Below are 491,673 nucleotides of genomic sequence, written 5' to 3'. Positions count from 1 at the left end.
TTGCACCTTGTGTTGTGTGCTTTAATTAGTATAAATAAACAACGTTGATGCCTGTTGAAGAAGTTTATGAGCAGTTTCCATCGCAGAAATGTTAGAGATGCGCGTATTACAAGGCAAGTTTTACTTTCAGGAGATTTAAGAGTTGCTTATGATTTTCGATTTTAAATAAATGTATGTAGTTTTTAATGTTGCTAATAAAACATAATGTAATATTATATACTTCTTCATATTTCTTTCTGGTTTCCCCTTTGCCGTTTGCAGGACTGATGTCTTAAATCATATTCCATATAAATCTTAAGTGCATCGAGCGTGTACAATATATAGCTGTTACTTGAATTGTGTTGTTGTTTTTAAAAACATGATAAAAGTAGAAACATAAATAGAAGAATCAAATAACAACAATAAAAACACTCGGTGGTCGAGTGGAGACGTGCACCTGCTGGCATGCTAGCAGACACGGATCGAATCTCAGGTGTAGAAGGCATTTTTCTCAAATATAAAAATATCAGGTGTAATGTGGGTTGCATATATGAATTGCAACGAAATATAAGAGAAATTGAAATACAAGTGAAGGCAATATGAGAATAAATAAGAAAGCAAGTGGAAAAATGGAAGAAGAAGGAAGGAGTAGTAGAGAGAATGGGAGAAGATAGAAGGAAGAGAACAGAGAGTAGAGTAGAGAAGAGGAGGAGATAGAAGAAAGAGAACAGGGGAGGATCAGATTTTTAAATTTTTTGGCACGTGTCGTTATAAGACAGTCTACGGTCGATCTCCCAGAGCGCCTCCGGCGCTCTGGTCGATCGCCCACTGCTTCGATCCGTCCATTGCTCCCGGCCCAACCTACAGCTACGATGTCTCTGCGCTTCATCCCCGAAATTATCAGGCATATCAACAATTTTTATGGTGGGGGATCACCCCCAGAGAGAGGGAACTCCTCCTTATAAGGACAATCCTTATAAGGTCTTGTTCAAATATTTCTAAGTTTTAAGTCGTCTCAAGAGAGGCGACACTTAAAAATATTCTTACAAGTTCTGACCTGTAGCTGAAATGAAAGAAGGAGTACACAAATCATACAGGTTACCTTAACAATTTTTATAGAGGGGATCATCCCCTGAGAGAGGGAACTCTCTTAGAGACCTGTTCCTGAAATGATAGAAGGCGAACACACAAATCAAAGAAGTCAATATATCTTACTATTTATTTATTAACAATAGAATACAAGTTTTGATTTTACAAGTCAACAAAAACATGCCGCCATATTGACACAGAACTTACGACCTGCATCGTTGCGCACATATAAGCAAGTAACACGTCAACATGTTCTACCGGGTTAATGAAATTAGCAAATTGCCCATTTTCTAGGTGGTGGAAAATGGAAACAAATATACAGAGTGTTACAAAAAGAAAATTCAAAGTGCAAGAAGTTAAATTCTAATAACAGTCAAACAAAATTTTCAGGAATGTAAAGGAAAACGATTATACAAGGTGTCACAAAGAGAAAATTCAACCATCAAAAAGGAAAACATCTAAACACTACAAATATTGCACGTTTTCACAAAAAAATAGAGTGCAAAATGAAAGCCCTAAAACCACAGCTGAAGGAAAATTTTCACAGACACAAAGAAAAGTAAATATACAGGGTGTTCCAGAAAGAAAATCCCAAGTTTAAAACAAAGAACACTCAAAACTCACAAATAAAGGTGATTTTCTACATACTGTTGGGAAAACTAATATACAGGGTGTTACAAAAGAAAAATCCCAAGTTTAAAACAAGGAACACTCAAAACTCACAAGAAGGGTGATTTACTACATACTGTTAGAAAAACTAATATACAGGGTGTTGCCAAAGGAAAATTTAAAAAACTACAAATATGGTTACTATTCACATCATGACGAAAGAAATTTATACGGAAACAACTATATTTTAACATAAATTCAAAGATTTTACCCGAAAATCATCGGAAAAGTTGAGTGCTACAAGAATAAAACACTTACATTTTAATATATTTTGTGTATATTTATCATTTGATGATAGCGTCAACTGCATAAGGTAACCGACGGGTGAAGCAGCATCATAAATTGATAAAACATCCAAATCGACAGACGGCAAGCGACGGCGCGTGGTAATACAGTAAGTAAATACGATATAAATAACTAGTTACTTGTAAATATTAAGATATATGGAGACTATGATAGCAAAAACCGGTATAAGATTTTATTAAATCAACAAGAAACTTTTTAAGTTAATGATGCAAAGGAGTGTAATTCGATTAAAAACCTTCAGCGAAAAGAGGAACGAGCCGACGGCCGACGGCAAAGTGAGCGCGGTCGGCCACATGAATATCGTCATTTTAATAATCCTCAGATACGAGTACTTTTTAAAACAATGCTTGTAATAATTAAATCATGCATATTATTTTCGGAAACAGGGCAATGAATTCAGATAAAAAATGCTACCACGTGTTTGTAATTTGCAACATTAATATGCCTCAAATGGAATAATAAATTTCATATAAACCGTCATAACTATCCGCGAAAAAAATTAATTATATACACCTACCAGTGCATAGATGAAGAGGTTTTAGATCCATATCTTATCTTATCCACTGAAAACTCGTGCAAAAATTAACAGACACTTATTTCTTACTTAAGCACACTCTAACCGCCACAACTCATCAAAACAGCTACACATGCTCTTTACGAATATTTTGCTGTTGACGAAAAGAATACACGACGATTAATTGAATAATTATACAAAGCAGGTACGTCGCGATAATACACGTCAGTTGAACAAAAAAAGTTGTTTATAAACAAACGTAGTGGTAGACGAAAGTTAAAATTCACAATATTGATATAACACACATACACAAAATCTACTTTTACTATTTCTCGGCATAAGAAAAGAATATATTGGTTTTGGGATGCAAGAATTAGTAACAGATGCAACTAGAATTTGTAATTTACCAATACAAACAAATAATTTATTGTTTTCTGATTGTCTTCGTATAAGTTAACTGTATACTTTAGTAAGTTAAATAATTGATGTTCACAACATCACGACTAATTTAAATATTCTCTATAAAAAAAAGTATTAAAATCTAAAGTATTAGAGTCAGAAAAATAGAGTGAAAAAAAATTCATAACAAAAAAATACCAGAGGCAATACGGCCCCTTATATTTTATATTTTATGAATACGACTCACTACTGCTACCTTCAAACGGTGGCCTGAACACAAGTCACTTCTAACGCTACCATCGTAGGGTGCCCTGAACGCGAGTCACTTCTATCGTCACTCCCCTACGGTGCCCTGAACGCGAGTCACTTCTACCGCTACCTTCGTAGCGTGCCCTGAATGCGAGTCACTTCTATGCTCACCCCCCTACGGTGCCCTGAACGCGAGTCACTTCTACCGCTACCTTCGTAGGGTGTCCTAAACACGAGTCACTTCTATCGACACCCTGCCACGGTAAACCGAATGAGACTCAACTATACAATGGCAATTAATTGCATTTTCCAAACTTACTGTAACACGGCGTACACACACAACTTTCAATATAACTCGCGTTACGGAATTTTTACGCAATAACGTTCAATACAGAGTGATATAGAATTAAATTCTGCATCTGGGAAAATTATTCCGAACTTAATGAGAGTCCGGGTTCGCGTGCAATACTAAAAAAACTACAATTCCTAGCGCAACGAGTATTACGACGCACACACACAACCTTCAATATAACTCGCGTTACGGAATTTTCTCGCAATAAAGTTCAATACAAGCAAATACAGGATTAAATTTTGCATCTGGGAAAATTAATCCGAACTTAATGAGAGACCGGGTTCGCGTGCAATACTAAAAAAACTACAATTCCTAACGCAACGAGTATTACGACGCACACAAACAACTTTCAATATAACTCGCGTTACAGAATTTTCTCGCAATAAAGTTCAATACAAACAAATACAGGATTAAATTCTGCATCTGGGAAAGTTATTCCGAACTTAATGAGGGACTGGGTTCGCGTGCAATACTAAAAAACTACAATTCCTAGCGCAACGAGTATTACGACGCACACACACAACTTTCAATATAATTCGCGTTACGGAATTTTCTCGCCATAAAGTTCAATACAGGGACATACAAAATTAAATTCTGCATCTGGGAAAATTACTCCGAATTTACTGTAAGACCGCGTTCTCATGCAATAATAAAAAAACTACAATTCCTAGCGCAACGGCACAAAAATGCTACCACGTGTTTGTAATTTGCAAAATTAATATCCCTCAAATGGAATAATCAATTTAATATAAACCGTCTTAACTTTCCGCGAGAAAAAAATTAATTACACACCTACCAGTGCAATGATGAAGAAATTTTAGATCCAGGAATATATTTTATCATCTGAAAAGTCGTGCAAAAATTAACAGACACTTATTTCTTACTTAAGAACACTCATACCGCCACAACTTATCAAAACAACCACTCATGCTCGTTACGAATATTTTGCTGATGACGAGAATACATTAACGATTAATTGAATAATTAAAGTCAGAAACCGCGAGGCTAGTAGTGAGACGCGCCCGCGGACCACGCGGTGAAACGACTGCCGTGTGCGCTGCGCGTTGCCAGGTACAAAGCAGGTACGTCGCGATAATACACGTCAGTTGAACAAAAAAGTTGTTTATAAACAAACGTAGTGGTAAAGACGAAAGTAAAAATTCACAATATTGAAATAACACACATACACAAAATCTACTTTTACTCTTTCTCGTTTGGGATGCAAGAATTTGCAACAGATGCAACAAGAATTTGTAATTTACCAATACAAATAAATAATTTATTGTTTTCTAATTGTCTTCGTATAAGTTAACTGTATACTTTAGTTAATTTAATAATTGATGTTCACAACATCGCGACTAATTTAAATATTCTCTATAAAATAAAGTATTAAAATCTGAAGTATTAGAATCGGAAAAATAAGAGTGAAAAAATTCATAACAAAAAAATACAAGAAGCGGTACGGCCCCTTATATTTTATATTTTATGAATACGACTCACTACCGCTACCTTCGAACGGTGCCCTGAACACGAGTCACTTCTACCGTAACCCCCTACGGTGCCCTGAACACGAGTCACTTCTACCGTCACCCCTACGGTGCCCTGAACACGAGTCACTTCTACTATCACCCCTACGGTGTCCTGAACACGAGTCACTTCTACCGTCACCCCTTACGTTTAACCGGATTATAATTATATATAATTCAACTGAATTATAAACCTTACCAATGCAGCGCTCATCGGATTGCAAGGGTACGGCAAGTACTGTAATTAAAACAAAACATAAGTTAACACAAAAACATTTCATACAATAGAAAACCAACTTTCTGTGCTGAGTATCGCAATGGTCAGATAAAAGTTACTTACTCAAGCACATCCGATTGATCTAGCGACCGACCACATCCCACAATAACCGAAATATTTAATTTGAAATATAAACATCAAAAGCAAACAAAAAAATCATTAATGAACATTAAACGCACAATTACTTATTAATAAAACACTACAGATGCATATTAAGTCTGATAAAACGAAACGCGTTGCGCGATATACTTCAGGATAAGCCAGAGACCGGCACGAAACTAGCTGCAATCCAACAATATTGCCGAAACTACGCACGCAAGGATGCGACAGTTCACTCTGTGTCTGCTGCATAATCCCGGCAAGTAAAAGCAATAGATGCGCAAAGCCAGCGCGTCGATGCCACGCGACCTTGTTCGCGAATTGCAATAGATGCGCAAAGACGGCGGCGCGTCGATTGCACGCGACCTTGTACACGAATTACAATAGACACGGTACCTGTGATAAGAACTAAACTAAAATGTGCTGCACGTCACAGCGCGACGAGAATCTTACGCGTAGCATCTCGCACGGCGAATGCGATAAGAAAGTGGTTTATACACAAACGCTGATATGATTCGAAACGCAAACCATTCTATTTTATGAATCTTAGTTCATTCTAGTGAACTAAAATTTAAATCAAGAAATTATTATTTATGATTTGAGTTTTATTGAAGCAAAGATTTCCGCAAAGGATATCAATTTTCGAATTGTAAGAAATCAGGAAAACAGATACTATGAATGATAAAAATTTTACTTAGAGAATTTAACTTAAAGAAGAAACAAAACATTAGTACACAATTTCGGACAATGAGTTCCGGCGGAACCCAAAGTTTACCATAAATTTCATCTTGTTCTCCATAATTATTTAAATTAGTATTCGTACCAGGTAACACATTGAGCCAACGAGTTGTGCAGAAGTCACAAATGATGCGCACAAGTCCAAAATATCATTTATAATCACACACAAAGTCTGACGGCCGGCGTCCGACGGCAACCGATCAGAGATCCACGCGAAAATGTAATAAACACACAAAATATTGAATTCCGAAGATTACACATGCGATAAACATTTACCGAATGGCCAAACACAGCAATTAACACTAAACTCAATAAAATACAACGCGATATAGGTACCGAATTGGCAACGAGAAACACGAATACTCGACGGAGTAATCTTACCTGCCGCACGAAGTAAGAGCTGCGTGCCGGCATCACAACTGTGCACGTCGACTTTCACTGGCAAGAATATTTTTAGTTAAAACATGGATCGTTGCGCTACCTGAGAATACTTTATTGTACCTCCAGCATACACAAAGCGTTTCAAAAAGTGTGGCGTACATATGAGGCAGTGAGCGATTGCGTATGTATCAGTGAGTGGTCACGCACGTAAGTGGCCGTGTCCGTGTATCACACGTACACGAGAGTGCACGTGCACCACCCTATCTAAACAAATAGCAATTTTTACACATAACTCAAAACTTCTAATATAGAAGTCAATAGGATATACTTATTCAAAATAAATGAATCTAAATCTGTAATTATACATGTTTCGTCACGAGGGCATCTTCAGTAACTTTATGTACCGTATTTTTTATGTACAACTTCTAAGGCTCACTTAACACAAACATTTTTGTGAAGGTTATTTCACGCATTATATACATATGTGTAAATCAGTAAAATATTGCTTATTTCTATTACAGTGCAACAGTGATAAATTTATAACACTGCACACTCGAAACATGAAATAAATAATTCTATAAGTTATTACATTAATTCAATAAAAACAAATGTTTTACCTTTATGTTTGATGTACTATACTTCGTGTACTATATGTTAGGTTTAATTGTGTCAACATGCCAAGGCTTAGTTAACGCATTCGTGGTGTCTAAAGCACACTTTACACTTTATAAAGCACGTTTAAATGTCGTTGAAGTTTTATTTATTCGACCTATCCGACGGTCGAAGGAACATCACTGTCGCTTTACCTCTGCGTATGTACTCGTACAATCCGCGTATAACGAACGCCGCACATCACTCGCGCACAATCTCCAATTATTGTGAAGAAAACGTGCGTGCAGATCACCTGACGACACAACTGAGACTAACGTGGTACGCAAGGCAACCTCGTGACGACCGCACAAAAATTGCACGAGATAAAAAAACTTGTTTGTAAACACTGATACTACCTGTGTGACAATGCAGAACATAGAAAGAATTGTACTCGTAGTATGCATGTAACTTTTAATTCCGATTAAATTCTGAACTATCGTACTTAACTGGGATAAACATAACACAGTTTAAATGTATTTATATTTCATGTATTTGTTCCTTGCTTCATTTATTATTTATACATCTTTTGGACCAAAGAAAGAACAATAAGGGAAACAAACATTGAAGGTACTTTAAGATAGTTCTGTACAAAAAATCCTATGTCTACTGTACAGTCATCACTTTAAAAACGAAGAGTAAGTTCCTTCTCCTACTTAAAATAAACAATTATCGTCGCCGTCACGCGAGCCGTTAAAAAACTAATAAACTTATGTGCTGCGTATGTATAATATTGGTGATAAACCTAAACGCTCTCATCGAAGTCTCCTAGCATGATTTTGTATCAAGTGTAAATTTAAAGTTTCATAAAATCGTTGTTAGTAATAATATAATTAGTCGAGATCATCAAAAGATCGAGCGATCACTAAAAATAATCTTAATTGGCACTTTTTTATACGAAATAGCACTTTTTCAGTTTTTCTTTTTCGTGTGTTATCAGTTAGATTTAAAGTTAGTTTTTTTTCCATAGAGTAACCCACCCAACAAATAGTGTAAATACTGAATTGCAATTTAACATTTGTCGTATTTGTTTCATTACATCGTAACAGGCACAGTTATACAAAGTGACAAAAATAACCATCATGTATGTGGATATTACCAGTAGACCAGCTACCTTGCAAACAGTGAAAACGAATTCAAATCAAGGTGAGAAAATAAAAGCAACGCGTTTACTTCTTATCTCTTTAATTCCATCCATCTTTGCTTAATTAAACGTGTTTCTGTGTGTCTTAGTTGTACACGTCTTGCAATCAATCGCATGTCAACTACCAAGTATAATAGTAACAAAAATTTGTCGTTCTTTTTCTCTTTACAAAAAGAATATTAACTCCTAAGCGTAGTATGTAACAAAACAAAAATTAAATATAATTTTGAATATTTTCAGTTCAGCGATTTTTTCAAAATCGACACTTTCCGTCTTTTTAAGAATTAATTAATTAGATAATCTTTTCTTTTCGAAAAAATGTTTTGCAAAACGTAGCTGCCCTACCGCTGCTTATTTATATGTTATTTTTTCTTTATGAGAAACAACATTGATATAGTTATGAATAACTCGCAGGCCTTCGCGCAAATCGACGAAGAGCATCCCACATAGAAGTACTCGTAGTTTCAACAACAGTATTTTCTTTTATCGTATTTTCGAGTTTCTTATCATTTTTTCATTTTTGTTTAGAGAGTAGACTAATTACAACTGGTGATCGGTATCGAATCACGAGTCACTACTAACAGGAAGATAAACCGTGCATATTCAGCATTTCATTCAAGTCAATAATAAATGTACAAAATATGTACACACCGAATATTATCATTGTAATAAAAAACAAAACGAAAACAAAAACATCATCTCGTGCGTACACACATTAATTTTAAATTGTCCCCCTTAAAATATTACACTTTTCGACAATCGTTTCTTCGCCACTTATCACTTTAGTACTCAACAGTCGTTAAACGTTCTTGCAGTACTAGTAGTCATTTCTAACTATCCGTAAGCGTTCTACTATTATCACAAGTTTAAGCCGGCTCCACGTTGGAGTCCGTTGTCGCGTTGTGCGGCGCGTCGCCGGTGCCGTTGTTACCGTTGCGTTCCGGCGAAGCGTCCTTCTCGCTCTTGACGTGCTTGTTAACGATCGACGTGAGACCGGACAGCGAGTCCTTGATGGCATGAAAGATGATGTTCTTGATCTGCAGTTTGTCCTCATGGTTCGAGTGCGTATCGGAAAGATCACGGAACTCCTGGGTGAGGTGGAAGCAGTGTGAGACATTCTCTGGCGAGACGAAATCTTCGGCCACCTTGATGCAATTGTGCAGGTTGCGCACCTGATGAGGAGCGCCGGCGGGAATAAACACTGCATCGCCCAGGCACTGCACGATGGCGTACCCCTCAACACCGTATTCCTTATAGAGGCGTTCCCGCAGCGGACCGTCCAGATAACAACTCTGGTCGTGGATGGGATCATGATTAGGTTTCAACAAACCGCCTTTCTCGACGACCACCTTATTGAGCAGGTCACGTATTTTATCCGCGTCGCGCGCGTTGTAAATATGCCAGAGAGCACCCGGAAGTTCTCCTTTGTCGCGAACGCGGCGTCTGGTAAGAATGTCGCAGCCGGCCTCGTCGATGGCGCGGAACGCCTCCTTGATGTGCTCATCGGTGTCGCTGTCCTTCGGTATACCGACGTGAACCATCACGTTCACAGCATCAGAAATATCCAGATGAAGATTGGTAGTGCCTTTGGACGGGTGGAGTGCAGAGCCATAGGCGATGTACATCTTTGGCCCCAGGTCAGGTCGGACGAAGCACTCGGGCAGACGACTAGCTAGGTTGAGTTTGCCGTTACGATGAGTGTATTCCGATAACGGCAGCACGCGCATAAGATCGTTGAAGCGCGAAGGTAACAACTCGGCGAAGTCCTCACCGGGTGGCCAATCCTTCAACTTGAGCAGCATGGGGTTGCCCTTGTCGTCCTTCAACCGCTTGGTGAAATGTTCAAAACCTTCCCAGAACTTTCTCATCGGTTGATTGACAAGAGTGGAACCATTCATGCAGTTGACAAGGTCGTTCTTCTCGTCACCGAAATCCCTCGAAAAGGCGTCGGGAGTCCACAGATCTTTCGAGAGGTGCTTGCTAACATCGCTTACCAAAACAGGTTGGCCACGTTTCCATTGATCCTTCAGAAATAGGAATAAAATTAGTAAAAAGTAATTCATTTAAGTTAGTTGATTAATACCTGGAAGATTTTGAAGTTGCCAGAGTGGGTAGTATCGCTTAATCTGAGCAACTTTCCATCACACAGCCAAGAATGCGGAACCTCGGGATACAAAAGTTTGCTCTCTGTGAGCGTCATGATGCGAATCGGCAACATACCCCGCGTTTTTGCCAGGGCGTTTTCCCGAGGAACGAAATGTTTTAATTCCTTATGATCGCCTGTATTCTCAAGTTTCGGCACGCTGTCTTCAATAACGCTGGAAATCACCTCGTCCAGTGTGTCCAATCTAACAGTACTTTTCTTCTTCGGCGCGGCATTTGGTACAGGACTTCCCGCTCGGCTGCCATTTGGTTTATGCGATGGTCTAATCAACAACTCTCTGAGTGTGGAAAAACTACTGTCGTCGTCACTGCTATCATCGCTCTTCTTCTCATCGTTGTTCGCCAAAGCCACGTCCGCAAACCAGTTTAATCCACTTTTCTCATCCTTTATACTTCCACCATTGACAACTGGTTTGATGTCTTTCTCCTCTTCAGCCTCCTTCTTTACAACGACACCATTCAGCTCTGCCGATAAGATGCTCTTTATAAGATCCTTGCGTTGACCATTGGACTTCTGCCCAGTTTCCTTACTAATCGGACACCCGCAATACTGCTCAACATTCCACAGTTCACGCATTTCGTGCACTAGACGGCCCAGCTTCAGCAGACAATCGCCCGCAATGATTTGTGTGAGCATCAGTTTCTCGTGCTCGTGTGCCTGTCGGTTGGTGCAGAGCAGCCAGGAGAAATCGTCGCGATCTTTACCTGGTTCTCCCCAGATTTTCACCGTACCAGCCTTTCGACCCTTGTAGCAATCCAAGCAGACAACAAAGCCGCATTTTCCGCACGCCCAATGGAAGTTGAAAAGCGTCGTTTCGCATACGTCGCACATTTCACGCACGCCTTGGACGACTCTCTTCCACGCTATGGTCTTATCTGCAAACACAAATTGAAGATTTTTGGTTTAACAGAAGAACGAAACACATTTTTATGATATTTGGCTTACCATCCGACATGTGTTCGAACTGCGCGTCTTTTTCCTGGAGCAGAAGATTGCAAAAGTGATCGCCAACTTGCTTCAGGAGAAATCTGGACGTGTCTAAGTCTAGGTCGGATGGTGGAGTGTCTGGTGATGGAAGCCACAGTTTTAAATCTTCCTTTAATCGAAAAACATGAAGAAATTAGTGAAAAACGAGCAAGACTAAGCCTAAACAGGGCTGGAAGTACCAAAAGTGCCTCGAGTCTGTTTGGAAAGACCGGTTTGAAAGAAGCAAGACTAAAGAAAACAGTAACATGTAATTACCTCAGTGGCATCTTTGTGCGGATCGGAAAAACCAGCAATTGCAAGCTGTCCGTTCTTAGTGTACCTTAGCTTTCTGAACGCGTAGAATCTGCAAAAGATGTTAGGCATGTTCTTCGATCTTTGGTTGGGCGTCCATCTGCACTCTCTACACTTGGCCAACTTGGGCGCCACCTCAAAGCACGGGCCGTCTTGTAAAAAACTCTCACCTGTCTTTCTTAACTGCCCCACTGGGGGTTTGCGAAAGGGGTCGCGCTGGGGCGCCAAGTCGTCCTTGGACTTCTTAGCACGCGGCTCCTCGCCTTTATCGTTTTTTGTCTTCGGACGGCGACCCCGCTTTCTCGGCTCTTTGTCTTTGGCGGCGCCTGCGCCAGCGCTGCCCGTAGTTGTGGTGCCGCCGCCAGCGGTCTTCTTGCCGGTGGAGACGGTGGTGCTAGCGCCTGAATCAGAATCCTTATCGCTGAGTGATTCCTTGTCGCTATCACTTCCGCTCTCGCTCGCCAGCTGGTTGCTGCCGCCACTCACCTTGCGCTGTTTCTTCTCTTCGCTGCCTTTCTTAGGGGCCCCACCACCTTTTTGCGCTTCACCTTAGGAGGTTTGCGTTTCGGTGGTGACTTGCGACCTCGCTCTTGGTCTGAACTAGACGAATCATCGTTTTTACCAGTATCGAGCGGATGTCCATTTAGCGCCGTGGTAGATTCTTTGTGCGTCTTGCGATTGTTCGCTTTGGCCTGAAATGACTTAGGCTTGTTGATGCTGTTAACCGCCATACTGCCAATGTTATGCAGTGACGTAACTGGTGCCGTTTCTTTTGCTGGTGTGTTGTTCAGATTAAGCGGTAAGGAAACACAACTACCACTGCCAACCATACCGGTAGTATCCTCTACGTCTTCACCAGTGTGCCGCTGCAGCCAGGCCTTCTTCAAATGCCTCACAGGGTACGTGCCCGACGACTTAGCCGTGGGGACCGGACTGTTCGACTTTTCAGAATCGGCGTTCGATGGTGTTGTTGATTTTACCGGCGTATTAGGCTCCACCACTGTTGTCACAACACTCGTGGTCGTAGTCGCTGTAGTTGGTATATTTATTGCACTAGACGTAGACACCGCGTTGCTGGCGTTCGAAACAACCGACGAAGAACTTTCGAGGCTAGGCGGGCGGTCGTTATTTGTGTTATTACTAGTTACAACGCTCACATTCGTTAACGTTAGGGGAGTTACGCTCACATCAGGTAGAGCCTCGGTGAGAACAGCATGGCTTTGTGACGTAGGTATAGAGGACCCTCGATAAGCAGCCGTATTCACCACAGTCGTTATTGTTGTCGCTACGCTAGCAACGAGCGGACTGGGTTCGCTCACACGTGACAACTGTGGGGTAGCCTGTGGCTGTTGTTGCCCGACATATAGTGGGAGATTCTGATGAGGAATTTGGTGCGCTGGCTGGTGGGGCGCTAAATGATGCGAGTGTGATATTTGACTATGAGATGGCGACTGCGAGTGCGGTGGTAAGTGTTGTTGATGTGGAGGGGTTGGCGTTGTTGACTCTACCCGCCGTTTTTTCACTTCCAAACACACCGGCACATTATTACCAACACTTGTAGCTTTCCGTTTGGGCGACGACGAGCTATCATACTTGTTGGAGGATACACCAAGATCTAGGGGTTGCGTCTGCACGGAATGACCCGAAGGAATATTCTGCGATGGGTGAGTGACACCCTGCATGTACTGCGAATGCATACGCGCAACAGGGGATGGCGCCGAAGTCGCCGTAGGTGGTGACGTACCATGTTGCATACTAGGCTTGACCGACAGACCACCAGGAACCGCGCCGCCGGTAAACATCCGGTCGAAAGTGGCATGATTTACACGTTCGCGCGAATGGGCACTACTGCTGTGCGCGGGTGGGGGTAATTGTTGCCCACCCGTAGGTGACGCACCCGGATGTGGCGGATGGTACTGCGACACCTGTTGATAGGGCGATGGAGATATGGTCGCCGAAAGATGCGATTTCGACGTGAGCGGGAGCGGATTACCACCAGCAGGTATATCATGAGGTCGGGACGTCGGCATCGATGGATTAATGCTGGGTTTACCGTACATGTGGTGCGGCGCCGGACTGCTGACTTTCGGCTTAGCATTCACCGACGTCGTGGGCACCATGTAGGGATAACTCGATGGTAAGCTAGTTTTGGCATTGGCCGCGTAGATCATGGTAGGGTGGTCGCCTCCGCGGTAGCGCATCTCGGGCGAAGCGTGCGGTTGAGCATGAGGGTGCTGGTGCGGCGACTGCCTCTGATGGTGCGGACTGGGAAGCTGCCCGCCCGGTGATCGATGATGCGAAGGTGGTTTGCCGAGATTTTCCGGTTGCAGGTGATGGGGACTCGGAGCGTGCGGCAAATGATGCGGAGATTGCGTGGGGCTCCGGTACTCATACATCGCGCCCTTGTGCGCGCCCTGAGGCGACGTCAGGTAGTGACCCATGTGGTCGCCGCGCTGCTTTGGACTAGGGCTGTGCGCTATCGATACGCGCGACGACTCCATGTGGTGTTGGTTTTTCGCGTCGTGCTTCACAATCACAGAATTTTTGAGTTCACTCATGAGCGGCGGCGGGTTAGGCAACATGTCTCGTTCGCGATCGCGCTCACTGCCACTTTTAGTCACTATCAGGCCACTGCTCTGCAACTTGTGGTGATCGGCGGGCGCCTTACCCTTGGGCTCGTGCGAGAAGATATGCGGGTGATAGGCTGGGTAGCCGAACATGTTCACTTCGCCCTTGGGATGCGCCGGATGCACAGAAGACATCTTCTCTGCTTTACTAGTGGGCACACCGCGGCTATGCGCAGGCGGTGGGTAATCCGTTTTATTGGGATGATTGGGAGGTCGTTGTGACTGTAATCAAGCGCAATATATAGATTAACAACTGAAGAACAACCAAGTTTTTTGTTGTAAATATCGATTTGCGGTTCCCACTACTCACCGAAGGTTGGTAGTAAACTCTTTCCCTCTCCCTGACCTCGGCTCTCGCCGCAGCCTGAGCGGAAGCATTTGACAACTGCCTCAGCTGTTGCTCCCTTTGATGATGCTCCTGCTCAGCGCGCTTTCTCTCTTCTTCATTTCCGCGAGCAGGTGGTGGCATGCTGTTGAAATTCCACCCGGATGCCTGCAACATCAACAATACAAAAAACCACGTATAATCGAGGTGGTCACAAAAACAGGTATAAAATGAATGAATGCGCTTACTTTCTGCGGTAGGGCGCGTTTCAGCGACTCCTCGAAATGTTTGTTGATGTCGCGTTCAAGTTTTTCACGATCACGGTGCTCCCTCTCACGTTCCACTAATCGTTCATGCTGTTTCTCCCGCTTTTCTAATTCGCGCGTTTCTTGATTCTGTCTCTCGCGCAGTAACCGCTCGTGGCGGTCGCGATCCTGCGCGTATACGCGGTCTCGCTCCAGCATCTCCTCAGCATGCTGCGCCTGCGGGGGTAACAAGTGCGCAGAGATAGGCATGGGGTAGCGCTGCTGTACCTTGGTCCAAATAAGCGGATCGGGGATGTGTGGGTATAAAGCGCCAGGCGGCGCGAGCGCATGTGGATGCACGTGGTGGGTCGCCATGAGGCTGGGCGCGTATAGAGCGGCGTGATGGCCGGCGGCTGCGGCGGCGGCTGCTGCTGCTGCGGACGTGGGAGGCGGGCCCGAGGCGGCCGGCGCGGACGGGTGCGACATGAGCAGCGACTGGTGCTGCACACTGTGAATATGGCGGACGTGCGGCTCGGACTCCAGCAACAGGCTAGGGTCGCGCCACACGCGCACCGACTCGGAGCTGCCGCTGGCGGCGGCGGGCGCTACTTGAGCGCCGGACGCGCTCGCTGTCAAGAAGAGCGGCGACCGAGTGGCTGAAGGGGCAACGCTGGTGGGCGCTGGAGGCGGTGGGTCGTCGGACGAGCTTAGGGCGCTAGAGCGCGAGCCCGACCGCTCATCGCCGCTGCCGGACCTCAGCGAGCTCACGCCCGAATCAGACCGGTCGTCCGGAAAGCGGAGCAGCGCTGCATGGCCGACGGATTCGGTGAGTTCCATCCTGCTGCTGAACGGCGAGGACGCAGACAGCGGCCCGTCATCGTCGCCGCGGTGCGAGCACTCGCGCTCCACGGTATGGTGGTGATGTGGCAAATGCTGCAGGCCGATAGGTGAGCGCCGATGAAGCAGGGCGCGATGATGTTGATGGTGTCGGCTGTGGTGGCCGGGCGGTGGCGTGCGCTGCGCCACTATCACGCAATCGTCTTCCTCGCTCACGACCTCGGCTGCGGGTGGCTCTTGCACAGGGCCGAGGGCGACGACTTCATCGCCAGCGGGCACTAATTGCACGCTACTGCCGTTACTCGTGTCATCCTCCAACGCACTATCGTTAACCAACTGGTCAGACTGTGACTGACCTTTTTCACCAGCTCCTTCTCGAGCGACTCCTCCGCAGAGGCAGATGACGACGAAGATGGACCTACGACGACGGCTGTATTGGACGTGTCGTCAGTGGACTCTGTAGGTGTCGCACAGTTCGCATCCAGAGAAGACGAGCCGGAATCCTGGCGCGATCTACCTTTACTGTCCTTATCTACCACCTCCTCCTCGTTGTTGTTATTATTGTTATTGCTAGCAGCCTCCTCGGCGGGGACGCTCTCCTCGAATGATCGCCTGCAGACAGCCGAGAGCGCCGGGTCGTCGCTAGCGTTCTGCAGGCAGGTCTCAACTCGATCGCGTTGCACCTCTCGCAACTTACTGTTGTTTGCTTCCTCCAAGATCTTCTTCTTGGAGCCACGATTGTGAACGCCGTTCTTTTTATTCCTAGCCTGCTTATTTTCCAAGTCTTCCTTATTATATGATGTATTTCTCAGTCGTCCTGGTGTGGAAGCCTCGTTTTCACTTGACTTCCGTTTTCTTCCTCTTACACCTACACCTGAAAAGTAATAAAAAAAATCGTTGTAATCTTGGAAATCATTGCAATCATAAAATCGTTTGGCTTCTATGAATAAATTTCTCCATTCGCAGAAGATCCGACTGATACAAAGCGAATTAAAATTAAATTATTCATGAGGCGCGCATTATTCATATGCAAGACGTAAGCGATTGCGCTGTGTACTGCTCGAAATTCGAATCCAACTTGGCACGAGACGCGATGATTACGCCGCGAGACGTTGTTGAAAGTAGGTCGAAGTCAACAACACTCGCGGCGCGTAATTTACGAGCCGCTCGCTCACGCAAAGAAACAAAAAAATGCGCTACCATTTCGGTCGCGACACAACTCTCGATAAAACTTACTTATTGCGCGCACTTATCTATTCACATTCATGCTACACAATTACATTCGCTATGTATGCGCGAGCGTAAATGCGGCTTTATTCATGCATTCATACATTAAACAAACGGCGTTCAGAAGGTGCACACGAAACAAAGTTTTCCCTGGCCGCGGCGCGAAAAGGGGTCGATAACCGGTAAAGGCGTGCTAGTTACGAGCACGTCGAACACATGTAAATACAGGCTCGCGAGAATTCTAAACTCGGCGTCTGCGAGGCCTTTGCGACTCAACTTTGTGCGCGCGCGAAGCCAGAGAGTTGAAATTTACATGCGAACAACCGGACAGGCGCGCGCAAACGCTAACCAGAAGCGGGGCGAAATTGAGCGAACAGCCAACTCGAGTGTTAATAACTTCAACGAGAATGCAGGTTTGCGAAGCGACGTGAACGGGTGGATAAACAATAAACTTTAATGGCGGCGGCGGGACAAAAGGCATGCAACACACATTTACTGGGAAACTGCAGTCGCGAAGTAGAAGAGGTCAAACTAATTTCACATTAAACTGTTAGAATTAAATTTGATTTTAACATTACCAAGTGTTAGTTCCGCTGGAATACCACTGATACAATTATTTTGATTGCAAAAAAACAAAAGACATCACTAGAAATAAACAAAATAGTTGGCCTTTGCTATAAAACAAAAACTAATTTACATTCGGAGACTACGATGAAAGTAGTCATTACGCAACCAGCCGAAAGACATCCCAATTGATTTATAATTCAAATTGAAAACCAAACGGATGTAAATATGTACATACTAAAGTAAGTATAAGAAACAAGTTGATGTTAAAGATCAACGCGTAGGCTAGTGATTTTTATTGCTCATTGTTTTCATGGCATCATGGGCATCGGCGCACCGGCTGCGCGCTTTTCATTGAGTGTAATTACGGACGTGCATTCACAAAGCGCGTCGCCGCGAGCGTGCGTTTATCAAAAAGGAATGCAAAACGAAATCGTGGAATCAATTATCCCACCATACATGTGATGATGCACAATCCTTTTATGCATTCATGCATTCAAACACATTTCAGTTCTAAAAAACTACTCACATGGTCAACAACCAGTTACATTATTGTACGACTATGTTAAAGAGAAGTTAATTTGAGCATCGCTTGAAAAAGAAACTAGTTGAACCAGCCAGTCCGCATAATGTTAATTAATATAAATATTTATACATTAATTTAAATAGAAAAAAAATCAAATGTACACATGTAACTCTTCGCATTTACATAATTATTGGAAATGATCTGAGACGTATTAAAATCTATGTAATTAACACAGTTAACGAAGCATTTAAACATTAATGAATGAACACATCGACACGAATTCGCCGCGGTTAATAACGTCGTGCAAATGAGTAAACGTGCGATAAAAATATCACCTCCTCGCTCAAAGTGCGCCTCGCAATAGCAATAATCAAGTAGAAAGTAACTTGAAACCGACGTCCGACTTTCACTTTCATTATGTTCCATTAGGCGCCTCAGAGTCATATTTTTTTGCCAAAGTAGTAAAATTACAAGTAATAAGTATCTCTTAAAAACAGTATTAAAAACTAATTATTGATACAGCTGATGCAATCAAGATTTAGAACAAAACACAACAAAAAATTCATTTTTTTATTTTTTTAAATTTAATTCAACTATTTACTAGTAGTTTAATAGCAGTAAAGCTTGTACTTGACGTTAAGTTACCACATACAACCATTTAACATACCAGATCACAATCGTGATTCGTGTGAATCATCAAACAGAGTAGAATCGCGGATGTAAACGAGCACGTGCACAAACACATCTAAACATCTCTATGCGATGATATCACATCATCGTAACAATTGCTGCTCTTGTGCAATTACAATTATAATAAATTGCCTGTAAGCACTCGACTGTAACAACACGGTGTCAATGAGCGACAATAATTATTATTATTTGATCATGATTAATTCCGTGTTTGAAAGTCACGACTTCCTATGATTTCAACCGTTCGCCCGACCGCATCCTGCTCTACTATTAATTTAATCACGCTAACCGTTCTAACCACATCAAACTAATCACGTGTACATGGTTTATCATTAAAATTACTTGTTTAAAAACGCGTAATGTTTTAATAATTTATCAAGTAGTTTATCAGTAATTTGCTGAAGTTGAAGGAGTATTAATTTGTATCGTCCTAACGTTGCAGTTTGGAGGCATTCCTGAAATTAGATTTGTCAGTGGTTTGATTCAGTTAAATGCATTCGATATTCGTGCTCATGCTTGTACTTGATCGAGACTACCAAATGCTTTCAACGTGCTCGACAGTTCACAAAGAGCAAATTTTGCTTTGATCTTGCGTTGAGAATATTCAACATCGACCTGATAGACAATAGGAAATAGTATATCTCAATCACATCTGGTTAAATGCCATAGTTTAGTGGTGAGACAAACTTAAACCGTGTTTTTCTAGTAAAAAATCACATTTTAAAAGAAATTTACGAAAATTTAAGGACGAAACGGCATAAGTACGGCTCGTGAGGTTTATCTCACATCAAATTTTATCAGATGTACTAGTGTACCACCAAATAAACAGTTTAAATAGTGATAATAATAATTTGGAACCTTAAATAACTAATAATACAGAACTGTACGATGAATTAAATTGAATGAGGCAACAGAACATCTTCTTTTCTAATTTTATCGATTTGTTTTGAGTCGTTCTTTATATACAATTTACTCAATTGTAGTAACTAGTTCTATTTCTGGACGATACCCAGAAAAACACTACCGAGCAAATAGCGTCCGCCAACGTAACAAAACAATTACACGTATTACGTACATTGAAAAAACCTACAACGATAGAAACGTACACGATAAAAGGTCAAAGCAATAACCAACTGACGCAGTCACAAACAATTTCAAATGCAATAACAACAAACACGTTCACAAACAGCACGACAATAGTTAAATTAAACAAAAATAAAAATTCATGATACCCGGCAGTGAAATAACAGCAATATGTTACAACGTAATGAGGCATGAAGAGAATTTGCTGTATTTCTCACATGATTCAACATTGAAAAATGCACAATTTCCACAACCGCCAAGATTAAAGCAAACATAAACGCGTTTCCATTCAAACGAGTCGACTTTTATATGCGTACATTCGCATTGGCACATTAATTAATACCAACTTTCATTCGTGGTCATTGTGCGTTCGTTGTGTGCTAAACGTTCAGCAGCGCAGAAAATTCCCTGGAATACGGCGCGGCCGCGTTGCGCAAATATGAAAACATTTCGGACATGCGAGAGAATGTGTTTCGGAATGTTTTTGAAAACGCAATTCGCACACGCGCCGCACTCGCTTGTTTATTTATTAACATAGATTTTGTGAATAACGCGGCGGAATTCAACGGAAAATAAAATGGAAAAGCTTCTCGACCGAAGCAGAATACCCGGAATTAATATCGCAACAATTTCGAAGCATAATCAACAGTAAAATGACAAAATACTCCCGATCAATGATTTTACAAAACGTAAAGCTATAAATGTTAATTAAAAGTTTCATTTGCGCAAATTTAAATTAAATCTTGCTAATTAAAGTGAAGTACATTATGAATTTCATGGAATATCGACGGAAATATTCCTATCTGTATGAATTTACATTACAATCTCAGTTTGTTATTAAAAATAACTGCTGTGACGTTAGATTACGATGCTCATAAATAATATTTGACCTATGCGCCTCACAACATCACATCATCATTAAATAATAATGACTACACAAATACCTACTTATAATTCAAACTACACTATGTATTTCACAATGTATCCATCATTCAATTAATTCACGATCGAAATGTACGATGCGAGTCATAAAAGCTAATAAAATATGTCATGTATAATGTGGTGTTAATGCACTTAGAAAAAACCTTGGTACGGTCATGTCAGTCCAAATTCCGTTCTATTTTGCACGATCGTCAAACGGAAGCGTAAACAAGTCGAACGCGTCGAACAAGTTAAACGTTCGGTAATTACGACAGATTGCGTGTACAATTATAATACATTCAATGAATACACTTGATTCAATGGAATTTATTAAGTAAAATGACCTTATTATCTATCTGAATACATCACACCATCACACAGAAATAATGTTGACTGCATTTTGATTATTATTATGACTAGTAATGCTATAATTTAAATAATATTGAGAGAAAACGCAAAAAGTTGATTCGTTGTTTATAGTTTCGATTTGCGCGGCTTATTTGTTATCAGGAACGTGAAATAATGGCACATTTGCGATTATTGTGTTGTTAAACCGTCATCGAGTAATTTGTTTACGCCGATCTTTTCGAGAAATAAATACGTCAAGGCCACACGTACAGTAAAACGCATCACAATAATAAAACATTAGCTAAAATTAGAATTTATAAACCTAATTTTAAAGAAACAGACAACTAAAAAGATGATTTTACATTTTTTAAATTATAATAAATTCCCCTGGTTAAATTTATTGTAGAAAAAGTAAGAAATAATAACTGTAAAAATAACCTCTGGCTGATAGTTAGCAGAATTAAGTCAGAAATGCTATTGAAGTGCTTATCGCACACACATTGTAGTCAATATTTACACATTAGCATTGAATTCACACACAACAATAGGAAAACGCCCGCACAATACGTTATTGTGCGTCGCTCGCTAACTGCGGCATTATCGTCCGCAGCGCACAATATAATTAATTATTCTAAGCGATAGTGAGTGTTGTATTCGGGCGGCGGCGGCGCGAAATCGCGCCGGCTGGAATTTGCCCACAGCAGTGCCGACCTTCCACAGCCCGTGAGGTCGTTAAAAATATTTTATCTTGAGTAATGATTGCATGCCCCCGCTATGCAGACTTTGCACGTTCACCACTAACGAAGCCAACGGCACTTCATTCTGCATTTAACGTTTCCGTCATACATACATAAATTAACGCTAATTGTCTGCTAGCCTCGAACGTCTTCCCGAGAAACTGCATGCAAATAGTTTCAACTTTAAAAATAAATTACGTGTTGTTTATCATCCAATATTTGCAGTATTAGCTTTAATTTCCAGTAGGTATATGCATGGAATTTGTTTATGACTTCAGCCTTGACTGGAATTTCTGTGAAACGAACACGCCCGCTTGTTTTATGATACGAGTACAGCGCGTAATTGTACTCGTACATAGTTTGAACAACAACGGTTTCATTTATATACCGGTATTACCCACCGCATCGTGCTTTTTCCGCTCGCCAACCAATCACGGCGTCAACAATGCTAATAAAACCAAAGCAAATATACACATAACTTGTTACAATGGCGCATTTACATTCGCATTCAAATTGATCATTTACATTTAAATGATTTTAGTATATAACCTGTACCTAGATACATAACAGCGTGAATAATCTGGAACATTAGTAATTAGCATATGTTGCAGAACAGGTGTTAAGACAACAAGGAAAAATATTTACGTCTCGATCATTTAGTGAAACTACAAGTGCATATTAAGTTATCCTGCGCGAGCATAAAATTAACCGCGTTTGGATAACAGCCAAATCGTTTAAATGGCCTCACAATTTCCATCTTAATGATTCCTTTGTATTCAGCGACATTCTCACGCTGATTTTCGTGTAAATCTCGATCGAATTCGCATTATCAATTTCACAGTTGATCTCGCATCACATTCACATAATTCTAGAGCAATTAATTGCGAACGATATTTAATCACCAAGGAATTCGTGTGAAACTGTTTAGATTATCTATATCTTTCTTATAATCAGGGTTTCTACTCCTTTCTGATTGATGATGACGCGTTGCTGGTTAAATCCAAAGCACGAAGCTTTTTGCTTTCTGCGTTTAGCTTGTTTAGCTTTGGCGCTTGGCCGCGTTGGGAGTCAGTCAGTCACTGACCTCCACGCACACCAGCAGCAGGACGACGGAATAAACGAGCGAACGAGGAAAGAAACGGAGCGATTGCTTCTCGTTGGTCGTGTTGCTTTCTTCGCCAGTGTGCTTGCTTGGTCGCATGTTGCGTGATCGTCGATTTCATTTCACTTCGCGCTGCCACACATTCACACAAACATCCTGAGCGCCTATCCGATTCAATCAGAGCGAGGAATTGGACAAATATTGATTCGACAAATTGGTTTTTAATTGGAAAAATATTCTCCTACAGCTAAATTTAATCCAGAGTCAAATCAGTAGGCTACTGAGCAAATACTAAACGCCAAAGTAAACTGTTACACTTTTTAAGAATTAAATATGCATTGCGGAAGATTGAAGGTTATTTGTAGGTCAAATTATAAAATACAAATTGATGGCTTGTTGGCTGGTGCTTTTGTGCATTATACTCGCGCCGGGAACAAAGAAACAGCCTTAACAAAAATGTTGGGTCAGCGTACTCGTCTCGCTCGCCTTTGTAACACGACAACTTGGTGGCTGCTCCTTTCTCCGAGCAATTTTATGGTCATGCCAACGCAGAAAAAGAAGTAATGATGACACGACACACACAGATCAGCATGTGGCACAGAAGGAAAGCGGGCCTTTTCAGATTCTCTTCGAAAGCAACACCCCACACATGCAACATTTTACGACCCTACATCGACCAGTCCAACCGGACGGACGAGTCTGCCTGTCCCGGGAGATGAACCATTTGGAAATGCGAAGGAATTTAAACCCAGTCAAACAGTGCACCCTCAAACAACGGGTAATGTTATATAGGGTCGGGTGTGTCGGATGGAATGCAGTAAATGCATTAAAAGGGCTTTGGAACGATGAAAGACCAGATGTGGAGAGGTTCAATAGGCGGAGATTACTGGAAGATTAAAGGGCATCCACACAAACTGTGCGGAGTTAAAGAGAAGATACGATGGTACCTCCCGCTTGGAAAGGAATATTTTAAATTTAGAGCACAAATAAAGACCAAGGAAAGAAAAATAATTCCATCTTAAAACCTAAGAAAACAAATATTAAAATAAAATAACGCTATAATCCCATAATAAATTAGATTTCTAATGTCCACAAAAGTCCCAAGAAATAAAAATACTAGTAAACACATCAAGAATGTAAATTTGAGACTTGGATGACCTTTGCGATCAGAATGATTCACGGTTGTATCCAAAAATGTCCTAACAAACAAATTCCAGTAGTAATGACCCACAAATGACCTCCAAATTCAGGTCGGTCTAAAACCTTCCCAAATAAATACAAAAAAAACAAGAAACTAATTTTGCGCATTAATGACCTCCGCGATAATATTTTAATTTATTTAGTTGTTTTTTAAAATTTAGTTGACAACCAATTCATTATACTCAAACTGCATAACTAGTAAACATACTCATAAAATTACATACATTAAAACCAACGACGTCAAAACAATAAAAATTATCAAGTTATGCGTACACGAATATTAAACAAAAATGTTAAACAGGTCGTAAGTATCCCCCACAAAATGCACATAACCAAGCAGGTAGATACCAACAGCATTCAAGAATGTGTTATTTGATTGTTCCGAATGTGAGTGGGAGAGTCGCGTTCGGGTCATAAATATTTATAACTTTATAAACATTTATTTTATTATGCTAGCGCGACGAGCGGCGTGCATACATGCATAAATAACAACATAAAAGTATTCAATGAGCGAGAGAATAAGTTCAACGCTACGCGCCGCGATTGTATGCATGTATGCGCGCACCGATAATGATAAACAAACGCTGAGTAACAACTTTTCGATAACGACGACGCACGCCGTTCCAGTTTGAAACACACATCGCGTCCCACACAATAAATACGCCGTACACATTTTAAGCGCACATCATTACATTCCAGCGCGCCGCGCGTGGTTTTATCATGAGAATGTCGCCGGTTATCTTTTATCAGGTTGGAGTTGTTCGAGTTTGGAGTTTCGGTTCACTTCGGTCGAGTTTGTTTAATCTGTATCTGTGTAATTCTAATGGTCTAATGACGAACCACTACCAACAAAAGTGCAGCCAAACAACTGCGCCTCGAAGTGCCATCAATTAAACCCGTAGATAAGACAAAAATAATCAGTAGAGCGCGGAATTGTTGAGAAAATACAAATATATGCTAAGCAAACAATATAATTGCACAATTGTGTTAAGTGGCGTCGAGTAAAACCAACATTATATTACTTGACCTTTAACAGCCGAAAACCCGTTGTGAAATTAGCTATTTCCGGTTGTTTTTATTTCCAAAGTAATTAAAATATAATTTATTTTTTGCATGAAACGCACGTGCAGCGTTATGCGACAACAAAGCGAAGGAAAAAATAAAATAGAATGAAGAGGAAAATAAAATGATAATTGCCTCCCAGCGCGCGCGTTTTTCAAACGCTTTTTTAATTCGTTTTTCGTCATCAATTTGAGCCCGACTTGCCACTGCGTGTTACCGTTCCCAGCCTGTAGCCTGATCCTTCGCCATCACCTACTCATGCAAAAAAAGAACATACCGTCAGCACGTACGTGTTCAAGATTTGCAATCGTGTCGGTGAGTGTGTTCCTACTTTATGTTCAATGGCGCATAAATCACGTTTTTTTTTCCTCTGACCCCCTTGTGCTCTCCATTCCGAGGCGTTCCACGTTTTCCACTCGTTTTCTTTCTTCTCCGCTTTTCGCGCACACCAAGTTCGCGTTCGTTGCCTCCGCAACACAAAGGAACTTTTAACGCGCCCGACTTTCATCTCATCCTGCGTGTGTGTGTGTGTGCTCGCGCGCGCGTGGTCGGCAATAAAACAGCTAGAAAGAGCACAGAAAAAAACAGCACCATCGGTGCTCATAAATAAGTTAATTAATTTCAAACCCGTAGCTCGTTTTACCTTTCGCAAACGTCATCGACACCATAGCAAGATAATAATAGATTACGAAAATTCGTAACGCTCTAGAGAAATTAAATGCAATTGCAATTTACTATGCGTTAGACACACACTGACGCTGATTTGCATTTGTCGATTCACGATTGGCATGATAATTTATTGCATGCGCAGTACAACAATGTTGTGGACGCGAGTCGAATGGGAATACTGTACAGCTTGTTTTTTTATTATCAGCGTATATTTGCGTCGTGGTTTGTCGAGTTCAACATTTATGGAACAGCGAGAAACAAACTGTTACGGTTTCCACGTTCGACACGTTGAACGCGATCAATGCGTTCCGCGAAACGAAGGAGAAATCGCGGTAATTATGCATCGAGACGGCCTACTTGCTACCGGTTAGACAACAACACAAGTATCCAGAGAGGGAATCATTAGCAAATATTAAATCAGAATAAAAAATATATAAAAACTGGTCTCAAACGATGAAGTTGGTAGTCCCGGGTCCTAACCTAGCATAAAATGGTCCCGAGGACCAAAATGGCGACTATTACCATAAACTAGAATATAATACATTGCTGCCTTTCGAAGATATCAGCGTGTTTTCTTCAAATGTCCGCCACGCACAAAGGATCGCAATCGAAGCGAAGAGCTAAAACGAGTTATAGCCGTTTTACAACCTCGCCGCGTAATGGACGCCATTCCTCGTCGTCGTCGTCCGTCGTCGCGACATTCACTCGCGTTTCACGTTCTTGCCTTGCCCGTTTTTCGCCCCGAGTTATAATTATCCATTCTTGCCTAGCTTGCACGCACAGGTCACATTCGCACACAAAAGGAGAGACCCCCGAGTACCTACCGCTTAAACACTTCTTCCTTCGGTCCCTGTTGCTGTGCTGTATCCGATTGCAAATTTAGGAATTAACACAAACAAGACACAAATATCATCCGTGGTGGTATTCCCTTTGCGCACACAATTTATGAGCACTAAACGGTATCCAAAAATGCACGAATCCAAGGAATGCGTGGGTTTATAATCCTAATCCTAATCCAATTTATCCAAGGTTCGGTTGTTCGCACAAATGAGCACAATACAGAATCCCAGTCGAGAATCCGGTAGCAAAAATCAGTCTGTTTATGATCGTTGTGTGTGTGTGCGTGAGGAAAAGAATCGCAAAATGATCGAAACGAAATATGCGCGTAACGTATGTATGTGTGTATGTATAAAAATGTCCTTGAAACGCAAAACGCACCGCGGACCGACGGTGGGCTGCGCGACTCACACGGCGGCACGTAGGAACGATCCGCACGCCAGCGACTTGCACAAAAGACTGCCGCGTCGCATCGGCGCACCAGCGAACGGCGCACGAGACGCACGGGGGCAGAGGCAGGCGCAGGCAAGCGGCCGGATCGCGTCGGGCTGGGGAGGACCGGCAGCGCGATTCGGTCGAGTCGGGTCGGGCGAGCCGGCGAGCCTAGACACCACAATGAGCAAGCGGCCACCGAGAAATATGTGAAATGAGCGCCGACGGACGACGGGCAGCACGGCGCGCACAGCTAACGCACACCTCCGCAGCACAGCAGTGCCTCGACCTGTATACTACTCACACTGCACGAATGTGCATGTGCACACAGCACACCTCTGGGGCCTAGCCCTACAGCCCGGCGATAAAATTACCCAATAAGGCGTATAGCGCACGAGCGTTGACTATTCATCAAAACACCAACGCGCAACGGGCCACAACGAGTGGTAATAATCTGATTTCATGCGTTTCTATACTCCATCGGAATTTTCTTGTTTCAATGCTTGAAAGTCATTTAAAGGTCATGAAAAATACATTCGCTGTCAAATTCAACCATAAAACCCAACAAATAAAGACGTTTATTATTCATACATAAAATGTATCAACTTTAAATAATAAAACTTAATTTTCAGGCATCCGGACACAAAATTCAACTTTCACCATCATTTTCCATTGCATCGTGGATTAGTCATTGATATAAACTTTTGGATTGACATCAAAATAGTAGCCGCAATAAAAATGACATGCACGCGAATAATAGCAGCTTGATGGCCGTGAACGCACACCGCATGTAACACGTAATCGAATTGTTTGGTTCGCAGCCAAAACCGGCCGCCGCTCGACGAAAAGGAACAACACGGATTACGTTGTTACGCTGCTGCTCGCAGCTCGTGTTCGGCCACGTTCCTCGTTGCTCAATCATTAACCGTCGTCGTTTGTGCGGCAGCCATGCACTTACATAAACTCATCATCTCCCATTTGGCGTATGCATTCAACGATCTATTCCGCCGCAGTTAATTTCGTACCGGCATTTAATTAATGCATCAAACGAAATATGACCCAACGAGTTTACCGACGAGCACAATTAAAACGTTTTCACCGGCTTTCGCAAGCGTAGACGATGATGAATCATCTGCGAAAATCGATTTTCAATTCAAGCCCTGGCTTTTTTACTTTTAAAAACTTGAAAAATGCATTTAAATTTATAATTGTATGGAATACAAGTTGAATAATTGCACACGAGTGTAATTATCAGGTAATTTGCGCTCAATTTTCAATTCATTGCGTTCTCGCAACCTTGAAAAAGTCAACATTAGCCGGCTGGTAAAACAACTCAATTAATTAGTTTTCGTTCGTTTCACACGTTCCCCGACAACAATCACATGCCTGTCAATCGAGTAGTGTAGCGTTTCATTTCCTAATCGCCAACTTGGAAGCCTAGCACTAATTTTATTATTATTGCCATCGTGGCGCGCACACACAGCTTTCTCTCTCGTTCCGCGCGCTTGACTTGGAATTATAAAAGTCGCGTGCTTGTGTTTGTGTGTGCTTCAGTTTGTTATTCAGCGAGAAAATGACGTGGAGGAATTACGGTAACGTCAGTCGGTCGCGCCGCATCGAACAAACATGAATTCAAATTCAAGCAAGTTCGTAGTTGGCAAACATACGCAACACACATGCACTTGGAGTAAAGTAAAGTAAAGTAAAGCAAAACCAGTATGAGAGTGTAGTCAGGAAAACAGGTTTTCAGCACCGCGCGCATAAATACTGGTATTCGCCGCGCGATGTGCTCGAAATTCTTTCTGTTGCACGACCACAACATACACACAATGAAAGCCGGAATTTTATAATGAGTTGTTTTTCTTCGTTGTGTTGTTGTTTTTTTTTGCCTGCGATGTATGTGTGTGTGTAACCGGCTTCTACGTTATTTTATTCACGAACATCATCACCATCAGCATTGAATAAGTGCGTGCGAGCGTGAAACGAGCTCACTACACTCGCCGCAATTCCATTCTATTCCCGGTGTGCACGCTCGCTGCCGATGAATATGCAAAGTAATTATTTTTAAAAACAGCTATTTAACATTTATAATTATGCTGACGATAGTCTTTTTCCTACGAATAATTGCAAGGCGCAGCTAAGTCCAAGTTACACATCAATTATCTAATATAAAACAATTATCAACAATCGTGATTCGAACATGTTTCACTCACCATGATAAACCGATGTGAATGGCGCAGACGTATTTAGATTAACATGCTTACCTGCAACAAAAAAAAAAGAAAATAAAATAAATATTTACTCATAATTCATAAATTAAATATATCTCGACTATGCGAGACTTACGACCACGAACGCATAACAATTTCGATAATGCGCTGCGCGCGTTGGACGAGGCTAAAAATACCGTTTCGAACTTTGAGTGGAAACGGCGGGCATTTTATCGCCCGATAAACATCAAACATAATTACCATTTTATTTACAATGCGGGGTTTCGTTAGCGCTAACATAACAACAATATTTGAAAAGGCAGATAACCCGCATGCACACACACACACAACCTTCATGATCTGAACACTAAACACACTCAGCAATTATCTAATTTCGCTGATTGCCTTTCAAATACAAAAAATCCGTTCAACAAAATACAATTAAATTAAATTAAACTAAACGAAAGCAGTAATCAATTATGTTTATAGGTAAATATATAATCTTAGGAGTTTTTCTATTCTCTAACATTTGTTTTGCGTGTTTGTGTGTTTAGATGATCAATAAAAGTCCAAAGTTTATACGCGCATAAAGCGCACAATTTACGAGTCGACGAAAAGTGTAAACTAAAGTTTCACGTCTTTATCGAGCGATATTATTCGATATAAACTAAGTGCTCATTCAATCAAAATAAAAAATATTTTTTCAAAAAGATTAACATTGCTCCAGATCAATTATAAGTGGATTTTGAAGTCGATGAGTAAACTTACAATGAAATACATAGTCAATACGAGCAAAAACACGTTAATCGCTGGCGAATTACGCTAAACACCCGACTACGCAATGGATAAATCCGAACGAAGGTCAACGATTCACGTTCACGTTGATGTTGACGTGGTTTGTGTGTTGTGTGCGCGCGTAATGAGCGACGAGAGAAAAAAAAAACGAAACCACTCGTACGAACGAGTGTAGTAAAAATAACTAAAATGGCTGACTGTAACGTTTATTTGTTCGAAGATTTACGAGTGCTTTATTTAATACCAAGCACATACACATACACACTCGAATGCGAAATGCGAAAACTTACTAAATATTGTCACGTGAACGCATTTCTCACTAAAATAATATCAAAATTCAACATATTTTGCCTCAAAATAACATTAGTCAATATTTAGACGATTAGTTCTATTTGTGTAGATTGATGCGCATCCGTGGAATAGACGAGAGCATGGCCCAAACGAAGCGATATTGTGTTGCAACTTTCAAGCTTATTATGTCTGGCAACACAACAGCATACCCGAGACCGCAATGCGCACATGAATATGCAATATTCGCGTTTCGAATCGCAATGAAGCTATTAGAAGCGTTTTCATTGCGAACGTAAACCGATATTACACTTGCAAGTTAAAATTAACATTCAAATTCAAAGCGCTACCGAAATCGAACTGAAACTGACTTTCAAACAAAGACATCTAAAACAAAACAAATAAAAATTTTGTTTTGTGAATATTTATTAATGAATAATAAATTTTATGATTAAAGTGGAGTACTCGTAAGTCGATGCTAACGGTATGTATACTCATATCCAACACCTTTTTTTCTTTACAAGAATTCCTTTCTTCCTTTCTATTACAGGCCATCAAAAGCCTGTATCCACACACCAGGTTTCGAGAGAGTTGTGCGTCACTCCGTCGGAGATATTACGCTTCTTCCGAGTTCATCGCCTGCCGCCGTCCGGACGAACTTCAAGCTTCAGGTTATGGTCTGACGTTTAAAACCTTTTTCACCTTCCAATCCTCCACAACCTTACTACACGTTTCTGCGTTTGCATTTTACCTCTCTCAATCTCTCAAGATGTTTACGACCAAAACGCTATAATGTAAAACTAAATACCGTTGAGGCTTGAGCGCATGTGTGTGTGTTGAAAATTCGACGTGTCATGTCTTACCAGGAAGAAGACTCCAAGTCGCGTCGAGCCTCGTTTACGTTCATTCTTCATTCATTTTAATTTCTTATTAGTGCTGTTCTCCAAACTAGGCAACTACTAAGCACCTCAGACGCTCATTACCCCGAAGACTACAAGAAATACTCCAAGCAGAGAAGAGAAGCTAAGAAGTGCCGCATTAATTGACTTTACTACTTAGCAACTCACTTGCAAAGTCTGCGTAAAGATAACAGAAAATCGAGCTAAGCTTTTAAAATGTTGTTTTAGTTTTGACATGACTCAAATGCCTCAAAACAGACATAAATAACAAATAAAATTTCAAATTTATTAAAATCCTAGTTTTAACCAAAACTTGCACCTTACTCGTGTTTCGCATACAAATTTCGTTTTAATTCGTATTTAGTATTCCAACCAAAGCGCCATTGCCGTAGTTCTCTTTATTTTATTTTTTCCTTACGTTCACGCACTTTGCATACGTATTTTTTGTCCTTGAACAACAAACCACACTGAAAAACACGTAGAAATAAATTAAATGTAAATGTAAATCCTACACGTTATTCCGATGTCAATGACAAACAAAACTAACCGCTAAAACGCGCTGCAAATGCAAATAAATCGTCATCGGCATGAATTACACACGAAGAAAAATTTGGTTAAATCTAGTTTTGCAATCGATTTATTATGTACGCGCGCCGCGGGTCGTTTCACCGTTAAACTGTTAAAATGCAAATTTTTAATGTTTACCGCGCGCCGGCAATTCCATTGACTTGCAAATTGTTTATTACGGCTGCCGAGCGACTAATATAAATTTATGTGTGCCCAAAATATATTATATCATCGACAAAATGTGTTTATTCTTTGATCTAAATTATTTTTTTGCATTTAAACGTAATTTACTTCATTTCTGATTACGCTATTCACGTGGAACATTTGTTCCAGTGTTTGATTGTGTTGATTCTGTCAAGTTTTATTTCATGCGATGACTTTCAAGCTTCACTCTCCACTCGGCCGGGCGATTACATTAATTCCCGTCGTTTTCTTTCGACACAAAAACCATAAAAATAAAATTACGTGTACACACACACACACACACACACAGACTGACAGCCGAGGAGCTTACAAAAGCTGTACAGCTCTCAAAGCGTTACGGGCATTCTTGATGGTTCGCTCGTTCATTCCGTCCTGCCTTCACCTTCGCTCACGATTTGAGATCGTTTCGTTCGTTTGTTCACTCGTTCGCATTATGCGCACGTATAAATCGTCATCCGTTATTTATTTTTACGCTCGTCGTTGTTTGTATTATTCTTCTACGTTTTCGTTCGGCTTTCGTTCGCTGGTTGCTTTTTTTATTAACGCGTACGTCGAACATTCATGAAGTTCATGACTGCTACACACACACACACACACGTTGGCTTTTTAACAGGCAAAGAAGCACAAGCAGAAAACAATATAGCATAATACTTTCGTTCGTTCGTGGGCTTGTGGGTTGTGTTGTGTTCATTGGCAGTCGAAAAACAAGTCGTCGTTAGCGCTCGGCGCATTGTGTTTCGTGCGATTCACCTTTCGTTTCGTTTCATTCGAAACGCTTTTTTTTAAAGCGTGTTCATTTTTTCTCTGTAGGTATATTCTCCCGCAGGTTATCAACACAATGCGTTGTTGTAATAGAAACCAGACCAAATCAAAACAAGAATATCATTTTTCGTATTAGCCACGCATGTTGTTTCTGTGTTTTTATTTTTGTTTGCTCATGTTATGATCAACTTTATTACAGTATCATGAGAATAAAAACTATTTATGTAACTCTTCTTTAATCTACATTATTGTTTGTATTTGTGTCGCTGATGCTAATGACACCCGTTTGATATTCTAAGAAATTTTGTGTGAATAACATCGTTTTTGACTGGGTTTTTTAATCGTACGTTTCGCAGTAGTATTAATTCAGTTACGTTTGAAATACTTTCGCAAGTTTTAATTCGCTACAATTCTCATAGGTGCCTTCAATTGTATGTGTTTAGAGGCAATCATCGAGTGATCATCAAGCGGAACGATTGGATACCGTACAATTTGCGCGTTTCCATGAAGGAACCCGACACGATGTAACAACTCCAAGAACCTCCAAGGTCACCTTCAGACTCGAGTAGAACAAGTTGAGCAGAATGGTATTTAACGTAGCACGAAAGCAAACAAATAGTAATTCATTTTACTTAAGCATTTCCTCAAATTCATGAATATTCCATGCCAACTTTCGGCTCGATTCGCATTTTGAAACAGAAAAACTTTACATTGCCAAGACTTACAATGTACTAATTCTACAAAATTTCATAATACAATAAATGGGTCAATATTAATTTAAAAAATTGAAAATCTGAATGAAAATTGTTTTTCTTTGAGAAAAATATTTTAATCACCTTAACGTCCACAATAGGCACATGCATCGACTGTAAATATTTTTCGAGGTATATAATCTTTCCACTATCGGCGACAGCAGTGACAACATAGAAGTTGGTGGTAACAGTTTGTGTTTTTCGAGTCGATGCCAAATTGGACTTTAGCCAAGACGGATTGAGTACGCGTACAAATCGAATACTCGAGTTCGTAGAAAATGATATAAATAAACTTGTGACTTGCGGTCGAGCATAAATGCATGCCGGAAATTATTAAAAATATGCACTCACAAACTGTTCACAAAATATACAAACTGTTGAACTTCTACAATAAAAATTAACCAAAAATTCAAAAAACGCCCTAATTTAATCATATTTCAACATTCAATATTGACTACTAGGTAGCTGAATTGAACACTGCACTGCTTTGGGCCTTTGTTTGCATTTCATCCGCATTCCTCACTCCACCCTCAATGCCGGGTTTCGTTGGCATTCATTCATTCAACGTTGCATTTTTCTTTTTTATCATTCGTGTTCATAGTGCACCCTTTTAATGCGCAACACGCACGAATCTACCTAGTAATATAGGACGATTTAGGGGAATGCAGCGAGGGTTGAGAAGCGCACCCTCACGTCTGGCGCTCGCGCAAAAAAAGAGAACCAACAACAACCACCGACGACAACCGGCTCACTTTCGGTCGGTGATTCCAATGTATGACGCGGCACACGACCTTCTATACCCACACACAAACACAGACACATACACATGTTGAGTTGCAGTCTGGGGAGAGTTTGCTTTGCTTGGGGTAGTGTTTCAATGTTGGATGAATTGAATAGACGGGAATAAAATTACCAAGGACGGAAAGGACGCACGAAATGAAACACAGCTCACAGACATCGTGTATGTGTTTGAGTTTGAGTTTGGATAGGCGATGTCGGTGTAAATACGAACGTGCGTGGATGTTGGTGAATCGAGAACACCCCCGGAATGCGTTCGGCGTTCGAGGGCGGCGAGCGCGAGCAGCGCCGTCGTCATGACGACCAGCACGCGCCCTTCGAGCTTCCGTCTGCCCCCACACAAACATGTACGCAGAATATACACAAACAGGAAGAATTTGCTTGTGGAGCTTATAAGGTTATAACGCGCCGAGTCCTCTCACAGACGAATTTACCAATTTCGATGGCGTCGACATCGAGAAGCCACGCGCATCAAGTTGTTTGCAAAACTTTCGCAGCGAGACTCCCCGAGGATCAAAAATAGAACGCGAGATAAAACAACAAAGACAACACACAGCCCATGGAATGGGAATGAAAACAGACAAATCACGAAATATTACACAATTCAACAAATATCATTTCCTCACCAACTTGTACTTTCAAGCTACAATAGACATGATATCAGCCAGAGGAATAAAGAAAAAACGCACGTGTCAACGCGTGGGCTTTTACATCATTCACCAAGCAACTGCATTGGACGGCAGAATGATGACGTACGAAGAGAAGAGGGTAATGAAAATGATACTCTAGCAAAGGTGTTGCTTGTCTTGTTGCCATGTGCGTGAAAATGAATACTTGCGTGTTCACGACACACAGCAACACATCTCATTCAAGTCCTTCAACGACAAAACAACAGGTTGACAGGTGTTTCACTTTAAAACAAACAAAATCGCAATTTTATCCCTTCTAAACCTAATTTTCTCCTCTGTAGCATTGCAAAATTCTAATTCCGTTCCCGTTTGCGCGCTCTGTCGATTCTAATTAATTGCCACGTTTATAATTTAATTAATTCTCAATTTCAAGTTAAGCAAACAAACAAAGAACGAGTGAAAAGAATCGCATGCAGAGAGGGGCGCCCCAGATTTAATTCGCAATTCAAGCCAAATGAAACAAATTAAACCCTCGGCGAAATTATTTCCACCAGCGCGCGCACACACCAACCAACACAATCACCGATCGCATTTCAAAACATTTCCATCGTTTACGACCACCACCACTACCACCAGCATCAGGCGTAAGTACTGGTTTTCGGGCTTTCGGAGTGGAACGAGGCGTGCCATGAATAATGCATGACCGATCATAATTCGAAATTCAAACTGAGTTTCCAGCCCCGGCGATGATAATAAAATATCTTTTCCGGGCGGCGCGTGAAATGTAACCAGCCGAGCGAGCGAGCGCGGGTGCGAAAGGGCAAAGAACGTATTTGGAATGCACGCGGTGTGTGCATACATGTAAAATCAATAAAACCAAACTGGAACACTACTCGCATCATCATCATGATGAAAACACACGTGCGCACACGTTGGACGTGAACGTGAAAAGCTAATTGAGCCGCCGCCGCGCGCTGGCATACCGACATTCCATCATGTTTTATAATACGAATATTAACGCAATATATTTAATTACGAACGAGTTTAATTTGTGTACCGGCGAGTTTTTGACGAATTGCGAACCAATTTCAATAAATATTGCATTCGTACTTTGATTATGATCACCGATGAATTTCATTAAGGCTAGGACTCGAAAATGTGATTGATTTGTGTGAGCATACAATTTATTAATATTGATTTTAATTCCAATCATTTTAGAACAAATAATTCTATTAATAATCATTTGAAAGAAATTGCATTTATCATGTTTCTGTTAAGTGTCCAATGTAGATGAGATGCGATTATAGACTACACATCAAAATATCATGATTATCATGAATGTAAAGCGAGCTAAAGTGAGCAAACGCCGGGCGAGGAATTAACGTCATCCTTTATTCATTTCGTGATGGATCAGGTTGCAGGTTTTCCACTCGGCGTCCACGATTCCGAGCGTTTTAAGCGAGTTAACTAATTCATGATCTCATCAAGTATCAAGAATTACGAGACGCGGATGAGGCATAGTGAATATAAAAGCGAGAATCAAATTTTTAGACCGTTCGGTAGTTATTTCTAAAGAAAATTAAAGAATAAAAACTAAACCGAGATAATTATAGTCTTTTCTAAAAATATCTGTTTTAATAAAAAACTTATTAAATTGTCATCATGCTTGAACGGGAAGCAGCTGTCGTTTAAAACAGATTATATATGTATGTAAACACGCTCATATATTTTAACGATTGAAATTAAAATTGATTTACCATCAATATTTTTGATATGCAAACGTTCCTGACATATTTGATGTTCTCGCAAAAAGCGCGCAGGTTTTTGCCTGTTAAAGCAGCCATGACACAGCGTGGCAGGTGATACCACGGAATCCGGTTCTCCTTCGTTTAAAAGGGCAATAAGGGCAACATGTGGCCGTGGCCGCGAGGTGAAACCTGCCACGGCACACGAAAGAATGCCGAAGAGATGATGAAAAATATTTCAGACCCACTCAGGCCCCAGTATCTTCCCCCTCATTTAGCAAAAACAATTTCACAAATTTCCGAAAAACCCTAACCAAATATTTTTTCTCACAAATACTCAGCAGACGACATCCGCTCGAATTTTTATGTAATCCGAGTACTCGTACTCTAGTTCCCGAACGCGTCCTTCACTCCCCAACATTCGCAAAATGGGTGGGCGAAACAAAAAAGCACAAAAGCAAACAGAGAATAAAGTACCCCTCGTTCACAGCGAGGTAAAAGCAAAGAACCCAACGATGATATATAAAAAAAAACGAGCGAACAGGTGCACGCAGGAAACCGACAATTTAACTAAACTCGGGACCCACTCGATCGGCGCGCCACTCGTGGACAACGAAGACCAAAAGAAAGAAAAAAAGAAGCAGCATAACAGAAGCGACTGAATGCGTCATGCCTTGCATAGCAACGCAGCTGGCTTCTGGCAATAAAGGCCGAGAAAAAAAGCACCTCACACATAGACCAAGAGAGCTCAAAGCGCGGCAACCGAATGACCTACAAATGACATTCAAGTATAAAACGGACTAAAATAATCATTATTTTGCATTCCCACATTAATATATAGTTAATTTTTGCCAAAAACGATTAAAATTGATGCAAAATTTCAACATTTTGGAATTTGCCACTGCGGGTTCAATTTTCAGCATGCAAACGAGGCAAAGTTCGTCTCGGGCAAACTAAAACGAAAATCTCATCCGAAACTCTCAAACGTAATGCCTCGCCGCTTGCTCGGCTGCACAACTATCTCCCGTTGTTGAGAGTTCTCTTCAGCTCTTCAGTCTAATAGCCCGCCGCCGACCGTAGTCATTAAAACTATATAAACTCTACAGTTAGCTATTCGCCGGTCGTCGGTTTTCGAGGAAGAGTTGCAGCTTCACGCGGCCTTTCTCTTCGCGTCTCGTTCGCTCTCGCGCTGCACACTTGTGGGAAATCAGATTTTGCATTTAATTAGCTGCCGCGCGCGCGCTCGGTTGTGTAACGCGCACATGCTCACATCAACTTTGATTCCGCCTGCGACAGGAAACTTCAATTCCACGGAAACACACAGCGAGTGGATAAACTTTGATGACTTGTAATGACTTTTGAAGTAACAAAATTTCAAACTTTGCGACGCGTGTAAAAAGAAGTTGGAGAGCAAATAAGTGAAGCATGAAAAATACCGAGTGGATTTAATTTTAATCTGACGTCAATTTCGTCGACCCGACTTGAAGTTCCTTTTCTGTTTTATATTTTACGCGCTGTGCTAATAAAACTTCTAACGGCTATTTTAGTTATAGACTCGCGAGGAGAGTTACATGCCAGGAAGAAAAAGCGGAGACGCGGAGACGAGACTGGCTTCTTCAAGAGCATACTGCTAACTCCAAACAGTTCGAATCCACTTACACGTAACGAAAGTCGAAAACTAACGGTAAACTTGGCGCAGCGAAGCGAACGAGAAAGAAAAAAAACACACAAATGAAAAAAACTCACGCGACAAGAAACCAGAAGTGTTTCATTGTCATAAATATTTTATCCAAACATTAATACATTAAAATAAACTGGAATATGACTGAAATATTTACGATGATGATGGCCATTCGTTATTTTTATTATTTTTAATTTTAACGCGAGGACAGACTGAAAATCGCGATATTTCGAGGGAGTTTTACGAGCGTCATACGATGCGGTTGAGGTTGAAAGTGCGTAGACGCGATGGCATCGACCCACGCGTGGTCGACGTGCAATAAATTTCGACTTCCAGCGTCAGCCAACACGAGAGTTATGCCTTCATATATCTCTCTCCCAACGTTACAGTCACTGGACCAGAAATCCAGTATAAAAAACATTGCAACCTGTGCAAAAAGTAAAATACTCATATTGCGCATGCGTAGTAGCTCAAAAAATACGTAATTCCTATAAACCAGGAAGCGAATCATTCGCGGCACATTTCAGCAAGTTTCCCTTTTAACTGTATCGTTAACATAGAGAACGTCAACCACAAAGTTTAAGTTTCTCGCGTTTTGAGTGCGACAATCTCGATTTTTGGCACCGCATCAAATGCCCGCGTGTGCCTCTGACATAAATATAAAATAACGAACTGTTTGGAACAGAAGAAGCACAGAAGCGCACGAGTAGTAACACACCACGTCAGCGACAGCGCGCGATTCCATTTTATGTTCAAAGTGCTCCGCAGCACGTCGAGTCAGTTGGTCGCGACGCGCGCAGACAGAAAATCCACGAATATAAATTATCACCTACTGCGTGTGTGTGTGGAGAGGAACACAGCCCGGGTCAAATCTATTCCTGGCTTTCGACTTTATAACAACTCTAATGACAGCAGCAGGCGCAAAGCAGGCGCAAAGCGCCGACCGGAAATTGAATGAAATGCTTTAACGACGCAACGAAAGAAATCAAATTAAAGTGTTGGAGAGAATTTTTCGGAATTCAAGTAGTGTTGAACCTGCCAAAAACTGTACGTGGCAATGAAGCTATCCGCTTTAAAAAGCATCGAGGCTGGGCTTCACCTTCCTTTCTTCTCCGCGTGGCATGATCGAGGTGTTCGTGTGGGGGACGAACCTTTTGTTGCAGCGTTACAGGCTCTCTGCCTTTATGCATTATAGCGTTTTACAAGCATTCAAGTTCAACCAACGCACACATCCAACCAAACATATCAAAGGTAGAGTTCTAGGCACAACGTGTATGTGTGAATCCTGACCTGCGTGCGCCTTTTGTGAGGTAAACTCTGATGGCGAGCTTGCGCCGCTTGCGGTCGTTTCATACCTGACCGAATCCGACCTGTCTGGCGGCGAGGCGCGCCGCCGCCTGTGTATGCGATATAAATTGCTTCCAATTAAGGGGATCTGCGCGAATCATCCGGCTATTGCTATCTCGTGCCATCTCGCAGCATACGGGCGATACGGAAACTTTGCCGAGGCGTGCAACACAACTCGATGCGTTTCACCTTCACCCGCGTCGTCGTGAAGCAGCACGAATTCGCGATTCACGCTTTACGGTTCACTGCCTCGTTGACTCCGAAGTCGCAACTTCAAACGCCTGATTTCCTCTCTCAGCGCGCGCACAAACGAGACCCCGTGATTATGATGCAACACAGCAAAATGTGCATCCAATTAGTACTTCGGCGGCGCCGAACTTGCAAGCCATAACAAACATCAGAAATGTCATAATCAGAGACAATATTCATGATGATAAATCAGCCGTAGCCAAGTTATTCAATACGCTCGCTGGTGTTTGTGTTGTGTTGGCTGAAGATGAAAATGCCTGTCGATGGCTCGCGCTCGAGTTTGAAGCAGTTTAGTTGAGTATAGAATTCTGGTTTTGAAGGAAGGTTACCGGTTACGATTGGAAATTATAGCGTAGCTGTCGAAGCAGCTCGTGAACGTGAAAGTTTCGAAACGCCTCAGGGGAGATTCGGTTCGGGCGAACTGGCAAGTCTAGTTCAACTCGTGCAGACTTACAAGTTGCATTCTGTGCCAACACAAGACATGAACGAGAACCAAAGTTCAAACTTTACCGTTTTGAACACCAGAAACTTCCTTCATCATATGTTTACACCAACAACAAAACCAATACAAATAACATTCACAAACAGAAAAATTATTAAAATCATTTAGAGTTAAATAGAATTTAAATTTAACACAAAACTAATTAAAGCTAGTGATTTGATTTGATTCGATTTCTATGGTTGTCGTGTTGATATGAATCGTGGTGGTGGTATCACTAGGCATCAACTCACGTAGTCATGGCAACGACGTGAGCGCAACCTCCAGGTGGCTGGCTGGCAGACAAGCGCGTAGGTGTGCGGGTAGGTTATTCCTCGTTACCGGGATACTAGGGCTGACCTAACATTACATCCTCCACGTCCACACCTACCAACCAACCACCTTGACAACAGCCGAACAAGCTTTGCCGCGTGTTGGCTTTACGGATAAAGGCTAAACTTTACACTGCGCTGGATTTGCACAAAGTTGACTCGCTGTCTCACAACTCTGGTTACAGGTAAAAGCACTATCAACTCAAATAGAAGCTTAACTTTCAGTGGACTTGCATAACACACGTATTGAAAGGTAATTCGTGTACCAAGTGAAAATTATCATTGAATTCTCCTATATGCGGAATGTTGTAACGACATTCCGGTGTTTAATCGTGTGCAGTTTGCAGAACTTTATTAAATTACGGATTCCGGAATTAATTTCGAAACTATGTGAGCTTTTCAGGAACACACAACAAAATATGAGGGAATAAAATTATTGGAAATATACAGTGAGCTGCTCTATTGACAAGCTTCCGTGAAACCTGTACTCGACAAAGCCCTCATTCAGAACTTCTGCTGAAATCCTTCGCCTATATTGAAAAGAGTTCGGAGGAAAACTACTTTATGCACCAGAATCGGCTTTATAGTACTTTACTACCAAACATGCGTGGAGTAGGTTTTATATTATTACAGTTGTTGTCGTTTTTCGTACGAAATTTGCATCAAAATTGAATAGAAATACGAAAATAATCAATAAAACACTGATATTTTACAGAAAATATAAAACAAACTCTCCGCAAAGTTGAAAACTTGACGGTTCACGACCATGAACAAAACAAGCTCTGAAAAATCTTGTCTCATCTAAACGATTGATCAATTCCTCAATTCTTTCCAAGTACCTATCCGGGCTTTTCTCTGTTCATTTTTCTCCTACTTTAGTTTCCCTTACCGATTGGATTTACTTTCATGGCGCATGAAACACATGTTGAGTCATACTTCTTCCAAGAACACTTATTTTTCTCCCTTTTTGTCCTATTATGTTGGTGTTGTTTGGCCGCGAAGCATGGAACATGCCACTCGTATATTTGTAGAGTACGCACACGATGAAATTTGTGAAGAAATATGTGGCAGTCTGAGCGAGCGAGTAAGAGAGGCCAATGATGGCTCATCTCGGGCGTGCCTCGAGGGACCGTTTTTATTATTCCAGTTTCTCGAATGCCAAACGAGGAGGCCTGCCTTTTCTTCTACGGCGAGCGAGAGCCGATTACGAGACGACGCGTATCTCGACTGGTTTTACCAGACGTGGAAGCCGAGAAACCGCAAAACCGAAGAAAACGAAGAGAAAAGCAGGTAAGTAAGTGTACTTACATCTGCTACGACTGCTGGTTATAATTTTCAATTTACAGTTGTACATATTTTTTTCCTATTTGAATATTAAATTGAATTATTTAATTAATTCGTAAAAACTGTTTTCGTTTTTATTTCATTTTCAACCAGTTTCGAAATGGAATTAATTTTAATTGCTAACAATGAAGCCAACAAATCCAAAGCGAAATGAAGACCCACTAATGTCTTCCTCGCCTGGAGGCTAACAACTTCTTTCTTCGAATCCTCCTCTCGCAAATGCATTTCGCAAGATTGAAAACAAATTAAAATTGCTTTTTACCCTCCGGGGCAAAACAAAGAATAAATTAACAGCACGTAACGAAGGCAATAGTTATTTATATATAGTGTGAATAGAACATTATTTATCCGAAATCGAAATACGATGGTTAAAAATGCACGTGCTCACGTTGCGCACAATGTGCGCGCGGCGCTCGATTATTGAAATAATTAGACCGTGACGCAAACGAATCATAATCGGCAGACCTCCGACAAGCGTGGCGAACATAATAATAGAAAATTAAATTCGTTTCCGAGATGCTCACGCACAGAAACAAAAAAAAATACATTAAGATGAAATGTTTCACCAACTAAGCAACATTTGCACAAATTCAAATAAATTTCATTGTGAATAAAAATATCCGCTTCAGGCGACGGATGGTTAAATAACATAAATAATTGGCCACGTGCCAAACTATATATAAAATAACCCATTAAAAAAACGTGCTTCATCAATGAAAATTTCGCACGAAAATTCCCTCCTGCATCCCATTTATTTGTGGAATGCGCAATCGAAACTTTAACAGTGTTCGCGAAATGTAAATATGAAAAACGGGAAATTCCCATTAGGCCACCGAATGCTAGCTAGTTTGATGTGCGCTCGCTTCGCGGAAAACTAAAATAATTCGAGAATTACGCTGTTATTCGCTCTGTCTGCATGCGTAAAGTGTAAAGTTTACTTTCGAGCGCGCGCTTATATTTATCTCGCGCAGACGGGCAGCGGCTTTATTTATCCTGGCCGTGCGCCAATTGGCAAAACGGCGCATTCACGTAAAAATTCACACGCCGATAATAATAAATTAACGAGTGTGCGCGTTCGTGCCGTGCGTGCGCGTAATTATTGTTCTCTTCGTCGTGCATCTTTCGTCGAGTCATTAGATACTTATTTATCGAGCGCGCAAAACCAAATAAAAAACAATGCATGACGCATCAAGAAAACCATCAGGAGATCTGATGAGAGAGTCTACCACACGTTTTATACGCTTGACCTTCAAACGCCCGCTATGCTGTGCCTGGGCAATAAAAATCAATATGCACACAACTCAATCTCAACAAGTGTCTTCCCTCTGAAGACAAGTTGCTACACAAGAAAAAATACCACACTAGAATTATTCTAGCACATGTGAGGCGAAATACTCTGCAGGTCGCACGAAGTCGTGTCGAAATTTCCAGTTCTTCTGGTTTGTGTCTAGCTTTCGACTTGTCCTTGAACTGTCCGCCATGAGGAAGAACCAATTAGGGTGGATCTGGTTCTGGCCTGTGCTTTTGTTAGTTATTCTCTTTTTGCACACACACACACACAGCAAAATGCATCAGCATCAGCGAACAGAGACCGAGAGATGAAGATCGCGCGACTAAACTGCAATAAAAGCGGTCATATATCTTTCGAGAGGGTCCATTGAAACGTCCCGCTGGGGAACGCCAAGCAAACGTTCTTTCTAGTTTTCGCTGAACTGTAGAACCGCCTTGCCCGGATAGGAAGATACTGGTGGCAGCGCTTGCTTTTATTCGCAGAACTCACAGCTCAATGGTTATTATTTTGCCGTCTCGGGTCGTATAAAATGTGTCATAGACTACCTAGATGTCAGAAGAGATTCCGGAATACATTGTAAATGTGATAAAAGAAAATTTAAAGCATCAAATTGAAAAATACGCAGAAAAACAATAAATTTACTGCGTAAAACATAAAATATTCAAATTAAATGACGCATAATTTTAACTCTTATCAAAAACTATTAATTCGCAAATATAATTGCGCGTAAATACGTTAATAAAACCGTAATTGTAAGCACTTCGATTTCGCATAATAAAACCCGATTAAAATGTGTAACACCCAGCGCATTGCTGGTGTTTATCGAATAACGCCGCGCCAGCAGAGCGTGTGTTTCACCCACCGCCGCCGCTGTCCGTTTCGCGCTGACGGCGGCGGTATGCGCTCAATTCGCGCAAACGTCTGCACTTTTCGGTCAGCACTTTTCCGGAGCACCGCTTGCATACTCGTAATCGTAATCGAAACCTCAGGACGCGCGGCGGACACGCTCAATCAGCAACAAAACGAAGAATGCACAATGTTATCAGAGTCGCAAACTTTCAAATTGTGTGTGTTTTACGAACGCGGCATAATTGCACACACACTGAAAGTTAGATGCATATTGTTGCACGATTGTGATTCGAGTTGAGGTCGTTAGGTTTAGTTTAACGGTCAAACGAATCAAGCCATTCAAGCCGATGAACGATGATAATCGTGATGTAAATACGCGCTGCGCCGCTGTGTGTGGATAAGATTAAGTGCATACAACGGCGGCGATTGTGCCGCAGAGCACGAATTAAAACGTGTGTGGGTCAGGAAGTTATCAATCACGATCATTATTTACAGCAACACAGTCTATGCGATCAAACATAATCGTAAATCCGCGCGCGAGCGCAAAAAAACACATTCAACCATTCAATCTGTGTTATCACAACTTAATAATAAAAATATGTGTGTAGTAGAGGATCTGTTTACAAACCTTTCGGATCGGGCGGTTCCGGCGTGCAGCTACGCTGCCGACGTATCGATTCGTGCGGCGGCTGGTGATGGTGATTGTGCTGCTGCCGGTCGTGATGGTGCGGTTGCTGCGCCTGCTGCTGGTGGTGCGCGTGGTGGTGGTGTTGTTGCGCGGCGGCGGCGATCGATGACGCTGCTGCCGCCGCCGCCGACGTCGGCTTCAACGCCCGCTGCTTACGCGTGTTCTGGCTCACCGTAGACGCCGCTCCCGTGTGCTGCACACCGTGCACCCCGGACAATCCTCTCACTATTCGACCCTGTAACATATTAAAACGAAAAATTGCATTAATTGCCGCACAAAATTTATTTCAACTGAGAAAACTGTTTCTATCGCAGTGGAATTATAAATGTAACCTAATGCGATCGGGGAAGAAGACCTATATAAAGGTAAATATAGTAAATCCGCTTTATACAAGCTTCACAACAAACAACTTTCCGTTGTAATCGGCTGAGTGGACTAGACTAATTTTTTCCCTAACAAAACTTAGTGAATTTATTATGATAATAAATAATGTAGAACTAATAAAACATTATGCGTGTAGATACACAAAATTCGCAATTTCAATTCAACTTGTGTTTTGAAATTGTTTTGATTTGTTTAGCGTGGCGAGAGAAATCGATATCGTGTGCTGGTTACAGTTGCGCTGAATAATTCAAGCTATCCAAATGCTTGCCGTTGCTCTTTTATGATTTTCCGCCTCTTTGTTCGTGCGGAGAATGCTGGATGCACCATTGTGTCGTGCGTGCTGCGTCGTCGCGCGGACGCCGGTTTAATTACTTCATTGAATTGCAAAATTGCCGCTATAAATAATCCGCGTAATTTACGAGCGCGCGCGAGATCGAATCAACTCCGTTTATTTTTTTTCCTCTATGTCACTTCTATTGGAAAAATCAAAAGATTCAACATCATATGCGTAACACAGTTACACATTGTTTGTTTGCATTCGAATTCCAGGAATTAAAAATGCAAATGCATCGCCGCATGCGAGGTAAACACGCGACGCGTAGGATGGCTGCTTCCCGCGGACATTAAAGTTGAATTAAACGTGCATTCAAGGCGAACGAAGGCGCTTAAGAGATTCCGCGCACGTTTCGACAAAGTTTCGCCATTCAACTCAACTTTCAGTGGCAACAACACACAACGCGCGCGCGCCTTGCGGTGGGAATTGCGCGCATTTTAGCCACTCCTGAAAACAACTCGCAACTGTGTTACTCAAAAACTTTTCCAAAACCGTCCGAAACCGTTGAGAGTGTAAAACATTTTCCATCGCCGATAAAACAAGTTTTATTTAGTTTCTACAATTTGCACTGAGTTGAGAGAACTATTCATTGACTTACGGCCAAAGTTTCGAGTTGCAAGTCATAAAATTGATGCCAACGAAAACACAACCACAAAGGAATAAGCAGCATGGTTGTGGTTCTTGGAAATTCACGTCGTTAAATTAACAAATTCATTTTAACTGGTTTTGTTTTAATTCGGCCAAAAATAGGTCGGCAGGTAAGCGCCGAGGCGTATTTTTCTCACCGCAAAGCGCGGACTGAAATTATAACAAAACACCGTCATAAAACACGAATGAAAATATTATGCGCGTGGCCTTGAGTTGAGCGTTTAAAATCAAATTATGTTCAGCGGTTGTTCACGCAAGACGAAAATAAAAAGTAACAAACACAAATATACCGGAAAAATATTTTAAACACAATTTCAATAAATTTCAACAAATGGAATTCAAAAATACGTAAAACGCGTTTTTTCATTGGAAATTTATAAAAATAGACTTGGCAATTTATAAAAACATTCAGCCATCAACAATATGTACATATACATGTTCACGTTTTAGTTGGCTTGTCACATGCTTCGGTAATGTGCCGTGGCTTTTTTTATATCCAATTATGTGTGTTACTCGCCTGCTGGCATGTTCGCATGTTGCAAAAACCGCTTTGCAGGCGAACAGGGACACGTGAGCAATGTTTGTAATATTTCAAGCTGCAATAATAGTGCCGAGATTTAACCGTGCTGATCATGCCTAGACATTCAGGCATTCGTGAATATGAGCGATATAGATATTGAAATCTTGTATGATTTCACACGCCATATTTATATTTATGACACAATGGACAATATTGACGCGTAAGAAGTAGGTACCTATGTATTTTGATAGCTTGTCAATTGCAATGAATAGACAGACGTTTTTAATATTGTTTTCGCGGCGAGCATGTGCGATACTCATCGAATCTGTTTACTCAGCTAGCGAATATATTTCATTGTCCATTGATTTTCGATTCAAACGCAGCGCCGCTGACGATAACACACGCTGAATGGCGGCGGCGCGGCCGGCCTCGAGCCGTCTGCCCGTCAATAAACGAATGATGTATTACCGATAGGCGAATTTGGTGTGAATTCCACGCGAATTAATTAACGCCGTAAGCGTGAGTGCGTTTTGTGTGTCGGCCATTTTATAAATTACATCATTAACAACGACCTTGTTCACAATTCGATTCGGAAACACAATCCGCATTGTATTCCAAAGTTGACCTTACCTAGTAAACAAATTCGCGTCGAGCACTGTGACACTATGTTAATCCCAAATTATCCGAAAACTGGCTCAAAACTCCCCCGCCTGGCTGTCGGTTAGATGACGTTCGCAACAATTGCACGATAATGCAGCGAAGCGCGCACGAAGCACGAAGCACCGAGAGAGGTTATTGTGTTAGGTTGTTACGTGTGCGGCGAACGCGGAAATGAAAATCGAATCTCGCACAACGAGTACCCACACACATTTATCCACACACACACAGAAAACACACACGCGTGTCAAGCCAAACACGGCCAACAACTGCTTGGTTGCGAGAGCAATACTCGTGCTAGTCCTGCACTCGTTGCGACTAGCGCCCAACTGCAGAACTGCCTGCTTGCAGGCCAGCTGCACGCCCGCACGCGATAACAGCGCGCCAAAGTCGACCTCTTGCGTCACTTGCAACATCCAGCAGCCATTAAATGTGACAATTTTCTTCAAGAAATTATAAAAACTCTAAAAATCATCTAATTTTATATAAAATTTAAAAAAATTTTCACTCTAATTAAAAAAATTATAAAAATTACATAACAGAATGAATGATAATCAGAGTTTTGTACCGTCTGTGGTTTAAATTTGTTTTTCCTGTTGTGGATGATGATTCCCGAGGAAGGTCATGTCGCCCGATGCGGAACAAAGAGAAAACGCTGCGTTTGTGAGTGCTACGACCCGGTCGCCCGACCGACCGATTCCTCTTCTCCTGCTGTCTGCTGCATCCAACTCGCAATTGTATGCCAACCACGCGCGCCAGCAATGTCGGCGTGTTCCTGTGTGTTAGCGCCGTCTGGGCGTGCACACACCGAGGAATACATCGACTGGAGAACGAACGACGACGACGAGCAGCAAACGGCACATTCGCGCGCAGGCAATTTATAATCGCCGCCGCCGCCATCGCAGTCGTCGGCGCGCACGAACGCGTCGGTGTGCATAACACAGTTTAATTTATGTCGGAGCATGTACACGGGATTTTGCTGCGAGTATGGGTGAGCGTGCGTGTGACCGGTCCTGCTGCACGCCCGTCGAGGACGAACCGGTTCAGGGCGCAGCCGCCATCGCCAACAGTAACACCAACGCCAAACTCGCCGATTTTCACTTCAACTGTGATTCAACTGACCTCAAGTAAATATTTATTTACGTTGGTATTTTTTTTAGGCAAATATTAGGTAATTTTATAAATTAATCTTTAATTTGATTTTTTTCTCTTATTTGTGAATGCAGCGCGGAAACAGATGTGCAAAGAATTTATTTCTAAACCTCTCATCTCTTCCAAGATCAAACAGACTAACAAACATCACAGAAACTCTAAAGAACACCAAAAGATTAAAGAATAACAAACAGTTTCTATTGTGTCACACTTCAAATCCGCTCAAATCCTAAGAGTCTATCAATATCCACATTTTAATTTAATTAAAACTTGTTCACAACATGATTTTTGATACATGTTCCATAAAAAATTGATACGATCACAGGAAACCGGTTTATTTAATGACTTGATTCCTGCGTACGATAAATGCTAAACTATAAATTTCGGTGGAAGCTACGGGGAATGAAAGAGAGGCGAGCAGGGCGCATCAAAGTGAATGAACTGGCTGTGGGTGTGTGCGGAGGGTGCAACCCTTTTATTGCTCAACAGCCGCGCCATCGCCAGCTGCTCGGTGGATGTTTCGATCCGATATGCTCTAGTTACTTCCCCTCGCAGCGCAGAGAACAGGCTTTTGTAGCCGAATATCCAAGTATCAAGTTCGAGATCCCCACACAACAGTCAATGCACCTTGCACTTGCAGAGGGTCAAAGACCAACATTCATATTTAATACGTGAAAATTTCGTCATTTAAATATATTGACCTCTAGAATGCAAATTATTGGAAATAATATATAAAAATGATTTGCTGTTCGTTAGTCTCGCTAAAACTCGAGAACGGCTGAATGGATTTATCTTATCTTGGTCTTGAATTATTCGTGGAGGTCTAGGGAAGGTTTAAAAGGTGAGAAAAATTCGAATAATTGCCGGGAAAATCCTCAAAACAGCTCTTTTCTATAGAATAAAATTTGACATTGAGATTCAATCATAGTTATAGTTAAATAGTTGAATTCGAGATGGCGCGCTGAAGTGCATTATTGACAAAACTTTATATGCATAATTTCTTTAAATTAAAATTGCTAATCTTATTGATAGAATTGACTCTTACTACGAGTATGTCTAGAACAAGAGAGTAAAAACGAATTACATTTTTATTAAACACTGCCGGAACGAAGTCGCGGGCAACAGCTAGTTGGAAATATTTTACATCATCTGCTGAATTAACTTCAACTATTTCTTTGTTTTTGCGATGAAAAATGAAAAAGAAAAATCATGACAGATATTATGATCATGTCATGTATAATTTTTTTACTATCATGTTTCGTTACATCTTCAGAACGAGAGAAGATGATAAAATGCATTTATCTGCCGGCTCCACTTACAGCTTCTTTTATATTTACGACTGAGTATAAAATAAAAATATATAATAACACAATGGCTGCGGAGTGAATCAACTCCCGGCTAGTGTTCTTTTGTGTAACATAACAGACATGGAACGCATGCCACCTGTTTTCATGCCTTCCAGAAATACAACTTTCCAAATTTAATCGAAATGCAATCAAGCTGAGTTAACAGAAATCTCATTTTAAGAAAAAGAAATAAAAAACTCAATAAAAACTCATCACTTCAATGAGCAAAACAAAACAAAAAAGAAGTTTAAAACAGTTTTACACGGTAATGACTAACGGATACTTTTCTCGATTTTACTCGCTGGTACTTTCAGTTGCTTTAATCAACAATTCCAACCAACTATTCGAAACTTTCCAGTTAAACTCTATTAAGAATCGAGCCAGAAAACTATTAAAACTTTCTTAGATCATCTCCGCGAGTTTTATCCCTGCAACCATTGCTCGCACATCATACATTGTCCCCGAGTTTTCGTCTCGTACAACTGTAGCCGGGTTTGAGTTTGTCTTTGAGTTTCCCTCTTTATCTCGACGTCAATTTGGTTGGGAAACTTTTTCGCCATCCTAGAATGTTTCCCAACTATTTATTGCGAGTGTTCGCAAGTCGCTAAGTTGGTAATAGAGAAAGAATATGGCAGGAAAAGTTGAACAGTTACGACTTGAGCGGCGGCGTCGCCGACGCAAGTCAAAGTTTAACGCCGCGCGTGCGGCGCGCAAAAGTTTTCCTACTTCTGGCGGCGCTGCGAAAAGTTTTCCCTGGTCGTCTTCGAGTCGAACGCCGAATAAACTGTATAAACTCGCGCAAAGTTCCGCCGATAATTCATTCAGAAAGTTTTTCGCCTCTCTCAGCTCACTTGGTGGAGAAGAAACTTTTCACGCTGCGAGCTTTTCCTGCTCGTGCGTCAATTAAGCGCACTGCTTATGTAGGGATAGGTTGCGGTCGGCCTCACCATGCGGTTTAATTAAAACGACTATAAATTACTTTCGCAGAGTTTTCCCGCCGTTCAAACTTAAATTATTTTTCTTGCAGCCTCGGAGAGTTTTTCCAAACATAATTAAAAGTTTAACGCAAACCAACAACAGGAAAAAAAATAACACAGCGATCAAAGCTTTCATTTGAGAACAGATTTCTTTTGAAGAGATTTATAATATAAAATATACATTTATAAGAAGAGGTCATCAACCTGTGGCGCCAAATTCAATCCTTTTATTTCACCACCACATGCACCGCGGCGTTCAACTATCGCGCGTCTGCATCTGCAGGACGCAGACGTTTTACAAGCGCGGATTAAAACGAGTCGAGAGAGACTTGATCGCCGTGGCCCAGGCTTTAATAGCAGCAGCAGCAGCAGCAGCAGACGCCGCGAGTTGTAACTTCCAACTTGGAACGCAGTTATAAACTCTTCTAGTAATAACATGGCCATGTTACGCCGATGGCTCGCTTGCATAAAGTTATCTATTGCTGGAGGCGAGATATAATAAAGTCTAAAGTCGGAAAGGCGGAGAAGAAGAAGAAAGAAGCACTTCTACTTCTCTGCCAGTGTAGTAAAAAGATGGCCGCCATGGCTGCGAGGCTCGCGCGCAGCATGAGACTTTCTACATTCGACACACACGCATGGTTGAAACTTGAAATGAAACGCTAGGTCGGCTTTAATAATAACTACGTCGCCGGTTTAGCTTTATGGGCGCGCATTTTGCTTTAATAAGGCGCGCGCATCGAGATTTCTATTTCGCAGTTAGTCATTTCGCGCGCGCAGTCACACTCGGCGAAGCTATGCAATTCACATGCGCACGGATTTACTGTTAGGATAATCAGTCAAGAAAGGCTGGAAGAAAACGACGCTCAACGCGGTGATTTACATCGAAATTGCGATGCAATTGCTATTACTATATTCTTAAACCAATTGCAAATTCATTCACTTTTATTCGCATCAATTTAAAATCTAAATCAAATTTTAAAAACATTTTAAATTCTAAAGAGAACAAAAATTTGAGCAAAAAAAAATGAAAAATTGTCTCAAAACACGCAAAAATTATGAAATTTAAAAATAAACCTGAAATTAATTTTTATATTTACTTTTTACCTTCGATTCACTTCAAAAAATATATAAATGCCTTCACGCCACGTGCAAAACTTGTCAATTTAACTATTCATGTTATTTTAACAAAAAACCTGAATTAAATTCAGTTAATAATTAATTTAAGACGATAGTTAATGTATTATCATGGCATATAAGCAAAAAATAAAAATTATATTCAGAGTATTACACAAAGTTTAATACATAAGTACTTTCACTCCATGATCCGCGATACTCGGCGCGGTAGGCGAGATTTGATGTGTTTTTAAGTACACATTTCCTCACGGCAAGACGCAATTGAATACGCCGGCGATTGCAAAATCGGCGCGCGAGTTTTATGCACTTGCGCGTTGACGAAGTACAAAGAAGTGACGAGAATTATTCCACTAACTGCGGTGCAAGCGGAAATCGTGAATGAAATGATTAAAGAAGTGAACGGCCAGCTGTACGTCGCATGTCGAATGCATTATATGATTACATTTAATAGCACAACACGCGACGAGAGACCAACCCAACGACGACACCAGGCGCAGAATATAAAAGCAATAACTGAATCTAAATCAAATCAAATCAAATTAAGCGAGTTTATGTAGAAATCATAAAACACGAATAAACACCAGAGGAGAAGAGATTCACTTGAATGTCAAATGCACCAGTCGCATGATTACTAATGCGCCTGCGGAAAATCTTCAAAGCAAAGTTTCCGCGAAAATGCGGAAGTCACGGTTGTGCAATGACACGGATTGTAATCGTCAATAGATGGTAAATGTCAATAGCATGCGCGGAGCCGCACAACGCTATTGGGATTAAGTGGAAAACGCGACGTTTAGCATTCTGCTTACGAGTCCGTGGAGAATTGATATGCGCGCATAGAATGAGAGACGAAATGACTTACCGTTTGCTGGTGGTGCTGTTGCTGGGCTTGCAGAACTGTCGAACGTGAACGGCGTGGTGTAATTCCGACGTTTTCACCGCGCATTATTGATTCCACAACTGAAATTACAAATTAAAAAAATACAACATTATTAAATCAATTTATTTAGGTACATATTAAGAAAATTCCTGTCGATAAAAATTTTATCCTGACCGGAGAAAGAAAACTTTTATTACACTTATAAAAATACTCATGTTTACGAGAAGCATAAAAAGAGCGCTCGATTGTAAAATATAAAATTTCAAAGATTAAAGCGATTAAACGACTCGAATCATTAAACTCAAGCGCACACACCGCACACGCTTCAATTACCTTTTCATTGGAATTACTCAAGATTCGCAAAAAGTTATTTTATACCCTATTACATTGAGTTTCCGTCAAAAATAAAAAAAAAATTATATTCTCAGACAAGATAAACTTTATCAATTTATCAATGACGCAAGTTATGTCCTCAATTTTAAGTATGTACTTAAAAATTGATAAAAATTGATATCAACTACTTGAATAACATGAATGAATCAATGGAAGTGATGTCATTAATTACCATAAATAAAACGTAATTAATTAATTATACACTATTCTATTCAGAAGATGGAATTAAAAAGTTAAAATGTAAGCTATTATACTCGTCGAAGGTCAAATAAAGGTCAGTGCTGTAGTTATAGATTGCGCGGTAAGAAGAAAAATAATGTTAGTCTGCTTTTATCGCCGGAATGTCAAAGGGCAGCACAAATTAATGATGCCGGATGAGTCAGATTACCACCGCCCATCGAAACCGAATACAGGACCAAAGAGAATAGAAGTCGTGATTAATTATTAAACTCACCTCCGTCACCGATGAGGCGCATCTGCACCAGTGTCGGGTCTTCGTTGTGTTCTTCCAGCACGGTATCATCCGTGACGGTCAGGTCCTGTGAAAAACAAGGAAATTTTATAAAGTTTTGCAATTAAACAAAAATTAGTTTTTTTGTTATTTTCTGCGTATTTTCATCAAAAAAAAACTAAAAATAGTCCTTGCACACTTCATTCACACAATGTTTGTGGCGCAAAGTTCAATTTTCTCCGGTGGTTTTACGCGCGGTCAACAAAAACCACACTTTTCTCTTTTTCTAAGCAAGGACTCGAAAAGCAAGGATATCCACATAGAAAAAATGCACTCACGTGTTGCGAAAACTCGCCACGAAATTGGAACAAAGTTTCAGCAACGCTTCAGTCGGATTTTAATTGAATTTCCCCGACAATTCTCAGCGCGCTCCACAGAGTTCGAGTTTCATCCCCCTCGACGCGCGCCCCATTTTAGTTTCCCGAGTTTCCGACTTCCCGCAAGCGTTTACCAACTTTCGTCGGGGCGCAACCAACACATTAATGCACACATTCACCCACAAAACATTATTAACGCGTACGTTTGCATCTAACGGGAGTTCGAAAAACAAAAACTTTTGTTTCGAAAACACACCCATCAAGTTAGATAAACATTAGCGGAAAGTAAACACAACACGAAATTAATTTTCAAAACAAACACAGCGATAAATTTCATAAACATTACGATATCGCCAGTCGGGTTTTTATAGTCCATTCAATTCCGTCGTTGTGATTGCAATAGAAAATTTCATTGTTTTAATTGTCGATGACGCGATCGATTCGCCCATGCATGTCGCGTGTAATTTAATTTCACGTCCATTAGGCATGCTAAAATATGCGCGAAACTAGAATATCGATTGCGTCTCATTATAGTGCTGCGCATTTGCATAATTTACGGGCAAAACTTTGTAACTTTTTTTTTACAATTTTAGCGCGTGCATGGCGCGCCGCAGCTAAATGCCACTTATCATAGTAACTGCCTACTCGTTTATTATGAAAAATATGTCGGTTGTAAACAAGATACGGGCGCTTTTGTTGTAATAAAAATAAAACGAGCGCATTCTGCGGTAAAGCGAATAACGTTAGAATTCATTATCGCCTAGGTCCAATATCCACAATTTCACAACACAACACAACACACACTCACAGAAATTAATTCCAACATTAACATTTCAGTATCGTTAACATTAGCATGGAAGAATGTAGTTCCTGCTTGGGAGATTCGTGTTTTGCGGTTAATAATATCAGTTAAGTAATAAAATATTCCCAATGACGCTTGAATCTAATTTTTATTAACAACTTTCGCTTTTCAGTAACGTTTTTCGTTTGACTTGCAAATCGCGTCGGTTTTTCCATGCTTTTAGCAATAAATTTACTTTCAACTCGATAAAACTAATTATAAAACCAATTAATTTCGATTCACATCAAAGTGACAATTAGATACCACCCCGGCTTTAATATTTTCGAATGTCAATTCGCTCATTAATTCCTTTCTGAAGAAGAAGAGAAGGTTTTTTTTTCTCTCATCGTGTCGCAATTTTAATCCCCTATTGAGACGGGTTGACTTTTTGTTTGGTTTCCCGGGGCAAAGTCGGGAAAACAAGTTTAATTACTTAATCAATACCAACTTCGGGTGGTTCAACTTTTCCAATGTCGGCAAACGGGCAAACTTTTCCGACGTAAATTTTAATAAATTAAGCCCTTGAGCGGTGGTACGAACAACGCCTTGTCTTATATTTCATTTTCTGCGCTTTTTTTCTAATGATGTTTGTTTTCAACTCGCAGCTTTTATTTCTTTGACTCAGGGTAAAAAATTAGAAAATTAAAACGGAACTAACTAAAGAAAAGCAGCAGAGAAAACGGTAGTCGAGGAAGTCTTTTATGTCAAACTCCAACAAAAACACGCGAAAAGAAAGAAAAAGTAATTGCTTCGTAAAAAATCAGTTTTTTTGTGTTATTGTAACAATGTTTAAAGCATAATAAAGTTAATTAGAAACTCGAAAATAATTAAAAATAGTTCACGACTGCAAAGGTTATTCATTAACGAAATTAATTAACTGCAGTTTCAGTGAGTGCATAAAACGAAAATTATTATAATTAAATATGAATTATACTAACCAAAATTCTACCTAATGTGAATTATTCAAATAAACAGGTAAATAATTTACATAGCAACATATTTCCAACTGAAACTGTAGACATTTCAGGAGAAAAGCACGTGAAACGCTCGATTTATTTACATTCGCGAAATTATAAACCACCAACTCCAACTCGGTTTAGCCTTGTTCGAAAATATTTACGAAATTATTCCGCATGTGCACACTTTTCATACATCTCGCATAACATGAAAAACGACCGGCACGGCGCGAGCATTTATTTTCGTAGCATTTGGATTTCGACGGCAACATTTCCAACATTAGTCTACAAAAAGATCAACATGTAACGCAACACGAACCCAGTTCGCGCGAAATTCCGGAATTCCTGCATAAAGTTCCCATGTTTACGACCTCGCGGACGCTTCGATGCCTCGGTTTTTGCATTCGCATTAAAATGCGTCTGATGTCTACATGTGCGTTTATTTTATTTAAACGCAGCGCACGGCGTCGACGCATCCGACTCTAATTGAACTAATTCGGCGCGCGTAAATGGCGAGATTGTAACTGTTTACACACGACGCGTCGATACTTCCTAGAGTAAATTTAAGCATGTAAGTAATATAAACATGCACGTCCATGTAAAGGTGATACATAATTCATTATCTTGCGGCGCGTTGGCGTCGACGCAACCAAAACAAAAAGACAGACACGTCAAAAGTCTAATCTGCGCAGGAAAGCTATGAATATTCATAGGAGCTGTCCATGCAATAGCAAAATCGCAACATGTAGAATATGTTAAATATATTGTATTATTCATCATGCTGCTAGTCTTCTTAGTCGTTTCACTACATAAATGTGTCATCGCATAATTTACGTAAATGTAAAAAATTCGCTTACCCTTGTAGCTTCGTTGTAGCCGACGATAACGGCGGTGTACCATTGCGTGGTGCCCTCGGCGCGATACACCTCGACGCGATAACCCACCAAAACACTAGGCGTCGCCAGCAGGATGCGTTGTCCATCCTGTTGTTCTGCCCATCGTTTGACAGCCTGTCGCAGTTCCGGGTAATCTCTTGCGCCAGGTATTTTTGAATCCCAATCCTGCAAAAAAATTAAAAAAATCATTAAAAATATAAAAACAAGATAAAATTAAAAATGTGATTATATTGTAGTTGGTTAATGCTGGCGTAAGCTTCTTCCCTATTTGTATACTTTCAGTTTGGCTTCATCCACTTTCGAGAATCCAGTTTGTAAGCTCATTTGCGGTCGCAGTGGATAATGCATCATTCCCGATCGCATGTTGCACGTCGGCGTGGTCGGCGGTTTGACCATGTATGGCGTGACACGGCACGAGAACACCGGTGCATTTTCTAAGAAAATGCGCGCGAGCCGCAAAACTTGCTTTCACATGCAGGCATTATTCTGCGCCGGAGAGTCGATAGTCATGTTCCGAAACGGCGATGATAACGCGACCAACCCGACGTGCAGAACCGTGCCACGGCCACATTATGCGAATTGGTAACTCGTAATCAGAGAAGTCGATAAATATAAAAGTAAAAAATACAAAAAAGTGCGCGCGTACAACGCCTGCGAAGCGTTGGCTTACATTCATGCCGTCTTAGTTTTACTTTATGACCTGGCACTCGCATGTCAGTGAATAATTTATTGAAATTGAATTTTGCACGAAGAGAAAAACCAATGCAATTTGCAATTCAATTCAAAGCAAAATTTTTAATTGAAAAGTTTCGCCTCAAACTGATCACATTATGATGATCTCTGATTGTTCTTTTTGTCACCTACGAAAACTTTGAACGCGAACAAATTAATTCTATTTCAGTCCGCAATTAAAACGGAATGGAACTTTTCACTCAGCCCGAGTGAAAATGTCCCCAAGAGGGAGACAGCGATTCTTAAACTTGGAAAACTTGGCAACTTGAAAAGTTTGCGTGTTTTCCAGTGTTTTCGAAGCGCAAAGAAATAAAAACTCATCTTAAAATCGAAACTTTGCGCGCGGGCGAAAATATTTTCCGCACAAAAAGATTTGCGCCGCCTCCTTCCAACTTTGCGCTGTTTCTCGGGGGCGAGTTGCGAGACAAAGTTGTTTTCCGTGCGCAAAAGGAGAAAAACGCGGCGCAAACAAGTTTGAGTTTCCAAAGTTGCCGCCGCGCGCAAGTTTCACCCAACTTTGCCAACTTGTCGGCGGCGGTTCGTGTTCATATCCACATTCGAGCATTCAAAACATTCAAAATTTCAAAGTATTAAACTTTTGTCATTATAGCCAACATAAAACATTTTCTACTCTTCCCAACTACAAATATAATTAACATTAATGTGGCACATTGATTTAAAAATCGAAAAACTACGCATGCAGCGCAATTAAACTTTAATCCTGCTCTTCGGTAGTTGGCAGTTTGATTAATTACATTTTCATGTAAAAGTCGCAAACTCTGTGAGTTGTTTTCATTTCGTTTTTTTCCTCTTCTTCAAATTCTCGACGTGTCAAGTTTTCTCGTTACACAAGTTTCCAGTTGACGGCGAGTTTGCACGAGCGGTGGAAACTCTCCTAACTTGTTTACCTAACCGATGAGTTCCCTCATAAATTTCCTTCCACCTAGCTGAATAAACCGCGGCGTGGAGCAACGGAAAAATAACCGATTCAGCATTCTGCTGTGCGCAAACTTTACAAAAACGAATGAATTTATTTCTATCGTTTGTTTTCGAATCAAAGAAAGCAGCAGCGAGAGGAAAAGTCATTTTCCACTTGTGTTTTCTTCGATCAACTTTTATATTTGAATCAAAAACATCGCTGAAATCTTTACATTCACATATTCATATCTTGTTTTTGACAAAATCATTGTTAGACATACATTATTCGGTCAAATACAAGAAATAGAAACGAATGTGAAATGTTTATCGACAAAAGCAAGTGCAATTCATCCATGGTCGGTGAAAGAACCCGCCGCAAAAACCGCACCGCCTCGTTGGCGCAAGAAAACGTTAATTATAAACTAACTGTAAACGCAATTCGTAACCGCAAGTGCGCGTACGGTTTCTGCATGCATCGCGGATGCCATTAGAGGCATTAACAGCAATAATAACTCAAACCCAGCAAGCTCTAACCTCCACCTGGTATTTAACTCAGCTATGCAAACTTTTTACATTTTTTACATTGTCAAAATTAATTTTTAACATTTCTGACCTCTGTTAAGCAATCATAGATTAGTCATAGAATCTGCAGACGCGACATAACATATCAAGGCGTTTTCCGCTATTTTCTAATTAGTCGCTATTTGTTTTATAGGCCAACGAGCGCCACTCTTCCGGATATTACCGATATTATCAACTTTTACGCTCCTAACGAGTTTACCTATTAAATGTTCGAGAAAAAAATCTAATTACGTAAACTAATCAAGCTGTAAAACGCTAAAAGAAAATAACACATAAAGTTTAAACGCAATTATGAAAAGACAAAAGCCAATTTCTAAATCAATTTGCTTGCAATTTCTTGCTGGATTAGAGCATGGCGTCAATGACTTCAAGCATTGAAAGTTCAGACCGTTCAGATACATTTAATCACAAAGCAACGTAACGACAAAAACATCAATAACGGAATAATTAAGCCCTATAACAACAGAATAAAAAATCATGATTGTAGTAAATATGAGTTGTGTACGATGACTCACATGCCAATCGCAATCAGAAACTTTGCTCGGAACCCGATAGTTACCGGACTGTTAACCATGGTTTGCATTTTAAATTGATATCGATGGACGTGGTAAGTGCATTCGAGCTGAACGACCGGCGCTCCGGTCGTCGAGCGCTCGATGAACGTCATTTATTAAATATTAATTGCGCTGTGGACAGTGCAGTGACACACGCCGCAATCGAGCACATGACGAATGAATTGTCATCATTAATTCAGGCTCGCGCTATCGATTCACGGTTTATTTTCGTACCTTCCGACGGCTATTTATAATTACTGTGTGAAGCTGATATTTTTTCTAAGGACTTTTGAAAGTTAAACTGTTGAATCGATTCATGAATGAATCATTTCCTAGATATCTGTTTGCCATCCACTATAAGTAATAGTGTGCGAAGTTGAGTGACTGACGTTTGTCACTTCTGTGCCAGTTTTGAGAGAAATTGCGCAAAAGCAATAACCTGTTGAGCCTGATCTGTCGCGTCTCGTTTCCTTCTTCGCTTCCACATTCGCATTCCCGAGAGCATCACATCAACCAGGCACCAGACGAGAAAAATGATATAAAACGTAATGTGAGGCCTGCGTATCGCACAAAGCATGGCTAAAAGTGTCAAAAACTTGATGTGAAAAATGACTACGCGCTTCTGATGACAGAACACGAGAAGATTTATAAAAAAAATTTAATCATGGTCTTTATTTGTCCATTAATAAAATTTCACGGCTTATTATTAAAAATATTCAGCAAAATTTATATTTATCAATTATTTAAATATTTAGAAACTTTATTATCGCCTGAAATACTTTGCGATATCATGTGTCATGTGTCATGCACTACCAGCTATTAATAAATAGACGTTCAGATCATTAAAGCCACAGTTTTTCATGCAAATGCGCACGCAACGTTTGCACATGTCAGCTATTATTATCTCGGGCTGTTTTGACGTTGACCACTTTATCTCGTACAATTCTTACGCACACCGAGATAATTTCCTATTTAACTATAATTCGATTAAAAATAAATCGTTTTGGTGCTTGTTTAGTAGTAAAATAAAAATACTGCTGGCGTAGTACATACTTGTTTTTGTTTATCAGACATACAAGTACCCAATTAATCATTATGTAAATATATCGTTATCTACGGACTGATATTGACTGAATTTTCAAACTGCATGCAACACGTAGGCGTCAGGTGCTGGATTCGTGACGAATTCATTATGTTTCTTTATCATATGCCAATCAGAGTCAATAGAAATTCCAAATATGTATTACGTAGTAAGTGATGTTTTGATTGTACTTAAATCGGATTATCTTGTCATGAGTTATCAAAGCAAAAGTCTCAATAATTAAGTATTACTTAAATAGTTTTATCGATAAATTTTCGATGATTTATTGAACAACTGTTGAAAAATGAACCGCAAACTCTAGATAAATATTTCTAGAACACTAATAACTCGATTGTTTGACTAGCTACACAAACCAAACAGCAATTAAGTGCTAATCAGCTTGCTCAATGATAACATTCATTAATGCCGTCTATAAAATTACAGAACCACTACCAGCATGAAATCTTGCATCGCGTTGCAGTTGAATAATTTGCTTTTCTAAAATAGGAAGTCATTACGAGCTCGTTACGAGCCGGGAATTAAACAGCATACAACTTACACCAACATACGCATGACTAGTAGATATGATTTTTGTTGGCGCATCGCATGTGTGCTGGTTTTATTTATACGACAAATTTATGTGTGACGATTAAAGTGAAAGGTCAACCGCAGGCGACCTCGTTCCACGCTGCACATGCACACCACGTACCACATATCCTTATTTATATTGCTATTGCTACGTACACATATTCTCTGGCTTATGTAGTGTTCTGCAGTTAACAGTTTACACAGCGTGTGTGCTCGAATGTCTCGCATGCACTTTCGTTCGCCGCAGCGGATCGAATTTTACGCTCACCGGTGTAATTCCACGTGAGAGACACATGAGAGACGTGAAACATGAAACACGAAACCAGACGCGCATGAAAATATCTACACCTGAGCGCATCATGCGAGAGTTTACTTTTCTCGTGACTAATCGAACCGAAATCCAAGTAGTATACACTGATGAATGATTAAATCGAATTCTATCACAACAGGAAGTGGTTTTCTAATCGCACACTTGCTATGTTTATCAGAGACGAGCTATGAATTAAATTTCTGCAAAAATAATTATTATGACTGTGTAGCAAGTTATAAATAATAATTACTCAATTAGTCACACAGCGCAAATATTTATGTAATACATATGTATCGCCAGAGGCTTCTTTCAACTTTTTACAATCAACCGCAAGCAACAGCGGAAATGACTAATATTCAAAAAATTATTTTCGAATAAATTAAATAAGAAATTCAAGACGCCAGATGCGTTAAACTTTGGACCGCAAAAATTGTACGAAGAAGAGTAATAAATAACAGGAAGTCGTAACATCAACATCCAAAACGAATTTATGTCGTATTATGACTACAAAAGTAAAAAGTTAAAAGTTGCGCTTACCTGGTAAGGTTTGAGATGTTTATAATCAGCGAATGACAATTCTCTGTCGAGTAGAAACTCCACCGGCTGATTACTTCCGTTGAGATCTATGGTGGAGACCAATGATGAAAATGTCTGCAATAAATAATTAAATTTGTAATAAAAATTACAAAAGACAAATTTGTTTCAAGGTGTTCAAGGTGATTCGCGTCGTGGAAGTTGTGCAACTTTTGTTCAAAAGTCAAAGTTAAACAACCTCGACAATGACATTTAATTTACTCACAAAAATAAAACACAACAACCGCAGTGAGTGCTCAACAAGTCACTTAACATTACGTGCAAAAGACAACGAGTGCTTTGTGTTTATTTTCATGCTTATTGTTTAATATTGTTATGCTCCTAGTACCAGTATGTGTATGTGTGTGTGTGTGAATTGTTGAACAATATATAAGTACGCTTGATGGCGATAGCAATTTCGCACGCGGTTTTTTTTTCTGCTGCACGCGGCGACCGCCCAGCTCCGCGCCGAGACAATTAAATTCCGTCTAACTCAATGGCAATTTCATTGTTGTATTGTCGGGAGACGGCGGTGTTATTCGGCGCGGTACAATGTAAATTCTATTCACGACTGTATTGTGCATTGTTTCGCCCCGCGCGCGCGGTATTGTTCTAAGCGGAGCGCGTTTTTAAATGGCCGCACTCTAGTTTAATTTGATTTTACATAGGTACAAACGTAACACACACACACATATCAGGAAATATCTCACATGCAGGCATAATAAACGCAGTATTCTTGTGTGTATGTGGGTAAAATGGCTTCATAACCGCGAGTTCAGCCTTCACAATCGTTTTTATTTATTTTTATTTTTATAATGATACGTTTGTGAGCGTCTTTTTTTTAACATCATTGTTTAAACTACAGGTTGAGACACTTTAATGACGGATGATAAAAAAATATCATCAATGCTTGACTTTCAATGACCTTAACAATAAAAAATTATAAAAAAAATTAAAAACACGCGTTATTCTTAATTTATTATAACTTTTAACAGAAATATTTATTATTTCTTATAGTTTTAAACGTAGCAGAGGAAAATAGTAAATTTCCTTGTTGAAGTCGTTGAAGATATAAATCCAGTTGTTATTTCTAGTAACACTAGCAACTCAGTTAGTCGTCGTTGTTGTATGTTGGCTGTGGTGCGCAATGCAACTTTGTGCAACTGTTGATTTAGTTTCGCCAGCCCGCCAGCCGGCGAGCAATAAATAAGCGGAAAGCGAGAACCGCCGCGAACTGGTTCGCGGTGCATGAACAACGGCGGCTGCAACTCGCGGGCTCTTCATCAATGTTTGTTATTGTTGCAAACATTCTACATCCATGCGCATGCTGTTGATGTAGTTAAAACTGTTCGCGTGGCCATGTGTAAGTGCAGTTGAGTTGTGTGCTGCAGCGTTATGAAGTTGTTGCTGTTTTATTGGCACTCGGGGCGCCGCCGCCAGCAGCATGATAGCCGAAATTGAACTTAACCGAACTGAACTCAACTGTACATTGCGCTTTTGAGCGTAAACAATTATAAATTGCAGCTCAAAACACGACAAACATCAACAAACACCACGCAACAATGAAATTAGGCAAGAAACATAGTTCATGGGTTCAATTTTGGCGGAGAAAATCGGAATCCTATTCTGTTTTGTTCTAAATAATCGATATAAAATGTTTTTTAAATAAAATTTCTATTTATGTAATTAACACGGCTTTGCGGTGAAATATCAAAAAATAAAATAAAAGAAATAAAGACATTTACTAACATTTTCGCGAAACTATAAATAAATAATCTAGATTCCAGTTAAACTAAACTAAAATGCAAATGTGAAAGCTAATATAACATAATCACATCCAACATCCTGCATAGAACGCGCGTAAGGTCAATAATTCACGACACGAAATTCAAATCGTGCAAACACACAACTCACTCACACAAAACATACAATTTCCAGCATCATGCATGAGCGAGTTGCTGGTTGGCATTGGATATTCTCCGATACTCGCAATGCGTGCCTCGTGACCAAGTGAAAACCCGCCGATCCGCAACCGACTCGTTAATTCTCCTTATTTATTAATCTAGGAGTATGTACGTGTACACGACCGCATCCGACGCACTTCATTATGCTTTCAACATAACTCACACACACACATGGATATACGAATCGATGTCGGACAACAAAGTCGAATATATCGTAAGCGTGTGATGTGACTAACCAACTCAACAACAGTAAACCGATTAAATATTTAAGTATTCAAGATTAACCGCAAGCCATTGCACACATTCATCACCGTGTGTGGGTTTTATATACACCATTCATGAAACCGGAATTGAAACAAAGTAAAAGACATAATAAAAATATACAAAAAAAAAAAATTAAAAACACGCTGTTTAACTGCTTAAAATTCAATTTGACTTTGTTGTAGTCATAGTGTAGTTATATCTTGTTTGTTTAAGGATTGCACAACCAATTTATTAGTACCCATATACTAAATATACTCGAGTTTCTGTGTGTGTGTGAATGTTTGTGTCGTGCGATAATAATCACAATAGCGCGCGATTCGTCGTCGCATTAATGGAGTGCACGCTGGCGCAGACGTTCGCGTTTGTTTAATTTATTTCGAGGTCGAATTCTACGACGTGCAGCGCATTCAAACACTCACTCACATACTCGCTTAACAACTCCTCTACATGCATACATGTTATACAATCGCATAAACACGCTAATGTTGCTAATAATTGTCTGATGGCTTTATTCTAGAACTATGAACCGAGAACGATAACAAATTTCAATCAAAACTAAACAAACAAATCAGAGAACAAAAACAAAATTAATCCATCACTGTCAATAAATATTTAAATAAGTAAATTTAACATTTTGTATTATTATTTATCATATAAACCGGTTTTTATTATAAAATGTGAAAGTTTTGTCGAGTTTTAGTACATGCAGCGGCCTCTATCGATTTTTTCAGAAACTATAAGATTTATTTCTGTCACACGCGAAATAAAAGTAATATTTTATTCTTTTATAAAGTAAATAATTACCGCACTAATGATAATCACTAGTGTTGCGTTAACGATTAGCATGATTAGCGTATCAGTTTAAATTTATGACAAGTGGCTTCAAATTGTTCAAATTACTCCCCGTACACAATTCTGTTTTTGTGTGCTTCTCGGTTGACTCATTTTCATTTGTCCCGCTGCGTGTCCGGTGACAAGTTCATTTTGTAATTTGTTGTTATTGGCGGGTCGCGTGCACGATTCGCGTCACGCCGCACGAGACATCATGCTTTTCCTGTTAGCGCAATCGATTCACGCAGGAATAGAAAACAAACATGACGATAGCAAAAGCAATCTGGTCGAAATCACAAATAACTACAACAACAGCACAACTACATGCCGTGCAGGCCGTAATAAGCGAGCAAGAATGATGAAATATCCCCGCAGGCGAATTAATTTCTAACCACAATTGGACAAGTTATTACATAGTCCTAAAAGTCATGAATCACGTACTTATAGATAAATATTTTAATAATTTCTCGATATAAGACGAAATTGTTACAATTGTCAAGTATGCATTGCGTTGCGTTGTGTATTCATGCGTCATTGATAGCCGCAGAGTGTGATTCTACTTGACCCGACATTATTATAGATTTAATGGAATAATTACTCGCCAAAAATAACCCGACGTAAACATGGAAAGTTTCCCACGAGCGTGTGTAACATATTTCGACATTCAAAGCAATTCAAAGCAGCGACCAAAAAAACACAAACAAGTTTATCTCGTTGATCGTATGTTAATTCAGGCTCAAACTTGTTACAACCAGACCAACATTCAAATGATTGAAGCTATATATAGATTGACTCATTGGAATAACAAAATAGATAATCAGATATTGATTTTTTGCATTACACACACACGTGGAATAAATTAGTCACGACCGAATATAAATAACACAAATAATGCCAATGCGTAATATACGATATACGCGTGAAACGTAATAATAATAATAAGTTTTGGTTTTCACTTGTCGACTCGCCGGTTGACCTTGTACTGCTTTTATGCTCGGCGAGTTATTACATTATGCTTATAAAGAAGACAAGGTAATCGCACGAATCGGACGTGACGCGCATGTTAAATTAGATGGAATTCAACCTGTAAATTCATAATTCTATTGAGGACCAAATGGTGTAAAAATTTAATGTAAAAAATTGAAATTTCAATTAAATTAAAATCATCATGGAAAAGATTTGCGCCTAAGAATTTTCATTAATGCAGTTACAAAACCACAGCAAATTTCAAACCTCCGCCAAAGTCACACGAACACACATACTCATCAAGTTTACCAAGTCACCTGAAGAACTCTACTTGAACAAACAACAAACAAGAAACAAGAACATTAAAGCCCAAGTATGCAAGTACAATCGTGTGATTCTTTGCCCAAACACATAATTCATAAAAATTCAAGATATTTTTTCGCTGTCACCGAATTTACGACGCCATAAAATACATTTTGAATACATATTCCTATACCCGTATGTTCAAGGTATTTTTGCACGAAATATTTAACCTTTAAACATTTTACGTGGCCATTAAATTTTGTGTATCTTAGATATTAATAATACAGTTTAATGAACTGCGATTGCAGCGATTGATATGTACGCAATACGCTGGGTATTGCACGGTCGAAAGACTTTTAACAAACTAATTAACACACAATGAGTAATAAAGTCGTAAACGTGTTGAACAAAAACTTTTTTCTGAAGGTCATTGAAAGTCGAACACTACGGTGAATAAACACGTTGTTCTTTTTATTAAAAATAAATATAAATGATAATAATGTGGTATTTTTAGTTTATCGTATAGGTATTTAACAAACAAAGCATTTTATGTTATTTCTGAGGTATGTATATTGAATACATGTGCTATTATTAACTCGCAACACGAAATTGTTATTATTTCTGCTCCACTTCGCGCTTTTGCATTCGTTTATTTGCATTCGCCGTTGATTTTGGCAGACGTCCAAATCGTTCTCGCGTAATTTATCTGTGTCCACACCGTGATAAATAGCTTTTTAACGTTTTTATCATTCTATCCGCGTTCGGAAAATAGATTTTTTCGTTTGGACGCGCTTCGAACATGGCGCGTTGAAAACGTGCCAAAGAGATTCCGACCGAAAAGTTTTGAGAAGTGGAGCCAAATTCCGGATATATTTATACAAATAAAATAATATAAATAAACCTAAACAAAATACAAATAAATATCCAACCAGAAACCGAATTTATTTAAAAGTACAACGATTTTCGCACTTTTTTCAATGAAAACTTGTCGATTAAAGCTCAGAATGCTACGGAAAAAAATGTAAAACAATCCAAAAGTATAGTGAATGTTTGCTGGCATGTAAAACAGAAATAATACACGTCGGAAAAACTAGAAAAGAGTTCCGCGCCGGAATCGCGCGCAACACGCGAGTCGCTCGTTACGGAGCTAATCATTTTTCAGTCCATTGGCGTGGTGCTTATTCATCGTTTGCTCTCGTGTCAAATTTTTAATGCCACGAACTATAATTACTGCAAAAAATGCTAATGCTTTGGAAAAAATTGAAACAGGAAAGTGGCAAACAAAAATTCAACAAACATGAAAAGCTCATAAATCAACTCAAGAGATTTGAACGGAAAACTATGAACACGCTAAAAATTAATTTTCGAACTTTTGAAAAAACCTCACAAATCAGAGAAATTTAGTGACAAATTAAGATTAACTCTAGATGAGTCCAGTCCAGTTAATTGGCAAAAATGGTTAAAACGCGGTAGCTTTCTGCACGCCAGCAACAAACCGGTTTACGGCTATCAACGCGCGCGGTTTTAATAGGCGCAATTTCGAATTCGATACCAGCCAGCCGGCTTGCAGGAAACTGGGTCAGAGTCGATTTATTTATGCGACTTCGTGTCGGCGGTCCGCATCTGTACGCCCGACGTAATGCGAAACACACACGCTACGCCACGTCGCGTGGGTAGAATTCGGATGCGATTATGTGCCGCGCGCGCGTACGACGCGAGTGCACGCGAGACACCCACAGGCAATGACTTTTCCTGCGGCCGTGTCTCGCCGCGTCTGCCTCATGCCAGCAGCAGGCAGGCAGGCAGCTTGAACTCGTTTCAAAGTTGGCGTGCAGCGCAATAAAAACGCATTTCATGCGCGCTCAACACTGGGCGGGCCATAATCGTAATGCAGCGACCGACAAATGCGAATTGCCAAGCGAGATTAAAGCCCGCAAGCCCGCATGCCAGCCGTATACAAACACGAATTATAATTGTTACGGGCGTAAATCACACGCATGCACAGACATGCGGAATGCCCGATAGTTTATATCAGCTATAAAATTTATTTCTGGAGCGAAAATGTTATCGTGTTTTCGGTTGAAAGCAGTAAAAGTATGCGCAGCGTTTCAACGGATTTAGAAATTTTTGAAAATTAAATTAAATACTTACGAGTGCAGGCCAAATAATAGGGGCCTTTGAATGCGTAAAGGGATCGGTGCGTTCCGCCCAGCAGAGGCCCTGCTCGACGACGAACATGTGAAAGAGGCCATCTTTGTAAACGCTGATCCATTCGCGTCGATGCCACTCCACATCATCGTACTCGACGAGCACCTGTAACAATAAAAATGCGCCCACAATTAAAAACGCATCATCAGGACTCAGTACGCGCCGTTCAAACAAAACCGAGACAAAAACAGCACAATCACCGTGTATAGTGCAGCATCTGCTTGATTTTCAAATGACCTTCACACAAACTACATTATGTAGGTATTTATTATTCACTTTCATATGAAAAATTTATTTCTAGAAATAAATTTACTTCAAGTATGTAATTTTATGACTAATGTAATAAAATAGACAAAAATGGAACGGATTTTAAAACTGATAAATATTAAACTGTCATTATTGCATCAATTGACCTTATCAAGTAATTGCGTTCATGGGATCACTTTTGTTTACTGAGTAAACTGTAAAAATACATAATAGTTAAATATTTGAACAAGTTGGTAAATGTAGAACAACTGATAATTCACTTCGATCAGATAAGTAGTGACAAACTTAAAGTGGATATTTCCATGCGAGTTAAAAATTAAATAATCTATAAGTAAGCACCCACTTAAATGTAATAAAATATTGAGTGCTATTTATAGAATGATGTGATATTTGATATCTACAGATATAATTCTAGATTTTTAATTGTAGTCTATTAAAATGGCAGGTGCAAATAATAAATACTTCCTGTCTGTATATGTAAAACAATGTGAAGTTGAAAAGATATAATTTCGTCATATAACTGAGCCGTAAACGTTTTAAGCGCGAGTAGCGTTTCGCAATAAATAATAACTACGTTTCACTTTCCTTTCATTCCAATGAATAGTAATAACCGCGTTTCCTTGACTTCCATGTCCGCCAGCGGCAAACCAAAACCACTGAGCAACTCAAATGTATTTTATTACGGTTTTTAGTTGTTATTGTCGTTAAAAAATAAGTTGAACGGTAAATGTAATTGTCTATGCTGGATACGAACCAATATAACGCAAAATGCAATATAAACTCATAAAACTCATAAAAATAGATTAAGAATATATAACAATAAATCAAAAGATATTTGTATAGTGTATGAATGAAAATGTATGCTAAACATGTGCGGGCGGACATCACTTTGAATAAACTATCACTGTCAAGTTACTTTTAGTGAGAGAGCAGTGGAATATGCAAATAAATCGAAAATGCAAAACACCAAAACATGGCGCAAGTTTTCGCTGTTCCCGATCTGCATTTTATGTTCAAAGCACGCCCACAGGGCTTTAAAATTGGTGTACATAACATTAACATATGCAATCATAAAAAGTTCAAAATATTAAAAGCTATAAAAGCTAAAAAAAGCTAAAAGTTTAGAAAAACAAGTAGAACTATCAATAATACAGAAATATTAAGAAATATTTCAGCAAGATTTAATACAGATTAAATTTCAAAGATGAAAATTATTTGAATTACATAAAACTAAAAGAAAAATAAGAGAAAATCTCAATTGAAACGTTGAAGACTTTTTTCCAGAAGCAATAACTTTAAAAAACAAATAAATTTCTATGATCGTTGAGCACTGAAAGACCCTGAAACGGCCGGCTTTTGTGTGTTTTATTCCTTTTATGTCGCTTTTGCAGCTCCCACCAATGCACAGGCCTCTTTATTTTTGGCACGCCGAGCGTGTATTTCGTCCCGGGCAAGACCCTTCGACATTTCCACCAGCTTCCAACGCGCGCGCTCCACTTTTTCTTCATTCGCGTTGTTATTGCCCCATCGCATTCGTGCAACAGTTTCGAGAATGAATACACACACCATAGTGAACTTCGACATGCGGAACTTTTCCAAACTCGCACACACAAACAAGTTTTCCAAGCGAAAAGATGAATAGCGGCGAGCTGGAGCTCAAACTTTTCATTCGTTTTATTCGTCTGAAAACGAGGCCGCCGTCGTCGTCGTCTGAATCGCAACATCTACACGGATGGTAGTAGACGGCGGCAGCGTTTATGTGTGCTGTTGGTGAAAGCGGAGGCGGCAAAGTTGGAACTTGGAAAATCCTCAATTACGCACGCATACAGCTGCGAAAGTATATTCAGGCCGCACACACATACAAGACACACACGTCAGCGGAAATTTATTATCAAAGTGGCAAAGCACAAAAAGTTGAACCGGGGGCGGCTGTGAGTAGCAATGTGTACGTGCGGCCTGCATGTGGATGAATGCCGAGCAACGCACACATCCACACAAAATACAATTACGATGCGGAGCGGGATAAGCGGGCCGCCGCCGCGCCAGTGTTTTCATTGCTTCCTCTCTCCCTCGCCGCCAACGCCGCCGCTGGTACCAGCATACCACTACCACAACATGCGAGCGTGCGTGTGCACATTCAGCGCGAGTTTGTTTGCGCCATTCCGGGCGGCAACGGCATCGACATCGACGGCGGCGGCGGCGGCGTCTGTTGCGTGGGCTACCCTAACCGAAAATCGATACGGCGGGGCGGGCAGAATCGTGCACCGACGTCGACCTCGTCACAACTACACACAGGGCGCATATTCATCGAGGAAAAGCCTGATGTTTGCCGCTCTCGCTCTGCCTGGGCTCTGTGTGGGGATTTGCAGGCGATGTAATATGGCCCAGCGATGGCTTTTTCGTTTTTGTTTATTCGCCCGCTTCGTTACACGTCTATGTCCGCTATGTTTCGTGTGTTTGTTCGCCGCGTTCTCGTGCCGTATTTGTGTTTGCATACTGTGTCGAGTCGAGTGAGCGAGACGAACGTGAAAATTGTAAACGAAACGCTCCGGCATCATTTGTGTACACACATTCGTACAAGCATAAAACTATTCGCTACCGGTGATGGGTGAAGTGTAGGTCGGCAATTGAAAATTTATCATTCAATGTTTGTTTGTTATAGAAAAATATAAAATTCGACATTGCCGAGAACCACCATCAGCGTAGCTAAACATTATTTATATTTAATTCAATCAACAATAATAAAATACCAATGAATATTCGAACGCATCCAATTTTTATGCCTAATATTTACTCTTCGATTGTATAATAATATAATATTTCTCTAGGACTAAGGGAAAAGTAGAGGTCAAATAGCGGACATGCTGTTTACTCGTCTGGCTAGAACAATTTTCGGCGTAAACAGTGAAAAACTGAAAAGCGTACGAATCAAATCAATACTTGTCAAGTCGTAAATTCGTCATGATGGTTATTAATATTTTCACAAAAATTGCCCGCGCACAAAAAAAAACAATAAATTACATTTTTATTCTATACTCAAGCCTGAAATCTAATTTCATTTATTAATGAGGCAGAAAAAAATTAATTGAATGCCGAAGGATATTATGCAACACAATATACGCGATTTAATTTAATCTAATGACTTTTCTGTCTTTAACAAAAATCTTTTAATATAATTCTGGCAATTAATATCTTAAAATAGAGAATTTCTAAAGTTTGATTTAATCATTAATACGCTAAGTGGTTTTCCTATTTTCCTGCAGGCGTGTTATTGTGTAAGCTCGTCGAGTAACTCGAGTAAAAACCTTTTAGTTTCAAGGAGAGTTCAAGGTGACTCAGGCTTTCCGTTCACCGCCGGCGTTTGTTGTGTGCGTACTCGCTTACTCATGTTACGAAAGTTGTGTGCCGCGCGTCGTGTCGCAAAAGTTACAACTTTTCTCCGCCTGCTGCCAAATATGTGTGTGCAGCACACAACACAGACACGCGCCATGCGAGCACAAACTTTTGGTTTTACGTCTAATATACGCCCGGCGAGAGTGTGAGTGCATTCAGCGCGCGCGCGATCAAATAATGAATGTGCTTGTTTTTCGTAATCCGTCGCGCCGTCGACGCGAACGAAAGTACCGTTGTGGTATCGATTGATGCGGTGCAGAGGGCGCCAGCTGTCGACAACGCAGCAAACCAGACGGACGACCATGTTGGCCGCCTGCTGTTACCATGCCAACAGGCGCGCGTTGGCATAGAAACGCAATGATGGCCGCCGTCTGACTCCGCCTAACATACCCGGACCTCTCATTCTATCGCTGTTAGTGGGAGAGAGAGTAAAACGGAGTAACGAAAGCAAGCACCACGTGCGGAGTCTCTATCTCACTCTGTATTATAACCGAAGGCCTGGCTAGAAAGAAAAGCCGAGTATGCAAGTAGAAGTGAGCAGACATATGAGTAACGCAGATAGAACGCCGTGAGTAACAGCCATTGAATAAACCTAGAGTGAAACGCATAAACACTGCGCCGGTAGACAGAAAATGATGGAAGATGAAAAGTAGGCGAAACAAGTTGCGCTCGTGGGAGTTGGGGCTTAGCAACGGCAAGCGGCGTTCGGCGACGAACATCACCGAGCTTACAACTCGCAGAGACGTTGTGCGAGTTAGGTCGATAGCGGGCAACGCAGTTCTCCTGCTGGCCTGCAGCGGGGTGCGCCATTTTAATATCCGAACATATTACCACAGTAACGAATAAATGGAGCGTTTCACGGATGGCTTGCGAAACAATTTCGCAAACAATTGCGCTCCAAACCAATGAAACCAAATTGGAATAGCGAATGCGTGGTAAACAAACAAAAACTTGTTTACGCGGTGCGTTCATTTGTAAAATTAATTTTTAATTAAAACGTCTACGAAAAAAATGCTTCAGAAATAACTTGCGTAATTATTATAATTGACGAGAATTAAAAACTCTATTTATAGTACAGTAGTCGCCATCTATGGGGCATTTTGCAAATTATTACACATTTAAAAGCTATATTAATTTTATTTCATAGTAAAATTTGTGTTTATTCGTTAGTTTAATTGATTTTGGGTCCAGTTTGACTTAAAAAATGTAATTTCAAAAGAAAATTCGTCAAAAATTCATCAGTTTTTAATAAATTTGAAAAAAACTTTCTTCCACGTGCGTGAGTAATAAAAAATCCAACTTCATCATAACATTTTCCAGTTTTCACTCTGTTGCAATACAACAATAAATTAGCATACATTCATTGTACGTAAATTCAAATGCTGTCTAATTATAACATTAATAATGAAAGCAACATTGAGTAACACTATCAGCTCGCGCTTGTGTGTGCCTCGCACGAGACAAGACAAAAGAGACTCGGAACAAAAACCTCCAAGACCGAAGAATAGCAACGAAACGAAGTCATGAAAGGCGCGCTGTGGCCGTTGCCGCAAATTGCGACATTGTGGCGTCAATATGAATTTCGACACAACGAGAGACGACCGACTAACAACAAACACTCTATGCTTCCATAGCCAGCAAGCAAAGCAGCGTATTTTCCTATCTATCCGCGCAACGCGCAAGAGAAAACGAAAGTAAAAGCGCTCACTCCTTCGGCGGTAATAATCATAGTTAGTTGGTTCACAACTCACAATCATTTTCGATACATCGAGCAAGCTGTTATAATGAATAGAGCGTTGCGTTGCGTGATTTTCTGCCTCACATTTGAGATATTTATAGAAAAGAAAAAGAACTATGCAAAATCTAACAAAACAAAACGAAAGAAAACATGACAAGACAACATAGTGTACACAAAAGAAATCAAAACAAAATACACGACAGCGCGTATCAAGAGAACAAAGGCATCGACCGTAACAATAATGTTAAAATCAATTTACGAGCGTAGTGAAAAAAAATGTGTCGTTCAAGGTTGATGGTAATCGTGATAGGACACGATTAGTCAATGAAATGACGTCACTTGCATGTAATAAACAACGCAGCGGTCGATATTTATCACAAATAAATAAAATGTATTTGCATCGATATTAAAGATTTTATTAATAGAAATGCACAGATTCGCCAGAAAACTTAAATTTCAGTCGTAGAAATATCAAAATTCCAAAAAAACTAGTTTACCTTAAATTGTTGCATTTTATAAGCTAACTTTTAAATTGATGTTGTTTTTTGTTGTGTAATAAAAATTTAAAATTTTTGATTTGTGACATGAAAATTGTGACAATTTGATTGAGTATAAATAAATAATACCTTTATTTGGTTTACTAGATGTTATTTTAACGAATATTTTTCATTTTACTAAAATTGTTGCACAAAATAAAAATTTCTGCAATAAAATAATTTTTATAAATTAAATTTCCACGGAATTCAATAATTTTATATAAAACACCAATTATACTAAAAATAAAAATATGTACAATTGTAGGAATGAATTTTGTGCCAAAGAACAAACGATACTATTCCCTTTAAAAACCGTGCAAGTTGCGCACACCGTTCCGTTAATAAACGCTCATTTATCATTTACGTTTGAACTCGACGTTCGCTTATGTGCGCTCTCTCGTACGTTCGCATAAAAACGATATTCAGTTATAGCTCGGCAAGTTGTTTATTGCTTAAAGCGTATGTGCTCATCAAGAATCAACACCATACGAGAGTAGGTACATATGCGCAGCCCGTTCGTTTGTCAATTTCAATGCGAAACAGTTCAGCCACGCACAAGAATTTTACAACTTTCAAGGATTCTATGGATTAAAATAGGAACGCATTATTGCGTAATTGTGTGGGCCTGGCGAAATAAAAGTAAAAACATAACTAGGAATAAAAGCGGCGGAATTTGAACAGACACGTGCCATTTCAAGAAAACAGAGTTAGTATGAAGTAGAAATTACAATATAAATAGTTTTAGTTATAGTTTTTAGGGTTTTTAGGACTTGATTTGAAATAAAACGCTCACAAGACGAGAAAAACACGTAAAAGTGGTAAATCTTAGTACTTTACTAACTTTTCAACAACAAAAAACTAATTTCCTGAATTTTTCCAAACAAAAATCAACAAATTTTCAACTTTATTAAAATTTATGCAGAAATTGTCTATTTTGACTGGAATATACACCAAATTATAACTCTGGATATGACTATGTGCCCATCAACTTTTGCATAAATAACCAAACGTAACGGATGTGCCATTCCATGAAAATGCACCGAAATAAAATAGCTTTACGAGTTTATATCGCGTCGCACACTTGATGACGGCGTGAACGCGCAGCACGTGGTCGACACGACCTTGTCAAGACCGTGGCACGACGATAGCGACGAGCCGCGCAAACAAAATGCAATTGCATTAAAAAAAATTCTAGCGCAATTTCGAAATAAGCGGCCGTACAAATCTCACCAACATACACAACCATAATCTGTGTGCGATTGCTGTAAATTCATGTTTGCGTTCGGCTGACGCAAATTGCAACCTCAAGGTTTTCAAGCTCAAGCTCACAGTAAATACCTAAATGTAATTGCCATTTTTCTCGCTAAAATTTTGTTTCAGGTCATGGTCGAGCATGGTACGAGCAAGTCAAAAGAGGAAGCTTGCAAAAATGTTTGCATAAAGTACAATGTCATGGGTATAAATAAGCGCCGCAGCCAAAATGTATGCCATTGTTATATTAACGCGTATTTTTTGCAATGTTAAGGTAAGACATTAACATGTTTACATGACGCATTGATTGTTTATGAATCACTTAATTGTAAAACGAAATAAAATTAGTAATTCACCGCAGTATGCATCGTCTACCTGTGCAAAACAATACACTACCAATGTACCATCTCACTTGCATATAGCTAAAACAACAACAACAACAATACACGCCTGTTGGCATGCTGTAGGAGCTGTGTTCCATTCCGCTGATGCTGCAGCAGCTCCGGCGGCATTGTGCCTCGCGTCAGCCGGAGTAGTTCAGTTGTTCACGAGTGTGTGCCGTAAATACGCTCGTTACCGTTATGTGCGCATTATAATGCTAACATTATGCAACAAGCGAACGTGAATAAATACACCATGCGGCCGCCGCTGCAGAACTACGCCGGACTGTAGCAACACAGTAGCGCGCGCGGCGAGATATTTGATGAGATAAATTTAATATATTCGTTTGCGTCTGCATATATCCACCAGAGCGTGTTTGCAGTGTGTGCATATAGTTTGCATGTACTTCCGGATGGGTTAAATAAATAAATAATAATATATTGTTCTATTCCACAGAGAAAAATCATATAAAATGTCTAAATTTGACAGTAAATTTACTAATTCTCGAAAATAAATATTTCAGAACACAATTAGCTGAAATGGCTAATTAATGGGTTATAATTAGAGTAGAGGAAGGTTTGCCAAACCGTCCCGACGTCGTCTCGCATGTCACAGAAAGTTAAATCGCAGGTCAGTGCATCAACAATGAGGTCGCTAAATTTAGCCAGATATAATTCGGCTTCAAATAATCAGATAGACAAACAACTCCCTCACCCGTCACAGCCGCCATGCATGCATATTATATCCTTATCTGACTATGTTGGGTCGATGGTGGCGGCGCCGGTGACAGCAGCTAGGGAACCGGCATCGAGATAAATATTTTCGTTTTAAAATCGTTTCGGTGTTATCTGTCTGTCTGTCGGTGGTAGAGAATTTAGAGACTGGCGTAGCAAAACCAGAATTAAATTTGGAATGCACAAATAGAAATGCAATAGCTACATAGTTTAATTTAATTTTTAAACGATATTAATGTTAAAAGTCGCACGCATCAAAAATTGACATGAATTAAAAATTATTCCGAATGCAATTCAAAAGTAAATTTACCGGTTGAAATTTGCATTCAAATGCGAACGGCTGCAACTGATAATGACAGTACTCGTACAGGAAAGGTGCTGTTGGCAGGTCGTCGATATCGGTTACATTGACTGAGCGTCATGCAAACACAAAGGAAAACACGCAAAACGACACAAAACGTCGATACACCTCTTTAAAAATGCATGCGCCTCTGTTGTTGCTCGCATTTAATGATGCGCAACGACGATGAGGAAGGTCGTGGCTGGTAGCGGGTGATGATTAATTTTACATGACGTTTATTACCGATGTTTGTAAATTTTCAGGTGGTATCATTAGAAATACCATAGAAAAATCAAAAATTAGCTCAAAATAAGTACAAAAACTCTAAATTTCATCAAAATAAACATCAGAAGTTTTATATTTATCAAAATAAACTAAATTTAAGAAAAAAATCAAAAATTATATTCACGTCTCCTGATTAACCATTTTAATCACTTTTTTATCCCACTTTCTCAGTCTTATAGTCACATTTGTGCAGCCAGTGGCAAATGTTAATCGAGTTTGAATGTAGGTAATCGTAACACACAGCGATATTGTGAATGTCGTGCGTTCCATTCGTTTTATTCGTGCACATTGCGCTCGTTCACATTTATATACATGTAAACGCAAAGCACAAATGGCGATTGACCTTGACTTCGATCCTATTGCGTTTTATCCACGTCTCGAATGTCCAGCGCGTCGAGCGCATTAAGTGCAATTTAAATAAAGGACAAGCGAGTGTAAATTATAACGTCACGACCATCAATCGGGGCAAATTAAACCGCAGACCGAGGGAAACTATGCTAAACAGAAATAAAACTCAACTAAATCAGTAGAATCATGCAAAAATTTAAAACATACAGAAATGTATGCAAAATACTGATATAAATAAAGCTAAAATAAATTATTTAATAATTTTTGTTTTGTGTTGTCGTTTATGGTTTTGTAATACCCAGTGGAAATAACTACGTCAGCTTCTGCAGGAGAGGACATCGTAACGGTTCGTTCGCCCAACGCGAGTTAACAGTTCTTCTGCGCAAGCCACGATTACGGTACGGGTTCGGACATTAAGGTTTTACGGATTGTATAACTACAGTATAATCAAATCGCGTTTTTTAAGCACCAAACCACGACCACGACCGCGGATTGTGCCTGTTTAAGTAGGTAGCTCGCGTGATGACCTTGCATTGAGTCACAAAAATCGCCCACAAATAATTACAGTTATTAAAAACAATCGTACAAACAATATATTTTGAAATTAAACTTACTTATTCAAACAAACAACGAAATTAAGTTCATATAAATAATATAAACATCTGAGCAGCGTTCTTTTTAGTTTTCTTTTAAATTTGAGCCGAAAAAAATAGTTTTAGTACAACGTAGAAATATATATTAAAGGATTAGCAAATAATTGCTAAAAGCTTTGCGGATTTAGGTAAACATTCATATTCTGTGTTCTAGCATTGGCGATTTGTAGGATATGAAACGTAAAACATAGTATATGCATATTTTTGACCCTTCGGAAACTTGGGCGCTCGTAATTCAACGTATTTCTTCGGAAAAACACCGCTACACACGCCCTACGCACCCACAAAAAATATATATGCATGCCGCTATGCTCTGTTACATTTACGAACTGTTCATACAATAAAAAAGCTTCCTCGCAAAGCACAAAAGCCATAAATATGATTTATACACCCCCGAAATCATGAATTCACGATATTCAAAGCTACATTACACAAACGAAGAAAAATACCAAATACATGCCTCAAAACTCAACAAATAAATCGCCTCCAGAAAACAAAAAACACGGAATAATTAATAGGAAATAAAAGTAGAAGAAAGTATTTCAATTACCGATCGTAATTGAAGCATCAGGTGTGCATCCCAAGTACCGAATCGGTACTAAAACAAAATGAAACTAATCGATGCCCAATCCGATCTGCAATTACTTTTTAAATTGCACGCCAGTGAAAGCGTATTATCGAAAAATCGGTCCCGCAATGAAACTGTCTCGCATTCGCATCCATCTGGCCGACAACTTTTCCAATTAATTCTTTTCTGTAGCGAATAGTATCCAAGAAACACACAAGACTAGATTTCTGAGTTCAATTCTTTTAAATTCGCCTCAAAGCAAAAACGCAATAAAATATTTTCATTTAAATCTAAATTCACCTGTTATCTACTCTTATCTTAAATAAACAAAATCATTATTGTTGTAATAACAATCAACATATATTGATTTTCTTATCTGTCGATTGCTCATATCTACTAATTTGTTTACCTTGTGGTAATGTTGACACATTTCTGTTATGTGTGATATAATCCATGAAAACGCAAAAGTAAACAAACGAGTGTTTCAATCTAAAAAAAAAATCGACGAGAAAAACGAAAACATGATGCGTATGATGAAAACAACGAAAAGCTATTATTCAACTAACATGAAAAGCTCATCAGTATTCAATACCATTCACAAACAGTGTTCATAAACAAACTGCAAGTTCATTAACACCCTTCTATCGATAATACACAAATGATAGATTCATGAATAGTGAAGTTGACGTTCAACATTCAACAGTACATCAATCTGCAGTGTTTAATTACTCTTTATGATGTTTTACTAATTGGCGAACACTGCTTGTATGTCTATCAACGAAATTTGGTTGATTTAAACGACAGAAAATGATTTAACTGATCACAAATTTGAAATCTCAATAAATCAACGATGGAATTTGAAAATGATAAAAATAAATGTTCAGAAATGTAGATACATACATTTTCTATTTTAAAATATGAAGAAATGTTGCAAGTTTTGAAGCACTCAGAAGTTACCACTTTGGAAGAATTTCTCATTCGCGTATTGCATCTATTTCTTGAAGTACATTTCACGTATTTGCATCACGTATTGACATTACTCCATTTTCGTTTGCATGCCCTGAATGCCTTTCACATCCCTTTAATATGCTAGAGAGGCGCACACATTCAAGTCATTCCATTTGTACGCCTTTGATGATTTCAACTCACAAAGAATGAACAAAAGTTACAAAAACCTTGTCTCTCTTCATATATTTGTCAATAGAAAATGAGAATAGACATTTTACGTATGATCCATTTTTTATATGCAAATATTTTCAATAAATGCATTTACTCCAGCCCTAAATTAAGTTAGATTCATAAACAATTGTATTTTAAACTAGCTGTTGCCCGCGACTTCGTTCCGGCAGTGTTTATTAAAATGTAATTCGTTTTACTCTCTTGTTCTAGACATACTCGTAGTAAGAGTCAATTCTATCAATAAGATTAGCAATTTTAATTTAAAGAAATTAATTATATAAAGTTTTGTCAATAATGCACTTCAGCGCGCCATCTCGAATTCAACTATTTAACTATAACTATGATTGAATCTCAATGTCAAATTTTATTCTATAGAAAAGAGCTGTTTTGAGGATTTTCCCGGCAATTATTCGAATTTTTCTCACCTTTTAAACCTTCCCTAGACCTCCACGAATAATTCAAGACCAAGATAAGATAAATCCGTTCAGCCGTTCTCGAGTTTTAGCGAGACTAACGAACATCAATTCATTTTTATATATATAGATTTCTACTGACACAGTTATTTAGTGACCGCTGCAAAGAAAACGCAGTCATAGGTAACTCATTATGGAATTAATGAAATAACTAGATTACCGACTATAAAAATGTATGAAAGTCTCGTCGAGTCACGCAATACTTCATATAATATGAACCAACCGCTGAGAGCTCTCCTCGTTAGAAAAGCAGATAAAAAGAAAACTCGCACACATAAATTGCAGAGTGCAACTCAATGAAAAGAGAAGGTGTTTCAGATCCAACTTGCAATTGAATTTTTAAATAGTAATCTCGCTAGAATTTTCTAACAAACCAGAGATCTCGCTCGTGGTTATTAGTTTTAACGCTGTGCAATCCAAACCACGAATCAAAGACACTCGAGAAGATATAGACTTTAGTTGAGAAACCGAGAAAACGCAAATCGTAAAACATGTGCAGTTGAGATGTAAAGAAGCGAGATGTGAGTTGAAACCAACGTCCGAATATCCTTGACATATATTCGACAAGCTCAGCAAACTCTGCGCCAGCACTCGCCTCACCTCGCAGAGTTGGAGGTAATGCCGCTGGAGGCATGTTGGCCATTAGATATACAGTTTTCTTAGTACGAGTAGTAGATGCATCAATAAACTTGAGCATTGAACGCAGAAAATGAATCAAATTCAAAATATGAAAACATATAATGGCATAGGTCAAAAATACGAATAGAACGTAATAATTTGTTATTCAAGGACGAAAAACAAAGCCGAAACTAGTAAAATTGTGCGCCAAAAACTTTGTTTTGTATTCAAGCTGCTAGTAGCTTCAATGCGCCTTTTTCCACGTTGAGTGCTTACTGGTAACTGCTGTGAGCTGGTTTTGGATTGCAAAATTGGCCAACAGGCGTGAAATACAGCATGTTTACAAACGTTTCCCAACGCGTTTCCTAAATAAAAGCATTCATAAATCTATCCCGAAGTTTATACTTTGCTACTCGTACTTCCAGATGAAAATTTGCTTTTAAATATTAAGAATAATATAAAACCTGACGTTTAATGAATTGTGTAGTGCCCCTTTCATACCTGCAACAAAAAAACACAATTAATTTTTTAACACAAGCAACTTTCCAAGAAACGAATAATATAAAATTTCATACAGCGCTGGAATATTTTATTATAATAACTTTATGAAAGCGCACTGCAAACTTTTAAAATGCTGCATTTTTAAAACTTTGATTTATTTAAATTGAAAATTGTAAATTGAATGTAAAACAATTTACTCCAGACACATTTTACTATAGAAAGAAAGAAAACAATTTGGTGCCACTACAGTTTCCGCATTTTCCAGCATTCACCACCCTCGATTGTTAAATTTCACATACAAATGTAAAGTGAAGCGAGTAAATAGACTCGATATCCTGAAAGAAGAACGACGTCGAAAGAATGCCTCCACCGCCGCTCAATATTTTTCGTTTTGCTCACAACCGGGGAGCCTGCGACGTCATTCCTATTTTCATGTTTCGCACCCGGAGACGGGACGCCCGAATGGTGCCCATTTCCCGGCGCCGCCGCAGGGAAAACACCACACTGAAAGAAAAACCTTCCAACGCGGCCGGGTTTTTACGAGCGCGGACGACATCGGCAAATGGCGCCAATAAAATGCAATGCCCGAAAAGGACACATATCCTTGAGCTATGCAAAAGAGGGAATAAGGTAAAGTAAAGTTTATCTGGTTTTTCCAAGCGCAGCACAACTGCATCATTCAATTTTCGTGCAATGAAAAACAAAGCAAAAAACCTTACGCTTTACAAAGTTTGCATTTGAAGAATTTCCGCGAATGTCCCAAATCTAATCAAGAATAAAAGGTCCTGATGAGTCAAAGATATTCTATCCCCAAAGGTAGAATAAAACTAAATTACGCCGAGTGTTGCACTATGCACATAAAGAATTGACATTTTCGCGTCTGCCCACGCTGACATTTGCATTTGTTTGCATGACAATGCAGCCACCACCCCCTCGGCCATCCCGTGTTGCTATGCCCAAGTCATTCGGCGGCACCATGAATGTTAAGCGTCGGCGCGGATTGCCTCAATGGCGCTCATTCATTGCCCACTCGTCGATGTAATGTTCACATAAATAGAGCATAAAGTGCAACGCCATGTCTAGTCGCGTCGAGAGTGCAGCCATTTAATAGCGCCATCTGAGTTTTCTTTTTGTTCTGTTTTGTTGCCAACCACCCTCCAGACGTCGTCAAGGAGGGCATAAAAATGTCATTATTTTTGATTGTGAACGTCGCGCGGGTATAAAGAACCTATGAAATTAACTATAAAATTATCTTAATAGCGATGTTTAGTAGAAATTAAAATTTTGAAGTGAAATTGAATTATAAATAACAAAAACTCCCGTTTTAACGTTTAATCACGAGATAATGACGCTATTTTTCCTACTTTTTACTAAAGCTCGTGATTAAAGTACTTTAGTCACGGTCGTGCTTAAAGTATCACTTTTTGTGTCTCAAAAACTGCTGTTTTAAAGATGGAAGTAAAAAAACAGATCTTATTAGCAATATTTAGTAGATAATCAAATTTTGAATTGAAATTGAATAAAAAATAACAAAAACCCCCGTTTTAACGTTTAATCACGAGATAATTACACTATTTTTTCTACTTTTTAGGATAACCGTGACTAAAGCTCGTGATTAAAGTACTTTAGTCACGGCCGTGCTTAAAGTACCACTTTTTGTGCCTCAAAATCGTGGAAAAACTGCTGTTTTAAAGATGGAAGTAAAAAAAGATTTTATTAGCAATATTTAGTAGAAATAAAATTTTTAACTGAAATTAAATAAAAAATAACAAAAATGCATAAAGATGCGTCCTATTTAATTTCTTTAAAGCAACACACTGGCACATTGTTAATGTTTTCTCTCGAATGAAAGAAAAAGCCCCCCAACACGCATATTGACGTCTAGCCGATTGTGCAAAAAAGTATAATTGAAATAACGCACAAATAACAACAAAAGAGCTTTGTGAAACATACGCGAACGCACAATAACCGTAACGAACAACAACGAAACAACGAGAAAATGAAAAGCATAACCAACACAACGCGAAATACAAAAATACGCAAAACGAAACAAAGTAAAATTAAATGAAATAAAACGAAACGCAAGCATATTTACAAAAGCCAAACAAGTCTGCGATGTGGTGCGGTGCGCAGGTAAAAATAAACGTAGACATGCAAAAAGTTGCACATTACACATAATACACATTGCTAGTGTCGCAAATACGTATTCCTGCTGCCTAGGATTCATTAAGTTCCATTAAGGTAATGTGTTGATGCCTATTAAGGTAATGCGGTATTATTGCGATGTAATTACGCGCATTTTAAACATTTTTTGGGGAAACCACAGACTAATTAATTATGTTCTGGTAAACAACAAATGCCACAAACAAGCGCAAACATAAAACAATCGCCGATGAGTTGCATTTTTAATTTCATCGTAGAAATATGTGTGAATATGTTTGTTTTTAATTAACTCGAGCACGTTATGTATTTGAATTACACCCAGGAAATAATTCCAGTAAAATTTAAACAATAATTGATTTGTTTTTCCGAAAATACTACAAAAACATTTTGAATGTTTCGATGAAGACGACGGCGTGGCTTAAAGCTGGATATCCCCGAGTTTCCGAGCGCTCGGCTTGAAAATTATGGATCGGTCTAGATATAGTTTCGGGCGCTCCGCGTATAACTCACACAAAGTGCTATCGCACGAGCGAGCGGGCGTGCGCGCACGAGGGGCGGCGGCAGCGGCACGTACGCAATCTACATTCGTGCCGCGGCCCGCCGCTACAGTCGTTTTTCCTCGGCGCGCGGCGCTCGTTATAGAGGGAAAACGTGCGCGTACCGCTGAGAGCGGCGGCGGAGGCGGCAGACACCATCCGGCCACCCAGCCCCATACCGCCGCCTCCGCCACCGCCACACCCGGCCGCGGATCTATACGCAGCAGCGCGGCGAAATCGAGCGGGTAACGAACGGCACAACGCGACGCAAATAACGAACGATTCCGAGCATGCCGGCATCCTAATGTTAAGGATGAGGGGATGCGGGAAACGCCAACGAAATAGGCCGAAATGTGCCGGCAACGGGCGTTCTATATTTTCGTTTCACCCATATTTCGATACTCCAGTTTCCTAGCAGCCTACCCTCCGCTTTTCACTATAATTCAACTTCATAAGAACCAAAACAACTAAAATTTTATTCTCCTCTCATTTACTCGTATATCCCTACTAATATTATAAATGCGAAAGTCCTGATGTTTGTTACACTTTCACGCAAAACCTACTTAACCGATCATCATGAAAATTTGTACACATATTCTTAGTGGTCCCCGAATGGTTATAGGCTACTTTTTATTTAATAAAAAATTAATTTTTAAAAAAATAAAGAAATTGTTTAGCCAATAATACCTCTGCATCTGGCTATTTGACTACTTTAACGCCATCTAGCATTCCAGCAATGAAGCTCAAACCTAAGTACTATAGTACCATCACACTGTATTATCACACTGTATTACCGACAGCTACGTCAACATCAAATCCAATTGACTACACTATGGAGACTGTACACTATACTTCCATAGACTATACTTTCAGCCATTTTAAACTTCCCGCCATTCAACTTCATTGTTACTTCTTCTGTGACTACAGACGCGTACGGAAGCAACTTCATTATTTTAGATATTCGCGAGCGAAGCCGCGGGTTAAAGCTAGTACAACATAATTCTGCATATATTTTATAAAAAAAATTGTAATTGAAAGCAGTTCCAATGTCGATATTGACTGTTTGAGTGAATCCTTTTGTATCAGCAACGCCAGTGCAACACGGCTTTGTAAAATACGAGTACAACAGCTTTGAGCATTAAAGTGTAGCGCGTAACAAAGCAATGTATGTTGTTAGCTGCAACTACACACAACAACTAGGTCCAACTCTCTGCACGCTGCACGGTGTAGCTTTGAACTGAGTTCTGACACAAAAGGTGGCCGAGGCCGGAACATGTTACGCGTTGCCAGTGTCGCGCAATGCCCCATTATTTCATACACGACTATTAGTTGCATATAGAACTATGGGGCAACTCCATTATCAGCACAAATATTGTTTGTTGCGTTTGTATAGGTGAATGAATACAACAACAAGCAATTTGAATGATATTGTATCATATTTGATATATCGCGATAGTAAAATGATACAATTTTAGCATTTTTAATGAAAATAAAAATATTTTTCATTTAATTGTTTTTGCTTACTTTTATTGCAGATATTTCTATTATTTACGACATTGCGCATTTTTCTATTGTTGTAGATGTACCCACATAGAAAATACAACCATTCGGCACTTCCCGTGCCCGTTTTTTGCGCACCATTCAATTTTACCCCAACGCACTTGTCCTAATTTTTTTGCCGCGCGCTTCCACATTCGTTTTACGTTTTTGCTCATATTTATGCGAATGTTTACGAACGGCGCGCGTTTCTGGCATTGCGGCATTGTGTGCCCTCGCTGGTGGCCATTGCCAGAACGCCTCTTAAAAGTAATAAAACGCGCAGCAAACGACGCATGCACACGGCGGAGGCGCCGGGTAATTTAGCGCGTCAGGAAAGAACTCCACCAGCAAAAGGAAGGCACATCAACTGACAACTTTTGTTTTTACTCCAAAAATACAAAACATAAAACAAAACAATATCACATAAAACAACCTGCAACTTCAGTATTACATACTATTTCAGGGTTTTGTTTAAACTGGATACAAAATTGTTTATTTCACGATTTTGAAGCACAAAAAAAGGTATTTTAAACACAGACCTCCAAAACCGTGACTAAAGTACTTTATCCACGCTTTAGTCACGGGGTAGAACTTACGCCTGCGCATTAAACGCTCCCTACACTCACTCTTAATCAATCTCGTGACAAAAACTCCCTTTTAACCACTTGATACCTAATATACTATTAAAATTGTGTGCCTAGTGAACCAAGTTTCTTCTCACGCATTTATTTTTCTCGTATGTACCACTGTAACATTTCAAGTTTCCAGATCGGGTCTCAATGAAGTCTTGCAAGAAATAGCAGGATTAAACAGAAAGTCTTGATGGTAGACTTGCAGCTAGAAAGAAGCGCAACTGACCAGAGAGGCGGTTTCAAGCCTCTCATGCATGCACGCGTGTTCTCTCGCCTCAACCTCAGCGAGCGCCGAGCGCTAATATATAATTAAGTTAATTATAACTCGTGCACGCGGCTTGAGCATGAGCGCTGCGCATGCGTTCGAAACTCGGCCGGGCACTTTGACGTACCATTCGTGCACATGCACTACTCTACCTGTGCACACATGTCTTTCGTAATATTTACGCGTAGTCTAACAATATTTATTGTCAAATATAATCTAAGAAATCTGCACGAAAACAAATCTCAGTGGATGCGTTAAACGTTGATCAAATTGTTTATTGTTTGTATTTAATAGAAATTTGTAAAGATATTAATAATAAATGTAGTTGTTTACAATACCCTGTATTGTAGTCGTATTGTAGTTGAAGTTAAAAAGGTTTAATAAGTTACTTTTCCTTGTATAGTTTTTTCCTGTTCTTTTTTACATTGTGGTTAATACCCCAGCGAGATCGCGACGTTGATCAAGTTTTTGAGCTCGGGCGTGCTTTCAAAAAACTCCCAACGTCATGGAGTCGTGGAGTAATAAAGAAGATTCGAAAAACGCACCGCGACACATCACGAAATGAACTTATCATTTGCATTATCTCAATTGGGAGTTTCTCACGCAAAACTCGATTAATAACTTTTGAAATAGTCTTATTATCATTTAATTTTTTGGTATAAAATGCATTACTCCTCACATATCCGCCAAATAACGACAGAATATACTGAATATTACAAAATCTATGTAAAAATTATTTTGCAGATAATTGTGTCACTCATATTTATAATGCGTGCTAAATTTGTTTAGTTTTTCTTTTAGTTATTTATGATGGACTTCTTTTATGACTTTCACAAATATTTAATATAAAACTGCGACATGTTTCGCGCAAATATTTGCATTAAAGAAGTTATCTTTTATTTGGAAAATCAACGATTACGAGTATGAAATTCCACCACGTAAACACCGCTACTATTCAAATCTTAGTTGTTTTCTTGAAATTACAGTACACAAAAACACACATTACGCGTTATAAGTAAAAGAAAACAAATTTCTTTTTTAACTAATATTATGCAAGCACGTTTATTCCCTGTAATAAGAGAATTACCATAACAGAATTGCAAATAATAGGATTACACGGAGAAAGCAATTTCTAAGGATTCTTTCAATTCGCCTAACAGTATTTCCAGCAATCAGAAACGATTCAAATCTGTAATAACATTAGCAAATACACATATTCTATATTCTGTCGTCTATAGAAATACTTTTTTGATTTAATTTCTAAGCGACTTGTTAGTTGGTTATAAAAATATCTGAATTTTGTAAAAAAGAAAAAAAGTAAAACAAATATAATAGTTGGTTGATTATTCCCAATTTCGACCCTTAACTCGATATTTTCTTCGTGTAATCATATAATTCCTGTTCGATATAAATACAACGTAGAACTGACGAGGTAAAGGCTCGCTCTCGCGATGATAACAGACTACAAACATGCGAACATGCAATTTCGCAATTTATTATTAACCACCCAAAGCGTGTTCCTTAAACAACCTCACATTGCGTGCTAGAAAGTTACTAAACAAACAAAAAACCGGTTCTAAACACAAAGCACAAATAACTTTTCAATTATAGTTTAATTTTTAAGTTTTAAAATTTTAAACTGTTGACGATTAGATAAGCCTATATTAAAATAGTATATTAATAGGTCTATAAAAAGTAAACACCTCACGCATCGAAAGCTACAACCCAAAACAATTTCCGAACAAAAATAACATCAAAGGGACGCGCATCACTCACGGGGTTTTGAAAGATTTATTTTTAAATTTTTCTACAGCAACACAACGCGATTTACATGCGCACATGAGTGTGCAAATATGTAGAGTGGTGCAGGTAGGTCTGTCGCTTATCTACACAGAGGATAACACGCTGTGGAAATTTAATTATTCCGGTCAAAAATAGTCGAGGCGCAGGTAGAGATTAAATTCCATTTTCATTCCACCAATACACTAAAGTAGTTTATGACGTAATTGCTTTGGCTAATTTGTAAACTTCGTGCACTTAATTAACAAGGTTAATTTCAAATTTGATATTTGAACAGATCATGTTGAATTTCCGTGTAAATGTCAAATAAACGCAGAAATTTCGTTATTAAAATGGGAAATCATAATAAAAATAAAATTACCAAGGTCATGACTAAAGTACTTTAGTCACGGCTTTTAGTCACGGGGTGGAGCTTGCGCCAAAATCATTTTTTCCGTAAATATAAACAAATTGACTTATAAAGCTGAATTAAATCGGCTGGCATGTTTAACCCCAAGAATTCTCGAGTAATCACGATGATTGAAATCTGTTCTGGACAGTCCTGTATCCAAAGCTAGACGCACTCGTGCCCGATTCTGATATCGAAATCATGCTAGTGGAGTAAAGCAAAAGCATTCCCAATGCGTGCCACGCTACCACACTCCACGCTCATTCGCAATCCCATTCCAATTCGAAAATCGCATTCGGGAAACTTGTACCAGAACAAATAACTCAGCACACATCAAATACGGCGCGCGCTTGCAAGCCTTCCAAGCTTTCTGGTGCTTCGGCACACTTGTTCGTCATCGTCATCATCGTCGATGGTGGCGGCGGCGACGTCTGCTCTCAATAGCCTCACAAACTCACAACCACTCCACCGACTCAGAGACTCAGACTTCCACCCACTGCGAGACTATATTCGGGTGGATGGTGCGCGGCTGGCGGCTGCGAATGCTCCGGGGATTCAATTAAGCAGAAGTAGTACCCGCGGCGCGGTTTCATGCGTGTGTGGCGTGTGTGTGTGCACATGGAGAATGGGGATGTGGATAAGGATGATATGGTGGGCTGTGCGCGTCGGGTGCAACCCCGCAGCCCGTCTTGTCAGGCGGTGGCAGCGGCGGAGGCATTGACGCGTTACATTCCGCACACGCAACGGCCCTCTGCTCTTCTCCGGGGAAATCAATAAAACCGCCGTCGCGAGAGAATGACAGACGAGCACCCGCCACCCAGCCACTAGCAGAAAACAAGCTGCGGGGAGGAAAAATTTTTGTTTTTGACAAAGAAAATTGATATTTCCAATCAAAAGACATTAAAATTCAAAGAAATTTACTTAAAAATTTTAAATTTTCTCAATTTACTTAAAAATTTAAAAGAATTTTGCTCAGTAATAAACCAAAATTGAATTTCTGTACTTCTATGATGTATATTTTATTATTCCATTTTCATTTCAACGGGTTTATCCTTAAATGGAAATAATTTTTCTCATTTCAAGACGATTCCCATCTCGAATGCGGATGTTTTGCCCAAATGTGAAACAATTCCGCATTCTATCACTAGAATTTTTTCTGCGTGTTTAGTTGAAGATGCTGCGCTTAAATAGACTAATCTAAATTCACACATTGTCCAAGCGCTGTCCAACATTATTGTACGCTCGTATTTACTTGTTACAAATAAGTAAATAAGTGGTGATAATTTACTCTGACTCGCCGCTGACAGATGTTGTATCGCTCCAAATTTAGTCGAGCTAACTACTCGGCTTTTTTCGCAACAGCACCAAACGTGTACTGGTCATACACGCGAAACCTGCCGTTACATCCGTGTGCCGATTCCAACGGACTTCAACTTTTATCTTTATAGCGAAAAATAAAAATGCTCCACGACGTCAATGACGTAAAATACAACTATAACTTGAGTTTCATACCTCAATTGTGGTATGTAAATTCTTTTGAACGGCCAGCGCCTACGTTGTGTATTAATTCAACCGAGTGACCTAGTAAAGAATTTAATTCACTTTTGTTCGGCGAACGCCCCGAAACGGCGTCTATTCAAGCGCACAATGCATGCGCATTGCAACGCTTCATTCATCAGCATCAGCATCATCAAATGCCTGGGTAATGTATGCAGTAATCGCCGGTGTGTCGCAGATTGTGCATAATATCCTCATGAGATCTCCGGAATTCACACAACAACTACGCACATACAACTTTTATCGTTCGTTCATATTCAAACTGTACTCTCTCGGTTGTCGTGCGCGAGGTGAATTGACAAGAATGGGTTTTCGTTTGCAGCGCGGGCAATTTCTATGGAACTAAAGAACTACTATAGGCATGGCACACGAGACACACAACACGTTGGTGTTTTACGGAGAAACGCGTCGTGCATAAACGCGACAGGACCTTTTATTTACGATGCATATGTGGTAACACTAATGCCAGAGTGCAAACCCACCCAACACTCAACTCATGGCGCGCGTGTGAGAGCGAAAGAATCGAAATTACGAGCATATCTGCCATAAATAACGGAGCAAATATGCGTAGGTCGTTGTTGGCGTTTGTGCTCTTACGTAAGGTGCGCAGCACAATCAATATTTGAGGTTTAAACTTAAAAATACGACAAAACATCGAAAATTTTAAAACTTTTAAGACTACCATCGTATTTAGTAAGACTAAGTAATTGCCAAAAAAATAATTCACAATCTATATCTATATTAGGGTGTCCGTTATTTCCCACATTGATTTTTTTCTTGTTGCCGCCCTCTGAAGTTTTAGTTTTTGCTCTAAAATAAATGATTCAACGTAAATTAGCTCTTAATTTTTAATTTAAACCGTGCCGGAATCATGATACTTTTTCCATTTAAATAACATGGGATTTCCTGACATTTTGCATTTAATTTTTTATCTCCAAAGTACATAAACCTACACCTTCGACAAAGACATATTCTAATGCAAAATTTTACCCTCTACAAAAAATATCTTTTTGGTTTTTTCCATAAAAACATTCCTGTAAAAGTTATTTGCGATTAAAGTTATACATTGACACGTTGTCGATACGCGACTATTGTAACTTAAACTCTAGTTGCGATCAATTGATCATAGGTGGCGCATATAGAATTTGCTGTGAATGAGATTATAAACTATGTGAATAACTTTGATTGCAAATAACTTTTACAGGAATGTTTTTATGGAAAAAACCAAAGAGATCTTTTTTGTAGAGGGTAAAATTTTGCATTAGAATATGCCTTTGTCGAAGCTGTAGGTTTATTTACTTTGGAGATAACAAATTAAATGCAAAACGTCAGCAAATCCCATGTTATTTAAATGGAAAATGTATCATGATTCCGGCACGGTTTAAATTAAAAATTAAGAGCTAATTTACGTTGGATTATTTATTTTAGAGCTAAAACTAAAACTTCAGAGGGCGGCAACAAGAAAAAAATCAATGTGGGAAATAACGGACACCCTAATCTATATATATATATAAAAATGAATTGCTGTTCGTTAGTCTCGCTAAAACTCGAGAACGGCTGAACGGATTTATCTTATCTTGGTCTTGAATTATTCGTGGAGGTCTAGGGAAGGATTAAAAGGTGAGAAAAATTCGAATAATTGCTGGGAAAATCCTCAAAACAACTCTTTTCTATAGAATAAAATTTGACATTGAGATTCAATCATAGTTATAATTAAATAGTTGAATTCGAGATGGCGCGCTGAAGTGCATTATTGACAAAACTTTATATAATTAATTTCTTTAAATTAAAATTGCTAATCTTATTGATAGAATTGACTCTTACTACGAGTATGTCTAGAACAAGAGAGTAAAAACGAATTACATTTTTATTAAACACTGCCGGAACGAAGTCGCGGGCAACAGCTAGTAAGAAATAATAAAAATAAATTTTTATCAATTTTCTTAATATTTTCTCCAACAATTAATATTTTCGGCATAAAATCACTTCTTCCTAAGCTCCCATAAAACTTAATTTTTATATCTTCTTCATGAATAAAACTACCAGAAGAACTATATCACCCAATACTTCATAAACTTTATATTTATTCATATTGCATTTAAAGACCACTCGCAGTCACACATCTATAAAATATAGCAATAAAACTCTTATCACGCGTCCAGCTATCGCAAAGGTCAAGGATAAGCAGCTCCGCAACCAGTTATTTATAAAACTTGTCTTTAAAATATTCGAATTAATTTTCATTTGTTTATATCCAACACAAAACTCTAATCTATATGAATTAAAACACTTAAAATTGCTAATTTAATGTAAACATATGAGTATACATAAATATGCGCGGGATGATGAAAACAAATGAGTTTTTAATTAATTCTAATTGAAACACACGCAGCACTGACAAGCGTGTAATTATTTTCGCATGTGCGTCAACTTTATTTCGAATGTTAGCTATGTGTCAACGGAAAATAATAGTTTCATGGTGTTCGTTTGTTTTCTAAGTTGATGGCGCTTAAATATCATAAATATCTTCATATATTTTTTCATCTTGAGTTTTTCTTTGATTTATGAGTCTGATATCATAAATGTCACCTGAATTCTGTGAGAATATGTATGGTTAAACCTCCTGTAAGTCCTGTTTGTACAAAATAAAAGCCTCCTGAGGCATGAAGTGATGAAAAGAGACCATTAATGTGTAGTTGCATGAATGCACCAAGTATTCACAACTCACAGCGTTTTTTTTTCTGTTTTGCCAAAACTCACAAAACAAATATAGATAGGAATGATTTTTTAGAATACATAACTATACGTTTTATCGATCATGATGTATAATACATACACATTCCCTTCATTATTATGGAAATATTGTGAGAAGTAAAAAAATATAATTTAGTCCACTGCTAGTGGTGAATATGCGCTGTGGAGAGCTTGAATAAACACGTTGCCTGGATGCTTTTCCAAACACTTTGCACCTCCGTTTCCACGCGACCACCGCCCGGCAACGGCCGCAGCACACGTACTCGAGTGCAGCTGAGCAGCAGAAGAGCTCAACGCATCATTCAGGGAATCCCTCGCTTCAGCAAGTGCTTACCAGCAAGGGAGAGAATAGAATAGATAGCAATACTTTCATTCTCACTGCCAGGTAAAATAATCCATACTATTTTTAAATAAATAAAATTAAATTTAAAATAAACTCAAAAACTATTCACAATGTTGAATTTCGTCCTAAAATTATATGCCTCGTTAACCGTCTCTGTATGTCATCGCAATGTGCGTCTGACTATTTGAAGCTATTTATATCCGCATGCCTGTTTGTCTGCCAGGACTCTCCACCGGCCGCCAAGTGTCCTATAGGTCTCAACAAAAACTAAACGACCAAAATATAATTGCCCATGCTATGACATTTTCCACAAGCAAAACCCATGCCTTTGAGCTTCGAGTGAAACAATGAATAATTACACGTCCAACGTCCGTGGTCGTCATTACCCTTCATTATGTCCGTACGTGGGCTGGCTGGTCACATTTAGCAATTGGAATATTTCGAAATTGTCGAATGAATTTCATAAAGCCGAAACGTGCGCGTCGAGAGTTCACTGCCATTGAATCTAATACAGTCGCGTTGTGGTAGTAATTTTCAGTAATGGCAAATCGATTTCGTTGCCGCGCTGCAATCACCATTATAATCGACTAAACCTCAGTCCATCGCTCCGCCCGAATCGAGGTTCGTAGAAGCTCGAAATTGTACAAAATGTAAGTGCAAAGTTCCAGGGTGGACTAGCAGCTAGTGGAAACGATCGAATTTTCAAAGTTTAATCGTTTTGAAAGCGCTTCAGACCCCTTCCTACTGGGTTTAGACTAGCGCACAACAAAGAGTTTTTCAGTCGTTTAATGGTAGTCAAAATAAAGGGATACAGCAATTAACAAAAGTTATAGACTAAACTATTTCCAGCATAAAATAAAAAAAAATGTGCAATAAAAAGTGCAATATTTCAATTTTCACATGTATGTTATGCAATTTTGCAGCACACACGTGAAGCAAACCTGCAACTGCATCCAACTAAAGTGTTTTTATGTAATATCAATTAAAACCTTTAATTAAAAATTGTAGGATTTTATTTCGTTAACTGTAACGGGATGGGACGATTGCGCAATATATATAAGTACGCCTGAGGCTGTACGATGACCTAAAAACTAATGATTCATTGGATTTTTTTTTAGTTAAAATTTATTTTTTTAAGTTAAAAATCAAACCAGGATGTAGGCAATAGTTGAAACCTTGAATAATGTTACTCCAAAGCAGTTTTCCTTGCATATCCCTATTTTCCAATTACTTGCCTGCGTTTAATACACGCACTGTGCTTGAGTAGGTCGGCGAGATCGTTAATGGCACGCTTTTTTTGGCTGTCGGACGAGCGACGACGCACGCACGCGGCGCACACACCGCGTGTACTCGATACACCTATCTATAGCGGCGGGCGGGCGAACGTGCGGGCCAAACCGAAACGATCGGCAAGGATATTGACCTGCCGGGCGTTCTCGCCACGAGCCTGCCTACCCGGTCGAATTTTACACAATCACACGCGCGCACGCAACACAACACTCTACAGTCTCATGGTAATGGTATATACAGCGAAAAACAAAAAAAAACATCCAGTGCAATACATCACTGTGCGAAATTTTGCTAAAGCCTATAAAATTTTACGATTTTGCGAGATTCTAGGGCGTTTTAAACTTGACCTCATAACGTTACACAAGAATTTACATCGTTGGAAACTTTCATCGCCAGCGAAATAAATATTATAGGATAATAATCATAATAAGACTATGAGAACTTGAAAGTAATGCGTAATTTTTATACCGTTGCGCCACCACGCCACACAGCTACGTGGGCATAGATTGGATTTGGTGGAGATGTGAGCGGTTTTTATATTGACCTATTGTGTTTGTCGGTTACACAATCAGTTTCCCAACCTACAAACACTACGAGATGACGTACAGGTGCATCTAAATATTCTCAGAAACAAATTTTTATTTTGAAGCAGGTAAAAGTACTTTAGTCACGGGTTTTAGTCACGAGGAGAAAAAAACTTACAGATTTCTACCTTAATTCACTATAGTTTACTCTAGAAGTGTCTAATGACGTCATATTTTTAAACCTGTGATCTTTCCACATAACGAAACCCCGCGAGTGGGTTGACAGTGGGTCGCATGATTACAGTAGGCCCCGAAGCAGTTTCCACCGTCAGTGTCGTTGCCAAGAGCAACGCCTAGCAAGCAAACGCGTGCAGCGTACTGAAGGACCATTACGATAACGGGGCTTTCCTCGTCGAGCTTAAAGGGATGGAAACGCGCGTCTTCCACGGCGGACCCGTTACGATGTTAGCAGCAGTAGCAGCAGCAGCAGGCCCGCGAGTACCCGTACCGCTAGCACATTGTGCCCCATTCAATCCCAACAATCCTCCACCATCCTTACTCCAGCATACAGCTTTCTTGCCTGCAGAGTTAGGCTTTTACCTAAAATGGCCTAAAAGTTTGCCTCCTAACTAGGATAACTTGAAACAGCAGCAGCGGAATGCACGCCCGCATCGAGATGCCGATGCCTTCCAACCATTGTCTGATAACATCTACCAGGAAGGAGGAATAGAAGATAGTAAAATCCTATATGAGAAAGACAAGCATGAGAGAGACGTGGGTAACGATGGTAATGGATCCGAATTGCACATTTCCAAATGGCATCACATCGGATGTATAAACCTTTAGAATCCTACCCCTTTCGCGTTCCACTCCATACAATCCCTCATCCACACAGCAGTGGGGGTGTTCCATGCTTAGCTTAATCTACATCTCTATTATGGACTCCACTTGAGACAATTTTCTGCCGCGCTGGAGGAAAACCCAAGGCCACTACACCGGGGAGCAAACTTGTTCAAAGTGTTATAGTTATGAACATAGAAGAGTGCTAGAGGTGGCACTTTAAAAGATGCTGATACGCAAGACTTCGAAAACTACCAACTACCAACTTCAGCAAGAAGTCATTTTTGACGTTTTGAGACACAAGCAAATCAAAAATGGTTTCAGGTTTCTGTCCACAACCAGTGGTGTATCATTGAATCCGTATTAGGGCACATCCGGTTGTACAAACATGTCTGTCAACTTCCACCAGATACATTTGAATACATTTTATTTCCAAGACTGCAGGCAGTCAAATTCTGGTGCAGCACGGATGGCAAGAGACACAGTGTATCCTACACTAGGTGGAAGCCCAAAAGAGAACACTCTTAAGGTGAATGAACGGCCTCATGCATCGCGCGCGCACGCTGCCGCTCACATCGACCGCGCAGCACCTCTTCGCTCACACGCACCACGCGCGCAAGGTTTCTACTAATTTTATTTATACTCGGAGCACAAAAAGTGCACCGGCTGAATATTCGTATAGAAAACGTGCGACGGCGGCGTCGTCCGACAACTACTACTATTCTAGTACATGTACTCTCTTATTCGGCGGTGTGGCCGCAAACCGCGCGCGCAGTGGATGGCTACTCGCGCCTGCAAGTTGTTCTTATAATAAACGCGCAACTTTCTCTCGGGTGCGCAGCGCACACTTGCTGGTTCTTCTAGACAGCACGAAATACAATTTAGATAGATACTTATAAATAATGCAAAAACCACGCGCGCGCAAGAAATAAACAAACAAGAAAAAGAAATTCCGTTATCATTCATCAGAGAAAAAGTGTTAGAAACTTCACAAATCCGTAAAAAGAAAAAATAGTTGCATAAAATGAAATTTTCAGTTAATATTTTCAACGTATTAGTCGAAATTTAAATAATTAGGTCTTAATTATTAATCCGTTTTCATTTATCAGAGAAAAAATGTTAGAAACTACACAAATCCGTAAAAAGAATAAATAGTTGCATAAAATGAAATTTTTTAGTAATATTTTCAACGTATTAGTCGAAATTTAAATAATTAGGTCTTAATTATTAATCATTTATGATGATTGCCACGTGCACGCAATCGTTCTTCGTGCAAAACTGAATTATGCCTAATTTAAAACAGAACCAACACAATTAACGAATTTTATTCCGTAAACATATTTCAATTTCTGCTCCGAAATACACCCGAGTTATTTGCGTTAAGCTGCCGCTCTTCATGCGATAAATTATAACAAAACACACCGCCAGCCATAATAAACAAGTTCGACTTGTTCCTAATTTTGTTTTATTAAAATTGTATTTTATTCAGCAGGTCAATGCCGTTCACGGATGAAGCAACTTATATATTCCAGTTTTATTAAATAAAATGAAACATTTATAGTCTTCACTACGCAGAAACAAAAACAATAATACAAAAAAAAAGTTAATTATACGAGTGTTTACCAATACAGCAGGATATGCAGGCAAGTTCGTAACTGTTATTCGTGCTGATAAATAAATTAGGCATCATAATTACTAATTATGAAGTTTATAATTTAATTAACGTAAGGTTGGGCAGTCTGGTATCAAAACAATTAAAAATATTCGTATTGAATCAAATTGTACTTCAGAAGTCACAAAAATCACCTGCCAATGCACAAGTGCTTAGCGTAGAGCAAAAGAAAAGTATGAGGAAACAAACTGGATTCCAATAGGAGAAGGGTACCGTAGTCGTACCCCTAAACCAGGTTGTCTCTAAATACAGGAGTCAGCTTATATAATTTTGACACGAAATTAAACTTATACAAATATTTTAAATTCGAACAAATCGCATTTTTGACTATTTTTAGTTGAAAACAAGACTTAACTGTCAGGTTAGTTAATTAAATTTTATGATTTAACGACGCGTATTTTTTGTAAATAATTAAACATTGCTTAATTTTTTTGCTAATTTAACTGAGAATTTGTCATAAAATCGAGTATCTTTCGAAAAAAGAAAGAAAATTTACAAATATGATTTGTTTATATTAATTTTTATGTAAACAAACGAGAATGTTGCATGTCATTGGCAACAATCTTTGATAACGAACATAATTTAGCACATTAATGAACATAATGTGAACACACAATAAAATATACCGAAATACCAATAAGTAACTATGTGTTATCATAAATGCTTCAAATAAGCCTTAATCCACAGTTTAAACAAATCCTAATTAAAATTATTCGAAATTTTTGAATACCTGTATTAACTTAACATCCTGTATGATATTGTTCAAGTGTTAAACTTTTATAGAATATGCGCAGTTGCACACAGTACTCGTAAGTAAAAACAAAACAAATGCAGGTTGCATGTTAAATTGGTATGTGTTGCACATCTACTTATCTGGGAATTGTTTACCACGGAGTTTTGTTGTATTATTGTGCAGTTATTTGAAATATGTAATTTCCCCTTGTTTTATTAATCCTACATTTACCCAAATACCTACATTTGTTTCACGTGAGATATAGATATCTTCGATTAAAAAGATAGTTTTTAAAGGATGTGTTAAAAAACTTTCGGCCAAATTACATATTGACTGTTTTTTAATAAAAACAACTAAATTATTTAGGGAATACGACTTCACAAACCTATCTTGTCATTAAAATACCTCAAAGTACCCGAATTATACCAAATATACGATACCCTCAAACACAAACAAATCAATACTCGCAATAATCGGTTTATATTACATTATTACGCATTATTGACCACCAATCTGTTATTAAGTGCAGTTACCCACGACTGAATTACACCAATCTATATATTTATAAAAATGAATTGCTGTTCGTTAGTCTCGCTAAAACTCGAGAACGGCTGAACGGATTTATCATATCTTGGTCTTGAATTATTCGTGGAGGTCTAGGGAAGGTTTAAAAGGTGAGAAAAATTCGAATATTTGCCGGGAAAATCCTCAAAACAGCTCTTTTCTATAGAATAAAATTTGCCATTGAGATTCAATCATAGTTATAGTTAAATAGTTGAATTCGAGATGGCGCGCTGAAGTGCATTATTGACAAAACTTTATATAATTAATTTCTTTAAATTAAAATTGCTAATCTTATTGATAGAATTGACTCTTACTACGAGTATGTCTAGAACAAGAGAGTAAAAACGAATTACATTTTTATTAAACACTGCCGGAACGAAGTCGCGGGCAACAGCTAGTGATATATAAATATCAATGAAAAACAATCAAACGCATAGAGAATAAATGACATCACAATGTCACAAAACTTTACTAAACACGAACAAACAAGTTTGAGAAAACACAAAATACTCCATATTAGCATAGGATTGACTGATAACAAAGTATATTATGAACGCCACAGAGTTACCAAATATTTATTTACCTATAGATACTGAATAAATGCAATATTTAAAAATATATTGCGTTAATTATGTGAATATCACATAAAATATTAATATCTATCCAAATATCCAATTTATTACCCAAAAATAATCATTAGGAAGCATATTAATATCCTTTTATTATCAAGATAATATTCCTGAAACACCCGGTATATATCAGTGAGAATTCCAATGTACTACTACCCACTAGCCCGCGCTACGTGGAAGTATGCTGTGCGTTCAGGAACACACCCCCTTTTTCGATATCGGTCGAACCTGTCTGAAGCAAGTGCATCCGCACCCTACATATCCCCATAAAAAAAAAAACACAACCCACGGCCAAATCAAGAGTGAAAGTCTTAATAAAACGTGTGTCGCTAGTCGCATTCTTTACCTGCAGCTCCTTGTGGAAATTATCTTTGTGCGTGGCGGCACGTATCACACCTGCCCGCCAGCCCCATTCGGCGATCTTGCCCAGCTTCAGCTTGCTGAATCCACTGGCGACCGAGAGAAACCTCTTGCCGACAATCTCTTCGCGCGCCTTGCACGCCATGGTTATTATACTCCTGCTCTCCCTCGCCAAATTCTTCACCACCACAACCACAGGAATATTACCAACAAATAAAAATCACCAGGCACTGCACCGCACACGCACGTTCACATTGCTCATCCAATTCGTGTGGCCGCGCACCACTATCTACGCTGCGCTGATAACGTTAGGTTAAAAATGCACTCTGAACTCGGCGGGCATCTCACAGCCCCGAAATTCTCGCGCCGTTCGCGATTTGTAGTCTCGGTGTCTCAGTGGTGTGGACCCTTTCGTACCTTTTCTCCCCAGCCACACAAACTACTCACCCACGCACTGAGCACAATCACGGGTTTTTGAATTTGCACGCGTTTTTTTTTTCTTGGATTTGGATGCAACGAACGTTTGTTACGCACGCACGCTACGCTCGCGTACGCAAAACAACATAGCGCGCTTGCTGCCGCTCGCCGCGCACGATATACGCATATATAAAGATTTTCAATCTCGCTAGCTAGCGAACGAGGCGGCTGGCGCGCTCGGTACCCACCAGGCAGCGCCGGCGTTCGTGTTCGCCGCGCGTCGGCCGTTGTCGGGAAAGCGCGCGAGCTGGATTTCGAAAACCGGCTGCGACGCCGCCGCAGGCCTTGCAGGGCGTGCGATCGAACCGCATTCGACTCTCCGCAGCAGCACGGTTTTGCGTCTGCGGTTGTTTGCGCGGGCGGTTTGCTATAGGCAGCCCAATGTGCGCTCTCACCGCCATCATCAAGACAGCCCAAAGTTACTCAGGGATATCTTCCCCACAGCAACCTTTCGAATCGCACATGCAATGAGAAAGATATCCCGGAGCAACTAATTTCTGACCTGATTAATTCATACTTACATAGATATCTTATAATAACCGTATAGTGTTTAATACAATTCTGTCAACATGAATCAATATTCAGAGAAACTGAATCGCAGCGACATCTACACGCAGGTAACCAACTAATCTACACGACTTTTCTTAATTTACTAAAACGTTGATATCCTTTGTTTATTCGATTGTGTAATATTATTTCAGGTGTTATCTTCTTTTTAATTTGAACAACTCCAACATCCATGGAAGCCATAGTTTTCTTTGAGTAAATATAGCACTACCTATAAACCATATGACACAGAATTACAGATCTCTACCTGTTGTCATGTTGCCTCTTTTGGAAGCTGGTCATAATTTTCCAAGAAAATCCATCGTTTGACAAATGAATTCCTGCGCCAATGCCATCTTCAACTTCTCACAGTATCCAAAATCGCACTCTATTTCGATCTCTTCATGTTGTATACAGTATTCCAATGTTTTCAAATCAGATTCAGTGGATAACCAAACAATTTCACATGTGTGTTAGTGTAGTACAACACAACAATCCACTAGCAATCACAAGACTACAATATTCGAGCGTAGCACACTGATTTTCCAGCTTGGAGCACTTGCTGCGTGATACAACGCGACGTTGGGTACTGATGACGACTCAGCAATGGCAAACCGCATTCCGATAGTTATTTAATTCGCACTCAAATGACAATGATAATTGCTAATGAATGACAATAAGCTGTTTGTCGAGGCAAACATCGCTGCCGGTGTTGCCAAACATCCGCTAGGGGGCAGGCGGCGCACAACCTTACAACAACCTTGAAAATTTACAGCAAATTATTTCAAATTTGTTTTCAAAAAGATAGAATTTCATTAATAATAGTAAGTGAAACAATAATAAACAGCAATTATATTAATACTGTGTATGTATACATTAGATTTGTACACATTAGTAATCAAGTACTGATTATGTTTACTCCAGGTGAATATTTTATGTTTACAATCGGTGCCAACTACTAAAATATGATAATTTCTTTTCTTGTAATTCACAGCGTATAGCATTTGAAGACATCGACATGTTATTAGTCCGTACATTTCACTATGATAAACCGCATCAGACCTTACATTTGTACTGAAGATACAACTTTTTTAAAATATGAAAATATCCGAGCTGAACATTGCACTCTGGCAACAGCAATGCTACGTTACATATTCTGGCCTGACAATGAATTATTTTCGAAAATATTAAACATTTTCTATTATTTCATCCCTGGAATAATGACATGTGGCTTGTTTGGATATGTCTACAAAATAATCTGTAAGTTTTAAATTCAAAACTAAACTAAACTAAAAAACTGTAATTTTGATCTCATTTTTGCTTTGTTTTTAGGTATTGATAAACTGAAATTCACTGAATATATATCCGATTTAACTTTTATTCTGATAATCTTCATAGGCACCTGCATGGCAATATTTGTCAAACGAAGTAAAACAGGCGGATTAGTTCTTATAAACATAATAACCACTTCACCGTTCATCAGAGTCAAAGACGAAGTAATTAAGAGAAACTATGTTCCTATAAATCGAATAGTTTTTGTTGTATTCACTGGAATATCGTTGTTCTGGGTGATTGAAATCATCACATCGCCACTTCAGGCTATTTATATGGACTTTTTATATTTTCCATTCGTAAGTTCATCTTTAAGACAAAATTTTCAATACTTTCTAATACGTTTTTAGTATTACTTCGTTGATTTGGGCACTACACTTACAATTATATTCAATGTCGCTTTTCTAATGGAGATTTATTTCTTATTCATGATAATCTGGACGATAATAGCTGTTTACTATACGTTAGCTAAATATTTTGAATCGAATTGCGTTATGATTGTCAAAGCTTTGGAGAATTTAAAACTTGAAAAGGATTTATGGAAACGCCAAAAACGTTTTTCTTTTATTGTGCAGCATCATTTACTTGTTTGCTTGTAAGTTTGTTGATATTGAATTAAATTATGAATGTTTTAGTATAGCAATTATTTACTTTCTATTGATTTCAGATTTTGGAAAGCTGTGGGTGATTTAATCAAATATCCAATACTTATTATCGTTACATTTGGAACAGGAACATTCGCTTTAATGCTAATTTCATTATATATTGTTGGATCTTCCAATAATATTGCTTATTAAGTTATTACTTTAATTATATTTCAGGAATTTCAAGTTGTTATTTTTGCTGTGATGATTATGGCCATATGTATTGTCCTCATGGGGTGTTTCGTTTTTTATAGATTTGAAGACATAGTAAATGCTTTGTTTCTTAGCTTAAATTAATAATTGATAACTGATTATATTTTAGAGTATAAGATTGCATCACGCTACTTTTTATGCGATGCCTTGGGATGGAGATATTGCAATAATGAAGAAAATACTCTTTTTGAATTTAAGAATGCAATATTATTTCCATGTACCTATCGGGGATGTGACTGTGCTCACGAACGAATTAATATTACAGGTATTTACAACTTATTTATTAGGTTTTTAACTATTTAATTATAATTTTTAGCTGACACAAACAATTTATTCGATGATTACAATGTATTTAAACACAAATAAGTCTAAATAAGTGTTTAGGTGTGGTTTAATTCAACTTCTTTAATATAATAGTATATTGTTTTATGATAGTTTTGGTATGTATTAGATTTTCATCATTTTTCAAACAAAATTTCGCTGTCATTTTAGCAAATGACAACTAAGTGGTTTTCTGATTAAAAACTAGATGTCGCTGCATGTCCGTTCCACACATAATAAACCCAAGTATGAATCCACTATGAATCGCATAGCAAAACAAAGTGAGTGTTGTCCGCTGTCAGTTGTCAGCTGACACAAACCACAATCGTTTCGGAGCAACTCGCGTACTTGTACGCAGTAACAACGAACGTAAACCAACGTAAACGGTGAAAAACCGTCCGCGCGCACTGTACGATCCGTTTCAAACTCAGTATTACCGCGCGAATCCCACCGTACGCATCCAATTAACCAACATCAGCTGCATTTCAAACAAAAAAACAGAGAACTCTGTGCAACAAAGGCGAATCTCATCCTCACCATGTCAACAAGATTCGCTATCCAGTGCTATCGGTAACAATCACCTTCTGATCGACCACACAACGTTCAACCCTCAACCACCCAAAGAAAAGACTGATTTCTAGAATTATACATAATTTATTAGATGCTATTGTTTTATTTATCCCGGCGGAATAATAATAGTGCAACATAATAGAAGACGTAAGTAACATAGTGCCCTGAAAAATTGCCATCGTCTCTAAACTTATGTTCTAATCTTAGACCAACGCTTGAAATAGCCGTCGGAAGGAAGATTGGAGAGATAAAGGTGGTGGCTGAGTTGCAAAGAGGAGTGCAGCTGTAAATAAATCATGATTACGGGCATCATATCAAGAGTTGTTATGTAAGTACATATTCAATCTTATTACTATGATTGGTAAATTGTTTCACTTGTTATTTTCATCATCATCGCGTTGCGAATAAAGTGCGAATTGATTAGTGTAAGCAGACACGTGTTAAATAAATTTGCATATTGTGAAATAAGCACACACAATATACAATCGGCTGTAATTAGCATTTTAGTATTGTGTTTGTGCAAATTATGAGTGAAATTGTATTTGATATTTTATATTGGGACGTTTGGAAGGACAAACGCATAGGTGGCAAGTTCATGACTTTTCTGTTGCGGGGAAATCGATACATTTATTTGTCCCGCTTATAATGGTAACTAGGTTATGTTTTTATCAGTGTTTTTGCATAGAAAATTATTGAAATTTTTAGTTTTTTTAAATAATAGTTATTGGTTTGAGCTATATTTTGGTTTATAAATGTTGTTTAGTCATTTATTTTCTTATTTATCAAGTGTGTATTTTTATAAATTGATTTATTTCAAGGAAATGATAAAATTATATCTGAAATCATTGATAATTATAGTTTTTTAATTTTATATTTAAGTATTAATCGTTTATGACTCAGAAACGTTGGTCGATATTCATGTATTTAATCCTCTCGGTTGGAATGACTGAAAGAAGTTTTATCCAAACATGGAAAAGCCTTGAAATGGATTGCTATCTAAGTAACACTAAAATAACATATGTTTAATTATATTTTTTTTATTTGCATCACTCGTGAATTACTTGTCCTTTTGTGCTAAATTTTATTATATTAAGATCTTGAAGATCGGCTTAAAAGGTTTGCTTGGACGCGTAGTGACGATATAAACTTCTGTTTTTTATGTTTCTGTATTCGATTCTGTCGATTTGAAGGTGAAGTGGGTTCAATCCACCAACGCACTTCAAGTTAATTTAACTTTCGAACTTGAGGAAATAATATCAACCGTTCTACGTTGTATTAATGTAGAAAGTAGAATCGATATTGTGATAGTTTTTTAATACTGTTTTTTTCATTAGTGAGTAATTAAATAATGATTTTTTGTTGATTCTTTGTGTGTGTGTTGTTTTGTCGGGTTTAATTTTAACCGCAGTGAACAACTGTGACTCCTCAGGAAGCATGAATGTTGACTTAAGTAATGTCCCAATTGGAACGAATGAGAATCATTTAGTTACAACTAAGAAATCCAAAAATATATGAGAATTTGGAATAAAATAAAAACTTTTCACTTTTCTAGAATTTTTTTTTATACATTATCATCTAGGAAACTAATTTAGGTAATACCAGTTGTCGCAGGTTGTCCACTACTGTTTTCGTCTTTGTTTCATATCAAATTTGGCTCTCGTAGATCTAACACTACTCTCGACTCCACCCGGCTGTTTCTTTATTTTCGTTTATGCACAACACGACGCCGTGTGGGCCTGTGCACGTTGTGCGCGTCGCGACGCACTGAAATTATTTATAGCGAGAGAGCAGAGCTGCCCAACATATAACAGCGGTCAAAATATGTTGCGCGGTGCCTCGCGCAGTTTGTTTCGGTCTTTTTCACATGCCGCGCCAACTGCACGCACACGCACCCCGATGCTTAATAATAATGTTTTAATTCGAGTGCACTGCATCATTGCTGCTGCCTGCGCGTACTTCTTCGTCTTCTAAATTAAATTTAAATTTAGCACCAGTTTAATTTACAACTACATGCAGATGTAGATGTACATTCCTGGCATGAAAGCGAAAGGCTCGATGGAATCGTAAAGAGGCGCTGATTCCAGGAACAAATAAATGTGTGTATTTTGGTGACTTTACTTCTTGAGGAACTGTTTTATTAGTCATGTCGAAGCCGAACCAAATTCAAGTGCGTGTTACTTTTGTCTGGAACGGTCACACATTGGTGATTTATATTTAATTATGTCCTAAATATGTGAAGATTTCTTCATCTTTAATTTCTGGAAATGGCGAGTGATTTTAAACAATATATTTAAATGCCATTTATTTGTGTAAGTAAGGTATATGTAATCACGTAAATCACATGAATTTTCATCTATTTTAATTTCAACTAGCAATTTCTCATCAAAGTAAAATTTGAATGAAAACGGAAATGAATGAATGACGACTGAACACAAAAACCTATCTACCTGGGTCTACTGTTGTTCAATTGAACATGCGCACACGATTATTTTGTGTATTGTGTAATTTGTAAATTACCCAAGCGATTTTGCAGCAATTCATTATGCATTGCTTCGAAACCATATCTAAATCCACAATCCACACCGAAAAAAGTTAATTTTTCGTTGATTCTGAAATTAAAACTACGCGCAATTTCAGTACGGATGGTTTTACAAAGTGTTGAGTTATATGCTGTTGAACTTTAATGACAAAATGACGAAAGTTCTTTACTACAATAACAACAATAACGCGTAACGAACGGAACGAACAAAACAGACGCGCGAAATTGAACTTTACGTGCCATTTTTATTCTGGCTGCGATTTGTTTCTTTTTCTATTTTCATTGTGACCGTAATGAGATTATAATAACTCTAAACTTTAAAACTGCGATATTAGATGTAAGTCTCGATAGAAATACGTTGTTTAGTGGGCGCGCAGTAATTTTAGACTTTTTGCGAGGTGAATTGTTGTAAGTTGCGAAACGCAAGAGGTTTTCTTTTGTTACGAACGAACGCGAATAGCGTTTCCATTTCCTCTCAACTTTAACATGTAACTATTATAGTTTTACTGCGTGTTTACTTGCACTTTCCATTTGGTGAGCTATATTTATTTATTTATTGAAATCGCTGCATATTATTTATTTTGAATTACTTTAAGTAAATGGAGCATTATTTTTCTATTTTCTGTTATTCTTTTTATAACTTTGCGATAGTGAATTATATTTATAATATTATTGTTGCTTCACATTTATAATTTAGTAAATGCGGAATGGTTTGACCGTAGTTCCGTGTTTTTATACTTAAATTTTGGATTTATTACGGAATCACGACCCAATAACTTTGAATTCACATTTTTATGAAATATCCATGAATGAATATATTTATTTATTAAATTATTTTGTCCGTGAATTAAAAATAAAAGACTTATTTATCAGGAGATGTCTCTCAAAGGAAATAAAATCATTCCTTTGTTTTGAACGCTTAATCGTCTCAACGTTTTAATGGTTGTTTTGTTTTTAATTAACATTTAAAGCACGTCTTGATATGATTGTCAAGCAATTGGCAGCGAGCCTATCTGCAGTTGAGTCATATATTTTCGACTGAATAATTGTTTAATCATCTTTATAAATAATTACTGTTGGGCCTACGCCTATAATCAAGATTCAAGGTAATAACAAATCGATTTTTCTAACTGCGCGTTTTGGCAACTCTAAAAGTATACCACTTGAATAAATTCTGTATCTGAAAACAAATTGCATTCAAGTAATTATGCATTTTGTCTCCGTATGACTTGCAAATTGATTCGTTTTTTATTACTTCGTAACAAAAGAATTAATTGTTAATTACGCATTGATTGAATTCCGATTGTTCTCGTGTAATGTGCATCGCAATTCACACTGCAATTTATTCGTTATTTCGGTGCTGCTTGTTTGATCACACCTCTCTCATACCAGCCGATTCCCGAGCCTAATATAACTCTAAAAATGTTACTAGTCGAAGTACCTGGCACTAATCACAGCCAAATTGCGCCTGGTCCTTCATCCTACCAAATAACAAAACGCCGATCAGGCAGAAGTAATCCTACCGCAAGTCAAAACACGAAAGTTGTGAAAAAATCGCGTCGACGTCGTCTATTGCATCTCAATGTTGCTCTGCCAGTGGTGGCGCTCCTGAAGCTATTCCGAGACGTGGTGCACCTCACCAACTGGTGGGCCCAGCGCGCTTTGGAATCGGTGCGCAGTGGCATCGTCAGTGTCAATGTGAACGTGCAGTCGGCCATTGTGAACGTCGCGAACGTGACAAACAACATTCACGTTGTTTTCCAATCGTCCGCAGCCTCAAATCAGGATAATGTAGATTTTGAATTTAGTTTAGACGAGGATTGTTCGGAAAATTCTGAAAGCAATCAAGATTACGAGTACAACGTGGAATACGAACGTGAGACGACTGAATTTGAGTATCAGGAGACGTTTCGACGTGTGACAGTCGATCAAACCGAGTTGAAATTGTCGCGCGCTGGCGATGTTGGCGGATTCTTGATGGCAAACCTGGCGGAAGTGACGCGCTCGCTGCGAAACTACCTGGGACCCGCCGCGACGTCGAAAGTGAAGACGCTGGGCGCCGTATTGCTGGGGATTTGGTTCTTTCAAAGGGTGTTTACTTACATGCTGCTCTATCCGATTTTCAGATTACTTTTCGGGACGCTGTATCCCGCCTATGCGAGTTATAAAGCTGTGAAATCCAAAAATGTGAAAGAATATGTAAGTAATTTTAATTTAACTTTTAATTTAACTTAAGTTTAGTGCAGCTTTTAATATACGAGTAAGTCAATCTATTTTCGGACGAGTTCTTGCACTCTGATGAATTTAGGCTGACTAAAAGCTGCGCAAACCTCAATCGAAAATTCTTTGCATGCAAAACCCCGAAATGTAAATAACTCGCAACTAGTAGAACGTGTAAAGGAGAGGAGCTCATGCTGCGAATGTTTTCCAGGTCAAATGGATGATGTACTGGATCGTGTTTGCGCTTTTCACGTGCGCCGAAACTATCACAGATGTTTTCCTAAGTTGGTGAGTAACTGCCGCAGGCGCACTTTGTTCACTTGCACTTTTAGCGGCATAAAATGAAGCTATATTTACCTTCAACAGGAAATACGCTTGGAAAGTTCAATAACTCGTGTGGTGTTCGTGTTTAATTTCAGGTTTCCGTTTTACTATGAAATCAAAATTATCCTGGTCATCTGGTTGTTGTCGCCGGCGACGAAGGGTTCAAGCTTTTTGTATAGGAAATTTGTTCATCCTATGTTGAGTAGCAGGGAACAAGTAAGTTTTTTTTAAATCGATGATAATTGATGGTTAACAAAACATAAAATTTAATATTTTTAACAGGAAATTGATGAATATATATCGAAAGCAAAGGAGCAGAGCTACAAGCAAGTCCTGGACATTGGACAGAAGGGAGTCAATGCTTTAATGCAAACAGCTCTCAAGGTATGTCTACTTAATAACATTTTATATGAATTTACTTTACTTTACTGAAAAAGCTAATTGTCATGCTTTAACCGCTTGCCATGCTTTTTTTTTACTTTGTTTCTTTAACTCTTTAGCAATTACCTCGATTAATTTTTGCGTTGTTTTCTTTTTGTTTTGTTTTATTGTGTTAACCAGAACATTCCTCCCTTGTCGATGGTACAATCAGTTTCCGATCCATCGCTAAATCAGCATCTTAACGAGCACAGCGCCACCGACGGCATTTCGCTTGCCCCGAAAAAGTCTCAGTCTATGAATTTTGATCTGGATTCGTTTTCTTCTGACGACGACTTTACACCATACGAAACTACTTCTCATGATGCACCAGTAGTGAAGGAATCTACACGCTTGGACAAGAAGTCTAAGACCAAGAAGGTTAAAGCTGATAAGGAGAAACCCGTCCGCAAGAGTAACAGAAAGATAGTGAAGACTGATTTTTGTGATGTAGAGACCGACTGAATGCTTACGACATAAAAACATAACAATTTAGACTATGTAAAAGATAAAATTGGATAGATTTACTTACTATTTTTGACTGAGCGAGCAAAGAAAAGCGGTTTTGATGGAAATGGCCGCCACCTAGCGTTAAATTCACGTGTTTGATATTGTTTACATTTAAATTTTGTTTTGTGTACCAGTTTTTACCAATATTTATATAGAAATTGCTAATTTTTAATGTGTTTATGTGTTATTAGCTTTAACTTACTATAATTTTAATTAATTAATTGATTAAATTGATTAATTAATTGATTTTATTTTTAATCATTTTAACTTACTGCGCATGCCAACGGGATTTGAGTGCGTTTTCTCAAGAATATCAAATTCCATGTTTTAATAACTACTAAATGGATTAAAAGTACAATAAGAAATGTTATCTTCTTTAAGTATATAATATTGCTGCAAATTTCTGAGCACCCTTTAATATTTCAACCACTGCACTGCAATTTGTGTGATCATCGACGTAAAACTTTCTCTCTCATTCGAAATAATTTATATTAATTTACAGTATTAAACGTTTTCAGTTTTTGCACAATAGTCAGCATGCATGACTTCATTCAAGCATTTATTTATTTAACGTAAGTCACTTGTCCTAATTTTCAATTCGAATCAAACAAGTTTTTGTTTAATTTCCTGTTGTGAATGTTAATATATTTATTCATTTTTAGGGTGGAGGTGGATTAGTTAACCAAATTCGCAAATCCTACAGCCTGAGTGACCTTACCGACCCGCGGCACGCAGCACACGACGATGATGCCATCAGCGAGATCGACGGCGCGCCTCTTCGGAAGCGCAGTCCGTCGAAGAAGCGTGCCGCGGGTATTTCTACTTCCATGTACTTTTCCGAAATTGACGTGCGCACAGAAGGAATTGTGTCGATACAATCGGCGGATGATATCAGCTCGGGGTATTCCAGCAATGAGACGTTGTTACAATTAGCAGGACAGTCGCTTCCGAAGCTTCAACAACGGGAAGCTCTCGCGAGAGGCGCGTCCATGAAAGTGAGACCCACGAGGGTTACACGAGCTGCGGCCGTTAGCGCAACAAAAAAGTCTGCTACAACTGATGTAAGTGTATATTATTTATCTAATCTATGAATTGAATATGAATTTTCTCTTAAATGTGATTATTTTCTTTCTTTTGTGCGTGTTATTTGTGTTTCTTTAACGTTTCGATTATATCAGGAGGGGATAGGCGAGGAGGATGTAATTTTCTTAAATGATAAACCTGAAAGATTAGATGCTATTCCAACTATCTGTGAGAATCCTCCAAAACGCGCTTCCTCGTCGCAATCATCAAGCGACAACGAATTTTTGGACACTATCGACGCTAGCGATGAAGAATCAGAGTCCGCCGTACGCGAAATTCCGATTCAACCAGTTGTTCAGTCACGCTACCAAGGTAATTCAATTAATAATCAGGGATGTGAAGATGCGGACGTCGTCCAGCACGATACTAACAACCCAAATAACCAAATTTTAAAAACTACACTCGATGTGCCAGAAAATGAAGGAAAAGAATCTGGTTTCATAGAAAATTTTACTAAAAATGAGGATATTGATAAGGAAATACCAATAATTGAAGAAATTTTAAACGAAACGGATAAAAAGGATCTAGAAGAACCAGTAATAGAGCAACAGATAGAAACAGTTGAAGCAATTTCCTCAAAATCCTCTGAAAATCTCGTTAACAAAGATAAAGTAGAAACCGTAACAGAAAAATTAGAATCAGTTGAAGCAACTTGCTCAAAATCCCCTGAACAACCTTCAGAAGATATTCCGGAAGTTCGCCGTGGAAAATACCATAAGAAAACCGCCCCAGAGCCCCCAAATCAATCAGGAGCAATCAAAGCAACACTTGTTCTACAACCAGGAATAATCAAACCACTAGGAGACGATGAAGTTTTCTGCCATTCTCCGAAAATGCGCCGTAAAACTAAATCCAAGTCACGTTCTCCGTCCCCATCACCCAAACTTTACCGAAAATTATTCAACAAGTCGCCAACTTTGAGCAAAAAGGACGTCAAGGACCCCAAAGATTCAGCAATGGCGAAATTCATGGGACTTTTTAAACACGATGACAAACGTGCATCTTGGCACGGATCTTCCAACAGTGTTGAAGACAAACCTTAGAAGAATGGAACCGATTTACGAAGGCATGGAATTCACATTAGTGTGCCAATTATATAGTATAACACCGCAAACAAGTTAACGATTAACCGAACCTTTTTCTTTTACATTTTTCTTGGTTAACTTAGTTTTGGCGTTGTTTTCTTTTGCAGATGATGAAGCTGAAACAATAACTAATCGTGTAACGTTTATTTAATGTACAAAGTGTGTGTGTAATTGGTGTTTTGTTCAATTTTAGCGCTTGAGTTGTTATTTACAACATTTCTTTGCATGATATTAATAATATTGTTTATTTTTACAGGAAGTCGGTTCTACTACACTACCTCGCGTTAAAAAACCACTGAAAAAGAAGACGCTGTAGGTGTAATTCTAGATGTAGAAAAACTACATGCATAGAACTACAGTCTCACGGAAGACTCGTCTTCGTGTGTCTACATTTACTCCTCCAACAAGTCTGACAACGTCCTTAGTCTGTCTTAAAACAACCTGAGCTTGATTGTATTGCATTTTCCTCATGCAAGAACAAAACTAATTCATTAACTGCGTTCATCCACACATTAGAAGTGAATATCATATATTATATAACTTGTAATTAGTTATGCAGGCCTGTAGATATTTGCGAAACAATGAATAACAAGCCAATTACAAATGAATAGTCAGCTGGTGCAATATGCGGTGAATGGCAATGAACTATAAACTTTAACTTGTGATAAACACTTTAAGTTATGCTTTTATTTCGTTTTGGGTTTCAAAATATGGGCGAAAATACGATTTGCTCATTATTTATACAAAGCGCTACATCATTTAGTCACAAAAAACGACTCTCGTCTTCGATTCTTATATTGTATAGAAATAATCGATTTAAGATGTATCGTAACTAGAATAATTTGTTATTAATCGGAGAGATTGTTGTGATTGATGAGTGAATGCATATGAAATATGGATAAATAACAAATACGTTAAATACTTTTAGAACATGAACGTTACTGATCTAATTTTAGGACAATTACCATTGTTACAGCAGCGAAAAGGACGAAACCTTAAAAAATCAATCAACGATTACATGTTTCGTCCAGGAAACTATATTTCTAGTTTAATTGACTCTTAAGACATTTATGTAACAAGTCATCTTGATTTAATCCAAGTTAAACAATTTTATCACTGTTAGGATTGTTGTGTTATCAAAGAGCTACATTTATTTAAGATGGCGTCGGTATTATAAATATAAACAGAATTGCAGGGTGTAGAATATCCCGGAAACTAACGTAGCTAGTCAAAGATTTACTCGTAAAGTTGTAGAAAGGTGTGTAACGTGTGGCGACTGAGGAGATTGTATAAAATACTGATCTTATCTATAATGTTTTCTTCCAAGTACATGTGAGGCAATTGCTTGTATCCAATTATTTATCTATTCTAGAGTAAATTATTGATTGTATTTACCATATATATATTTGTTTTATGTATGTTTTGATTCTTGAATCATCAATATCAATATTTTATGTATAATTATACTTTTAAGTGAATTGATGGGTTCACGTGACGTTTTATATACTTGGGCGAAACACTCGTTTGTGTAACAATGTGAAAATAAACTCGAAATGAGAACGATGCGTTGAAAACATTAGTTTTACTGCAATTTTTAGTTGATTTTTGTCTAAAATGGCTGCGCAGGCTCACAGAGTACTTAATCCAACTAGGATTACTTTGATTAACATTTAAAGCTTGGTTTTATAGTTTTATCTGCCTTGAAATTGAATTCAAATAGTTTTAATCATGATTTTAATATTTTTGTCAAGAACATCTCACAAGAATGGAAGTAAAATCAGTAACACAACACGATTTAATCCAAAAATGGAAGAAATTAGTTTAATTATCAGTTACAGAACAGTTTCTGGTATTTTCTCAAGTTGTTCTTGTGAAATTATTTAAAATTGTTGTTGAAATACTACAGCTGAGATGAAAAACCGCGAATAAAACATCAAAATTTCATTTTAGAATAAAATTCAATCACTTTTCACTGTAACTCAATAGATATTCTTCTTGCACACTTACTTGTTTCCCTGGTGGTGTGTTATCTGCTTCTCAAAAAACGAAACAAGTCAATATGTAAATAAAACACATTTAGTCAGTTTTAATACGTTTAATTCTTTTGTTATTCACTTCTGTTTCTCTAAAAGATCTATTTATTGTTCATGTAATAATAATGTTAATGCTATTTATGTACAAATTTCATCATTTTGTTTCGCTTACCAACTAGAATTAATGTCGAAAATTATTTAAAGTATCATGACAATTCAATTAAACTCTGATAACTCCCAACTCGTTAATGTGTTAACACTAAAGTATACGATTATCAATCGATAAGAAAAAACCTCGATGGCGTAAGTTTCATCCATTATTTTTCCGCAAAAAGAAAAAAACACAAAATGAACTATAATCGAGTAGATTCAAATATTCAACTATGTACAAACTCATTTGAATTTCTCATTAGATAAGGTACTGAAGAACGAGCTAAATCAATGAACTAAACGACCAACTGTTTGTGTGACACAACAAACGTTTAAAAGTACTTAAAACAATCGATACACATTCATACGAGCAGGCGTTACGTTTAAATGCAAAACATTCAAAGCACCAATCAATCGATGGCTATAGTAAACAATTATTTACACAAATTGTTCTAACATAAAATTAAAAGTGAACTAAGCTAGGAGTGCTAAGGGTTAAAAGTGCGATCGTAAATCTTATTTTAAAGCAAAATAAACTAAAAATCGAATTGCAATATTGATGAGATGCACAGTAAGCGACGTAAAACAAAAAACGATTCAGAATCGAGGCAACTTCACGGCATTAACAGGCGGGCAAACATTAAATTTACATTTTTGGGGAAGGGGCGGCTTTTCGTTTTACATGTTGGTGTCGCATGGTATTGCGTTTTAGCTTAGTTTTGTACATGTGCTTTCCTTGAGATCCGACAGGTGTGAGGTGTGTGTGTTTCATTGTGTAATTGTGTGTGTGTGTATGCAAAGTAGTGAACGTTTTATACTCTTTAAAGCACCGCATCAGTCTTGAATGACGTTCGCCCACAAACTACACACATAAATTACAATCGATCTAGCAGTCAATTCGTAATTAACAATGTATCACTTAGTAGGTAATTAACAACGTTTTGCCATCTTCTAAGTAATCAACTTTAATGGGTAATTCTACGCGCAACTTTTTCTGGAGTTGATTTGTTTTGATTTTCTGATAAATTTCAAAAGAATTCAGTTGGTTTTGGGTTTGAGTCACAATTAGTATGTGTTCAATATTAGTACTGAGAGTTTTTTATGAGCAGAATAATGGTTTGTTTTTATGTCTTCCTGCTGCTATAATATAATAACTGTTTCCTGCCTGAAATTACAAAATTAAGTGTGTATAAGATTTGCTTCCAAGTTATATAAATATAATTTTTTTCTATTTTTTCTCTGACTTTAATAAAAGAATTGTAGCTGCAATCAAAATAATCTAAAAAAATTGCAGATTCAATCTTCAATTACTAGCAATGCAATGAAATGAAAATAGATTGAGGTTAGTCGATTTGATTCTTTTTATATAATTTCTGCACGTTTTTCTTTTGATCTCCTTACTTAAATGTCAAAATTTTCTGTCATTCTTCTCAAAATCCACAAAAATAGGAAACCCTTGTGAGAACTTACTTCCTTTCTCGTGTATTAGTCTGTCATCTGTTCATTTTCAGTAATAATTATGTGTTTTTACCCTTTTATACGTAAACATAGAAAAAATTTCAACCGTCAAGAAAATAAATGTGAATATTGAATGTCGCACGTGTGTAATCTAATAATTCCTCCCCTCGTCCATCGTGTTCATCCTTAGTTCTAGTCCTAGCCTTAATTAACTTACAGCTTAACACGCTTACGCATCTTGCCCCGACGTCCTGAGTTCTTGCCGGAGGCCGGTGTCTCACCTTCCAGCTTCCGCTTGCCGCCTTTCTGCACGCCTCCAACAACCATCGGTTGCACAGCCTCATCAGTTTTCTTTTCACTACAAACCTGCTGATCTTCTTCCAATTGATTGGCTACCTGTGAAGTCACCATGTCATCACCCCAGTTCTCTTCGTTCTGCTCCAGGGCGGCGACATTCGGCGTATTAAAAATGGCGTTCGCCATTTCTACCTGGTCGAAATCAGGCGGCAACTCATCACATTGATTTGCATTCAGGAGGTCGTCACTTGGAGGAACAGCATTGCTTCCGCAAGCGTTACAAAACGGAGGTGTCGCCGGCGACTTGGACCTCCAATACTGAAGCTCCGTTTTGCATTTGTTCAACTCCTGCAATAACGTCGAAAACTTCCGTGATATTTCATCGTTTTTCTTATCGTATTCATCCATACGCGTCGTACACTCCAAAGCAGTCTTAGATTGCTCTGTTATTAACTTCTGCTGTTCTTTGATCTGTTTTTGTTGATCGGATGTCTTTCGCTTACAGTTCCTCAAATCCCTCTTGAGTGATGACAATAGATTATTATAACGTTTCATCCCCTGTCGAATTTTCCTGATTCCAGAAACCATATTCCTCTGCGGAGCTTCCTCCTGGTCAAGATCAGCTTGACTGCTCCGGCCGGTTTCCTTGCCTTCCTCCGGCCCCAAAGGCGAGGAATCCATCTCAATTGCTAGATAATTATTCGTCGTCGCTGGGAAACAGCTCGCAGAGTAATCTGTCAAAAAGTCAGCACCAAAATAGGCGATTTCTGGTAGGTCTGGTTCAATCTTCTCCTTGAAGTACTCCATCGCCATTGTCGACAAGTCAAACAGTTCATCTGTGACTTTATACGGACGATTCAACTTCGGAGTGTTTCTGATGTAGGTCAGGATGTTGTAAACCTCGTCGAGGATCTCACCGGGGAAGAAGCAGCAGTGCTTGCGTTCAATATGCTTCCCAAAAGTCATCTGCAGGAGTGTCAAACGCATGTGCAGCGTTTCGATGATATCACTCTCGCAAGCGAGGTGGTGATTTCTGCGTGCTGACTCACGTCGTGGCATCTTCCCCTTGATCTCCTGGAATCGGTGCAGCATTTGTGTTTGCAGGCGTTGGAAGGTCACATTTAGCAACTGCCCGCAGTACGAGTCAAATTTGCAGCATACCTGGTAATAGAAAACAAACAAAAACATTCAATATAAACAAAAGCACTATTCTAATGATTCACAAACGATAAAATCGTTTATTACTTACCAAACGTAGCTGGCAGATGTTTTTAAAAGTCAGGTAGCCAAAGATTTTCTCCCAGACTTCCTGTGGCAGCTCCAGCAGATTCCTATCGAAACTCGTGGAGCTTCTAGAGGGTGAAACGCACACGGCCAGCGCGCTATTCCTGGTTGTCCTGGTGGAGCCAGAGGGACCAGCCTCACAGCTGCCATTCACATTGGACATTTGTCGAGTTGAAACCATGTTCAAGCCTCTACTCCCAGCTGGATTCACTCAATGCAAATGATTCAATGAAATATGAGCAACTCAACTGGAAATTAAACAATCAACATAAATTATCATCGTTATTATCATCAACAAAATAAGAGTGAAAGACAATGTAGTGCTTGCTCAAGTAGTTATTGTAATTCTTTTGTTTTTGCATTGATTGTAACAAGGCACCTGAATGGAAATCAATTGTTATAGGTTACACACTATTTGGCCAATTATCTGTAAAGTTTAATTATGAAAAACGACATGTTTCATCATTAAAAGCTAGCGTTAGGTGAAAAAATCAAAGGCTTGCTTACCCGTACTGATCGGACGATTTTCCACGATATTTTATACGCTGCCCAGCATCCCAAATCGACCCGAAATCAATTACAATCGTCGATTATCTCAACGCTTAAATTCTGCTCGCACGCTGCGTGAGTTTTTATCATTCGCAGCCAAAATTGCGATCCGTATCGGGATGCAACGGGCTACCTTTCGTCTACCTTTACGATCGAGAGTCTCTCGTCTGCTGCACGATCGGAGCAGTAAGAATGTCAGCGTTAGACGTGATGCTCGTTGAGAATAATTCTCGCAAAGTTAGCATGCACAGAGTCTCTAGATGGCCGCTTAGTTTGCTTGAAAATTATACGACGATGGCTGCGTCGGTGAACATTGTGCGATTTGTGCGAGACTCGTCGGAGGAACTTGTGCAATAGTATGCATAGGCAGCGAGTGAGTCGAGCGAGCGAACGTTATGAACGCGCAAGCGTATTACAACTTTCTTTGTTGCATTTTACCTGAAAAGCGCTTAGGAAACAAATTGTTTGAGGCATAACAGCATTAAAAACATTCTTAAGATAATAATTTATATGATAAAAGTTGAATTTGTTTAATTTCATCAACGATATTGAAGATTTTCCTTGATGATTTCAGTGTTGCATTACGTTGCAGGTATGTCAACATTGGACGACAAAAAACGCCACAATTTATTCCTGGTTTATTATAATTTGCAATGTAATAAATTTTTATTTAGTGCTATGCATTCTAAATCAAATTATTAAGTAATTTAGGGTGAATTATAAGGATTATCGAAGATATTTACGAATGAAATTTAAATATTTGTTGGGAAAGGGCGATGCCAGCGCCACCATTTCCCACACGCTAAACTAACAACTAACTAACTGTTGCAGTCATTTGTTTTTCCGTTTGTTTGAGTCGAGAAGCATCCAAACCAAACCAAGTTAGTTAATTCGTTATTTCCTGTTTAAAATTCCTGTGAATTCATTATCTGGCAAGCTGGGAATTGATGGTAAGTCTCAGAATAAATATTAAATTCATACTCAATCCAAACAATTGTCTTTTCAATATCAATCCAAACATATTTCTTAATATTTCAATGTGTAGTAATTTTATTTCGTGATTTATCACACATTATCCACCATTTTGTTTCGCATAAATTTCTTACAAAATATATCTAATTTTAGATACACAGATAGATAAGACAATATAATTATTTAGTAAAACTAGGTTCGCTCAACGTAAAACCGTCAATCATTAAAATAAGAAATGAAATCAACATTCAATAAAACGTTTAAACTTAACCATTTGTGCGCACATTAAAACACAAACACAAATCAATTGATCGTCGCGTTGTAATGACGTCTTAAGTCGTCTGTACGCCGTTCTGTTGCACATGCTGACTGTGCAAGTGCAACACGCGGAAAACCGTATCTTTGAGCATCTGCGGCTTGCAATACTCCTCCAGCCAGCTGAAAACTCCTGCGGACAGCTCGGAGAAGTTGTTCACGGATATGGTGCTGAATGTTAGGAATAATTGATCCATTATAACACGAAACTGGAAATTTTAAACCAAAAGTTAAGTAGATATGTATTTTATTTGAGAATAAGATTGAGACTTACGACTGAAAATTTAATCTCATCTGATACTCGCGTCTCAGCATGGCCCGGTTGAGTCTGCTGAGCTTTGACAATTTGCTCATAGTTGGTCTGCATTATTTTTAAGGCGATTACTTCTTTCCGGAGCGCATTTCGTTCATCCTCTTGTTTCTTTTTCTGTTGTTGTAAGTATTGGATATAATCTATTGATTTTTGTAACACAGTTGCTTTGCTCAGCTTGTAACCTACAGCAATTTACATACAATTCATAATTTTACAAAGAAACATTTATTTTAGGCTAATTATTAGCTTAAAAATGCATTTTTAAGCAAAACCTACCTGAAATATCATTTTGTTGACAAGTAGGTACCAATTCCTGAAGGGAATCATAACCTTTCTTGATGGCATCTCTTCTTTTTTGCTCAGCCTGTGTGTGTGCTTCTCTTCTTCGCTCTTTGTAACTCACTGGTGAACACTTGGAATCTGGTTCATCTTCCTCATCTAAATTCATAAATAATTAGATCTAAAATGTTTGTATTGAACAGAAAAACTCACCAGAATTTGGTATGGATGGTATATCAGAGAGTGAATCCATAGTCTACACCAGAATTTCTGTTGGTCAGTTTCCAAGCAACTTTCTCCTAAAAATGAATAACTTGTTGTTTATTAAGATTATAAAAGTATAATTAAGTCACATTTCTGGCACCATAACCAAAACAAATCAAATAATAGCATAAAAATGTAAAATATTGCTTCATTATTTGTGAAAAATGGAAACAGTAGAATGATATCAGTTAAATACTACGACGTTAGACTGTTAATTGTGTGATAACGCAAGAAAAAACCAAGTAAATGAATATTAAGTAAACAATTTACTTACACACCGTATCATCCGACGTGGTTTTACGAGCTTAATGTGGAGTAGTGTTTCGAGAGACGCTGAACGCGTGCGGTGGTGCGACTAGCGTCCACGCAAGGCCTTGGCAATCACATTATCACGACGTCTAACCACTTTTATCGTTCATCAGCTGATGGATTTGATAAGCCACTGAATCTACTGTTTTCATTTGTAATACCATCCATCTCTGGTAGATGGCAATTGATACTAATACACAATGTAACCTAAGCTCATAGATGGCACGCAGAATACTTCTTATCTTATAAATATAGTGGACGTGTACATAATCACCTGCGTTGGTGTTTCTCATCAGCTTTGCGCAGGGGCGATATCGTAACCAATGAGGTTTATCCGAGGTGCGATTATTGCTAGTTGAAAACTTTAACCAATACCCCGCCATGAGGCTGTGAAATACCAGCCGCTACGGCAATTTTTGGGAGCCCCGTAGAGGGGCATATTAAGAACATCAAATGAAAACTGTAGTTTGCGTGTAATACTGAATAGTATCAGCATTTGTTCCACTAGTCAGATTTTTCGCTTCATGGCTTAATTTATTTATCAATTCGCCAGCCAACTGAATGCCGGAGAACCTAGTTTGAATATTAATGCAAGAAATTTTATTGTTTTTGCATGTTTTGTTTTATTTGTTTGTTTGAGGCTTAACCAGCTCCAAGAGATGTACTAAGTAATTAAGCAATTAGGCGATCGATTCGTGATTTTCCCATTTCTTTCATAGCACCCAGCAATAAATCGCAGTTTTTGTTGTAAATACAATGAAAGATGCTGTTGAATTTAAATTGTTTTCGCTTGTCAATTCGATACGCCACAGAAATATGCTAGGTTCCAGAGATTTCTAAACAAATTGTGCAGTACTGGTTTCCGTCATTATTTCATTATTTTGTGAGTCGACAGATGCCGCTGTATACTTTTTAAAAAGTTTAATTCAGTCTAATTTATTTCGATCTGTGATACACGAACACGGCCACTTAAGTGCGCTTACTGCCTCATATGTACGCCACACTTTTTGAAACGCTTTGTGTTTGCTGGAGGTACAATAAAGTATTCTCAGGTAGCGCAACGATGCATGTTTTAACTAAAAATATTCCTGCGAGTGACAGTCGACGTGCTGTACTCCGTCGAGTATTCGTGTTTCTCGTTGTAAATTCGGCATATCGCGTTATATTTTATTGAATTTAGTGTTAATTGCCGTGTTTGGACATTCGGTAAATATTTATCGCGTATGTAATCTTCGGAATTCAATATTTTGTGTGTTTATTACATTTTCACGTGGATTTCTGATCGGTTGTCGTCGGACGCCGGTCGGCAGACTCCCTGACTCACTGTGTGTGATTATAAGTAATATTTTGGACTTGTGCGAACCATTTTTGACTTCTGCACAACTCATTGGCTCAATGTGTTACCTGGTACGAATACTAATTTAAATAATTATGGAGAACAAGACGAAATTTATGGTAAACTTTGGGTTCCGCCGGAACTTATTGTCCGAAATTGTGTAACTAATGTTTTGTTTTTTTTTTTTCAGTATCTACTCACAATTGATTTGCGGTGTTCGACTTACCAGTGTAAGTAAAATTTTTATCATTCATACTATCTGTTTTTCTGATTTCTTGCAATTAGAAAATTGATACCTTTACAAAAATATTTGCTTCAATAAATGCTTCAATAAAACTCAAATCATAAATCATAATTTCATGATTCAAATCTTACTTTACGAGTATGAACTAAAAATCATAACATAGAATTGTATTCGTTTTGAATCATATCAGCGTTTGTGTATAAACCACTTTCTTATCGCATTCGCCGTGCGAGATGCTACGCGTAAGATTCTCGTCGCGCTGTCGCGTGCAGCACATTTTAGTTTAGTTCTTATCACAGGTACCGTGTCTATTGCAATTCGTGTACAAGGTCGCGTGCAATCGACGCTCCGCCGTCTTTGCGCATCTATTGCAATTCGCACACAAGGTTGCGTGCCTTCGATGCGCCGTCTTTGCGCACCTCTTGCTTTCTTATCATATACTGTCCTGTTGTTGTTTACGCACTTTCGGCATGCACTGTCGGTAGATTGCAGCCAGTTTCGTGCCGGTCGCTGGTTAATCCAGTCGTGTTTATGAGACATATATCGTTTATTCGGACTTCAATATTCTAAATTTGTGTTAAACTCGAAGATCAATCGACTATTTATTTGTACTTTGCTACTATAGTACGAGTATTTTTACGAGTATTTATATTTTCTCGTAATTTGTTTAATGTTCGCAAATGCCGGTTTTTGATCGCGTTTGTTATGTATAGGTATTATAAGTCACGTGATAGTGGATTTGATAACATTCTTCACTCGGCGTTGTGTTTGGTGTCGGTTACTAAATTAATCGGATATATATTGCCCCCATGTCGATTCTCATCATTATGTAAGTTCCATCAGGCTCGTGTAAGAATTTTTTAACTAAACAGCGCAGATCGAATTATAACATAATTCAATGGTATGAAATATTTTTGTTTTAATTTATGTTTTCGTTTAGTTACAGCACTCGTTGGCCCTGGCAGTTCAATAAACTGTACACTGGTAAGTTTATAATTCAATTATATTTTTCGGTCAAAATTATATTTGCTGTTTATAAACAAGTTTTCTATTTATCACGTACTACCTACCTGTATAGTTGATGAGAGGGTGGGGTCATTGCCCGATGCAGAATTTAATTCGTAATCACCCTGAATTTGAATTTCTTGCGTAATAATTCCGTAAAGCGAATGATATTGAAAGTCGTGTGTGCCCCGTAGTACTCGTTGCGCTAGGAATTGTAGTTTTTTCGTATTACACGCGAACGCGGTCTCACAGTTAGGTCGAAATAATTTTCCCAGATGTAAAATTTAATTCTGTATTTCTCTGTATTGAAATTTATTGCGAGAAAATTTCGTGACGCAAATTATATTGAAAGTCGTGTGTGCGCCGTTGTACTCGTTGCGCTAGGAATTGTAGTTTTTTTTAGTATTGCACGCGAACGCGGGGTCACAGTAAAGTAGAAATAATTTTCCCAGATGTATAATTTAATTCTGTATTCCCCTGTATTGCAATTTATTGTGAGCAAATTCCGTAACGCAAATTATATTGAAAGTTGTGTGTGTGCGCTGTAGTACTCGAGGCGCTAGGAATTGTAGTTTTTTAGTATTGCACGCCAACGCGGTTTTAACTATCCTATCTGATAGAGATTAGTCCGTAGATTAAGACGCTGCGATCAGATCTTAATTATCTCTTTTAGTTTACGAGATATTCGCGATTGAATAAAATGGGCAAAAATTGCAAAATGTCACTTTTTAGCACTTTTAGTCGCGTTTTTCGACCTTTTACTGTAGGAAATATAATTATTTTATATTTTTGTCTGATAGAGAATCTTCCAATCTTTCATAATCAACAATTCGTTAGTAGCTATCTCTTTTAGTTTAAGAGATATGAATTTTTGAAAATCGCCGAAAAAAAGTATCAAGCACCCCCCCTTGGCAATTTTTTTCTTAAGACTTAAAATTTCATCTCTTAGATTTCCGTTTTAACTGTCCTATCTTATAGAGAAAAGTCCGTAGATTAAGACGCTTCGATCAGATCTTAATTATCTCTTTTAGTTTACGAGATATTCGCGATTGAATAAAATGGGCAAAAATTGCAAAATGTCACTTTTTAGCACTTTTAGTCGCGTTTTTCGACCTTTTACTGTAGGAAATATAATTATTTTATATTTTTGTCTGATAGAGAATCTTCCAATCTTTCATAATCAACAATTCGTTAGTAGCTATCTCTTTTAGTTTAAGAGATATGAATTTTTGAAAATCGTCGAAAAAAAGTATCAAGCACCCCCCCTTGGCAATTTTTTCTTAAGACTTAAAATTTCATCTCTCAGATTTCCACTTTAAATAGCCTATCTGATAGAGATTGGTCTGTAGATTAAGACGCTGCGATCAGATCTTAATTATCTCTTTTAGTTTACGAGATATTCGCGATTGAATAAAATGGGCAAAAATTGCAAAATGTCACTTTTTAGCACTTTTAGTCGCGTTTTTCGACCTTTTACTGTAGGAAATATAATTATTTTATATTTTTGTCTGATAGAGAATCTTCCAATCTTTCATAATCAACAATTCGTTAGTAGCTATCTCTTTTAGTTTAAGAGATATGAATTTTTGAAAATCGTCGAAAAAAAGTATCAAGCACCCCCCCTTGGCAATTTTTTTCTTAAGACTTAAAATTTTGTCTCTCATATTTCCCATTTAACCATCCTATCTGATAGAAAATAGTCCGTAGATTAAGACGCTGCGATCAGATCTTAATTATCTCTTTTAGTTTACGAGATATTCGCGATTGAATAAAATGGGCAAAAATTGCAAAATGTCACTTTTTAGCACTTTTAGTCGCGTTTTTCGACCTTTTACTGTAGGAAATATAATTATTTTATATTTTTGTCTGATAGAGAATCTTCCAATCTTTCATAATCAACAATTCGTTAGTAGCTATCTCTTTTAGTTTAAGAGATATGAATTTTTGAAAATCGTCGAAAAAAAGTATCAAGCACCCCCCCTTGGCAATTTTTTCTTAAGACTTAAAATTTCATCTCTCAGATTTCCACTTTAAATAGCCTATCTGATAGAGATTGGTCTGTAGATTAAGACGCTGCGATCAGATCTTAATTATCTCTTTTAGTTTACGAGATATTCGCGATTGAATAAAATGGGCAAAAATTGCAAAATGTCACTTTTTAGCACTTTTAGTCGCGTTTTTCGACCTTTTACTGTAGGAAATATAATTATTTTATATTTTTATCTGATAGAGAATCTTCCAATCTTTCATAATCAACAATTCGTTGGTAGCTATCTCTTTTAGTTTAAGAGATATGAATTTTTGAAAATCGTCGAAAAAAAGTATCAAGCACCCCCCCTTGGCAATTTTTTCTTAAGACTTAAAATTTCATCTCTCAGATTTCCCATTTAACTATCCTATCTGATAGAGATTGGTCCGTAGATTAAGACGCTGCGATCAGATCTTAATTATCTCTTTTAGTTTACGAGATATTCGCGATTGAATAAAATGGGCAAAAATTGCAAAATGTCACTTTTTAGCACTTTTAGTCGCGTTTTTCGACCTTTTACTGTAGGAAATATAATTATTTTATATTTTTGTCTGATAGAGAATCTTCCAATCTTTCATAATCAACAATTCGTTAGTAGCTATCTCTTTTAGTTTAAGAGATATGAATTTTTGAAAATCGTCGAAAAAAAGTATCAAGCACCCCCCCTTGGCAATTTTTTCTTAAGACTTAAAATTTCATCTCTCAGATTTCCACTTTAAATAGCCTATCTGATAGAGATTGGTCTGTAGATTAAGACGCTGCGATCAGATCTTAATTATCTCTTTTAGTTTACGAGATATTCGCGATTGAATAAAATGGGCAAAAATTGCAAAATGTCACTTTTTAGCACTTTTAGTCGCGTTTTTCGACCTTTTACTGTAGGAAATATAATTATTTTATATTTTTGTCTGATAGAGAATCTTCCAATCTTTCATAATCAACAATTCGTTAGTAGCTATCTCTTTTAGTTTAAGAGATATGAATTTTTGAAAATCGTCGAAAAAAAGTATCAAGCACCCCCCCTTGGCAATTTTTTCTTAAGACTTAAAATTTCATCTCTCAGATTTCCACTTTAAATAGCCTATCTGATAGAGATTGGTCTGTAGATTAAGACGCTGCGATCAGATCTTAATTATCTCTTTTAGTTTACGAGATATTCGCGATTGAATAAAATGGGCAAAAATTGCAAAATGTCACTTTTTAGCACTTTTAGTCGCGTTTTTCGACCTTTTACTGTAGGAAATATAATTATTTTATATTTTTATCTGATAGAGAATCTTCCAATCTTTCATAATCAACAATTCGTTGGTAGCTATCTCTTTTAGTTTAAGAGATATGAATTTTTGAAAATCGTCGAAAAAAAGTATCAAGCACCCCCCCTTGGCAATTTTTTCTTAAGACTTAAAATTTCATCTCTCAGATTTCCCTTTTAACTATCCTATCTGATAGAGATTGGTCCGTAGATTAAGACGCTGCGATCAGATCTTAATTATCTCTTTTAGTTTACGAGATATTCGCGATTGAATAAAATGGGCAAAAATTGCAAAATGTCACTTTTTAGCACTTTTAGTCGCGTTTTTCGACCTTTTACTGTAGGAAATATAATTATTTTATATTTTTGTCTGATAGAGAATCTTCCAATCTTTCATAATCAACAATTCGTTGGTAGCTATCTCTTTTAGTTTAAGAGATATGAATTTTTGAAAATCGTCGAAAAAAAGTATCAAGCACCCCCCCTTGGCAATTTTTTCTTAAGACTTAAAATTTCATCTCTCAGATTTCCACTTTAAATAGCCTATCTGATAGAGATTGGTCTGTAGATTAAGACGCTGCGATCAGATCTTAATTATCTCTTTTAGTTTACGAGATATTCGCGATTGAATAAAATGGGCAAAAATTGCAAAATGTCACTTTTTAGCACTTTTAGTCGCGTTTTTCGACCTTTTACTGTAGGAAATATAATTATTTTATATTTTTATCTGATAGAGAATCTTCCAATCTTTCATAATCAACAATTCGTTGGTAGCTATCTCTTTTAGTTTAAGAGATATGAATTTTTGAAAATCGTCGAAAAAAAGTATCAAGCACCCCCCCTTGGCAATTTTTTCTTAAGACTTAAAATTTCATCTCTCAGATTTCCACTTTAACTATCCTATCTGATAGAGATTGGTCCGTAGATTAAGACGCTGCGATCAGATCTTAATTATCTCTTTTAGTTTACGAGATATTCGCGATTGAATAAAATGGGCAAAAATTGCAAAATGTCACTTTTTAGCACTTTTAGTCGCGTTTTTCGACCTTTTACTGTAGGAAATATAATTATTTTATATTTTTATCTGATAGAGAATCTTCCAATCTTTCATAATCAACAATTCGTTGGTAGCTATCTCTTTTAGTTTAAGAGATATGAATTTTTGAAAATCGTCGAAAAAAAGTATCAAGCACCCCCCCTTGGCAATTTTTTCTTAAGACTTAAAATTTCATCTCTCAGATTTCCACTTTAAATAGCCTATCTGATAGAGATTGGTCCGTAGATTAAGACGCTGCGATCAGATCTTAATTATCTCTTTTAGTTTACGAGATATTCGCGATTGAATAAAATGGGCAAAAATTGCAAAATGTCACTTTTTAGCACTTTTAGTCGCGTTTTTCGACCTTTTACTGTAGGAAATATAATTATTTTATATTTTTATCTGATAGAGAATCTTCCAATCTTTCATAATCAACAATTCGTTGGTAGCTATCTCTTTTAGTTTAAGAGATATGAATTTTTGAAAATCGTCGAAAAAAAGTATCAAGCACCCCCCCTTGGCAATTTTTTCTTAAGACTTAAAATTTCATCTCTCAGATTTCCACTTTAACTATCCTATCTGATAGAGATTGGTCCGTAGATTAAGACGCTGCGATCAGATCTTAATTATCTCTTTTAGTTTACGAGATATTCGCGATTGAATAAAATGGGCAAAAATTGCAAAATGTCACTTTTTAGCACTTTTAGTCGCGTTTTTCGACCTTTTACTGTAGGAAATATAATTATTTTATATTTTTATCTGATAGAGAATCTTCCAATCTTTCATAATCAACAATTCGTTAGTAGCTATCTCTTTTAGTTTAAGAGATATGAATTTTTGAAAATCGTCGAAAAAAAGTATCAAGCACCCCCCCTTGGCAATTTTTTCTTAAGACTTAAAATTTTATCTCTCAGATTTCCCTTTTAACTATCCTATCTGATAGAGATTGGTCCGTAGATTAAGACGCTGCGATCAGATCTTATTTATCTCTTTTAGTTTACGAGATATTCGCGATTGAATAAAATGGGCAAAAATTGCAAAATGTCACTTTTTAGCACTTTTAGTCGCGTTTTTCGACCTTTTACTGTAGGAAATATAATTATTTTATATTTTTGTCTGATAGAGAATCTTCCAATCTTTCATAATCAACAATTCGTTGGTAGCTATCTCTTTTAGTTTAAGAGATATGAATTTTTGAAAATCGTCGAAAAAAAGTATCAAGCACCCCCCCTTGGCAATTTTTTCTTAAGACTTAAAATTTCATCTCTCAGATTTCCACTTTTAACTATCCTATCTGATAGAGATTGGTCCGTAGATTAAGACGCTGCGATCAGATCTTAATTATCTCTTTTAGTTTACGAGATATTCGCGATTGAATAAAATGGGCAAAAATTGCAAAATGTCACTTTTTAGCACTTTTAGTCGCGTTTTTCGACCTTTTACTGTAGGAAATATAATTATTTTATATTTTTGTCTGATAGAGAATCTTCCAATCTTTCATAATCAACAATTCGTTAGTAGCTATCTCTTTTAGTTTAAGAGATATGAATTTTTGAAAATCGTCGAAAAAAAGTATCAAGCACCCCCCCTTGGCAATTTTTCTTAAGACTTAAAATTTCATCTCTCAGATTTCCACTTTAAATAGCCTATCTGATAGAGATTGGTCTGTAGATTAAGACGCTGCGATCAGATCTTAATTATCTCTTTTAGTTTACGAGATATTCGCGATTGAATAAAATGGGCAAAAATTGCAAAATGTCACTTTTTAGCACTTTTAGTCGCGTTTTTCGACCTTTTACTGTAGGAAATATAATTATTTTATATTTTTATCTGATAGAGAATCTTCCAATCTTTCATAATCAACAATTCGTTGGTAGCTATCTCTTTTAGTTTAAGAGATATGAATTTTTGAAAATCGTCGAAAAAAAGTATCAAGCACCCCCCCTTGGCAATTTTTTCTTAAGACTTAAAATTTCATCTCTCAGATTTCCACTTTAAATAGCCTATCTGATAGAGATTGGTCTGTAGATTAAGACGCTGCGATCAGATCTTAATTATCTCTTTTAGTTTACGAGATATTCGCGATTGAATAAAATGGACAAAAATTGCAAAATGTCACTTTTTAGCACTTTTAGTCGCGTTTTTCGACCTTTTACTGTAGGAAATATAATTATTTTATATTTTTATCTGATAGACAATTTTCCATTCTTTCATAATCAACCATTCGTTGGTAGCTATCTCTTTTTGTTTAAGGGATATGAATTTTTTAAAATCGTCGAAAAAAAGTATCAAGCAATTTCAAAGCAATTTCATCTCTCAGATTTCCCTGTTAACTATGTGACCTTATAGAGAATAGTCCGTACATTGAGACGCTGCGATTCGTTCCTATTTATCTCCTTTAGTTTAGGATAGTATCTGTTTTCCTGATTTCTTGCAATTCGAAAATTGATACCTTTTGTGGAAATATTTGCTTCAATAAATGCTTCAATAAAACTCTGTTTTAATTTATGTTTTCGTTTAGTTACAGCACTCGTTGGCCCTGCCAGTTCAATAAACTGTACACTGGTAAGTTTATAATTCAATTATATTTTTCGGACAAATTTATATTTGCTGTTTATAAACAAATTTTCTATTTATCACGTACTACCTACCTCTATAGCTGATGAGAGGGGAGAGTCAACTGGGATAAATTGCCCGATGCAGAATTTAATTCGTAATCACCCTGAATTTAAATTTATTGTGTAATAATTCCGTAAAGCGAATGATATTGAAAGTTGTTTGTGTGCGCCGTAGTACTCGTTGCGCTAGGAATTGTAGTTTTCTCAGTATTACACGCGAACGCGGTCTCTCAGTTAGGTCGAAATAACTTTCCCAGATGTAATATTTAATTTTGTATTTCTCTGTATTAAAATTTATTGCGAGAAAATTCCGTGACGCGAATTATATTGAAAGTTGTATGTGTGCGCCGTAGTACTCGTTGCGCTAGGAATTGTAGTTTTCTTAGTATTGCACGCGAACGCGGTTTCACCGTAAAGACGAAATAATTTTCCCGGATGTAGAATTTAATTCTGTATTCTCCTGTATTGAAATTTATTGCAAGAAAATTCCGTAATGCAAATTATATTGAAAGTTGTGTGTGTGCACCGTAGTACTCGTTGTGCTAGGAATTGTAGTTTTTTTAGTATTATACGCGAACGCGGTCTCACAGTTAGGTCGAAATAATTTTTCCAGATGTAAAATTTAATTCTGTATTTCTTTGTATCAAAATTTATTTCGAAAAATTCTGTAACGCGAATTATATTGAAAGTTGTGTGTGTGCGCCGATGTACTCGTGGCACTAGGAATTGTAGTTTTTTAGTATTGCACGCGAACGCGGTCTCGCAGTAAGGACGGAACAATTTTCCCAGATGTAGAATTTAATTCTGTATCTCCCTGTATTGAAATTTATTGCAATAAAATTCCGTAACGCGAATTATATTGAAAGTCGTGTGTGTGCGCTGTAGTACTCGTTGCGGTAGGAATTGTAGTTTTTTTAGTATTGCTCGCGAACGCGGCCTCACAGTAAGGACGGAATAATTTTCCCAGATGTAGATTATAATTCTGTATGCCCGTGTATTGAAATTTGTTGCAAGAAAATTCCGTAACGCGAATGATATTGTAAGTTGTGTTTGTGCGCCGTAGTACATTATTGAACAAATATGGTGATATTTGGTCGTATTCTGTGTGCATACTTATGCAAGTTATATTAACTTACGTTTCTTTTTTTCAGTATTCGCCGTACCCTTCTACCGCTACCTTTGTACGGTGCCTTGAAGGGCCTTGAATGGGAGTCACTTCTACCGCTACCTGCGCTCGGTGCCCTAAATGGGAGTCTTTATGGATCCTGTAAGAAAAATTAATTTAATTTATGTATATGTATATTTCATTTACATAAATATTTTCCAGTTGTTGGATGAAGCATTAGCTTATCCTGAGATGGCCAAGGATAAGGATCAACTGGAGAAGTTCCGTGGTACTGGTGGACGTTTTGATTACTGAAGACGGATGTGTCAACTGGACAAAAGTTTCAAGAACGTATGTTATATTTTGGCAATTTATAATATTTTATTCTTTACTATTCTGTTATTTATTCTGGTTTATAGTGTCCAAGAAATTGAAGATTGGATTGCCGGTGTTGATGATGATTCCAAATACGATTGAATGAATTTACAACATTTGGATGCTGTTATTGATATCATTTTTGTTTATTTTGTTAAAAGTTATAAAAAGAGCATTATGTAATTGCATATTATTACCCTGTTTTCATATTGTTAATAATGCTGTACATATTTAGAAAATGAGTTGGCTGTGTATATTCTTCATGTTTTAATAAAATTGTTGTTTTATATTTTTAACTATAAATTTTTATTGTTTTATTTGTTCCAAACGGGGAACATAGCTCGCAACATCGTTACTCCTTTAATTAATTCATAAATCCCTTAAACTTTAATGGAAATGTCGCTGCTAGTTATGGAAAATAGTTCAAAATCAATTTTATTTTGTATCAATATTAATTTAAAAATGGTATCACTAGTGTCATCTATCCACGAGTAACTAAACTATGCCGCTATTCAAGATTGCTGGAGATTCAGCCTTCTGCACTTTCTGCGATCCTAATATTCAAAAGAATTTTGTTACCAATTTCAATGGATTTCTCGACATAATTTGTCGAGAAATTTGCTGAAATGTTGCTGCTCATCAGTCTGTAGTATTAGGAACGCAGAAAGTGGACAGACAGTTCCCGCCAGATTATTATATGTATTATTTTAATTTGTTTCGGTACATATTCAATTTTTTCTATAAAATTGCAAATAGGGCCTAAACCGTTAATGCTAGCCAAAGATTTTACTATAATAATTGATATAGAATTAAATTGTCTATCAGAATCCGAAATCAGAATTTAAAAATTCTAATATTTAATTTTTAACATAAAAAAGAGAAATCTTTAAAAATTTTTTGTGCCATTTTCATAATTTTTTAATTAGGATACCATCTTGTAGGATTTTTTCAAGGATCAAGAATATGTAGTTCTTTTTTTTCTAGTCCTTTTAGTTGTCGAGATAATTAATATTTAATCTTTTAAATTTAACTATTCCGACGGCATGCACATGTTTCATTAAAATTGCTAATAGGGCCTAAACGGTTAACGTTAGCAAAAAAAGTTACTAGAATAATTGATATAGAATTAAATTGTTTATCAGAATCCGAAATCAGAATTTAAAAATTCCAATATTTAATTTCCAACATAAAAAAGAGAAATCAATTAATTAAAAACATGCAAATAGGGCCTAAACGATCAATGTTAAGAAAGTAATTACATAAAAGTCGATATAGAATTTTTGCTTACAGAATCCGAACACAGAATTTAAAAATTCCGAATATACAGAAGCTGCACTTGATGAAAAAGATTTTTAAACATTAATTTTACCCGCCTCTACTAGTTACCGCCGAAACTTTATCAGCCTCCTCTCACTTTCTGCGATCCGAATACCAAAAGTCGAGTTTCGACTGTTTCGAGTCCAAATTTTGTGTCATTTTGCCTCTCAGAGTCGACAAAATAAAGATTGAATATTAGGATCGCAGAAAGTTGAGGAGGCTGATAAAGTTTTCGCGGCAACTAGTAATGTGCTGCCTCTGGTGGCGACGGGCCGAAGCTTAAAACTTCGGTTGTTGTTGTTTCTCATTGATAGATGGCACTAGCATGCACTTTTCAAAATAAATGGTTTAAGGAATCGGTAAATATGTGATCAGGTAGAAATAAGAGAAATAATTATAATTAGGAAAACTTAAAAATATTCTTTATTAAAGAAAACACACAAGCATACATTTTGGGAGTCAATTTGTGTAATAATCACATAAGTTATTTAAGATAATGAAATTTAATCTGATGCAAGAATGGTCCTTCTACGATGTCAGACTCAGGTGCAAAATCCCTAAAACAAGCAAAAATTAGTCTGTTGAACATAAAAATGCAATTTTAAGGGTTAATTTGTGAGATAATCACAAGAGTTAATTAGGAAAATGATAAAGAAATTAAATACTTACAATCTGATGCAAGAATGGTGCTTCTACGATGTCAAACTCAGGTGCAAAATCCCTAAAACAAGCAAAAATTAGTCTTTCGAACATAAAAATGCAATTTTAAAGGTTAATTTGTGAAATATTCACAAGAGTTAATTAGGAAAATGATAAAGAAATTAAATACTTACAAACTGATGCAAGAATGGTTCTTCTACGACATCAGACTCAGATGCAAAATCCCTAAAACCATAAAAAATCAATCCTTCGAACATAAAAATGCAATTTTGGGGGTCAATTTGTGAGATAATTACAAAAGTTATTTAGGCAAATGATAAAGAAATTAAATACTTACAAACTGATGCAAGAATGGTTCTTCTACGATGTCAGACTCAGATGCAAAATCCCTAAAACCATCAAAAATCAGTCCTTCGAACATAAAAATGCAATTTTGGGAGTCACTTTGTGAGATAATCACAAAAGTTATTTAGGCAAATAATAAAGAAATTTAATACTTACATTCTGATGTCAGAATGGTCCATCCACAATGTCAAACTCAGGAGCAAAATCCCTAAAACCATCAAAAATCAGTCCTTCGAACATAAAAATGCAATTTTGGGGGTCAATTTGTGAGATAATCACAAAAGTTAATTAGGAAGGGTTTTGAAAATGTTAAAAATGACAAACTTCTCAGGGCGGTTTTCCGGAACTTCACGTGTGATGAAAATTCGGATTTAGAAACGCTATAAGACACATTTCAACTATTTTAAACTATATATATTCACTATAAAACAAACCTCGAGTTATCAAAGCAACACCTTAAGATACGAGGTGACCTGAATGCACCAACAAAACAACGATAACAAAAAAAAACAGAGTGAATGTCTCCTAACAATACATGCAACAATTCTATAAGTATGTGCTCCGCGAACGCAACAAGTAAATATTTTATGGCTTAGGGCAATAATAAGTTGAAGAATTCTTTACCTTCAGGTTGATAGATCAGCTCAGGCGGGGTTTTCTCATTCGCGAGTGGATGAAGGAACGATAACCGGGGAAATCACGGACAAAGTTACGATAAACGCGTGCAACGCACACGAGCACCAGAGCTAGACTAGACTTGCGTCGGCAGGTAGTCCAGTGTTGTCAACTTGAATTTTGAAAAAGTCGCATAAGAAAAAGACCTAGATTTATTAATAATTTTGGATGACAAGTTCGATATATTAATATACTAAAAAATTTCTAGGAAATTGTACTTTATGCATCATTTATATTATAATTTTGGTTTGGTATATATTTAGTTTTTGGGATAAAATGATTTTTCAAAATAAAAATTATGTTTTTCTACTTCCTCCTTTAAAGCGCAAGTTTTCTCACGGTTTTGAGACACAAAATGTGCTAATTTTGTTAAACATGTTTCGCCACTACCTGTAAACTTAAAAGAAAATTATAATTCATAATCATGTAAAAATAAAGAATTATAAAAATTAATTTGAAGGTTAGAGAAATTAAACTCCGTCGCTCCATGTGGCTGGTCTCTACGCACATGTAAAAGGTGAAGAACGAATTAAATCTTATAAATCATCGAAAATGAGCGTGGAAATAAGACATATTGATCCCAGCAAAGGCAACGGTTTGTTTGCCAAGCGACAAATAAAATCTGGTGAAACAATATTTGAAGAAAATCCGCTTGTATCTGCGCAGTTTTCATGGAATGCTGCTTATGGATATAACGCGTGTGATCATTGTTTAAGGTAAGAAAATAAGGAAATAATTTTAAAAATGATAAATAAGTTGCATTAAACTTTTAGGCCATTGGAAACAGCAGAAGAAAACGTCCGTCGTCTCTCCGCCAAGCCAAATATAGTTCTTCCACATCCAGAATGTTGTGAGACCAACAAAACTACAATCACTGCATGTCCATCATGTGGCATCAATTACTGTAGTCCAGAATGCCAACAAACAGCTTTCAAGCAGTATCACCAGACTTTATGCTGCCAAGGTGAGGGTGAAAAACATCCACTACAAATCTTGAATGAATTCTGGAAGCAGTGCCATTACCCTCCAGAAACAAGTACAGTTATGTTGATCCCAAGAATCATTGCAATGATTCAGCAATCTCCAACAAAAGATGAAACTCTTCAATCATTTCTAAAGTTTGTCCACAAGCATACAAATGAAGAGGACCAATTTGTGCACAAAATGTTTGCAGAGAAATTTGAATCTGGAATTGACACTTTATGTGAAATGACTAGGAACGCTGTTCCCAATGAGGGAGTGGAGCAGTTATTAACACCTGACGGATATAGATCTATGCTGGCGCTCATTGGAACGAACGGGCAAGGTGTAGGTACAAGTGCTATCAGTCGCTGGGCGCACAATGTAATGGTTTTGTCGGTAAGCGATGAAGACAAGTGCAAACTGGATAAACTGATTGATGATTTGTATGATGCTATGGATGCGCACGCTGGTGTTTTCTTGAATAACGAGGGAGTTGCTCTGTATTCACTTCAAAGTACATGCAATCACAGTTGCAACCCGAATGCGGAACCGACGTTTGTGCATAATAATAATAGATTGTCTCTGGTTGCTTTGAAAGATATTGAGGAGGGTGATGAGATTTGTATCAGCTATTTGGATGAATGTACGTTGGAACGCTCGCGACATTCGAGGCAGAAGAATTTGAAAGAAAATTATTTGTTCTTGTGTGCTTGTGAGAAATGTCTTGAAGAGGCTGATCAACCGGAAATATCTACGGATGAAGAAGTAGATATGGAAGAGAATGAAGATATGAGTGATTAATTCAATAATTAATTTTGTTAAAATGTTCCAAGCAATATGAATATATCATTTGAAATTATTTTATAGTATTTAAAAATTCGTACCCTAGTTGACAATTTACATCCACTCAGAAAAGCTTGAGTTTTAGAGAAAAGTACATTTTATATTATGATCTATATAAAATGACTAAATTTATAATTTTTGTTATTAAAGAACTATATAAAAGTAAACTTGTAAGAGTTTTGCATTTCAGGTGTAATTTGATAGGCAACTCACAATACAAGGTCCCCGCAAGGTCGAAATTAAGGTAGAATTGATGTCACGGAGCAGCTGAGCGCCAAACACTCATGTAATCAACAGTGGATAACTTCCTTGAAGTTTGTGCTCTTGCAAAAACATGAGCAATTGCGAAGATCATGGACCAATACCAACAGAAAACGAAACCCCGAGTGAGACTGAAAATCGTTCCAAAGTTCTAATCATTGGCGGCGGCATGGCCGGTCTATCCGCAGCTTACCACCTCACGAAAAACGGTTTCACAGACTTCAAGTTACTCGAGGCGCGTAACCGACTAGGCGGGCGCATCGTTCAAATTGCAATGACCAACGAACGCGTTGAGTTGGGCGCCAACTGGATTCACGGCATCCTCGGCAACCCTGTCTATGAACTAGCGATGGAGCACGGCCTCGTCGACATCCTTCAGTGTCCTAAACCACATAAAGTCGTCGCTGCAACTGAAGCAGGCAAGCAAGTACCTTTCAACGTACTACACGAGATTTACGAGGCATATCTCTGCTTCCTGCGGCGCTGTGAAGAGTATTACGTCACGCAGTATTTGCCCCCTGATGGGATCGACAGTGTGGGCGATCACATCCGCCTTGAGGTTCAACTCTACTTAGATTCAATTAAAGACAACAGTGATAGACACTTAAGACAACTCATCTTTGAATGCCTCCTCAAGAGGGAAACTTGTATATCTGGTTGTGATAACATGTCTGAGATAGACCTGCTGGAAATTGGCAGTTATACAGAGCTGCAAGGTGGGAATATTGTATTACCACAGGGATACAGTTCTATATTAGAACCAGTAAGTAAAGATATAGACAAATCATCGATTTACTTAAGACATGCAGTCACGTTGATCCAGTGGAATAAAAACGGCAATGTCGAGTCAAATGGCGACGAATCGGATGATTCCGATCGCACTGTCATTGAGGAGTCGTCAAGTCGTGAATCCAGCTTAGAAAAAGACGTCAAACAGGAGGTGGAAGTGACCTGCGAGAACGGAAAGAAATTCTTCGCTGATCATGTGATATGCACGATGCCGCTGGGAGTATTAAAGCACAAAGCTGATACAATATTTCAACCGCCTTTGCCTGATTATAAGCTCGAAGCAATCGACCGGCTGCTCTTTGGCACCGTGGATAAAATTATTCTTGAGTATGAACGACCATTTCTGAATCCTAATATCACCGAAGTGTTGTTACTGTGGGATGACAGCAAGGATGAAGGCACCGAGAAGGGAAACTATCAAGCGACATGGTTTAAAAAGATCTATTCGTTTGCTAAAGTTTCGGATACTTTGTTGGTCGGTTGGATTTCTGGCAAGGAAGCTGAGTACATGGAAACCTTGCCTTCGGATTTAGTTGCTGAGACATGTACGAGCATTTTGAGGAAGTTTTTAAACGATCCTTTTATTCCTAAACCAAAAACCTGTGTATGGTAAGCGATTTTTTCTAAAATGCTGTGATTTTACGCTAAGAATAAAATAATTCATTATTTCAGTACAAGTTGGTACAGTCAGCCTTACACAAAAGGCTCCTACACGGCAATTGCAGTCGGTGCATCACAAATCGATATTGAATGCATCGCACAACCACTTTATACCAAAGACACACAAGACAAAGTAAGTGCACTTACTATTCAAATGATGAACATTATTTATGATGAATTTTTATTCTTCCAGCCTGTATTATTGTTTGCTGGCGAACACACCCACAGTAATTTCTATTCGACAGTACATGGCGCTTACTTAACGGGACGCATGTCCGCCAAATTGCTTTTATCCACGCAAGAGCCCCAGGAGATAGTTGTGGATTGCGTGGACACGACAGACCTCAGCTCGTGGATACAAGGCATTGGCTTGCAATGATAGACACGGGCTTGACTGCATTATTCGTGTAGAGTTGGCCTATTGTTATATATGTGTAAATATTTTTTAAATTGACGTAAGAACAACGCAAGAACGTAATGGAAACTGAATCTAAAAGTCGAGTACAGCAACAGTATTGATGGATATTTACGGATTGCTTGAGAAAATGGAAATGAATACGTGCGATTTGAGGCGAACCATGCTTTACTTTGTTTCATTGGTTGCCTGTTCCATGGTTCTCACTGACCGAACAATGTGAAAAGTGAAAATATCAGCATCGCAGGCTACATTCATCGCTTCGATCTAGTCATTTTTTAAATATACAAATAATGTTCAATCGTAATTAAATTATGACTATTTATTGCGTTTTTTTTTATAACATGCCAGGAACCCTGTACAAAAACGTACCATCTGAGTCATAGAAACAGTCATTTAATTTGTAAGTGTATCCGCGTTTACGTTTTGCAGCAGGGATGTTAATCCTTTGAGGATACATCAGATTTAAATAATCGCGTTTTGGTTTATATAAATTAAATTGTTGTTCAGGGGATTTGAATTTAGTTACGTTAAAGTTTAATTCTTCAGGTTGTAAAGTGATTTCTTTGGTTTCTGGCGTCTCTTCACCTTCATTTGATTTTATAACTAAATCACTTTCACTTTTAGGTGATAATGATTTACCATGTGACAATTGCTTCTCTAACTGATCATGAGTCATTACTTTTGTCCATTTTTTGCTTTTTAGATTAATGTCATCTTGTTGAGTATTAACAAGTTGTGTGTTACTTTCAACAATTGATGTTTGATTAGTACCCAGAAGTAATTTTGTTTAGAAATTTGTTTGTCTATGTTTTTCATTTTAAGCGCTTCATAACTTTGTATAATATTCGAGAACTCACCGCCCTTCTTGACCAATTCGCGTTTTGAAACATCCTCAACTTGCAATTCACTTAAATCCGGATTTAAGTTTAAATCCCTAGATGTAAACTTCCTCAGATGTGCTATTACATCTGCAGGTAACTTGAGCTTCTCCTTCTCCTTTTTGAAAAGATGCCAGTTTTGTTGAACAGCCTCATCGTGTTTTTTTACACGATTCGCGTTCTTTGGCACCCATTTATTCTTTATAATTTTCTATGTATAAAAATTAAGTTATTAATAAAACTATTTAAAATAATGCTAATTTATATTTGTATCTTACTGAAATGATATCTGGTAATGCCGGAAATCCTTCAGACAGCCTCTCCACAGTCCATTCCTCAGGATTACTGCTGTGTAAATATTGTATTTGTTGTTTATCAGCCCATGTTAAGAAATTGGGCAGTTTTTCTTTGAAATATTTCTGTTTAACAATATGATACTTATGCAGTTCTCTGGAGGCTTCCACTTCTCGCTCGTGTTGTTTGTGTGATTTGCTCAGATCAAAGAAATCAGCTTCTAACTCTTCCAAATTATCATCACTTTCGAGGTTTTGCTGAATGATTGCTGCTCTTCTTCTAATTCCAGGATCTTTTACATTTCTAAGGTGCCTTAGTGAATATGACTTCACTAAGAAGGGTTTTAAAATATTCGTAAATACAGTATTCATAACTAATATTTTTCTAATTACTTATATTATTAATAATATTATTCTTAAAAGACTGAACCAAATCAACTGCATGTATAAATTTATTGAGGTTATATATAAACCACAAATTATACATACATATGCGCACCACATGCGTTTTAGCGGTCCGTTACCTGCACATTACCTGGAAAGAATTCAAATTAACAGACCTTTATCTAGAAAAGCTTAAATTTGAAAAAGTCCGATTAGGAAATGCTACCAGAATTCTTTAGTTAATTACAGATATTAAGTAAATAGCAATAGAGAGGGTTTTACTCATAATAAAAATAAAGTAAAACAAAAAGAAAGAGAAATTGTTCCCAAAACAACAAATGTACTTCTATCAGAAGCCTAATCTAACAAGAAAGCCTCGTTATGAACTACAAATCAAAATCTAATATACCTAGTATCACTATCACTTATCAGTAGAGAATTTCATATTTTATATAGCTAATTATTACATTATTAAACATCTTTATCTGCATGGTAGCCATACCATTATGATAATTATCATAAATATGTAAATGTGTACCTTCTGCTGCGTACATTTTCGTTCACACCAAGAGAAAATGTGGTTTAAAAAGGAAGACTTTCTTGCTTATGAGCTTGCCACTAGATTTTATTGGCCCACTAACGATGGATGGTCTAAAGTGATTAACTTAATTTACAACTTTGCGGTTTTTGTTACTACATTTGCAAATGTGGCATATTTAATCAAGTCGTATTGTAAGCACGCCTAAAACCAGGATTTTTGAACTAAAATTGACTAAATTATGTTTAAGTTTCTGGTGTTCCATTCCGCGAACTCGCACAGAATCTATCTTGGTTTACGTCAATATCATTTGGTTACTATGTAATCTATGCGTTTAAAAATTATTCAGAAGAAAGCAAGTACGTATATACATATATGGAAAGCAACCCTCAGTTTGCTTATTCAAAAAGTAAACTCAAAGGGAAATTAATTCCCCAAGCTATGATAATAAAAGCAGGTATCATTCTCGTGATGTGTATAAGTGCTACTGGTTACATATATTTAGAGCAAATGGACTGTGAGGAAAATTTCAATCAAACTGATTGTGGGCTTCTATATGCAATTGTACGATCAGACTCAAAATTACCCAATAAATTGGCATTATAACTTGTGATTGTTTTAGTATTTATTTGTTGATGTACGCCAGCGACCATATCGTGAACTCTTCAATATCTTGAGAGTGATTATGGAATTGTACATTACCATTGGGATCCTGTTAATATTTTGTCTGTTGGATGTTGTACGTAAGCTTACGGAGGACAATTTGGAAGAGTTCATTTTGATTCTACAACAGGTTCAACATACTCATGGAAAACCGCTTCGGCAAAGAAGACTTTTACAAGCTCATAAAATGCATCAATATGTTATACAGTAAGCAGCATACAAATATTTGTAACCGTTTCAAATAACACAAATGCGTGATATTTTAGTACCTGGACTAATGCTGTCGAATGCTACAAATGGCCCTTGTTGGTGCAATATTTGACATCTGCAATTATAATTGCATTAATCATTATATCACAATTAAATGTATGTATACAATAGTTTGACGCTGTATATCAATTGTCAGTCAGATATTGTTTTAGAAATTTGATGCGATATCTATTGTTCACATGACTATTTACGCAGTAGGTATTTCGGTATTCGGTTTTTTCGGAGAAGAAATGAAGCGATTGGTAAGTAATCTGATAATTTTCTGTTAGACAAATATGTAAAACTTTTTACAGGGAGAAGAATTTCAATATGCTACATTTTATTCAGTGCCGTGGGATGGAGATGCACAAAGCGTGAAATTTTTAATATTTATGAATTTAAATTTGCGTAAAGTGTTCGAATTGCCTCTGGGAAATTATTCTATTTATAACAATGAACTAGTATACGTCGTAAGAATTTCTTAAATTGTGTTTGTTTGATAATAGTTTGATTATCCTTTGAGTTTCAGACTTTTAAAATGGTTTATTCTATTGTCATGTTTTACCTAAATAAGTAAACACTTTAACGCACAAATATTTGGATACTCTGCACATCAACACTAATATTGTTCACAATATACCGAATATTCGGCAATGCTGTCGGCCGAAGCGCGGAATATTCGGCACTTAGTACATGCTAGTCGAGCGCATAAACACTAATACGACAGGTTGCGACCAACGGGCGCGGGCAGAGTGCGGCTAGGCTTTTTAACTGTTTCAATTGCGAGTAAATCACGTCACGGCACGCATTGTCAGATTAATATAAATAACAATCTAAATAAAACGTCACGATTTTGTAGAAAAGTTTGTTTGTAAGTTCTTTTTCAATTGTTTGTTGTAATTGTATATCTAAATGATCTAAATTATATTAAAATATACAAATCGATCAAATTGAAGGCTGAATTCGGCGAAAGCAGATGTAATTCGTAATTCGATTTTAATGACTACTTTTACTTTATATTATGTAGTGATATGCACAACATATGCGTTTTACCGGTCCGTTACCTAGAAAGAATTCAAATTATCGGACTGGTCTCTAGAAAGGCCTAAACTTGGAGAAGTCCGATTAGGAAATGCTACCAGAATTCTTTAGTTAATTACAAATATTAAGTAAATAGCATTAGAGAGGGTTTTACTCATAATAATAATAAAGGAAAAGAAAGAGAAAGAGAAGTTGTCCGCAAAACAACAAATGTACTTCTATCAGAAGTCTAATCTAACAAGAAACCCTCGATATGAACTACAAATCAAAATCTAATATAGTATCACTATCACTTATCAGTAGACTATTTCATATTTTATATAGCTAATTATTACATTAATAAATATCTTAATCAGCATCATGATAATTATCATAAATATGTAAATGTGTACCTTCTGCTGCGTACATTTTCGTTCACTCCAAGAGAAAATGTGGTTTAAAAAGGAAGACTTTCTTGCTTATGAGCTCGCCACTAGATTTTATTGGCCCACTAAGGATGGATGGTCTAAAGTGATTAACTTAATTTACAACTTTGCAGTTTTTGTTACTACATTTGCAAATGTGGCATATTTAATCAAGTCGTACTGTAAGTACGCCTAAAACCAGGATTTTTGAATTGAAATTGAATAAATTATGTTTAAGTTTCTGGTGTTCCATTCCGCGAACTCGCACTGAATCTATCTTGGTTTACGTCAGTATTGTTTGCATACTATATAATCTATGTGTTTAAAAATTATTCAGAAGAAAGCAAGTACGTATATACATATATGGAAAGCAACCCTCAGTTTGCTTATTCAAAAAGTAAACTCAAAGGGAAATTAATTCCCCACGCTATGATAATAAAAACAGGAATTATTCTTATGATGTTTGTAAGTGCCACTGGTTACATATATTTTGAGCACATGGACTGTGAGAAAAATTTCAAACAAATTGATTGTGGGCTTGTATATGCAATTGTACGATGAGACAAAGTTTTTAAGTTTACATTAGAACTTGAGATTGTTTTAGTATTTACTTGTTGATGTACGCCAACGACCGTATCGCGAACTATTTAATTTCTTGATGGTGATTATGGTATTGTACATTACCATTGGGATCCTGTTAATATTTTCTCTGTTGGATATTGTACGTAAGCTTACGGAGGACAATTTGGAAGAGTTCATTTTGATTCTACAAAAGGTTCAACATACTCATGGAAAACCGCTTCGGCAAAGAAGACTTTTACAAGCTCATAAAATGCATCAATATGTTACACAGTAAGCAACATACAATTATTTGTAATCATTTCAAATGACAAAAATGCGTGAAATTTTAGTTCTTGGACTAATATTGTTGAATGCTACAAGTGGCCCTTGTTGATGCAATATTTGACCTCTGCAATTATTATTGCATTAATTATTATATCACAATTAAATGTATGTATTTAATAGTTTGATACTGTTTATCAATCAATGGTTTTATTTTAGAAATTTGATGCGATATCTATTTTTCACATGACTATTTACGTAGTAGGTATTTCTGTTTTCGGGTTTTTCGGAGAAGAAATGAAGCGATTGGTATGTAACCGCAAGATAATTATCTGTTAGGCAAATAAAACTTTTTGCAGGGAGAAGAATTTCAATATGCTACATTTTATTCGGTGCCATGGGATGGAGATGCGCAAAGTGTCAAATTTTTAATTTTTATGAATTTAAATCTGCGTAAAGTGTTCGAATTGCCTCTGGGAAACTACGCCATTTATAATAATCAACTAGTATTCGTGGTAAGAACTTCTTCAATTGTGTTTGTTTGATATTAGTTTAATTATGCTTTGCTTTTTAGACTTTTAAAATGGTTTATTCTATTGTCATGTTTTACTTAAATAAGAAGTAAACTTACGGCAAAAATCAAGCAAAGGAGGACACAAGTTCAGTTTGAAGATACTATGGACACTCTGCACATCAACACTAATTTTGTTCTCAATATTTGCTATTGATAACAAACTTCTTAGACATTACTATCTTTGGCTTACTTAGGGGAGGATGAATGGGTTGGCGAGCCACTGCAAAGGTCACTCAAGTGATTATGCTAGAAAAGATTAAATTGCCCAATTTTCTACCGATTTGAGGGGCAATTTACAAAAACACATTTACTTCATAAATACATTCAAACATACAAAATATACATTGTTTTAAACATTTTACGTACCATTATTTACCGAACTTAAAAACACCTGTCTTCTTTGGCTTGTCCATCTAGAACCAGCAAAAAATGTATTTCTGCATCTAAAGCTAAATCCTGATTACTAATAAATACTTACATGACGCGTTGTCCCAAATAACATCTTCGCCTTGTCCTGCTCCTCATGTGGTGATGATCCTTCATCAAGTGACGATCCCCCAACAATGTTCCTCTTGAACTGCAACTTTTGCTTAATAGCCTGTGATAATATCACTTTCCTACTATCGCTGCGGATCGCTAACAGCAGATCCAACCAGGTCCAAGTGACGTTGTGATATTCCAATGTGGGAATAACCAGAGAAAAGTCTCGAATATCTTCAAGATTCTTTTCCTTGTTGCCTTTATAAGACAATCGCACAGGCACCTCCGGGATTTTGATATAGATAAACAATTTATTCTTTTCAGCACGTTCCTGTCGATAAGCATTCGAAAGTAGTATAAATTTTTATAAATTAAAAGACATATTACCTTCATTTTTTCTACGTCGTCGATGTGTACGTAAAAATTGGAATCTCGGTTACGTTTTATTTTCTTTTTTGTTCCTTTAATTGATACGTTGTCGTCAATATCATCGTTGGTGGATGTACCTGCTCGTTGCTCTCCATCGATGTTGTCCGGATCGCGTTCGGGGAAGCAAAACTTTAACATGGTATCGTAAAACTTCTTCGTGAGGCCTATTGTCAATGGCACCACGTTGATCTCAAAGTGCTCTTTCACAGATATACCACCTACAGGTGGTTTTTCACGGCAGAATATTCTAACAACCCTCTATGAATAAAATAAATTTAGAAATACGCTTATTAAGTTTTAAATTATAAACTACCTTATGTTCTACAGGCATATTACTCTGAATTTCCGTAGGTAATAACACCTCCTTGTAAATTTGATTCGGCAGCAAATTGGTCATCCTCACATAGCCCAACTCCAAAAGATGCTCCACACTATCATCGCTTTTAGAGTTTTTGGTATACAAGAAGTTAGTCAGTACCAAATCGGCAATACCAATCTGCCCGTCGGCTTCCGTTAGTCGCCACTGTGCATGCTTGAAAAAGATCTCGTTTGCCCTGACAATCTTAAGCGGTTTGTCATTGCGCGTTGTAGACAAACGTGAAGTCGCTAACAGTTGCGACTCTTTGTAACAGGATAGCATTATATCAAGTTCTTCAGCTTGAATATTCAGAAGGCTTTTACATTCGTGCACCTGCTGCTCTAATTCGAGAAGATCCTCTTCCAGTTCTGGAGAGGTTTCATCGGCAAGCGCTTTGTGAACCAAATAGGTTTCTTTTTCAAGACGCCTAAGGCGAGATAATGTTGAACGAACCTAATATAAGAGTAATTTAGAAATCGTATTTATATGTAAACTAAAATATTAAAAGACCTTAGTTTGTAAAATTAAAATCGGTTTCCGCTGGTCCTCAACCGATTGCAGCTGCAATTGGAACCGCATCCTTTGCAGACGCTCCAAAGCCTCCTTACGATGCGTATCCACAAACAAGAGTAAATTATTTATAATATCCAATAACATTGTATACTGCAGAGAGTTTGTTGAACAATCCAAGTCATGATGCATAAGCGTAAACGCGTTGACGGCGCTCTGTCCGGGCCGAAAAAAAGGCTCAAATTCCTCTTGAGGTGGTGGCGGTAATTCGCCGTGTAGAGTCGCGGGATCCACAGAAATATCACCATAGCCAACGTAAAAGAATTCGCATTTACAGCGGGAGACAATTCGTTGTAATTGCACTGGCGAATCACTATTCGGTGTTGAAGCTCCAACAGTATCGGAAACAACAGCGCCAACAGAAACTCCACAGCCCACCATATTGGGAACTTGCGGAATCTCTGATATTACAGTACATTCCTTCTCTTGGATATTATCAACAGTCAACCACATAATATTTTCTATAATACATCAAAACAATCCATGAAATATTTTTAAGAATTCGTAAATTCTTAAAACTCACCATTCAAATCATCATTTTCACCACCTGCATTTACTGTTGCATAATACTGCATGCATTCGAGATTACCTACCCAAGTTGTCTTCGACACCAGCGTGCACTCCTTCCAAACTGGTCGATGAATCCTCTGCATAATTTCAGCTTTGGCCGCGGAAAGAATTACATACCCTTTGGTTTCGCATCCTTTTAAGAGAACTTGAGCGTTGACCAAAGCAACTTTAAATATTAGAGAAATTAGTAGTTATTTAATAGAATAAACATATTGCTTACTATTCCAATTTTTATGTAAAATATCATCATCCTGACAAGCTTGAGGGCCTTGCAAATGCTGCTGCCTTGTAGCCGACGACAAATCATCACTAAAAACAACGCTTTTGTTCTCAGCCTCGGCAATTAACTGCTGTAACATTGTTGCCGCTTGCCCAGACTCCAACTTTTGTGATATCCCCGCTGAATTTCCCGCGGCACCCGCAATTACACCTCCTGTGCTCGCCCCTGTGGAATCATCACCTCCAACACCCTCTTGGGAAGCACTTCCTCCAGTCCTGCGTTTTAATGGCGTAGTTGTAGGATCCTTCCTCACAGCCTTTAACACCTCCGTTGACAAATTCTTCTTCATTTGTTTGTTCTTCATAAAAGTATCAAACAGCGAAAAGACTACATTTCGATTACTCTGTGTCCATGCGCCTTTAAGATCATACACAACCAATCTATGAGTAGGCGTGTCTTCTCTTCCGGTCCTTCCGTACTCTCTATGGGGTTCTCTACCATAGCTCACCTTCGCCACCGATAAACAATAACACTTCTCAACGGGTTGTTTGAGGTATCCTTCAACATCATCCAGAGAATCATCGGGAAGCAAAGCGCTCTTCAACCAGATTTCGCTATCGCTCAACTCGGAAGTGACGTAGACAATCGACCATTCCGCTTTGGGACGATGCACCAGACCATCATCAACTGGCAGCAAAGATAAAATATGTTCAGAGGTAGATGCCAGATGTCCTCCTAAGAGTTGCAAACCGCGCTGCATGGCGAAAGACATCCAATAACACACCTGAAACTTATGCAGACCAAGCAACAGATGCACCTTCTTATAATGCCTTGAAAGTTGCAGTTTCCTCGGGCGTAAGTTGTTAAATATCCTTCCACGTCGCGTAGGGCGTGTCACGCCTTGTAGAATTAGTTTTAAGTTCTCGAACCACCTGAGTGTTGAACCATACAAAGATAACATCGGAAACTTTTCAACTGTTTGCATTTTAGGGTAATCCGTGTTTACAGATGACATACTCCCGGGGAATTCACCTTGCCCACCTTTTCCTGACTTAGTTTCCAATGTGATTGATAAGTTTACATTCTGGGACCTAAACGCTCTGAATGAATCATGCCTGGTATTGCTAGAATATTCCGGAATCTTATCAGGCGCGCATTGTATCACGTTATGATGATCTCTCGGATCGCCCAAGGACATCCATTCAAGAGAAACAACCAATTTCAAATTTGGTAGATGTAGCAACTGACAATCATCATATTTGGACGCAGTGCGCACAAAAATGTTGAAGTCACCTTTAAACACAAACCGTCCATTGGTCCAATCCATAATAACATTGTTCCAAGTCAACTCCATTTCTTCAGTTGTATTATACGGATCCAGCGATGCGTGTAGTAATACGGTGAGTTGTTGTACTTCCATTGTAAGTCTTCCATGCAGGAGTAATCTCATTTTGTCCCAGAAAGGTAATGGCGGTGATGGATCTCGAGATGGTTGGAAGATTTTCTCGAATGAGAGATTACATTGCGCAATGACAGGTTCCCAGCATGGACCAAATGCGTAGGAAAAGGATGAAATCTCACTGTTGAAGTCATGGTAGAATTTCAGGGGAAGCAAGGAGCGTGATATTAACGGCGAAGAAAATGGCGGACCTAAATCGATGTATACATCCCGTGTAGCTGCAATGCAAAAAAGAAAATACGTTGTAATTGTATATCTAAATGATCTAAATTATATTAAAATATACAAATCGATCAAATTGAAGGCTGAATTCTGCGAAAGCAGATGTAATTCGTAATTCGATTTTAATGACTACCTTATTGTTATTATGGTGTTTTGCATTGTGCGCATTTTTATAGCAAAAGAACGCAAATGAAACGCAGGATAATTTAGATTTTATCTGTAACCGATGTTGTCATCTTGGTGATCATCATCATTTAGGTATAAATTCAATAAAATGCAACATTTCCTATGAGACGATCAACAGAAACGTGACAATCAGTCCGAAATTTACTAAAAATCGAGCTATGATGCTCCTTAAAGTGTTGCTCTTTCAACTTTTGTTGATAAGTGTAACTACGGCCGCAATCATCTCTTCATCTACAAGGGTACGTTTCTAACAAAAAAGCAATGAATACATTTATATATAATCAATCCAATCAGGTAAAACGCGGCAGCATCCCCGGTATAGATGACATCATCAGTTCAGCGTTAGATATTGGCATGCAAGCCTTAGAAGCAGTGCAGAGCGTCGCCGACATGGTTGGCATCAGTTTGTCAAATAAAAAATCATAAAATATGAATAAATATTAAACATTTTCAAAACTTGCCTCTTTTTGGTGCTAGCTGCTCGGCTCCAACCAGCATCCCAGAAATATACCACTGTTGTATGAGTAAAAATGGTTGCGGAAAATCCCTCAGTTGAAATTTCCACTCCTCGCATCGTAGGGACACCATACGACACCAAAGCGTTGAAAACTCCAGCGGTTCCTCTGGCCACGGTGTATCACAATCAATTTCTCTCATTACCCTTACAATATTCTCAGTGCCATAGATTGAATCATCCGCTAGAATCATCAACTCTACATTCGTACACGTCCATGCAAAAAGTCGCCTGCGTTGTCCTTCCTCCTTGCTCAATTGTTTACTCCGTTGAATATAAATCTGCGCGTTCTTCTCTTGTAGGTTTGCATATAACTCCTCCACCTTCCCAGCTGGCAGATGTAAGTGTTTCATCACTAATTGATCAACTTTATCCGCTAGTTTCTTTCTCCTTTTCAAACTCTCATGATACTCATCAACTAGTAACTCAAAATTATCTCGCAGTTTAATTTCGAACGGATCATCAGACATTTCAAACACAAACTCTTTGATATTGATTAATAAATCACGCGGTAATATACTTTTCTGCATTGGTTTTACTTTATCGTCTTTATCAAGTGGTTTATGTACTAGTTTCAACCATTTAACTAAACTTACAAAGTCGTTATTGATTGCATCAGCAAAACTATGCTCATAGGGAAATATTGCTTTCAACGAAGCGATTTCTAAGATTTGTGGATCATTCCAATCGGTGTTGAACGTCTCAGTGTCAAGTCGTTCGGCTCTGACTAATTCCAGAACGTTTGCATCGGTAACCGGCTGAAGAAATATTCCAGTTAGCGCAAAAACCAACGCGTCATCAATAAATATTGAAAACTGTGAATTCGAGAGCGTAATTTTCGGAGTATCTTTGTTCAAGATATCATGTGACTTGGCACTCAAGTAATTCATAGTCATTTCGTCAAAAGACAACCTAATACTGTGGTTTTGTGATACTTTTATGTCAATGTTAACATTTCCTAATATATCTAACGCTAAATTCGTCGTTTTTGTACTGGTTTTTGATCGTACTTTTTCCTGATTAAACAATTCGATAAATTCGCGAATATCTCGAATTAAATATAAGAGTTTGAGGTGCGAGTTCGGACACCATTGCATTTGAATATTATTGAGGAGATGTAGATGAATGTCACGTTGATTGTACAGTTGTTGCTGCTGCTGCTGTATTTGCACACGGATAATTTGCGCGTAGAGTTTGTAATCTTTGATGTCTTCACATTTCTGGCAGGTGTAGTACGCATGCGATATCTTTGCAAGGGAAAGTTTAATTTCCTCAAGCTGGATCGTTGATACATGCGACGGTGATGAAACAACTTCGGATGATTTGAGAACTTCATAGTCGAATTTTATTGTGTCGAGACGCAGCGCTAGATATTCTAAACAAAAATTAATCAAAAATCAGAATTAAAGATTCGTGTTCTTAACTTATTCTCAATTAAAACAAAAACGCGATTAAAACTTGAAAACTCACCATTTTCACTCTCAGTTGAATTAAAGAAGCAATTCACTTGATGTAAATTAACTTGTAGATTAACCCGCACATCTTTCTTGTCACAATCACTAACTTTTAATCCACTGGTAACATTTTTAGAAACACGACGATCATATTGCTTGAATGCCTTCAATGCCAACACCGTATATTCCGCCAAAGTATTCGACCACTCCAATTGAAGCCCATCCACAATACTATGCACCTTCACAAGCTTCCCTCGCCCCTCCTCAGCATCTAAACTTACTTCATAATGAATCAACGCCATGTTTAAATACAGCGGCGTGCCCCAAAAGTGAATCTTCTTCGAAATGTGCGAATCCTGCGCACAATCCTTAAAACTCCAGCAGAGACTTTCGACTAGTAATTCTGTTTGGAATACACGATCACCAAACAAAACATCCGGTGATGGTTGTGATGTTTTTAAATCCTGATTTCGCATGTGATATTGCATTTGTACTATCTGCGGTTTGATTCAGGATAAACTTAACTAGGTTTACTCCTACTGAAGAGATGTAATCGTTGTTATCGTCGCTAAATCTGATAAGGCCAGTTACGTTCAGAAGTTCAGCGCATCCATTGAGTATGTAAGGTTGCAGAAACTTGCGAGTTGTGTTTAGAGACTTTTCAGGCGTTTTGGGAGGTGTTACGGCGAATTGCGATGTGGCAATGTTTCGCTTTTGCATAAAGTGCGTTGATAACCATGTGTAAATTGTCTCATGATCGTAGGCAACGTTTAACGTGTTTAGGAATAAATATAAATCTACTATATAATTATCAACCTACAAAATAATGATATTTTATGTTTTAAAACCCACAAAACATTTGTAACTTACTTTGGCATCCAATTTAATCTTCTTTAAAAGAATAAGCTGTTCCCGACTGTTTCTCACAACCAAATCATCAATCACAAAAGAAGCCAACATGTGTGGAATTAAAGAATTTCCAGTAGCACCGTAGAATCGATAACTGCAGAGGAAATTACTCAAAGTCGCTGCAAAATCATTGTGGCCAAATTTTCGCACTCCACGCAATGAGGTATTATCTATGCGCATTACGAAATTCTTTAACCAAATATATTAAATTAAAATAACTAACATCTTAAAATCCTAAATAACTTACTTTAGGAATAATTGGAGCAATGCGCGTGAATGTCTCTTCATAATCCACATCCTTTTGCTTTGAATCTGTGTTACTTGTAACCGGCAATGTTCGAAAATGTGTTTTATGATCACTAGAAGTCTTCTGAATCATCCTATACAAACCCTCGGTGATAATCGCACTTGTTTTCCATATCCCGATTGATAACTTCTCGAATGACAGCGGTCCCTGCGCGATTAACGTCGCTTCCGTGGTAATTGCAAAACGAATCTCCGCCAACGATTCGCCATCTTTAATTTTCGCACCGTCGGTACTACTTACACTGTTTGCATCGAGTGCTCGAGCAGACGCTTCTAATAAATTGACATTGACCAGCAATGACTGTGAGTTTTGCACAATTGAACCATCCAAGTGCAGTTCTTTTGCGTCTGCATAAAGGCAGACATTTTGAATATCTTCTTTTTGATTGCGACTATTGTAGAAAGTATCTTTAAAGACGATGAGCGCTGATATGTTGTAGACATGCAGAGCCATAAACTAAACATACGTATAATTTCTTAACATTTATACTCAAAAATTTATTAAATTTAAATTTTACCTGTGCAAATGTTGGCAATGATGCTGGTATCTTTGAATTACGAAAATCAACTTTTTTCTTTTCTTCTCCCAATGCATTAGGTTGTGTTGCAGCATAATCTATCTTTCTTTGCACTGTGTAGCTAATACTAACATCCTGAGTTACCAAAGTAACTAGTTTTTTTACTTCAGCATTGAAAAAACTACTATTGAGACCAATTTCTTTAATATTCTAGAGGTAAACAATCATTTAAATAAAATTACAAGTATATAACTTTGGTTATGGGTTTCTTACCACTTTGATTCCATTCTGTATGTATTCAACATCATATAACTTTAGGTAAATAATGCCAAAACGTCCAATCTTCACACTGGCATTCAATTTTTTGCTTAGGATCAAAGAAATTATTATTGGAATTATCCTGAAACAAACAAATTTAGTTTAAATATTGCCACAATTGATTAATTGACTACACAATAATAAATTTGATATACGTCTGTTCATTTTTGCAAAAATATAATTAAAATTTAGCAAGTTATAGGCGAAATGCTCAATCATTTCAACAATCATTTGAATTCATAGAACTAAATTTTTTGTACAGAAAAATATAATGAAACGTAATTTAAAATTTAAATACGTAGAATTTAATACTATATCTCCGTGTAAAACAATCAATATACTATCTTACTGCGTCTATGTTTAATTAATTACTAAATAACTAGGGCAGAGGTGCGATTCAACAATTTTTGTCAATTAACCTTACAATAAATCTTACCATGTTATGGAAACTGCTAAAACGACCACAAACGATATCAACCCCAAAAAGAACATTTTACAGGATGAACAGGAGAACAAACACTTGATAAACCATTATCGCGACGTTAAAACCGATGTTTTGCGCTAGGAATCAATCATCACAAGCAAACAGCTGATTGAACAAGCCGTTGTAGTTGTACATAACTGAAATCAGGTGTGAGTGTAACTCTACTGGCGGCACATAAAACTAAAACATTATTCAGTAAAAATCATTCAAAATTTTGGCGTAAAATTTCTGTCAACATCATTTCTCTTCCAAATTATCTAAATTATTAAGTTCATTTAATAAACTTTCATTAAAATATGCAAAACTCAGCAAACACGGACCTGCAGAAAATTCACTTACTTGATTTACCCCATAATTTGATAGAAAACATCTTAGAATATTTAGAATACAAAGAACTGGATACAATAAGATGTGTGTGTACACAATTTCATTCAATTGGGATAAACTGCATGAAATCTGGTATTGAAAAAGTGTTAACTATCTTGGCAAAGAAAATGACTGTGTTAGAAGCTGAACTACAAGAAGTTCATCACAGTTTGGAGCATAAAATCACTCTGAATCAAACTTTTACCACTTTAAAACTACTTCGAATGCACGTGTACTCTTTGTACGTCTTGCGGAGACATTTCCTGTTCCCAAAATGTCATTTTACACCTTTTGGAATAATATTGGATAATATTATAAAACATTTACAGCAGGTAAAGTAGACACTACTGTTTGAACTCAAATAAAACCACTTTTGTGAAATTTCTAGATGAAAATAACAAATTGTTTGTCCTGGCTGCAACACTGCCTACAACTACAAACTATCATCTCACGCTTCAATATTTACAACGAAAACATCACTGGAAACTTAACTTACCCGTTTGGGGTACACGTGATTGACATTTTGGATGTTTTAACTGGTATTAACTACGATATTAAGTGTATCTACAACTTTGACGAGTGTTCATGCACTGTTTTTGCTTATTATTACACTGAAAACATAAAATTCTTAACTTACATGCCAGATATTAACTTTATAAAAGATTGCCAAGATCGTTACTTGACGCAAGAGGAACGAACAAGTATTTTAAAGTATTTACTGGCTTTGGTTAACTTATATAATGGTTTGCATGGCAAAAAAGAAGAATATGACAGAGAAATGCAGTTTGCGTCGAATGAAAGTCCGAAATTTGATTGCAGACATCCAATGGAGAGTCATTTCTGTCGCAATGTTGTAAAACGCGAGTACTTATCAAATACTTCTATATTAGAGCTTTATCTCAGTCAACACACTGAACAAAAGCACTACTAGGCTGCCAGGTTGAATTAATATGCCCAATGGACATGGCTCCTTTTAAAATCGGCAAAAGTTTGGAGCTTTTAAAGCGAGATTTGTATCTAAACAACTCAACTATTGCAATGCACAAAGAAAGTGAAAACAAAGTGACTTACGCTGTTGAAATACGATTGAAGTTTATTATAAAACATAAAATGCAGGAGTTGTTCGATATTTCTATTAAAGATATTGAATGCTGAATGGTTTTTTTGATTTGTAAAGGTGACTTTCAACTAGCGCTATCTAGCTCGTATATGTTCGTGTACCGGAAGCAGCCGATCTTTTTCGAGGCAGCCATCTTGCATGCCTGACGTCTCTTCTTTTTGACGCATTTTCTGATCGCGTTACAACTCCAGAAAATAAACGAAAATGGGTCGCATGCACGCACCAGGGTAAATATAATCTACTATCAATATTTTCTTCACTCTCTCACGTATTCATTTACCTAATTTTAAGTCAATATTTATATATAATTAACATATGAAATCTGTTTACACCTCATTGAGGTTATGCTACCGCGTGTTTTGCACACATATTTATTACTTCTTCAATTTTTAGAAAGGGTATTGCCCAGTCAGCTTTACCCTACCGTCGCACCGTACCCACATGGCTTAAATTGAGCGCCGATGAAGTCATCGAGCACATCAAGAAGCTGGGCAAGAAGGGTTTGACCCCATCACAGATTGGTGTCATCCTCAGGGATTCCTATGGTGTGGCTCAGGTGCGTTTCGTCACCGGCAACAAAATCCTCCGCCTGATGAAGGCGAAGGGTTTGGCGCCTGACTTGCCCGAGGATTTGTACTACCTTATCAAGAAGGCAGTAGCCATCCGCAAGCATTTGGAGCGCAACAGGAAGGATCGCGACAGCAAGTTCCGTCTTATTCTGGTCGAGTCCAGGATCCACCGTTTGGCGAGATACTACAAAACGAAGGCTGTCTTGGCACCAAACTGGAAATACGAATCCAGCACAGCGTCCGCGCTTGTCGCTTAAATCTGTAATTATTTTCTAAGAAATTCATCAATAAAAACAGCTTATTGGTTAAACAAAGTGATTCTTTTCTTTTAATGCCTGTTATAAGCAATTGAGCAAAGAAAAACTTTGTTTATTTATCAAAATTATCTAAAAATTAATTGTTCTGCGGCAAACTGTCATTTAATTTGACAGTTTTATCATTGTAGTCATTAAATGAGTACATTTCTGCATTTTAACATAAAATGGCCGAATTAGTTACATGAATCGACCACAGATGGCAGTGCGATGCACATTATAGCATTAAATCCACGGAACTTTTGACATCGAAAATGGCTACTTCATGACAATCAAAATTAACAAATATAAAATATTGAAGTACAAATAGGATGTCAACATTCGTGGATTAAATGTACTCTATTGTATCACTTGTTATATCAAATTACAATGCATATTCTCTCAAGTATCTAACAAAATGATTTTTTTATCACAAAACCCTGCCCAGGATGACAGGAACTAAACTTTCCAAACGATACATACAATAACTGATTACAAAAAATAACGTATAGATTTCTGTTCAAGTTTATTTGATCATACAAGTTGATCATATCACTAAATCATGATGATGTTTACTCCAGAAGTTTCTTGTCGTACAAGAACTCTCACAATTCTACGTGATTGTTGTATCATGCAAGAGTAAAATAACAAATTCCATAGTGCGCGTGTCGTGAGTCAGTTTCCGACGAGCGACATTTCAAAAACTTTGCGTCTACAAAACATCTGGCGTGACTTTGCGCTCTTTGTTCCGATTCGACTGCGTAGAAACAGACGTACGCACTGCGCATGCGCGCCAAACAAGTTATCTCTCTCCGACATTCCTGTTTTTATATATTCCAGTGACCAAAACAAGTCCGCTTATTCGTGATTACGCTAGCGAGATACTAGGTAGGTGCACGCTGCGCATTTATAATCCATTCTAGTCTAACCGACAACCGCATTGAAATACAGTTTTGTTGTGCAATTGCATTTGTTTGCAGGGATCATGAACATGAAGACTTCCGTCGCATTCTGCGTGCTCATCGCCGTCGCGGTCGCCGCGGCCGAAAACACCATATCCGAGAGTTCCAGGGCGGACGATCCGTTCTGCTATGCTCAAGTGAACGCCGCATGCTCGAGCAAATCCAACCCGAAGGGAACCAAAGGTGAGTGTCAATTGCAAACAAATATTTCGGTGACACTGCAACATGTTATTGCTTTCAACCAATCAGATTGCTTGTTTTGAATGAAACAAGATGGCCGATATAAAAACATGTCTATCGGTATGAGCATCATGTTTAACTTTTAGTTTCTAAGTAATTATTCCTTGTCACAACGTAATATAATATAACTAGTAGTTTCATACACACAACCTAAAAATAACAAGTCTTTTCTTTAATCATGTATAGAAAAAACTGTCTGCAACTCGCGCTTCGGTGCAATGACCAAGGACGAAAGCGTCGAACACATCCTGCGGGATCTCCAGACCTACGTCAATACCCACATCACGCGCTCGTATGAATATCTCATGATGGCCACCCACTACGCCAACTTCGAGATGAACCGCCCTGGTTTCGAGAAACTCTTCCGCTCTCTCGCTGATGAGAAATGGAACGCTGCCATTGGTCTAATCGAGTATATCACCAAGCGTGGTGGTGTAATGGACTTCGATCAATTCAACGATCTGGGCGCTGAACCCAACGCAGTCAGTGCATACGAACTCTACGAACTGCAAAGTGTCGCCAAGGCTCTGGACATCGAAAAGAAACTCACCAAAGAGGCGAATACCATCCACCACGAGGTCCTTAGCAAGAACAAATCCGTACACGACTCCGAGATGTCGCACTACATCGAAGAGGCATTCACCGAGAAACAAGCGGAGACTATTCGCAGACTTTCCGGTTACGCTACGGATTTGACTGCTTTACTCAGCAGCAACAATGATGCATCCTTGGCGTTGTACTTGTTCGATGAGTACTTGCAGAAACAGTAAATGTAACATCATTAAAATGTTAAATATAACAAAAATATTCATTTAGTTTTACTACCCGTTTTTGTTGAAAGTCGAGTATGTACTTTGTGATACAATTAAATTTCTATTATCAGTCTGTGTTGAGATATGGCTGTACAGAACAATGTGGACACTTGAACACTTGTAATCTTTATTTCTATTATAAAATAAACCGATTTAAGGAAGTTACGTCAAGTGTTTTGGTTATTTTTTGTCTGGGAGCTTCAAATTTCGCCAAATCACATCAAAAACTTCAAAATTATCTTAATTTTAGTATAAGTGGAGGTAATTTGAGGTTATGTGCGTGTTATTCACGCGTAATCGACTAAGATTTCTAAAAATTTGTGTTTTTTCTTTATTTCTATTATAAATAAACCGATTTAAGGAAGTTACGTCAAGTGTTTTGGGTATTTTTTGTCTGGGGCTTCAAATTTTGCAAAATCACATCAAAAACTTCAAAATTATCTTAATTTTAGTATAAGTGGAGATAATTTGAGGTTATGTGCGTGTTATATACGCGTAATCGATGAATATTACTAAAAATTTGTGTTTTTTCGTTATTTTTATTATAAATAAACCGATTTAGGGAAGTTACGTCAAGTGTTTTGGTTTTTTTTGTCTGGGAGCTCCAAATTTCGCAAAATCACATCAAAAACTTCAAAATTATCTTAATTTTAGTATAAGTGGAGATAATTTGAGGTTATGTGCGTGTTATATACACGTAATCGATGAATATTACTAAAATTTGTGTTTTTTCTTTATTTCTATTATAAATAAACCGATTTAAGGAAGTTACGTCAAGTGTTTTGGGTATTTTTTTGTCTGCGAGCTTTAAATTTCGCAAAATCACATCAAAAACTTCAAAATTATCTTAATTTTAGAATAAATGGAGATAATTTGAGGTTATATACGCGTATATTGCAAAATATTACTTAAAATGTGGATTTTTCAATTTCACCTTTAATTTTCAGTTAAATACTTATTATTTTGACATAAATAGATAATTATCACCAACCCAAGCACACCTTCTACTCAAAAACGCTGAAACTCCATAGCAAGTCATCGAAATGATACAAAGCAACCATTTGATCAATCGTAGTCAACATCTGCGATAAAATATTGACATACCGAGCTAAATTACCAACAATTACCCTGTGTGGTTGCACATAAGTCTCCTGTAGATACATTGCACTTTGTACATCATGTCCTGTTGTTCCCACAGCGATTAAATGTAAACCATCAGCTGCAATCGCAACTTCTTTCTCAATATCATTCGAAAATGCAAGACTTAATATTTCACTCAGTTGGTATCCATCAGGATTACCAGTGTATTCTCCAGGATCTGATGAACTGGTTGTACCGGTTCCATTACTACCGCCATTTGAGTCTTCAACAGGTCCATCTATCAAATCAGCCAACATGCTGTGCACTGAAGATGAATCCTCTTCAGAACTGCTGCTATCTTCACAGGTACAATCACAGGGAGGTGGAGGTGGGGAGAATTGCATGACTCCACCACGTTCGGTGATGTAACTGATTGTGTACTTGGCGAGGTTCCATTTGTAATCGGAGAGTTCACGGAAGAGTTTAGCGAAACCTTTGCGATTGACGAGGTAGTTTGAGTGTTGGATGTAGAGAGCTAGGTATTCGTAGCTGTGGCGCATTACATTGCGGACCATTTGTGAAAATTGGGCGGCCATTGGGTCAAAGTCACCGTAGGATGATTTACAATACAATGCATCTGAAAATATTATGAATTAGTATGTTTTAAATTGTTTTTGAAGAATTGAAGAAAGTTACTTTGTTGGGCGCTGCATGTTTCTTCAACTTCAAGGAAACAGTAGTTGGAGGTGTCCCCAGAGTATTCTCCTCCTGGTGCTGAAGAAGTACCATTTCCAGTGGTACCAGTATTTCCGGTATTGTCACCTGTGTTACCAGTGTTTCCGGTATTATCGCCTGTATTACCAGTGTTTCCGGTATCATCGCCTGTATCACCCGTGTTTCCGGTGTTATCTGGGTTGCTATCATTACCAGTGTTACCAGAATCGTCAGAATCGTCACTTGAACTGTCCTCACTACTAGAATCGTCACTTGAACTATCCTCACTACTAGAATCACTGGAATCTCCGGTATTACCAGTGTTACCAGTGTTACCAGTACCACCGGTATTCCCTCCACCATTACCATTTCCTTGATTTTGTTGACAATTATTGTTATTATCATCACAAAGAGCATTGGCAATTGTATCCGTGCCAATATTGACCTGTACCAATGGTGAACTAGCCAGAACAATCGTCACCACCATGACACACACCAACAAAAACAACAACTTCATGTTGAACAATTTCCTAAACTGTTTTATACAAATATTGTTAGGATTATTTTCTACCCTTGACAACCTGAAGGTGCTTTGGTGCTCTACACAACTTCCCGGGTCCTTTTATACCTGGAAATCTCACAATTAATTTCCTTGTCAACATAAACAAGTTTAATTAATTTGTTCAAGCCGAGTCGGGTAAGTATAAAAACAAGTCGCAACTCAATGACAGTGTAGTGCTTCAAAATGGCCGCGCGTTATACAATTATTGTTTTGCTCTCGGTTATTGCCGTCAACGTTGTTTTGGGCGACCTGCAATGTAAGTTAACAATGAAATATTGACTGAAATGAAATACGTTTTAAAATTTGTTCATCAAAGGTACTTATGATGTCCCTGATGTACCTACAAATTGGATTGTCATGGCTCCCGAGTGCCAAGACGCCATGACAGCTTTAATAAACACAAAACTCTTAAATTCTGCGCAGTATTTAGCGTTGGGAGCGTATTTTTCAAGAGATTCTGTTAACAGAATCGGGTTTTCCGATTTATTTTATATCAATGCTGATGCAAATAGAGATCAAGCAATTGAATTGATTGATTATATTGTTCTTCGAGGAGAATACACATCTCCAGACAATATTCTACAGCTTTTCGTAAGTTTTCTATTTCAGGCTACCCAACATACACAATTTTAACAATATTTTATTTTAGTACACACCAGCTGTTCAAGAATGGGACAGTGCAGAAGACGCAGTGACATCAGCACTTAACCTGGAAGCAGATCTAACCAATCAGTTTCATAATACAATTGTCACATGCGAAAGCCAAGGAATAAATGATTATAATGTAAGTTAGCAACAAATTACTTCTAAATTAGTCTCCTGCGTTATATTTTTAAAATTTTTGTATTTATTTAATAGATTGCTAATTGGCTAAGTCGTTATTTCCTTGGGGACCAATACAGCGATCAAAAGTTCTTCGCCGATTTGATTTCTTCTCTGGATAAGATGAAGGCACAGCATCAAGATCTTGGAGAATTCTTCGCTGACCTTGAATTATTATCGCTGTAAACTGTGTTATTGTATTGTATTTATTTGAATATATGAAGGGAACTTGAACATATTGAACATAATTAATAATAAACAATTAATTTATCCAAATATACGTCTTGTAAATATCTATAAAAATTAATATTTAATAAGAACAAATAAACAAAAACAATTAATTAACTAAAGTAAACAAACAAGGAAATGAATTATTAATAATTGCAAATATTCAGTTTTTTGACCATCTGCGTAAGATATATAAATTCTTAACATGAATGAATCATACTTTCATTAAATTGCAATGAAAACATTCTCAAATTACGTGTGTGACATTTTTTAAAGAAATTTTCCATATTTTATTATAACAACCTCGGTGTTGTTGTAAATTTTATATATTTTTGTATTATAATTAAGTTTTGTAACACCTGGTATAAAATTTAAAAGAAAAAATTAATTTTTTTCTACTTCTACTTTTAAAGCGCCAATTTTTTCACGGTTTTTAGACATAAAAAGTTGTATTTTAAACACAAACGGCCAAAACCAAGATTAAAGTACTTTAGCTTTAGCTAAAGCCACGGGGTGAAGCTTACGAAGCCCAAGGGACATTTAAAATCTAATAAAACCATTTTCTACAATATTAATTTTCATTTCTCTTTAATTTAATTTAAATACATATGTTTAAATACATCGATATCAATTTCAGTAAATCAACAATAAATGCGTGCCAAATACCCATCAAAATCATACATAGCCAACATTTGATTCTTGCTCGTCAACATCTTCTCCAACTTCACGTAATAACCAGCGAATGTCTTCACATTAGTGCGATGCCTATACGCATACTTGGTCGCCAGATGGAAAGAAGCATCAGCATCATGATACCTGGCATCACTACCACCAACCAATGAATCTAAATCAAGTGCGTCCTGTGCTAACTTCTTCTCGACGTCAGTGATGTAACTCAACGATTCCAATTCGTACAATTCAAAGTTACCATGAGTCTCATCATGAGCAGAACATTTGGTGAAATCATGCGTAAGACCACGATCATTCATATAACGCATTAAACTGACGAATTGGTCAAAAAGTGTATCGGAAAAGTCGGAGAATAAACAATGGAAACCATGTCGCATCATTTGATAGTTAGAGAAATGCGTGGCGACCATTAATGATTGCATTGAACGTGCCAAATGTGTATTGGCATATTGCTGGAATTTATTTACGACGTTCGGGAAGTTGCCAAACGTTGTAGAGCATACTGGTTTGTCTATATTAACAAAATAGTTTTAAAGTTAGGTTATGTTGTCATTTTGTATTAAATTACTTACATGTATTTGAAGCACACTCTGATTTAACATCGTCGTAACAGTACAAATCAGCTTGTACAGTCACAACACCAAGGAATAAAACAATCACCAAGTTTCTAAACATTTTCTGTTTTAAATTGTGTTTTATGTTCGGGAAGCAACAGAGAAATGCTTTCCAAGTTTTCAAGTCCTCAAGTTTTTATACCTCTTGTATTATATGCTTGTCACAAGCAAATAAGATTGTGTTAATTAATAAATTAATATCAAATTAAGAAAATAACAAATTAAGCGCCATATTTGTCGAAAACAACTTTCCAGCGACTATAAATGCTGCGAAGCGTACAATTATTGATTCATCTTGATTGTCATTTAAGAGTTTTACCATGAAATTGATAGTTTTGCTTGCACTTCCGGTTGCCATCTTGGCATCTGATGATTTAGTTTGTAAGTGACTATCTAACAAACTATTAATATATTAATATAATATTTTTATTTAAGGTAATTATGATTTACCTATCCTTCCAACCAGTTGGATCCAAATGGATGATGTGTGCATAACAAAAGTCCGAGATTTGTTAAATCAGGAAATGGCAACTGCAGTGCAATATCTAGCACTAGCTGCTTATCATTTCCGGACGAATGTGAGCCGACCTGGTTTCGGTCATGTTTTCATCGAATCAGCCAACCATCATCGCTCAAACTGCAAGAGACTAATTGATTATCTAACTATGAGAGGTCAAAACGTCGTAGATGTCAATACGTTGTTACAACTTAGCGTAATTTCATCATATTTTGTATACTAACAACATAACCTATGTTTTAACCTATTTTTAGTATACGCCGACGCAAACAGAATGGACGAATGTAGCGGAAGCTTTAAAATTCGCTTTGCAACTTGAAGGTGTTGTTACTGATCGTTTCCGTAATGTGATTGGTGTTTGTGAGGATCAATCCTTCAATGATTATAATGTACGTAGTCTTGTTTTAGGGTTATGATTGATTCATTTTGATGTTTTGTTTGTTTGTTTGTTTAGTTGAACAACTGGTTGACTAAGGAGTTCTTGTACACACAATATGATGATATGAAGTGGTACGCCGATACAACTTCGTCTCTATTGAAGGTGTTTGTCACCAATGGATATTACGGAGAGTTCCAACTTGATGTTGGATTTGAAGATGAATATTGTGATTAAATGTCGTATTGATTAATTTAATTTAACTTAAAACCAAGAATAAATTATACGAATGAAATGAACTTGCTTTTATTATTTCTAAACTGTTTCTGACAATGCCCTTTGGGTAAAACATCTTCAAACTTACAGAAATTATAATTAATTTACTCGTAAAAAGAAAATACCTAAAATATTTAATAAATAAATAAATAAAACGAAGATAAAATACATTTACCTGTTTAGCTTAATTTAGGACGCAATAAATTTTTGCATACGATATTTCTTTTAAACTTTAATAACACCAACTTTAAATTAACATAAAAAACGTAAAAATAATCCAAATAATAATCCAAACTTTGAAATCAATTTCTAAACTTATACTAGGAGTGTTGTTGCATGCATCTTCATCACAATCGCACACAACAAGATAAAACATCTTATTCGATGATTTGTTGCACTCGTTTTCGAAGAACATTGAAGTACACTCGCGATATACTATAGTCTCATATGGATCGGTTATATAAACTAAAAAAAAACAATATTAAAGTATTGTAACACATGCAAAAATATAAATTCCATACGAGTTTGTGTGATTTTTCTACATCTAAACGCTGTATCACGAGCTGTTGTAATTGACTGACGTTTTGGCCTATCTTTAGAACCAGAAACATCATCATCATCAGTTTTATCTTCATCCGAAACGTCTTCATTTGTATCTTCTTCAACTTCTGGTGCTTTACATTTTTTTAGATATTTTTCCGAAGCATCTTCAATCTCCTCACAATGTTTGTCTTGATCCGAACGACATTGATAACATTTTAAACTATTAACTACACAATAAGTAAGTTAAAGAGTAAGTTAGTGAGATAATTATACTAACCAGTGGCAATTAAACTCATAGAAATTAAAATTATCAAAGAAAATCGCATTTTACACGAATTGGTGTAATTTAAACGTCAAAATTGACACAAATATATATTTATACTCAAAGCCTGCTCAATACATCATTTTATAAATAAATTTCTTTGGGAAGAAATAAAGATTCAGGTTAGTTATTTCTATTACCGTTTAATTTATTTAATTACATAATAAATAAATGAATTTTTCAAATCATTTCATGAAATTTTGAAGTGTTTTTTGACATTTTTTGCGATTTAATAATCATCTTCATCTCTGTCAGGAAGATTGTAGTACAACTCAATATCATAGAGATATTCGCCTAAACTTTGATGATCTTGTTTCATTTTCTGTAAAGAAGAGACTCTATCCGCGAAGATTTTCATTCCATCGAGTTGTTTTCCAAGGAATTTATGCGATAACCAATTATTAACCTGAAAAATCAACAAAAAACCATAGAATTTCCCTATTTTGATTCAGTATTAAATTACTCACGTGATAATCATCAAAAGCTTGTTGCTCGCAAGTAGAAATCGTACTATGGTACAAATTAGTTGTAACAGTTTCGAATGACAAAACATATTGATTTGCATCAATCAAAGAATTCCACTTCGTCACCGGTGGGATATACTGAACAGGGATTTTAATAAGTTGTCCCTGCGTATTCTGCCCACGCATAGTCAAATAATCAATAAATTTAATAGCCGTTGATCGAGCGTGATAAGCATCTAAGATGTATTGGTTAGCAAATCCTGGCCTATTAACTGAATCTTGCAGATAATAATTAGCCAATGCAAGATAATTCAACACATTGTTGAATTTATTGGTTACCAAAGCTTGTAAGCCTTTAATGCATGGATTTGTCATTTGGATCCATGATGTTATTACCGCTGGTAATGTATAATCACCTAAAAAGTTTTAAAATTAGGTTATAAATTCTTTAGGTTAGGTTACCACTTTGTTCTTATACATTTTAAGTCGGTATTACTGGGATCTGCATTAGCAACCCATACAAAACAGGTGATAAATGTAAAAAGTGTTACAATGGCTGACATCTTCATGACGCTGAACTGTATGATGGGTTTCGAAGTGTTATCTGCTTTTATACCGCGTGTAAATCTATAATAATATTAACAAAAACAATACATGCTTATTAAAATTGTTTATTTGTATAAGTACGGCTTAATTAAGTTGATGTTGATGGTTATTAATTTTGTTTAAGTAGAGTTTGCTATAAAACATGGCCGACAGTCCTTTGAATGCTATTGTGGATACCTAACACAGATAGGCAACACATTTAACACAACTTACAAAACTTATAACAAACAATGAAGACTTTATTCGCTTTTACTTTGGTTTCATTGTTTGTGGGTAGTTTTGCTGATAGATATTGTTATAATAAAGTAGTTCAGGATTGTGCTAGTGGAATTCGTAAGTATTCTTCAATTAAATCATATTTTCATGTTAATATTAATAATCTGTCATTTTGTAGAACATGTTTCCTGCAATGCTAACTACGGTAACTTTCCATGTGTCGAGCCGTTGTTCAATGACTTGTTCAAGAATTATCTGATGCGTAGCAATGAATATCTTCTAATCAAAACAAACTTCGATAATTATGAATATGCGCGTCCTGGTTTCGCCCAATTATTCGGCCAGTTGTCTGACAGGAAGTGGGAAACAGCCATTCGCATCATAAAGTTTATCACAAATCGTAATGGTGAAGTTGAATTTGGTCCCGGTAATGCTTACACTGCTGGGGCGTATGATATTCATGAATTGCCAGCGATGGCTATGGCGACTGATATTGAGAAACAATTCGCGATTGATACAAATGAAATTCACGAGATTGTTACTGGACCACCTAACAAGCACGACATGGATGTGGCTTGGTATATTCAGAATAAATTCGCTTTCCAGCAGTCGAAATTGTTGAGGCAGTTGGTTGGATATGTTTCTGTGTTGACGAAGATGTCTGATTCTATTAACTACGCTGTAGGTTTAACCACATTTGATGATTATTTATATGATGAGGATGTGTAGATGTAAATTATTTGGATGGATATGTGAAAAATATAAATTAAATAAATTATAATGAAGAAAATTGGATTTTTTTTACTTTTATCTTTAAAATGCCAGTTTTTCCACGGTTTGGAGACACAAAAAGTGGTACTTTATTCACGGATGGCCAAAGTCGTGACTAAAGTACTTAAACGTTGTTAAACAAAAATAAAAACTTGCGTTTAGTCGCATGATCAGTGGCGGATTACGGCCTAGGCGCACTAGGCGCGCGCCTAGGGCCCCGGCTGCCTGGGGGCCCCGGCTGCCTGAGGGCCCCTGGCACTTATATGTCCCATATAGATATAGTAATTTCACAAATACTTCATCAGTTGGTTTTGACCTCAGCCTTTATGAATAGCGTATCGGTTTTCGCTTTGCGCCCAAAACGGCATTTCACACGTGTCCGCAAAGCAACCGTCACGGATATATAGCTGACTTAAAACTTTTATCTCCGATTTTATTTCTTTCTGACAAACTGTTTAAAATAAAATTTGGATATTTTCTGCCACGAATTTTTGTGACCTTTTCTTGAATATTGCATTAGAAAGTTATAGCTATAATGCGAGTAGTATATTGCCAATTTTTTTGAGTTGAGGAATATTCCATTGAGGTTGTAAAATAGCGGGTAGCTCTCTTTTTTGGAATATTAATTATTTCGTCTTTCTATCATTTTTCACATCTGCGGAACACGTTGTACCAACGTTTATCCTCCTACAATTTTTATCTAGATTTTTGGGGTGGTAGGTAGTTGGATTAAAAGAAAAACAGAGAGTGGTCAGTGAGTCTTGAATCACAACCCCGACAACACTAGTTCTACAAAAGTTTTTTCTCGAAGTTTTGTGCATAGACGATTTGGCGTGGGTGATTTTCAAAACTGCAGTCAATAATCAACAAGAGCTTCTATAAAGGCACTGTTAAATATTTTCTGGAACAAACTCCTACAGAGAATCGAAATTACCAGCAAAACTTACAGGAACCAAAGACAAATATTCTTAATAGTGTTAGTTTATTAAAATCATTAAATGAATTTATAACAGAGGTCAGAAATAATTTCGAAACTGTTGAAGAGGAGGCTAAATCCGTAACAGCTCATCATTCTTATAAAGAGATGAGACAAAGAAAACGCAAATATCCATATGATGAAGCGAACAAAAATGATACAGCATTTTCGTCAAGAAATTTTTTTATTGTATGTGATGTATTAACATCAGAAATTACTCTAAGGAGCGATGTCTATATCAATGTTTTTAACGATTTTAAAATTTTCTTTGATTTAAAATTAAGCCGTGTTGAGACTAATGATTGTGTAGAGCGATTATTGGCTAAGTATGAAAAAGATATTGAGCCAGAATATTTCACTGATGAGTTAACTCATTTTCTAAAATACGTACAAGAAGAAAATATTAGAGATCCACATGAAATGTATGCAGCATTAAGAAATGGTCTAAAATCAACTTTTCCAAATATACACACAATACTGCAAATTTTTTTGACCTTGCCCGTTTCTAATGCAAGTGGAGAAAGGACATTTTCAGTTTTAAAACGAGTCAAAACTATCTGCGCAATAGTCTTTCACAAGAGCACTTAAATGACTTCGCATTAATGTTCATAGAAAATGATATTTTTAAAAAACTAGAGTACGACAAAATTATTGAAATCTTTGCCCAAGAGAAGGCAAGAAAACTAGATTTGTAATTTATATTTAAATACGATTACCGTTTTTGAGCACACGTACGATGAACTCGAGAACCAAGATAGCATTGAAAACGATAATTCCATCGCGGATAGTATGGCAGAAAATTTAACCTGTGATATTTCGATCGGTCCTATTTATTTATAATTTTTCGTGAATATTGGATTTACAATTTATATTTCATAAACTTATGAAGATGCCCTCTGGGCGAAACATGTCAACTCCAAATATAAATTGTAAATCCAATATTCACGAAAAATTATAAATAAATAAATATTTCAAATCCATTAAATTTTGGAATAGTGCGTGTGGATTAGCCTACTGGGGATACCACGATAAAAAAAACGCGCCAGGTACTCTACCTCATGGTGGTGTGGAAATGAGTTTTTGGCACAAACGAATGTTGAAGTAGACTTTGCGGCGCCCGTACGCTAAAACTATTAATTTTACTGGGCTAATAACCGTTTTTGAAAATTTTCGGATTTAGGGGCCCCAAACTTGATTTGCGCCTAGGGCCCCACTGAAGCATAATCCGCCACTGCGCATGATACTTAATATTCTAATATTTTGCAACAGATTTTGTTGTTTACTTATTTATTTAAACAATGTTTGTTTCCTTGCTTACGATTTATAACAATGTATAGGCAATAGTACATTTCTGTCACCAAAAACGTCATGGTTACTTATTATCTCCTCAAATATTTCAAAGAATTGTCAGTAATATAGTTTTTGAATAATCTGGCAATAGATCTCAAATTGCAATCAAAATTTTCAAGTTCTCTGAGTTCAGATATAAAAATAAAATGTCCACTATCATTCCTCCATGCTGGAGTAATATCTCAAAAGATTTTGTGCCACAAATTAAAAACATCTTGAAACCATTCATGAAATTATGCAAAGATGTAATTTCAGACACTGCTAGTAGGAAAATATTGATTATTATTTATTCCTGTTATATTCCTGTGTTATTTACGTAATAATTATTAATTTTAGATATGTTTATCAAAAACATTGGTGACGAAGACTCTACACAAGCCCAAATTAACAATTACAAACTGGGATTAACAGGCCCCTGCATATTTTTAATAATACTACTACTATTGTTAATTTTATCATTAACACGTAAGTAATATTTACTAAAATTGTTAAAATTCAACATAACCTCAATTATTACAGTTCTGCCATGTTGCTGTATCTTCTGGAAAATCACGCCGATCAATGGTACAAAGAAAGTGATTAATTTCGGCATTGAGTCCATTATTCTATCATTATCATTCGTATCGTTAATGTAAGTTCTTTTATTTTTAATATATTACTCATTATTATGTGTTGAAACATAGTTTATTGAAAAGATAACAAAATACGTGACAATTACTTGATGCAAAATTATCTCGTAGAATATGTTTGGTATTGTATTGGATTATTGCGCTAGAAATAAACAAAACCATTCAATTCGCGCCTATGATTGGTAACAAGATGGCCGCCAAGTTACTTTCATCAACACACCGCCTTAGCAATGACCTTGACGTATTAAATTTCTACACAAACATGAGTATTGACTCTCTAACAATGAAAATTCATGAATTACCAGACGAACAGGTTAAATTTATAGAAAAATGTTTGGGAAACGAATATGATATCTACATGAAAAAATCAAAAGAATCAATGGCATTACTAACAAATCCAAGTAGATATTTAACTAAATTTATAATTAAAATATTCCAATGGATGAAATAATGTAATATTATTATAGGTCAGTTAATAAGTGACAAAGAAAGCGTTGATTTCGAAGAGTTTAACGCAATGCACCGCGTTATCAGCAGTAGTTGTGCACTGTTTGACAGTAATAAGCTATTAACAGAAAAGGAACAATATGAGGCTACCAAGATAAACTATCAATCTTATGTTGATAACGTCACTGTATGTAGACCAATGTAAAATAACATAAGCAAGAATATTTCTATGTTTCCATGTTTGTGTTTGCAGATTTCTAAGGAAAAGTTACAGAAAAGTTTAGAACAATCATTGCCTGGTAAAGTTTTGGAAAACTTTTTAATAGAAATTAAAAAATCATACAATGAGACTGATGAATTGCAATTTCAAGAAGACGAATGGCAACGAGCTAAGTTAATCACTCGTAAAACTCGGCAACTTACAAAATACACAAAAAAATTTGCTGATGGATTAAACACGATACAAAATGCATTTTTGCGTGTTCAAAAGTTTATTCGCAGTGGTATTATTTATACTAGGTACTTTTTAATTATTTTTTGTATAAAAACATGTTTTTAATTTTTTTTTTGCTTAATTTTAGCTATGAATGGTTAAAAATTAATATTTGGTTTATATTAATCATATTACCATCTATAATTTGTATTGGCTTCTTAATTTGGTTGTTTTTGTCTTGTATTGTTGGTTTGTATGAAATGTCAACAACAATTAAGTCACAATTTAAATCAGAAACCTCTACACGCCCAATAGGTCCCACAGTTCGACTTTTAAACGTAAAATATTTACATTTTTTACATTATTTTTGTTTAGAAAATTAAATTTTTTATTTTTAGATTTTATTGATTGCTACCTCACTCGTCATGTGGATAATATTCATGTGGGCATTGATATTCTACGTAATATTCTACGCAATGGCAGTTTCTTGTCACATAGCGAAAAACGATTTACTTGTTCATTATCTCGACCAGCCGAACTCAGACGTAAGTAAACACATTGCAAATGTTATTGCATTCAAGTAATGATTTGTTTAATCTATCGACACTTTGACCTCGCATCTAGAACGTAGACGTGTATTATATTTATTGATTTGATTTAGCAATTAGATTAATTTTGACGGAAGAAAAGTGGATGATAATCCCTAATCATTTAATTAAGAGGTTAATTTGTTTCTGATTTTATTTTGGATTAGTCGTATATTGTTACCAAGTGGATTTTCATGATTAAAATGTTACACTACATTTTTTAAATCAAATCTACACTAAAATATGATTTAATTTAATTTCATTGTAAGAAATGAATGAATTGTTAATGATATCCTCATTTTTCTTTCGCCAGAACTTCATTGTAATGCAATCAAGCGTTGACATTAACCTTTAAGTGGTTGTAGTGTGAGTAGCAGTGAGTTGTAACGTGATGTCAAGGTCTTTTAAAAGGTCATAACCTAATTTGATGGCAATTTTTGTTTTTTTTATGCAAATTGCACTCATCAATGTCGTTTAAGCAAAAATTTCAACATTTTACATCATTATTCATCATTTTTAGCACTGGAATGGTCAAACATGGTTAGATTATAACATAAAAGAATCAGGAATTATAGAATCTATTCAATCAAGTTCCCCAGATCCATGGGTTGCATATATTGTACCTGAAAACCTAACAGTTGCCAATTTATTGGACGAGTGTCAAGACAACGCGATTTTTGCGACTTTAAAATTAGACGATGTGAGTTACAAGCGCGTAGTTGTTTTGTTTTGCGCGTTAATGCAAAACGCAACGCAAGCAAACAATGATAGCAGTAAAAACAAAACATCAACGTGATGAAACACAGCCACATCATCATTTCCTTTACATATTATTTCCTTTTCAGTTAATATTCCAGAAATACTTCAACTTAAAATGCAACTTAAATTATCAACAACTCAGCCAACAAACCAAGACTGTTCTTGGACAAGTGTCATTTCAAAATGGCGGTCGGCATATCTCCGAATATAAAAATACAATGAATATAATCGATAACTTGATACAATTAGTTACATCGCACTTGAAAGTGCAAATTAAGGAGACAGACGTCATTAACGCAACGAAAATCAAAAACTATTGCAAACTATTAAAAAAACAACATAATTTAACAGTATTTGAACAAGTCATGGGTGACAACTATGATAATATGGTATTATTATGGTCGTTGAAGCACATTCAGGTGATATGCATTATTTTCTAATTAATTAATCGCGTGTCAAGAGCGAGAGTGAGATTATCTAAACGTGCCAAAAATAACGAGCGAGATTATCGATTACATGTCAAATCGTCCGGTTACCTCAGTAACAAGTGTATGACAGATTATAATAATTACTTACAATGTTGTTCACATTGCGTACATATTTTTAATCATTCCGAATAATCGAGTTTGATTTATTTCGCCTAGTTTCAAGGTTTCTACCTCAACTGGAAATCAATTATTTCCAGTAAACGATTAAAATTCTACCATGCAACAAACGCATGTTTGTCTATTGTATTAATTGCATCAATTGCAAATAAATTTACGAAAAGAAGCAATGGTGTAATGTGGTGAAATGCAAATGCGATTAGAAATGTAGAAATGTTTGTTTGTATATATTTGTATTATGATGATGTGTGTTTGTCGCTTTGTTCGTGCATGGCGATGTCGATTGCGCGTCATGGAAGGATAAAATTAAACGCGGTTCATTGTATCGACAGTGACGACTAGTTTTTGTTGACTTGTATGCGGCGATAACGAAAGTGTGTCTGGATGTTCGTGGAAATATAATGCAATAACACATTCTAGTCATTTCAATGACTCAGCAAATAAATATTATGCTTGAAATCGTGTATTTACCGACATCTCACGGCAAATTAATGCAATAAATTTAAAAACAACCTTGGTTTAAATAAAATCTTTAAGATAACTCAAAAACTGATAGTCTAAGATCCCATCAAAAATTGAAATATTGCAATTTTGAGCACTTTCAGTCGCGGTTTTAGACCTTTTGCCACATTAAATTAAATTATTTTAAATATCCATCTGATAGAGAATTTTCCAATCTTGCAGAATCTATATTTTTCTGGTTGCTATCTATATTAATTTAGAAGATATTCACTGTCAAAAAGCGTGGAAATAAATTAGCCCATTTTTTCTTATGAATTACATTCTCATCTCTTAAATTTCCAATTTAACCAGCTTATTTTATACAGAATTTTCTGTAGATTAAGACTCTGCGATTCGTTCCGTTTTATCTCCTTTAGTTTACCAGATATTCGAATAATGAATTGCTTAGAAAGAGAATTTGTGTAATTATCAATTATTTGTTGAATCATATTAAAAATTGGTTGTCTCTATAGGAAAATATGGAATTACTGCAGATATTAAGTCTACCACTTGATGAAAAACTAAAATCATTAGCAGACACATCAATGGATTTGTTTTTCAGGGAATATTCCCACATTATTAACAATGAACTGTTTGAAATGAAATCATTTATCAATAAAACACTACAAAGGAATGTTGGGAAATGTGATATGCTGCCCGCATACTACGCTTTCACTCGGAGTTTGTTCTGTGAACACTTGCAATACACTTTTGTAAGTATTTTATGATTTATAAACCTTAACAATTCATTATATATCCTATTGTTTTACAGTTCGGCGGCACTCTGTTTTTGTTTATCATGGGTGTTTTTCTGCTATTAACACTTTTCCTTGTACTCAGAATGAAGCAGTATCTAATTGGCACTCTGAGTATGATAGAATGCAGATTAAAACAACAAACTAAACTTTAACTTTTAGATTATCACGCGTTTATGACTGATGACAGAAATGCACAACGTTATCAAAGTGAAATTGCTCGACAAATTGCATATGAAGTAATAAAAAGCATCTAAAGAATGATTTCCGAAGCAATCGGAATTGACTATGTATGAAAACAGTAGTAAATTTATTGTATGTTTACTATTCTCGTATGTATTTGTGAAAATAAAAACAATACAACTAAACAAAATTTTCCCAACTTTAACGAATAAAAATTGAGGAAATGCGAACGCAAGAAGAATAAATATCGCAGGGTATAAGACGAAAATGGTATATCATTAGGTATGTATCAAAGAATACATGTGACCATTTCGTGTAAATACGCAAACTCCAAAAAATGGAAAACTAAATACTTATCATTCTAAATGTAAAGCAAATTTGCTTTTATTATTATTCTTCACTGTGTTTATTCTTTGTTTGGAATGCAACACACAAATAAATGTTGGTGTCAGTATAATTAAGTAATTACTTGATTAAAGGGAAGAAGAGAACTATTTTACACGGCATTCACATAGTCGTATATACTCCATTCAACGAGAGAAAAAAAGCAGCAAAATTAAAAACCCTGTTGGAACTGCTTCGACTCCAGGCGCGTTTGCAGGATTTCCAGCTGTCGCTTGGCCTCGCACTGAGGAAAATTCGCAAGATCATAGTATTGTGGTGCAATTTTCAATAACCAATCAGCTGCAAACAATAAAACACAAAATTTAGTAGAAAAGTCACATTTCGCAACAAGTTTAACTTACGTTTGATGTCCGTGACAGTTCTGATATAGTTCTTGGTCGTCAAAACAAACTCATTGTAAATCACCCACTCAGGTTTGTGGTCCAGACACGTAGATGGATGAAGTTGTACTACTTGGTTGTCTTTTATTGTTAGATAATGCCCGGTACGTTCTAAATGTGCAACTTGCATAAAGAACCCATTTACCAATGCTTTGCGTATGTTCAAGTAGTAATCTTTGCTGGTGAAGTCCGTGGACGTGCGTTTCAGGTTGAAACGATCCATGATACGCGACAATTGTTGTCGAACGTTGTCAGCGGACTTCAAAGAACGATAATTTACGAAATTATCGTAACACCATTGAGGATCCTCCATATCTAAATATTTAATATTCATTTACATATAAACTCTTTAAAACTTAAACATTTCCTAGTATTTTAATCGTAAAATAAAGATTATGTTGTTAATGTTGATTAAATATTGCATGTGCATACAGAAAAATAATACAGTATTTGAGTTTAATAAACTTACTTTGTTTGAAGGCATGGTACACATTGAGTAGCGTGAGATGATCGCCGTCAATGTGGGCGAAGCGCATCTTGGCGTCGTCGGCTGCCTTCTTCGCTTCGTTGGGGCGCAAGAAACACTGTGGGACTAAACATTGGAGCAGGGCGCAAAATTCGGCCCGTATCCAACCAATATAGATAGCCGCACTCAAGCAATTCCTATAGAGCTATCCTTAGTCAGAACGTGCGAGGCACGTACACAACCAACAACACAATAATAACCAACACAATAATTGCAATCATTTCATTAACTCACATACAACAAAATTAAATATAATATAATTGTGTTTGTTTTGTGTTGTTGGTTTTCAGTTTATCACGTTCTTAACATTTTTAAAGAAACAATCCTCAGATTCCCTCTTTCAACAAAGTCATAACCCAATAAAAACAAATGAAAATAAACAAAAGGTATACCTGACAACATGGCCGTTATAGATAAGATTTCATTGGAACAATTGTGGTTGCAACTGGCAATCAACATTTTCGCCAATTGAGGATCCAGCGGAAATTCGGCCATCACCGCACCCAAATCAGTCAAGTTTCCATCGTCATCCAGCGCAGCTAGATAATTCAACAACTCCAGTGCTCTCATCAGTGTTTCGGGCGCCGGCGGATCCATGAAATCAAAGTGGACCAAATCATCGATACCCAATTTTTTAATTGCAACACCACCGAACCCAAATTCGAACGTAGAATCTCCGCGTATGTATTATCCTGCATTTCGTGTTTGTACGCCTTCTCTGTATACAAACGGAAACATTTTCCTGGACGTGTACGTCCAGCACGTCCAGCGCGTTGCTGTGCGGACGCTTTACTAATCGGCGACACCAGCAATGACTCGACTCTTATACGCGGATTATAAACTTTCTGCTTGGCGAAACCTGGATCAATAACGAATACAACGCCATCAATGGTTAAAGATGTTTCAGCAATATTGGTTGAAACAACAATCTTTCTACCAATGGCACCATTGGCTTTATTTGCCGGTGGTTCCTCAAAGATACGCTGTTGCAAACTAGGAGGCAGCGTGGAATACAAAGGGATGCATTTCAATTCGCCGACATCCGGTCCTAAATTATCAATTTCTCGCTTTATGCGTTTGCATGCAACTTCAATCTCTTCCTGCCCGGTGAGGAAGAGTAAAACGTCACCGGCGATCTCTTCACACATGTGAATTTGAATCACCGTACGGATTGCCGCTTCGAGATAATCACGCTCTGGTTCTGGGGTGTAGAAGATTTCGACGGGATGAGTTCGGCCGGGGACGTTCATTAAGGGTGCGTTGTCGAAGTACTGCTGGAACTTGCCGGCATCCAATGTGGCAGACATAATAACCAATTTTAAATCTTTGCGCTGTTTGATTACTTCTTTGAGGACACCCATTAGGATGTCGGTGGCAAGGGTACGTTCGTGAGCTTCGTCAAGCAGGATACATTGGTATGCATCTAACATTGGATCGCTCATACCCTCACGCAGCAACATACCGTCTGTCATATATCTATAAGAAAATAAGTATTATTTTTTTAAAGAATGAATTGATATAAAACTGAGGATATTTTAAATTTTACACATATTTTAACAATAAAAACGTGATTTTTGAGTGGTTCACTTACTTTAAAACGGTTTTAGGTGATGAACAGTCCTCAAAACGAATGCTATAACCAACTTCCTGCCCCAATGCCACATCCATTTCCTCAGAAACCCTCATTGCCACACTCATAGCTGCCACCCTCCTGGGCTGTGTACAACACACACCCTTTGTGCCCTTAGTTAATGAAAACTCCACACACCATTGTGGAATCTGTGTGGTCTTACCAGAACCAGTCTCACCCACCAAGACAATGCACTGGTTCTCATCCAATAGCTTCATAAATTCAGTTTTGTACTCAAACACAGGCAGTTGAATTCTCTTCCTGAAGAGCTCATGATATTTGGGGGTGTAAGGCAGGCCAGTGAGTGGATTCTGAGATGCGTTCTTGACGGGTGCAGTCGTTACCGCCGTGGATATACCGCGTTCTTCTCTGTAATAAGTAAAAATATAATGATGAACGTTTTTGAACGTTTCAAAAACGAAAACGTGCGTCGGTGATAAAAAAAGTGACTTACCGTTTCTTCTTGATGAACGGGTCAAGCACGTCTAGCCTACGTTTCGACATCGTGGCTGGGTGACTATCCAGCTTAGGGAATGCAAATAATTGGTGCTTTCTTGCGGAATTATCTTGATTTTGCAAGAAATGTAAAACTAACCACAAACACGAATGTTTTCCGATTCGCACGCCATTGCCGAATAGAAAGTGTCGGCAACAGCCGAACGCGAAGTGACCTTGCGACAGTGGCGCCACCGATTTGGCGGAACATTTGAGAGAAAATCAAAATCAATTTATTTAAATAATCAAAAACAGTTTTATGCGTTTTATTCAAAATTCATTAAATTAAACCACATCAAAAATAAAAACTCCACTTAATCTTGACCGGATGTACTGTTCCATTAAATTTCAAAGTTTAGATTGACGTAATTTCCGAGATTAACATCCCCTGTTTCTTTTTAACAATTTCAACAATTAAAATAGTAATATCATTATTACTAATTGTAAAAGACGTACAAGACTGATGATGACAGATCCCAGTTGCTCTGTGCTTTCCGCCATTCCTATTTTGATGCCAGTTTCACAGTTTTGATTTGCATGTTAACATCGCATAACTGAACATGTTGAACAGCCTGCCCGTTGGATTGTAGGGATGTTATTCGGTATTATCTGCATTTCAGGTCAATTCCCAGAGGGTGCGTATAGCAGAATAGTCGCGCGTCCATACGCTGTGGGGATGCATTCGTGCGAACACGTGTGAAATTGCAGTGCGTGTCGGGTTAATGAAGCTCGAACTATTGCGGACGCGTTTACACATGAATGTAATTTATTGTCCTTTAATACGCTTCTCTGCCACTAGTATGTGACTAAGTCCTGAGGGACAAGGATCGATGACAACCACAGCCAGAAGAATTTAATTTAAAATTTTAAAACAAAAAATATCATAAAACACTTTATTCGTTGGTAATTGATTTGTAAAACATACATTTTCTATATTTCTTTAATCTTAAATGCAATTTTGATTAATTTATAGCATACTAAGCATCAAGTTGGCTAAACGGGAGTTTTTGGCACTAGATTGGTTGAGAGAAAGCGTAGCGAGCGTTTAATCAATCGAGTGTTTAACAATGTTAAGCCACGTGATGCTTACGCTATTTTTTTGACTTGCACATTACTTACCACGTTGAGGATTTTGTATTTGAACTTATATTCTAAATCATGGCTGGCCAATCCCAGGCCCGCGGGCCACGGGGTGGCCCGGCAGGTCATTTGAATTTGCCCGCCGCACAAACCAAAGTTGGAACTTTTGTATATGTATAATATTTTATGTATGAATGGCCATAGTCTGTGGCCCGGTGCTGCCGCATTCTAAAAAAATTGGCCCTCCAGGAAAATCCATTGGCCAGCCTTGTTCTAAATCTTCTCAAATCTTCAGCTGGCAACATTGCCGATCAGCTGATTGTTAAACTTTGGTGGACGATCATATTACACACAGTGTGCCACAACATGTGTAATAAGTTTTGTGAAACCGTTAAGGTTTATTCTTTCATTCGACGATAATTATGGAGTTTAATCACGTAAGTACCTCAACAATTCATTACTGGAGTCAGCTCAATTTACCGAATAAAATCAATATCGCTAAATATTCTCGTGTCTATGTATATTTACCTGCATTATAGCATAATATAGATACTAGCTAGAAACTCTGATAACCCTGCTTCCCTTTAAGTGTTCAAAATAATTCTCTGCGCTATTATAGTCCAAGATACCATTTGTACAGTGCATTTAATTTCAACTTTCTAGACCGTTTGGAAGTGCCCTAAAACGCCTTTTAATAGTTGGCAATTTTATGAAAATTTGAAAACATGGTGTAGAAAACACCCTGTATCTCCTGAATTAATATACTTTCTCCCAGTTTCTTGGCGCCATATTATAGTCCAAGAGACTCTTTTTACGATGCATTCTATATCAACCCTCTAAACCATTTGGAAGTGCCATAAAATATTTTTCGAAAGTTAGCAATTTTATAAAAATTTGAAAACATTTTGTGGAAAACGCCCTGTATCTCCTGCGCTAATTTATTTTCTTCAAATTTTTTGACGCTATATTATAGTCCAAGAGCCCCTTTTTACGATGCATTCCATATCAACCCTTTAAATCTTTTGGAAGTGCCATAAAATGGTTTTTAAAAGTTAGCAATTTTATAAAAATTTGAAAACAGGGTGTAGAAAACACCCTGTATCTCCTGAACTAATATACTTTCTTCAAATTTTTTGACGCCATATTATAGTCCAAGAGACCCTTTTTACGATGCATTTTATTTCAACCCTCTAGACCGATTGTAAGTGCCGTAAAATTACCTTCCAAAGTTGGCAATTTTATGAAAATTTGAAAACATTGTGTGGAAAACGACCTGTATCTTCTGAACTAATTGATTTTCTTGAAGTTTCTCAACCTCATGTTATAATTTAAGAGACCCTCAACGCTATGCATACCTTTTTAACACTATAAACCCTTTGAAAGTGTCTTAAAATAGCCTTCGAATATTGCAACCATTAATTTTCATTTTTGGTCGAATAACAGGGTCGAACTTTTTTACTTAAAATTTTTTGGTCGAAACACAGGGTCGAACTTTTTTATTAAAAAATTTTTCAGTCGAAAAACAGGGTCGAACTTTTTTACTTAAAATTTTTTGGTTGAAACACAGGGTCGAACTTTTTTATTAAAATTTTTCAGTCGAAAATCGGTCGAACTTTTTGACTTAAAATTTTTCGGTCGAATTTTTGTGTAAAAATTTTTTCGGTCGAATATTTTTGTAAACTTTTTTTCGGTCGAATTATTTTGTTAAAATTTTTTCAGTCGATTTATTTTTCTTAAAATTTTTTCAGTCGAATTTTTTTGTTAAAATTTTTTCGGTCGAAAAACAGGGTCGAACTTTTTTACTTACATTTTTCGATCGAATTTTTGTGTAAACATTTTTTGGGTCGAATATTTTTGTAAGCATTTTTCCGGTCGAATTATTTTGTTAAAATTTTTTTGGTCGATTTATTTTTCTTAAATTTTTTTCAGTCGATTTTTTTTGTTTAAATTTTTTCGATTGAAAAACAGGGTCGAATTTTTTTACTTAAAATATTTTTCGGTCAAAAAACAGGGTCGAACTATTTTGTTAAAATGTGTTTCGGTCGAAGAACAGGGTCGAAGAACAAGAAACAAAAAGTTCTACGAAAAACGAATGCATTTTTCTCTAAAATTGTAAAGGGTATAAACGGTTAATGTTATCAAAAAAAGTTAAAATAATCGATGTATAATTAAATTATCTATTAGGTTTCCCATTTAAATATTAATCGAAATTATTAGTTCCATGCATAGTACGAATACAATTCTAATGTACTGCACTACCACACTGAAAGTGTCAGTGTTTACAAACAAACATAATTTCTTATCGCTTGCAAATTGTGTGCGATCGCCACGCGGTTGGCAACTAGATGTTTACGCCTGCTAGCAATTCTCTTTCCTACTTAGTCGGTCGTGCGCGGTGGTGTCGTGAGCACGTGTTTTGTTCGTGAGTTTATCTGCATAGTTATTAAACGCGTTTCTTGAGATGTTAATATGATAGTGGTATGGTCGACAATGAATTTCAGCGAGTGTGGCTTACAATTATTGAATTGTCGCGCATAGAATCAGATATTGAGTGATTTCTCTAAAATTTGTGGCCGCCGTCGGATACTGTCCGCTTGCTAATATGTCGATTGAATTGGTATTATTATTTATTTATTCAACGGTTAATTTGTTAAAATAAGTATCAATTCTTACAAATGTGAAATGTCTGTTGTTAACGGAAGAACACTTAAGTGAGTGACGTCAATGTAAGTTAAAACTAACGTATTCATTAGTTTTGATATGTATTTGTTTTTATTTATGGTGTAGTGAAACCATTTGCTGTAACTTGTTAATGATACCGAAGTTACACAACTATAGAAAATTGTTTCATCACACGTTAAGAGAAAAAAATTACAAAGTACTTTCTGGATTGTATGGGATTCAATAAAAGACAATTTAATATTATACTTGAACGCTTATTTATTTTGGTACCCTCTTTGTCGTTTTCAGTTTTAAATAATATGGCATATAAGTCTTATGTGTGAGCAGCGGGTATAAGATAACTAACTGTTTCTTGAATTGTGTTGTTGTTTTTAAAATATGATAAAAGTAGAAACATAAATAGAAGAATCAAATAACAACAATAAAAACACTCGGTGGTCGAGTGGAGACGTGCACCTGCTGACATGCTAGCAGGCACGGATCGAATCTCAGGTGTAGAAGGCATTTTTCTCAAATATAAAAATATCTGGTGTAATTTGGGTTGCATATATGAATTGCAACGAAATATAAGAGAAATTGAAATACAAGTGAAGGCAATATGAGAATAAATAAGAAAGCAAGCAAGTAGTAGAGAATTGGAGACGGTAGAAGGAAGAGAACAGAGAGTAGAGTAGAGAAGAGGAGGTGATAGAAGAAAGAGAACAGGGGAGGATCCAGATTTTTAAATTTTTTGGCACGTGTCGTTATAAGACAGTCCACGGTCGCCACTGTTTCGGTCCGTCCATTGCTCCCGGCCCAACCTACAGCTACGATGTCTCTGCGCTTCATCCCCGAAATTATCAGGCATATCAACAATTTTTATGGTGGGGGATCATCCCCCGAGTGGGAGAACTCCTTATAAGGACATTCCTTATAAGATCTTGTTCAAATATTTCTAAGTTTTAAGTCGTCTCAAGAGACACTTATAAATATTTTTACAAGTTCTGACCTGTACCTGAAATGAGAGAAGGAGTACACAAGTCATACAGGATACCTTAACAATTTTTATAGTGGTGATCATCCGCTGAGAGAGGGAACGCTCTTAGAGACCTGTTCCTGAAATGATAGAAGGCGAACACACAAATCAAAGAAGTCAATATATCTTACTATTTATTTATTAACAATAGAATACAAGTTTATATTTTACAAGTCAACCGAATACATGCCGCCATATTGAAACAGAACTTACGACCTGCGTCGTCGCGCACATATAAGCAAGTATCACATCAAAATGTTCTACCGGGATAAAGAAATTAGCAAATTGTCCATTTTCTAGGTGATTGAGAATGGAAACAAATATACAGGGTGTCACAAAAGAAAATTTTTATGTGCATACAGGAAAACATATAAACACTCAAATATCACTCGTTTTTCTCCGTTACTCTGGGAAACAAATATACAGGGCGATACAAAAAGAAAATTCAAAGTGCAAGAAGTTAAATTTTAATAACAATCAAAGCTAAATTTTCAGGGATGTGCAGGAAAAGGATTATACAAGGTGTCACAATTAGAAAATTCAACCATCAAAGAGGAAAACATATAAACACTAAAATTAATAAACAGGGTGTTACAAAAAAAGTAGAGTGCAAAAAAGAAGCCCTAGAACCGCAGTCGAAGGAAAATTTTTATGGACACAAAGAAAAGCGAACATACAGGGTGTTCCAGAAGGAAAATCCCAAGTTTAAAACAAAGGACACTCAAAACTCACAAATAAAAGCGATTTACAACGTACTGTTAGCAAAAACTAATATACAGGGTGTAACAAAAGGAAAATTTTAAAAACTATAAATATGGTCAATATTCACATCATGACGAGAGAAATTTATACCGAAACAACTGTATTTTAACATAAATTCAAAGATTTTACCCGAAAATCATCGAAAAAGTTGTGTAAAAAAGGTGCTACAAGAATAAAACACTTACATTTTAATTTATTGTGTATATATTTATCATTTGATGATGGCATCAACTGCATAAGGTAACCGACGGGTCAAGCATCATCATAAATTGATAGAACATCGGGCGGAAAACATCCAAATCAGCAAGCAAGCGACGGCGCATGCATGTTATTTTCGGAAACAGGCCTATGAATTCAGATAAATAATGCTACCACGTGTTTGTAATTTGCAACATTAATATCCCTCAAATGGAATAATCAATTTAATATAAACCGTCTTAACTTTCCGCGAAAAAGAAATTGTACACCTACCAGTACAATGATGAAGAGATTTTAGATCCAGGAAAATATTTTATCATCTGAAAACTCGTGCAGAAATTAACAGACACTTATTTGTAACTTAAGAACACTCTAACCACCACAACTCATCAAACAAAGCAGCCACACATGCTCGTTACGAATATTTTGCTGATGACGAAAAGAATACACGACGATTAATTGAATAATTGAAGTCAGAAACCGCGTGGCTAGTTGTGAGACGCGCTCGCGGACCATGCGGTGAAACGACTGCCGTGTGCGCTGCGCGTTGCCAGGTACAAGGCAGGTACGTCGCGATAATACACTTCAGTCCAACAAAAAAGTTGTTTATAAACAAACGAAAAGTAAAAATTCACAATATTGAAGTAACACACATACACGAAACTACTTTTACTTACTTATACATTGGTTTTGGAATGCAATAAGGATGAGGAAAAACAGGAATTTGTAATTTACCAATACAAATAAATAATTTATTGTCTTCTAAGGGTCTTCGTATAAGTTTACTGTATACGTTAGTTAATTAAATTATTGACAACATCGCTACTAATTTAAATATTCTCTATAAAATAAAGTACTATAATCGAAAGTATTAGAATCGGAAAAATAAGAAGTGAAATTAATTCATAACTAAAAAATACTAGAGGCGATACGGCTCTTTTATCCCAGTTTTTTTTTCCATTCCGAATAGCACAATTTATATTTTATATTTCATGAACACGACTCACTACCGCTACCTTCGAACGGTGCCCTGAACACGAGTCACTTCTAGCGCTACCTTCGTACGGTGCCCTGAACACGAGTCACTTCTACCGCTACCTTTGTATGGTGCCCTGAACACGAGTCACTTCTACCGCTACCTTCGTACGGTGCCCTGAACACGAGTCACTTCTACCGCAACGACAAGAACGGATTTCAAATTCTTAATATACATACATAACTTTCAAGATAACTCCCGTTACGGAATTTTCTTGCAATAAATTTCTATACGCGAAGATACAGATTTAAATTCCCCATCTAGGAACATTATTTGTAACTAATTGTAACACCGCGTTCGCGTGTTATACTAAAAAAACTACAATTCCTAGCGCAACGAGTACTACGGCGCACACACCCAATTTTCAATATAAGTCGCGTTACAGAATTTTCTCGCAATAAATTTCTATACAGGGAAATACAGAATTTAATTCACCATCTAGTAAAATTATGTCGAAATAAATGTAACACCGCGTTCGTGTGTTATACGAAAAAAACTACAATTTCTAGCGCAACGAGTACTACGGCGCACACACACAACACTCAATATAACTCGCGTTACGGAATTTTCCTGCAATATATTTCTATACAGGGAGATACAGAATTAAATTCTCCATCTAGAAAAATTGTTTCTAACTATTTGTAACACCTCGTTCGCGTGTTATACTAAAAAACTACAATTCCTAGCGCAACGAGTACTACGGCGCACACACACAACTTTCAATATAACTCGCGTTACGAAATTTTCTCTCAATAAATTTCTATACAATGAGATACAGAATTAAATTTTCCATATAAGAAAATTATTTCGAACTATTTGTAACACCGCGTTTGCGTGTTATACTAAAAAAACTACAATTCCTAGCGCAACGAGTACTACGGCACATACACACAACTTTCAATATAACTCGCGTTACGGAATTTTCTCGCAATAAATTTCTATACAGAGAGATACAGAATTAAATTCACCATCAAGTAATATTATTTAGAAATAAATGTAACACCGCGTTCATGTGTTATACGAAAAAAAACTATAATTCCTAGCGCAACGAGAACTACGGCACACACACACAACTTGCAATATAACTCGCGTTACGGAATTTTCTCGCAATAACTTTCTATACAGGGAGATACAAAATTAAATTCTCCATCTAGGAATATTAATTCTAACTAATTTTAACCCCGCGTTCGCGTGTTATACGAAAAAAACTACAATGCAGCAACAATAACAAAATAATATAAGAAGAAAACCATTAGGAATTTAAAAAAATCAAAATGTTTGCATTGGAAATCAAAGAAAAGTGAAAGAGTGACAAAATATATAAATAGAACATTTAAGATGAAATTGTATTATCTAGGAAAAGTGATAGGTTAATTACTACAACAATAAAGCACAAAGCAGAATTTTATTTTAAATCGTGTAAAACAACTAGCGACCAGCCCGGATCAGGAACGCAGCCGACGGCACGCGACAATCTTAATCTTTTAAATTTTACACGAAACGAAAGCGAAACAATGTGTCAAATACGTAATGCAAATTTGATTTTATTTAATTTTCATATGGGTTAAGAAATGTGAGAACATACCTTGATGCAAAATAAATTTTTGCGCTTTTGTCATAACCACTAAATTGTAAGTACCTTCACTATGCACATTGTTAAAACGATGAAATACGCGTATAATACAAAAAGAGTATTCGACGGCCGACGGAACATCACTCACGTTTTACCTCCGTGTATGTACAATCCGCCTTTAACGAACGCCGCACATCACTCGCGCACAATCGAAGAAGCATTTAAAAATATTAGGTAACTACGCGAGGAGAAATTAACGATCTCCAATTATTGTGAAGAAAATGTGCGTGCAGGTCACCCGACGACCAAAATGAGACTGACGTGGTACGCAAGCCAACCGCGTGGCGATAGCACAAAAATTGCAAGAGATAAGAAAACTTGTTTGTTTATAAACACTGATACTTTCAATGTAGTAATGCAGAAGGTGCAATAGACAAATAAATACAGCATTTAAGTAAAACACTGAATTTTATTGACACCGTATAACAATTTATTCATAATTAAAGATAAATAACAATAATAATGAATAATAATCAATATAATCATATAGTATAATAATTAAACCTCATTTAGCTTATAATTCAATAATCGAATCGTATATTCACATATCTCGACCAATCACTCAATCAATCAACAACTATCTGTTTCTGTATGTTTTGTAATTTTTAAAAATTTTAAATGTGTTGTACGCTCCACTCAAATTTTCTAACATTCGGCATCGATCAGAATCTACATGTATACTCAATAATGTCACAATTACAAATTTATATGTATATTAATTTATCTATTCATAAGTCATAAGTATTTTCACTGCGTCATCCGCTAACATTACATGCTACATGAAGAGGAATAATTAAGAATTTCGTCAAACCAGAGATAGAGAGCGATACGAAACGATGAATTACACAACATGTACTTCTTCGTTCACCTCGACAACACGTGTATCTATGTCAGGGTAAGTTAAGAGAGGGTTGCTCACATCACTACGGTTGCTGCACCATGTCTGAATCGTTCTTTTGTTTGTTTTTCGTTTCGTTTGTGTTCAATATTTGCACTTTTCGATTGTCATTCAACGTTCAAACATCTTCAATTCAAACACAATTGACAATAATATGGAATTACATTTGTTTTCGCTAAACATTTCTTGTTTTATGGAAGAGGTTTTGGCTGTTTTTGTTGAATTATTGCTTTTCTAACCCAAGTACGCCATAACTATACATATTCCTCTCATAAGGTTAAACCTCGCATGAATAAAAATTTAATTTTTAACCAAAAAACATAATAAATAAAAGAAGTATGTCAAAAAGAGTTATACACTCTTAGTGATATAACTTCTCTGCCATTGTACATCGTCAATATTGCTGACCACAGTATATTTGTTGTGGATATCATTTCATTGTCCATCAATATCTTTGCCAGACTTAATGTATTGTTTAATTAATTGTTTTTTTTTTCGTCTCGTGTTATTACCCTGCATTTAAAGCTAAACATACAGATTTTATCCGTAAAATTACGTGTTTGTTTGGTTTATTTTGGTTTTTAGTAAAATTACGCTTTACGAGTTCAATATATTTAAAGTTTTATTTATTTAAATCTTAAACGTCTTTGGTGCCTGTGTCTCAAGCCGCGCTAATGGACGATGGCAAACATACAGGGTGTTCTTCGTTACAGTGAGGAAGGACTTTCAGTGTGAAGAGTATAAGTTATTAAAATATTCAACCAAGTTATAACCTTTGTATACACACCCTGTACATGCTCAACGAGTACGAATAGTCAATGGGAAAGGCTTCTGGTTTCACTGTGTTTGCTTTTTTCTGTGTCGCGTAATAATATAAATGCATTTCAGTGATTTCATGAGTAAATTTTGTATGGACGCGGTGGCAAGTTTTAGCGTTTTTTGTTAATTGTTAATAAATTCCAAGAAAAATTGTACAAAAGTCTCACTATTGATCGAAAGTTACGTGCTAAATACATTTTCAGTTGTTTTTGCTTTTATTTCAAGCGAATCAAGCAAATAAACGTGATAGGAAAATATATTTCATATAACTGGATGATTTTCTTAAGGTTCCAAAGTGAAAGTTTCTTAGATTAATCAGTTATTTGGCTGTTTTGTTAACACGTACCTCATAAAAACTTAAAACTTAAAACTATCACTCGAATATTTAACGCTTACGTAAGAGTTTATAGTTTGATTTACAAATTTACAACAAAACTCTTTAAAAAATCACATTTTTAGGCGTAGAAACAAATTTTTATAGAAATTTTGGATGTTTCTTGATTAAAGTTTTAAAAATAACCAAAATAAATGTAAATATCAAACTGTAAACTCCAAACTGAAAATGCGTGTATACTTGTACACTTACACATTTATCTTTGGAAATTACAAGCATCAACAAAACGACTAGTAGGTATCCAATTTACAAGTCCGGTCGAATTAAAGCAACTAACTCGTCCTCGCCGCCATTGTACTGCTTCCGCTCCTCTTAAACACTAAATTATCTTAAGTGAGTCCTTAAGTCTTTATCCAGTTTAGATTTAGATTAATCCACAGTGAATGCATAAGAGTAGGTCGTTGATGAAGAGTAAACATCGCGAAAATCAGAATGTCGACGAGAATGATGGATGGATGAGCTGGCGGGGGTGAGGGGTGCGCGTGAGCGCATCATAGCACCGCGTCAAACATCTGCAGCGACCTGGTGATCACGTCGTCCTTGAGGCACGACTCCATGAACTCCTCAATTGTAATGACGCCGTCCTGATTGAGGTCCAGCTTCCGGAAGACGCGATCAATCTGCTCGCGCGCCTTCCGATCGTCTTCCACCTGGTGCGCGCGGCGGCCCATCAGCTCGTGCACCGCTGACACCACTTCCGATAGTTCGGCGCGGCTGATGCAGCCGTCCCCGTTCACGTCGTACAATTTAAATGTCCATCGGAGTCGCTCGTACACAGAGCCTCTCAGCAGTGTTGATAATGTCACCAGTAAATCCTATAAGAACAAATATTCCATCAATATTTGTCACAAAACTTGATGTGGAGGACAAAAAGTATGTTATGTCATATGTCACATTAATTATCAGTGTTTAAATCGCAGATTACGTGTGTTTAAACACTTTTTCATGTTGAGTGTGGAAAATCTCTTCGTTCTCATTTCTCATGGTGTTGATGGTGGAATTGTCGGCAATAAAACTGATTAAGAAGTTTAACGCGGTTGCATCTCTGCACGAGCTTAACGACGCCGAACGTCTCGCCAGGATGACAATTTCAACTCTCAAACGGGAAATTTCACATCATTTCCGCACACTCGCAACTTTTCTGTTTTTTCTTCTTTTTTGATTCAAAAAGCGTTTTGAAACGCTGAAGCACATCAACTGCAATAACCTTGACATGCAAATTCTAATTCAATTACGCAGTTTAATTCGGTTCTGCAATTTTTCCTTTATAAATGTTTAAAACGCGTTTACTCCGCGAAAAATGGCCGTCCAGTGTTCAGTCGAGTCGCGCGCGAGGCGGATATTACGCTGCATAATAATAATAATATAAATTGGACACTGTATCGAGAGGAGGACACGGAGGACAGACCGACAATTTCCGGCGCGCGGGGGCAGGACGCACGCGAATAGACGAAATAGATTAAACTCGCGCACGCAATTTTCGACGCGACCATTTCGCAAACAAACGGGTCAAAAGAAATGATGATTGTTTCGCTCCACAGCATACTAACACATTCTTTATAAATTTTCATAGAAAATTAATTTTGAGGTTAAATTTTGTAGCTCTGTGTTGCTCTAGTGTTTTCATTATCATTTAATGCATAAATCTAATTATTCGTAGTTTAGATAAGAAAAAAAATTGATATATACACATAACAGAGTAATATCACTAAAATATGGGTCACGATCATGATCACGAAAATTGGAAAGAGTTCCAGCACGCAACCAGCTACCCCTCACTATTTTTTTATCTCTTATCGCCAAGAAGCGCAACGTTTTAGATATAATCACAACGTAACAAAAAGATTTACTGTGTTCTGTATTTTTTTTCCTTTCCCAAATCAATTCCATTGTGTCATCTGATTAATACAACCCTTTTACTTTTAGTTGGGTGTTTCCGTTGTTCAGAGTGTTCAGTCTAGACTTCTCGGAGTTAATAATAGTGATCGCAGTGCGTAGTGTGCGGCGATAAATTGCGGGCAGTGCGGACGCAAAAGGGGTTGATGAGATTGAAAGCGCACAAAACAAAGGCACGCAGACGGGAGAGGTCCTCGCATTGTTCTAAACAGTGCACAACCGACTATATTCACTGTGCCAAGTATTTGAACTAGAAGTAACCGTGACACATGTCAAACTTTGTTTTAATGCTTATAATGTTTTGTAACTGCAGGAATAAATTGTGCAGGCGTAGAGATTACGAAATTATATATTACGTATTTGAATTATATCATGAAAGTCTACAAGGGCAACTGACCGCGTTCGGGTCGTACACCTGGTGACCCAAACTCTTCCTGCCACTCTTAATTATATTTACAAGTACCCACAGTACGCACACTCGCGCGCGGCGAACAATTTGTAGCTTCCCCCACCAGTTTTTGCGGGTAGACTACATGTACAAACTTCTCCACTATCTCTTCTCATCTTATTCACTGCTATCGCTAATTCCCGTTAAAGCTTTCAATTTAAAATAACAATTTGAAATATTTGTTATCGATATTTTCTGTGCAACCTGTATTTGCAAGTCATACAATTGTCACTCTCGCGTATATTGATAATTACGAAAGCTGGCTGAAAGCACAGCTCTATTTTAAGCCCCTGTCTGCTGACACTTGCCGTTTCACTGTGGAGTGGAGTTGAAAAGTGAAGAATGCACAACGAGAGTGCATTGGGGGTGGCGCAACGTCAAGTGTTGTTCTCTCCACCTCATACATCGTACTACATTTTGTATGAGTGGTGGTTTAATTTAGCAACTCAGCAGTTACGAATTTAGAATTGAACCTTTTTTATATATTGACAAAAAAAATTATGTGTTCAGTTCACACGCGGTTGAAGTAAAACCTTCTGAACACTGCACTGCGAGAGAATCAGACGAAAATAGTATCAGATATTCGCGATTGAATAAAATGGGCAAAAATATGATAATTATTTTCTATTTTTATCTGGAGAATTTATTTATTATAAAATTGGCATTAAGTGTAATAGTATATTAAGTAACAAGTGGCTAAACGAGGGCATCACAAACGGGATTGATTGAGAGCGAATGTACCGAGCGGTATCCTGTAGATCTTATAGAGAGTTGTCCGTAGATTAAGACTCTGCGATTCGTTCCTTTCTATCTCTTTTAGTTTACGAGATATTCGCGATTGAATAAAATGGGCAAAAATTGAAAAATGTCACTTTTTAGTACTTTTAGTGGCGTTTTTTTACCTTTTACTGTTGGAAATATAATTATTTTCTATTTTTATCTGATAGAGAATTTTCCAATCTTTCATAATCAATAATTCGTTGGTAGCTATCTCTTTTAGTTTAAGAGATATGAATTTTTGTAAATCGTCGAAAAAAAGTATCAAGCACCCCCCCTTGGCAATTTTTTTCTTAAGTCTTAAAATTTCATCTCTCAGATTTCCGTTTTAACTGTCCTATCTTATAGAGAAAAGTCCGTAGATTAAGACGCTTCGATCAGATCTTAAATATCTCTTTTAGTTTGCGAGATATTCGCGATTGAATAAAATGGGCAAAAATTGAAAAATGTCACTTTTTAGTACTTTTAGTGGCGTTTTTTTACCTTTTACTGTTGGAAATATAATTATTTTCTATTTTTATCTGATAGAGAATTTTCCAATCTTTCATAATCAATAATTCGTTGGTAGCTATCTCTTTTAGTTTAAGAGATATGAATTATTGAAAATCGTCGAAAAAAAGTATCAAGCACCCCCCCTTGGCAATTTTTTCTTAAGAATGAAAATTTCATCTCTCAGATTTCCATTTTAACTGTCCTATCTTATAGAGAAAAGTGCGTAGATTAAGACGCTGCGATCAGATCCTAAATATCTCTTTTAGTTTACGAGATATTCGCGATTGAATAAAATGGGCAAAAATTGAAAAATGTCACTTTTTAGTACTTTTAGTGGCGTTTTTTTACCTTTTACTGTTGGAAATATAATTATTTTATATTTTTATCTGATACAGAATTTTCCAATCTTTCATAATCAGTAATTTGTTGGTTGCTGTCGCTTATAGTTTAAGAGATATGAATTTTCAAAAATCGTCGAAAAAAAGTATCAAGCACCCCCCCTTGGCAATTTTTTTCTTAAGTCTTAAAATTTCATCTCTCAGATTTCCGTTTTAACTATCCTCTCTTATAGAGAATAGTCCGTAGATTAAGACGCTGCGATCAGATCTTAAATATCTCTTTTAGTTTACGAGATATTAATCAAAAATCAAAATACAATTGAAATTTTCTTGATTTGCATTATTTCCAATTTGAGTTCTAAAATTTCCATGCGGTTATGATTAGAAATAGCAGAATTTAATCGTTGCAACTTTAATTTAAACATGAGCAGAGCAGCGTTTGGTAATCGCCCGAAATCCGTTCGGTTTTCGTTCTCGTTCTCGCATCGCCAACTCGCCCATCTGCGGCTTTACCAATCCAACCAATCCAACTAAGTTGAGTCGGAATGGAACATAAATATCTCACCGGATTAGTTATGGCTGTACTGGCACCAGCCAACGTATATATTTTTGGGCGCAATTCCACTGCCCCACGCATTCACAGATTAATAAACATCATAACCTCATAAACTTTAACCTAACCTCAACGTAACCTCAAAATGACAACATAAAACATAATCATTTAAAAACAAACAATTTTTTTCTTTAAATTTCATGGTTCTTTACTTACCCTGAAACTAATTGCCCCGTTGCAGTTTACATCGAAGGCTTTGAACACGTAATGCGCATATAAACTTGAATCTAAAAGAAAAAAAACACCATTAGACCACCAAAAAACAAATTACATATTATGCATACGTATTAATACATTTTTATGTACAGAAGTTTTGTACTGAAATTCAAATGATACCAGCACTGTTTTGACAATATTCCACAATTGGTTTGCGATCGCAATCATCCAACACGTTCAAATCGCAAAATGTCACGGCCGTGAAAGTGCAAAAAGCTCGCACGCGATTTTCTACACGATGGGAAAGCCGGAATGCCGCTCGCTTACATAATGCACACGTGAAACGTGAAATGTCCCCCGATTGTGATGTTTATTACGGTGTGTATCTAAGCGCACGGCACAGGAAGGCCGAAAACAATGCACAATGCAAAAGCAGCAAACTTTCTCGTGCGCTAATGGCGGGAATGCTTGAATTGTCGCACAAGAAACATTGTATACCCTGCAATTATTCACGTGCTGCTTTTTATCCAAACAGGTAACAAAGCATACTAGGTTAAACAATAAACAAACTTGTACAAAGCATTGAAAGGACGAAAAAACATAGCTTTTGTAGTAGGCTAAAAATATCCATGAATTGAAAAGGAAATATTGTTCAAACTGCTATCAAATAGGAGAAAGTTTTAAGTTAAACATGTTAGGATCATTTTTGTATGTTAAAGAAAAATAATCACTTTACATTTTGGGTCAAACTTTGGGTAATGTGCAAAATATACCATCATAAATAACTTGAACCTAACATCCCTTCTGTCATACCTTCCCATAAACCTAACAGTGTGTTTTGTATTGCTGGTTGGTCGACGTCCATATTTCGGACGAATTTTCCGGTGATTTATTCGCCGGTTCAATCCAATCGTGCGTCGCGAGCCATTTCGTTTTCGTACGCCTCTTCGCTCGTGATAGATGATAGATGAGACGACTTTTTATTGTTATTATTTTGTTTTATTGCTGTCACCCAGCCCCCGAAGGGAGCAACATCAAAATAAGCGAAGAAACGCAGAAAAAAACGATAGCGTTTATTTATTTTCTGCATTTATTGCAATAATATTTATTATTCTACTTAACGAGAAAGTAAGCATTAACAATTAAGTAATTTTGAAGTTAAATTATTATAATATTAGTAAAAATAATAATAAGCTCTTTCTGTCGCCTGAATTTCTTGTAATATAAAGGAAAACAAAGAATGAAAACAATTCCCAACCCACTTTTTAATGTTTTCTGTTTTGTTGACGCAGTATCCTACCTGCCAAGTTAATATCTAATTCACTGCTGATTAGATAGAAAAAAAACTTTGGCAATTCCAATAATTTTATCAATATCACCCATGCGCAACCATTTATTATCGAAACTAGCAGCACGCTCTCGAGAAAGCAAAATAATATTTTCCACCCAACCGGAATAGAAGTTTTACCCTGTTAAGATTTACGATCGCGATACGAACTAATATTTATGTTTCTTACAATTTCTAGTTTACAGGTTCAGCTTGTAAAAACTTTACTGCTTAAAAGTGAATGCAAAATAGCTAAAAATATCGAAAATATTGCATATTTAAAGTGATGTCAAGTGCAAAATTGAATCAAACCGAAATACAATATTTATAGCTTCGTTTAACATCCACCGCTCGATGCTGCTTTCCATTGCTGATTTTAATTGTCAAACTGGACTTTATGCTCGATTCGAAATTCGAACACGTTTCGGGCGGGCACCGCAAAGTTTCAATGAAAGCTCCGCATAATTAATTAAATTCGTTGAGCTCCGAACCGCACACGCGCAATATTCCAACAGTGACAAGCTTAATATGTTCAATTTTGTCTCATTTATATGCAAATATATTTTATTTTCAATAATAATATTAATATAATTAAAGCTTTTACGGTCAAATCGCTATGTAAAACATCATAAACCAAATAATAAACATTGTAAATTACTTACTTCCGTGTGGGAAAAATTTGGAATATATTTCTTTGAAGGAATCTTCATGAACGACTCCTTCCGGACATTCCTGTAACAAAAAAATGAAATAAATTAATACCCATTGAAATTGATATTGTATTGGTTTAGATTTAATCTTATTATGTAGATTTTCTATTTCTATGGCTTTAGAATAATATCAATAGCAGAATACAAACAACGTATTTTGTAATCAGATCTGACATATCAGTACAAAACAGGAATTTACTCTTTTTAATAAAAGAAACGAATAAAAATGCGCAGCTAAACTTTATAGATCCTGCAGAGCTTTTTGCGCTTGTCCGAAAGTCCTGACTACTTTCAGAATCGTGTTGGTTTTTGTCGTCCTCTGTTCTTCCGCTTGCGCTGTGCAATGAAGAAAAAGCGCACAAAATCGATTGGTAATTTCCATTTTCCATTAGCACACCATCCGCAAAAAGATGTTGACATTCGGTGATAACAATCGCAATTTTAAAGATACATATTTTTTTAAACTAACTTTTAACAGATATCTAAAAAAATAGCTTATAAAAATTCATTTTAAAATACGTCCAGAATGTGTACTTTTTTTAAATTTTAGAACTCAAAATTGAACATCAAATGAATTCGTAATGAATTCGTTATTCAATTTAAATGACGAGATAAAAATAATACGTAATGAGTTTCTTTTTAGGCTTCTTTTTCACCAAAAACCTTCTTGAAGTTAAACATAACTCAAAGCTGATTGCATAATAGAAAAATTTGAATTTTAAATTTATGATTTAAATATTTAAATGTCTCAGAACTTTATTTATTATTATATTTTTATTTTTTTATGTACTTAACATATAATTTATCGCTTACAAAGGAAAGTTTTTGTCATTTTAGTGTCGCCGATAGCCATAGAAGTTTAGTAATGTTAAAATACCAAGTAGAATAGAACGAAAAGGCCCAGCAATAAAAAGTCCTACGAATGAAAGAAACATTCAGACTTGGCATTCAATACGAAAAAGCCCAAAAGTTTGCTTCCTTTAAAAACGTAAAATGTATTTTTAGCTCACGCGAGGCTAGAAATAGAATTTACGGATCAATCAATATCGATATACTTTACTGTTATCTTCAGCCACCAAAAACTTTCCTTTATAAACTAATAAACACTATTCCAAACCACCAATCACAATAGAAAACAACCGTCAACAGGACATAATCTAAAATATAAAAAAATGGTCGTGTTATGAGGCGCGTAGAATTTGTGTAGCGCGACAAAAATGGAATATATCTCTAATCGTAACAAATTGCAGACATTGCGCATCTTCCAAGCTGTTTCCCAACCACCCTTGAGGGTTTGACTGGCTGGTTGGTTATATTTCGCGGATTAATGCCCTCGCGCGCGGGTTTTTATACATTTATACTCCCCACTTGGGAGCAATAACTCATTTCCGATATATACGCAGACAACATTTTTCTTTATTACATTTTTTCTATGTGCTCTTATTGCGAGAAACGCGAGGGGTGTTACACAGAGTTCGCAAACAATTCATCCGCTTCTGACTATTGTGTGAGCGTACAACGGTTTATACTTTATAAATTATCTTGGTGTCTCATTTACAAATGACTACAACGCCTACTACAACTACAACTTGTTGGAACTGCATAATAAACAGTTTTTTGTTTGTTGATTAATATTTTATGTAGACATATTATTTATTAGTTTATAATCGCAAAACTTTACCAACGGATTTAACAGGTGCTAGGTTAGTAACAGCTGCTAATACAGGTTGGGCAACATCAGGTACAGCCGTTGTTGGTTCGGTTGGACTAGCGTCACCTGGAGCAGGAGTTTCAACAGGATCTGTACCTGCACCTAAACCTCCAGTTAAAACATTTACAATATTCAAAGGATTTGTTTCTGCACCACCAGCATCATCACCACCAGTAGTATTACCAGTATTATCAGTATTACCAGCATTATCACCTAATAATCCTCCAGCAACATCTCCCAAAGGAGTATTAGTCAACAAAGGAGCTGTTACAGGTGAGGCCGAATCAAGTACAGGCGCAAGTGCGTCTGTAACCGGTGCAACAGCATCCAAAACAGGCGCTAAGGTATCACCAAGATCACTTACAACCGGAGCGACAGCATCAGTCACAGGGGCAAGTGATTGGACAACTGGAGCGACTGTATCCGTTACAGTATCAGTTACAGGAGTGAGTGAATCCACAACTGGGGCAAGTGTATCCGCGACTGTATTGACTACAGGAGAAACTGCATCCAGAACTGGTTGAAGACTCTCAACAACAGGTGCAACAACATCAGTAACAGTATTAACCACAGGATCCAATACATCTGTTACTGTATCTACTACGGGAGCAAGTGCGTCTACTACAGGAGCCACTGCTGATGTGACAGTGTCCAAAACAGGTTCCACTGTGTTGACTACTGTATTTACTACAGGGTCTACGACGGATGTTACTGCGTCAACTACTGGGGCAACTGTGTCTACCACATTATCCAAAACAGGTGTTACTGTATCTGTTACAGTGCACAGAACGGGACTTAGCACGTTGTTGACTGTATCTAAAACTGGAGCAACCGTGTCACCAACTGTGTCCAATACTGGAGCCACTACGTCTGTTACGGTGTTAACAACAGGAGATAGAACGTCATTGACAGTATCCAAAACAGGCGCAACTGTGTCTGTTACAGTGTCGAGAACTGGGTCTAGAGTACAGGCTACCGTATCCAAAACAGGGGCTACTGTATCAACTACTGTGCTTAAGACTGGACTTACAACATTATCAACCGTATTCAGGACAGGATTTACCACGTCTCCTACAGTATCCAAAACAGGCGCGACTGTGTCTGTTACAGTGTCGAGAACTGGGTCTAGAGTACAGATTACCGTATCCAAAACAGGGTCCACTGTATCTAATACTGTGTCTACAACATTATCAACCGTATTCAGAACAGGATCTAGCACGTCTCCTACAGTATCCAAAACTGTTCCTAAAGTATCATCAACGGTGTCTAGGACTGAATCAACTGTGCAATCAACAGTATCCACAACAGAAGTAACTGTGTGTCCCAAGCCAAGTTTGTCGAGTAATTGATTAACCAGGTCTAATATATGGGCGAGAAGATCATGTTGATCATGATGGTGGTGGTGGTGATCATCATTGTTTTCGCCACAACCACAAGGTTTTGGTTTAGGGTGATGAGAATGAGATTCCGAATTTGAATCGCTGTCTGACGAATCAGAATGATCATGATGATGGCCATTATTGGTACAACCACATGGTTTCGGTTTAGGGTGATGGTGATGATCGGATTCTGAACTACTACTACTGCTATCAGAAGAATCAGAGTGAGAACCACAACCACAAGGTTTCTTCTTCTTATGTTCATGTTCTTCTGAACTAGACTCTGAACTGTGAGAATGAGAGTGTGAATCAGGGTCATGACTATGTTCAGACGAATCGGAAGAATGATGATGATCTTCGGAAGAGTGTTCTGATGGTTTGCAACCACATGGTTTGGGTTTAGGTGTATTATGATGACTTTTAGATTCGGAACTACTTCTCTGGCAACTACTGGAGCTAGAACTACTAGAACTAGATGAATGGGAACTATGGTCATGGGAATCGCCATGATGGCCACCATTATTAGTACAACCACAGGGTTTAGTTGTGGTGTGATGTTCATGTTCACAACTACTACTACTGCTAGAAGACCCAGAATGTTCTTCACCTCCACAATGTTTCTTCTTTTCATGATCATGACTCTCTTCTGTACAGGATTCATGATCGTGATCATGTTCATGATCAGACGAGAATGAAATCTCATGATGATCATGGGACTCCGAATGCGATTCATGTGAGTGTTTTATTTCAGGTTGATGATTTTTACAAGGACATTCTGGTATATGTGCACTCGCCACTAATGGATATAAAATACGAATAATAAATTAAAATAATGTTTGATCAAATAAAAAATAAGCTCACCATAACCAATAACCAACGCGATAACAAACAAGTTTAATTGCAACTGCATGTTGATGATGTTTTTACAATGTGCAATATATCTCACCACATGATGGTGCACTATATATACTCAACGACCTCCCTGGGGTGAGTTTATGCATTGACGCATCGCCGTTTTATGATCCTATTGTGCATTCAAACTTTAGCATTCATTGCGGCAACTTCATTTATTTTTTCCTGCATCGATTCCACTCCGCTGAATTGTTACGCGTTTGTGTACACTCGCTGACTGACGTTTGTGGTGTTAATATTTACTGCTAACATTGATCTCCGTTGTTATCATATTTGCAATGCGCGTTGCATAATTACTTTGTAGTAATACATGGAAAATATTTATTTTAATGCAATTTATGCTAAAAGAGCATTTTTGTGTATATTTGGCATGCAGATCCACATAATTCTTTTGGAATGCCCTCTAAAAGTCATCAAACAGCTTTTACAAGTTTTCTTGAGGTGATTTCGGTTTATAAAGTGCAGAATTCCAAGAAGAAAAAAATACAGCTGGAAAATATATTTGGCACCGCAGCAAAATCAATATTTTCACTATTCGCTTGTGTTTGGTGCATCAAAAAGTATTTTTTGGTTTCCAGCTACAAAAATTAACTTTTTGGCTGTATTTTATTCACATTTTAATGAAACATAATCCTAAATATCAAAGCGGAGTTGGAGGCTAATGAGGGCTTAATTGGAGTTACACGAAGCGATGACCGCAAGCTGTAGGTGATTAAATCAATGATTTAATCAATGACAATTAAATCAGAAGCGTGCGTCCGCTTGTACATCGATTATTGAGTTTGTCCCTTGACCAAATCCGCATACAAATACAAAATGGCCACCAGTTAACTCAATAATTACCAAAATTTCACTTAAATAAAGAAATTATCGTGGATACTAATATCAAATTGTTTGAAATGCGTGCGGTTAAACGCTATATTGAAGAAAACTATCATCGGAGACGACATAAAGACAAAGCAGAGCTGAAATTGTTCCCGTGTCGAACATAATGGCAATTTCCTTAAACAAAACTTTTCCGTCCGCCCTCGCGTCATTCGCTCTAAGTTTACGTTCGTTTCCGCCCGAGACTAACAAGACAAACTTGCCAACCGACTTCCGGGTGTTTTCGGTTTTCTATTTTCGGAATGGTGCAGATTCTCACCATTAAATTAGGTGCAACCACACAAACAAACAAAAGAAAGAGTGAAATCAATTGTTTTCGTTCTAAATTAAAATTTTAGAAAATCTAATTTACTTTCTAAGATTTTCCGTTGATTATTTTGGTGTCTTGTGCCTGGCACGATAGTCGCCATACGCCTAGTGCGTAAAATTCACTATACTAAACCGGAAGTTTAATTAAATCATGCGTGCGGTGGTAAAAAGTTTTGTTTTTGGCTTTTCGGGCGAAAAACTCATGAATAACACAATAAAACCAGACTAAAAATAGCGTTCCCGACGTGTCAATGTCGGAGATATTTATTAGTCGTTAGGTCTGCTTCCGGTGCAATATTGTTACGAGCGCGCTGCACGAAATTATAATTGTTAATGAGCGCAAAGGACGCACATAGGATGGTAAAAGCATTTTGAATATTCATGAGGCCTAAAATCTACTATAAACTTGTACGTTCGCTTGTAACACACAAGATTCAACTCAAACGAAACCTAACCTAGTATTACTAACGCCACCTATCCACAAAACATTTAACTATAATTTTATATCACAAATTTTTTAATTAAATTGTTTAACATGATATTAAATGTATTTAGATGTGATCAGTTGGTGAAACATTTAAATAGGACGTCTGCGCGTGTTTCCTCAGTGAAAACTCAGTGAAAAACCGATGGTAAACCACGAAAAACGTGAAAATATGCTCGGTAGACTAAGATAAGCGTAGCTTTACCAGCAAACTAGCGGCGAGAAAAATTTCCCAACGCGAAATAAATGTTTGCACGACGTGCAAATCTGTTTATTTCCCTCGTTGCCTCCCAGCTGCGCCGAGGAATATCTATTTTACGTGCGCGTCCAGGAATACAGGAATAAAAAAACACGCGATTCTCACGTGCAATATAGAGATCTCTGTCTTAAGTTTATCGTGAAGAACAGCTAATATAAATGCAAAACGTGCCCTATCGAACGTAAAACACAGTCGGAGAAAATGTTGCAATATAACCTCAATTGAAAGCTGCCAATTTTGCTGGAATGGCGACTTGTTTAAAATGATTATAAATAGATGCCACTTGGAGTAATGAATAAGTTGTCTATTGTCTTCAGTGTCATCAATCGTAGAGGCGCGCCGGATCCATGTTTCGTGTCTCATCCCTTGGATCATGTTGAATAAAATATGAAATGATGATGCCAAGGGGAGCGCTTTCCAATGCGCTCGAGTCGAGAGCAGAATTTACATTTACTTTCATCATTGGCGTCGACCAAAAATAATTATAAATTGAAACTCAGCCCCGAAACGATTTTTATGTTGAAATTAATTTTAATGTAAATTAAGTTGCCTATATTTATGCTATTGTGTTGTATTTTCTTTGATGTTGTCATATTTAATTTGCACACGTTGAGAAATAATTAAGCCCCTTGAACACCTGTCAGTTCCGAGCATTTCAAGGATAACCGCGCGCGTGTCCTCGCATCCTAATCATAGCTAGCCGCGACGTGTGCATTTTTTATAAAATAATAACAGCCAACGAGAATGTGCGCCCACTTTTCAGCCGATTACCGAGACGAGACTTTGATGTAAAAGTGTATTTAATATTCATGAAATTACTAAGCCGATGAAAATTATTCCCAAGGATCTAAAATTTTAATGAGCATCAAATTTACTTACTGCTAAATAATATCAGGCAATATTCTAAACAAACAAGTTGAAAAAGTAATAAAAATATTGGATTTTATTAACAAATAGAAACTGAAATGCTAAACAAGCACATAGCGTGTGGGAAAAATTCATTTTTAAGCGTAATAAATAATTTATGGCCGCCGGAACAGTACAAATTCGTTGTTGCACAAAAGTTTTCTTTCCCAGCCATAATCATAGATGTGAATTACACAAGTCTAAACGCGGGGTGCGCAATTTTCTCCGCTCATGGAAAATTCATTTACATTCGGCATAATGCAATACCATAATGTTTTGATGTTGTGCGATTTAAGTGGCCACCGCTTCAATAATTTCTATCATACAGGATGTTGTAAAATAGTTTCAATACAATTTTTATTCGAAAACTGATTTTTATAAGATGTATTAAATGTGGCTTTGTATATTTATGGATTTCTCTGTATGAATAAATGGATTGCGAGTAATTTCGCCCGCGATAGAGCTGTAAAATCAGGCGGTAAAGCTTCATGTTGCTCAGGGAGTGCGCGGCGGGTGATGCGCTCGGTTGTTTACGATGGCGAAATAAATTTGCATTTAAACTGTAATGTTTTCAGCTGTAAGCCAGACTATAAAACGGAGATAAAGTGAATAAGGTGGATATACTTTTTGCTGGGAAGGTAGACTAATAGCTTTTTTAGTCACATTAGCAATAGGGCTGAAACTTCGACTACGTAAAATAGAATTTAAGTGGAACGGATTTTTCGGATGAATTTTGGCTGCATTGTTCAATCACGAGTTCAAATAATAGTGTTGAGTCATAAGTAAACTAATTACCTTTCGATTGATGTAAAAATAATTAAAATCGGAGAACTGGAACTAATGTTATAACTAAAAATAACGCAATTTTTTGTATTCAAACTCAATTTTTTGTAGGAACAATAAATATAACGCAAATAAATAAAAATCCAATCCATCAATCACACAATTCAGTATTTCATCATTAAGAGGCGCATTCTTGAACGACACGGACAAAGCCTCACGGACTTAATTTATAATCCGAACAAAGCGAATAATGCGCGCGCGTGCGACGCGGTCATGAAAGGCATGGAAAGAACGACCACCCATCTACAACCCCAAAAATTCGTTAATTTAACAATAATGCCTACAATATTCCTACACATATTATTGTTAATTCTAATTTTAGTTATATTTTTATCTAAAAAAAATCGCTATTGTAGCTTTTGTCACAGTTATTACAACAAGTTTGGCATTTGGAAATATTTTAGCAACACCTCACCTTAAAAACAAACACCCCTTGTTGTAATTAGCGTGCAGAGCTTGATTTCTGATGTGCACGCAAATGCGCCGCAATAGCATGAAATCAGCGTGAACGTATCAAACATCAAGCAAGTAAACTCGACTTCTTAGAGGCCATCAAATACTTGCGCAAAATTCCACAACCCCGCGTTAATTTTACGCTCGTTTCCGTGCGCGAAGCTAACGACCATAAATAAATTTTGATTAATGAGCTGAGTAGAGTAGGCACGTCGATATAGTGTTAATTATACGCGCGGATGAAATAAAAATAAAATCTAGTTTTACGTCATCAACGTGACTAACCTTAATTATTTCTATAAAAAACCAACTAAAATAAAATAAAAAATAAAGTACTCAAGGTGTGTCGAGTGATCTAATGGAAACAAATGGCGATCGTATCTCAGCAACTTCATTAAGAAGAGTGCTTCATAGCTAATTAATAGTATTCCACTGCAACCTAACCTATTTTTTGGATTTAACCTCAAATGTGTTTGAATATTTGTTTTGTAAAATTAGTAAACTATAAGTTTGTTTGAAATAATTTTGGAAATCGGTGTAATAGACATTCAGATGCGTGTAGATGATGTAAATAATGAATTAAAGTATTGTTTTCAATCGATTTACGTTCGTTCACATGCCGTTTTCGACGGCGCGGCGCGGCGCTACTCATAATCCGCGCTTCCGAGCTTTCTGGGCGGAGGTGGGAAGGGAAGAAGAGAATCGATCCCCGGCGCGTTTCCCGTTTTCCCGCATGTTCGCGTTTCCTTGCGCTTGGTTTGCTCTTGATCGACTCCGGCTTTTGAATCAAATCCTCGTCGTAAGAGTAACAACGCACTGCACATATACATAACTCTCCCAAAACAACTGATTTCTCAATAAAAATATTAACTACTTAAATTAAGTAACATTAACTATAATTTAACTGTAAATAGGATGAGGATTCTAATTGATATTGCGCAAATAAGTGGAGTGTTTGATTTTGAATTGTTTGCGTTAGGGGCTGTAGAAACCTCTCATGAATTATACACGCAGATATTCCTAAGTGTAGGCAAAGTGTATAGCCAATCGAACTCCGAACCGAACAGCAGAAGTATCCATTCGGGCATAAGTAACAGTTGTAATTTCACATCATAACAGCGCTGTTACAATTCCCGATATAATGTTATAACCAATGTTAGGCGTTACCATAACTGATACTGAATATTTAATAGGCAAGTCATAAAAATATAATTCAAACACTCAAAATTAGGTATTAAATTAATAACTTGTGCCCTTTCTTGCACCAATTACATACATGCCAAAATTTCAAAACTAAAATGATCTAAATTGGTCCTACAGCTATAGAGTTATAGTGAGACTAACACACAATTTATGCTAGGATTAGAACTGGAAAGTTAAGTATTAATTCTAATAACAACCACAGTAATGTACTAATAAATTAATAAGTTTCTGAGAAGTGTGATAAAGGATAAGAACTTTATGCAAAATAATAAATGTTACACAAGATTTACGATCGCGAACGTGATGAGGAAATTCTTTATTAGGGGCAAACGAAGTAGAGGAACAGGAAATATTCCAAACACGTCCGCAAAAATGACAGTATACTATAATAAGATACAAGATGACATAGTGAAAACGTGACTTATTGTATGTTTATCAAGTTAAACCAAGAAAACTATCAAAACATTTTAAGATACGTCCAGAAATTTAGATGAAAAATTCTTTTGGCGTCATAAAGACATTTTGCACAAAATATCAATAGAAATATCTATTTTCTAGTTTATTTTAATCCCGTGTTGATAAATTCTTCCTAAAACACGGATTTGATTTCAAATCAAATATGAATCAGTGATTTTAAGCCTCATGGTTTATTTACACACAAAACTACGTTTCGATTCAATTTCATCAGCGTGAAATTATTTTGGTCCGCTGCCAAATAAAAAAAGGAGGAATTTATTTTCAAGTGTCATAAAAGAGAACAAGTTTATAAAGTATCATATCAACTTATAAACTTATACGCCAACCTAACTTGAATAACAATATATTTTTTCTTTAAATTTCTTTAAAGTTAAAAGTGTTTGAGAAATGTATTAAAAATAATGTTACGATGTATAATTAAACATTTTCATGTGAACATTTTGATGTAAACACATGAATGGAATTGTGTATTGTTCAAGTTTTACTGCCGCAATCATAAAATACGCGCGTTTCCAACACTTTACAATGAAGTATCGTGATATATTACTGACAGTATTTTGTAAATAGGTGCCGATTATAAAGACAGAAAACGGTAGTTGAAACAAATTAAATCATTGTGTCTGGAAGTTAAGTTTATTGTAAATTTTAGTGGACGAGAAGACGTTCGAATGAGAGATGAAGATAAAGTTCTGAATGTGTGCCAAATGCGTATTGCTAAATTTTTCTGGGAAACAGAAAAACAAAATTGAATAAAAAAAAATCAACGATAAATATATATGGCGCGTATTCTTAACAATAGTTACAAATTATTTTTCTGCACTTATTTTTTGTTGCGTTAATTTCCCAAGCAATCTTTTTCCGTTTTCCGTTTGCCATTGATGTTTATCAAGCGCGCTAGTTTTTCGTGTAATTTCCTTTCGGCTAATAGTCCACTACCAACAGCAAAAAAACAATAAAAACTACTCCAATACAACTCTAACATCCTGTATAATTTGTTTTGCAAGCAAGCGTGAAAAAAATAAACGAGTTTGTTGTGTAAAGAGCGAAAGTGCACACTAAAACTTAATTGCGTGTACACACCACACCGGCATCGGTAGCATAGAACTGCTGCTACTACTACTATCGTCCCCTGGACGTCACCATCACCACCACCCCCAAGGCAGACTGATAGCCTCATTGGTGTCGTGAGGCGAGGCAAGTCGCGCGCGCGCTCGCAGGAAATTAATTACCCAAATGGTTTTCGCACGTTGTCAGACGTCCGTCCGCCTTCTTGCCACCCTGCGCGGCGCAAGACGTTAGAAAAAAGCGCCTCGGTAACGCAATTTCTTCGCATGGACGCGCAATGAATTCCTTCATTTCAACAATTTAATTACTTTTATCGATTTTAACTAGCGCAAAAAAAAATCTAAAAATATGCACTGACGAATGATGTAATTAGCAGGTGTGGAAATTACGTTTCAACAAATGCCTTTTGCAATGTGTGACCACAATTGCCATAATCATCCGACATCAGTTCCCCAAGGACTTGAACTGCGAATGGGAATAATTATTACGCAATGAAATTATTTTAACATTAGATTCGCATTAGTTTTCAAGCTTTAGAAATAATTTTTACTTTTTTTGTTTTAATAAATTTTGATTTGGTAATTTGTCGCGACACATCGAAAATTCAATATTGACATTTAACTGATGACACCCCATTACGCGGCGATCACTTTCTCCTCATCGAGCCGTCTATTTATACATCGACGTTTGATATTTTTGACTGACTTGACTGATACGTAACGCACACGCACGTAGATGACATTTATTAATAAGAAAATAACTAAATCTACTCTAAAAATTTAAATAAGCGCGTGTGTGGGTGCGTGGCTGATCTCTGCCGTGTTGATCCTGAAAGGACGACGAGAAGATGCGATCGTTGCGAGGGACGACGTCGGATGAGGCGAAAAGGGAAGGCTCAATCGATTCACGGCGCGGCAACGGCTCCCGTGACGTCATCGCGCTCGCGCGCCGGCAGCGGCGGCGGTGGCAACACACGCATATTCACACACAACCAGAAAAAAAAAAACAACACGCAAAAATCGCTGTACAACCAAAAATTCAACTCTGTTATCTGTTATACTCTGATGTCAATTTTCTGCCTCAACAGACATTAAACTAAATAAAAAAATTATTGATTTGTTTTTTAAATTGAACCATGAACATGACATGATATACTAACATTGTTTGTGTGAAACTATAAACGCAGTTATAATGTTTATTATTCATGCTGTGTGTCACGTATAATTATGGTGAAAACATTAATATTGCAGCGAAAATGTTATTTAAATCGATTTTATGTCCATTTATGCGACAAGTAGGAATAATAAAGATTTCGGATTGAAATATCATCAAAATATATGATTGCTATAAGTTGAAATGATGTAATCATCATAATACCGGCGGATTCATCTGGTGTAAGACATCTAAAACTAGTAAAACTTTTCGGTGGAACAAGTTAGTGTGCGGCTCAATTCGAATCGCAATCGCGATCGCAGGATGCGCCCCTTTCTTCGCAAACTTCTGCAGCGCGATAGTAAGTTAGCAATGTCGTGCCGGCGTGCTTTAATCGCACGCCACCACCATCCCTTTCTATTGAACGCCGCGAGAATAGACTTAATTAACTCGCTAGGAATTTGATTTGTCTCCGTGCTCAACGCTCGACGGCAATTTCAATAGCTATCCAATGATTATTTATCGCCTATTATAAATTATCTTCAAGTATTACTACTGAATATTTTAGATTAATAAAGCATAACTTGTTGTTTTTTGTGTATCGTCGTATTAGTTCCTCGATGCGAGCGGAATTCAATTTTGATCGATCGCCGTTTTCTTTGAGTGACTGACTTGACTGGCTGCAGAGACACAATGGAAAGCTTTCGGTCGCCGTTTGCGAAATTTTAACAGGCGCGCTTTCGCTGATTTTTCATCGCAGCGCAAATAAAACAGACAGGAAACGGCGACATGGGAACCGAGCACGACAAACATGAATGCTGCAGGGAAGGAAAAAAACATGAAAGAATCGACTGAAGACGGGTGACGCTGTCGACGTCACTCAGAGAATACATATCGTGCAACACACACACAAAAAAGGTGTTTATGATTGAAAATTCGGCGTCAGAAGCAAAAAATTGGAAAACATTTAGCAAAGTGTTCATTTTTCCTCAAAAATCGTGATAAAAACTTACTATAAAAAATTTACTATAAAATTGATTAGTATATTAAAAATCAAGTGGGAAAAGTCCGTGATTAAAGTACTTTAGTCATGGCCGTGTTTAAAGGACCACTTTTTGTGTCTCAAAACCAAAAACAAAAAGAAATTGATTTTTAAATCTTTTTTACTAGAAGAAAATCTCCATTCATCCAGGTCACAGGAAAATATACCTACAAGTACAAAGGTGAGAGTGGTGTAGATTTCAACTCCAACTCCCGGTGCCCGGAAAAGTAGTATAAAATGTTGATGGCCGCACCAGAAAGCGGAAAGCAGTGTTTTACCTCGGACGCTTCTTCGCTCCTCGGCTCGAAACATTACTTTGCAACTGGAATACGGAATGCAGCCGAGGAAATACGACGCTGTATTGTTATTTGTATATCTTCATTTTCCTCCTTACATTTCCCGCAACGAATCCTTTGAGAATTCCCGCCGCGAGCATTTTTGATGCGTTGTTTTGCGAGCAAATATTTAATGCTACATCTTCATAATTATTTCAAGAATGTCGCGAAGCGGTCGGTGGATAAATTTCGAACGGAATTCTTTTGCGGCGCGCGCGCGTGCAAATTAATTTAATTTATTAAGTTATTTTTAAGCTCGGCGGACTTGTAGTCGACTCGCATTAAGCTTCATAAAACACTGTTATCTGATCACTGTTGGTTACACTCGCTGGGCTGATAAAATTTTGACAAATTTTTATGGCGCTCCAGCACGAACCAAATGGTCTAATGCTAATTTACTGTGCTAAATTTTAACCCACTGTTCTAGTTTAATGATAAATGAATGCTATTCTACAGCTACAAAGTGTTTTGCTGTCTGTAAAGACAAAAATTACAACGTTTTGAAATATTTCTTGTAATTTTTGTGAAAGTGATCCTCCACGTAGGTGTATTCTAGTACTCTTAAAGTATCTTCAAGTATCATTGAGTATAACTCGACGTCCAGGTGATTTACGCGAGTAAAACCCTAGAAAGGACCAAAAAGTAGAGATTTATGACAGTATGTGCATTAGCACCTCCATTAAATGCCCATTGTGCGCCCCTACTTGTTATATTTATACTTTATGTCTCAAATAACATTCATTACTCTACTATTACAACTTCTAACACCAAAAATAATCAAATAAAATATTTTTGCAAATTTTATGTTTAAATTTAATATTTTTATAGGGAACGTATAATATTTGATAGTTTAGTTGGGTAGTAAGCACCTTAGGAAAATTCACCCCCCGCCAACCGTAAAAGCTCAGGAATCGCGCTCGGAATGCGCGGTGCGTCGCGTAAATAGAAAAAGCCGCGCCAAGCAATTTATCATGTTTTCCTTCACGAGTGTACGCTACGCCACGCCGCGTTTTTCTTCATCTCAGGGAGCGTCGTGAGTCTAGAGTGCCGTTTCAAATTCATAATTCCTCTTTTTTTTTTCTCCCGCTTCCCACCACTCTCTCTGCCAGGCTTCATCCGGTATGTGGTTGCATGGTAACACCATTTCAGTGCCACGAAAACGTACGGCACCGGCCAGGAGGCAACCGTTACGGAACATTCATGTTCACTACATAAATTTACACAGCAGACACCGAATGTAACGCCAGCGCAGGTCGTGGTCGAAGTTGTCGTAAGCAGTATAAGTAAATTTTTCATTTACGTCTTGCGCTGTGACTAAATGTTCAAAATTTTCAATAAAATCACATTTTTCAACTTTACCTTTGAAACGTCAGTTTTTTCAACGGTTTTTAGACACAAAAAATGACTTTAGTCATGGACTTTAGTCACGGGGTGGAACTTGCGCCTCTCATGGCTAAATATTTAGCCATTTGATACTTATTATACTATTAAATGCATAGACACAGCCATAACTAAAAGATGAAGTTATTTTTAAACTTCACCACTTAGATTTTTATGCTTGGAATGTGCGCCGAATAAATCTCATTCTTTATACAAGCGTGCGAAGAACAACATGTTCTAAATATTTACGTTAGTCGCGATCGAAAAAAGAAAAGATTGATGAATTCACTTCTACTTTTACTCACCGCCATGCAGTCGCGATGATGATTAATGAATCGCGTTTTCAATTTGTTTACGCGTCGCAAAAATAATAAAGATGCTTCAAATTAATTCGCCATTCAATCTGTAAAATACGATACTTTCGCGTGCAAGAATAGAAAAAACCTATAAAAATATCTAAATTTTGCAATAATAAAATGTGTCTAAAATTAAGTTTGAAAATGTCAAACTTGTGAGCGCTTGCGAGCGCGAATATTTCGTACGTAGATACGTGATGCTGATGCGATGCGCGTATAAATGAGTGAGGAAAGAAGGATATTCTCGAGTGGCACTTGAAGTAACGAAGTTGCAGAGTCGCGCGGCGGAGAGACACGAAATTTGCATGGTAATGAATTTCTGTATGGTGCGCCAAGACGCAGATATTCGGAAGTATTCACGGCTGGAAGAAAAACACTCGACGGATGCTGCTGGTGGTGCTTGAGAGTCGTATGTACGTAAGCAAATAAAGAGGAAATGCCAAACACAAACATACTGATGTTTAAACATTTATCGAATGATAAAAACAGCGCATGCGCAAATTTTATTCTATTTTAGTCTACTGCGCATGCGTAGATTGCTAAAATTAGCATTATGTGTTTTTCTATAATAAAAAGGATTTTATCGTGGTGTGATAGTCCGCAATGTCCAAATTATGTCCAATTCATCCAGGGAAACTCAAGCAGTCAAGCACTTTATCACGAAAGGTCAATTGCTACGCGCGCCCAGCCCTAATCAGCTTAAAAGTTTTTTGTCTTCTTTATTTCGCGCGAAAAGGTCAAGGATCCACCACACAATTGCAAAACATTAGGTACTTAAATCAACGCAGTAACGGTAATATTATCTAGTTGAAAATTCGGAAAGGTGCGCTAAATTTTAATTAGAAAAGCTGCGTGCGAGAATATAGCGCGCGGTTGTCGTGGTGGTGTGTCCTCCGCGATTCTATTTGCAATGCAGAAGATCAAGATTACACGGTCGGCACACGCGCGTTTTCACGCAACAAACGGCGGCGAAACTTTTCGATTCTTAACGAGCGCACGACGCGCGGTTGGGAAAACTGTGTCACATAAAACATTCAGAACGCAACGCCAACGGCTTTATGTACCTACGTCAACACGCCAACGAGACAGCCGGAACGCCTGATTATTCTCTATGCTAAAATACCTTCAGAAATTATTGTTTATGAAAATTAGCAAGAAAGGAAATAAAAAAAATGAAATATTTCATTTAAAAAATTATTATGTAACAAAAATTTTGTGAAAATATTTATAATCTGTCAGATGTGTGTAAACTTCAGTGTGTTCACCCCAAAAGTCTTACATCTGCCGTATAGTTTAGTATTCAAGACGTTAATTCGCTAAATATACCAATGTTTGCCTAAGATTAAATAAACAACCGTAAAACGACATTTGACTGAGAAATTTCATCTTTTCCCACATCCCACATCAATTTCATATCTTAAATGATAAAAAAAGTAAAAATTTAGTTAAAAATCTCAACTAACAAACCTTTTCCCACCCCTAGATTAAATTTTCGTTATCTGTGTGGCAAATCAACGCCTATAACTTTCATCCCTTATGCAGTATCAACCCTAAACGCAAATCTGCGCTAGCAAAAATGGTAGTTACCGTAGTTACCATACCTATGTACACAGCTGGATGCGAGATAGCAAAGGAAAGTCGCGGGGAACGCAAGAGAAACGACCGCACAACGTCGAGAGGTAAATCACAGCCTTCGCACCAACCCCCAACGCACACCTACATGTCCTTAAGTAGGTTTTACCTTCCAGGCTTCCCCGGAAAGGTCCCTGCTTTGCCTTCACTCTTCCACACCTGCACTGCTTGGCTGGAGCTCGGGTTATCCAGAGAATACTTCCCGAGCCCTCGTGCCCGTCGTTACCGCTGTTGCTATTAATCAATTAGCTCGCAAGCAGGAGCAGACCAAGCGATAAGTTAAATTTTGTGCGTGTGCGATGCGCATTCGGGAACGTTTTGTTCGATGAGTTGGAAATTAATGTGGAGAGAAAAAATCGAGGAAAAATGTCAAAAACATGGAATTTATGAAGATGAACATGAAACCATCCCGTAAATTTAGCGAGAAATTAATTGTAATTAAGATTTATTACAATTTACTTCTTTTGCGCCATAAAAAATCGTTTCTATGTCAGTCAAGAGTAAGATTTGAAACTGTAAAGTGCATTTTACATGTTTATACTATGCGCGAATGTATTTTCGGCATTTCGAGACACGAAGCGAAATAAAATTAAACGAGGTGAGTAAAAAAAGCACGTGTGGAGCGTAAACGACATGCGACATTGCCACAGAACCGACGGACGACGGTTTTAGATTTTTCGCTTCGATATAAATTCAGTATATACTCAAAATATTCAGAATATTACATTCACAGAATGAACGAGTGGCTATTTCAGTTTTACGCTGCGGTTTCGTTTTCGTGTGTTATGTTATGTTACACCTGTTTGGAGCGAACTACGAAAGTAAAAGCTACTGCGAAACGATTAACAGTGGTTAACCTAACATAACACAACATAACCTGATTTACGAGCTGCAATTATTAGTTTTTCTCTAGTTAAGCGTCAACAAGAAAAATATTGCTTAGATATTTTTAGATGTTTTAATATGAAATTGTGTTTGGAGCTAAATACGTCGGTGTTTATCTGGTGCATTTGAAAAGCTTAAAAATGCAATTGAAAAACGCAATGTGCAATGTGCGACGTCGTATACATACGTAGTTACGTGCATTGCATGCAATGGCAACGCAACTATTTGTAAACTTCGGAGCCGATCGAGCGAAATTATTGTGCAAACATGCAGTCAAGATAATATTTATAGTGGAATGCTCAATGTGCGCAATGTGCTCTGTACAATTGTGAACATTTCACCTTCTGGAATTTTAGTACAAACAATATATACGAAAAACTAAACAAAAAAAAAACGAAATTTTTTGTAGTTTTTGCGTGTTTTTCGATATAAATCAATCAAAATAACAAATTTGCGTAATAAATTACGTCAAATTAATGTTTTGTCTAAGGTTTAAAACGTGAATTTGATTAATTATTCAATTGCGAGGTGCGTAGCTTGCGGCCGAAAGTAAAATTAATTGATTTTCTAAATGAAGCCAAATGACCGACACCTGTTTTCCATTACCCCGGCTCACGTTTTCATAAATCTGACAAATAAAACTGCAATGCGACGAATATGAATAACAACAGAGCATATAAAACGCCATACATTCACAAGTACATCACCAACGTCAACAACAATAAACAATATACCAATTTAATTATTAAATCTAACGTGTATTCATAATAAAACACAAAATGTAAAAAATAAAATAAAATAGAACTGAAAATACTGATTGCCTTGTTCACATATGTCCTGAATGTCAATTTCGGTAAAATTCTGCATTTTCTGCAAGTCACATTTAATTAAAACCAAAGTGCAACGAAAGCATGACGCCCGATTCAATGCATATTTAATTTGCGTGCGTTTTAGTTTTTTTCGCTCTGCGCCAGTGCTTTAATTACTTTCCAACTTTACATCGTCGTTATTTTTTGTGATTTTCGTCTCCCTCTGGGGGGCAGCACGCGTAAGAACCCTATTATTATGGACCACTTTCAATTTGAATCCAGTCGTTAAAAAACTTTCACGAGACTCGCAAAAGTTTAAACTTTTTTTGTTTGATGGAAAAACTTTTAATTCAAATGTCGATTAAATATTTAAATTAATGCAGTGAATATTTATTGATTTTTTGAGTAAAAACAAAATTAATTTTTGAAATTACATCAAAATCATAAAATAATCAAAATATTTTCTTGCTTATATTTATTCACTGATTAATTGCCTTTTAAATGATATTTTGCTCAACGTTTTGTGAGTAAAAATGACGAAGTTATAAAACAAAAATGTACCTACAACATTAAAATAAACCACTTTTGACGACTTGTTTCTATTTATACAAAACCGAAATAATGCGTTGTAAATAATAAATATATCCGCGGCGTACACGTTACAACAATTAGCTAATTTAGCTAGTGCGGCCGATAACGCCGGCTGCCGCCGTCTGCCGCCACCTGGTTTGTTTAGAAAGGCAACTTAATAAGTTATTTAACTCGACGTGTACGCTGTACGTGCGAGATCTGATCGTCGATTATTTATTAGCATTTTCTACGCGTTCAAACACAACTTACGGTTTTATTCACCGAGAATTTTATCGCTGATGAATATTATTTCGGATCGTTGACAGACTTGACGTGCGCAACGCGTTTATTCAAATCGTATGCTAATTCCTGAACATTTCTATCAAAGTTGTTGCATTTTTCTGTTTCGTTTTTAAATTACCACGTGTTTTGTGCGGATTTCGTTGATGTGCTGGCAATAAAATAAATGCGGTCCACTTACCGTTTTGAATCCCCGATACATGATCCTTATCTCCTGCCGCGTGAACTTCGTCAGCCGACACAGATCCTCTAAAGCGACCGGTATCGGCTTAGGCACCCTGGACGGTTCCAACTCGTACACCATGTCCTCGACGGGACTGTCTGATGGCGTACCCATTTTGAATTGTTTTTGTTACGTATCTCACACTCACAAAACAAGCGCCGCACTCTTTCCCTGCTGGTCCTCAAGAGCTCCGAATAAAAATCACAACATTTTTGTTCGACATTTGTACACTTGTACAGCACACAGCACCTGATATCTGATCAAGGTCCAACGATAACCGGTTGTTTTTATCAACACCGTTTGCGTTTGTTGCAATGCGCGCAAGCCGAGTGGTGCGATTTTAATTGATGAGTTCCCGGATGAGAGTTTCAGTGATGATCCATCGCGGGCGGTTTTGTTTCGCGCCGGGGGCGGGCGTGCGTGGATGTGTGTGTGGGAGCGCGCGTGCGAGGCCAGCACACATGCAGACGGCGCGGTGGCGTGTCGTTCGCGCGATCCCTACCCGGATTCGACCCGGACTGTGGTCCTCCGCGAGCGGGCGGCCGCACATCCTCCCGACGACTTTCGGCCCGCAGCACTGGCGTTTTCGGCGCGCGCGCACAGACTCGTCGGGCCACGCGCTCGCGAATATTTCAATCACTACTTAACCCAACCATTAATATTCGCTTTGAAGAAGATATACTAAACAGAATTAACGCATACATTTGGCACATTTTATACATTTTATCACAAAAACAACTATTTACGCTAATTTTGTGATTTTTATAGTGCAAATAATATAACTCGTCTTTTCTAATAATTTTCGTATTGAGCTAACCGAAACTTTTATCATATGCAACCAAAAAAACACCAGATATTAATAAACCAATGTGTCAATGGTTTTACTACAAATTTCGCTAAAATAAATTTAATATTATCTAAAATTGACCAAAAACATTGCAATAGAAATGTTTATTATTCATTAATTTTACCAATCCACATCTCCTACTTCTTTTTCTTTTTAATTCCATCAAACTGCATACTCAACAATGGATTACTCTTTTTCATTTGGTGTTTAGCTGAGCTAAGATCACCTTTCACCGGATACGTACGCTTATTTTTCCTCGTTGTAATGCCAGCCAAGTTCTTCAATGTCGGAGGAATAATATACTCTGGCACATCAGTCAAATGTTGTTGCAAACGCACCGTATGCAATGCTTTGTCATGCCTTAACACAGTTAAATCATTCGGATTATCATTGAAATATGTTTTCAGCTTGGAACAATTGAAAATCTCCGTTTTGATCTCTTTTAAACGAGCTTCACGTACAGCAATACGTGTTACTGCTTTCCAGGCATCTTGGGCGCGATATTTGAATGCTTCGACTTCATCTAATTTAAATTGATAAGTCCTAGATTAAATACAAAAGAAAACAAACAATTAATTGGTGGAAATAAACGTTAATAGTACAAAATTACTTGAAAACGGACGATTCACTGTGGATCTTCTGCAGATGTTCGTCGACTTTGTCCAGATATTCTTTTTCAAGCAAATTTACAAAAGATAAAACACTTCCCTGATAAAAAAAATACATTTTATGATTTAGAATTTGTTTTTTTAAGTTAAAATTTACCTGATTTTTTCCACGTGCTGTCCGGCCAGCTCTATGCACATAGGAATCCACATCAAGTGGAAAATCAAAGTTGATAACATTCGATACACATTGAAAATCAATACCTCGCGAAACACCACTTTCTTTATCTTTACGACGTTTTGTCTTCGATAATTTACCTTTTTGTAACTGGCAACCCGGGTTGTTCCAGAGACTTCTCATCAGATGCCACAATAATATCATAAACACCCTGATTGAACTGATGTACAGAATGACAACGAATTGTCGCTGGTAGTTCGGAATTCAAAACACACGTTCGTATACCAAATTGTTCCAGATACAGTTTAAGTCTGTAAAATTACAATTAATAGCATTTTAAAATTATCCTAGCATGTATCACAACTTACTTGTAACATTTATCAACAGTATTAACAAAAATAATCGTTTTTCCTCGAATCAGATGCAATTTTAATAAAGAATAAATGATTGTAGCTTTATCCAATTCTTCAGCCATCAATAAATAATGACTCAGTTGTGAAGATGGTGCCAGATCCGGTTCTTCAAGTTTAAGAATAACTGGATTATTTAATACCAGACTTTTGAGGCTCTTTACATCTGGGCTGAGTGTAGCTGATGCAAGAATAGCCTGATAAATTTTAGGCAAAAAGTCCATGATTTCTTTGATTTCCTTTTCATAACCAAAAGAGAAAATTAAATCTGCTTCATCAATCACCATCAAATCCAATGATTCCTTAAGGTTTAAATTACCAGCTTTTAAATGTAACAAGGCTCTTGCTGGTGTGCTAACAACAATGTCAGGTTTCTCCACCAATAAAGGTTTTTGAGTTTTTAGGTCAACATTAGGAGCTATATCAATACATTTAACATCTCTTGAACAATTTGCTGTTAAATCTTTGATGACACTTGTTATTTGTTGGCATAATTCTTTACTGGGTGCTAGTAGAAGTGCTTTCACTTCTTGATGTTTGGCTGTTTGTTTTACCTGAATTATCTTCTGAATTACAGGAATTGAGAAGGCTGCTGTCTTTCCTGAACCAGTTCTTGCCCTTACCAACACATCCTTACCTTCCAGAAGTAAAGGAATTGCTTTTTCTTGGATTAATGTTGGTGATTGCCATCCCAACTTAGCAATAGCCTATGAAAATATTAATGTTTTATGTAATTTTATGTTTCAAAACATGAGGTTATAGGAAAATACCTTTAAAATACGATCGTCCAACTCCATCTCATGAAACTGCATGCTGGACTCTTCATTTTCTTCTTCCATTGTTATTAGAACACTTATAAAACAAAAACACGTTGGAAACACTGATAACCGTTCAAAACTGTTGTGGAATAACCTCTAAGGAATGAAACACATGTTTCGTTTTACGCGTAGTTTATTTCTAAACGGTACCGACAGCGACACCTACCGGAAAAAATATTAACTAATATAGTTTGAAGGTAACATTTAATCAAAAGTTGAAAATAACAATTTATACGCATTTTTAATCTCTTAACTTTATTTATTATAACATAATATGGGTTTAATGGCAGTATTTGTAAGCAACCCATGCGTTGAAACCATTTCCAGAGAGATGTTCGTGTTCAGCGAAAATCTTCAGAGCGCACTGAATATCATTGTTGATATCGTCGTCTCTCATGGAATCACAAGTTACACCGCAACCATTTCCTAAAAAACAACAAATATTAACGGTGAAACAACATAACAAACTTATAAATGTACAAAAAACATTAAATTTTTATTTTGTTCGTAATCATATCAAAATCAGTAACACATTGAGTCATTGAATCCATAAATAGAAATAAATAAACAAAACAACTTAAAATTGCTTACCAGGAGGAGAGCACCAGTAAATTTGACTGATCTGGAACAATCCATGATCACCAGTGTTTCCATTATAAGCCCCAGTATCGAAGTTGGATTCGTGTTCAACAACACAAGCCCAAGTATCCAGTTTATCACCAGAAACGCCATAAGATGCCAGAGCGTTCTTCAACTCCGAAACACTGACAATTCTAGCCTGGCTAGCAGCAGCCAACAGAAGGACACACGCCAAAAACTTGAACATTTTCGATGATTGTTTACTGTATAGTGAAAACAATTGGAACTGATGAAAATGAAACAATATCCCGGCTTTTATATGAATCCTGATCGATTTTCAATTGTATTTGTTTATAATTATCTGTTTGATATTGCGTGATAGTGCCTTGAAGTGTAAACACTTCACAGACTTAATAGGTGTCAATAATCTGATAATTTTATGGAATTTTATGAAGTATTCCCAGCGTGATGCACTAAAAAACATTACAAAACACTTTCTACATGATTGATTAAAGGGAAATACTCAATAATGACAATAATACTCATCCGATAGTTTCACAAAACTTAATCATTTGTATCTTAAGTACATAATGAGTAAGTATAAGTAAATAAGAAGCAAACACTTCATTGTGCAGTTATTTTTATTTAATTTTATTTTTTGCTACAACCACTAAATTCTACTTCCAGCACTACCTAAACTAAACCAATAACAAGACTAGATTAGAAAACTGATATAACTTTGATATAGGTGGGTGAAAAGGGTGCACATCGTTGCGAAGGTACACGGTGTGCTCACTGCTGCACCATTTGTTGCTGAGGTGGTAGAGGCGCATCATAACCAGAGTTCTGATCGCGTTCGAATGCGGCTTTCTGCAGGATGCGTTGATAAAGCGGTGATCTGGAGCGGGCAAGCCATAGCTCCAGACGTAGACTAGGGTCGAGCGCTAGGGGAAGGCCCCCAGCTGACAGGTCGCTACGTTTTCTCATGTAGTTGAAGCAGCAAGTCTTGAAGTTTCGCGTTCCGCACGCGTTCTCGCACTCCATGCCGCACGAACCGCACGAGCGCAGATCTCGTGAAGCAATCGCACCAGCAACTGACGGAGAAATAATACTAATATCATTAGAAAACGATGGAAATTGTGTTTTTGGGATGCTGGACAATTTTTTGTGCTTAAAATAGCAGAAAACATAGAAGAATATTCTTTAAAATGTAAAATTTCGTAAATAAAAAAAAATTGAAAATTGAAAATTCAAGTGTTTTGCCTGTTTTTACATAAATAAGTTAATTCACTTAAAATTCTGATGATTATTTCATGATAATGAATTAAATATTTTATCATATGTACGAAAATTATTTGATTAAGTGTCTAGATAGCAAAATTATAATTTTTTTCGTCAAAAATTCGATTTTTAACAAACTATAATAAAAATCACAATATTGCAATGCAATACTGAAGTGAGCAATAAAAAAATAAAGAAATGTTGCAAATAAACAACAAATCAAACACAAGAACCCAAAATAACCCAGCGAAATGACCACAATCACAAATTGATTAAACACTTGTGTGCGGAAAGCGTGGCAATACGAGCGACAGGATGCTTACCGACGACGAGAAGGACCACAAACAAAGTTCTCATTTTCGTTCTTCTTTGGCGCCGGACACTCGATGCAACACGTAGACTTGGCGGCGGCTCTTCGAAGGGGCTCTCTGCAGGACACCAGCACGATGCGGCGCTCTTTTATATCGCATCTTACGAAGATGATAATTGTGGTGGGGCGACAACCACGCACACACAATTTTCGCGGTATTTGGTGCGTAATCGTTTTTGATAAGCCGATCACATCACGCGTCGGCTTTTCAGCGCTCCAACTTTGATCGCATCGACGACGAAGAAAATTTGCGCACCGCTAGAAACTTTGATCGGCACTCGCCGTGAGCTCAGGACATTATGCACGTTTGTCCTGGATTGGATTTATTAGAAATGCATTAGGTGTCGTGATATCCAATAAAACATTTTAAAATATACAAAATTATCGAAGGCGAGAGAAGAAAAAGATTTTAGATCAAGTTTTTGGCGAGAATTAAAAAATATATAAAAATAAATAAAAATTAAGTAAAAACTTTTAAAATATCCAAAAAAACTTAACAGTTGATAGTACAATTAATGTACTTATAAAATTATTGCAAAAATATTTGCAATTATTTATTTTTGACAAAATAAAACCAAATTTATGAAGTTTTTAAATAAAATTCCGAATATTTTTTATTTTACGATTAATATTACGTCAGTGGGTTTGTTATGATCAGTTTGTGATGAAGTCACAGCCTACAGCAAGTGGATAATGAGTCTATAAATGTCATCAACAATTTATTGAACCCTTTACCGCTGTGTTTATTCTGTAGAATATATATATTCCCTCACTGACGCAGGAAATCCGTGTTTATTCAACGTTTCCAATATGAAAATGCAGCAAAAACATTGAAAACATGAATTTGGCTTGTAGCAGAGGATTATTAGTATTTATTTTGTCAAATGCCCAATTATGAATCATACTTAACACATCGTAAAACTAATTACAGAGATATAGTACGTATTTAAGTTGAAGTTTTGGTTAAATTGATAAGTATACACATTACAACACGATTATGATTTGTCTTAAAATGTAGGATTAATGTTTCGAATTGAAATACTCAAAAATCACGAAAGAAAAAGCAATAATATAAATATAACTTTGATGAGAATCAGAAGTGGAATGTGAGTCTCGATAATTCGATATGATACGGGGAATAAACTGGATATTGTGCTATTTGTTTGGGTAGAATTCTAGATGTAGCAGGGAGGAAGGGCGCAGGTGTTGGTCGCGCTGCGAGCAGGCGTCGCTAGATCCTCGTCGGCGCCCTCTAGCGATTCCTGTTTACGGCGTAGGAGTTCCATGTTTGCTTCCTGTATCGCCTCCCACAGTTTCGCTTCGGACATGATTTGCCGCGAGAGGTCCTCGACTGCAGGCTCAGCGCTCAGTTCCAGCAGGCTGCCGATTGTTTCGTCGTTATGTAAGGGTTCGCCTTGGAGGGGTAGTGCTGGCAGGTTTGATCGCTTTCTACCACAACCTAGGAATGGGTAATTTTTATTTTTTTGTGGGGGGCAAGTTGGTTTTTAATTTTTTTGTTGTTGTTTTTGGCAATTAATAGAAAATTTAATCTATATTGTATGTAAAGTATATAATATGATGTATAAAGTACTTTAGTCACGGTCTTGGCCATCCGTGTTTAAAGTATCACTTTTGTGTCTAAAACCTTGGAAAAATTGGCGAAAATTGTAGAAAAAAACATTTTGTTGACTAAAACTCATAAAATATAAAATAGTATCTAATAGTATAATTTCTAAACCTTAATTTGATACTAAATTTATCAAAATCGGTTAATTAGTGTCATAGTTATCTTAGAATGTGAACTTTATTTCAAAAACGACAAAATTTACCTGTAAAAGCATTGCAGAAAGGTCGTTTCTTTGGGTCTATCACGAGATCCTTTCCATTATACCCATTCAACTAAAACATGTCAAAACCCTAGGCCATAACCCACCAGAAAATTGTAATCATCCAGGTTTGATGTGCTTGCGACAATGACAAAATGACAAAACAATCACGCAATCCCGACGTGAATTATGATTTCGCGCAGCCCACGTTAAGAGCACCCAAAACCGCAATATTCAATTAACCACGTCAAGTGCGCCGTGTCCGGAGGGGTAGAAAAACAGCTTTTCATTATTCGCGCTCCAAGCAGGACTCGTTATCATTTGTCATAAACACAGCAATAACGACGCGCCGACGACAGAAAGCGCGACGTATGCATTATTACATTTTTTCGCCACCAACACCCAGCATTATCCCCACGGAGGTTAAAATTTTAAAACTCACCCTTTTCGGGAGGAACACACATTCTACGTTGATGACAAGCACCGTTACTGTGAGCATCATAAGGATGATCAGCGTCGATGACGAATTCATCTTTGATTTTATTCTGTGGAAGAGAGATTTGAGTGTAAAATTCTTTGCAAAAATACGGTGAGTGAATTGTTAAAAGGGAAATGATAAATGTGCTTCTAGCCGCTTTATTGCCATCCCCTGCGGTTGCTTACAATGAAATACTTTCGCCTACCCACAGTGCGCACATGTTCGCCTCGAGGGGGTGCGTTTTGCACGCTTATCAAACGATTATATTATTATAGACGACAATCGTGTTTTCACTAAATAAATAAACTAAATAATTTTAATTTTAATTTTTAAAGCCATAAACATGTTGTTTTTATCATTTTTATAATAAAACTTAATTAAGCGCAGTTTATTACTGTTAAATATAAAAAACCAAAAACTTACATTTTCAAACTTTTGATAATTCTAATCACTACACTCCCTACCCAGAAAAAATAAACACTACCCAAACACTGCCTCAAAAAGTTGATTTAATGGTTTCGTGTTGATCTTGGTATGCTTGCTATTAAAAGAGTGTGAATTGACTAAGTAAACGCCGTCGTCGCTTGGGTTTTATATATAAATGAAGCGTCGCGGCGTGTGCGCGCACTCCATCCGAGGGTGGCTGGCGGTGGATGGCGGCGATGAGGAATTATAAGCACACGCTTCTCGCCTACCGCCCCCGGGGCCCTGGGCAGTTAAGAGGCGCGATTGCAGCCGTAATCGGCGACGCCGTCGCGCGTAATCGATTCCGTTTCGGGATTAAACCTTTTTTCTTGTCCCTCACGCCGCAATCTCATTAACGCCCATCAATCACGTGTAATAGCCAGACTCACGACGCGCGACTCTCAATTACAGTTTTCTTGGAAGATTTTTTTGCCGATTTTTAATCAGAAATTTTGATTTTGTTTTCGTCAATGTGAGAAAAATAGCAATTTTCTTGTTTTTCTTTCGATTTTAATTTAGAAAACATAATTGTATAGTAAGTATCAAGTGGCTAAACGAGAGCTTTTGATTATCAACGTTTAACCACGTGATCATGGTTATTTTTACAACTTCAACTCTATTTTCACGTTTAGGTTTTTGTATTTAAACTTTTGTGTTGTAAATCTTCCAAATTCGCTCGCAGCGCTTGCTTTGACTGATAATGCGCAGGCGCACGCTCCACCCTGTGACTAAAGCCCGTGACTAAAGTATTTTAATCACAGCATTGACCGTCCTTGTTTAAAATACCACTTTTTATGTCCCAAAATCATAGAAAAACTCATTTCATTTTAAATAAATAAGTATTTCTTGTTAAATTCCCCAAAAAAAACTTTTTTACAAAAATTATTTTGTTTTTCTTGCAATCTACTTAATAATTCCTTCCTCCAATAACATTTTTGTTAATATTTTAAGGAAACCCTATTCACTTAAAGGGTGAAAGAGCGGCGTAAGCGTTTGAAGCGTTTATTAGCACGTTGGTCTTTGTGACACAGCGCTGCAGAGAATGGAGAGAGATAACAAGGGCTGGCAGGGTGGCGACGGTGGTGTTTGCGCGTTTGATGCGCTATCGTTCCATGGGAGTAATTCACGGGAATGCGCACCATTAGGCCGTGAGCCGCTTTCACCTCTAATTATTTCGTCAGCGTTCCGGGCACGTTAATTGCTCGCATTGCGTTCATTGTTTTCCTGTTAACTATGTAATCATCTATGGATTTATCGCTCAAGTCGTAAATGTTAATTTCAACACCAAATTGTATAGAAACTAAGAAATAAACAAAAAATTAATTAATTTAATTTTTTTGTCTGTGGAAGAATATCAGGAATAAAAATATTGAAAAATATTAACAACAAAGAATATATGTTGGTATTTTGTAAAAAACTACCCCTATTTTTTTAATTTGGACCTTTAAAGCTGCTTTTTCAGTTAGTTAAGCTTGTCCACCAATGTATCTCGTTAGTAACATTTAATTAAGAGGATTTACGTTTCATCTACGCATGTTTCAATCAAGGATCACAGATAATTATAACAGAAGCTTTAAAACGGTTTTAATTAACTATCATCCAAATAAGCTAGATGCTACACATTCACACAACTTAAACTAAAAAATAAAAACAAAATACATTTATTTTTACTTTTGATATTTTCAAGGGTTGAAAAGTTAACGGGTTGCACTCTAAGTTTAATAATCAGCGCCATCCCACACTCGACCTCATCATCATCGAGGGGAGTTATGAAATATGATGAGATTTAATATCGCGCACACCGAACGCTGGCTGGCCGCCCCATGAAGGGGTGCAGGCTGTGCAGGGTGCACATTCAGCGAAGGGTAGATACGCACGGGCGTAGGCGTACCTGCCGCTGCGCGATGAGCCGACAGACATGCGCAATTCATGCAGGGATGCCGCCGAAGGCGGAGCCACAGACACGCATACTCTCAACGACGGCGGCGGCGGCTGCGACGGCGGTGGTGGCGGCAGCTTGCCCGCCGCAAAATTACAAGATAATAAGCTTGTTACGCTAACGACTCACCGCAAACGAGCGCGGTCGACGCGAGACAACACTAGATGCCAAGAACCAAGAAAACGACCACAAACAACCTCTAAATGCCAAATACAGCTTTAAAAACAAACCTTAAAAACACCATTGAATACTTTTACATATTTTACTATAGTTTAATTTAATTCTACGTATTTTAAATTATTTTTTTTAGTTATACGCACAATTTAGGGATGAAAATAGTGCGCAATGAAGTAATTAAAATCTAGGGGTGTTTTTATAGCGTGAACGTGCAGCGACTTTTTTAAATCAGTAGATAATTTGAAAATTCTTGCACGTTTACCAGGAGATCCACGGATTGATTAATGATTTCATTATAACCCTACTTAATTATTGGTGTTTTAAGGATTTAATTTAGTTTTAATTAAATTTATCACAAATTTATCGCTCTATTCAATAATATCAATAAGTATTTGTAGAAATAATTAAAAACTTAACATATAAAAGTAAATCATTAATTTATATGTGTTTTTAATTATTTTTCCAAAAACTTTTTTGATTATTTTAATAATAGTTTAAAAAATTGCCGAAAAAAACTAAAAATTAAAAAATTTTGTTTAATTTGTTACCAAAAATTTGATATTTCTCCGTTTACTTTCTGAAAAACACGAGCCATGAGTGATAAAACGCTTGCGAATTGCGTTTTCGTACACTGCTGCCGAGCGGGGTGTGTCCGAATCCGCCGAATCCCAACCCCCTGGCGAGCGCAGCCTGCTCATCCTGCCGACACAGCGACGGTAGCGCCGAAGAGGCGCCCTCCGGTGTGCCGTTCGTGTGTTCGTGTTTACCTTGTTGCCTTCGCGTATGTCAGTTACATCACGCTCTCGCCCGCCGCTTCATTCACTAATACACCCACCACCTTTACGCGGTAATCGGCGTCCAATTAGCGAAAACTCATCGCGCATCTCGCAGTTCCATCTTGTCATCAATGCGTGCATCATCTACGCGTACTCTCACCCACAAAAAGTGTTTAAAAACAAAACTAAACCAACATTCAAACAAAATAAACCAAAAGTAAATTGTGTTGGATTAAATTTAACGTGTTTAAAATGTTACACCACTACAATTATTCCACATCATTGTCACACTTCTTAAGTTATCATCAGTTTGATGATCCGAATAATGATAATGACCAAACTTCAACTTGTGGTGACGATGAACGCAAAAACGCCAATCAACAGAATAAATCATTCACGATCGCAGCCATTTTGGGATTGAAAGGTGACCACCATCATCATCATCAAAGCCGACAACGTCAACAGGATGAAGATTTAAACGTGGTGAATCTGAGCGTGCATCCCGGAGGCGGCGGTCCGACGGCAAGCGGAAACAGCGCAAATGGCGTCGATAGCCGACGGATACAACTACCAAACGTACGAAATTCATTACCGTCGGTGGCCGTGACCAGTCACTTTGCTTCTGCTGGACACTCGAATCGTCATGCAGGTAATTTTAAACAAAACCCACAAGTAATTCAACACCTTCGCTATTTTATCCACATTTCTAATAGTAAGCATGCGTAACGTAAAGTTTTGTTTCATTTTTCTTGTTTTTCTTATAGTAAGAGGTCTCAAACACATGACTACTACAGTTGTTGGGAAGAAGAGCTGCAAGAGCAAGCGTGTACGTACAATATTCACACCTGAACAATTAGAACGCTTGGAGGCTGAGTTCGAAAGACAACAGTATATGGTCGGGCCGGAAAGATTATACCTGGCCCACACACTGCAATTAACCGAGGCGCAAGTAAAAGTCTGGTTCCAAAATCGCAGGATAAAATGGCGTAAGCATCACTTAGAACTTACCCATCAGCGGCTCGCTGTGCTCAAGCAGCAGCAGATCCTCATGGAGGAATCCCACCTGCCGGACGTTCAGGATACGAATAGTTCTAGTTCTGAAACTTAAATGTCAAATGCTACAAAGTTGTAAATACCGATAATGTTTTAGTTACTTACCACATGCACCATTTTAAAAACACAATTTTAACCTTAAAACCTAACCACAAATTTGAATGTTTGTGGTGGTATGTAATTTAATACTTTATTTCACTCTTAGCACACGAATAAAGAGATTTGTAGACAATGTAAGGCAACTAGTGGCAATTTTTGATTCAATCTACGACGAGCACTATCTTAATGTATGAAACTGTATAAAACTTTGAAAATCAAGTGTTTATTTATGTTCCATGTTATTTTTTGTGATATATATTGTATAAGCATAAATAAAGTAACAATTTCTTATAAAATTACAAGTTTTTTAGTAGAAATAAAAAATAATTCAATTTTTTACTATTTCCACGGTTTTGAGTGGCACTTTAAGCACGGGGGGCCAAAACCGTGACTAAAGGCCGTGACTAAAGTACTAAATTAATATTTTACCAAATTCTAAAAATAGAACTGTCAAAAACCTTTAATTATTGATAAATTTCAAGAAATTGCAAAACAAATTTTTGTCTGACAAAATTTTCTACCCGATATTCTGCACTTGCAGTCACCCAAATTAATTCCGTTGATGATTCCAAATATTTTCCTTTTTTCCTGTTTTTGGATTGATTTAACGATTGAAAATTGAGCAATCGACAGTGCGGTTGATGATTGACTAAAATTGCACTCAATTGCATAAAGAAATTTATTGATTCCCATCCAACGCAGACAGATAAATCACCATTAGCAACACTAATATTTGCATTTGTATTTCAATTAAACCGCGCGCGGTTTTGCGCCGAAATGCAAAACGCAAAATGCTAATTACATTGCAATCAAATTAAAGTTGCAAATGAGGTTGTTTGCGTGATTCATTAAACGGCGATTCCATTTGAAGCGTGATTATTTCGGGTGCTAGTTTTAGCCCGGGGCCAAAATTCAATTAAACCGAATCATAATGTTAGATTAGTCTCATTATTTCAAATTAATATTACTTATATTTATGAAATAAAACAAAATTTTACCCTAAATATTAAAATTTTATGCTTTTAATTAAATTTATCTGTTTATTTTGTAAATAATGGACAATTGACCTATGTTTACAATAATCATAGTGAACTTTTGTGACTAATTATGCGTGTCGGTGTCCGCCGTCCTGCAAGGGCGCCATTTCAATTCAACGCACAATATTATCACAAGTGGATCAGTTTCGGTGCTTGACTCGCTAGCAAATCCACCGTCACGGTATCTATGCACATTAGACACTATTCATATTCATCCCTTATACCTTGAACATATATACAGGGTGTTGTATATATTTTTTCAACATTTAATTAATTTAAATCTATTACTTTCTTTGGTGAATACGTAATCCATGTTATTTTTTATAAATATAAAAATATTTATTGATTAAAATTACAACGTGATTATGAACTGTTTATGAAGATGCCCTCTGGGCGAAACATGTTAAACTCAACAAAAAAACCTGTAAATCCAAAAATCACGTTGTAATTTTAATCAATAAATATTTTTATATTTATAAAAATAATTTAAAACTTAATTTTTGATTTTTTTCAAATTTTTTCATAGAAAATTAATTTTATTTTGCTAAATTATTGTGTAATGTTGTTAATTTGTAAACACACGGTATAAATGTGACAAAATGATATTAACATAGTCAAACATGTCACGCATGGTTAGGGGAAGCGACTTCGGGGTGGTCGGGATGGTTGGTGAATCTCGGTATTGTGCTACCCTTGTGTCACTCATCGAGATAGACATGTACACCATTCATTATACACGTGTACATTTTCCATAGGGTGTAATTATAAGTAAAACCCTCTTTAAAATAAAAATTTGTCATAAAAACCATGAAAATCCCTTCTTTTAAATTGTTTCACCTGATTATTTTAACCTTAAATTTGGTTTAAAAATGTATGCAACCCTTTGTACATTATGCATCCTACAGCTTTTCATATACATGTTGATATATGACAGTTTATATCGAGAAAAGCGCGAAGGTTTTGCGTTTCGCAAGCATTGGCAACAGCAACAGAGGCGGTTGGTGGGTAATGCGACCCCGGTCATAGGGATGCGTGGCGGTGGTGGTGGTGGTGGTAGCGTTGTGTGTGCACAAGCTTGCGTTGTTATGAAAACAATATGAATTCCGACCGCATTTTTCCGCAATCCGTTTGATGTGTAATTACTTTTTTAAGCGTTACGAGTCGGGGCGTGTAGCTCTCTGCTTTTATTTGATTCTGGTATTTATTTATTGCTTCTCGGAATACATACGTTGCACGCAAAATGAGCGAAAACGCTTTCGTATGATACACGCATACAGTATCATCCAAAAATCACCCTCAAAAGTCTCAAACAAACAAAACTTAAACTTGACTAACTAAACTTTAAAAATATAACCTAGAAATCAATTCTAACAATTGTCATAATAATTATACGTTATTATTAGACGTAAAATAAGGTTATGTTGATTTAAGAATAAGATTGAAATAGTTTCTGTGCGTTTGGTATAAAGACAATGATAACAAAGTTTGTGTGTGGAGATTTTTTGTGATATACGTTTCGTGCGCTTCATATTTTCCGCATTCGAAACACCGAAATCGTAAAAACGATCCACTCGTCCAGTTTTCAAGTGCATGCACGAGAGATGGTTTTATTTTATCTGCGCAAATGGCCGATGAAAATTGCTGGGTCTTTGTTACGGAACACTAGACAACTAGCATAACGCGATTACATTTTTTTTCAGAGGGCGCGTTGAAATTGAAACGAAAATATACAAACAAAATACAAAACGAAACACAAACGTTGCAAATGCAATCAAAATTCTATTACGTATAGTACTACATACGTAATATTTTATTATTTTATATGACAATATTCAGGAATTTATTAAAAAATGAATAAAAACCAACTGCACTTGATTCATTTTGTTTCGATTGGAATTTAAACAAAATTTTCTAGGTTTTTGTATTTAAACCTTTGTATTTTAAATCTTCGAAATTTGCGCAGGCGCAAGCTCCACCCCGTGACTAAAACCCGTGACTAAAGTACTTTAGTGATAGTATTGGCCATCCGTGTATAAAATACCACTATTTGTATCTCAAAACCGTGGAAAAACTAAATATTTTAAGGCAAAAGTAGAAAAATAGAATTTTGTATTAAAAACAAGATGGCAACCTTAAAACCATTTAATTTGACATTAGTCTTGATTTAATTCACCGAAAATGAAACATGTAATTGTGCCAAACATCAATCGTTTTACTGTGTCCTTGAGTGTCGCACGGCGTCCTGTCACGTGCAGTCGATCCTAATCGCGGATATTAGAATTGAATATCTTCAACACTTCAACGCGCTTGAACGATACAACTCGTTGCACTTCTTCTCACTTCTCCTCTCGTTTTAATAGACTTTTTCTTCACATTTACAGCGCCAAAGACTAATAAGCATGAGCTAGTATGTGTGCAATAACAGGACATGCTGCTTGTTAACTAGGAAGAGGGACAATATGTCACTGCGAATGCGATTAATACAAGTTATACAGAAAGAGAAGGAGGGTGCCACTTGTTATCGTAAAAGATTATTGCCGCGTTACACGTATTAGATCAACAAGAGACAATAAAAACGGTGCAGGGGTTGACAAATAAAATAGTCATTCGCTTCGCTTCTTCGGGCTGCCGGCTGGGGGTTTTTATTAAAAGTCAAGCGTGCGCATATTCCTGGAGTCGCATGCCATCGTTCATGCTCTCCCCCCGCCGCTTGCTGCCGCTGCCGCCTCCGCATTGTCGGCGGACGCCGAATTCCGCAGCTTCGGCTCCGCCCGAGGGACATTCACTCGCCCTCTATGATCCCCCTTAATACCCCGATAACAGCGTCTCTTTATCCACTCTTCTTATTTAAAGCAATTTATGTCTTTTCGTCAGATTTATTGTTATTACGCTAGAGCTACATATGCTCTCCACCACATACAATGAAAAACCTTTGAAATACCAAAACAACCTTTATATCGCATTCATAATATTTATAGTTGCTTCCTGCATAGTAAGCTCTTAAGTTATAAATCAATTTTTGTGCACAAATCAAAATATACATTAATTTTGAGGTTAGAATAGCTCTGAATATATTCTAACCTTAATTTAATTTGTTTTAGGTTTGCGTACATGTGGTTGCCTACGGTTTTATTTCATACACGCAACACACACAACTAAATCTTTGTCTACTTTGAGCTTGAAAGAGCTTTCCGGAAGTTTGTGCCGCAGTGCATAACTGTAAACCAACATTCTTTCCGCTTTCCGGCCGTAATTACCAACAATGAAGATTTAATTAGCAACGTTTTTCTATTTTTCGCAAAGCATCCGCCAGAGAATTAAGTTTAACCAACATGACATGAAAAACGCTGCAATAACGATTAAATTCTGCTCCTAGTTGAGCCGACAATTAATTATGAAAATTTAATTAAGATTTGAGTGCAGTACAAAAAGCGCAAGCGACGGGCGCGCGCTGTTATTATAATCATTTTGTAAACTCCGCTCGCTCCGTCGATCTCGTTGATTCTTTCAAGCATGTTCTTCGTCTCCATTGTTTAAAAACATCTTGCAGCGGCGTGTGCGCTGGCTTGCGATCAATGTTATTAAAGCGGCGAGTAATTAATTTCGTCCCAAAGCCGGGGCTTTAGATTGGTGAAGGCGTCGGGGCGCCGAAGCGCCAGAGATATTATGAGTAAATTACCAATAAACTTGCTACACTGGTACCGATGTGATGATGCTGCCCCAGGGCTAAATTAGCGTGGAGGTCTGCCCCCAAAACACCCCAACGACGATCGATATGCCAAGTGGGGAAGATTTAGTTTTGGGGGGCACGGCTAAATATGATTATGTCGTCGAAAGTTTCGAGCGGATAAAGCCGCCCAGAGTAACCTATTGAAATTCCTGCTCAAGGGTAGCAAGTATTAAGTTTCAAGTTGCAAAATCTGCGCTGGAAGCAAGGTATTCATGGTAATAATGATAAATTAATTGATAGAGGTGAGTTAGGTTATGTTCATATCATAATACGTATTACCTAACCTCAATTTTGGGCTATTTTTGATTTTTTAAATATTTTAGTATGAAAAATGAATAATAAGTTGATTTTTATGTTTTTTTTTATTCGGGAGCTTTGGAATTGTCTGTGTGAGCTCAAATAAGCCGTGCACGGTCTTTATAGATGCCGTGTTCGTGTATATCCATCTTCATTCGATAACCTGCGTTGGAGCGTGCCCTGCGTCTCCCTTTCGAGCGCGCACAACCCTCGCGGCTTGCCCGCCCCAAAAGCGCCCGTGGAATGCGAGGTATTTCAATTAATCCGCGAATCAAAAGAGACGAGCGTCGCTTTATGCCGCCGACCTACCCTCCCCCGCTCAGCCGCCGCCGGTAGATGCGCCATTCTGCCAGCAGCCGGCTAATATCGCAATAGCGCGGGGGCGATTATCCGTGCCGTGCCGTATAGCATTATGCACGCCCGCCGCCGCCGCCGCGACGCTAATTTGCGTGCTTATTAGCCTCGTTCGGCGGCGCACAGCGCTCAGAGGCTATACCTTTGCCGGGGCGCATTTTTCCCGGCTCGCAACGATGCTCAACTTTTAACTTTTCCGCGCCGAGTAACTTCGGGAGCGCTGAGTTTGCGTTTTTATTGCTTTCGCGGCGAGCGCTTTTTTTGCGCATATTAAATTAAGTACCAGACTATTTCTTTATTAAAAAATTACTCGCTTAGATTTAAACGGCGCCAAATTTATTATACCTCACCCTAGGAAATAAAATTATTCAAAAATAAACCAAAATTTCAATTAAAAACATTTTACAGTATTTAAATTTAATAAAATATAATTTTTCTTCATACTGTGTCAAAATTTAAATGAAAAAAAAGTTAAAATTAACAGTTACCAATAAAGTTATGTAAATTAAGTGCATATTTAAAGGTCTAAATTAATTCAAAATTTTATTTGACGCGTTGGATGCATTGAATGCATTTTTATCTGGTCGTGTGCATCGCATTGGATTCAAAAGAAGCGTTGACGTGTGAAATAAGTCACCGCAATTCTTCGAGTGCACTCATATGAATTACAAACGATTGAAATTAAATTTTAATAAATTCATAACTCATATGTTCATTTTATTCCACGATCATAACCCTCGCTAATAAGTACCAGAAAGGGATAATCTACACTTTTAAAGTTTGAGGGGTGCTACAACCCCTTGAATAAAAAATAGGGTGTAATCCGTACTTTAGTGAGATGTTACGTTAACGAATAAGCAAACAAATCATTATCATTGTTAATATTATTATTATTTTAGTGTATGAAATGATGATAGATTTATTAATTTTCACAAATGTAACAATTTATTAGTGCTTTGCGCTACCGACAGGAATGAAAACAAAACGCCATGAATGAGAATGCGATTTGCGAAATTTCATTTAGTAGCAGCAATGAAATGGCGGAGAGCGAAATAATGAGAAAGCAATAAAAGCACCAGCAACCATCATCCAGGCACCAACCGTTAATAATTTAATTAGCCATTTATGTTTTGGTTTAATATGAACAGTACAAATGATTACACGCTGCAAGTGGCGCGACGCGGCGCATTAGAAAACACTCGGGGATAAACGTCCGTGGCCTATATTTCCATTCTTTATTCTTCAACTTATAGATCAAATGATAATCCAACAATTCTTTTTTGTGAAAAATTGTAAATGTTACGCAATATGTAACTATACCCAATCAGTGTTCTGATTAGTTTATTTCAATTTATGTTGTTATTATATTTTAATTAATTAATTCCTTTTTAGGATTTAATAACTGCCAGGTAGTATTATACATAGTAATTATTTGCTTACTATATGTTAATCTATGCAATAATATACTATGTAGTACAAGTGTAAACAATGAAAAAAGTCAAAAACAAATACAAGTTTAAATAACCTTACCAACGATCTTTTGCTCTTGGTGCCCGGATCAAGGATATATGCTGAAGAGCAAAATCCAGCAGCGAACGGATGATGGTTGGTCAAATGTTTTGCACTTCGCGATCATTGTTATCATAATTTACAACCGTGTATTAATACGCGACAAATAACGCTTTGTATTATCATGGCAGCACAGAATCGATCTATTGTAAATTGGACTGTCATTGATTGCAATATCTGTTGCACATGGTAACATTTATCATTTTAATGCAAAAGTGCAGCGCAGTGACATCTATGGATGATTTAGCAAGGCACAAATAGTGGTATCAGTGTGCTGGGTGTTATAGGTAGGGAGCTTACCTAATAATATACCTAATCAATCTTATCTTTAGGAAGCGTTAAGTTTTCATAGCCAAAAACACTATTTCTAAGGCGTACGTTATTGTCAGGCATCAATAATAATATTTTTAATAAGTGCACAGCATTTTCAAATGTAAATCTGAGTTGGTATCCTAGATGTCGCTGTAAATGTAGAAATTATTAAATTTTTAAGTGAATTTCTTGAAACGAAAGTTAATTCGACTATTTTACGATTGTATAGGTAATTTATGCAATTATTCTTTAATTTACTTATAAATTAATTTGATTTACTGCATACTCAGACAGGAAGGACTCGAATTCAAGAAATTCACAATTCACAACTTCAATTAATAATCAATATTTATTAACATTAAATAGAAAACAACCAGCAATTATACCTGATGTTCTTCAAATACCAATATAAACATACCAGCACATACAATTAAAAACCTGGTATTATTTTGCCCTTCTTGGCCGCTTTCTTTAATTTGTTTGTTTTCTTCGTTTTCTTTCTTTTGTCAATATTTTCCTGTCTCTTCTTTTGCCTCTCATCCTTTGCATGTTTAACACCTTCAATCCTCTTGTCCCATTTCTTCTTGCTGGCCTTCTTCATCTGCTCATTTTTCTTTAGAGACTTTTTCAACAGAACTTCATCATCTTTGATTTTCTCACCCTCAGCTTTTGCAATTGCATTTTTCCATGCAGTCTTGTCCTTGATCATCTTTGCCTTTTCCACTTCACCTTCAGCCTCCAACTTCTGAAGTTTCTCTTTTTGTTTATGCAGATTTTCAAGAATTTTCTTAGGGTCCTTCTCTTGTTTTTGTCATTCTTGGTTTTGCCTAGTCCAGAGAAATCAAACTTTGAGAAGACCATCTTACCCTCACTGTTGAAAATAGGTTTTGTAGATGCTTTAACTTCAACATTGTCACTGACTGGTTGTTCCTGCTTTGTTTCTAACAACTTTTGTGCCCTTAACTGTTTTTTCTGTGCATTTCTTTCTTCCCTCTTTGATTTCCTCTTTACTTGATTCTTAAGGTCTTTCTTCTTTAGCTTCTCCTTGAATGTCTGTTTCTTTTTACTCTGAATAGCCTCTAATCTCTGTTGAAGCTCTGAAATTGATGTGGCTCTAGATGTTTTTGTACCCTGTAGATTAGGCTTCTTTCTCGGTACACCATCTTCTTCATCTTCTTCATCTTCAAACTCCTCTTCAGCTAAAATGTTAAAATATTGTAAAGTGTTGCCAATTTCACAAAATGATACATACCACATCTATCCGGAAAAGCAATTATTGAAAATAACTGAGTTATATACTTATTTGCGGCAAGTAAACTAGCTTCAATAGATTTAAATGGTTGCTCTGCAGGTATTTCTTCTTTGCTTAATTGCATTTTATATGTTTTACAAATATCTGATGAAAACAACAGTTGCTTTTAACCTCACACATGCACGTACGCACGTGGAAATGATTCAAGTTGTGTGGGTTGTTATTGGTGAAGCAGCAAAACAGCTGACAAGGATACTTCTAGAAAAGGACGCAAACACTCAAAACACTCAAATGTATTCCTATAATGTATTCCAGTGAACTTTAAACAAGAATATTAAAGTGACTTCCAAATAATTTGATAATTATGGCAACTGCAGCAGCAAATTTTTACCTAACATCTGAAGCTCAACCATCTATATTCGAGATAATCGCCCAGCACAATTTAAATAGCACCTTACAACCTGCATTGGAAAAGCTTGCATTATTCTTATCCAATTGTAACAAGAAATACCTGCACTGGACAGTTCAACATTATGATGAGACATTTCTTGTGGTAAATGGGCTTTTACAGTTGTATTATCTCAGAAAACATGATGCATCATTTGCTGAGCACTTTTATGGCCTAAGAAGACAGCGAGTTGATGGTTATGAAGTATCAACTTTACAGAAACACTTCTCTTGGTTTTATCTTGTGATTGTCCCTTATTTTTACAAGAAGTTTAAAGGAAAAGTTGCAGATTACCAAATTTTAGAAGCTGACCAATTGCTACTTGATGTAAGAATATTATATTGATGATAGTTTACACAATAACTTAACTAAAATTGCAGGATCCATACAGAAACATCAAGAAAGCATTAGTATACTTACACAATGGCATTGAAATTACATGGGGCAGTTGGATTCTAGTGAATTACATTCGCTACATGTCAAATAAGGCAGATTCCCAGTTACCCAGCCTTCAGCTACTCAATTTAAAGCTGATCTATGCAACAAATGAAGATGATCAGCATTTTTGGACATCCTTAGTTAAAGGAGAACTAAGTTTGGGTGATATTGGCGCTGGATTGGTCAAAAATACAGTTCAATCTTTGCTTGAAATATCAGCATTTTTCGTTCAGTTTCTACAGGCATGGAATTCTGAAAGAATGAATTTTAGTATGACATCACTTCCAGTTGTCCGCGCACCACCTGTATGTTATTACATTATTTTATTCTCTTAAGTATTTTATTATATAAATGTTATTAATGTTTTAGGAGGATGTTAAATCAAAGAATTACAAAGGCAAATGTCCGATATGTTTGCTGCGCTGGAAGATGCCAACAGTCGTTCCAATTTCCGGATATGTATTTTGTATGTCATGCATCTACAATCATCTGCGAGAGACGGGCAAATGCCCGGTCACACAGCTACCCTGCAAGCCTCTAGATATTATTAGATTGTATCAGTAGATTCTTTTTGTATGTATTTAATAGATTTTATACTTGTTGAAGTTTGAAATTGAATTTCTCTTAATTCAACTCCTGTTTTCCTCAAAATATGTAATACATTATTAGTAGTATTCAGAGTGAAGAACAAACGTAGGCTGCAAATATCATCAATCAAATCCATCAAAGTTGTAGATAATTCTGCGTCTATTTCCACCATTAATTCGGTGGAATAAAACGAAGAAGCTTCATAATGATAAAAAATATAACAAGTTTTTATTCTCATAAAACTAGAGGTATAAATATACTTGTATTAATAAGACATCTTTTTAAAACATGTCCATAAATCGTTCAGTAAAATATCGTAATTGTACGCCATGTGTAGGGCTCATGTTTTTGTCGCTTCAAAAGGTACGGATCAAAAAATCATCTACGGAAATAAATTAATGCAACCACATAATACTATGAAAATAAAAAATCACTGGGATTAAACCTAAAATTATTATCAATACCTCTCCTATACGCTCTAGATTTCAGATTTCTCCGCTGACACTTTGTATATGGCTTTAAACAACACTATTTTACAAAAACATCATACATGATAACCAACGTATAACTAACAGATCGAAGACGTTTTAACAAGATTTTGATTTACACGCGCTTTCTGAGATAACGTAAGTAAGAAAACTACTATGACTAGTCGTCAAAAAATAAATAATCATGAATTTTTGAAACGAAAAACCGTGTGATGTTAGTAATATGAATATATAAGTCAGATCTTATTTTTTGTCATCGCGATTCTTCCTTCGCCGGCCGCCCTCAAGTAAATAAGTCACATCCAATGGTTGCTTTGTGGGTAATTTGCTCAATAACTTTAGCAGGATCGCATTGACGCGCGCTTTTTATCTGCAGCAGTCTAAAATATAGAAAAGTTAAAAAAAGAAACAATATTATCAATATAACATCATAGTTACCTTAATTATTGGTTCAGCTACGGTTGCAACTTGAGTATCCGCGGGTTTCGCCTCCTCACCGCTATCATGCGGCTTACGCCCGCGTTGTTTTACAAATGCTGGATCCAAATCATGCGGAGTGTATGTCCGCGACACCTTGCGGCGCTCTAGGAACCGCTCAAATGCATAGCTCTTACAACAAATCGGAAACTTGGATTTGGAGACTTTACTGAACAGTCGCGCGTTTTTGTCCACGCGGTACTCGCAGATGTAAATATGCTCTTCGGGAGCGCCAATCGGCCTTCCCTTGCAATAAGTATTCAAATCCATAACCCAACAATGCGAAATTATTAATTCTACTGGCACAGCTTCGTATAGAGGCACTCTCATCACTTCGTTCGAAAAGAACCTGAAAACATTTACAAAATTAAAATATATTTATATAAAACTTAAGTTTCTAAAATCTAACTTTCTAGAAGGTTCGTGGTAGGTCTCATGCGGTCTTAAATAATGATGACCATAGGCAAATCGTTGGCCCGTTTTGGAATCCTTCCACAAACGCTCGATTCGGAAAATATCCAAATCAGTGTATTTAATATCGCCGATCGTATCGTACGTGTGCTTCTTTTCCGTGCCGGGAATGGCAATGTCACGCAGCACGTACACGGTATCACCTTGCCGCAGTTGAAGATCACCGCGCATCAAAGTCATATAATACCTGTAAAAACAACTCATTATTAAGTGAACTAATATAATAATTATAATAAATTACTGATGATTGTGTTCGGTGTACTCATCCAAGGCGATTTCATAATCGACGACTCTTGGCACGCACTGCTCGCAGTGATAACTGGGCGCGTTGTCATCCGCCTTCACGCATTCACAATGCTGCCACACCAAACATCGCTCACATTGTATCATCAAACCCTCATCCCGGTACATCCCGCAAATACATCGTATGATATCTTCTTCTTCATTCTTCTTTTTATTCGACATGAATTTCGTAGGCGGTTTAACACCCAAAACCTTTTCAATATCAGGCATGCTATTCATTTTACAATCATTGTAGACTTTTTTCAGTTTAGTTGAAGCTATGCCAGTATCATCAGACCTTCCGTAAAACTTAGTCGCGTTGTTAAACAACCTATTGATATCATGATCAAAACTCTCAAATGTTTTGTATGTGCCCGACGTTATAGTTTGCTCAATAGTCGTCAAATCAATAGGATCGGTAATCTTCAGATAGTAATCAGGTTGTTTGCGCTTAGGTGGTAGAAGCATGAATGGCGCGCTTAATTTCTCACCAAGTTCATTCTTCGCGTCTACAATCACGTTGTAAATATTCCGGAGTACATTTGCCAGGCGTACTGTTTTCTTCAACTCGGGATCATCTTCTGCCTGTGCTACCCGACGCGTTATCATATTCCTAGGTTGACGAAGTGCGTTCAATTGATTTAAGAACACAGCGCCTTGATTTGTAGGTGTTGAAGTTTGCGCACGTGGTACAGAACTATTACTACCATCAGATCGATCTCGAAGTTTCTTGATTCGTTTCAAATTGCGAAGAAGGAAGCAATGATGTTCTTTGATAAACACTTGTTGCGTTGTACTTATCTTAATGGGTGGCACAATTGTAGTATTCGCTTGTTGTGTAGTTTGATTGGCAAGCTTAACATTACTCGCGGCTTTCTTCGCCAGGGTTTTTCTTGGTCGGCCTACCCTAGCTGACGTTTGGGCATTCTGCATAGCAAGTGCTTGATTTTGTCGCACCCGTTGAGACTTCCCGCCGATAACACCACGACAATCATCACTACCACATTTACATTCCTGACCATCGGCTGGGTTAAACAATGAGAAATTATAATCGTAGGTCAATTCTTCGCCTTCATTTATATCGCGCAATGAAAACAATACCATGCGGAATTGTCCATTCACAGACCACTTTTGAATCTCGCAATTCGGCTCGCAAGAATGATTAACAAACCTACCATCTCCGCCCATTCGGTGGCCATCAATAACAAGCCCACCGTCCAAATGCAGACAATAATGATGAGTGTCATGAACATACCGTGTTGCCATGCGTTCCTTAAACTCTTGGTCAGAGACAACCTCACCGACATACTCCAAAATAAACTCGCCGGATTTAATCGGCTCGTTGGTCCTGATCCCCCAGCCTTTGTGTTCGGTCATAAACTTCTCCAACCCCGGCGCCCATTCATGACGTTGAATTCTTTGGTTATTACATTTGTGTGATGCAGGACATTCAGCAAGGACCAAACGGTTAATACAATCATCGCCACAGTTTGCAGTCGGGGAACAATTGCAAGCCTGCGGTTCGCATGCATTCAAAGTATTCTTAACATTGTACATATTTGAACGAATTTTCCTGTAGTTCCAACTCGGGACAATGTCGCGACCAGGTAGTTGTGAGTGAGTATGTTGCCACCATAAATCATAAGGAAGTTGGAAGGGTATCTTTCGACAACGTAAATATTTACCACAATGATAAGGCGCAGGCAGAAGTCCATAGGGATGTTCTTCAGGAACGTATTGTAATTTTTTCGGCACATCCTGACGCTTTGTTTCATCCTCCTTGTAATAATCAGAGAATAACCCAGCTGGTAAATATTTCTTCCTCCATCGGGGAGGTTTCTTTGTCCGTTTAGCATCATCCCCTGATGCGGAACTCTCCACACTCGCCGGACTAACATCTCGTAAATGCTTCAACTTCCTATCAAACTTCTTCGGCTGTCTTAACTTCGCAAGTCGTTCATGCAAAGATACATCTTCAATACTGCTCGTGGTCATAGGAGATTCATTCCGACTCTTGAGCGAGGTGCGCTCTGCTTTAATATCGAAATCAATTCGATCCTCTTGCGGCAAACTGTCGCACTCACTGATCGCTTCCCATTTCACACCGCTTACTTCATCGTCTTCTTCAATATCATCGGGTTTAGGCATTTCAGTTCGTTCAACGAAAGACGAATACTCTTCGCCTTCCTTAGGCACTCGATCACATACTAGGGTGGTTTGGTTAACAGATGGCACAATTTTCTTCTTCTTTTTCTTCACTGTGGGGAAACCAGTTCGGTTGATGGCTCGCCGTTTGCGTACTTTCCGCTTAACTTCTTTAATATTCGCCGTTTTGACGATAGCAGGTATTGATTCCGGTACAGCACTTACTTCCTGGATGGTAGGTTTGATAGGTTCCAATGGTAGATCAACCGTTGGCAGGAAAATGCCAGTTGGTGTTTCATCTTTCAGATCCTTCTTGCGCTTCGCCTCCTCGGCTTCAACCAACTTCGACGAGAGATTCGAAGTCAACTCGTCTAATTTAGTCTTTTTCTTCAAATTCGCCAGCAGGTCATTGCTCTTCTTCCCGGTTGAATTGAGATTTCTTTTCATTCTGATTTCATTGACCACGGTCTCCAGACTTTCTTTACTCTCCTCCATGCATGATTCCGGACTGAATTGTTCCAGCCTATGACGTTTCTTTGGTGTTGTCATAGGTTTATCTTCCGACGTTTCCAGCTCAATTGACTCAGTTTTATCCTGTTTGATGGGAGTTACCTCTCCGGCATATTTATTGATGCATGCTTCAATTGCTTCATCAATATGTGATGTCTTCAAATCGTAGTCGTTATTATTAAACTTCGCTTCTTCTTTAATTTCACGTGTTTCCTCCATGGGCACATCTTCTTCCTTGCTCTCGCAAACAACACTATTTGTACTAGTCAGGTGATAGTGACGCTTCTTCAATGGCAATCGCTGTTCATTGGGGCTGGTTGTCTCTGTGACCACTTTCTTCTTTTGCGCTCATTGTAGTCGGAAACTTTGCGCTTCTTCGAAACCTTCTTCAGTCCTTTGAGTACTTCGGGTACGTTTTCTTTGGCGGGCTTCACCACAGGAGAGATACAACATAACCTGAAGAACTCCTGCACCATCTTGTCGATCTCCCCAGTCAACTTTGGATCTACCTGTTGGGGAGACGTCAACGGTTTGAGTATTTTAAATTTGCACTTTTTATGTTTCCGGTGCTTGTGTTTACTATGCATCAGTTTCTCGTTCTTTACGGTCAAATACTGATGTTTGCCGTTTTTGGTCGCAAGAACTACTTTCGGTTTGGACACTGATTTAGTTTTGTCCTCCAGTCGTTTGCTGATGCGTTCGCATATCTCATTCAGATGTGTTGTTTTCTCTTTGGATTTTTCTATTGTACCGATTGCGGGTTGATTACTCGTTTGGAGCACCTCTTTCTTTTTATTGGTACCCTTGGGTTTTGTTTCGGTTGCTTTGGGGGACTTGGGTTTGTTTTCACAAGAAGATTTATTTTTTGGCGGCCTGCCAGGACCTTTCTTAACAACAGGCCTTCCTACCTTTCTGCGTGGTGGATACAAAACTCTATCCGAATGTCCGTAGAGTATCCGATCAAAACGATTTGATGTCACCGTCATTTTTGCAAGCGGTTCCTTCTTAGTACCAGACTTTGTTTTTGCTTCAGAATATTTATTCTTCAGCGGAGAAGGACTGCACTCCGGACTACTAACATGATCAGGACTATTTTGAATACCAGAATCTGGAGAAACATTCGGATCTCCACAGTATTCCAGTGGGTTCTCTTTTTCACAACCTTTTGGGCCGTCCACGTTTCTTCTTATCCGGTTCCCCGGCTTTGCGGACTTACCATTATCCTGACCTGAATTGACAATATGAAACTGCTGTATAAGACTATTTGCAAAGAGATTCGTGCTTGGGGGCGGATGTGATTCAGATTCACTGTAACTTTCAGTAGTGCGTTGGATGATTGCATTGACAGCCTGCTGCGGCAACTCAATATCCGAAGCGGATGCATCACCGGCTTGCGGTGAACTCTTTGCGTTCTCTTCGAACGCATCAAACGCATCGCACTCCTGTTGATCTGGTAGGATAGCCGCCAAGTCTTCTTGTCGTATCTCCTGCAAGCTGCACAACATATGTGACGGCAGCATCACACTATCTGCATCAGAGTCTTGGGAATCTGAACTCGATCGGGTTGAGCTTCGGGATGGTGGGAGGGCCGCCATCTAAAACCCATGACACATTCATTTATTAGAAAAATTATGCAGTGAATATTCGCTGAAAACCCGGAAACAAACACATGGGGGAGGTGACTAATGCTTGTAAAAAAAAAAGAGAAATGAACACGCAAGACACTTATAACAAAGGCGCGTTATATGCGTGCATGTTGAAGGGTGACTACAACTAGGGCGGCCAGGTGTGTAGCGGAAAAGAACACAGCAAGGTGTACCAAAATTCGTTAACCGCGCGAGGAAGACGTAATTTAATTAAATTTGTGAATACGAGGACACGTTGAGCAATGTCGCGGTCAGACCACTTATTGGCCTTGTACTGAATGATTATATTCTATAGAGAACTCTATGGAATATTAATTTTATGTGCTAACATGTTAAGTGAATGCGAAAAAAACGTCCTTCTCACCACATAGCCGACATTGACAATGAAATAGAAGGCTGCCGGTGAGTCTAAGGGCTCGAGACACATGGATGGCTGCACAAAAATGCATCGCGGTGCAGCCGAGCAAAGAGTCAAAAATTTAAAAGTACAATTATGAAGTGCAGAAGAAACAAAGGCGCTTCCTTCATTACGTATTCCAACCAACTACCATCATTTCCCATTCCTTAAGTTTATCTCCTCTCGGCCATCAATTTGACCTGAATATGTGCAATGCGCAACATATTCAACTCCCTCGTCATGTGGGAACTAAGTCTCTGCGCAATTAACATCGCAGACCATCTTAAAGTGACACTACTTTAAATCTTCAATAATGGGTACGATGAGTACGTACGTACGGACAGTTCCGCGTTCGTTATTGACCTTTTATTTGTTTCTTCATTTGTCCGAAGCGCGGAATAGCGTCGAGATCGTTTACCCGATCGCGAAATTAAACATACAGTTTGTCCGCCGAATTTCGCGCATCAAAACTACTTCCCATTAGCGATCGATTCGCACATGACACTAACAAGCGATATATACGACAACAAAAAATAAAATTCAGCGCATATAATGTGCGAGAGCGCGAGAAGCACAGCGGCGGTGAAGAGGACAAAAAAAGCGCGCGCGAGAGAACAAGTCAAGGCCAACTTTTTTGCCTACGTACACCGGGCCTCCATACGCGCTCGTTGGGATATTGTTGTATATTTATTAATATAAAATACGCGCGCCGGTTGTACAACTTAATGTTTTTGTTCATTCTCTCGGACGTGTCATTATTCGCAGGTTTTTTGCGCTACCAATAATTCAAGGGCGATTCTCGCCGGGCAACGCCAATTTTATCAAATATCGACATCGAGACGACAATGAATACATTTTTTGCTCAAACACGTTGTTAGATCATTAATTCTCGAAGAGAGTTTATTGCTCTTTGCATCACAAACCGACTGTGTGTGTTTTTGCCAAGAAAGTTAATCATCTAAAACTGGCATTAATTGTTCAGCGTTTACGTAATCACGCACGTCGCGAACTAAAACGCTTTGCGAATAATGCAGATACGATTAGATAGTTACGTGTTATTAATTGGTGTTTCGCGCAAACGGCATGCACTTCGAAAAGAAAAGTGAAAGTGACATGTGCAGCGCGAAACAGAAATGATATTAACAATCGTCAATATCGAGAGGAGAACGAGAATGCCAACCGAATCGAGCTGCATTTGCATATATACGCCGCTGTGCTCGTAACAATTATCGTGTGTGAATTATTAACTAATGATTACATGCACGACACACACACACACGTTCGACATCTAAATATCACTCATTGTTTACGCTATAAAGCTCACGACGTGTTTTCCACGTTAGTATTGCGTCGCTCATGGAGCTGCGTCTTGCAAAACGGACATTTCTATAAATAAACGAATTAAGCGCGCAAACTTTTATACGAAATCAATGAAGGTCACCACTCCGCGCTGGCGAACAGTACATCATCTAGAGCCGCGCGCCAACTAAAAATAATAATGCGAATTTGTGTCAGTACCTGATAACATTCTTGATAATCGTCGCTCGGGCAATAAGCCTTCAGCAGGTGATTTACGTACTCCCAAACGCCCTCGGCGAGCGCACCACTATCCGCGTCGCACTTCTCGCGTTCCACGTGACTGACCATTTTTTAAATTAATTAATTACCACTTAAGAGTACACGTAGAAAGCGATTGTTAACAATGCGCGCGTAATTATTGTACGATTAGCATTGCGAGTTTTGATTCCGCGCGCGCGCGCGAGCGACCGCGATATGTGGCGCGACACCGATCTTGATGAATGAATGAATGAAATTGCGAGTTTGTTGGTTTCTGGACGCACCGGCACCGACGACGGCGTACGCAAAGCGCCCGGCCGGTGTGTATGTGTGTGTATATATCGATGGCGGGGTCAACTTAGCGACCGACACTTTGGAGGCGAATTCAAAACACGCGGCGGGGGCGTATGAAAACTTAATCATAATATACCGCATGTTGCAAATTAAACTTATAAAAAACAATAAATGCAACAAAAGTTACAATATTTACAGAACGAACAAAAACACGGACAACCTAGTTTTGTTTCCTAAAAAACATTTCAATGATTTTTTAGGAAACAAAAAACTTTTAGGCGCAAATAAAAAAATAAGAAAACATTATGTATATGCAAAACACCACGTCACGTCACTAGTCACCCCTCAGATTAAACGTGTGCATGCTTTGCACATAATCTCCCCACAACAATCTTTACCGCAGCTAATAATGCGACTATACACGCGGCATAAACCAAACGCATTAGGCTAATATATTAATTCCTCGTCTGTCTTAAATAAAATATGTGAGTAAATAACAGACGACGATAAAAAACGTGATAATGGTGACATGAATAAGAAAAAAGCTCTTGTCCCAGCATTCTTGTCTGCTCTCCTTGTTAGTTCTTGTGTGACTCACCTTTTTCCGTTTGAGTCTGGCACGTTCCCGAAGAACTCTTGGCGACACATTGTCTTTGGTGTCCTTTCTAACCACTGCCTTCCGGGGTGGCGGAGGCGGGCGACGCACTCGCGTACTCCTCGTCTGTACAGGCGGCGGCGCGACATTTTTGTTGTTATCAACGCTTGAATTAACCGCCGCTGCTGAAACGGGCGCACTTTTGCTGCTCGGTACACTTTTATTATTTGTACTACTAATTTTCGGTTCGGCAGTTAACACGCTCGAATCGGAATCGGAACTATCGCCACTTTCCGAAGCGCTACTGCTGAGACGTTTATCCTTGCTGCATTCACCAGGACTAGGAGCTAATTCTGGGCCTAGTTTGCGCACGTTGGCGATAGTCATGCGAAGACCTAATGACTGCGACGTTACTGAGAACTCTGGTGATGGCGAACGTGAGCGTGATGTAGTTGTACTTGTTGAAGAGCTATCGGAATCAGAACTGTCTGATGCCGAACACGAACCGGAACCAGATCCAGATCCCTAATAACACATAATAAATATATGAATTTTTAATAAAAGGTGTTAGTTACATGTGAGCCCGATTCAGAATCAGAGTCTGAGTCATCTGGTGGTTGGCTTGCAGCATTTGCACTTCCTGCTGGTTCAACATTAAGGCCCCCACTGAATGCAGTGATATCAACAGTGCTTGGCAACTCAGAGGGTTCCGGATCTTCACTGGGTTGATGCACCACGCAGGACCAGCCACTGAGGAGTTCCGTCTGTCCCTCACTACTGGCCATCTTCAGTAGTTCACCTGATAAACAAGTGTAGGTCATGTTATAACATTACCGCCAAATTTAACGGCCGTAGTTAGAGCTATGCATGCAACACGTACCTCCAGTAGTAAAACTCCACCGATGAACATTATAAATGCGCCAGCGGTAATTTTGGCTACATCGATGCGAAGCTCCTAACTTGAAAATGCAGTGCAGCACAAAGTTATCGTAATATTATGTTCGTGTTTACGTTGTGCCTTGGTACATAAACACAACAAGATGGCTCCCATATGACGATGGCCCGAATGTGCATTTTTCCTACATCGACGAAACGCGCACTTTCTGGGCGTTACAGCGCGTTGATACTGAATTGTCCCATTATCAGCCTGGTACTTTACAAAAACGGGTGTTGCTTGTGCTGGATTTTGCTCGAAACGAGGAAATAATTGCGCAACGAAATTCCGTAACGCACACACAACCAACGGCCGCGCTTATAACTGACATTTCAGCGGCGATTTTCGTGCCAGGTGACACTTGTTTTAGTTCAATGTATGGTCGCCAGATGTCGCACCATGTACTAAATTAAGAAAAATATTAGCTGAAAATAATATAATAAAGAATATATATTAAAAATTATTTACAGTATCTTAATTAATTATAAACTAAATAAAATAAATTAATACCATTTTTTGATTATTATAATTCTAATACTTAGAATAAAAAAATAAAAAATATTCCAAATTAGTTCAAAATGCAATTTATGACCGTAAGATGTCGCTACGGTGATCAAAAGCAATTATTTTGTACGTCTTGGATTTTCTTGTTAATAAGTTACTATAGTAACCTGTCTGTTGTGTATTATAACCCAACATTTTTCTACTGCCGCACAGAATTTCTATATTTTATACGTTTTATAATGGTAATTAACTTAATTCTGTCTAAACAATTTAATAAATTATTTTTTCTAGGCGTTATCACCAAAAGGCAAGGAAGCTCTTAGTGAACATCTTGCTCAACAGTCTAAAGATGAAAGTTACACTAAAGACATACAAACTATCAACAAAAAAGCTGAACGTGCGCCCTTTCAAAGACACTGCTATCGCCAACAAATTGAATTGGACACTTTGGAACATGCCAGGTCCAAACAAGCCAATGCTGCGCTCAAAACTGCGCAGTTGCAACAAACCGAGAACTTCGCGTATGAAATGCGCCGATTAAAAGACGAAGAATTTTGCGAGATGAAATTACGCCAACAATTGCGTGAAAATTGTCCAGACCTACGCGATTTGCGCAAGAAATTAAACGCTTGCTACGCGAATAAAATTGTTCATGAGCAAATCAAAGAAAAAGACGCGCGACGTCTCCAAGAACAGATTCTAGAAAGGGAACAGAATGAAATATTAGCAAAAGCTCACGTCACCGAGAAAGAATACTTCAAACAACAAAAAGAACTTGAACTTTTACGTCAAGAGCAATACAAACGCGAGTTACAAGATCAAATGATCTTCCAAGAAAACGCAAAACGTGCGAAATACGAAGAATTCCTAAAGGAAAAGAAACTAATCGACGAGTTAGTCCTCCGCATCCAAGAAGAAGAAGCAAGGGAAATGAAGCAGAAATACTGCGCCATGTTGAAAACCCAGGAAGACATTCGGAACTTCATGGAGAGCCAACAAACTTGGCGAATCAAAGCGCGAGAACGCGTTGAACGCGAAGATTTGGCCATTCAAGAGTTCATCAAGAATAAAATGGAACAAACGAAGAAGTGCGCCGAAGAGAAAGAAGCACGGCAAAGTGCACGTGCGCAAATGTGTGACGAAATGGCCAAGCAGATGTACATCGAAAAGGTAGGATATTTATTTGATTCACATGCGTCCTCTGTCAATGAACACGGTTGTCGCGAATGCGTGGACCGCGGTACGAGATGGCAAACACTGCCCGAAACATTCCAACAACATCGGTTGGTACATCACTGTAGTCTTGTAATCGTTAAAACTGATTTTTCCATCACGATCAATGTCCATTTTCTTCGTGAGAATTTCCACCATATCCTTAGCGGATTCCTCTGCGTCATCATCACTCCCCGAACTGATCAGGGACTTCCTCAGAAGGGTGAATATACTATCACGGCCTAACATACCATCTCCCATTAGGTTGTACACTGCAAAACAGTGGTCTATCTTCTCTTCTAAGGTACCTCTCAAAAAGAGAGACATGGCGGATATCCAGGTTTCCATTGAGATGATGTTTCCATGTGCGGTACCATGAGATTCCAATGCGGTGAAAATGCGGTCGATGAGGGTATCTTCAGTCATGTCGAACCCGTTGTGGAGCACATCCAAGAATTGCACTTTTGTAATGCCCGATTGTTTTATATCGCCATCTTTACGTATTTTATGATAGATTAATATTAGCGATTCGACTTCCACTTGGGTAAAGTGGTACTTCTTAGTTAATTCTCTTATCAACGTGGAGTACTTTTTCTTGATGCGGGTTTCCTCCATGGGGTCCATGGACATGTCCAACATAATTCCGTACGACATGATGAAGAATTTTTGTTTCGTTCAGAGTAAAACACGGAAAAATATTTATGTCATTTGGTTATATGATTTTTTTGTAGGAAAATAAATAAACTCGTAACTATGATGATTTTTCCAGCGAAAACAAACGGAAAAAGACGAGATATTAGCTGAGTTATTAGAAGCTGAAGAACGGGAATCACACGAACGTAAACATCGCGAAAAAGTTGAAAAGGAAATTCGCGCCAGGTTAGATGTCCATCGTGCTTTGAACCTTCAAATGGAGGAACGTTTAGAGAATATGAAGAAAGAAGCTGAACGTGATGCTCGATACAAAGAGGAACTTGTAGCTCAAGCTGCAGAAAATGAAAAACTCGAACAATTTACGAAAGAAAAGCGTAGATTACGTATGATGGAATTACGGCGTGATATTGAAGAAACTATGAAGTCTATGCGACTTAAAAAGGCGATGGAGATGCAACTGATGATGAAAGATCAAGAACTATCGAATGAACAAGCTGAAAAGAGGTATTTATCTAATCTTTTATCTAAATTTATCTAAAATTAAACTTGTTTAACAGGCGTCTATGGATAGAAGAAGAACGCATTCGAATGATTACGGAACATGCTGAAAATTTGATAGGTTTTGTTCCTATTGCTATACTAACTGATTCCGAAAGGAATAAACTGGGAGAAGACTTACGATTGAAGCTTACCTGCCACCACAAACAGTTTTAACACACAAGTGGAAAATGAAGTCTGGTGGGTTGCATATAGTGGCGCTCCGTTTCGAATTTTCTATTTAGTTTGAAAGACGACAGATGTCGCTGTGGGTACCAATTGGGGGTGTTTTACCGTTTTATCCAAAATGGCCACGCGTGATGACAACGGATTTTTGTAAAATTAATAAGGCCAATAAAATTATTTACAAGTAAAGATAATGACTGATATCTTAAAAAAGCCTTAGAATCAGTGTTTGGGAACCAAAAAATACTTGTATTTGCGTGAAAGCTTGATGTCGTACGCCTCTAGTGGTCCATGATGTAAGCATCCAAGCCCCCCTCTCATTCAAACGGATTCCCGCCGGCAAAGCTCATGCTGTTCCCGCATGGGCATCAACAGTACGCTTCACTTTTTACGCCGACCTATCCGCACGTCCCCAAACATTAAAATCAGCTGACGGCGGTTGCGCGGACCTTGAAACTCACCGGTGTCGCGACGTCAACGGCGTCGTCTCTCTTTGTGTACTTAACGAAAACTTGTGCGTTGTGCGAGAGGTGTGAGAGTGTGCGGTGTGCGCGGATAATAATACAACACACGCTCCGTGTGCGGTGTGTGCAGGTAGGAGTAGACCTGGCATAGGTGTGGGACCAATGAGCGGCGAGCCGGACGGCCAATGGCGAACATCCGATGAATGTTTATTGCCGCGGGGCTCAGCCGTCCGCCGCCAGCAGCGTGTCCACGGCCGTCGAGTCTGTCGGTAGCTAAGGGGTGCGTTCGGTGCGCGCGTACTGCACACGCGATACCCAAAACACGTCGTACGAGCTTCCAATTTGCACACCAACCGTATGTGACGCATGCATCCGCGCAGCGCTTTTCATTTGTTTTTCGTCCGTGTCTCGGTTTTCAACGCGGCGCAAAACTTCTGTGCATCACAACTCATTTAAATTGACCTACAACAACATCCCTTGCTTGATGGAAGAGGTGCGATCACAGCCACAACAACAACAACAACATGGGATCAACAGGAGCTGGAGCTGCACGTGGACGTCGAAAACAAGCGAAACCACAACGCAAAGGTACAAATCCAAGCAATTCGGGAATATATTTTTAACTTGCTTGCCTGATATTAAAAAAGTTTGTTTTGTTGCCAACATGTGTTCAAATCGCGTCGCCATGTTGATGTGGCGGGTTGTAAAGTAGGAGGAGTAGGAGTAAGACACAAGGAGTAGGGGTTGTGGGTGTTTTATCATGTCTACCTGAATATTTTCAAACTTTTTCTACGTGTTTTGAATTCTATTGCTTATAATGCCATTAAACTCTATCCACAGACATGTTTCGGTTCTGTTTTCTAGCGTTTTAGCCTTACAGTAATTGATTTTAATTGGTTGGATGCCCGAATTTAATTGAACGCATCGTTGGGGACATTCGGGTAATGGTAAAGTTGGACGCGGCGCGGTGAATTAAAACAAAGTTTCAATTGAATCGTTGGAGAATCTACTACCTGAGGTCCCCATATCCCTACATCCCCAGCATGCGTACATCTGTTGAAACTTATTGGGAATAAGCAAAAGCAAGAATTCGATCTGCATGTGTTAACGCAGTGCACACGCACGTCGAGGGGCTTTTGGTTTGGCTGCGCTCTGCCTGAATTGTGAACAACTATTAATCGGCTGTCCCCAGCTGCACAATAAAAGCCAGCCCAGAGCTTACCGACGACCCCTCGGCACACATTTGCATCTAAAGAGTGTAGTATAGAGGGACAAACTCTCCTCTCCACCCAAAAAAAAATCAACGCCTGCACTATTTTCGGGAAATAATCGACTCAAAATATATATTCATAAATCAAAAACAATGTCAAAGATTGTTCGTTATCGAGTTAGTTTTTCCTCGGCGCATCACCTTCCATAATTCACAGTTTGTAATAAAAAAGCGCGACGCATAATATACATAAGCGATAAACTGGGCATTTTTCGCCCCCAAAACGGCATCGGCTGGTGCGAGAACGCGCCCGTAAACAAGTTATATGGGCAATTAAATGCGAAGGAGACGTCGTGTTGGAAAACGAAAAAAAAAAACACACCGCTTATGCGTGTTATACGCACATATACCCACACACACGCCGAGCAGCGAGAGAATCAAAGCGCGGTGCAAAGAACAACAACCTTCGTCGTTCGCAGCGTGTGTGCTCGCTGCGGCGGTTGGTCGTAGATATGAAAACCTGCCTGCTAGATAAGAAGGTATAGTGGGGTGTGCGTCATGGCGAGCCATGCACACACGCTGTATCGGGAATTTCACGGCATGTCAAGAGAAAAGGTTATCACTAACCGTGGGGCCCCGCGGTACCGTTTCTAGCAGGCACAGCAACGCTATGGTCCATTGAAAAAGACATTGACGTCAAATGCGTGCGACGCATGTTATAAATTATCATAAACATTTTTTTCAGACAACGACGAGGGCCGCATACATATTTCAGTCACTCCCCTATCACCACTTCCTTTAATTTTATTGCATTAATCACCTTTGATAAGTGAAAGTTAAACAATTGGTGTCCCACCGGATGTTGCAATCACCAACCACACAGGCACAAAATTATTAAATGTATTTACGGAATATTTAAAACCATAAATATGAAATATTTCTAAAATTGATATTTTTCAATGGAAATAAGAGCATCATCATTGTTTAGTGTCGGTTCGGACGTTTGGAAGCGTTAGCTCTGGTGTTTTACGCGCGGCGGCGACGTCGTGTCGCGAAAGCGACCTGTTTATAGTCGATTTAATATTACAAAATACACTTTATACGTGCTAACTAGAATTAGTACTTAACGCGCTGTTATTGCTTTTCCACGACAGATTATAATGATCATGATGCGCGTGACGTCACGCGCGTTTATTATATTAATTAATTGCGTATTAATATATGAATCAACGTGGATTTCTGTATCCTGATCTTTTACCAAACCGCTTTCTAATCTGTAACTTGCTCGTGCTCGTTAAAGATCAAAGGTTAGTGTCCTATATAGAATATAAGTGTCTGTAGTACGTGTAATCTGTGCGTTTTCAGGAAGTTGTGACGAAATTTTCGGTATTTTTCAGTCAGTGCCGGCCGCAAAACTAATAAACACACATTTTTGAATGCGGTTTATATACGCGCATACCTGAGATGCACACCTTTCGCTGAAGCATTTATTGCACATTAACAGATATATGGATTTATAAATATGCGCTGCGTGTGCGTGTGCCAAATTGCCTCCGTTAATATGCACTTTATTCATTTGAATCGCAGTGCAGAGGTGTAAAATGTCGGCAAATTGTGCCAGAAATTCATGCGCTACTCGCTTACTATGTTGCCGTATGCTTGTGAATGTAAAATCGGTTGCCTAATTTTAGTCTCGCTAGTCAATATTGACGTGTGCGTTGTTCGTGGAATTGCGGGTGAGAGCGCGCGCGCCTTTGTCTGGCATTTTATTTTAAGCTCGCGATTCCAGGTGTTCTTTGTTGGTTAGACATGGTAGCATGTTAGCAAAGCGAAGTGAAGCAAAGTAAAGCTGTGCAGGCATGTGCAAGACGCATTTTTAACTCGTAATTAATGCTGTAGTTCCTCTCTCAATCATCGTTTTTATTTTTACTCTCCGCGTCGGTGTTGATAAGCCGGAGCGATAAGGGGCTAACACACAACACACGGTTAATTGTAGATAATTTTTGTGCTGCGATGCGGGAAATTAAAATCCAATCGTCTATGAGTAACGCGGTCTATTTTGGCTCAATTTATACCAATCGGTTTACGAAACAACACAATGCGCACTAAGACAATTAATTTCTTCGAACAATCTGTATATAACCATCAATAATAATTGGTCTGATCAGGTTTATCTTCTTTTTTTAATTTTTTTTTTATTTTTATTATTTGTTTTGCGAGCATGAGAGAGAAATGCGTTGCAAAACTTGTCTGATTTATTGTAACGTAGACAATACCTGATTACGGCAATGATTTCAATCTTGTAAGTCTGCAAGCCCGAGATATGAAGTTATTATTTCCAGTTGATATTTCCTAATCAATATCATGGTTTGCCAAGATAGTGCAAGTTGTTAGGCTGCTACATTGTGTGTAAAATATGCAGCGGAAGCGTGGTGGACTGATATAAAGCTCACCTTTCGGAATCACTCAATCGAATGCCCCACACAGGGCTTTCCCTTAACCGCCTGCGAGTCTTTTATAGTGGAATCGGTTCGCATTGCGCGCATAAAGACCTTTCTTTTACAAAATCGGATCACCGCCGCAGCGCGTTTTATGGACTTTATACCTTGGAGCTTTCCGCAGCTTTTTCACCTTTTACGAATTGAGATTTACTGTGGGCCACTGGTATATAATGTAGTATAAGGAGTTTCGGAAGCAATATATTTATCTATCTATAAAACGTTTTTGTTTTTTGCTGCGTTTTTTACTCTAGTAATGCCCAATTTGTAATTTACGACTCGTGTAGGTGTCTGCTTTTTACGTTTTAAATTAGTAATATGTGTGCCACCTGCAATTTGCTATATGGCGTCCAGCAGCCATGATGTTACCGTGCTGCTGCTGGGGGTCGAAAAGCAATTAGCGTTTTTGCGCTGCGCACGTACACACGTTGGCGGCAGTGGTGGCGGCGGCGGCTAGGGGTGTTTAATTACGTGTGCCATGCCATGTCGACTGAGGCGATGCTCTCGCGTCCACTGATTTATACCATCCCTGCTGCCGGTCTAGGTCAGCCGGTGCTGCCCGGCGTGCAACATTTTCGTGCATCGAACAACATACGCGAATAACTGGATTCGACGTTTCGAGTCGGGCGTAAAAAATGGCCCCCCACAACCGCAAAAACGTGCCTCGCCTTCGGCTACAACCTTTCCAATGTGGCGGCGTGGTATAAAGCTCTTCTCTCTTCGCTCACAGGCGGCTATCTATCTATGATTTTAATTGCGCTTTGATTACCTTTCAACTGCGGTGGTGTTAAAAATCAATTGGGGATCTTTTTGCGCCACGTTGGATTTATACCTATTTTGTTTTCAATTTATGATGGCGAATCCATAGCCAGGTGTTTACCCTTTTGGATTTTTGCGTTATTTTTTCCCGTAACTTTTTCTTCGCGCACAAAACGGATGTGTAAGTCAACACACCATCTAATAATAACCTGGAAACGTAGCGCATACACCGTTGACGACGTGAAACGTATGAAACATTTCTCATGGCAGGCACCGTGTGCCCCGTGTGTTTCATTCCGCACTATATATTTCTTTGCATTGCGCATACACCTAGCATCCTGCATGATTGATGCTGCGATTAGCACAAAATATTTACGCATACGTCATTTTCGTGTATAAATTATGGTGCGCGCGAGATGTGCCGAGATTAATCAACATTTTGCTTTAATTTCTTTAATCACGCATCCGTCACACTGCAACGTGTGGCAATTTAATATTATTATAGCGATAAATTATGTTTTATGTTCGCTGGCAGCAAAAGTCCAAGGTAAAACTTTTCTATTAATTGAGCGTTATCATTCAACACTGATGTGTGATGTGAGAGCACAATTGTTCATTCATCTTATGCCATAAAAGCTTACCTTTTGTTTTATGCTGAATCATCAAGGTGCCCGAAGTCGGCGACGTGTGCACTTCAGTAATAAACACCTAACATCTCTACGTGCGAATATGAGACTTGCTCTATCGCGTTATTAAATACCTGTTTTCACATTAACTAAATTTGGTTTTGTTTTAATTCACAACTGCTGATGAGCAAGGAAATTTTGCGACTAACGCAGTGAAGAAACGCGGCACACATTCACTTATTTCAAGGTTATGCGCGCCAATTGTAGGAATCTGCATTACCACTCCGGTAGTACCAACCGTCAATAGGAAGAAATCTGCATTACCATCTCATTCAATGCCAACCGTTTCCTGCTGTTTATAACCTCTTTAAATTGTTTCTAGAATAAGTATTGAATTTCGACATAAAACTATACAAAATACGCGTAGTGGTGAGTAGAATGATCTGAAACGTTGCTACGTTGAAGGTTTTATTTTTATACCTCGTGTTTATAAACTTTTTGTCAGCCACCTACTGGTACAGTGCACCTCTTGCTTGAAAGATTTACACACGAATAATATGAACCAGAATATTCCTGCGAGTGTATGCGCAGGCACGATGTTTATTTGTATATCAAGTCTGTCCATTGAAATGAATGTTGCAATTAATATCAAATGAGTACAAAACGACATTAACTAACGATCGCACATTTTTAATGTTAAATACATCGGGGGCATACGTTTGCTCTTCACTCAGCACAAGTGTGACACACCAGCCACACAGCTCCACACGCTTGACTTAATTCCCTGCTTATTTTTATTACGGACGTTTCTATAATTATAAAAATTTCCAACGAAAATATCTGCATCACAACATCCTGATTTCCATGGTTTTGAAATGTAGGTAAGTAAATACCTTAAGCCTGGAATTAAAATGTATAAAAATGTATAAAAATTAATTTTACTTCTTTAATGATGTGGTAGGTTGGTGCCAAATATACAAATCTACTAGAAAATTGTAACATTGACAAATCGGTCGCGCGTCGATTATAATCCGCTGGGATAATTTATGAGCGTGCCACCCATAAAACACGCGGCAGGCGCTAGTTATAAATATTTTATCATAAAAAACCAGTAGACTCTCGTACAAAGCAAGTGGAGAGTTAGTTGGATTATTTACAAGCATTGTCTTGTGGATGGTGACGTGACACCAGATGCGGACGTTTTTAGCACTGGTAATTTATTGCTTTCCTTAAAATTTTATGCTATGTATCACTTGGCACCTGATTTGTTAGTGCTAAATATTCTAAACAGTAAAAATACATAGTTAACCCAAGTTTACAGCACGATTTATTTACGGTAATCGCTTGTTGCCGGTGTTCCGGCGGTGATGTTTTCCGGTTTGCAATTTACCAGGTGGATTCACGTTGTTGCCGGAGATCGACCCAGAGCCAGAGATACACTTCGATACCTAAGATCGTTTGTCTTCGCAAACCGCAGACGCGTTTGCACCGGTATCACCCCTCGAAACTTCTCGCTTTCCACACTCGCCGATGGAGCACTTTCAATTTAAATCGCTCTCCATAAAAGTTCGCACGTAACTTGTTCACGTCACTGCCTTCGTCAAGTCGCATTTATTTTTCTCTTTAATGATATATCCCGGATGTTTGAAACTTTCCAAAAAGCAATCAAATTGAACAGCGAAAAGGTAGAGTTTAGCAAAGAATTGAAATCAAAATAAAAAAAAAGAAAAAAACGTATATGTCGAGGTTTTATTTATGATGCGTGCTTTTATAAGCTTTCAATTGTCATCGAGTTTATGACGATGGAAGTGTGAATATAAACGAACAATGAATTCAACGGGATCTCGTCGACGGGTGTTAAAAATGCGACACATATGACAAAACGAGATTCAATCACTGATCAACACGTGTGCTTATCACATGTTTACACAAGCGATTTGTGCGTTCGCTCACGCGTACAATGAGCGATTAAAAAATAAACGCCCGGTTATAAATTTTTGTTGACATTTTCGCCGTTCCGAGGGTTTTCGTGTCTTAATTAACACCGGCTTCCTTTGCACCTTTCTGCGGTACAGAAAAGGGTTGCCTTGGTCATTAACGCTCGTTGGTTGCTCGTTTGCGCTTACATATATTTTCGGTCGTAGGGTGAGCCCATATAATCTTCGCAAATGCCACCGCCAGATTGTTCTTCACGCGTTTACCTTTCTTCTCCTTCGCGGGAGCTTCATTTGCATGTCATTACCGGTTGCCTTTACCTCCATTCTACACCTGTGGGGGATGTGTTCACTTTTCATCTCGCTGGCGCTGGAACCCTTAACGAAAAACACGATGTGGTAATAAGTCAACTCAACTCAACTCCCAAGCCTTGTTATAAACATTTCGGAGGGACACACAGGTATAACCTGCCCCCACAGATTCATGCATAATGCATTGGATATTTTCCTTTATTTACGCGTTCTTCATCCTGCAGCCAAGCACACAGAAACAGGCGTCGTACATAATTTCCTTCTTGTAGAAATTTCTTATTATATGTCGCTTGTCGGGGCTTGGGCCTTGCTCATGTTTTTTGTACGAGTAGATTCATGAGTTTTGCAAGGGACGACGTATACTATACGTCAATTCGTCCAGACGGTTCCGCGGTTCCCTGCTTTGCGGACTAGCACCTGCGTTTCCTCCTCCTTCTCCTCTACTCCTTCATTGTCGTCCTCGGCGTTGACTCTGACCGCAGTCCACGCGCGTCAAGAGCCGACGCATTCGAACGCCGGAACAACGTAGGCAGCAGGCCGTGTCAGCCGCACCCTCCATTACTTCGCCATATCCTCAGATTTTCATTAAGCACCACATCTGTGGCAGCACGTGTTCCCTGCACCTATGCGCATACCAAACTCGAATCCCATTTTCATTACGCACACATACACCCACAGAAAGAGGAAACTTCAGTGCGCGAATGTTGTTGGTTTTTTTTGCTCGTGTTCAGTATAACGCTCCCTTTTCGGTATTCTGTGACACATTCTAAATTTAAGTCGGCGTGAAGCAAGGTATTTGTGTACGCGCACGCGATTAGCAGTATTGTTTTGCGACACGCGCGCGAGACGTGACGGATTAGAAAACATCCGATTTTATATTTATTCCGGGAAGTTTTTTTCGCCATCCCAAAATAAATTCTACAATTTAGAACTTTGTTGCAGGTTATGCGCATTGTTTTCTATCTATAATTAACCACACACGCTTCAAACCACTTTGGTGTATTGGTTGATTGAGATTCGGGATTCTAGGGTTTGTGAGGTTGGTAGGGTTGAAGGGCATTTACATTCGACCTATTTGCACTCTCGCCACCTTTCGATGGAAGCATGGTGTGCAACTATTGTAACACCAAGTTAAGAGTTCCGGGGCAGTTCAGGTCCCGGTAATGAGTCGGTGTTTACCCTTCATGCGGGGTGGACGCAGGTCAACTTTAATTAAGAACCCTTCCTCTAGCCTCCCGGCAACATGCTTTTCTCACCTTGTGTTGCACTTTCCAACAAATCCAATTTGTTTCCTCTCGGAGGGCTAATTTTAAAACGTCTTCTGGTTTTTAACGCTAATGCTGATGGCGTAATGTGCGTCTTTTTGATTAGATTAAACTCCTTCGCAAACCATCAAAACTTATCGCAGATTAGAAGGTAGATAACATTACGGAGCGTAATGAAGGTAATGAACCTTGATAGGTTTCTTTATGTAGGGGCCAAGATGTTTCAGGTATCATTCGGTGATTTTAACCTCAAAATGAGAAAAGTTTTGCGCTGAAAATTTTTGAAAATTGCTAAATTTCTATAACCGTGATAGGTGAACCTTGCGATGGGGCAATAGTCGTAAAGCGTAAAAATAAGAAAACTATTTGTAGTCCAGACCATGAAAGAAACATCGATGTAACCGTCGAATAAACGATGCAATAAAGGAAGTCGTATGTGGAGCTCCGGGGTAATTTACATTTTTTAAGAGCAACCAAGTTATTGACTCGCTTTGTATGTGTGTGTGGGTGTATGTAGAGACGGAAGGAGGGAAAGTCCATTTGCGTTCGGATGTCCTCTCATGATGGTGTTGCAACCCGCCGACAAGGTGCACTGCACTGATACGTAACTGAATGACTTCTTGCATTAAATACACGACATCCTTGGTTCCTTACCGTTCATTGCATAATATTCGCTCATTCGCGCGAACATCAACACACTATGCGCACTAGCATATATAAATCCACTGGGTGTTCCCCGAAATTCACCCAAAATAAAAAATAACATAAATTTACTTGAAAATATTTCCCTGGAAGAAGATAACATGGATAGTAAAGTGAAACATTTTTTCTGGTACACTTTGTATAGCTTTATAGCAGTGCACGAGACTGTAGTATGATAGCAGTTACTGGTGCACGTTTAGAGTAATAAAATCGAAACTGCATCGAAAGGAAGAACGTAAAGTAACGTAATTTTCAATCTCTTCCATACACAGTACGACGTGCAGACTTGCTTGGCAATACTCATACTCGTATCAATGTGCGCCAACGAGCGATTACTGAAAAAGTTAACTTATTCCCGGTTCGAATACCTCGCGCGTCGAAATTAAATTTTACTCATTTCGATCGGGAATAAGGAGGTCAGGCAGTGATTTCCCGCGACGCAGTTCAACACTTTCCCATAACTTTAGATTTTATTTGCTTGGAGGCTTTCTTACGATTAGAAAATATAACCACAGGTGTTTCCTACACGCATGTAGTCTATTTTTAAATTTTCTAGTTTACCAGACTAAAATATTCGTGTTTGAGAAGAATTTTATGTAAAGTTTAAATTCAGTTAATGATTTTATTGTATCACAATATTTTTTTCTGGGTGTTTAGTCAAGGAACAGTTAGAGAATTGTGTGTTTTGTAAAGAATGTACGGTGATATTATTAAGTGGTGACATAAACAGTAGCGGCGCGCATTTTCCTGGTAAATGCGGGTACAAGTGTTTCACCACCCTCGCCAACAGCATATTAATTTAATAGATTAATTTCGTAAGTGCCTGTCGTGCCAGCAGCGCATATACACGTCTACCTTCTGCGGTATGTGTGTGTGTGTGTGTGCTGCGGAGGTAACAAGTTAGCTAATTTTCCGTGGCGATGAAGAACGCATAAACCGCGAGGTCTGGCGGTAGCGGCGGCGGCGTTCTGCAACACTTAACGCTTTGCGTACAACCCTAGAAGGCATGGGGCGTGTTAAGTAACACTTCTTACCTCTCGTGCTCTTAATAACTTTAATTTAAAATTTCGCTCGCTGTATAGCAGCCTAGACCCCAAACAGACGCTGTTGTTTAGTGAGCGATAATTAGTAAACGATGAAAATGGCATTTCAACGAAGGCAAAGTTGAGAAATGAGAACTGAGTTATTATTATTGCTTTAAGAGATGTCTGTGAGTAATTTCATCATATAGTTTCGTGACGCCAGAGTGCGCATAAGGTGTGGTCATGAGGTTATCAATAGAACCTTTTTTCTTATCGCAAATTGATGTGTTTTGATGGACGATTTTAACTAGCGCTGATTTAATTTCTCGGTATACGTAAATATCTAATACAGGTTGTGAAAATAACAATGGTTTATTATTGAGGATCATTGACCTGTCGGATTGAAAAGTATTGAATTAAAATATTGAATTCTATGAGAGTTAATTGCTCTTTGAACACAAGCGTACAGTGGCCGCGCGAGTTGATGGCCGCCAAGGTTAAATTAATCAAGCGAAGTGGATAAACTTGTTTATTATGGAACGGCCCACCGCTCGGTGCTGCGGTTGTTGTTGTTGTGCGTATAAATGGCCGGCGCGGCGCGCGATCCTAATGGTCGCCGTTAACCTGTGCACCGAGAACGGCAGGCAAAGCGATTGATTGCAGCCTATCAAAACCATTAAAAATTATAGAAACTATGGACAACATCCAACACACCGATGAAACTACCGACCGCCGGCCGGGAGATAAAGACTGACAGAAACAGAGTGTGTTTATGACCGGTCTCGGCTTTGCATTGATTTCATTTTTATGCCTTATCCCAAAGCAGTCGTCGAGTGGATGAGCGAGTGAATGTGTGTGTGAGGTATTTATAACTGAAACAACATGCATCGCATCAACGAAGTGAACTGTTTCCTGTTAGATAAAGCGCTTATCAGGACGAAATTAAAACGCACGCATACCAGTTTATAAACACACACGTTTAATGTACCCACAATTGACATTTTGGTTGAAATCCGGTTTAAGTTTCAAAATGGTAAAGTTCAGGTAAAGTCGGATAATAGAGGTGGATGGGTTTCAATTAACCCTTCTTCAATGGCTGGTATGTCGAGCGGAGGAAGCGCGCTTCTCTTTCGGCGAATTACAGATGGAAGAGATGAAGAGAAGTCTCGAGTAAAATATAATCCGCAATGTCGGTTGTTTGAGCTTGACTATATACGTACCTAAGGAGTACGACCCCATGAGCACTAATAGAGATACTAACAGCGGGATTTCAGCTCGAGTTAGTTATCTTTTAGTTGTTAGCCGAGTGGATGTAGAAAGGTATAAGGTATTCAATTACGCCGCTTGCGAAACCTTCACGCTGTGGAGATGAAAGTGGAAACATCTATCACTCAGATTGACATGTGGTGGTCTAAGGTCCAAAATGGCATCTTATTTCACTGATGATTGACCTACAAACAAGAAGATCTTCCAAAATAAATCTTGTAATCGTAAATTACGATTTTACACTTTCCGCGGACGCAGAAACCGATAAATTAAATTTTAAACGCCGCACGCATCCAGAACCTAGCCAACAAATGATTTACACAAATGCGCAATCAATACACCACGCGCGGCCAGACATATATTATATTTCTGGAGATGCACAAACCTATAAAATCTAATTCTACATGTTATAATTATCATAATTTACACGTCTCTTATGTGGGTGTAGTTTTGTGTCTCCCGGTTGCAGGGTCCAAGTTTAGTAAAAGCGTAAGAACGACCACAACTCATCTCGTGCGGGCAGTTGCGCTTCCAAGGCGAAAAAAAGAAAATAACCCGAGAGTATCACGCATAGAGGAATATATAGCCATTGTCCAGCGCTTCAGTTTCAGTGGTTTCTTGGCTCCAGCGCGCTGGAAACTTTAAGTAGTTAACGAAATATACGCCTCAACCGTACCAGAGCCATATAGTGGTCTGGCTGCTTATTATTATTACAAGTAATGAAATATTGCTCAAATGGGAGCAACATATAATTCACACTCACTGGAACCAAGAGCGGGAGAAATTAACAATTGCGGTGCAATTGAAGCAGTTCCAGGACTTTAGGAGGTCCAAAAACTTTATATAGTTTTGATATGTCGGAGAACGCAGCAGGTAAATTGCTCATGGTGAATGTAACTGGAAACCTCAACAGATGCATTATTGCTCGTTAACGTCGCCCCATTCCGGAATATCTCCCGGGCCCACACGGGAGACTTGGAATATACTTGAGCATAACTTGGTCGCGGGATAATTGTATGATAAATGTACTTATAAATGCGCTAACGGGAGCCTCCGGAAAGTGCGAGTCGGAGGAGAGACAATTAGAGTCTAAATAATTACACCTTGAGAACTTAGGTGACTGTACCGCCTGAGTTTAACTTTCTGTCGTGGAAGCAACTTCCCCCCGTAATAAGTTAAATCGCAATAATGATGATGGATGATAAACAGGAGAGCTGATATTCTAACCTCGTTATTAGTACTCGTACTATGAAATTTTGTATTTGCGATTTAAATACTTAGGTGTTGTGTGGTCTGGAGTCTCTTTTATTTCGGTTGTGACCTGCCGACGACCGACTCTACTTGTAGGTGCTAAAAGCGTGGCACTTGAGCTTCATTTCCGTGTTCGATAATCCAAGCAGACATTAACTTAATTCATGGTCGCTGCTAAATTGCCGCAGGCGTTGGTTAAGTTGTAAATTCGTACACATTTTACATTACATTACATTTGTATATTAAGTTAATTGCTCATTAAACCGGCGTTAAAAATTCGAGGACCGCGAGCGTAATAATTACGAGATAATGTTAAATATTTATTTTGTGTTTAATTTTTATTTCTGCATCAGGTGAGCCTTTTCGAGCCCCTGGAACTTTGACTGTTGAAGCTGTGGTGACACGGGTATTAGTCGTTCTTTTCCCTGCATCCTCTGATCCCCTTATACTCCCTGAGTCACCTAAAACCCAGTATTCCAAGTTCGCTACCTTTCGCAATCCATGACGATGACTCGACGACGGCGCTGACGATCATGATGATGAAATCCAATTTGGGTCTTTCCACGCGGCACGAATGAGAGAGGGGTGACCGACACACCGGGCGGCGAATAACTCCCCCGCGACGCATTTCCCGTGGCCACACACTCGCACACGGTCTTTATAGCGGGCGCGACGCCGTCGTCTACCGCGGTGGCGACGGCAGCCACTTACCGGCGCGCGGCCAGCACCCCCCGCATTCACAACAATGAGAGTGTTTATGATGGCGCCTACGCGACGCATCGTCATAGCAACAACCCCTTAGGTGGACTTGGACGGACGGCACCCTACCTGTGCTCTTCGGGAGAAACTTTTTCGTAATGGATCAGCAGGTCTATGTCCAACAACAGAATTGATTTGGTTGCAACTAAGACACAGGTTTTGATTAGAATGTTTTTTTCTTCTCCTGTTGTATGAGAATTCCATTAGACCTGCCGAAGGTAATATGGTTATACCGGCAATCTATATTCGCGGCATAAGCTTTTGCTCTCCAAGTGTTCGTCCTTCCCGTTCGTTGTGTGGGTGTGTGTCGGTAATTATCTTTCAAATTTGGTCTGGGAATAAGGGACTTGCTGACCCACCGTATTTAAACTACCTATCCGAAGGGCCATCAACGCCAATACACGAAATCTGCATACTGCTTGTGCACCTTATCACTAAAACCCAACAAAACCTTCTATTTCAACAATATCTACTTTACCCCCACCACTAAAACACTCTTCAACACATAAAATCAAATACAATTCGAGTGAATTTATAGGTAGAGATGAATTATCCTCTTGGGAGGTGAATTATTCAAACTGCCTGTATGTGCAGACAATCGGGTTACAAGTGACCAAACCGTTCTCTCCCCCAATTTCGCTTGGTGCACTTCACTGGTATGATATGAAGTGACGATCGCTGCCCCAGCTCTCTCCGATTAATTATTAATAATGTAAAAGCTTGTCCGATCACGAACGACAGTGGGCCCAAAAGAGTGCTTCTCGCAACGCTCTACTATATCAACGTGTAGACGGATAAATGTACACCGATTAAATGATTAAAATGCATGTCCGGCGGCCGGCCGTGCTTAATTACACTGACCACAGCGTGTCCGCAAAGCAACGCAACCTTTTGATGCTTTGTGGAGCACACCCCGAGGATGTACGCGTTGAATTATTAAGAAACACGCTTCGAGCAGGTTCTTGGCCGTTTAGGGCACAGCATCGTTCGACTAATTGGGGCGAGCATGTTCACACGTTTCAGACATTCAGATAACACAAAGTGATTGTGATTATAATTTGATTATGTCAATAATAGCCAGGAGGATTTAAATCAAAAATAAAAAATAAATTTCTAAAGGTTTTCTTGCATTTTCTTCATATTTTTTCACTTTTTGAAAAAATACCGTTATTTTTAGTAAATATTAATACCGGTATTGATACCGGTATTACCGTAGCATAGTCTAGACAGAGTTTTGAGGTAAATGTATGAACGTGTGTGCCTAACAAGCAAGCGGAGCAGAGTAGAGCGTTATTTCAGAAAATACGATTTAATCTCGACCGTGTGCACCTGTTTTATCGCCGCAATTAATCAGAAAATAAATTAGTAGTGAAATGCAGCGCCCAGCGAGAACGAAAGCGTACACACGAATGGCGCGCGCGCACACCGTTCGTAATGTATTTCTAATGTAAATTTCTACTAATTTTGCACTGAGTTGAAATGCATTAATAATATGCCATTTCGTCCACGCTAAAATATGTATATTCCGCGAATGCTCGCCGGCAACACATTACTTTTATTGAAAATTTATTGCGCAATTACATCGCAACTATTTATTATGCATATAACGTCCTCTTCAAAATTTCCACACCGGCGCGCCATGTTTCTATACATCTAAATATCTATACATAAATGCGAGATTTTTTTTCCGCTGTTGGAATAAATCAATAAGTGTGACAGACATTGGGGATGACTCTGGCATGCTGATTAATTGTTGCGCACCTAATGTACCTAAGGACAAGGAACATATTGATATTGATGCTTGAATATGGCCGCCACACAAACGATCATAAATAAAACCAGCTCGCACACACACGGCGGAAAGCAAATGAAGCGTGGAACCTCGAATTTCATGGCTGCGAACATGCGAGAACATAATATCAGTGACTTACCGCGCGGGGGAGAAAGGTATGCTGGGATTTATTGGCGTTTGGACGAAGGATAAATCATTTTTTTAACGTCAAATCAAAATAAAATAAAACAAAAGTAAATTTAGGTGCATTGTCTTTGAAATGCAACGCAGAGGTGCTATTTAAAGCACTAGTGCTAATGTACATTGTACTTGCATTGCGAGAATGTTATTTATAACGTTTACCTACTCGTACCTACCTTAAGTTTCATTAATCAAACGATGTTTATACGCATTTAGAACAGATCGGAATGTGTGTGCTAAGAATACTTTTCTGCATTATTCATGCTTAAAATGTTTGTTTTGAGGTTTTAACACTCTGTATATTAAAATGGTGTAGTTTTTATTCGGTTCATGCCTTGTGTCCTGCACGAAGTGTGCTCATTCATCATTTCGCCAGACTCACCGGCTCCCTTATCAAGATATCTGCGCGAAATCGCAAAGAAACGCCGCCGTATTTTCTCTCCCCTTTCACTCGGCTTTTCTTTTCTCTTCTCTGGTCACAGTTAACTGAAAGTCATTTTGTAATATGGTTTTTGGAATGGACCAGTCCTCCTCTTCCTCGCTTTTTAACTTTTACCTCCTTTAATCCAAAGTGCTCTCATCCACTCATCCACTTCTTGGGTCTTTAGTTTTTACAGTCGTTGTTTCATTGTGGAAACTACTTAATATGTTTGCAGACAATCTCGGCCGATATCCGAATGAATCGTCGGTCGTTTCCAATAAAACAAGCGATCTGAATATTTATGTAGATTACGGCAATAAGTTCCAACTGTTTGACGTCCCCCCATAAAAGAATGAGCGAATACTGCGCCGATATTCATTTCCAACTCTTGAGAACAAAAATAAAATCATTCCAGTGCTTGTATTTTAAACTGTGTTTTAGGATTTATACTTGTTTTCAAAGGTTTTGGACTCACAGTCAACAAAAAAGTGTTTATTCGTTTCATTAACCTTTACATCACACCTCAGCCATCAATCCCTACTAATATTATAAATGCGAAAGTCCTGATGTTTGTTACACTTTCACGCAAAAACTACTTAACCGATCATCATGAAAATTTCTACACGTATTCTTAGTGGTCCCCGAATGGTTATAGGCTACTTTTTTTTAATAAAAAAATATTTTTTAAATAAAATAAAGAAATTGTTTAGCCAATAATACCTCTGCATCTGGCTATTTGACTACTTTAACGCCATCTAGCATTCCAGCAATGAAGCTCAAACCTAAGTACTATAGTACCATCACACTGTATTATCACACTGTATTACCGACAGCTACGTCAACATCAAATCCAATTGACTACACTATGGAGACTGTACACTATACTTCCATAGACTATACTTTCAGCCATTTTAAACTTCCCGCCATTCTACTTCATTGTTACTTCTTCTGTGACTACAGACGCGTATGGAAGCAACTTCATTATTTTAGAAATTCGCGAGCAAAGCCGCGGGTTAAAGCTAGTATTTTATATCTATTTAATCGGTTTTGATGATTTTTTAGTTTTTAAATTTTATACCTTTTTCTTTGTTTTTGTCTAAAAAAACATAAAAATCATTAAAATATTAAAATATCTTATGATAAAAAATTAGATTAGAATAAAATTCGAGTAATTTTAATTTTCATAAATTTCTGCATCGTAAATTTCATTAATTTTAATTTCAAAATAAAATAAAAACTAAATGAAGAATTTTTTTGCATTTGGCAACGTTGCATCAGGTGTGTGACAGTTGACTCAGTTTGTAATTTATTTTTTGCATCATTGTAATGGAATGTCCAATAGGTTAATTAAACGATGTCGCTGTTAGTTCGACATCCATTAAACACAATCACGCGTAATTGAGACGTAAATAACCTGCGCGCAAACGATACCAGTGCACAAACAAGCATCGTACTATCACACAAATACAAAGAACTTGGCGTGGTGGGATCAGGTAGAGTCACCTGAGCATGTTTATATCTTTCGCACACGAATTATAAACAACGAAATTTATTCGCCGCAGGCAGTTGAGGTGCAGTGCGCGTCGCGATAACCACGCGTGTGTATTTACGGCGACAGCAGTGAGACATTGATGCTGGATAAATCAAAACATTCATACTCAAGAACAATTTTAGCAACCAAAGTGTCTCCTGTAAGTTTAAGCAAATATGCGTACACTAGAGTATTAATAAGATGCATTTTACGATGACGGAATAATTTATCTTCCAATTAAAATTAAAATTTATGCAGATATAAATAAAATTAACGCGATTTTTTTTGCTTTCAGGTATGTGCTTCATTCGGTGGTATTCTAGGATAACTACAAGGTGAGTTAGCTAACTTTCCACTCTGCGAGGCTTATTTCCACGTTTTCACGTCAAATAGATGTTATTGGTGCGGCGTGTTTGGTGGCATCATTCGCCTTTGATCTGAGAGTGAAGTCAGTCATAAGAACGGCACGTGTTCCTTTCATGTTTTTCGCCCGAGAGCACTTGCTCCGCACGGCGTATAAATGCATGTTTTATGAATTTCGCCCACCGCACATAAATCCGGGCGCCAATCACACAAGCGTAATGTCAAGTGGCGCGCAGTCTTGTCGCGCGTAATTGATTCGCGGAATGCGCATCAGGAATGCGTTGCGCGCACGCACGTTTTAAATGTTTGCTCTTTAGCGTTTTGTCTCTCGTCGGGTTGATGTATGAAAATGTCTATTTCTGCGGATGCGTAATGAGCAATTCATAAGTAAGTGCCGCAAAGGCGAATGAAGACGTTGCGCGTGCGTAATCATAAAAAGTTTTATTAGCAACGACACATGGCGCGCTCTGGTGTCTGGTAGGGTTGGAGTTGGACACTTCGTTTGAAGGAACGTGTGAAATCATTCAATTGCCCGTTTTATTGCGTACTCAGATCCTAACCATGAGCGACTTATTACGACTTAATTATTTACATCTGTGCGACATGCACCTTTTCTATTAATATCTTTACTTTTGCTGCCCCATCTTAATTTATTACACGTGTAATGTGGCGCCATCTAGACGTTATCGAATTAACATGCTCCAAAGGGTTTGGCCACATTTCGCCCTCCTAGAAAATTAATTCGAGCACGGCGAGGCCAGGAATGACAAAGTTTTAACGAGCTTTACGTTTTGGTTGCTGCCAAAAAGACCCAGGTATACAACCGAGCGCGTTGTGAAAACGCCCTTCCACTTTTCGGACTTTGATTTGTGTTTTTGGTTTTACTACCTCCATGCCCGCTGTCCGTGCGGTGCGCGCTTGGTATCCCGTGCGATCATATAACAAAATATAAATAACTATGATTTAGGAGTTATAAACCTGTGCAGCGGGCGCTGCCTTCGGGACATGTTCGCCCGCCCGTCGTCGGCGACGGCGGCGGTGTTCGGGAGAAATTCTATTTCGGGCAAAACGTCACGTAAAATATTTATCTTTGGCTCATCTTTTCTTCTACGCGTAAGTACGTGCGGAGGTCTTGTGTGTTACTCATCGGTAAACAAGCGATTGTCTTAGCGATCATCTTCTATGCTCTCTGACTTTTGCTCCCTTCCGCCGGGGTTGCATCCGTCTTTCGTCTACCTTATTAATGCTTCTCTTCTTGTTCTTTATTGTTGCGTGCTTTACCTCTCGCTGTGTGACGGAATAAGCGAAGTAATCGGTTATCCCCATTCGTCTGTCTCGCCTGTGACTCTGTGACTGCGGAGAGACGACGACTTGTTATTACTTGGGAGTGGGAAAGAATTCCGCAGTGAAAAATGCTTTCGGTTGCACCTTCCTTCCAGAGTCGTCGAGATCTCGCGTTAACTGCGTTTGGCGCGCTTAAGGTCGCTCGGGCCAGGAGAGTATACACATACTATACGCACCGTTATGCTTGCTCCCGACGCCAGGGCGCCACTTGTTCCTCGTCCTCCCTGCTGGCGGCGCACGTCGCGTCGCCGCCGCCGGTGATGGGGATAATGAAAAGTGGGCTCGGGCTTTTTAGACTTTGATGTATTCGCAAATTCATACCGACTTCACGTCGATGAACTCTAAAAACTCATCTTTTCAAAACGTAATTTATCTTCGTTTCACGCTTGTTTTCAATGTTTACGTCCGTGAAGCTGGAATAATTGAAGGTTACAACCGGTATTTTTTACTCCTCTACGCTTCAACCCATATTTTTTCCACTCTTGTGTGTTTAGTTCAATTTGTACACATCTAGCGGCCATTAAATCATCGACTTTTGAATAACCCTACCTCTGGTCCTACCACAAGGTGTGTGTTGCCTTGGAATCAACGACTTGTGTCTCAGAGGAGGGGACTGAGCGTGGTCTTGTTATTGCTTGCTTTGCTTGCCTGCTAATGGCAGCATATAAGGGAAAGCCACCCGCGCCCGGGTGTCCGTAACTATTAATCATGTCAAGTGTTACAACAACATGGCCGCTGTATATTTCCCACCTACCTACACCTATACCCACACCTACACCATTCTGAACTATGATAAACATATTTCGCTTCCTAACCAAATGCAATTTTCATATTTGTGAATTAATTCGTTTTTGAGGTCATTTGAAGGTCATTGATGGATGAAAAGGTAGAAATAAAATATATATTCGAGGGTTGTTATAGTTCTGGCTAGGTAAATCCGAAAAGGCTTTCCCTTCACAGTCGCAAAGCCGCCTTTTGCACGGAGGCGTCCATGTGTGCACATTGTCAACCGAGCGCGTGCCTTTTGTGTACGTGCCGCGCGTACCCCTGTGACGAGCTACCGGTTCTGCATTCACGATTATTCTGAATGAAATACGTGTTATTATAAGGTATTATTTCTCCTCGCAGCGTTTGTGTATTATATTTTTTTTCACTCTCCCCGCACGAGAGCCACACGTGCTGGGATTAGAATCGTAAATTACTATGATTTTCCCTTCACGCTCAGGTTGGAGGGGGACAACACTGAGGTGAATAAAGTTTACTGCGAAAGCAATTGAACTGCGCTTCATTTATTTGGAAGCAATATAAGGAAAGCAGGAAAATTTTTCAAATCACGTCCCAACATATGTAAACTAACATCATGCAGGCAGGATATCAGGAAATGCGGGCGAAATAAAATATTTAGTTGGTTGGGAGAATTTCCAATATATATCGGTGGTAAGAAGAGCGGAAAGGTAGGCAATAACAACGCATCCATCCCGGAGCGTGTGCAGGAAAACGGAATGATAAACAAGACTGGTGTCGCCTGCGGCTTAACTCCAAAAACCTTTGCTTGCTTCTTGCGTAAACCTTTTCTTTTGCTGCTCGGAGCCGAAATATGAGGTGCATGTGATAAAGCTCCCAGGGAATTGGACCCTTATGACCATCATACTACACTTACACTAAATCCCTTACAATCAGCCTCAATCACTTGACTTAACTTAAGTAACTTTTCATTATTTTGATTTTTTTAACAATTTTTTCTTCACAAAATATCTAAAATAATTTTTATTATGATTTAATGAGTATTTTAAGAGTTGTTTTGTTATGATATCACCTTGTATAGAATATATTCCCAATAACTTATCCGAGTTCTGGACGTCACGTAACAACCTAATATATAACCGTATAATATACCGACATCAATCGCTTGTAAAGGTGGTTTGGCTTGGCCATGAGGGGACCAAACTACTACTACACCTCGCCTCAGTGCAGAGGATTCCAAGGACAGACCGCGACGCAGGAGAAAATCCGAGTGTCGAGGTCCTCGGATTCCTTCTGCAGGCATGCAGGCTGTTTCTGTGTGAGTGGGAGATGAATGTTGGGTGAATTGTTGAGGGAAAATATCGACCGGGCAAACGCTGACCATCGCCGGCGCTGACTCTCTCACCGGTCCGGGAGGTAGTAGAAGGTAACAATATCATCTCGTGGAATCGCTACTGCCGCCGCCCGCCGCCGCCTCTCGCCATGAATGTGTGTATACGACTCCCTATCGTCATCCTTGCGCGCCCCTTCAGTTGTGCGTCACTTGGCTACCCCCGAAGCGTCTGCGTTCAGCCTACGAGGCGCCGCTGTAACCGCACCCACACCCTGCACACAGATAACAATACAATTGGTGTATATATATTTTTTAAAAATTTCATATATAGACTGTTGCTGCAAACATCTTTAAACATACCTAATACTCATGGAATTAGTCCATAGGGATTCTGAAAATAAAACCGACTGTGGAAGCCCCGGAATAAAATTCAAATCGGATAAAAACGTTTTGTACACAAAAACAAAACTCAAATTCATTATTTATTATTATATTTTTATTTCCACATAAAAAGCAAATACAGGAGAACAAAACGTTTTAATCGCATTAAATAATTCCGTATTCCTTTGGGGGTTTTATTTTTTTTATTTTTTAATGCAAGGATTATATATAAATACACCTTGGTTATTTTTTGAATTGGATGAATCTTTTCTGAAATGATTTACGGCGGTTATTATAAACGCAAGTAGTGATCCACTATAAAGACTTTTGGCTAAGGCCGCGAAAGTCGTGGACTACGTGTATAGAACAATAGCAATAGATCCCCAGCAGAGATATATACATATAACCCCAATACTAAAGCTAAGGTATATTATAAGATCCTCGCTTCTTACTTACGCGCAGTCTCTTCATTGTGTTGTTTTCGGCGCGCAGCTTTCTGGTGTGCACATTGTAAAGTGTTGTTGTCTAACCTGAAATAATGACGAAGATTTGTGATGTATCTTTTGTCCGGAATACACAAGTATATTGTACACGCGCTTTGCGAAATTATATGAGCTCCTTTGCCGCCATGGCAAAAGGCAACTAAATCCGAAATGATATATAGACCTTTAGACCACCACTCAACTAACGCTACACATCCAGGAGGAGATAAATGTGTTTCTTTCTACCTTTTCCGCCCTGGCTAGGGGAAATAAAAGGCTCCGTTTGAGGCGGAAAGCGCAAACATTTAAAGAAATCTTGTAAACACAACCGGCGGCAAGCATAACGTTATGGGTTTATGTTATGTCAGCATGCTTTATACCACTTACCTAGGTATCTAGACTTTTGATAGGGAGGGCTTGTATAGAAAAGCAAATTTTATTAATTATCATCCTGACAAGCCATGTGCGAAACATTTATTATTCCATGCTTCGACGTACAATAAAACCATCAGCGAGTGTATAAGAATATAAAACTCAAGGAGCACACAACAGGAAGCACCCGGAAGGAGTGGAAGCGTCTAGGGAAGAATATTTAATAGCATGACAATGATTTTTTGCGGGGAGGAACGCTGTCTTGCCAGATTATGTACACTTTTCGCATTTCTTCCTCCTCCTGGTGGTGTAGAGGTGGTGGTGAGGTTGGTATTATCGAGAAAGAGATGTAATGGGTAACGGGCCAACGGAGATTGTACTTAATCCGACCCTGATCAAATAAAGGTCGACGGGTGAGCGAGCAGAGAGAAAGAAGTGAGTGGATCAAGTGGCGGAAAAGTAGAAAAGTGCCCCTAAAGGCTGCCCGAAACTACTAAAACCTTTTTATCCCAGGCTATCTTCACCGCCGCCGCCGTGTCTAGCGCTCAGGTGAGCGTGGAAATGCCCGCGACAACATTGCCCCTGAGGGCGCTCGCAATGAATATCTACGAGTGCTTTCATTTTCTTAAAAAATACCACCACTCTAGTCACAATTGTTTTTTGAGAAATCCAAAGAAAAAATTTTTTATTTACAATTTTCATCCGAATCGAACAATTTTTTGGTTTTATCTTGATGCAAGAAAGGTAGCTGCCTGCTCCTAGAGCTAGAGAAAGGTTATATATTAGATGCTACTTGTCTATTTGGTGGAACGTGAGTTGCCTTTGCGATAGACACACGTGTGTATCTCCTGCTACCTTCTTTTCCTCGACACCTTGCCAGGGTGCTAATTTACCTTTGAGGTGTGCTGGCTGTTAACGAATTCCAGTCGCGCGTATATTGTTTCTCCTGCAACTCTACCAGCATAATAAAATGTTATCGGGATACAAGTATTGATTTTAAATTTGCGGTTGGGATTTTTCGATTCATTCGTCTTGTTGTTGAACAGCCACCCTTCAACGAGAGTGACGTGTCTCTCTAAGGACGCCTTGATTGCACCTGTCCGTAGACTAGCCGCCCCTTTTTCCCTTGCCGCCATCACATTATACTCCACGTGCTGTACGAGTAAACGTGGCGGAGTCGTGCACTATTCGACGATAAAGAGCGCCCGCTTTGACATCGACGCATCGTTTTTCGCTGAAACGACAGAACCCTAGTTGTGGGGCGGGAAACGAACAGCGCGCGAGAGAGATACTGTCAATTCACCTTCAAAGTGCGAGATTTATATGACCACTTAAAGATATTTGTTTCGTGATAAACTCGCTTTTTTGATGTCCTTTTAATTACACTTTTTAATTTATTTCCTTGATATCATGCCCTGTTACTGCAACAAACCGCAGGACAAGATAAAAACTTTTACTTCGTGGTCACAAGCATCGATCGATAATTTTTTTTTTCTTGGTGTCTTTATTAGCACATTTCTTGGCAAACGGTTAATACTACCATGGTTGATAGCTAGTTATGCATGATAATCGTGGAAGTCTTTTCGCTTTGATCCTTTATGCCAACCAACCAACTATCACACTCAGTACCTCTGTTGTCTATGATTGAAAAGGGCCTCCACGGGAGTGGAACCTGCCGCACAAGCACTCATTACCGGCGGAGTGCAGGAAAAGGGGTTGCTGTGCGCGGAGGATTGCTGACGATGGTTTTACCAGGCGTAGGGCCACTATGGAATTACTAAATATCGGGACAATTTCTCACTCTTTGTCCCCAACAAGCAGATTTCCCGGCGCATTGTCGGGGGTTTTACCGTGCTACACCTTAATTAATTCCGCACCGGAAATTTTAACTTTTAATCAAGTTTATTTCCCGTCCCGAGCACCCAGACAACCAAAAATGGTTATTTCTCATTCGCAGGGACAGGAATATAGAGATAGAGATGCATTGTTATTAGGAATGGTGGTTACCTTTGTCATTTTTGCGTTCCACGCTCCCAAAACCGCAATTCTTGACCCTTGCCTCAAGGGAGGTGATGGGGAAGACGAGGTCCAGTGAACCGTTCAAATTGAAACGATAACCGGACTTTTCCCAAACCCTGAAAAAAGATTTTTTTATTTTTGGGTTTTTTATGCCCCGAAATGCAAATGTGAATATCTGTTGCACATCGATTTAAGTTTCTAGAAACAAAGAAGTAATTATTTAGGTGTGCGTGTGTGTGGCGATGACTTTGTCCGCTCGGAACGCGAATAGCCCATTAGCGGCGCCTTTTGGTGTCCTGCGACGTGCAAAGAGAGGTGCGTTACGAAAATAAACGCCAAACGCCTCGGTCTTCACTCTTTCCTTCATGCTCCACTCGCTCGCTACACTTCACACGCACCACGCGCACATCATGCGTGCGACTATAAACCTTAAAATAAATACGCGCTAATTAATTTTGCATGTTAATTTGATTTATATAACAAATGTTTATTTACATTCCACTCCGTTTGTCTTTCAGGTAAGAAGACATACTGCCCTGGTGTTTCTGTATCTGTGTGTGTGGATGTGGATGTGAGGAGGACGCGTACGCTTTTAGTACAGCCAACGAGTACTCGAAGGCTACTCTCGATTTAACACGCAGCGCATTCCCGCTTTTCCTTTTAACCAGGAACACGCCGCGCGATGCAATGCCGGGCTCTTTCTGCGCGCGTCGAGAGACAGATTACGCAAAGTGGTGAGTGGTTAATTAATATTACGTACTTCGCATTTATGTTTGGTGGATTTTCTACGAAGCGATAAATAAATTCCTAATACTTGAGAGAGAGAGGTATTTCAGGGCATTTTCCAAGAGTATTTTCATCTTGTTTATGTACTTTCAATCAGTAATTCCGTGAAAATTTTGTAATTTTATGAGATTTTTAGTTTTTTGGGTTTTAAATTAATTTATTTCGATTTTATGATTTTTTTTAGTGATTTTTCATTTGTAGCTTGATTTTAAAGTAGTGTAAAACCACCTACTTACCTAAGTTGTATTGTAAAATCCGCAAATACTATAAATCTGCAATTGGAAAGGTTTTATTATCAGGATAACGTTTGCCAAGGCATTGTAATGTGGTGTAACGAATGAGTGTCCTTCCATTGCGCGTTCTCTTGTACTTACTTACGAGTTTTTCCTGTTTTGGAGAGTACCTAATGCATAACCTTTTGTAAAAAGATTTACATTCACATTTTCTTTCACTTTTTCTTTCTGCTTTGGAACATATTTATTATATCGCTTGTGTAAACTGATGCTAAATATGCCACTCCACAAGCTTGATGATGAATTATCGTCGTGTATAAATGGCGCATTTAATTAGCATCGGGAATGCGTCTTGAGAAGCTCTCAGCGAGCTTAATCAATTTGTCACAGCGAAACTCTTCTTTCTTACTTGAACCGAAAAAAGTTTATATACGGACGTAAACTAGGCGAGCATAAATTCATAATCTTAAATAATTAGTGACGGGTGGCGAACGGTGCAGCGTCGTCTGCTGTAATTCACACCTAATTGACAGATATACCGTGTAGGTGTACTGTTCCCACTCGGTGGAGAGAGCTACAACGTGTTGAAAAAGTGTGTAAAATATGCGCCGGCACTTTATTACTCTCAATTTTCATTCCCTCGCGGTGAGATTTTCTTCGTCGCGCTGTTTTTTTCGTTTCCTGTGCAAATCCGCTTGTTAACCGAACGAAATACCATACTTCATGCTCAACACCTTGAGAAGATTTTATATCATGATGTTTTGATTTGTAATCCCTTCTTTTGAGAGTACAGAGTGAAGGAGAGGAAAGTTTAAGTTTTAATTAAATTAGAAATCGTTTCGGAGTGAATGACATTGAACGAATCAATGCGCGCAGGGTTGGAAAAGGTGTCCGCGTTTCATTTTCCTTTCATTGTGGGTCTCCGGGTCATGCCTAAAGCTCTATCCCCTTTTTGCTTCCTGCGCGCAGCACCGTGTACAAGAATTGAAAACCATTACGTTTTCTGCTTGATGAAAGAAAAGTTTCTCGCTCTGGCGAAGTTCACGAAGGAAAAACGGGCGTCGCGTTCACATTCGATGCTTTTATGAAGTTCCGAGACGTTGTTCTTACCTTTTCCGCTTATATACAGAGTATACCAGAAAATTTTTAGACTTTTACTTGTAGGGTGGTTGATATTTAGAACCCTCCGCTTCTTTGCACCTTAATTTTTTCCCAAGGCCGGAAGTAAGGGGAAAATTGTTTCTCGTTCTAAGATTATTGTTTTAAAGCCTCTCACTGGAAGCCGTCCAAAACGTATTACTGCAAATGAAAGTTGGTGGAATTTACAACGCCTGCTTTTAATCCCCCGCCTCTTGCGTTGCGGATATCAACAACATCGAAGTGTAAGGAAAAAGTCAGCAAAAGTACTTACGCGCATTTGTAAACCCCGCGCATGATAAAGAAATCTGCGCGGGACGCGAATGCAATTTGGGTTTTTCTTATATTCGCAAACACAATTAAGGTACGCGCCGGCGGTGGTGGAAGCCTTGGAGGGATAGTTCAAGTTGAAGTAAAAGCATTAGTCTGCTCTCGAAATTGTACTTGGAAATTTGTACGATGGTTTTGCCAAGATGCGAGAGTTGAGGTAAAGACCTTTTGGCGGAATGAGGAATGCCACCTTTTGGTGTTTCGGGCGGCCGCGGCCGATTGTGAGCGTTCTTATCACCTTCATGCTCGAATGATTGCGGCCCGTCTCTCGTCCGTAATCTGCGCCCGCGCCATGGTTAAGTGCAAGCGAAAGAGGAAACTTTAGTAATTCCTGCTGGGCTGCGAGGCACGCAGGTAGAAGTGAATTAATGTATGGCGCAAGGTGAGAGCTCCGACTTGCAGATAACATAATTACTAAAGACAAGAGGAAGAGAACTCCAAATAGCATCACACCACACGTACGTAGAATCCACTGAGTGTTTCCTTTGCATCATAAAATTTAACTCTGAAAAGGAATTTAGTGTTTTTATGAAATCACCCTGTATAACATGTTCGTCTGAGTCACTGGGAGTACGTTTGCGTTTTGCGGTGGCAATGGGAAACCCGCAGCTAAATTAGGATCACTGTTATGTGAGCCATCTAGCTTAAGACGACCGTAAATCTGCACTCTACCTACCTGGCCTGCGAGCGCACAGATAACCATCTATTCCTTTCGCGCGGACCATAACTTCCACAGATTACATGCCATCCCGAACGGAGCACAAGCGAGAGGAGTTTTGATAACGGCCGAGTTTTATATTATATAAATGTCGCAACTGTGTGTTATCCGACCTCAGCGCTCTCGCTTGATAGTTTTACTTCTACATTCTGAGATACCTTCCACAACTACTGCTCACTTCTGCGATGGTAAATAATTTCCAAGGTGGAAGAAGTAAAGTAAGGAGATAGGGAGAGAGATTGGAACAATAACGTAAGGATTTATTAAAACTTTTCACCAAAAGCCACATATTCAGTTCTCCACCGAACTCAATTACCTCTTGGTTTTGTTCGTTTTTCGTACAAAATTTGTTTTCTTCCGAAAGTTGATTAAACATATTCAATTATTTTTACGATCTAGTTGTACCTAGGTAACGATTGTGAAAAGATGCAATGATCCATGTAATGAAGTCGAACGTTTAAAGGTAAATTAAAACGAAATCCAGCCGTTTTGTTGAACACGAAGCCGAGGTAAACACAATGCAACAAAATAAACCGAGAGGGTTGGATGTGCGAGCAGCGAGCAGAGTGTGTCTGGCGTGTTTTGGCACCCGAAGAATGGCGCGCCGGCAAACACCCTCCATGTTGAGCTGTAAATACGCCCCGTTAATCCGCATAACTCTGTGTTGTTATAGCCGTTGATAATGACACCTGCAGTGAATAGTGTATCGATTGCGCGCCCGGTGAGTTGAGCTCTTGGGCCCTCAATGGACATTTCATAGCGGGCGAGTTGTAAACCAACATTAGGGAGGGGATCACGTACACATTTACTGTCACCAATTCACTGGGACCAACTGGAAATTTACTCTTTTGAGCACGAAAAAAAGACAGGTGTTGGATTTGTGAATTGTAGTATGAGTATGCAAAGAGATGATTGAAGATTGAAGATTGAAGAAAGTCTGAGGGAAAGTGAATTGATCGTAAATTTCGGCGGTTTTACGTCGTCATCTGTTTCCTATAACCTTCGCACCCACATTCCACATTTCGGTGCAATCTCGTTGTTACCTTATACCTAGGAGAGTAGGAGTACACTCAAGTAAATACAAATATATACAGGTTGTTAGAAAAACTCTTTTAGACCCAAAACACAAAAATTTTATTTTTTAAAATTTGGCTGTATATTCCACACCCGCATCTTTGGATATTTTCCACACGGCTGAATAAATTGCTGCGCTCATCTTGTATTTGTCAGCGATGAGGTGCTAAGTGTGGCGGTGGAGTAACCCACATCTCGGTTAGCACCTATCGGAGCCATCAAGTAGATCGACCGTATGGTAAAGGCGGCGGCGTTCCAAGCCCTCGTTTATATATGTCAAGGCGTCGGAAAAGAAAACAAAAGAAAGATCTATAGTTGGGTAAATTACCAATTGTGCAAACGTTTCATGTCATTTTCCTCTTAACAACCTGCATGAAACTAATGGACGTCGACATTCAACATAAAAATTGTTTCATAGGTATTACCTGAGTGTATTGCACGGAGTGAGATTCCATTATTCCCTATTTCAAATTGGAAGCTTTTTACTTCCTTCCCGGCTTCTTTCTAAAGTGGCCTCTGTGAAGAGGTGAATTGTGGGGGCGCGTGGGGAAATAAAAGGCACTGCACAGTGGCTTTAAAATCATTTCGAGCAAATACCTATATAGGTATATACTACCTTTTCATCAGCTACTTGAAAACCTCCATTATGCCCGTGCATTTTATGACCAATTTTACTTTCTACTTAGAAGATAATCGATTCGCATTTAGACACTCCGCTCAACGAAAATATTCTTATTGATCAATGAGTTCAATAACCCGATCGATGGCTCTGCGTTATTTATATTTTACTTGGATATATTGAGGTTAAGTGTTTTTTAAATTCGTCTCGAACCCATCGATTCAATTAAGTGACAGCGCGGCTCTGATCGGAACTACTCTGCACGTGGGTGAATATTTCTTTGAAGCTGTTTAATATTTTATAGGAATTTATAGATGATAAAGAGTTAAATGGCAGCTGCGTGATGGTCATGATGGCTTTTCCAAAATGCTCGAATTAATGACTTCAGCGGTGTGAAATTAAACCACCGCTGCAATTTACCATACCGGTCGAGTTGCAAATTGCACCGCAGACATTACAATTTTTAATTGCGCCTGTTTTAAAACAAGCAGTGTGCGCGCAGAATGAAGAATATTAGTGGGCGTCGAATGGCAAAATGCACACCGCACGTATATGAAAGTTATATCTACCTACCACGTTTGCAGAATGAAATAATTGACGCCGGTTAACGGTGGGATATTGCTTTCCATTGTTGGGTCAGTTATATTGCGCCGCGCGGCTCTATTGTAATGGTGTCATATGTGGTAGAACAGGAGAGAAGTAGGAGTTCTATATCCCAGTGAAACACACTGCCTGAAAGTTTCCTTTCATATTCCGGCAGCCACCCGAATGAGATCTGCAATCGTCATCGTTGCAAGAGAGGAGTAACCTTCTTTGCGTCCGCGTGTGCCGAGGCGGTTTTGGACGAAATGAGATTTTTCCTTTGTCCCTCCTCTCTCTGTGGTCTGCAAGGAAAGCTAACAGCTTATAAGTAATAAAAGGTAGCCGGTCCGCAGGCCGTCGCGACGTCACAGGTTGCCCTCACGAGTGTTATTACATTCGCGCTGTGGACTATTACAATCACCCTTTTTGAACTGAGGTCCGAGGGTCCACTTGACTTGACAATACTCTCGCCACAGATGCCTGCCAGCTCGACGCTTTTCATAACTGTGCGCAATTTTTACAATCATTTTATTTCAAGGTGAAAATTTTGAGTTAAAAGTTAAAAAACAAGTTTTTTCGTTGTGTGTGTGTGTGCAAATTTATTTTTCTTTCGGTAACATATTCCCGTGGCATATGAAATATAGGTGTAATATATGAAAGTGTGATATGCGTGTTTCCTACACCCAAGGTGTGGGTTTCTGGCGTTATGGCTTTCGGCGAAGGAGCCGCGCCAACAGCTGTGGACGTCTTTCGCACCTGCTTTTTGGCTTCCTCACTGGATGTTTGGCGGGGAGGGATATACCGCATCGCTTGCTTGCACGTCCCACAAACACACACGCTAAGTATAAGGGAGATGCGAGAATTTCCTGCACTTTTATTTTTTCATAACAAGTATTGTAGTAAATTGTAGAGAGTAATATCGTCGTTGTGCGTTAGGTGGGTGCTGCGATGGTGGCGATGATCAAAGTGAATATGTGACATGATTACTTCACCTCGTAAAACGCATGGAATTTATGTACTTTTGCCAAGCGCTAATGTGCAATACTGCATGTTACAGAAATTGTCTTCATCTTAAAAATAAAAAAATCAATTTGTAGTGATTTTCTGCGTTTGAGGTAAGAAAAATCTTAGACAATGGTCCGGAAACACATCAAGCACTATTTCGGACCACAGGCACAGGAGAAAATGGCCGATAATGACCTATTGTCCCATCATAAAGGACGAAACAATCCGGATATGACAAAGGCCCTAAATTGCGATTATTTTTTCTATGCGCTAAATTTTCCGATATCAGCCGGTATTATTTGACTTCCAAGGAGAGACATTTATTCTTTTGCTTATTTAATCCATTACAATTTACAGTTTTCGTACGTTGGCCGCGTCGTAGATTCTGTATCGCATTACGTTTCTTTGCTGCTGCTGCTGTTGGTTGGGAATGTGTTTAGACTGTTTTCGCTTTGATGCTTCCTGGCTGCTTAACAATGGCTCCGCACTCCTCCTTCTTTTCTTCGGCGAGATATTGCGAGGTGTGTGCTTTGTACAAGTTGAAACCATGCAACAACTTATCGATGCCAGTTGCTTTTATCACTATATCCCCTCGGCGGGTTTTATTTCCAGTGTAGAGTAATCTGTAAATTACTCTCATGTGCTCAATATCATCAATTTTTTTTTCCCAAAAAAAATTTAGTAGAAATATTTTACGGAAAAGAAGCACGTGTCTGTGAAACGACATTAGATGCTACGTAGTATTTTGTAGGTATAAGTAATTTATGCTAACGAGCGACGAAATGTAATTAATTAGTCATTCAAGTATCGAATCGAGGACGTCGTTGCACGTTTACCTTCCTTCTTCTTTCTTTTTTATTTTTTCGACGTTGCAGCGTGTTCAAAGAACAAGTAGTGAATACTTAATCATGCGCGAACGATTTTTGACTGTGGAAATAAATAAATATATTTTTATCGCTCTAGGGTGTTAAGAATTAAATCCAGGTAGTGGGTAATTGAGTTACAAGTTGTTTTGGCACGTGAGGCTAAACCTACCTACGTAAGACACGTAGTACCGCGTTAATGTAGTTTATAATTGTTGGCATCGACTTCAGAAGTTTATAAATGTACGCTTATTAGTGGCGGCGGTGCGCGTCGTAATGAATTTACTCACTGCTCAGGTAATTTGGCGATGTTTGTTCGCTTGCCTTCGTAGTTTACTGCGCCGCGAATGGATTTATTGACTTTCCACGCTCCAACTTCGCACCGACGACTATTGGCAATGCATTTTGCTCTTGGAATTTTTTCCTCTCTTAGATCTCTTACCTGTCGCCCTCAGGACGTTGTTGATTTTCCACAGGCACGTCGAATGTATATATAGGTATATGCGTGGCCAATGTGCGCGCCAGGAAAACGAGCGGTGCGTTTCAGATTAATGTGTTGATGCTTACGCCCACGCCATTTATGTTTCGGCTAATGGTTTCTTGACATATCGTCTCTCGCACCCGCGCCGGTGGACAGTTGAAACCGCACTCGGGCGTGATATTTTTTCCACTCTTACCTAACCGGTGTGTAAAAAAAAACAAGGAGTAAAATCAATTTTTCAGCAAATGCACTGGTAATTTATTGCGCAATTAAAGCGAAACTTATTGAACGATAAAAACGAAATTAGAATTTAATAAAAAGTCATTATGCCGCATCCAAATTGAAGTATAATTTAAGAATGCCATTAACGCGCTGCGCTAACTAGTTCTATATTTATATCCTACCTTTAAGACGCAAGCACGCAAGTTAAGCGGATTTAACGATGATTTTTACTAGCACCGTCCATTATGCCCATGTTAAACTAATGATAAAAATGTGGAAGTTGGTTGATTGAATTTTTATTATTGCGCTTGTAATAAATCAACTCAAGTATAATATTTTTATTGTTTTTACCGTCGTAGAACCTCGAAAATAGCGTGTATCTTTGTCCCAACACCGTTATTTTATTTTATTACGTGACAGTTGAATCCTACGACGTGGAGGACTTTGAAGTAACCATAATGCCACCGTTAAATTCAATTAAAAGTCTATTTTAAATCAGGCAAAACGTGCGTGTGCGCATGCCTTGTCAATCTTCAATGCATTCGAGCTAATAGTGCGATCGTATAACGTACAGTTTCGAAGAGATCGCGAGATTTATAGACGCCGCGATGTTAATGTGTCATTTAAAAACGCGTCGCTGCGCGTCGGTGCCAAGTGGGAAAAAAATTCGAACGTTGCCGCTCAATGAATTTTATTTTAAATGATTTCCAACCATTCGCCGCATAACGCACGAACGACAATAAAACAGAACTAAAAATATATATATACGCGCGCGCTGTGTGGATCGGTAATTAAAACAGCGTTATTTTTATTATTGTTTCAGTGTGAAAAGACGAAAAAATTTACGCGTTTTACGAGCGCCAATAAATATCACAGCTTATTTTCACTTTGACTATGTGCGTTGGCTTTTTTTGATTGAACGTACGGTAATTATGTAAAACTAGTGATGATGACGACATAAAATCGCACAATGTAACTTTTTTCCTATAACACATTTTTGACCACGGATTATTCGTGTTTTATGAAATGTGCATCAATTATTTTCCAATCGTTAACACCGAAATTATTTCCGCATTGTTAATTTTTTTTTTGATTTTACATTATCAAAATCAACACGGAAGCATTTCTTCTTCGAAGGTCTGTTTGTGGCTCGATTAATGCGTTATTTACCAGACGTCCAGTGCGCTCGAGTGGTGGTTGCAATTTAACAGAAGGCACCGAGAACAAGTGCATCTTGATTGCTTTTGATCTATAGAACACACACACACGGTTTCACAAGGCAGACGTTCAGTTCGTATACTTACACAGATGCTGGCGTATCCGGTAACGGTAATAGGTATGCCAACACACCGGGATCGAATGTGCGCTCCCCGATAATATGAGTCACTGTGTAATCAGGGGACGGTGAGTGTGTAGGTGAATCCCTTGGATGCACTTGCCCAGACTCCAGACCCCTAGCGGGATTTGCAAGGTGAAGGTGCACGCGTTCCCTCCGGCTATCGGTCCAGGTCCACACCCCTCGTTTTTGATGGACCCTAAAACACTTCTTTCGTGTATGTGTGTGAGATTTTGAAAAGTTTTTCCAAAGATGCAGGGGTGACTTGTAACTAATTGCTTCATTCATATGCTGATACCCTTTCTACTTTCTACTTTCGAATTTGAATTCTGTGGGAAAGAATTAAAGGGGTGCGGTGTTATCTTCCCGAACACAGACCTTTATTTTTTTTTTCGGTGTTTTTAAACGTTGACTCTTAATTAATTACGTATACACATTCGGGTGAAGTTTTTTTATTTTCTTCATTAGGTACTTTTAATTCAGAAATCTCGGGAGTTGTAGACAATGTTGATTTTTGCTTCGAGGTGCTTTGAAATTAAATTAAAATATTCATCAAAGTACTATGCGCTGGCTGTACACCAGCGACAATTCGAATGCATTCTACGCATAGAAATTACCTTCGAGGCAGGCAGGAACCTTTAACCTCCTTGTTTGATGTTGGAACCTTGCTTCCCGGCTTTTTGTACAAGTACGTTAGTCTTCCGCAAATATTAGCCTAACGGATCAAACATTTTATATAGGTATATTACCTCCATATAACAATCCATGCTTCCATCCTTGCTTGCTTAAATATAGCACATATTGGTTTTGATGTAAGTGGACTCGGATTTAATTAGGGGTTGTGCGTTGTTTAAAGATTTGCTTTTTTGCTCGTTTAGTGATTCACTTTCTTGCCAGCTACAAGAAATATTTTTCGAATTTTCACCCCTAATCGTATAAATAAAATATAAATGAACGCGTGTATTGTGCGTCAATTTCCATGATAATCTTACTATGCACGCATGATGCACGAGGGTGTTGCTGACAATGCAACGCACCTTCATTCACATGATCTGATCGGATTAGATTTAGACTCACGGTAGACGTCACCCTTCTTTACTGAATATTTTTCAAAGAGGGTGAGAAAGATGTGTTTGTTGTAAAATTAAGTTATTACTTGTTTATCATCTTGAAGCAAAGATACAAGTAATAAAGTGTATGTGTATTATCATATTCAAACTTTATAAATTGCCATTCTCCCTCGGTGTGTGGTGTAATGAACTCGGGATTCAGTTAATGTCTGCCACGGTATAAAGCAGCGCGTCCTAATTACGCCTCATCAAGACGCACTTATAACTCGGTGATTGGCCCAAATTATAGGTGAGCATAGCAGGCGGCGACGATGCTGACTCACCCTTCTTATACTTTTACCTACCCTTCATCTTTTGCATGGCAATATACAAAGTGTTGCTATAATAAAATTTTTATTTTAAACTAGCTGTTGCCCGCGACTTCGTTCCGACAGTGTTTAATAAAAATGTAATTCGTTTTTACTCTCTTGTTCTAGACATACTCGTAGTAAGAGTCAATTCTATCAATAACATTAGCAATTTTAATTTAAAGAAATTAATTATATAAAGTTTTGTCAATAATGCACTTCAGCGCGCCATCTCGAATTCAACTATTTAACTATAACTATGATTGAATCTCAATGTCAAATTTTATTCTATAGAAAAGAGCTGTTTTGAGGATTTTCCCGGCAATTATTCGAATTTTTCTCACATTTTAAACCTTCCCTAGACCTCCACGAATAATTCAAGACCAAGATAAGATAAATCCGTTCAGCCGTTCTCGAGTTTTAGCGAGACTAACGAACAGCAATTCATTTATATATATATATAGATTTTAATTTTTTTTTTCAATTTTTTTAAGAAATTGAAAAAATTGTTTAGTAAATTTTGTGGTAACACTCTGTATAAATATGAAATGCGAATAATTCACCTCAAATGAGACATAACTGTGTGGAAGCTTTCAATTAAGTTCTGCATTTAATTATCGTCTACCTCCTCGACTTTGCAATCTCGTCTCATCTATTTTCTTGACGCCCCCTAGGTGATTAGTTATTATACTCTGAATTATATCATAATTATTAATGCGAACAATCATCGATAATCACTAATGATACACATTAGTGTGTTGTGAAAATATATTTTTATAAAATGAATTTCCTCTGCTTAGCATTCATTTCTTCGTAGAAATGTTAATGTAAACGTGCATCACTCGATTTGCGCGCAACATTAAAGCAGAAGAAAAAGCAATGCTAGTAATGGCGCTAAGGTGTGATGATGATGGCTGTGTGTGTGTGTGTTGAAGAAGGAATATTCCACCTGCGTAAATTAAAACCGAATTGCTCATTCACACCATCTGCTCTCGCCTTCCATTACGAGCGTCACTCAACCCTCCGCCGCGCGCTTTGGGGCCCGTCAGACACAGACGCACGTACTTAAAAGAACCCACCTTCGGAGAGTTTGGGAGGCGGCAGCGCAGCCTCAACAAAAAAGAGAATTCTCCCATAGTTCAACACCTTATTTCTTTACAAGCAAAATTTAATTTCCTGAACGTCTCCTTTTTCTTCTCCTCCTGCTCGCTCCCTTTTTAGTACTAACGCAAAGTGAAAACATTAGCACCTTTAAAACATTTTCCGAACAGAAAAATCGAATAATACGCACAAGGACGTCGTTCATTTTCGATTAATCGTGGATTATTTGTATCGCGTCGTGTAAATGAACGCCATTATCGTAACGGATTGACGCAATTTTTCCTCGCGAAGCCAAAATCGAATATATACGCATACAGAGGCATAGATATGATATTAATTTCAGTCACGTCTTCTTGTTCGCGAGCAAACTGCGACTGGTACCTTGATGTATTAGAGGTGACATCGAAATTGACAAGTGTTTACCAACGCGGCCGCCACAAAAGCGCCGTCGTTGTCGTCTTTGGAGCTGTGTGTCAACGCCGCGGCGCGAATGAATAAGGAAGATAAATTGTGTCGGATGAAATTAAAAAAGACCCTTCAATCTATTAGCGTCATTACACTGTCTTACCAGCGTGCCAACGCTAAATAAATAATGTCACCGATTATTAGTTTCGCATTATTTCGTTTGTTTTTGTGATATTTATCATCGAAATCACATTAGATTAGGGTTAAAATGATTATTTTGTGTTTCTTAACTGTTAGAGAGATGAAAATTTTATTTTTTCATTAAATTCGTGTTTTAATGTTTTTGAAGGGTGGAAATCGCATTGGGGGAGTGATTTTTAATTTATGATTTTAATGATTCTGTAAAACCACACAAAAGGGCACATCAGGTAGTAGTTGAATGTGATTTGTTAGCGTGCAATGGAAATGGCCACGAGGGGAAAATCGTGCGTAGTAGGTGTAAATGTCATGAACGCGCCGAAAATCATTCAGGACATAATTTATAACAACACGCAAACACCAACACACAATCACAAAAGTGATTGTACAGGGGAGTAGCTATGGCAATGGTGAAGGAATAAACTCAACGGGAATTATTGTGTGATCTAGCTTGGTTTGTTTGGCGTAGATCAAATGATAGTGGTTTGGTGTGCAGGTTGCAGGTTGCAGGTGACGTTGAAGCTATCTAGTTAGCAATTTGCCATGCCGCGATTTCGTGTAATTGCTGATGCGTTCCAGTGCTCTCTCGGCCCAAGTGAATTACACGCACCAAGCGACAGACTCGACTGTTAATAATAAGCGTGTTATTGCGGCGCTGTATAAATTACAATTGCCTAATTCGCGCGCCGTTTGATTTCGTGTACCTTTTCCGGATGTGATTTGCTGACCACACGTAAAACAACAAATGCAAATTCAATTTTCCTCTACTGCTCTACTGCATCATCAGTTTTAGTTACAAACAAATTAAGTAGAAATATTATAGAAACAAGGTGATGTGAAATAATAGGATATATTCTGGTGCATCTGGTGGTAAAATGTTAATTACATATTTTTGTGGCATCTCTGAATATGCATTTATTGCATTTATGTGCATACAAACTGCGCGCGACTGATAGTAACTTTACGGTCGAACAGGATGCGCATTTCGTGTCGGTTTTTGTCTATCATCCCGGACGCGACCTCGCAACATTTACCTACGGCGGCGGCGGGTGCAGCGAGCAAAACATTCATCCGTTTAGCAAACGGTGCACATCACGTGCATGACAATGCGGAATTATAAATTACATTCGAATTAAACTATGTGTAATTGCGAAACCAGCGAGAGAGCGCGCGCCCATTCATTATCAGTTGGTAGAACGTTGGCGGTGGCGGCAGCGGTCCGACTCTCGCTCTTTTCAACCTGCGGCAAGCGCGGGGCGGCAGAGGAGTTAAAACGTTAACTCACCCGCCGTGATTTCGCTCGCGTTTGGGATGTTCGTGTCACCGGTTCATACGTTTCGGTGGAGCGGCACCGCCGCCGAGGTGTGTGCTTGCCGTGCGAATATCCACGGTAAACGCGTCGCGCGGGGATTTGTTCCTGACTTGTATTGTTGTTTTGAATTATTCGCATTAAAAATGATCAAATTTATTGCCCACAAATTGTTTTTACATTATTTTATATTCCAGTTAGGAATAAAACTTGCATGTTTAATTTTCCTCACACGTAAATGTCGGCGCATTCAAATTCGATGGGATTCAATAAAACGCGCGCTCGGCTTTTTGTCCAATTTATACATATGTGGGTCACTAATATGATAGTGTTTTTAATCGCATAACAGCCGCGAGCCGGGCATGCTCCCGCATACGGTGGACGCGATAATTTTATAAATCTGGCCGCATTTTATAATTGAATCGAATCGAGGGGGCGCCAATTTGTTTTATTCGAGCGTAATTCGATTATGCAAACATTGATGAAATTTTGTAATTTTCAAATTTTTCAATCCCCCATTCCGAAATCCGCTGGACACCGACCAGAAAATTATTTTCCAACCACAGCGCAATAAATCAGCGCCAAATATAGAAATATATTTTTTGTTTCTCGGGATATTTTTTTAATCATGATATCTGTGTGCCCAATATTGTGTTGTGCAGTTTGTTAGTTTCGGTGTGCGGTATCTATTGGCGTGATAAATCAGTATAAATCAGTATATTCGAGAGGTTAAAGTTGGCGTTTGGCGTCGTCCCTCAAGGGACACAGTCTTCTTTTCTGCAATGCGCTACGCTACTACTACCTTTTCTTGCACGGGTAGACTGACCAGCCGCCACAAATTTCGTCCGTGGCGGCGGCGACGACCGCAGCCGCCGGACCGGTAATCGCAACCAATCATTCCCGCCCGACGGCGTCCACCTATCTGGCGTGATGCGCGTCACGTCCCCGCTCACTTCTTCCGCAGGAAGCGCAGGCGGACAGTTCCGCTCTCACCGCGCGCCGCCGCCCGCCGCCCTTATCTCGCCGACGACTTTCGGCCGTCCGCCGACAGATTACGCTCCATGGAGTGAACCTGGCCACAACCACAACAAATACTCACGAAATATATTATATGCTGATTTATGACTTGATTGTTTCCACGCCTAAAACGACCCTTAAAACACAAAAAATCCCAAGTGTGTGATGAGGGTCAAAGAAATAAACCTTAATGTTTGCATTTTAATAAATTCCTATACGGGTAAGATATACACACCCACTACACGGATGAAAACTATAAATTTCTCTTCCCACGCCGTAAATTTACGCCGATTTCTTTTATTGTTGATAAATGTATGCACGCATTGAATGCGCACAATTCAATTTTAATTCGAAATAATCACATCGCTTTGTGTGGAAGCGCTTAGGGGCTTGAAACGGTCAATATAATCCTCGAACGTATTCAATTGTGGCACGTGCAATACACGTGGACGCTGAAATAATAATCTGCGCTAATAGCACGTTGGTAACCTTGAGAGAGGGGGAGCAACCCAGGTGGAACGCTCCCTGCTTCTCACGATACTTGTGTCGTACCCTCAGGAAATTAACGTTTTGTTTTGTTAAGACGCGTGCTTCGGTGATTTATAAAAATCCGTTGGAAATTGCCTTAGGTAAGATTTTTTATTAGTACAATATGTAAACACTAGAGGGCAGCATTAATACTGTTTGCATAAATGTTGAGGTTACCTTGATGATTTCCAATTGCACGCATGCGTGAACACACCGAGAGAGCCCCCCTGGCGGCTATGTGTCATCCTTTCACGTCACGCTCAGATAAAACGCTGCGCTGCCGCCGCCGCCAGCGGTGATTAATGATCAACGAGGCTGCCATCGGTTTATCAAAAATGAGATTTTTGCCGTTGGTAACGCAATGCTAAACATAAACAAGCGACACAGATTAGGCTGATGTGCGAAACGGTTTACATGGTGTGTAAATTTTAATTACACAGGTAAATTTACGTCAAGTGTAAACACATGCTGCGAAGGATTAAAGTAACTGTTTCAGCAGCATGCTGGTGTTGATGAAAAATGTATTTTTAATCTTTTGAAAGTCGTCAACGCCGTTACCTTAAATTTTCTAATTATCAGCCAAAACAATCTGCCATTCATGCGTCGTACATAAAGACATAAAGTCTGCGCGTGGTTTTTTTAGATTAAAAAATGATTAAAATATTTATAGAAAACTGCTACGGCTAAGGGATGGGGATGCGAGAGAAAAGCTTCCGATAATTATAAAACTTGCGCGCTTTTCCAGGGTCCCCTCACCTTCTGGCAGACGTATTACGTATTTACCCGGCGTCTTTTGAAGTTTTTCTTGCTCACACACAGTTTGTAATTATTTAATTTGCATAGAAGCGACAAGCCTTAACAACTTTTCACCTCGCCACGTGTACATTACGGCTATTTTCAGCTGCAACAGGACCGCACTAACCGCATTAAAACTTTTCCACCGAACTTGTGCTTTCTTTGCTCACCACTGTCGTATTATCTTACGTGCAAGGAAAGTTTTTCACAAAACTGGTCGACCTAATCTCACTTTAAATTGAGTTACCGCGCGCGCCAGCTTCTTCATTACGCTGAGTAAGTTTTAATTATTTAACGCTGTTATTGTGCTATAGCTTAGCTTTCAGGTATTTGGTATAATATTTAACCATCGATAAAAGCTGAAAAAATTCATTTTATTCTGAAAACTTTTTTTCTGTTGAGTATAATTAGTTAAAACTTGAAAGTAACTTTTAACGCTTGATGCTTGTCGCTTCTAAGAAGCGTGCTCCTGCGGTCGTTTTGTCGCTTTCTATATTTACAATTTCCATTTTGTCTGATTAACGTGCGAAGGTGTTCGCCGTAAGTGCACGCAGGAAACAAATCGTGTGCGTAGTCAAGTCGTCGTCCACAATGACAACCGCACGCCTCATCGGCATCTGACAGACAGGTCACTGTGTGTGCGCGCCGGCAAACTAATTAAACGAATGCACGTGGAATCACCTGCGAGCGCAGCAGAGAGACATAAAACGCACGCGACACTCTCACACCGAAATAACCTACACACGCGAGGAGACGTAGAGGCTTGACAGGCGACGAGATGACTTGGGCTCTTGCTTCTCGCTGGCATTATGTTAACAGCTCTATTATTATTTTAAAAGTTTCGTTGAGAGTTTCATTTCATTGCTAAAAATAATGCAAACGCGTCGCCACATCACCGAAATACAATGTTTCAGCGTTTTCCGAGTGTTATTTTATTATTAATATCCACACACAGGTTAAGTGCCAGCGATAAAATCAACAATAAATCAGCATAGTGTACGATAAATATTTACACCTTAAAAAAGCACTTTTAGTCTACGGCTTGTAGCCGACCGCGCGCCACTTAGGTGTCCGTCGGTAGTCTAAATATTTGTGCTTCGCTTGGTTTGATTTTAAGCTCAGTTTTAGCTCGGGGCTTGCAACTTGTAGATGGCGCATTCGTAAAGTTAACTTGATGTCGACCTGTCTGGCAACGTTGCATCTACTGTACCCTCTCAACTATCCATTGAAAAGCATTGGATTTCGAATGTTATATTCATTGTAATATCAACACTCTGTATGTACACTCGGGATAAGGATGTTTGGAAAGCGAATTGATATACCTTAAGTGAGAGAATACCATTACGGGGTTTAATCCTCTCGTTTCGGGCCCAATCTGCTATCCATTGATTCCGAGGTTGGAACTCTGTCCATATAATACACTCTGTTGGAGAGATCTCCACCGCACGCTTCGGTCCAGTTTAATCCTTAATCTATGTAGTTTAAAACTAAGGTACCGACGACATAAGTACGAGGAAACGTCACACGATTGGGTGGTTGCCTCCTCTTCCCTTTGGAAGTTGCGCCGCGTAATCCGTTTAACCTGTGCCGGCGACATAACTTTCCCATTCGGCGTAAAAGCAGTGGACGAGCAGCGAAGTTGAAAGTGACCTCGCGCACATATCTGCCCCGATGATAACCGGAGTTGGGCCTCGGCCGTTAAAAGCTTTCACCGAAAGAGCAAATTGATTAACTAAGCTTTCCCAGGACGCAGAGGAGTCTACCTCGCCAATGATAATGATAATAAGAAAAATTTTGTTCGGGGGTGGGGGTAGGGCCCCCGAGTAATGACCAAGTTGGCGTAACTAATTCCTCGTTTCCACTCGGTCGAATTTCTTCATTATTATACTGTATCTAAGTCCCGCAGCATTGCCAATGTCTTATCTGCTGACCATTTACCTTCACCAGCGCTACACCTAAGCACTAATCCTTCGCGTAAGGGTTCATGCCGTTTCAGTTCCGCCGTCGGTACATAATTCCACCGCTATCACGTTCTGCCAGCTACCACTTCACACTTGGCTGACCGACAGACAAACCGGACGGATGGACCGAGCAAGCATCAGTTTACTTTACTACTACATACCTAACTGGGTATTTTGCGCTGGAAAAAATTCAATTTTACGAAGGCGAACAAGCGCAACGCGTGATAGGCACATTTACTAATTACACACAAGAAGCGGAATCAAACTTGTCACGGTTCGCACAAATCCGCGATGATTGATTGCTATTTATAGGTGGGTTTTCACGTCGTTGTCGTCGAGGAAGCGAGCGACGCGCCTGAGCTCTCCCCGTTCACCTTTTTTTCTCCTCTCTCCTCTCTCCTGCTCTGCTCACATCACTACTTCTACTCCTGTATTTCTTTGTGGGTACTTAGGTGGGTGGATGGCAGCGACACACGCATACAACTAGAGATTGATGCTTCCATTGAACGTGAATTTTAAGGTCGAAACAATTGAATGTTTTTATACCCTCCTAAGGTTTCACTTATCCAGGAGTGTGTGTGTGTGTGCTGTGTCTTTGCATAAATATACGTTGATGATTAATGGATCGTTTATCAAAGTAATCAGGCACTTCTATGCATGCCACACTGCCACACGACCGTTGGAGAAGTGCACCCCTTTTCTGCGTCAGTCAGTCAGTCGGAATTGTTTTCTATTGTCATCTATTCTGGATGCGAGGTGGGGCGAAAGGTCTCTGGCTTTTACGATTGCAGGTCTACCTTAACTCTTATATAGTGCGTGATTTAATCCGCCCGAGGCCCGACACCTGAGTACATTGTACCCACTGGGGTTGCCAACTCTCCTGCACCCTGTTCCCTATTCCCTCAAAGGGAGAGTTAGCCGATGCGAAGGTAATAGCCACTAAAACTAAATAGAAACGCGTCCGCGTCCCCGTAATAGTGATGTATGCGTCGAGAAATCGGCAGCGAGTGGTGAGTGAAGGGAGAGGAAGGACTCACGTGGGCACATCTGGCGCGAGGTGTGCGTTTACAGCATGCGAGAGAATCGAATGCGAGTCTGGTGTGTTTTGTTTGTGTCTAGTTGTTCGAATATTCGCTTGCCGCCTCTCATCCACCACTGGCATCACCAGTGCGTCCAGGAGGGGGAGAGAGCGGTTTGGCATTATTCTTTGTTCCAAAATGTATGCACGTTTATATGTAGGTAATGGGCATGCAGTATTATTGTGTGCACCATCCACCTCAAGTTACCCTCATCTGCCATCTGCCAGTCATAGTGGTATCGTATTATTCTCGGTGCCCGATCCAATTTATAAGTGATTGCAATCTCACCAGCCAACGCAACGAGAGCCCCGGAGATTTTAATCAATATCAACCCGGGTACTGTATCGACATCGACAACACATCATCTTGTTGTTTTCCATCGTGCATTATTTGGTTGAAGAAATTACGTGTGCCTGACTAATATCAGCTTCCTTCGTTTAACCGAGCGTGCGTTTTGTAAACAACGCCAAAGCGATGCGTAATTACAATCCGGAAGTGGTGGTCTCAAGTCAAAATATCAGGTATACACAAACAGTGCAGGCGCGGTTGTGTGTGGGTTGACGCCTTGCGGCGAGGCTTGGAAGTGTGGAAATTACCTCATTTATTAGGTATATAAGGGGTCGTCGGGTAAGACCCAGGCGGCGGCAAGCGGCCGGAGACCCCTGCCGCTGACACCTCTCCTTTGCACCTGCTGCCGCCTGCTTCCAGTATTATTGAGTTTCTCCAACGTGTACTTGTACTACACGAGTTGTACTCTCTCTCTGATATCACCTTCACCTTCGCTATCCTTCAAAGCGAAGAAGCGAGATGCAAATATGGTGAATATCGTTGGAAATCGTTTAGGACGGTTTAGGTGAACGAGGAATATGGCAAATTCAACTACAAACGACAAGGATTTCACTTACTCGGACAGTGATTTCATCCTCCTCTTGAACAAAACTACTTTTGGGGCTTGCGCTTGGATACTACAGTGTCAAAATCTAAATGTCACAACAGTCTGTTGTCTCCTCTCACCACACTCTCCACACTAAACAAAGAACAATTAATTACGATCAACGAAATTTTTTTCTTTGCTATATTACACGCAGGACATGAATAAAATTAGATTTATTGATGTCAATATGTTTAATACCGAATAATAAATGCTTTACGAGGTATTTATACTTTTGGCTTGTAATGAAATGCGATATTTCTTGCAGATAACCTCACTTGACGTCGTGCAATATTAAAATGCATGAACGTAAATATTTAACTATAAAATATTACGTGCATCGCAATTTCATTACACTATACTCCTCCATAGAGCAGCTTATTAACTTTCAACATCTAGTTTATTATTACACATGTACTAATTAAATCGCTTTTCTTCTTCCCGTGGCGCCGATGTTTTTATCTTGGCGTCTGTGACCATCGTTATATTGAGACATTATCCGCCGAAACACTAACAACTAATAGAGATTTATGTAGGTGATTTTGTCGTTCGCTTATACGGTTATTATTCAATAAATTACTCGTCACCAGGGTCGTAACGAATGGAGGGTTGGTTGCCTTCGTTAATTAGCGCCCTAAGTGTGAACCTGATACCCACCGGACGCTGGGCAGTTATTATGGCCACTTGATTAGTTTAATTTGTATCCCATTTCGATCACACAGCAATTCTCTTAAGAGTAGAGCCAGTTTTGTGCGAAAACTATGTCGAATAGCATGAAATGAAAATAGTTAACAGTAATTTTTGGCTGGGGGCCAGCCCAACGCCTGGGTTATTTATCATTCTCTAATATTTTGTGTTTATATTATGCAGGTACTCTAAACGTGACTACAAAAAATATAATTCTTAGTAAAAACGCTGATTTTGTTTCACTTAGATTTTATGCGTGCTGTGAATCGTCGAATGTGTTAAACATCGCATCAAACACCAGGGAGTCTCTGCATCCACACGTCGACGGCTTTTGTTTGTTGTGTGGCGCTCTGGGTTTATTTTTCAACATTCAAATATCGCATTTATTATGCGCGCACATTTGCCGGAGCAATATGTAAATACGTGTATAAACTAAACTTGCACACGTAATCCTTTACGATTGCACTATTTGTTCGCTAAGTGCATACAGTTTCATGCTGCATTTCATTTCACATTTTTTCTTTTTACTTTTTACGCATATTCATAGCTCACGCGCAGGAAAATTATTTGTTTGTAGTATAAATTATTAAACACCCGCGTGTACAACTAGGGTTTTTCCACACACGTAATAAAAATAAATACATTTTCATTTTCTTTTCTCTAACGTGCGCGCGTTGCGCTAATTCTTGCAACACTGCTGCGGGCGGCGCATAAACAAGAAAATAAAATTAATGTCAACATATAATATTTATAGATTAAAATATAGGTTGCAAATGAAAAACCTATCTGCCGCACATGTTTCGCATGTGATAATTTTACGGTAACACCTTGTATATTTTTGCTACGTGTGCGTTCGGAAATATTTAACTAATGCGCTTCCTGGATGGAAATATACCCATATTTATGTTTATGTTGAGCGTAAGCTAAAAAGAGGAAGCTGTAATCTACGCCCACGCACAACTGTCGACAAAGTGAGATGTTACAAGGCCACTGGTCACCTGAACCAAAATATATCAAATTTTATTTTTCATTTTATGATTTGTTGCTCTTGTGCAAAGCGGATGACAAAGATAAGTTGATGAAACTCCTTCTTGTTCTTCATTAGTGAGAAAAATCGCTTCCTGTGTTGAAATAAACTTATTAAATTGTTACTTTTTAGAAATATGACAGCACCTGTCACATATTAATATTTTTTTAATGAAGATGATTTTTTCAGTGTTTCTAAATATTTTTTTCTTTGTGTTGCAGGTAAGTGTGACGTCGCTTCCTACTCTCCGCCTATTTTCGTATCGAAAAATTCCGCTCGTTAATGGTAAAGGTAAATAAAATGAAATTTATCGCCCGACTTAAAAATAACGCGTGTGTCGCGTCTCGCGCTCGAAAAAGGTGTCTGAGTATGCAGGAGGAAAATGCGGGTACGCCTCCCGCCTCCAGGTAAACATCAAATGTATGCGGTGGCTCGGCGGCTATTAACATTTTTAAAGCGCGCGATGCGTGACGGCACCACAACAGCACCAGCCGCCGCCTTGTTTACAAGAAGAGCCAGGTTGGGCACATGGCTATTTCGGGAATGAACACCGCGCGACGACGCCGTTGTTATGTTTCACAGCTACTCGTTCATTTCGTTGGCGCGTTACATTCAGCAAAGGGAAACGTGTGTGATTAATTGTAGCAATTTTATACAAATTTACGATGTACGTACACTGCGCATTATTCACACTCACATTGCAGCTCGAAAATTTTTCGGTTTTATCCACACTTTTGAGTTGAGGTTAATTTTGATAATGTTAGTTGACTAATTAAAACTTTCTCGGGCTGTTCGTGCCTTGATAATATGGTTGAGGCTATGTGGGGTGTACAATTCGACGATTAATTCATTATCATGATCAGGGCGATTAGAATCTCAATTTATAAAATACACAGAGTTATAATTAGCAATTACGGGCGCAGCGTTTGACTCGCAGCGGACTAAACGTTCTCCTCGCTCGCAAGCAGCTAATATATATTAAGAAGGAGGAGAAGACGTTCGTTTTCTGCTCGGTGCGCTCGCTGATGTATTTTAATTAGGCAGACATGAGGAAAATCCGATTAAAAGTGGCGGCGGCGCGTTTTGTTATATTAACCCCTTAAGTGTTTCACACTTTGCATATTTTCGCTCTCCGGCGCGAAATATTCCGGAAAGTGGAAAATTTACTGTTTAACTTTGAAGCTGTGCCCGTGTGGCTTCTCCACCGGCGTGAATCAAGTGCTTCCAATGTTGGCGCAGGGAAGGTAAACGCAGACAACATTTTATAACTTATTCGGCTTCCCCAACGCCAACGCCAGTACAAACAAGGTGTATTCTGTAAGATTTGCATTAATTTTATGCCATCATAAATGTAGCTTATGCCGAACGTGTTTCCTCTTTAAGACTCTTTCCGTGCGTTAAGTTAGCGTCCCGCGCGAATACCTTTTATTTGCATCCACTCATCCACCTTTTATTTCGAAGCAAAAGTGTGCCCTGGGAGTGGAACTGGTGTAATACCATGCGCTCGCAAAAAGACACGCTTTTGGTAATCAAAAAAGGTAAATCAAAGCGATGGAGGGTTTCCTCTGCTTCCACTGTTTGAAGTCAGAGTCAGAATGTGTTTGGAGCAATTGTACGGAACAGGTTTTGTTTATACCGTGTAGCTTTTTATCCGTGTGCGTCGAAATTGAATTCACGGCGATCCCACTTTCTAATTCCGCGCAAAAGTGCAGACACTGTTTTCCTACTCATGTAGGAATACACCAGAAGGCAGTTACATAACACATTCCTTCCAGCATTACATTATGGCCGATTAAAACCCTTTTTAATGCTGCTACTTGCCTACACGTACATCAAACGAAAACTTTACCACCCACCAAGTGAAATAAACTAGAAATCAAAATCAATTTAATTGATTTTAACCTACGAGTATATCAATCTTAGGTTTGTGCAGGTTTAACATGAAGATTGCGTCTCAGGTGTTTGATCAGACTTGGTGTGACAGGGTCGAAACTCTATTCTACAATACAACACATCGACATGTGCTGGTACTGGTATTGAGGTTGTGCAGGAGGAGAACTGGCAATGTCAATTTTATTAGATTCCAATAGGATTTATTCTCTTTTTCGCCGACACACGCCCGCATCTCAAATTTGAACGGTGTCATAAAAAGATCCTGCGATTGTTTTATCGATACCTTTGAAAATTTACCACCTGTTACCTGTTTTATCATCAAATTTGATTGTTTTTAATTTTTTTATATTTTGCGTATTTTCGAGCGTTTAAATTTGATAAATACTTTTTTAATGATGAGTGTAGCATCTTCCGAGTGACGGACAGACCCTAAAGTGAGTTTTCCGGCAAATTGCGTCGGCCGGCGGGAAATGACGCAATCATTTGTCTTCCCACACACGCGCTACCTACACACCTTTGTAACCTGTTATGAGAGATAATATATGAAGTGTGTGCTCGTATGCACGCTGCCTGCCATCGTGGGTAAAATGCGCACGATGATGATTCGCTCCACCAGCCGAAAAAAGAATTGCCGACGTTCTAGCTCATCACTCAAAGAGTCACAGTCACATCAGCTCCCATGGCATGCGCACGTATATGAAAATAACCCACCGACACAGACACTGAATCACCTGGGGATTCATCATCAGATTTCCCACTGCATTTTTCCGCGTGTGTATAAAATCAACTGAGCAGCCCCCGACGTCGCTTGCTGTAAAAGCCAACAACCAACAACTTTAAACTCTTCGTAATAAACATGACAACCAATTAAGATGTAGATTGGAGGCAACTACGCGAGGTATTTACATGATGTAGGTGTGTGTACCAAGGCGTACGCTGTTTGTTTTGTGTAGACGTGTGCTCAGGCACCGCACGGCGAAAGGCGCAAGCCGACTTTATGTTAATTTATTCTCTCTTCATTTTCTGCGTGCGCTTTTCCCTCAAGCATCAAGCATCAAGTCACAATCCCCGTGTACGAATGTATCCGCTTCAGGTTTGCGAGGACATTTATTTTATATCTGCTCAATTTACTTCTGCTTTGCTTTCTGATACACTCGGTATTCTTTAAAATTTGTAGCAAATCCGGGCAAACAAACACAATGTTTTACATGCAGAGTACAACTTTCTATTCGCTGGCATTTACGCGGAGAGTTATTAAAGCTTCTTGACAAACCTCTGACTTCTTCCTGATTCAACAACTCGAAGAAGATTTACTTCAGGGGATTGAAACAAGTTCGTTAGTGAGTAGAAGAATCAATAAGTACTCGTATCTACCTTAAATCCCTACTAATATTATAAATGCGAAAGTCCTGATGTTTGTTACACTTTCACGCAAAAACTACTTAACCGATCATCATGAAAATTTGTACACATATTCTTAGTGGTCCCCGAATGGTTATAGGCTACTTTTTATTTAATAAAAAATATTTTTAAATAAAATAAAGAAATTGTTTAGCCAATAATACCTCTGCATCTGGCTATTTGACTACTTTAACGCCATCTAGCATTCCAGCAATGAAGCTCAAACCTAAGTACTATAGTACCATCACACTGTATTATCACACTGTATTACCGACAGCTACGTCAACATCAAATCCAATTGACTACACTATGGAGACTGTACACTATACTTCCATAGACTATACTTTCAGCCATTTTAAACTTCCCGCCATTCTACTTCATTGTTACTTCTTCTGTGACTACAAACGCGTATGGAAGCAACTTCATTATTTTAGATATTCGCGAGCGTTAAAGCTAGTATTAAATATTTACGCGTGTAAAAATAAAAATTCAACTCCAACACAGGTTAATTAACTTTCTGCTTCTTCTTCTTCTTCTTCTTCTTTTTGTTGCTGGATGTACACAGGAAGCGCTATGTGTATTTAATTAATAAACGGGCTGTACTGCGACCCAGCACACTGAATTAAATGAACAAGCCGTGTACTTGTACTTTACAGGCATGCGTAACACACTATTATTATATTCGCGGGCGAGAGATGCGCGCAGATACGAAAGTGCATAATGTCTGGCTGCAGCTGGGTTGTCGTCGACACACCGCCACCAATCGGCCTCCGCGCCTTGTTGCATATGCATAAACTGCAGCGCGGCAAAACACTCTATTGGAAATTATAATACAATCGGGATTAATTTTATACGCCGCGCACTTACACGCGATTCTATTATTATGGAGCGTTCTGTAAAATTAATTAGAACGTGATTCAATGTTGTATTCAACTTAATATTGAATTTGTGCAGCGTGTGGGCCTGCGTAATTTATGCGCATAATTTTCATGCAAAGAATTTGATCTTTGTTTCGGTTTACATTTAATTACACATCGGAAAATTCAATAATTTTAGTTTCAAGTCACCTGTGGGCTTTAGTTCTATTTGTGGCAGGGTATTTTGGGTGGTATTCTACAGTTTGATTACATAATATTCAATTTTAATCACAAAATTTTTATTTTTTAATTTTTTATTTTTTAATGTTAAAAATAGTTTTGATTTGTTTTGTACTCGTAGCAAAATTTGAATTGATGATGTAAGTAAACAGACAGTGTAGCAAAAATTACATTTGCTGTTCATAAATTTGACGCGGGATTACCTGCAGCGCATCGCTCGGTCTCCAAGATAGTTAGCTGGTCGCCCAGGGCGATACGTCGCTTCTTCCGAAAGTCGTGTGTTCACCATAAATTAGATGCACAATTATACACACACACACACACATACACAATCTCCACCGCCGCAAATGTAACAGTAGCTTTAGATTTAGATGGAAATAGTCTTGAGAATAATTAAAGATATGTCGTTTGGATTAGGTGCTGTGGGGTTGCCCTAAATCTAACATGTTATTACGGTTGAGACGTTGAGGCGTCATTGTCATATAGGTAACTCCAACTTCCAGCTAATACAAGTAAAACCGAAATTCGCGTATATGACGCGCGACATTAAGACTCGGATTTAATTATTATGGTTATCTTTATATACACCAACAAGGTGGAGGTGCTGGAGAGAAACCGCAAGCGTCTGCAGGCAGCATCCCAGCAACGCGACTTGAAAACACACAGTGAAGGTTATAATCTCTAATATAATTCAGTGACGGCGCTAGTCTTCTTCTTGTTCTTTGCATCAGTGGCACACCAGCATCCGCTCTGGAATCCTCTTCTTCTTTGGGCTTTTGTTTTCGAGATTTATACAATTGTTTACATTACAAGTTAATTTGGAATTTAAATCCCTAATTTATCAGATGCCAGACAGTTGAGACAACAACTGTTTTCCTCCTCTGGTACTCTCAGCTACTTTTTGATTATACGCACACAACAACAGATAAGTACCTTTTCCGAAGGGCGAAAACACTTTATTTCTAAATAAATAGTTGTTTTGTTGTTTTATATTCAGGAGTAGCAGGTCGAAAGTTAAATGATGTGCCTGGTGACAAATCTAATTTGCATTTATTTATCATGCATATTAAGGACTCTTTGCGGTGTGAATTTATGCGCACCGCACACCTTCTTGCCGCTTGATTTATCGTCGTGCCCTTGTATCGTAATGTAATCAAAATTCTGTTATGTACACTTGTTTATCGTGCGCCTGAGTAAATGCCGGAAGGAACAAACGCGGAAGGTACGAAAAGCGTGTGTTTATGTATGACGGATGAATGTGTAAACAGTGAACACGCTCCAAGTTGACAAAATTGCGATAATTAACAACGCAATGTTGCTTGAATAAATGTTTTGTCTGTGTGTGTGTGTTTGAAGACGTAAGAAAAAGTTTCTGACGAATTCCTGCATGCAGGCGACGCGTAGCGGGCTCTCCCTTAAACTAGTCCCCTAGATGTCGCACGCTGGCCGTAGACGGACCACGCTACGCTCTCTTCACATCGCTTCACATTCTCCCTCTATTCTTCCACACACAAACGCATAAACGTTGTAAGTAACCTCTCAAACTTTTCAAATATATTTTTTCTCAATGCGCGATCAATGTGATAGCATCATGCTGGTTTCATCCGACTGCATGACAAGTATCATTTATTACGCCCTGTCACATGAGTCACCGAGTCACACAAAACAGACACACAGCGTCTCCCTCGCGTTTAGTTTCATCAAACGTACGCAGCACCGTTTTATTAGCCAGCTAATTGGTTAATATGTAGGTGCCGCATGATGTCTACCGTCATCTAACCATTCACCTGTTTACTGCGCGCGTCTACCGGATGTTTTAATTTAAATTCATTTATTTCAATGTGCAGTGAAATGGTCTCGTTAAAAACTTTGAAAATAATCATGGCCGCTTTTTTTTAACCTCAAAAATTTACGAAGGAATTTTGTTTATATTGTAACTTCTGTGTCATGACTTTGACACAAAGCCCACGTGCATATTGTGGTTAAATCCCAGTCGATAAGAAAACCCAGCGCTTGGAAATAAAGACTATTGTTGTTAATATAGTGGTCGATACTTCATTGATAACGTTAATGGCGCACGTGAACACGTAATCATTATTATTTCGTCCATTGTACAGTGAGTCTTTGTTTGTCTGACTTGACTTGCCAATTGAATCAATTATCTACTGGAAGTAATTTAGTCAATTAACATCGACCGGCGAGAGAACGTCCAGACGGACACCTAACATTTATTATAAACTGTGGGAAATTTAGACAATAATTCAACATTCAAAGATAAAACATGAAAAGTTGTGTTTTTGGGTGTTTATTATGCGGGCGGTTTCTTCTCCTGCGTTGGTATCCCAACAGTGCAACTTTGGTGAGTAAAGTTTTAGTTTCAAATCTTAACCCTTGTTTTTGAAGATTTTGAATTCATACCTCTGGTTAATATTTAATTGTTCTCTTGAGATGTATGAGAGTTGAAAGTTTTTACGTTAGGTTTATGTATATACAATTTCGGTGGTATTTTTATATGCGTACAATATTGGAATACGTAATATACCTTCTTTTTGGGTAGCGCCGTCACATTGATGATGTCCGGCGTGGTCGCATATCGGTATTTTTGTTGGAAAGAAAGGCGCGCACCGCTTCAAAGGCCCCGGGCGATTTGACCATACTACTCCATTGGTGGGGTTAGGTCGATATATTATTCTTGATATTATATGTAGAGCGACGGCGGAGGGCTAAAGTCTATGTTATTGCATTTGACGGGCGGGGGCGACCCTGTGGGCTTTTCTACCGGTCAAGAAAATTTCCAATTTTGAGCAAACCTGCAGCTATAGAAAGCAAACGTATTATCCTTTTCATTCGCAAAGAAAGCATCTGAAACACTCAATAATAACAAATATATCAGGCTATTATATGAAATCGATCAAATTGAAAGAAATTAGTCCGTCGGAATGGCTCTGGAAGCAGTTTAAAAATACAAATGGATAAAGAAGGTCCCTTTTAAAGATTTAACTTATGTCATCAAATGAAATTCTTTAGAATAGTTCGATTAAGTCCATAAATCGTTAACGATACAAATATAATCCGATCTAGGGCGGATTTTCCCTTTTTACACACACGCATCTTTTTTCGGTATGCAGGCGGGAATCTTCAGTCTGCGAAAACTAATTTTCCTCCCTGCGCCACGTCACATATATCACGTATCGTACAACAAACAATCACCGCCTGCGCCCGATATACATACCTAACGACACAAAGAAGACTTTACAGTGACACATTTACAGGCAGATTACTTTTATTTTCGATTCGTCGAAGCGTGGAATTTGACGCTGGAACGAATTTGAATTGTCACCAAATTCAATGTTATAGTAGTAGATAAACACGACAATTGCAATGTGTATTGCGTCTAGCACGTGCCCATATCTTTACACTGCGCCGCTCTACACCTACGGACGTGTGTTCAATCCGAGAAATATATTGAAAACTCGACGACGCCGTGTGTGCAAATGCCAAACGCCCCGGCCGGAAGAAACTACGTGCGAAATGCGAACGGCACGCCATTAGAATTTAATCAAACAGTCACCGGGTGAAATACACATAGGGAAAAGAAAATCACGCGCTGGTTTTGATTTTATTCGCGCAACAATCATTTTTGATCCATGCTTTGCATTAGACATTTTTGAGATCAAAGCAACGATCACGTTTCTTTTCAGAGTTATGTAACTGTTTCAATTACCCCAATAACCAGCCATCTTGTGTTGTTTTTTTTTATTTTATAAGGGCGTGTGTGTAGCTGAAGAAGGAATAGAAATGAAAGCAATACGTCGATTCTTATCTTTTCGCAGTTAACAGTTTTAACAGACGAGGGAGTTCGAAAGGAACGCGCGTCAACATTTATCACCCATGCAAGGAATTAGCTTTTTCTCCAATGATCCGTTTCGGATCGCTTACATGCTCACAATGTGCACGCACAGCCTCACCCCATTGATTTGCTTCAATAGGCTGGTCATAAATATGCCTAAAGTAAATTTATTCATTCTGACGTTGTTATAATTATCAGTCTCAAGTAACAAGCAACACACAGTAATTTTATTGATTAAATTTTTTGTCCTTGTAGTCTAGGGTCTAGACTACACATAACCCATTGGTATTTAGAGATATAAGCGAATATCTCAACGTGAAAAGGAGGTAGCAGATTTATTTCAATTCATGGCCGAATCAAAGTGATTCAAAGTGATCAATTTGATTTGCAGGCAATCGTCTCTGTATTGCAATCGTATTGTATCCCAACGCTCGGTTGGATTTACAGTCTGATAGGTGATTTCGCGTAGGGAAATTTCTTGCGCACGGTGAAAATTTACCGAGTGAGACACGAGAGCGCACACAACAAAGCCAATTTGAATTCCGCACTCTCGGCGCCCGCACTAATGGCACGTTACATTGTTACCTTCCGATTGTGTGTATCGCATCTTGCCTACGTCGTCTCTTTCGCCCCCGACAACCGGATTTGCGCTCGCTCATTGTAGTCTTCGCTGCTTCGCCGGAAGCAGCATAGTGTCGCCGTTCCGCGTCGCGCTGTCAACTGGCCTTCACCGCTACTTATGATGGATAACGTTGAGGGACATCAATTAAGATTAGGCTGCATCACCTATAGATGTGCGTGAATTGAGGGGGAGAAGAAGGTGGTAGTAATCTACAGTCAGTCGGACTCGGTGTGTTTCAACATGGAGTGGTATTATATAAGACCCAGCAGCAGCCGTTGTGGAGCACTTTACTGTATTGAATTTGGGTGTTGCTGTCGTGGCCGAGTTTTTGCTCGCCGCGTGTATCACTAGTGGTGCAAAAAACGAGCGGTTCTGTTTTCTCCATTCCGGTTGGGTGTACGCTGGGGTGTTACTCGGGTACTCTGCAAACCGCGTTCTGCTCGACACTTTGCCACTTACGGGCAAGCGCGCCGAGAAAAGGTGTAATCTGATAACTAGCAATTAGGTAAATGCAGTCATTTATCAAAGCCCACGAAGCTGCTCGTTATTAAAGTATAATTAAATTTCTATATAATTTCGCAGAGGGTCAACAAGGCAGCAAGCAGCAAATATGCCGGCTGCTCATCGTTGCGATAAAATACAATATCTTTGGGAGGCATAATTCAACGTTGGTGAATAATGACCCAAACCGGAGAACATACAATTGCATTATACGCAAATATGTTTGCGAACTTTGATCGGGCAATAATCTTTAAATCAATTAGCTTTCCAAGTCGATTTGGGACACAAAACTTGAAAACGCAGGACCACACTGTGCCTTGAATGATAGTTGCAACATGTTTCCACATTCGTACTTAACGCGCGTGTAGTGGTGGTGTATATTCGGTTCCCGTTTCGCTCCCGAAGAGATCAAATCAGTTTATGTCCAAGGCGGTGCACGGTCGTGTCCTTCGGTACGGTTACAATATCCGGCGCCATCTGTGCGGGGACTGGTCACCGGGTGAGGTGGTAGTACGCGCCGCTCCTGGAGGATATTGGCTAGTTTTATTACCTCAGGAGAGTGGACGCGCGGACGTGCGGATGTTCGCTGCATGTTTTTCTTCATATCATCTCTCATATCGACGGCGCGGGGGTGGGTGGCGGTGCCGGAGGTGACCCGGCGACATAACCACGCGCGGCGGAAACCTGGCTCCGATGAAGAAATAACATTTTATGTTATTTTTACAGGCCGAGCCAGGCGCACGCAGACGAAATTGCGTACACCCGCATCTCACCCCTCTCTGACAAACTATAAAATATAACCAACGAATTATACTTTGAATTAATATCAGCACATAAAATTAATAATATTGCAAACACAATCATCATATAAATGTTTTTACAGCTGAAAATAAAAGTAGACTTTTATAAATGACGCGGTAAATTAAATAGAGAGCCAAGTGTGAAAGAAAATCACACAAAGAATGTGAAAAAAAGCGAAAAGGATCGCAGGCCTATATGGAAATAAATGTCGTATTCTTACCTAGGATTTTTTACAAGAAAACTCCATTAAATAAAGCACCTATATACAATGCGGATTCGTGGCGCGCGAGGCTTTCGGCCGCAGAAAGAAGTAATGAAAACGACTCATTCTTTTTGGTGGTTTTATTTTTCTAAATTCAAGCGCGCGCAATCGAATCGAGAGCGCCACTCGATTCACCCTGATCTGCAGGAAGGGAAGGCAACTTGGAGGAGAGAGCGACCTCCTCCGTAAGACACGTAAATGCTTCGTGATTGAAAAAGTGCGCGCTTTTAATCTCCACCTTTTATGCCGGAAGTAATTGGGCACCGATTGACTCAAGGATTTTTATTTCATTTTTTGCGTCGTCTTTGGAAGGCACTTTCTGTTTTGTTTCATTGTAGATATAGAAGACGATTGCTTTTATTGGCGCCAGCGCTGATGATTATTAAGCTCGACAAACATTAAGTAATTAACCAATTTTTTCTCTTCTTTTCGTTGTCGCTCCCTTAAAAAAGGTTTTAAAGGCCGTGTTTTCAATTTTCAATTACTCAACCTTTGATTGTTTAGATTTTTTTGAATTAAAATTTTTTTTGATTATAAAAATAGATAGACACTGCACCGCTAAATAGTTTATAGTGATTTATTTACAATACAAGTACTAGTGTGGTACCCTCGTTTAAATAACGCACGCTCGGCGTAAATCAGCAGCGAGTGTAATGTGATTATTTGTGTTTAATGTGATTTGTTGATCTGACGGGGCCGTGCACCTCGTCGTTGACAGACGCGCGCACACTCGCGTCTCCCGACGTGTCCTTCCTGCTCCTGCGTGGTGTCCTCTGCCCTACTCGTTCGTTTCCCACAGCCCGCGCGGCGACCTGTCAAATCAGGCGGAACTGCCGAATGACAAATGCACTCTCTCGGCTCCGAACTCGTTCGAGTGCAGATTGTATAAAACGTAATTGAATCATGTATTGTTATTACACACTCATCGCTGAAAGTGATGCATGAGATGATCCGCGCCGTTCGTTTCGATATTAATTGCGATTTAAAACGACTCGTCGATTTCGAAATGACCACAAAACTGCCCCATTCCAGATTCATGTCAAAACACACTTCATTATGTTTAATTTTTTGAATGCATTAATCAAAAAGTATTTCTACCATGGAAATTGTTTACTATAGATCATTGCAATAATGAATTTCCTTATAGCCTGGATGGCAGGTTGTGGAACATTGAAAGACTCAATAAAAATAAATAAAAGCTGCTTCAGGTCCTGTATAAAGAGTACCTTAACGTTCCGCGCGCTTCCACATAATAGAAGCAATAAAAATAACACAACTGCGCGGAAACCAAAGTCCTTCGTTTCTGGCATTATATAGCCGACTGATGATACAAGGCGGAACATCTCTTTCGGTGTTGTCTACGTATTTTTCCGCGTTAACTGTTGGCTGCCGACTGGCGCGGGACGGGCCGCCCCCGTTCAAAGAAAGCAAGCAGAGAAGGAAAAAAGCACGCCGGAGAGTCCCTAATTGTATAGAACACGATACTAATTGCCTTACTGGCTGCCGTTTTGTGCGGTGTTGTCCAAGTGGAAGCGACTGCCGCCGCGCCAACTCGGACTGCATTTCTTTTAGCACGCGCGCGCCTTTTGTTCCCCGACTCTGCTCTCCTGGAAGAACAACTGGCGAACGTTTTTCACGATGTGGCTCTCCGGTAGGCCAGGCGTCGCGTATTTATACGTGTTGTCTACTACTAGGAAAAGAGTAAGAAATACACGCTGGGCAAATTTACTACGTTGCACAAACAAAAGTAGTATGTGTGTATGTGTATAGCTGGGAGATTAGTTGGCTAGGAACATTTGGAAAGTGGCGCCACCTCTCCCCCCATCAGCATTTCGGCTCCACGCGGCTTTGCTCAGCCGGCAGGAGCTGTCGGTTGTAAATGAGGCAAGTTGCGTTTTCCGCCTGACCTCCGACAAATGAACTTTTTTACGTTGTTATTCTGGCACTTTAAGTCGCACCTATATATCACAATTAATCACCGTACCGAGGCGCCCCGGCCGGCAGTAACTTTAATTAACCGATCCTTGTCTCTTCGCGATGCGGCAGGAACCGATTCGGTGGGCTCGTGCACGCAACACGTCAATGTGTTCTTTTTTTTTTTTCGTGTATTTTTTGCTCTCTAGAAGAACCTCGTTGGAAATTCGATTTTAATCTCGCGTAATACTTAATAGATGAGTATCAGGTAGCGGATTAGATATTTGAAATGAATCTAAATCAAAATCCGAATCGCATTATTCACATTTAATGCCTGAGTGTATTTACACGCGAAGTAGCAGCGCGTTTTAAGTTTAAGTTTACGAAGCGCCAAGACAGAGATTATAAGGGTTGAACCGTAAAAGACGACGTTTTAATTTCCGACTGCTGCTGCTGCTGTTCCTGCGACGAACTCCGTTGCGAAAGTAGAAAATTTGCACTTTTCGAATCAACAAACCGTTCACTCGACGGAGGAGGAAAAAAACACTACCCTCACTTGCCTGCTTGCTTTTTGCAATGGATGGCTAAGTGAGCGCGAGCAGTAAATAAGCGCGTGCTTTACCCTTGTTTTAACTAATTATATCCATCCCGTAGAGTTGCGCCCCGTTCGGAAATTCCTCAAAACTTCAACTTTCCTCTCGTTTTACACCTAGCGTTTCTTTTCGATTCCTGCTATCGTGGAATACTGCGTAGAGGTACTGCCAACAACACCATGTAGCTTTAAATATTTACCCTATCCACACAGCAGGTCCATCCGGCACTCAACAAACTCGTAACTTTTAAAATTAGAAACGCGGTAACTAATTTTTAGTTTGTGACCGATACCTTCAAGCGAAAAGCATGCAAACACGCTTTATCTGTCTATTTTTAAGTTTTTCATTATCGCTGCATCATCTTCTCGGTCGTTTTACTACATTTTACTACCCATTCTCTTATTCTGGGCAATAGGAAACCATTTGGTTGCGGCACCAATTTTATTACACTTAGCGTCTTCTACTAACGATCAAAGCGCTTCGGGGACTTTTGTTTTTCTATTCCTGCATTTCGTAGTTATTGTTTACGTTGCAACCGATATGCGTGTTGCAAAGAATCCAGACTAGACTACAAATAAACTCTAGAGATTCCTGGTGGCCTTTGTATGTTTATGCAAAGGTGGTCCTCGTACGGATGTAATGTTTATTTTAAAAATGTTTCATTCTACCCACAGAGAGCTCTTAAAAGTATTGCCCAAATTAGTATTGAAGATAAAATCGGGAAAATGAAGATTTACGCACGGGGTGCAATAGAGTCGACATAATTCAGTTAGAAAAGGGGGTTGGCGATTTGGTAGAATCTATATCGATGTGTGGTGGCTACGACATGACGACAACTTGTGTGCTGTATGCAGCAGGAGAGATTCAATTCCGCTGGCATCCAATTCGTAGTCAACTATATGTGTTATATGTGCGCTAGTTCCTACGGGGCGATAGGTGTAGAGAGGGTAGGAGACCTTGTGCATGTTTGGCAAGGAAGCAACGGGCAGCATCTCGGCGCGCGCGTAATTCGGTTAAACGTGCCGCCGATCGGGATTGTTTGATAAAATATTGTCAATGCTTTTCTGCGCCCCGATATATATCACCTTGCCAAGTAAATCTAAGCAATCGTGTGTTGTGTTGTGTTTTATATTCGCTCGAGGCATTCGAATGAAATTCAGTATAGTGGTATTCGGACAGGTTTTAGTCTCATTCGCATATACGAGGAGAAACCGCATCGCGTATTTTACCACAAATTCAATTCCTGGTAGTGTTGCATAAATACTAACTTCCAATAGCCAATTACACATGCTAAATGCACGCGTACGGGATTAATTAAATCATACAAATCAAAAGAAACATTTTTTCTTTTATTTTAGTTTTACGTATTTACATGTTCTTTGTTTTGGCCTATAATAGCAATTAACGTATCGCCGGAGTAAAATAAGTAAATCCCACGTTATGCGCAAGCTTAAAACACGTGTTGTGCACAAGATATTAAACAATTAATGCGCGCATTTGCTGGCACACATGGAATTACACCGCAAAAGAGCCCCGGGAGATTTTCCCCTTTTGTATGCTCACGTTCGAACCCAGACACCGAATTAATATCTATACTTGTACTTAGTAAATATTTTTTATTTTATTTTATACGCGTTATACTTTCGTGTTGTTGCATTGCATGCGCATGCAATATGTGTGTGTGTGTTTTGCGTATTAATGGAATTTACCCGTGGGATTTTGGTTTTCGGAATTAATTGGTTTAATAACGCTGCATTGGCGCTGTGGATTTGCGCCTCGCGCGCGCATATACAATTTGTGCCACAGCATGCACGCATGCAACCTAACAAAATAGAATATATAATATACATATGTATATTCAGTATAGATACATATAGAATAGGTTAATTCGTGCGCGCACCACGTTTTAATATTCGCCTCGATGTATGACACAATAACAACTAATCCACTTTTGACATATACGACCAAACTAAACCGACCAACAGTAGCCAACAGCTTATAGGTTATAATCTCTCTACTAAAGAGAATATTGAATGTTTACTTGGATTTAATAATTTTTTTTTTCTGTTTTGTGGATGTTGGCGGCCATGTTTGGTACAACGTACAGTTAAGTAGTGTGGCCATCAGAGGAGACATCCGACTGTGTGCGAATTTACCACCTGCAGTCGACCTCTGACTGTTTAATGTCTAAACGACCTTTCGACCTACGCCCGACCTTTATCCCCTTGGATCCCTTGCAATAAATTCACCCCCGTGGCTTTTTGTTCCTTTGTCGCATGAAATAAAATAACATCTATACCGGATTTCAATCATGAGTTAAACGTGGCTAATGAGATATCCAGACAGTGGTATTGTGCGGTTTTTGTTAAACTAGTCTAATGGATAGTAAATAGTCGTCGGCGGCGTGGAACCTGTGACGATGTGTACGATGACACATGTTGCTATCCGATGTGTGGCTCTCCTCTTTCTTCTCGCTGGCGTTGACGCAATCGTGAACCTGTTAATGGCGCTGTGTGCGCGCTGTGCGTTAGTTAGTCTTCATATTACTGACTTAATGGACGAGTTGTTTTTCTACGGCGTGCATAGTGCGCAGGGCTTCAAATTAATTATCGGTTTAGACTGCGCTGAGCGACAAAGAGGAGCAGCGATGACGAAAAAACTCGCTGTCATCTTATATCCATTAATTTTCAACGTGCTGTGGCTTTTTTTTTCTCTTATTCCACGCAGTCGTATGGTGCCACCTTGAAACGAAAAAAACGATTCACACTTTTTATAATGCTCCCACAGCCGCTGTGGGATGTAATTGAGACGTAAAACTAAATGTCTGGACTTTTATTCCGATAAATTTCACATTTTGAGGTGGTGATCATTTATTTAGGATGATATCTCAAGATGCAGATGTTTGATTTCCGCGGTAGGTAAACTTGAAAGTTACTTCCGCAAACAATATCTGCATACCGAGTTTGAATATTGATGTGTTCGGGTCGCTGGCGTCCAGTAAAATTTTTGAATTATTTCCGTTGAAAACACTTGTATCCAACAAAAGGCGACTCGGACTGAACTCGGAAAGAAGTGGACATCACAATAACATTATTATCTCGGACGTCGTTTCTGCCTTTCAGTGTCCGGCCTTGTTCTCATTCTTACTTCAACCATTTCATACTTACTGTACTTTTTGCGTGCTGCTTGTTTTTTTTCATCAGTCGCCAACCGTCGACGTCGACGGTGTTCGTGTTTGTGCATTTTTATATGGTATAAGTTTGGACGGCGAGGTTGCGAAAGTTTCTAAAATAATATTTATCATTGTGGATGGCTTGCGGTGCTTTTATAGTGTAGTAGGTATTTTCGGACCTTTATATGGGGACGTCGCATTGTGTCACCGCTTTTGTATGTTTTTGGACATTGGACGCCTTCCTAGATTTCGAGAATTGTAAGAATGCGGATGTACGTTTACGCCAATCAACCTGTTTCTTGGGATTTCGAACCCATGTGGGGCCTGTTCAACAAAAGCTCATGTTTCTGTGAGGAAAAGTTATCGTTTCATTGGTCTTTTCATAGCTTAACGTGGGGGATTCAATGCGCGTGCATTGGAGTAGTAGAAGTAGATATACCGGATTTACCTGTTCGCTGACTCCACCTGCTTTTCTTTAAACCCCACCTGTTGCACTCCTTACCTAGCAAAAGCAAAGAGTAGGGGACCTACACGAAATTTCATTCCGAGATATCCCCGTTTTGCTCTCATGAATTATTTGCCCGTAAAACTGCAAACATGTCATTTTTATGTCTTCTTTAATACAAGTAACACAGGAAATGATGTCGATTGTTATTCTTGCATCCATCTAACTGAATAACTAAACAAACCGTCAGCTTCATGGTTAATTAAAAACCGTGCATAGGAAGTATAATTTTCGCAAATGTATAACTTCACACGGTGCTGGCGGACGTTTTTATCCACGTTGTGTATATGCATAAACGGTTTACTCACTTGTAAAGTGCGCATACTTATATATCTCTTGCATGAAAATGTGTTGCACATCTGTTGTAACTGAAGCCGGCCGCGACGAAGAGTTACACAAGAGAAAATAAACGTGCTGCTTGTTCGATTTTACAACTATGGTTATGACACATACTTCGGACAAGGATCACCGTTGTTGTGTGCTGTTTATTATAAAGTTTTAGTTGTAAACTTTTACTACCTTCTTGGACGTTTGACTGATGTTTTTTTTTTCTCTGCTCTACAGTTAAACCTTGTTCGAGGGACTAAAAGTCACCAAATCTAAATCAATGTTGCTGTTTTAGATTTGTTCGAGTTTTTTCTCTGCTCGCGCCGCTTCGTGTGTTTTGTGTTGTTATAACGCAGTGTATTTTTTTTCCTGCGGTGCCGGGCCCATTAAAACGAGTTTCGATTCAGTTTTATGCTAATATAACGGTCCCATAAAAGCCCGAATTATAAACACTGTAAAAATATTCACCGACTATTCACTCGCTAATTTGCATATGATTTTCTTCTTCTTGTAGATACTAAACAGAGCGCGAATGTTGGAAAAAAAGTAAAAAAAAAAAACATCAGCTTCCACTCGAACGGTACGACGGTACCCGAATAGGCCTAGGTTATTCGTGCATTACTCAACATTTGCATAATGACGGTATTATGAGCAGCAACTTTTATCACTTTGCGCGCGTTTTTTTCTTCTACCGACACCGATCGCGTATTTCTTTCATTTTATTTTTAACTATCTGCTTAAAATTTTATTATTTTTTAAGCGCGCACCTTTACCAAGCAGCAAGCCACGCTCAGAAATCTCCGAGATTCTGACAATTTAATTAAAACGTCGACCCCTTGTGTCATTCGGGACCTGGCTTAACGAATTTCTTTCAAAAAAATAAAACGATGATTCCTTTCTTAGGCTCTTAATCCAATGCGGTCGCTAGTTGGAATTGAAATTAAGCAATTAAAGCTCCACCTTTTCCCAGCGTCTTATCAGTGTCATAATTTCGTTGCCGGCAGTGCGGCATATTGAAATAATGGACTCGGGGAATGATTTGCGAAAAAGTTTTCTTATTATGCTGAAATAACCATAAATACCAACGACCTCTTTTAACTTAATTACGCAATATTATAAATTTTAGTGTTTATACCCAACTTGCACCTTCTCAGTGTAGATATTAAATGTAAAACTTTTGATGCTGAGCCCGCAGGTCCAGTTATGAAAAGTGAGGGCGTCGCTAGTCAAAAACGTTAGATGAAAAAAACATTATGATTTATTATGGCGCCTTGAGGAGTGCGAATGCCCTCATTGTTTCGCGCTGATGTCTGGATAATCAGGAAATACAATTAGGTAGATAAATGTAAAAAGCTCGGCGCGAATAATTAAACCCCTCGCGGAGTACAAAGCTCCAAATTCATCATATTAAAAATAAGCGTTAAAATCACGATGGGAAACGAAAGAAAAACAAAAGGGAGCACGAGAGGCGGCGAGGTGACGGCGTCGGTGTACACTCGCTTGCGTATTTCGCTGGCCTCGCTTTCTCGCCACCACCGCCACCGCCGCCTGCTTGTGTGTGCATCGCTTGAAGGGTTGTCAGTTTTCTACGCGTTGCGCTTCTCTGAATCAAACAGCGCGCGGCCGCCACCACACCGAGCGAGGCGGCGAACAAAAACAATGAAAAGTCTCATTGTGTTCTGGGTTGGCACCACCTTTGTTCGTTCGGCCGCCCGTCCGCGCAAACTGTAGCGAAATGTTCCACCCCCTGCCATCGCGTCACGCAAACGACAAACTCCTTCGATATAATCATTCATTTTTGCCAAAAAGTGCGAACAATTTGATGGTGGCAATTTTTCACATTTTTGTCGCCCGCCGCAAATTTTTTATATAATGTTGCTATAACAACACAGTTCAATTAAAAAAGGTCAATCACTTAAGTCTCAGATGTTTTCGTCATTATCATCATTTATGTTTATTTAAGTGAGTGTTGTGTCTGTTTTCATTTTATATTTCACTTGAAACTCTTGAGTCATCAAACGCATAGCCATGGGAATGAATTCCACACTTATCACACATTGTACACACAATTATTCTTCGCCCACCGCGAAAGTAAACGTATTACGGATATTATTTACGAGCGACAATTATTATCAAAGATCATTTCTTATTATATCGGAGATATGAGAGTTAAGGTAGAACATAAATCTTCGCAACGACATTATATTACCTAGCATCATAAAACCTATCGATTATTGTGTGGCCGGCGCAACATACGAGTATCAACACGTTGCTATTTTATGTCTTGTTTGCTAAACGTTATAGGTGCCACACAACCATGCGAAATACCAATAAATGTATTAATATTTCGCCTCAATACATTAATTAGTTTTTCTCATTTCTTTGGAGCGCATTTTTTTTATTAATGGCTGTGTGTGATTATTTATGCCGAAACGCCGATCCGTGGAAGAAAAATGTGAGAAAGAAGTGAAAAACAAGCAACGCGGCCGTATTTTATTTTTATGCCTACATATTAAATTTTTATCGCCGCTCCATTCGACAACATAGTCGCATAAAGCGCGCAGAAGGGAATGCCAGAGACCTATATGAATATGAATATGTAATAGCAATAGTCGATGCCTTGCCGAGAAAACGAAGTAATTTACAATCGATGCGTTGCGTTTGCGATGTTGTATAATGATAATTTATCAGATTATTTTTTATGCAAGCTGGGGTTGTAATACCCCAAATATCGATAGGATAATAATGCACGCAAGAAAACAACGAATAATAAATTGTATGTTCGGTTGTTATATCGCATCTCCAACATAGGATTTTTTTGCAAACACGCAGTGCATTGGTGTTAAAATCTGATTTATCGTGTTTTCGTTCAGGGCGATAGTGTGTATGCCTATATTATATAGGGCATAATAAGTAAATATATGCATCGAGGCAGGAAATCAAATTACGTATGCGTGCTTCTCCCGCGCGCGCCATTTTATATTATATGGCAGTCTTATCTTTGCGGGTTCTTTATGTCACCTCTATCGGTACTACCTAGGAAGTAACGAACACCGGGGTTTTGATTTTTACTATGTCGCTGGAGGTAAACTGCGGATAGGAGACGTTAAATGTAATGTGAATCGTAAAGTGGATTTTTAAAAGGAGGTTTTCATTCCGATAAAAACAGTAACTTTAAAGTTGTGTGCATTTGAAATGCGTAATTTTTTACATCAGCGTTTTTCCGCGAAAGGTTATTATAAAGAAATGAGCAAAGAATTGAAACTCATTTGCTTAATGCCCTGTCATGTGTAATGAATGTATAATACTTCAATTTAGTTCGCTGTCGTCGGCATGCACATTGCTCTCTCTCCACAGCCTCCACTACCTTTCAAGAAAGTGCTGTGGGATGTTTTTAACTAAATATAATACGAACGAGCGTTCAAGTCGGCAACTGGGTGGAACAATTTTGTTTAGCAGGCGGCGTGCAACTATGGGACCACCACCACAAGCTGCTCCAACACAGTCGAATAAAAAATGTAAAGGGTGCGGGGAAAAAATTATGTCATTTTTCTATATTCGCCTTTTTCTTTCGCAAAACTCGAGCAAAGTTATTAATACGGACTAACTGGTTATGTCAAAGCCAAACATTGCCTGGCGTCGTTAAGCGTTGCGGCGTTCCGAACACAGCCCGCTGGAATACTGATGAGGAGCCGGAGCTCCAGCGAAAGAGGCTCACGCTTTCTGATTGATATGGACCGGGAATGATAATAAGTGCAGATTAAAGAAGCCGATGTTTTGGTTTGGGGGCTAGTATCGATCGATGCTGTGGCATTTTGTCCTCGCTCGCCTCATCCTCATCGTCATGTAGATGAGGCTCTGATGGTGTGTTGACGGGGTCTTCTCGACGTGCGCGCCCCCGGAAGAGAGAAACTCTGGGGCGCTAATTGCGGACCGCGAAAGAAACAATGTTTTCAATTAATGACGCAGGAGAACGGTTGCCGCGAGAGATTAGAATGTGCACGAAGAAAAAGTGACGGCAGCAGCGATAGGCCGACCGGCTGGCTGCACGCGCATATCATGTCGGAAGAGGAAACGAGGAGGAAAAGGATCATAAAACGCGAGTGCGCCTTCGCTGAATAGCTGGCGCGGCGCACACTTTTTCTTCCGTTCCCCGGGAGCTGTGCCGGTGTGGTGCGCGCCGCAGGCCGGTCTTGCAGATACTAAATTTAAGAACAAGCCGTTTAATTCCGCTTAAAATTGAAAAATATTAAGAGCGTCATTTTAATTAAACCAGAACTTGAGGAAAAAGGGGGTTTACTACCACCAATGCAAGTGGTCACAGCGGATGGTTATGGGGGCCACCTTTTGCTGTAAACTTTTCCAACTGCTACATTTCTTCAAATCGCTTTAAACACTCAAAAGTTAACGACGGAACAAAAAAATCATGTGTGCAGTTTACACGCGGTAGTGTAACTGATCACTGATTACACTGCAGGAGAATCCGACGAAAATAGCTTATTTGATAGAGAATTGTCCGTAGATTAAGACTCTGCAACTCGTTCCTTTCTATCTCTTTTAGTTTACGAGATATACGCAATTGAAAAATTGAAAAATCGTCAAAATTTGAAAAATTTCAATTTTTAGCACTTTTAGTCACATGTTTCGCCCTTTTACCCTACGATATTTAATTATTTTATATTCTCATCTAATAGAGAATTTTCCAATCTTTGATAACCAACAATTCGTTGGTTGCTATCTCTTTTAGTTTCCGAGATATTCGCAATTGTAAAAAATCAAAATTTGAAAAATTTCAATTTTTAGCACTTTTAGTCACATTTTTCACGAGTTTACCCTACGATATTTAAATATTTTATATTCTAATCTAATAGAGAATTTTCCAATCTTTCATAATCTGCTATTTGTTAAATTCAAGCACTTCAAGGTTAGAAGATATTCAATATCAAAAAACGTCGATAAAAGTTATTTTTCGAATTTCACTCTTAATCTACCCATCAAGATCAACGCAGGAACGTAAACAACTTGAATTAAAATTGCACAGCAAGAGAGGTGATCTAATCACAGCCTGATGTGCCAAAGCTTTCTTCATCATTGACCCGTCGAACTCCCTGAGACGTCGTGGTGATTGTTATCCGCGCTCCCGATGCCAATGGGCATTTGTCATCTTGGAATGCATCTCGGGCCGCAGTTCTATCACGGCAAAAAGCGAAAAGTCATAGCTCATTCCGCACGCGGCGCTCAAATCATCAACCTAATCCAATATCGCAATCATTTATCTTCATTTACCGTTTTCGCTCATCGTTGTCGCCGTGTCGCGCCGTCTTTCATTCCTTCATTAACTTAAACTTTTAAAACGTTTCTCATCTCGTGCTGCTTGTGTGCATCTGTTTTGTGTCGTTGATCACTCTTGAATAAGGTGGTGGATAAAATGTTGTGTGTACAATGTGCGTTTTTTGTTGTTGTACGACTACACTTTGTGAGCGTTTAATAAAAGTTGAGAACGTTTTGATGTTTCGTGCCGAGAAACATTGGCACATCACGGCGGCGGCGGTCCGGCAAAAAGTGATGTGTTGAGTTAAGTAGCGTGCAGCGTTTTATCCCACCATTCGCTATTACAGCATAAAGTAGCTACATCGAGATGATAGTTGTATTGGCGACATTCCAACAGGCTGCAATCGCGCGGATCGCAATGCTCGCGTAGCCTGGCACACGGCTGGTCTCCTCCTTCCTATACCCTCTCATCTCTCCTCCACCCGCACGCCCGCACGCCGAAAAACGCATTGTAATGCTTTAAATTTGTTTGCCCGAATATTTCATTTCGCAGACGCACACATTGTAGTACACACAGTATCCGAGAGCAGAGCTACTTCAAAGCAAGGGCTGTGTGCGAAAATTAATGCTGCTCAATAAACTAGGTCCGAAAATTATGTTATTATTTTGTGCGGCGCCCGCCTCCACCAGACGCATCTCTCGATATATACTTTCCGCGGCTTGAGACCCTCCAATGGAGGGTTAAGAGCCAAAAATTCTAATTAAAATGAATAAATCTATCCATTGTACTACCAATAGTACCAATAAAATTAGTCAGGCGAAGAATATTGTCTTTTTCAAGATAAAAACTTTACTCGGCTGGTTTGGTCTCCCACCAGAAGACATTTCTATTCGAGCGCCTGTGTAGAAACACAGCCTCTGTGTGTTCGCGTGTGTACGTGGCGGTCATCAATTAGTGCTCTCGAGCTCGAATGGCTATACACCGAACAAATCACTAAAGTTTGTAGAGGCGAGCTCTGGGCCCGCGTGAGTTGATGCCTGAACGTCGGGGATGGATCGGAAAAGCACACGAGTGATCCTCAACTAATGCCGTCTAATTGACAGGTTGTGTTCGATCGTTCGCGTTACACGGATATAGGTAATTAATGTCAGGACCCGTGTTCCTGTACGACGGCAGCACGACATTGGCCCAGTCATCGGACGTGGGTTACACATACCCACACACACACATTTACACAACTTTCAGTTTGTTGGACGTACGTTAATACCCTTAATTGTACACACACACACACAGCTAAAAGATCTAAAAGCGTATAAGAGTTAAGATCAATATCAGAAACACTTTTCGCAATTATAACATGTCGCTAAATTTATTTAAGATTTTCGCGAGTAATGTAATAGAACGTTTAAAAGTTTTAATTAAAGCTCAATATTTTAATAAAAACACACAGCGACGGCGTGGCGCGCCCGCTACGCCGAAGAAATAATAACATTAGCGATTCGCCGCCGCCGCCGCCGCCACCGCCCGCACGGTATATTTATTTATGATGGAATGCGAGGGCGGCCTTGGCTCGCGCGTAAGAAACGCGCGACGAAGATGGTGGTGAATCCACTTTTGGGGTGTGAGTTGGTTGCGCGCCCGGGGCTTGAACGGCGAACGGGTTCATTTCCTACAGATTCGCCACTTTTACTATACCACCGCCGCGTTTAACTTGAATATACCCACTCTGCTCGCACTCTCTCGTCGAAAAACTTTGCGGCGCTTTAACGTTGCGCCAAACGAGTGCCAGCCATCAGCCATCTTTTATGCCACAAGGTAATTTTACAAGTAATTAGAGGCAATTACACCATGTCATTATACCGCAGCGCGCAGAAATATATCTTCCGACTGCGCCGGGGAGCAGCGAAACTTTTCGAGCGGAACACCCATCAGCACGCCACGCAGCGAGATGATACGGAAACCAAAATATTATCTTAAATATACTACTCTCATACTTATTTTCTTGCGCACTACGTAACCATAAAACGTTGAACGCTCAAACAATCCAAGGTTTAATTTAAAACTTTTTAAATTGTCAATTCCGTACACATCTGTAGCCCCTGCAGCGTGTGGTGTTTTAATATTTATTTCGAAATGGAGTCATCACCCAAGCAAGCATTATTCGTGAGATCGATGTGGATGAGAGCTTATGAATAGGTAACACGCCAGTCTGCACAGCGACGGGAGAGGTATAAGAAGAACCACACGATAGGCTCCCGTGGGATGATATTGCCACTGTGGCACTGAATAAAAACCAAATAAACAAACCATATGGGACGACATATCGCGCGCGCCTCGCGTATAGATAGCTGGCACATGTGGCCCTCTCTCGCCGGCGTGAAAAATGTATCACGGCCCTCGATGCAGGTGAGCTCATGCATTTTACAATAAAACACCAAGGCGTGTGCTTCATTTATATTTGAGTAGAGTAGTACTACACGAACGCGTCGCGCCTCGTTTATTTCGGCCTCCTGGCGTACTCACCGTTCCGTGGTTTGCCTGCGCGCCGAGTTTCCGTCACTCCTGCTGCGTTGTATATATATTCCTGTGTTTTTTTTCCATCGTCGTCTTGTTACGGCTTATATTAATTTATTTCGTTTTGTTCGGCCGTTGTTTTAGTTGAAGGAGGAGAGGAGGAATTTCGCAGTTTGTAGTTTACGCTCGAATGCCGGCGTTTCTTCTTAATTTAATAATATTTAACAGTCCCGTCTATTTAGTAAAACATGCGGACGTCTCTCATCTTGGATTCGATGCACAAAGGAGGATAATTCAGACTTCTTTAACTTTTCTACAATTCGTCCTTCTTCTTCTTCTTCTTCTGCTGTTGCTGCTTGTAACACAGCAACAGTATAACTGAATGAATAAGTTTTGTATATGCGTTATTATGAATTTCGTTGGATCGACTTGGTGAAAACAAACACCCGGGCCCGAAAACGGGGTGTATTGAAATGAATTCCGCTGTGCATACAAAGAGCAGGTTCTATTATACTCATCTGCTGTATTACGTTTCAAACATTTGCCTCCACTGCGAAATTAAGTGCATATTTTATTTGAGCACTATAGGAATTGTTTAATTTCATACCCACCCGCACGTGGCGCTTTTCTACATATGTCTTTTTCTTGAAGAGTTGACATTCCATGGGTCACTTACACATCCTGGATGATTCACATGCATTGAAAAGAATCTCTTACCCCTCGATGAGTCAGTTTCCGATACATTCGCCCCCCTAGGTGTACACCTCTTCCTCCTCCTCTTCCGTTCTTCGGCGTATGTTATTAATCCTTACCGAGTGGCGCATTAAAAGTCTGCGAATTGTATTAGCGACAGCGCCTGGTCGGTTGGCAGCCAATGGCAGGCGCGGTAGTACCTGCCGAGGATCGATACGAGGAGGAGCGCGCTCTTCCAAGTCTGCTGGTTGCGCACCTGTTCAGGCGCCGCTGTCCGCCACAGGTAGAACCGGTGCGTTCGCGCATCCTAGAGAGAAAGAAGCGAATGCGTGGGCGCTCCACGCCACATCGACCAATCCGAGCATTTCCACCTGCGTTTGACTACCTGTGCCAGGTTGGGTTCGGCCTGCGATGTCTTCCGCCAATCGTAGGACTCGTCTTCCAGGTGAACGCCAATCTCCGATCGTATTCTCGCTACCCCTCAGACCACAACGCAACAAATACGAACCGAGAATACTTTTCCGGTTTTCCCACTGCAAATGATGGGGCAAAGTGTGGCATTGTTCTTCCATTAGGAGCTGTGTGCCATCTCGTAACAATTACTTTTTGTTTTCCTTGCTTCAGCTGACAGATGCGAGCGAGCGCGCTTGTGAAAATGGAGAATTAATCACAGAAACATCGCTTGGGTATAGTAGGTGTACCTTGAGGCGATTTCCACACAGGTTTTTTGTTTCGCTGTGTCTCAACTGTCTCATTTCCGAGATCTTGTTGCATTAAACTATCAGTCAACTCCGGATGTGCATGTTATGTTGAATTTCAGGGTTGTCTCGTAATCGCAGTGTTGGTAAACTCATTAAGGATACACCCACATAACTTGATAATAAAAAAAACACACCAGCCGGGGTCAAACAAGTGCATAACTCAACTTCCACGTCGTCCACTAGTAGAAATTTATTCGTAGTGTGAAACCAACACACAGGGAGCGTTTTGTTCATTGATATTCATCCGCTCTTCCGATGGAAGCTTCCATCTTGTAACGCGCGAGGTTTTCGTGCATAAACGGGTTTTTTATTCGAGAAATAAGCTGGGTCTCGTATTTTTCTGGGGATTTTACATTTAGTGCAGCAACACCGTCGGCGTGTTCGTGTTCGTTATGAATACTAGTCATTGTGTATAAAATTTTTGTTTGGCTGCGGATGAGCGACGAAGGAAGCAGAGAACAAACGCCACTACTGACTCAACGGTCGGCAGGGAGGAGAGAGGACATTTAAAAGTCGTAAACTTGCATTTAGTCGTTGTTTGCTTTTCGGCAGATTATAAAAAAACAACACACTGCACTCACTTCACCCACTTTGGACTTTTTCGACGTTTTATGGGTTTCGAACGTATAAATATAATAAAATTTATATTATACTACATTCTACATCCTGAAAGTGTTAGAATTTTACCTGCGTGTTACATTTTTTTGTATTTTTTTACTCTGTGCAATTTGTTTTTATTGTTTCGGCGTCAGTTTTTTCAAAGCAATTCCCGACGTTGTGTGTGCGTCGAATTGGGGTATAGTTTAACTTTAACGTAACCGATAACATCAACAATCTCTGGGAGTCTCGCACCCCAGTCGGCTGCGTTTATCATTTCTTCTTAAGCGTGAAGCCGTCATCCTGTGTGCGTAGTTTTTTCAACTTATTGTATGTATGTTTTTAAGGTATTGTTTTTTCTCCTGCGAAGGGATACATTCGGCCTTTTTTATGCGCGCTGCCATTGCAGAAGAAGATATTATGCTCCGGCGATAGCGAATATATTTTAAATTACATTCGATAAATCCACGACAAACGCCATCCACCCAAAAACAAACAAAACAAAAACCGAAAAAAAATCTTCTCTGCTCCGGGCAGGCAGACGCCGAGTAGATTCTGAAATTAAAACTTTAAGCGAGTTTTTAAAGCGGCGTTTATAGTGATTTATTCTAGATCGTTAATTATTATTGAGTCTAATTAGCCAGGCCACCTAAAGCGGCATTTTTCTTCGACTGTGCGCGTCTCGCAAGGGACTTGTAGGAGACTTGGACAATGTCGTGGTGTATAACTGACGGCGTCAAATGGAACAGAAAATTGTCTCTTCTCACAGGGCCGCTATGCATTTTTTCCGCCCTGCGAGAGCGTACGCTGGCTGCTTCCTTCTTTGCTTGGGCTCTCCTCAATCTTCAGCCGCATTCTTTTCCCCTTCATTCCAAACAACGGCGGCGAGCATTTGTTTTCCAGCCGGACTTTTACAAATCGTTGCCATTTGCAGAGTTCGTCCGTGACTCGAATGCATCGTCTTTGAAATCCAACACACCTTGAAACTTTTACGAAAAAACAATTTTAACGATTAAAATTGTAGCATGTGATTAAGTCTAATTACAAAAGCGTCTGATGAATTGAGCGGCCCTGTTCGATCAATTACCATGAGGCGTGTTGATACGTGTATATTGGCTCTCGATGCGCTCGATGATGACGATGACGCTGATGATGAAATTGCCTCCAGCTAACATAACATTCAATAACGCTTCGAGAAAAGGGCTTTCACCTCTTCACCATCTACCTCTCCCACCTCCAATGTGTATAATACGTTGTTAACTCGGACCCTCTCTCGCTTTCTCGCTGGGCCTGGCCTCTGAAAACATCCGGCGCTCGTATAATTGCATATACATGAGCGAATTTCATATTAATTTCTGATGATGATTATATATAGGGAACCGCAGAAACGGCGACCACAAAAGCTCTTTTATATTGTGCGTATATATTCGCATCAGTCTCTTCTAATAAGACCTGAACGCAACGGTGGGTAATCCAAACGCATTCATTCGTAGATTATACATTTATTACTGGCTGCCAAAATGCTTTGATTTGCGTCACGGTGATTTTTTCACGCACGATTGGAACATCAAACGAACGCCCAATTTCCGTATTCATCATTAAATCTTTTTCTTGTTATATTTCTAATTAATACACGAAATGTGCAAAAAATTTAAAAATATGCAGCGGTTTTTTTCGTCGTGGTGGCTTGATGCACATTGATTGAGTACGAAGCCAAAAACAGAACAAGTGCAGTGTTATTACACTTATACGCGCGTGTGTTTTTATATGACGGCCGCAGTAAATAGGAAAACCTGCTACGCTTTGACGGACGCAGCGAGTAAAAAAATAAAACGCCGCACCGCGCGTTTGAAGTGTGATGTTTCCACCACTGTGTCGATTAAAAGCCGAAGCCGACGCGCCATGCAAACCCTTCCGTTCTCTGGTCTCTCGATGGATGTGCCAGAGAGAAAACAGATTAGCACCGCGCCGCGCCGTCGTCGCCGATGGCTCTTTTTGTGCATATCGTTTTGCAGGGCGGTGTGCGGCCGGCGCGCAGGCCTTTTTGTTTTATAATTAAAATGACCACGTGTAATTACTATACCGTTATCGCTCCGGCAGCCAGCAGCGGCGCATATTGTTAGTTAGTTCTGCCATGTTATACCATCACACATGGCTTATTGAGATAAATGCGATGTTATTTTTAAATGGAGGTGTAATACAAGACCCATTATGGCCACTATGAATGGACCTCTTTATTCTCTCTAATGCTTTTGCATATTTACACTCAAATCTCTCATTTTTCTTGTAAAATCAAAAACCTATTTTCTTACATTTTTGGAATAACACCCATGTTATGAATTTCAAGCGTCATAGATGTACATGTACAACTTTCTGTTGACATTGAGATTTGTATAACATCGCATTCATACATGTTGTGTATAAACTCATGAAATGTGTAATGTTGAAGCGCGTCTGAACTGGCCAGCGCGCATCTTTGCATCCACTTGCTTCTTTATTAATATTTTAAAGTCTAGATGCTACTTTTAAGCTGTATTTGCATCGAGTACACACACCCAACTCGTATTACATGCAGCATTCATTTCGTTCGCCGACTGCGCGCTTGGTTTATTAGAACAACTTAAAAATATTGCTGCTGCACTCCAGAGGCACTTGAGCGAAAAACCAAGCGCCGAGATTAGTTTACATGCAAATAGTAAAATGAATAGATTTATATCATATCCTCATCAAAATTGTACCATGGAGATACTAGAGATAAAGAAAAAATCATTTCGTGTGACATTTTGTATCGTGTATCTAATATTTGATTTTATTGTGTCTTATCGCTTATATTATGTCCGCTCTCCCTAATATTATACATACGTTTCGATGGTAATTTATATCCGGGAATCGAAACAAGTTTTATTGGCGTGGAGATCGTCCTCGTTTGGGTATACTGCGCGTAGAATAAAGGCGGACGAATGAAAATTGATTCGTACGATACGGCGATGGCAATATGATACGCGATGATAAGGGTAGCGAGAAGTTCGATATACAACTCTCGCGAACGATATGATTTTATACGAGCTTTTTTAGTGCTCTTTCGCTGGTGTTTTTTTATGTGCTGCGTCCTGGCCAGCGCGTCACGTGACCACACGTTAAAAACACCATGCGCAACACACTCACTGTCCTGTCAGTCGGTTCATCCCCTTTCACCCGCGGGGAATGCGGTTGAACATGTTTGGCTCCCGAGCCGGATATGAAGAGAACTCTCGCAGTGAGGAAAGGTACAGTGGGACGTTTAGAAGTTATTGAAACGTTTTGCTTCCAATGTTAATGAAAGGAGGTCGTTGCAGGACAGGTTTTAAGCCGTCATGTCATGTTGTCAGCGTTTGCTTGCGCTCTTTTCCATACCGCTAAATACCAGCACACACGGTGAGCTTGGTAAACAAAGCAGCAGGACACGCTGGTCGCTGGTTAAATGAGTTTTTCTATTGCACCCCCTACCGGTACACCACACAATATATCTTGCTTAAAATCTTTCCTCATTCAAACATTACATTACATATTACACATATGGTTGGGTTGTAAATGTTTTGAAATACGAATATAATTACCAACATTACGGGTTGAAACTGTAAAAATTTAATTGACCTAAATTTCGCACACGGCGGTTGGAAAATTTTTCCGCCCAAACATTAATTATTTTCCGCGCCTGGACGACGATTGTAATGGCTGCGAGCCGTGGAACAACCCTATTCGTCCACGGATGGTCTGCATAACGATGCGGTCGTCAGGTTTAATTAAATATACGTCGAATTAAACGGCAAATACCAAGCAGCCCTCGAAATTAAAAAAAAAAAAACGCAACGTACAAGCAAACCGACGCTAACGCCGTAACGATCTCGTTTGGCTCCATTAGGTAAACATCGGCAAGGACGGCAAGTGCAGAGGACGCAACAGATTGTGTCGATCTGCCTGCGTGGCTGATAGGGAACCCAGGGTCTCGTTCTGCAAGCCAGCGAGCCGTACCTCTCTCACATCATATCGTATTAGTATCGGCATTTCATACGTTATACACTAGAAGCCAAATATTTTTGGATTATGTTTGTTTTCGCGTTGGATTCGAGTAAATTTTGTGAAATTTTTGGCCGGATGTGTACATTGCATAATGCGGAGGATCATCAGGAGAGGAAAAGGCAAACTAGACGTGCAGGAGGTATCAAGGCGTGTTCCGAAAAACGGCAATATGTGATGATCATCGCACACACGGCTGCGGGGCCGATGTCAATGTCTAAATAATGACGATTATATAGGAAAAGTAATTTTCTCCTTCATTTGCATACTTGATGAAAATCTCATAGCCTCCTCGTGCCGCCTGGTTTACTACTCATAAGCGCGCGCAGCGATACAAAGGATATACACACACATACAGGACACATCAGGCTTCGCTTTACCTAATATGCTCGCAGATTGCAACGTCGGATATTTCGGTATTTTAACGCAGGTTGTGGAAATAGCGCGCCTATAATAGCCCCGAATGAACATAACTAATTTACTGCATAGTTGGAGAAGAGATCTGTTTGCGTCTTTTCACGGCGCCGGGCGTGTGTATCAGCCTATTTAATCAAAATACGCTGACTGCGATCCGCCGGGCGCAAATATTTATGAGTGGCCATAAAATTATTATTTTTATTATCATGCGACCGCTTATCACTGAAGTCACTAAAAAGGGACTTGTCACGTATATAGCCGGCGATACTTTCCGGGGATGGTGATATCGCAGCCGTTGCGAGTTTGGGTCATTAGTGACGTCGTCTTATAGTTGAAACAAGAAGAAGCTGAGAAGGCGCGTGCTTCGGGGGGCACAGAGAGCGGTTTTGCTAGGATAGATATCGTTATTTATCTTGCGAGTGTCTTGCAAGTCTGACCGCAACTACCGTGATCTGTGTGGTCCGCAAACGGATGTGTCCCCTTTTCGCCGCACCCGAAAGTCAACTCGGGCCGACGACTGTTTGTACTTCGACAAGTTCCCGCCGCGCCACCGGATCCCTCGGCTATCTAAAACAGGCAGGAAAGATGCCTAGATGAAGAGTTGTTTCATCAATTCTCCAACACGCCATTCCAAGCCCCCTCACAGTTTGTTGAATATTTGTTTGCCAACTCTCCACTAGATGATTATGATTTTGATTTAAAAGACTGACACACAAATAAAAAATCTATGCGAAACAGCAGTTCCGGACATAACTTTGTTCCGAGTAACACTATGAATGGGAGCAAGGTTGGAAACTGGTATGAAAGTTTTGTTGCCCGAAAGAGGTTCACGGGATTATAGAGTGAGAATGTATAAACATGAGTTATGGCCGGTAGTAAAAAATTATTTTTATTTCCTATATGCAAGCGCGCGATTCAGATCCCTAATAATAACTAAACAAAAAAAAACGCATTGTTTTTCCAATGTTAGTAGATTTCTTTGTCTGTGCCTAGATGATTCCAGCGCGGGGTCTAAGACGTGAGAGCGAGTGGTGTATATAATTTAATGTAATGGAACGAAACCATATTTCGAAAACATCACAAACCGTAACCCCATTTCCCCCGCGCGCACTGCCACCCACACGAATCCACTTCCGGGGCCTTTTTCTCATATTGTATTTCTGCAATAGTGTGTGCGTGTGTGTATATTCTTCTGACTTCTAATGCAGTTCTCTGCTCGTTTTTTTTTCTGCGGCTTGGACTATTCACCCATACTTCATCTCCTTTGTTCGTCCGAGGTGATAATGATACACAGGCGAGTCGAGTATCCGGCGAGCAACTTCTTGCGGGTCGAACTCGCTGGCGCTGTTTTGAAAAGCTTTCAGCGGCTCGGCGGTCGGGGCCACTCGTTGATTTAATATAATAGGTGGTATACAATGTGATATATACGTGCGGGTCCACCTCGAGGTGGAGTCGCCGCCCAGTTAAATGCAGCCTCCAGCGCTACCTTCTTCATTGTGCTTCTCGTCCACCGGATCACGTTCATTAAATTTATGTATAATGAAGCTCAAGTTTTATTCTTGGTGCAATGAGCTGGAAGTTCCGCTTCCGTACATTATCGATACAATTACTCCGTACGCAATGGAAGATATATCTTCGTAATAAGTGTGAATCGCCATTCGGACATTTTCGTATAATGGCCATTTTCTATTTATACACTAATGTAATGAGTACGTGTGTAATAAAATATTGCTGCGCGATATATTTTCGCTTATTCTTCGCGCGCGGCTATATAAAAGCATCGTGCATTATAGTTGCTTCATTGTTGTGCAATGGCGGAAACTGTGTGGCGAATTGATACCGTGCGCACATCATGCTGAGAGCATAAACTTCGTTATCTTCTCTTTAAGGTTGATTGATGTCGCTTTCGTTTCGCACTCCACATGGCCACCACCTTAGCGCACGTGACTGCATGCAAGTTGTTATCGTAATTCTATCGACACGTGCACGTACAATGATTCATTAAAATTCGGCGCACAAGTGAAGAGAGGATGATTCCCACACTGATGGCGACTTTTTATTTCTAATTAATTTTACGTATAATATTATTATAAAATAATGCATTGATTAACGTCAATCAAAAATGTTAATGTGACGCAAAATGAAGCTGAATGGAAATTAAAATAATGCGCATTTATTTATAGATAAAAATCATCGGCTGTGAATAAGCGCGTGAATCGTCGATGCGGATATACACAATACACGTGCGTATGCGGACGAAATAAATCCAATAATGCGATGGTGTGTTTGGTCATCCAAAGTCGGGAGATTCTTCATGGCTGTCGTGAGTGAAACGTTTTCGAATTGAACGTGAACGCGTTAGTCAGCAGCGCTAACAATCAGACATGTAGATTAATCCGACCCTCGGCAAGCGTGCGCCACACGATCGCGCACCGTTATACACCGATTTGTTCTGCAGGGGTGCACCTCACCCCTAAAGCATACGTATACACGTTTTAGGTGTGCGAGTGGGCCTCCCTACGGAAAGGGGGACCAGGACTTGGACGTCACTTAAACTGGACGTGCGCACACGTCTATCGCACGCCATTTCTGCACCTCATCCTCAACCTCAAGGATACGAGCGGCTGGACCACGAATCGTGTATATGCTAATGTCTGTTTACTTTCTATAACAGCGTATGTTGTGTGTACTCTCGCATACATTACACCCGCGCAACACTTACGACGTACGAGCATATATTTCACCGGCACATGTTGGTTTGGCAGGTAATACATGTAACTGGCTCTCGATATCCCTGGCAAGGCGAGTAAACACCTGCAACCGCACATGATCTCGCATTAAATATGATTTATTCCCTGCAATACTCCAAGAGTTATTCGCTTTTCATTAATTATTACTCATTGGGATACATTTCCACTTTTTTTTTCTTTCGGGGAAAAGAAAAAAAGTTGTGATTTGCTCCAAGTCTCTTCGACAATTAAATAAAACTTTCGCCACTTGTTTTGTTGCATTGTCTTTTCACTTGTCCAGATCAGCGCGCGCGCGCGTGTGTGCATTCCATTGAACGAGCGCGCAACTAGCGCAGAAGGCGATTCATCATAGTTGATGGTCCTTTCCGTTGCAGTCGGTCGGGAGTCGGTCATGGACGAGGCGCACGCATTTCCAACTCTCCTCTATTCCCTGCTCGCCGCTGAAAGGATGCATCGATGGGAACTCGTGCTTGTGACATTGTAAAAGCCACGCGACCACTCGACCATCACTGATTCCATAATACACCATAACTGAGCCCGACCGGTCTCTTCTTTTCCGAGCTTCCTAGGGTGATACTCGTCTACAACAGTGTCGGCCTTTCAATGCTATCCCATATACACCAATGTGACACACAGTTCGACCCTGATCGCAAAGTCATGTTGTTTATACTTATATTTATGTCGGGGATGCGACATGTCAAACGTTGAATACGCCACCCCCTTCGTAGCTACACGTTTAATTGTGATTTATGTCGCGAACGTTATAATTCCAAATATGCAATACTGAATAAGAAGTCCATGGCACACGCGGCTAAAACATATTAACCCCAATGCGAGTGAGTGTCCCCGACATACAATGACGCCGACAACAATAGACCGGGGTGCGAAAGCTGTTCAGCTTTGATTCGCATTTTTTTTTTTGTTTCTCACATTACGCATTCGACATTTAGCCCCGTGTGGCATTTAATTCTTTACAATACCCTCTGGTAATAATTAGATTATTTTCACCTCACTTCGGACGTTAACCCACATTGGACCAACTGTTGGACTTGGACCTTTATCTTATCTTTGATTACATCGGTTGGTCCAAGGGGTAAGAACAATACAATTCGAATTAAAACACTAATTGAAGGTGAATTGAAGTAATATGAGGATGGAGAGTTCATCGAGGTGCCCCCATGGTGAACACACGAGACGACATTGTCTACGTACGTGGATCATACGGGTTCACTACTGGTGCTGCTGATGCGTTTGGCTAATAGGTATTAAGAGTGTCTAAATTGGTTTTGATTAGTCTCCGTCCGCTCCCGGATACCTGCAGCTGTCGTACGAACAAACGCCACACACACCGTATGCGTGCGTGGTGGGTGAGCGTTTATTATTATCGCATTGTGTGGCTACCTCCGTTGATTGCTTCAATTGGCACGCATACGGGTCGTCGGACGACTTCATCTACACGAGGTACTTTATCTAAATTAAGTATTTCGTCAATATAACTGGATATATTCTTGGAGGATATTTTGACATTTGTAGAGTCAGACATTTTGAAGAAGAGTAAATGCGCGCTGAGTCTGTGACGCGAACATTTTGACACGGTGTCCACTCGCTGCATGAAGTGCACTGGTCCGTAAAGAACAGCGTCACCGCATCGCGAACTGACACCGCTTCACAACACATGACATCATCTCTATCCATTCCCCTCTCCATGTAGTGCACTATTGCAGATGACTGTTTATTCAATTTTCGTCGAAAGATCAATGAATTAATAAAAAGGATTTGTCGTTGTGACAGTCAAAAACATCATCGATATGCACGCCTGACAAGCAGGCAGTTTGCGGAAGGAAGTCTCAATATGCTGGTCATCGTAAACCGGACACGGTCGCAAGATAACCGCGTCATCAATCAGAACTATCTTACGCGGACCGCACATCAATTATTATACTGCTCCGAGCGGCTGTTCCTTTGGGTGCTGCTTGTGCTCACCGAAGGTTCTATCATATTTTACCTCCCTTTGGACTCGACGCGTCACTTTTCGGGAAAAAACTCGGGCGCCGATAAAAAAAAGGTGTTAAAATGCATCATGAAGAAGAAGGTGCAGATCTAACAGATCATCTATCAATTTCCAAAAAGAATTAAACAAAAGGTTAAAAGGTTTCAACCAACGGAGTCACTGAGCATGATGCACCTTAAATCTAGGAAGAGGGTTGGGAAATTAATTATGAAAAATGATATTTCTAATGACCAACCCCTCGACGATGGGCAAACGACCGTAAATAAGCGAAGTTAGTGTTGCAACCCCGATGAAAGCACTACTTACTTCCCTACTACTGAACTATGGTCCAAGGGGTGCGCTTTCTTTTAATTTAATAATTTCACATCATGCGCGCCATAATCCAATTGATCCCCTGAACTGTGTGTTAGTTTTTTTTTTTGTTGCCAGTCTGTCGCTATTAATATGACACAATGTGCCGAATTGATCCAATAAGTAGATTAAATGTTTTCGCGCAGGGTTTTACGTCGTTCTAATCGCGCTGTGACAACTTTTCCACTACGAGCAAAGTTTTGGATGATTGTCCTTGGCCATCTCCTCAAATAATTACATTTATTGTGGGTGCCAAGAATGAAAAATCGCAATTGCGAGAGCCGGTAATCGCTGAAATCTATGATTTGGCCCCGAACGCCGAATGCTCACGACTCTTCGAAACTGATTTGTATGTAAACACGATGATACGACTTTGCCGCAACAACGAGAGTTGTTACAACATTTCGGGGTGGACGGCGTGGTGTTGGCGCAAACGAAATGCAAATTTTCTGGCTGCTGCGGCCGTCGTGGCGGCGGGTGCAGTCCATATCTTTTTTTGTGCACCGCTTCCTATAACTTTGCGCTGCGTCTCCGCCTTGAGCGACCAACGGAAAGAAAGAAACCTCCCGCACGAATAATAACCATCGCAGGGGGCCGCTGTGTCTCCTGGCCGCGGACCCCTTCCTTCCTCTCCTTCCTTTTTCCTGCCCCGGCCACGGAAAGAACGAAAGAATCTTTTTCATGTTCGAAAATTGATTAAAAGTTTGAGACGCGCTTCTTCGGCGTATTATTTAAGAGCCAGCATAAATTCTATGCATACTTCGATATTGAATTAAAGTGTTGTAATCAAACGCGCACCGGGGTTGTATTTTTCGTTGTACGGGGAAAATTTATTTATGTGTTGTTCTTCTTCTTGCTCTCCCTCATCCCTCAAGCTGGGGCTGTTCCGGCGTTTACAGTGGCGTCGCAAAAATAAGAATACATAAAACTGCAATTGACACCGAGTTGAGTTGGTGGAGTCTGCCAGGTTTATACGTATATATTATTTTTATTACTTCGAAGATTGAAGAAGGCGGAAGATTGGATTTTAAAAAGTGATGTGCCGATGTTTTTCTTCTCTCGCAGATATTAATGTCGCCGTAATATATTGGCGAGTTTGCACGTAGTTTTCGATTTGTTTGTGGTCGTGTGTTGTTGATGGTGATAGGATTTTATATATTATATTAAGATTGGTCCGTGCCTCCGCATGGATTCATAAAATCTCTCGGGACCAGAGGATATCATCAGATATTTGATGGCTGGCGTGCAAGAAGGTATAGGTGCACACGCGCGGCTCTAGGGTTTGCGTTGGATGATCGACCTTTGAAGATGAATTATGGTTATGGACTCTTTACCAGCGGGTCTGCGGGCGTGCGGATAGCGGTGTACACGCACGCACTTGGGTTTTGGGTGCTGTGTCACTGTGTCCGCAATATACTTTTATTGGTTCCTGCGTGTTTGCACCCAGGGCATCATCCTATTTCCAAGTGGGTGCGAATCGCACCGGAGATATTTTACAATCACACATCAATATTTTATATTTATGCCTCCTTACTGATTCACTGTGCTGTCATATTCCAAAACCGCTATTTCTTATTTTGCGTGTTTGACGACGTGTGCGCGCGGTGAGGGTGGATATGTGGACGGAATCTCATCCTCATCCTCATCCTCGTGGGGCTGGTCGAGTGTTTAGCGTTGGGGCATATCCATCAGCAGTGATTCTAACCGCCTCCTCTCCTCTCCTCCTCTCTTTTCCTGTGGTGGCATGGCACCGCATATACATGGAATCATTTGACTTGCTAAACGCTTTCTACTTATATGGGCGAAGATTTATAAAGTTTTCAGGGACATAAATTCCATCTACTTAATACGGCATGTCATACTGGTGTGTGGGTATTGTGGGGGCTTCAAAATTATTTAAATTAATGTACGTTTCTTTTTGTTTGCGCGTACGACTCGCCGCAGAGTGGTAAGTGCTATGCATAGGAATCTCCTCTTCAAGCAAGAATCGGACGTTGCTAATCCAAGATTACTCCTTCTCCTAACATGGAATAACTAACGAAGCCATTCCATTTCTAATGTCGACTATCGGTTTTATCCTTGGGATCTGCTCGAGTTAGTTAAATGAATGCGCGGGAGGGCAATCTTTGCACGCTAAATTATTATTTCTACGTGAAGATGGAAAATATGATTGAATTCGTGTCGAAGCGTCCTGTGACGGTATCGTGGCCGCTCTCATCGGACGTCGTCTGCTGGCTCATACGCGTGTCCTCGCATAATCAAATGGGATTGGGCACAATCCTCCCTTACCCATCAGTGCACGCGCGCGTTGCTAAAATATTCCCATTTTCTTGGAGCTTTCTCCTCCGCTCTTTACTACTACGCACGCACGCTTATTGGAACATAACAAATATATTTTTATTAATTAATGCCTTGTTTGTTTCAGTTGAGTTGGAAACCAATGCGGCCGAAGGCTCCGCGCAGTACAATTCGATTCTAACCGAGATCGCAGAAACCGCAACGGCGTCCTCAATGAGTCCCGACACCAACCACAACGAACTGACAACAGAGAACCAAAACTCCCATAAACCACCTGAACAGGTCTCTGGTCAGCAGCAGGATCTGCAAGTGTACTTGCAGCGCAGTGATACAGCTGTCATCTATCCCGAATCCGTCGATACCACCCGCTCCAACGAAAACGGTGAGTTTGTCTTTCTGCTCAAGCATTTTATTCGAGTTATATTAGCCGCGAGTCGAGCGGTCCCCGGGGATCGTCCTATATATTGCAATGTGATAACATCTCTCTTTTCGGTCAAATGTTCTTCGGTTAATTTATATCTGGTTTTAATGAAAGCTAACCGTCTCCGGGGAGGCATCAAAATGTTTGTACATGTACTTCACTGACCGCTGTCCGCTTGTCAATTGAGGCGAATTGCGAAATCCCTCAAGGAAACCCTCCCGAGAAACTCACATCGAGAATACTAGCCTTGTAATTATACGAAAATTGATTCAACGAAAATCTCCATGCGCACATCATTAGTATCCCGCATAAATACGGGCAATAAAATTAAACGAATCGTTGTTTCTTCACTTGCCAAAAACGCGAGATGACGAGGCGCATAAGGTCATAGCCTGCTGGATTGCAACCAAATACATAATCGTTTATCAGAGCTAATGTCTGTCTGTTTAGTTAGGCCGCGACGGAGGCTTATTGTCTGGCTGTGCATGCAGCGTATTTCATGCATACACAAAATGTGGAAACTGCCAAAAGTTGAGCGTCGTGTCTTAATTCATTCAGCGCTGAAATTGTATCAAGTCTACATCTTTGATGACTAGTTGGGAGGGTGACGACAATAGCTGGCACAGTAATTCAGCGATATGTGAACGCCTTCTTCTCCTCGTCGACATTTTCAATGAGTTTTATCGTCAATTTAAGATATTTATTCGATGGGGATGCAGAGAATTTTTGTTTGTTTGTGTTTTTGCGTTTGCGAAAAAAGATTTGAAGTCGAATGCTCCTGAAAATTATATGGTGTTATGTTTCGTGTAATAGCAACACGCGTTTTCCGCGAAAAGAAGATGATTTAAAGTTACAGGCTGAAGTCATGTCGAGAGGAGTGTAAGTAAACGGAAATAAGAGAAACGTGTGCCAACCAACCGACCAGAGGACGTGACGTGCTTTCGCGGCGGCGGCGGCGGCAGCGGCAGCTCTACACAGACATATATAAAATATCCTCGCTCACTCTTTCTACAAACACGTACACATCGAAAACAGATCAAGATGATGAAACAATGCGATATTTTGTGCTAGTGTTAAGCGTGTGATGTGCACGGACCGACGACTACTCGTTATCATTCCATTTTGTCGGATTTCCTCCGGCAGGTTTCCGCTGGCAACAGCAGCACCAGCCACACACCAAGTACATTTCTTGCAACTGTTTAACTGCGTCTCGCAAGTAATGGTTTTGCTCATCGCGTGTGCGTCTATTGGCCGTGCTCGTCTGTAGCAAACAAACATGACCCTTCAGTGTGCTGCGAGTGGTGCCTGTTTATGATACACTTTGCCCGCTATTAAATTCGATTATAACGTAATTCCAGCAAGCGTCAACTTCGCCATACACACATCACCCGCAGACAATTGGCTGGAGTCTAAATTAACACGAAAATATTTTTCGGCAATTTTTCGTATTTCACCGCACGAGTAGTATTCGCGTACGGACATAAATATACATATTAAAGCGTATTCACGCTCGCCAGTAAATATTTGTTTGTTGGTGTGTGCGGTGTGAATGGTAGTAATCGTTATTTAGAAAGCGCCTTGTCGTCGGTGCCCCATGGCGACCTGTGACTTGGCAAACATCGCCGTGTCGTCCATCACTGCCCGTTTAGTCTCCGCATGCATCCAAGGTAAATTATTTGTGCACCAACGAGTGATTTACTTCTTTGTTTAGCGTTTTAACCGCTCAAAGATTAACAATGTTGTAATAATAATAATTATTACAATGCAAAATGTCATCCAATAGAAGAACAAGGAGATTCTGCATGCATGTAGGTGATAACACTCGAAAATAATAATTAAAGAAGTTTGCCACTGGTGTCCTAAAGTACTTGTACTTTCTGGAATAGTTGTGATATTATGAATGTATAATGTGTTTGGTGTGTGCTCGCCAGTCCCCATGCACTCATCGTCAAGGATAATTAAAGCAAAACCATTCTCCCGACAGGAGTGGGTTGCTTCAAGGAGTTGTTATAGTGCGAGTGTGATTCGAGTGGCGCGCATACGCCAGAAACATTTAACGGGTGCGCACATTCATACGTTGCGGTTTTCTAAGCGCGCGCGGGACGTTAAAGCAATTGAAGTATTTGAATATCTCTCTCCTCCAAGGTGGTGCTGGCGCAAACAAAAACGCTGTTTTCGAACCGTGACGATTTCCACCATGTAAACCGTACGCAAATAACCACGACGAAAATTAAACCAACTTTCATAGTCGTTTAAAGTGATGCGTAAGTAGAAAGTTTGCATAACCACCTAACTGATAAGTGTCTTTCGTTTTGCGGTGTCGTTTCATTAGCTCAAACAAACACCAACGAGGTAGCTGATGATATCTTTTATATTGCTGAATTTGGCGCAATGTAAAATTGAATTCTGAAATATTTCATCACACCAACATAAACCTGTTCTTCTCCTGTACACTACTTCTTCATGATTCATCAACTGTGCATGGCTGTGGTCTGGGAATGTGCAGTAATGCCAGTTCTTCATATTACGTCCGGGGGCATCTGGCAGCAGATATTGCGGACGCTACGGTTATATTTATGAACTTTGCATGGAAGAGAGGTGCATGCCTAATGCTTCTTTCGCACCCATTCAACCTATACTCACGTACGCCTAGCCATAATATAATGCAAGAATATTATAATTCCATTTCCCTTCGCAGCCGAATACACCAGACGCAATGTAATAGACTTCATCATCGAGACGATAGTTCCCTTTCAGTGTATTATTCTACAACAGGATATAATTAAACTGGTTATTTTTGTAATATTTATGAAATAAATCGTAAAAAACGCGTCATAAAAATAATGCACTAGTTTTCGTTTCGTGCGTGCGTTCGAAAATAAAAAACACTTAAGTAATACGAAACCGATAAAAAATAAAAGTAATCGTTTCTTATTCCCCTCGTGTCGATAGCAGGTCATTAAATCATTGTAAAACACTTTCATGGTCCGAAAAAACATTTAAAACCAATTTTTGTGATTGAAATATTTCGAACGTTGCGTTTGGTTTAATTGAATTGACGGTCGGCAGGCAAATGACTTACTTAAAAGACTCCCAAGCCGCTCTCTGCCCCCGAAAAGAAGAGCACAAGGCATTAGCGAAAGAAGTTGTTCATCCGAGGTCCCATCCATTTCGCTAGCGTTAAATGCACTGACTGTTTGATAATCAGGCATGAAATAAGCATGTTTCCGAAAGCCAGGCACGTCCCGGGACCTTTTCTCCACTATTTGTATGCGTATGCGAACCGGGCGTAGGAGATGCCGCGGCGCCGGAGATTCGCGACGCCAACATAATCCTGGCCGGGCGGCGCACTTCGCTATGCCCCCCCCGGACGACTAAATTGAAAGTCGCATCCTTGGTTTGTGCGGGGCACGCATTGCGTCCAAATTATCATAATAGGAAACTTCTTCTTCTTCGCCAAAACGTTGCGATGTCATTTTCTTGGTGCGGATGGAGCGAAATATGTGTCGCTTATGCCCATGCGTACGTAAGTAAGTAAGTGAACGTAAGGAAGGTCCTCGGGAAGGACGTTTCAGTTTCTGCGCGCTGCTATTTAATGCTTCCGATACGTGTAAGCTACGAGTTTCGCCGCAGTGGCTCTGCAGATTAAACTTGTATAGTCCCGGGTTAAACTGGGAGGAAATGGGGAATTTGGATTTATTTAGCAGTCGTCTGCCTTCGTCCGTATTGTAATTTTTATTAGTGAGAGGAAACGTATAAGCTTTGCTTCTTTCCTTTAACTCGGGCGCTGCGTTACGTATGGGTTTCGCATTTTTACGACGTGCGTACGTTCGCATAGATCGTGCGTTAAAAAGACAAAATCGTCGTGGAACGGGGGGCGAATAGCGGATGGGAATAATGCAAAAAGGCACGCACTCTGAAATAAACCCTCGCAAATATGATGTATGCTTGCGTTCGTTTGTTGCATGCTCGATTTACTCAAGGATTTCCATTCTAATCGCTTTATTTGTCGCAATCCTATTCGCGACAATTTGACTTTTTTTTATTTTTTTGTTTCTCGTGAAATAAAAAATAATTTTTGCCTATTTTCTAGCTCCTGTGGGAGGGAAAAGTTAAAGCCATTTTGGCACAGTGGACTAATTGCTTTTCCTGACCACCTGAGTACTTTGATAATCTTGTTTGGCGACTCTTGACTCTTCCCCGGTCCGTCGAGCAGTTGCGATAAAGTTTGGCAAAGATTATTTGCGCTTGCTTCGTTCGATTCAGAGACCAGTTTAAGCCAATACGCAAGCACAGCAACACACAAACTTTAATGCCATACCGATCGTTCAATTTAAACCGCTTGATATGGGTGCAGCTCGTAAAACTACCGCAGTAGTTGTATGCAAACAGAGAGGATGCGATTGGATAATGTGATAGCAGGCATGACGTCACAATATGCGAGCGCATATTGTATAGTTATATACTTGCGAAAATTGAAGTGTTTCCCGCGGAATCACGGCTGTATCGCAACAAAGAGAAAAGAGGGTCCGAGATTACGAGCGCCTTCTTCTATTGGCGCCAGGCGAAGAAGTACGCACGGATTTACGAATGGCTTGCGCGGAGAAGGTCTTAGCCTAAACCGAATCAAAGCCGCCTCCCGCGACTTGAATCGTTTTAATTTTCCTTTACATTTCTCTTTATTCCTTTTCAGTCGTGGAACAAGAATTAAGTTTGGCTTTTGTAAATTAAAACAGCAGCGGCGGCGGCGGCGCTCGGCCTGTACGCCGCCGTCGTCCGGGTAGTGTGTAAGTGGAAAAGCTGCAGTGGTTTTTAGTCTAATTAATTCTGCTTATAAATTCCGATTTCGGCCTCTCTGCGCCCCGCGCGCACGCCAGACTTTCTTCGGTGGCGGCGGCGGCGGCGGCGGCAGCAAGGGCCCCACTGTTATTGCTCGCTCGGCCGGTGTGCGCTTGATAAATTCACTTTTCCGCGCTTAAAAACATTAAAAGCGAAAGAAGCGATTGAAGTTATGAAAGCTCAGAAATTAAATCGCGCTCGGCCGGACGGACCCTGCCTCGGCTTCTTGTCGCTCAGATTATAGTAAATACACAGTCGGAATAATTAGATTACGTACGAATAACTCGCTTTTAATACGTCGTTATAAATTGGCGGCTCCAATTTAATTAATTGGAACGAACTAGACGATGACTTGCGAAGTGTGTCGCAGCGTGAAACGATATCCACGGGGAATTCGAAAATACTCGCCTTACAAGAACTACTTTGCTCTTTTCAAATTGCGCTTTCAATTTAGATTTGAATTTCCAGTACTCGTAGGTATGATGCCGCTCAGTCACTCAATCAGCGACTATTGAAACAAACGACTTGGAAAATAATTTCATTACGTGGAGGTGGACGGGAAGTCTTCCATTATGTCTAGTTATCACCTCTTTTGTCCCATGGCACGCGCGCAGCCTAACAACCGACGTTCATTTAAAGTGATTTTTTTCCTGTTTGATGTGGAATGATGAATGATATAAATGAATGATGACGATTTGTATTTAAACAGGGATCTACTTTTACTAAAAGTAATATTTGCAAGCAAAAGTATATAAAAAAATAAGTTGCTCGGACATTCCGTAGAAGTAGAAGAGCAAGTCATTCACAAATAGCCTAGCTTTCAGCATTTTGCGGGGCACTAATGTATTCGTACAAAACAAATGATTGATTTCATAATTCATAGCTCACTCTTTCGTTATTCTTATGCAAATTGCGTTTGTCTTGTCTGTTCATTGCGGATTTGTTTCTATAAATGGCTCATAAATCATTTCGGAATCAATTTGCAGTAAAGGTAAAGTTTAAACTTTGTTATAAATTCGATTTGAGACGATGATATGAATCACCCTATCTACTATAGTGTGTTATTCCCAGGAGACGATCGCACACGTCTACTTCTACTTCTACCCAAACTTGTTGATCGATATAAACATGTATATAGCGCGGAGACGATGTGCGGCGTTGAAAGAATTTGAAAGTTAGCGAAAACATGTTTTTATTGGATATTTCTGGCTGGCTGATTGATATAACATCGCGCAAAAACACGCCAGCGATGTCGCATCACCACCACCGGCGTGGTAATAGCAGGAAGCAGCAGCGGGAGTTATAATACGACGTGTCGCTGTATGGCGCACGTGGGGTAAGAAAAGACGGACGGTGCGCCTAGATCCCCGGCGAAGCGCGTTAGTGTAATATTGAATAATTCATACGCTACGAATCATTACGCCAAGTCTATATGTGTGCCCCGGGGGTGTGTGTATATAGACGGTGAGCACTTTGTCCGTTCGGCCCAGTGCGCGCTTTCTAAGGTCCTTTTTATCGCGGGGCCACCCTTGCGCGCGCGCGCGCGTACGCGGAAGTCTACAAACAATTTGTCTTCGCGAATGCTGACAGCGATTCTCCTGGCTGCGTGCGTGCCGATCCCGCACACACGCTTACATTTAAATGGCCGAAATTACCGATATCGTGGAGTGTACATGTGTGTGGTTCGAAGCAGATCAAAAAACTGTCTCCCCGTTCCGGAGACAATTCAGCGTGCCGACAACAAACCTTTTATATGTAAAGCGCGACTGATATGTTTATGGTGGATTATAAAAGTCCATGACTTGTAAAAATTGCGTTGAGTGACAACCGGCGGAGTCACATGTCGTCAAATAGGAAATGAAAACAGGAACACGAGTGTGCAGCACATCGCAAAAATGCGCACGATACACTTACGCATTATCCCCCAACAGGGGACGAGATAGAAATAAATGAAGCTTAAAGACGAAATGATGATGATCTTGAACCTTTATTACTCTATACGTGGGAGTCACAGCCAGAGAGGAGAAAAATCTAACCTAGAAAATATTTACATAGTCACCTAGAACTTTCATTAAGTGTTCCCAAACATGTCGTAAGTTTAGCAGAAGCATGTATGCTACTGGATGAGGAATTCGTTCCTCTGGACTCTGTCCCGAGAGGTTGCGGTCGAGGCTACATCCATTCCGTTTTCCATATCAAAATCTTCTCAGTACTGCAGTGCATCTTGTTGTAGCCTAGACCTCGACACCCTCTACTGCTCTGCACCCTTCCCAGTCTCTGTCCGGAAGGAACTTATACTTTGTTGCTTGCTTACGGTGAAAACTTGGCGTCGGCGTTCATGATGTATGTTGCTATTAAATTCTAACATCTTCGAATTGTTGGGGAAATTGTAATGTATTAAACTTGTTTTAGTAGGACATTTGTATTCGCTGAAAGGAATGTGTTTCATGTAGCTACTCTCCTCCTGCATGCATATGTATATAATAAACTGCTAAACGTTTTCCATCATAAGTTATTTACGTAAATATTCATAAATACGTGTCTATAATGCGCTGATAGTTTGATAGCGAGGCACAAACTTGGGTAATTTAATCGCGCGCTTAAAACCTGGCCTCCACATAATAAAATGTTTAACATAGTTGATAGTAATTGCCGCAGGGTTAGCCATCTCCTTGTAAGATGTTCGGGGAGATGTTCCGAAGCGAGTTCCAACTAGTACTACGTAGCACAAAACAGCAAAATGCCTTCGAGTGCGCCGCGATACCGACACTCACACACACACGATGTATACGCTGGCAGCTTTGAAAGTTTATGCGGTTGACCCCTTCTTCTAGTACTCGCCCTAACCCGTTGGCTCTATACTAAACTATATACGCTGCAACTTGCGTCTTGTAATGTAAGTATGTGACCATCGTGACACAAACAGCTCGTTGTGTCCTTCTTCCCGGTATCGAATGAGTGGAGTTTTTGAAAAGTATCATCAAGACCACAACGTATCTCCGCACGTAGTGGGCCATATGGTTTAATTCAACGCCGAAAGCGGCGTGTGCTTGCAATGGACCCCCCCTCGCCCCGCACCAAACATGCATGCGAGAACAAATAGCCGTCTTAGTTGAAATTAAACGCCCGGAGGAATTCGAGCACAGTCCGCCACGCGCTCCTCTAATTTCCTCCGTTCGCAGTTTCGGACCTTTGCTCCTTGGATAGATACTATACGAACGGACCACGCTATATAACGCATTCTTGAAGGTGCTCTCCCTTTGGCACCAACCACTTGGAGCCGAAGCACCCCTTCATTCTCTTTCTCGAGTTCTGGCTAAGATGCAGATTAATGTGCATTCATCCGCGGAAGAAATGGTTGCGGCATCCATATCTCTTCTTATGACCCGTGCCCAGTGGCCATTAGACGGGCCCGCGTCTAACATTGTTGATACGTTGCTAATGGCCGGAAAATATCCTTCCTTCCTTAGTTGATAAGACGTCTACAGGCTATAAAAGACGCACAACGCACGCATCTATGCCGACACTGCTTGATAAGTGTCTGTCACATCCTCCAACAAATTGGCAAGGCGAATAAGTTGTTTCAAGTTGTGTGACCGTTCACGTCCATTAGTATTCATCGCATTGATTTCGTTATTCCACGTCGAAATGGGACGCAATTCGGCATGTAAACTCGACCACCGTGGCGGGCGGGTTCCGTTCCGTTACGTTTCATTTCGGAAATCCCGCTTTGCTGCTGGCTGGGGCAAATCTTAGTACTGCACAATTTAATTACGTCCCTATAAACTTCTCGGCTGACCAGTAGGTATTATCAGAACTATTTGCCGAGTTGGCGTCTTCGAGCCGTGTTGGAAGGAAACTCTTGCTTGCATCCGCCAAACATTTAAACTTGACTTCCCAGCAGCACTAGCAGCAGTAGCAGCGGCAGCAGGAGGGCATACTTACCAAGTACAACTCTCCCACAAGCCAAGAAAGAGGAGGAGGCCGTGAACTACAACTTCGCTGACTGCTCTCCTTGCAGCTTTGACTCAAACACTCCCATATCTCTCTCCCTTCAAATTAATTTATATTGATCAATCTATAATTACTTGAATAATTACATTCCGAAGATGCCCGCTGGTCGAGGCATGCCCGGGAGCAATCTTAACGCTTCGATTTGTATGCAGAAGGCAAGACGGCAACTTCAGACCCTGCTATATCATGTTAGCCTGCTCGTGTGCATTAAGGTGTAACGAGATTCATGGCAAAGCATTACCAACCATAAAAAGGATTAAAGTAATCAAAAGTTTTTTTTTTGTTTTCAACAATTTTTGCCCCGCGATACGTCATACTCCCCCACATCTCTTCTTTTTGGCGAGTTTTAGTGGTGTTATCCCGCTCGCCGGATGATAAAAAGGGCCATGGAGTTCCTAATCCATCTAGTACATTTTAAAGCGACCACCACTTTTCTTAAGCTGATTATGAGTGTAAATTGAGATAAGTCCGCGATATTTATGGCGCATACATGCCATAACCTGAACTTTTTTGCGCTGGAGCGTTTACTCTGCGCGCAGCAAAACTTGAAAGCGTGTGTCTACAAATTTTTTAAGTAGTACAACGCGCGGGAATGAAGCGAAAAAAAGCGCGCGCCCATAAAGTTGCGTTAGAAGCTTTAACTTTTTTGATATCATAACAACTTCGTCGTCAAATTAATACTACCACGCTAAAGTACCTTTTATGATAATTTGTATTCATTCGGCAAGATGGGACATTCGTTACATTATCACAAAGCTCTTTTTCAACGCACTTAATTTAACTCGGATGGTCGGGGCAGGAAAATTTATTACAAAGAAAAAAATTGCGGAATTTCGGGAATTTAAATTAACGTTTAAAGAGATATTGAAAATGTGACCCTTTTACCTCGTGATTTTGTATTAGATTATTATTAGGTGCAGTAGTAGTAGAATGCTCTTGAAGAACCCTAGTACATTATTAATATTAAACTCACCGCTCAGCGCTGTTTTCGTCAATATTTAATATTAAGTCGGCGTGGAATTTTAACCGTGTTTACGTGTTGAACTTAATATGAAAATTCTGCACCTCTTTTTCAAATGTAATGGTTTGACTTTTGGGGGTTCATTACACATTGTCTTCTCCCATGGAAGAGAAGGGTCGTCCCTGAACAACATTCACATTTTCATTTCATTGTGCGATGGAGGGTTGCACCGGGAGCACGATTATGTTGCGCACTTCTGTGGCATCCCCCTTTCATCATTGCTGGATGATCGTTTACGAAACTATTTAATTGCGTCATCCTCGCGAGCTTTTTTAAGAAGTCCATCCGGCGTGCATCATTTAATTACCGGCTAACGACACGACTAGCACCCTGGGACTACTCGTCTATTGTCATAACTGCGCGCAATAAACTCATTTTGTTTTAAGTTGCGAACCGCCGCCAATCAATTGATGTGATTTATCTTTGTGGGGTTTTAATTGTCTTTGAAACCATCCGGGTGATCAACACATCATCGCGATATATGTTATTACCATTATTGCCATTCGGGATCATCACAACCGCAGGCTATAATAATAATTGTCGAAATGGTAAAAGATTTTAATGCGAACTGGAACTGAGTGGAAGTTAAACGAGTTGATGACGACGATATAGACTTGGAGTTGATGTAAAAAAGCCATGTGTGACTGTTATACACACTTTGATGGCCGCTGAAGAAGAACAACCTCGAATTCGCTTCCTTCGTCAGAGGTTACTCTAACGAATTAACTGCGCTTGTGTCGTATTCATGATTTTAATGGTGGAGCATTGAGTATATTGATTCCGAGTTGCGGACGTAAAATTTTATTAAGGTTATTATGTGGCACGCAGCATCGTGAATTTGAGAGTCATTGGAATCGTCATAATGAAATAAATGATGGTCGTTTGGTGGTGGTTTTTGAAGATGACTCCTTGTTTTTGATATTATTGTGTATGTGTTGTGTGGCTTTTTAGTTTCCGTTTGGCATCATCATGTGCGCGCGTGATGAGGCGTAGTCGGCGCGAATTAATTTCCGCGCGGGCTCCTCCTGCCCGCCGCCGCCAGCGCAATCCTGCTCCCACCTTTCATCCGTCCCGACGTCAATGCGAAGTAGCGCGTCGTCGTCGTCGGCGTGGCGTCGCGGCGTTATTTCTCATTTGTTTCTGGTTGATTTGTCGTCATAGCCGTCCGTGGCCGGCGGCTGGAAAAACACTGCGGTGACACCTCGGCAAGTGACATCCAATTTCCACCGCGTCATCGCCGGCTCATCGCAGCAGCAGCAGCAGCGGTGCGGTGTGCGGGTCTTGACAAAAAGGGCCCGCCAGGCACGGGTATTCATCACCTATACCCGCGCCGCCAACGAGTCTCTCGGGCGGTGGTGGCGGCAGCAATCAGCCGACGAAGCAGAGGCATCTGGTGCCACACCACGCCAAATGACCGCGTGCTACGTTTTCCCCCTTCATTCGTTCTCATCAAACCCCCGACTCTTCTGAAACTCTTCGAGATACACATGACCGACACGAACTTACATATTTGATCTGTGTTCGGTTATTCGGCTTCCGACAGTTCGATAATCCCCGTTAGTTCCGCACTTATCGGGACTGGTTATAGATTTAGGTGTGTCCGTTAGCGTGTTTGTCCAAGGGCTTTAAACTTATGTAACATAGGTGCTTACTCCACTGCTTTGCTTGCTTTTGCTGCTTCAATCCCTCGGACTAATCTCAATTTGCATTTTAGATTTTCGTTGATTCACTCAACTCCCAGCATAAAACACTTGTTTAATTTTATTTGAAAAATGTTTATTTTACCATCACCTGAAAATTATTTCCTGGTGATGGATTCTCTGCTAGAAAAGTAAAAAAGTCACCGTGAAGAAGAAAAAAACGCTGGCGAAAACCGCGGATGCGGCAGTGTGTGCGCGGTACCGAGTTTAATTCACTTCTCTTGTTAGATTTATACACTTTGGTGACCGCACCTCTAAGTGCTTTTTTGCCATTACATAATCAGACCTGCGAGCAGATCCTTCACACAGCTTCACTCTCTATAAGTTTAAATCCAATTTAATGCGTGAATGCGTCCACCTACGACCTTCCAACGACCATAAATCATCACTTTACATTTCTTTCTTCTTCCTGCTTTCAAAGCCCTCCTAGCTGCTTTTTAAACAAAAGTGTATCGAAATATCATTGGTCGATGGAGTTGAGTTGAGTTGGTGGAGATGTAATTAAAATTAGAACGACGTATAATGCGTTTAGCTTACGCTTACGTTTACGCAGTGCAGCACGCAGGAGTATTATTTACACATGCTGTTTGAACTATTAATTATGAAGCTAAACCTATTTGAAAACGATCTAATAACGGATGTTGTTGTATTAAACACGGACGCGCTGGGCTGCCCATCAATCCGAGCGATGTTTTTGTGCATAACGCGCTGCGCACGTAACGAACTATTTCGTTCACGATGCATATATCGCACTAATCAGCACGTTTTATTCCAATTTCGCACCGAGCGCCCGTCCACCATGTCATTGCCCATTAAAATCATTGCCGTCCGCGCGCTGTTGTATACAATAATGTGCGTCCATGTTTAATGTTTCGCTAGGTGTCAATGTTGTGCATTCCCAACTTTTGGACATTTCCTCGTGTTACACACAATATTTTTCGCCCACCGCATTGCAAAATGCGCCAGTTGTGAATGGAATGGATTGGAAGGGTTAGTTTGCAATTTGTAGCGTGCCCGATAAATCGGCGTCGCGTCCCGCTGCGTGTTTGGATCATAAAGATATAAAAGCGCGGGGCGCGCGCGTTGTTAAATTAAAATATTTTTAAATGGGGCCCGGCGTCGCGACGCGGCGACACGTCGTTTCGCTTCGTAAACGAGCGGCGGCGGCAGCGGCGGCGCGAGGCATTAAAATTTATTCGGAATGTTTATATTGCCCGCCCGTGCGCGCACGCAAGCGTATAAACACGCACGTACGCCCATTTGAGCGCTTGATGTAATATCGTCGCGCATAGGTATATTTAATAATGTGCTAATGGTCTATGTCGTGATTAAAATTCTGTTTATTGCTCGCACGCCACGCAATTCGAGAGCGAATGGGAAATCGTTTATTTACTCGCGCTCACTTACGTATGCTCTTTTTATATACAAAGTGTTACCAAAAATCAAACTAAAATCAATTAAATCAATGAAAAAAATAATACTTCCTCAAAACCACTGCAATTTTTTAAAAATTTTTTGTAAAAATTAAATTTTTATTTGTTTAAGGCTTAAATTTTAATATTTTGTATTTTTGTTACACTCGTGTTGTTGGTAAGCAGACGAGTTTTATGATTTCATGATTTCACATCCATAAGCAGAGCAGTATGCGAGGTGTGGACAGGATAAATAGAATTATTGCCAATCGTTCGATATTTTGTTTGCTCACTCATTCGGTTGACTATTTTTAATCCGTCGCCGGGACGTGCGCGCAGCAAATAAAGGTGCCGTCCGCGTTTATTATCACCGCGCGCGCACACACAATGAAATGAAAAGCACATTATGTTCGCGCATTTGATGCGCATCTCTGCCGAAAGCAAACATTTGCTGGCATTACCGATGCGTGTTTTATTTTTTTGCGCCGGTGTAAATTCGACAAACAAAACATCAAAAAATTACACACCAGAGGGCGTTTTGAATGAGCGGTGGTTAACAAGATTGCTCCGCCATTAAGATAGCAATCAGTTTTATTTCCTTCTATAAAGGAGAGAGAGAGCTGGGAATGTAAAATGTACACTTTCGTCTTTCGATGGATGTCGACTAATATAATATGTGTATACCGCGGCGTGTTTATGTTTATGAGATTGTGGTTCTTTAATCAAAGTGCAAGTCGTCTCAAATGAATATATTAGGCAACTTCTTTCACTCTCCTGGTGCCTATGACTATGGCTATGACATGAATATGCGTAATGGCCGCGCGAGGCTTTTTGAAGAATGGCGTGGACCAATTTTGTGATTACTCGCGAACGTCGAAGAGTCAAGCACTTACACACACACACACACACATAGAGAATATATCTCTGCAAATGTTTCGCTTCGTGTTCGACTTCAATAAAGTGGAATAAACGCTGCGAGGGGGGCAGAGCGCCTCTCGTCGAGGGCGAGTGTTGTCGAATGAATTACGATATTGCTAGCTACTACTACACGACTCAACGAAGGTTAGTGTTTTGTATGATTGTTATATTTTCGAGACATTTGAGCTGTAAAAAGAGATTTGAATAAAAAACAACTCAATCTCGTGCGCGCGTAGAGCTGTAAAGGGCTTGGGGAAACTTTTGTGCGCGCTTTGGCACAGCGAGGAAAAAAAATACACAATATCACCTCAACATTGTTTCTTCTCCACTTCTTCCGTTTCATCTTCTACATGGGCGATAACGGCCGTGCCAACGCAACGCGATAGTTTCCGTTTGGGCCAGAAAGGCAAAAAATCACGCACCATTCACACACAACACACACTGCCAATTGAATTAACAACAAATCTTGTTGTGCGTTGCGTGAAAAATTTACGCTGGCGACAATATCCGCTAATATTTCATCTTAAAATGGCCTTATTTGCACTAGCCTATTTAGTTTATCTGCGCAATATATTCGAGTGGTTGGCGCGCGCATAAATGAACAATATAAAAGTCCGGTCCATGTGATATTTGCCTAAGCAGGACACTTACGCAACGAAATGAAGACATTCCCGGAGAGGAGGCGCAGCGCGCATTTTTTGTTCTTCGCACATCCAAGATCGTATCTCGCCGGTTTGGAAGGTCGGCCGACGAAGTGAATTTGGCGCCGGCGCCAGGAATTTATTTTTAAAGCAAATTTAATTTGAAAAACGCATGCGTTGCTCATTTTTGACCCGGGCGAAAATCGACACGTAATTAATTTAATTCAACCAAGTCACACACCTGTTAAACCTCAATAATTGAATTCTATCCGAGCGACCCTTGTTAATTGTCTGGAATAAAGCGGAGGAGGAATCATTATACTGTACATCCTGTCCTGTCCTCACACACACACATAGGACTAGTCCGTGATACGGACCGACCACAAGTCTGTCTGGGGGCAGCACAGGACTACATTCAATCTCGCACCTTCCTTCCAATTTACGTAATTTCATTTTACGTGCGGATCTTGCCCGGCCACCACCTCGGTCAGGATGAAAGATGTGCGAATTTAAATCTTGGACACGTTCCGCCACCGCCACCGGAAGTGCTGAATTTTATGGTTTTAATTGTTTCAATTTCGTGGAAAATCGCCGGACGAGCGAAAAACAACATTTTGGCAAATGCAATGCGCGCCCTGCCATGATGTTTACTCTCATTTCTTCTTTCGGGCACACTATGCTGGAGGAGAGATAGGTTCGAGGTTCGGCGTAGTCGTGCGATAAATGTTGGGCGACGCACACACGGCATGCGGGTAACTAGTGGTGTCCTTTAGGACTAAGATATATGTCCTAAGATAGCACAACACAGAGCGCTCGGACGAGCGCACAGGACATTTTGTTGTATTGATTCTGGTTAAAAGCTTTGCCTCCTTCTGCGAGCGCTCTTCGTGTTCGTTTTTCGTCGTCGGCGGGCGGCGGCGGCGGGCAGGAGAGGACGAGGAAGCTCTTTCGAATTAAGAGGCGCTAGCTAGGTGCACACACACATACACACACATATACATTGAGAGGCGAATGAAGGCTGTTACGTGTCCTTTGTACTTAATGGAGGGAAAATGCGTCCTGACATCACCTGTTTTTCCAACGAGTCGCGTGTGATGGATGCTTTTGTGTTGTGCAGCGACCTCTCTACTCTCCCGACAAGTCACAACGTTTTTCTCGTGCTGGAAGGAAGTCGTTTCTTATGAAGCACCTCGTATAATAATTCTCGACAGGACTTTGGTGAATGACATTGCTTTCAATGCGAAACACAGCGGAAAACCTTTTCTACACACGCAGCTAATGATTTTAACGTTTTTTTCCGCTTTGGACTAAAAATTAAACCGCAAATCTACATACGAGTACACATACGTGATGTGGTTACATCTTTTTATTCTCTTACCTTTTTGGGCTAAGAATTTGTTGAGGATTTTATTCGTTTTGCAGATTTGCATTTGTCTGGAAAAATTTTCATTTAGCAGCGAGGCGCTGCTCTCGAAAGAGAAAATATTGCACTTTTTGTTATTGTTTGATAATCTTGAGCATATTGTTCGAGCGCTCGCGAACGACGCCAGCCACTTCGCCAGTGCACATTATCATGCAAATTCGCATTCTTACATTTGCGGTCGTCGCGGTGTGGCGGCGTATCTTCGCGAAGTGCTCGCACTCATCGGTGCTGCGGGGGTGTATCTACAACACTGGGGGTTAGCTTTGGCAAGCGCACAGCACAACGCTTTAAATGTGCTTCTTAGATTCATTCTTTTTTCATGACTTTCTATTGTACGGCTTTGTTTTCGAAATGAACAGCGCGAGCTGAATGTGATAAAGGTGCCAAACCGCATTAACCTTTCGGATAACACGGGTCGACATCGGCTTTACGTAAAAACACACATACACTACCATCTTGAATTATCTATCCTTTCAGTCGATCCCATCATTAACATAAAACACGACGCTTTATAATAAATTGCCAAGCGTTTAAATAAAATGCATAATTACTTTAACCTACTTGCGGTGGTAACGCGGCGGCGGAGTTTTCGTTTCTTACCCTCCCTACGCAATAAAAACAGACGCGAGAAAAAAAGTACCTGATGGAGAAGAATACGTGGTTCGGTTAAGGCGCACCCGCATTTGCATTTTCCTTATTATTTTCGAAGCTGCGCGGTTTTAAAGTACGATCCGAGCGACTTTTATAGCCGGGCGAACTCGACATGGAAATATTACGATTAGTGTTCAAGCGACGGTTGACTTTTTTCTTCATTTGCGACATAAAATTCAATAACGGCGATAAAAATGAATATTGTATCCGTAATGTATGTAAATACACGGAATCCACCTACAATCTGCATAATGATGCGATGCATCTCAAGATGTTCATGACCGCGGAAAAATTGATGTTCACTTTTGTACAAAAATTTCGTGCATAATTATTCGTACTATAGGGAGAGTCAGTAATTTATTTTAACCGCGAAATTTTTGCATCACCTCTTTTATGTTTTTGCGGTAAAACCGACCTTGTCGGGTGTATTTACACGCGTGTCTTTGTTACTTTGTTACTTTGCGTGCGGGTAGCGCACATTTTCCTCCTTCATTATTCGTCCGTTTGCGCGCGGGCGCTTCGCTTCATTTTTGCCGCACTAGACGGAAATTAACAAACGACGGGCATGCACATGCTTAATTCTTGTTTGATTAGCTAAACCACAAATTGAAAGGGTTAATATCACTTTCACTTAATTCATTCGTCGTCATTCCACACCGCGCAGCGCAGCACGTATCGGCTGGAGATTTTAAACAATGTTCACTTGTCAATATTATGATTCGTGAGTGCTACTCTCCTGATGGCCCACCCCCCATCCATCGCTGGGGTTTGCTTGATGGAGATGTGCTCAATTATGAATATATTACCGCCGCGTGCATTCGATGCCTCGCTGCGTGTGTGTGTGTGTGGTGTCTGTGAATGCGCGAATTCATGCCGTGCGCGTGTATCATCACAACAGAAATGTTCTTCTGCTTGTTTACTTTGGTGTAGCAAATACACATCAAAACGAAATTGAATCATCGGGCGTTTTAATTGTCATGTGCGCGTCGCACCTCAATGAAAAGCATCGCATCGTTCAATTCGGCAAACCCGCGCGCGCGTGTGTTTATCTTTTACTGTGGCGGCGGAGGCGGCAATTGAAAATGTGTATATTTCGGCAATGTGGATTTATTTACATTCGCAACTAGCAACTCTGGCGGGGTTTTGTGAACATTTTGACTTCGTTAAGCTGCCGAGGTGACAAACACTATAAATTTACAATTTCTGACGATAAAAATAAAAAAAATCCAACGACGTCAGCGAAAGTTGCGAAATAGAAAAGCCTATTCAATAAAACTGATTCTGATAGAGTTGTCGTGTCGTGGTGGTGGAATCTGTGGGTGTAATTTCGTATTCGCAGTGTTGTTTTGGTGGGTGGCTGAGGTAGTAGTCCTGAAACAACCGCCAGCGACCTGACCACTTCTCGCTAGCCCTATAAAAAGCTCGAGACCCTTCGCGTGCTTTATTTGCATACCGTTCTTAGGCCATGTCTCCGAGAGCGCGACATGAAAAAGGTGTTACTCGGAAGCGTCGTCGAGAGCAGCGGGGCTGCTGGTTTGCCGACGACGGATAAACGGACGGACGCTCGAAAATTAATGAACTCCTGTCCACGTACCAAAACGAAATAATCCACTTTTCCGGCAATTTGCTTTCACCTTATGGCCCTCTATATTAAGTTTCTTCTTCTTCTTCTTCTTTCACTTCCAACAACCTTCAACTTCTTACTCGTATATTAAATCAAATTATATTATTGCTTCTCTGAAAGACATTTTTAATTACGTCAAACTTTAGCGATTTTTCAAATATGAGCAACGTGCATCATGCAATTTGCTAGCAGTTAGGTAATTAATGCGGCGACCTCAGCTATTTGCATTCGCTCTGATTAATTATGCAAATAAAGTGTATCAAGCGGAGAGAGACAGCGTTGGAAGGGACCCTGCTTGCAGGCATCGTGTGGTCCGTTGCGCGCACGGCAAAGGAAATTGCTAATTTTCAAGAGTGTGTTCTAAGTCTCGGCCGTTCGTCGACCATTTTACATGCCTGGAATGATTAGTGCTGGTCCCGTCTTTCACCGCGCGCGCGTTCAACTCCATCAGGCATTAATATTAATAGGTATACACAGGTTTCCGGTATGAGTGCGCAGCTCGTTTTTTGCTGCGCTCTGCAAATTAGCAATCTGCTATAAAAACGTGTTCATTTTGATAGAAAGCGTATTATAAGACTTGCATACGTAAACGTCACCAATGTAAATCCCTCATTTGCCCTTAGACTTGAGAGCACCCTTCGCAACGCGCCAAGATAAACGTAGATCAGCCGGGGCCCCCCTTTCTCGAGGCTCTTTAGTAAAGCCACTGCCGCCGCTTTCGGAGAGTCGGACTTTGGTACCGTTAATTAAACTTAATTAAAAGAAGTAGTCTCGAAAGCATCGCGGTCCTTGCGGTGACTTCCAACTCCTCCAACTCCTGTTATACTTCTCTTGAAGATGGGCGAGGAGGTAAAGGAATAATCCGCGCACAAATTAATTGTCTTTAGCATGAGTAATATCGTTAAACGTTCAGTGATTGCTACGCGAAAGGGGGAAGTAGCTCTTTTTTTTTTTATTTCGGTGAGTTAATTATAGACGACATTTTTTTTTCTTATCTGCGTTCATGACCACAACCACAGCGATTGTATATTATTGTGCACTTTCGAAGCGAATATAAATTGTTCCCGTTGCCGTTTGGGGAGTTGCGAAAAACTTGCGCGCTATTTGCTCTCTTTGGGAGTTGTTTGTTTTTTATTTGTTGCCGGAGAGACACAGGTTTGGCGACCTCCTCCTTCGGCACCCCAGTGGAGTGCCGACCATCCGTCATCGGAATCACTACACTTAGCGGGCATCCATGGGCTCCTTGGAGGGCGACAAACGAAATGTTGAGATTGGCCCCACTTGTCCACGGTCTCCGATGATTAACAATAGGGATTAGTACGTCACCGTTATTTATTATTATGGAAACATATGCCCCCTCCTCTTTTTTCTTCTTCGTAGTAAAACTTTTCGATATTGTCACAAATAAAGATTATTATCTGGTCTTTTTGCGTCTGTATCGATAGTACTAGAGGGGGGTGTGAGGGAATGTTTGAGGTTTAATGTGCGTAGTGCGTTAAGTATGTTGTTGTTCCAATGCCACACACTGGATTAGAGCACACGCAGGCCTCCCATCAGGAATGTAGGGATTATAGTGCGGGGGGTATGTGATAGGATCGTCTTAGAAGTTGGAGCGTACACGCGGAAAGGACACATGAGCTACATCCGTCGGAAGTCCATCAGCGAGACCCTTGGGGACGCACTGAACACCAAGCACAGGACTTGTAGGTGATTGCGAGTGGTGGTGTCCGACATTGTTTTCGCTTATGGCGTCGCCCGCAAGACTCGAACAATGGTCACGGCGCGCAGGCGGACAGAGGCAATTCGCGAAAGGAGACTCTTCGCCTTTCTCCATCGATGGTATCGCGAACACCAACCAAACCCCCAGCACGGAGTCTTCTCTACGTCGTCGTCTTCTTCGGCGCGGCGAGGCTATCCGTTTTATAACCCTAGCTTCCTTCGACTATTATTTCCACAATTGTCAGATTTCTCGTTCGCCCGCCAGCGGTGGCAGCGCAGCACCTTAGTTATCTTGTTTTCGCTCGCGCCGTCTCCCGAACGACCACCGCTCCAGGTCGCGTCGCTCCCCTAGGACCAGCAGGATCATAGTCGGTTACGGTTATCGCGGCGCGTTATAGTTTTCCTTCAAGGAAAAGGTGCATCATAAACTTGCCGGCAATTTATTCCTACGCCACCGCTGGCGGTGAAACGTCTGCGTTGTGTCTTCACGTTCTCTCGCATCTGACCGACCGGCTGACCACGCGAAGACTTGTGATAAGAATGTGTCCCGTTGGGAACGCGCCGTCAAACGTTCAAATGTTGCACCATTCTTGTATTCGGGCGTCGCTTATCTCAGCCTCCTATCGACACACATGCACAAGCCGCTGAAATCTATATTTGAAATCTATCTATCCCTAGTCTGTGTAGTTGCGGGTGGTAGTGGCAATGAATTGTGCACACTTTTGGGACTCGCCGACTCCCCGAAGACGCAAATCGGCAATAAATTTAACGAGAATTTCACAACAACAGAATTGTCCCTGGAACAGGTCTCACAGAATGTTAAATACGTGCATTTTCATTAAGAGCGCATGAGGTGATGAAGCACCACTATATAGGATGTGCGAATGGTCAAGCTGCCATTATGGTGCGGTGAATGCACGCGCAGCGTTGTCGCCGGTGCGACATACGCTAACTCAATTTAAAGCCTGTTCTCTCGCCTTCCTTCCTGCCTTACCGGCATACCTTTCCTAGCTCTCTAGTCTCGCCTCTCGGACAAAATGGAATTCCTACTTCTGCCTGCACATTGCACAAGTTTTAAATTGCATTTACCATGTACTATGCTCGTCTTAATATTCCACGCAACGCAGACGTAATCTTCAACGAATGGTTGAGCTTTATTTTTATTTCCTGAAAAAACGACGAGCGCGATGAGGAAAACTTTAACCAAACATAAAAATTGGAGCGTAAAATTCCGTTACGCGATACTATAGCCGCCTTGTTATGGGACGTGGAAGTGCGGGTTGTTCCACCTGACTGGTCCAGATTAGATCCTTGCCGTGGCACAGCCACCACGCTACCTATATGTGTGTGATCAAATGATTTAGTGGCCGTTGCGAACCGCAAAAGGCGCACACTATTGTAGCACTAGATAAGCCCGGGGGATTATGGCTGCCGTGACCCGAAATAGCAGAGGTGAAAAAATATAATAGCAACATTTTTTATACGGAGGCGCCCATACGCAGACCTTGTGGGGTAGATAAAGTAATATGTATGGCTGGCCGGCGTGCAATATCACAATCGCCGCTTTTTTAGAGCTTTTATATTAGACGCGCGCAATCTTTGTGTCGCGTTCTTAATTTCCCAGCGTTGATTTGGGGGGACGCTTGTGATTTTACCACTTGTTTTACGAGCTGTTTCGTTTACGTGGAGGCCGTTTTAGCTCACTCACCGTTGTTAGCTCTATATAATATTACGGCGGCCATGTCAATAAATCACTTTGCTTCCGTTACGACTAGCATATAAACACATAACTTGTATTTATCTTTCATCAGATAACAATGCTCCAACTATGATTATGATAATGATTTCAATTGGATTTATTTATTTTGTAAATATTTTTTTGTTTTATTTTATTTGATTTTTAACGCTGTGTCAGAAGTAGCACTTAATGTAGGCAACCACATCAGCAAGTTAACCCTAGTTCACTGCCCACTGCTCACACACAAAACTAACTGCGATGGCTACCATCTAATATCGATAAACTTGGAATGAATAGTCTCTTAAAAAGGAAGCTCGAAGACAAAATCTTTTTCTACTTCTCGTCTGGTCATATCAACGCATGCACACGCTTCATATCTATGTGTATCTTGTGTATCTTCCGATACGCAAATTCATTTAGTTGGTGCTTTTTTATCTTTATCTAAACAGGCCTGTGTTTGGTATGCTTTGAAGAATTACGATTCTTATCTGCGTGCCACTCAGCCGGGGCCTCTATTTCTTTATATCACTTTGTTTCATTTTGTGTAGAATCTTGAATAGTGAACATGGCACAATTTCTTTCGCATCGCTTTGGGCATATAAACAAGGGCATCGCATACATAACGAATTTTCTCTTTATTATGACCAGCCATTCCTGATACGTGCTCATTCTTAAGTGTGGATATCTTAGACATTGGCTGGCCATCTTTATAATACATCATAAAAGCATGGTGCGATTGTTGAAAACGTAAATTAATTACACCGAATATGTTTCGCTTCATGCGGAGCAATTTGCTTGAATTTACTTTTTCTTGTAACCAATTTCTCTCTCTCTTGGGACGCTATTGTGAGTGTTTTCAGTGTTTTCTACATTTCTTCATCTTGAGCGCTTCGGCGAATAATATAAAGATGACAAATCGTCGCGTAACTTTTCGCCCATTGTTTGTCTCGTCGAGTATTGTGTATGACCCCATCGGGTTCGTTTGTTTCATTGCAATTAGCGTTCTTTTGCGCATTTCGGCTGTAATATCATCTTGAGTAGGTACATTTTTAATTCCTCAATCCAAGCGCGAACCATGGCGTGTGGTAGTGTGGGGGCCTGGAAGCTATTATAAACACAACATTAATTATCAATTCCCGGCCTGGCAGCCGAAAGACTGGAGGCGCCAATGCGCTATTGTGTATTTCGACGCGAGGAGGCATTTTTAATTGAGATTATTGCACCATCTTTATTCAAATGAACATTTTCAGCTCTGCCAGCCGAGAAACCATTAAAAGTACGCATAATTATTATACATCGAACGACATCGTTGTCTTTTGTTTTCGCCGGATATAGAGAATACAAGCCTCGAAAATTACTAATTTGTGCGTTGTGCGAATTAAAGCTCTTAATCTCTTTTATTGCCTACTCATTACTCATTACGACACCCCAAAGAATCACACTCAAATTTTAACTATCATTTTTTACGCTCGTGGTGCACACATTGTTATCCCGACCACATTTGCATCAAAACTCATTAGTCAGGTAAATTAAACTGTCTCCACCTGGGAATAATAGACCTTTGAAAAGCCAAAATGGAAGTTATTTACATTTCTAATGTGATTACCGCTTAGACGGCAGTAAAAACAATGCCTTCTTTCCTTTTACATTGCTTTCGTTAGACATTAATAACACAAGTACTTACCTACCACCAAGGCGCGTCACCTTAGATCCCCCGGTGGAAACGTAGAAACTTGGAAAGTCTTGGAAGACGAAACGGCAGAGCTCATTTACATTCGCTTTGTGTTGACTTCGCGAAACAATTATAATCTTCGCCCTCGATGTGTGCATATAGTTTCGTTTGTTAAGAAAGGTGTTTTCATCCTGAATGCCGCGCATTGTGTGTGCGGAAGTTTTCTACATAACTAGCTCGTTCCCGGTGCGCGCCATTGTCGCCCTCCGCAAGCTATTGTATGTCTTAAATTAACTTTAAAATGTCGCGGCGCCTTAGGTGATTTACGAGAAAACTGGAGACATCCGCGCGACAACAAGACAAGGAGCTTTCTGGTGTGGTGTACCTTGTTATACGTTATCATCGCTCTGGAGCTTTAGGTGCAAGGCAACAATTCTATTATTTCAGTGTGTTTGTTTTGCGAAGATGTGTTTGAAACAATAGACAAAACTATTCATTCAAAACTAAATTCAACTAAACATTGCATTCGAAGATGTTTAAATGTTTTCGGCGTGCAGGCGCATTTTAGAGAAAGTTTGGTGGATGTGTGTGCTGCGCTGGGAATAGCAACAGGTTTCGATAGTTCGATCGCGATTAAAGGGCGCTATTGAAAAATGTCCAGGAACACTCCACTCCGTTTCGGCGGCGGCTTGTAACAGATTGCGTCGAGCGGGGGATTGCATGAGCTTTTATAACGCTTATTCATGACGAGACTTTATGAATCTGTTCCTACGAAATTCCGACTTTTTCTTATTATATTCTGTGTATAAAATGTTCTGTCAGTAGTTGAGCGTATAAATATTTATCGCGTGCAATTAGGAATGCTTTTTCAAATCATAACATTTGCATTCAATCGACGATTCGATGAATTTCGCTTCGCTGGTGACCTTAATAAATGTACATGCATTTTTGTGTACTCGCGTTCGCCGTGAGGCAATAATGTTTTCTTGTAGCCGCGCGCGCCCGCCGATTTGAAATCGATATTGGACTTTGTCCAAAATAAATATGTGCATTCCAGTTGCGAGAATTCCAGCGCCAGCGAGCTGCAATTGTACACATCGAGGGCAGGCCAGCCCATATTTATATTGTTATTGTAAATTGTTGAATATTTTCGCTATTTAGAGCTTCTACGCTTCTTCAAACTCAAGTCGCAATTGTCTTTTAAATTATACTAGCTGTTGCCCGTGACTTCGTTCCGGCAGTGTTTAATAAAAATGTAATTCGTTTTTACTCTCTTGTTCTAGACATACTCGTAGTAAGAGTCAATTCTATCAATAAGATTAGCAATTTTAATTTAAAGAAATTATGCATATAAAGTTTTGTCAATAATGCACTTCAGCGCGCCATCTCGAATTCAACTATTTAACTATAACTATGATTGAATCTCAATGTCAAATTTGATTCTATAGAAAAGAGCTGTTTTAAGGATTTTCCCGGCAATTATTCGAATTTTTCTCACCTTTTAAACCTTCCCTAGACCTCCACGAATAATTCAAGACCAAGATAAGATAAATCCGTTCAGCCGTTCTCGAGTTTTAGCGAGACTAACGAACAGCAATTCATTTTTATATATATAGATTATTATAAAATCTATGCGTTATTTTTGGAGTACCTTCAATATACCCGCATATTTCCACCAAAGGTAAACCTGCATCAATTTATTGCCCAGAATCTGCGACACAGATGTGTCACGGGATTTTCGTAAACATCATGTTTAATTGTTGTTTATCCACGTCAAGATGGTCAAGATGTGCGACCAAATGTTGCAGGGCTTCATAAACCTAAAAACGTGAATGAAGCATACCAAATAGAAACCAGACGCACACTTTACCCATGACGGTGCAGTGCACCCCCTCGTAGTCACTCTGACCTGTGCCACGTTGAGTAAAACCCCATTCTCGACACGTCCCGGAGGTAAACGTGAACGTGAACGCGATGATTGTATACGCACATCTGTCGTACAGATTTTTTTCTCTCCTCGCTTGTTGGTTGCTCCCAGAGCTTTTGTTTCTTACCTGACTCTCGGACACATACGCGCACCATATGGGGTGATATTGTGTCAGCCTCGCAATGGAATACATTAACATTACATGCATAAGGGAAATAAACAAAACGTTAATGAATTTTGCCAAAAACGAAAAATTCCATTGTAATTACATTAACAATCGGCGTAATTCTCAAACAAATATTATTATTCCTCTATTGCGTTCGTTCGCAGTAATTTTAAAATGTCACGTAGCAATTACAACCAATGTTCAAATTCAATATTTATTTTCTATTGTATTCCGTCGAGTTATTTTGTTGTTGTTGCCGTCGTTGCGTGCTCGTTATGTTTGACCGGCCATTTGAATATTGTGTACACATTTTGATAAAAACACGAAAAGCATGATGCTTGCATAGTCAAAGTTGTAATTTATTCTGTTTGTACACTTATAATGCCTTTTCGAGTGTTTGTTTAAAAGGTTCGTCAATGCAAATCTGCTAATGACATGAAAATGATTATCAGTTCTATTAGTTTAGTCATCAATTTCAGTTCTTGTATCTACATATATAAAAATGAATTGCTGTTTGTTAGTCTCGCTAAAACTCGAGAACGGCTGAACAGATTTATCTTATCTTGGTCTTGAATTATTCGTGGAGGTCTAGGGAAGGTTTAAAAGGTGAGAAAAATTCGAATAATTGCCGGGAAAATCCTCAAAACAGCTCTTTTCTATAGAATAAAATTTGACATTGAGATTCAATCATAGTTATAGTTAAATAGTTGAATTCGAGATGGCGCGCTGAAGTGCATTATTGACAAAACTTTATATGCATAATTTCTTTAAATTAAAATTGCTAATCTTATTGATAGAATTGACTCTTACTACGAGTATGTCTAGAAGAAGAGAGTAAAAACTAATTACATTTTTATTAAACACTGCCGGAACGAAGTCGCGGGCAACAGCTAGTTTTAAATAATTTCGACCGGAGGAGAATTCTATATTGTGGCAGTGTGAATAAATTTATAAAAGCAAGGGGTGTGCGAGGTAGAGAGGGTTGTGTGTAGCAGGAGGGGGTGGGGAGCGATGCGAATCGCACACAATCCGAATCGGACCGCACGCGTCAATTTGATATCGGGGGATTCGGAAGCTTCGGAAGATCCGAGATTTGGGGGCGGTGTACGTACGCCGTGCGCGTCTACGAAGCCGTAGGTAGAGCGAGCGGTGGGCACACGGCGCCGCACTTACGCCGGCGCGCGTCGGCGGGCAGGCAGGCGGCTTTTGGTGGGGGCCGCGCGCGCGAGAGGAACACCGGAGGTAGGGATGATGCCTCCGCTCGGTCGGATAGTGCGTGACACTAGTCCTGCCGCTGCTCACCTCCTTGCGTGACGTGCCAAAGAATCGCTCTCGTGTGCGTCCCTCTCGCCTCGTGTGCGCTGTTTCGCCGCCCGCTCAGTGGTGCCGTGCCAGTCATGGTGGCGCGTAGTGAGAGCATGTTCGGGTACTACGACAGCTATTCGTACCGACTTTGGAGTCTCGCCAATGTGTGGAACACCTGTCAATGTAAGTTACATTTTTTCATCATCAACGCGCGCATAAAAAATATCCCACACGTTGTTTGAGTGGTGCATATTTTCGAAAAGAAACGCGACTCACTTTAATGGATTTAAATTCGTTGGCGGGGTTAAGTGAATGGGTCAACTGGAGTGCGCCCGCTTATTATTATTACAGCCGACTGTAAACAAGAACGCATTAAATAATTACTAACAATTGTTGCGACGGGTTATGTAGACGCGGGGAGTCCGCGCGCGCGTCTAACACCAGCCAGCAGGTGGTTTATTTTACCTGTAAGGTGTTCGCTATGGCGACGCATGTATGAGTTTATCTGAGTGTTCATTGGCGCACAGGTGCAAAGTAGGAGGCGCTTCAACTTTTGACTCACGTGAATCGACAGGTATCTTGCGATAATTTCATTGGCCGTCAGCGTTTTCCACGAGATAAAAAATAAATTTAAACAATACAATCGTGGTTTTGTTTTGTAATAATAATGAATTGAACAATCGCTTTCTTTGATGTTTGATGTTGAGAATAACACCTAGCATTCACGAAGTTGGATCCGGTCAAAGTCGACCTGTACACCTAATCTCGGTATTTATTTACTTTATAAACGTCGTCGCTTGTGCGTGCGTGGCTTGTTTTATCAATCAATGCCGCGTTATTATCGCGCAACGCTTAGGAAGTAATAACAGGGATGAGTCACACTCGATCTGCCCACACAATGAAGACTTTTTTGATGATATGTGTGCGCGCCACACGAATAAATGCAATTAAATTGGAGCGTAATTGAAAGGAATGCGTTTCAATTTATTAACATTGATACATTCCACACACAGGTCTCTGTCAACAGCGCCGAAATGCGTCTTTTAAGTCTCTTTGAATGTTCTAAATGCGCGCATTACCCGTTGGCCGGTTCTCACGTTGAACACCAATTAAGCGTCCGCTTTGTCGGGAGTGGAGTGGCGAGTTTTTAAAATGCACGTACTACGTGCGCCACAAAGGAAGTGCCCGTTATGATGTTAAATAAGCGACAGACACTTTTAATAAAGCGTTCTGTGCGCCACATGTGCACTTTATGTAAATAGATTTTGCGCGTGGAATATGCGTGTGTGTAATATCGATTTCTTCTTAATGCGCTTGCAGTACCATCCCTCACGCCAAATGGACTGACCGTCAAAGATGAGGGCGACTCCCCCGACTACTTCATCAAGTGTCCACAATGCCAGAAGGGTTGCCAGACGTTTCAGCAGCTGAAGGAGCACATGGAAGCTTCGCATTCGGAGGCGTGCGCCTCTGAGAACGGTGGCGGCGCGCCGACGGTGTCACCGACGCCGAGTCTTGGTGGTCCCGGCGGGCCGTTTGGATGCACGCCGTGTTCGAATGCATCTTTCCCGACCCAGGATCAATTGGTGAAGCACGAACTGCTGGATTCGCCAAACGCACAAGTCGTAAGTTGCTGCTTGATTTCAATTTAAATGACTGTGCCTCGCGATGTCAATTGGTCAAATGTCAGCATGCGTTTTCTAATTGTGCGCACTCGAATTAATTGAAGCGGGTCATGTATACGGGCCTCGCAGGTCAATACAGTTGTTTGTTACACGCTAATAAATACGATCACGCCGCTGGCCGCGCCGCAGACGTGTTCGTTAACTAAGAAAAATCTAACGTCCAGCGCACACATTCTTATTACCAGCTCGTAATTTATTTTTAAGTACATTTAATGACGTGTATGCGCACAAAAACGCGACATGTGGCGCGGTTAAATGGCGGCAGCGTGTGAAAGAGTGTGGAGTGCGCTGGGCTGGCTTACGTGGCAACAACTCTCTTAACTCAATACTTGAATGTATACATATTCGAAGACAAAAAAAAAACGTTATGTGTGATGTCTTTTATGCGTGGTAATTCTAATTAACAGCCAACAGTTTAATTGACTGAACACTTGAGCCAGCGGCGACACAATCTTCAAATCATTCTGCGTCTGACGTCATTATAATATGTTAAATCTAAAAATATCTGCTTTATCGCTGGTAATTTGAAGCACGCACGCATTTGCATTCTTGCAATTTGTTGTGCCTTCGGTTATCGAACTTATCAAACCCACAAAATATCAAATAATTATATGATTCATATCGTAATGATGCATTTGGCGTATGATTCAAGCACACGTGTGAATTGCGCGGTGGTATTACTCTACTTATCGTGATATATTTTTGTTATTACAGTCTTGCAAAATTTGCAACAAAACATTCGCCAATGTCTACCGCTTGCAGCGACACATGATCAGTCACGACGAGAGCGCGTTACTGCGAAAATTCAAATGCACCGAATGCGAGAAAGCGTTCAAATTTAAGCATCACTTGAAGGTAAGTTTTTGGACGCTTGCCGTCGCGTTCGAATGGATTATGTGTGTGTGTCTGTTTGGCCGTGTTGTCTCATTGTGTTTTGTTTTACTTTGGCTACAGGAACACATACGAATACACAGCGGCGAGAAGCCGTTCGAATGCGGCAACTGCGGCAAGCGCTTCTCGCACTCCGGTTCGTATTCTAGTCACATGACGTCCAAAAAGTGCTTGGTTATGAATTTAAAATTGGGCCGCACGCGGGGCCCGTCCAGCAATGCGCTGCTAGAGAAGACGGGCACGCGCGGCCCCAAGCGCGCCGCAAATCCTGGCATCAACAACAACATCACGACGACTAATCACAACAGCTACTTACCGATTCTGCCGAAATACACGGACGCCGCGACGGCACTGTTCCAGAATCCGGCGATGCACCCGTTCTACATGGCGGCGCCATATTCGATACCCAGTATCGGCCAGATTCTCGAGCAGATGAACTGCGTCCCTCCGAATGCGTCACCATCGCTCGATGAGGATGATCATCAGCCTGCCAATGAAAGCAAGGATGAGAAATCGGATGATGTGGAAGTCAAGCGCGAAGCAATCGCGAGGAATTGTGATGAGCAGGAAATTGGCGACGATGGCGATGGGAAATCTACGAAGGAAGAGGTGGTAATGAATGGCGCCGTCGCCGCCATGGGAGAAGACTTCGAAGCTGTGAAGCGAATTCTTGCGTCGGTGAACGCCACGGTCACCAAGGAGTTTTTCCGCGCCAATATGCAGAAATTCTCCGATTCGAATTCCACTTCGAATGATGCTCATAGCATACGATCGACGCATTCGCCGTCCGAGCATGAAAGTGCCAGTGAGGCTAAGAGCGAGGGGCTAGCTGCTAAGTTAGAGGAAGTCCTTGCGACCAACGCATCTACCAAAACCGAGAGTGAATCTCTTAACGGTGCAATAAGTAGCAATGAGGAGGAGGGCGAACGTCGGGCCGAGCGCAACGTCGAGTATGAAATGGACGGCGAGTCCATTGCAACCACGGATGCGCAACTTACCGAGGACGGGCGAAAAGTCCGCGTACGGTCGCTCATTTCCGACGAACAACTTAAAGTTCTCAAAGATAACTACGCGCTGAATCCTCGTCCGAAGCGCGAGGAATTATCGAAAATTGCCGAACAAATTGGGTTCCCGGTGCGGGTGGTCCAAGTGTGGTTTCAGAATACGCGCGCACGAGACCGACGAGAAGGTCGGCTTATTAACGTCCCATACAGTGCGCCGACATTGCTGCCGCCCGCCACTATGAGTTACCTCAAAATCTGCCAACCAATGGAAGACCAACCTTTAGATCTTTCCTTCAAGAGAGAACCTTCCAGGGATTCGTCCCCGTCAAATTCTCCTCCGCGGCCAGCATCCAGCCATCATTCCGGCGACTCCGGTGAAGACCTGATCAATCTGAGTCACAAATCTTCGCGAAGTCCCACGCCTTTCCTGCATGTGCCATACCATCAAGGATCCAATTCTTCAATGGACGCGCCACATCGGTCGCCCTCTCCGATTGATGTAAAGAGCAGTCGCCTTGCACAAATCCTTGCACAACCACATAAACTAGGTTTAGGGTTAGTGCCCATGGAGCGATTGATGCAATTCGGGCCACCGGATCTACCCAGCCTACAACAGATGATCAGAAATAGAATGTCTAACATCAGTCCCAATTCCGATAAGCGATCATCATGCTGGGGCGAGAATGGCGATCTGAATGTGGACGACGACGATTCCAATAGTAAACGTGCAAAGATGTCTTCGCTGCACATGATGACCAAGAGTCTGGGCAGTCCGAGCACACAAGATGGCGAATCGGAAGGGCAGTTTGCGTGCGACCAGTGTGATAAATCTTTTGCGAAGCAAAGCTCCTTAGCGCGTCACAAATATGAACATTCAGGTAATTCACGCGATTTTTAACCAATATTATTATATTCCTAAACATATTTTGTGTTAAATTTAGGCCAACGTCCTCACAAATGTAATGAATGTCCAAAGGCGTTCAAACATAAGCATCACCTAACGGAACACAAGCGACTCCACAGCGGCGAGAAGCCATTTCAGTGCTCCAAGTGCTTGAAACGTTTCTCGCACTCGGGTTCCTACAGCCAGCACATGAACCATCGTTACTCATACTGCAAACCGTACAGAGAATCGCCAGCGCCTATTAAAAACGAAGTAAGAACCGACTTATTCTAAATTTGCATAAATGATATGATTTTGCGCTCAAATACGTTGGAAGTTGTTTACTTAGCATAATTGTGTTTATCGGCCGGTACCTGTTAAATACTCAAACGTAGAGTCGTAGCAGTTGTAACGAATCCAACTGTCTTCCACGTGATACAGAAATGTAGATGGTTTGGTACCAAGATTTTTTTAGAATTTTGCAGGCATTTTGCGGGCACCGTGTAGCAATCTTATTCGATATTGAAAATGAATCTAAGTCATGTTTGGTGCAATCAACAACTTGATAATGCAATATAACGCACACACGTCTTGCAATCGTTTCTAAGTTTCCAAATTAAAATTACTCTGGATGGGAGTAATCTGTGATTTGAATATTGGCATGCATTAGTTAACAACGAGCCAGACAAGAGATTTATTCGATTTTATTTAAGAAAAACTAAGTTTGTAGATATGTACGATACCAGAATTTAAATATATATTATATATAGATGCTATTTAAGTGCCATACCAATGAATTTATTATAGAATGTAATAACAAATTGAACAAAACAAAAGGAAAACGCAGATATTTCACCGAAAAGCAGGTGTTGTAGGATAGGATTTGGTTTCTAATACATCGATTAGTCTTTAGTCCATGCCTTTCATTGCTTTGGAGTAAAAAATAAATGAAAACAAAAACAAACGAAGACGAAACGAAATGAGTACAATAATGTTATAATTTAGCCAGGAAGAGTAAAACACACGTCCGACCCACGCGACGTTTTCATGACAATACCTAGTGCTGATATAATAGATGTCACAACAACAAATACAATGAACAAATGGTGCAAGTCGTCGTATTTATTTATTGATTCTGATGTGAGAGATTTCACGAACAAGAGACGAGCGGAACTAAGTAATGATAAATTTTATAAGCATTTAATTGACCTAAGGAAACTTACATGAGTTTACCAAATGAAAAAAAAAACACTAAAGAATTAATGGAAAAAACCAACGGTGATTGTGTTACCCGATCGAATTGAAAATATTTTATAATACTTTAACGCCAGTAATGTACGTAATGATTGACATTACTAATTAAACAATAACTACGATTAATTATGAAAAATATATATATATATTATTCTAAGATAACTTAAAGATATGTATGAATCATTCCAATTTAAAAAGAGAAAGAAAGGAATATATTAAAAGTGTACCTAAATCTTAAGATATAAATATTTCCATGGTGTGTGAGGTAATAGTGTTAAGGATTTGTTGACAATAACAAAAACGTAGCCATTTGATATGAAACTATTTACTTACGATAAGTACTGCTATAGTTATTGCAAATATATAAATATATATATATAGCATTTAATAATTCAAACATTAACAATGTGAATCTCATGTGAATCAATTCGAAGACGAAGGGAAAAACTTAAGATACCATTTGCAAGAAATTAAACTATTATTATATAAAAAGTATATATATTATAAATTTTATTATGAAATGATTACCGTAAGTTCGATAAATCTCTGTGTATAGGTAGGGTTTTTGGTGATGAGGGATGTAAATATTTATATACATAGAAAGATAAACACGGCGATATTGATGATTTTCAAAATGAGGCACACACTTTTAAATTTCTCGTCCCTTATTATCGCAATTAATGTTTCTCTAATGTCCAACTGTCTTCAAAGCGTTAAGATTAGTCCTTGTCTAAAAAAACACACACACTAAAGGAAACATGATTTCATCTTATTTTTTATACTTATAGAAATATATACATACAATACCAGATTTATAAAAACAAAAATTTATAATTATTAGACTTACTTATTGATTCTATTGCCGATATTATGTGCATTAACTTTTATTATTGTTGTTGTGTGAATGGTAGATGTATTGTTTTATTTTTTAACCAATTTTTTTGCGTCGAATGTTAATTTTTATATAATTTTTTTTTCACAACTGGCTAGTACTACCAAAGAAATCTGTAATTAGATTCACAGCCATTTTTTTATTTACTTCCGTGTAATCTTAGTTTATATAAACGTTTTTTTATGTGCAAATTTTGTTACCTTTGTTTAAAAAATTTTTGGTTCTGTGAGCACGTGTATAAATTGAATCGATAAATGAAATGTCATTCGCAAGGATGTTACTTGTACATTCTCTATAATAATAATTGATTATATAAATAAGACGTTGAAATTGTATTTTACTCAATGCGACATGAATAATACATAAATAAAGTATAAGATTATTGTGTTAATTTGGGACCCTTCTCTACTCTAATATTTCCATGGCGTTTTCATTTTTAACTTGTTTTGCTTCCGCCAGTCGACTCTCGGGTGTTTTTTTCACGTAAGTTCTTGTAACCAAGTGTCTGGCTGGAGTCGGCTTCGGATCATCCAGGATATTTTCAATTGATATTGGTTTATTCTTCGTGATTTCTTTCGGTACTTGAATGCTTTTCTTCAAGAGTAGCCCGCCTTTTATTTCAACATTTTTCTGTTTTGCAACCGCGTCGAATTCAGTCTTCTTCATGGTGACTTTCTTTACTTTGTAAATGACGTCGCCTATCTTCATATCAACATATTGTTCATTGGGTAAGTCTTTAACAAACTCTTGTGTTATTCCTAAGTTGTCTAAATTTATATCTGAAGCTATATGTGATTCTGCAACCCGTTTCGCATCCGGTGTTTTCTTGTTTGTGTTTTTTCTCGCGTAGACTTTGGTACCTTCCGTGCGGATAATAGGTTTGATAGGTTCCAACGGTTCATCATCCTCATCCTCTTCACCAACTGCTTCTTCCAGAACAATTTCGTTCTCAACATCAGAGCCTAACTCTTCCTTTAGAAATTCTGCATATTTAGTCGCTTTTCTATGTCGCCTAACAACTTGAGTGTTGTCCTCCGCGTCTGTTGTGATTGTATACTCAACCATTTCATCATCATCGCCATCTTCATCCATTGTATCGTCATTGTCAGTGTCCTGCAAGCGTTTATTCCTTGCTTCTTGTGTTACCTCTTGTTCTATCTGTTCCTCGTATTCCATTTCTGCATGTTTTAACTCATGTTCCTCAAGGTGATCTTGAGTTTCAAATGAATAATCACATTTATCGCATGGGTACGGTAATCCTGCTAAATGTGTGGTGATATGTTCCTTCACATCCTTTGCATTAAAGAATCCAGTGTTACAAATAACGCATTTTAAATTGACCATTGAATGAATGGCACTATGATTGATCAGCGAATCCTTGCGGCGGAAAGACATACTACACACATCGCACTTGTGTTGTCCAACTGGTTCAACCGCCAACGACTTAGTTGCATAGTGACTCCTCATGTGTCTGGTCAGGTGGTGAGAAAGCAGGAAAGTCCGTCCGCACATCTTGCAAGGATACGGACGCAAACCGGCGTGAGAGGTAATATGACGCATCAATTTAATTGGCGACGTGAAGCTCGCCTCGCAATAATTACATTTGTGGGGTTTTTCATCAGCGTGGCTTGCTTCATGCCTTTCTAAGCCTTGTTTGAATACGAATTTCTTCGTACAGATACGACAAGTAAACGGTCGTTTTTTCTTGTGTTTCTCTGTATGCGCATCGAGATCCTCGCGTGTGAGGAATGTCTTATCACACTCCTGGCATAAATACTTAGGTACATCGACATGTACTTTTTCATGTCGATGCAGGAGTGATTCGCGCGCGAACATTTTATTGCAGATCACACACGTAAACGGCTTGTCCATTGTGTGTGTCTGGACATGTTTAGCAAGATCATATTTTGTGAAAAAGCGACGATCACATAGATCGCATTGGAAACACCTTTCGCGATCGTGGTTTTTCATGTGCAGCTCAAGAAGCTGTTTGAGTGGAAATGATCTTTCACATCTAGTGCAAGGAAACACATCAGTTGTTACCTGAGGTATCTTCATCATGTGATTCAGTGGAATATCTTCTGAATTTGCATCTTCTTCTTCTTCAAAATCTTGCAGGAGCTCACAACTTTGAATTTGGGAGCCATCCTGTGAGCTCTCATTAATATATTCAATGGTGTTGTCATCAATGTACTGCAACACAGGAGCTTCAGTGGCTTTTTGCTCTTCAGCTTGGACTGGTTCTTTTGTTGCAATTGATTTTTCCTTGAGAGTTTCATTTAGTGGTTTTTTCTTCACAACCTGAACTTCATCAACTGTTTTTTGTTTTGATTCTACCAGCTTCTTTAAAACACCAGTTGTCAAATATAATTTGAAAGCATCATCAGCTTTCTTTGCAGTTGCTTTGAACAGGTATGCTCTATTTGTTTGTAACTTGCAGGGCTCACAAATAACCTGAGGCATTCCATCATTTTCAAAGGCCTAAAACGACAATGGTTAAGAAGCGCGCTTAAATTGGTTGATACAGTTTACATACCTCAATAGCACAGCAGGCCATGATCTGTAGCGGGAGCGGAATTCGCTGCTTGCCTGTTTCGGGTGCATTTCCATGGTAAATATTGGAAAATGGGCCTTTGTCGTCTAAGCAAAGTCTACAGATTTGCATCGAGCGCAAATTGCTCGCGCGCTCTTCCATACCCAATGTCGGTTTTTTCAACGGATCGCGCTCAAAGTTGGTAAATTTCGTAGAACACACCTCGAAAATCTATAAACTCTACACTGGTCTACAACGAATCACAAAAATGGTGGTCGGCTTGGCTTGGATTGATTCTTTAATAAAAGTGACCTCTAGATAGCAAGAATTGAAGTATTATGGAGGAAAGCTTTGGTTTACATGGTCACCGTGTGGTGAGCTTTTGCTATGCTATTTTCAAACTTATATTGAAGCATTTTGAACACTAATCTGTATCTTTGAGCTAATAACATACATTTTTTCTTGTTATATTCTTAATTCTTCTTGTAGTTGCAAAAGCAGTTCCAAGGGATGGGTTTTCTTTGCCTTCATCTTTCCGCGTTGTGTTTTTCTGATTACTATATAGCTTTTGGTTGAAGAGTTACTCCTCTCACTACTAGGGGGGGCTTTTGGATCAATACTTGCTTTCTCCCACCAGTGCAATAATTTTGAATCTAGGATATGTGCTGCCATCTGCTGTATCTTCTAGAATACCATTAAATTTATGCTATGTAGACTAGTAAAAAAATAGCACAACGCTACACATTTTTGATAATTCAAAAGTCATGAAAACAAAGCTATTTATCTTGCTACAACTCTTGATGATTTAGAAAACTTTGTCCCCTAGACAGAATTTTATAGCAAATTAGTAGAAACATAAAATCTAGGAAACTTGAGAGGTCGCTAGTTAGCTCACTTCGTGCTTGTGCTTGGTGATTTGGCCAAACGTGTCTGTGACGTGTGCAACGTGTACGATTTCACCGAGCGTAATCAGTTTACGTTCGCTGTTGACTTGTCAGTTGTGAACAGTCACATTTTGTCGTTTTCATCGAATCATTCACATTTCTTCAATTAAAATATTCAACAACAGAATCGAAAATGGTCTCCAACACCGTGTCGTCCCTGACGATTTTATTATCGTTGATCTCTGTGGGTCTTTGCAACGTCTGCTCGTCTCCTGAGGTGGTTACCACATCGTTCACAACTCAAGATGCTACGATTGTCGCCAATATCGCCTACATCGGCGAGTTTTCCATCAAATGTGGCACTGGATCTGCAGGTAATCTGTACGCAGAAGTCGACGACAACATCGTACCCGTATCCATCATTGGCAGCAACCAGTACCAGGTGAGCTGGACTGAAGATACCAAAACCGCGCGCAGCGGCGACCGTAAGGTGAGGATCTTCACCGAGGATGGTTACACCGCATACCGTAAAGCTGTTCGTGCTGGCGAGTGCACCTCCAGCATTGAGTCTCTTACTGAAATTGTTGTCAACCACCCAGGTGCTTTCTATGGCCCATGGTTGAAGAGTGAATTTTTGGCTATTGTTATGTCCATTGTTGTGGCATATGTGGCTATTAGTTCTAAGTCCAAGTTGTCTTCATAAGATTCATAGCGAAATAAATTATTAATTTTGTATGTAAAAATAAATATAAACTTTATATTATATTTATTATTCGTGTTTGCCGCGCACATTCCTGCTGTGAAGGTCATTGGGTTCATTTGAACAGTTGTGGAACGTGAAGTGCATTGAAGTCAAGTGCAGCGCCTGTCAATATCGTCAAATTGATTGTCGAAACTGGTCGGAACGGTTATATTTGCAGTGACTAAGTACATAAGTTGGACCCGGAGCCAGTGTAGAGGTGGTATACTCGTACAGTCAGTTTTATTTCGCAGTTTCGTTACATACGCGGTTACAAGCATGTCAAGAGCGTACGATATCGTGATTTTTGGTGCTACCGGCTTCACCGGCAAGCACACCATTCCCCAGGTGGAGAAGCTATCCAAAGAAAATGGCAGGAACTATTCCTGGGCGGTGGCTGGCCGGTCAGAGTCCAAACTGCTGGCGGTTCTCAAGGAAATGGGCGACAAAATCGGTAATACCGGCTTTTTTTGATACATCATTTCTTATCTTTTATCTATGTGGCATGTATGCAGGCAAAGATCTGTCAAAAACACCTTTGATTATTGCTGATGTCAATGATGTTCAATCTTTGGCTAACATGGCAATGCAAGCAAGAATCATCATCAACACTTGTGGTCCTTACAAGTTCTTTGGTGAACCTGTTGTCAAGGCCTGTGTTGAGAATGGTTGCCACCATGTTGATGTAAGTGGTGAGCCCTTCTTCATTGAGAATATGCAGTTGAAATACCATGAGGAGGCCCAAAAGAAAGGAGTCTATATCATCAGTGCATGTGGTTTTGATAGTGTGCCTGCTGATTTAGGTCTCATGTATTTGCGATCGCAGTTTGAAGGCACTCTGAATTCCGTTGAGACTTACCTGACCAGTGGGGTGGTTGGTGGGCCATATCCTGGCCCTTCAATTAACTATGGAACTTGGGAATCCGCCGTTCATGGTGTCGGTGCGTTCGCAGAACTTAAAGACTTGCGTCGTAAATTGTACCCGACTAAACTCCCGAAATTCAATCCAAAATTGTCTCTCAGGGGCGCTGTCCACAAGTGCTCTTTCAATAACAAGTACGCTTTACCCTTTATGGGTTCTGATCGTAGCGTCATGCAACGTACACAGCGCTTTTTATACGAAGAAGAAAAATTACGCCCGGTACAAGTTGGTACTTACTTCTGTGTTGATAGTATCATTTCTATTTTGATCATGGCTGTAATGGGTGGCATTTTTATGACGTTGAGCAAGTTTGAATTCGGTCGCAACTTGCTACTTAAGGTATATAATTGCATAACATATTTATGTTTTTATTTATTTATTAATTTGTTTATAATATAGTATCCGGGATTTTTCTCTTTGGGATTCTTCTCCCATGAGGGTCCATCCGACGAGAAAATGCAGAACACCAAATTTGCTATCACTTTGATTGGAGAGGGCTGGTCTACTAAACAGGATGATTGCAATGCCGATTTTCCAACATCGCCTGACAAAAAAGTTATTGCTCAGGTTAATGGCACCAATCCTGGTTACGGGGCTACTTGTATGGCACTTACATTGTGCGCTCTAACTATTTTGGATGATCCTGCAAAATTGCCGAAAAAGTAATTGTGTCTTCATTTTTTTCTACAAATATTAATTAATGTTTGATATTTTCAACAGAGGTGGAGTGTACAGCCCAGGCGCCACCTTCCATAATACTTCTATCATCAAGGAGCTTCACAAAAATGGACTGACTTTCGAAGTTGTTGAGAAGAAGTAGATGTCTAATTGTACTTCAAGTGGGTAACTGCTTTTGCTTTATCATTCAAAGGTGAATGTATAATTGCTATTGCTTAATAATAGGTAAATATGGAACTATATTCTTTTATATCTACTGTATATGATGTAACTAATTAATTAAAAGGGAAACATACTATTATATACTATTTTTCATCCATCACACATTTTCAGTTGTTTCCATTTTAGTTTTAGTTACCTTGTTCTGAATCAAACGTCAAACTTGTTACATATTTTAACTGAAATCCAGGATAGCGTTGAATGTTAATTAATTATTCTTACCTGTCAAATACAGTAGAAGTGCCAAAATGGCGCAGCGAAAGGTTTATTCCGGTAACGAGGAATCATTTCAAGTATTTCTGTTTATATCTGTAATTTTGATGGTGAGTGTTCTGATGCGTTGGTTAGTTAGAAGATTCAACGTGTTCCCGCAAGGTGTATTAACGATTTTATTGGGTATTGCAATGGGATTACTTTACATGGTTGGCGGAGATCAATTGGAGATAAGTAGTAGAAACATGATGGGCAAAATAGCGACGAAATACGTGATTGACGGCTACGTGCCAATATTTATTGTGTCCACCATGTACCGTATAAACTATCCCAACTTTCTGAAGTATTTACCGCAAGTAATGTTAATAACATTCTTCGGGGGCGTCATCAGCCCATTGCTATTGGGCTTTATTTTGTCACGTACAATGAACAATGATTTAACTTTCACGTGTGGAGTGATGCGTGCCATAGCTGTCGTTCCAATTGAACCATTATATGCCGTGGGGATTTTAAAACGTCTTGCCAGATTCAAGTATTTGGAAACTATTTTGGAAGCTGAATCTGTCATACTGATGATACCAGTATATTTAATGTTAGATATGTTCCACGGCATTCAAATTGGCAATCTTACCGAGTGGTATCATGTAATGAATCTTACCTTACGTCATGCTATATTTGGTTTCGCAATCGGTTATCTTGCTGGAAAACTGCATGTACTTTGTATGGTGTATATCGACTCTGAAACGTATTATACTTTCGGAGTGTCCATCTTTATGACATATGGCATTTATGTTTTAACCGAATTTCTTGCATTCGGCAATGCGCAGTTGGCTTTGCTTTGTAACATTTGCCAAGTTTTGAGTAAACGACATAAGTTATCACCACAAGTCGATGCGAATGTGGTGGAAATGTGGGCGACCATTCAATATTTAAGCGAAACGGTCTGGCTGACATTTGTCACCATTCAATTTACTTTATATCTGGCTTATAACTTTTACATCAGCATGGCGTATGGAGCAATATTGATTTATATCACAACATTGTTTCTTCGATTAGTTGGACTAGTTTTACTGAGTCCTTTGCTTTGGAAAATGTCGAATGAAATCAACTTGAAGGCTATTTTAGTCCTGACATGGAGCGGTATCAGAGGACCAATGGCTTTGAACTTTTCCCAAATGTTTTTTAACTGCAAAGTCATCACCAAAACCGATTCATTTCTATTTGAGGTTTTTGTAACTGTCCTTATTGGCTTGTTGCTGAATTCAAGCAGTATGAAGCAGTTGTTACGAATGATTGGATATTCAAGACTGTCAACATCGCAAAGAACAAATATGAATCTTTATGTGGATATGTTAAACAAGAAAGCGCAATACATAATCTACAACTTGAAATTTAGAAGGTAAACCACCATTATAATATATTGCAGTTCATTCCACAGTTCTAATTTTGCAGATACTTTGTGGGAACTTATTGGGTTTTAGTGCGAGACTTTGTGAAATTGAATTATTCTTCTGACGAAGCAGATGATAACTATAAAAGTCACATCTTTGAAGGGAAGGCATGCGATCATTGTGAGATGGATGTTCCATACAATATTACTGAATCAGAATTATCCGCGTTGCTTTTGTAAGACAAACATTAATATTCCTTTGTAACCATTTTAAATATTTTTTCTTGTAGAGAAAATGAAACAAAGATAACAAAATTGAAGAAAATATTTCTGATTAATCAATACCTTCGGGGTAGTATCGACAAGCGATGTCTTGAATTAATCACCAAGAAATTGGAAAGAAAGCTAGACTTTTCAAGGCATCGTCAAACCTGCATTGAATTAAGTGTTTATTTTAAACCGGGGGTAATATTTGTTAATGTGCTTATCAGATATTAACCATCTAAATTGATTTATGTTGTAGAAAGTTTTGAAATGTTGTCACATAATTCTTAAGAAATTGTCTGCTACACCAAAGATAATACCGCCACCGAGAACGTGTCCAATGCGACAGTTAGTTTATTACTTTACAATGCATATTGCGTATGACTATGTCATGTATGCCATAACGCTAGCCAATTCTATATTTATTTTATGGAATGTTCGATATTGCTGTAATTGGATGTTTGATTATCATGTGGCTTTATGGTGCTTTTATATTGGAGATTTTGTATTGAAAATCTATGGCTTGTCGCACAAACGACTCATTACATCTGCGTGTGAGCCATACTTCAGTAAGAAAAGCAACTGGATAGACGCATTCTGCTTGTGGGTAACGCCAATCAGTTTATTCTTTGTGGGTAATAATGCTTTATTTGGCTGGACCGTGTTTTATATTGTTCCGTCAGTGAGATTAATTGCGGCGTTACGTTTATTGACGTTTTTTTCGTTGCTGTATCCGATATGTCCCATACTTTTAAAGTATATCGAATACAAGAGTAATTTGCGCACTTGTTTTGGATATGAGCTTGGATTTGCTTTAACACAATGCGATAATGATGTGCTTGCCGTTTTACAAGAGATTCTGGAGTTAAAAACGATTCGGAACGTTTTCCGTAAAGAAATGATTGGGAATAAAGAAGCACTGGAACGGCAAATGCTGCAAATGCAACGAGAAAAGCCGTACATTGCTCTTACTGTGAAGACAAAGCAAGCGATTCAAATAACGTTAAATGCGTTGAAACGACGCTTGCAGGAACTGCAGCAGTTTAGTATATTTGAATTACGAGAATGTAATTATATTGCGGGACTACTAGCACAACAGCAAAAGAACATCAAAGCCATAACGATTGTGCAAACATATTCAACGCACGAAATATTAAAGAGTATCCCCTGGATTGGCACAAATGGGCTGTATGAATATTTTTTTCCAAATGTAAAAATGATTTCATGGAATGCTGGCGATTTAGTTCAGTCAAAAGGCAAAGTATCTCAGGGAATTTATGTAATTGTGACTGGCATGCTGCGTTTGCATTTAATGTCTAATATGCAAGAACTATCCAATGATGGATCTCTTCCGATTATTGATAATCTTTCATCGGTCGATTACAGCAAAGCAGAAGAACTTCTACTTTCCGGGGACATTGTGGGCGAGTTGAGTTTTATTACGGGACGCCCTTATGACTGCAATATTGTGGCTGAATCTTTCTGTCAAGCATATTGGTTTACACCTGAACTTTTACAAAAAGGATATGAAACTTATAACAATCCTGTAATTGGTCTGGAATGTCAAATTTGGAGAAATTGTTGTTTGAAAATAACGATTGCAATATTGATGAAAATTCCTGTTTATGAAACTCGCACGCAAGCTGAGATTAAACAGAATTTAGATCATTGCTTTATGCCTAATCTACGTTGTTACAAAACCTTTGTTTTAACTGACAAAATTAGTGATGTGTTGTTGATTGAAGGACGGGTGAAAAGTGCACTAACGGGGGAGATTTTTAAAGCGCCTATGCTAATTCCACATGCTGTGCAACGAATCCTGCTCACACTTACCAGCGACGAGTCGCTTTTTTCACAAATCTCACTACAGAAAATGGTACGCACTAAATTAATGATAGTGCCAATTGATGGCGTCACTCCAATTGAAGTAATGAGGGAGGAGGAAGAATTAGCTGAATTCATTGTAGGGACATCCAGTCAATATTTATTAACGCATAAAAGTTTAAAGAAAAGCCGGGTCACCAGCTTTACCAACGTTCCAGTTGAAAACGTTGATTCAGTAAGTTTAGTGAATTTTGTGTGTTTATTATACTAGCAACGTATTCATATTTGTATAGCTTTCCATGAAAAGCTATGAATGGCGAGCCGATAAAGAAGTAACTCCTTTGGATCCCGTTCCGGATGTGTTTTTAAAACTGAATTCGAGTTTTTATGGTAAACGTTTGAAGAAACCAAAAAAATGTATATAGCTTAATGTTTGAATCTTTCAGATGAATCTCGCGAAATGTTGCTTATGCAGAGAAGTCGTCGGGTCCGAATGCAGTCTAGCTCGAATTTATCACGACTTTTAGACACCCCAAAACAAATTGACGATCTTAGTGACGAAGATTGAGATGTTACAGTTTCACTGACCATGGATAATTGCCATGAGCTTGCTATGCTCTGCTTATTTCATAACATTACATTACATTACAAATAGAACATTCCAGAGGAATTTTTTGAAATAAAATGCGTATCATGTATTATTTGCAAAAACATGATATGCTGCATTTCTCACATCATCAGATATAATTGGATATATTTGATATTTTTAGATATATGTTAAAAAAATACACCAAATGAACACATTGCAAAGCCACTTCAATGAATGACAAGCTGAAATTTTTACGCAAGTCATGGTGAGTTTGCCAAGCCATTACATAATTGTAGATATGTGTCCAATTGAGTGCGAGATGCGATGTTTTAATCAAAATATGAATTAACTGTGACCTTCAGTGCAAGGCCACAGCAACTGCCTCACTATAACAAATACACCCATTCCGTTTGCGGAGCGCTGGGTGCGCTGTGAATTAGGCAGCTAATTTGAGTTTGTTTGAAAACTGTGGGAGTACTAACAGATAGGTATAAAGCCGGCGAGCACTGTAGGAAGCGAACCAGTTTAAACTGTGCTTGTAAAGCACTTAGATCGCGTTTTGAAATCTTGTAACTTTAGTCTAATTTATTTAAATATGGAACGTTGGGTGGGCAAAGTTGCTGTTGTTACTGGAGCTAGTGCTGGAATAGGCGAATCTATTGCCGAGAAATTGGTGAAGGCTGGTGTTTTGGTAAGTAATGATTATACAAATCAATGAAAACTTTAATTTATTGTGAATAAGACGTTAATAGTGATACTGAATTTAACAGGTTGTTGGACTGGCTCGTCGCGTCGAAAAAATAGAAGCCAACGCAAAGAAACTCTCTAACTGCAAAGGAAAACTCTACGCAGTAAAATGTGACATGACCAAAGAGGAAGACATTGTTAACGCCTTCCAGTGGACAACTAAAAATGTCGGACTAGTGCATGTCCTTGTAAATAATGCCGGCGGCAACCCAGGAACGAATCTCATTGATGGTGATACCTCTCGTTGGCGGCAATGTTTCGAAACTAATGTTATTGGTCTCCTATCCGCTTCCCGGGAAGCGATCAAAATCATGCGCGCGAACAATATCGAGGGCCAAATTGTGAATATCAGCAGCGTGCTGGCTCACGTAAACATGTATTTCCCCACAGTCAATGTGTACGCCGCCACCAAACACGCTCTGAACAACTTGAACGATGTAATTCGACAAGAACTCAACATGAATAAACTTAATATCAAAGTATGCAGTGTAAGCCCCGGTGCTGTAGACACAGAGTTTATCAACGACGATAACTGTCCGGCGGCGATGCGCGCCATGTTTGATAGAACAACGTTTTTGAAGGCAGAAGAGGTAGCTGATACCGTTATGTATGTTATTGGTACTCCACCGAGTGTGCATATTAGCGAGATGATTGTACGACCACCCTTCTCTATGTGTTAAATAAATATGTTTTTAATAACAATTTTTATTTATGCAACTATCAAAATAACTAAATATTTCTAAAATAACTTTACCACTTTTAAAGCGCCAGTTTTTCCATGGTTTTAAGATGTGGTACAGAAAACACGGACGGTTAAAGCCGTGGCCGAACGTAAAAATCACTTGTACCCACAATTTTGAACTTTTAAAGGGTAAGGGTACTGAGGTAATTGAAATTTTTCTATTCTGTTTTCGTTTCATTTGAATAAGTATATCCTATTGACTTCTATATTTGAAGTTTTCAGTTATGTGTAAAAATTGTTATTTGTTTAGGTAGGGTGGTGCATGCGCACTCTCGTGTACGTGTTATACACGGCCACGGCCACTTAAGTGCGTGACCACTCACTGATACATACGCAATCGCTCACTGACTCATATGTACGCCACCGTTTTTGAAACGCTTTGTATTTTCTGGAGGTACAATAAAGTATTCTCAGGTAACGCAACGATGCATGTTTTAACTAAAAATATTCCTGCGAGTGAAAGTCGACGTGCACAGTTGTGATGCCGGCACGCAGCTCTTACTTCGTGCGGCAGATAAGAATATTCCGTCGAGTATTCGTGTTTCTCGTTGTAAATTCGGCATATCGCGTTATATTTTATTGAATTTGGTGTTAATTGCCTTGTTTAGTGATTCGGTAAATATTTATCGCGTATATCTTCGGAATCGGAATCTTCGGAATTCGATAATTTGTGTGTTTATTACATTTTCGTGTGTATTTCTGATTGGTTGTCGTCGGACGCCGGCCGGCAGACTTTGTGTGTGATTATAAATAATATTTTGGACTTGTGCAAAGCATTTTTGATTTCTGCACAACTTGCTGGCTCAATGTGTTACCTGGTAAGAATACTAATTTAAATAATTATGGAGAACAAGACGAAATTTATGGTAAACTTTGGGTTCCGCCGAAACTCATTGTCCGCAATTATGTAACTAATGTTTTGTTTCTTCTTTATTTCAGTGTCTACTCACATTTGATTTGCGGTATTCGATACACTGGTAAGTAATATTTTTCATCATTCATAGTATCTGTTTTCCTGATTTCTTGCAATTAGAAAATTGATATCTTTTGCGGCAATCTTTGCTTCAATAAATGCTTCAATAATACTCAAATCATAAATCATAATTTCATGATTTAAATTTTAGTTCACTAGCATGAACTAAAAATCATAAAATAGAATTGTATTCGTTTTGAATCATATCACTGTTTGTGTATATTCCACTTCCTTATCGCATTCGCCGTGCGAGATGCTACGCGTAAGATTCTCGTCGCGCTGTCGCATGCAGCACATTTTAGTTTAGTTCTTATCACAGGTACCGTGTCTATTGCAATTCGTGTACAAGGTCGCGTGCAATCGACGCGCAGCCTTCTTTGCGCATCTATTGCAATTCGCGTACAAGGTCGCGTGGCATCGACGCGCTGGCTTTGCGCATCTATTGCTTTTACCTGCCGGGTTTATGCAGCAGGCAAAGAGTCTTGTTGTGAACTGTCGCATTCTTGCGTGCGCAGTTTCGGCATGCTCTATCGATGGATTGCAGCTAGTTTCGTGCCGGTCTCTGGCGTATCCAGACGTATATCGCACAAGTGTTTCGTTTTATCAGACTTCTATTTTCAAAGTTTGCATTATATTCGGTCAACAATCGACCTAGTCGTAATATGCATCTGCAGTGTTTTCTTAATAAGTAATTGTGCGTTTAATGTGCATAAATGTATTTTTGCTTGCTTTTGATATTTCAAATCAAATATTTCGGTTATTGTGTGACGTGGTCGATCGCTAGATCAATCGGAAACCTATTCGTGCTTGAGTAAGTTACTTTTATCTGACCATTGCGATACTCAGCACAGAAAGTTTGATTTCTCCCATGTGTGAATATAATATTATCATATTGTAAGAAATGTTTTTGTTTTAACTTATATTTGGTTTTAATTACAGTACTTGCCGTACCCTTGCAATCCGATGAGCGCTGCATTGGTAAGTTTATAATTAAGTTATAATATTAGGCTAAATGTTTTATCACATTTCACCTGCGTCTTGCAATAGCCCACGAATTAGGGGGGCCGTATATATTTCATTTAATGGTAATATGAAAAACGGATCATATTGCGGAAAACCTTTGTGAAGTGTTCAAATTTTTTATCGGTTTCGGATAGCGCAAGAGGGGTTTTGTTGATTTTTTTATTGATTTAGTTGACTCACATTTGGTGTACCGCAGCAGGGTGGCGATTGAAGTGACTCGTGTTCAGAGCACCGTAAAGGGTGACGGTAAAAGTGAATCGTGTTTGAGAACCTTATGAGAATGAATGTATAGCTGATTTTTATTCGGTCATATTTTTTATTATGAATTAAAATTTCATCTCTCAGACTTCCGTTTTAACTATCCTATCTGATAGAGATTGGTCCGTAGATTAAGACGCTGCGATCAGATCTTAATTATCTCTCTTAGTTTACGAGATATTCGCGATTGAATAAAATGGGCAAAAATTGCAAAATGTCACTTTTTAGCACTTTTAGTCGCGTTTTTCGACCTGTTGCTGTAGGAAATATAATTATTTTATATTTTTATCTAGCAAATAGAATTATTTTATATTTTTATCTGATAAACTCTTTTAACTATCCTATCTGATAGAGTTTGGTCCGTAGATTAAGACGCTGCGATCAGATCTTATTTATCTCGTTTAGTTTACGAGATATTCGCGATTGAATAAAATGGGCAAAAATTGATAAATGTCACTTTTTAGCACTTTTAGTCGCGTTTTTCGACCATTTACCATAGGAAATATAATTGTTGTATATTTTTATCTGATTGAGAATTTTCCAATCTTTCATAATCAACAATTCGTTGGTCGGTATCTCTTTTAGTTTAAGAGATATGAATTTTTGAAAATCGTCGAAAAAAGTATCAAGCACCCCCCCTTGGCAATTTTTTTCTTAAGATTGAAAATTTCATCTCTCAGATTTCCCTTTTAACTATCCTATCTGATAGAGATTAGTCCGTAGATTAAGACGCTGCGATCAGATCTTAATTATCTCTCTTAGTTTACGAGATATTCGCGATTGAATAAAATGGGCAAAAATTGCAAAATGTCACTTTTTAGCACTTTTAGTCGCGTTTTTCGACCATTTACCGTAGGAAATATAATTGTTGTATATTTTTATCTGATTGAGAATTTTCCAATCTTTCATAATCAACAATTCGTTGGTAGCTATCTCTTTTAGTTTAAGAGATATGAATTTTTGAAAATCGTCGATAAAAAGTATCAAGCACCCCCCCTTGGCAATTTTTTTCTTAAGATTGAAAATTTCATCTCTCAGATTTCCCTTTTAACTATCCTATCTGATAGAGATTAGTCCGTAGATTAAGACGCTGCGATCAGATCTTAATTATCTCTCTTAGTTTACGAGATATTCGCGATTGAATAAAATGGGCAAAAATTGCAAAATGTCACTTTTTAGCACTTTTAGTCGCGTTTTTCGACCATTTACCATAGGAAATATAATTATTGTATATTTTTATCTGATTGAGAATTTTCCAATCTTTCATAATCAACAATTCGTTGGTCGGTATCTCTTTTAGTTTAAGAGATATGAATTTTTGAAAATCGTCGAAAAAAGTATCAAGCACCCCCCCTTGGCAATTTTTTTCTTAAGATTGAAAATTTCATCTCTCAGATTTCCCTTTTAACTATCCTATCTGATAGAGATTAGTCCGTAGATTAAGACGCTGCGATCAGATCTTAATTATCTCTCTTAGTTTACGAGATATTCGCGATTGAATAAAATGGGCAAAAATTGCAAAATGTCACTTTTTAGCACTTTTAGTCGCGTTTTTCGACCATTTACCGTAGGAAATATAATTGTTGTATATTTTTATCTGATTGAGAATTTTCCAATCTTTCATAATCAACAATTCGTTGGTAGCTATCTCTTTTAGTTTAAGAGATATGAATTTTTGAAAATCGTCGAAAAAAAGTATCAAGCACCCCCCCTTGGCAATTTTTTTCTTAAGATTGAAAATTTCATCTCTCAGATTTCCCTTTTAACTATCCTATCTGATAGAGATTAGTCCGTAGATTAAGACGCTGCGATCAGATCTTAATTATCTCTCTTAGTTTACGAGATATTCGCGATTGAATAAAATGGGCAAAAATTGCAAAATGTCACTTTTTAGCACTTTTAGTCGCGTTTTTCGACCTGTTACTGTAGCAAATATAATTATTTTGTATTTTTATCTTATAGAGAATGTTCCAATCTTTCATAATCAACGATTCGTTGGTAGCTATCTCTTTTAGTTTAAGAGATATGAATTTTTGAAAATCGTCGAAAAAAAGTATCAAGCACCCCCCCTTGGCAATTTTTTTCTTAAGATTGAAAATTTCATCTCTCAGATTTCCCTTTAACTATCCTATCTGATAGAGATTAGTCCGTAGATTAAGACGCTGCGATCAGATCTTAATTATCTCTCTTAGTTTACGAGATATTCGCGATTGAATAAAATGGGCAAAAATTGATAAATGTCACTTTTTAGCACTTTTAGTCGCGTTTTTCGACCATTTACCGTAGGAAATATAATTGTTGTATATTTTTATCTGATTGAGAATTTTCCAATCTTTCATAATCAACAATTCGTTGGTAGCTATCTCTTTTAGTTTAAGAGATATGAATTTTTGAAAATCGTCGAAAAAAGTATCAAGCACCCCCCCTTGGCAATTTTTTTCTTAAGATTGAAAATTTCATCTCTCAGATTTCCCTTTTAACTATCCTATCTGATAGAGATTAGTCCGTAGATTAAGACGCTGCGATCAGATCTTAATTATCTCTCTTAGTTTACGAGATATTCGCGATTGAATAAAATGGGCAAAAATTGCAAAATGTCACTTTTTAGCACTTTTAGTCGCGTTTTTCGACCATTTACTGTAGGAAATATAATTGTTGTATATTTTTATCTGATTGAGAATTTTCCAATCTTTCATAATCAACAATTCGTTGGTAGCTATCTCTTTTAGTTTAAGAGATATGAATTTTTGAAAATCGTCGAAAAAAGTATCAAGCACCCCCCCTTGGCAATTTTTTTCTTAAGATTGAAAATTTCATCTCTCAGATTTCCCTTTTAACTATCCTATCTGATAGAGATTAGTCCGTAGATTAAGACGCTGCGATCAGATCTTAATTATCTCTTTTAGTTTACGAGATATTCGCGATTGAATAAAATGGGCAAAAATTGCAAAATGTCACTTTTTAGCACTTTTAGTCGCGTTTTTCGACCTTTTACTGTAGGAAATATAATTATTTTATATTTTTATCTGATAGAGAATTTTCCAATCTTTCATAATCAACAATTCGTTGGTAGCTATCTCTTTTAGTTTAAGAGATATGAATTTTTGAAAATCGTCGAAAAAAAGTATCAAGCACCCCCCCTTGGCAATTTTTTTCTTAAGATTGAAAATTTCATCTCTCAGATTTCCTTTTAACTATCCTATCTGATAGAGATTAGTCCGTAGATTAAGACGCTGCGATCAGATCTTAATTATCTCTTTAGTTTACGAGATATTCGCGATTGAATAAAATGGGCAAAAATTGCAAAATGTCACTTTTAGCACTTTTAGTCGCGTTTTTCGACCATTTACTGTAGGAAATATAATTGTTGTATATTTTTATCTGATTGAGAATTTTCCAATCTTTCATAATCAACAATTCGTTGGTAGCTATCTCTTTTAGTTTAAGAGATATGAATTTTTGAAAATCGTCGAAAAAAGTATCAAGCACCCCTTGGCAATTTTTTCTTAAGATTGAAAATTTCATCTCTCAGATTTCCTTTTAACTATCCTATCTGATAGAGATTAGTCCGTAGATTAAGACGCTGCGATCAGATCTTAATTATCTCTTAGTTTACGAGATATTCGCGATTGAATAAAATGGGCAAAAATTGCAAAATGTCACTTTTTAGCACTTTTAGTCGCGTTTTTCGACCATTTACTGTAGGAAATATAATTATTGTATATTTTTATCTGATTGAGAATTTTCCAATCTTTCATAATCAACAATTCGTTGGTAGCTATCTCTTTTAGTTTAAGAGATATGAATTTTTGAAAATCGTCGAAAAAAAGTATCAAGCACCCCCTTGGCAATTTTTTCTTAAGATTGAAAATTTCATCTCTCAGATTTCCTTTTAACTATCCTATCTGATAGAGATTAGTCCGTAGATTAAGACGCTGCGATCAGATCTTAATTATCTCTTTAGTTTACGAGATATTCGCGATTGAATAAAATGGGCAAAAATTGCAAAATGTCACTTTTAGCACTTTTAGTCGCGTTTTTCGACCATTTACTGTAGGAAATATAATTGTTGTATATTTTTATCTGATTGAGAATTTTCCAATCTTTCATAATCAACAATTCGTTGGTAGCTATCTCTTTTAGTTTAAGAGATATGAATTTTTGAAAATCGTCGAAAAAAAGTATCAAGCACCCCCCCTTGGCAATTTTTTTCTTAAGATTGAAAATTTCATCTCTCAGATTTCCCTTTTAACTATCCTATCTGATAGAGATTAGTCCGTAGATTAAGACGCTGCGATCAGATCTTAATTATCTCTCTTAGTTTACGAGATATTCGCGATTGAATAAAATGGGCAAAAATTGCAAAATGTCACTTTTTAGCACTTTTAGTCGCGTTTTTCGACCATTTACTGTAGGAAATATAATTATTGTATATTTTTATCTGATTGAGAATTTTCCAATCTTTCATAATCAACAATTCGTTGGTAGCTATCTCTTTTAGTTTAAGAGATATGAATTTTTGAAAATCGTCGAAAAAAAGTATCAAGCACCCCCCCTTGGCAATTTTTTTCTTAAGATTGAAAATTTCATCTCTCAGATTTCCCTTTTAACTATCCTATCTGATAGAGATTAGTCCGTAGATTAAGACGCTGCGATCAGATCTTAATTATCTCTCTTAGTTTACGAGATATTCGCGATTGAATAAAATGGGCAAAAATTGCAAAATGTCACTTTTTTTACACTTTTAGCACTTTTAGTCCTATCTGATAGAGATTAGTCCGTAGATTAAGACGCTGCGATCAGATCTTAATTATCTCTCTTAGTTTACGAGATATTCGCGATTGAATAAAATGGGCAAAAATTGCAAAATGTCACTTTTTAGCACTTTTAGTCGCGTTTTTCGACCATTTACTGTAGGAAATATAATTGTTGTATATTTTTATCTGATTGAGAATTTTCCAATCTTTCATAATCAACAATTCGTTGGTAGCTATCTCTTTTAGTTTAAGAGATATGAATTTTTGAAAATCGTCGATAAAAAGTATCAAGCACCCCCCCTTGGCAATTTTTTTCTTAAGATTGAAAATTTCATCTCTCAGATTTCTCGAGATATTCGCGATTGAATAAAATGGGCAAAAATTGCAAAATGTCACTTTTTAGCACTTTTAGTCGCGTTTTTCGACCTGTTACTGTAGGAAATATAATTGTTGTATATTTTTATCTGATTGAGAATTTTCCAATCTTTCATAATCAACAATTCGTTGGTAGCTATCTCTTTTAGTTTAAGAGATATGAATTTTTGAAAATCGTCGAAAAAAAGTATCAAGCACCCCCCCTTGGCAATTTTTTTCTTAAGATTGAAAATTTCATCTCTCAGATTTCCCTTTTAACTATCCTATCTGATAGAGATTAGTCCGTAGATTAAGACGCTGCGATCAGATCTTAATTATCTCTCTTAGTTTACGAGATATTCGCGATTGAATAAAATGGGCAAAAATTGATAAATGTCACTTTTTAGCACTTTTAGTCGCGTTTTTCGACCATTTACCGTAGGAAATATAATTATCCTATCTGATAGGTAGATTAAGACGCTGCGATCAGATCTTAATTATCTCTCTTAGTTTACGAGATATTCGCGATTGAATAAAATGGGCAAAAATTGCAAAATGTCACTTTTAGCACTTTTAGTCGCGTTTTTGACCATTTACTGTAGGAAATATCTGATTGAGAATTTTCCAATCTTTCATAATCAACAATTCGTTGGTAGCTATCTCTTTTAGTTTAAGAGATATGAATTTTTGAAAATCGTCGAAAAAAGTATCAAGCACCCCCCCTTGGCAATTTTTTTCTTAAGATTGAAAATTTCATCTCTCAGATTTCCCTTTTAACTATCCTATCTGATAGAGATTAGTCCGTAGATTAAGACGCTGCGATCAGATCTTAATTATCTCTCTTAGTTTACGAGATATTCGCGATTGAATAAAATGGGCAAAAATTGCAAAATGTCACTTTTTAGCACTTTTAGTCGCGTTTTTCGACCATTTACCGTAGGAAATATAATTGTTGTATATTTTTATCTGATTGAGAATTTTCCAATCTTTCATAATCAACAATTCGTTGGTAGCTATCTCTTTTAGTTTAAGAGATATGAATTTTTGAAAATCGTCGAAAAAAGTATCAAGCACCCCCCCTTGGCAATTTTTTTCTTAAGATTGAAAATTTCATCTCTCAGATTTCCTTTTAACTATCCTATCTGATAGAGATTAGTCCGTAGATTAAGACGCTGCGATCAGATCTTAATTATCTCTCTTAGTTTACGAGATATTCGCGATTGAATAAAATGGGCAAAAATTGCAAAATGTCACTTTTTAGCACTTTTAGTCGCGTTTTTCGACCTTTTACTGTAGGAAATATAATTATTGTATATTTTTATCTGATTGAGAATTTTCCAATCTTTCATAATCAACAATTCGTTGGTAGCTATCTCTTTTAGTTTAAGAGATATGAATTTTTGAAAATCGTCGAAAAAAAGTATCAAGCACCCCCCCTTGGCAATTTTTTTCTTAAGATTGAAAATTTCATCTCTCAGATTTCCCTTTTAACTATCCTATCTGATAGAGATTAGTCCGTAGATTAAGACGCTGCGATCAGATCTTAATTATCTCTCTTAGTTTACGAGATATTCGCGATTGAATAAAATGGGCAAAAATTGCAAAATGTCACTTTTTAGCACTTTTAGTCGCGTTTTTCGACCATTTACTGTAGGAAATATAATTATTGTATATTTTTATCTGATTGAGAATTTTCCAATCTTTCATAATCAACAATTCGTTGGTAGCTATCTCTTTTAGTTTAAGAGATATGAATTTTTGAAAATCGTCGAAAAAAAGTATCAAGCACCCCCCCTTGGCAATTTTTTTCTTAAGATTGAAAATTTCATCTCTCAGATTTCCTTTTAACTATCCTATCTGATAGAGATTAGTCCGTAGATTAAGACGCTGCGATCAGATCTTAATTATCTCTCTTAGTTTACGAGATATTCGCGATTGAATAAAATGGGCAAAAATTGCAAAATGTCACTTTTTAGCACTTTTAGTCGCGTTTTTCGACCATTTACCGTAGGAAATATAATTGTTGTATATTTTTATCTGATTGAGAATTTTCCAATCTTTCATAATCAACAATTCGTTGGTAGCTATCTCTTTTAGTTTAAGAGATATGAATTTTTGAAAATCGTCGAAAAAAGTATCAAGCACCCCCCCTTGGCAATTTTTTTCTTAAGATTGAAAATTTCATCTCTCAGATTTCCCTTTAACTATCCTATCTGATAGAGATTAGTCCGTAGATTAAGACGCTGCGATCAGATCTTAATTATCTCTTTTAGTTTACGAGATATTCGCGATTGAATAAAATGGGCAAAAATTGCAAAATGTCACTTTTAGCACTTTTAGTCGCGTTTTTCGACCATTTACTGTAGGAAATATAATTGTTGTATATTTTTATCTGATTGAGAATTTTCCAATCTTTCATAATCAACAATTCGTTGGTAGCTATCTCTTTTAGTTTAAGAGATATGAATTTTTGAAAATCGTCGAAAAAAGTATCAAGCACCCCCCCTTGGCAATTTTTTTCTTAAGATTGAAAATTTCATCTCTCAGATTTCCCTTTTAACTATCCTATCTGATAGAGATTAGTCCGTAGATTAAGACGCTGCGATCAGATCTTAATTATCTCTTTTAGTTTACGAGATATTCGCGATTGAATAAAATGGGCAAAAATTGCAAAATGTCACTTTTTAGCACTTTTAGTCGCGTTTTTCGACCATTTACCGTAGGAAATATAATTGTTGTATATTTTTATCTGATTGAGAATTTTCCAATCTTTCATAATCAACAATTCGTTGGTAGCTATCTCTTTTAGTTTAAGAGATATGAATTTTTGAAAATCGTCGAAAAAAGTATCAAGCACCCCTTGGCAATTTTTTTCTTAAGATTGAAAATTTCATCTCTCAGATTTCCCTTTTAACTATCCTATCTGATAGAGATTAGTCCGTAGATTAAGACGCTGCGATCAGATCTTAATTATCTCTTTAGTTTACGAGATATTCGCGATTGAATAAAATGGGCAAAAATTGCAAAATGTCACTTTTTAGCACTTTTAGTCGCGTTTTTCGACCATTTACCGTAGGAAATATAATTGTTGTATATTTTTATCTGATTGAGAATTTTCCAATCTTTCATAATCAACAATTCGTTGGTAGCTATCTCTTTTAGTTTAAGAGATATGAATTTTTGAAAATCGTCGAAAAAAGTATCAAGCACCCCTTGGCAATTTTTTTCTTAAGATTGAAAATTTCATCTCTCAGATTTCCCTTTTAACTATCCTATCTGATAGAGATTAGTCCGTAGATTAAGACGCTGCGATCAGATCTTAATTATCTCTCTTAGTTTACGAGATATTCGCGATTGAATAAAATGGGCAAAAATTGCAAAATGTCACTTTTTAGCACTTTTAGTCGCGTTTTTCGACCATTTACCGTAGGAAATATAATTGTTGTATATTTTTATCTGATTGAGAATTTTCCAATCTTTCATAATCAACAATTCGTTGGTAGCTATCTCTTTTAGTTTAAGAGATATGAATTTTTGAAAATCGTCGAAAAAAGTATCAAGCACCCCCCCTTGGCAATTTTTTCTTAAGATTGAAAATTTCATCTCTCAGATTTCCTTTTAACTATCCTATCTGATAGAGATTAGTCCGTAGATTAAGACGCTGCGATCAGATCTTAATTATCTCTTTTAGTTTACGAGATATTCGCGATTGAATAAAATGGGCAAAAATTGCAAAATGTCACTTTTTAGCACTTTTAGTCGCGTTTTTCGACCATTTACTGTAGGAAATATAATTATTGTATATTTTTATCTGATTGAGAATTTTCCAATCTTTCATAATCAACAATTCGTTGGTAGCTATCTCTTTTAGTTTAAGAGATATGAATTTTTGAAAATCGTCGAAAAAAAGTATCAAGCACCCCCCCTTGGCAATTTTTTTCTTAAGATTGAAAATTTCATCTCTCAGATTTCCTTTTAACTATCCTATCTGATAGAGATTAGTCCGTAGATTAAGACGCTGCGATCAGATCTTAATTATCTCTCTTAGTTTACGAGATATTCGCGATTGAATAAAATGGGCAAAAATTGCAAAATGTCACTTTTTAGCACTTTTAGTCGCGTTTTTCGACCATTTACTGTAGGAAATATAATTGTTGTATATTTTTATCTGATTGAGAATTTTCCAATCTTTCATAATCAACAATTCGTTGGTAGCTATCTCTTTTAGTTTAAGAGATATGAATTTTTGAAAATCGTCGAAAAAAAGTATCAAGCACCCCCCCTTGGCAATTTTTTTCTTAAGATTGAAAATTTCATCTCTCAGATTTCCCTTTTAACTATCCTATCTGATAGAGATTAGTCCGTAGATTAAGACGCTGCGATCAGATCTTAATTATCTCTTTTAGTTTACGAGATATTCGCGATTGAATAAAATGGGCAAAAATTGCAAAATGTCACTTTTTAGCACTTTTAGTCGCGTTTTTCGACCATTTACCGTAGGAAATATAATTGTTGTATATTTTTATCTGATTGAGAATTTTCCAATCTTTCATAATCAACAATTCGTTGGTCGGTATCTCTTTTAGTTTAAGAGATATGAATTTTTGAAAATCGTCGAAAAAAAGTATCAAGCACCCCCCCTTGGCAATTTTTTTCTTAAGATTGAAAATTTCATCTCTCAGATTTCCCTTTTAACTATCCTATCTGATAGAGATTAGTCCGTAGATTAAGACGCTGCGATCAGATCTTAATTATCTCTTTTAGTTTACGAGATATTCGCGATTGAATAAAATGGGCAAAAATTGCAAAATGTCACTTTTTAGCACTTTTAGTCGCGTTTTTCGACCATTTACCGTAGGAAATATAATTATTGTATATTTTTATCTGATTGAGAATTTTCCAATCTTTCATAATCAACAATTCGTTGGTAGCTATCTCTTTTAGTTTAAGAGATATGAATTTTTGAAAATCGTCGAAAAAAAGTATCAAGCACCCCCCCTTGGCAATTTTTTCTTAAGACTTAAAATTTCATCTCTCAGATTTCCCTTTTAACTATCCTATCTGATAGAGATTAGTCCGTAGATTAAGACGCTGCGATCAGATCTTAATTATCTCTCTTAGTTTACGAGATATTCGCGATTGAATAAAATGGGCAAAAATTGATAAATGTCACTTTTTAGCACTTTTAGTCGCGTTTTTCGACCTGTTACTGTAGCAAATATAATTATTTTGTATTTTTATCCAATAGAGAATGTTCCAATCATTCATAATCAATAATTCGGTGGTAGGTATCTCTTTTAGTTTAAGAGATATGAATTTTTGAAAATCGTCGAAAAAAAGTATCAAGCACCCCCCCTTGGCAATTTTTTTCTTAAGACTTAAAATTTCATCTCTCAGATTTCCCTTTTAACTATCCTATCTGATAGAGATTGGTCCGTAGATTAAGACGCTGCGATCAGATCCTATTTATCTCTTTTAGTTTACGAGATATTCGCGATTGAATAAAATGGGCAAAAATTGATAAATGTCACTTTTTAGCACTTTTAGTCGCGTTTTTCGACCTGTTACTGTAGCAAATATAATTATTTTATATTTTTATCTGATAGAGAATGTTCCAATCTTTCATAATCAACTATTCGTTGGTAGCTATCTCTTTTAGTTTAAGAGATATGAATTTTTGAAAATCGTCGAAAAAAAGTATCAAGCACCCCCCCTTGGCAATTTTTTCTTAAGACTTAAAATTTTATCTCTCAGATTTCCCTTTTAACTATCCTATCTGTTAGAGATTGATCCGTAGATTAAGGCGCTGCGATCAGATCCTATTTATCTCTTTTAGTTTACGAGATATTCGCGATTGAATAAAATGGGCAAAAATTGATAAATGTCACTTTTTAGCACTTTTTGTCGCGTTTTTCGACCTGTTACTGTAGCAAATATAATTATTTTATATTTTTATCTAATAGCGAATGTTCCAATCTTTCATAATCAATAATTCGGTGGTAGCTATCTCTTTTAGTTTAAGAGATATGAATTTTTGAAAATCGTCGAAAAAAAGTATCAAGCACCCCCCCTTGGCAATTTTTTCTTAAGACTTAAAATTTCATCTCTCAGATTTCCCTTTTAGCTATCCTATCTGATAGAGATTGGTCCGTAGATTAAGACGCTGCGATCAGATCCTATTTTTTTTTTGTTTCTCCCATGTGTGAATATAATATTGTCATATTGGATAAAATCTTTCTGTTTTAACTGTTTTCTTTTAATTACAGTACTTGCCATACCCTTGCGATCCGAAGAGCGCTGTATTGGTAAGTTTATAATTAAGTTATATTATTCGGTTAAATGTTTTAAGGCTTTTCACCTGAGTGTTGCAATAGCTCGCGAATTAGGGAGATCGTATATGTTTTATTTGGTAATATGGAAAACGGAAATGTTTAAATTTTTTATCGGCTTCTGATAGCGCAAGAAGGGTTTTGTTAATTTTTTTTGTTGATGTAGTTGAGTCTCATTCGGTTTACCGTAGCAGGGTAGCGATAGAAATTACTCGTGTTCAGGGCACCGTTCGAAGGTAGCGGTAGTGAGTCGTATACATAAATTATAAAATATAAATTGTGCTATTCGGAATTGGAAAAAACTGGGAAAAAGGGGCCGTACCGCGATTTGTATTTTTTTGTTATGAATTTTTTCCCTTTTTATTTTTCCGACTTTAATACTTTATTTTATAGAGATTATTTAAATTAAAAGACAATAAATTATTTATTTGTATTGGTGAATTACAAATTTCTGTTTTTCCTCATCCTTATTGCATCCCAAAACCAATATATTCTTTTCTTATGTCGAGAAATATTAAAAGTAGATAAAAAGTAGTTTTTGTTTTTTTTTTCTTCAGCTGTGATTTTAAGACTTTCTTCTTGCACTCTAATTTTTTTGTAACGCCCTGTTTGTTAGTTTCCCGGAGCATCGGGTGAAAACGAGCAATATTTGTAGTGTTTAGATTATTCCTCTTTAATGATTGAATTTTCTTTTTGTGACACCTTGTATAACCGTTTTCCTTCACATACCTGAAAATTTAGCTTTGATTGTTATTAGAATTTAACTTTTTGCACTTTGAATTTTCTTTTTGTAACGCCCTGTATATTTGTTACCATTTTCCACCACCTAGAAAATGAGCAATTTGCTAATTCCTTTATCCCTGTAGAACATTTTGACGTGTTACTTGCTTATATGTGCGCCGCGACGATGCAGGTCGTAAGTTCTGTGTCAATATGGCGGCATGTATTTTGTTGACTTGTAAAATCAAAACTTGTATTCTATTGTTAATAAAGAAATAGTAAGATATATTGACTTCTTTGATTTGTGTGTTCGCCTTCTATCATTTCAGGAACAGGTCTCTAAGAGAGTTCCCTCAGGGGATGATCCCCTCTATAAAAATTGTTAAGGTAACCTGTATGATTTGTGTACTCCTTCTTTCATTTCAGCTACAGGTCAGAACTTGTATGTATATTTTTAAGTGTCGTCTCTCTTGAGACGACTTAAAACTTAGAAATATTTTTACAAGACTTTATAAGGATTGTCCTTATAAGGAGTTCCCTCTCTCTGGGGGTGATCCCCCACCATAAAAATTGTTGATATGCCTGATAATTTCGGGGATGAAGCGCAGAGACATCGTAGCTGTAGGTTGGGCCGGGAGCAATGGACGGACCGAAGCAGTGGGCGATCGACCAGAGCGCCGGAGGCGCTCTGGGAGATCGACCGTAGACTGTCTTATAACGACACGTGCCAAAAAATTTAAAAATCTGATCCTCCCCTGTTGTCTTTCTTCTATCTCCTCCTCTTCTCTACTCTACTCTACTCTCTGTTTTCTTCCTTCTATCTTCTCCCATTCTCTACTACTCCTTCCTTCTTCTTCCATTTCTCCACTTGCTTTCTTATTTATTCTCATATTGCCTTCACTTGTATTTCAATTTCTCTTATATTTCGTTGCAATTCATATATGCAACCCAAATTACACCTGATATTTTTATATTTGAGAAAAATGCCCTCCATACCTGAGATTCGATCCGTGTCTGCTAGCATGCCAGCAGGTGCACGTCTCCACTCGACCACCGAGTGTTTTTATTGTTGTTATTTGATTCTTCTATTTATGTTTCTACTTTTATCATATTTTTAAAAACAACAACACAATTCAAGTAACTGTTAGTTATCTTATACCCGCTACTCACACATAAGACTTATATGCCATATTATTTTAAACTGAAAACGACAAAAAGGATACCACAAAGAAATATGAATGAGATTATAATTATACATTGTGTTTTATTGACATTTAACAATAGTTACATGACAATTACAAAATATCAACAGCTAACAATTTTTGCCACAGTAAAGGTGCAATCCGTATTTAACGAAGCCGCACATCACGCGCGCACAATCCAAAAAGCATTCAAAATTATTACGTAACAACGCGAAAATAAATTAAGGAACTCAAGAAAAATGAAGAAAATCTGTGTGCACATCACCTGACGACAAAAATGAGACAAACGTGCTACACTAGCCAACCGCGTTTCTTTTTATATTTAGGAATTAAAAGGTGGAATAGTTGTGTAATGCAAATCAACGGTAGATATTGAAACAGAAACAAAAATTATTTGTGTGCTTAAAAACCTCGTGGTTGAATTAAACATAAGTAAAGTAAATAATGGATTTGATTTTAATTAATATGGCTGCAGAAATGCGAGAACATACCTTGATGCAAAATAAATTTTACACTTTTGGCATATCCAACAAAATGCAAGGACCTTAATTATGCACAATGTATGAAACATGAAATGCGCGTATAATTCCAAAACAATACGACGGCCGACGGAACAACACTCACGCTTCACCTCTGAGTAGGTACAATCCGCGTGGTATGGACCCCGCACATCAATCGCGCACAATATGCGTGCAGATTACCTGACGACAAAAATAAGACTAACGTGGTACACAAGCCAACTGTGTGGCGATCGCATAAAAATTGCACGAGATAAGAAAACATGCTTGTTTGTAAACACTGATACTTTCAGTGTGGTAGTGCAGAACACGACAAGAATTGTACTCGTGCTATGCATGGAACTTTCAATTACGATTAATCTCTGAATCGTAAACTAGTAACACAATTACAGATTAAGCTATTGGCATATAATAAACTTTTTGTGGGAAAATAATTACTTAAATAGACCAATCTAAATTACTAATGAAAATCTGAAAACAGTATTTAAAAATTCCTATTATTTTTGGAAATAATAGGTTCATTTGTTGAATAATATTTCGTCATAAAAAAGGTAATAGATTTTTTTTTATGTTCGTAATTAAAAGTTGAAATTTTTAAATCTGATAGATACTTTAATTCTACATCGATTATGTTAGTAACTTATTTTGTTGGTATTAACCGTTTCACTATTTATAATTTTAGTGAAACCTGCATTTGACATAAAAAAGAGAAATCTTTTGACTTTTTTATAACAAAATCTTTTCTTTAAATTTTTTATGGAATTTTTGTCGTTTGTCAGGAAATATGTCATTTTGTAGAGATTTTTTCCAGGATCAAAAATATGAAGTTCTTTTTTTGTAGTCCTTTTCGTTCTTGAGAAAATCACCAAAAAATTCGACCATGTTCTTCGACCGAAAAAAATTTCAACAAAAAAAGTTTGACCCTGTTCTTCGACCGAAAAAATTTTAATAAATAAAGTTCGATCCTGTTTTTCGACCGAAATAATTTTAATAAAAAAAGTTCGACCATGTTACTTCAGTCGAAAAAAATTTAAGATAAAAAGTTCGGCCTTGTTTTTCAACCGAAATATGTTTATTAAAAAAAGTTCGACCCTGTTATTCGACCAAAAAATGAAATTTATTGGACAAAAATATCAATATTCAAAGAGTATTTTAAGACACTTCCAAAGGGTTTCAAGCGTTAAAAAGATATGCGTAGTGTAGAGGATCTCTCGAACTGTAATATGACGTTGTGAAACTTCAAGAAAACCAATTAATTCAGAAGATATAGGGCGTTTTCCACACCATGTTTTTAAATTTTTATTAAAGTGCTCATTTTTGAAGGTCGTTTAAGGGCACTTCCGAAAGGGCTGGAAAGTTGGAAAGGTATGCTTCGTGTAGAGGAACCTTCTAACTCCATTCTGGCGTTGAAAAACCTTAAGAAATTCAATTACTTCACAAGATACAGGGTGTTTTCCACACCATGTTTTTAAATTTTTATAAAAGTGCACATTTTTGAAGGTCGTTTAAGGGCATTTCCGGAAAGACTGGAAAGTTAAAAATGTATGCATCGTGTAGAGGAATCTTCTAACTCCATTCTGGCGTTGAAAAACCTTAAGAAACTCAATTACTTCACAAGATACAGGGTGTTTTCCACACCATGTTTTTAAATTTTTATAAAAGTACTCATTTTTGAAGGACGTTTTAGGGCACTTCCGAAAAAGTTGGAAAGTTGTGAAGGTATGCATCGTGTAGAGGAACCTTCTAACTCTATTCTGGCGTTGAGAAATCTTAAGAAAGTCAATTACTTCACTAGATACAGGGTGTTTTCCACATCATGTTTTCAAATTTTCCTAAAATTGCTAATTTTTGTAGGGCATTTTAGGGCGCTTCCGAAAGGGCTGGAAGGTTGAAAAGGTATTCATCGTGTAGACAAACTCCCTGACTCTACTCTGGCGTAGAGAAACTCCAAGAAAGTCAATTAGTTTCGGAGTTACAGGGTGTTTTCCACCCCATCGTTTCAAATTTGAAATGTTTATTTTTGAAGGGCTTTTTAAGGCACTTACAGAAGGGCTGGAAGGTTGAACGGGTTTTCATCGTGTAGAGGAACTCTCAAACTCAATTCTGGCGTGGAGAAACCTTAAGAAAGTCAATTAGTTTATAAGATACAGAGTGTTTTCCATACGATGTTTTCAATTTTTCTGTTTAGGCCCTATTAGTTGAATATTTTTATTCTACAATAAAAATGCATCAATTAAAATCAGCTGTTAAGTATACAAGTCAATACAGTTATACCACGGATTTGCTTGATGTCATTATCTACCACAAAATGACAATCAGCAAGGAAAAATACCTGACACGTAGCGGTGAGAAAAATATAAACATTCACAATATTACATACATTGCTATGAAAGCAGAATGAATTAAACAATTTGAACTGGTGTTTGTTTGCAATATGTTTCTATTTTATGTACTTGCACTAGCTTCTTCTTCAGGTTGTTCTCCTTTAGATTTCTTTTCAATAGTGTTTGCCATATACTCCCAATACTTGCATCTAATAGTATCATATTCAGTTGCTAAATCAGAACATAATTGCTTTGCTCTCTCCAATGTATATCTAGCATCACCACTACCAGACACAATTTGTTCATCACACATGTCAACAATTAACGCTAGCAGAAAAGGAGATCGATTACCTGAGGCATAAAGTTTTTCACAGAAATCAGTCACATGCACATTCTTACTGAGACCATTTTTATCATAAAGTAGCAGTCTGAAATGAACATTAATTAAATCAAGTACAATTGTCATCTATTTATTAATCACTTACCCTCTTAAATAATTCCATGCACTTTCATTCTCCTTGGCAATGGCAATTTTCTCCAGTGTGTATTCAACTTCATTTTTGACAACTTCTTCAGTGAAACCAGTGGTTTGATGAATGACAAAATATCTTTCATTCCATGCAGAATTGTTTCTTATATCATCTTGTAATAACTTATCAACATAGTCAAGTTCAGAATCAAACATTCTGGAATAAATAATAAACAGATAAAACTCTGCTCCATTCTAAATACAAACTGTTTCTCTTACTTAAATGTTTTAATAGCCCACTGTCTGTGTTGCCAGGCATGATAATTCTTTGCATCCATTTCCAGAACACGCTCAGTGAACTCAAGCTCACTTGAACCATCTTTTAGCCATTCGACAATAACTTTTCTATGATACCACACTTGATAGTTTTTCTGGTAATTCTCAATGACACTATTTATGTAATTCAACTCTTGCCATAGATCAGCTTTCATTTCTTTCAGAATATCTCTTCTATACTGCCAAACTGTATAATTTGCAGCATTTAATTCAATGGCATCTTGAGTTAGCTGTAGGACTCTTTCACTCTTTTCACTTATTTTCATAGCACCGCGTAGATAATCAAACACATCTTGAACTGCAATAATATTAAAGTGGTGGCTTATATAAAATCAAAATAAAATGATTAAACATACATTTGGGTGAGTAAGCAATGCTGACAATAGGTTCTTCTCCATCATCTTGAGGTATGGGCTCAATGTCTTTCCATTCAGGCCTGTCACGATAAAACACCCATTCCTGTGAATCACTCTGGTCTTCGTCACTGCTAACACTCATTTTATAATGTAATTATTAAGTTACTATAGCTGCAAACTTCTCTTTAACCTAACTTTCAACAGTGATAATGAACGAGAGCAGAATCAATACCACTCGAATCTTTGTGTTCGTTGAGTGGTCGGTAACTGTAAGAACAAATGTCGAATATGACTCGTGCTGCTCTCTTGTGTCGAACTATGTAAGTTAATCAGATCCACTTTTTTAAAAGTCTGAGATGAATGAAAAGCAAATATTTAATGTTTAGTTATTATTTAGTTTATTATATAATAGTTTATTAAAGAGACAATGACTCAAATATTTACATATTCATTTGGCTTTCCCTATCAAGCGTGTTTGATAAATTAAACTAATAAAAATATAAAACAAAATAAGAAATTAAAATAAAAGTAAAAAAAAACGAATGTAATTAAATAATCGACGCGGTTTGTATCTTCAACTAGATTTAATTAATTGGCATCTGCTCGTGCAGCCATGTGCAGTCGCCGCCGTCGGCGAAATCAGCGGCGGCATGTCCAGCCTCGGATGTGAGTACCCATTTGGTGGTCAACAATCCCTCAACGCCAACAGGGCCTCTGGCGTGAATCCTAGCCGTACTGATGCCCACTTCAGCACCCAAACCGAAGCGGAAGCCATCGGCGAAGCGAGAGCTAGCATTGTGGAAGACGCATGCACTGTCGACCTTACGCTGGAAGTCACGTGCCTTATCAGCTGCAAATAAATTAAATTCATAGATATTGTATTCAACATTTCGCTGGCTTTGTATTTGTGCGCTTACTGTTTTCGGTGACAATGACATCTGTATGTCCACTACCATACGCGTGAATATGATCAATGGCCTCGTTCATATCCTTGATCACTTCGATGCAACACTCGAGCGCGCCATATTCGTGTTTCATTGTTTTGGCAGGCGGTGGGCCGAAAGTAAGCATTTGGCTTAGTGTTGGGCCTGAGTAGATAGTAACACCTTCCTTCTTAAGCATATTGCACACATCGGAGAAGAATTCACCCTCCATCAGGCTTTCGTGGATGAGTAGTGTCTCCATGGCGTTGCACGCCGCGGGGTAATCGCATTTGGCGTCGCGGATGATCTTTATAGCTTTCTTAAGATCGGCATCCTTGTCGACGTACACATGGCAAATGCCTTCGGCGTGGCCCATAACGGGAATATGTTGGCTTTGCGTTTGGATGCTGCGGACGAGTTCGCTGGAGCCACGCGGGATAATGAGATCGATGTGCTGCTCCATGGAAAGGAGGTCGCCGATTTCTTCTCGGGTGGATACCTGTCGAAAATTAAATCACACAGAGTTAGCTCAATTTGATTAGATGTAGTGCGGAGATGTCAACGTACCAATGAAATGGCGTTGGTTGCACCCACGGTGGAGATGGCTTCTTGCACCAGGGCCATGAGAGCACGGTTGCTATGCATTGCTTCTTTGCCACCCTTAAGGAGCAGCCCATTGCCGGATGCAATGGCGAGCGCGGCTACTTGCGGAAGGGAGTCCGGACGCGATTCAAAGATAACTAGAAGCACTCCGATGGGAACAGTGATTTGGGTAAGGTCGAGTCCGTTGGCTAATTTTGTGCGGCGCAAGACGCGCCCGACGTTGTTATGGCTAGAATCGCCAATTTGCTTAAGGCCCACAGCCAAATTCTTTAGTTTTGCCGGAGTTAACGATAGACGGGAAAGAAGCGGCTTTGCGAGGCCGGATTTGGTTGCTTCGGCTAAATCCTTCGCGTTAGCATCCAAAATCTCTGATTGTCTCGAGACTAGAAGGTCGGCTAATGTATGAACACAGTTTGCGCGTTGGTCGGGGGTTAATGTTGCTAGTATCCTACCGCCCGTGCGAGCTATTCCATTAGAAAAGAGAAAACAATCAAAAATTAGTTGTTTTTTTCTTCCACCTCATTTACTCCTGCTATTGATTCGACCATTGCTTAGTAATGACACTTAATTAAAACTTACCGTTTTCCGCAACAACTTCAGTTGGAATCGAGCCACCCAGGTTGGTTTCAGTGAAGAAAGTTCCCACTTTACGACCAGCCAAAATGGTCTTAATGGCTTTCTCTTGCATACCGTTGCAAATAACGACGGATACTCCTCGATCCAAAGCCCAGGTGGCAGCATTTACCTTCGAGTCCATTCCACCAGTACCAACCTTCGATTTCTTGCCATATTCGATTGTATTACGCAGGTCTGATGTGAAGGTATGAAGGAAACGCGCGCCTTCCTCCCATGGTGGTTTGTTGTAGATACCATCGACGTCAGACATAAGGATAAGCAAATCAGCGCTAACCTCTGCAGCTAACATAGCAGCCAAACTGTCATTATCCTTCAAAGAGATACCCTTCTTGGATCCCTTGCCACCGATTGGTTCGTCAATTTGTGGCGGAGGCGAGACAGCATCATTCGTATTAATAATCGGCACAATATTCAAACTAATCAATTCGCTCAGCGTACTGAACAGATTGCTGCGTGTGTGCTCATTGTAAAAATCAGCCTTCGTTACAAGTACCTGTGCAATCTTGACGCCATATTGCGAAAACATGGCATCGTACAGAGACATGAGACCAGATTGACCGACGGCGGCGGCGGCACGTGGCTCAACAAGAGCAGGCGCATCCTATAAAAAAAAGTTGAACGTTTTCATGTTAGAGTATGTACGTGATGTTCCCTTTTTTGCTGGACAAGAATGCATGATGTAATATGCAAAGGGAAAATATTTCTAGTGGAATAAAATTCTACTGGTGAATCAAAGAAATTCTGCACTTGGAAAAAGCGAGGCGAGTGTGACTTGTACAATCAGTAGATAGGAAAAGAAAAATGTACGGTGAAATGTTAAACATATGTAGAGTGTTATCTAGGCAAGGGGAATGGACGGATAAAAATTTTACCTCACGCGTGTGATCCGTCGGGGATAAAGTTTCTCTCATGGAGAGCGACATTAGCAATTCCTGGGTCAACTTTTGCTTGCCGAAGGCTACGGCTCCACTCGTCACCATAATACATTCTCTTCCCTCGTTTTGTGCTTCAGCCACCTGAAAATTACGTTTGCAAGCAAAAACATTAAAAACCAACAAAAAATATTTTATATAAAAATACCGCCTCAATCATAAAACACAGTATTTTTAAAATAGAATTGAATTTTGGCAATCGTTTCATAAACATACATTCCAATAAATCAAATAAACGTATTTGTAAAAAAAATAATCTAAAAATATGCGTTCAGCGGCTGTTAAACAGCTTGTTTTAATTATTATATTATGAGTGTTGAACTCGTCATGTATTACGAATTACACGATTGTATATTTGCTAAAACCACTATAAATGTATTATGAATGTTTGCCTTTGTTGAATCGGTTTAAACATGGCGAACACGTGCGTTTCATGTGATACAACACAATTATGGCGAGAAACTTGTTCTCCGGCAATGACATTCAACGTCCAATGTGCAAATGCACATATCTATGGATAAATTAATTTTCTTTTTATTAATGCAACTGCAGAGAAATCAATATCTAAGACGGCGGCGCACGGAGCAAAACCAGAAAAAACGAAACGTGTGCAAATGAGACGCGGCACGCGTTTTGAATTCACAATCAGATGCTTTTTATGCTTAGAATTTTTATAGCGTGACGTGTTTTGCAAGATAATTCGTCATTTTCCTAACACGATTTGCCTAATTACGCACAGAAAAATATCTAAATCAAATACGAAAATGAATTAAAATCCATTTGCGCGCGTAATTGAAGTTTTTACCGATAGGACTTTGACGCCGCGCGCCGTTGTTCAGCAGGAAACTTTTTGCGCCAATGAAAACGGTCAAAAGTAATTAATTACAGTCTAATGGCCTTCTAACCAGAGAGCGAACAAGCTTATTCACAATCCTGCGGAGCGCGCGACTGCCGCGAAGTGTCTCCAAGCCTTCAGGCACCGCCGCCACCGTCGCCTGTAACGTCAAGTTATGCTTGTACTCATTGTGCGGCGACTAGTTCCAATTTGAACAATTTGCACGTGCGCGCACGTGGAAACACACGAAATCTATTGTCTCATTGCGGGCGCGTTTTGTTTGGCAACTTCAAACTTGCCGCAAACTGGAAACTCAATTTCACGGATTCGAACTTCAAATGGAGAAGTACGTGTATAAGCAGTTAGTTTATTTTATACAGATAGTGACTGACGGCCACTACCTGACAAATATATTTTAAAACTCAATTATTTCAATATCCAATCAAAAATAAAAATATTTCAATGAATATTTTACCGAACTATCCATATTTCTAGTTTGTTACATCCAGTATAAATATATCTACGATAGGAGAAAGTAAAGTACCGTGTAAACACTTTGACGTTAGCGAATCGAACAAAACTTTCTATATCACTTAAGGCCCTTCGCACTAAATCACTAAATTTCATACAGGCACACGTCAAACTCAAGCGTTCGTAGAATTCGTGCGCATAATTAAAAGTCCAGAGCTTAATTCTGTACATTACCTGTTCGACGATCGATGCCAGCCTACCAAGAGCAAGACCGTGCTCGTCTTCTCTTGTGATGACGGCGCTGCCCAACTTGACGACGAGACGTCTCGCATATTTCAGCTGGCTGCGATCAGTAAACGTCGACTGCTTCTTGTCGGTGAACTGTTGTAGGGTACGCTTCTCCAGATTCACCTGAAATTTATCACCGTTGATGTTAGTTCCCATTTTCTTGGTCAATGTCATCATATATTTATATAGATATGTGGCAGACACAGGCAGACCGGTTGCTAGTGTTGCAAAAATACACGTTATACTAAAGCGGTGTGTTTGGTGTTTTTGCTATTTATGTGAGGCGACAATTACACGTTCCTACTGAGGCATGTGCGCAGCGCATTGTTCATTAATTACGTTTTTATTGCACCTCCACGTGTATGGTAATCGTACGAGTTTTGTTGTTCGACTGTTGCATACAATGCGTTTTCTCTCAGACACAACTGTCGTAGGAATAATTATAAACTTTACATATAGATATTTGTTAATATGAAGAGACAAACTTGATTTTTACCCCTAAAATTTGATTTTATGGAATTTTCAAGATGAAAACTAAAAAATTTGAAAATTAGAAACGTTTTAATAGACTGTGGCAAATTACACGCGTTCCCATCGTGACGGTTCCGATATGTAATGTAAATATTACACAAATACAGTACATGTGCCTCGGCCTGGAATATCGGTGACTGTAATTCAGTGCCATTGCTACTCATGTCATATTTATACAACGCGCGCCGACCATATTTATAAAGTGTGTGTTTATTTGCGACGGACGCGTCCTCGTCCGGTTTGAAGTGCATGTTTTATCGTATACGCGTCCGATCACTCCACGCTTAGATGATGATGTGGTGATGGTTGATGCGTATTTGCGCTGTACGCATTTTTTCTACGCCATGTTTTTTTTATTCCCCGAAACGAGCCTTGTGCTAAGTGCTGATTGTATGTCGAAAATGTTGCAAATGTAGCAAATGCAAATTTAATTTCTTTCAAATTGAATTCTCGCTGATATTTAAATAATTCCATCAATAAATCCTATATTTAGATATTTGTGCTAATGCTAAATCAATAACAGTCGTGATAACGTTTCTAAAAAAGTGTTTTGTTATTCAATTGAGTGTATTGCTAAATAAAATGGCCGAAAAAAGGCGCCGGATTCAAAGTACGAAACTCGAGTGTTCAGTTCACGGCGTTATCGCCGTCTAGGATTTGTTGTTATTTATATGCCACGAGCACCCAACTTCAGATTATTTACTCGTACGGGAAATTTATAAAACTAGCGGGTCAGGATATTTTCTATTTCATAAAGAGCAGTTATTTAGTGTTTTGTTTTATTAGTGTATCACTGAACTTTAAACCTCTCTCTATTCGTATATGTAATATATAAATATATAATACAATTTTTGTAGTTCATATGACTTTTCACCTTGAACTCTATTTTATTTTATTTCGTGCTTGTTTATTATTTATTAAAAAAATTATATGTTTTCTCAAACAAGCACTCAAATCGATTGTATTTAAGCACTGAACACGAGCGTGAAAGTTTTAAATTATTTAAATTCCCTGTTGCCACGTCATGTGTGCACAAAAACAATGAAGCGATTATTTTACTAAATTAGTTAAATACACACAAGACACGCGATTTGGCCATTACAGTGGCACTCGAAAAAAGGCATGATTAGAATATTGATTGAAATAAATACTCGCATTTCGGCACTCGCAGACAGATACAAATACAGCTATAACCTGAGCAAATATGAGTAGGCATATAAATTGATAAGATAAGATCAGCGGTTACATTTATGTATGTGCTAGATTATGTTGTGTTATGATTGTATTTTTATTCGCAACTTTACGCTCATTTGCTATTCATTATCACGGATTACGGAATGATAAGATTTATGGTCTAGTTTGGTTGAAACCGGCTCAAATCTGTATTGATAAGAGATATAAGTCACTTGCTAAATATTTTTATTGCCAAATATGTAATAATACCTAATCTGAAATCAAAAATAGAAGTTTTATTACGCTGTTTTTATGATATTTGATAAATAAAGATTTTGTACTTAAATACGTAGTAAACAACTTCAAAAATAAAACTTTACACTGTGAAAAACTATAAATTCCGGAACGTCTCAATTGTATATTGATGAAAATCTAGCAATTTCTAACGTTTCAATAAAATTCAAGTATGTTATTGTCAATAAGTATTTTATAGCATTTAATGCACATACATATTTTTTGAAGAAAAAAAAAGAAAAATTTCTAACCTGCGTATTTTTTGGTAACCATAGTCCACTGGTAGTAGAAGCATTTCTGATTACAGTCGGACGCAGAGCGGCAATTTGTCCTGGAAGCTTAAAAAATCCAAACCCATTGTAAGACAGCAATCGTCCATGCCTGGCAATTTTGGAACCGTTCATTTTCGGATCGGGTATAAACTTCTCGTCGTGTGTTTCTTGTTGTTGTTACTGAAGCTGCTCGACCACTAAGCGTGTTCACCCTTGCCCAAATCGGCACAGCGACTAAATTTCGAATCCGTCCCAGCGGTTTTCAACTCTTCACTGATTACAATATGCGGAACGATTGGACCATTTATGGACTATGTCCATTGACGCGGCATTTACACGTGATGAGCTGTATGGTGCCCCGGGAGCTCGTCGGATATTCGACGTAATCGCAATAACTGTCGTGTGTTTGTGTCAATTTTGTTTGCGTCTTAGCTTAGCTTGAGCTCAGCCCGTTTTGAAGCACTGGGATGCCCGTTATCAATATCGAATGAGAGACGCCCGCTGGTGATTACCACAACACACACTCAAACCTGGAGAGTGAGAGCGATAGAAAACGCGTGCGGAGCGAAGTTTTGTTTACATAAAATCGCCCAATTGCATTTTGATCTATTGGTATCATGCATGTAATCATAGCTTGTGTGCTAGTGATTTGGTTTACAAATAATTCGAATTAATTGCAATGTGTGTGGATTTTTACGGCGCAAAGTGGAAAAGGCCACATAACACGAGATGATTGTATTCGAGACATGTTTTTAGCCAATAATTTCGATGAGATACAAGTGCCAATTAAAGTTTCGTGTCGAAATACTTTTTACAGCCTTAAAATTCCGATAAATAAAATGATGTTTCGCCATATAGGTCAAGTATTCTTGTCACTAGTTAAAGAGGACATTTTGGACACCACTACGAGCACACCCATGTAAACAATTTATTTATTATTCATATTCTGGAATCATTTTCGACAAAAGCGTCTTGAAATGTGAACAAAGAGCAATTCACATTAAGAAAACAAGGAAACAATGGAATTATTTGTACTTTACTTTATGAAAACTAATTCTATTTGCGCTCGTGCGTATTGTTTGATAATTACGGTAAATTGAATTTAGTTTAGAATGCGTTCCAATTTTCTAAGATGTGATGTGTCTTCCTAATATCATTTATGACATAATTAGAGTTCCCTATATGCTTTATGACACATGAACCAACATTTGAGTTTTAGGGTTTTCCATCAACAGTTTTATTGAATAATTGCATTTCGTTGCAGATTTTTGGCTAGAAGTCGTATAAAATCAATGATGATTTCAATTTTATTATCAACCGCATACGCAAAATGAGCCGTATTGATGGTTATGCAATATCCACGTAAATGCATAAATGCGCTCGGCTGCAGTTTGGATTTTATTGCTTTTGCTGTGGCGCACATATTCGTTTTTGATATACAAATATCCATTATATCGATCGGTTTGAAACTGTTGGTAGTGGAGAATATTATGTCTGAGAGCGAAGGATGCCTGAGATACTCGAAGCTTAATGAAATACGTCAACGAAATTTCCATTAGTGCTTCCTCAGCCGCATTGCTTTACATCTGTAAAAATTGACATAATTTTAGGCCCTCAAGAATCCCGCATTGAAATTTCAGCATATGCTTTGCCCTATGTTCGATTAAACTTTTCCAGCATTGTCCAACATTCTACTATATGCAACTAAAAATACAAATACTAACATAGACGTTTTTTAACTGAAATTTTCAACCAGATAATTATTAATTATGTTGCACAATTAAATAAATGTGCGTTCAATTGGGTAAATTTTGTTTACAAATATAATTAATGTTAATTATAATTGCAAATTAAGTTAGTCGGAAATTTAAAAAAATAATAAATGTACATATAATGTAATTATTAATTATTTCAGTTATGTCATTGTAAATTAGTGTGCAGCGGCAAACAAAAATATAATTGAATTACGCCTTTTTTAATTAACGGGTTATTGATGAGCATAAAATTAGATTATTTATGTATTGACATTTCCTTATTTTTGCTATACGTGGAATTTGTTTTGTGATATTTTTCGGCGGACACGAAATGTAAACAGCATTTGCGCGCAATGTTTGGCGCTTGCATAGATCAATGTTTTCGAATCCATCTCCATACATATTAATAGACAAAATCACGACTGATAACGATGCAACACGGGCTGCTCCATGGTCGTTTGCTCATTGATCGCCACGAGCCGCTCGTTTAAAACGTAAATAAATACACTGTTATTGCAACATAATTAAATTTATTTGATATGTTTCATCGGGTTTCAGTATACACAACAAAAAATAGAACAATTTTTAAAAAAGTTCTATCCTTGTATAACTTTTTTCTTTATTGCAACAAAAAAAAATGAGATTGAGAGCGAGCGTTGCAAGTGTTTAATCAATCAAGTGTTTAACAACGTTTAGCCACGTGATGCTTACTGCGCATGGCATTTTATATGGTCTTGTGTTGCACCGTTAGCAAATGCGCAGGCGCAAGCTCCACCCCGTGACTAAAGTCTATGACTAAAGTTCTTTAGTCACGCCTTTGGTTTAAAATACCACTTTATGTATCTCAAAACCGCAAAAACTGGCGTTTTATAAATAAAATAGAAAAAAATCAATAATAACGGTAATGAACTAAAATAAATATAGGTTATTACAAACCAGACACTATTTCCACGTATTCATTACAATAAATTAATATGATATACAGATTTCACGGTTAATTACATTAATTTCCCGAATTTGCCAGCTTTGCTATAAGTTAAATATATAATATGTAAATAAATATATATTATGCATAACCTACTCTGCATATTAAATAATATTAATTTTAATCCTATTACTGATCACTATGATTATACCATTATTACATGTGATGACCTCAAAGTTTTCAATGAAAACCCGCCAAAAGTGTTTTCTGAATAGATGTGAAATTGCCGTGGAAATGGGTTGTAGCAAGATGAATTGATCCACAAGTTGCCCGTTGTCCGGCAGGTCACCAAAAGGGAGACATTTGTCAGGAATTCAGGATGCGTTTTTTAGTAAACTTTTCCAAAAATTATAGGCTACACAGCAAAAAAAATCTGCGTTTAATGCTTTTCATTCTTTGTAGGAACTTGGTAACAGTCACTATTTTATTTATGCACTAACAAGGAATTAACCTAATTAAATTACACCCGTTACACTATATTTTTGTTTCTACTTACATGTCAACCTAAAACTACATTTATTCAAAAGTTTCGGAGAAGTAAAAACAAAATACACAAACGCACTGTATTTATCCCCAATGTAAATACTAAAGGAAGTCTACTAAAAGTGCAACGGAAATTAAATGTATTATATACCGAGGTGTAATTTATTTAATTTTAATGAAAACTTGAAATAATGCATTGCGACATCGCATGCCGGTGGAATCGTGCCGACAGTGAGCAAACTCCCGCGACTGAATTTCAAAGCGCCGAGGGAGAGAAACTAAACCCTACTAAAAGCGTGGGAGGCATAAAGTAAGCGGGTGTAAAATAAAAATGCATCGCGGATTTCGTGTGATGCCGGCGGATTGCGGTAAATGCTTGTCACGTTTTTATGCCGTTAATTAATCTCACGTCTTTGTTTTATTAAAATAAATCTGCGGGGTTGCGGAAAAATGACTTAATCGCTTTTACTCATATACACTGTGTTAATATAAGTAAAAAAATGAATATTTATAGTATAAAAAATTAATAATAATAAAAACTAATATATTTATTTACGACTTGAATAAAATATGTTCCTGCGACTGTTTTGGACGTTCGTTTGCTTCTATTTGACTTGAAAATAGTTTATTATTACGTGAAAGCAAACACGCGAAAATTATAACTTTGTAAATTGCCCGAACAAAGTTGTGTAATGCCTTCAACAATGGCATATGGACCGCAATGAGGAAAATTAACTGCTATGCACTGAAAGCTCGACGAGGACGACGCCGCCGCCATTTCAGAAAAGGGGCATTAAATTGCCAAAAACTGTTAAGCAAACTGATGCAATATTATACTCTGCATACGCTGACACAAAGAACGAATTAGAAACTTTTGCGTCTATCGAGTTTCCACCAACGCGGGCAAGATGAAAAAGTTTATGCTAATTTTGCTAAGAACTGGCAGCAAATGTAAACATTGAAATGAAATAAATGAAACGACTCAAAGCCGGCGTAAAACCGACTCGAGTATATCTTCACTCTTCAGTCGGTTGCTGAAGCATTCGGTTATTCCCAGAATCGCACAGAATGTTGAAGAAAGTTAAACACATAGTTAATACTCACTTAATACAAATATAAAAAAATTAAAAAATGATCACCCTGTACAAACTGTCGTCTCCAACTCTTTCAAACTATTACGAAAACTCATTGAACATTTCCCCAACGCCAGGGAACGATTTACGTCGTGTCTGCTATTCAAAAGATTTAATAAATTATTGCTATTTTCCTATTGTAGCTAAGATTTTAATAAAGTTGAAAGGTTGTTGAGTGGAACTCGAAATGAAAGCATTAAGTTTTACATTTCGGTTCGATAATAAATCAAAACTTTGCACTCTTGGCCTTCAAATACATCTACCAGTTATAAAACGAGTAAAAACAAATTTCAACAACAAAAACGTCTAGTTTTAGCCTGTTTTTGTATAAAATCCTATTTTGGAAGTGCGCCATTTATCCTATATCACGATTATAATAATGATGATATGTTTTTTATTATCTTCGTGAGCCTAAATTTTGATTTTTTAGGGTTTATGTTCTGTAAGATAGAACATTACATAGCATCGTAACCGCGCAAAATGGTTTCAATAAGCAAAATATATTTGATGGAATGTTATTAAATTTTCAAGCTGTTCGGAATTTTCGCGGGTATGCCGGGCAATTTTCACGTAAACTGGAACTAGGACTAGGTCTTTCCGGCTGGGAGAGTCTTGGATTTATCGTTTTTATAACTTCACAGATAGTCTCTGGCATTCTGGCACAAACCATCAAAAGTTCCTTCTCACCACTGAAGTAAAACAACCAAAAATAATCAAAAAAGCAAAAAAAAATAATTTTTAAGCGGTTAAAGGTGAGATAATTGGAATTAAAACATTAAATACAGAATAGCGTGACTTGGAGATAATTATACTTTTGCGCAGAGTGTATAATTACACGTATGCAATTTATTTTCATGTTATCGCTTGATGTGATCGTTCTTTTGCGGTGTGTATAAAGGCGATACGCATCCTGTTAATACGTGCATAAAATAGTTAAGGTAGACGATTGCACGCAATGGTATCGAAGGCGTGAATTTCGAAAGTTTCGAGTGTCCACTACAAATTGACGACCGCGAGTAGTTCAAGTAGTTTTGGCGCATTGTTTGGTTACAATGAAATGAGCAAAGTAGAATGGAGTCCGACAAACGTGTCATTCGGGCGGTAAATTAAGTTATCCGAGTTTGATGTGGGATATTCAAACTACGGTTTGTGGCTTGAGGAATAATTTACATTGGTTATATGATATTTGATAACTTCGAAATTGTATAAACTCATCTGAATTATCAAATTTCGGGTCTAGCCAAACATAATAACTAATTATTTTAATAAAAATTATTCAAATTAAATTCGGTTTGCTGAGAAGTGTGAATAACTGCACGTTATTCTATGCGCCTTGGAATTGCAAGCTAATTATTTTATTGAAAAAAATGCGCGAAGTAAATTTACCGTTGGCGCCTGGCATGACTAGAAACGCGGTGCACGGGTGATTGATCGAATTTGCCGTTCGGGTAATTCAATCGTCCGCTTTTGCTGCGCGACTGCAACTGCACGCGTGTGCTTCGTTATCGCAAGCAAACGCGTTATCGGCGGGTACTAGTTGCGTCCTTCCTGCCAATTTCTCGCCTCCCGCAGGCCAGGTAGCACAATACTTACCAGGCACATCTGATTGTGCGCGCCAAAGCATCATTGGATTATGAATCATTTTATACCAACTGTCTTTATACCCATAAACCACAATAAAAATTCATTAAACAGCAAAAATAATCCAAATTCCAGTTTTGATGCAGCAGGTGGTCAATCCATGTACTTTGAAGTCAAATACACAAAAGTGTAAAAATATTTATCTTAATAACAAAATAAAACACACTGTATAGGTAGAGCCATCTGTAATCAACAGTTTACAACATTACGGCTGCAAGTTTAATGTGCGTGCGTACAATTGTACGAATCGGTTTATTTCGCATGCGTACGTATTCATGATTATTATTAATTGCTTATTAATTAATGGATTGCAGCAGTTATCCACGCTTGATTACGCATGAAGACAAAGCACTAAGAGATAAGTATTTATTATGATTCTATGATGTGGAAATTTAATTCAAAATTTACGCTGCCGACACAATCAGAGATGAAGACGAAACTTTTCCCTCAAAATTCACCTCGGGTTATTCACATTTGCAACCGGTTCTTTTCCTCATTTCCTCGGTATGTTCGCCGGCGAGCGAATAAACCACGCAGACACTCTGATAGACAGCTGGCACGGCCGCAGAAAGGAAATGTGAATTAATCACACTCACCTGCGCTTCCAAATAGGAAATGAATCGATATGCTTTGCACAGCATCTGAGCGGCGCGGGTATTTCATATTCTCCACGAACTACCATCACATCTCTCCACCATCAACGACTTTACATATTGCAGCCATTCTGGCCCTCTCCGGGCATCTATTAGCTCCCGATTGAGAGTGTTTGTTCTTACTTACCAATTCGCTTGATTCATTCGGTATGTCGATGAGGAAATAATCATGAGACCATGAAACCATAGGGGTTGGATTGGAACTGTTGCCGAATGGAAAGTGCATTTCGGCGTGGATTACTACTACCTTCGAACGACGATACCAAAGTAACCACATTTCGGTACTCACATTGGTTTGATGCAAGATACTAAGATTTCAAGTTCAAATTGATTACTTCAATGATTCCGAACGTCCAAAGTTATTTATGCGAGTGTAACCCAGCCATTTGCAAATGGAAATTTTGGAAAATTAACCATCGATATGTGAATTTATGTGTTATGCATACACATTGTATAAATATCATAGAAAAATGGTGCTTTGAACTGCGCGCACTTTGCAATAAAAGTTAATTTTAACCGTTGGTAATTTTAGCCCCTGACATGTCAGTTAACAAGACTAATGCGGGTAATGCATCAACGCGCGCGCTCCACGCGATAGCACATGTTGGATATGTTGGATTGATCGCGAATACATCGCCAATGAAATGATAGAGTAGGCCTTTTTCTATGTCCAAATCAAACAGAATTTCGCTGTTAACGTTGCGTAAAAACATGTTACAAATGCGTTCGACAGCAAAAAAGGCTTCACTCGGATAATTTGAATCATGCCAACATCAAATGCAACGCTTTGAGAGTATCCTGTCATATCCTCATTCAAAATTTGCTCAAAATTCACTTAATTCACAAATCAAAGCTCAAAATTGAAGAAAAAAAAGATGTTTTTTGAAACATCTTGTTTTGAGGGTTTGTGTGGGTGTATACGAGTACTCACAAGAACAAATATTGAATGTGCTGTCACCAGTATATGTAGTGTAAATAGCGCGAATTTCGTTATGGTCGATTTATCATTGAGCACTGGTAAAAAATGCGTGCAAACAGTAAAACGGCAAATCGACAAATTTCGAGCTTTCCGGCCATGCTGATTGATTAGTATGGTAAACATAGAGAAGAAAAAATGCCGTTAATGTTTTGATGTTCAATGGATCATCCAGCGGAAAGGTAATTCGGCTACAGCTGCTGCAACACGGATCAAAAAAGCAAAAAATACATGGAGATTACCGTAATACGATTTATCGCTTGTGTTTTTTGAGTACAGTAAGTGGTAAAGACCGGGGGACAACTGATTACGTCTTTCTGATGATCAAAAACCTTTTTTTAAATAGAACTTTGAAAGAAATGATGTGCTTCATAAGTTAATAATTTTTCATTTTAACATCTGCGTTTCCAAGGTGTCAAAATAATGGGGAAGATATTAAAATGCGTTTTTAATTAGAGTGTAATAAAAAGTTGGACGTTAATGGTGTTTGGCGCAGCGAAGACTATTTCGGAAAAAGTGCGAACCAAGTCCGAATGAAATTCTAACGCGCTGCAAATTGTTAATTTGACTTTCAAAGTCCAAGTCAGTTTTTAAATTAAAATCTGTTTGCTCCTTCGATGGAGTTGCTCGCCTAGCTCTACCATGAAATTGGAAAATAAAAACGCGTTGCAATGAAAACTCAAGTATGAATTATAAAAGTAGGATTAAATAAGAAAATAACTGCTTCAGCAACAGAAGAATAAAACGAAAAAAGTGTTGATTTACGCGTAGAAAGAAGAAAATTCATTTAATAAATTTATTTTTCTGTTTGCTACACCTGCATTTGAACTGTCAGAATCATTGAAAGGATTAACACGACTCAATTCAGTTCACTACAATACCTTTCGATGCCGGCGAATTCGCCAAGTCTTATTTAATTTTATCTATTTGCCCCGCAGCTAGATTTGTACTTTTTGATTACGCTGAGTGCGAGGTCGTGCCGACGCTGCTGTTTTGAACCCGGCGCGTGGTTGCTCCTTTCATGTTCGGAAGCTTCCATTCAAGCCTGGGCCTTTCCCATGTGCACTGCTTGTATATTTTTTACTTAGCCGCTTCACACAGGACACAAATAGCCTTCGCAATAAACTTGAATCAAACGTTTCACGAAAATATATTCAATAAATACCCAGCTGAAATTAGATTATTAAAAGGGATTATCATATTCCATATATGTTAAACAAGCAAGATACATTCGGGAGCTGACAGGCGTTATGGAATCACGTTTAAAGTTAGTTCAATTATGCACGGACTGTTTATATAACGACCGCATCATTAGCATCCAAGCAAGCTCGCATCTCGCACGTCGCGCGAATATCTCAAAAATTGCCTCAGTCGAAACGTGCTAGAAGCAACCTACCGCAAGGTCATTCCCATGATATTACTTTATCTAAGGGTGTAGCTCCACTAGCAACACTACAAGTACGAATAGTTTCCCTTTTCCTTTTGCCTTCAATGTTGTGTAATGCGATGGAAGCGACAAGTGTCCCTGGGTCTCAGATTCGCACCGAGAAAACAATTTAAAACATGCTCGTGTTTGATAAACTAATTTGCGGAATTGCTCCGCAATTAGGTCCGCATTCAACGCATTGCAACATGTAACATGCGAGCAAGTGTAATTTATACCTAAGCGTAACATATGAGCCTCACATTGATCCCTAAATCCAAGCCTTTCGACCGAGCGAAGAACGGGAATGCACAACAACCGTTACCATGTAGCCCCGGAGTGATAATAGACTTAATTAGCGCCCAGGCACCTACTCATAGAACGAGGGTGGTGTTATTATCATCTCTGGACATAGTTAGTAGTTGCCACCACGGCCCCACGCAAACCTATCAATCAATAAGTGAAGCGTGTCCGACATTGTCGCACGAAACTTTCGTATCTTGGTTTTACTTGACTTGGCTATAATTAACTGCTTGCTCAAGTTGCTTAGCACTTAATGATAGGTATACGAGTATTCCCAGAAATAAAAAAAACATTTCATGTTTGAATTTATAGTAAAAAGCTTTCTAACTAATTTTTTTTATTTTGAATAATTTTTATGTCCTGTTTTGTAAATGATGTTTATATTTATTGAAGTTATTAAATAAATGTTGTATTTATTATAGGTAGGTATGTTTAGTGGTTTTGTGTAAATAGAATTTTCAAAAATACACACAATGTGTGTGGAAAGCAGTGTACGCATGATACACGCGAAGGAGCAGCGCTTGCGCGTTAATCAGGTTGCACGATTTTCCGCGCGCGGCACACGCGAACGCCGCCGCCGGTTCGCCGCCAGTTTCAGTTGCACTTCAAACGGGTCCTGCTCCTCGTCTTTTCAATACCACTGCTCCCGAGTGCGCCTCCGCCGCGTGACTTTCGCGCAAAGTTTTTGACATTTTAACCAAATCATCTTGCCGCCAAACAAAACTCCTGCCGGTGCGCAATTAATTTACCTAATTTATTAAAAATTTTTGAGAGACGCTAATTAATTACTTGTGATTTTTAATTGACTGTATAAACTCGTTACGTCTGAGATAAATTTCAATCGCTGTTAAGTTGAAAAGAACTTTGACCACTTTGAGAAGTTTGCAAATTTCCGTCGAGATTCACGTTTCTATTCATTTATAAAAAAAAGGTAAGCGATTTGTGTACCGTGGAGAAGCTGTTTTTGATGTTTTCTAGATTCAGACACGAATTATTATTTATTTAATTACCTAATAGAAGCAGTTGAAGTTACAGAAACTTACTTTTGATCTTATTTAGTCCTTGCCCGAATACAACTCACTTCTCTATTTATATAGTAAACATGTAGTCCATGTAGACGATTGATGCACATTCAATAGACAGCATCAGGACGTCGCCACTGGAAGTTTCTAGTTTGCACCCCGTCGGTTTTCAGCTTTCAATTTTACGCGAAGTTTAGTTTGACGCTGACGAAAAGTTTCGCGCTAAACGAACGAACTATCCGAGCTAACATACGCCCGTGTAGTTTACGTGTTGCATGTGTTAAAGAGTGAGTTTTCCACGCGCGTTGTGTGTTGTGTTGTGTTGTAATTTTGTGCAGCGAACTTTGCGTTTACGGTTTTAGCAACGAAAATCGCATCTGTTCCGATATTTCCATTCCATCGCATCAACTGATTCACTTGTTCCTAACGCGCTCATGGACTAACTAACTGATGGACGCTAGTTTTATTGATGCCATTAGTCTGGCGATAAATATTTATATCAAGTCGATCGTTGCTTTTGATGTAAGCAAAACGTAACTGTATACTTAATGTATAACTAGTTGAGGTGGAGGCGATAATGATAGACGTTACACGATTGAAAAAAAAAAACATTTCGAAATTTTATTAGGACTTTGTTTTTATTAGATTGTATTTATAACTATATTTGAGTAGACATCGTGTTTAACCGTTCGTTAAACAAATGCAGACTGTTTACTCACATACAGGTATTTTCTGAATTTTCACCGAAGTTTCTAGGATATTTTTATTCATAAATATGCAAAATAGATGTGCATGTCATACTCGTCTTAACAAATGTCAAATAAACCAGATTGAATTAGTTTTTTTTAGAATAATAACAAAAACACTGTTATTATTCGTAATATAATATGATTCCATTAAAATTCGGCGGCGCGGGTAAATGTCAGAAAAGTTTTTACAATTTACGAAACGAAAACAACAACAACAAGCCAAAAAACGGCTGGAATTATTTCAATTAAGTAAAGTAACGAGTTTTTTTTCATTCCAGAATTAATTAAATTAAATTTATTTCAAATCTTTTGACGTGCCAACTTCACGTAAACGCCAGTTTAAATTAAAATTGAAAAAAAATCAAATCAATATTTTTACCTGATATTAAATTACATAAAATTGTCTACAGACTGGATGTTGTGAATGTAATCACATAAACATGATGTTAAATTGCCGTATTATCAAGTACAATATATGATTATTCAGTGAACTTGCCCAACACCCACATTGATAATTTATTAAGTGTTTGTTTGCGGTCCCAGAACGCAATCTCTCCTAAACTACTACACGCATTTATTACGAATGCATGTTGGTACTCATAGTTAAATGCGCGGAGATTTTTCGCCGACGCAGCTTATAGGTAGATGTTAGACCACGTAACGTGGTAATTTTAGTTTGCGGCGTCTGTTTGGATAATCTTAATTTATATAAAGTGGAAGGTGGAAATAGTGTGGAGCGGCGGGCGCGCGCTTCAACGCTTCACGGCGACGAATCGTGGATTAATCGCAGTAGGATTGCCGGCGTTTACCGGCAATGTGCGGATGTGGAAAGTACCAGTACCTAGGAGCAGGTGAAGTGAAATTACCATTACACTAAAAAGGTCGCGGTGGCAAAATAAAACTTCTAAAAAAATCCACGACTCTTCCACTCATTAAATACAAATAAAAAATTATGCTGTAGTGGTTAAAGTTAGTTTTGACATGATTAAAAGTTGAATGGATTTGTGTTTTCATTCTATTTAAAGAATGTAAGCCTAGGGTGCTTTGGTAAATTGTGAAAAACGATTACGCTTAATGAAGAGTTAGAATTGAGTCGTAGAATACTCGTAGAAATCACAATGGGACTGAAAATGAAAAGTGAAGACAGATTAAATTGCCTTCGGGGTTCTTTAGTTTGGACAGGTATATTAAATCAGCCAACATTTGGTCGAAAACTGTAAAATTGCAATTGGATCTTGATCTAGACATATTAAACCCATATCCTTTTAAAATTGGGAAATTTTCAATATTAGATATACCAGAAAATTGATATTTCCGTCAGTGAATTTCGATTTAGATTGGAAATCGTTTCCGGCAATGCCTCATGCACATCATTTCCGATCACGAAAAATTTTTACACCCAAAAATATTTTGCGTATAAAAGTGGGTGGATTTTCTAATAAGCATTATTCCAAGGTTTTCCTCTTCATTTCCACGAATAATACGAGTCCCTTTGTTCCCTATTGTATTTTGGCGTATAAAAAATGATCCTGTTGACTGTGTTACCGTAGGGGGCTGTAAAATGTGATCAAACAACACTCGAAATCAAACATCGAGAATTCCGCAACTCGCACAAGGTAAAGCATGTGCGAAATGGAAGCGCAAAAAGTGCTGAATCTCAGATTCAATTTGCCCCATAGCCCCCGAACGTTGTGTCTTTTTGCGTGTTTGCCTTTTTCTTTTCCTTTCCACTCTCTTCGACTGCGCGACTACGGAAGCGGCAGGTTTGGTTGTCGTCGTTTTTCGTCTTAATTTAAACCCCACGAGTGATTTATACGTCGTTGTAAAATGTATATATGTGTCTCTCGGTTCCGTAAAAGGTGGAGAACTTTGTGGCCGCCGACCAAACCGAAAACTACACACAGAGTTCGACACCGCCAACTGAGAACTGCAAACTCAATGTATATACTTTTTGGTATATATAGGCTACTCTTACAAATTATGGTCATTGCTGCTGGCAGTTATAGTAAAATATCGGCATTTATTTTTGTATTAAATCAAACAGACCTATTACTATTCACTAAACGTATCTACAAATCATTTTATTCCTGTTTCTTTTTATATTTTGATAAATTTTCATGTAGTTATTGAGTTTTGATTTTATAACGTCCAGTTTAAAGCAATTTCCACCACCTACTTGGTATACTTATGCAGTGCACTTTGCTATCTGCACTCTACCCTTCTGAAGTTGTTTGGGAGGATACTCTACAACCGCGAACAGCGGAAGTAAACTAGCGAATCAACACACTGGAGACTAACTTCTACCAGGCGAATCTCTAAGATAACTCGGCCACTACTAACTATACATACTTTAAACTGCTTACTGGTGCTTATATGTATCTTTCATTTTTATTAGCAAACTTTTTCAAATTGCTATATTATTTACGTGTTTACGAATTTCGCGCTTGATTGGGTGGCGAGAAAGGATGCGTCAACCATTTTCCGCATTTTTACGATGCCCTTCAACACGTCTTTTATACACATATAAATACTCGCAGCATCGCATCGGCGCACAATTCGTTTTCGGGTGCTCGGTTTGCCTCTTCAATGCCTTGCCTTCTGCTTGGCTCTTGGCGGCCAGACAAATCTAAAGGCGGACAGGCCGTTAAACACGCAAAATGATCCGCGCAGTTTCGATAAGGAAGAATTGTGGCTTACTAGTTACTAGGGGCTAGTGATGAAATATAAAGTATATTTTCGGTTAAATATTAGGTGTAATAGCATTATATTAGCGCCGATGAAACTATAACGAACGCCAAACTTTAAATAGCCGTTTATTATTACCACAAGACTGCAATTTAAGTTTCAAATATCTATAATTAAATTTCCACGCAAAATTGGATATTAGACAACTTTGCTGCTAAACTTGCCAAAATTTTTTGATTAAATTTTTAATTTTTCTTTGGCGTTAAAAGTTTTTTATTTGAACGAGTGCAGAGAACTTTTTTGTTAATTTTTTAAAAACTCTCCTAGTTAAATCACATTTTGAGGAAAGTAAATCGGATGTTTGTCTTTTGAATGTTTAGAAGTTGATTGATTATTTAGTATGTGGCCTGTCACTTCCGCGTATATATTCCTACATTTGTTTGTTTTGGCAATCAACCTTTGGCAATGCAGTGGGTATGCAGTTATCGATTCAATAGCGCCAATTTTGTTTGCCCTGGCTTTGATAAATTGATAGCATGTAATGAGTACGGATTAATTAAAATTGCACCGCAAGTCAATCCTGTCGATAACAACAAATTACTACAACTAATAAATGATATACCATAAAAATCTTTTGTTTGCTGTAACTAGCACAATTTAATCAAAGCCCTACGAATAAGTAAAACGCCAAGTAGATAGAATATCCATTTTCTGTGGTGTGTTTAATTATTTTCATCATAAACATTTTGACGCCTATCTTATCTTCTTTGACACATTTGTCGAGATATTCTGCGCGACAGACTCGGCTCCAATTTGCGTTCATTGAAATGCTCAAACGAAGGATAACATTGGATCGTTATTACGTTCCACGCTAAACAAACGACAACCGCCCCCAACGCGTGCGAATTAGACTAGCTAATATGCGACTAATAACTTCTACGATACGCACATTTACAAAAGGTGACTACGTGTTCCGAGAACTAATTAATAAGCAAAATGTTTCGCATGCATAACCTCAAATTTAAAATATCTTTAACATATCATTCAATGTATTTCCATTTCTTGGAGCAAATAATTTTGTCGTAAAGTTACGACTTTAGGTTATGTATTAAATAACTTAAAAAATATTATGTTTGTTATAATCAACATTGTAGTCTATTTTTTAGATTGACAGCTGATTCTGAAACAATTTAACAAAATTGCTAGACGATTTCGATTTGTATCGATATAAAAACGTTTTGTTGTCAAGTGAATTACAGAATATCCCATTATGTTAAAAAACATTTAATTATTTCAATTTAATTATCATAATCTTATCTTCAGAACAACACACAATTTAATTTTTCTACTTTCACCTTTAAAGCGCCAGTTTTTCACGGTTTGAGTCTCAAAAAGTGATATTTTACACACGGGTAGCCATCCGCCGTGACTAAAATACTTTAGCCACGGATTTTAGTCACGGGGTAGAGTTTAAACGCTTGCTATACTCGCTCATAATCAATCTCAACACAAAAACTCCCTTTTCAGAAAAGTTTGTTTAATTTTTTTTGATAATCACGATTGGAACGCTATTTATTTAGGATAAACACAAACCAAATTGTTTATTGCGGTCGGCGGCATTTGGGTAACAATATTATCATAAATTAAACCCCTTCTAATTCCCCGAAAAAGCATTCGTTTACATTTGTGCAATGGGATAATGATAAGGGTACTGCCGCTTTGTTTACAGCCGGGCCGATGAACGATATTCCACTTGGATGGTTTCCTGATCAAAGTGGATACATGTACCCTCTTAATAATCACCATGTTCCAGGCTTCGAAACATTTTTTACGCCCGTCGCATGATCCTGTTTTCAATAACCAAAACCCCAGCAAACTAATTATAAATTCATTTGTTTGGCGAGCATCGAAGCGTTCCCTAAACGAGCTGATAAAGAACACCGTTGTCCATGATTATGAAGACGAAGAGTGAATGAGTTGGTTAAAGGGTCGGTGGAGGAGAAGGAGGACGGTCGCGACAAATTAGCAAACTTGTGTTTGGTTTGGCTTCTTTGCTGAACGCTTCAAGCAAGCGGGTTACATGAGAGCTCAGCGCCTAGAGCCGTGAAGTATGAGGGTGTATTAAATTTAAAGTAGATTAAGGTAGGTTAGGAGAAAGTTCATCGCGAATTAATCTCAATGTGGCTTTGCGGCATGGTTTACCAGCTTCCAGCTGCATCAAAGTCAAACAGTTATTTTAACATTCTGTTTATTTGATTTGTATTTTATTGTGGCCTGAATTCATCGCGTTGAAACCCACATACGTTGATAAATTATTTGCTAAAGACAATAAAAGTGAACCCGATGGTTTTATGTCCGGATGCTTGATAATCATCTTGGGGCGTCGTAATGTTTATTAGGCCCAGTTTGCCTATTACAGCGGCAAAATTACATCATCCCAAAAGAGGCTCCAGCATTCCTAGCGGTAGCATTTTCCCGTTAAGGTTTTTATTGACCCAATTTATTTGTTTGCTTGTTTTGGTCATATTTTTTTACAAAACAGAAATAATGCTGGTGTGGAAATAATAAAAAATATTGATTGTGTATTGTGGTATTTATAAACTTGCCTTTTGCGCGTTTAAAAATTTAAATTGGACGTATTCAAGATTTGCACATCATTTAAACTCCTCCGCATAACGCATTAATTCAATTTGGATAGTATATACCCTCACAGATGAATAAAAGACATCATTCTATAGCTGGGTGCTAGATAAAAGAGGTCACACGCTGCGCATTAGGACACATCTAAAGTGAAAATGAATTTAAAACTCGACGCGAATACAAAAACCAGAGTGTGAAGGCGCCGGGGAAGAGAAAAAAGTTTCCAACTAAATTATACTTAATTGGGGAGCAGTGGCGTGAGACACGTTTTAATGCCGAGTTAGTGTGGGTGTGTGTGTGCGCGATGGCAGCACAAAACGACGCCTGTTAAAGTATGTTGTCCGAAGAGTGGGCTAAACGACGGCAAATGGCAGCGAAAAAATATGCTCCGGAGTGAAAAGGCCGGAAAAGCGTATACGCGCGAATACAATACACAAGCCGAAAAAGGCCGCCCTTTCGCTGGCGCGCTCAGACGCCGCAGCCGTACACTGTCACTGCCGATATCGCGCTGCCGCCAACGCCGCCACCACCGATTTTCAAGCGCGCGCGGCGCGCGATTGAAAAGAAAAACGTACTGCCAGCATACGTAATATCCGCACTGGCAATGATGCGTATTATATTTTGATGGTTGGCTGTATAAGTGAAAAGGGAAATTGGAATAACTCCACGCTTTTCCCGCACACTTTCCATTCATTTCTGCGGCCTCGCGACACGCTAAATGCCTCGCCATCGCCATTAATATACGACAATACAATCAAGGATTCCACGCGTTCCCCAAGTTTCCCCGGGAATTTTTGAATGTTCAACGTCAATACTTAATTCTATTAGGGTCCTCTCGCGCATGTTAAATCAATAAAATTAAATTGACAATATCCTGTTTTTCATTTGATGGAATAAAGAGATTTGACTCAATTTTTATAATGAAGTAAATTATAACTTCATCAGTGATGTTATGGTGTAGCATGAGTGTGCAATTTATCCGTCTCTTAAAACCAAACGATTGGAAATCTACGGGATTATTTATCGATTTGCACCCCTCTTACCATTTGTTCACTGCTGCAGCTTCTGGTTGTCTGCTCGTCTCCTTCTTTCGCCACTGCCGCATTGACAATTCGTATCTGCCGACCTCAATCTCTGCGCCTTGGTGCAATCGAGCGAAGGCGAAGGCGTCGGATTAACCGAGTCAGATTAAGAAAGTTTTCTCGCATTTTATTTCGTGTACTTTTTTTGTTTTACTAATAGCAGTCGAATGCTGTACAACAAGGCGTACAACGTTCTTTCAGCTTTACAAATTCATCCTGGAATACAAATTCGTTGGATGAATCTAGGAGTGTTACAAAACGAGAAGAAAAAAAGTAAAAAAATGTTATAAAATGACAAAAAACAAATTAAACACAAAAAATTTTAGATTTTTTTAAAATTGGTGTTAAGTATAGGAAGGTTATTTTTAATTTAATGAAAACACTTTGCACCTACTTGAAAATTTCAATTAAAATCCGAAACACTCAAAGTTGAATGAACAATAAAAAAATCTAAGTCTTAGCCGGCTTTGTAAATGCCGCATGTTGCGAATCGCATTACACGATGAGGAATTGCACCCGAATCGCATCTTCCACTTGTATTATTATAAAAGTTCAACGCAAAATCACGCTTTGCTTCTCCTCTAATGCCACTGCTGCCGCAAGCTCCTTGGAATGGCCGCTTGCATAGACATAGTGCACCACTCGAAGGAGTCGTTTTATTGCCGGCGGATAGTTCCCAAAGTGAAAATGGCATAAAGTGCACGTGAAAATTGATCCCTGCAGAGAAACGCCGCGACATGCACGCTCGTCATTCTCATACGTCATTGTGCGATTGTTTTGCTTGTAATAAAATATATTGCGGCTTCGTATCACATATTGACAAAACGTAGAAATGGACATTCGTGCACATAAAAGCCATTCATTCGTAATGGATTTGTGGCTTTGACGGCTGGCGCTGTAACAAGCGGTCAACTCATTGTGACTTTTCTCTTTATTTTTGCTTTGGTTGTGCAATTAGGCGAACAAAGGTGTTTATTTTGAGCAAAAATTTAAAACTTTGACAAAACAACGTTTTCTCTTGTAATAATTTACTGTTTTACATTTTAATCTATCTGATAATGAACATTTTCTCCCGTGACAACAAAAACACCGCGTAGAAGAGTTTAAACTTCAATATGGACAAACCGAGAAGAACAAACAGCGCACGTGTTAAGAACTAAATCGCTTGGCAAACACACTCAGCTCACCTCACCTTTCAAGCGCCTTGCTTTTTGCGCCCGGGGTCGTCGAATTGCATTTATATCTCGCTGCACTTTGGCAGCTGCTGACAGCTCACCTTTTCTTGTGTCTTGGAATCACTATCTACGCGAGACGGTAAGCGGTTTGTGACACTCAAGCGCAACACGTTCTGGATCCTAATTGAAATAAATGGATATTCCTCTGCATTATATTCAACAAGCAGAGAGTAAAATTGTAAACTCAAGTATACATTAACCTCTTTTGTCTTCACAGCGAGAAGGATTAAAATTTAGTTTTTTAAGGTTTTGAGACATAAAAAGTAATATTTTAAACACGGACCTCCAAAATCGTGATTAAAGTACTTTAGTCACGGGTTTTAGTCACGGGACGGAGCTTACACGTGACTAAACCTCATTTTTAGCCACTTGATGCTTAATATACAATGTAATAATGGTGTATTTTTCGATAAACATTAAAAATGTGAGACATTTGAGTCGTTTTTCATTTTCGTGGATGGCGAACATCGTGCTGCACGTACAAAGTGCACTTTTAGCGTAACGGCCATCGTTCGAGTGTTAAGGTTTTAACGTGCGTGGCGTGTGGCCCTTAATAATTCTATCGCCTTCTCATAGCGGACAACTCCGCAGCACTCGTTTCTGAAGTTGACTCCGGTAGTCTCCGTGCGGAAATAATTTATCGCGCGCTTCACGTGCGACTTGCTGGGAAAAAAGTTTAGTAGTTTGATATAACATAATATGTGTGTGTCGATTGAGTCATGATACCGTCGCCGGCGACGCAGTCGTTGTATACTCGAACGGAACTTTAGTGACATTTTTATATTTCCGCCTTTACAGAAATTCTTCCTCTCGTTACACTTCGATAGATTTAATAGAGTCAGCGCAGCGCAACGGAACAATCGACCAAGTGGAAAGTGTTGTTCTTACATTAGAAACAAAAAACTAAAAAAAAATTTTAAACACAAAAAAAATTTGTGTTTAATTTAGTGAAGTAAGTACATTTTGAAATCGCATTAAAACATAAAACAAGATTGAACATGAACTCGTGCAATTCGAGCACGAAGAAGATTGTTCACAGCGTTTTACGATGTGGTGCAATCCTGCGAAAAGCAATTTATGCATACACGCGTGAGCTGGCACGTATGTGCTTTTACCAACGGCAATGCATTTGAGTAATGCACGTGGCCCGCCATATTTCCGGGTGCTGGCGGCGCCTTCACCTGGCGCGCATAAAATTTTAAAATTTTATTAAGTAATACGAGTATGGTCCATCGAGACCTCCAAAACATATTTCTTCGCCCCAAACCGAACGTATTTTAATCGGAAAACCTTTTTAAGATATCGAATTGTGTGCGCCACGTGTGCTGCACTTGCACACATTATAAATGACCTGCTTGAGAAAAGAATCAGAACGTTTAATTCAATTAAAGTCGAATCTACGAGTAACTGTTCTAGGGCAATGCGCGTCGGTTGATTCATTATCTAGATTTAACGGATATAACCGTAATATTGTGCCGGAAATGCACGCCTGGAGTCGGGTTCACTAGGTTAGTATCTTCGCTTCCGTTTTGCTGGCGCAGATCTATGTGGTCGGATTATATTCGCATATTCACAGGACTGCGTAGCGGCGTAATCCGCGCGGGTGACGAATGCATCGCAAGATGTCGGGCGGGTAAGTATAGGAAAGGTTTTGACGCGTAAAAGAGCAGCGCTGGGTTCTATTGCTGTCACTCAGCGCACACAAAGCAGTGCAATGCACATTCGTTTTTGTGACTAATTACAGTCGCTGTGTGCGATGACGTTTCGGGAAGAAAGGCATCGGGCGAAACGTTTCGGTTGCAACCGCCAACCGCATCGTTATAGGAGAAATGTCACTTTGTTACTTTATAGTCGCGTTGTTTTGGTGGGCTACGTTTCAGAGTCGAGGTGAAGGTAATGAATAGATAAAATACAACGTATATTTCACTGATTTTCGTATCAAAAGCATGTAATATAATAAATTACGCAAGTAAAACATTGAAATTCGTAAAATAAATTGTTTTTTTTTTTCATTTTGCTTGCAATTTCTTTTAATATATAATAAAATCTATTCTAAAAAGTAGATTATCTTTAAGCTAGTGAAATTGACAAGACTTTTTCCCTCTTGAGCTCCTCCACACGTGTTTTCACACGAGGGGATGAACCGCTCAAAGTGACAGTTATTCCTGCGTAGCCCAATGAATGTGCGCCCGACTAAGCGTGTAATGAAGAAGAATTGCTTCGGATCTTTTTGTTAACATGACGGGTAATGTTTCATCAAGAAGTTTCCGGACGCAAGAAGTACGCACTTTAGTTTATGTACGAGTATTGCTATTTGACCTAAAGCTTAACACATAAAACTTAAACATAAAAAACAACCGTAAGCTTTTTTAATACTTTCCACTGAAATTACTAATGGTATTGTCATGTAAAACACAAACAACTGACCTTATCCGCATAATCTGTACTGCAGAGAACGTAACAGATCAGATTAGTGGTTTTAATTGGGAGGAATTGTTTGGAATTCATGTCGATGCGCCGAATGAAACTCGTGCGAGCGTTAAAGCAAATTAGACGATTGTCGAACAATCGGATATCTATATCTACATCATGGGGGGAACAAGCGATAATTTAATTTTGAACGTTAAAATTTAATTTTCTAAAGTTAAAAACAAAATCCAAAGCAAATAGCAGACATTCAACATTTGAGTGTCGATGGAAAAATAAAATTCCACTTGGAAAATATAACTTACATAACACGATTTTCACATTTACAGTAAAATGAAAGATTGATGATTGTGTCTGCACTTATTGAAGCACATTAAAATGTTTAATGTTTATTTCCTTCATATTTCAATGGCTGTGGTTGAGATTTACAGTTTACGATAACTTTTCTAACTTTTATTTGTTTCCGCTTGCGTGTCACGCAGAATTTTTCCTTGGCAGGCAATCGATGCGTGTTTACTGACGAAATGAGCTTGTTCATTTTATTCAAATTGAGCAATTATCCCTTTTAAGCCAACTGGGCTTTGGTCCTTGGAAACGCATCTAAACTGAAGCGTAAATAACAAGGTGAAACACACGCGAATAATTCCGAGCTAGTTGCTGTGGTGAGTTGCTGCACGCCGCCCCCTCTCACACACACACAGCATGCGCAACGCGAACGCAAACTCAAACTGCAGACCGAAAACGTTAAACTAATTTGTAATTCCAATGAATCGTTGTTTGTTATTTGAATTCCGTCTGGTGGGACGCACAGCTTCTGCGGTTCATCGCCCAGAGACCTCTTTCGAACGTTCATTTCCTACGAGCCACTACTAGTTTCAGGCGTTAACACATACTAAGACAACAATTTCGCAATTCTCCCGATTTTCTGATTGTTTGTGAGTGCAGTGCGTGCAATTTATTGTCAACATTCTAATACTCACTAACAAGCTGTGATTCTTGGAAAGCAGCTGTAACAAGCTATATGTGAAATAACAGTACACTGCTGTAACTCATTACTGTTGTGTTGTAGGTTCTTGCAGTTCTGGCAAGCGAGTTAAGTTAGAACTTACATTGCGGCCGAACAAAGTTTCCTGCAACGATCATATCGTAGTGGTCCCAGCCGCAAAACTTGAAGCGTGTGGTGTGCGCAACGAAAAATGCATGACTATTGCACACACAATTGCAGCGCGCGGAAATTTTCGCACAAAGTATACACCAGCGACGCTAAATAAATACAAAAATGATGTATGCGCATCGCCGCCCTCGGGGTCTCTTTAACACAACGCTTCGGCTGCATGCCGTTGTAATATTATGAACAAAAAAAGAAGCAAAACAAAATATTCAAAAGTGGAAAGCAGAACAAAAAAAAAACATTTATTGCAAGCGGGGTTTTAGAAAAAGTACGCACTCGTACTCCGAAACAACGTTTTGTTGTTTTATAATTCATTGCCCCCATTTTGAGGGTCGGTTTATACGCGGAAAACACAATAGCGTGTGCAAGTCGTACACCGTCGCCGTTTTGTTGCAATTATTGTATAATTTCACGCCGAATTAACTGTTTTTTTTTGTGTTGTTGTTGTTTTGTGGATATGTATTCCGGTGCACCATTGAATGGGACCTTATTTTGCTTTTATCATCACGTAATAATCAGAAAAGTTTACTAATTTTCAGCGAATTCGTAAAAGTATAAATGCTTAAAGTTCGAGTAAACACGAAAAGAGAATGAGTAACAAGAAGGCACCCGAGGTAAGGAGAGGAAAACAAGAAAAAGCTTTCGCGCAACTTTACCCCACCGATTCTTGTTGATTCACTGCGCGAAATTCGCATTGTGCGTTCGTGTGAATCGAATTAATTTCGTTTGTATGCACGTTGGACTCTCGATATTTTTTTGTTCAAATCTAATAAAAAAGAAGGCGGTTCCGTGTGCGAACGGTTTGCCGCGCGCGGTTAAAGGGAACTTTTTTAATTGTGCGAGAGTTCGCGCCCAAAAATCTTTCGCGAACTTGTTTTTCAAACGAGCACTTTTCTCCGGTTTTAATCTTTCACCGTGTTTGCCGCAGCACCACGCTCGGCGCTGATTTGCTTTTGTGCTAAAGTCAACAACGCTAGCAAGAAAAATATAGACTCGTGCTCGAAATAAATAAATAGCGTTAAAATCAGTGTGCGATGATAAAAAAAAACACCCTCTCAGCAAAAAAATTCAAACCGTGTGGTTTTTATGCTTTACATTTCTTTACCGCAGAAATATAAACAAATATAAAATTCTTTTTAAAAAAATTTCTTTGATTTGAATTTATATAATACATATGCATTCTATTGTACAGTTTATATGCGCAGAATGTTGGCCAACACCTACATTAATTAAATTTCCGTGATGTAGTCAAACAGGATACCAAACCAAGGATTTGATAATGTTGTTGGTTGCATGTGTACAATGGCACGGGCACATATTGTGCAGCATTGAAATAACGCCAGCGCGGAACGTACGCAAGTGCAAATAGCAACTTCAAGTTCAAGTTGCGCCCTCAAATGAGAAGCCAGCAATGCGGGACCCTGTGGTGTTTTGAATGCAGAAGCAAACAATAAGCCGCTATAACTGCTGCAGCACGCTGCTCCCAAACGACAGCCTTGGTTGACACAAAGAGATGAAACAATGTCAATTGTGAGACAGTATCAACAATTCAGCATAATGGCGTAGGTAAAACACAAATTAACCTCCGAAATTATCATACGCTGACACGAAAATCATTGATCAAAAGCTTAGTGCTAATAAGGTGCATTATTGTATCATTAGACTTCATCATGGTTGGCTTACAGGTCATTAGCACGCCGAAATGCGATTTTAATGTTTTGCTAATGCACATGGCTGCAACATTGTATCTTATTTACCTATCTGATGCATACGTTGCATTCGCGACATGACGCTGTCGTTTAGATGACAAGAAATTTTCAATTATCTAATGGATGTGGAGCTAGATGCGCCTGGATCGATAAGATCTAGGAGTAGAAGACAAGACAACCACATCATAGACGTCGCGAGACTTACAAGCATATCACCAAACACGAAATAAGTGACTACGAACTAAACTGCACGCCTTATAGACACATAGTTGCCAGATTCGGGAGCGCCGCGTCTTTGAGGGCACTGATCGTATCAAATGAATTGCGATTTAATCTGAAACCCTTCTAAATGTTCCATTTTGTGTTATCAAGAAATCACGGTGTCTCATTACATAAATTTTGTGTATTACAATATCTGATTCAAAATGATTTTGCAATAAATTTTTGAGAATCATGCCAATTATACCAATTAACCCGCGTGATTATATTTCCCGCATGACTTGATTGTATTGTAATTGTCGTGTCGTGCCGTGTGCCACTGACAGTTTCGGCATAGACGGAAGCTGGTTGCAGCTTATCACAGAGCGCGGAAAGCCGTAGAAATTAGTTTTCGTTAAGTTTGTATAGAAAACCCGCGCGGCGGAGGTGCTTGAATGTTATAGCACAATAAAACGCGGATGGCGCGCGGGATTTCGAAATATGCTCGCTTCCCAAATGCGCTAACTGGAAATAAATTGGATTGTAAGATGTTAACACATGGACGGGATGCAAATCCGGAGCCATGTATTGAATTGGCAAATTCAAGTCTACAAATGAGATACTCGTAGACAGACTAGGTACAGGTTACACGTTTGGCATGTGGCTGTACGAGTATGAAACAAGTTCTGATGGAAAGTTTTGAATGAATTCTATTTTTGTCGGCGTGGGGAATTCACCGCGGTGGAAACAATTGCAAGTGCAGAGGAACAAATAATTAGAGAGTTCGAAAATAGTCTGGAAAATTAAATTTATGTCTGGATGAATGTTTGAAATTCATTCAGGTTCATAGGCCTAGATGAGGCCTAAAATTCATTTAATTAATTAATTCAATAGGACCTTAGATATTCCTCTTAATATCCAAGAGTCGTTAGCTACATTTGCTACATAATAGAGGCGTTTTATTCATTTTACACCCAAATATCAAATTTTAGTAAATTATCTTTAGGAAATTGTTTCATATCTTGCGTATTTATTGCGTATTTATCCAAAAATTCACCAGATAAAAACAAAACACTTTCATTGTGTTTTTTTCGAATTCCAGTGCCATTTACAGTAAAAAATATACGATGCAATTTGTATAAAGCACATTTAATTGAAAAAAAGAAAGGGTAAAGATCACCAAGTTCATTTCCAACAATGTAAAGCTAGAATTTTGCTAACAATGAAAGAAAAAAAGAAGAAATATCTGATTGCATAACAATGGCGGGAAACCAAATACTCTTTGCTTTGTTTCTTCGCGCGTAATCTGTCAGGCGACCAATTCATCACTGACATCCCTTTGCTATCTTTTTTTGTGGCTTTTGAGAACACTCACCACTTTTGAACAATCCAGACTTGCTTTATTAGGCAGAAACTTGACAACTCGTAGACTTGCGGGATTTTAAAATAAAAGTATAAGGTTTTATCTCGTTGAATTACAGACATTTAAATCATTTATTATGTTTCAATACTAAAAAGTTAAAGCTTTAAAATGTATCGCATATTAAAAAAAATTAAAAAAAAAAAAACGATTTTTTGATCAAATTATTGGCGCGTTTGGAAATAAATTCACCACACATTAAACGAATTGCATTAACGCCTGAAATGGCACACGTACGTGCCTAACCTATTGCAACCCATTTAGTTTGTCCTGTTTTTCGACCGCAGTGCACACGCATGCCGGCTGGATAGCTTTTTGAATAAAGGAATAAACGAAATAAGCGAAAGTGGCCACAACGCGCTTTCGATAAATCGCCGACGATTTATTACCTGCCATTCCACGCCCAAGGAAAAACGCTTAAAACATTTTTCCCTTGGCTAGATTATCGCCTGCTTTTCTAACTTAGCATCAATTTATGTGTGAGGACTCACATTTAATCTGCAACCGCTTTTATTTTTTCAAAAGCAAACTTATCGTCTAATACTGATAAAATTTAATTCAACAAAATAATAAAATAAAAATAATATAAGCACGTATAACGGTGTCTGGATGAGTAGAAAAGAAAACAAAAAAGTAAGCAAAGAAAAAAGATGCAGGAAGAAAAAAGAAACCCTCGTCTTGATAACTTTCTTGTTTATTCATGCGCTGTCGTCGAATTAAATTAAGCTGTGATTTATACTTTTTAATTTACACAATAAACACTCTCGCACTCTTATGAAAATTTCGTGCGCAAAGCCATAATGTAAACTCTCAAAAGAACTTTTATCTTCATTTCTATAAACATGAAAGTAAAAATTTAATATTAATTAAGAGACATGTTGAAAGTAATAAATAAATGTAAATTAAAACCGTACATTTGTAAAAATAATCTCGTTTGATAGATTGCTATGGATTTGAATGTTACGTGAAAAATATGCAATGCGGTTTATGTCATAGAAATCGACAATCCTGCAAAATATCTGTCCGCGCTCGCTTTCTATTCTTAAAGTGTAAATTTGAATGTGATATTACGCTCGGTGCGAATGTTGCGAATGCATGTGTTTATTGAATTGGTAAATTCATATTTGCAGGCGTATCTCTCAACGATTCCAGCGAGCATACTTTTCGAATATATCTGCGGCACGCGCCGAGGAATTTCATTTGTGCTGCATGAATGTTCGTACTTTATTGTCAATTTATTTTTGTTTTTAACCCTCTCGGGTGATATTGAGCAAATTAGGGCTCGACTCGAGTAAACATTTATATCGTTCTTATATTAAGTTATTGTTTCAAATGGGATTCAATCTTGAATGAGAATATTATGCATTCAAAGCGGGCGTTTACGTAAGAACGCGAATTAGATAATTTACAGATTTATATATTACTTGCAATACACTTAAGTAAAACTAATATTGAAGAAATCCTGATGTATTCTTCTGACTAGCGTGTGATATTGTTGTTGTTGTTTCTATTTAACTCGATGAAAACGTGCTCGTGATAACAAACAATTCGTCAACAGCAACTACAAATGTATTCTGAGAACGTGGTTGCAAATTAAATGCAAATATGTGCATTGTACCGCCATCTAGCGTTAGACAATAGAATCTAAATAGGATTTAAGTATGCTGCGCACAGCAAGTGAACTCAACACTGAATTACCACTGAATTCATTCTCTATTAAAACTAAATACGTGCCATTCACTAAATAAAATATATTTCCTGTTTTCCTAGCTAATAATAGCTTTAACCCGCGGCTTTGCTCGCGAATATCTAAAATAATGAAGTTGCTTCCGTACGCGTCTGTAGTCACAGAAGAAGTAACAATGAAGTAGAATGGCGGGAAGTTTAAAATGGCTGAAAGTATAGTCTATTGAAGTATAGTGTACAGTCTCTATAGTGTAGTCAATTGGATTTGATGTTTACGTAGCTGTCGGTAATACAGTGTGATAATACAGTGTGATGGTACTATAGTACTTAGATTTGAGCTTCATTGCTGGAATGCTAGATGGCGTTAAAGTAGTCAATTAACCAGATGCTGAGGTATTATTGGCTAAACAATTTCTTTATTTTATTTAAAAAATACTTTTTTTATTAAATAAAAAGTAGCCTATATCCATTCGGGGACCACTAAGAATATGTGTAGAAATTTTCATGATGATCGGTTAAGTAGTTTTTGCGTGAAAGTGTAACAAACATCAGGACTTTTGCATTTATAATATTAGTAGAGATAATTCTTTTCAATACTCATTAGTTTTTCTTCAATGTCAATTAGACTTTGAATATTTTATTGCGAAATGAATATTCTCTTAACATTTTCATGTCAAACGTAAGCACCAATTATCATTAATAGGTTAAAATTAAATAAGTACTCTAATTAACCGCCATTTATGCTTTAATGACGACGCGACTCTATGACTTAAATATATCGCAACAGTAAGTGAATTCTTATCTCCTTTCGCCCCAAAAGTGTTAATTAGTCCATTGTTGAAACTCGAGGCACTTGAAGAATAATAACTTTAAACACGCCGTTTCGTTGGCCATTTACTATTCGCAACATGAAGTCCCTCGCCTTCAAACGCTCTTTAAGTTCACAAAAGATACCTTTCCAAATGATAGATAATTCCAACGGCGCAGTAAACGCCGCATTGTTCCGCACTCCTTATTGCCCTGTTCTTAGTTTACGTGCCTTCAAATTAGCCAGGCAGTGTCCTCACAACTCAGGTTGCAAAAGGCTAGAGGCATAAATATATCACTCACGTGCCATAATTACAAACAGCGTTTAGTATACGAGTATAAACATAAATATATCTTGGTATAATTATATTGAGTGTATATAGAAATATTTAGATAAATATTAAGTGTTTAAATTATTTGTTTGTTATTTAAAACATTTGGTATAAACGGTGGTTGCAAGAAACATGTAACTAAAATGAAAAGGAGAGCTACCGTGAATACAGTAAACTCAAGAAAAGCCTCTCACCGTACAGACTATTAACAATAAGACAAAAGGCATCTCTTTTCTGACACAATGAATAAGTACCGAGGCAAACGCTTTTTAGCTGTACTTATCGCCACTTTGCAATAGTTGCTTGCTGGTATCTAGGATATTGGAAACGAAAGCAGAATATTCAATGCTTGTTAACTAATTAACTACTTTTTTCTAATTTCACCTTTAAAACGTTAGTTTTCCACGATTTTGAGACAAAAAAGTTGAACTTTAAGCACGAACAGGCAGAGCAGTGACTAAAGTACTTTAGTCACGGGCTTTAATCACGGATGGACTACTTTTAACTTTGAAAAACAAAAAAAAAGTTTTTCTGTTTATAGCCTGAAACTAAACTAGAACTAGTGACTAAAGTACTTTAGTCACAGGTAGACTTTTTCGCTAAATACCATTCTCTGTATTCTTCACAAACAATAATTCCTTTCTCATAACTAATATTCAAGAAGTAAATATATATTAGCACTAAAATAATTCCCGCAAAGAAGAAACATTTGTTAATTCACGCGAACAAGAAAGCTTTATGATTGTGAACATATTGTACAAGCACGCAAATTCTTCTTAATCATTGTAATCATTTACGAAAGCTTGGATAGAGTAATAACTATGCTCAATGAATTATAGCGCGTCATAATGACGGCCATAAATCTCGTAATTATGCATTTGAAGTACTCACATTTTCATATTATTATAGTATTACATGAAACTGTTTCAATCCGACTTTTTCTTCTTTTCACTTCGTGCACGTTAGATTTGCATTTGCTTCGATATAATAATTTAGTTATATCGGTAGGCAGGTACTTTATTTGCACGCAACGCTCGTAACAATTTTTTCCTGATATCACTTTCTTCAGTTCCGTATCAAATGTCAAGTTTTAATTTAATGTGAAAGGCTTTTAATGTAAATGTTTAAAGAAATATGATAGTTTAACTGAATTTTTTTGCTTCTGGGCTAATTCAGGTTTTAAATTGGAGAAAATGTTTACGTGTCGAGGGGTGCCTTAGGGTGTAATTGAATTGCTCACGCAAATACTATTTCCGTTCGTATTTTTATATTTCGACCGAATTCGAATAAGTAGGTATACCTGGTAATGTAAAAGATATTGTTTTCAATTTCACACCTAGCTAGAGAAGCACTCACGGTCGAAAAATTCGGCAAATTGAACACGTGAATTCACTCGCGTTTAAGGTAAAATATCCTCAAGAAATAAAGGCGTTACGTCAAAACCAATAAGTATACATTTACGAAGATATTGGTGCGAAATGTTTACTATTTTAACAATATCTACGCGTTGAAAACGTGAAAATGTTTGGATTCCGATTTAAAACGAGTTGGAATAACATATATGACACTTATCCGCACATTTCCTCTGGATCTTGTTCCATTGCGTGCGCATGCATATCCTTCCTGCACTTTTGTAAGAGTATTGGCAACTTTGGCTAGTTTTAGTACCCCCATTGCGATTGCTGCTTTTGCGGCGACGGCTCTCCAAAGATAACTCCGAAGACAATGTGCTACATAAAATAGTAGCCCGTTTTGCACTTTTCTTTATCCTTTTCCTTATATCCACCCTTAGATTCTCGTTATACAAAACCCAGGCGATATATACAACACATATTTTCATATATTCGAAGGAAATCACCTTGGAGTGACATCGATTTTTTGATGTTGCTATATTTTGGTCAGAGTCAGAATAAAATTCATGAAATATTCAATAGGTAGATTTATAAAACATTTAAATACACAAAAGTGTGGTAAGTGTTGTGTTGTATGAGAATAAAATAAATTCAAAAATTTAAATTTCTTTAAAAATAAATTAATCATTATTTATGATTTTTTTTTCTTTTTTCACCTTTAAATCGCTAGTTTATCTACGGTTTGGTAATTTAACCACAGACAACCAAAGACGTGACTAAAGTACTTTAGTCACGGGTTTTAATATTTTTTCTATTTCCACCTTTAAAATATCAGTTTTCCCCGGTTTTAAACACAAAAAGTCATACTTTAACCACAGACAACAAAAGTCGTGGCTAAAGTACTTTAGTCACGGGTTTTAGTCACACCTTAACTGTTCCTGAGCAATAACGAAATATTTTTTCAAAACTTGTAACTATAATAAAATGTCGTACACATTACACCAACAATATGTGTGTATAAAATAGAAGACAATAGAACACATTGTTGAACGTATATCATATAAATCATATCGTGTGCGCGAATACGCGTATATGAATCTCCGAAAGATGAAAAAGAGATTCAACGCGGAAACAATATTTTATTTGTGCAATGAAAACAAGTGAAAGATAAATCACACTTGTCCGGTGTGCACACGCGCCAAAAAAAAAGGTCCTAAATAAACTTGATCTGAGTCACAATGGCGGAAAAATTCGCAGGTTTGATGTGCAGCACAGATAAAATATATACGTTACTTGTATCCCCGTCGAACTTGAAACCTTTTCTGCACGAACAACATACTCCTCTATAGCAAGTAGAAATGTTTACCATACATTTCGTAAATTCTCTCTTTGCAAAACCGGATTATGCAAAAAGGTTTTAAATGGATTAAGTATCGTCAGTGCGCGTACATTTTCCAAATAAACATGCGTGAAATTTGATCTAGCATTTACATCTTGCGGTTGTACGCTAAGTTGCTTGCGGATTAGTAATATAATGCTTTCTATACCAGAACGCAAACGCTCTGATAGGGGTGCTTATGCAAAATGGAGATGGGCATCTCAGATTCAGTTCCTTCCGACAACAAACTCTGGGCATTGCAATAATGCAATGCGTTAACTACCGAAATTAGCCAGGATACGATAAGGCCAAGAGTTCTAAGATGTTTAGAGGCTCCAAAATATTTTAACTTTGCGATGGTAGAAGTACGAGTACAGAAAAGGAAGAAAATAATTTTCAATTTATGATGTTTATAACATTCAGATTTACGTGTTTCGTGTGCGAATTCGTGTTACGAGCCCATCACTTCGCTCTTCCGCTAGTGTTGCACAAGTCGTAATTCAACACATCAGCCCTGGTGTGTAGGTGGCTTCAGCTCGTATCTGGCGAGACATCGTAGTTTGCAATGATGGCTTTTGCTTCTATCAGGCGCAAAGTTAACGATGTGTGTTCGCAGAAATCGCACTTTATGGCATTCACACGTCGTTTGCTATACCTACGCTAGCCACTAACGACCTGCATATACTAAATTTAAATTATTTGATGCCTCATCAATCGAAATTTAATAATATTAAGAGAAAATAAGAAAATTTATACTTTTTCATTATTAAGCGTGAGAGTAATGCAGTAAAAACTATTCTGATTTGAATTCTGATTCAGTTCATTTAGTATATATCAGCGTCGAAGAATAGAAGGCGAAGTGTAGATGGGTTTTGTGCACAGCGTGACCGGGCTGTTCGTTCTGCATGCCGACATTGTAAGTCAGTCGAAAGCCAGTCGAAGTAGTAGCAAACGTGAACTCTTCGTTTCCGGCTGGCGTCGAGCCAGACGTGGTAGCTCGAAGCCCATCCAGCCAGTTGATCGTCGCGATAACAGGAAAAGTCGTGCTTTATTGCATGTCCCACCCAACACCATTGCGTCGCGGCGTCACAACGTGTCACCTCGGTGGCAACGGCTGAAAAATCTCGAAATCCATGAAGCAATAGACGCGAATGCTCTTTTCGGTTACACGGGCGGCTGCATCTCCTGCGCGCCGATAAAGCAACTGAATTCGTTTGTTATGTTCTTATTTAAGCAGCAACTGCAAAAAACTTTTCCTATTTGATTTTCTTTTATTTTTCCTAACGAAACTATTTAAAAGATAGATTTTCATCATTATAGCGTACAAAATGTAAAATAAGTGTGTTTTTATGTTCTCGCATGAAGTGCACATTCGTAAATCTTTTAAATTGTGGTGTAAACACGGCATATAGTTTTCTATCATATATTCAAAGCATTCAGACCGGAATTTCGTGCATACAACATCAAGATCTTATTCATACCACATGTCCTAAAAGGATTTACATCTTCATGAAATGATAGAGAAAATATAAAAGTCATAAGCACCTTCAGAAACACGTTCTACATGTGTGTGACCCGATTCCATCTTTTCATAAAATATATTTTTAGTTTCAGCCAGCAGAGAGAAACTACTTGCCGCTGACAGCATCCGTCATCGTGTCCTGATGCTTGAGGTATGTAACTTTAATGTTTACTCAAATGCAAAGCCATTATGCAGCAAAAACTTTCGAATGTGCATTTTATGTCCATTAACGCGGTGCGAGAAACAAAATTTTAAGTGGCAACACCAGTGCAGGTAAATTATGCAACAAGGGTGTAATGAGTGTTATAAATCACGGCGGACAATATTTTGCGATCGTTAGTGGGGACTTTCACTAAAATATTGTTCAGAAGTGTCACGTTATCTAGTAAGTTAGGTCTGGTCCTAGCGAATTACAGTGAGGTTGGCCGGACCCATCGTAAACATATCCTACCAATATAATTTCCTCTCGAGGAAGGATGGGCGCAAGGAAAGGAAACACTTAACATTTGGATAGGTCTTCGGGAGAAAATAGTTTTTTTGGTTCACTTTGGATTAATTTATAGTAAATACATAAATAAATTGATTTAGTCTAAGTAATTAGCTTCTTGTTTCTCTAAAATGTTTCGAGTTTACTGGGTTAATAATAATTTAATACTAATTTTAATCAAAAATGCTAAAAAATCACTTTTTCTACTTTTGTCTTTAAAACAGCACTTTTTCTACGGTTTTGAGACAGGAAAAGTTGTATTTTATGCATGGACAGCTAAGACTGTGACTAAAGTACTTTAGCCACGGGCTTTAGTCACGGGTTGGAGCTTTTATTATATTTCTCAATAAAAAATATATAAATACTTTAATTTACCTTGATTTTTACTTTCAGCAACATTTTATACTTAAATATCGATATAAGCGTCGTCATAAAGATTTTAAGATGTGAGGCAATTCTCATATTTCGACATTTTATCGACGTCGTTTCAAGTGCCACATCGATACATGCATGCCGCATGTATATCCAACATTAAGCTCTGGTTACTGGCTGCGCTTGAGCATATATGGAAAAATATTCGCGTATAACTGCGATTCGAAGCAGAAAAGTCGTATAAAGGAAATCGTACTTAATGCCCATTTATGGCAGCAATTTGGCAATATGGCACCATGCAGGCGGCTAATACCAAAGCTCTGTGTTATGGACCGGCTAGAAGTTAGACCAGAAACGCCTTGATGTACTTTGTACATTATTTCGTGGCCAGCAAAATATATAGATATATTTCAAATTAATGCCTAGGATATTCAAACGCGCGCGGGATTATTACCTCGACGCCGGATTTGTTGTTCTCTTTAACGCGTCTCATTCCTAGGTTTTGGTTTCCATTCACCGTATTTGTTTCGACATGCACATCCCGCAAACAATGCGCGGCGCGAACTCCACGTAGTGCTTGGTGCTCTCCTCGTGTGTGCTCACACGAGAAACGTGCCGGCGTACCTGGTTCGACCAAGCAATTTGTTCTACATGTTGGTTGCACTCGTGCGCATTTATCTTTCGGTTTTCATTTGCAATGCACAACTCGTAGATTAATAGATTACTACTGCAAAAGCTCGTGCGCGCCTACTGCATCACTCGCAACAGTCTCTACCGTCCACGCATATTGATATACACGCATACAATTCGCGACAAGCAGCAGCATTCTCCGCAGGTATCAAAAGCGCTGTTTGCAAACATGCACTACATGAGAATATTCTGTTTTGGGCGTGAGTGAAGATATGCGCACTCGTGCATATCTTTGCTTTCATCCAGATTAAAATAATGCAGTTGTAGTTAGTAAGTGGCAAACATTTACTTACGCAGTGTTTGTATTCGTGTTTTTTACTTTTGTGCGAATTTGGCAATTCACGTACAGTCGTAAATTATAAGATTAAGCATGTTCGTTACTGGTGCCCGGTTTAGATGCCCGAAAAACTAGATAAATGGGAGATTTGTGGAAATTTGAAGAAACGGACGGAAAAATAGTGCAGCGCACAAATACCTCAATAAAAAACGCGTAGAAAAGTTAATCAGACGCGAAAGACGTGCTTAATGCGCGAATGATTAATAGGCACGTCCGCATAGATGAATAGTTTGCTTTTGGCGGAATGAAAGATTTGAATTGATGGAAACTTGCATTTGCTGCACGTGGCGGATGACTGGTGTTCAAGTGCAGACAGAAGTGAAACTATCCATCAAAAACATTTCATGTGTTTACACAAATATTCATTTTGTGGTGTATCTTCCTCTTTAATTTTATATATTTTCACAAAATAGATGATTTATCACAATCGATTGCATCTGCAATCTGAGTTTAAGAGACGACGTCGTTGCATCACGGTCAAGTGGTTGGATTTCCAAGCTGCCAAATACCGAAAACGGTGTGTGCAGGAAATCGTCACGAAATGTTGAACACAGCATTTCTGTAGGCTGACCTACGTAGATGTAGGCCCGAATTGAAAGCACACATTGTGTTTGTATGTGTGGGTCGAAATCAATTTAAAGTTCTTGGGGAGGGCCATTGTGTGGCGGAATAGAGCTCCAGCCATCTGGATGCAGGACTTGTATCCACGCAGGAAGGCGATCGTGGTCATATCGAAAGTGACCTTAAATCAGGCTGTTTTATGGTCGGATTTAAGATTCGCCAAGCAATTTTTCCGCCGAAAATTTATGTTAATAATTAAATCGAATTCGCGTCTGAGTATGAAACAGTGAAATCAATCAGTAACTCCAAGGGGAAATTTATTGCTTTCTTAGGAAGTTGTGACTTCCGCTCTGTGAGAGCGAATGGTCGCTTTTTAATCGAGATAAGTTTGTGTTTCGAAAAACAAAGAACGGATCCGAAAGCTTGCCTTTTGTTTCTGTAACACAAGCTCTCTCAACTTTCGCCTGTCGCTAAGAATAGAATTCTCTGAACAACGAGAACATTCGACTAGATTTGGAATTCTCGGCTTGAATAATGCAGTTTTTGTTTAAAGCAAAAAGCAATACCATTGATTCATCAGTAAAATTTCAAATTTTATTCGTGAAAAACCTCGATATTGATATTTATTTGATCGTCACACATTTGTCGACTTGAGCATTCAAATTTATTCGAGTATTTTGAATGTGAACGTTTTTTGCCACGTCTATCTATCCATCTCGTTCTGCGTGTACGCATTCAGCAAAAATAACACAAAAAAAATCGCCCACGACGACAAATGTGCACGACTCAGCTGCCAATACCCGAACACGCACAAATGGGACACATTCATAAATTTTATATTGCGAAATTTATCAACTGTGACGGATACATATTTATCAATATAAAAGCATTCAAATATGTTTCAGACTTTAGTAGTATTTTTAAATTTCAATCTAATTTTGATGAATACGCACCAATTAAACGCAGATTAAACAACGATTAATTTGTGTCGTCAAAAGCTAAACCCCAAAACGCGTTCCCATCTTTTGTCGTTTAAGATCTCAGAGCGTGGAACAAAAACAAGCCCAAAAGCACTCTCGATGACGTGAAGATTTCGACAGGAAAGACGACCCTTTCCGCCGGCGTTACGCCTCTGCTTGCTATATCAATTTGTTCTTATTGCGTGAAAGACGAAATTCATAAATAATTTATAAGGATGGTAAACGCGGAAAACTTTATTTTGTATTGGCAAACAATAACGGATCCTTATCCTATTCAAATATATCCTTGTCGCTATCCGGCGGCGGAGAGAGCTGACAGAGAGAGAAAGATGCACTTTAGGATAACCACGCAGATTGCCAAGTACACAATCGTTTCTGAAGCCGGCGATGAGGAAAAAAGATTGCGCTCGAACGAGAGAGAAATGCGCTTTACGGTTTTAAATATGTACCAGCGAAATCATTGCTACTTGAACGCTGCAAATCTCTTTAAAGTAAAACGCTTCAACACACGTTTAAATATATGCATACGCTCAGAGAATACTTATCGATGCTTTGCGAGGAAAATTGCATGTTTTCAATAAATAAATTGTATGCGTTTGCAAATCGAAAATCATAATCTTACTGCTTTTACCATAAAAAATGTTTTTTTTGAAATAAAACTTTTAAATTTAAGAAAATAAAAAATAACGTGACATATTGAAAGTTTTAAAACATTGGAAAAATTACAAGTATCCTCCTGGCGCATGAACTTGCTATTAAAAGTTTTAATGAAACGCTGCAACCTTTCAAGCACACTTTCTGTCACTTACGTTTCGTATCTAAAATACTCACAATTCTAATATTTAAAAACTATATTTCAAACCACTCTAGCGAAGTAAATATAGAAATGCATCACAAGATCTTTTTGCTTTAGAATAAGTGAACAGTGACGAATATTATTCAACGAGAAAAAAAAAAGTGCGTGGATGTCTTTTCCACAGAAATGAAATAAATCTCTTTTTTTGCTTTATTTACAATGAGTGTCGTGCATTGTTCGATTTTTTGCTAGTTTTGTTCGGGACCGGCGCTCCCGCACACATACCTATATTCAGGGAGGTCCTTTCAAGTGTAAAGTACACTTTTCAAATATTAATTTAAGCTCTTTATTATCACCCTGCACTGCACTTTATATGGAAATATGCATGGCGAACAATAGAACAACCGAAATTTTGCCCAGAAAAATCGTTTTTTGGCCGAAGGGAAATTTCATTATACTGGCTAATCTCTGCTACTGTGTGTTACAATATTCACGTTATTAAAAAACGTTATTGATGGTTTTTATATTTACATAAGTAATACCTATACATACTTTTGTACTCTGCGAGGTTTGTAATTACCAACACAGTGTTTTGATGTGCATTTGTCTGCACAGGTGTCATCCGGCTTATTGGTTCGCACATTCGTCGGTGTGATTTTTTTTCCTATGCTTTACATGATTTGAATTTTCCACTCGCAGTCGCGCATCCGGTTCTCGCAAATATAACCACGCGTGCCGGCTTTCCAATTCCATTGTGATGACATCGGCACATTGGCAGTGAAAATGCTGGGCTGTGCCTCTGGTGGATTCTGCTTCGGTACGCGCGAGAGCTGCTGGCGTTGGTGATCGTAAAATATATCTATTTGTGCGCTTCGAATGCTGGACCTGGAGGCGTCGGCCGTATTTGCATTGTTTTATCGTGATTTATGGACTTGATTTGGGTCAAGTGTCAATCTTTATTATGAATCGATGCACAAACAAACACCTGATGCACGCAATTAGTTTAGCGAATGGGTCACACGTTCACCACCGAAATGATGATTTCCAAACTGATAGTGTTTCAACGAAATGCGCTTTGGGTCAATGCAATTTTGTTTTATGGATGAAATATATTATGATTCGAGCATAAAAATTGAGTTTCAAAACTGGAGTCGTAATGATATCCAAAGCAAAATAAAGTAAATAATAATATATTAAATATCAAGTGGTTAAAGGAGAGTTTTAGTCACGAGATTGATTTAGAGTGACCGTAGACAGCGATCAATCGAGTTTTTAACAACATTTAGCCACGTGATGCTTACCCAACTATTTAAAGTTCCTTCTACTATACAATAGGTAAATGCGCAGGCGCAAGATCCACCCGTGACTAAAGCCCGTGACTAAAGTACTTTACTCACGTTCTTGACCATCCGGGTTTAAAAACACTTTTTGTGTCTCAAAACAAAGATGGATGAATAAAAACATTATTTTCTATGCGTATTTATCTTTTACCTCTTAAATTAATTGTGTTTTCACTTTAATATTGACTTTTTTATTTATTTAATCACTGATAACCCTTAGGGATTTAAGACAATGCCAATTTGTAGGTACTCGGACAATGTGTAGTTACCGATGCAACGAATTTCTGAATTATTGTTCTATCTATTTTAATGCACTTCAGAAACTATGTTCCAGTTATATTCAAACGTCAAGATGAAATTCAAATGTATAATGAATGACTTTACTAGTGGATATTCAACGGTATAAACTCCAATACCCTCTACCCGCCACAATAACAACAAAGAGATTTATTTATTCCACGATGATTGTTATACGGTTAGATAATTATATTATCTCATAAAATATAGGAATTGTTGCAAAAAATAAACATCCGCCTTGTGGAAGTGACCATTTACAACTCTTTCTGTTCCCTTTATAAACCATTTAGTCGTTCGAGTAAAGCGCAATCAACAATAATGTTCGGTCATCAATTCGACTCGGTTAAGCGCCAGTTGTTTCCAATGTTCATAAACTGCTGCATTAAAAGAGCGAACCAACAACACACCTTGAACAACATCAGCATCAGCAGCAGTAGCGGCCAAACAACAACTTTGTTATTAATTGCCACATGGAGAGTGCACCATGAAAACAAGAAGCTTGGCGCGCCAAAACTTGACATCGTTTTGCCGAAATGCGCGCCCTGACGTTATAACGATTAATTTTAAGGGTTGTTTGCTTTTATATCACATTGAACGCGCGGTAAACTCGGCACTGTTGTGTCGTTCAGAACGTTTCTTTTTTTTTCTCAAACAAAACAGGACAATGTACCTACGCAATTTTTAAAGCAAATGGCAGAGCACGTACAACTTACAGGTCATTAAAACGACATGGATCGCTAAATCTTGCGCAAGAAACATGAACGTGCCTGTAAGAAACTATCAGACATAAAATGGTGGCGTGATAAAGTGTTGCTTGAAGTGTTTTAAAGCGTTGGGTAGGCGATGAAGAACGGTCATCAAGTGCGTATCGAAGAACGGCCATTATCCAAACGCGTAGGGGGATGAGATGGCGCAGTTTGCTCATATATGAAATCATCCCCCAATGGCATAGAAGCAGCCTGATATGCGATGCAATTTGAAGTATGTTGGCGCAATCTAACTAACGTTTTTGATGGCGTAATTAAACGCGGTTTTTCCTCTCACAAAAGCACGACGAACGAATGAACTCTTGGGTGCGCACAACTAGCACCCCAACCCAACTCATCGATTTAATGAAGTTTAACGAGCTTTCCTATCTATCTAGTCGAGTAACTATTCGCGCATCGCATAACTTTATAAAACCACAACCTTTCATCATTCATCTTTTTGATTTTTTGGTTTTTTTGCAAACAAAAAATAAAACTGATAATTGTACAAACATTTATAGACTTCTACTTTTGTTGGTTTTTGTTTGTCAACTAAATTGTCTACACTGCTGATATAAAAGTGCCATTAAACACAGAAAGCAGATAAACACGAATGTCAAAACAACTTTGTGTATTGTTGCATCCTCACTTTGGCGGCCTTCCGAAAGTGTCCACGACGATCAATTTCGAGCAAACAATGGGATTTGCGACACTCGGAAGACTCAGCCGCAGCTGGGGAAGAAAAAGAAAAGAAAACTTTGCCGAGGTGCTTTTTTCGTGCGTTTTATTAAAAGCCGTTGAACGTAATTCGTCATAATTTATCTTTCTCCGGTTTTCGTTTAACATCGATTGTTTTTTCAACGTACACACACAATGCTTTTTTATTGCAAACAATGCAACTTAAAACATTTGTAAAAATACTTTTGACTTTCTGCGGTTATTTTAAGAATATTCTTAATGATTATGTGTCTACATTACATTTAATTTGGGTTGCCATTTCGCCTTCTCATAAACAGCACTCTGCGCAGAGGTTGCAATTACGTGACATAGTTTTAATGCAAGGGTGCAACACACAGACCGGTTTTCATTATTTTTTTATAATTTCGGTCATGTAGTACTTGCTACGTGCGTCAAATTGTTTTAATTTGATCCTTTATGTAATGCGCAACAAAAGAACAAAAGTACGGTTATAAGGACCTCGTCAACAAACATTTTTCTTTAAATTCCGGGATAAAAACGTCAAATATTTATAAAAAATGTTGTATAGGTATATCTAAAGCATCCGCACCAAAAGGAAAGCGTGATGAGAAAACGGAAACCGTCAGCGTGGCGTACGCGTGAAAAAATGAGAAAAAATGGGACGGAATTAAAACGTCACAGGCAGTAATTAAAAAATATTTTTGCGCGCCCGCACGCAAATCATAATATAATATGGAAAATATGTCGAGAGACGAACGCAGTCGAGAAATTCTTGAGACCCAGAACACCGCCGTCGTCGTGAAAACGATATCACGCTGCGGGATGGCGCGGCGTTCATTCCTGACGGCGACGACGACGACGAAGGACATATTCGTCCGCGCGCGGTGGCCAAGCCACCCTTACTTGAACGTGATTTTCTCCTCGTCTTGCAATCTTATCGCGCTCCCACGAAGCGGCTATAAATATAAATGCGCAAAGTCTTCATTAAAATCGAAAGGCTTTATTACGATTGCTTTCACGGTGCGCATGCATAAATTCGCGCAAAAATTATCTCAAGAGCCAACAAAAATATTCATGCGAATGAAAAATGAATGAGCTCAAAGCGAGCCATGGTGGTAAATCCAAGAATTATGTCAAGAATATTACTCCAACAAATTTTGATAAGATCCCTTTAACCTCTTTTAAATTAAAAATATATAAATTTACGAAATCATTATTTTTTAAACGGAAACTATAAATTCATGTTTTTATTTTCGCATTGACAGTAAAATGTAATATTTATCCATCTTTATTGACTTGCCAAAGTCTAGTTTGCATTATTTTTCCATTTAGAGTCGTTCATTTCTTTCGCAGGAAATAAAAGAGGAAAACTTGTTGCATTTTGCAGAAATATGATGGTTGTCTTAGTTATATACGTTGTCGATAGACGGAGCCAATTCACGACCATAAATCAACTTGTATTTTTTCATTTCTTGCGCAACAAAAATGCTAATTTTAAACTAAACACATTTCCGTGCAATAAATAAAATGAAATAGAGTGCAAATATTAACCTTGTTACAAACATCAAACGACAGGTACTCGCCGAGAAAAGAAATACAAATAAAGACGAAACTTGTTCGAGTTCCGATCGAGGCAAGCAAATGAAAAACACGCCGTGCGCATTATTATTTACTACAGCGAGCGGAATTACGATGACGTTCGCGGGTGGATTCCCTGACCAAAAACACGCTGGACAATTTCGTTTCATTCTCGTATTTCACAATTTTTCTCCATTTTTACGTTTGTAGATGGTTCGTGCTGGCCATCCATATAACACATATACCATTTCGACGTTTTGCTCTCGCGCCAGTCAAATAAATGTTACACGCCGTTGACACGATACGTTTCCGACCCATGGGGAGCGCAACATATACGTACGTTTTTGTCATCATAAAACAACGAAAAAAAAAACAACTTTACGTCGTGTGTGCAGTGTTTGCCTTCGTGCGTCGCGCTTCGAGCGAGTGATTACGTTGCTGAACAATACGCGGAGGAAAATATGGCTGGAGAAAAAGTTGTACAAACACATAATTTGGTAGCTTGCGCGGATATAAATCGTTTCATAATGTTTTATAATGCAATTAATTTAGCAATACGTCAACATTATTTTCGTAATATTGGAATTAGAGATGTGTAATCATCAATGCGCGCATTCCACAATCGGCTATTCATATCGCATATAATCGTCGCCGCAAGCGCTGAAACCCAGAGTCTACTTAACCGCATACAGCCGAGTTGCATCCCAGTTGTTGAAAATGGAGCCTTCAGAAGATCAGACCCGGTCATAAACAACAACTATCTGCGCATCCAGCCGGCATTCGAAGCCGTTGAAACTCAATATACGTCGGGCATGCACGTGACGTACATTACACTCACGCATTTGCAACCTGCTACTATATTCGCAGCCGACCGCATTGGTTTGTAAGATAGGTGCATCCCCGGATTCCTATTACATCCGATGTGGTCGTTAATTAGTCTCAACTATCATCATACGATGCTTACACTAATTATTCTATTCTGCTATAGTAAATATAGTAAATAATAGGAAAATTGGGGGAGGGGGGTTGATACTTTGTTGCGACGATTTTTGATAATTATTATTTCTTAAAAGCGAAAGCAACCAACGAATCGAGTCACTTCGACCACTAGCTTCGTACGGTGCCTTGAATGAGAGTCACTTCTACCGCTACACTCATACGGTACCCTGAACACGAGTCTCTTCTGCCGGTAGCGTCATACGGTGCCCTGAATCGAGTCACTGCTTCTGCTACCTTCGTACGGTGCTTTGAATGGTAGTCACTTCTACCGCTACACTCATACGGTACCCTGAATCGAGTCACATTTACCGCTAATGTTTTTTAGTTTATTTACGGGACGTGTTATTTTTAGGATCATTAAACGCGTGAAACGTGAATGTGGCGAAGCTAAATGCGCGAAATGAGTTAAGTAGTCGAGCACGTGTGCGGGCGATGCCACTGGTGTGCTGGCTGGCGCCGCGACGCTCGACGCCACGGGAATATATTCGGAAAGCGTCGGTTAATTAGTGCAAAGTTTGCCTGCGAATTGCCGCGCCAACGAAATAAAATACGTGTACCGACGTTTTTTCCTTGTGTAAATCTTCTGCTCATCTATTATTGTGTTTTGTTAATTGGTATATAAGCAAATATAATTAGTGCATGTTTGCAAAAACCACGTAAGTAAAATATTTTTAAAGCGTAAAATAATCTTAAAATGTTTTAGTTTAAAATCACGACAAATTTACGACAGTAAAATATTATTTCCTTGGGGAATATTAAAAAATAATGTGCATTTTAAAAGTCTGCATTCATTTTTCTCTTTGGGAGCTGTATAAATAGGCAGGAAAGTGACAAACAACGCACTATTCAATTCCGAAGTGGCTTCACAATATGATGTGCACTTTAGCTTATTCTATTCTTTCTTATATTGCGTATTTATGCCATAAAATATTTGTGAAATGTTTATATCATAAACATATTCATAGCTTTTATTTACAAGCACGGCTCAAGCACATAGCGTTATTATATTCTATTATAACTCTATACAAGATTTATGATATCTTAATGTCCAGCGGGTCTTTGTGTGCGCGTGCATGAATAGTTTTTGGAACACTTGGTGTTAATAGAATGGTAATGCATGTTCGCATTTTTCTTTCGCGTTGCTGCAGTTTTCCATTTTGTCGCGGCTGCCGTCTTGACATTCATTCTAGTACGTTACGTTTATTACGTGCGCCTGCAAACTTGTACTTATACTTATACTCGTTCGCTTCAAGTGCACTTTTTTACATTCCGTCATTCTGCAGCGCACATTTCGCGCATTCCACTCCATTGCTACTTACAACACGAATAATATCCGCGCGCGTTCTAGCACTCCATAAAAATATTAGACGCTGTTTCGAACGTGCCAAATTGAGACGTATTTCCATTCGAGAGAGTTTTATTGTTCTTCAAAATGAGTTTGTTTTTATGATACTGAAATCTCCAAATATGCTTGGCATTTGGTATTCGTCGTGGAACGGCAAATATTCGAGATATTAATTAAACAGACTCGAGTATATATATTTTTATAACATCAACATTTAATTTCAACAAAATAAGAATTATTTTCGCATTTGTATATGAAGATAATGAGTATATTAAGTATCAAGAAGTTAAATATGAGTTTTGTCACGAGAATAATTAAAAGAGAACATAGCTAAGCTCCACGCGTGACTAAAGCCAGTGACTAAAGTAATTTAGTCACGTCCTAGGCCGTCCGTGAAAAAAAATGCCACTTTTCGTGTCTCGAAACCGTGGAAAAAGCACCACCCCATGACTAAAACCAATGACTAAAGCACTTTAGTCACATCCTTGGTCGTCTGTGTTCAAATTACCACTTTTTATGTCTCAAAACCATAAAAAACTGAGTTTTTTAAATGAAAAAGTAGAAAAAACATATTTTTAGTTGTTGTTTATATGAAAAACATTGTAATATTGACGCAAAACTTTTGAATAGAAACGGAACTCGCACATAAAATGGAAGTATAATAATCTGTGTACACACATCTAAATTACACTCCTCCGGAATAAATTCAATCAGCCGGGAGTATAATAAAATTGAGTGGAATTGATTGTTTACGCGAAGTAAATACACCGTAAATTGAATCTTCATACAGCCGCCATATTCATAGACCACATGCAGTATATGAAGTCAAGTGCACGAAAGCAAAGGCAGCGATAAAAAGTTTCTCACCGAGGACAAACAACAACGCCCTTGCGCTTTAACCATGAACTTAGTCGCGCGTAGTGTAATATGAAGAATAATCGTTGCACAGGGAAGCTCGTCCATTGTCGCGCCGTGAACTATAAAACAACTAGGAACAATAATTATTATACCAGCGCGCCGACCAGCGTACGGCCTTGATTCCTTATCGATTTATAATCATCTTTGACGACACATTTACGTGCTTTATAAATATTTGTGATTGTGGCGTGGAATAACAATGTGCTTTTTGTTTCTTTTGCCCGAGAACAAAATTGCGTTGTTTTTAATTGAATAATCAATGTAATTGTAATCGTGCTCCGGGGTAATTTAGGCATATAATTGCATAATAGAAGATTAATTGGAAAAAATGTCATCAACGATTGGACTCACGATATTACCTATCAGCGCGTAATTAAAAGCAAACATATCTGATCAAATGTTGGTGATTAACGATGATCTCAATGTATGAAGCTCTCGGCCACTATCAACATTCGGACGAATATGACACAGACACTCAAAGCCGTATTTTGCAAAAACAAGGAGGCAATTTGACAGGAATTTACCTTTCTCAAAATAATAAATGAAACACAAACATCAGAAAGACCACATCATTATCACTTTACTGTTTCTTCTACAAGTCCAATTATTGTGACAGAAAGCACACATTCCTTTGGTATTTTATATGTTTTGTTGTTATATGGAATAAGGCAATGCAGTTCCATTTATTTTGTTTTCCTCTCATGAAAATGTAAAATCGACGGATGAAGGACACGAAAAAACATGCGAGCGCGCGATAAAATGCCTTCCGACAAAAAATTGAGAAGGATGCAAAGGCGTCAAAATGTCAGTTATGTATCACGCCCCAAACAAAAATCAACCATACTCTTCGTATCATCATCAATCACCCCAATAAGACAGTTAAGCTTCAAGAGAGCACTTCTTGCATCGCATGAATAATACGTTTTTGTTCAAAATATTCACGCGTTTCTAACATGCATAAAGAATTTATACGCTTCACTGATCACAAATTGTTGTTGTATCGAAAGGTTATCGAGATTCATTTTTGCATGATGATTGTCCCGGAATGCGCTTGTTTCCAAAAGCGGAAATATAATGGCTAAGATTTTCTGTTCCGCCCAATCGAGCGTTTCAGCCGAACACGCTGTCGATACAATTTCGTTTAACTTTATTTTGCATGAAGACGAGATTCTCGAATACAAAAATACATCCGCTGGCGCATGTTGGCGATGACATCGAGTTGCGGAGGAAAACGCGATGAACTTTCGAAGAGTGGAGGTTCCGCATGTTTGCGTTGCATTTTGGTACATTGATTTGGAGATGACGGAGACGATATTAAAATTTTATGAGGTGTCACTGCGAATATACTCAAAAATATATCATACAGAGCATTTTAAATTTTTTTTAAAATTTGTTTTGCATGAAATGCAAAGAATTTTTATTTATGTGAACAAAACATGATATTGCAAGCACGCAGTCAAGCAGAAAATATATAACAATATCGATGTTTGGTTTAAAATACTACGTCGCGGAAACAAACTATGTATACGTGCATAAAATGCCAACGGAAAGAAGAGTTGAGGCCAGCAGCGCGAGAAATGCATGCAAACATTATTCTCGGCGTGGTGTTTTCTATGCTTACACCACTTTTATGCAGCCCGGGCGCAGATAGCGAAAAGATTTGTTTAATTTAAACGTCAAAATGCGCCACGCGAATTAAACGGTTTGCGCTTTAATTACTAGCAACGCATTCGGCCCATCAATCATCGCGAATTCAATTTCTGGCCCTCGTTTCCGCCAACGTTTGTCATAACCGTTCCGTTTGACTGCATGAAAGGAGCGAAATAGTGCAAAAAGGCGAATTCAATTTCGCGCCGCACTATTGATTCGCCAATGCGACAGAAACATAGGTATTCCTGTTTGATTTGCAGTTTTTTATGTGCAGAACAAGGAATACTTTAAAACTGCATGGCATGTCAATCAGATATGTATTTTCAATCACTTTTGTGCTGGAATCTCAATCCGATTTGCATTTCGGGGGACACCAATCAACGGAAACCATATATAATCTATACAAACCTGTCAAATTCTTTTATAACTCAACCTTTAATCAAATTATAAACTTTTTTTTTTAATTTTTTCTTAGAAATTTAGAATTCTAACTGAATAATTCATTTAAAAATATCTTTATCATTTATTTATAATCTAAAATTAGCTGGGAGTAAATTAACACAATAAACATCCAAAAAACAACCAAATCTGGTCTCTGGATCAAGAAAATCAGGTCGGAAATCATTAAAAATACATTTGCCGACCTTTTAAAATCGCATCATAATTCACCCACTTAAATAATTACATTTTACATAAATTTAAAACAAAAAACAAGCAAAAATAACCAAATCATTTGTCAAAAATCCAAAATACTCAAAAGATAAATCGCTAAGCAATATAACATCAACGAATTATGAATTTTGCGAGGAGTGAGGCTGAGAGTCTCCAAATGCAAACGTGGCAAATATTGTTGGAACAGTTGACTGTTCAAATTAAGTTAAATTGTCCGTTTTGAAATACTCGCTTTCGCTTCCAATTTTCACCCACCCGACTATTATACATGCCAAAGCGGAAACACGCCAAAGACGACATCGAATATATTACCAGAATGAAACTCAACTCCAAATTAAAAGTTAATTAATACGCCGACTCGTAGTAACGCACAGAGAGATGTGTGAAAAGGGAAACAAGAGAGCCTTCAACTCCAAGTTTCCAAAACTTTGTTGAAATCTTTGCTGTCAGCCTACGAAAATTAACAGAATCACGTATTATATTTGTTTACTGTGTTTTCATAGAAATTATTAACTAATAAACAAACATGTGGCAATAAAACTTCATTATTTTATAAAAATTTAGTTTTAAAGCGTTAATTAATAGAATTCGAGGTTTATCTATCGGTTTTTAATCAAAGTAGGTCGAAAACTTAACGCTGTATGTTGAGGAACAACAAATATTAACAATGAACTTTAATTAAATTAATTTGCGCCGCACAGCTTTGCGCGAGCTGTCATAAATCGTTTTTCAATTGAATATGCCCACAGAGAGAGGATTCAAACTGCGAATGAGCGCGCACACCGATTGTCGATTCCACATTTTCGATTTTCCCATTACGTATCCATCCGCGGCCGCGAGACAAGGACACGAGAGTCTATTATATGTGATTTATATCGAATGTCGACGGGTGGAAGAGAGACACGCAGCTCTGCTGCCAGAAGAATCTTATCTCGTGTCGAACAGCACCAAATTGGAGGGCGCGCGTTGTAATAATAATAATGGTGGAGATGTCATAGTGTGTGGGCGGCGGCCGAGTGCAATCGCCGTGGGACGGATGAAAATTCGTGTCGCCGGCCGTCGGAAATGCACTGCGCGAACAATGAGCACCAAAACGGCGCACAAAAAGCACAGGCTTCGACGCGTTTGCTTTGTGCATACAGTAATCGTATACGCGGCTACAAACGTTTGCGATTATATCGTTCAGGGACGGGAAGTGCCAAAACAAAACATGCTGCGTTGACCAATTTTGTAAATCCGATGAGTGTTTTACGGTTTCATAAATATGCAGATGTACCCTTCGCGCACACATCCATCGCGCTTTACACCCACAAGTATTTCATTATACCCATTTATAATTCACATATTTCACATCCACGGATTTGTGATTTATGTGTCCAAAATCCGCGTTAAAATCGGCACAGAAAAAAACAAACAAAAATTTTCACTCTTTTAGAGGAAAAATGTTAATTTTTCGACCTTTAAAATTAAAATAAAAAACTATCAAGATAACAGGTGTACCTATGTGAAATTTTAGCAGAGTGCAAATCTATAAAAGCTCTTTCCTCTCTAAAAGCCGAAATCGTATTAACTGAGAAGCCAGCAGTCAACATTTTTAGCCTAGAAACGCAACGCATTTTTATCCCGTTTATGAATATTCATACGCGTCCATTAAATTTTAATTTGCCATGCCGCGCGCACATATGAGCAATATAAATCAAGATAAACTTGAGCAAACACACTCGGCGAATTGAAGTGCCGGACTGATATGGAGGTCCTGCTCGGCTTACTAGTGCTCGTAAAATTGTTCAAATATGAAGATAACATGGATACCAGTAATATATATTCGCATGGAGGTCAAGTCTAGAGAATTTTTTCACTGGTGAAATGTTTTTCAGTGGCATTTTCTTCGTTTATTACTATATTTCAAACCGTATAATCAACACAAATGATGACATTGGTAGATATAGAAGACATGTTTTCGTTGTATCGATTTATAAGCGTTTAGTGTCAATAAAATTCATGTTATTAACAATTTTATGTTTTTTTTGTTAGAATTATATTTATTTGTCTTTATTGATTTTATTTAAGAATGCAAAACTGCATTGCTGTGCCTTTTCTGCTTAGAAATCTTTTTGTTTTATCTTCCTGTTCGTCAAGTTAACGAAATTTCAATTGGCATGATTTGAACCTTGCATTGAAGGAGACTATTACATTTGGCAACACCTTTTGTTCTCTTTACATGCAAACACGAGCAAATCCATGCGAAATAAATCAAATGCGTTGTCAGCCCCATGTCGGAAAAAGCAACCAAAAAAGACTCCACGAAAGACGTTGGAAGTTGGAATGAATACATAATCGACTTTGAATATCTACCCCGAATCGTTTCGTACGAAAATTACGTTATTTCGTACACAAAATAAGTGTAGGATGGCCTAAATAATTAAGCTCTGGTTAATAAAATATTCTATTGTATTATATTTTATGCAAAACATGAAAAAACAAGACGACTTTAATATCCACATTATTTGCAAATATTTTTTCAAGCCGTCGTCTTTCATTATAAAACGTGTTTTTGTAACGTAATGAACCCATTAAGAGCAAAGGCGTTACACGGACAGAGAACAAATTTAAACGAAATATATCCATATAGATTGTTCGTATATCATTCCATTTTCTATTCGTCGTTTGTGGGGTTGTTCGACCGTGAGATCAAACAATTCAAAAAGATTGCTTGGAGCCTCGAAGCAGAACAAAAGAATCGGTGACAATTTTTTTATTATCGTTTCAATGAATACTTAATGAACTACTACGGCTTCGTCTGCAGTGTAGCTTTCTTACAACGTCACTCAATATAACTGCGAAATTTCTACAACTCTGTTGATGAAATTTCAATATTTTGTTATTTTTTGTTCTTCAATATAACCACATCTCTCTAAAACGTGACAAAAGCAGTGGAGAGGCTTTTGAACCTCGTGTTTATTGTAATAAATCTGTATTTGTTATTTTTGCAAAATAATTTACACCGTTTAATGAAATTAAAGTATCAATATTTTATTCGATAATGTAACTGCATTGGCGGGCGATAAATAATTTATAATGTTGAGTAATTTGTATATTTAACGCGCTAGTTAAATTATTTATATGTTCGCATATTTAAAGCTTTTAATATTACGTGTAACAGTTTTATAGCTGGGCGTAATGTGTTCAACCACATGATTTTATCTCGCATGCAAAATGTGCTCGACGTAATTTTTTTGTTTGCTTGATTTATTGTTTTAAAAATTTTATCCGCGCTTACAATCGCCACAGTGACACTAATGTATTTTCTAAATACCAAACTCATATGATTTTGTTAATAATGCAGGTGATTATTTGCAAAAAATGATATTTAATGAAATTATTGCGGTTATTTTAGGGTTATGGGCGTATTTCGAATTGCGTGACATAAATATTTAAAACACATTTCTATCATGTGCACAACTGCACGTTGTATATTTATGACGACATAATGCACGCCAGTGAAACTCGCAAATCCGATAAATTTGTTAATCCGCAGAATGCAAATATACACGTTCATATAGATTCATACTGCTAGGACTAGGATAATATTATCCTGACATATGAAACTTGTAAGTCACCCGTAATGGATTCGAAGGATAAGCAACAATTCGTCGGTGCAAACATGACTACCATTCATTTTCCTACCCAAGTATACGATAACTCGTATGGTCTTATCGTTTCAGGTTGCCTACATAATGTGCAATGTAGGTAAATGATGATTGTATGATATGAAAATGATGTCGTTTAGTAAACCCGCAATTTTGTGCTCAAAATTTTTTGTTGATTTTTTGTTAAATATTTACACAATATACTTTATACTCTAAATTATGACTTGTAGTGCGCTGCGGACATGTTGTATATGAAAGGTATTACTTTGGAAAAGCTTGCACTAGTCCTGGCCCACTATAAACGTAAATTATTGCTTGTGAAAACTGTTTATGCTGCAATATACCAAGTTGCGCTTCGGATTCCAAATGCAACCTGTTCAATGTCCCGGTGAGGAATTGTTCGTCGCAAAGCTTCTTAACAATTGTTTACATTTTATTGTATCGCATTAAATATATCATTGCTCCATGAAAATGAACGCACACGTTGAGTCTGTGTTTTAATACGTGTGGGTTTATGCCTGTTCACTTTTGAGACTATTATCACATGCACTTTATCTCTTTTTTCTACACGGAATATTGTGTATCTTTGCACGCAGTAATTTATGATGCGTAATATATAAAACAAGCAGAGCGGCCGTTTTTTGTTCAATTTACTGCTGTTTATATTACGCTGATAAGGAGAGTATCAAAGTGTGTGTACGAAATTGGTAGAAAATAAAAAAGCGAATTATCAGACCTGAAAATTATGCTTGCAGCGACTAATTTTCGCAAATTACTCAAAAGAATCCGCCGTGATGGAAAATAATGTTGGAAAAACTTCCTAATTTCATATTCTAGTCGCGGTATTTTTTTCGGAAACCCTGGCAAATGGAAAAATACGATCAAAACAACTTGTTTACATCACATTCTTTCGTGACACTTCGTTCGTAACAGATATTTTTCGAAATATGTTTGTCTAAATTCAGAAAAATATTTTTATTTCGAACTTTAAGCGTCATGAACACAAAATTAAATATTATCATCATAAAGAGGAAATTATTGTGTACTTTATGTTGAAGGATATAAAATATTAATGTATGATAATACATGTCTTGAATGTGTGCGTGTTATTTTTAAACTTTCCGTTTTAGATTCCAGCTTACACCTTGTTTTGCATACATTAAGTGTTGTAAAAATATGCCGCATGAATATTCCCGATTGCATGGAAGCGCGCTCGAGACGTAAAATTGCTTTTCAATCGATAACAAATTTTCGTCTATTAAACGTATGACAATGTGCTGTAGGCGTGTGAGCTTCCGGTTCAAGCGCAATATATAAGTGCTTTACCCACAGGTATTTATATGACAAATTTTGCGGCTGCAAGTTTCGCATTCTTCTAAGCTTCCGTTCTTCAAGCAATACCAGCAAGTTGCACCTGCACTTTTCTTTCAAACTTTTCTTGCATGAATTTACTTTGGTACTATTTGCAATAATAAATTTAATTTAATTAAACAAATAAACATTTTATTATCAATTTTACTTTGTGATTAGTCTATTTGCACATGTTGCGGTTTTATGAGTTTCGCCTTATTTTACTTTAATAGGATGAAAAGTTTAGTTTTATGTCGACGGATGCCGGTCCTCTAGTTTCTAGTAAATTACTCTGGTCGGGTTCTGGCTGTGACCACAACAAGTCGCGCCAACCAACCCTCAATCACTATAAACCGATATAGACACATTGGCTGAAATACTTTTTGCACTCTTCGCTGGCTCTACACTCTCCACCATTGTGGTAGCTGTACTTACCACATAGTAGTAGTCCACAGCGGGTTTATCAGGCAACCACACGTACTGCTTACCGAATAATACGCGCGTATGTGTGCGGAGTTCTCTTTTTAGTCTAGGTGCACCATACGATGCAATACGTTAGGATCGCACGATAACGTCGAGATAAAGTCTCATCTTCTCGGCATGCGAAAAGCCGAGCTTCTTATCGAGAGCCCAGCGCATACAACAGGCGTCCGGAGAGCCGAGGCAATTCCACTTGGCTTTAATGGTCATGCTGTTTCATAAAATATCAACTCAATTTTCTATTTACATCGAAAAGGTTTTCAATACCGTGGGGCGCACATGTGCACCGCTTGTGCAGTATGCAACCAACACGAAAAGCTCGCTCTCTTTCCGCCCGCACCTAGCCGCCCCACTGCTTGAAACTCAACGAGCGCATTCCTTTTTATCGACATTTTTATCACCCCGGCTAAGCTGGATGCCAAACCGCTGTTCCACTAGTCAAGTAGAAGGACTAGCCCAATGCACACCACCGCATAACGCAGCGCTCGACAGACTCACTCAATGACTTTTTGTTGGTGCATTCTTGGCTTTCAGGCTTTAGTCCACTTTAGCCCTGCCCTTTTTTTTAATATTACGCCGCAGTGTGCGGTGTCGTCGTCGGATGCTTTCTTTCCATAGTCATATCTATACCATTCTTCAATGTGGGGGTGAGTTTTAATTTATTGCATTGAGCGCACCCGACTAACCGTGACCAAACAAAACCCCTTTTTTGTTGCCTGTCGCTGCGCGCTAGTACTTTTTGAGTGTGCAAGCGCAACATAAAAACCAATGTAATGCCTTATTAAGCGCATTGCAAACCACCCATTTATGAAATGCTGCATTTCCATTTACAGTTTTCTTCTACACAGGCGTCTTTTTTTTTTGTGAACACCACCTGTGTTCTACTGAGTGTTTAAGCTCACGGATAAAGTTTTAATTCACTTCGCCTCTTCTCAATAATTGCATGTTGGTTGGATGTATTATAATGCAATAAAGATGACGTGGTCATGTTGCGTTGCGAAATTTACCCGCCCGGTCTGTAAGTGCACTGCAAACTAAAAACACGGCGCGCCCGTGCGGTCCCCTGGGAGCAAAAACGAGATGGACGGGCGGTGCACTCCACGCCGTTTAATTTAATTTCCAAATTCTGTCATAACACATTTAAATAAAGTTAAGTCCCGCTTTAATATGCATTAAAGCGGGTTATGCGCGGAATATAATTTGAATATAATTAATATTAAGGATGCAGGAAAGAAAAATAGAAAGAAATGTATTAAGTATTAAATAATATCTTCAAGAAAGATGAGATGGAGAAAATTGTTATGTTGAGAGAAGGGGAATGAGAAAGGGGAGAGAAAAAAGAGAGTTTTGTGGTGGAAAATGATGAAGAGAAGCAGAAAAGGGGAATAAATTGAGAGGAGAGCAACAGGAAGAAGTTTTCCTTCAGGGGAAACAGAAAGAAGAGAAATAGATTAAATGTGCAGATAAAATACCATTCTAACGATCTGATAATAAGCATCTTACCACCCACTACCGCAAATCAAAAAACAAATTTGCCTAAAAATAACATTTTCCCATTTTTCACATTTTTCTTCGATTTTTAACCATTTGCAATGAAAATTACCTCGTCAAATCATAATTATGAGCAGTCCTTGACAGAAAAGCCTGCGAATGAGTTAATATAATTGGACGCTGCGTTTTTTTCGCATTTTAATTAAACGTATTAAACAATAATCGCACTCTTAATAATATTAATTGAAATTCACTGCCGCAAATTACCCCTTTACATGTACAATATCCGCGCTGCGCGCGTGTGTGAATATAAAATCCTCATTAGTATTAATCCGCCGCTCAGAATGCATAACCTTCACCAAAGTGTAATTCGCGCAATGTTTTTAATAACATTATGTGTGCAATCCTCGTAATGGCGTGCATTTCGTGCGGGCGGATTTTATTTTTCATTTCTCCCGACCTGGCTTTCGAATTTATGAAACGGTTGATTACAGCGTGTGTGCGCGCTGTTTCCACGTGCTGCAATTTTAAAACAATGTTCAATTGTGTCCTGCTGTCCTTACGCTGGTTTTGAGTGTTTTGGTATATTAGTAAATGTCGACGTTGTTTTGTGGTGCCACGCGCTAGGAAAATTTTCGATTAAAGTTGCATGCTTGCGGAACGTTTATATTTTACCGGCTAAGGACCGCCTACTTCCGTTATATGCCACGGCATGCTTACGTCACATTATTACGAAACGATGTTCCTATTATTAAAAAATATTGTAATAATTAATTAAATTTTGTTTGTTTTCAGTTGCAGCGCAAGCAGCATGCCTCGACGTTTGGCCAAGAAATTCCGTCGCGACATCGGCGTAGTTAATCAGTCGGTGTTTCTACATAAACGCAGCTCTACTCCGGAAAATAATGGCTTCAGATGGTGGAATATCTACGGCGATAAGATGGAGCGAGTAAACCGGGATGTAACTAAATAAAAGGTAAACGTTTAATTAAACTGCCGATGGTGGAGATATGCTAAATACGTTGCAGCGCGTTCTTTGATTCTGCTGCTGTGCTGCCCGTTGCAGCGGTATTAATTAAAATTGATCAATTTGCTGCAAAGCTCTCACGTTGCCCGGGATAGCGTTTTGTCCGCTCGACTTGACTGCAATCCTGGCTCGTTACTCTTATTCTTGTTATTCGCATTGGCATCAACTCCTTCCTCTTGTTTACGCCTTCGTAAACGAACAGCGAAACACAGTCGATGGATCGTTGGCTTGTGCCTTGTGCAGTTACGATTTACGTGAGCACTTTGTGAATGCGCCGGGCGTAAGTGGTAAAATCTTTCGATGTAGTGACCTTTGCGCTTATGCAACACACAATACATATAAATGCGCCATGTCGTAAATGTGCTTTAATAATCGCAAACGCTGCAGAATGTCACTAGGCTATTAAACAGCTCAAAATTGTTTTACGACCGTCTAATAAACACGCATTGAGAGGCTGCGCAAACAGATGATTTATTGCGATTATTAATTCAAAACGGTTGCTTAATTTTTTTTCTACTTCGGAGTAAAATTAGTTAAATTACAGCTACAAATCTAATTGCGAGATAATTGCTTTCTAACTTTGTGTAATAGCTCCAGCCGAATATAATATCACAAATAAAACAAAAAACACAAGGTAATGGAGAAAGTTTACACTTTCACAGAATTGTTTAGTTAATACTCTAGTCTTCATTATTGATCAAAATGTAAACGCTTATATTTAACTAACAACTGGGAAAATTTTTACCTTTTTTTACTTTAGACATATGCGAGTCCATTAAAAGTTTCCTGCAACTTTTTAAAATGTATAGCGATATTTAAGATATCATTCAGGAGAATTTGTTTAAAAGTCATGTAATTTCTATTTGTCAGAATCATTAGAACATTTACTTGATTTAACCATATGGGTACACCCCAAACGTCTTATTTCTGTTTGTCGAAAACGTTTGAGCGTTCCAATTTGCGCGTATTTACGTTTCCGAAAGTTTCCCGTCCGCTGTTCATGTCAAACCGTCTGAAAGAGCCGTGTGCCAATCCACACACACACACAAGCGCATCTGAAGTGCCACTCTACCACCTGAGTTTCTCGCGGCAAACTTCACGTTCGAATTTGCTCTTGGCGTCTTCGAGCACAACGTTTCGAAAACTGGCAATCAGTCAACTCTCGCTGCAAAATTTCCAACTCTCACAGTTTGCATTTGTGCACTTCTTGCCAGAATGTCGACAGTTGACGGCGCAACGCACTGCATCTGGAGATGCTGGTGTTAATCGTTACTTCTCTTTGTTTAATTTCGTTCCGCTTGATTTACATTTGCGTTGCGAGTGGTGGTCTGGTGATGTTTATTCGTCGAATCAACTTTCGACGTTGCATCATGTTATAAACTCAGCGATCGCTCACGCAGATGTCTCCAAGTATATTCCACAAGGATCAATGTATCATTTTAGTGATTAATCAGCAAAGAGTAAATCATATCTACTGTTTTCCAAATAAAATATTTACCAAAACATTTATTTTATTAAGTCTGGCGTAATGAGAATATATTCTTTTCATTAAGGTTATTTTATAAAAACAAAACGTGGCTTTTCGTAGTCACCACGTTTTTCCGCTGACATTTCCTTATATTTACGAAGTTGCTTATTTAGTTTTTGTTCTGTGTTTTGTTATGAGCGAGCCAACACAACAGGATAATTGGATTTTGCTTTTTGTCCCATAACGATTTGTTAGTTAACGATGTATCTTTACTTGGTAGCAAATTTTCCATTCAGTTCACTAATTATTTTCCCTGTGCAATAAATGTAAATGTGATTTTTTGTTGCAGTCTGAGGTTACAAGTCACAGTATCGATTAAATCATCTTCATCCAGGCAGCTTTTGAGATGGCCGACCAAAATAGCAGTTGCCCGGAAGAAGAGGTCGCGGTGTACAATATAAGTCTCGGTTTTACGACTGCTGTACCGGAATGGGAAGCGTTACTCACCATCTTCACGCTGACCCTCATCATAATATTCACAGTGGTAGGAAACATCCTCGTCATACTCAGTGTGTTTACGCACAAGCCGCTGCGAATCGTGCAGAACTTTTTCATCGTCTCGCTTGCGGTCGCCGATATGACCGTCGCCATTCTCGTGCTGCCGCTGAACGTCGCCTACTCAATTCTCGGCAAGTGGATATTCGGCATTCACGTGTGCAAAATGTGGGTGACATCCGATGTCATGTGCTGTACGGCGTCCATCCTGAATCTATGCGCGATCGCTTTGGATCGTTTCTGGGCTATTACCGACCCGATCAATTACGCCCAGAAGCGCACGCTAAAGCGCGTCCTGTGGATGATCGGCGGAGTATGGGTACTTTCGCTAATCATCAGCTCACCGCCGCTGATCGGGTGGAACGATTGGCCGCCACCTGAGGAGTTCGAGATCGAAAGCATCTGCCGACTCACCGAACGACGCGGATACGTCGTTTATTCTTCGCTGGGATCATTCTTCATCCCGCTGTTAATTATGACCATCGTCTACGTGGAGATATTCATCGCCACAAGGCGGAGATTGCGCGAACGCGCTCAAGCATCCAAAATCGGTGCGTATATGTCACGCAATCAGACTGCCAGCAACGACAATGGTAAAACCAAAAAATATGAACACGACCGGGAGTCAGTGAGCAGCGAGACGAACCACAACGAAAACCCAGTTGACTCCAATGGAAAATCCAAGGAGAAGAAAAGCAAGAAAACAAAAGAACAAGAAACAAACAGACACCAATAATGACAAAGCTGCCTACTTGAAGCCCATGTTAGTGCATGAAGACTCTTTCACGGACAACGCGGAAGGATCTTCAAGCTCACATAGAAAAAGCTCTGTTCCAGTTGAAGCTGGCAAAGAAAACGACGATACACCCGAAGAACAAACAGAAATCAAACCTACTACTCCATTAAAAGATGCAACTATTGTAGCAACAGTTGCAGAGACGCAAAATCAAAAATCCAAAGCGGTAAAGATTCAAGAACCTCCACCACCAAAAAAGACAGGAATTGTGTATCAGTTCATCGAAGAAAAGCAACGCATCTCTCTATCCAAAGAACGTCGTGCAGCTCGTACGCTGGGAATCATCATGGGTGTATTCGTGGTCTGTTGGCTGCCATTCTTCCTCATGTACGTCATCAAACCGTTTTGTGCATCGTGCTGTCCCTCTAATCGTCTCATAAATTTCATCACGTGGCTAGGCTATATAAACTCTGCGCTCAATCCGATCATCTACACAATCTTTAACTTGGATTTCCGGCGAGCTTTTAAGAAATTACTCGGACTAAAAGCCTAAGCTCGCCCGAACGCCGCATAAAATATGCAATGGCGCAATGCGATCATGGCCGTAGCAGCAATTTAATGCATTTTAAATGAAAATTACAATTCGGGGATGCGCCGGAATCGTTTGATACAATTATCATGCCACCAACGAACAAAAAAAACACAGTTATTATACATCAACCAGGAATTGATTGGATGTAATTCAATAGATAGAATATAATTAGAAGATCCGTCGGCAACACAACCATAATTTCCCGTCTAAATAATTACTAAATAAGTCTTAGATAAATCTACTTAGCTGGTAAGACTGACTTTAATATTTAAAGTAAATTACGAAGCAAACAAAATGATTATTTAGTGAAATTGATTGTGTGCGCAAACATTTGCCGACTTCTGGTTACATGCTATCAATAATTATCGGATATGTATGTATATTGATATTATAATGATAATAATAACGATTGCTATCTAGCGCCTATAATAAAATTTTAGTTCAGTCTATTACTCGCATACCAGATAATATATGAACATCCCCGTCAACAAAACTAGATTATATTTGATCGGACAATATTTGCATCGACCTAAAACATTCAGATCTGATTTAACATGACACTTGTAAATATTAGCGGAGTAATTGAAGTGATGCACGTAATTCACTGCAAATACTTAAATGGTAGATGTACTCATATTCATCGAGTCTTAGAAGGATTTCTTCTCATTTGAGTCTAGACTTTTGATATTTGCGTATTCATATTCAAAAGTGTATCGTTGTACAACTAATAATTAGTAAGAATTGCATAAACTATTGAATGTATCAATGGCAAAGATGATAAAATCGTTAATTTAATAATTATATTAATAATTATAATGAATCAGTATTATGCGATTCTAGTGGAAGCGCAGAGTGAAAAACATCTCAAGACGACACAAAACCAGAAGCAAAAGAAATACATTCCGACGTCTCGCGCGTTTCGTAACACTCGAGCCCATTGTTACGAGACCGCAGACCGATTGTCATTAAATAATGAGTGCTTTAAGGATTAGCATGACGCTTTTTGAATAAGTAATATTTCAGTGCGCGCGACGTGCGATCGAAGTCTGCGATAAAATACCACCAGCTCAGCTGAGGTAAAGAAGTGAAGAGCATTAGGAAAACTCTTCAAATTAATTCGTTATTTGATTTGTGTTAAACTTTGTTTATCGATTGCTCAATGTGAATAAAGTGAATTTATAGAGGGAAATGGCAATAACCGGAGGGCGAATATCAAATAAGTAGTAAAAATAGCATATCACAATTATTTTTGTTAAGAAAAAGAGGTTTTAGCTTAGATAATTAAGTTGAGCGTTCAATACTCAACTCTAAAATTTGTTATGTATGCAAGAATTACCATTACAACCTAAACCTAACGTAAAATTTTAAAAATAAAATAAAAGTTACGCAAAAAAAAGCTCCTAAATCGAATATCAGAAGAAGAGGCATCATTATCAAAAAAGAAATGTAGACCATTGTTACAAAGTATACAATATTGTGTTACAGATAAAAGGATAACGTATAATATGATATATGCAAACAAAAAAGTGAAATTATTGAAAAAATACTGTAAATTATGGTGAACACACACAAACACACCCAAAACTCGAATGTCGGTTGTTATTATGTCTGTAAATAAACTGTTCCTTTTATTTACATTTTGCATGTTTAATTGTTATTGTACTCTCATCCCTATCGCTGTGAATTTTTGCTGTTGTTTCAGTGCCGATGGAATTTCATATTTCATGTTTGGATTGTTGATCAGTCAAAAAATGCTTTAATTAAGGCCTAAAACTCGTGTTTATTTGTTTGATAGAGAATTTTTACTGCTAAAAATTTTATTGGATTGTTGGCAATTTAAGTAAAAATTTAATGTCGCTGACTTTGAAAGTGTAATTTGATTCAATTGCAGTTCTGCGGCGCAGGTAATGCAACGGCAGGTAGGTACAACTATTAAGTATAACACTGGAACCGAATCGCATTTCCATGGCGTGCAATTAAAGCAATTGCGTCATTCGTAAGCTAGAAAATTTCCAAGCGTCCTGTTGGCTGGATAAGTGGATATAACCCCTATTAGCTGCTCAGTGAGCGTAGCTATCCAAATATTTCTGGCAAGTTCGCGTTTGCAAACAGTTCTTGCGGACAGTTCAAAGTTGAGAAATATAATTATCCAACTCATATACCGAGTGTTGCATTAGAAGCTGGGTATTTCTTTAGAATATATTAAAAACAAGAGGTTCGTTAGTTAACGTGCTATAAAATATGCAATTAGAACTAAATAAAGATTAATTTTGAGGTTAAAGAGGATAAGAAACAAACTGTATTACATCATTATCATTAAAGCGTAAAGTAATCTTTTGTGCATTTGCTTGAAAGTCGAAAAGAGAGCAAATCTTGCAGAACTTTTAATTGCTAATTGTTTTAAGACGATATAATTCGGTTGCTAAGCCGTTAGGCAGACACTTAATAGTACATTTATTTTAATTATCATCCACCATCAGGAAAATAAAAATTAATTGGCTTAGAATTGAGTAATGCATAATGCGGTTGATGTACGAGTATTCAAAACAAGTTGGTTATATAAAATGTACGAGTATGCGGCGGGCGCAATAAAAGAAAAGCATATTTATTTAGAGTGCTCCTGCTCACTTTGCTGCATATATGACTAAATACTATTACGATCCACGTGAGTTCATTTTGCGGGAGATGCAAACCATCAGCCGGAAAACGAGGAAAAGTTTTTAAATTAAAAGCATAATTTTAATAAAGTTATGCTCCGGATAGGTAATGCGAACGAAATAAAATAAATTGAGATTTTTGCACTGCTGCTATTGCTGTGTAAGTAGGAGTGTGTACGAGTGCGCGATCCGCGAGAAATGCAACTAAAACAGCGCGCAGCAGTTTCTCCTGCTGTGAACAAGAGCCCTGCGCTCGTTGTCGTTAGCCCTCCAGGTTCACAACCCGAGGAGTTTGCTACTTTCGCCGGGTTACAATTTTTATATTCCGATGCTCATAAAATTGTGCTCCTTGCAAGCATTGCTTTTGTTACAGCGAACTGCTGCAAGAAATAAAACCAACTTTTATTTCATTAGTTTAGTTTCGTCTATTCGTATATTGTACGGCATGCCTGCGATGTAGGACTCGTCACGACACCAGCAACACAAAAGAAAAGACAAATGTTTTCAAGTTGCTGAGTTTAGTCTGGGAAGTGGAGACAACAAGACTTGAACTAAATGAATTAGATATAGACCAACAGAAGTGCATTAAAAGACTCGAGATATATCCCTACTAATATTATAAATGCGAAAGTCCTGATGTTTGTTACACTTTCACGCAAAAACTACTTAACCAATCATCATGAAAATTTGTACACATATTCTTAGTGGTCCCCGAATGGTTATAGGCTACTTTTATTTAATAAAAAAAATATTTTTAAATAAAATAAAGAAATTGCTTAGCCAATAATACCTCTGCATCTGGCTATTTGACTACTTTAACGCCATCTAGCATTCCAGCAATGAAGCTCAAACCTAAGTACTATAGTACCATCACACTGTATTATCACACTGTATTACCGACAGCTACGTCAACATCAAATCCAATTGACTACACTATGGAGACTGTACACTATACTTCCATAGACTATACTTTCAGCCATTTTAAACTTCCCGCCATTCTACTTCATTGTTACTTCTTCTGTGACTACAGACGCGTATGGAAGCAACTTCATTATTTTAGATATTCGCGAGCGAAGCCGCGGGTTAAAGCTAGTATTAAATACAGGATAGGTTAAGTTAGGTTATGTTGCTTCAAAAATCGATTTAAATTTATTCTAAATTCTGTCTACAAAAGAAAAATGCGCGTCTTCTACGCGTCCGCTGCTTGTATGCCATAATAAGCGCATATTAGAGTCGACATGATTTACGTCTGCCTCTTTTGTTATTGCTCTACTTTTTCCCCGCTTGCTCCTGCACAGCCACTAAGTGGCATCCAGCCGCGTGCACCTACGTGCGTCCTTCGTCCTTGCGCGCGCGGCTTGACGTAATTTTACACAGAAATTTACGTCTCATTCGAAGCAAGCGACGAAATGCAGAATGAGATATGCACGCCGACTGCAAGACGCTGCATCCGCGTCAGGTAATATGTTCGTGTTAGATGTGATGTTTTATAACCATCTGGAACACTATGATTTTATGGAATAACTTAATTTTATTCCGGCTGGAAGGCGTAAAATATATTTCTGCTACACTTTTATTAATTGCATGATTTATTCGTTTTAGTTTGTATTTCACGCGCAACCTGCATGATAAATGATGGACCTCATTACAAGGCGTAATTAAGGAGCCACACGGATTGCTTACACTTGAGAACTCTAGACACGCGCAGGGCAAACAAAAAAATGGTGGAGGCGCCGCACCAGTGATTTGCAGGCAAGAAAAGAAAAATAAGCGTAATCAGTCAACGAAACGCAATTTCTCTTCTGCGAAATGCTATTTCGAAATTAATTTATTTGATTAATCATACAATTATCGTTTCATGCATTTATGATGGGCTGCACGCAGAAGAAATGCTCGTAATGTGTATTGATTTTGATTAAAACGGGTATTGAAATTCCACCAGAGCGATTGTATCGTGGGAGCATCACATTACCACCCTGCAAGCATTGCGCATTGAGAACCGACGGGTTTGCTTTTGCGTTATTGTTTACTCGCATGCAACGTGCTGCATATGCGCTTATTATTGTTCGCTTTTCGAAAATCGCATGCGAGCGCAAGCAATTTGGTACGGAAAAGCGAGAAATGTACTTCGTACATGATCATAACGGCGCACAAAGGGATCGTTTTTGACGCGTTGCGTTGCACCCGCCTCGTGTGGAAAATTCGTGTTAACTCACGTTCCAACCAAACCCACATCCTCAAGTGGTGTGCGCGTTTCCCCACTTGCAATCAGAGAAAGCAAACATTTTGTTCTATTTTGACGCCGCCGCCGCCGCTGCCGCATATATCTAATTTGCTTAATTCTGCAGTGAGCAATTACAACAAGTTTGGTGCTGATTTTAGACCAAATTTACCCGCATTACTGATTTAATTGGCTAGAAAATTAAACAACTTGTGAAGTGTTTCAAAGTCACTAAACAGAATTTACAGAAAAAATGAATCAAAGTTATATGTACCATTTGCATGCAGCCTCAGGATGTGAGGTGTTGTGGTTTAAAAGAACTAGAAAGCTTAAAAGCCTTCTTTGCTCCCAACAAGTTCGCCGGAAAACCGAAATTCATAAAAAATGTAGTGGAAGTCTTCTCGTTTACCTGCCGAGTTTTTTCTTTTTCGCGTGTTACGGTAAATGTGCTTCGCTTCCACACTCGCGCGAGTTGTAAACATCATTCACAAAATAGTGGCACGTGGGAATAGACTACTACGCGTAAAAAGCGGCAGACAAAACGCAAAGACATAAAGCGAAAATACCGGAATACGAAAATGGAACAAGTGCTTATATGTCGACATGGAACGGGGAGAGACGTTTGAGGCGAACGAATGCAAAAAAGTTCGGACGAGCTTTCATAAGCTGAAATTGAGCGTGATTGTACCGGCTACAAACGCGCGGAATGCTTTCAAAGTAAAAGCAACAAACTTAAATTTACTTCTTATTTGTTTCAACTTTTTTTTTATAAAGTATGTCGTTGAGAGAGGTAAAAATTTACTTAGAAAAGTAAAATTATATCAATTTTTACATTATACACATTTGAAAACTAAAAAATAAAATGAAATATTTTTCAAAATAGAAATTGCGCAGATGTTTGCACAACGTGACAATTTGAGTATATAAATAACAAAGAAATTGAATATTTTCATCCCTTCAGCTGCATGCGATGATTTCGCAACGTAATAACAAGAAACGTCGGTATCAACATAGCTCGCAGTCATGTTAAAGGAAAATATTAAAACGAGTAAATAATACAAAACAAACCGATTCCTCTTTTAAATATTAATGAAAAAATAATAAAACACACACGAGTGGATTCTTTGTCGGTATCTAACGGAAAGATTCATTACGCAATCGATTTATAAATGTATCGCGAGAAGAGAAAAGTTAGCAAAAGACACCAGTGCACACTGCATGTACGTGCCTGCTCGCTTAAGTTCTGTTTTAAAGTGAAATGTTTCGCCGAAGATAAGCATTATTGAGCACGTTCATGCGGAGGCAACAGCGGCGAACTGAAGTGGACCCAGGGTCCCGGATATTCCCGACGCCCGGACTGCATGCGAATGGCAAAAGGGATGCCGATCGCGTTGCAATATTTATTGGGTAATGAGATCGTTTTTTTCTACAGATTTTCAAATCTTGCAATTTTTTTAACGTAATTTGCAGTAAAAGTTAATTATTTCTGTATTTGTAGTTTACTATGGTACAGATTATACCTTGCTGGTTAATTATAAAGGGCTTTGTGTATTTTGTTTGTTTCAAAAGCACAGTTTTTTGCGGAATTGAATTAAACGATCATTGCATGTTTGTCGCACGGATTTAAATAATCCGACGATGCAAGCGCGTGTAAAAACTGGCGGGCCCTTGTTTGCACATGCAAATTAGCAACAATTCGCCAACATGCAAATGCAAATTGCAAAACGGCAATCGCGAAATTGAAATGCACGCACAAAAAGTATCGTAAAGTATCGTAAGCAGCGTATAACTGCGTGCGATTTATGCATGTGATATTATAGCGCACAACGTGCTTAACACAATTTTATTGTTGCTGTTTTGCTGTGCAAACGGCCGGAACATAATTGTCACTCGCCGCAGCAACATGGCGGCGAACACAATCGACACAATTGGGGCGGGCGGGCGCGGTGGTTTGGTACGCGCTTAGCGCATTAATTCGCTCGAACGCCGCTAATACCGTCGAGGTAAACTAAACACATTGCTGTGAACTTCGGACTTCCGGAACCGGCTTTCATATACGAAATAAGCGGATAATCACGACAAGGTGCGCGCAACTGTAAGCAATCTTAATTGAGTTTTCCCGCATCGAGCACAATCTTTAAGTTAATCGCAAATGACCGCCTCAATTGGATGATGCTTAAGTCACTTGATATCTAGATCCCATTGTCGCTACATTAGTAGAAATACGCAAATAATTGAATACAGCTTATGCACCTCCAAAGTATTAATCCAGCTTGGCCAAACTTTAATGCTTTAATCCGAGTGTATGCTAATGATATACCCTATTATCTATGTGGGGACTATTCATTGACTGATCGCTTCCGTCCCCTAGGCACAGAGAATAGCCACAGTAATATTGACACGAATAGAATTGATTTGAATAATTGGACATTCGTCAAAACTGCTAAAATTCATTCAATCACATTAAATCCACCTTCAATATACAGGTGATTGTTTTATTTGACGTATAATATCAAATTATATTTTAAAATAGTTTTGCATCACCCTGTATATTTATGAACTAGTTTCTGGCCGTATAGTCGTATGTTTCTGATCAAGAGAGATGACGCTCAATTGTACCCCGACACCGTGATACATTTTGAGCGATAAGTAGTGACTGCATTCGACAAATAAACTATTGCCACGTTGCCAAGCTGCCAACATGCAAGACAAGTTGCATAAATTTCATCATTCATTTCTAGTTTAACCTTATTTCTAAAAGGAAATAAATTAAACTTAAATAAAATTAGTATTTATATAAGCACCGTGTGTTAATGTGTTGATTAAATGTTATTCTAGCGTTATCGTTACTTCAACACACGTATACTTTGCACGTAGAAAAACTTTCGCATTACACGTGTTGCGATGTTGCACGTCGACGTTTATTTTTTGCACACTTCAATTTTATCAACTTTATTACAACTAAGTAAACCTCGCACGTTTTATGTGCCGCTGTTTTTTCACGACTGTTGCGGAGAGAAAAAAGCCACTCCACGAAACAACTCCACCACGCAGAAAGTTTTCTTATTTCATCAAAGAAATTAGTTCGCGTTGTGACAAACAGTTGTACATTATTGAATAAGCACATAATAAACTATATTTTGTCAGAAAATATTATTTTATGAGAGAAAGAAAAAAATAAGTAAATATTCATGTACATTAATTTAAATTAAAGCAAATAATGATTACATTAGCGGCGTGGCTGTGTGAGAAAACGATTTCTGGAGCCAGAGTCTCGCGTCTGCATTCTGCGAGATGGAACGATAAGAGATCTGGCTGCACCTGTGCCCACTGGCGCAAATTAGCTCAACCCGCTGGTTTAATTCGCTTGATAAGTGCAATATTGCCAATTAGGAAGTGGGTAATTAATTTTAATATTCATCGCGTAAAGTGGCTATATTTTAAGCCTTAACGGCATTGATTTTATTGGAAATCTTTTACGATACCTGCTATTTTCTGATTAAACAGCGGGAAATAGGTCACATATTCATTAGCTTTAAATTTTTACTGTTGTGCTTTGCTTTCTTACCTCATAGAAATTTTATGAACACGATACTAACGTATACTCAAGATAAACTTACAAGATAAACAAATAAAATTGAATATCTCATAAAATATAAACAATTAAATATTTTTAAACAGGGATATTGATAGTTAATTTAATTATCTATATTATACATAAGGAATGTTTGAAATAAAATAATTATTTTATAGATCATCAATCATATAATGCACCGTGACTATAAATTTCCTGTCAGCCGTTGTTACGATTCATTTGTGCAAATTGCATTGCATCGGGAATATCAAACGTGCAAATCAAACATTAACTTTTTACGAGAATCAATAACACATGAGCGATCCTAACACCCTGCTGTAAATAAAGTAATGCCTGGCACCTTGTGCAGAAACCTAGAACGTAGAATGCCGAACGTGAAAGCTTTCAGTATTAGGTTTGTGTTGCAATTTTAAAAGTTTTCCATGACTCATTCTAATGGACAATCTTTTTGGCATGAAAGGATTTATTGTGCTGTTTGAGATTACTTTATAGTGGTACGTATATTAAATATTAAATTTCCTTTCAGGCGATGACAAGCATACGGAAAACTGTGTTCTTTTCAGCGTAAGTCTTTTTGATAAAACTGCGCAAACGAAACTTGCATCGGAGTGTTCTTTTGGTATTTTTTGCAGAGTTAAAAATATGTTCACCATTCATTCCGCAACCGTATGACACATTTCATTTATCTTCGTGTTTTTTTTTTTATAAAAATATTATGCAATATCGAATATTGCACGTGGTTTAAAATTCTATAAATTTTATATTTTAGTTATTGACACTAAAACGCAATATAAATCTGGAGTATAACCAGCAAACAATAATATTGGCTATGACTCGACCAATAAAAATATAAACGCAGAGTTTACTATTGCTACAAAAGTGTTGAAGTGACTAACATTTGAAGAATTATTAAATATTTAAGCCAGGCATTAAATATATTTGTTTTTATGCCTAAAAATACCAAAAATTAATAACTCGTCATTTTCCAGGGAATTTTTTAATCAAATTTCAAAGTTAAAATTAAAAATTTTTGTTTTAAAATCAAGGTTAAAACTAATTCCATTCAAAAACATTTCATCCCCAGATTACAAAAAATAAAGCCCCCTATTACTCAGGGTTTTAACCGTTGCACCAGCATTGACGCCGATTGAATGAAAGGGTGCACGTTTGTTTAAATGTGATAACATTTATTAATGACAATGCGACACGAGGATAAACGATGAGCGAGTATGGCAACTTGAATAGCCTGTTTTTTTCGCTCTGAATAGACGCGAGTAGATATTTTATACATAATAGTATAGCAAAGCTATTGAAAACGAACACGCGTGAAATAAATTGGTGGCGCTGTTATTTTCAATTTTGTGTCAAGACAATTTTTCCATTCTATTTGTGGTGAGTGCAATAAATTCCTATCGTGTATAATTGACACATACAAATCGATTCTTTCAAATGCAAACTCAACTTTCAGGCTATGAATTACAGATTTGGTAAATTTCGGACCACTTCAACATAAAAATAACATGGAATTATTTTCTGCAAACAAATTGGCAATTAGATTCCTCTCAAAATAATCCTCCCTAACGAGAATAACAATATAATAAATTGGATCTTAAAGAAACGTATACAATTCATCGTTGAATGTGTAAACATATCTATTCGGAGCACAATTAAAAAAAGCATTTGTATTTAAATTGAATGCAAGTCGGAATTAATTTTCTCAGCGTAAGCAAAATATCAAAAGGAGCATTATATCGAAAATTGATTTATCCGCGAACACGTAGGAATTAATAATGCGGTCTTCAAGGGTCGAAAAGGGATTTCGACGAATCAGCGAAAATCAACGCGCTGTATAAACGTACACCACCCTTGGCATATCAGCGAGCTTTGTAATTTAAAAAAATAATAATTAAAGCTTCCCCTTCGGGCAATTTCCATTAATTAAAAACTTGTTCCATTGTCCGCGACTTTTCAGAATAAGTAGCTTGATAATAATGTTTAGGTAGATGTAACAATCAAACAGGAATAACAGAAATGTTCAACTGCACAATGTCTGTGTGTGTGTGGAAATGAATGAGGTGAATTATAAAGTTGATACGATTTGTCCACACAAACACAAACAGTGATTTTTCATTGTGGCGAACTTTTATACGCCAGACGCACGCATTAATCTTTCCCGGGTCGCTCGCTCATTATCCTCATCTCAACACGCGCGACAGTCAAAATGGAATCATTTAGCTAACCATACATCCCTCATACGCGCTTCATACTTCGCCCATTTTTCCATCGCGCCGCGCCCCCGCATGTATTTGCAATTGAAACGTTTTTAACGCTTTGGGCTTTTTCGAGCATCGGTGGAAAGTGTGTGGGTGGGACCGACAGGCAACTCCCACACATTCATACACACACGCGCATTTATAACCAGCTGGAGCGCATGATTTAGACGTGGGCACTTCGTCTGCACGGCACTCGATGGCGCGGCGACTCAACGATTGTGGCCGGCGAGTTCTCGAAAATAAATTGAAACTCATTAGGATTATTTGTTTGAAAACTCACGCGCGTCCGATTTACCAAGGTTCTTCGAACAGTCTAACATTCAATCCGGGAAATTTACGTTCTGTGTAAATCACGCGCGTTGGTTTCTATTTCAACAACTTTAAAATTCAATAAAAAAAAACTAAATAAATGCTATTATTTCGTTTCTGCTCTTAATTTCTTTACTCTGCTTATATAAAATTTGTATAATAATTCTCTAGCTAAAGTATCGCATTATTATAATCTTGAACTTTGAAAGTTTTCAATATTTTGCGCCCAGGGATGCTTTTCGGGAATTATCCGCAATGGTGGAACGCATACGAAATTGAAAACTACAGCCGCGCGCATCAATATAACTATGGTAGAATATTCGATTAAAGGGCAATTTGTTATTATCTTGGCGCTATCGGCAGCGCACTCCCGGTATTCCGCATCATTTATTATTCATGAATTCGTGAGAGTTTGATGCGCCGCGCCCGCGCAAGTATTGGGATGCACTTGTGTCTCACACACACTGGAGTTTGTTTTAGAGTACTTTAGTCTCTAAGCTAAACTACATGCATAATAAAGTTGAAAATCATTAATCCGCTCGCAAATTTCCTACCAACAACATTTATCTGTTGATATCATATTGTAACAGGTTTTATACACATTTTATACAAATATAAAACAAAAGAATATTAAATATGCATTCAAAATTGCCCCAAAGCAAAAAAAGAGATAAAAATGAAATTATTCCGCGAAATTCAACGTCAACTGAATGGTGCTTGAAATAACTCCCCAACGGATTGAATAGAGAGTTCAATTTTCAAAATACGTCTACATTATGCTCGCACTTGGCGAAAATATATACGAATCGTAAATATTACTGCAAATGTCATCATCTCTCCTGGTTATTGAATATGGAAAAATTCAATATGTATAATAAAGTTGCTAGTTTTTACATTTTTGCGCAATTGGTTGAAACAAAAATCATTTCACAATTTTAGTTTTAAGGTGTTCCTCATTAGACGCATAGCGAAATATTTGTGTAATTAGCCAAGAAAGTACCTAAAGGTATGACTTAGATTAAATGCTCAGCGAAAACCGAACATGAGTAACCCGTTGACCTCAAAACCGAATAAACCGCATTAAAAGTAAAAGTACTACATGGTTTCGATGATGAGCAGCGTCTAGCCGAGAAACACCTCGATTCTGGGTCATTTCTTAATATATCATTTTTGATGTTTTGATGGCACCGTATTTCATTAGACATGTGCGTTGTTAACAACACGTCCGAAGATGAATGGCTTTTTTATTATAACAAATATCTGAAGCGTATTTTTCATGCCAAAGGAGTGCAAACGAGCTGAGGTGATACGTTCCAAGTGTGTGCAGATGTATTAACGTGACCGTGTTCGATTTAATGGCAATTATTTCATCTTGCAAACGCGGGCGACGGGCGAAAGATGTTGCGATGATGCGAAACGTTTTTATTTCATGATTTATGTAATAGCCGTGTCGTATTATGGCGCAAAATTAATTTCCTTTCGTCGATTTTGAACAAATTGAAATGAGAATATGAATTAAGGAAAAAAAAACACACACTCGACCAGCGAGACGAAGACTTATTACGCAATTAAATTGAATAAAGAAGCAGATAATAAGTAATTAGTGCTTCGTTCACAGTAGCGCATCAATGAATATACGAGTACGAGCACGCAACGCTTAAGACACTTTCTAAGCGGCAAATGAAAGTCACGCGCACATAAATCTATTAAAATAATTACAATATTAATAACTTATTATAGTTTCAACAACTTATCGAATTAATAACGCGCCAAACGCAATTAGGTTGTGTTTTAAATTTGTGTGTTGTGGCTCGACGCAATCCTAACGAAGTCAATGCCATGAAACATGCAGAAAGCGAAATGTAATTCAGTTTTAATACTCTCCATGGCACTCGTTTCTTTTTAATATTGCATAAAGACGGAATGCGCACGAAGCGATATGGCACCGGCATTGGTCGCGCTATTTGGACCGAAAGAGCATATTACCCAGGTACAGCCAGCGAGAAAAGAGCAAAATTCCTCCTCGGCGAAACATAAAATCGCTTTTATTGCAATACGCCGTTTTCAACTTTTCTTCACGGCATTGCGAAAAAAGTACACGCAGCGCGCCGACTTCGTAAAGTGGCAGTTAAGTCAGCCGTTTTACCTTTTTGAATATTCAATCTATAACATTAAAATCTTTTCAGGAGTTTTCGCCTTCCCCCAAGCGGATATTCTCATCTTACTATGCGATGGCTTTTTGATGTTGTTTTTCTTTTTCATCTTGCGCGCTCGTGTTATAAGTTATCCGGAAATGCATTTTCGTCTTGTCAATTATTTAATAGATTCGAACAACTTGCGAAACTGTTTTCGTCTTCATCAAAATTTCATAATAACAAACAATAAAATACCAATTACATTTACTATGAATAAATAATCTAAACTATCGCGATATTTTATTAATTTTTATTTGTTTCGTGAAAATAAAGATCCGATATCGAAATTCTAGGCAAAGTGCAGAAAAGCATGCAAGCGTGGTGCGTGAGGCGATTTGAAAAATGTTTGCGAATTACATGCCAACGATATTCGCCGCCGCCGCCAAGAAACTTCCTCAGATAAATCTAGCTACGCGGTGGGGGCGGCGGCGCCAGGATATGCACCACTGCCGCCTGCCAGATATATCAATTTCGACTTTCGCTAGCGTACGCATGCATTTCACAAACTCGCATCGCATACGAGAGTATACCTTTTATACCTTTAGCTCTCTGCGGCGTCATTTTTCCTCTCTTTACGCATCTTTCGCTATGGCTCACCTGATATCTTATATGTAACGCAGAAAGTACGTAGGCACAAAGAATAATATGCTCAAGATAACATGTGTATTTCACCCATTGTGAGTAAAATAAGATTATCACGCTCCAAATGTCAAAAAGTTACAATAAAGTTAATGGTTACGTAAAGAATAACTCAGAAACTTATATCTGAGTATAAAAATTAAATTTTACTTAAAAACGTAGTAAAACTGTGATATTTATATGAAAAAGTAAAATTTAATGAATTTTTAATTGCAGGATTAAGAATATTTTATAACCAGCTTAAAACCCACACAATTCAAGCTAAAAAGAGACTTTTTACCGCAAATAATCACAATTGAATGACTATAATCCTAGATGCCCGATAATTAATTTTCACTACACGTTTTTTTTTCTATTCCTACACCCGGAATTTCTTCATCTAATTCGTTCCAATTTTGGAGACCCAGTTCACGTACACGCACGCAACGCAGTCGTACATTATGTCTATGAGAGAATGCGAGTGGTGCGCTTTTTCATTCATCCCCACATCCACAACAACCCTGCACCCTTTACACATTCAACACAACAACCAGTTGGATTGTTCTGCTCTGCGCACACGTTTGTGAAAGGATGTGGAAAACGAGCACCGAAAAAAACGCGGCGCAGATATTTTGTATGATATGTACGTTGTGTGTGCGCTCTGTGTACGCCAAATGACCCAAATAGAAATAAATGCCAAATTAATGATTATATATTACGGTTATCATGGGATTTTCATCCATATATTCATTTTCCAGCCGTATCTCATCAGATACATGACTTTTTTATTTCAATTATGATTTCGGTTGATTGCAATAAAAAAACGCGCATAAATTTTATTGCTGATTATACGGAATTGCGAATTGTATTCGCTTGTAATATTTGATATACTAGGGAAATGCTGTTTTCAGACCTTTTGAATGCTTTGCATCCTCGCGCTTTTCGTTGTATGAAAGCATGTATGCAGCGGCAAACATGTACGTGCCCGAGGTTAAAGTTTCATTACTACATTTCTCGAGTCTCCAAGGGACACGTCGAAATTTTAGGAATGCGACTTGGCTTAATAATAACAATACCCGGCGCGCGTTGTTCACTCAAGCGAAACCTTCCTCCGCAAATTCGCTAATGCAACGTACAAGCGATGCTAAGTAGGCGAGGGTATTTGTTTTATAAAGGTTTCCAAACCATCTGTGTAATAATGAAATATCCCACACCCACTCACGACGTTCACATACTCAAGTGAATACTACAGTTGTGGTTCCATGTCGAATATAATCAAAACCTGCAACAAACGCACAAAGAATAAATCATTTAAACGCTTCGCAATAAATTTGCCCAATCAAAAATGTATCGCCATTAATCGGTGTTTTCAGTATCGAACGGTTTCCAATTCGATGCTCGGTGTTTTTGTTGTATGAAGAGCTTCTAAGTGCAGTTGTAGAAGAAAACCAAGCTGGCAATAAAATGGAAATGCGTGGTCGGGACTCTCGCCTCATTTAACCGACAAATAGGGACTTTTTCAATTCCCCAGTTCAGCCACAAAATTCGTCTAGTGCTTCGTGTCCCTTCAGTGTCTGTGGTAGCCGTCAAAAAAGTTAAATCTTGCGTGATCCTTGTTTTTATGCGGAGCGTTTACTGCATCTATATGTGTACATATAACAAAACATATCTTCAGAAAAAGTTCTAGGTTTTTACTTTGCTGAGGACTTTTATACTTACCTACTACTTGCATTATTAGTTAGAAACTTTTCTAAGTTTCATAATAAAGAACAAATTACTACAGAACGAAAATGTATGAACTAAGTTAAAAACAACAAGCACAATTGTGTTTGTCTGCTGTGTTTCAATTAACCGCAAAATATCTCACCCGTTAAAATCTTACCAATGCAAATTAATTGAGAATTTAACAACGTTTACCCATGTGATGCATGTGATGATACGCTGTGTTCAGTTTCCACTTTCTGCTTCTGCTTTCCATAATTTCCATAGGTTGAAGATGCATTTGCACTTTTTATTTTAATTCTTCTAAATTTGCTCGCGCACTACTGGAAAACTGGTAATGTAAGGTTAAAATGGCGCGCGGCGTGCCGTACCACGCCGCGTCGCGCGCCAACACAAACAGCACTGCGCAAGCTTTGATTTGTTCAAGGCCTGCGCACCAAATTTTTTCAGTTGACACCAGCGCGGTTATGCAGTAAACTATAAATTTGAAATAAATCTCTCAAGCAAAACCGAATAGATACGTATACCTAGAATTAATATTAATAAGGAATACGTTTGCGTAAGTATACATTTTCCGCACTCTACGACGATACCAGTAAAGTTGTTCAGTTGATCGGATTGGATTAAACTCTTGAATTTTCGCACACGGTCGGTTTATTAAATATGTAAATTGAACCTTTTGCGCGACCGCAAGCCGGCCTACAACCATCCCATCCCGATGTAGATATCTCTGGAATCTCGTCCTCCCTCACGAAATCCTATTATGCAGTCAACGTCAACGTGTATATTTCAATTTGTTTATTTACGCAGGTATTTGCGTACAGTACATTTCCTCCGCCGCAAAAACCGCCACAAAAACAAATATCTCATTTATAACAAGAAAACAATTATTTATCTGAATATATATATAAATAACTAGCTGTTGCCCGCGACTTCGTTCCGGCAGTATTTAAAAAAATGTAATTCGTTTTTACTCTCTTGTTCTAGACATACTCGTAGTAAGAGTCAATTCTATCAATAAGATTAGCAATTTTAATTTAAAGAAATTATGCATATAAAGTTTTGTCAATAATGCACTTCAGCGCGCCATCTCGAATTCAACTATTTAACTATAACTATGATTGAATCTCAATGTCAAATTTTATTCTATAGAAAAGAGCTGTTTTGAGGATTTTCCCGGCAATTATTCGAATTTTTCTCACCTTTTAAACCTTCCCTAGACCTCCACGAATAATTCAAGACCAAGATAAGATAAATCCGTTCAGCCGTTGTCGAGTTTTAGCGAGACTAACAAACAGCAATTCATTTTTATATATATAGATACAATTGTGTTTTGAATTTAGCTTCATAGGAAATAGTTTCGTCGCCATGTCGATCACATCAAAACACGAGCCATTCACCGGCAGAATTGATGATTGTTAGGGTGCGCATCCTATTTTGCAGTCGAATATTAATAGCGATTTAATGTCGGACGGTCGGATCAAATTAATACATGCATCACGTGATACGTTCAACGCATATTCCACTCGCGATCATTATGGCCGCCTAAGCATGCCTTTGAATGGGCTGCGCTAACAATGATTTTCGGCCTTCTCTCTCCCCATTCCTTCATGTGTAGAGAGGAACTGCCTTTGGGAAATCGCTGGTGATATATGAATTGAAGTGCGGAATGCGTATGTACGTATGTGCGCAGGGTGAATAATTGAATTGCGGTATTGTGGTGTGGCTGCAATGCGAGGGCGTTTTGCGGCCAATTCTCAATATTGCAAATTAAAACTGATTTGGGGCACAAAAAGTGGTACTTTATGCACGGGTGACCAATAAAATACTTTAGTCACGAGTTTTAGTCACGGGGTGGAGCTCTTAATCAATCTCGTGACTAAAACTCACGTTTAGCAACTTGATATTTAAAATATATATTTTCACGTCTTTTAAAATTTTGTTACTTTTTGTTTATATCGTGATATTGTGAGGTAAACCGCAAAATCCTAGCCGCACTAAATTCGCCCTCATTTCAACCGCAACCGAAAACCATAAAGCATCTTATGAAGTAAAACAACGTACACGACAAGCGATGCTTACCAACCAACATTAGATAAACCGTGTGCGAGTTAAGCCAGACGTTCTTTCGGTGTCGCTTCTTTCGACACGCGGCTACCATCAGGATTACGCTTGCATTTATATAGGAAATTAAGAAGCCGCGATATTAATTTCCTCTTGTGAAGGTTTTTCTAACGTCAGGTCTTAAAGTGATGTTTTTTAACTGAAAATTATGTTAATATTATATTCTTACCTTGAGAAGAATACTATACTTTATAAACTTTATAAATTTAATTAAAAGAACTTCTGTTCTAACCTCACTTCTGCGCACAACTTCCCCCACTCCAGTGCAGTTTCGCTGAACTTTCTCTTTCTGTCCCTTTAGGTCTTCAGTTCAACTCACGCATAATAGATGGCGATTTCCCCCACTACTCACCTAATATCGCAATGGTCAGTCATTATTAATATTTCACAATTACGTACTGAAATATTATGCTTGCTGTCGTTCTAATGTAATATGAAACAACACAGAAGCAAACACAGCGCGTGCCAAGTTTATTTATGACTCTGACTTCTATCCCCAACTGATGTACTCGTATATAAATAACACATGTGCTATAACCGCATTTATCACAAATAATATTCAACAAGCATCAGATATGTCAACAGATCCATACCGCTGATGATTAAAGATGCATTATTTATCTTTCTCTTTCGCATTGTATTACATTGTGGTCGAAACGCATTGCAAAAGCGCATTGGGAATTGAATAATGACCAGCGGCCGCAAAGGCTAAGCGTCGGCCCGAAATTCATTAATAACCGAGTAACAGCCACGAGCCAAACGCCGAAACAATTCGCTAGTTCAGTTCAGTTCACGTTCGGTTCACGTCAGTGTTGCAACAGTTGAAGCCACAGTTTATTGCACATATCCATCAATCTAAAAACGTAAAAATCACAGAATGCTTCATCAGCTAAATATACTACAAAACAAAACAATTTTTTTCTGTTTGAAATGTGTTAAATGAGTTGCGGTGCATTGTCAAGTTGAATAGTAATGAACGGAGCAAAAGTTTGCATTTTAGTTTATACTTGTATGTGTTTGTAGTGAGCGAGTACATTTCGCAATGTCGGACAGGCGTCAGGCGACGTTGGACGTGTCATGATGATGAATTAATTCACTTGACATTGCGCTTGTCGCGCACCGTTGCGTTTATGCCGCCTTTGCCATTACGTTGAAAAACGGTCGATCTAATGACTCGTTATACCAACATTCATCTAGATATCTAGAATTACACATCGCAGCTTTTTCTGTTTTATTGATAAACTTTTTATTGTTTATTATAAATGAAATAATCTAGTCTTGGATTATTAATTTCCAAATGGGGCAACGAGCATATTCACACTCACATATATATTATACTAACGGCCATCAACTTGACTAGCGCGTTACTTCACGTACGTAGTGACTACGGCCGTGACTACGAGCAGCCATTGTCCTTTATGATCCTTAAGCTCCAAGGCTGGATGGTGTAATAACACGAATTTTTAACCTCGTCATCACATTGCAAGCGCTTGCACATTTTTGCACAACATTTTCTGAATGCTACGAATTGTTATTCTAACCTCAAAATACTAGGTTAGGCTAAAAATTTACTCAGGTTATAATTTTTATGAATAAAAGTATATTTTTTACTTTAACAGTTGAAATGTCGATTTTTACGGTTTTGGGACATAAAAACGGATTTTTAAACACGGACGGCCAAAGCGGTGATTAAAGTACTTTAGTCACGGGTATTAGTCACGGGGCGGAGCTTGCACCTCCGTATTTTCCTACGGTACAACATAATACCATATAAAATACCATGAAAGAGAAAATTCAAAGATTTAACATACAAAAATTCAAATTCAATGTAAAAATAAAGTATAAGTAGAAAAATAGCGTTAGGCAACACGTGGCTAAACGTTATTATACACTCAATTGATTCAACGCTGCCTACACTCGTTTTCAATCAATTTCTTGACATTAACTCCAATTTAGTAACATGATACTTAATAGACTATAAAACAGACATTTAAGTGAAAAAATATGTAAAACATTAAGTAACTCATGACTTCATTAAAAATAAAATTCTTTCAATGACTCAATCCATGTTATCATCAATCAATATATTATTAGCATAACAAATATAATAAAATTTTCATCCAATTAGAAGCTACATGATGCATAATTACCAAAATATTATTAGATATTACCTAACCATAAATATAGATGTGTTATCAAACCGAAGAAGATCGTAAAGTGTGCCGCAACAAGCGCTTGCTTTTATTAACCGCGAATACTTAAATGTTAATCCAAACATCACTTCGCCCACATCGTGCCTCAACGATTTATTGTTCATCAAACTCAGAGCGTACCTAATTAGGTCTAAATACGCTGAAAATTATAACATTCGACCAAATGATAAGTGGCTTTAAATCGCACTGGGTGAAACCAATTTAATTGCACCAACACGTGCTCAATTCGCCACGTTAATTGCGTTTAATTATCGTAATTTATAACGTAATCAAACATTGCAATATTTGTTCATTTTTTTAATCCCTGTCTTGCATTTATGTTGGTCTAGAAAGAAGATTTACGGCTGCTGCAAGCGAACAAGCGAAAGTTCTTGAAATGGATTTCATTATTATATGAATATCATGAGTGTGTGTTTGCCAAATAAGTTATTGGATTGTTGGCTCATCAATGAAGACTGCTTTTATTAGTTTAACCTTTGAATATACGTCTGGTATTAAATCACAAATAATTAGATGAATAAGCATAAATTACTTAAGGACTTCTTATTTTTTATTAAAGTGCTTCGTTGCTGTTTAATCTTTTATATCAAAATGAATTTTATTTAACTTCCTATGAATGTATTTTGTACTTAATTATGTAAATGAAAATGTTGAATCATTACACTAAACGTGATTGATGATTCTACTAATTAATATTTTAATGATTGATTTTATCCTCGACCAGCCAATAAAACAATCGTTTCATCACATTGATTTGACAGTAATTGGCGTTGAAATTAAATTTTGATTTTAATTTATTTTTAATAGTTTTAGTTCCCTACGATTGCAATAGATGGCGTTGTTGTAGTTATAACCTACAAATTATTACCGCTGATGTTAACCTGTAAATAATCTTCCGGGAGTGATTTGTTGATGGCATAAATTGCGTCAAGTTAAACATGTTATCAAGATGCATGATGGGTACGCATCTTGAACGCTCTCCCAGAAGAAGAAAAAAAAAGACAAAGCAACATAATTTCTAATTTAATCCACTGGGAAATTATAAGCACCTCGTAGTTTTGAAGGAAGGTGCCTGACGCAGTTATAAATTGCAAACAAATATGTAAATTTATGCGCCGTGGTATTTTTACACAAAAGCTTCCGGCTTTCCGCACGATTCTCCGCCATCTTAAGACTTTCGCGTGCGAGCTTGCGTGTGCTTTTTTCTCATCCAGAGAGCATCTTATTGCATTTTTTGCAGTCTCACATTTTTTCTCGTTTCGGTTTTGTTGCCGCACCATTTTCGACCACTTTTGTTCCACTTTGTCCGCAGACGTGAAAAGCCACAAGACACAAGCTCGGCCATAAAACTCGGCAACTAAAGACGAACCTCGGGCTAGCTTACGGCTAATCCGGCAACTTTTCAGCGCAAAGTTTTTCATAGTTTTATAATTGAATCATAACGGAGCGTTGGAAGGTTGTAGTCGTTGTATACATAAATGAATAATTAATTGAATATTTTCGAGCGCTGCATAATTGTGTGCATATAATCCTTACGGTTTACATTGTTGCGAAAGCACGCCGGAATATTGTGGCGTTGATAAAACATTAAATGGATGCAAACGGGTGTAAAAATGCTTTGTTTTCTGCGTTACAGGCTATATGTTCATAACGCGCTCGTTTGGGAACAGCTTTTAGTACGACATCCGGCTTTTCGAGTAATAAAATCAGTCGGTAAATGCGCAACGCTGCATATGGACACGCGGAAGTTATATCGATAGTAAAAGTTTAATAATTCACAAAAGTACATAATTCCAGTATTTAAAATATTGGAAATGCATTTATTTTACGTTTACTATCCGTTTTAAACCAAACTATAGCCTATTTTGATACATAGAGCAAGTAAAACTGGTTGCATACATTTGCATAACCTGCAAAACTGTTTATTCACTAAAAAATGAAGTTTTTGTCATGAAATTGATTAAGAGAGAGTTTTGTAAGCGTTTAATATCCACCCCGTGACTAAAACCCGTGACAAAAGTACTTTAGTCACGACCTTGGCTGTCCGTGTATAAAATATCACTTTTTGTGCCTCAAAACCGTAGAAAAACAGTTTAAAGTAAAAAAAAACTTAATTTTATATTTAGACGATTTCAAACAGCCTTCTGGCGTTAATAAATAATCAATTTGATGTAATAGATCACTCGGATACGTCGATGACAACCTAAGAATTTATGAAGTACGAAAAGGACGAAATCATAATATGAAATCATCTAATTACTCAAGTTATAGGTCATTTGTTTCATCGTCGATTCAATGAAGTCACATTTGACATTAAGATGCGATAAATAAAGCCATTACCTTACGGAATTCGATCATTATTCTAATGAAGAATAAAATTTCATTGACGTTCGTGCGAGCATAAATTAATTTCTTTAAAATAATAAGTGGAACATCCTTGATTTCTGATATACGCGGTGAAGATCTAATTTAGAAAGAAACACGAACGCGTACGACAAGGTCTCAAATATTTATAGATATTTTACGATCGAGTAATCAAATCGTTTATGACAACTACAATAATTCAATATTCTCAATATTTCTACTCTTAAGTGAAGTTTGATTAAAATTAATGAAAGAACTGATTGTAAGTGAATACAATATAGTTCAATTTGAAGATTACGCAAAACTTTCTAAAACTACTGATAAAGCATTGCTAAAGTTACGAGTTTTAATGACTTTAGAATACGTAGCACTTAATGTGAATATAACTTCATTTAAGGCACATAATGTCTTTATTACTTTGTTATAATGGTATTATTTGTTGTTATTAAATAAATAATTACTATGTAAGTGTTTTAGAATTGCAAAATATTATCATTATCACAACATATTTGTTTTAAAATGGCTTGAAAACAACAAAAACAAAGTTGTATGTTGTAAGTGGTAAGTTATAGGTTAAGTTGCATGCTCTATTCGCATGAAATTGGTGAACTTTGCACCGCAGCAGATGCACACTGTTTGCATCTGATGCATATGCATACGTCCTGTTATAAATATGGAGGTCTCATTATGAACAAAAATTTTCGCCGTATTGCCCAAAAGGAGCAGTACTCTGGTTGCATGTTTCAAGAAGACATAACCTATAAACTTTGTTAGAGGTTAGAGGTTATACTATGCGTAAATATAAATTTGAAAAGTTTTCCTCTAAAATTACACATTATTCAACTTGTATTTTCTTTTACTTTCTAACAAAATTATTGTTTTCAATTAAATACATTTTAAAATATTAATTTTTGCTAATATAATGTAGAATAGTATGTTGCGCAGGCGCAAGGTCCACCCCGTGACTAAAACCCGTGACTAAAGTACTTTAGTCACGGTTTTAGCCGTTTGTGTGTACAATACCACTTTTGTGTCTCAAAACTACGAAAAACAGGCATTTTAAAGCTAAAAGTCGAAAAAAAACTATAAAATTCTAAGATACAAATACGCCGACTAAAGTTTTTTTTTTATTTTGGACCTGAAAAATTAATTCCTTTGATCTAGAAAAGTCTGGAAAGTTTTCTTTATTGCAATGGAGTTCACAAGCACCCACTCTTGACAGTCAAACTAAAAGTAACTTTATTTGCTTCCATTTCACACATATTTCAACGCCATTATAAAGAAAACCAATAACATATTAAATTTATAAGCGAAGCAAAAACACATTTATCAACTAATTTAAATAATCAATTCAATAAATTGTACCGTGGGCGTTTCTAATCGTGTTAAATGCTAGACTAAACATTTATAAATAATTCAGTAGGTTTTCGTTACAACTTAATTCCAACACATTACACCTATCGATATTCTACATATACATAAACTAAATATACCTACATAATGCGAATCATGCGCATAGAAAGGTCAGTTATGTTAAATTAAACTATAATTACTTTTATCAACTAAATAAACACATAAATTAATTTGGTAAGCAGCCAGATCAATTTAAAAATTCTCATATTTCGAGAGTATTTGGAGATATAACACGTGCTATACTGTTACTATTACTATTACCATTACTGGTTTAGTGGTTTACTGGTTTGGATTCTTCGTGTGATGAGTTGTATTACGTTGGTGATTACATGATTGACCAACTAATGTGCGCTTAACATGCAATGTGTGTGAAGTGAAGATGCGCGCAGTTCAAACCGCTCAGCTGATTATGAATAATAACACAGTTAAGTCTGGGTGAAAGTAGCACTTGAGTTAATAAATATTATTGTAATTAATTAACAAATGGCCCAATAAAAAGTATAATTAAATAATACCTATCTTGATTTAGCGTGTAATTTGAGTTGTTAGGTTTTAATTTAATTGCAAATGTTATCTGCATTTAAATTGTTTGTGTATCTCATTAAATTTCAATTTAAAACTGATGAATATTTTCGATTTCTTTTGGTGTTTTTAATGAATTCATGCGTATCAATGAGGATTTATCTATTTATTAATATTATATGTGTATTTGTTTAGTTTTTGATTATATTTTATTCACTGGGATCAGAAAAAGTGTAATATAACCTCAAAAATATTCTCAAACAATCAAGTATCAAAGTATCAAGTAGCTAAAAAGTAGTTTTTGTCACAAGATTGATTAAGAGCGAACTTAGCAAGCGCTTAATTAATCGAGTATTTAACGACGTTTAGCCACGTGATGCATCGTAGGCAAATGCCCAGTCGCAAGCTCCACCTCGTGACTAAAGCCCGTGACTAAAGTACTAAACTCACGGATTTGGACGTCCGTGTTTAAAATTCAACAAAAATATTCGCAAACAACAAGAAGATAAGAATAAAAACATTTTTTCAACATTTTTGTTACTTTTTCAGATAAAATTGTAATTCTGACTTGGAATGACTTATGCTCGAAACTTTGGCACCTGAAAAACTTTAGGTGAAAGATTACAACTTGATTCCAACAATTTAAAACGCATTAGTGCATACACACCCGCAATTTATCAAAAACAATTGATAAACGATCAAAAACTGTGAAATTAGAACAATTTATAATGCCCCTTGATTAATCTCACACGTTTCAGGGAAATAATTTTCTTGATTCGTAGAACACTCGATTTAATCGTGATAAATTATCGTTGGCTGCTAATGAAATGCGCGCGTGTAACAAAATTACTACTTTCCGCAACGAGGCACAAGCAAAGAGTCAAGTCAATTCCCGCACACGTTTCAGCTGCTGTCATGTTCATAATTGATGAAGATGTAATCAGAATAATTCAGCACCATTCTACCTATCCGAATTAAGTGCGTTATTTACCGATAAAACGTATATTTTTGTGGAAATTGTAAAAATACACCGCGCGTGTATAATCTTCATAAGTTACATAACCGATAAACGTATAATAAGAATGTTTGAATTGTGAAGTGTTATGTTTGCGATTTGTTTTGTTCGCCCGCAAAACGACTCGAGTACTCGCAGTTTAGTGTAACCATTGCTTTCATCTTTCTTTGACTGCGTCGCTTTCGGTTTTGTTTGATCTGAATGCGATCTGTAGTGCAATCAGCCCATAAGCTACCATATACCCACCTCCAAAATCGTTTTAGAGGTAATTCAAGCTTGTTTACCTTGAATCTTCTTCTTCTTCTTCTTTTACTACGCGTTGCAAGTTTGCATGTGAAGCGGGGCGTCAGAAATGTGTATCATCTTCCTTACCTCTTCACCTCTTCACTCATGGTATCATTTGAATCTTCTTCGCATTCAGAATCGTATAAAAGCGAGGCGCGGGAGTATGTTTAATCATAACATCTTCCAACTCAATAGTTACAACAACTACAAAACATCAAAACATGAAATTGGTAAGAAATTTAATTAAACAATCAAAATAATTATTTTTTATTTTTATTTTTTTTCTCAGTTTATCATCTCTCTTGTG

At 38.4% G+C, this 491,673-nt stretch overlaps 40 protein-coding genes, 7 long non-coding RNA genes and 1 other non-coding gene across 61 annotated transcripts in view; 25 read left to right on the top strand and 23 right to left on the bottom strand.

The window, feature by feature from the left end:
• Positions 1 to 7,701: 7,701 nt before the first annotated feature.
• On the bottom strand, positions 7,702 to 101,432 carry Kdm3 (Lysine demethylase 3). The gene is given in 15 exon segments (XM_065300470.1): positions 7,702 to 10,394; positions 10,454 to 11,409; positions 11,480 to 11,630; positions 11,777 to 12,348; positions 12,351 to 14,661; positions 14,750 to 14,932; positions 15,013 to 16,284; positions 16,287 to 16,720; positions 45,093 to 45,387; positions 53,164 to 53,261; positions 54,029 to 54,113; positions 57,057 to 57,260; positions 62,398 to 62,511; positions 68,913 to 69,074; positions 100,810 to 101,432. Coding segments are annotated over 15 exon segments (8,154 nt in total). The 5' UTR covers positions 100,969 to 101,432; the 3' UTR covers positions 7,702 to 9,236.
• Positions 101,433 to 101,830: 398 nt separating this feature from the next.
• Positions 101,831 to 104,469, top strand: LOC135790284 (uncharacterized). Its single transcript, XM_065300468.1, has 10 exons — positions 101,831 to 101,917; positions 102,002 to 102,318; positions 102,396 to 102,770; positions 102,841 to 103,106; positions 103,179 to 103,477; positions 103,529 to 103,773; positions 103,846 to 103,945; positions 104,000 to 104,089; positions 104,145 to 104,300; positions 104,352 to 104,469. Exons 4-10 carry the CDS (start codon positions 102,890 to 102,892, stop codon positions 104,409 to 104,411), a joined length of 1,167 nt encoding a protein of 388 aa, XP_065156540.1. The 5' UTR covers positions 101,831 to 101,917; positions 102,002 to 102,318; positions 102,396 to 102,770; positions 102,841 to 102,889; the 3' UTR covers positions 104,412 to 104,469.
• Positions 104,470 to 105,026: 557 nt separating this feature from the next.
• LOC135790280 (uncharacterized) lies at positions 105,027 to 114,678 on the top strand. 2 transcript variants are annotated; one of them, XM_065300463.1, is made up of 9 exons: positions 105,027 to 105,073; positions 105,134 to 105,254; positions 109,592 to 109,664; positions 109,897 to 109,973; positions 110,105 to 110,225; positions 110,292 to 110,393; positions 111,599 to 111,997; positions 112,115 to 113,085; positions 113,361 to 114,678. In XM_065300463.1, the coding sequence occupies exons 2-8, from the start codon at positions 105,223 to 105,225 to the stop codon at positions 113,060 to 113,062; spliced, it is 1,752 nt and encodes a 583-aa protein (XP_065156535.1). In that variant the 5' UTR covers positions 105,027 to 105,073; positions 105,134 to 105,222; the 3' UTR covers positions 113,063 to 113,085; positions 113,361 to 114,678. The 2 variants fall into 2 exon arrangements, with proteins under 2 accessions (XP_065156535.1, XP_065156536.1); XM_065300464.1 differs by lacking the exons at positions 105,027 to 105,073; positions 105,134 to 105,254 and adding an exon at positions 106,998 to 107,235.
• Positions 114,679 to 115,179: 501 nt separating this feature from the next.
• Positions 115,180 to 119,243, bottom strand: dmpd (F-box protein dmpd). The gene is made up of 3 exons (XM_065300465.1): positions 118,834 to 119,243; positions 118,292 to 118,574; positions 115,180 to 118,203 (listed from the first exon to the last, which is right to left on the bottom strand). Exons 2-3 carry the CDS (start codon positions 118,505 to 118,507, stop codon positions 116,959 to 116,961), a joined length of 1,461 nt encoding a protein of 486 aa, XP_065156537.1. The 5' UTR covers positions 118,508 to 118,574; positions 118,834 to 119,243; the 3' UTR covers positions 115,180 to 116,958.
• A 477-nt stretch (positions 119,244 to 119,720) lies between these two features.
• On the top strand, positions 119,721 to 132,633 carry LOC135790283 (uncharacterized). 4 transcript variants are annotated; one of them, XR_010547722.1, is made up of 7 exons: positions 119,721 to 119,825; positions 122,854 to 122,893; positions 123,848 to 123,891; positions 130,754 to 130,797; positions 132,002 to 132,117; positions 132,178 to 132,306; positions 132,375 to 132,633. It is a non-coding gene; the product is annotated as an uncharacterized lncRNA (long non-coding RNA). The 4 variants fall into 4 exon arrangements; XR_010547721.1 differs by lacking the exon at positions 119,721 to 119,825 and adding an exon at positions 122,418 to 122,734; XR_010547723.1 differs by lacking the exon at positions 119,721 to 119,825 and adding an exon at positions 122,418 to 122,782.
• On the bottom strand, positions 119,898 to 121,484 carry bigmax (helix-loop-helix-leucine zipper transcription factor bigmax). 2 transcript variants are annotated; one of them, XM_065300466.1, is made up of 5 exons: positions 121,293 to 121,484; positions 120,968 to 121,053; positions 120,752 to 120,913; positions 120,437 to 120,657; positions 119,898 to 120,371 (listed from the first exon to the last, which is right to left on the bottom strand). In XM_065300466.1, exons 2-5 carry the CDS (start codon positions 121,005 to 121,007, stop codon positions 120,180 to 120,182), a joined length of 615 nt encoding a protein of 204 aa, XP_065156538.1. In that variant the 5' UTR covers positions 121,008 to 121,053; positions 121,293 to 121,484; the 3' UTR covers positions 119,898 to 120,179. The 2 variants fall into 2 exon arrangements, with proteins under 2 accessions (XP_065156538.1, XP_065156539.1); XM_065300467.1 differs by having other exon boundaries at positions 121,297 to 121,484.
• Positions 121,622 to 121,762, top strand: LOC135791445 (U4 spliceosomal RNA). The gene has a single exon (XR_010548047.1). It is a non-coding gene; the product is annotated as a U4 spliceosomal RNA (small nuclear RNA).
• A 1,408-nt stretch (positions 132,634 to 134,041) lies between the features above and the next one.
• Positions 134,042 to 135,513, bottom strand: LOC135790973 (uncharacterized). 2 transcript variants are annotated; one of them, XR_010547880.1, is made up of 6 exons: positions 135,277 to 135,513; positions 134,809 to 134,882; positions 134,645 to 134,696; positions 134,481 to 134,532; positions 134,317 to 134,368; positions 134,042 to 134,204 (listed from the first exon to the last, which is right to left on the bottom strand). It is a non-coding gene; the product is annotated as an uncharacterized lncRNA (long non-coding RNA). The 2 variants fall into 2 exon arrangements; XR_010547879.1 differs by having other exon boundaries at positions 134,809 to 134,860; positions 135,277 to 135,489.
• Positions 135,514 to 135,772: 259 nt separating this feature from the next.
• On the top strand, positions 135,773 to 137,149 carry Smyd5 (SET and MYND domain containing, class 5). The gene is made up of 2 exons (XM_065301268.1): positions 135,773 to 136,043; positions 136,101 to 137,149. The coding sequence occupies exons 1-2, from the start codon at positions 135,880 to 135,882 to the stop codon at positions 137,089 to 137,091; spliced, it is 1,155 nt and encodes a 384-aa protein (XP_065157340.1). The 5' UTR covers positions 135,773 to 135,879; the 3' UTR covers positions 137,092 to 137,149.
• A 63-nt stretch (positions 137,150 to 137,212) lies between these two features.
• LOC135790974 (uncharacterized) lies at positions 137,213 to 137,689 on the bottom strand. Its single transcript, XR_010547881.1, has 2 exons — positions 137,588 to 137,689; positions 137,213 to 137,525 (listed from the first exon to the last, which is right to left on the bottom strand). It is a non-coding gene; the product is annotated as an uncharacterized lncRNA (long non-coding RNA).
• Positions 137,468 to 139,583, top strand: LOC135790964 (peroxisomal N(1)-acetyl-spermine/spermidine oxidase). Its single transcript, XM_065301266.1, has 3 exons — positions 137,468 to 138,792; positions 138,856 to 138,976; positions 139,037 to 139,583. The coding sequence occupies exons 1-3, from the start codon at positions 137,468 to 137,470 to the stop codon at positions 139,220 to 139,222; spliced, it is 1,632 nt and encodes a 543-aa protein (XP_065157338.1). The 3' UTR covers positions 139,223 to 139,583.
• LOC135790970 (uncharacterized) lies at positions 139,566 to 140,967 on the bottom strand. Its single transcript, XM_065301274.1, is given in 3 exon segments — positions 139,566 to 139,961; positions 139,964 to 140,350; positions 140,418 to 140,967. Coding segments are annotated over 3 exon segments (1,140 nt in total). The 5' UTR covers positions 140,805 to 140,967; the 3' UTR covers positions 139,566 to 139,595.
• Positions 140,968 to 141,948: 981 nt separating this feature from the next.
• On the bottom strand, positions 141,949 to 154,267 carry hob (bridge-like lipid transfer protein family member hobbit). The gene is given in 18 exon segments (XM_065301273.1): positions 141,949 to 142,138; positions 142,287 to 142,342; positions 142,832 to 145,401; positions 145,495 to 145,541; positions 145,607 to 145,939; positions 145,996 to 146,295; positions 146,351 to 146,848; positions 146,906 to 147,426; positions 147,489 to 147,701; positions 147,756 to 149,432; positions 150,084 to 151,511; positions 151,607 to 152,042; positions 152,044 to 152,406; positions 152,461 to 152,688; positions 152,747 to 153,262; positions 153,324 to 153,533; positions 153,597 to 153,723; positions 154,078 to 154,267. Coding segments are annotated over 15 exon segments (6,951 nt in total). The 5' UTR covers positions 154,134 to 154,267; the 3' UTR covers positions 141,949 to 142,138; positions 142,287 to 142,342; positions 142,832 to 145,401; positions 145,495 to 145,496.
• Positions 149,642 to 150,078, top strand: LOC135790972 (uncharacterized). Its single transcript, XR_010547878.1, has 2 exons — positions 149,642 to 149,861; positions 149,917 to 150,078. It is a non-coding gene; the product is annotated as an uncharacterized lncRNA (long non-coding RNA).
• On the top strand, positions 154,248 to 155,647 carry LOC135790966 (uncharacterized). The gene is made up of 2 exons (XM_065301269.1): positions 154,248 to 154,823; positions 154,880 to 155,647. Exons 1-2 carry the CDS (start codon positions 154,422 to 154,424, stop codon positions 155,420 to 155,422), a joined length of 945 nt encoding a protein of 314 aa, XP_065157341.1. The 5' UTR covers positions 154,248 to 154,421; the 3' UTR covers positions 155,423 to 155,647.
• Positions 155,648 to 155,693: 46 nt separating this feature from the next.
• RpS13 (ribosomal protein S13) lies at positions 155,694 to 156,494 on the top strand. Its single transcript, XM_065301272.1, has 2 exons — positions 155,694 to 155,838; positions 156,005 to 156,494. The coding sequence occupies exons 1-2, from the start codon at positions 155,816 to 155,818 to the stop codon at positions 156,435 to 156,437; spliced, it is 456 nt and encodes a 151-aa protein (XP_065157344.1). The 5' UTR covers positions 155,694 to 155,815; the 3' UTR covers positions 156,438 to 156,494.
• A 710-nt stretch (positions 156,495 to 157,204) lies between these two features.
• On the top strand, positions 157,205 to 158,652 carry LOC135790967 (ferritin light chain-like). Of its 2 annotated transcripts, none has more exons than XM_065301270.1 (3): positions 157,205 to 157,361; positions 157,454 to 157,618; positions 157,862 to 158,652. In XM_065301270.1, the coding sequence occupies exons 2-3, from the start codon at positions 157,459 to 157,461 to the stop codon at positions 158,443 to 158,445; spliced, it is 744 nt and encodes a 247-aa protein (XP_065157342.1). In that variant the 5' UTR covers positions 157,205 to 157,361; positions 157,454 to 157,458; the 3' UTR covers positions 158,446 to 158,652. The 2 variants fall into 2 exon arrangements, with proteins under 2 accessions (XP_065157342.1, XP_065157343.1); XM_065301271.1 differs by having other exon boundaries at positions 157,247 to 157,361; positions 157,425 to 157,618.
• An 839-nt stretch (positions 158,653 to 159,491) lies between these two features.
• On the bottom strand, positions 159,492 to 160,798 carry LOC135790910 (uncharacterized). Its single transcript, XM_065301195.1, has 4 exons — positions 160,264 to 160,798; positions 159,938 to 160,204; positions 159,615 to 159,865; positions 159,492 to 159,569 (listed from the first exon to the last, which is right to left on the bottom strand). The coding sequence occupies exons 1-4, from the start codon at positions 160,796 to 160,798 to the stop codon at positions 159,492 to 159,494; spliced, it is 1,131 nt and encodes a 376-aa protein (XP_065157267.1).
• Positions 160,799 to 161,026: 228 nt separating this feature from the next.
• On the top strand, positions 161,027 to 161,851 carry LOC135790908 (ferritin heavy chain-like). Its single transcript, XM_065301193.1, has 4 exons — positions 161,027 to 161,099; positions 161,160 to 161,434; positions 161,493 to 161,627; positions 161,702 to 161,851. Exons 1-4 carry the CDS (start codon positions 161,027 to 161,029, stop codon positions 161,849 to 161,851), a joined length of 633 nt encoding a protein of 210 aa, XP_065157265.1.
• Positions 161,852 to 162,534: 683 nt separating this feature from the next.
• Positions 162,535 to 163,258, bottom strand: LOC135790907 (ferritin light chain-like). The gene is made up of 2 exons (XM_065301192.1): positions 163,156 to 163,258; positions 162,535 to 163,094 (listed from the first exon to the last, which is right to left on the bottom strand). Exons 1-2 carry the CDS (start codon positions 163,256 to 163,258, stop codon positions 162,535 to 162,537), a joined length of 663 nt encoding a protein of 220 aa, XP_065157264.1.
• Positions 163,259 to 163,721: 463 nt separating this feature from the next.
• On the top strand, positions 163,722 to 164,327 carry LOC135790906 (ferritin heavy chain-like). Its single transcript, XM_065301191.1, has 3 exons — positions 163,722 to 163,910; positions 163,969 to 164,103; positions 164,169 to 164,327. Exons 1-3 carry the CDS (start codon positions 163,722 to 163,724, stop codon positions 164,325 to 164,327), a joined length of 483 nt encoding a protein of 160 aa, XP_065157263.1.
• A 436-nt stretch (positions 164,328 to 164,763) lies between these two features.
• LOC135791285 (uncharacterized) lies at positions 164,764 to 165,255 on the bottom strand. The gene is made up of 3 exons (XR_010547993.1): positions 165,187 to 165,255; positions 164,888 to 165,136; positions 164,764 to 164,831 (listed from the first exon to the last, which is right to left on the bottom strand). It is a non-coding gene; the product is annotated as an uncharacterized lncRNA (long non-coding RNA).
• Positions 165,256 to 165,460: 205 nt separating this feature from the next.
• On the bottom strand, positions 165,461 to 165,881 carry LOC135790904 (ferritin heavy chain-like). The gene is made up of 2 exons (XM_065301190.1): positions 165,699 to 165,881; positions 165,461 to 165,637 (listed from the first exon to the last, which is right to left on the bottom strand). The coding sequence occupies exons 1-2, from the start codon at positions 165,879 to 165,881 to the stop codon at positions 165,461 to 165,463; spliced, it is 360 nt and encodes a 119-aa protein (XP_065157262.1).
• Positions 165,882 to 166,531: 650 nt separating this feature from the next.
• LOC135790903 (ferritin light chain-like) lies at positions 166,532 to 167,246 on the top strand. The gene is made up of 2 exons (XM_065301189.1): positions 166,532 to 166,634; positions 166,696 to 167,246. The coding sequence occupies exons 1-2, from the start codon at positions 166,532 to 166,534 to the stop codon at positions 167,244 to 167,246; spliced, it is 654 nt and encodes a 217-aa protein (XP_065157261.1).
• Positions 167,247 to 172,671: 5,425 nt separating this feature from the next.
• On the top strand, positions 172,672 to 174,703 carry LOC135790523 (uncharacterized). The gene is made up of 4 exons (XR_010547802.1): positions 172,672 to 172,888; positions 174,049 to 174,288; positions 174,348 to 174,444; positions 174,493 to 174,703. It is a non-coding gene; the product is annotated as an uncharacterized lncRNA (long non-coding RNA).
• Positions 174,704 to 174,872: 169 nt separating this feature from the next.
• On the bottom strand, positions 174,873 to 178,082 carry LOC135790522 (putative pre-mRNA-splicing factor ATP-dependent RNA helicase PRP1). Its single transcript, XM_065300756.1, is given in 7 exon segments — positions 174,873 to 175,197; positions 175,260 to 175,613; positions 175,768 to 175,890; positions 176,217 to 176,462; positions 176,465 to 177,300; positions 177,416 to 177,823; positions 177,909 to 178,082. Coding segments are annotated over 7 exon segments (2,145 nt in total). The 5' UTR covers positions 177,959 to 178,082; the 3' UTR covers positions 174,873 to 175,069.
• Positions 178,083 to 186,744: 8,662 nt separating this feature from the next.
• Positions 186,745 to 215,438, bottom strand: LOC135790331 (Kv channel-interacting protein 1). Its single transcript, XM_065300526.1, has 4 exons — positions 214,752 to 215,438; positions 195,176 to 195,245; positions 193,187 to 193,257; positions 186,745 to 189,281 (listed from the first exon to the last, which is right to left on the bottom strand). Exons 1-4 carry the CDS (start codon positions 214,905 to 214,907, stop codon positions 188,958 to 188,960), a joined length of 621 nt encoding a protein of 206 aa, XP_065156598.1. The 5' UTR covers positions 214,908 to 215,438; the 3' UTR covers positions 186,745 to 188,957.
• LOC135790692 (uncharacterized) lies at positions 196,717 to 199,223 on the bottom strand. Its single transcript, XM_065300964.1, has 2 exons — positions 199,175 to 199,223; positions 196,717 to 199,109 (listed from the first exon to the last, which is right to left on the bottom strand). The coding sequence occupies exons 1-2, from the start codon at positions 199,221 to 199,223 to the stop codon at positions 196,885 to 196,887; spliced, it is 2,274 nt and encodes a 757-aa protein (XP_065157036.1). The 3' UTR covers positions 196,717 to 196,884.
• A 291-nt stretch (positions 215,439 to 215,729) lies between the features above and the next one.
• On the bottom strand, positions 215,730 to 217,790 carry LOC135790330 (probable ATP-dependent RNA helicase DDX56). The gene is given in 6 exon segments (XM_065300524.1): positions 215,730 to 216,183; positions 216,251 to 216,348; positions 216,406 to 216,561; positions 216,563 to 216,734; positions 216,792 to 217,540; positions 217,604 to 217,790. Coding segments are annotated over 6 exon segments (1,650 nt in total). The 5' UTR covers positions 217,673 to 217,790; the 3' UTR covers positions 215,730 to 215,777.
• Positions 217,791 to 217,873: 83 nt separating this feature from the next.
• On the bottom strand, positions 217,874 to 218,528 carry LOC135790332 (lysozyme B-like). The gene is made up of 2 exons (XM_065300527.1): positions 218,243 to 218,528; positions 217,874 to 218,077 (listed from the first exon to the last, which is right to left on the bottom strand). Exons 1-2 carry the CDS (start codon positions 218,475 to 218,477, stop codon positions 217,932 to 217,934), a joined length of 381 nt encoding a protein of 126 aa, XP_065156599.1. The 5' UTR covers positions 218,478 to 218,528; the 3' UTR covers positions 217,874 to 217,931.
• Positions 218,529 to 220,724: 2,196 nt separating this feature from the next.
• CCAP (Crustacean cardioactive peptide) lies at positions 220,725 to 233,842 on the bottom strand. 3 transcript variants are annotated; one of them, XM_065301015.1, is made up of 4 exons: positions 233,643 to 233,842; positions 222,150 to 222,252; positions 221,711 to 221,780; positions 220,725 to 221,340 (listed from the first exon to the last, which is right to left on the bottom strand). In XM_065301015.1, the coding sequence occupies exons 2-4, from the start codon at positions 222,237 to 222,239 to the stop codon at positions 221,057 to 221,059; spliced, it is 444 nt and encodes a 147-aa protein (XP_065157087.1). In that variant the 5' UTR covers positions 222,240 to 222,252; positions 233,643 to 233,842; the 3' UTR covers positions 220,725 to 221,056. The 3 variants fall into 3 exon arrangements, with proteins under 3 accessions (XP_065157087.1, XP_065157086.1, XP_065157085.1); XM_065301014.1 differs by lacking the exon at positions 233,643 to 233,842 and adding an exon at positions 226,551 to 226,637; XM_065301013.1 differs by lacking the exon at positions 233,643 to 233,842 and adding an exon at positions 222,609 to 222,777.
• LOC135790743 (homeobox protein not2-like) lies at positions 225,461 to 226,990 on the top strand. The gene is made up of 2 exons (XM_065301011.1): positions 225,461 to 226,191; positions 226,307 to 226,990. The coding sequence occupies exons 1-2, from the start codon at positions 225,795 to 225,797 to the stop codon at positions 226,648 to 226,650; spliced, it is 741 nt and encodes a 246-aa protein (XP_065157083.1). The 5' UTR covers positions 225,461 to 225,794; the 3' UTR covers positions 226,651 to 226,990.
• Positions 233,843 to 234,323: 481 nt separating the features above from the next.
• Positions 234,324 to 235,452, bottom strand: LOC135790742 (surfeit locus protein 6 homolog). The gene is given in 3 exon segments (XM_065301010.1): positions 234,324 to 234,795; positions 234,798 to 235,192; positions 235,246 to 235,452. Coding segments are annotated over 3 exon segments (891 nt in total). The 5' UTR covers positions 235,370 to 235,452; the 3' UTR covers positions 234,324 to 234,423.
• Positions 235,453 to 235,609: 157 nt separating this feature from the next.
• Positions 235,610 to 236,744, top strand: Pex12 (peroxin 12). Its single transcript, XM_065301009.1, has 3 exons — positions 235,610 to 236,020; positions 236,074 to 236,436; positions 236,501 to 236,744. Exons 1-3 carry the CDS (start codon positions 235,610 to 235,612, stop codon positions 236,693 to 236,695), a joined length of 969 nt encoding a protein of 322 aa, XP_065157081.1. The 3' UTR covers positions 236,696 to 236,744.
• A 174-nt stretch (positions 236,745 to 236,918) lies between these two features.
• On the bottom strand, positions 236,919 to 246,883 carry ash1 (histone-lysine N-methyltransferase ash1). The gene is given in 8 exon segments (XM_065301002.1): positions 236,919 to 237,587; positions 237,646 to 238,033; positions 238,094 to 238,342; positions 238,397 to 241,439; positions 241,442 to 242,687; positions 245,585 to 246,106; positions 246,157 to 246,380; positions 246,462 to 246,883. Coding segments are annotated over 7 exon segments (5,700 nt in total). The 5' UTR covers positions 246,367 to 246,380; positions 246,462 to 246,883; the 3' UTR covers positions 236,919 to 237,545.
• Positions 246,884 to 247,155: 272 nt separating this feature from the next.
• On the top strand, positions 247,156 to 249,802 carry LOC135791025 (meiosis-specific nuclear structural protein 1-like). The gene is made up of 4 exons (XM_065301338.1): positions 247,156 to 247,261; positions 247,311 to 248,189; positions 249,001 to 249,389; positions 249,443 to 249,802. Exons 1-4 carry the CDS (start codon positions 247,259 to 247,261, stop codon positions 249,597 to 249,599), a joined length of 1,428 nt encoding a protein of 475 aa, XP_065157410.1. The 5' UTR covers positions 247,156 to 247,258; the 3' UTR covers positions 249,600 to 249,802.
• Positions 248,178 to 248,957, bottom strand: LOC135791026 (calaxin-like). Its single transcript, XM_065301339.1, has one exon. It carries the CDS (start codon positions 248,883 to 248,885, stop codon positions 248,208 to 248,210), a length of 678 nt encoding a protein of 225 aa, XP_065157411.1. The 5' UTR covers positions 248,886 to 248,957; the 3' UTR covers positions 248,178 to 248,207.
• A 174-nt stretch (positions 249,803 to 249,976) lies between the features above and the next one.
• On the top strand, positions 249,977 to 369,328 carry zfh1 (Zn finger homeodomain 1). 4 transcript variants are annotated; one of them, XM_065301004.1, is made up of 7 exons: positions 267,677 to 267,760; positions 267,896 to 267,935; positions 335,265 to 335,519; positions 363,649 to 363,953; positions 364,728 to 364,868; positions 364,968 to 366,786; positions 366,850 to 369,328. In XM_065301004.1, exons 3-7 carry the CDS (start codon positions 335,351 to 335,353, stop codon positions 367,083 to 367,085), a joined length of 2,670 nt encoding a protein of 889 aa, XP_065157076.1. In that variant the 5' UTR covers positions 267,677 to 267,760; positions 267,896 to 267,935; positions 335,265 to 335,350; the 3' UTR covers positions 367,086 to 369,328. The 4 variants fall into 4 exon arrangements, with proteins under 4 accessions (XP_065157075.1, XP_065157078.1, XP_065157076.1 ...); XM_065301003.1 differs by lacking the exons at positions 267,677 to 267,760; positions 267,896 to 267,935 and adding an exon at positions 249,977 to 250,660; XM_065301006.1 differs by lacking the exons at positions 267,677 to 267,760; positions 267,896 to 267,935; positions 335,265 to 335,519 and adding an exon at positions 249,977 to 250,660.
• Positions 369,246 to 371,632, bottom strand: LOC135790740 (zinc finger protein pita-like). The gene is made up of 2 exons (XM_065301007.1): positions 371,474 to 371,632; positions 369,246 to 371,418 (listed from the first exon to the last, which is right to left on the bottom strand). Exons 1-2 carry the CDS (start codon positions 371,630 to 371,632, stop codon positions 369,343 to 369,345), a joined length of 2,235 nt encoding a protein of 744 aa, XP_065157079.1. The 3' UTR covers positions 369,246 to 369,342.
• A 790-nt stretch (positions 371,633 to 372,422) lies between these two features.
• Tapdelta (Translocon-associated protein delta) lies at positions 372,423 to 373,119 on the top strand. Its single transcript, XM_065300219.1, has one exon. The coding sequence runs from the start codon at positions 372,548 to 372,550 to the stop codon at positions 373,055 to 373,057; it is 510 nt and encodes a 169-aa protein (XP_065156291.1). The 5' UTR covers positions 372,423 to 372,547; the 3' UTR covers positions 373,058 to 373,119.
• A 105-nt stretch (positions 373,120 to 373,224) lies between these two features.
• LOC135790154 (saccharopine dehydrogenase-like oxidoreductase) lies at positions 373,225 to 374,994 on the top strand. The gene is made up of 4 exons (XM_065300217.1): positions 373,225 to 373,547; positions 373,609 to 374,354; positions 374,415 to 374,677; positions 374,736 to 374,994. Exons 1-4 carry the CDS (start codon positions 373,373 to 373,375, stop codon positions 374,833 to 374,835), a joined length of 1,284 nt encoding a protein of 427 aa, XP_065156289.1. The 5' UTR covers positions 373,225 to 373,372; the 3' UTR covers positions 374,836 to 374,994.
• Positions 374,995 to 375,046: 52 nt separating this feature from the next.
• Positions 375,047 to 379,350, top strand: LOC135790153 (sperm-specific sodium:proton exchanger-like). Of its 2 annotated transcripts, XM_065300216.1 has the most exons (7): positions 375,112 to 375,235; positions 375,288 to 376,524; positions 376,578 to 376,751; positions 376,806 to 376,980; positions 377,039 to 378,838; positions 378,897 to 378,993; positions 379,050 to 379,350. In XM_065300216.1, exons 2-7 carry the CDS (start codon positions 375,317 to 375,319, stop codon positions 379,169 to 379,171), a joined length of 3,576 nt encoding a protein of 1,191 aa, XP_065156288.1. In that variant the 5' UTR covers positions 375,112 to 375,235; positions 375,288 to 375,316; the 3' UTR covers positions 379,172 to 379,350. The 2 variants fall into 2 exon arrangements, with proteins under 2 accessions (XP_065156287.1, XP_065156288.1); XM_065300215.1 differs by having other exon boundaries at positions 375,047 to 376,524.
• A 278-nt stretch (positions 379,351 to 379,628) lies between these two features.
• LOC135790155 (farnesol dehydrogenase-like) lies at positions 379,629 to 380,641 on the top strand. The gene is made up of 2 exons (XM_065300218.1): positions 379,629 to 379,883; positions 379,963 to 380,641. The coding sequence occupies exons 1-2, from the start codon at positions 379,788 to 379,790 to the stop codon at positions 380,617 to 380,619; spliced, it is 753 nt and encodes a 250-aa protein (XP_065156290.1). The 5' UTR covers positions 379,629 to 379,787; the 3' UTR covers positions 380,620 to 380,641.
• A 1,543-nt stretch (positions 380,642 to 382,184) lies between these two features.
• Positions 382,185 to 394,878, top strand: LOC135790157 (uncharacterized). Its single transcript, XR_010547705.1, has 3 exons — positions 382,185 to 382,465; positions 382,594 to 382,632; positions 394,313 to 394,878. It is a non-coding gene; the product is annotated as an uncharacterized lncRNA (long non-coding RNA).
• A 4,131-nt stretch (positions 394,879 to 399,009) lies between these two features.
• Fnta (farnesyl transferase alpha) lies at positions 399,010 to 400,570 on the bottom strand. The gene is made up of 4 exons (XM_065301761.1): positions 400,301 to 400,570; positions 399,888 to 400,242; positions 399,625 to 399,825; positions 399,010 to 399,567 (listed from the first exon to the last, which is right to left on the bottom strand). The coding sequence occupies exons 1-4, from the start codon at positions 400,440 to 400,442 to the stop codon at positions 399,261 to 399,263; spliced, it is 1,005 nt and encodes a 334-aa protein (XP_065157833.1). The 5' UTR covers positions 400,443 to 400,570; the 3' UTR covers positions 399,010 to 399,260.
• Positions 400,571 to 400,674: 104 nt separating this feature from the next.
• On the bottom strand, positions 400,675 to 407,668 carry P5CS (Delta[1]-pyrroline-5-carboxylate synthase). The gene is made up of 7 exons (XM_065301760.1): positions 407,238 to 407,668; positions 404,935 to 405,111; positions 403,335 to 403,478; positions 402,406 to 403,063; positions 401,791 to 402,290; positions 401,218 to 401,722; positions 400,675 to 401,150 (listed from the first exon to the last, which is right to left on the bottom strand). The coding sequence occupies exons 1-7, from the start codon at positions 407,388 to 407,390 to the stop codon at positions 400,885 to 400,887; spliced, it is 2,403 nt and encodes an 800-aa protein (XP_065157832.1). The 5' UTR covers positions 407,391 to 407,668; the 3' UTR covers positions 400,675 to 400,884.
• Positions 407,669 to 417,218: 9,550 nt separating this feature from the next.
• Positions 417,219 to 467,481, top strand: LOC135790700 (putative tyramine receptor 2). Its single transcript, XM_065300972.1, is given in 5 exon segments — positions 417,219 to 417,540; positions 440,111 to 440,175; positions 462,258 to 462,438; positions 464,307 to 465,214; positions 465,216 to 467,481. Coding segments are annotated over 2 exon segments (1,437 nt in total). The 5' UTR covers positions 417,219 to 417,540; positions 440,111 to 440,175; positions 462,258 to 462,438; positions 464,307 to 464,363; the 3' UTR covers positions 465,802 to 467,481.
• Positions 467,482 to 491,502: 24,021 nt separating this feature from the next.
• Positions 491,503 to 491,673, top strand: part of LOC135790439 (pupal cuticle protein 20-like) — a 976-nt gene continuing 805 nt past the window's right edge. The window contains exons 1-2 of the mRNA XM_065300644.1: positions 491,503 to 491,596; positions 491,656 to 491,673. The exon at positions 491,656 to 491,673 is cut by the window's right edge and continues 805 nt beyond it. Coding sequence (XP_065156716.1) covers positions 491,588 to 491,596; positions 491,656 to 491,673 — 27 coding nt within the window. The 5' untranslated portion in view covers positions 491,503 to 491,587. The remainder of the gene's footprint in view (positions 491,597 to 491,655) is intronic.

Source organism: Atheta coriaria, unplaced genomic scaffold (genome assembly GCF_025399875.1).
Source record: "Atheta coriaria isolate IRGN ID8LTWV9N9 unplaced genomic scaffold, Caltech_Dcor_3.1 hic_scaffold_4_pilon, whole genome shotgun sequence".
NCBI lineage: Eukaryota > Metazoa > Arthropoda > Insecta > Coleoptera > Staphylinidae > Dalotia > Dalotia coriaria.
Note: the sequence above shows the minus strand (reverse complement) of the source record. Positions and strands in the feature narration are given on the sequence as shown.

Excerpts from the sequence above, each read along its gene's own strand:
- LOC135790284 (XM_065300468.1), top strand. The coding sequence starts at position 102,890 with ATGATAAACCGCATCAGACCTTACATTTGTACTGAAGATACAACTTTT. Across the intron at positions 103,107-103,178 it reads ATATGTCTACAAAATAATCT|GTATTGATAAACTGAAATTC; the intron begins GTAAGTTTTAAA and ends CTTTGTTTTTAG. Across the intron at positions 103,774-103,845 it reads CATCATTTACTTGTTTGCTT|ATTTTGGAAAGCTGTGGGTG; the intron begins GTAAGTTTGTTG and ends TATTGATTTCAG.
- LOC135790280 (XM_065300463.1), top strand. The coding sequence starts at position 105,223 with ATGATTACGGGCATCATATCAAGAGTTGTTAT. Across the intron at positions 105,255-109,591 it reads ATCATATCAAGAGTTGTTAT|ATTACTTTTCGGGACGCTGT; the intron begins GTAAGTACATAT and ends TCCGATTTTCAG. Across the intron at positions 110,226-110,291 it reads TGTTGAGTAGCAGGGAACAA|GAAATTGATGAATATATATC; the intron begins GTAAGTTTTTTT and ends TATTTTTAACAG.
- dmpd (XM_065300465.1), bottom strand. The coding sequence starts at position 118,507 with ATGGTTTCAACTCGACAAATGTCCAATGTGAATGGCAGCTGTGAGGCT. Across the intron at positions 118,204-118,291 it reads ACATCTGCCAGCTACGTTTG|GTATGCTGCAAATTTGACTC; the intron begins GTAAGTAATAAA and ends TTCTATTACCAG.
- bigmax (XM_065300466.1), bottom strand. The coding sequence starts at position 121,007 with ATGGATTCACTCTCTGATATACCATCCATACCAAATTCTG. Across the intron at positions 120,914-120,967 it reads ACCATCCATACCAAATTCTG|ATGAGGAAGATGAACCAGAT; the intron begins GTGAGTTTTTCT and ends TTATGAATTTAG. Across the intron at positions 120,658-120,751 it reads TCAACAAAATGATATTTCAG|GTTACAAGCTGAGCAAAGCA; the intron begins GTAGGTTTTGCT and ends AAATTGCTGTAG.
- Smyd5 (XM_065301268.1), top strand. The coding sequence starts at position 135,880 with ATGAGCGTGGAAATAAGACATATTGATCCCAGCAAAGGCAACGGTTTG. Across the intron at positions 136,044-136,100 it reads GCGTGTGATCATTGTTTAAG|GCCATTGGAAACAGCAGAAG; the intron begins GTAAGAAAATAA and ends TTAAACTTTTAG.
- LOC135790964 (XM_065301266.1), top strand. The coding sequence starts at position 137,468 with ATGAGCAATTGCGAAGATCATGGACCAATACCAACAGAAAACGAAACC. Across the intron at positions 138,793-138,855 it reads AAACCAAAAACCTGTGTATG|TACAAGTTGGTACAGTCAGC; the intron begins GTAAGCGATTTT and ends TCATTATTTCAG. Across the intron at positions 138,977-139,036 it reads CCAAAGACACACAAGACAAA|CCTGTATTATTGTTTGCTGG; the intron begins GTAAGTGCACTT and ends TTATTCTTCCAG.
- LOC135790966 (XM_065301269.1), top strand. The coding sequence starts at position 154,422 with ATGCAAAACTCAGCAAACACGGACCTGCAGAAAATTCACTTACTTGAT. Across the intron at positions 154,824-154,879 it reads TTATAAAACATTTACAGCAG|ATGAAAATAACAAATTGTTT; the intron begins GTAAAGTAGACA and ends TGAAATTTCTAG.
- RpS13 (XM_065301272.1), top strand. The coding sequence starts at position 155,816 with ATGGGTCGCATGCACGCACCAGG. Across the intron at positions 155,839-156,004 it reads GGTCGCATGCACGCACCAGG|AAAGGGTATTGCCCAGTCAG; the intron begins GTAAATATAATC and ends TTCAATTTTTAG.
- LOC135790967 (XM_065301270.1), top strand. The coding sequence starts at position 157,459 with ATGAACATGAAGACTTCCGTCGCATTCTGCGTGCTCATCGCCGTCGCG. Across the intron at positions 157,619-157,861 it reads CAACCCGAAGGGAACCAAAG|AAAAAACTGTCTGCAACTCG; the intron begins GTGAGTGTCAAT and ends AATCATGTATAG.
- LOC135790910 (XM_065301195.1), bottom strand. The coding sequence starts at position 160,798 with ATGAAGTTGTTGTTTTTGTTGGTGTGTGTCATGGTGGTGACGATTGTT. Across the intron at positions 160,205-160,263 it reads AACATGCAGCGCCCAACAAA|ATGCATTGTATTGTAAATCA; the intron begins GTAACTTTCTTC and ends TAATATTTTCAG. Across the intron at positions 159,866-159,937 it reads ACCTCCACCTCCCTGTGATT|ATGGACCTGTTGAAGACTCA; the intron begins GTACCTGTGAAG and ends CTGATTTGATAG.
- LOC135790908 (XM_065301193.1), top strand. The coding sequence starts at position 161,027 with ATGGCCGCGCGTTATACAATTATTGTTTTGCTCTCGGTTATTGCCGTC. Across the intron at positions 161,435-161,492 it reads ACAATATTCTACAGCTTTTC|TACACACCAGCTGTTCAAGA; the intron begins GTAAGTTTTCTA and ends ATTTTATTTTAG. Across the intron at positions 161,628-161,701 it reads AAGGAATAAATGATTATAAT|ATTGCTAATTGGCTAAGTCG; the intron begins GTAAGTTAGCAA and ends TTTATTTAATAG.
- LOC135790907 (XM_065301192.1), bottom strand. The coding sequence starts at position 163,258 with ATGTTTAGAAACTTGGTGATTGTTTTATTCCTTGGTGTTGTGACTGTA. Across the intron at positions 163,095-163,155 it reads AGAGTGTGCTTCAAATACAT|ACAAACCAGTATGCTCTACA; the intron begins GTAAGTAATTTA and ends TTGTTAATATAG.
- LOC135790906 (XM_065301191.1), top strand. The coding sequence starts at position 163,722 with ATGGCAACTGCAGTGCAATATCTAGCACTAGCTGCTTATCATTTCCGG. Across the intron at positions 163,911-163,968 it reads ATACGTTGTTACAACTTAGC|TATACGCCGACGCAAACAGA; the intron begins GTAATTTCATCA and ends ACCTATTTTTAG. Across the intron at positions 164,104-164,168 it reads AATCCTTCAATGATTATAAT|TTGAACAACTGGTTGACTAA; the intron begins GTACGTAGTCTT and ends TTGTTTGTTTAG.
- LOC135790904 (XM_065301190.1), bottom strand. The coding sequence starts at position 165,881 with ATGCGTGGGCAGAATACGCAGGGACAACTTATTAAAATCCCTGTTCAG. Across the intron at positions 165,638-165,698 it reads AAGCTTTTGATGATTATCAC|GTTAATAATTGGTTATCGCA; the intron begins GTGAGTAATTTA and ends TTGATTTTTCAG.
- LOC135790903 (XM_065301189.1), top strand. The coding sequence starts at position 166,532 with ATGAAGACTTTATTCGCTTTTACTTTGGTTTCATTGTTTGTGGGTAGT. Across the intron at positions 166,635-166,695 it reads GGATTGTGCTAGTGGAATTC|AACATGTTTCCTGCAATGCT; the intron begins GTAAGTATTCTT and ends GTCATTTTGTAG.
- LOC135790692 (XM_065300964.1), bottom strand. The coding sequence starts at position 199,223 with ATGCAGTTGCAATTAAACTTGTTTGTTATCGCGTTGGTTATTGGTTAT. Across the intron at positions 199,110-199,174 it reads CGCGTTGGTTATTGGTTATG|TGGCGAGTGCACATATACCA; the intron begins GTGAGCTTATTT and ends TATATCCATTAG.
- LOC135790331 (XM_065300526.1), bottom strand. The coding sequence starts at position 214,907 with ATGGGTACGCCATCAGACAGTCCCGTCGAGGACATGGTGTACGAGTTG. Across the intron at positions 195,246-214,751 it reads TGTATCGGGGATTCAAAACG|GAATGTCCGGAAGGAGTCGT; the intron begins GTAAGTGGACCG and ends TTTTTGTTACAG. Across the intron at positions 193,258-195,175 it reads CAAATTTTTCCCACACGGAA|ATTCAAGTTTATATGCGCAT; the intron begins GTAAGTAATTTA and ends TTTTTCTTTTAG.
- LOC135790332 (XM_065300527.1), bottom strand. The coding sequence starts at position 218,477 with ATGTTCAAGTTTTTGGCGTGTGTCCTTCTGTTGGCTGCTGCTAGCCAG. Across the intron at positions 218,078-218,242 it reads TTACTGGTGCTCTCCTCCTG|GAAATGGTTGCGGTGTAACT; the intron begins GTAAGCAATTTT and ends GTTGTTTTTTAG.
- CCAP (XM_065301015.1), bottom strand. The coding sequence starts at position 222,239 with ATGAATTCGTCATCGACGCTGATCATCCTTATGATGCTCACAGTAACG. Across the intron at positions 221,781-222,149 it reads GTGTGTTCCTCCCGAAAAGG|TTGAATGGGTATAATGGAAA; the intron begins GTGAGTTTTAAA and ends GACATGTTTTAG. Across the intron at positions 221,341-221,710 it reads TTTCTGCAATGCTTTTACAG|GTTGTGGTAGAAAGCGATCA; the intron begins GTAAATTTTGTC and ends ACCCATTCCTAG.
- LOC135790743 (XM_065301011.1), top strand. The coding sequence starts at position 225,795 with ATGTTACACCACTACAATTATTCCACATCATTGTCACACTTCTTAAGT. Across the intron at positions 226,192-226,306 it reads ACACTCGAATCGTCATGCAG|TAAGAGGTCTCAAACACATG; the intron begins GTAATTTTAAAC and ends TTTTTCTTATAG.
- Pex12 (XM_065301009.1), top strand. The coding sequence starts at position 235,610 with ATGGCAACTGCAGCAGCAAATTTTTACCTAACATCTGAAGCTCAACCA. Across the intron at positions 236,021-236,073 it reads CTGACCAATTGCTACTTGAT|GATCCATACAGAAACATCAA; the intron begins GTAAGAATATTA and ends CTAAAATTGCAG. Across the intron at positions 236,437-236,500 it reads CAGTTGTCCGCGCACCACCT|GAGGATGTTAAATCAAAGAA; the intron begins GTATGTTATTAC and ends TTAATGTTTTAG.
- LOC135791025 (XM_065301338.1), top strand. Across the intron at positions 248,190-249,000 it reads AGCAGATGTACATCGAAAAG|CGAAAACAAACGGAAAAAGA; the intron begins GTAGGATATTTA and ends TGATTTTTCCAG. Across the intron at positions 249,390-249,442 it reads AATGAACAAGCTGAAAAGAG|GCGTCTATGGATAGAAGAAG; the intron begins GTATTTATCTAA and ends CTTGTTTAACAG.
- LOC135791026 (XM_065301339.1), bottom strand. The coding sequence starts at position 248,885 with ATGTCGTACGGAATTATGTTGGACATGTCCATGGACCCCATGGAGGAA.
- zfh1 (XM_065301003.1), top strand. The coding sequence starts at position 250,597 with ATGGGATCAACAGGAGCTGGAGCTGCACGTGGACGTCGAAAACAAGCG. Across the intron at positions 335,520-363,648 it reads CACCCGCTCCAACGAAAACG|TACCATCCCTCACGCCAAAT; the intron begins GTGAGTTTGTCT and ends ATGCGCTTGCAG. Across the intron at positions 363,954-364,727 it reads ATTCGCCAAACGCACAAGTC|TCTTGCAAAATTTGCAACAA; the intron begins GTAAGTTGCTGC and ends TTGTTATTACAG.
- LOC135790740 (XM_065301007.1), bottom strand. The coding sequence starts at position 371,632 with ATGGAAGAGCGCGCGAGCAATTTGCGCTCGATGCAAATCTGTAGACTT. Across the intron at positions 371,419-371,473 it reads TGGCCTGCTGTGCTATTGAG|GCCTTTGAAAATGATGGAAT; the intron begins GTATGTAAACTG and ends TTGTCGTTTTAG.
- Tapdelta (XM_065300219.1), top strand. The coding sequence starts at position 372,548 with ATGGTCTCCAACACCGTGTCGTCCCTGACGATTTTATTATCGTTGATC.
- LOC135790154 (XM_065300217.1), top strand. The coding sequence starts at position 373,373 with ATGTCAAGAGCGTACGATATCGTGATTTTTGGTGCTACCGGCTTCACC. Across the intron at positions 374,355-374,414 it reads GTCGCAACTTGCTACTTAAG|TATCCGGGATTTTTCTCTTT; the intron begins GTATATAATTGC and ends TTTATAATATAG. Across the intron at positions 374,678-374,735 it reads CCTGCAAAATTGCCGAAAAA|AGGTGGAGTGTACAGCCCAG; the intron begins GTAATTGTGTCT and ends TATTTTCAACAG.
- LOC135790153 (XM_065300215.1), top strand. The coding sequence starts at position 375,161 with ATGGCGCAGCGAAAGGTTTATTCCGGTAACGAGGAATCATTTCAAGTA. Across the intron at positions 376,981-377,038 it reads GTGTTTATTTTAAACCGGGG|AAAGTTTTGAAATGTTGTCA; the intron begins GTAATATTTGTT and ends TTTATGTTGTAG. Across the intron at positions 378,839-378,896 it reads CAGTTGAAAACGTTGATTCA|CTTTCCATGAAAAGCTATGA; the intron begins GTAAGTTTAGTG and ends ATATTTGTATAG.
- LOC135790155 (XM_065300218.1), top strand. The coding sequence starts at position 379,788 with ATGGAACGTTGGGTGGGCAAAGTTGCTGTTGTTACTGGAGCTAGTGCT. Across the intron at positions 379,884-379,962 it reads TGGTGAAGGCTGGTGTTTTG|GTTGTTGGACTGGCTCGTCG; the intron begins GTAAGTAATGAT and ends TGAATTTAACAG.
- Fnta (XM_065301761.1), bottom strand. The coding sequence starts at position 400,442 with ATGAGTGTTAGCAGTGACGAAGACCAGAGTGATTCACAGGAATGGGTG. Across the intron at positions 399,826-399,887 it reads TGGGCTATTAAAACATTTAA|AATGTTTGATTCTGAACTTG; the intron begins GTAAGAGAAACA and ends TATTTATTCCAG. Across the intron at positions 399,568-399,624 it reads GCATGGAATTATTTAAGAGG|ACTGCTACTTTATGATAAAA; the intron begins GTAAGTGATTAA and ends TGTTCATTTCAG.
- P5CS (XM_065301760.1), bottom strand. The coding sequence starts at position 407,390 with ATGAACGGTTCCAAAATTGCCAGGCATGGACGATTGCTGTCTTACAAT. Across the intron at positions 405,112-407,237 it reads GGTTACCAAAAAATACGCAG|GTGAATCTGGAGAAGCGTAC; the intron begins GTTAGAAATTTT and ends GATAAATTTCAG. Across the intron at positions 403,479-404,934 it reads TGGCATCGATCGTCGAACAG|GTGGCTGAAGCACAAAACGA; the intron begins GTAATGTACAGA and ends CGTAATTTTCAG.